This window comes from Typopeltis vanoorti, chromosome 19 (genome assembly GCF_054136105.1).
Source record: "Typopeltis vanoorti isolate ZY-2024b chromosome 19, IOZ_Tvanoo_1.0, whole genome shotgun sequence".
NCBI classification, from domain to species: Eukaryota; Metazoa; Arthropoda; class Arachnida; order Uropygi; family Thelyphonidae; genus Typopeltis; species Typopeltis vanoorti.
In genome coordinates, this window is record NC_143567.1 from 29,752,221 (window position 1) to 30,248,043 (window position 495,823).

Genomic DNA, 495,823 nt, shown 5'->3' on the forward strand with positions numbered 1-495,823 from the left:
TGCTAGGCATGCAGAATTTTCTATTAAGAAGGGATATACAGGGTGTTCGGGATAAATTTGACAGTTTCGTAAGGAAAAAGAAAATCTTCTTTGTATCTATTAAATTTAATGAATTGACAAAAAAACATTACAGGCAGAGTTAATTACAATACTATCAACAAGATTTACTCAAAATAACCACCATTAGCATCGATCACAGCTTCAATTCTGCTTCGGAACCTCGAACAAGCTGATGCTACAGTCTCCCTGGGAAGGGCCGCAAAAACTGTTTTAATTTTATCCATTAACTGGGCTTTTGTATTACTGGAAGTGCGATTGGTGTCTTTTTCAACTGCGCCCCATACAAAATAATCCATGGGGTTAAGGTCTGGGGAGTTTGGAGGCCAAACATTTGGACTGGTGAAGTCGTAGAAATTTTCAGACAACCATTTTTGACTTTTCCCAGAGGTGTGGCAAGGGGCCGAATCCTGCTGCCATACATACGGCCTACCATTGGCTACCCTTGTTATCCAGGGCTTGACTACAGTTAGCAACTCCACGAACAAAGCCCGAATTCCAATGCCAGGGTTCTTCAACACCTGTTCCTGCAGATTTGCGAGGAATTCTGCTGTACGAACGCAATCAGATCGTCTGCTAGAGATCTTTCTTCTTGCTACATCCTCGTAGTCACCATTGCAAGTCTCTAGTTCATGCCTGATTGTTTTTACTGTATTCAGGGAGCATTGGGCAGCAGTCGTAATATCCTTATTTTGATGGCGGGCACGAATCATCATGATACAAGTTATTCTCTTCCATGATTCAGGTGGGTTCCAGCTATCCATCCTTTCTGACATCTTGTATATGAATGAAGAAGGGTCCAAACTTTTAAATGAAGAGAAGTGTGTGTTAATACATGTAACTTACGGAAAAATATAATTAATTATAAATATGTCAAATTTATCCCGAACACCCTGTATATGGAATTACAAAGCAGGTATTATGACAAGCTGAGAAGACAGCTTTCAGCAGAGTAATGCATAGTCAAGGGGTGTTTGAAGAAAGCAGTATCTGAATGTATACCTAGTCAGAAGGATAAATCAGATAGGAGTTAGATGGATGAATGAATAGTTTCATTAAGTGGAAGTTGCACACAAAGAAAAGGTTGTGGAAGGATTATAAAGAAAAAAGTGATCAGCATGGCCACGAGCAGTATGAGGCACAGGCAAGAAGGGTGACCCATATGGTAAGAAAGGCCAAAGCTAATTATGAGAGAAAACTATCTGATGAGGCCAAAAGAAACCCTAAGGAGTTTTTTGTATGTGGCAAGTAAAAGGAGGAATGACTATGAAAGGATAACTTTAAGTGCTGATGATGAGAAGGTAACAGAACCAAATCAAATAGTTGAATTACTGAGTGAGTATTGCGCAGGGGCGTACCACCTAGGTGGTGACATTGCAATGCCAGATGTGACATCATTGACTGATAGGAGGTGCTTAAAATATCACAGAACTTCAATATGAAGACAGTCATAGGATTAGATGGCATATTGGCCTGTGTATTGCGATGCAAGGGAATTATCAGTTCCGCTGACCAAGCTGTTTAAGCCTCAGCAATGGGAAGGTGGAAAATATCCTATTGCATAAAAGAGGCTCCAAGACAGAATTCAGGACTGGGTGGTAGGAACATGATACTCTATAAAGGACAACATGGTTTTGTCAAAGTCTTGCCTTGGTAATTTGCTTACTTTTTATAATAAAGTAACAATGGAGTTGGATAAGGGAAAATAGCTACTCAGTGTTATTGCTAGACTTTGCAAAAGCATTTGACAAGATTTCACATAGAACTCTACTGCACAAATTGGAGCAAATGGGGATGAATCTAATGAGTGAGCATGGATGTTGGACAGATATCAGAGTAGTTTATGGAAGATTTGAGTCCAGGAAAAGGCAAGTGACCATTGGTGCACCAATAGTCACAAAATGATTTGACAGGAAATATTCAGTTGTTTGCTGACAACATTAAACTGGGAAGAGCAATGGTAAACTAAGGTGATACAGAGATCCTGCAGGAAGGCTTAACTAGCAGTATGGGCAATGGTAAGCGGCTACCATTTTAATGTGGCTGAGTGTAAAGTTGTACACTTTGGGAAGAGATTAGAAGCTGTGCACTATAGCAATGGAACTGAACTTCAGGATAACGATGAAGCCAGGGACTTGGGTGTGATTGTGGACAGGGAGCTAAAGTGATGAATGGGATTCCAAAGGCAGTTGTGGGTGCTTCATCAGTGAATGTGTTTAAGGAGAAGTGTGATAGGCATTGTGTGAATGATGACTAGTGTGTGAATAACTATCTCCCACAATGAGTTTCCTGATTCCATGGAGACACCTGTATTATATTAATAATTATTATTATATATATAAATAACTTAGATGCTACAGGCTCTGTAGACAGGATATTAATTTTTATGAAACTGTGATAGGGTGGGTTAGAAAATAACTGCACCAAATTTAAGAATGTTTATTTTTATAATCTTTTACTATTTTTCTGCAAACTTAGGACACTCATCCAGATGTGATATTTTTATTGAACTAATGCAGAAGATGAGGTGCTTTCATTTATAGGATACTTGTGTATTCTGAAAGAAACTCTTTTTTTTCCTGCATAGTAAAGAGAATAGTTCAAAAATGAACTGTAATCAGAAGTATCTATAGTTGGAATAGTTAGCCTAGTTGGGTGAGTAGTTAACATACCTCCTCTCCAACTATGTAATTCTCACAAAATACTTAATTATGAAGTATTTACTGTTGTAGCCTGCACCTATATATATATATATATATATATATATATATATATATATATATATATATATATATATCCCCCCATTATCAGTTTTGTAAAAAAAAAAGGAATATCCCATCTACAGAGCCTGTAGTACCTAAGTAAAAAAAAAAAAGTTTCACATTTTATGAAATAAGCAGAAAATTAGAGAGCTCATTGATCAAGTAAAATACAAAATAAAAATATAAAAAAGCTAAATAAAGTCTAATTAAATAAATAATACAAAAAGAAACTATATTTTCTAAAAATATTTCTTGTTTTGCATTTGTTTTTCATGTGTATCATTTTAATCTTATTTCAATTTCCTCAAGATAAATTTTTCCCATGGTGGATTGTGTGCACATGTATATTAGTTGCCCTACTTAGAAAATGTCTAAACAATATTTAATGACCTTTAATAAATTTAGTTTAATCCTTTATCCAAGTATATACTTGGATAAAAGATTAAACTAAATTATAGTCTAACCAAATGGAAAAAACTTCCAACATTTAATGACCTTGTTTAGATATCTGACAGGGAGATATATCGAGAATACAGCTACCATTTCTTCTTGAAAGAGACAAAGTTTTCCCATTTAAGGATGTGCTTTGATGGCTTCATTATTGACAAATGCTCTGCTGTTGTTTTAGAATTATAGCTGAAGGAGATATTAACCCAATGTATTGTCTGACAATTGCAGGCATTCTTCTGGCTGGTTTAACTACTTTGCAGGATAAGTAAAAACTCAGTTTCCAGGAGGAAAAACCATGCCACTTTTGTATGACAACTGATCTTACAGTTATCACTTCATGACTTGCTGAAACCACACTCTCTGATTATGTGATATAATCATGTGGAAGAACATTCTATAATAAAGCATGCTAAAGGTATGCTCCCCCTCCTCTCACACTTAATTCATGTGAAATAATTAGTTAACTAGTAGTTGCTCATCTATCAACTTTTGTTGATAAGTGGCATTTTGGTTATAACCAATTTACATCCCATAATGAGTCCATAATTACTCCCACGATGAGTCCTTGGACTCCCTGGAGGGAGTCACGTAATAATAATAATAATTATGCTACACTATGTTCATAATTTCTTTAATATGATCCTACTAGAAAGCAACTTTCTTGATTAAACTGAAAATCTGCAAACAACTAATGTCCATCTTTTATTATTATTATATCGTAATAAAACATGAAAATGGCACTTCCCTTTAGGGAAATCATTTTATGAGATTTCTGTGCGCTGATTTGTTAAAGAGAAATAAATGACTGATTCGGCCAGGAAAGTATATCATATATGCAAATTTAGAAAAGTCAAAATGCATAGTAGACATAAGTTAAAGAGGTAGTTTTGGAGAAAAAAAAAAAAAAAAAAAGCAACACCACAAAAGGAATTGGCGACGATACAAGTGACATAAAAACCTGAAGATAAGGACAAGCTAGATGTCTGGGAGTATTACTTCAAAAAATTATTTAGTGACGTCAGTAACAAAAAAACAGTCACAAAAAATATCCAAGAGATTATCCATATGTTTCTGTACCAGAATAATCAAAATTCACCAGAAATCTGAAGGCAACTGAGGTGATTATTATTTTTATCGGCCCTCCATGGAGCCAAGAACTCATCAGGGGAGGTCCACCAACACACACCTTATCATACTGTGAACTGAATGCATTTAGTCTCTCCACACTTCCAGGCAATGCATTCCAACCATCCATAATTCACCACGCAAAAAACCCACTCGACATCACTGTGTTCACACCCTCCTTATACAGCTCTCAGGGATGATCCCTTATTATTCCCTTGTTTCCACTCATTCTATGATAAATCTGATCCACATTAATCCTTGGTGGATAAAGTGGCCCTGATCAAAGTCTTATACAAAGGAATCATAACATACTTATGTCTCAATCATAGCCCCCACCCCACCTTACCCTTCCATCATTAGGCTCTGAAAAATGCATTCCCTCAATCTGCCTTCATCCTCTACATTCCAGAGACCAGCAACTACCTTCAACTGTCTCTATCCTTTTTCAACATCTCTTCATCCTTTTGAAAACCAAGTGACCAAATCTGTGCACATTAATCTATACATCGTCTGATCAAAGTCTTATACAAAGGAATAACATCTTTACTCCTACAGGTCAGGGTTCTCTGCACCCGTCATAATGTGTGCTCTGAGGTCCTCATAATTTTAGCAAAATCTCCCTGAAATTTTAGGTCCTTATCCACCAATACTTCCAAGGTCACTCATCTCCCCCACCTCCTCTAAGATATATATTCCCACCAAACTTTAAAAGCTTACGTTTTGCTACACTGGACTGGCAGCCCCATTCAGAAAGTCTACTTGAAGGGGCTACACCATTCATTCTTCTCCACATAGTCCTTTCCAACTTTGTTTCACCTGCAAACAACTGTACATTACCATACAAGGCTTTCCCAATATCATTTACATACAAATTAAACAGTAGTGGCTCCAAAACAGTCTTGAGGTATACTAGCGACTTTCCTCTTCTGGGATATCATTCCCCCATACACAACTTGCTGATGCTTCTTTGAGAGCCAGATGACTATCAAACTAATCTATCATCCAATCCAGTGCACCAATCTACTATCCACTGGCAATTAAACTCTTCCAATTAAATTACCTGCTTGTCATGTGGCAATCTATCAATGGCTTTAGCAAAATCTAAATAAATCATTGTGTATGCATCCCCTTTTGTCCAATGCATCCGTCAACTTGTTGCTGAAACATGATCTTTCTTTAGCAAACCCATGCTGCCATCAAAGAGAACATGGTTGTCATCAACCTAATTCTGAATCCTAGCCCTCACTAGCCTCCCTAACACCTAAAGGTAATTGTAATTTCTAGTATTCAACTAGAAATGTCAATATGGATGTATAAAAAATTCAGTGAATAAATTATATGCTGTAGAGGCTTTCAGAAACTTGGCATGGTTATAAATGAGAATATCAGTCACAAGGCCAAATTCCAGATGCCTAATGTAAATCATAATATCTATTTATAAAAGGGGGAAGACAAAATGAAATATGAAAATCAGAGGAAATTTTCCTGCTAAGTTTTCTCAGGTTTTATTTACAACAAGCATACTTGAAAAGGCTACAGAAAATACTGAAGAGAAACTGCAGAAAATTATTCAAGCCAAATAAGGATTGTTGCAAAACTAAGATGGTTTTCACTTTTATATTGAGTAAAGTAATCATGAACACATATTAAGGATCTGTTCTTTAAGTTTTGTATGTTTGAAAAAAGTTGAAGGTGGCAAGAAAAAAAAGATGTTCAAAATGATGCAATGGCATGGTTGGTCGAGTGGTTAGCATATCTGCTCTCCAGCTAAAAGGCTGCGGGTTCGAATCCCACCATGAGCATGGATGTTTGTAATAGTCTGTGAAAATACTAGTGGTGGTTGGCAGTAACATTAAAATCGACTTCAAAATCAAATATATTAAACCCGGTTCTTTACTTTATGCAGAATCCACTAATAGTCTTTAACAGGACTTTAAGACAACTGAATAACTACTGTAACATTTATATTTGGTATGAAAAAATTCAGCAAAAAAAAATACAAGCAGAAACAGGAAACATTTAGGCACATTTTTTTTTTTTTAGCAAATATAACAAATTAATGAATAAGACATAAATTTATAATGAATAAGAGAGAAATTAGCCAAAATACTAATAGTACATAAGGCAGTCCTCAAATCAGTTTTAACTTATGAATCTTAGAGCTAGATTAGAAATAAAAGAACAGTCTGAAGAAACCACAAATAAGGAGGAAGGGGGGGGGAGTAAACAGATGATATCAATATCAGAATCACATTAACAACGAAGATACTAGGAATCTTCGAAGGAATTTGACATTATTAGCATTCAAGTATGTGTAAGTAAAGTTAATGTGAAGTGGGAGGAAAGATTATGTATGTTTGATGCAAGGACAGATCATCATGGTCCACAGAAGAGTGAAATGTAAGCTCTGATAATATTGGAATCACATAAGATTAATTTGAAAGACTATTAAACATGTTATATACTCCTTCCATATCAGGAAATTAAAAATCACTGAATTTCTTGATTAATCATACAGGGCAATTTACTGTTATCAGTTATTCAAATCTTTATAATATAATAATTTCAGAGTATTTTCAAGTAAATTTTCTGTCTCTTGATCATTTCCTGATTCTATCACTTAGCTGAACACAAAGCATCTCATAAGCTTATGCAGATCAGAATATTTAACATCAGAATATTCAATACAGTGTTTGCTTCATATTTTTGTTAAGCAAAAGTAATAGTCATTTAAAATGGTCGATAATTCTTGCTATATCAATGAAACCAAAGGACTTGAAACATTATTTAATGATACCTACAAACTGACAGTGTATGTTATGCTGGAATTCCAAAATCTGATTTGAGAATCAAAATAAAAACTATAAGCAATTTTCATGATTTTATACTTTAGTTTTAGTTTAGTCTTGTTTTTGGAGTTTGTTTTGTGGCTTAGTAACAAACCAAGTAATATACATAATGGAAGTTGTTAGATTGATTTAGATACTTGTGAGAATTTGCTTTATTCGTCATAATGCAATTTATATGCATTAAAAAAAATTTATACATAAGGACAGAAAAACTGCCATATGTACATGTGTCACCTGTTTTTTAACATATTGATTAAATTACAGGATAATGGAGGACAGAATCTGCATGGCAATAATTTAAAATTATATTACTTTCAAATACTTTTTTTTGGGGAGGGGGGACAAAAGGTGCTATGACAAATACAAAAGTATCCAAAATACAAAAAATAGACAACTAAATTTGCTATTATCAAAAACCACAAACTGTAGAAGAATATCATGTTGGAGGCTTAATGGATTTTTTACAACACTCAAAAAGAATTAAAATAGAATTTAATACTTCCTATATTTCGTCCTACTCAACAATATGGCATTATTAAAACTCTTACCAAGAGAGCCCCCAATCTTTGTTCCAGTGGAACCGCCCTCACTACTGAGCTTAACCACATACACAACACTTTCCTCTCCAATGGCTACAGTGATCACAGTATCAAAAAAATAATCAACTCCTCCCCATTCCCCATCAACAAGAATTTAAAAATGCCATCACTATACCCTACATCCGTGGTACATCCGAAAAAATAGCCAAGATACTAAAAAGGTACAACCTACACACACAGCATATAAGCACCACCGCAAACTTGCTACCCGTATCCGTTCTATGAAAGATCAGCTCCCTCCTCTCTCTCTGCCTGGAGTTTACAAAGTACCCTGTTCCTGTAAGCTGGCATACTTTGGACAGGCAGGCAGATCAGCATCCATCCACCTAGAGGAACACAAGTCTTACATCTGCAAACACAACTATGGCCATTCAGGCTTGGCTGACCATGTTTTGGACACCACCCACAGGGTATCTTGGATCTTGGAAGAAAACCACCATGCTCCACCACAGCAAATTCAAGAAAGAGAGACTTTTCTTGGAAGCAGCAGCAGCTCTCAAAAACCAACCAAATCTGAATAAATATGGTTGTATTAAGCTTCCGAAGATTTGGGAAACGCTCATCACCAAAAGTCCCACCTTACATTCTAGGCCACCTACTACTGCCCTTAGAGGGCGCTCCAACTAGATAGGACTTTAGTGTCACCCACGTGGTTGGGCTCAGTATTGTTTATTATTTGTGTGTATGTTACATTAACTGTTTTTGTAATCCCCGTAGATGTCCTAGTGACTAGGACGAAATATAGGAAGTATTAAATTCTATTTTAATTCTTTTTGAGTGTTGTAAAAAATCCATTAAGCCTCCAACATGATGTCCTCACAGCACTTAAGCCTCTACACACGAAGTGTAGAAGAATAACTAAGTTTTCATAGAGGTTAAAATGTTGATATTGAAATGTGAGATATTCCAATATCAGAGATTGGAAATGATTAAGATTTTCACTATGCAAAAAAGGCAGCTGCCAGAATAGTTTTAAGTTTAAAACTATTCCTTTGCCAAGCCTTCATATGAACAGTATGAAAATTATCTTTTTTTTTTTTTTTTTTTAAATTCCAACCCCAAAAATGTTGCAAACCTACAGGACATTAATACCATGGGCAGGCCAAGAGAGAGTTTTTGGAATTTTTATTATTACAATCTAGAAACTGCTCTAGAGACCAAAATTAAACTTTTTCAAGCACTCTCAGGCTTCCAATATACTGTAAATTACTGAATTCAGTATGTTCAAATCATAAATATATATTACATTTTCTTTTTTGTTGAAATTAATTAGTACAATCAAATGTTCTTGGAAAATAAGTGCTATGCTTCTGTAAGGTATTTTTTAGAAAAACTGTCAGAAAAAATTCCTTTTATTTTCATCAAATTCCATTTCCTATTTACCTGACACCTCACTGGTTTTAATCAAAAACTTTCTTATATCTCATATATCCTCAGGCAAAAAGACATGGATATTGATGATGTCAATATCCTTAAATGCATAAAAGAATTAATACTTTAAAAAACCAAGAAGTTTGATATTATCACTGCTAATTATATTAGCAAGAATGAAGTGGAAACTAAAGTATACAAGGCAAACATGAAACTAATTAAGAAAAAAAAAACACTTATGATTTGGTTAGTTATAGCAAGCCTGCCACTGACTGTTTGAACTTCAAACAGTCAGTGGCAGGCGAACTTCGCAAATATACCCACCCTTGTTTTCAATGTTTAAACAGTTTAGAGCAGGGGTCACCAAACTTCTTTGACCGTCGACCCCTTCAAGAGTTTGACTTTTTATCGATCCCCTCTATTTTACTATTACGTAATTATAATAGGACAGGCAAAAAAAGACGCTTATGCGAGTTTTTAGATTGTTTATTTTATAGTTGCAGTGTTTCTTGTATGTATAATATAGTATATATTATTATATTGGCTTAACGTCAAAGGGATACGTTTTTGACGTCCTTCTTAACATTGCATATTTGATAGGAGAGATAAATAATATATAAAATATAAAATTTAATTTAGATAACAAAATAACAATAATACAATCTTCATATAGGTATATATAGGATGTACAAAACTACCAGCCCTGCTCAACTCTTTAACCTATTGAAGTTTAGTTCGTGAATGAATAACGATCGAATTATAATATGTATGTTGATGAATTTTAGAACATTAATGCTCACTTGTATGTCGATGCGCAAAAATGAAACTAGGATCGAATACGTGTAAGTAAATAAACAACCGCACACTTGTTGCAATCTCGCTCCTGCCGTGCTGGAACTACCAACATCCGTTTATTGATAAATACGTCATTTTGGCCAAGATGATTGGCCTCTGTAACTATTTTCATGATCTTTGCTCCATCTTACAGGTCCTATTCATGTCACTGCTTCCACAATTCACTCTTAATTGCGTTGTCAATCAGGATGGAAGTAATCCAAGTTAAGCGAATTAAATATTACCCGTACAATGATGTCTTATATTTTTCTATCGACTCCCAATCGACCCGAGCCCGAATCGACCCCTAACAATGTTATATCGACCTCTGGGGGTCGATATCGACCACTGATTTAGAGGCTATATAACTATTCATTTTAGAAATTATGGACTTTACAACTGTGTTATAAATAATAATTTTAATTTCCTGATGTTTCAACCTTAATATTAAGGTCATCATCTGAGTGTACACAAATATACAAAAACAAGTTGAGTTACATTTCACACAGTTTGCTAAAGAGACAATGATTTGATCAACTGTTATTCTACTGGCATGACCTCTAGTGAAAATATAATATATATATATATATATATATATAAAAATACAAATAAAATAAAAATTAATTAATTTTTCTCTGAATGTTATCTTAAATAGAATATAGCTTTGATGTAGTTTCTAATTAATTAATTTTTATTATATCTGTATATATTATATTTTCACTAGAGGTCATGCCAGTAGAATAACTGTTGATCAAATCATTGTCTCTTTAGCATACCGTGTGAAATGTGACTCAGCTTGTCTTTGTATATTTGTGTATACTCCAGATGATGACTGTATATGAAGGTTAATTAAAATAGTTATTTATAACACAGTTGTAAAGTCCATAATTTCTAAAATGAATGCCAATCACCGTGTAACACTAAAAGAAAGGATTCTAATAATTTATGGAGATTCGACCCACATGCGATTCAATCAATATGGTAGGTTGAAGATTCATGTCTCTGGTTTGATCAATCGACTGGCATTTTTAAAACGTTGTAGGGACAGCAATATCATTCCAAACTGCATCAAACTAGAGAGAAAATTTTAACTCAACATAGGTGCAACAAATATACAACCGTATGGAGAAAGCATTACTCAGAGAACAGATCCAGGCTACTAGAAAAAACTTGGCCTTGACTCAAAACCAGATACAAAATTTAAAATCCGGACTTTCAAGTTACTTGAATGCAGATGTTATTAACATAACAACCAACCAGAAGCAAGAAACAACAGGAGCCACCAATTGCCTTCAGGTAACAGTAATGTAGTCAACCTATCCAACCATGCCTTAAACAAAGATGAACTCTCGCTACTCAGCAAAGGTTTTATTTTATTTTATTATATGCCACCATTATTCTAAATCGAACCACATATTTAGAAAAAACGAATCTGCTAGTCTCGGACAACAATAGATATCAACTTGTTAACTACGACCCAATCAATAGAATAAAAAAGAAAACAGAGAAAGTACTTAAATCAGTCACTACATGGCCAGAAGACAGATAAAAAATTACTTCTGCACTACGCTCGTTCTCCGAGAATTTATGGTATACCAAAGATACACAAACGAAACACACCACTCTGGCCGATAGTCCAAGGTATACAGACAGCATGAATTATCACCTAGCCAAGAAATTAGTGTCAAAACTCAAGTAGTTGGTAGGTCTTTCCCCCTCCTACTATATCAGAAACACACAACACTTTATAAATAAAAATAATCGAAGACATTACATTAGAAAAAGATGATTTATTAGTCAGTTTTGACATCTCCACCTTCTTTTATAGGACAAATTCCCTCCAGATATTATGGCAAGTGCTCTTTGCGCATATATTACTTTCTGGTTATTTTGTGTGGAAAAACACTTTCTACCAACAAAAAGAAGGCACAGCCATGGGCTCGCCATTATCCCCCTGCCCACCCCATTGCTAATTTTTATATGGAATATTTTGAGCAACGTGCTCTAGATTTCTCTCCTTTAAAACCCAAAGCCTGGTTTAGATACATTGACAATGTTTTTGCTATCTGGCCCCATGGCCACCAGACATTAAACACTTTCCTCGGCCACCTAAACAAACCACACAAGCACATACAGTTCACAAATGAGATTGAAAAAGCAGAACACACTTCCGTTTCTAGATACACTTGTCACACGTCTTCCTTCACTGTTTACCAGAAACCAACACATACTGGCCAATATATATATATATACACAAAAACTAGGAGTCTTTAATACTCTAAAAAAAAAAAAAAAAGGGCTTTGAAGATTTGCTCCAATGAACAAATGCTTAAAGACGAAATTAAAGTTATCAGCAATACTTTCCAAAAAAATGGTTACAGCCAAACACTATCAACAAAATTCTCTTCTCAAAAAAAAAAAACAATGATAAACTAGACTACAATAAAACTATAACCATTCCACACATTAAAGAGATATTAGATAAAATAAATAGAATACTACAGAAATACAACCTTAAAGCCACCTTTAAACCTCCTGCAAAATTAAAAAGCTTACTCAACTCATCCAAAGACCAACCCTGGAGTATACCATATTTATTGCACCTGTAATCTACTATATATAGGGGAAACAGGATGCACAATTCCTATCAGAAAAAAGGAACATAAACGACACATTAAATATAATAACTATGGTGAAGTTGGATCATGCCCTGAACACTTTACATAGAACTGACTGGAAAAGCACCATCACACCAAAACATGGTATGAATGGAAATTCAAGGAAGCCTGTGGGATTCTTATCAACCACCCTAATCTTAACAATAATGATGGTCTAAAAATCCCAAGATATGGAAGGCACATATTCTACTCACAGAACCTTTCTCCCTAAGAGTTAATTATAAACAGGACTGTAGATAATCCAGAATCTTAAATCTAATATAACAATTGCCATGTTAAATTAGGACATTATTGTTACTATAAGAAAACTATCTATATGAAAGAATGTTTCTCTGATGTTATCTTAAATAGAATATAGCTTTGATATAGTTTCTAATTAATTAATTTTTATTTTATTTGAATTTATATATATATATATATATATATATATTATATTTTCAGTAGAGGTCATTCTAGTAGAATAACCGTTGATCAAACCATTGTCTCTTTAGCATACTGTGTGAAATGTAACTCAGCTTGTCCTTGTATATTTTTGTATACTCCAGACGATGACCTTTATATGAAGGTCAAAAGGTCAAGAAATTAAAATATTTATAACATAGTTGTAAAGTCTAAAATTTCTGAAATGAATGCTGATCGCCCTGTAACACTAAAAGAAAGGCTATATAACTATGGAAGCAAAAAAAAAATAAATACAGTCAACATGATAGAATATATATGATTTTGCATGAAACAAACTCAAATTCCTGATATGTACTTTCATAAGATTACAGGATGTTATGACAGTACTACATGGAAAGGTTACAACATGGCATACATTAATCAAACTAGGCAGCAAACTATGCATATATCTACCTCATTGCCCAATGCAGCTTCACTGCATTACTATCATGCATTTATTAACATTTGTAGAGCAACATACCAATAATCATTAACTAAGTGTATCCATAAGTTTAAAGCCTACAGCCTATTTACCTCCAAATGGGTATACATTCTATAAGATGCATAATCACTAAAGCAGTAACTAGGTGACTATATGATAACAATGGATTTTTTTTTTGCATTCCACTATATATGTGGTTGTCAATAAGTTCATCATGATCTACTAGACAATCACGGTTTTAATGCCTGTCAAATGCATGTCGATTATTGAAATTTGTGAAAATTTCATTGCAATTGACATGGATTTCTTCCTAGAAGCCAGGTAATTAGAAAAACATTTTTGGAAATATTTTGTTGAGAAATGCCAAAACATAAGAAAAATACTGAACTTCTATACAAAACAACCACTCTGTTAATTAATGATGTTTTTTAATGCTAGCCAGACATAGGTTGGCTTCTGAAACAGCGAATTTTTTATGTAAATTTATTTAAAAAAAAAAAAAAACGTTCTTGGTAATCTAAATTCAGTAGATGATTCAAACTCGAGTAGAATTTATGAACAATAATTCTATCAATTAATTTGTTTCATATATATGTTATATTAATGAGAAATAATTTATCTTATACTAGGGGTGCTTAAGGGTCAAAGCTGTATAACTGAGAGGAGACCTCCACATAGCCTTTAAAGGAATGCAGAGAACCGACCAGCACTTCTGACCTAATCTCCAATCCTCACCTTCTCGTGGTGCACCCTGTTGAGTATCTACCTGGATACTGAACGAACGAGGATGGGCTGGCAATTTGGGATTTAGCCGACCAAATTGTAATCTTATTGTTCTTTCTTTTAGGGTTACACGGTGACCAGCATTCATATTTATAAATTTAGGGACACAAAAACGCACGTGTTGAACAGATTATTTTATCATCATCATCAAATTCCTGCCATGTACCCTCAAGGGGTGTACAGGATATGATAGTACTACATGAAAAATTTACATCATTACCAACTTCCTATCTACAATTTTCCTCCAAATCAGTCTGTTACTTGTCAAGACTCCAACATTATCAGATCTTATATTTCTATTGTCTAAGGCACTTTGTACCGTATCAATCCACCTATATCTGGGTCGTTTTGCTGCCAAACTGGCAGAGAATACTTGTTTTGCTAATCTTTCCTCGCCCATTCTGTTTAAGTGACCATACCACCTGAGATTAGCTCTGCTAACGCATTCCTGGATGCTGACAATGGCAAGTTCTTTCCTAATATCCTCGTTTTTAATATGATATTGCTATTGATGTCATCTGTTCATGCCTATAATCTTTCTCAGGACTCTCATATTTGTGGTCTCTAGTCTTTGGTCAAGTGTTTTACTTCTGACCCAGCTCTCAGATCCATAAGTTAAAACTGGTTTGAACACTGTCTTGTATACAGCTAATTTAGTGTTCTGACTAATTTCTCTCTTATTCCATATGAATTTATACAAATGACTTCCCACCATACCAGCTTTGCTGATTCTGTTGTCTATTTCTATATTTAATTTACCATCTTCAGTAAAAATCGTGCCTAAATAGCTGAAATGTTTTACTTGTTCCACAGGTTCTCCATTCACAACACAGTTGACATTTTCAATGATTCTGCCTATTTTCATTGTCTTTGTCTTTTTATTGCTGACCTTCATACCATATCTATTACAACAGCTATTCAATTTAGTCAGAGAATCTTGCAGACTTGTAGCGGATTTATTTAGAAGTATAACATCATCCGCATAAAGCAAAGAGCTGACATTAACATCTCCAATTTTGATATCATGTTTAATACCACTTTCCTTCATAATGTGATCCATATAGATAATGAATAACAGAGGGCATAATGTACATCCTTGTCTCACACCAGATTTAACATTAAACCATTTTCCTGTACTTCCTTCAATTCTAACTGCTGACTTACAACTCAAATAAAGACTAAGTATTGCTTGATATAATGCCTCATTGACACCATATAACTGCAGCGTATTGAATAATTTCTCTCTTGGCACCTTGTCATATGCCTTTTCCAAATCGACAAAACTTAAATACAGATCTTTGTTATATTCCCATGCTTTCTCGACTATTTGTCGTAAAGTGAAAATCTGAACCTGACAGCCTCTATTTGGCCTGAATCCAGCTTGTTCTTCACTCAGCTTTTCTTCCACAATTCTCAACCGTTTCTCAAGTACACTTGCATAGATCTTGCCAGGAACATTCAGTAGGGAATACCTCTGTAATTCTCACATTCAGTTTTATTTCCCTTTTTATATATGGGTACTATGAGAGCTCTACTCCAATCATCGGGAATTCATCCTTCTGTCCAGGCTTTCTGAACTATGCAGTGCAGTCACTGTAAGACTCTTATACCACCATACTTCAGCATTTCTGGTCGAATATCATCTATTCCTGCTGCCTTTCCACATTTCAAGCCTTTGATGGCTTTTTCTACTTCAAGTATGGATATGTATTCCTGACTGCATGCCTGGTCAGTGTTTTTTACCACTGTGCTGTCATCACTGTTTGTTTCATTTAGCAGTTTTTCAAAGTAATTACTCCATACTTCAAGGATATCTTTTTCTCCTGTTTTCATGTCACCTTTATCATCTCTAATTCCTTTTACAGCACTCTTTCCTCCATTCCTAATCTTCTTCAACAACCTCCAGAATATTTTGCCACCTTCTTGATATTTATTTCCTATATTCTTGCCAAAATCCTCCCATGACTTTTGTTTAGCTAGTTTTACACAGTCTTTAGCATTCTTGCATTTGTCTCTCTATTCTCTAAGAGCACTAGCTGACTTATTTGACAGGAACTTTTGATATGCTTTCTTCTTTTCCTTCACTGCCTCTTTAACTTCCTGTGTCCACCTGGGAGTTCTGATTTTTTTATCCTTACAGACAACCTCATCACATGCCTCTCTGGCAGAATCAATCAATGTTTTCTTCAGAGTTTGCCACTGAATCTCCACGGTTTGATTCCTGTTCTCAAACTCTTTCATTTTTTCTTCAGTGATCTGTGTATTTTAGTCTACAGTTCACATCTGAGAGCTGCTCAACTTTTATTCACTTTAAAACTTTCTTACATGTTATTCTTTTCAATATGAAATTCAATTTTATCCTGCTCAAGACTAAATAGTGATCACTTCCAATTTCAAATCCTCTGTACGCTCTGGTGTCCTGCACCAGGGAGAAAACATCACAATCAACAATAACATAGTCAATGAGATTTTTCTTATTCGTAGACGCTTCTTTCCATGTGAATTTGTGCACATTTTTATGTTGGAACATGGTGTCAGTAATAACCAGTCCATGTCCTGAGCAGAAATCCAACAGATATTTGCCATTATTATTAGCTTTGCTCTTTTCTCCAAATTTTCCCAAAATATTTTTGTATGTCTGACAATCATTTCCTACTCTGCTATTTAGATCCCCAACAAGGACCAACTTTTCCTTTTTCCTTGTATCAGTTTCCTTTTACTAAAGCATCAAAAAATTCCTCCACTTCTACCTTAAGTGGAAGAACCTTCTGTGGGACCATAGACACAAATACATCTCATTGTCCAGTTCCCCATTCTTATGTTTGCCCACATTACTCTACTTGACACTGCCTGCCATTCAAGAAGATTAGCCTCGTATTTTGTGTTGAATACTATGGCTGCTCCTTTTTTTGCTCGATTGTCATTGCCTGAATATAACATTTTGTATTTATTGCTCAGAAAGATCTCGCCAGTTTTGGTTTTTTTTGTTTCAGTCACACCTATTATGTCAATCTGGTACTTATCTAATTCCTCAGCTAGCTCCATTTCTTTGCCATTCAGGCTTCTTACGTTGATGGTACCGATTTTTAACTCTGGTGATGTTGAGTTGGGGTTTGTTTTCAGATTTGTTCCAGTAGCTGACTTTTCGCTGTTCGCCCTGATTCCCTGGCGAAAACAACGGGGGCCTTGTTTAACCGGGCGACGCCCCAGCCAACATGAAATTTTGTCATGTTGTACCATCATTTTGTATTTTGGTTTAACCAATAAGAATACATTTTGGTCTGCTAAATCCCAAATTTCCAGCCCATCCTCGTTTGTTCAGTATCCAAATAGATACCCAGCATGGTGCACCACGAGAAGGTGAGGATTGGACATTAGTTCAGAAGCCCTGGTTTGTTCTCCGCATTCCTTTAAAGGCTATGTGGAGGTCTCCTCTCAGTTATACAGCTTTGACCCTTAAAAAACGTTTATTTTATTAATTACTAATATAATAAAACTTGACGTTTCGACCCCTGTATCGAGGCAATCATCGGAAGGATACAAGTGTATAAGGAACCAAGCTACATGCTCTAGCTCTGTATACCGGTAAACTAAATCTACGTAGTTAATTAATCCATTTCCCTAGCCTGACCTCTAGTGATAAAAAAAACAAAGTATTAATATTCTTCTGGGTATGTACAGTTCTGATTGTTATAATATGATTTCTTTCAGTTGCTGTTGAATGTTACAAACACTTCACCAGGTAGTGGGATTTTTCTATTGCTAGTTTAGGCTGTAGATGGGTCCTCCACATTCTTGAAATGGTAAGGCCATCATTTTTGTTGAGATTTGGGTTGTGTTTCAGCATTTCACATAACTCTTTAAATTTTCTCTCAAACCAGGTTCTGGTGTGTACTGTAAGGACTTGGTATTTTTCCAATCAATTCTATGGTATGTTTGGAGTGCGTGGTCAGAAAGGCCAGTGTATTCTTATTGGTTAAACCAAAATACAAAATGATGGTGCAACATGATAAAATTTCATGCCAGCTGGGGCGTCGCCCGGTTAAACAAGGCTCCTGTTTTTGCCAGAGAAACGGGGTGAACAGCGAAAATTCAGTTACTGGAACAAATCTGAAAGCACACCCCAACTCAACATCACCAGAGTTAAAGATCAGTACTATCAACATAAGAAGCCTGAATGGCAAAAAAATGGAGCTAGCTGAGGAATTAGATAAGTACGAGATCAAAATAATAGGGGTGACTGAAACAAAAAAGACAAAAAAAAAAAAAAATGGTGATATTTCTAAGCAATAAATACAAAATGATATATTCAGGCAATGACAATCGATGAAAAGAAGGGGCAGCCATAGTATTCAACACAATATACGAGGCTAATCTTCTTGAATGGCAGGCAGTCTCAAGTAGAGTAATGTGGGCAAATATGAGAATGGGGAACTGGACAATGAGACTTATTTGTGCCTATGTTCTAGTAAGGAAGAAGTGGAGGAATTTTTTGACGCTTTACAAAAAAGCAACAAAGAGTAGATGATATTCGACCAGAAATGCTGAAGTATGGTGGTATAAAAGTCTTACACTGGCTGCACTGCATAGTTCAGAATGCCTGGACAGAGAGATGAATTCCTGATGATTGGAGTATAGCTCTCATAGTATCCATATATAAAAAAAGAGAAATAAAACTGAATGTGAGAATTACAGAGGTATATCCTTACTAAGTGTTCCTGGTAAGATATATGCAAGTATGCTTGAGAAGCGGTTGAGAAGAATTGTGGAAGAAAAGCCTGATGAAGAACAAGCTGGATTCAGGTCAAATAGAGGCTGTCAAGATCAGATCTTCACTTTATGACAAATAGTGGAAAAATCATGGGAATATAACAAAGATCTGTATTTAAGTTTTGTCGATTTGGAAAAGACATATGACAAGGTGCCAAGAGAGAAGCTATTCAATACACTAGTTATATGGTGTCAATGGGGCATTATATCAAGCAATACTCAGTCTTTATATGAGTTGTAAGTCAGCAGTTAGAATTGAAGTACAAGAAGATGGTTATATGTTAAATCTGGTGTGAGAAAAGGATGTACATTATCCCCCTGTGTTATTCATTATCTATATGGATCACATTATGAAGGAAAGTGGTATTAAACATGACTATACAAATTGGAGATGTTAATGACAGCTCTTTGCTTTACGCAGACGATGTTATTATTACGGGCGACTCCAGGGGGTCCTTAGACTCATCGAGGGAGGCCCTAAACATCATGTCCACACAACTATACGACATTTTCACAGTATCTATCATACCTTGCCTTGATATTTCCCTACCTATCATAGCACCCACAACAGACTCTGGAAGCTTTTCCACTCATTTACCACTCTAAAAGTAAAGAACCCAGCTCTAACACCCTTGCTAACCACACTCTTGCCCAGCTTCCATAGATGTCCCTTAGTTCTCCCACCACCAGTCCTGATCTCAAAAAAATCCTCTGAATTAATCCTATAGAAACCCTTTAGCAATTTGAATGTCTCAATCATATCTCCCCTTTTCCACCTATCAACTAATTTTTGCAACCCACAAATCTTCAACCTGTTCTCATAAGGTTCATTCCATAGACCTGCTATCATCTTGGTCACCTGCCTCTGGATCCTCTCCACCTCCTCCCCATCCCCATCAAGAAGAAACCTATGTGACCAAATCTGGGCACAGTAGTCGAGATGAGGTCTTACCAAGGCTCGGTACAGAGGTACAATAACTTGCTTGTCTCTGCTCATCAAAGTATTTTTCGACAACCAAGTGAGTTGATGAGCTGATTTAGCTACTTGTGCAATGTGCCCCCTAAACTTCATCTCCCTATCCACCAACACTCCTAAGTCCCTGGCCTCATCAATCTCCTGGAGAACAGTTCCACCAATGTCATATACTGCTGCTAATCTTTTCACACCAAAATGCATAACCTTACATTTTGTCACATTAAATTGACATCCATTCTCCTTAGCCTAGAACTCCAATCTATCCAAGTCTTCCTGCAAGATTTTGACATCTTCTGCATTCACTATTTCCCTACCTAACTTTGCATCATCAGCGAACAAATGAACTGTTCGCTGTATCGTTAATGAACAAATTAAACAGAAGTGGTCCAAGAACAGAACCCTGTGGCACACCACTAGTCACAGGCCGTCTTTTGGACTCTACTCCTGAATAAACTACTCTCTGATATCTCTCCATCAACCACTCACCTATCCATCTCACCAACCCTATATCAATTCCCATATGTTATAGTTTACGGATCAGAATTCTATGTGGTATCCTGTCAAATGCCTTAGCCAGGTCCAGCAGTATCACTGTAAACCCATTACCCTTATGCAGTTCAGCCGTCACTGTGTTATAAAACTTGAGCAAGTTACTGAGGCATGATCTAGCCTTCACAAAGCCATGCTGTCCCCCGTACAGTAGCTCATTTTCATCAATCCATTTCTGTATTTTTACCTTGACCACTTTCTCCAAACCTTGACGACTCCTGATATGCTGATTGGTCAGTAATTTGCAACAGTAGTCTTGGATCCTCCTTTATGCAGTGGAACCATTTTCCCCTCTTTCCACACCTTCGGGACTAAACCAGACCCGAGACTCAGATTAAACAAATTAACTGTTATATAAATCTGCTACAAGTTTGCAAGATTCTCTGTCTAAATTGAATAACTGTTGTAATAGATATGGTATGAAGGTCAGCAATAAAAAGACAAAGACAATGAAAATTGGCAGAATCATTGAAAATGTCAACTGTGTTGTGAATGGAGAACCTGTGGAACAAGTAAAACATTTCAGCTATTTAGGCACAATTTTTACTGAAGATGGTAAATTAAATATAGAAATAGACAACAGAATCAGCAAAGCTGGTATGGTGGGAAGCATTGAATAAATTCATATGGAATAAGAGAGAAATTAGTCAGAACACTAAATTAGCTGTATACAAGACAGTGTTCAAACCAATTTTAACTTATGGATCTGAGAGCTGGGTCAGAAGTAAAACACTTGGCCAAAGACTAGAGACCGCAGATATGAGAGGCCTGAGAAAGATTAGAGGCATGAACAGATGGCATCAATGGCAATATCATATTAAAAATGAGGATATTAGGAAAGAACTTGACATTGTCAGCATCCAGGAATGCGTTAGCAGAGATAATCTCAGGTGGTATGGTCAGTTAAACAGAATCGGCAAAGAAAGATTAGCAAAACAAGTGTTCTCTGCCAGGTTGGCAGGAAAACGACCCATAGGAAGACCAAGATATAGATGGATTGATACGGTACAAAGTGCCTTAGACCACAGAAATATAAGATCTGATAATGTTGGAGTCTCGACAAGTAACAGACTGATTTGGAGGAAAATTATAGATGGAAAATTAGTAATGATGTAAATTTTTCATGTAGTACTATCATATCCTGTACACCCCTGGGGGGTACATGGCAGGAATTTGATGATGATGATATTATTTACAACCTTTTGCACACTAAAGAATATTAACATTTATCTTTTGATTCTGTTTTTTTTTTTTTTTTTTTTCAATTCCAATAGGATTCTTAGTAATCAACATGAGTAAACATGCTTTGAGTCAATATGTTTGTTCCACCAAATTATAGGCTGCACTCAAACTCAAAACATATCTTTAAAGCAATTCATATGTTGCATTCCTACTAAAAGGAGTTTATTAAATTTCACCCATAATTCTTAGCATCAAGTAAGATTCTAAGCCCCTTCTTACATTCTCCTCCTCCTCTTCTCAAGGATTAGACATTTGTCTGTTCTAACTTCACTAGACTTTCCACAGTTGGTATTCCTTTCTTTTCCCTTTTAGCATATATTCATCCACTTCTTTTGGAAGTTGATAGCCCTCCACACTGTACAAATACTCATTCAATTTCTCCCTATATTCCTTAATCTTTTCATTTTAATTATAAACATATAACTTGCTTTTGATATCTTCAGTTTTTGTATATCCTTTAAAAGAAGTTCTTAAAAATGACCACTGCCACCAGTTCGTGACAGTGTTCATGCTGAACTGCAAAGCTGGAAATTTCGACAAACCCAGGAGAATGCTATCTTTAGTCACATGGCATCTGTTACTGAATAAGAAAGATATCAGCAATGCATAGATGCTTGAAAAGGTGGTTAAATGAGACAGAATGTGTCCCTGGAATTCAAACAAATAAGGTGGGAGTAAAATGGATTTGCGATCTTATTAAACAAGTAACCTATAAGATGATGTTGAAGAAATATTGTGAGAATAAGACTAAGAGAAGTTATGAAATATAAAAAATACAGGCCCAAAAAAGTTACAAATACTAGATGGAAAGCTAAAATTGTTGTATGAAAAGAAATTGGCAATGAATGCTAAAAAGTAATCCAAAAGAATTTTATCATTATGGTGGAAGTAAAAGAAGAAATGAATATAGAAGAATAACTTTTGCAGATGGTAAGCTTGTGTCAGAAGAAGACACGATTTTTCAAATAATGAATGCTCACTTTGCTAAGATCTATCAACGATGTGTATGTAACATGCCGTACAATCCTATCACTATACTGGATGAAGAGATAGAGGTATATGTGAAAGAAGTTCAAGAAATGTCGTATAACCTGGATATGAATTCAACAATAGGGAAAAATGGGATATCAGCATATACATATGCTAAAGGAATGTTCTGCTGAATGAATAACATTTGCATAACTTGAGTATCAGTTCAAGAAAGATCACACAGGAATGAAAAGAATGTATGATAATTCCTTTGTACAAGGGTGGTACAAAAACCAATGTGCCTAACTACTAACATATCAGTATCTCTGCAGTTGTGTTGATTTTAGAGAGGTTGTTAAGAACTTGCATACAGAAATGGGTCGACAACCATGCTATATTTTGCAAACAGCATGGGTTCAGTAAAGGAGATTATGTTTTAGCAATTTGTTCATATTTTTTTAATAATGTTACTGATGAGTTGGATAAAGAGAATGGGTACAAGATGATAGTTTGACATTGCTAAAGCATTTGATAGGATATCACATGAAAGGCTGATACTGGAGAATATGGGACTGGAATATAAACTATTGACTTGGATAAGTAAGTACTTTCTCAGACCTGACAGACAGGTATGAGAAAGTACTATAAGGAGGATGTGAATATACCAGATTTAAGGTGACCAGTGGTGAACCCCAGGGATAAGTCCCTGGAACATGATTATTCCCAATCTATACATTAATGATATTGGAAAGGACCTGATAAAAAATGTTTAATTGTCTGCTGATAATGCAAAGATAGGTAGGGGAAAATGGGATGCTACTGATATTTGGCACTTACAAAATGATGTAAATAAGTTGGAACAGTAGGTAAATGGTAATGACTGGTGGATAGGAAATTGATGTTCAGAGGTCACACTGCAAAAATTGCAATGCTGAAACAAATATTGACATGTAGCGATGAGTCATTTGGCTATACATCTGTACACTGCATCTGGAATGCTGTGTACAGATTTGGTTTCCTGGATTCAGAAGAGATAAGGAACTATAAAAAGGTTGAAAAGATAAGCACAAAGATGATATCAAAATTATGGAATGTAGATTATGAGAACAGACAAGTATGTGAACTGCAGACAGTAGCAAACAGGAGAAGATGAAGCGATATGATAGAGGTCTATAAACTTCTGAAAGAGTTTTAGAGGTTATCAGCTGATATCCTTGATTCCCTGGATGTCTTGGATATTATAATTATTATAATTATAATAATTATCACAGTTCTGAATTCTAGTAGCAAAGCTTATACGTTGGTCATACATAACTGGTAATTAGTTTACGGAATTAACAACACATATAAAGTATATTATTAATTAAAGGTAACTTTAATAAATAACTTCTATATTTCGGCAATGTCACGTTGCCATCTTCAGAAAAATAAAGAAATGGTATGTGCACGCAGGCACTAACAAAAGCAAATAAGGAAGAAAGCAAGAAACTAATATTGTTCCTAAAGTCCTAATGGTGCCCTCTGGTGGGCTAATTTGGTTGACTTGGCAGTTGGGCTGAAGTTCTCAAAATGTAAGTCTCCCAAATTTGGGGTGTTTCATGCACCCAAATTTGTTGAGGTTAGGAACGTTTTTTAGAGCTGCTGAAGATTCCTTGAATAATCATTCGTATTTAAACTTGCTGCGGTATATTATTTTTGTTTTCTTCCAATCAATTCTATGGTGGGTATCTAAGGCATGGTCTGCCAGCCCAGAGCGGCTGTACTGGTGAAACCGGATGTAGTCTTTGTGTTCTGAAATCCTGATATTTGTTGTTCTGCCTGTTTGGCCAAAGTAGGACAATTTACAGCTGCAAGGGACCTGGTATACACCAGGTAGGTCAAGGGGAAGTGGTTGGTCTTTGGTAGAGTGGATAAGGGATGCCAACTTTTTATATGGTCTGTAACAAGAAGTAAGGTCATATTTTCTGAGGATATTGGTTATTTTCTCAGAGGTGCCCTGGATGTAGGGATGGTGATAGATTTGGTGTAATCTTTATTGTGGAGGGGGGGGGAGGGGAGTTGTGGTTTACTGGTTTGTGTATTTTTTGGATTTTTTTGGAGTTATAGCCATTGGCTAAGAAAGTGTTGTGGATGTGGTTTAGTTCAGTAGTTAGGGCCTTGTCATCTGAGCAGATTAATTTTGCCCTGTTTTTATAACCCATATTGTTGTGAGGGGGGGGGGGGGGATTGCTGGTGAATCTATCTGCCAGTATGGGTGGGTTTTCTGTAAACAGAGAAAACCAAAGATCCATCAAGCTGGCAGGTGATTAAAGTGTCTAGGAAGGGGAGGGTGTTGTTTTCCTCTTTTTCTAAGGTGAACTAGACTCTGGGGTGTTGGTTGTTTAAGTGTGTTAGGAAGGAGTGGAGCGAGTCTGAGCCATGTGGCCAAACAGCGAACACATCATCCACGTAACGAAGCCAAATAGTGGGTTTTTGTGAGGCAGAGTTTAAGGCTTTCTCTTCAAAGGTCTCCATAAAGAAATTGGTCAAGGGTTAGGAAAGTAGTGAACCCATGGCTGTCCCCTCTATCTGTTTGTAGAACTTTCCTTGCCAAACGAAATAGCCTTTCATTGTGAACTGAAATAGGGCTGAGATATCAGGAGGAAACTTGGCTTGGATGAGCTCTAGGGTTTCTTTGAGTGGGACATTAGTGAATAGGGAGGAGACGTCAAAACTACCATTATGTCAGTGTGTTGGCGTGAGAGGTTTTCTACACTGGCTTTAAAGTGGGCTGAGTTTTTTATGTGTGATGATGTGTTGCCAGTATAGTGTGTGAGTGTTTTGGCTAATTTATATGTGGGGGAATCAATGCCATCTACTATGGGACGTAATGGCACATTTTTTTATGTATTTTTGGGAGTCCATATAATCGGGGGGGTCTAGAGTTATAAGGTTTTAGTTTGTTAGCCTGCGTGCACATACCATATCTTTATGTTCCTGAAGATGGCAACGTGACGTTGCCGAAATATAGAAGTTATTTATTAAAGTTACCTTTAATTAATATACTTTATATGCGTTGTTAATTCCGTAAACTAATTACCAGTTATCACAGTTCTGGCTAACTAGATATCTTATTATTTTCCATATGTTTATAATTTGATCTGTGTTGTGTGTGTGGGTATTAAAAAGAGACTGTACTAAATACACAGAATATTCTTGTTTGTTCCTCATACTCCATAATTTCACGTAAAGGCTAAATGTGTCAAATTTAATTTTTTCTTATTTTTTTTTTTTTTTTAGTAATTCATTTTACGACAAATGCTATCTACATGATCTTTCCTGTCCCTTTTTACATATGTACAATAAAAACATTATTTCAGACAATACAAAAAAGTTGTCTCTTAATGCAGTGTATTATGGAAAAGAAATTCACTAGATCAGATGAAGAATATATTAACACAAAATGTAAGAGGGAAAAAAAAATGGAATTGAAATTTGTTTCTTGTATGAAAAATTAATAGTTTATTTGTACTACTTAAAAATGTTTTAGTACTTAAAGAAAAATTTGTATTTGGAAAACACTGTACAGTTGTGGCAACACAACTTTCAGATATTATAGTATTCATCACCACTATTTTAAAATCAGTTAAATATGAAACAAAAACAACAAAAAAAAAAAAAGCTACACAGGAATGTAAAAATTGAAATTAAATGGATTTTTCAAGTAATATCATTTCTTCTCACTTTCTGAAGCAGATAAGGCTTTTATCCACCTATATACAATTTCCTGAATAACCATAAATAAAAAGTACTTTTCCATTTTATCAGAATCAGCAGTCAAGTGTCAAGACTAGGGAATAGGGAGTTCTTGATGAAATGTTCAGTTTCCAAGACCTGAGATTTCAGTCAAGTTCCTTCATTTATTTCATACAATATGTGCACACGCGCACCCACAAACAAAGGGAATTAAACAAAAATGAGCAAGGGGGCGGGTAAAATAAAAGCAGTGAGAAAACAGGAGTACATCATCAACAAAACTTATCACATCAACACATCTATTAGTTGTACTCCAATGAAGATGCTAGCATATACGGACAGCTGCATACATCTGCACTTGTGTCACTGATTGTGTAGATGATTCACGAAATGTGTTCTGATGTCTAACATTCCATCAGTGCTTGCTTCCAACAAGCTAAGATGCTGAGAAGTTCAATCATACCTGTGCTGTTCCACAGTTAAGTTTGAGTAATCTCTATGGCACTGCATTCCTGTATCAATGTCACAAAAAAAGTCCAGTTAAGAACATCTGAATTTCCATTGCCATAATCAATATGTGGCAACATGTCTTCCTGCCCATGACAGTCACAAATATCAGACAACAAGTTTACTCAAACTATAAATGTAGCAACATCACTCACAAACACAAATGCATACTAGTTCTTTAGGTTGTTTGTCATCTAGAATACTTCAAAAAACCTTTTCATCTTTTAACTTGCTCTTCATTTTGACCTTCTGTGAGATTTCTCGATGTCATGACTAAAGAACTATCACTATTTTCTTTGGTTTCTTCACTCTGTGATGACTGAGGCTGATGAGGCTTCTGTAGATGCAATATTAGTGACTTGAGCTCTGCTCTTTTTTGTGTTACTTTTTCTTCAGAAAACCAATTTTCCAAATTAGGTAATGGGCTGCCGAATTTTGATAGTGGGTTCTGAAAATAAAAAAAGGAATATTAAAAACATTATTAGAATGGCAAAACAGTATATAAAGTAGCAAATGTAATAATTTAATTTTAAAATATACATACATACATACTTCAAGGCCCACTCTTCCTAATTGGGTTGTGGGGGCAAAAGCTGCAAGAGGAACTTCCAATGGTCACGATCCTCTGCCACCAAGTTCAGGTGTTCTGGTGGGATTCCCAAACGTGTCCACCCAAGGTTTTGGATATAATCTATCCAGCGAGTCTTTGGCCTTCCACGTGGCCTCCCACCCTCTGGCTTGGCAAAGAGGGCCTACTGAGGGAGCCTCTCTTGTGGCATTCTGACCAGGTGCCCGTACCAGCGTAACTGTGATCTCTGAACATGGAGAAGCAGCGGTTGAGTATTGAGGGTTTCCCGAATTGCAGAGCTTCTGACTCTCTGTCGAGTTTTGTCAGCCCCGCAACCCCTCGAAGAAACCTCATTTCAGCCGCTTGGATTGGTGTCCGCATTCTTTCGGTCATTACCCAACTCTCATGAACATAGGTGAGGATGGGGACATAGACTGTATTGAAGACAGCCAGCTTTGCCTTCTGGCTTAACTCCCGCTTCAATACTACTGAACGGCCAAGCTCCCGCAATATCGAGCTTACTAAGCCAATTCGAGTATCTCGCTCTACGCCCCATCATTCGTGAATATGGACCCAAGGTATTTAAACTTCTCCACCTGTCTCATTGGGACTCCACTTACATTTAGAGTGCACTGGGATGGTTGTCTTGAGACCACAAATGTTTCAATTTTGGCCACATTGATCTTCATTCCGGCGTCTGCACAAACAGCTACAAACCTATCCAGTGTCCGCTGGAGGTCACTGGATAGGTTCTGTGGAAGAGCTAAGCAGAAGTAGGTCAACTGCAAAAAGCAGACGTCCAATGCTACATTTTCCAATTCTGACAAACTCACTGCCTCGGCTGTGCCTATCAATCCAGTCCATAAATATTATGAAAAGGAGAGGTGACAGAACACACCCTTGGCGGAGGCCAACGAAGACTGTGAAAGGTTCAGACTTTGTGCTGTTTACTCTGACACAAAACTCTGGGCATTCATACAGGGACTTGATGGCAGCTAATAGTTGACCATCCACTCCATATTCCTGTACTACTTGCCAAAGCTTATCCCAAGGAACCCGGTCATATACCTTCTCCAAGTCCACAAAACATGTGTAGACATTCTTGGCATATTCCCAAGATTTCTCAAAGACTTGCCTTAAAGTGAAGATTTGGTCAGTTGTGCTTCTACCAGGACGAAAGCCACATTGTTCTTCCTGGAACTTTGACTCAACTATGCTCCTGCACCATCTTTCCAAGCACTTAGCATACATTTTCTCAGGCAGGCTGAGCAGAGAGATGCCACGATAGTTACTGCAATCCTTCTGGTCTCCCTTCTTAAAGACTGGTATTATTATGCCTGTCTGCCATTGCTTTGGTGCTCGCCCAGATATCCAAGCAGCCTGACACACTCGAGTCAGCCAGAGAACACCGTGTCTCGATTTAAGGCTTTTAGCATTTCGGGCCGAATTTCATCATCGCCAGCAGCCTTGCCCAATTTTAGCAATTTTATTGCTAAATGGACCTCTTCTGCTGTGAGACTTGTCATTGCCCCAATCTGCACCTCTTGGATGTCCACAACTGCTGGGCCACCTGGGTTAAGAAGGCTCTCAAAGTATTCCCTCCATCTGTGGAGGATATCCTTCTCGGTTGTTAAAAGTGCACCATCAGAGGCCTTAATAACCCTTGCTGTGCACGATTTCCTCCCTCAAAGTCGGCGGATGGTCTGCCAGAATACTTTGTTTGCATTTGCATAGGATGAATCTAATCTTTCTCCAAAGGATTCCCAAGCATTCTGCTTTGCTGTCTTTACTGCCTTAGCAGCAGCTTTTCATGCCTCAGCATACTGCAAACACATCTCAGGTGACTTGACTCTAAGCCATGTAATTTGTGTGTAATTTTAAAATTACACACAAAATAAATTTACCAACACAGAGAGATGGCATGTATATCAACCTTAAAAATATAAGCCTACTTATAAATATAAGTAGGCTTTATTATAACAAATCAACAAAGCTATTTTACAATGGTTTTTATACTTTATTAACAACAGGGAAAAAAAATTACAAAATATTAAAATTCCATTTAATTATGCTCACCCCTATTCCCACCCAGCATTCAAACCAACTGTGCAGATGTTTCTTTTGTTCCTAGGATATATGGATTGCAAGCATGTACAAGGGTCGCCTGAAAAGTTCTCGGCCTAACAACAACAAAAAAAAAATTTATAATTTCAAAATTATTTTTATTTTTCAACATAATCTCCCCTAACCTGGTGTCAGTAAAATGGTGGTGCCGCAGTTATTTCTATCTATATGTTTGGGGTCTGTGACACCCCACCTTACTAACACTGGGTTAAGACTAAAACCTTTATTCCAGCGATGTTCCCCTGTAGTGGTTCTTAGTAAGATCTGCAAAATACCCCTCTACAGCTGCAATCACCTCTTGATTCGAAGAAAAATGCTGACTAGCGAGGAAGAGTTTTAGTTTTGGGAAGAGATAGAAGTCAGAGGGAGCCAAATCTGGGGAATAGGGTGGATGTTCCAACAATTTATAGTGCAGATCCCTTAATTTTCTCATTGCCAAAACACTTTTGTGGGCAGGTGCATTGTCCTGACGAAAGATGATTTTTTCCACCTGCAAACCAGGTCTTTTCTCACGAATTTTTTCGTCTAGTCTGGTTAAAAGATTGGAATAATATTCCCCGGTTATTGTTTTACCCTTTTCAAGATAATTAATAAACAAAACGCCATCCCAAAACACTGATGCCATGACCTTTCATGCTAATGGAACTTGACTGTCTTCTTTGGTGCTGAACAACCGGCTTCTATCCACTGTTTTGACTGCTGTTTGGATTCTGGTGTGTAATGGTGAATCCAAGTCTCATCCATAGTAATAAAACTATGCACAAAATCAGTTTTATTCTTGTTAAAACGCTCCAAGCACTGTTCAGAGATTTTCATGCGAGTACGTTTTTGATCTGCTGTGAGCAAGCGTAGTACCCATCTTGCGCAAAGCTTTTTCATTTGCAATTCTTCATGCAAAATATATCCCACACGTTCTTTTGAAATGCCTATAGTCTCAACAATTTCATGCACTTTGACTCGCTGGTCATCCAATACCATATTGTGCACTTGATCAATGGTTTCTGATGTTGTTACACTTCTTGGATGTCCTTCACATGGATCACCTTCAAGGCTGGTATAGCCATGTTTAAACTCGACAGCCCATTTCTTAATTGTCGAAAATGAGGAGAGAGTGCCCATGAACTTTGAATGAACTTCTTTTGGTGTAAAACCTTGTTTTACAAAGAATTTTATAAAGGCACGATACTCGATTTTATTCATTTCAAGGGATACAGACAACACTTTTGCTTCAGACAGCTGCATAAAACAAACTACTTGATAGAATGACTTGCAATTTCACATGAATTCTTATGACAGATGTACAAACTTAAAAAAAAAAAAATCTTCCCGATAGCGTTGCCATCTGTGGTCGAGGCTGAGAACTTTTCAGACCACCCTCGCATGGTGGTCTGAAAAGGTGGTATAAATCACAATTAAAAGACAAAGTATAAATCATTTTCTTCTACTAATTTATTACACTATGGCATAAGAAACTACGTACCTAAGAGACTTTGGACTAGGTTATGTTAGACATCATTGCAGAGATTAACAATGAATCATGTGGTATCTCTACACAATAAGCACCATCAGTTTAATGACAATTCCATTAACATTACTTAATTATTATTAAGAGAAATGTCATTAAACTTATGGTGCTTATTGTGTTGAGATGCCACACATGATTCACTGTTAATCTGTGTTATGATGTCTAATATAACCTAGTCCAAAGTCTCTTAGGTACTTAGTTTCTTATGACATAGAGTATAATAAATTAGTAGAACAAAATGATTTTTACTTTGTCTTTTAATTCTGTATGATCCTTTCAGAAGTTTGTAAGTCTCAATTGTATCATCCCTCTTTCTCCTGTTTGCTAGTATCTATCTTCAGTCCACAAATTCTCAATCTGTCTTCATAAACAGTATTCCACATTCCTGATACCATTTTTAACACACTCTTTTATACTGTCTCTCCAGTGTATCAGTATTACCGCAGAAACAAGGAAACTAGAACTGAACACAATAGCCCAAGTGAGGTGTTATTAAAGCTTTGTAAAGAGACAAAATGACTTAATTATCTTTACATGTCAAGACCCATTTCAAGCACTGTAATTACCTTCTGATTTGTATTTGCAATCTCTGCTATATGGCTGCTGTACTTTGACTTCCTCTCTTAAAACTCCCAAAACCTGATCAGCTTCTTCTTGCACCAATATAATATGACACTGGATATCTCATCACACTTCACATTTACTAACACTGAATAAAAGCCTACAATTCCAGCCTAGTCAAGTCAAATTCTGCAAGTACTGCATTCCTGATTACCCTGCATATCTTAGCACTACTGCAAATAGCTGTATGACCTACTGTCAAACCCTTCCAATGTCATTAATGTGAAGAGTAATGACAATGGACCATTGACAGATCCTTGAGGTACACCACTGGTTACCTTAAATCTTGCACTCATCTCCCACATACCACTTTTTGATATCTGTCAGTTAGCAATGATCTTATCCACACTAATATCTTATAATCTAATCCAATGTTCTCCAATTTATGCAACAGTCATTCATGCTGTATTCTGTCAACAGTCTTAGCAAAGTCCAAAAGCATTATGGAGTATCAATTTCCCTGTCCAACTCAACGATAACATTATTATTATAGAACGTAAGTTGCTCAAACATGACCTTCCCTTAGTAAGTCCATGCTTTCATTGCACAATATAGATTCTCTCTCAACCCATTTCCGTATGCAAGCCTAATCACCACCATTCCAGAGATAGTGATAAGTCAATAGTTGGATACATTAGTATTTGCACCACCCTTGTTCAAAGGGAGCGTTGTTTTGAGATCTTTTGTAAATTTGGAGAAAGCTTATAATACTGGCATAAGGAAGAAAATGTGGCATTTATTGAAGACAGCAGGAATAGATGAAGAAACAGTAGAGATGGTGCAGAGCATGTACCAGGGATCTAGGCCTGCTATAAAGAGGGGCAACAAACTTTTAGAGGAATTTCTTGCTAGGTAAAGGTTTAAAGCAGGGATGTTGTATGCCACCAATGTTGTTTAACCAGCTAGGATCTGACCTTGGAGGATTGGAACAGGCAATGTGTGGAATGGTGTACCTACAGGAGAACAAATCCTAATTCTCTGCTTTTTTGCCGATAATCAGGTGATTCTTGCGTAGGACAAGGAGGACGTGGAATACCAGATAAGAAAACTGTTGGATACAAACATTTGGGCTTGAAAGTCAATCTGTTAAAAACCAAGTATCAAGTGAGTGTGATAGTGCAACAGATTTTGAGTTACAGATGGGAACCATAAAATCAGTGGATGCCTTTAAATACCTTTGAAGGCATCCACTCCGTGAGTGATAAACCTGGCCAGTGTGAAGTACAGGTAGTCCTCGACTTATGACGATTCACACTTTATGGCCAAAAATTATTATTAAAAATTCTCTAATTTAACTTTGCCGCCAGCATATACATATCTCACATTGCAGTGTCGCCATTAGTTGACAAGCAAAGCCTATCACCAATATGCAATAGCCACTGCTATGATTCACCCACTTCTAACTTATCACAGCCTTTGGCACATTAGTTGCTAATCAGCAGTCGAAGCGTTCATTTCTCTCATTGCAATTTTTGTATCTCGTCAAAACTCTATCATGTCCAGTAAGAGAAGTAATACTACAGATGAAAATTCCAACATAAAAAAGAAGGCAAGGAAAGCTTTAAATTTAGATGTTAAAATGAAGGTCATTAAAGCATATGACAAAGGAGAGAAATTCGGTGAAATAGCACGAGAAGAAAAACTATCGCATTCAACTGTTTCAACAATTATAAAAGGTAAATTAAGAAGAATGGAGGCAGCTATTACAAAATGTACAATTTTAATGAAAAAAAGAGAGGGGGCCAATTTATGAAATGGAGAAGCTTTTCCTCTCAGTTTGTTTATGATTAAACAAAAGCATATAGCCGATTTGACAATTTAAGGAAACAACAAGAAGATAAATAAGGCGAGCATACATTTAACATTAGTAAAGGATGGTTTTATTGATTCAAAAGCCAATTTAATTTACATAACATACGAATAATGGGAGAAGCTGCTAGTTCTGATTTTGAAACTGCCGAAATTTTCAAGAAAAAGCTGAAAGAGATGATAAAAGATGAAGGCTATTTACTAGAGCAGATTATTAATGTAGATGAAACCAGACTGTTCTGGAAAATAATTTATTATTATTAACACCTCCAGGGAGTCTGAAGACTCATTGAGGGAGGGCACCTACTCTACAACTCTCTGTCTCCCGCCAACTACAGTCATCATATACACCAACGCCATCTACCACCCATGATCACCACTAGTATTTTCACAGACAATCACAAACATCCATATCCATGGCAGGATTCGAACCTGTAGCGTTTTGACTGGAAAGCAGATATGCTGACCACTTGGACAACCAGGCCAGCCAGAACAAACTTACATTCACAGTGAAGCTACATCGGCACCTTGTTTTAATGCATTTAAAGACAGGATTACGCTTCTTGGAGAAAATGCTGGTTTTAAATTAAAACCATCTCTTGTTCACAAAATCCTAGAGCTTTGAAAAACATTGACAAGAATAAGTTGCTGGTTTATTATAGGAGTAATCCTAAGGCTTTGATGACAATTGTTTTATTCGAAGACTGGTTCTTAAATTGTTTTATTGCAGAAGTGCGTTCCTACTGTCTCGAAAAAAATATTTCAAAAATCCTTTTAAAATTCTATTGCTGCTTGACAATGCTCCAGGACATCCTCTTCACATCAGCAATTTGAATGAAAATATAAATGTGATGTATCTACCGGCCAATAAAACAGCTGTGATTCAACCTATGGATCAAGGTTCGATTGCTACATTCAAGACATATTATCTAAAAACTACATTTTCTCAAGCAATAATAGCAATGGAAAACGATGCTATAACATGACGCGGTTTTTGGTAAAATTACGATATTAACCAATGTATCCAGAACATTGGAACTTCATGGAAGGAAGTATCAGAACAATGTATGCAAGGAATTTGGAAGAAGTTACTACCACAGGAGACACTCAAAGAGTACAATGAGCATAGTATGTTAGAACATATTGGTGAAGAAATTGTTAAAATTGCAAGAAAACTGGATCTAGAAATCAATATTACCGATATAGAAGAATCAGTAGATCACGAAGAAGGTGAACTGACTGATCAAGACTTGATTTTCCAAAACGAAAGAGAAGAAAGGAATAATGTAGAAGAAGGAAGATGAAGAGAAATCGTTAAAAAATTTACTGTAAAAGGATTAGCTGAAGTATTTTCTAAACTAAATCAAGAACTTCAACTACTTGAAAATATGGATCAAGACACTGATCGCTTTGCCAAAGTTGAAAAGCAAATTGGAGAAGCAGTCAGATGTTATCGTGAAATATATGAAGAAAAAAGAAAAAACCAACAGACAACATTAACCAATTTTCTGATTAAAAAAGCCACTCCCAATCACGAGGAATAACCATATCGTACAAATGAGTGGCAGTTACTAACCTGTTTAATTAAAGACACCATTAATAAGTGTTTTGTTTATGTCAACTAATATTTAAAGGAATTTCAAATTAAAGTAAGCGCACCATTTTTGATATCTGTTTATGTATTTATATGTATATGTGCTAATAAATAATTTATAAATGTTTAAGTTTATACATTTTTAACCGTTTTAAGTTAAATAGAAACCTAATTTAAGAAAATATTATAACCGAAATCAAACAATCATTCCCGCTTTAAGCAAGTGATCAATCAGTTAATACGATTTTTTTACATTATGCAAAATTTTTTGTCGCCAATCTGCAGTGGCAGTGCTGTGGGCGGTGGCTGGCGACATTCAGCAGTTGACTCAAAGCTATCATCGCAAGCACATGTAAACTCTTATCTCTTGCTCAATCACTTTTCCTTCATTTTGTTTTAATTTATATACCTATAAAAGCTTTATTATATTCAACCACTGATATGGAAAAGAGAAAGACTGATAAAGAAAGTGGCAGTAATAAAAAGAGAAGAAAAGTAATTATATTAGAGGAAAAGCTGTAAGTCATTAAGAGAAGTGAAAGTGGTGCTAGTAATACGATTGTTCCAGACCTGGGATACAGCTAGTTTACAGTTTGGACTATATTAAATAAGAGCAAAGAATACAAAGAACAAGGAAAAGTTGCTACTGCTTCTTTAAGCATGCAGATCACCTGAAATAGAAGAAATTTAATGATCGAGATGAATGTCATCTGTCACTCGGATTGAGGATTGTAACCAAAAAATTTCTTAGTACAAGGAATATTGTGGCAAAAATCTCAATATTTTTACCTCATTGAAAGAGACCAAATTTCAAGAGGAATGTGAAAGCTTTACTGCAAGTTTAGGATGGTTTGACCATTTTAAAATCGAGCTGGACTGCATAACGTAAGAATAACTGGGAAATCTGCAAGTGCTGATAAAGATTTTGCAGCCAAGTTTCCTGAAGAATTGCAAAGGATAATTCAGGAGAGTGATTATGACAATCATCATATATTCAATGTTGACAAAACTGGTCTCTTTTGGGAGCGTATTTCAACAAAAACTTTCCTAGTTAAAACTGAAGAATCTCAACCAGGATATAAAGTATCCTCTAAGGACTGTAAATGCAGAAGGTGACTTTTAACTCAAGTCTATATTAGTTTATTGTGTGCAAAATCCAAAATCGAACATTACTGAAGAAATCAGCACAATTGGAAAAGAATTTGGATTTAATGAACTGGATAATGAAGATGTGAGAAACTTGCTCGATTCTCATTCAGAACAGCTATGCACGAATGATCTCCTTCAACTAGAGGAACAGCGTGCATATGAAGAAGATAAGGAGTGCAAACAAGAAGAAAATGTTACTTGGTCGTAACATTTTCTTCTTGTAACAAAGAGAAAATGTTAACTGCAACAGAACTTGAGCTAGTTTTCAATCACATTGAGCATGCTAAGGAAATTTTGTTTGATGCTGATCCTGATATGGAACGAAGCTTTAAAGGTCCATCGAAATCTTGATAAAGCATTTGTCAGCTATCTCAAATTGCATGACAAGATGAAAAAGTCAAGCACTATAATTTATTTTTGTAAAAAAGTAGCTCAATCAAATATTTAGACATTAAATAAAAATTTAAGCAACTGATTTTTAACTTTGATGATTTTATCCTCTAATACAGTTTATACTGTAATTTTTTTCCAAATTTATGCTAACTGATGGATGAATTATAATTATTCCTATAGTTTATTGTATTCGCTCAATGTGCATTAATTGATGGATTAATTAATTGTGTTAAATGAGGTTTTCCTGTATCTATCTATATACATGTTGACTTCAATACAAAAGAGTCCACAAGACCTATAATGCAACAGTGCCATGTGTAGGTAGGCAGTTAAAGAGAAAGAAGGAATCTACTAACAAGTTTCCTGAAAAGCTAAGAGTTGTATTCATTAGGAAAAACTGTATGGGAAAGTTGTTCCAAAGAATGGAGGTAGAAGTCATGAAGTAAAATGAGAAGTTTGCTAATTATGTTGGGAGAGGAAGTGTATACTCATGTTCACAAGTGGCTGCTTGTGTTCTTACGTGATTAGAGGAATGGTAGTGGCTACTTCAATGGAGCAATGCTCATAAAAGTGCCTATAAAAAAAAATAAGTCATAATGACAGACAGAGAACCTATGAGATGGTGACTTGAAGGAGTTCCAAGACTGGTTGGTTGATTGATTGATTGATTAGAGATTTATTGTCACAAGTACAGCGAAGGTACTGCATCAAACCACAGATTATAGCAGTACCCAAGAGATAAATTAGTAAGTAACATATTATGTAGTGTCTCTGTGAGAAAAGCCATCTATTAGTTTGAAAATTTCTGTATACAATCAAGAATTCTTATGAGTGGTGTTACTGCACTGCCCCATTTGTGATAATTTCAGGTGAGTGAGATTTAGGATTTATAAAGTGTTAGCAGTTGAGCAGGAGAGAAGTAGTGTTTTGAATGAAAATTAATACTAAGTTTTTTGGAGGCTGAGAAGACTATGCATATAATATGTTTATGCCAGGATAAACTAATGTGAAAGTCAGCCCATGAAGCGGGAGAACTGACAGTGACTGGAAACTGGAACATTATAAAAATGAAAGAGGGAGCAAAGTGAGATCATTCTTCTGGGTAATGAGATGGGACTGTCTTTTGAAAGCACTGAAATTCCTTAAATCATCTTCACTCCAATCTAGAATGGTGAGGAGATCAGTGTAACACATCAATTATAGACGATTGATCTTTAAGCTTTAATCCTTTGAGTACTGTCATCAGCAAAACTATGAATAGGATTTGAATTTAAAAAGACGGTCACTAATGTATAGAAAATAAAGCATGGGCGAGAGTGCGAAACTCTGGGGTATTCCAGCATTAAGGATATCTCAGAGGAAGTCATCCACCATGATACCCAATGAATGACTAGAGAGAGGAAACTGGCAATCCAGTAACAAAAGCTAAATTTCAAATGCCTTGAAATAGTGAGAGCAATTAATGAATAAGGTTAGTGAGGAGATCTACTGTGGAACAGGAATTGTGAATCCATACAGGTCATTACTCAGATGGTGAAGAAACTAGTTGTTTAGCAGTTGGGAAGTAATGTTCTGAATGAAAATGAATACTAAGTTTTTTTTTACCTCCATCACTTTTGAGAGTAGTGATTGAAAACAATGGAAAGATAGTCTGATGGCTGGGATAAGTTGGATACAGGCTTGTTTCAATGCTGCAGAGTAAATAGGTGATACAGGATGGGTGTTAATTCATGAACAGAAGTTTTGAGCAAACTGGACAGAGATCCATTTGGACCATGAGATTTATTAGTATCAAGATTAATGAGGATTTTTCTGTTGTCTTTCTGACAAAAGATCGAAGGATACATACTGTGATACTGTGCCATTCCTTATTTCCAAGACGTGGAAACAAACAATGGCAGATGTTCTACCCAACAGCCAGCTGAATATGAGCAAGCTTACTGCACTTGGTCTTCAGGAAGTCTGCTTTGGATTTGTTGATTTTTTTACACTTGTTTCTGGCTGTAGTGTAGAATGGATGAAAAGATGGAGTTTCTGACTTGAGCCTTTAAATAAATGTTGTATTTTTATCATGAACTGCAAAGATATTTTTTTTAGAGAACCACGAGTTGGCTAGAGCAGAGTTTTGGTGAAGTAGGGAAGAAAGTCCTCAGTCCAGTAAGGATTATTTCAGTTATTTGATTACAGCAGGTATATGGACTGGAAGAGTGGTAACAGTAATCAGATCATGTTCTTCCCTTTTTTATGAAAGGCTTCATGCATGATGTAATTAGGATAGCTGAGGCACAGTGTGGTCATGTTAACTGGAGTTTGCAGAATACTCACAATAAGGTTTAATAAAGTGAAACAACACTGACAAAGGATTAAAATAATATTTAATTCTTCCAATATTATGTCTCAGTCACTAAGACATTGTAAATATCTCCTATTTAGCGATATCGGATTATCTTACATTATTTTTTTTAGCAGGGCCAATTTTGATTAAATAAATAAATAAAAACAAAGGATAACTTTTGGTTTTTATTTTTCATCATGAATGTAAACATTTCCTAAATGTATAGCAAAAAATGCATTATTTCTTATATTAGAAATGTTTATCTAAGAAATTTTTGTATACTTACAGCTTGTCAAAAACTGTTTGATTGCGATATTTATTTGTAAAGAGGATTCCCTCTAGTTTTTTTATTTCTGTAACTTGAGAGAAAAAAAATATTGAACTTTCCGATGATGTTTTCATGCTCATTGAAGAACTGCAGTCTTGTTTACAAACAAAATCCTTTCATCTCACCACCATGCTGCTTAAGCTTGTGCAAAGATTGTACTTCTGAAGAGGAAGTTGAATTAGTGAGTGAGAGAGAATAATAGAACAGCTATGGCATTGATTAGAACAGAGACAACATTCAAAAAGGTGGAAAAGAGCACTATGAGGAAAACAAACAGTTATCCCCAAATTAACAGATGAATTTCTTTTATATGAAGCTAAGTTGTGGCATAGATAAAAGTGATATATAGTTTCTCTCAAAGCAATGAACAGTTTCTTTTGATATGGTATGCAGCAAATGTATTCTAGTTAAGCACTGTAAACCTGAAAGAGATTAATTCTTTTTGTGTTCAAGGATAGGATAAGGAAGAAGTTTCCACAAGGAAAAAGGGAACTTTAAAATTATCTTTGTATTCAAAGAAATAAAAAAAAAAAACTGATATTGCAGAGAGAAGATATACATGGGTGGTCTGAAAAGTTCTCAGCCTCAACCATAAATGGCAAGACTATCGGCAAGATTTTTTTTTTTTTTTTGCTAAGTTAGTACATCTGTCATGAGCATCGATATGAAATTGCAGGTCATTTCAGTAGTTTGTTTTATACAGCTGTCGGAAGCCAAAGTGTTGTCTGTATCCCATGAAATGGATAAAATTGAGTATCCATTTCAAGTATTATAATAAGCTGCGGCTATTAAATTCTTTGTAAAAGAAGGTTTAATGCCAAAAGAAATTCATTTGAAGTTCATAAAAGTTTATGGGCACTCTTCTCCTTCGTTTCTGACAATTAAGGAATGGGCTGCCGAGTTTAAATGCGACCATACTAGCCTTGAAGATGATCCACGTGAAGGACTTCCAAAAACTGTAACAACACCAGAAATTGTTGATCAAGTGCACAATATGGTATTGGATGACCGGCAAGTCAAAGTGCATGAAATTGCTGAGATAAACAATTAAATATCGCCCGTGATGGATTATAAGACAAAAATATAAGAAAATCTCCAATTGCTATTTTGTTTTTATTACAAGAGAAACATTAACGCAAAATCATTACATAATAATATTAATTAAATATTTGCTATATGGGGATATCACACAATAAAACTGTTTATAAACTCTTCTAAATCTAAATTATAAGCTATGTCCACCTCAATCGATATAGTTGCTAGACCAACCGATCTTTCTTGGGTTATTGCTGATCGCAAATAATTTTTAATCAGTTTAAGTTGGAAAAACTTCTTTCCACACTTGCTACGCTAACAGGAATTGTTAGTGTAGTGACGGCGTCTACTGCAATTAAGGCTTAATAAGGGTGCTACACCCTGTCGACGGTACTGCTGAGACTATCTTCTTCTTGAATATTCTGCAATTGAGCAGGTTTCTTCTTTTAGTAGCAGAAACTTTCCTTCCACTCTCTTCTGTTCTGAGCCTTCTCTTTCAAGGTTGTATACCTGTCTCCATTCAGCATTTTTCTTTTGATGGCATCTCTGGTGATTCCATTCCCTCTAAGAATATGTCCGATCCAGTTTCCCTTGCTCCTTTTTTCTTCTACTCTTTTTAAGACCTCATCATTAGTTATTTTATCTGTCCATTTGATTTTTTCCATCCTTCTCCAAATCCACATCTCAAAGCTTTCCAAAATCTTAATTTCTTCTTTCTTCAATGTCCAAGTTTCAGCTGCATAGAGGACAACACTCCACACAACATTTTACTAGTCTTTTCTTTAGGTTTCTATCCATTTTACTTCTGAATAAATTCCATTTTCTATTAAAGGAATCTCTTCCTCGCTATTCTTGTTTTTATGTCACTTTGACATCTTCCATCACTGCTAATAACATTTCCTAGATATTTAAATGTCTTTATTAGATTCAATTTTTCCCCATTTATTCTGATATCCATATTTGCCTCTTTCCTTGCTATTTTCATTACCTTTGTTTTTCTGATGTTAATTTTCATTCCATAATTGATACAGGATTCCAGTAATCTGTTCAACAGATGTTGTAGTCCTGTTTCAGTATTTGATAGTAATGCCTTGTCATCTGTGTATCTGATTGCAAATATCTGTCTACCTCCAATCTTTATTCCTTCTTCCGAATTCTCCAGTGCTTCTTTTAACATTGCTTCAGAATACATGTTAAACAAAACTGGTGATAGAGAACAGCCTTGTCTTACTCCTCGTCCAATGATACCTGGTTCTATTGTACCATATATGTCTCTCACCATGACAGTTTTTCCCATATATAGTGAAATAATTAGTCTTCTGTCTTTCCAATCTATACCAATCTTTTCCATTACTTCCATCATCTTATCCCATTTTTACAAAGTCAAAAGCTTTTTCAAAATCTACGTAACAGATATTAACTTCTTTATTCACTTCCAGACTTCTTTCACTTACTATTCTTAATAGTTCAATCGCATCTCTTGTTCCCCTACCCTTCCTGAAACCAAACAGATCTTCTCCAAGAAATTCTTCCACTTTAGATGCAATTCTTCGTGTTAAGATTCTCATAAATATTTTTGATGTTTGGGAAATAAGGCTTATTGTTCTAAAATTCTTGCAGTTCACTGCATTACTTTTCTTTCGTATAAGTATATTAAGGTCATAAAATCTTTTGGTAGTTCTCCTTTGTTATAAATTAAATTTATTATTTTGGTTATTTCTTCAGTTCCTTTCTTCTGAAGTTTCAGGAATTCTGCAGGTATTTCATCTATTTCTTCTGCTTTTCCATATTTTAGTTCTTTAACGAGAATTTTTTAGCTGAGACTATAGGTATTTCAAAAGAAAACATGTAGGACACATTTTGCATGAAGAATTGCAAACGAAAAAGCTTTGTGAAAGATGGGTGCCATGCAGATCAAAAACGCACGCATATGAAAATCCCTGAACAGTGCTTGGAGCGTTTTAACAAGAATAAAACTGATTTTGTGCATTGATTTATTACTATGGATGAGACTTGGATTCACCAGTACACACCAGAATCCAAACAGTACTCTATTGTCGGTTGCTCAGCGCCAAAGAAGTCATGGCATCAGTGTTTTGGAATGCCAAAGGCATTTTGTTTATTAATTATCTTGAAAGGGGTAAAACAATAACTGGGCAATATTATTCTGATCTTTTAACTAGACTAGACAAAAAAATTCGTGAACAAAGACCCGGTTTGCAGAAGAAAAATATCATCTTTCATCAAGACAATGCACCTGTCCACAAAGGTATAATAAATTTAGTTTAATCCTTTATCCAAGTGTGAGCAAACAAAGTTTGCGCCTGAAAGTATCTTCGGGACTGGGATAAGGTGGTACAACACCAGGGCACTCCTTGCAAAGGTGGAGCAAGCTACCAACAATCCTATCTCAGTATCTCCTATAATGCAAAACACATCTCCTTGCAGATATGTCTAATGCATTAAGGGAAGGGCCACAACCCAGACTAGTTTCGACCTTTATTGAGGTCTCTTCAGTGGGAGCCAGGCCCAAGTGGGGATACCAGGCAGAAGCATTAGCAGGTCATTTCTACCTATAGGAGTTGCCAAATGGTGTGCCACCCTTTTTTAATAAATTACTCTGGATTCAGAGAAAGATGTTGAAAGTTTATTTTCCACTTGGTTAGAGTATAATAAATTTAGTTTAATCCTTTATCCAAGTGTGAGCAAACAAAGTTTGCTCCTGAAAGTATCTTCAGGACTGGGGTAAGGTGGTACAACACCAGGGCACTCCTTGCAAAGGTGGAGCAAGCTACCAACACTCCTATCTCAGTATCTCCCATAATGCAAAACACATCATGCAGATGTCTAACGTTATGCATTAAGGGAAGGGCCACAACCCAGACTAGTTTCGACCTTTATTGAGGTCTCTTCAGTGGGAGCCAGGACCAAGAGATAGGAGTGTTGGTAGCTTGCTCCACCTTTGCAAGGAGTGCCCTGGTGTTGTACCACCTTATCCCAGTCCCGAAGATACTTTCAGGCGCAAACTTTGTTTGCTCACACTTGGATAAAGGATTAAACTAAATTTATTATACTCTAACCAAGTGGAAAATAAACTTTCAACAATGTCCACAAAGGTGTTTTGGCAATGGAAATTAAGGGATCTGCACTATGAATTGTTGGAACATCCACCCTATTCCCCAGATTTGGCTCCTCGGACTTCTATTCTCTTCCTCACTGGTCAGCATTTTTCTTCAAATCAAGAGGTGATTGCAGCTGAGGGGTATTTTGCAGATCTTACTGGATAATGGCACTGGAGCATCGCTGGAATAAATGTATTAGTCTTTAGGGAGATTATGTTGAAAAATAAAAATAATGCTGAAACTATAAATTCGTTTTTTCATTGTTAGGCCAAGAACTTTTCAGACCACCCACGTATGTTTTTTTTTAGGAAAAGTTGCAGAAAAACTATTTTCTTGTTTAGAAGGTATGAACTAACTAATTATATTTTAATGGCCCTTATTGACAGCAGAAGAAACTGTCTTATAAATTCAAAGTTTGTGTATTTTCACCAAATCCTGTGATTTTGAAGAGAAGAAATCTTGTGGGATGTCTATGTTCTTTAATTGTGTTAAGTTTGTGGGCCTTTTTTCCTCTTTAGGAGATAAGTTTATTTATAATGCAAATTTGTATTATAGCGCTTGTAAAACATATTACACTCACTGTTAAGACACTATCATGAATCTACACTAATATTAACTATTTGTAAATAAAGATTTTTTTTTAATTTTCTTTTCCTCCTACTCAATCCTCTAACTTATAATATCCCAGATCTGAATCTATGATATTAACCACTCAGGCAGGTCAACTCTGGTTTATGACAACCAGGGAAATGATAGATAAAACAACATCATCAGAGAATACAATATGAGACTTATAACACAACAGAAAACTAAGTGAAACAGGTGGATGAATGACTACAGTCTTTACTGGGTGAGGCACCCTCTGTGGACACCTGTTGGCAGGCATAGCATATAAACTGGGATCTCGAAGTATTAGTGTTTCCCATATTTTGGGATGTTTAATGCAACCATATTTGTTCAACATAGGTTGATTTCTGAGAGCAGATGCAGATTCCAAAAACTGTCTTTCTCTTCTAAATTTACTGCGATGGAGTATGGTGGCTTTTTCCAATTGATCCTATGGATTGTATCCAAAGTCTGATCTGCAGGGCCCATCATGACTACAGATGTATTTATTATGTTCTTCCATGCATATGTTGGCTTATCTTCTCATCAGGCCAACTTACGAGGGCAGGGAACTCTATATACTCCAGAATGGAGGGAGAATGGCTTTGGTCTTTAGTGAAGTGGATAAAGGTAGCTACTTTTAAGTGAGACTTCAAAGCTGTGCAGAGGTCGTGTGTCTTTAAGATTCAGGTTATTTTTTCTGAAATGGTTTGAACAAAGACTATGATAATGGCATTACTAAAATCTACCTGAAGAGAAAGGTCAAGGATTGGGGGAGGGGATGGGGTGGAATTGATTTTTTTTTTTTTTTTTAATGCTGTGGGTACTGTAGCTATTAGATAAGAAAATATGATGTACATGATTGCATTCTGCTGCTGCAAGAGAGGACTCACTGGAACAAAGCTTATAGGCTCTATTGGTTAGTGTTTTAATGGCACCATATTGTTGAGGGGGGGGGGGGGCAATGAAAAGGTTTGTGAATGTATTGTTGGGTAGGCATGTTACTAAGGTGTATAGAAAGGCTAAACTATTATCAGTTGCCTTTTCCATAGTAAACTGGATTCTAGGAAGAAGACTATTGAGATGAGGAAAGAGTAATTGTCTGGGCCATATAGAGACCACATCACATATCTCAACCAGAGGTTTGAGGGGAGGCTGAATCAAGAGCTTGTTTTTCAAAATATTTCACAAAAAAATGGTAGGGGAGGGGGGATGAGATATGTGAGGAATTAACCTTCCTACCGGCTAGGACGTCTATAGACGTCCAACTAAATCTGGATAAGATTCAGCCCACCTGTTTAAAGAACCTGGATAAGAAGTGCAAGTTGACTGTCATGTCCATTAGAAGGTGTGATAAACCCTCACGCTGAAGAGAAAGGTTAATCGGATTATCTCCCGTTCGTAGCTGCCTCTCAGTTGCCTGTAACAAGAAACGGACTTTCTTGTTCCATGCTGGTGAACTGGATTTTAGTTATATATTATAGCCTAAAAATAGAGAAATTATTTATATTTTTGTTTTCTCTTTTTATTGTACAATACAATTTTAATTTCTGGACAAAATAAAGGTCTTGCATAATTTCTTCACTTAACCAATTTAATTTTTTATTTTTTTGCGCTAATTTTTTTCTAATCGCTACTAGACAAAAGATTTTTCTTTGTTCTCGAAGAAATTAATTCACGATAATTATTTGGAATATTCTTTTAAAAAAAGAAAAGAAAACCGGCTGCCGACGTTCCAGGTTATATTAATTTTATTTTTGTAGAAAACCATCGAAATCGAATAATACTTAACAGATTTCCTTTAGGACACGCTTGAGCAACTTTGCTTTATAGAGAATAACATGAAATTCTTTAATCATATTACTAAATTTTTTCTTCATGTTGTGTAGTAATCTGTACTTTCACTTTCTTGGTTTCCTTGTATAATTGGTCATTACAAAATGAAATTAATAGTTATGATTTAAATTTATATTTTCTGCATAATTCAGATATTTTATTCTCCAGTTTTTAAAGTAAGCGATACATTTCCTTATTTTTATCATTCAAAATATGTATATCAAATGTGAAATTTCATTTCCATATTTTTACAATAGAATTGAACTTTATTTCGCCTCTGATAGTTTAACCCCCCCCCCCCCCCGTTGCATTACTATCACACACCCGAAAACTGTTATGAAACATAGGTACAGTTTTTATTTAATTCGTTATTTTTTTCTCTAGTAATTGTTCAACATAACTTTAATTTTTCGATACTGAAACTATGTGGTGATTATTATAAATTAGCAAATTATAAATCAGACGATATACATATTTCCTGATTATTATAAATCAGGAAATTATGTGATATTCGGATACAGGTGAAATTAATATTTAAAATCACTGTCATCCTTCAAATGCAATATCAGAATAAAGAAAGTGAAAAACCCGAAGTTTCGAAATACATTTCGAAAGCCCGCTCTCGAAATGTATTGGTCTACAGACTGGATTCTGAACACTCCAATGTTTCGTGATGTTATGACTGAAAAACAATTCAGTCTCATCATGAAGTATTTGCATTTTCAGAATAATGAAGAATACGATCAGGCAACACATCCTTGCCCAGTCCTCAACAAAATTTATGATTTTCTGATGAAAATCTGTCAAAAATGTAGATCACTCTACATTCCTGAGGGAGAGAGACTTGAGTATCGATGAAAGCCTTATGCCATTCAAAGGTGGACTGAAATGTAAGCAGTATATTCCCAAAAAGAAAGCGAAGTATGGAGTAAAATTTTTTATGCTTTGCGAATCAGAAAGTGAATATCTTTGGGATTTCAAACCTTATACGGGAAAGCAAACTGTAATCGAGCATGATAAATATTCGGATCTCCCCTTGTCGATGCGTGCAGTAATGCAGTTACTAGACCCTTTACTGGGGAAAGGTTACTGCATTATAATGGATAATTAATATATATGTGTCCTGAACTCGCTGATTTGCTTTTACAGCATCTTACAGATAGTTATGGTACTGTAAATGCAAAAAGGCGATATATGCCTCCAGATCTGGCTTCAGGAAAGCTATCGAAGGGGGAAATCCGAACTTATCAGCGAGGGAAAGTCTTTGCACTACGTTGGAAAGACAAAAAAGATGTTTTTCTGCTATCTTCCCTGCACAATCCATCAGCGGAATCCGTGGAGAAGCATGGTTTGAAGAAAGAAAAACCCATTGCTGTGTGTGCATACAACGACACTATGGGTTGAGTCGACAGGTGCGATCAGCAGCTATCATTCTACTCTGTAATGAGGAAACAGCATAAAAAATATTACAAAAAAGTGTTTGGACATGTTATTTGAATTTTGAAGTGTTTGGATTTTGTTATTTGGAACAGTTTCCTCCTGTACAAGAAAAAATGTTTGTCTACCATAACATATCTAGAATACAGAATAGAAATTGCGAAAGCATTGCTGCATGCACATGCACCTTCTTCAGCAAGCAGAAAAACAGGAAATCCTGTCAGACATCTGAGTTTCAACGCTGCTAACTCCAACCATTATCCCGAAAATCTACCACCAACGGCTAATAAAAAAAAAAAACCTCCACGCAAATATTATGTATGTAATAAAAAAAATATCAGAAAGGAAACAAAAGTCTGGTGCCCTGAGTGTAAAACTGCTTTGTGTGTTTACCCTTGCTTCAAGGTGTTCCACGCTGTTCAACAATTTTAAATTCTGAACAGTATGAAATAAAAAATGTTTGTTTTCAAGGCCATCAAAACAGTCCTTTTCAGGACTACAAATATTGATAGAGGAATACCCGAATGCACTGTTTCTTTTTCATCTTGAAGGCTAATTTTTAAGTTCTTTTTATGACACAGAGAAACTGGAAAGAGTATTCCAGGTAAAGTATTTCATCAAAACAATAAAAAATAATGAAATAAAATCTACCCTATATATATATAAAATGATAAGCTTTTTTATGTCATGTTTATCGAAACGTTTTGAAACTCAGGGGCTACCCTGAGTGTCGAGTCTTCAAAATTCAGTGGCTGAACCCCCTTTCGAGTTATCACAATTGAAGGAGAACTGGTCTACCATACCGGAACACGGGGGGTTGGGCATAGCCCCCTAGTTAATAAATGAAATATATAAATAATAACGGGAACATTTTCACCTTGCCAACACTCAACATTGATGTGATATGGGTTCCAAATTTCTTGTTTCGGAGATATATATTACAAAGTTTTGTAATAAAAATTTCTGCTACAATGAAGTTTGGCAAAATCAACAATATTATTACCACCTTATTTTTGTTTCTCGTGTGGGAGAAAAACGGTAAAATGTCACTCTTATAATTATATGAGTTGTTATAATGGCAAAAATAGTAAGAAAAAAGTCATTTGCAGTTTCTCTTCAAAACACAAAGAAAAAACATTGTAAATTCAGCCAGTGGAAAAGAAAATACTACATATTTTTCTCCTGTTATCTGATTTTTTTTCTTATAGTTCAAAGAAGAAATCACTGCATATAACATGAAGTCTGCAGGAGGGAAAGAAATCTGGAAATTGGTTACATTATAACGAATAGAGAAATCATGTCAGAAAAATTATTCACGTATGATTCTAATCTCAGCAGACATAACATTTTCTTCTAGATTAGATATCTAAAGTAACTGAACCTTTGCTACTATTTTACACTAAAATGAATGGGTATGTTCCCGAAGTGATTTACGTTTGTAACAGCTGTCTTGCGAACGATTTATGAAATAAATTACCTGAAATATCCGCAGATTGCTAGGTCTATATCCCCCCCCCCCCACCCCCAAAAAAAGAAGATTATGAAACGCATATGCACCTTTTCTTTGAAAATAATTCAAATCCTCTTTTTCAAGATAATTGTATGATTTAATTTCTAACTTTTGATAATAAAAGTGAAACTGATCATTATAAATTAAGCAATTATTTTGGCATAAATAATGTATAAGCATGTAAACGAAATATCAGTATTTCTGTTAGAATATAGGTAATCAACAATCGAAAAGGAAACAAGACATTCTTGACATATTCTGCACTACAGCCTGGGGCACTTTAGTGTTCTCCCCTTTCTTCTCAATAGCACTGAGAGTAATAAGCCTTCAACTTTCCCTCCAGCTAAGAGGATATTACCAAGTATTTAGAAGACGTAGATTATTTCAGAAATAGCTTCCAGCAGCAGAAGTAATATTTAGATTTTTTTAAAGAAAAACAAACAAAAATAATACTACTGAACTTTCTTTTGTGTGGTATGCATATAAACAATTTTGCATGCTGAAAATATAGCATATTATTTCTAAAATTTCACATAATTTCAGCGGGCAGTAGAACAGCTGGTTTTAGATTGCAAATAAATAGAACAGAATTAGAAGTTTCACAATACAATCTGATTGCCGTATATCTTTTGTCAAAATGGTAAAATGAAGTAATTGATTTTGAATGCTGTCTAGAAAAGCTTTCAAACCTGTGAGTTCTAGGAGAGGATAAGGAGGGGGGGGGGAAAGCATTAGAAAATCTTCAAAATGAAAAAGAATTTTGAATCATTCCGTGTATGATATTTTTCCCATTATATTTTCAACATATCTACGAGGATGTGCACTAGATATTATCGTAATATGCATAATACAAATAAATAAATAAATAAATGACGAAGGCGAAGAATCACTGCTAAAATATCATTGGATATAAATTTTTGATACCAAAAAGACACACAATCGGAAACCGAGTAATGCAATGTAGCATTTTAACATTTTTTTTTATTTTGTCTTTATGAATAACAAAAAATCGTTTCTAAAACTGAAATGTGATGATCCATATAATGCTATTTCGCTAGAAACGAAAGAAAAAGGACATATTTATTTCAATAAATATTGTTTAAAAATATAAATATTTGACATAATATTTTCAAAGCAAACATTTGAAAATTCTGAAATTCGAAAAAAAATTATTCAATTATTATACGTAAAGTGAAAGATCAATCAGTGCAACTCTTCCGGTGCACTGATTTGTAGAATTACCAAGTATGTATAAGAAGTAGATTATTTCAGAAATAGCTTCCAGCAGCAGAAGAAGTAATATTTAGATTTTTTTAAAAGAAAAACAAACATAAATAATACTACTGAACTTTCTTTTGTGTGGTATGCATATAAACAATTTTGCATGGTGAAAATATAGCATATTATTTCTAAAATTTCACATAATTTCAGCGGGCAGTAGAACAGCTGGTTTTAGATTGCAAATAAATAGAACAGATTTAGAAGCTTCACGATACAATCTGATTGCCGTATATCTTTTGTCAAAATGGTAAAATTAAGTAATTGATTTTGAATGCTGTCTAGAAAAGCTTTCAAACCTGTATAGAAATTTAGAGTAGTTATGCAATTCAGTTCCAGGAGAGAATAAGGAGGGGGGGAAGCATTAGAAAATCTTCAAAATGAGCAAAAATGTTGAATCATTCCGTATATGATATTTTTCACATTATATTTTCAACATATCTACGAGGTTATGCACTAGATATTATCGTAATATGCATAATACAAATAAATAAATAGATGACGAAGGGGAAGAATCACTGCTAAAATATCATTGGATATAAATTTTTGATACCAAAAAGACACAATCGGAAATCGAGTAAGGCAATTTAGCATTTTAACATTTTTTTTTATTTTGTCTTATGAATAACAAAAAATCGTTTCTAAATCTGAAATGTGATGATCCATATAATGCTATTTCGCTAGAAACGAAAGAAAAAGGACATATTTATTTCAATAAATATTGTTTAAAAATATAAATATTTGACATAATATTTCCAAAGCAAACATTTGAAAATTTTAAAATTCGAAAAAAAATTATTCAATTATTATACGTAAAGTGAAAGAACAATCAGTGCATCTCTTCCGGTGCACTGATTTGTAGAATAAAATACACCAAATTCACTATCACTAAATAGATTCATTGCAAAAGCTGATCAGTGGGCATTTCAGGATTGATTTTTTTTTCGCATATGTGAAATTGGTTTCAATTTTTGGGAAGAGACACAATAAATCATTTTAGAGGCAAGAAAGGTCAAATAACTTAGGACAGTAAATGAAATTCTAAGCAACACAATAGACGTAAAGACAGGGGGAGGGTACACAAAGGTCACTCAGCAACAGTTAATCCACTAATGCTATAGAATAGCCGTAACGAGATTAACGGCGGAGGAAGGTAATGGCATGATAAAAGGTAGAATGCCGACGAAGTTTTGATCCATGAAAAAACCTAGGGATTGTTGAATATTTCATCCACACCAGCCGGTTGGGAGGTTAAGAGAATTCTGGTGAACGTTGAGGGTGTAATATCAAAACTAACCAAAATATCTGTATTATTTAACATTAAATTCCCAACAGAAGTTTTAAAATGGATAGTTTTTTTTTTATATAAGGAAGTAGTATGACTAGTGAGGGGTGGAGTAAGTATAGGGCTTAAGGGAGAATTGGACTTGTATCTTTTTGGTACTCTGTATATCTTGGGGGGGGGGGGGGAAGAACTGAAGGGTTTGAGTTCTTTTGCGATTTTAGGAGGCCAGGAAATAACTTTTTTGAGCAGACTTATCAATTTCCTAATCTGAGATTTAGTGTTTCTAAGGTGTCTAGAAAGTGTGATCATAATCTAAAGGTGGAGCAGTCTCTGAGAATGATGTCCATTTTTCTACTGTATTCACTGGTATTAAGAAGAACAGTAGTGCTCCCCTTATTAGCTCTGGTGATGACTATATTGTTGTTTTTGTGCAGCTTCTTGAGGGTACTGAGTTGGCAAGACAATAGATTTTTGTAGGTGAAGATCTGGAAAGAATGCTGCCAGCACCATGCCTAATCTTGTTAGCTATTTCTGAAGCTAAATTAGGGATACCACATTTGACAATGAAGATTGGATCTAGCATCAGTACTTGCTTCAGAACAACAGTAAAATTATAACCAAGACTGAAGGTACTGATGGCAGCATTGCTAAGCCTTTTTGATGACATGTTAACTATTCTATGAAGAGGATGAACTAGAGGCATGGGTTTACAATCCAAAAAGACTGCTATTTTTTTTGATGTGCTTATTTTTTATTTTTAAGAATTCTTTCTGAGCAGAGACTTCTTCTAAAATATCAAAGAGAATGGCACTGAGTTCAAGAAGCTCTGACTGCAATGAGCTGACAGTTGCATTGGTAGAGGCTTTATTACGTCTCTAACATGAGCTTCTCCCAGAACTTAAGCCTTAACACATGAACTGCAGAGGAATACTATGAAGTTTTGATGCCTAATGTTTACCCTGGAGGTTGGTGGTGAAATGGATGAAAAGGTTTTTCATGTTGGAAGTTTTTTTTTTTTTTTAAATCTAAATAAAAAACAATTTATTTCCTTTCTCTGGGCCATTGACACCAATCAGAAAGCCATGACTTATTTGTAATCTTAGTTTTATAATTCTCTCACTCCAGTATTTATAATGTGTAATATTTTTCTTAATTGATTTATGAATTAAAATTATTACTGTAACTTTTGTTCTTTCTTCTTCTTTAACTCCACCACAGATATAGATCTAATTTTCATTTGAACCTTTAATTTTTTCCTTGTTTCTACTATTACTTTTAATCTGGTATTTCTTTCTATTAGAGTTTTATCTAGGTATTATTTCTGGGAATTCTTGGTATTTGTGATTAATAGTTTTGACATTCTAAGAAGCAACATTCCAGATATTCTTTTTCTCTTTTCTTGTCTGAGTGTTTTCCAAAGCGATGGTTCAAATTTCTTTTCGGAAACTTAAGGGTAAAAAAAAAAAAAATCCAGACAGATTGGTTACTGATCATTTACAGTCTAATTTGATGATGATGATCCTGGATGCCACATCAAGGTTTGCAAAACTTGCAATAAACAGTCTCTTTAATGTTTAACTTTCAGCATTAAGAATTCCTATCATGCCCAAAGAGGTGTACTCTGCATACAGGTTAATCAGGTTTTTAGGACTAATATTTAATCTGTAATTCAAATCCATTACAGTGGATCATAATGCTCTGAGGAGATTTATTTTAGGTTAGATCTCCTCTGATAAAAGTAGCTTTGCTATTATCAAGGAGACTATCTATAAAACTTGGATAAGATAATGCATGAAAATCGATTAACTTTGAATTGAAGGATCTAGGTTCTAGTCTTTTTTTTTTTTTTTTTTTTTTTTTTTGTAAAGGGATTTCTGTACAGCTTTGATGTACATCATACTGCAACTATCATTCTATAGGAATGATTCTGTTATAATAATGAGGGGATCTTGGGTCAGGAAAAAAAGGCCCAGTGGCCTTTTTTCCTGACAATGGCCAATTTAGTGTTGTGAAATATACTAAGAATGCTACATTGGAAATTTGATCAGCGTTTTTTTTTTAAAACTTTTTTTTGAAATTGCATAAGAATATTTTTTTATACAGAATCCCTATGAACATTTTCATAAAAAATATTGGAAAGGATATTATGACAATGAATGAGTACCTTCAAATTACCATATTCCTTCCATTATTTTCAGTTTCAATAACAAAGTAAAAAAAAATTAACGAGTATCTAAACAATGTTCTATATTTCTTAAATGAGTGCTCCACAAACATTTCTGATTTTTCCAAGCAACTGACACCCATTCTAAAGGTTCTGATGCGAGTACTCTATTTTATTGAGACAACCAGGACCTTATATTCCATCATCAAATGATCTTTAAATGGTCTGTTGACTGAAACATCGAGGGATAGTTTAGTGCCACCTGTATTATTATTGCATGGGCACTTCCATGGAGTCCTAAGACTCATCATGAAGGCCCAAACTATCAACACAATATCTATCGTACCTCTCCTTGAAACCATTAACAGAAAAGGAACTCACGAATCACTCAAGCAAAACATTCCATTCCTTAACCACTTTCCAAGTGAAAAATCTAGTCCTCACACACTTGCTAATCACACTCTTAACCAACTTCAAGGGATGACCTCTTGGTTCTGCCCCCTTCTAGCCAAGTATTGAAACATTTCCTCCTGCATCAATCTTATTGATCTTTAATTGACCACGATTTATAAACATCTAATACCAACAAGTTTTGCCGATGGGGCTGTCCGGCTTCTTCAGGACTTATAATGGTAAGAGAAAAAAACTCGAAGTGGCTCACCTGGTACAGAGAAAATGGAGTAACACTATCGTATAAATTAAACATTAAAACAGAATGCATAACATTACACTGATGGAGCGTGTTGTGTTAGTCAATGTTATGAGAGCATGTTCTGTAGTTTTGAGCAAAATTAAATTCTGGTAGACTGAGTAATCTTATTAAGGTTTTCCATATGTCAGCTATTATCATTCCTTGGTTTCTGTTAAGATTTTCTCCAGAATGGAGGACTGCAATGGCTTCTTTGAAATTTCTACAATGGAAATCCTCTTCTAGGTATGGCATGGAGCTGCTATTCCAATCAATGGTATGGTTAGTAATCACGAAACGATGGGCTAGACCTGAGTTGTCCGTTCTGTTGTTATTAACATCTCCTATATGTTCTTTTTTTTTTTTGGATTTCGAGGCTTCTCAACGTCTGTCCTATATAGTTTAGACCACAAGCACATGGGATGTTGTACACTCCAGCATGTTTGAAAAAAGGATTAATGTCTTTTGGCGATCTTAAAACGTGATGGACAGTCTTGACCAATTTGAATGCAACTTTGATGTTGAAAGGTTTAAAAAGTTTTGCGATCTTCTCGGACACTGTATCAATGAATCTAATCAACAAAGAATCTTGTTGATTAGATTCTTTGGATAGCCATTTTTTATTAATGTCTCTGATACATGAATAATTTCATCATAGAGTTCTTTTTCTTCTGAGATGATTTTCGTAGCTCTATTTTTGAGCATATGTATTATATGCTGAGCTTCTGGGAAATATGGTGAGTTGACGTAAAATGAAGGTAGCATCCAGTGTGTGTTGGTTTGCGGTAGACTGTTAGTTTGATATGTCCACCTGCTAGTTTATTTGATTAGGGTATCCAAAAATGGTAGTTGATTATCCTTTTCCAGTTCCAAAGTGAATTGTATTTTTGGATGAAAAGAATTAATTTTGGTTAAAAAGTCCAAAAGAGCTGTTTCTGTGTCCCTCCAAATTATGAAGACATCGTCTATATATCTCCACCACACTAAAGGTTTTGGGTCTAATTTTGAGAGGATGTCTGTTTCTAGCTTTTCCATGAACAGATCTGCACAGGGTGAAAGGGGACTGCCCATAGTTAAGCCATTTAGTTGCTCATATATCGTTTCATTCTATTTGAAAAAATTAGATTTAAGGCAGTGACAAAAAATGTGAACCGTATCTTCAGGGAAGAGATTGTATAGGATACTAATAACTACTTCTACTGGGATGTTGGTAAATAAAGATGCCACGTCCAAGCTATCAAGAATGTCTGTCTTTAAGATCGAGGTGTTTTTCAATAAAGTGCTTTGAATTCTTAATGCAAGTGTCCGATTTTCTGATATATCCTTTTAGGAGGCTGGAGAGGTGTTTGGACAATAAATATGTGGGAGCATTTCTTCCGCCAATGATCGGGCATAGTGGAACTCCACTTTTGTGGACTTTCGGGGTTCCATACAATCGTGGCGTCAATGAGCGTAGTGACTTCAGATTCCGTTGCAAGTCTATGGACCAACTAGTCATGTTCCGTAATAAGTTATTAGTGTCCTTGCGGTTTTTCCATGTTGGGTCCGACTCTAATATGTGATATGTTGATGGGTCTGATAATAATTCTGCAATCTTGGCTATGTAGTCCTTAGTGTTTAAAATTACTGTGTCTGCTTTTAAGAGTTATTTGTTTATCCTTTTCAAGTTTGAGAGAGCTCTTTTTTCTTGAGGTGTTATGTTTAGGTTAGGTGGCTTTGAACTTGAAAGGATAATAGCACTTTTTAATCTCAGATCATTTGCCCTGACTACTTTAGCAATATGTCCCTCTAAACTTCAACTCTATATCTACTGCTATCTGCAAATCCCTGGCTTCATAAATTTGCCGGAGTACACTTCTCTCAATGAGGTACACACCTTGTAATCTTTGTATCCCAAAATGCATAACTTGACACTTTTCCACATTAAATTGACATCCATTATGTTTTGCCTGGACTGCCAGCCTATTTGAATCATTCTGCAAGCAATTTACCATCACCTTCATTAACTATTACCCTATCCAACTATGCATCAGCAAACAATGGCCTTTAAAGGACAAGATGATCCAGTAAGAAACAAAATAATAATATAATAATAGATAACAAGATTTTAGAACAGTTGAATTCATTTAACTACCTAGGATGTATGATTATATATGAAAATGAAAAAGATATAAACCTAAAAATTGTGAAATATTTAAAAATAACAGGTGTAATTAACTCTATATTTAAACCTAACCTAGATCTAAAAAAAAAGTATACAATACATTAGCCCTACCAGTCCTATTGTATGGAAGTGAAATCTGGACAATAAAACAAAAAGACAAAAATTAATAACAGCTGAAATGAAGTTTATGAGAAAAACTGCAAAGTATACTCTATTCGATCACAAAAGAAATGAAGAAATTATGAAAGAATTAAACCAGGAATCAGTAATAGAAAAAATTTTAAAAATATAACCATAAATGGATGGAACACGTTGAAAGAATGAAAACAGAAAGATTACCAAAACAAGCCTTAAATTACCAATCACTAAGAAAAGGAAAACCGGGACATTCTCTTAAGAGATTCAACGATGACTTCTAAGGCTGGAACAGGACACTCTAGGCCTAAATCCTTGACAACATGATGATGATGACTATGCATCAGCAGTAAACAACTGAATATCTCCCTTCAAATTATTTTCTATATCATTTATATACAAATTAAACTGCAGTGGTCACTTGCTTTCTCATGGATTCTACATCTCTATATACTACTTTTTGGTATCTATCCATCAGCCTCCCTTTTATCCACATCACCAGTTTCATATCCATCTCAATTTGTTGCAGTTTATGTAACAGAGTTCCACATGGTATCCTGTCATACACCTTTGCAAAATCCAGCAGTATCACAGTGTAGCCACCCCCTTTATCCAACTCAGCTGTCATTATAAAAAGTTAGGTATGACTGACCCTTCACAAAGCCATGTTTAGAGTATCATATTCTTAACCAGAGTAATAATCAACTCAGAGCACTTTTTTTAATTGCTCAGATAAATGTCCATAAAAACATCAAGAATTAATATATTAGGTGGGTTACATGGAGATCTTAGACATCGATTTGCGACTACCTATTGCCAGTCTTAGTTTGTTTTATGTGAGCTTGATCGGTATACTAGACTGAACATTTTAAAAAAAATTTTCACAATACATTCCTACAAACAATAAATGTTCATTAGAGTCAGTTCTTTATTAGGCCTGTTCTCAAAATATAAAACTCATATATCGTTCCATTCATCCTCGCTGTTTTCACTGAACATAAATATTCTTACCTCAAGCAATTTTATTTCAAGAAACACAAATCCTTTACCAGAGACAAACAGTACTACTTTATAAACAACACTGTATCAAAGTAGAGCTTTTCATTAAATTCACTTGACAGTTTTAAATTTCACTAATTCTGATAAAATAATTAATATAACTGGCTTCATCCTTGAGACAGAAGTTGTAACTTTTCATTTTGCATTTCTTCAAACACTGAAACAGAATGCCTACTTAATATCTCCTTTTATTTACTGTTCACTTGTTGACAGTCTCACTTTTCCAATCTAAGGATTCTCCTTGCTAAGATTCCCTTTTTGGAATTCTGTCAAGTTTCATAAAAACTTCCTAAAACAAAATTCTCTGGTCTGCATTCTCAAACTTCATTCTCTCTTCTTGTTTTTCTCTTTTACCCAGGTACCAAATGCTCTCTCTGTCAGCTGTCAATCACCAATCAATCTCCTCATTGAGTATGCACACTTGATCAACTAAGCTGCAACCGAGAAGTTAGTAATGGCTGACACGTAATCATCATTAGTGAAAAGAGAATGTCTTTACAATGAACGACAAATAGCACCACACTTAATAATCGTGAATTACAACAAAGAGCAAAGAAAGAGAGAGAGAGAGATCAGATTTGAAATGGAAATTAAAAACAATTCTTGAGTCAGAACCTGAAGTCTCATAACAAAGGTGAGAAACCTTTCATACTTCGTTTCAAAGTATTGTACTTGAGTAGGCTCTGTGATAACATAGACTTTAAAATAAATTAAAATTATGAACAAAACTGAATAACAAGAAAAAGAAAATACTTTCTTCGCTGATAAAAACTCTGTCTCTTTTCCAATGCTAAAAGTGAACTAACACTTGACAGTAAAGATCTTACTACTTGCCTTCATTAACTCAGTCGCAAACATAATATATTAAGAATATATAGAAAAATTATAATTTAATTACTGTATTTTTCTGTGTATAAGATGAACCCTACTTTTTCGAACCCAAAATTAAAAAATCAATATTTTAAACATAAAACAGAACACATTTGATATTTTTTAAAATAGTCAAAGTATATTTAGTAATTAGATAATATTTTTAAGATACATACTAAGATGCATTTTCTGGGCTAACTTGGTACGTGTTCTCATGGCCAACCCTTCTCTCCTCATGAAGTTGAAGCACCATTTTGCCTTTTCTGTGAAATCAATAATGTTCATTTCTCTTGCAAACCTTATTGCCTCATATTGAATAAGCTTGGTTGACACACATATCCCACTCTGGCACTACTCCATAATCCAAGTCTTAAGCCGCTGCTCCAAGTTTGGCCATTTTGCTGGTTTTCCTCTTAAGGCTCTCTTCTTTTTTGGCATCTTGAGTAGTTGTTCTTCCTGTTTTCTCCAGTCTAATCATACACTCAGTGGGAGGAGGTCAAAACTGGCTCTTAGAAGCTTTATTTCCTTTATTTAGTTCTTTTGCATAATTGATGACTTTTAACTTAAATTTTGAAGAATATGACAATCTTTTTTTTTTTTTTGAACATTTTTTTATGAGCTAGCACTCGAAATATTGTTAATGTATTAACTTACCCTGCCAACAAGTTACAGACATATGAATGCTTTCAGAGTTCTGATTGGTTTATTCAGAATCAGCAATTAATGACATCAATCAACAGAGTTAACAAAGGCTAGTAATTTGCGGAAGCCTGTTCACAGAGACAAGGTACCGGCAGTTTCACCACCGCAACTGCCAGTCTCTCAGCTGGTTACTCTCCGTGTATAAGACGACCAACAACTTTTGGTGTAAAAATTTTAGAAAAAAAGCATCTTTTACACGGAAAAATACAGTATATTTTCTGTAATATATTGATATTACAAGAAACTTACTGTAAGCAGGGGGTATTATATCATACTTAAAATAATTTTTCAAAGCACTTTTTTTTTTTTTAAAGGAGTTACCAAATTGTATTGGTTACTCCTTTTTAAAAATTATTGGCTTAATCCACAAATAAAATTATGATACAACATGACAGAATTTCATGCTGGCTGGGTTGTCGCCTGGTTAAACTAGGTCCCCATTGTTTATACCAAGGAACCAGGGCAAACAGCAATAGGTCAGCTACTGGAACAACTCATGAAGCACACCACAACTGAACATTACCAGAGTTCAAGATCGGTACTATCAACATAAGAAGCCTGAAGGCAAAGAAATAGAGCTGAGGAATTGGATAAGTAAATATGAGGTTAATCTTCTTGAATGTCTGAGTGGTTATGCACTCCGCAACCATAAGCCTAGGAAAGGAGTGTACTGCATTCGATTCTCGTCGCTGACGTGAGGAGGTAGGAATCTTTCTCAGACATAGCCAAGTTAGACGGTCTTGGGTGTGGATTGCAGGGTTTTCATTCCCAGTTACCTGGGATTTTTCTTCCTGCAAAGCAAGCAAACCGGTCTTAAGAACTCAATGCTTCAAAGACAATTACAAATGGTTGAGCGTGGAGATAATGACCCCACCTCAGTGTGAGTTATGAAACCCAAAAATGGGAGGCCAAGGCCCTACATGGGGCTGTAGTGCCAAAGAAAAATCTTCTTGAATGGCAGGCAATATCAAGTAGAGGGATGTGGGCAAATATTAGAATGTCCTATGGTCCCAAAGAAAGTTCAACTAAGGTAAAAGTGGAGGAATTTTTTGAGGCTTTAGAGAAAGCAACTGACACAATGAAAAGGAAAAGTTGTTCCTGGTTGAGGATCTAAATAGAAGAGTAGGAAATGATTGTCAGACATACAAAAATATTTTGGGAAAATTTGGAGAAAAGAGCAAAGCTAATAATAATGGCAAACACTTACTGGATTTATGCTTAGGACATGGACTGGTTATTACTAACACAATGTTCCAACATAAAAATGCTCATAAACTCACATGGAGAGAAGAGGCAAGGAATAAGAAGTCTCATTGACTACAGTATTTGATAGTGATGTTTTCTCACTGGTGTAGGATACCAGAGTGTACAGAGGAATTGAAATTGGAAATGATCACCATTTAAGTTTTGAACAGGATATTCTTTTCATATTGAAAAGAATAACATGTAAGAAAGTTTTAAAGTGAATAAAAGTTGAGCAGCTCTCAGATGATGTGAACTGTAGACTAAAATACACAAAGATTACTGAAGAAAAAATGAAAGAGTTTGAGAACAGGAAACAAATCTTGGAGATTCAGTGGTAAGGGTGACTGCAAGGATAGAAAACTCAGAACTCAATGGTGGACACAGGAAGTTAAAGAGGCAGTGAAGTAAAAGAAGAAAGCATATTGAAAGTTTCTGGAGAATAAGTCAGCTTGTGTTCTTAGATAATACAGAGACAAATGTAAGAAAGCTATACAATGTGTAAAACTAGCTAAACAGAAGTCATGGGAAGACTTTGGTAAGAACATAGAAAATAATATCAGGAAGGTGGCAAAATATTTTGGAGGCTGTTGAAAAATCTCAGAGTGCAATAAAAGGAATTAAAGATGATAAAGGTGACATATAAACTGGTTAAAGAGAAATCCTTGATGTATGGAGTAATTACTTCGAAAAAGTGCTAAACGAAACAAGCAGTGACAGTACAGTGATAAAAAACACTGACCAGGCATGCAATCAGGAATACATATCCATACTTGAAGTAGAAAAAGCCATCAAAAGTCTGAAACGTGGAAAGGCAGCTGGAGTAGATGATATTCGACCAGAAATTCTTAAGTATGGAGGTATAAAAGTCTTGCAGTGGCTGTACTGCATAATTCAGAAATCCTGGACAGAGGGATGAATTTCAGATGATTGGAGTAGAGCTCTCATAGTACCCATAGACAAAAAACTGAATAGTACCCATAGGAAATATAACTGAAGGTGAGAATTACAGAGGTATTTCCCTACTGAGTGTTCCTGGTAAGATTTATGCAAGTATACTTGAAAAATGGTTGAGAAGGGAAGCTTGATGAAGAACAAGCTGGATTCAGACCAAACAGAGGTTGTAAAGATCAGATTTTCACTTTAAGAGAAATAGTTGAGAAATCTTGGGAATATAACAAAGATCTGTATTTAAGTTTTGTAGATCTGAAAGAAGCATATGACAAGGTGCCAAGAGAAAAGCTATTCAAAACGCTAAAGTTGTATGGTGTCAATGGAGCATTATATCAAGCAATACTTAGTCTTTATTTGAGTCGTAAGTCAGCAGTTAGAATTGAAGTACAGGAAGATGGTTTAATTTAAATCCGGTGGGAGATAAGGATGTACATTATCCCCTCTGTTATTCATTATCAAAATTAGGTATGTTAATCTTAGCTGTTTACTTTATGCAGATAATGTTATACTTTTAAACACATCCAGTACAAGTCTGCAAGATTTCCTGACTAAACTAAATAACCGGTGTAATAAATTTGGTATGAAAATCAGAAATAAAAAGACAGACAACAAAAATAGACAGAAATATTGAAAATATCAAATGCATCGTGAATGGAGAACTTACAGAACAAGTAAAACATTTCAACTACTATGGCAGAATTTTTAGTGAAGACGGTAAATTAAATATGGAAATAGACAACAGAATCAATCAAAGCTGGTATGGTACGAAGTCAACTGAATAAATTTATATGGAATAAGAGAGAAATTAGTCAAAACACTAAATTAGTGTATACAAGACAGTGTTCAAACCAATTTTAACTGAGAAAGATTAGGGGCACGAACAGATGGCATCAATGGCAATTTCATATTAAAAATGAGGATATTCAGAAAGCACTTGATATTATTAGCATCCAGGAATGTGTTAGCAGAGCTAATCTCAGATGGTACTGTCACTTAAACAGAATGTGAAAGGAAAGATTAGCAAAACAAGTGTTCTCTGCTAGGTTGGCAGGAAAACAACCTAGAGGAAGACCAAGATATAGGTGTATTGATACAGTAAAAAAGTGCCTTAGAAGACAGAAAGATAAGTTCTAATAATGTTGGAGTCTTGACAGATAACAGATTGATTTGGAGGAAAATTGTTGATAGGAAGTTAGTAATTATGTATATTCTTCCTGTACGAGGTCCGATGCAAAAATTTCAGACTGTGCCTGTATCTCTTTATATTTAATAAATTGAGAAAATTAACTACAATCTCCTTCAAAATAGCTCCCTTCTGAGTCAACACACAGTTGCCTACGATGCTGCCAACGTTCCAAGCAATTCTGCAGATCATTTTCTGAAAGGCTGTTGAGGATCTCTGTCATTTTTATTTTCACATCAGCTATTGACAAAAAATGGGTTCCTTTATGCACTGACTTGATCGTTGGGAAGAGGTAGAAGTTGCAGGGAACCAGGTCTGGCAAACAGGGTGGGTGCTCAAGCATAGTATGTCATGATTAGCTAAAAACTGCTTCACAAAGCGTTGTGGGCTGGCGCATTGTCTCGGTGAAAATCCCAATCATTACTCCACAATTCTGGTAATTTCCTTCTCATACGTTCAAGCAATTTCGCCAAGACTTCAATGTAATACTGCTGATTTACCACCTGGCTGCTGGGAATCCACTTTGCCATTACAATACCCTATATATCGAAGAAAACAATCAACATAGCCTTGAACTTCGAACGACTTATGCATGCTTTTTTTGGTCACTGAGATGTTGCTGACTTCCATTGGTTTGCGGATCATATGTAAATATCCAAGTTTCATCACAAGTAATTACCAATTTCAACAAGTCTGGTTCATCCTTAATGCATTGCAAAAGGTCCAAACACAGTTCCTTGCTACGTTCTTTTTGTTCATCTGACAACATTTTTGGAACCATTTTTGCACAAACCTTTTTCATTTTCAATTCTTTTGCCAAAATGGGTCGAACACTTTCCCTGTCCAAATGAACTTTCTCAGCTACAGCTCGAACACTGAGCCCTCTGTCTTTTCGAATCCTATCTCACACTTTTTTAATATTGTTATCAGTAACTGCTGTGCATGGGCGATCATAATCTTTTAACGTTTTCTCTGCCTTCCAAAAATCATTTGTGTCATTCAAAAACGCATGCAAGAGACATGCACTTTTCACTGTAAGCCTCAGTCAATAACTGAAAAGTTTCCATTGTTCCAAGCAATTAAGAAACCTGATGTTAACTTGCTGTTCACTCTTTCACTCCAACATTTTCCGACCGAGGATAAGAAAACGTCGATATTTGAACACACATCCACTTGCACTGAGTAAAGCGGTGGAGTTGAGCCTCGTCTCACGGTGACAGGTTAGAACATGCTAAATAATCATCTCTTTGTCTCTCCCCTCCCATTCTCCATTCCCAAGCTACAAGGTTCGTCTTTTTTTTTTTTTTTTTTTTTTTTTTTTTTTTGTGTGTGTGTCAGACCTTGTAGTACTATCATAACATCATGTACACCCCTTGAGGGTACACATCAGGAATTTGACAATGATGTATTTTTTTCACAAGATTTCATATCGACTCTTTTATAGTTGAACAGAAAAACTGACAAAACAAATGTAAGCCAATTTATTTTGGCTAATGAACAATTATCAGAAAGATTAGTTGTTTTGAGTCTTATATACTAATTTTTATGTCAATGTTTTCTTGGTGATGGTTGTTATTATGCCATATTAAAAAAGGGCAATAGTTGTATATTGCTCAATTCGATTTTGATATTCAATAAAATAGATTAAGAAAAATCTAAACGAACTTTTTATATTCATTTTATAAAAAAAACCTTTTATGCCATAATACAATTTGACTGTCACTGATATAAATTATAGGTATTAGTTATTATATATATATATATATATATATATAAATTTCTAATATTCTTCATATTCTTCCTTCTAATACCATGGTATTAGAAGGAAGAATATGAAGTAGTGTTAAGGTTAAGAAATAACGTATTTTACATTTAAAAGTATCGTACCTCAAAGAAGCTTTCTACATACTGAAGAACATACACACCACAGTCACTGTAATTGGTCTGCTGGGGAACCCGAGGAGTATATCCACGCATTGTTGTGCGATCAAACGTTCGTTTAGAGCCCTTTTTTATCTGCCATTCCACATTCAAGTATCTGTGTAAAGTAATCTGTCATATATTTTCATGCATTTATAAAAGAGAATCATTAGATAATAAAAAATGTAAAACTATAAAAACAATTTAACATAATAATGAAATTAACTTACATGGCAATTCAGGGTTCACCTCCTTGAAGCTTGGATTTTCCATCCTTGCAATTTACATATTTAGTCAAAATATCCTATAATTATGATTACAAAAAGTCTACTTATCTTACAATTATGGTTACAAAAGTCAAGGATGTTAGGCAGGCTATAGACTTTACTGGCCTATAAATACCTTCTCAATCATCAAATTCCAGATATACCCTCAAGGAGTGTAAAGGATAATGTACTACAAAAAAAGTTTACATCATTACAAACTTCCTACCAACAATTTTTCAACATTTTACACTGGACAACACACCTCTGAAATGAAAATAGCGATTCTTTACTAATTTCAATGTGCTGAACATGAAAATGACAAATAAAATCTGTCGATAGGCTCTTGTTTAGGAGCGATAGTCTGCATTGCATACATAGGTATCATTTGGCAATGCTATATTTCAATTTCAATCTCCTGATTGCATTATATTGTGATATATATTCTATACACATACACCAATCATACATAACATCCAATGGAGATATTGCATCATTGGCTGATGCAGTCATTATTATAAAGTGAAGTCTCATAGAGCAAGTGTTAGTGTGATTTCCTGGGCTACACTCCCATTGACTCCTGCATCATAAGTACTACACAAGTGATCCCTGTAGTGTAAATCCAATGGTAGTTTTCTGTTTCCAAACTTTTTTTTGTTCTATGCGCTCTTTTTTCCATATGTCTGAATATCACCCCACCCCCCCAACCATCCTTCAAGACTGTCTGACTAAAAGGCAAGTTCAAATAATATGGACACAATATTGAAAATCTTTTAATAATTTTCTATATTAGTACATATACATTTACTATGATTATTTTTATAGCAGAGTTTTACAAATTCAGTAGCAATAGATAATGTTGATTGATTTTAAAACTTGAATAAAAGTAGTTTTCTTATATTCATAACTATTTAATGGATTAAATAAAGCATACTTAAATAAACAAAAAGTTCAAAAGAATGCTAGGATATTATAATTCATTTTACTCGGACAAAGATTACAATCAATGAGAAACCTGTGATTGTTTTCCCTTCACCAATTCTTCGATACGAGGAAGTGCTTGAAAGGGCACAACATAGGTCATTTTCAACTTACTTTGTTTCATTTTCATTTGCAACAAAGTTGAAAAGCCTGACTCACAAAGATATGTTGACACAAATGGAAGCAATGTATAAACATGGTCCCCCCCCCCGAGGATGTTAGGGTTTCAGGGGCGTTGAACCATGTGCGCTGGAACCCATGTAACACACATTATTCTTGGTTTGTGCTGTTCTGCGCTTTTGCCATGAATGCGAAATTAGAACTAAGGACAAATGTAAAAACTTTGCATAATGTAATAAAACATAAAACTTGAATTTTAAGGGCAAAACCACTTTGGAGCAAGACAAAAAATCGGGACAACCATCCACCAGCACAACCCATGAAAATGTCGAAAACCAATGCATTATCATCCAGGAAGTTGCTGACAGAGTTGGGATTTCATATGGAGCAGCTCAAGCAATCATTGCAAGAGATTTGAACATGCATCAAGTCGTTCCCCATCTCTTGACTTCTGACCAGAAGGAGCACTGTGTGAATGTCTGTCAAGATCTTCATCAAAAGGTTATTGATGACCCAACCTTCATCTCAAGGGTCATCACAGGAGATGAGACTTGGGTTTATGGCCATGACCTGAAGAAAGAACATAGTGGAAGAGTCCACACTTCCTAAGACTGAAGAAGGCAAGGTAAGTCAAATCAGGAGTGCAACAAAGAGCATGTTGATCATATTTTTCGACATTAAGAGGATTGTGAGCTGAGAATTTGTTCCACCCGGTCAGATGGTCGATGCAGAATTCTACTGGAACATTTTAAGGAAGTTCAGAGAAGATGTTCGTGGCAACTCTACAACTGGCTCCTCCACCATAACAATGCAAGAGTTTTTGGCAGTCAACAGCATGGGGGTTGTCCCATATCCTCGTTACTCACAGATTTAGGCCCCTTGTGATTTCTTTGTTTCCAAAATTGAAACTGAAGTTGAAGGGGGAGCAGATCAGCACCATTAAGGAGATCCAAGACAAAGCAAAAGCAGTGACTGATGCACTTCAACAAAAAAGACTTCTAGGAAGCATTTGGAACATACTGAAAGTGATGGGATTGCTGTATGAGCTCGGAAGGGAACTACTTTGAAGGGGGTTGTTCAGTCCAAATTTAAATTGGGTAAGTTGTAAAGATTTCATTAGTATAGTCCAGTTTCTTTTTGATAGCACCTTGTATGCTGAGGAATGTTCACTCAAACTAGTCTGACTCTTGACATGTTTGTATACTTTGAGTTTCAGTTCAGAGAAGATCCCAAAAGAATGCACATACGATAGTCACATTATACAGCAATGGTGCAAAAACTGATGTGTAGCTATTGGAATATCTCTGGAGCGGCAGTAAAAATTTTAGAGAATAAGAAATCACAGAGAAATGGGTTGACAGACAAGCTATACTTTTTTTTTTTTTTTTCGCTTAGTCAGATGAGAAACTAAACTTGACTAGAAATTATATTCTTGGTTAATATTTTACCCAAGTGTAAGCAAATAAAGTTTGCACATGAAGTGTCTTCACAATTGGACTACTTGTAAGAGGTTGTTGACATCACACATCAATTACCTTAGTATTCACATCATGCAAAGCACAGACATGCATTAATATAGGTCAAATAAAGATCAAAACTCGCCTGGGTAGTGACTCTTCCAATCATGCATAGCAACACAGACATCAGAAAGAAAGTGTGCTTTGCACTTGTGGGATACTAAGGCAATTGACATGAAGTCAGTAGCCAATATGCAAGTAGTCATGAAAATACCTCACATGTAAACTTTGTTTGCTTACAAGTGGGGAAAGGATTAAGCAAGAATATAATTTGTCAAACTTAATTTAAAGCTATGCTATGCAAGGAACAACATGGATTTATTAAAAGGAGTCATGTGTGAGCAATCTACTCATTTTTTATAATAATGTTATAAAATGAAGAAATATGCTATGATAATATTGGTCTTTGCCAAGGCATTTGATATGATACCATGTGAAAGCTGTTGCATAAAGTGGAGAATATGGAACTGGAATAAAAACTATTGACTTGGAGACAATGGAAAAAAGGGAGGTGAGAATCAGCCAGAGCTGTGTTTAAAGTGACAAGTGGTGTATTATAGGGATCGTTCTTGGACCACTGTTGTTCCATATATACATTTATGATATTGGGAAAGATATGTTCAACTGTTTGCTGATGGTGCAAAAAACAGGCAATCATCAGGATGTGATGCTACTGATATTCAGTACTTTCTGAATGATTTCAATAGACTGGAACTGTGGCGAATGATAATGGCTATCAATTTAATGTTAAGTGTAAAATTATGCACTTTGGTACAATGAGCTATCCAGTAGCATCATCAAGACCTCTTAGCCTCATTAACTGATGAGGCTAAGGGATCTTTGATAATGTGGTGGATAGGAAGTTGAAGTTTAAAGATGACACATCTAAATCTGCAAATACAACTTGAAAGATAATTGCAATGCAAATGAACACTTACATGTAAGGATAAGGAAGCTATTTTGCCTCTTTACAAGGCCTTAATACAACCGTACCTAGACTGTTGTGCACAGATTTCATTTCCAGGGTCCTAAGGAGATAAAGAAGATGCAGAAAGGGTGCAAAAAAGAAATACAAAGATGATATATCAGGATTACGGAATATTGATTATAAGAAAAGGTTGAGAGTGCGGACTGCAAACATTGGTAGACTGTTGAAATGTAAGCGGAAGTAAAGAGGCCAAGAAATTATGTTCTCGTTTAATCCTTTATCCAAGTGTAAGCAAACAAAGTTTGTGCATGAAGTATTTTCATGACCAGGCTACTTATTTGCAGAGGATAGCAAATTCACATTACTAGCCTTCGTATTTCAAAATGCAAGACACATCCTTTTGGGTGTGTATAATGCTATGCATTATGGGAAGAGTCAGTACCCAAGACTGGTTTCAACTTTACTGAGGTATGTTAAAATGCTGGAATACCTTTCCAAAAACTCTGAGTGATCTACATGATCACTCAAAATCTTACTGACTCCAAAGGATCACTACTATACACACTCATCACTCCAGGATAAGAAACTCCACTGAGTGACAGGCAAAAGCCTGCCACTGAGTAGCACCTCTCTACTTCCTGGGAAGCAAGTGAACTCAAAGATGAACATAAACTTTATCAGCAGGAGTCAGACCCAGAAGAGATACCAAGGTTGAAGTAATGCAGAAGTCACATATTTCTCATAAACAAGTAGTGAAAAGGCGTGACACCTAATAATTAAAGCACTGGATTAGAGCGAAATGCTGAAAGTTTTTTCACTTGGTTATAAATCAAATCGAAGCTGCTAAGAAATTATATTCTTGCTTTTAAGAAGTTTCCCATATGTCGTGAAGTTTAACACAACCATCTTTTATTGAGATTAGGTTGGTTTTTCAAATCTGTTGCTGATTCTAAGAAAAGTTTTTCAAGTTTATACTTTTGCAGTGAAGCACAGTAGTTTTTTTCTATTTGATTATCTGCTAAGTATCCAAGGCATGGTCAGCTAGAACCAACTAATCATACTTATGGCAACAGATGTATTTCTTGTGTTCTTCTAGATGTAATTTAGCAGATCTCCAAGTTTGACTATAAGATAATTTGCAGGAACACGGACCCTTGTAAACACCTGAAACAGAGAGAAAGGCGAGTTTAAAAAAAAAAGTGAAAAACAGTATTGAACAAAAAAGAAGACAATATTTTTTGTGGCTCTGAGGATACTCTGATGTGATTTCTTTATGTCAGGAAAGATTAGAAGTCATATGCTAGTCTAAGAAGAGAGCTCTCACCTGTCTAGCAACATACAAGAGTGGTCTGAAACGGCCTAACAATGAAAAAATGAATTTATAATTTCAAAATTATTTTCATTTTTCAACGTAATCTCCCTTAAGACTAATACATTTATTCCAGCGATGCTCAAGTGCCATTATCCTATCCCTGCAGTGGTTCTCAGTAAGATCTGCAAAATACCCCTTTACAGCTGCAATCACCTCTTGATTCGAAGTAAAACACTGACCAGCGAGGAAGAGTTTTAGTTTTGGGAAGAGATAGAAGTCAGAGATAGCCAAATCTGGGGAATAGGGCAGATGTTCCAACAATTCATAGTGCAGATCCCTTAATTTTCTCATTGCCAAAACACTTTTATGGGTAGATGCATTGTCCTGATGAAAGATGATTTTTTTCTTCTGCAAACCGGGTCTTTCCTTACAATTTTTTTCGTCTAGTTTGGTTAAAAGATCGGAATAATATTCCCTGGTTATTGTTTTACCCTTTTCAAGATAATTAATAAACAAAACGCCTTTAGCATCCCAAAACACTGATGCCATGACCTTTCATGCTAATGGAATCTGACTGTCTTCTTTGGTGCTGAACAACTGGCTTCTATCCACTGTTTTGACTGCTGTTTGGATTCTGGTGTGTAATGGTGAATCCAAGTCTCATCCATAGTAATAAAACTACGCACAAAATCAGTTTTATTCTTGTTAAAACGCTCCAAGCACTGTTTAGAGATTTTTATGCGAGTGTGTTTTTGATCTGCTGTGAGCAAGTGCAGCACCCATCTTGCGCAAAGTTTTATCATTTGCAATTCTTCATGCAAAATATATCCTACATGTTCTTTTGAAATGCCTATAGTCTCAGTAATTTTACGCACTTTGACTCTCTGGTGATCCAACACCATATCGTGCACTTGATCAATGATTTCTGGTGTTGTTACACTTTTTGAACGTACTTCCCATGGATCATCTTCAAGGCTGATATGGCCACATTTAAACTCAGCAGCCCATTTCTTAATTGTCGAAAACGAAGGAGAAGAGTGCCCATAAACTTTTATGAACTTTGAATGAATTTCTTTTGGAGTTAAAACTTCTTTTACAAAGAATTTTATAACAGCACAATACTCAACATTATGCATTTAAAGGGATACAGACACCACTTTTGCTTCAGACAGCTGTATAAAACAAACTACTCGATAGCATGACTTGCAATTTCACATTGATGCTTATGACAGATGTACTAACTTAGGGAAAAAAAAAAAAAAAAACTTCCCGATAGTGTCCGCATCTATGGTCGAGGTCGAGAACTTTTCAGACCACCCTTGTATTATTGTGGGTAAGGGAATATGAATTAGAATCTTTTTTTTCAAGAACAAACTGCATCTCCATCAAAGAATAGCATGATGTATGTATTTATGCACAAATAAAATCTTGATTGTAGAAGATCTTGAAATCTTGGATGTTTGGGCACAGTAGATTTGTCAGATGAGTAGTTTTTAAATCATTGCCCCACGAGATTCAGCAAATGACTAGATACAAAAATTAGCCATCAAATTACAGAAAGAGGGAAGGCAAATTGTACAGTAAGTCTCGAAGCTAGAGCTGATCAAAGTCTCTAGACAGGTCAAGAGCAACAGCACAAGTTTCATATCTTTTCATAGCATTGCTCAGAAGGTGATATAAACTAAGCTTTGCCATGGATCTAGAGCGGCAAAATATAGATTACCTTCACTAATCATAATTACCGAAGTTAGACAAATAGAACTGGATATATGTATATGGATATTTAAAAAGAAAAACTTCACGAGCTTACTTTATGCTCTTTACTTATTTTAAATTTGTTCTATGACAGAAAGATTGGGAAAATCACACATTCGTGGAAGAGAAGTAATCCATAAGTTCAATTTTAGCTTAGGTATCTGAAAACTGGATGGGAAATAAAACAGTTAATCAAAGATTAGAGAGAACAGAAACAAGAGTTCTGAGGGAAATTAAGGCAGTGAGAAGTGTGGTATGATATCATTGGTAGAATTATATACAAAAAAGAAAGATATTGGAAATCGACATTATTAGCGTTCGAGAATGTGTGAGCAGAGCTAATCAAAAACGGTATCGTCACTTAAAACTGAATTGTAGAGATTGGCAGAGCAAATGTTAGATACCATGTTATCAAGAAAAGGACTGAGAGGAATATCTAAGTGGGCAGATGCACTTAGAAGGGCACCAGTGCCTTAGATCAAAATGTAAATTCTGACAATACTAGAGACCCAACAAATAAATTAATTTGAAAGAAAATTGATAGGTAGCTGGTAATAATGCATAATGATACCATAATTAGTACTATTATAGTATATGGCATACTTCCCCTCCCCCTCGTGGGTACATATTAGGAAATAATTTTTTTAAAAATATTTTGTCCATCAAGTTTTATTGAATTTAAATTGAAAAGTGTACTTGCACTCCAATCAACAGCCTATGGGTTCAAATTCCACTGTGGTATGAATGTTTGCAATTCTTCAGGCTGTTGCTGTAGATTTTTATTGTCCAGTGTGAGATCACTACCTCGAGCTCTAGAGTAGAGCTACTGGAGTATGTTACTCTTAGCCAACCCACTGTACTACAGGCTTGCACCTTTTTGTGAGAAGGATAAGTACAAGTCTGCAGATGTTATGTTCTTTGGAATAAAGTATAATGATAATTTCTTAGAAATTAAGCTTGTAAGCTGAGTATGAGCTCTTCATAAATACCGATTTCAGGGATTTTTTGCTCTGTTTTGCCAACTTAAAGAATTAGAAAAAAAGGGGGAAGGGGGTGATATATACATGTTGTATAATTCAAATGCTGATAAGTCCCCGCCCCCCCCATCTGGGGATTTCAGCTAACGAGGATCTCTTAATTCTTGAATTAGTTCAGTTAATAATTACTATCTTCTGTCACGATATGTTGCACATAAGAGACGAGGTCATCCATTCCGCAATCATTTTCTTAATTGTTTGTATAGGTAAGATGCCAGTATGTTTGGACCAGCCTAGATGGCCAAGTGGATAATGTAACAACTCTCCAACTAGAAGGCCGCAGGGCTCAAATCCCATCATAGGTATGGATACTTGTAAATATCTTTATATGGTGAATATGTATCATCATAGGGGTGCTTAAGAGTCAAAGCTGTATAACTGAGAGGAGACCTCCACATAGCCTTTAAAGAAATGCAGAGAACCGACCAGGTCTTCTGACCTATTGCCCAATCTTCACCTTCACGTGGTGCACCCTGTTGGGTAATCAACCTGGATACTGAACAAATGAAGATGGGCTGGTAATTTGGGATTTAGCCGACCAAATTGTATTCTTATTGGCTTAAACCAAAATACAAAATGATGGTACAACATGACAAAATTTCATGCCAGCTGGGGCATTGCCCGGTTAAACAAGGCCCCTGTTGTTTTCGTAGGAGGAACAGCGAAAAGTCAGCTACTGGAACAAATCCAAAAACACACCCCAAACACACCCAAAAACACATCACCAGAGTTGAAGATTGGTACTATCAACATAAGAGGCCTGAATGGCAAAGAAATGGAGCTAGATGGGGAATTAGATAAGTACCAGATCAACATAATAGGAGTGACTGAATCAAAAAAGACAAAATGTTATATTCAGGCAATGACAATCAAGGAAAAGAAGGAGTAGCCATAGTATTCAACACAAAATACGAGGCTAATCGTCTTGAATGGCAGGCAGTCTCAAGTAGAGTGATATGGACAAATATCAGAATGGGGAACTGGACAATGAGACTTATTTGTGCCTATGGTCCCACAGAAGGTTCTCCTAAGGTAGAAGTGGAGGAATTTTTTGAGGCTTGAGAGAATGCAACTGTCACAATGAAAAAGGAAAAGTCGGTTCCTTGTAGGGGGATCTAAATAGCAGAGTAGGAAATGATTGTGAGACATGCAAAAATATTTTGGGAAAATTTGGAGAAAAGAGCAAAGTTAATAATAATGGCAAATACCTGTTGGATTTCTGCTCAGGACATGGACTGGCTATTACTAACACCATGTTCCAGCATAAAAATGTGCACAAATTCATATGGAGAGAAGAGGCAAAGAGTAACAAAAGTCTCATTGACTATCTTATTGTTGATAGTGATGTTTTCTCCCTGATGCAAAAGACAGCCTAGATGGCAAAGAGTGTACAGAGGATTTGAAATTGGAAGTGATCACTATTTAGCAGGATAAAATTGAATTTCATATTGAAAAAAATAACATGTAAGAAAGTTTTAAAGGGAATAAAAGAGTTTGAGAACAGGAACAAAACCTTGGAGATTCGGGGGTAAGCACTAAAGAAAACACTGATTGATTCAGCCAGAGAAGCATGGTGAGGTTGTCTGTAAGGATACAAAAATCAGAACTCCATGGTGGACACAGGAAGTTAAAGAGGCAGTGAAGGAAAAGAAGAAAGCATATCAAAAGTTCCTGGCAAATAAGTCAGCTTGTGCTCTTAGAGAATACACAGACAAATGTAAGAAAGCTAAACACCATGTAAAACTAGCTAAACAAAAGTCATGGGAAGACTTTGGCAAGAACATAGAAAATAAATATCAAGAAGGTGGCAAACTATTCTGGAGGTTGTTGAAGAAGCTTAGAAATGAATGAAAGAGTGCTATAAAAGGAGTTAGAAATGATAAAGGTTACACGAAAACATGAGAAAAAGATATCATTGAAGTATGGAGTAATTACTTCAAAAAATTGCTAAATGAAACAAGTGGTGATAGCACAGTGGGAAAAAACACTCAACAGGCATAGTCAGGAATACATATCCATATTTGAAGTAGAAAAAGCCATCAAAGACTTAAAATGTGGAAAGGCAGCAGGAGTAGATGATAACTGACCAGAAATACTGAAGTATGGTGGTATAAAAGTCTTACAGTGGCTGCACTGCATAGTTCAGAAGGCCGGAACAGAGGGACGAATTCCCAATGATTGGAGTGGAGCACTCATAGTACCCATATATAAAAAGGGAAATAAAACTGAATGTGAGAATTACAGCGGTATTTTCCTACTGAGTGTTCCTGGTAAGATTTATGCAAGTATCCTTGAGAAACGGTTGAGATAATTGTGGAAGAAAAGCTTGGTGAGGAACAAGCTGGATCAGGCCAAATAGAGGCTGTCAGAATCAGATCTTCACTTTACGACAAATAGTTGAGAAATCATGAGAATATAACAAAGATCTGTATTTAAGTTTTGTCGATTTGGAAAAGCATATGACAAGGTGCCAAGAGAGAAGCTATTCAATATGCTACAGCTATATAGTGTAAATGGGGAATTATATCAAGCAATACTTAGTCTTTATTTGAGTTGTAAGTCAGTAGTCAGAATTGAAGGAAGTACTGGAAGATGGTTTGATGTCAAATCTGGTGGGAGATAAGGATGTACATTATCTCCTCTGTTATTCATTATCTATATGGATCACATTATGAACGAAAGTGATGTTAAACATGATATCAAAATTAGAGATGTTAATGTCAGCTCTTTGCTTTATGCAGACGATGTTATACTTCTAAATAAATCCGCTACAAGCCTGCAAGATTCCCTGACTAAATTGAATAACTGTTGTAATAGATATAGTATGAAGGTTAGCAATAAAAAGACAAAGACAATGAAAATAGGCAGAATCGTTGAAAATGTCAACTACGTTGTGCATGGAGAACCTGTAGAACAAGTAAAACATTTCAGCTACTTAGGCACGATTTTTAGTGAAGATGATAAATTAAATATGGAAATAGACAACAGAATCAACAAAGCAGGTATGGTAGGAAGTCAATTGAATAAATTCATGTGGAATAAGAAAGAAATTAGTTGGAACACTAAATTAGCTGTATATAAGACAGTGTTCAAACCAGTGTTTTGCTTCTGACCCAGCTCTCAGATCCAGAAGTTAAAACTGGTTTGAACACTGTCTTATATACAGCTAATTTAGTGTTCCAACTAATTTCTTTCTTATTCCACATGAATTGAACGGGTAAAGGGCGGCAGCGCCTCCACTCTGGACGATTTTGATAGAGGCATTGGGAGAACTAGAAAGTCGTATCTCCGCGGAAAGAGTAATCCCGGCTGTCTGCAGAAAGCCAGATAGGAACCCATGGATATTTCGATTAAGGAGAGACAGATTCCTGAAGACCTCTTAATGTGATGCAGTTCAAGATAGATAAGTAGACTTTATTGTTAACTATGAATGAAAGGATTTGTGCCACGCTGTGAATCGGAGGAAAGAACATTAATAATATCATATAGAACTGAACTGTAGTGATCCTGAGAAAATTACCGTAAATTTACTGTCTCCTACTGTGATCGAATTATGTTATATGTTTAAAGAGGCTATGGTAAAGTTCAGAGTAAAGAATTGCTATTAATGACAAGATTGTAAAAGATATAGATGCTATCTTGAGTGGTTTGGTTGAGAGTGAATTAGAAAAGAATTATTGTGATTGTCATGCATAATTAAGGTGTTTTAATGTTGATAAGATTTATACTGCAAAAATTAACAATAATCAGTCTGAGTATCCTTATGATATTGGAATGTTTTAATGTTAACCTGATTGTCAGGAACTCTCTTAGACTGAGAATTAAGTTTACATGTACTGTATATATATATAATTATAGTATCTAATAAACCTTGCTTTTGAATCCAATTAAGTCTATCTGTGATTTGGAATCCGATGCACCGCTTATAAAACTTAATACGAACCTAGGCGGGAAATTAGAAGGAAGAGATTTTGGCCACATATGCAAAGGTCAAGGTATCACTTAAATACTATCTAGAGATCGCCTCTTGATTGATATTGTTATTTAATCTAAAAGCACTAAATGGTGCAGTGAAAAAAATAAATTTCTTAGTGTTTTATGAGAGGTTGATCTCAGACGCTCTGATACTCTGGTATTGGCTCGACCCTGGGGCAATTCCATTGTTATTCAGAGGTATCACGTGATACCTGAGAAAGAGTCTAACGAGAATTTGAATAAAAGACTAAAAGAGTAGTTATGTTAGAGATAGGGATGCAACAGCATGAAGCGGGATGGGAATACATACATATAAGAAACTGCGTAACTCCGGATTCGCATAAGTCTGGGTATGACTGCATATATATATGCATTTATGGGTTGTAACTGACATACTTTATAAATTGTTTCATTTACATGTGGTATTTATCTGTTGTATTTTTGATACTGGTAATTTATATATTCTTAATTTTGTTTGATCCTTATATATATTTCATATAAGAATCAAACATTTTTTTATATATAGTTTGTATATGTGTGTGTGTATATAAATATACAAACTACACCCACACAAGTTAGAAAGGATTAACATATTTAAAAAGTACTATCTCCCAAAAAAGGGAACAGACATAAACCATCAGATTTATGTTAGGACAATACAGTAAAGAGTTTCATGTTTCTTTATAAAGACTTTCTATGAGAAAACTACTTTCTTGTTTGAATTAACTATGTGTTTAGTGCAGATAGCAAGCTCATACTCATAATATTTAATATAAGATGTGTTCTTCCAGATGAATAAAATAAGATATTCCAGTTTGCCCAAAATAAGATAATCTGCAAGAGCAAGAAATCTGATAGATGCCTGGAAAACCTAGAGGTGGAAGCTTGTTCTTAGGAGAAGTGAGACAGAGGTTGAGAAATAATTATAACAGATAAAAACATGTTATGCAGTCAAATTATCTATAGTTTTGTTGGAATTCAAACTGCACCATAATCTTTTTTAATGCAATATGCATACATGAAACATTTTTTTTAACGCTTAAGTAAAATGCAGATTTATCTGCTACATAGATGTTATAAAACTTGGTTTAGGTTTATCTAATAAGAGTGTACATGGTGTAGCTAGCATGAACATCTATTAATATATTTTCACTTTGTCTATTTAAAATCAAACCAACAGTCACATCAATGTTTAAATTGAAAGATCAAATCAAATACATATTGGCCTCATCATAATCAAATCTGACCTTCCTCAGCAATAATAATTAAATTTTTATAATAATGTCATGGTTAATTAAATACCATACCAATCCTTCCAAGTGATAGTAATTTGTGAGTAGCTGTAATTTGAGGATGAAGGGAAGGGAATTAAGTATACAAAATTAAATAACACAGAATTTAAATAATCTCAAATATGAAATTAATTCTAATGACTCTTCTCCTTTAATGGCACATAGCATTAACTCTAAGCTTAGTGCAAGTGATAAACTGAAGTAACTGATCTATTGCAGACCATATATAATGCAACATCAGAAATATAGAAGGAGATTTTATAGGCCTCATGTAATTTCTAGGAATAAAGTAGCAATAATATTTCTTTTGCTGTCTTCCTTTATACGTTTTACTGCCATAAATTCTGGATCAGACAACAGCAATGGTATAAGAATGTACAAAGACCTAATGCAGTGTTTATCATCACTGGTTTCATCTGCTTGTTCAACTAAGATAAGACATCATAATTATATTACTAAAATTTGAAGTTAATTTCACTCTTTTCTTATCACCAATGAATTTTATACCCTCCCCCTCCATAATAGTAAAAAAAAAAAAGACTCCAGTGTATTTTAATTCCACTGTCAGGAAATGGAAATAGCATTACATGCATTCCAAACTTATTAAATAATATACTAATATAAATTCAAAATCCTTACTCTCTTAGTGTTCCTACTATCCTCCACCGACTAGGTCCAGCCAGTGAATCAAATATCAGAATGCAAGGTCTATTAAAATAAACAAAGAAAACATTTTCATATGAATTATGTTTCCTTCAATAAAAACATTAAAGCAACTGAAATTCCAGTCTTAAATACACAAGCATACAAATACACACATATGTACTGGATTTTCTTTGCACACAGAATGAAATTTGATTAAAACAAAAAGAAAATCACCGACCTTTTGTATTAATTTGTTAAGTTAGACATTACAGACAAATGAATTCTGAATATACTTGAATTGTATCCCTACTACAAAAGTCACAGAATTACACCAAGTTATGGTGGTTTTTCATTACAGTGGCCAAAATTAATGTCTGACAAATGAACAAAATTACAATTTACTGGAGCAATGAGAAGAAAATGTGTATGTATCCATTTCAATGAAGATGTGACATGCAACTAAAATATTTGAAATGGGCTCTGGGCTGTCTAAGCCTACATCAAAACCTGAGTTTGAAAGTACTAAAAAGATCCTTTAGTCCTTTGCCATAGCCACTGACATGGCCCCTGCCCATCCATACTCTAATGCAGGGGTGTCAAACTGGCAGTTTGCAAAGCAATTTCTTGCGTCCCACAACACCTCAAGGAAAGATAGAAAAAAAAAAGAAGAAAAAAAAAAAAGGTTGCTTTTTATAATAAAACAGAAATATTGATTTAAACATTAGATTTATTCATTTTCGTACAACATTTATAGTTACTATATGGATGCAACAACCTGCTATAATATAATTGCAATAATAAAAATTCATATTGCAATTTCAATGTTAGATCTGATTCTGATCAATCGGAAACTATATTTATGCTTTCATTGTGAATTTATGGGGTGCTGTGGGTACTGTGCTGAAAAAATTGAATCCACTTGGCTAGCAGCTGTTCACTTGACATGCAGCATACACGCCCATGTGAATGAAGGCTATGTGAGTTTATAATCACTTGCTACAGTCAATCAGCGATCTCTGAAGCACATGTCAGTGTGCCGAACACGAATAAATTTAGTTTTAATAATGTAAGTAATTATATAAATACATTTTGTATAAAAATTGTTATTAATAATATATTTATTCACCCAGGCGATGTTGCTTTCTAAGACAACAAGAAAAAGAAAAATTCAAGAAAAATAGGAATTGAATTACTTCTGCACTGAAACAAAGGACAAAATTGTGTTCATTATTCGTAACAAAACAATTTAATATAAAAAAGGCTATACAATAAATTCACAAAGAACAATATACAGTCTTTGAGGGTAAACTGAGAGAAGAAAAATTTAAAAGTATGAAGAATTCACTTCAAAGAATTTTCAAAAATTATGAAAGACTATGAATCAGCAGTGAAAGCCAGTTATGAAATGAGCTGTTTACTGGCGAAACATTCCAAACTTTTAATGCCGGTTCCTTGGTTAAGGATTGTATGATAAAAGCAGCCGAAAACATCTGTCCTAAAAATGTGTAAGAATTTCGTGATACTTATTTGTCCAGAAATACCGTGCTCGAAAGTATATCCGAAATGGCAGATAATCCGCGTGACCAATTGAAAGAAATATCCGCAAACATACAATGCTTTTCAGTTGCACTTGACAAAAATTTCGATATTCATGACGTGGCTCAAACTACTCTGTTGCTTCAGGCTTGCTATGACAATATGATTACTGAAGAGTTCTTCAAAATGATTCCCATCCATGGACCCACAACATGGGAAGACATTTATGATGCCATGTGGAGCATTTTGGAAAAATACCAACTTCCTCTGAACAGGCTCTTAGTAGTGACAACCGATGGTGTGCTCCAGCAATGACAGGCAAAAATAAAGGTTTTGTACCAAGACTTGCAGCAAAGTTAAAGGAAATGTATCCACAAAACTGCAATCTTTCCACTGCATTATTCATCAGCAGGTCCTGTGCTTGCCAGTTAGCACAATTTCTTAAATACTTGGAGAGTGAATTTGAAGGGCTACCTCGTTACACAGACATTTGTTGGTTATCTTGTAATAAGGTTCTAAAAAGCTTTTTTACTACTTTCAGAAGAGATCAAATTGTTCCTAGAAATGAAAAATCATGATGTTGCATTTCTTAACGATCAGACATGGGTACAAGATCTAGCATTCTTAGTTGATATTACAGGATATTTGAATGATTTAAATGTAGAACTTCAGGGGAAAGATCAGTTAATAACACACATGTATGATGCACTGGCAAGTTTTAGATGTAAATTGATTTTGTTTCAAAATCATTTAAAAGAGAATATCCTTAATTACTTTCCTATGTGTGAACAGTTGAACAACAAGAATCAAAGTTTTACCTTTTCTCAATATTTTCCCAAACTAGAAAAGATTAAAAAGAATTTGATAGGCGATGTAAAGATTTCAAGGAGCGAGAAGACGTTTTTTCGCTTTTACAGGTCCTTTTTCCTTTAATTTCGAAAAAAGCTCCTATTTGTATTCAAATGGAACTCATTGATTTCCATTTTTTCTCCCGTTTTCATGTCACCTTCATCATCTCTAACTCCCTTTTACAGCACTCTTTCTTTCATTTCTAAGCTTCTTCAACAACCTCCAGAATCGTTTGCCACCTTCTTGATATTTATTTTCTATGTTCTTGCCAAAGTCCTCCCATGACTTTTGCTTAGCTAGTTTTACACAGTGTTTAGCTTTCTTACATTTGTCTCTGTATTCTCTAAGAGCACAAGCTGACTTATTTGCCAGGAACTTTTCATATGCTTTCTTCTTCTTTTCCTTTACTGCCTCTAACTTCCCGTGTCCACCATGGAGTTCTGATTTTTCTATCCTTGCAGACAACCTCACCACATGCCTCTCTGGCTGAATCAATCAGGGTTTTCTTCAAGGCTTGCCACTGAATCTCCAAGGTTTAGTTTCTGTTCTGAAACTCAAAAAATAAAATACTACAATCAAATTACTTAAAATTACTCTAATTATATTATGCAAATATATATATATATATATATATATATATATATATATATATATATATATATATATATATATATATTTTTTTTTTTTTTTTTTTTTTACTCCAAAATATAGACATTTCATTCCCAAAACAGAAGTATTTTATTTCAACACAAAAAATTTCCAACAGGAGGTTCTGTAAATTTTTGTGATGGTTATTAATGAGACTTTATACTTTATAGACTGTATAAATATTTGATCTGCTCAAATAGAATTTAATTTCGGTTTAATTTGATTTAAATGCTATATATTGTAAATATTAATATAATAAAAATATTCTTTTTTTTTGAGTTGTCATAATCATTATATTATTATTTTATGTCTTGTAATGACTTAAAAATTTCATTATTAATTTTCCAGTTTATTTATACTCATTCTTTCACTTCCCTTTGATTCTAATTAGTACACCTTTTTTTAGTCGAAAATTTTTTGCTGCCCACTTGAGATGCACTTTTATGCCAAACGGCTTGTGATCCAATCGAGTTTGATACTCCTGCTTTAATGTCACACACGCATCCAAGATGGTGCAACTATAGAATTACCTAGGAACAGGACTGACCTATTCAATTCTTTTTCTTCTATGCTAGAAACAATATACTGCATGCATCCCCCAGTCTTTGACCAGATATAAGAGAAATTTTGAACAGCACAAATACCACTTGCATGTGTTTGTACAACACACCAAGTACAAATGGAGGCCTGGAGATTCCCAGTTGTACCTACACATGTCCCATGACTAACACCCATTCTATTATATATATATATGATGATGACGAACAGCCTATTTTTCTACTCTCACTGCTCTGCAGTCAGTAGAAAAATAGGCTTTGGGAGGTTTGGGTCTACTACTCCCATGGTGATCCAGTCCATATTGGGAGAGTGTATCTATACTTGGGTGAATGAATGTATGAAGGTGAAGGACAATCACAAACATCCATGCCTACATGGGATTCAAACTTGCAACCTCTTGGCTAGAGAGTGGATATGCTAACCACTCGGCATATATATATATAACACCCATTCTATTTTATAGCCACTGATCCATCTTCTCTATCCAGAAGTGGTGTCCTGTATTCAGATCATTCACAAAAGATATAAGAGGGAGGTCACTAATACCTATTCAATTCTTTTTCTTCTATGCTAGAAACAATATACTGCATGCATCCTCCAGTCTTTGACCAGATATAAGAGAAATTTTGAACAGCACAAATACCACTTGCATGTGTTTGTACAACACACCAAGTACAAATGGAGGCCTGGAGATTCCCAGTTGTACCTACACATGTCCCATGACTAACACCCATTCTATTATATATATATATGATGATGACGAACAGCCTATTTTTCTACTCTCACTGCTCTGCAGTCAGTAGAAAAATAGGCTTTGGGAGGTTTGGGTCTACTACTCCCATGGTGATCCAGTCCATATTGGGAGAGTGTATCTATACTTGGGTGAATGAATGTATGAAGGTGAAGGACAATCACAAACATCCATGCCTACATGGGATTCAAACTTGCAACCTCTTGGCTAGAGAGTGGATATGCTAACCACTCGGCATATATATATATAACACCCATTCTATTTTATAGCCACTGATCCATCTTCTCTATCCAGAAGTGGTGTCCTGTATTCAGATCATTCACAAAAGATATAAGAGGGAGGTCACTAATACCTATTCAATTCTTTTTCTTCTATGCTAGAAACAATATACTGCATGCATCCTCCAGTCTTTGACCAGATATAAGAGAAATTTTGAACAGCACAAATACCACTTGCATGTGTTTGTACAACACACCAAGTACAAATGGAGGCCTGGAGATTCCCAGTTGTACCTACACATGTCCCATGACTAACACCCATTCTATTATATATATATATGATGATGACGAACAGCTATTTTTCTACTCTCACTGCTCTGCAGTGAGTAGAAAAATAGGCTTTGGGAGGTTTGGGTCTACTACTCCCATGGTGATCCAGTCCATATTGGGAGAGTGTATCTATACTTGGGTGAATGAATGTATGAAGGTGAAAGACAATCACAAACATCCATGCCTACATGGGATTCAAACTTGCAACCTCTTGGCTAGAGAGTGGATATGCTAACCACTCGGCATATATATATATAACATCCATTCTATTTTATAGCCACTGATCCATCTTCTCTATCCAGAAGTGGTGTCCTGTATTCAGACCATTCACAAAAGATATAAGAGGGAGGTCACTAATAGGTGATTTTTAATTTTGTGTGAAGAGGGGATTGGGGGAGGGGGGGTATCAGTATGAATTCTGCAGTTCTGATCCACAAAAATATGACTGCTAGATCAGTTTCCACTTTAGTACATGGATTGTCATACAGGACAGCTTCATCTTTTTAGATCTTCCTACCTGCACAGGCAGGAAAATCTTATGTTTTGATGACAGTACTTCCCATTCTCCCCCTCTCTCTCCTTATTAGATAAACGTTAGTCACACATTTTAAGCTTTAAGTATCATACATAATGAATGCCTTAAACATTGATATCCATGCCATTCTTCAAGGGAGTGAGGGAAGCCCCATTAATTTCAATGTTACTAACACAGCATCAAGACCTCAATCTCTTAAAATTGTAACGAGACACCTTACTTCTGACAATATCAGGTAAGAGCAGACTACTTCTTTTGTTGACATTTATCTATAGCCTTTCAATGAAATAGCAAAAACATCAGATTCAGAACTTCTTCCTGCAAACCACTTCATGCTTATTTCTGTTTAAAATGGTACTGATTGTGTTTACAGCTACTAATTCTGTACAACTTCAAATCCACTGTTTGGCAAACCGATGCCTTCTTTTTCCTAAGTTCACTGAAACCGCTAACTCTGTCTGTTTGTACCCTTTCTATAGGTGCTTCCATGGATGTTGTCCCAGTGAACTTGCATCTATCAATCCTCTACTTTCCTTTATGCCCACAGAAATGCAAGCTGCATAGATAGTCAACATCCACAGACAGTCCAAATATAAACTCACTGAAAAAAATTTCTTTCCCCTCTTCATATTTCATTAGTCTGCCTGTATTTTAGGAAAAGCCTTACAACCTAGGATTATTCTTCAAGGATTACAATCTCTAGCTGTTCAAAATTAATATTAAGTTTTCTTTTTAACTCTACAATCTTTTTGAGGCACCCTCACTTATGTGGCTGGGATAAGGATTAAAGCTAGACAACTGGAAGGAGACTGCCACATAGCCAGTAAGGAATGCAGAGAACAAACCAAGACATCTGAACACAATGTCCATCCAAACCTTTGCATCACTACATTAATATGAATCTGCTTGGATACTGAACAATGAGGGTGGGCTAGCAATTTAAGATCTAGCCACCCTAATTGGACTAGCTTAAAATCTTAAACACAATATCATGCAGGCTAGGACATCGCCAAGTTAAACAAGCCCCTTGCATTTTCTTCAGGGAATCCAAACAAAACAATGAAAAGTTGGCTATTTACACAAATTCACCTTTAATAGAACTGAAGACACCATGAACATGAAGCACCCTGCAAAAAAGGTGGAACTTGCAGAAGAATTGGCAAAGTAACATGTTGACAAATTACTAAACAATAAGATGTATACTTGGGTGAATAGTAATTAGGGAAAAGGAGTAGAAACAATATTCAACATCAAGATAAACATCTTGAATGGAACTGTATTTATGGCCCCATACAGAAGTGGTGGTGAATTTTTTGATTCATTAGAGCAGTGTTTCTCAAACTTCAGATATCCGTGTACCCCCTTTCTTAAATTTTCATTATTACCAAGTACCCCCTAATTAATTAAAATTGATAAATTAATTAAAATTAATAATTAAAAATTAAATATCTATTTTATTTGACTTTATATGTTCATGTAAACAAAAAATATGATTTATTTTTAATAGAACAAAATTTGGAATAGGTTCCTCTTCGTTTCCCGTCAATGAAAATCCACATTTCAAGTAATTCGTATCATATTTACGAAGAGTTTTCATCCTCTTCCTAGTTGGTTCTCTAGGGATGTCAGACGACACACTCATCAATTTCATTTGATCAGATGCAATATCAACGTTTTCTTGTTGCTTACAGCTACTTGTATTTGCTATATTGCTCTCTTTTGGGGGTTTTATAAATCCAATCTTTAACCAATGATCCATACGTAAGAATTTGAAAGCTAAAAAAAAATACCGTATTTCCTCGAATATAACCCTAACTTTTTTCCCAAAATTAAAGCTAAAAAATCGTGTTGCGAGATATGTGCGGGGATTTTTGGAAACTAAAGTTTTCAGAAAAAAACTGAAAATGGTGTGACTTACCAAGCAGCTCCTACTCACTATCACAACTTTTGGCATCAAGAACAGTTTCTTTGTGTGCATTCAAAGTCATCTACCCAAAAGCATCATCTTCTTTCCCATTATTTCAAGCAAAAATTACCAGTAATTTAGTCCCGTAATTTACAAGACTAATTTAATTACAAGTAAAAAAGTCCGGTATTAACAAAAGATTGCACAAACCAAAGACAAATTAGCATTTCAACAGTTGAGTTGCAATTCCTAATTCCTTTCAACCGAATTCCATAATATCTGAAACACATTCACTATATATTTCTTAGTTTTAACACGTTAATGATGGGGTGGTGTCAAGCAAAACCATATGTTCCACCGGCAAAATATGGTTTTGCTTAGTCTCTACAGCAGTTTCTGTTGGAGGGGGTAATGCGATTCATTAGTAAGTGCCATTTTTATCCCGGTTGTCTCTAATTGCACTGTTTGTTGAAAAATATAATGACTCCTTTAATTATGCATAGCTGAAAATTTCCAGGTACCCCCTAACAACCATACCACACTTTGAGAAACACTGCATTAGAGAATATGGCTGACATAAAACTAATCCCTGGTGGAGATCAAAACAACAGAATATGAAATGAATAACAGACATCTAAAAATATTTTAGATGTTACTTAGAAAAAAAGAGAAAGTTAATAATAAATGGTAATCATCTGATGGATTTCTGTTTGGGATGCAGACAAGATATTACTAATAACCCATTTCAACATAAAGATGGGGCATAAATTCACATGGAGAGAACATACAAGAAATAAGTCTTACAGTCTCATGATATGGTGGATATCTTGAGTCCAGTATAAAAGAGTATATGGAGAATTTAGAAGAGTAAACAAAAACCATTTACTTTTGAATAGGATAAAAATGAATATCATACTAAAAAACATGCACAAAAGTCTTTTTTTTTTTTAAAAAAAAAAAAAAGAACCACTAAAGCAGCTTTCAAAGACTAACTGCAAATACAAATATTATTAAAAAAAAAATTTGAGCATTTGGGGGGAGGGGGGGATGAAAGTTTAGAGATTCAGTGGAAAACCGTCTGAAAGATTGATAAATCAGAACTTCACAATGGATTCAAGAAGTTTAAGAGGTAGTCCTGGAAAAAATAAAACCTTACTGAAAGTGCTTGCTAAGTAAGTCAGCTATGCAAAAATGGCTAAACAAAAGTCACAGGAAGTATTGTACTTTAGTGAGATCAATAGAATATAAATAATCATGAAGGTGGCAAAATGTTCTGGACAGTATACAAAAACTCAAAAATGGTCGTCGTCCGGTAGCATCCTCTAGCAAGAGGGTTGCAGCTCTTCTCCATTTCTCTCTGTCTGTCGCTTCTGTCATTCTTAAACCAGTCTATTCCATGATGTCATTAATCCACTCTCTGGTTGGTCTTCCATGTCTTCTCTTCCCCTCAACTTTCCCTTGTAATATAGTTCCTGAAGAACTATATTACAAGGTTATATCCTGAAGAACCTCTCAGAAGATGTCCTGCAAATCTGGTCTTTCTTTGCATAATATTCTTGAGCAGTGTTCTTTCCATCCCAACTCGTCTTAAAACTTCTTGATTTGATATTCTCTCTGTATAGCTAATCTTTTCCATCTTTCTATAACACCACATTTCCATTGCATTAATTCTTTCCCTCTCTCTCTTTCGGAGTGTCCATGACTCACTTCCATAACTTGCAATACTCCAAACTGTTGCTTTTACTATTCCAATTCTAACATCTATTTTAGTATTCTTGTTTATTAAAATTCTCTTCATTTCCATAAATGCCGATTTAGCTTTGCCTATTCTATTTCTAATGTCCAACTCTGAAGTTCTTTTCTCTAAAATCCAGCTATCTAAATACTGAAATCTTTCCTCCACATCTTATCTTTACATTATCTTTTATTTTTCTACCCATTATCATTATCTTGGTCTTCTTTGTGTTAATTCTTAGTCCGTACTCTTTACAAGAGTTTTCAATTCTTTGAACAATTTGTTTTAATCCATTTTCACTTTCTGCCATCACCACTACATCATCTGCATATCTTAAGTTATTAATGATTCTTCCATTTATTTTTATTCCTTTTTCTACATCCTCAAGTGCTTCTCTAAGAATTTGTTCACTATAAAGGTTAAACAATAATGGTGATAACTTGCATCCTTGTTTAACTCCTCTCTCCACCGGGAATTCTCCTGTTTCCTCTCCATTTACACATACTGACGCTGTTTGTGACCAATATAACCTCTTTAAAATTTCCAAGTAATAGCAGTCAATATCAATATTTTCTAGAATGTCAAAAAGCATTTTATGTTTCACTGTATCAAATGCCTACAAATGGTAGGAATAGTAAATGTAGTACTGCAAATGGATTCAGAGATGATAAAAGTGACAATAACCGAATACAATAATATTATGGTAGTAATTACTTTTAAAGACTGTTAAATGAGTGACAGAACAGAGGAAAAAATATTCAAGAGGAATGCCATCAGGAATATGTGACAATACTTGAGGTAGAAAAAGCCATCAAAAACCAAAGATGTAGGCATAAAAAGGTACATAATTCAGAAGGCATGGGTAAAATTCCAGAATCTGATAAAGTTCTAGATGACTGGAGTACAGCTCTCATGGTATTCTCTAAATAAAAAAAGAAATAAAACTGAATGTGAGAATTACAAAAAAACTTCTCTATTGAGTGTTCCAGTTAAGATTTATGCAAGCATAACTGAGAAGAGACTAAAAAAAAACCTTAGACGAGAACAAGCTGGACAAGACTAAATAAAGAATGACTGTTGTTCATCATCTACAGGGATAGCATTATGAAAGAAAGAAATATTAAACCAGATATCAAAAGTGGAAATATTTAACTCAGCCTTTAGTGTATACAGATGTTATATTCTTAAATAAATCCCATACTAGTTATTAGGATTCTTTACCTAAACTGAACAACTATTGTAACAAATTTTGCATGAAAATCAGCAAACCATGGACCAAATAAAATATTTCAGCTATTTACGTACACTATTTAGTGAAGATTCAAATTAAATCTGGAAACAGATATAAGAATAAACAAAGCTATATGGTTGGCAATCAGTTAAATAAATTTATATGGAACAAGAGAAAAATTAGTGAAAATACTACACTAGTAATATAATTTATATATATAAAAAAAATTATAACTTATGGATTCGAGAATTGGGTAAAATATAAAACAGATGATCAAATATTAGACCAAAGACATGAAAATAAACAGAGTAAGAAAAATTACAAGAATGAACATATGACATCAACGGCAGAATCATTAAAAATGAAGATAAAAAGGAACTTGACATTGTTCAACATTCAAGAATGTGCAAGCAGCTGTAATATAAGGTGATATGGTTACAAAGAGAGAGAGAGAGAGAGAAAGAGGAAAGGTTACCTTGTACCAAACAAGTGTTTGGTACCAGAATTGCAGAAAAAGACCCAGGATGACAGAGACCTAATAATAATGCAAACTTAAATAGTATTATCGTATAATCCTGTACATCCACTGAGGGTACATATCAAGAATTTAATAATGACAACATACCAAAGGTTGGTAATCTACAGCACATTTAATACTGTGTGTGTGTGGGTGGGGGGTGCCTGGTGAACTCACACCAGGCAACAAAAATCATTTACCACCCAAAGACATTGCAAATCACCATGCTCTAATAAGATCAGAACCCAAGGCCTGTCCACTAGTTAATAACAACACTATTCATTTGGCCAATCTGTCCAGCCATGTGTATATGAACCAGGTGGGGATGATTATTTCTCTTAAATAGTCAACAGCTCAACTTCTATGCTAGAATCTTAACCATTATCAAAGCAACAGTGGTGGCAAAATGAATAACAGTGATAGTGACAAAATGAACAACAGACAGGTACCTAGCCCATACCTAATAGGATGGCAGTAATTAAATATAAAGTAAAGTAATAAATTAGTGAGATCACCTTGAGAACATCTGGATGGATGAAAGCAGATAATTCTCTTAACAACCTATCCTCACATGACATTTACACAATCATTTAGCTTTTCTTCTGATTAGTCCTGTAAGAAGAGTTATCTGAGGATTCTTCCTGGTTAGATAATAGGGAAGAAACACCATCTATATAGCATTGTATTTGAAGAAATAGGGAGAACTCGTCTTCCAAATCAATAACCATAACTTCATCTTCCAATGATAACACTAGCATGGATAAGTAATGATGCTGAATGAATGAAATGGTCACTCACAACTGGAACTTAGTTCAACTGTATTCTATACTGGCTGAAACTATGTGTGTTATGATGGTACTGTAATATCTCTCATGATATGCAACTATGTAACTTATCCTGTTCGCTTTTAGATGCTTTTCTAAGGAGATTGCGCTTAAAGAAATGTCAAATTTGGTCTGTAATAATCTTGTATTTTAACGAGTCTTTGTTAAAATAATGTGGCACATGATGTCATTAAGCAATGCTGTTAACTCATGTCCATATATGGCAATTTCAAAAGACGCATAAAGTATGATATCATCATGTTCGGATGTCCATACATGACCATATATGTAAGTTTTGACAGATGTGCATATGCATACAATGGAAGTCCAGGCCTTTATAAGGCAAAACATTGAGGAGAACTTTGTCTTAGAGTTCTCAGTCTTCTGCCTGGGTCGGCTGCCACGTGAGGTCTGATGTCAGTAATCGAAAGAGAAGCGTTGCAGGTCCAAGGATTCTCAGTTGTCCCCTATCAGGATCTACCACCATGAGAAGCATTGTGTTGATCATCTCACTTGGAAAGAGCTGAACACTGCTGCCATGTTATGGGTCCTAAAGGACATACAATAATCGACAACTCAGACTAAGAAGAAATTTGGAGGGAAATCAAGAACCAGCCAGCAGAAGGACAAAAAGGAGCACTTTCATGTGAATAAAAGATTCATGAAAAAGGCAGTGCTGAACAAGAATTGCTATATGTGATAATTCCAAGCAAGAATTTACATCAAGTGTGTCTGCTTATGGGAAGTAAAAAAATATTGTATAAGTTAACTGAAATAAGCTCACTCAAGGCGTATCTTAATCTCAGCTGTGTATAATTAATTATTGTAAGAGTAGGAACAGTACTGAACTGGATAATGTAATTTAATATTGAATGAAGCTTGCCTAATGCATGCCTTATTTCCAGTTTGCATACATATGACTAGCAGGATGTTCTAGATTGTGATTTAACTTTAAGGGAAGAAACATAGAACTAAGCCTGAATCAGGAAGAAGTAAAATTTAAAGACTTGTAATGCAATTGTGTGTGTACACACAGACGTTAACGTGGATCAGACTGTGTAAATATTACATTTTAATTTAATTAAATTATTTGTGAACAACATATTGGACTGATTCTGTCAATGCACTATCCTGAAAATTTTGAAATTGCATAATTAAGCTATGATTAATTAAAGGTAAAGATTAACATAAGCGGGAAATGCTAACAATATCTGCTTTGTCTCTAGTTTAAAATCTTATAATCTTGCACTCAATATATAGTCTAACTAGCACAGTTGAAAACAAATTTGTTAGACTAAAAAGCATGAGAACATAAGATCTTGTAGAAATAAATAAATAGCAGCAGTCGACTATTTATGACATCTCACGAAGTTTAACCAAAGAACAAAAAAGACAAAGCAGGATTGAGAAATATGTAATAGAAATACAGAATGTTTTAACAGTACAACATAATCAGGTGGATTAAGGTTATGTTAGTTAAATTTATTTCTTATATGATCTGGAAACCTTGCTCTAGAAACCAGGTATAGCCTTTTTGAAACAACTTCTGGCCTCCAATAGATGGGGTGGTAGTCCCATACCAAGCAATGGAAATAACCTCCCATCTAAAGACATTTATCTGGTAACTAAAAAAGTTTGCATTCACTGCAATGACTTGTTTTATTTTGTAGTGGTTTGCAGGGTGCATTTTTTTATGTGCATCATAAGGAACAGATATGCATCAGTCAATCAGTGTGTATTCTTTTTCTGCAACTTTGAACCCTTTTAAAATGTTAGTTGAACCTGATGTAATTTGGGCTTGTTTGCTTTATGAATTTAAACTTGGTTCGAAGACTTCAGAAACATCCTGTAAGATGTTTCTGAAGTCTGACATTTGGAAAAGATGCAGTAGCAGAAATAGTTTAAAAAATTTGTTTCTGGTGATGAATCACTTGAAGATGCACCACATTCAGGAAGACCCTCCATTATTGATAATGAAGAATTGCATGCCACTGTTGAAAATAATTCAAGATTAACATGTCAAGAACTTTCAGAAATGTTTAATGCAAGTGGTGAAACAATTCGTTTATGCTTGCATCAAATGAGAAAATCATGGAAGCTAAGCAAATTGGTCCCACATGCATTATCAGATTACAAACTTCAAAGACTATCAATTTGTTCTTCATTTCTTTCATGTCATAAAAACAAGCTGTTTTTGGATTGCTTGCTCACTTGTGATGAAAAATGGATCTTGTACTCAAACAGGAAGCAAATTTATCATTGGATAGCACCAAACGATCCAATACCACACAGCTTCACCCCCAGAAGCCCATGCTTTGTATGTGGTGGAGTGGAGCTGGTATTGTCCACTACGAGTTTCTTGCCGCAGGCCAAATAATTACAGTCAAGACCTACTCGATGCAACTTGAGTGTGTGCAGGATGCATCACTTCACAAACAGCCAGGAATAGTTAATCAGAAGAAAGTGCTATCTTAAAGGGCAATGCAAAACCTCATACTGCAAAACTTGAAAGAGGATTTGTGAAATCCGTGAGAAGATTTGTGCTTTAGGATAGGAAATACTCTCTCATTCTCCATATTCTATTACAATTTGATGAAACAATGGGGGTTAAAGGGTTTTAAGATGTTTTTTTTTTTTTGTGGTTATATCAGTTCTTTAATATCATTTTTGTTCTAGGTGTTTATCAGAATTTTTCAGCCAATCCCCTGAACCCCCCCCCTTTTTTTTGATTCTTGTTGGACAACCCAATAGCAGAGTAGGAAATGAATCCCAGCCATACAAAAATTTTGAGAAAAGAGCAAAGATAATAAAAATAACTATTATAAATAGCAGGATTTCTTCAGGACATAGATTAGTCAATTATTTTGAGTAATTACTACAGAAAATGTGTAAAACATGTTAACAGTTTGTTATAAAGTTCTGTTACAATAAGTCCAATATAACACCATATTTCAATATAAAAGCAGGCAAAAATTCATGGAGAATACACACAAAACAAAAGAGCCATAGTAATGTTACTGTTGACAGTCTTTGGATCAAGATGCAAGAGTATGTAAACAGAAAAGAACTCCACAATGGATGCAGAGAGGGTGTTACAAAGAACCACTAAAATGCAAATGTTGCCAAAGGACATGCAATTATTTTCCTCTGCCTATGTTCCTGTTGAGTGGGCAGTGACAACATTTTTATCATACTTTTTTTTTTTTTTTGCATGGGGTGATGGTGAATGGTGGCAAGTATATACTCCGGTCTCCATAAGATTCTTATTATATTATAAACAATTTCTCCTCTGATTAGATGTATATATCAGAGACTTATAGATAAAGGAGTGCAAAATGCAGTTTCTGTCCAATATGTTGATGCTTTATTACAGCCATTAAGGGTTTAATGTCTTTGGATAAGTGCAGAAGACATTTTTTCTGGTTCATGCAGTGTTATTTCCTCTTGCTATTACTAGTCTTACTCACAGTTTAACTTTCTATTTATTTTACTATTAATTACATGAAAGGTTGCAAAATTTACAGCACGTATGTACCTTGTATGGGCTAAGGATCCTGTCAATGTGCTTCATGGATAGACAGAAGTTGCAGTCGTTGGAAAAAAAAAAAACAGTGTGAAGTAGGGTGCACCAAAGAGTAGATGGAAGGAAAGAAAAGGATGAGCACCCAAAAAAGGTAGGAATAATGCCGAAACAGTGTCTATGAGAAAGGGAGCGGAGTGAATCGGTGTGTGTGTGTGTGTGTGTGTGTGTGTGTGTGTGTGCGCGCACGCGTGCGAGTCATCAGTTAGCCATATTGCTGGGTAGCAGCATCACCTTTTTAGAGGTTTTTTGATGCATCACACTAAATGTGATTATAGTATTCCAAGGATGAGCAGATCTGGGATTTATACAGTGTAGTATAGGTAAGACATAGCCCAAGAAGTGAAACCTAAGCTTGCCTGGAGATGTGATATTATTAAAAGTATCATCATCATCATCATCAAATTCCTGACATGTACCCTCAAGGGGTGTACAGGATATGATAGTACTACATGAAAAATTTACATCATTACTAACTTCCTATCTATAATTTTCCTCCAAATCAGTCTGTTACTTGTCAAGACTCCAACATTATCAGATCTTATATTTCTATCGTCTACGGCACTTTGTACCGTATCAATCCACCTATATATCTTGGTCTTCCTCTGGGTCGTTTTCCTGCCAACCTGGCAGAGAACATTTATTTTGCTAATCTTTCCTTGCCCATTCTATTTAAGTGACCATACCACCTGAGATTAGCTCTGCTAACACATTCCTGGATGCTGACAATGTCAAGTTCTTTCCTAATATCCTCATTTTAAATATGATATTGCCATTGATGCCATCTGTTCACGCCTCTAATCTTTCTCAGGACTCTCATATCTGCAGTCTCTAGTCTTTGGTCAAGTGTTTTACTTCTGATCCAGCTCTCAGATCCATTAGTTAAAACTGGTTTGAACACTGTCTTGTATATAGCTAATTTAGTGTTCCGACTAATTTTTCTCTTATTCCATATGAATTTATTCAATTGACTTCCTACCATACCGTACCAGCTTTGTTGATTCTGTTGTCTATTTCTATATTTAATTTACCATCTTCACTAAAAATCATGCCTAAGTAGTTGAAATGTTTTACTTGTTCCACAAGTTTCCCATTCACAACACAGTTGACATTTTCAACAATTCTACCTATTTTCATTGTCTTTGTCTTTTTAATGCTGACCTTCATACTATATCTATTACAACAGTTATTCAATTTAGTCAGGGAATCTTGCAAACTTGTAGCGGATTTATTTAGAAGTATAACATCATCCGCATACAGCAAAGAGTTGACATTAACATCTCCAATTCTGATATCATGTTTAATACCACTTTCCTTCATAATGTGATCCATATAGATAATGAATAACAGAGGGGATAATGTACATCCTTGTTTCACACCAGATTTAACATTAAACCATCTTCCTGTACTTCCTTCAATTCTAACTGCTGACTTACAACTCAAATAAAGACTAAGTATTGATTGATATAATGCCACATTGACACCATATAACTGTAGCGTATTGAATAGCTTCTTGCTTGGCACCTTGTCATATGCCTTTTCCAGATCGACAAAACTTAAATACAGATCTTTCTTATATTCCCATGCTTTCTCAACTATTTTTCATAAAGTGAAGATCTGATCCTGACAGCCTCTATTTGGCCTGAATCCAGCTTGTTCTCCACCAACTTTTCTTCCACAATTCTTCTCAACCATTTCTCAAGTATACTTGAATAGATCTTGCCAGGAACACTCAGTAGGGAAATACCTCTGTAATTCTCACAATCAGTTTTATTTCTTTTTATATATGGGTACTATTAGAGCTCTACTCCAATCATCGGGAATTCGTCCCTCTGTCCAGGCTTTCTGAGCTATGCAGTGCAGCCATTGTAAGACTTTTATACCACCATACTTCAGTATTTCTGGTCGAATATCATCTACTCCTGTTGCCATTCCACATTTCAAGCCTTCGATGACTTTTTCTACTTCAAGTATGAATATGTATTCCTGACTGTATGCCTGTTAAGTGTTTTTTACCACTGTGCTATCATCACTGCTTGTTTCATTTAGCAGTTTTTCAAAGTAATTATTCCACACTTCAAGGATATCTTTTTCTCCAGTTTTCATGTCATCTTTATCATCTCTAACTCCTTTTACAGCACTCTCTCCTCCATTTCTAAGCTACTTCTACAACCTCCAAAATAGTTTGCCACCTTCTTGATATTTATTTTCTATGTTCTTGCCAAAGTCCTCCATTGACTTTTGTTTAGCTAGTTTTACATGGTGTTTAGCTTTCTTACATTTGTCTGTGTATTCTCTAAGAGCACAAGCTGACTTATTTGCCAGGAACTTTCCATATGCTTTCTTCTTTTCCTTCACTGCCTCTTTAACTTCCTGTGTCCACCATGGAATTCTGATTTTTCTATCCTTGCACACGACCTCACCACATGCCTCTCTAGCTGAATCAATCAGGGTTTTCTTCAAGGCTTGCCACTAAATCTCCAAGGTTTGGTTCCTGTTCTCAAACTCTTTCATTTTTTCTTCAATAATCTTTGTGTATTTTTGTCTACAGTTCACATCTGAGAGCTGCTCAACTTTTATTCACTTTAAACTTTCTTACATGTTATTCTTTTCAATATGAAATTCAATTTTATCCTGCTCAAGACTAAATAGTGATCACTTCCAATTTCAAATCTTCTGTACACTCTGGTGTCCTGCACAAGGGAGAAAACATCACTATCAACAATAACATAGTCAATGAGACTTTTCTTATTCCTTGCCTCTTCTTTCCATGTGAATTTGTGCATATTTTTATATTGGAACATGGTGTTAATAATAACCAGTCCATGTCCTGAGCAGAAATCCAACAGGTATTTGCCATTATTATTAGCTTTGCTCTTTTCTCCAAATTTTCCCAAAATATTTTTGTATGTCTGACAATCATCTCCTACTCTGCTATTTAGATTCCCAACAAGGACCAACTTTTCCTTTTCAATTGTGTCAGTTGCTTTTTCTAAAGCATCAAAAAATTCCTCCAATTCTACCTTAGTAGAACCTTCTGTGGGACTGTAGGCACAGATAAGTCTCATTGTCCAGTTCCCCATTCTGATTTTAGCCCACATCACTCTACTTGAGACTGATTGCCATTCAAGAAGATTAGCCTCGTATTTTGTGTTGAATACTATGGCTATTCCTTCTTTTCCTTGATTGTCATTGCCTGAATATAACATTTTCTATTTATTGCTCAGAAAGATCTCACCAGTTTTTGTCTTTTTTGTTTCAGTTACCCCTATTATGTCGAATCTGTTAGTTATCCAATTCTTCAGCTAGCTCCATTTCTTTGCCATTCAGGCTTCTTATGTTGATAGTACCGATCTTTAACTCTGATGATGTTGAGTTGGGGTGTGCTTTCAGATTTGTTCCACTAGCTGACTTTTCGCTGTTCGCCCTGGTTCCCTGGCGAAAACAACGGGGCCCTTGTTTAACCGGGCGACGCCCCAGCCGGCATGAAATTTTGTCATGTTGTACCATCATTTTGTATTTTGATTTAAGCCAATAAGAATACAATTTGGTTGGCTAAATCCCAAATTGCCAGCCCATCCTTGTTCGTTCAGTACCCAGGTAGATACCCAACAGGGTACACCACGAGAAGGTGAGGATTGGACATTAGGTCAGAAGCCCTGGTCGGTTCTCTGCATTCCTTTAAAGGCTATGTTGAGGTCTCCTCTCAGTTATACAGCTTTGACCCTTAAGCATCCCCATAGGCCTTTGTGTCAAACATAATTAAATACCACAGATATGCCTGGAGCAACTACTTGAGTTCTTCATGCTCATAAAAATGAACATTAACCCCAAAGGCAGGTGAAAGAAGAAGAGGAAATCCTGCTAATCATCTGTGGCAAAATGATCATTTATTACTTGTGAGTTGTAGAAAGTTTTTCCCCTTGGTTAGAAATTAAATTAAACCAGCCAAGAAATTATATTCTTGTTTAATCCATTATCTAAGCACAAGCAAACAAAATTGGCATTTTAAGTATCTTCATGATTAGGCTACTTGTATATAGAGGCTGATGAGACTACACGTCAATTTCGTAGTGTAGTATTCCATAATGCAAAGCATACTTTCTTTCAGAAGAGTATACTTTGCATTATGGCAAGGGTCACTATCACAGACCAGCTCTGACCTTTATCTCTTCTGGGTTTGGCTCCCACTGATAAGAATGAAACCTCAATAAAGGTCAAAACTTTATTGAGACCTCAATAAAGGTCAAAACTCCTTACTTTTAATAATTTTCAAAATTTTGAAATTTTGAAAATTATTAAAAGTAAGGAGTCAGTAAAGAAATCTTTCTTTTGAGGAAGATCTTGCTTTACTGCATTTTCAGGTCTGTATTTTGATAGCACTGAAATTAGCAAGGATGTTCTTGCTCCAATGGAGAATGACAAGATCAGTATTTAGGACAATGGTTATGGAAGATCTCATAGAAAGATTCAAGCCTTGTACAGTTTATCTAATGAAGAGGAATGAGTTGTACTGTCATCAGCAAAATTCTAGGTAGGATTTGAATTCAGAAAGATGTTAATCTATATAAAAGGAAGACAGTAGATAAAAGTAGAGCACTGGGATAATCCAGCATTATTGAAGAGAGATAACTATTTACCATAAATGCAATGAACAAATATAGAGGAAACAGGCAGCACAAATATACAGAACAGAAAGATCACAAGATAGTGGTCAAGCAAGTAAACCTGTATGCTAGATTTGATTAAATGTCTGGAAATGTAAAGCGCCATCACATAAGTTCCTCCAAATTTTATATGATTTGTCTTGGCTAGAAGAACTACTGTGGAATAAGAATGGTGGAATTCATATTGGTTGGACTAACTGGATGAATATGACTGAAACTGATCTGCTTTATGTTATTTGGTGAGAAGTCATGTGTGCACAATGGGACAGTAGTCTGATGGTTGACTTTTGCTTCCTTTTCTTGGAAAAAGTGACAGATGAAAATGAGATTGTAATCCTTAGTATTGTGATAGACGATATGAGAAACAGAGGTAGAAGCATGGAGGAGGTAAAAGTTGGAATCAACAGCCTTGTTAACTTAAAAGAAGATTACCACTAGACAATAGCACTTTCTGTTATGAACACCACAGGCAGCAGCTGAGTTATTCTGCATTTGGGTCTTTCAAAGAAGCAGATGTGGTGGTGGTGGTGGTGTGTGTATGGGGGAGGGGGATACACAGCCTATACTGAAGCTGTTGAGAAATGCATTGTAGGCTGAGTGCAATGGTATTTTTTTTTCTTTTTCAAACCATGCGATATCTTGAATTTTTTCTTCTTCTTCCTGGACTGTCTTATCAAACTTATCTAAGCACCAAAAGTTGGAAAGCAGTCAGGAATTTTGAATGGAATAGGGGATTCAATCACAGCAAACATCTAGATCAAAAGAATAGAAAAAAAGAACTAGACCATCCTTTTGGAGGAGCAGAAATCAAAGGTCATTTGATGTAGCACTGGTGTAATGCCAAAAGGCACAAATATTAAGTGTGGCTATATGAAAGATATTCTGTACAAAAGGAGAGTCGAGTAAGGTTACAAAGATAAGACTGACATGAACAGCACATTGGGAGAATAGTGAATATTATCTAGTAGTGGGTAAATGGAGAAGAGATGATAGCCTGAGTTATGACTAACGAAGTCCTCAAGGAAAATAACACTACAGCTTGAAAATTAGGATGTAGAAAATAAACCATCAGACATAAATAATCAAGAAGGTGAGGGAATCTGTAGAGAGTAAGCAAATGCAGCAAAGTGCCAAAAGGAAATTTTGAGCTGGAGCATATATACCTATCAAAAAAAAAAAAAAAAAAAAAAAAAAAAAAAAAAAAAAAAAAAAATCCAGGTTGAAAATTCATGTGGGATGTCTGATGTAATACCTGTACAAATACCACTCTTGTAATGGATGGAATCATGCCAAATAGTTCAACAAGGATGCCAGAGGAGGTTCCATTAGAAATAAAAGGGTCTGGTTTTGAGTTGAAAGCACACCCCAACTCAACATCACCAAAGTTAAACATCGGTACTATCAACATAAACCTGAATGGCAGAGAAATGGAGTTAGCTGAGGAATTAGATAAGTACCAGATCGACATAATAGGGGTGACTGAAACAAAAGAGACAAAAACAGGTGAGATCTTTCTGAGCAATAAATACAAAATGTTATATTCAGGCAATGACAATCAAGGAAAAGAAGGAGTAGCCATAGTATTCAACACAGAATACAAGGCTAATCTTCTTGAATGGCAGTCAGTCTCAAGTAGAGTAATGTGGGCAAATACGAGAATGGGGAACTGGACAATGAGACTTATTTGTGCCTATGGTCCCACAGAAGGTTCTACTAAGGTAGAAGTGAAGGAATTTTTTGAGGCTTTAGAAAAAGCCAATGACACAATGAAAAATTGGTCCTTGTTGGGGATCTAAATAGCAGAGTAGGAAATGATTGTGAGACATAACAAAACATTTTGGGAAAATTTGGAGAAAAGAGCAAAGCTAATAATAATGGCAAATATCTGTTGGATTTCTGCTCAGGACATGGACTGGTTATTACTAATACCATGTTCCAACATAAAAATGTGCACAAATTCACATGGAGAGAAGAGGCAAGAAATAAGAAAAGTCTCATTGACTATGTTATTGTTGATAACGATGTTTTCTCCCTGGTGCAGGACACCAGAGTATACAGAGGATTTGAAATTGGAAGTGATCACTATTTAGTCTTGAGCAGGATAAAATTGAATTTCATATTGAAAAGAATAACATGCAAGAAAGTTTTAAAGGGAATAAAAGTTGAGCAGCTCTCAGATGTGAACTGTAGACTAAAATACACAAAGATTATTGCAAAAAAATGAAAGAGTTTGAGAACAAGAACCAAACCTTGGAGATTCAGTGGCAAACCTTGAAGAAAACCCTGATTGATTCAGCCAGAGGCATATGATGAGGTTGTTTGCAAGAATAGAAAAATCAGAACTCCCTGGTGGACACAGGAAGTTAAAGAGGCAGTGAAGGAAAAGAAGAAAGCATATCAAAAGTTCCTGGCAAACAAGTCAGCTTGTGCGCTTAGAGAATACAGAGACAAATGTAAGAAAGCTAAACACTGTGTAAAACTAGCTAAACAAAAGTCAATGGAGGACTTTGGCAAGAACATAGAAAATAAATATCAAGAAGGTGGTAAGATATTCTGGAGGTTGTTGAAGAAGCTTAGAAATGGAGGAAAGAGTGCTGTAAATGGTGACATGAAAATGGGAGAAAAAGATATCCTTGAAGTATGGAGTAATTACTTCGAAAAATTGCTAAATGAAACAAACAGTGATGGCAGCACAGTGGTAAAAAACACTGACCAGGCATGCAGTCAGGAATACATAACATACTTGAAGTAGAAAAAGCCATCAAAGGCTTAAAATGTGGAAAGGCAGCAGGAGTAGATGATATTCGACCAGAAATGCTGAAGTATAGTGGTATAAAAATCTTACAGTGGCTGCACTGCATAGTTCAGAAGGCCTGGACAGAGGGATGAATTCCTGATGATAGGACTAGATCTCTAATAGTACTCATATATAAAAAGGGAAATAAAACAATGTGAGAATTACAGAGGTATTTCCCTAGTGAGTGTTCCGGTCAAGATTTATGCCAGTATACTTGAGAAACGGTTGAGAGATTTGTGGGAAAAGCCTTGGTGAAGAACAAGCTGGATTCAGGTCAAATAGAGGCTGTCAGGATCAGATCTTCACTTTACGACAAATAGTTGAGAAATCATGGGAATATAACAAAGATCTGTATTTAAGTTTTGTCGATTTGGAAAAGCCATATGACAAGGTGCCAAGAGAGAAACTATTCAATACGCTACAGTTATAGAGTGTCAATGGGGAATTATATCAAGCAATACTTAGTCTTTATTTGAGTTGTAAGTCAGCAGTTAGAATTGAAGGAAGTACAGGAAAATGGTTTAATGTTAAATCTGGTGTGAGACAAGGATGTGCATTATCCCCTCTGCTATTCATCATCTATATGGACCACATTATGAAGGAAAGTTGTATTAAACATGATATCAGAATTGGAGATGTTAATGTCAGCTCTTTGCTTTATGTGGACGATGTTATACTTCTAAATAAATGTACTACAAGTTTGCAAGATTCCTTGACTAAATTGAACAACTGTTGTAATAAATATGGTATGAAGGTCAGCAATAAAAAGACAAAGACAATGAAAATAGGTAGAATTGTTGAAAATGTCAACTGTGTTGTGAACAGGGAACCTGTGGAACAAGTAAAATATTTCAGCTACTTAGGCATGATTTTTAGTAAAGATGGTAAATTAAATATGGATATAGATCACAGAATCAACAAAGCTGGTATGGTAGGAATCAACTGAATAAATTCATATGGAATAAGAGAGAAATTAGTCAGAACACTAAATTAGCTGTATACAAGACAGTGGTGTTCAAACCAGTTTTAACTTCTGGATCTGAGAGCTGGGTCAGAAGTAAAACACTTGACCAAAGAAAAGAGACTGCAGATATGAGATACCTGAGAAAGATTAGTGGCATAAACAGATGGCATCAATGGCAATATCATATTAAAAATGAGGATATTAGGAAAAAACTTGACATTGTCAGCATCCAGGAATGCATCAGCAGAGCTAATCTCAGGTGGTATGGTCACTTGAACAGAATGGGCAAGGAAAGATTAGCAAAACAAGTGTTCTCTGCCATGGTATACCACCATACTTCAGCATTTCTGGTCGAATATCATATACTCCTGCTGCCTTTCCACATTTTAAGACTTTGATGGCTTTTTCTACTTCAAGTATGTTATGTATTCCTGACTGCATGCCTGGTCAGTGTTTTTTACCACTGTGCTGTCATCACTGTTTGTTTCATTTAGCAATTTTTCGAAGTAATTACTCCATACTTCAAGGATATCTTTTTCTCCCATTTTCATGTCACCTTTTACAGCACTCTTTCCTCCATTTCTAAGCTTCTTCAACAACCTCCAGAATATCTTACCACCTTCTTGATATTTATTTTCTATGTTCTTGCCAAAGTCCTCCATCGACTTTTGTTTAGCTAGTTTTACATGGTGTTTAGCTTTCTTACATTTGACTCTGTATTCTCTAAGCGCACAAGCTGACTTGTTTGCCAGGAACTTTTGATATGCTTTCTTCTTTTCCTTCACTGCCTCTTTAACTTCCTGTGTCCACCAGGGAGTTCTGATTTTTCTATTCTTGCAAACAACCTCATCATATGCCTCTGGCTGAATCAATCAGGGTTTTCTTCAAGGTTTGCCACTGAATCTCCAAGGTTTGGTTCTTGTTCTCAAACTCTTTCATTTTTTTGCAATAATCTTTGTGTATTTTAGTCTACAGTTCACATCTGAGAGCTGCTCAACTTTTATTCCCTTTAAAACTTTCTTGTATGTCATTCTTTTCAATATGAAATTCAATTTTATCCTGCTCAAGTCTAAATAGTGATCACTGGAGTAGATGGTATTCGACCAGAAATGCTGAAGTATGGTGGTATAAGAGTCTTACAGTGGCTGCGCTGCATAGTTCAGAAAGCCTGGACAGAGGGACAAATTCCCGATGATTGGAGTAGAGCTCTCATAGTACCCATATATAAAAAGGGAAATAAAACTGAATGTGAGAATTACAGAGGTATTTCCCCACTGAGAGTTCCTGGCAAGATCTATGCAAATATACTTGAGAAACGGTTGAGGAGAATTGTGGAAGAAAAGCTTGGTGAAGAACAAGCTGGATTCAGGCCAAACAGAGGCTGTCAGGATCAGATCTTCACTTTACGACAAATAGTCAAGAAAGCATGGGAATACAACAAAGATGTATTTAAGTTTTGTCGATTTGGAAAAGGCATATGACAAGGTGCCAAGAGAGAAGCTATTCAATACGCTGCAGTTATATGGTGTCAATGGGGCATTATATCAAGCAATACTTAGTCTTTATTTGAGTTGTAAGTCAGCAGTTACAATTGAAGGAAGTACAGGAAGATGGTTTAATGTTAAATCTGGTGTGAGACAAGGATGTATGTTATCCCCTCTGTTATTCATTATCTATATGGATCACATTATGAAGGAAAGTGGTATTAAACATGATATGAAAATTGGAGATGTTAATGTCAGCTCTTTGCTTTATGCAGATGATGTTATACTTCTAAATAAATCCGCTACAAGTCTGCAAGATTCTCTGACTAAATTGAATAGCTGTTGTAACAGATGTGGTATGAAGATCAGCAATAAAAAGACAAAGACAATGAAAATAGGCAGAATCACTGAAAATGTCAACTGTGTTGTGAATGGAGAACCTGTGGAACAAGTAAAACATTTCAGCTACTTAGGCACAATTTTTACTGAAGATGGTAAATTAAATATAGAAATAGACAACAGAATCAGTAAAGTTGGTATGGTGGGAAGTCAATTGAATAAATTCATATGGAATAAGAGAGAAATTAGTCGGAACACTAAATTAGCTATATACAAGACAGTGTTCAAACCAGTTTTATCTTATGGATCTGAGAGCTGGGTCAGAAGTAAAACACTTGACCAAAGACTAGAGACCACAGATATGAGAGTCCTGCGATAGATTAGAGGCATGAACAGATGGCATCAATGGCAATATCATATTAAAAAAAAAGGACATTAGGAAAGAACTTGACATTGTCAGCATACAGGAATGGATTAGCAGAGCTAATCTCAGGTAGTATGGTCACTTAAACAGAATGGGTGAGGAAAGATTAGCAAAACAAGTGTTCTCTGCCATGGTAGTAAGAAAATGACCCAGAGGAAGACCAAGATATAGGTGGATTGATATTGTACAAAGTGCCTTAGATGATAGAAATATAAGATCTGATAATGTTGGAGTCTTGACAAGTAACAGACTGATTTGGAGGAAAATTGTAGATAGGAAGTTAGTAATGATGTAAATTTTTCATGTAGTACTATCATATCCTGTACACCCCTTGAGGGTACATGTCAGGAATTTGACGATGATGGTTTTGAGTTGTAAATAATGCACATCAGCCATGTCTGGACACAAATGTTGGCAATGGCTAGCAGTGAAAAAGAGGAAGGATGAGCAGTGTGTGCATGTTTGAGGGGAGAGAGAAATGAAAACTGCAATATTTCCCACACAGAAAGCAGGATGCTCCATTGCATGCTGTTATAAACAGACCATTCACCATCTCATAGAATAAGTGGCAGCAGGATTATTCCCTAGCCAGTCAGAAAGCATTCCAATACATTATCATCAGGTTCAGTTTACTGTCTAGAAGCAACACTCGATGACATTGTTTCCTAATTTGAAGTTTTCACTATGTATAACCTTTCTTATTTGTTATCTTACAAAAAGTTATTGCATAAGGATCAAAGCTGAATAACTGGGAGGAGACTACCATGTAGCCCCTCATTAAATCCAGAGAAATGAATAGGACTTCTGGCCTACTACCCTCACCTTCTCTCATAGTGCACTCCATTAGTAGGTATTTACTTGGATACTCAACAAACAAGGATGGGCAATTTGGGATTTAGTTGAAAAAAATTGTATTCTTATTGGCTTAAATAATGGTACAACATGAAAGGGTTGTTGCCTGGTCAAACAATGTACCTTACTGTTTTTGTCAGGGACCAAGGCAAATAGCAGAAAGTCAACTGCTGAAACCAACTCCAAACCACTATCAGTAGAGTTCAAGACTGGCACCATCAACACAAAAAGCATGGAAAATTAAACTAGCAGAAGATTAAATAAGTACCAGACAGACATAACAGGTGTTACCAAAACAAAGAAGACAGGTGCAGTTCATCTAAGCAACAAATAAGATATTATTCAGGCAATAATGATTACATAAAGAAGGTATAGCTGTAGTATTTAACATCAAATATAATCTTTTTGAATGGCAGTTAATATTAAGTATAGTGATATGAACAATTATGGAGAATTAGACAGTGACTTATTTGTTATGGTCCCACAAGAGGTTCTAGTGTGGAAGAAGTGGAAGACTTTTTTTAAGACATTAGAGAAGGCAGTTGACACAAAGTTCATCCTTGAAGATCTAAACAGCAGAGTAAGAAATTATTACCAGACATATAGAAATGTTTAAAAATATTACAGAAATAAAAAAAAAAATGAAATAAGAAATTATATAAGCATCTCTGGAAAATTTGGAAAAAAAGAGCAAAGCTAACAATAATGGTATGTACCTGCTGGATTTCTATTCAGGACAGGGACTAGTCATTGCTAATACCATGTTCCAATATAAAGACTTTGCACAAATTCACATGGAGAAAAGACACAAGAAATAAGCCTAACAGACGACTAGATTATTGTATTTTTGTTACCAATACCTTCACACTGGTTCAGGATCAGAGTAAACAGAAGATTTCAAATTGAAATGATTATCTTTTGTTTTTGAGCAGGATAAAACTAAATATCATATTTTAAAGAAAAACATGTCAGAAAATTTTAAAAAGCATCGAAGTTGAGCAGTTTTTCAAGGTGAACTGAGACTCAAATACACAAATGTATTATTCAAGACATGAAAGAGTGTGAAAACAAGAACCAAATCTTAGAGATTTGGTGGCAGACCTTGAAGAAAACATTTGCTAATTCAGCAAGAGAAGCATTTAATGAGGTTATCTGCAAGGACAGAAAAATTAGAACTCTATGGTAGACTCAGGAAGTAAAAAAAAAAAAAAAAAAAAAAAAAAAAAGGCAGTCAAGAAAAAGAAGGAAGTGTGTTGAAGTTTATCAAGTAATAAGCATATCCTCTGAAAGAATACAGAGAAAAATGTAAGAAAGCAAAGCAATATATAAAACTAGTTAAACAAAACCATGGGACAACTTTGGTAAGGATAGACAAGATAAACAAGAAAGTAGCAAAATATTCTGGAGGCTATCAAAAAGCTTCGAAAAAGAGGAAAGAGTAATGTTAAAAGTTACAGGAAAACTGAAGACAAAAATATTCTAGATGCTAGAGTAATTATTTTGAATTTAAAAGGTGTGAGAACACAGTTGTAGAAAACATTCAAGAGGAATGCAATCAGGAGTGCATATCAGTACTTTAAGTAAAAAAAAAAAAAATCTATCTACAGCCTGAAATGTGAAAGCCAGCTGAAATAGATAACAATCAACAAGAAATGATCAAAAATAGGGAGGTGTTTATTTTTTGTCATTTACTATTTCTGTAAAGAGATTGTTTTTATACTCTGAGTGTTTAGTATTTACAAAGGTTCAATTCCGATTGGTGAAATGACTTTTTCACCAATCGGAATTGTTTCTTTTAGAATCCAGAAAATTATTGACTCGAGACCAAATAAAAAAGTATATACATTTAATGATACTAAAACAATATATACATTTTAAATAAAAGTACATAAATAACTACAAAATTAACTGGATCCAAGGGCTTTTAAACTAAATCTACACTTTAGAGATTTTCTTATCCAAAAATATTAAAATCATTCATTCTGTGACTCATTCTATTATTGGATTGTTTGACATATACTTAATCATATCTACCAGACTAAACACCTTGTTTTCACAACGACAAAAATGTTCAGAGTTAGTTTCTTTGTCCCTTTCCAAAAATATAAAATTTCCTTCTTTTCCATGGGATCCTTTTTATCTCCTCTATATAGCATACAATATTATTCCTGTCTCACTGAAGCATAAATATTCTTACCTCTTGAAGTTCTATTTTATGTACAATTTACTAATTTTTGTACCAGAGAAAGAAGTTTATTCTACTACTTCATAAACAATATATCTAAGTTGAAACTGTTAAGCCACTTAACAGCTTCAAATTTCACCAATTGCTTTATCCATAGTAATTCAGTGTCCATAAGAACAGAAAACGAAACTTTCCATTCAGCATTTCCTTGAACATTCAATTAGAATGCTGACTGCAATATCTTCTCTTATTTACTAAATACTTATTGATAGTCTCAACTCCTTCAGTTTAAAGATTCACAGTTCTATGATTGCTTTTCGGAATCTTCTATTAATATTTTCTCGACTGTCATGTAAAACTTAAAAACTTCTTAAGAACAAAATTCTCCGGTTGCTGTTCTCAAATTTCGATTAGCTCTCTACTATTTTTTTTTCCTTTACTCTGATACTGAACGATCTCTGTCAGCTGTCAATCACCCACCAAGCTCCTTAGCGAGCATGCGCACTCCATGTAAATGGCAAGCGAGAAGTTATGTATAATGGATGACGCATTGTCTTCATTAGTGTAAACAGAATGTCTTCACAAACCACAACAAATATCTCAACACTTAACAAAAATTTTTGAATTACATTAAAGAAGACCGAAATTATTACAAACTATCAAAATCTAGTACATCAAAATTACATAGTAATTACATCAAATACACCAAAATTTCAAATGCTTTACATTTCTTTTTACAATAATATATCAATAACAGGTACAATGCAAGTGCAGATATACATGTTACGAAACCAAAACTAATGATATATTAGTATAGAGAAACAATTATAAAAGATTCATAATTGTAAATTATGATTTTTTTACAGAGATTATATCAGGATTTTTCCATGATGCTGAAAGTCAGAACATAGGCCTACCTAACAAATGCAGTGTGGTTATTTCAGTGAAAATATTGGAATATTTCGTGGCACACGGTTTGGGAACCACTGATTTAATTATCCTTGTGGAAAGCCTTGGGAGCCCGTTCATAAGTACGAAACACTGCAAGTCAGGTTGTCTGTAACCCAGGGACCACATGTACTTTAAAGGTACTTAAGAGGAGTTTGATAATGGTAAACTGTGTACTCTGGTCTGCCTCACTCCTTCATTTGCCATACCACAAACCTAGACTTCTCCCATTAGCTAGTCATATTAATTTTGCACTCATTTTGAAAATTATTATTATTATAATATGGAGTCCAATGACTCGTTGCGAGAGACCTAATCTATCCACACAATCTAGCATATCTCTCCTTGACATACAAAGCACTCGCAACTGACTCTAGCAACCCATTCCACTCATCCACTACTCTCCAACAAAAAAAATCTAGTCATCATACCCCTATTAACCACACCTTTATTCAAATTCCCGAGATGACCCCCCCCCCCCTTGTTCTGGTCCCTCTAGCCAAGTACTGGACCATTTCCCCAGCATCAATCCTATAAAACCCTTTAAGCAACTTAAATGTTTCTATCATATCTCCTCTTTTTCTCCTATCAATCAACTTCTGCAATTCACAGGCCACTCACCATCTTGGTCATTCACCTCTGAACCTTCTCCACCACTTCCTCATCCCCAAGAAACAGAAACCCAGGGAACCAGACTTGAGCACAGTAGTCCAGATGTGGGCATAATCAAGGCCTTATAAACAACTCTGTGATCTCTACTTGTTAATGTGTTCTTCAATAGCCAAGTAAACTTATGGGCTACCTTAGCAATGTGTCCTCTAAATTTTAATTCTGTCTACTACTACCACCCCTAAATCTCTACCTTCATCTATTACTGGAGTACAGTGCCATCAATGTGATAATACATAGCTTGTAATCTATTTATCCCAAAATGCATAACTTTACATTTCTCAAAATTAAACTGACACCTATTAACTTTTGATGACAGCCTATTTAAATCATCCTATAAGCTTTTCACATGGCCTTGATTAACTATTACTCTACTTAATTTTGCATCATCAGAAAACAACTGAATATTTCCTTTCAGATTATTTCCTATATCATTTATGTATAAATTAAACAGCAATGGTCCCAGCACTGAACCTTGTGGCACACCACTAGTCACCTGCTTTCACCTCGATTCTGCTCTTCCATATACCACTTTTTGATATCTGTCCAGCAGGCCACCCTCTTATCCACTTAACCAGTGTCATATCCATCCCCCATTTGTTCGAATTGTCAAATGCCTTTGCACAATCCAGCAGAATCATCGTGTAGCCATTTCCTTTATCCAACTCAGCTGTTCCTCTATTATAAAAAGTTAGTAAATTACTAAGGCGTGCCCGAATCTTCACAAATGACCTTCATACAGTATCATATTTTGCTCTACCCATTCTTGAATTCTCTTCAACAATTTTTCTAGTGCTTTTACCACCACACCCGAGATACTGATTGGTCTATAATTTGCTACTGCAGTCTTAGAATTCCTTTAGTGAAAATTAATTACTGAAAATTACTTAATACTCTTGTGATCATATGATGTTTTCTACTGTTATTTAAGGTTTGCCTATTTTAAGCTGAGCACATTAAGCATAAGAAATATGCACTAAAAAGGCTATAAGTTTTTAAACTGAATATTTCTAATGAGACTGAAATATGGCAAATGATGGGATTTGCTAAAAATTTCATCCAGTGATATCCAAATTTTAACTGGATGTAAGTGCATGTAAAAAATGCATTTTGACCCATATTCACAGAATTATGACCCTAAAGTGGTGTTCCAGCTATTAAGATAATGAAGCATGCTTTAATTTTTAAAAATTTTTAGTTTCCTCCAACTTTTTAATATTAAAAATAAGAAACAGAACAAGGTTGAATGTAGTAACTAAGTGCTTTTGGCATGTTCTGCTGGTTTGACACAAAGCTAAGCTTTGAGAAAGAGTTCCCTCCCCCCTCCACATTCATTTTAAAAATATGTGCTTGTTCTTTTTTTTTTTTTTTTTTTTTTTTTTTTTTTTTAGAAAAGACTATCCACATAACATATATCCATAAAACAGCAAAAAAATTTGTTGGTTGGGTGACAGAGTGTACAGCATATTTTGCTTTCCAACATACATAATGTAAGTGGTGCAGTGGAATGATTGTGTCTTCAGATGACAATTTTCATTGTCTAGTGTAGGATTACCACCCCACTCACAATTGAAGATAGGAAGAGTGAAAAGTATGATGTTTGGTCCCCAGAGTAGGGTTCCTGGATTTTATTATCCAATCCACACTATTAAAGTTCTATAGGTTTACAATAATTACAATCACAGAAATCATTGTGAACCTAAAGTTCTATAGATTTACAATGATTTCTGTGATTGTAATTAAAAGGGAACCTAACTTCCTTTTCAGAATATTTTTTAAATGTTTAAATACAAAAAATTAATGACTATGAACAATTTTAAAAATGACAGTAATCAGCATAGTTTATTCAGGTATGAACAGGAAAATATATACAGAAATATTGCATACAATAAAAACACTGGTGAGGTGGATGTCTAAGTTGGTGTTCCTAACCACCTGAGTTAACTTCTGAATAAATGTTTCTAGTAGGTTTGGTGGATTGCTTTAAGAATTAGGAATATGATCTTGACATATATATGCTACTACTGCTTGAAGGTACATCATCTCAAGGTTATCAATAGCCTATTGATAACATTAATAAAGTGTTGAGTAATGATGTTCCCTGCTGGGAACCATATATAAATATAGTTTGAATGACGTTTTGTACAAATGAATTTTGGTGTTTGTGGTGGTAAGTTAGAATTCTGGATATCAGTTAGGCTTTTATGCAAGAGCTTTGTGCTTTCATTTCACTATGTTTAAATATTAATAAAAGAACCTTAAGATACTGACACAGTAGCATAAATTACCATGAAAAGAGTAATCCAAAGATTTATGTCAAAAAACATTTTTAAAACATGACAGAAAAATAATTTTTGGATGTAAGCCTATGTATGGATTAGGCTAGTAAGTGTAAGAAATTATCAGCTTACTGCTAATTTTGTCTATTGGTATCATACAAATCACACATTATATAAAGTGTTTAGAAATTAAAACATACTCTTTGCAATTTTCAGGATTATCTGTATCTGTAAAATTGGATGGTGAATCATCTTCTTTATAATTATTAGAAAAAGGATCCTCGGTGTCATTTAAATTATGGGTTGTACTTTCTACAGCTGGAAAATATGATTCAGGCTCAGTTTCCATGAAGTCATCTTTACCTGTCCCATTCCTGTGCAGCTCTAAAGGGGGGAAAATCAAGGTTTTGTTATGTATTATTATTTCTATCATAAGAAATTTCTCCAATGAAAAATATCTTGATATTCAATTCGAAAATACTTCATTTCATATATATTGCAATTTTTTTTTTTTTTTTTTTTTTTAAATCAGAAAATATAACCTGTTTGCCATCAACGGAGAAACATTTGTCAGTTCAAGTTGGGTTTGCTGGAATTACTGTTGAGACAACAAAGTCTACATGATCAGTGAACTATGTTGTTTATTCCATGGAAGAGGTCTCTCACTGGCTTATAGGATGAACATGAGTTTTCTAAAGGAAATATACTGCTACCTCTGCATGAGAATTGGCTAACATGCTTTCAGTTAAAAAGAAGTCACAGAAGTTCTTCACATCATACATGGGATCCAAAGCTTTTCAAATTAAAAAAAAGTAACTGCTCTATGGCAGCACTAACGTTTTGTGAACAAAGGTAGAAGTTAGCTAAACATTATGAATAAAATCTGCAAGTTACTGTATGCTGATTTATTAAATTTATATATGAAAAAATTATTAAAAAAATCAAATTTTTAGATATGCCATTCCTCTCAGAGCGTCTTATGGCTCCACAACTTGGTAATAAAATTGATGTACAAGGCAGGTTCCAAAAGTTTCCAGGCTGGCATACAAAATTCACGACAATTTTAAAATGCTGTATGTGACAGATAGCACCATCTATAGGGAGCTTAGTGTACCAATTTCAACTCCCTACCTGCGTTATTCAGTTGGAGGCACTTGCTTGACTAACGTGGTATGCTAAGTGGCTGTAATGTTAATAACTGAGTACCATGCTGATAGTTTTTCACCAAAGAAGGGCTTTCTCCAAGTGCTATCAAACAGCGATTGGATAGTTTATGGGGAAGCTCCTTCTTCATATTCTACCAAGAAGGAATGGGCTAAACAGTTTTGCCTAGGAAGAGAGAGCATCGAAGATGATCCTCGTGATGGTCAGCCTGTGGAAATGATGACTGAAGAAAATATCTCTTGTTGAGGAAAAACTACTCAATGACAGATGGCTGAAGCTCAAATAAATCTTAGCAAGGTTGGAGCTTTCTATAATAACCGTCTTTCGCATAATTCATGAGACGCTTCACATGAAAAGGTCAGTGCAAAGTGGGTTCCCCAACTTCTCTCTTCAAATTCAGAAGAAGCATCGACTGACCTGTTCCCACAAGTTCTTGGAGCTTTATCAAGGGAATCAGAGAGAAGTGCTGGAATCCATTGTCACTGGGGTTGAAACTATGGTTCTTTATTACAATCCTCTTTCTAATAAGCACTCCATAGAATGATGCAAATCAGGTAAAGCGCTGCAGAGAAAAGGTCACTCAGTCCACAAGAAGATCATGGCAATAATCTTTTGGGATTGTCAGAGAATTGACTAACTTCAAGGAAAGGAATACCACTGTGAATTCAGAATATTATGCTTCACTCCTGCACAAACAATGTCATAAAGGAGAAGAGACGAGAAATGCTTAGTCATGGTGCTTGCCTGCTCCACCAATGCTCCAGTCAATATGGCTAATGTTGTGAAGACTGCAATGGAGGACTGTGGCTTCTAGGAGATTGAACATCCACCCTACAGCCCAGATCTAGCATACAGTGAACTACTAACGCTTCTCAAAACTGAAGAAAGGGCTTTGAGGAAGAAAATTCGCAGATAACAATGAGGGGGAAAGATGCATTTTTAGACCATTTTGCAGACAAAAGTACAGACTATTTTTGAAAAGGCATAGAAATGTTAATTCAAAGATGTGAAAAGTGTTGAAGTAAAGGGAGATTATGTTGAAAAGTGACACGGTTGTTTTCTTTCTATCACCTCTAAAAGTTACTCAGACCGGAAACTTGTGGAATCACCATCATAATAAAATGAACTTCACTTAAATGCTAACAAGTTTTTTTTTTTTTTTTTTTTTTTTTGGGGGGGGGGGGAGAATACCACTCAGTTGTTTTAGAATTCCAATTTCAAATTTTCACTCTTACTCTATTTATTCTTCAAACTCTAGGTAAAGATTCAGAAATTGCATCATTTAAAGAATATTTTACAATGCTTCCTATGCACTGCTGGTATTCTTCTCATCCAACACCCCTCCATGTGGGGCACCTGTTTGTGGTAGAGGGGACCTCCCAGTTATGGTACTGGCCCTTTTCATTCTTCTTCTTTTTCTTTGCTTTACTTCCCGAATTCTTGGCTCTGCTTCTCCTGAGTCTTTTTCACTATCCTTTTTTCCAGACCACCATCACTGGGATCCAACACCCTGCTGCTGTGTGGTGTGGCCCGTGGACATCCAGAAAGGGGGATCCTGGTAGTCCTGCACTACTTTGATCACTGCTTTGACAAGATGGGCGGACCTGGATGACCCAGACTGGATCAATCAGCTAGTGTGCTTGCCTGCAAGGGTCAACGGTGTTGCAGTAAGTCTCCCACCCTATGGTACGGAATCAGGAATCCTAGACCTGCTGTAGTGCTGGTATAGCGTTCAGGGTAGCCACGGACGCTATATAGGCCATGTGTGGCTCTGTGGTTGGTGGGGAGCTCTGGCGCCAAACTAAAAACTCCTTGAGAATGAATCCTTCATCCTCAAATGTTTCAGGGACCCTAACAAAGTACTGTACCCTAGATACAGCATATGGAAACAGAAGAAAGAAACAAAAGATATCAGATACTAACATAAATGTACCAACCTTTTTAATTATTCATGCAACAGGTGAAAAACCAATTGGGAAAATGTCACCCTTCTTTATTCAGAAAGGTTTAGAAGGACTGGCAGGACCTCCCACAACTGTTAAGTAATCACGTTCTGGTGATATCCTCATGGAAACACTGTCAGTAACATTCTGAGAAACTATTGAGAGCAACAACAATAGGTGGAATACAAATCGCAGTAACATCTCATAGAACACTCAATTCCAGTAGAGGAGTGATATCAGAATGGGATCTCCTTGATGTTCCTGATGAGGAGATATGTTCAGAGCTTAAAGATAAAGGAGTGATGGGTGTAAAGCACATCCTGATATGTAGGGATGGTCGTCTGGTTTCAACCAAGAACATCATCCTTACTTTTAATACAGCTAGGCCTCCGACATCTGTAAAAGCAGGGTATCTCAGCTGTCCTGCTAGAATGTACATGCCCAAACTGCCTGTCGTGGTTCTACTACCTGTGGCCGATGTGGTAGTGAAGAACACGATAACAAATCTTGCTGTGCAAAAAAAGCTAAATGTGTTAACTGTCAGGGAGATTATGCAGCTTACTCTCGTGCATGTTAGAAATGGAAAGATGAAAAAGAGATACAAAAAAGAAAGCTGGCCACCATTACACCTGTTCTGAGATCCTCTTATGCTGAAAAAGTAACAATTAAAAAAGTACCAACAGCAACTCAAACATATACAGGGTGTTCGGGATAAATTTGACAGTTTCGTAAGGAAAAAGAAAATCTTCTTTGTATCTATTAAATTTAATGAATTGACAAAAAAACATTACAGGCAGAGTTAATTACAATACTATCAACAAGATTTACTCAAAATAACCACCATTAGCATTGATCACAGCTTCAATTCTGCTTCGGAACCTCGAACAAGCTGATGCTACAGTCTCCCTGGGAAGGGCCGCAAAAACTGTTTTAATTTTATCCATTAACTGGGCTTTTGTATTACTGGAAGTGCGATTGGTGTCTTTTTCAACTGCGCCCCATACAAAATAATCCATGGGGTTAAGGTCTGGGGAGTTTGGAGGCCAAACATTTGGACTGGTGAAGTCGTAGAAATTTTCAGACAACCATTTTTGACTTTTCCCAGAGGTGTGGCAAGGGGCCGAATCCTGCTGCCATACATACGGCCTACCATTGGCTACCCTTGTTATCCAGGGCTTGACTACAGTTAGCAACTCCACGAACAAAGCCCGAATTCCAATGCCAGGGTTCTTCAACACCTGTTCCTGCAGATTTGCGAGGAATTCTGCTGTACGAACGCAATCAGATCGTCTGCTAGGGATCTTTCTTCTTGCTACATCCTCGTAGTCACCATTGCAAGTCTCTAGTTCATGCCTGATTGTTTTTACTGTATTCAGGGAGCATTGGGCAGCAGTCGTAATATCCTTATTTTGATGGCGGGCACGAATCATCATGATACAAGTTATTCTCTTCCATGATTCAGGTGGGTTCCAGCTATCCATCCTTTCTGACATCTTGTGTATGAATGAAGAAGGGTCCAAACTTTTAAATGAAGAGAAGTGTGTGTTAATACATGTAACTTACGGAAAAATATAATTAATTATAAATATGTCAAATCTATCCCGAACACCCTGTATATCTGTTCCACCATCTGATAATTTCACCATACCTGAACTTTATGATCGCAAGTGCTTCCCTGTTGAGCGCATTAATCACAAGACCAATGGCCTTACTCCAGAGACAACTTCAAAAATGGTCCCAGTCGATGAAAACTCACCTGTCAAAAAAATTATGGCGGAGATAAATCTGACAAAGGTAAGTCCTCAACCTCCTGAAAACCAGACAAGTCAATAAAATCAAGACAATGGGAAAATTTTTACAATGGAATTGTCATGGGATTCGCCAAAATATCGATGATATCAAGATGTTGCAGAAACACAAATCAAACCTTACTATTTCTGTCTACAGGAAACATACTTAAGACCCAATGAGGACCATACCTTTAGGAATTTCACTGTTGTATGTAAGGACAGAACTGGAGGTGGTCCTGTTCATGGAGGAGTAGCTATCCTAGTGGGCAGTCATATTCTTTCCACCATGTCCAGCTTAATACTACTCTGGAAACAGTAGCGATTCGGCTCTCTGTGGGATTTCTTGTTACAGTATGTTCAATTTATTTACCACCGAGTGCTGAGTTAAATGAAATTGATCTTGACAATCTTATCTTGCAACTGCCTGAACCCATACTTTTGATGGGTGACTTTAATGGTCACAATACTGTGGGGTACTGCCAACACTAACTGACGAGGTCGAATAATTGAAAGAGTCCTTGATAATAATAACCTCTCCATTTTAAATAATAAAGTCAATACTTTCTTTCATATGCCTACCCATTTATATTCTGAAATTGATCTTACGATCTGTTCCCCTTCCATTTTTCCACTGCTCACATGGTATGTTGAAGAGAACATATACGGAAGCGATCACTTCCCTGTTCTCACAAAAACCATATTAACCCACCTGAATACCTATATGGAAAATGGAACAAGCTGATTGGAATAGTTTTCCTCATCTTGCAAAATTTAACGCTGATACTATCAATCAAACACATATCAATGAAGCGGTAAAGTATATAACAGAGTGCATTGTTCATGCAGCAGCAGCAGTCTCCATCCCGAAAACATCATCTCGGTTTCCATTCTATCCAAAGCCTTGGTGGAACGAAGAATGTCAGACAGCCAAAAAAGATCAACACAGAGCATGGGGCATATTTCGTAGATACCCCCACTACATCAAAATTAATAGCTTTCAAGCGTGCTCGAGCCAAAGCACGTTATGTGAGACATCAGAGTCAACAACAATCATGGATCCAATTTACTACATCAATTAATCAAATGACCAGTTCAAAAATTGTATGGGATAAAATCTGGAAAATGAAAGGCAGATATAGTACACATTGTTTGTCTACCTTAGACCACAATGGAAGTGTTATTGCTGATCTCAAAGCTATTGCAGACACTTTGGGAGAAACTTTTGCTAGAATCTTAGCAACAGCTTCATATTCTCCTGAATTTTTAATACTGAAAGAGCAGCAAGAGAAACAAAGGCTTAATTTTTCTACCAACATTCTTTAGCCATATAATCAGCCATTTGTTAAGGAGGAACTAAAAAGAGCTCTCCTACAATCTCATCCTAGTGCAGTAGGGCCTGATGACATCCAATATGAAATGATAAAACATCTACCATCATCTTCTATGGATCTTCTTCTCTTATTATACAATAGAATACTTGCAGAGGAAGAGTTTCTAAATTCTTGGCATAAGTCAATTGTCATTGCTATCCCAAAACTAGGAAAAGATCCAACACAAGCAAATAATTATTGACCCAATGCTCTGACCAGCTGTCTTTGTAAGATACTAGAGAAAATGGTTAATGCCAGACTTCTCTGGTATTTAGAAAGCAACGGTCTTCTCTCCAGTACACAGTGTGGTTTCCGTAGACATCGTTCAACTTTAGGCCATTTGGTTCGTTTAGAAACTCGTATAAGAGATGTATCTCTGAAGGGAGAACATCTCGTTTCAGTTTTCTTTGACATGGAAAACGCTTATGACACAGCCTGGAGATATGGCATATTAAAAGACCTCTATAACCTAGGTCTCAAAGGACACCTCCCTATATTTATTAAAAACTTTCTGTCCAGGCAAACTTTCCAAGTCAGAGTGAGAAGTACGCTATCTCGACCATATCATCAAGAACAGGGTATTCCCCAAGGCTCTGTCTTAAGTGTGACTCTGTTTGCTATTAAAATTAACTCAATCATTGAACAGCTTCCTCCCACTGTAGACAATGCTCTACATGTTGATGACTTCACAATTTACTGTCACTCACGTAACATGAGGATAATTGAAAGACAACTTCAGCAAGCAATTGACCATGTCTCTCTGCGGGCTCTTAATAATGGGTTTAGGTTTTCAACAGAAAAAAAGTGTCTGTGTGCACTTCTGTCGAAAACACACTCATCGCCCAGATCCTAAATTAAGAATGGGACATACTGTTATTCCAGTAACTACAGAAACCAAGTTCTTGGGACTCATCTTTGCCAGAAAACTCTAGCACACATTCGTGAACTAAGAGAAAAGTGCAAAAAAAACTTTGAACCTCCTTCGCACTCTATCGTCTACTGAATAGGGTGCTGATCGAGCTTCACTGCTCCATCTTTATCGTGCACTTATACGTTCAAAGCTGGATTATGGGTCCCAAGTCTATGATTCTGCAAGACAGAGAAACCCACAATGGTTGGATTCCATCCATCATCAGGGTATACGGATAGCTACTGGTGCCTTTTGCACATCATCCACTCAAAGTCTTTATGTTGAAGCAAATGAACTGGCTCTATCGCTTCGATGGAAACAGTTCTCTTAATTATGCCCTAAAAATAAAATCTCTCCCACATCATCCTACATGGACTAGTATCTTCTCTCTGCATTGAGAAGCTCAATATCATACACATCAAACTGCCATACATCCTTTTGGTATGTGTGTTCAAGAAACTGTGCGAGCTGTTGGTATAAATGTTGACATTATCTACACGAAACATAACAGCATTCCTACATGGCAGGTTTGCACACCATCCTGCAACCTCTCACTTTGTCAGTCACAGAAATCTTATACTCCATCATCCATCTATCTGCAATTGTTTAATGCACACAGAGCAGCACATGCTGATTTCCTACCCATCTATACTGATGGTTCAAGAACTAATACCTCTTTTGGCTGTGCTGCTGTGTTTCCTGACATTATTATCTCAAATCAGATCCCACCAGACTGCAATAATTATACAGCAGAGTTACATGCCATTCAGCTTGCACTTGTGCATATAAAAGAAAACTGCTACCAAAAATGTATAATTTACACAGACTCATTGAACTCTTAACAGGTTATCTCCTTTCCTATGTATAATCCACATCCAGTACTTTGAGGTGCTACACCTGTTTCACAAAACGAAAATCCTTAATTTTGACGTCGAGTTCTGCTGGATTCCCAGCTACATCGGAATTAAGGGAAATGAGGCTGCAGATGCTAAATCAGCTCATACATTCTCCACATACTTTTTGACAGTTCCATATACAGACTACAGACAGCTTATAAGATCAAAGCTAATTGCTCAGTGGGAGTCAACATGGAAGGAAACATTGACAAACAAATTATATGACATTAAACCTGAAATTAAGCACTGGCATTCTAGTCAACGTACAAAGAGAGGGGAGGAGGTTGTTTTTGCTAGGCTCAGCATAGGTCACAGTCACCTTATGCATTGTTATTTACTGAGAGCTGATGACCTCCCATATGTTGAAAAATACAATACACATTTCACTATTTATCATATTCTAGTAGAGTGTCAACAATTTACACGAGAGAGGAATGAAATTTTCACCTATCTAACCAAGCCATATACACTCAGGGAAATGCTAGCAGACTCAAGCAGATTGTATGATGTTTTTAATTTTTTAGAAAGAATTAATTTGTACAAACACATTTGACTGTAAATTTGTTTATATATAAATACCGTATTGCTTAACGTAACTTTTATACATACATATTATTCATTAGTTTAAATTTTGACCAATTATATATTACTGTAGGCCTTGATCTTGTATATTTGCCACCCTGTTGTAATTTTGTTAATATGTAAATATCACAATGCTAAACTTAATTTTTATACATATATGCTGTATAATAAATCCTTTCAGACTCTTTATGTATTAGTATAATAACATTTGTTGTAATCTTACTATATGTAGATACTGCTTTCCTTGACTTGTATATGCATATGTTAACCTGTACTGTTATCTATTTATGTACGGCCGAAACATCTGCAGTAATTTTGTTAATATGTAGATACTGCATTGTTTAACTTAAATTTTGTATAGTATTTTATTTACTAATTTATTTTTCGACTAATCATGTATTGCTGTAGGACACCTTGTCTATTTGTTTACCTTCTAGTAATTCTGTTTATATGTATTGCAAAATTCTGTTTATACAGCATTGCTAAATTTAATTTTCACCCATGCATATTGCATAATAATCCCTTTTTGCCTATTTTTCTACTGCTGTAAAAGCATCTATATGTAGATACTGCATTCCTTGGCTTGATGTTGCGTATTTTGTGTATTAACTTATATCGTTAACTATTTTTATACTACCGTAATAACCTCTGACCTTGTTATTACAGTAGCTACACTAATTACTAGAAGGTACACAAATAGACAAGGTCTATTTGTGTACCTTCTAGTAATTCTGTTTATATGTATTGCAAAATTCTGTTTATACTGCATTGTTAAATTTAATTTTCACCCATGCATATTGCATAATAATCCCTTTTTGCTTATTTTTCTACTGCTGTAAAAGCTGGATTATGTAGATACTGCATTCCTTGGCTTGGTGTTGCGTATTTACTTATATTGTTAAACTATTTTTATACTACCGTAATAACCTCTGACCTTGTGTGTTGCTGTGCACTCTGCAGCAGTTCTGTTTATCTGTAGGTGATGCTTTTGTGGAACTAGATTTTTGTACAGACATATTGTTTACAATTTTCTGTAACTGCTTATGTACACAGGTATCCCTTGATTAAGGTGATTAATTAATCCCTCAATGTTACCGTGTATATCAAAATCACGTCAATCAAATATAATAATCAATAGTAAAAATTACAATTCGTCCATGATCGATTACTGTATTAATAATTCATTTTATATGGTACTCTTTTAGGAAAGATAAAAAATGAATGCAAAATAAATGTTTGTACCTATATTAGTTATGCAATTTTTTATAAAAAAAAAAAGTTATCAAGAGTCGTTTGAACAGTTTTAGTTTTTTTTTTTCTTATGAGCATATATTCCTTGGCAAACAAGCATTCTTTGATTAACATCTGGATCCATATCCATTACTTGTGCTTAGGCGATTCTAAACTGAAAAATATTCCATCCAATTCTTTGATTGTTATTTCCTTTGGAACCTCATCTTCACATTCCAGCTGTTCGGTGTCTTCATATGCGCATTGTTTTTCAATTTCAAGAAGATCGTTGTCACTGAAATCTTATGAATTTGAATCCAATAATTCTTTAATATCTTCTGCATCAACACTATCAAAATCAAGGTCTTCACCAATTGCAACTATTTCTTCAACCATGTTGTTCACAGGATTTTGAAAATCACCCAAGTTATTAGCGCATTCCAGCAAAATGTTTTACCAAACAGCTCTCATACAGCTAGAAAACACTTGTCTTCTAGCTCCCACGAGTCATGAATGTTTTCAACTGCGTGTTTAATGTTAAAAATTTTCCAAAATTCTTGGAGCCTAAACACATTTCCTCCCGTTGTTGTTTCTACTGCCTTTGAGAATGTCTTTTTAAGAAAATAGGGTTTGAAAGTTGCAATGACACCCATGTCCATGGGTTGTAGCAATGATGTCGTATTTTGTGGAAAAAATAAAACTTTCACATTCTCACACCGATCATCAAGAGAATTTGGATGACCAGGTGCGTTATTTAAATATTTTTTTTAAATACAGCAGAACAATTGGAGCTTGTAATACACCCACTCTTAATGCTTAATGGTAAGGAATGATGTCATCATGCTCATGAATTTTTTTTTTTTTTTTTTTTTGGCCAGGAAACTGCACGTTTTTGCATAGCAAATTTAAAGGCGCGTTAATTAAAACTCTTGCCGCATATATAAAGGGATTGTCTCAATTAATTTGGGTGCGTTAATCAAATCTCACATTAAGCAAAATTGCGTTAAGAGGGATACCTGTAATTGTATTCAGTATGGCACAGTATGACCTGTGTTGTCTTTGTGCCAAATAAACTATAAACCAAACCAATCCCATCCCATCCAAAAACCAATACCATGGGACAGAATCTAGCATGTCACCTTTTCTGATTGGAAGATCCATACACTTAGCTACTTCTCTAGTCAGTATGGCATGATCACTGTCAGCAACCTGATGTAGAAGACTTATAGCTTTAACTGAAACCCTTTCTGACTAATCAGATCTAACACTCTTTGACCTTGAGTTCCTCTGTCACATACTTTTTGAGGAAGTCGTTCCTCAAAAAGTATGCGACTTAATGTATAGTTAACTGAAGTCACACATAGTAACCACTCATTTTGATTACATGTTTATTTGATGTGTATTTCACCATCACTAGCAATTCAATCTTGTTAGACTCCACCTCACACCAGACATCTTCAAACTTACTGCCACATGGACAATTGCTAATATTGCAGTCATAGTCATTAGCAGCACATCCTCTCCTCTCTTATCCTTTCTAAAATTACTGGATCGATTTTTTGTGTGTTTTTTTTGGAAAGTTAGTATGGTTAGCATATCCATTCTCCAACCAAATTCTGCCATGAGCATGGATGTTTGTAAATGTCTTTAGGTGGACGATGGATTTCATCGCCTAGTGTGAGGCCACTGCCCTGCTTATTAGAGGCCTGAAGTGCCTTGAAAAAGTTCTATGTTTGGTCTCTAGACCTGGTAAAAATAAATAACATATATACATAAGCCTGTGTAGCTCAGTGGAAGTGGCACTTGCATCTTCTGCACTAGGCCTCCCTTAATGTAGACTTAAGTTCAAGTCTAGTCGCCGACTGGAGGAACTTTTTCTAAACCTATCTTCGACCGGTTTCCAAATTAATCAATCTCTGGCATAGGCAAGTGGATTTTTTCTCCTGGAAACTCGGGTTTTTCATCCTGTAAACTCAAGAATATTGTGGAACCCACATTATGTCAGACAGTAACATATCCTGTTAGCATTAGGTACCAAGAGATTGCAGCATCTGTTTGCTCATCTCTTCATTGATGCCACCTGTAATTAGTGATAGACATAGGCCAGCTATCTCTGATTGGCTACTAGTGGAAAATGAACTGCCCACTCAGTCTCAAAAGCTAGATAGGGGGTAGGCCTTGCCTACCCCCTAAAAGGCATTAGCTGATTTATTATATTTATCATCATCATCAAATTCCTGCCATGTACCCTCAAGGGGTATACAGGATATGATAGTACTACATGAAAAAAATTACATCATTACTAACTTCCTATCTACAATTTTCCTCCAAATCAGTCTGTTACTTGTCAAGACTCCAACCTTATCAGATCTTATATTTCTATCGTCTAAGGCACTTTGTACTGTATCAATCCACCTATATCTTGGTCTTCCTCTGTTTTATTATATTTATTTATATATATATATATATATAAATAAATAAAAATAAATCCTTAACCCACTGGTACAAATGTACTATAGATTCACAAATAAACCTTTCATGGGTGGAGCCCCCCCGCCCCCCCACAGACACACACGCACACAAGTGCTGATTTTTGATTTTTCTAGTATTTGATGTTTTTCTAACATTTTTGAGACATTACAACAGTTAATGGTGTCATAAAATGGAACCAAAAATGCAAAGAATCAAGCAGCAACAGAATGGACAGTTAACAACAACAATGATGTTGAGAACAACTAGGCTTGTCCTAATGATGAGGAACCTGTGGATACTGAAAATGAATTAACCTCTGAATTCGTAAAATTAAAACAGACTATCAAACAGAACAGTTTGGGAATTACAAGTTACAAGCAAGTAAAATACATAAATACACAGATCATGCATCAATTGCCCACACAATAACAGCTTATGGACATTCTTCTCTCATCATTCTCAGAACTACCAGTTCAGAGCAGTTAGTTAAATTTAACTGATTTGATGAATAGCTCAATGAGTATTATGCAGTGAATGCATCATAAGCATTCATACACCTACAATCCAAATGCTAATTCAAAGAGTCTAAGGAAGGTACCACTTAAAAACAACTTACATATTGCATGTTGATACTAAGAAGGAAAATTAGGCTAAATTTTGTTTATGTAACTCCTATTCACAGAACATAGTATGTAAAACACAGAATTTGATGAGACAGAAAGAAATCAATTAAAAAAAAAGATTTCCTTTAGTATAATTATTATTAGCTTGGTTTACTTACCTTCAGCAGCAGCATCTTTAAGAGACATTTCAGATTTTGCAATATCATCTGTATCAGTTGTTTCTTGGGACTGTCTAGAAACTGGACTGTGATACACTTGAGGACTTGGTGCAGGACTAGGACTAGGGCTTGCAGAAGGACTTGGTTCCATCTCAGCTGATGTATCTGCAGATAGAGAGCTTCTATCCAGTGATGTCTGCACCAGTCCTGGAAAGCATATAATCGCAAGGAACCAATGGGCACTCTGATTAATCGGAATAATAATGAAATCTTTCTCAAAGATGTCAACATGACGCGTCCATGTTTTAACTTGGCTGTGTCTTTTTGCCTGTGGACTAAACACACAACATACATACATAAATAAATAAATAAAATAAATCTTGCTTCAAAATTAACAAAATTAAGATAATATTAATTCTTACGTAATGGAAGTATCATCATCTCCTCTAGTAACAGTTTTCTGGGTAAGACGTGGATAAAAGAAGGAACTGAAAACATGTGTCCTTTGACGATCTGAAGCAGATAACTTTTCAATTGCAAGGTACCTGATTAAAAAAAAAAAAAAAGGGGGGGGGAAAAAGGCAATTTCAGAGGCTTCATGACTTCAATAATAGCAAACTGACAAATATGAGTATTTTTTCCTATTCCAAATTGAAAACCTACAGCTTTAATAGTATCAATGCACTGAGAATGAAAATTTCATACTATAAGTTGAAATTTTCACTTGGTTAAGTGAAGTTGTACTTAAATGTCAACATATAATTACAGCATGCATTTCATATACATTGCTGAGTTCAAGCCAATTATTTTTCTTTTTAATATATTTAAAATATATAAATTTATATACTTGTAAACAGTGTAATAAATATTTAACAGAGTATTTTATAACTGTACACACATCGGCCATCTAAACATAAAAGTTGGAATGTTGCCAACACACAAATGTAGCCTTTCTAAAGCATGAGAAATGTTTTTGGTATTGTGCAAAGTTCAACTGACCTCAACATTTCAAGTTTTACATTAGCTCTATTAAATTTCTCATTACTATTCAAATATATTGTGAAATAGCATTAAACCCCCCCATTTCAAATGCTCAAGGTTTTGATAGAATAGCATGGATTCAAAAGTAAAACCTATGTACCACATTTCAACTGGTTCAAGAGTCTTTTCTACCATCTATTAAGGATAAATTACCACTTCTATCCTTGCATGGTGTTTATCAAGTGCCCTGCACATGTTGACAAGATAGACGGGCCATTCTGGTAAGATTAGAATCCGAGAACATTAGGACTTACTTACCATGCCACTGACATTAGACAATTCTTTGGCATCAAACCAAGATTCTGTACTCCAGTTGATTTAATTTGATTCCTTTGTGAAATTTTATGGCATCATCTGAATCTTAACTGTTCTGTTTTGCATGCCTGTCTCAAAGTGTTGAGAAGTAATAGAGATTAGCCATTCATTTTTTTTAAAAAAAATTTAAATAATGAGTAATTCAAATACAATTTACATAACTTCTCTCTCTCCTCGTATTCCCCTGCTAACTTATCTGTGACAAGCAACAGCTGGTTACTCAGCACTTCTTTTTATAAGTAAGTGAATATGTGCACTTTACACACTTTCGAATAACACTATTTATAAATTGACAACAAAATTCATTTAAAACAGGTTAAAAATTCACTTAACATGTTCAATTCATGCTGGTCTGGATGAAACTTGGATTCAGTGACCTTGAGACAAAGCATAGCTTTATGTATCACTAAATATAGTGCAGAAACATTTACTGTAATTAGATGGAATGAAAATTATTTTGCATAATCAAAAACACCTCCCCTCCCGGTCCCACTATACTGTATACATGCAAGCAAAACAAAGTTTGGAGTGCCAAACAATGGATGCAACTCAATACATTGTCCTAACATCCCTATTTCAGTTCCAGAAAACACATGGTAACACCTGTCTGTAATGCAGTGACTGGGTGTAAAAACCCAATGATTTATTATTATTATCCTAAGAACCTAGGGAGCCAAAGAGTCATCAAGGAGATAACCTTGCCTAAAAAACATTCAAATTCTCTGCAGACACCATAATCTCAGGCAATGCATTTCAATCATTCACAACTTTCCATGCAAAAAACCTGCTTCTCACTCCCTTGCTCACACCCTAACAGTGGTTAAACAGTGATGGCCCTTAAGCCTGAGGCACACCAGTAGTGATTTTCCTCTTCTGGGATGTTGCTCCATCACACACAACTTGCTAATACTTATCAGACAGTCAATCTCCAATCCAATGCACGTCTAATATCCAACCTCATCTGCTCTAGTTTGACTATCAACTTATCATGTTGGATACTACTGTGTATCCATCTCCTTTGTCCAATGAAGCTGTCACCTTATCGTAATAAGTAGATTAAACCATGACCTTCCTTTAGCAAATCCATGCTGTCCATCAAAGATAATATCATTGTTGTCAACCCAATTTTGGATCCTGATTCTCACCAGCCTCTCCTACACTTTAACCACAACACCTGATACACACACACAGATAGGCCTATAATTTGATGCTTGAGTTCTATCACCTCCCTTATGAAGTGGCACAAGCTTGCCTTCCTTCCACTCCTTTGGAACTTGATCCAATGTAAGACTCATATTAAAGAAATATGTCAAGGCAGCTCCCTGGCCATTCCTTTAAAATGTGTGGTGATATATCATCAAGTACCACAGCCTTATAAACATCAAGTTTCTTCAATTCCCCATATACCTCTTGCTTAGTTTCTCATCATCCACTCCTCTCAAGCTCTCCATGATGTCACATTCACAAAAATGAAAGACCTTTATGAACTGCTTGTTAAATGTCTCAACTATATCCTACGCAGAAATTGTTCTTATACCATTTTCTCCAATCAATGTCATCCTTCTATAATCATTCTTTTTTCGCTGTCTACATACCAAAAGAACTCCATAGGATATATTTTTGGCTTCATTAGCTAACTGCCACTCATACATCACTTTCACTACCCTTACCAACCAAGTCATCCTCCTTGCGATCCTCATGGAAATGATTATTACCACTCATCTCATCTTGTCTCCATAATGCCTTTTTCCTCTGTACCACATGCTTAATCTCTTCATTTATCCATTTCACACCTACCTTATTTAACCTTCTAAGCCTTGGAATACATTTGCAGTATTGATCTCTTTTCCACCCAACTCTTCATTCCATGATACACCTGATGGCATTTCCTGCAGAAGATGCCTCTACCACACTGATTATCACCAGTCTTGTAATTCCATACAGACCCTTTTCTAACAGAAATCCTCACACTGCAGGCAACCACCCAAGTAATCACTTCATCATCACTCTCACCAATTGGAGGGTGATTTGACACCTCATTTATAACATCCTCTGATGAGATGATCAAATCCAAGATCCTCAATCCTCACATGTCCTCTGTTACATACCGCATGAAGTAGTTGTCCCTCAAAAACTCAAGAAACTCATTTTCTTTACTTCCAGTCGCTATCTCATCATCCCAGTCTATATTGCCATAATTAAAATTGCCCATAATGATCACCCTTTTCTTATTTGCAGGTTAATTTGATTATACATTTCATGGTCACTGCCATTCATATTAACAGGTATATACCATCCAACTAAGTATTTCATTATATTCACATCTTATCTCACACCATATTGCCTCAAAATCACTGTCACTATTTCCCCCTTGCATCTCTATCTTGTATAGACATAACTCCTTTTCTATTATCAATACCACTCAACCTCTCTTTTTATCCTTTCTATCTTCAACAAAATACCTCATACCCTTCCATCTCTTTCATGTCAGGATGTCAACCTCATCCAACCATGTCTTACTTATTCTAACAATTTTTGTGTGAACAAACTCAATCAATGCAACCATTTCATTTGCCTTGTTTCTTCTTCTTCTATTATTTTTATACAAACATAACAGCTCCTTCCTGGATCTATAATAGCTTTCACTGATACCACTTATTAGATGACTCTTCTACATACTTTCCTCAAGCCATTTCTTTTTCTCCTTATTCCTCCTAGAACCTTCTTCAAATCCAACTGTTTTCCCTTAGATTCCAGGTCATCCCTTTTTGTCTCCACATGCATCAGCCTTTCTCATGCTGTCTTCCCCTGTACACCCTGAGTTTCACTGTTTGTCTTGCACACTTGTTCTGTCATTCTTTACACTCATGCTATCCACTTTTTCATCCATATTAACAGGTCTATAACATCCAACTAAGTATTTCATTATATTCACATCTTATCTCACACTATATTGCCTCAAAATCACTGTCACTATAACATTCCCAAGCACCACTTCAATCTCAATGCAGTCTATCACTCTTATACAGTTCAATTCATCCTTCAAACTCATTCCACACATTAACAATCTTTACTCTCTACCTCATCTCATCACTGTCATACATGGATAACATACTGACTACCTTTCCTATCACACATTATCTTTTATCCTTCTCAACAACCTCCTGATATCCAGTCTTACATTCTCCTTGTTCCCACTACCTACTCTTATACCCAATGCCCCAATCACTCTCTTCATTTTACCTCTAGGAAAACAATCCTTGTGCACCTTTTTGTTTACCACACCTCTAATAATCAAATCCCCACACAACACCACTCACAAGTCTTTCATTATCTCTTTCATACTGCCATAATTCATTTTTGTATTCATTCTTCCATACATATCTACAATTCTCTTCATTTCACTCTGCATCTGTTTCATCTCTTGCCCCCCATCTTAACCAATTCAGCTTTCAAATCTTCCATCATTTTTTTGCTATCATTCACTCTCTCTCTATTTTATCACTAGTCATATACTCTTGTCAGGTGTCACTGTTCTCATGGTAATCAACCTACTTCTGGGAGGTTGATTACCATGAGCTTCCACTATGCATGGTTTTGGGCTTATCTTTTACATTCTTCATACGACAAAAAAGGTCCAGTCCTTAATATTTCCCATCCAATCTGTTCTTTGTCTTCCTTGTATTATTCCTTCTAAAAGTGTTTTTTATGGGGATTCATGCCTTAGTATGTGACCAAGGTGGGCAGTTTTCCTTTTCTTAATGGTTTTCAACAGAGTCCTATCTTCTCCAATCATCTCTAATATATCTAAATTAACTTTTTTTTTTTTAGCAGTCCAATGGGAGTATAAGGATTCTTCTGAGGATCCACATTTCAAAGGCTTTTAAGTTTATTTTCACAATATTTTGATATTGTCCAGGTTTCTGCTCAATATAGCAGTGTTGATTATACATAGCATTTGGACAACCTAATTCTTGTTTTTATGTGAATTTCCCTTGAGGTTAGAATGTTTTTCATGCTAATGAAGACTTATCTAGCAATTTCTATCGTTCTTAATATTTCCTTATCACACTTTCCATTCTCTGTAATTAGTTGACACAAATATATATAACTCTCTACTTGATCTAAAGTATTTCCTATGTCTTAATATTTATATTGGGTATTTTCCCTTTTTCTCTTGTTGCAGCAGTTTTGGTTTTTTTTAAGTTGAAATTTAGTCCATATTTTTCACTTAGTTTCAGGGTCTCTTCTAGTAGATTTCGAAGATCTTTTTTATTTTCAGCCAGTAGTATCATATCATCTTCATATCTCAAGCTGTTTATATTTCTGCCAATTGTTAGAAGATATTTTCAGTATAGAGGTTAAACACAATATAGGAGAAAGAACAGCCTTGTCTAACACCCTTCTTTACTGGGAATTCCTATGAGGTTTCTCCTGATATTTTTATTGAGGTAGTTTGCTTCCAATATAGATGTATCAGTAATTTGGTATCTTTACCATTTACTCCTAATTTTTTGATGCATTCTATTAGTTGTTCATGTTGTATATTGTCAAAGGCCTTCGTGTAGTCAATAAAACATAAGTAGACTTCTTTCTGCTTCTCCAGTTATCTTTCTATAATAGTTCTAATGTTGAAGAATCCTTCTCTAGTACCTTTATTTTCCTGAAAACCAGATTGTCTCTCATTAATTTCTACTTTTTGATTTTATGTTCATTTCTTTCTAGGATGACATATAACATAACTTTTTGCTATCTGATTGTTTTCTGCTTTTCACATTTGACTGTCTTAGATTTTTAGGTATTGGTAGGAATGTCGAGTGCTTAAAATCTTTTGGCAGGTGACCAGTTTCAAATATTTTGTTAGATATGTCAGTTAGTGATCTTATAGCCTCATCATTTAAAGCCTTTAGACGTTCTGTCATAATTCCATCCATTCCTATCTGATCTAGCAATTTCATAGTTTTCCTGGTTTCAGTTTCTTAATGGCATTTGCTACTTCTCAGGTAAGAATAGTAGACACCTCCAAATTTTCTTGCAATGGCTTATTTATTCTATAATGATTGTAGAGTTCCTTTGAATACTCTACCCATCTATCCCTTATTTTGTCTTTCTTCATTAGGATGTTTCCACTGGCATCTTCAATGCAATGCGAACCTACCCTTTTCCAAGATTTGCTAATAAGCTCCCTAACTTTTTCATGAAGTTCTCTGGTTTTCTTTCCAAAAAGCTCAATTTCCTTGCATTTGTTGTTGAGCTGTAGTTCTTTTGCAATCCCACATTCTTTCCTGATCTCCTTGTTTAAGTTCGTATTCAGGATGATTTTTGTGTTTCTTTCCTTAATCATTTTCAGTATCTTGTCTTTCATCCAGGGTTTACTCATCTTCTTCTCAAATTTAGGAATTGTTTGTTATGCATTTATTCATTAATTGCAAACCATTTTTCAACTTCTGCTACATTCGTATCGCTTTCTTCATTTATGTAAAGCAAATTTTTGGACTATTTGAGATTTTCTATATCACCAAGGCAGTTTAGAAAGAAAATTTAACAAAGAAACATTCAAACCCAACATATTGTACATAGCATGCCATATACTGTATATTGAAAGTGTAAAAAAATGAACCCACCCTATGTGTAAGGGACATAATATACCATCAAATTTCCACTTGAAGCAAAACACAAGGAGGGGGAGGAGGGCCATCATGAACTAATTCACAATATTTTTTGCTAAGAGTCGCTTTATAATTTAAATGACACAAGCAACTTCGTACCAGAATGTGAGCACACAAACTGTTTTAATCTACTGCACGCATTGTGTTTCAAGCTCCTATTAAATAAGCATGTTGAGTAATTGTCTACTGCCTTATATAAGCATTTTTATATTAAATTATCCTTCAACATTCACTACAGATATAAAAGGAAGGGTGAGATAATGAGTGGCAATGATAAAAAAGTTATCACTTTGGAGCAGCAAAAAAAAAAAAAAAAAAAAAAAAAAAAAAAAAAAATATGAATGTGGTAATAAAGAAAAAATGATTTTGAACTAAATGAGGCAACCAATTATATATTTAGTTTAATCCTTTATCCAAGTGTAAGCAAACAAAGTTTCCACCTGAAATATTTTCAGGACTGGGGAAACTCGTGGTAAAGGTGGAGTAAGTTCTGATCACTTGCCTTAGTATCTCCCATGATGCAAAGCACATCTCCTTACAGACATGTATAATGCTATGCATTAAGGGAAGAGCCACTACCCAGATCCAGAGGTGGTGAAACTAAGGTGGAAGTAATGCAGAAGTCATATCACCATATACCAGTTGCCAGAAGGTGTCAACAGCTTCTTATTAAAATTCTCTGGATTAGAGATAGTTGATGGAAGTTTTTTTTACTTTATCACCACCTCTGGGTCTGGCTCCCACTGATGAGACCTCAATAAAGATCGAAACCAGTCTGGGTAATGGCCCTTCCCTTAATGCATAGCATTATACATGTCCTCAAGGAGATGTGCTTTGCATTATGGGAGATACTAAGGCAAGTGATCAGAACTTACTCCACCTTTACCACGAGTTGCCCTAGTCCTGAAAATACTCCAGGCGCAAACTTTGTTTGCTTACACTTGGATAAAGGATTAAACCAAATATATAATTGGTAACACAGCCAAGTGAAAAACTTCCATTAAATGAGGTAACAATGCATATTCTTGCCTCATTCAGTAAATATTCTGATACAGAAGAAAATGTATGATTGGAGATATTTACATCATGGAATATATCATCCAAAAGATTTAAAAAAATAGAAGGAAAAAAAAGCTTATAAAATTCCAAGAGATGCTGCAAACATATGTATAAGAATAGCAGCCATTGGGATCAATTTCATCTGCCGCCACTCCAATTAAAAAAAAAAAAAAAAAAAAAAACATCTTTGCCAGATAATAGCAAGGTGATTTTTTTTTGTTTTCTTAGATTGGTGAGTGTGTTTTTAGTATATTATTATTATTACAAGAGATCCCCCCCCCACACTTAAGGAAACAGGAAGCCATTGAGGGAGGCCATCCATCACTCACACCACCTGTCCTACTTTCTGTTGATTTCATTCATATTTTGTCTGCACACATCATCCCCCACAGCAATCTATTCCAATCACATACTGCTCTATGACACTGTCTCACAACAAAACATTAAATTAGGCTTCATTCTTATCATGAGATTTCTTTGTTACTCAATCAATGTTTGGATAATTCAAATCATCCATGATCAATTGTTTAGTCCCATTAGGTTTATCTGACAATGCACTTTATCCTCACTAGCAGCTGATCCACTAAGTTTGTGGATCAGCTGCATTAAGGGAAGTATTTGATATATACCTCAAATATACCTCACACCATATAGCTTCAAACTCACTGGTATATAGAAAACTTAATATTGAAATCATAGCTTCCTGCCATAACCAAACTAAAGTCATCTGATATCATCAACATATCACTTCCTCCTCTCCTATGTAGTCTATCTTTCCTAAAAATAGTGAATTCGTTATACTCAATGCCAGTAAGGACATATGCTTTAGACACCTAGGTCAGACTAATCAAAATAATCTGAAGCCATGAACTCAATCACTCTGTTCTTAATACTCCTGACATTTCTGCATGGACATGTTACTTACCTCCATGCTTTTTTGTATACTTTCCTCTTTTGTCTGCATGATCCAGGTAGACAACTTTCAGATTCCCATTTATATCTAATGGTTCACTTAAACATCCTTGCTCATACTTAAAGTCCAAACCAGACTAGCGCACAATCTTTTCATCATAGTCACCTCCATTATTAAGCATATTTGTATCATTGATATAGTTACATAACTCAGTTGCTTTTTTGCATAGATTCTCATAATTCTTCCTGTCTAGTTTCCTTGATTCTCTATATTAGATATAATGAAAATTAATAATTTCTACAGACTACTGATACCAAATGCATTCAAGTGCAGGGCATCCCTCTTATATAAATCCATTCTTCCTTCAAAATTATTCCACACATCCAAAAACTCACAACTTTCTTTCCACATAGCTTATCAAATCATTTGCATGAAATATTGTGTTTTTTTTTAAGCATATATGATGTATTTATTAATATATCTGTATATACAGTAGCAAACATTAATCTGAACACCCACATTTTAAAGAAAAATTTTAACTTCACAAGAAAATAAGTACAAAAATTAAACTCCAACTTTGCTTAGTAATTTATGCGCTCTGCTGTTCCTAATAAAATTAATTAGCCATGGACTCTACCAACACAGAACACATTGGTCTTATTTCTGCATCATCTCAAAACCATACTTTTATAATGGATTGTATTAAGTTATTCTTTGTATCAGAATTTAATTTTACAAGTCTCTTTTTCATTATGGCCCACACATTTTCTATTGGGTTAATGCCAGGAAAGTTACCTGGCTGCTGAAGCAATTGGATATTATGAATTTTGAGGAATTCTCACTTTTTTTTTCTTCTTTTTCTTGAAGTGTGGCATGGAGTAAGATCCTGTTGGAAGATGAGTTGTTTGTCTTTTTGGATCTGTGAGACCACTCTTTTCTCCAATATTTTTATGTGTTGGGTTATTTATTTTTATTTTTTTTTTAAAGCTTTCTTGGAGATGTATCCATTTTATGGCTACACAAAATGAATAAAACACTATGAATGTTAACTTGTTTATGCTATTAAAAACGAACAACATATAAACATTGTAGAGACAGTAAAACACACTGCACAAAATAAAAATAGTGAACTAAAACCAAACCAAAACCTAGACAAAAATTCGGCTTGTTCAGATTAATTCGTTCAAGATTGCATGTATTGATAATTCAAGGTGGCATAAAAATGGCACAAAATACCCATTACAACATTAGCTCCTTTACAAAAGTAAAGGAGTTAATGTTGATGCCAGTGAAGAACTATCCTGCAGAACAAAGATTATAATATGACATTTCTTAGTTAAAACAAATTATTAGACAACTGATGTGGGAATTAGAAAAGTTGAGAAATGTCAAGAAGAACTTTTATTTTCTATTATTTTTATTCATATTTATTAATTCTTATCTTTCTTTATATATGTTACCGGCAAAGTGTGAAAAGCAGACAAAAAACGTTTTGCCAAAAAACGCCGGGCATTCTATAGAATGCCTAGGCGTTTTTTGGCAAAGTATGAAATGTCTATTTTTTTTAATATTAAAATATTTTCCCTAGGCATTGTATAGAATGACAAATACTATTTCGAATATATTTTCATTTTGAAGTTTTAAATTTTGCCGCCATGGAAAGGTTAGGTTAGGTGCTGGCGGTTGTTATGAGTGTGACAGACGATGGTTTTTTACTGACTTGGAACTGATTAGGTTAGGTTTTGAAGTTTTAAATTTTGCCGCCAGGAGGTTAGGTTAGGATAGGTTTGCTTAGGTGCTGGCAGTTGTCATGAGTGTGACAGATGATGGTTTTTACTGACTTGAAACTGCTGAAGGAATTTTAAACCAACTCTGTGCCAGATCACAATTCACTTTATGTCTCAAGGACTTACTGAGAGTTGGAGACATTCTGGAATGGCATTTTGAATTGCACTTAACTGCCTTTTTCATACAAAAGCACTTCAAATTCGACACTTGGTCTTGCAAGTACACCTCGTGAACCCTTGGCCGCTACTCGTGGAAGTGGCTGACCGGAGAGCTATTTCATGGTTAGGAACGTCTCCAACTCTCAGTAAGTCCTTGAGGCATAAAGTGAATTGTGATCTGGCATAGAGTTGGTTTAAAATTCCTTCAGCAGTTCCAAGTCGGTAAAAACCATCGTCTGTCACACTCATAACAACCGCCATCACCTAACCTATCCTATACTAACCTCCCCAGCAGCAAAATTTAAAACTTCAAAACCTAAGCTAATCAGTTCCAAGTCGGTAAAAACCATTGTCTGTCACACTCATAACAAATGCCAGCACCTAACCTAGCCTATCCTATCCTATCCTTCCCATGGCGGCAAAATTTAAAACTTCAAAATGAAAATATATCCGAAATAGTATTTGTCATTCTATATAATGCCTAGGGAAAGTATGTAAAATATTTAAAAAAAATAGACATTTCATACTTTGCCGGTAACATACATGTAGACTGCTTTCTTTTTATTCTTATCCTATCTAGAAAAGACAGGATAAGAATAAACATTTGATATTTCTCTGCTTATTTTTGTAAGCAGGAAAGTAACAGATAGCAATGAGTGATGATAATAAAATAACACTAGCACATTAGAAAAATGATATAATATGGCAGGGTGATAAATTTGCACTTGAAGATGAAGTCATTCCTTTGAGATTGCATCCATCACATTGCAGTCTCACCATGTTGAGTTTTTCAACAGCAAAATGTGATGAATGCAATCAAACAGAAAAGAAAAGACAGTGATGCCAATGGAACAAATGATGAGCAAGAAAGAAAGAAAAACTATAGTACGCTGCCGACATAAGATAGTACTGAATTAAGGAGAGTTTCAATAGCAAATGATTTGATGCACAGACCATGTAGAAGAAATGGAATAGTTTTTGAATGTGTGGAATGAGTTTGATAATATGAAGGACTTGTATAAGAGTAATGGCTTGCACTTGAACAGATTTTACATCAGGAGCCTAGAGGAATTATTTACTAAAGTGATAACTGCATAAAGTCAGGGAAACTAGATCATTACAGAGGAACGACAAGAATGTGAATGTCAAATAAGCACTGTTTTGTATCTGATGGAGGGTGGAGCTGTATATATTGGAAGCATACATTTTATGTGGGGGGGGGGGAAGGGACAGAAAAGGGAAAACTTCACAAATGGGCTAAGAAGATTACACATGTAAGTACAGGCATACCCAAGTCATATGACATGTTAGGTTCCAAATCACCCCCCCCTCCCTCCACTTGTACGCAGATGCATGTAATGCTTTAATAAAGTTAACAATCATATATATATATATATATATATATGCATAAACAAAGTAAATAAAGCATTTATTTATGTCAGATACACAAACGAAAAATGTTATTCATAACAGCTTGGTTTAAGGAAACATGCCAACTATCATCAATCTACACATATATACCAAGCCTCCTGGATCAATTGCAGCAACAATGATAAAAACACAATTCAAAAAAATCCATGCCGGCTCGATCATCGCCTGGAATAGCAAGGATTGTGTTGCTTATTTGGGAGGAGGGTATTTAACATAGAAGGACTATCTAAATCCATCAGAAAAATAGCCAAAGACAAAATGATTGACGTCCTGGCTCTCCAGGAAACCCATGTGCCTGACACAGCTCTCAATAGACTAAAGATCCCAGGCCTAATTCTTATGTCTTATAACTGCCATCCCAAGCATGGCCTGGCAACCTACATTGGGCCTGGTCTCAAGGACATAACCCAACGCATGCCTGAAGCAGAATATTCCATAGATATTAAAATTCAAAATACCACCATTACAAAGTCTACAAACCACCATCGCAATCCTGGCCTGACCAGATGGACCGGCCACCACCTCACCCTGCTATCTATGTTGGTGACTTCGCCTCTCATCACACCATGTGGGTCTATTCCTCTAACAACCAGGATGGTGATAATCTAGTTAACTGGATGGATACTTATAACCTGCATTTGATCTATGATGCCAAGCAAGAAGGCACTCTTCACTCAGCCAGAGGGGAACAGAACATGCGCCGCTGATCTGTGCATAGTCTCTAAAGACTCTGGAGACCATGCTCTGCCAACAACCAGAAACATCCTCAACAGATTCCCTAACAGCCAGCATTGTCTTACACTAATAGAGACGAGTACATCAATCCGAATCATCAATGGAACACCAATTGCTAGATGGAACCTTTGCAGATCCAACTGGAATATATCTGAAAAGCAAATTGAGCAAATTATTACAGCAATACTACCCACTCCTAAATGCTATTCCAGATTTGTCAAACTAATCAAAACCTCTATTCCTAGGGGCTACAGAAAACAATATATCACATGCTGGAGTAGGGATACCGAGGAACTTTTAGCCAAATATGAAAAAAACTGAAGACCCAACTATTGCTAAGGAGCTCATAGCAACGCTTGACAAAAACAGAAAGGAAAGATGGATCTCAACCATCCATGAACTTGACTTCACCAAATCTAGACAGAAAAGCTGGTCACTTCTGAGAAAATGGGAGGGGGGGGGGGAAGAACCGACAACATACAAACCACCAGAGGTAACTCCTGATCAAATGGTTAATCATTTACTGAAAACCTTCAAGATAAGTCCCAGCTCTACCAGGAAAATAACTGTGCAATCTTCTTCCATCAGGAAAAAATCTGAAGATGGCCTCCAAGCTTCCTGAACTGTAACAGCCAGTTTCTCTTGAAGAGGGATAAGAAACCTTAAAACTCACCAAGAATGGCAAGGCTGCAGGAGTGGATGGTATCATCCACGAGTTTCTAAAACATCCCGGCCAACGGGATCAAACATGGCTGGCCGTCCTTTTCTCAGATATTATAACAACCGGAAAACTACCAAAACTGTGGCAGGAAGTCAAAATAATTGCTGTGCCCAAACCAGGGAAAGATCCAAATAATGTCAAAAACCTACAACCTCCACCTTTAAGCTCTTTGAATGAATTCTCCTTAAGAGAATTTCACCACTCATCGAAAGAGCACTCCCGATTGAACAAGTTGCTGTGACCAGGCCCAGGCAACACAGACTGAAGCAGGCAGGAGAAACTTAAATCCAGAGTCACTTTCATAGATCTAACATCAGCTTATGACACAGTTTGGACCAGGGGCTTCCTTATAAAGCTAAGCAATATCATAAGGTGCAAAACAACTTTCCAGATTTTTGAATTCATTCTCTTTAACAGAAAGATCTGGGTCCATATTGGTGGAAAAAAAGAGCAGGTCCCAGATTCCTCCACAACAGTCTTCCACAGGGCTCTGTGTTATCCCCTTTACTATTTAACATCTACATGTCTGACTTACCACATACCAGCTCAAGCAAATATGTATATACCAACGATCTCACTATCCCACACCAGTCTACCTACTTTGCCAACCTGAAAAACAACCTTGAACACAGACCTGAACATCCTGAAGGTGTACTTCAAGCAGGTAGTAAACTGAAGCCAAACCCAACAAAAACTGTGTCCACAGTATTCCACCTGAACAATGCAGAGGCAAATCGGCACCTCAACCTCTCTTTCTATGACAAAATAGTAGAACATGAGCCTCATCCGAAATACCTTGGAGTGAGCTTGAACAGAAGCCTAAACTATAAAAGGCACAACACCAACCTGTCCAAAAAAGTTAAAACGAGAAATAATATCATCTCACGGCTTGCTGGAACAGCCTGGAGTTGTGGTGCTGATGTCTTAAGATTGTTTGCACTAGCCCTTGCATTCTCTGCAGCAGAATACTGTGCCCCTGTCTGGAAAAGAAGTGCACACACTAACATTATAGACATCCAGCTAAACTCTACCATGCGCAGAATTAGTGGGACACTGAGAAGCACCCCCTCTCCCCTGGCTGCCTGTCCTATCTAACATTGCGCCACCAAATACATGGAGAAGACAAGCCTCAATTAAAGTATTTAATAAAGTAATGTGCAACCCACTTCTGCCCGTGCACCAGACTCTCATAAATCCACCTAGTATTTGCATAAAATCACGAAACCCTTTCTTCCATGAAAAAAAACTCTCTTCAGCTGCCTTACCATCAACACCTGACATGTGGAGAGAACAATGGTCCAACAATCTTCCAACAAATGGTTTCCTGGTTGAAGATTCCCTGTGCTCTGCAGCCTGATTTTGCCCTTCCTAGGAAGATTTGGTCATTTATCAACAGGGCCAGAACTAACCAGGGCAGATGGGGATACCTACTACATAAATGGAGACTATCAGACCACCTTTATTGTGACTGTTCCCCTGTGGCCCAGATGATCACTCATATTGTGAATGACTGTCCAAGGCATCAATTTCATGGTGATGGCCTCCAGGACATCCACACAGTGACAGATGAGGCCCTGGATTGGCTTTCTGGTCTGGACATTGAGCTGTAGCTGCTTTTGCCATAAAAATAAATAAATAAATCTACACCATTAAAGGTTTTTCCATTTTAGCATTAAGATTTGCACGTTTATGGATTACTATAGTATTAATTAGTGTAGCATATTTTACTTCACGAAGAATTTGATATTTATTTATAACAACAGTAGTGTAAGGTGTTCAATATATCATCACAAAATTTAATAATTTTAACATTAGTATATAATGTACAGGTTTATGCATCTTCTTTTCACTGTAAGTGACAACAGCACTCTTACTCTGAATTTTATCTGCCATTATGAACAATAAAATGAAATAATAGTTATAAAGAGTTTATAACTGACACACACACACACACACACACACACACACACACACACACACAGAGAGAGAGAGAGAGAGAGAGAGAGAGAGAGAGATGCAGCAAGCAGTGCTGTTGTAAATAAAATGAGTTCATGAAACTGTGCATTAAATGATTTATGGGAGTGTCATGTGCAAAATCTGTTACATGAGCGAATGCAGCATCATGCAAGCAGATCATTGTAAGGCAGGGTACCAGTGTATATGAAACACCCAGGAGGTAACTTATGTCTATATGCAAATACTAGGAGTAACAGGAACAAAGGGATGGATTGTGTTTTTTACCTTGGTGAATATGTTGTAGCCTAAGAGTATTGGCATTAGTGAAACCTGGCTATCAGAGTCAGATGTAGTAACTGGAAATTCAGTGTAAAGGGCATGGTATTTCCAGGAAGGGTAGATGAGACAGGAGAGGGGAGGATACTACTAATGATATCGGATGATTTGAGTCCAGTTAGGTTAGCATAATAAAGTTCTATGAGCAGTGAGTTTGGGGCTATCTGGTGTGAAGGAAAGGTTAACAGAATGAAATATACAGTGGGACGTTGCTACAAACCTGGTAGATCAGTTGATGCGGATGATATTATTATTATTATTATGTAACACCTCCAAGGACTCACCGGTGGGAAAGCACTCTACAAATCCCCGTCTTCACCATTTAATCTGCCAACCACAAAGAACTGCTACTACCATCATCATCATCTACATATGTCATCTACTGCCTGCCACCACTAGTATTTTTTGTCCATAAATAGCATGTGTTCTCAAGTCCTATGTGCCCGTACACAGGATTGAAAACCTGAGTTTCCGGGAGAAAAAAAAAACCCTGCTACCTCCACATGAGATCAGCTGACTCACCTTTAATTGAAAAAAAAAGAAAAAAAAAACATGAATAACCAAATTATGCTGATGGTAATAAAAAAGAGTAATCATTATGGATGACTTAAGTTATTTGAATATTTGCTGGGTAACAGAGAAAACTTATAATGAAGGGAAATTATTAAGCTGTTGCATAACTCTCTCAAGCAGCATGTGAAAGAAGAAACTAAATGTCAAAGTGTGTCTAGCATTAGAAGGTCTTAGTTAAAGATGTTTCTGTTTTGCTGCTACCAGCTAACAGTGATTATGATATACTGACCTGGGAAATAGCTGAGCACATGGATAGTTCATTTAAATAGAAATAGTATTGAATCATGGAATCATGACAAACTTGAGAAAATATTATGTGGTCCTATGGTATTCACTCCTCTATGGGCAGGATATCAGCAATGCACGAAAAGCTTTGAAAAGACACTTAAACGATGTGATATCTGAATGTGTCCCAAAGTTTAAAAACAAAGAGGATGGGCATGAAATGGATATGTAACTTTCTTAAGCAAGATAACTATAAGAAGATGTCATAGGAATATTGTGCAAATAAGGATGAGTTATAAAATGCATAAATAACAGATCAAACAAGTTAAAAGTATTGTACCAAAAGCAAAGTCAGAATATGGAAAAAAAAAAAAAAATGACTATCATGGCTAAAGGCAAGCAAAAAGAATTTTATTGTTATGCTGCAAATAAAAGAAGGAATGAAAGCAGAAGAATAATTCTGCTGAAAACAAACAATGTTCGTTTTAAGCAAATATGATAGTTCAAATAATAAATGCATGAACGCACACACACTAAGATCTATCAACCTGGTGTATGAAAAACTCAGCATAATGCTACCAATACATCAGTGGGAGGGAGGGGGAGTGAGAGAAGGAAGTTCTAGAGCTGTTACCTAACCTGGATATAAATTTTGCAATATGGACAGATGGGTTATTGGCATATATGCTAAAGAAATGTTCAGTTGAAATGATTATATCTTAACTTGGTTGCACAACTTGATTCTTAGCTCAAGAAAGATCTCACAGGAATGGAAAAAAAAAATGAATGAGTGATGCAAAAAGCATGTCAAGAATCTAGTGATGTGATCAGCAGCTAAAGACTATTTCATTAGGCAGTTTACTGTAGCTGCTTGTTACTAAGTACTCAAGAGATTTGTGAAAATTTTCTTTGTTTGCTTGGGAACTACCAAGATAGGGCAAGATAAGTCAGCTTGATTTTGCTCAGTGTAAATTTTGTGAGATGTACTCCTCATGAAAGCTGAGAGATTTGTGGAAGGAGAGTGAAAGTGGTGAATGAGTTTGTAATAAATGATTTGAGTGTGAATGAATTATGTGATAGACTGGAGAGTACTAATAGCTGTACTCTCAGTACTGATAGTACTGACCGGAAAGTGTAAATATTGGTGTTAATACTGAAAGTGCATTGACAGAAGCTCAAGAGAATGTAGAAGACTTGAATAAAGAAAGAGTGTGCTTGCATGTAGCTCTTCACAGGATAAAACATGAGATTAAAAGACTGCTGAAACAAGAAATCAATTGAATTGAGAACAGAAAAAAGCAAGAGATCCGATCCAGAGCCAAAAAGAAAACTGTAAGAATTAACAAGAGAAAGAGTACACAGATATTTTTTTTTATGGCAATTCTTATGATAAACAGAGTACTTCACGAAAATGCTACAAAATCTTGCTCATTCCCTGGCACGAAAATTAATAATATTAGTAATGCTATTAGAATGCAGAAAGGGAAGGATAAAGAATCGATTGTTTTGGGTAGGTGAAAAGTATAGTATGAGGGAGGATGTGAAAGAGTTATTGGAAGAAGGGAAAAAGAAGAGTGAGGAGGAGGGTGATGACAGCTAATAATTCAATCCACAGGTTGTGTAGAAGGAATGATGTAGAGTTTGCAGACTTATGACCTGAGTTTGATAGATGGAAAGATTTGTACAATGCAGGTGAACTGCATTGTACAAATTTTTCAAGCACTTAAATAGATTTGGAGTTAGATGTCTAGAGAAAGCTTTGTTCACCGAGACTATGGAAGTGCAAAGTCAGGAAAACTAAAGAAATTAGGGCAGATGTAAATGAGTATGTATGAAGGCACCCATGAAGCAAATGAGTGTGTGAATGAACAAAAGATTCATAATCTAATCTCTCAGGCAACAATATTAAATGAGGTAGCCAATCCAGGATGTAAAGGTGATTGGGGGACCTAAGGGGATGCTACAGTTTCGATATATACTAATGCTAAAAGCATCAGGAATAAGAGAGAGAAGTATGGATTAGTGCAACTTCACCAAAAGTTATAGGCATTAATGAAATTGGCTAACAGCAGATGACATACTTACAGGGGAAAAATGTGATGGAGTTGGTATTTTCAGGGAGGATAGAGAAGACAGGATGTGTGGTACAGCTGATGATAGCAGATGGCAGTTCTCTTGAGTCGATATGGTATGAGATCAAGGCCAACAGGACAAAATATAAAACTGGTTGCTGCTATAGGCCAAGGATGATGTGGAAGACATGCATCAGCAGATCACTGCAATGACTACAAGTCAAGTAATTAGCATGGTGGACTTCAACTTCAGAGATATAGATTGGAAGGAGAAAAAGATCACATGGCAGGAAACAAATGGAATTTATATACTTACTAAGAGAAAATTACTCGAAGCAGAATGTGAGGGAGGGGGCTTGGGGTTCGAGAGTGTTAGATCTTATAGGGTCAGAAGACCTGTCCATAATTAAGCTCGCTATATTGTCTCCAATCGAGGAAAGTGATCATGCGGTTTTGACTTGGAAGGCAGCAAAACATGGAAATTCCAGTAAAGAAGAGATATATGTGGAACTACAAGGCAGATGATTATGATACAATTATGATACACTTGGAGGCAGCTTGAAGCAGTACCATGGCATAAACATATGCAAAGAAAGGATGTTGACAGTGCATGTGATATCTGGAAAAAGCAATATCACATCATATACACAAGGTCAGGAGGGTAAATCAAGTAAGAGTTAGACGAATGAATAAAATGATTAAGCAAAAGCTGCAAAAATAGAATGTTGCAGAGGGTATACAAGGAGAAAGGTGACCAGCTAACATATTAACAGTACAAGAAACAGGCAAGAAAGGTGACCAACTTGGTAAAGAAGGCAAAATCAGATTATGAGAAGTTAGTCAAACAGGCAAAAGAAAATCCCAAAGAGTTTTTCGTTATGTGGCAAGTAGGAGAAAGATTGACTATGGAAGGATTAACTTTAATGAGTGCAGATGGCAGAGAGTTAACAGAGGCAGACAAAATTGTCGAGCTACTAAGTGACCATTTTGCAAGGGAATCCTGAGTAATCATCCAAGTGAAGATACTGTTATAGCAGAGGTGACAGGGATTGATGTGAGAACAGAGGTTGATTGGCGTTACTTAGGATATTGCAGAGTCTGAGTACAAATACGGTTGTGGGATTGGGTTAGATATCAGCTTGCATTTTAAGAGAACAGACAGGTAAAATGGCAATGCCATTTACCAGGCTGTTCAATTTTAGTCTCAAGCTCTGGCAACGTCCCAAAAGAACAGAAGGAGGGTAAAGCAATTAATTCCCTTGCATAAAGAAGGATCAAAGTCTGTGGCATATAGACCAATCAGTATCTCAGAAGTGGTAGTAAAAGTACTGGAAAAGTTGGTCAAAAGAGTTCAGAAATGGGTGGATAAGAACATGATACTGTATGAGGGGCAACATGGCTTTGTGAAGAGTCGGTCATGCCTTAGTAATCTACTATCGTTTTTTAATAGAATGACAGCTAAGTTGCATAAAGGGAATGGCTACACTATGATACTGCTGGATTTTGCAAAGGCATCTGACAGGATACCATATGCAACTCTGATGTGTAAACTGCAACAAATGGGAAGGGATATGAAACTGGTGATATGGAAAAAAGGGTGATTGATAGACTAAAAAGTAGTATATGGAAGAGCAAAATCCAGCAGAAGGCAGGTGAGTAGTGGTATGCTGCAGGGCTTTGTGCTTGAATCACTGCTGGTTAATTTGTACCAGCTTTGGACCACTATTCATTATATATTAATGACATTCAAAAAGCCCTGACAGCAGAGCAATAGGGAGGCTATTGATATACAGCACTTTTAAAATGATTTGAACAGGCTGAAATTGTGGGCATATGATAGTGGTTGTCAGTTCATTGTAAGTAAGTGTAAAGTAATGCACTTTGATGCAATGAGATTTCCAATGGCATATTGTGTTTGATTATGTGGAGAAACTAATGAAGCTAGGAATATCTAGGCTGTGGTGGATAAGTTAAAACTTCAGATAACTAAGACTTACAAGATAAATGCTGTGCAGAAACGAACATTTACACATAAGGATAGGAACATCATGTTGCTCTTTACATGACACTGCTTTCATGTGATATCACGCCTAGGCTATTGTGTGCTGATGTGGTTTCCAAGTATTTGAAGAAACTGTGTAGAAGGTGCAAGAAGAGTTAGTTACAGATGATACTGGAATTATTGAATGATGACAGACTGAGAGTTCGTGATTAGGTTTAATGGAGTGATAACAGTACCAAGAAAAAAATTAGACAAATTTAATAGTTTGATGTTCTAGTGTTTCATCTGTCAAGAGACATCTTCCAGGACACAATTTAAAAACTGTAATAATACATACAAGCAACAAGTGGAAGATATAAGATTAACAGACCAACATCCTAAGAGAGGCATCCTTTATGGGTGCCAATAGCTTTGGCTGATTAGGCAGGAGGTCTAAGAATTAATGTTTTCTGATCTTGGGAAGTTTAACACAACCATATACCAAAGATCAAACATGGAACTTTTTTCAAGCAGCCTTCAGGGCTCTAATTAAGCCAAGCAATGATATTCATATCTCTCATCGACAGACAGTCATAAACATCCCACCAATTTAGGTGGGAGATGAATTTCATAGCTTGGTGTGAGACCACCACTTCACTTATGTTTTTGCGTGTATTTTTATTTTTATTTTGTATTCAAGACTTTTTTTTTGTCATAGACAAAATACTGGAACTATTAATCTTGTACAGGTAACTCTCATTATATGTGCTGTTGTTATCCACGTGTTTTGCATATACGTGGTTTCATTTCAGTACATGAGTACTAACAGTTGTTTCCAATTCAAGGAGTGGAAGCTTCCATGCGTGTGCCTTCCCTACCTACATCCATTGTGCTCTATGTCTAGTTTGCATCCCTATTGCCTTATTGATTTATGTGGTATTGTGTTTATCTGTAAAAAACTTCTGCACCCTTTGAACAAGATGTCCTTAAAAAGAAAAACAAAGGAAATTAAGAGTGAAAAGAAGAGGACGTGCATAAAGACCAAGTGCAGAAAAGGCCTAGGAAATCCTATTCTTTAGAGACGAGGTTGGAAGTACTGAATCGGTTTGAGAGAGGTTGGACATAGTAGTGTTGTTCAATGGGCCATGGGACTGAGTTGTTCTACAGTGAAAACCATTCTTGTAGAACCTTAGTAAAAATCCACATGCAATCGAAAAAAAAAAAAAAAAAATGGAAAAAATGCTGGTTAAATGGAATGAGCATCAGAAATAGTAGAATATAAGAGAAGGTGAAAAATTTGTATGAACATTATGACAAAAGACAAAAAGCAACCAACCGACACCTTTTGCTGCAGCTGTGGATGGTTTAACCATTATAAGAGTTGCTATGAATCCACAATCTCAACATGACTGGCAAGACTGCATCTGCAGATCACACTGTCATGGAAGAATTTCATGTTCTCTTTACAATAAAGAAAGCAAAAGGAGGTTACACACTGAGAGATTCTTGAAAAAGCAGTCGACTTCAGAATACCAGCTAAAGAAGATGCGATTATGATGTATTAATCAAGAAAATAAAGAGCTACTTTAACAGTTATTCATTTTATACGTACTGAATACTATTCCGTGCAGCCTAGTGGTTACAGGCTTCACAACCATATGCCTGGGAAAGAGCTGTCCTAGGTTAGATTCCTGTTGGTGACGTGAGGAGCTCAAGGATCTTCCTCAGCCATAGCCAAGTTAGCCGGTCTTGGGTGCGGACAGTAGAGTTTTTTCCCCAGTTTATCCTGGGGTTTTTCATCCTACAAAGCAGGCAAATGGGCCTTAGGAACTCAACACTACAGGACATAGGATACACTGAGGCATAGGGCTGACAACGTTATCCTGTGAACAGTTTGAGGTCCAATGATTAACAAACCCTCGACGCTGCAATGTAAAAGAGGGTAAAAGGAAGATGAGATGAGATGCATTAACATGTATGAAAATAGGTGCAATTTTGATTAGATTGATCTTAAAAGATCGGAATCTTTCTCATTTGGGAATGCAACCTCTATTAACCCATGTTATAAATTTCCTGGTTTACAAATTTTTGATCCATACACCCATTCCAAAAACACAACCACTGTGTATAATGAGAGTTACTGCATTTCATTATTTCTTTGTACTGTTTTTATTCAATTAAATTTAATTATGAGTTTAATAATATGATAGGTAAATATGACAGAAGTCCATAAACTGCTGAGAAGGGTTATAGGATATTGATTAATGAAATTTTTCATTATATGGAAGATGTGGAGAGGAAGGGGGCATTTGTGGATGTGTGTGTGTGTGTGGTTAAGAAAGGAGTGAGTGTTAGATTTTTCTCTCATGAATCTGTGAATAAGTGGAACAGTTTCCCTGTTGAAGTAGTAGGAGGGCACTTACTGTGAATAAGTTAAGAAAGGCATGGCAGCTGGTGTGGATGATGTATGGCCTCCCTTGTTGAAAGTCCATGAATCCCTGGAGGCTAATAATAATTAAATCACACCTGAGCATTAAAAGATAGAATACGTAGACCTCAGACAACGGTAAGCAGAAGAGTTCTTTTATTGATACTTGTGCCATAAGGTTTCTTAAAATATTAAACAATAACACAAGAAAAGGAGAATAATATTTATTCAAAGAAACCAGTCAACTCTGCTGTTTTCAAGTTGCGGCTCCAGCCAGATGGGCACCCACAATAAACCCTTTATCAAACTGCAAAAGATCATTTGTTTTTCCCCATTGTGATCAACACTACTGACAATTACTGATCAGCAGCATTCTTAAATAGTTGCATAGAACACATGGTGGAACACGTGACCAAGTATTTTGCATATACAGTGCATAAAGATTTCTAATTCAGTGGCCAGTATATGTAGTTCAGAGAGCCTGAACCTTTCACTTTTTTAAAATGCAAAAAGATAATTTTTAACAAAAATGCTCATATCAATAATATCTAATAATGGCCTGCTATAAATACATATGGTAACACAAGGATAACAATGAATAAAGTATTAAACTGAATGTCCACCTATCTCATCTCATCTTCCTTTTCCCTCTTTTACCCTGTGGTGTCGAGGGTTAGTTAGTCATCAGACCTCAAGCTGTTCACAGGATAAGGTGGTCAGCCCTATGCCCCAGTGTATCCTATGTCCGTAATGTTGAGTTCTCAAGGCCAATTTGCCATAAAAAACTCAAGGATAAACTGGGGAATAAACCCTACTGTCCATGCCCAAGGACTGGCTATGGCTGAGGAAGATCCTTCAGCTCCTCAAGTCACCGATGGGAATCGAACCTAGGACACTCCTTCCCCAGGCATATGGTTGCGAAGCGCACAGCCACTGGGCTAACTGCGCGGACTATGTCCAGCTATATCAACCTGAAAATTATAGGTCATCAGTGGCATATATGTTAATGAAATACAGGAGAGAACAAACCAATGGATTATTTAAGACAGAGATGTATGGTGGGCGTAAACAGAACAATGCAAGTAGTTTAAATTTTAAGTTTAAAGTAGTTTTAAATTTTTTTTAAAAAATAAAAATAAATAAAGAAGGTGTTTATTCTTTAATTTATTTATTATGTTCATTGCCTCTATAAGGATTCGATACTGAATTCATATTCGGTAATGTGAATAATGATTCAATACCAAAGCTGGCCATCAGAGATCCATCTGTTGAAGGAATTCTCACTTTATCTAGAAATCTTGAGAATATTTAATGAAAGGACAGGAGTTACTAGTTTTGGGCTGTAATAGATGGGCTAAAAATTTAGCAATGCAATAAGTAGGAGGGAAAAAAATCCTTTTTGATTAAAAAAAAAAAAGACAAAATAAAAAATAGAAAATTTTTGATGATGCCTGATCAGAATAAGATGTATCGATATCTTCAGTAACGTGAAGAAGTCTCTATCAAGTTCAGACAATGGAGTAAGCAGTTTCAGATCGCTATTGTGTGTGGTATGAACGTGATAGTTTCTATCAAATTAAGACAATGGAGTAAGCAGTTTCAGATCGCTATTGTGTGTGGTATCAACTTTGTGATTTTCTAATCAAGATTTCTTGATAATAATATAAGACTGGGTTCTCATACTCTTTTTTCCACCGAACATCCAGTATGTCTGAAATAAAACAGGTGACGGTCACAAGAAACTTGGTAGATCTCAGGTAGGGTAGTGACACAGGAGATTGTTTATCTTTAGATGGGAACCAAGAGGAGTTTAATGAAGGAAATAAATGAGACCACTAATTGTATTTTTTAAAAATATAATCTAATGACTACATTTATTATTAATAATGGCTTGTTGTTTATTACCTTATTACAGTAAGGATTCCTGAAATTGGTTCAGAGATGCCAGATATGTATGGGATCGGAACTCTGTTGTTTAAAGTAGGTTTTTAGGAATCAAATGCTTGTACGGTTCATTTTCAAAGAAGTGATTCTGTCGCATTCAGTACACTTGTTGTTCAGAGTTCTTACCTTAGTTGTTGGGGTTTCAAGCATACCATATGAGCACGATGTAAAAGACTAGTTTGATTTTGATAGACATACTATATTAGCCCCTATGAAAGAAATATCAGCATTTCTTTCGTAGAGGCAAATATAGTCCAAAGGATAAAAATGAACAAGATATATTTAATATGTGCTTTCTTTCTCAAAAGTGGTGCAAATTTTCTTAGGGAGTTTCATGTTTGAGCATATAAAATTGTTATTTCATGCTTCTAAAACCAAACTATTTCTTTGTAGTATGATTATTCCAGCCATCACCCTCTTTTCCTCTTGGATCTAGGCATCAAGTTATTTAGGAAATAGCATACAGCTGAAATTAGTCTAAATTTCACAAGGAGATCTGTTATATTTTCACCACATAAAAATTTATATTTATGAAATAAAATAGTTATGAGTTACTGGGTTTCTGGTTGCCATTTCTAAAATAGGCTAGAAATATTGGCAAATAATTCTTTCTGCCTTAGATGAAAGGATTATTGAAAAAGAAAGAAAACTGAGTCGACACCACTTTTGAGAAAGAAAGCACATATTAAATATTTCTTGTTCATTTTTATCCTTTGGACTATATTAGCCTCTACGAAAGAAATGCTGATATTTCTTTCATAGGGCTAATATAGTATGTCTGTCAAAATCAATTTCACCTGATCTTAATAAATCTTTTCAAATATGTAGTATTTTCTTCTTCATGAAACAACATCAATTTCCTGATATGTACCTTCAAGGCATCACTAATCTCTAATTTTCTCTCCAAATTAGTCTATTATTACATTATTCCAAAACCAAACTTTTATATTTTCTTTTATTATTTTTTCACCAGAACAAAGTACACAAGACTGTTTGACAATTTTTGACAATTGTATATGAAATGAAAATATTAATATGATATTACTTTAGCTGTATATTAAGCAACTAAATGGATAACCTGCTATGTAATTGTTTCATAACTGCTTATTTCAACTCAAGAGTGACTCTTGGAAAAGGAAATTGCAACTCATGGTACTGCAGATAGCATTATAAATTATAAACCCCATATGTGAGATTTATGTTTTTTTTCCCCTTTCAAAGAAACAAAACTGTTAAGTGCAGAAAATGTAAGCATTCTGTCTAACTAGGATTATGAATAAATAAAACTTAATTTAGAACACTCAGAAGACTTTTTAAACCTCAAAATTATTTGACAACAAAACATTGCCCAATCATCTGAGCATAACCATGCAAAATTAACAAAGGATTCTGGAACATTGTTTTTCCAGGTTATACAATATTTATATGTAGCAAATGATTATAACCATTTCCTATACCCAATCCCTAGGCATTTTTTTCCCTCTCCAAAGATTAAAAAACATGCAATTCTAACTGACTTAAACCAAATTACAAAATGATGGTACAACATGACAAAATTTCATGCCGGCTGGGGCGTCGCCCCATTAAACAAGGCCCCCGTTATTTTCACCAGGGAACCAGAGTGAACACCGAAAGTCAGCAGCTGGAACAAATCTGAAAAAACATCCCAACACAACATCACCAGAGTTAAAGATCGGTACTATCAACATAAGAAGCCTGAATGGCAAAGAAATGGAGCTAGCTGAGGAATTAGATAAGTACCAGATCGACATAATAGGGGTGACTGAAACAAAAAAGACAAAAACTGGTGAGATCTTTCAGAGAAATAAATACAAAATGTTATATTCAGGCAAAGACAATCAAGGAAAAGGATGAGTAGCCATTGTATTCAACACTAAATATGAGGCTAATCTTCTTGAATGGCAGACAGTCTCAAGTAGAGTGATGTGGGCAAATATCAGAATGGGAAATTGGACAATCAGACTTATTTGTGGCTATGGTCCCACACAAGGTTCTACTAAGGTAGATGTAGAGGAATTTTTAGAGGATTTCGAGAAAGCATCTGAAACAATGAAAAAGGAAAAGTTGGTCCTTGTTGGGGATCTAATTAGGGAAAATTTGGACTAAAGAGCAAAGCTAATAATAATGGCAAATATTTGTTGGATTTCTGCTCAGGACATGGACCGGTTATTACTAACACCATGTTCCAACATAAAAATGTGCACAAATTCAAAGAAGAGGCAAGAAACAAGAAAGTCTCATTGACTATGTTATCGTTGATAGTGATGTTTTCTCCCTGGTGCAGGACACCAGAGTGTACAGAGGATTTGAAATTGGAAGTGATCACTATTTATTCTTGAGTAGGATAAAATTGAATTTCATATTGAAGTAAGAAAGTTTTAAAGCGAATAAAAGTTGAGCAGCTCTCTGATATGAACTGTAGACTAAAATACACAAAGATTATTGAAGAAAAAATGAAAGATTTTGAGAACACGAACCAAACTTTAGAGATTCAGTGGCAAGCCTTGAAGAAAACCTTGATTGATTCAGCCAGAGAGTCATGTGGTGAGGTTGTGTGCAAGGATAGAAAAATCAGAACTCCATGGTGGACACAGGAAGTTAAAGAGGCAGTGAAGTAAAAGAAACAAGCATATCAAAGGTTCCTGGCAAATAAGTCAGCTTGTGCTCTTAGAGAATACAGAGAGAAATGTAAGAAAGCTAAACACTGTGTAAACCTAGCTACACAAAAGTCATGGGAGGACTTAGGCAAGAACATTAGAATTGGAGGAAAGGCATCAGAGATGATAAAGGTGACATGAAAACCGAAGAAAAAGATATCCTTGAAGTATGGAGTAATTACTTCGAGAAATTGCTAAATGAAACAAGCAGTGATAGCACAATGGTAAAAAACACTCAACAGGCATACAGTAAGAAATACATATCCATACTTGAAGTAGAAAAAACCAGCAAAGGCTTAAAATGTGGAAAGGCAGCAGGAGTAGATGATATTCGACCAGAAATGCTGAAGTATGGTGGTATAAATGTTTTGCGGTGGCTGCACTGCATAGTTTAGAAGGCCTGGACAGAGGGAAGAATTCCCGATGATTGGAGTAGAGCTCCCATAGTACCCATATATAAAAAGGGAAATAAAACTGAGTGTGAGAATTACAGGAGGTATGTCCTTTCTGAATGTTCCTAGTAAGATATGTGCAAATATACTTGAGAAACGATTGAGAAAGAAAAGCTTGGTGAAGAACAAGCTAGATTCAGGCCAAATAGAGGCTGTCAGGATCAGATCTTCAATTTACGACAAAGAGTGGAGAAATCATGGGCATATAACAAAAATCTCTGTTTGAGTTTTGTAGATCTGGAAAAGGCATATGATAAGATGCCAAGTGAGAAGCTATTCAATACGCTACACTTATTATGGTGTAAATGAGGCATTATATCAAGCAATACATAGTCTTTATTTGCGTTGTAAGTCAGCAGTTAGAATTGAAGGAAGTACAGGATGTTAATGGCTTAATGTTAAATCTGGTGTGAGACAAGAATGTACATTATCCTCCTGTGTTATTCATTATCTATATGGATCACATTATGAAAGAAAGTGGTATTAAGCATTATATCAAACTTGAAGATGTTAATGTCAGCTCTTTGCTTTATGCGAACGATGTCATACTTATCAATAAATCCGCTACAGGTTTGCAAGATTCCTTGACTAAATCGTACAACTGTTGTAATAGATACAGAATGATGGTCAGCAATAAAAAGACAAAGACAATGAAAATAGGTAGAATTGTTGAAAATGTCAACTGTGTTGTGAACAGGGAACCTGTGGAACAAGTAAAACATTTCAGCTACTTAGGCATGATTTTTAGTGAAGATGGTAAATTAAATATAGAAATAGACAACAGAATCAGCAAAGCTGGTATGATGTGAAGTCAATTGAATAAATTCACATGGAATAAGAGAGAAATTAGTCAGAACACTAAATTAGCTGTATACAAGACAATGTTCAAACCAGTTTTAACTTCTGGATCTGAAAGCTGGGTCAGAAGTAAAACACTTGACCAAAGACTAGAGACTGCAGATATGAGAGTCATGAGAAAGATTAGGGGCATAAACAGATGGCATCAATGGCAATATCATATTAAAAATGAGGATATTAGGAAAGAACTTGACATTGTTAGCATCCAGGAATGTGTTAGCAGAGCTAATCTCAGGTGGTATGGTCACGTAAACAGAATGGGCGAGGAAAGATTAGAAAAACAAGTGTTCTCTGCCAAGTTGGCAGGAAAACGACCCAGAGGAAGGCTTAGATATAGGTGGATTGATACAGTACAAAGTGCCTTAGATGACAGAAATATAAGATCTGATAATATTGGAGTCTTGACAAGTAACTGACTGATCTGGAGGAAAATTGTAGATAGGAAGTTAGTAATGATGTAAATTTTTCATGTAGTGCTATCATATCCTGTACACCTCTTGAGGGTATTTGATGATGTTAAGAAGTTTCTTGCAATTAACAATCCACATGATATAATTAAATTAGAATCCATCCCTGCACACTGTAAGGATCAATATATTTCTTGATTTCAGTAGCACCAGGTTCTGAGATGCAATTATGAGAAGGATGATCACAATTTATAATGTTAGATAAACAATGGATTTCACTGCTTATCCATGTCATTTCAATTCTATCATATGTTTTGCATATATTTTGATGAATGTGAAAACATGTTACAACCAGAAGGAAAATTAAATTGAATTGTCCCCAACATACACAAGGTATGAGAATTAACTTCTTGGAATGACCTTATAGCATTGTGCATATGCCAAGAGAGGAAAATCATGTGACTGTGTAGGTTTCAGCATGCTTTGAGCTGCATCAAAACAATCAAGCCAAGCTGACAAGGTGTGGTTGAGTATACAAGTGAATGTTAGTTACCTTCAGCAGAAACATGAGTGAACAGAATTTAGACCAGCACAAGTGAAAATCTAGACATGTTAAAGATGTGCTCTAAGGTAGTGATGATATCATGAAAAACTAGTGTATTTGAGTGACATAACAGCTTTAAAGGGGGTGCTTAAGGGTCAAAGCTGTATAACTGAGAGGAGACCTCCACATAGCCTTTAAAGGTATGTGGAGAACCGACCAGGGCTACTGACCTAATGTCCAATCCTCACCTTCTCGTGGTGCACCGTTGGGTATCTACTTGGATACTGAACAAACGAGGATGGGCTGGCAATTTGGGATTTAGCAGACCAAATTGTATTCTTATTGGTTAAACCAAAATTTAAAAATGATGGTACGACATGACAAAATTTCATGACGGCTGGGGCGTCGCCCGGTTAAACAAGGCCCCCGTTGTTTTCGCCAGGGAACCAGGGCAAACAGCGAAAACTCAGCTACTGGAACAAATCTGAAAACAAACCCCAGCTCAACATCACCAGAGTTAAAGATCGGTACTATCAACATAAGAAGCCTGAATGGCAAAGAAATGGAGTTAGCTGAGGAATTAGATAAGTACCAGATTGACATAATAGGGGTGACTGAAACAAAAAAGACCAAAACTGGTGAGATCTTTATGAGCAATAAATACAAAATGTTATATTCAGGCAATGACAATCAAGGAAAAGCAGTAGTAGCCATAGTATTCAATGCAGAATACGAGGCTAATCTTCTTGAATGGCAGTCAGTCTCAAGTAGAGTAATGTGGGCAAATATGAGAATGGGGAACTGGACAATGAGACTTATTTGTGCCTATGGTCCCACAGAAGGTTCTACTAAGGTAGAAGTGAAGGAATTTTTTGAGGCTTTAGAAAAAGCCACTGACACAATGAAAAATTGGTCCTTGTTGGGGATCTAAATAGCAGAGTAGGAAATGATTGTGAGACATACAAAAATATTTTGGGAACATTTGGAGAAAAGAACAAAGCTAATAATAATGGCAAATATCTGTTGGATTTCTGCTCAGGACATGAACTGGTTATTACTAATACCATGTTCCAACATAAAAATGTGCACAAATTCACATGGAGAGAAGAGGCTAGGAATAAGAAAAGTCTCATTGACTATGTTATTGTTGATAGTGATGTTTTCTCCCTGGTGCAGATCACCAGAGTGTACAGAGGATTTGAAATTGGAAGTGATCACTATCTAGTCTTGAGCAAGATAAAATTGAATTTCATATTGAAAAGAATAACATGTAAGAAAGTTTTAAAGCGAATAAAAGTTGAACAGCTCTCAGATGTGAACTGTAGACTAAAATACACAAAGATTATTGAAGAAAAAATGAAAGAGTTTGAGAACAGGAATCAAACCTTGGAGATTCAGTGGCAAACTCTGAAGAAAAGATTGATTGATTCTGCCAGAGAGGCATGTGGTGAGGTTGTCTGTAAGAATAAAAAAATCAGAACTCCCTGGTGGACACAGGAAGTTAAAGAGGCAGTGAAGGAAAAGAAGAAAGCATATCAAAAGTTCCTGTCAAATAAGTGAGCTTGTGCTCTTAGAGTATATAGAGACAAATGCAAGAATGCTAAACACTGTGTAAAACTAGCTAAACAAAAGTCATGGGAGGACTTTGGCAAGAATATATAAAATAAATATCAAGAAGGTGGCAAAATATTCTGGAGGTTGTTGAAGAAGCTTAGGAATGGAGGAGGGAGTGCTGTAAAAGGAGTTAGAGATGTTAAAGTTGACATGAAAACAGGAGAAAAAGATATCCTTGAAGTATGGAGTAATTACTTTGAAAAACTGCTAAATGAAACAAGCAGCGATGACAGCACAGTGCTAAAGAACACTGACCAGGCATGCAGTCAGGAATACATATCCATACTTGAAGTAGAAAAAGCCATCAAAGGCTTGAAATGTGGAAAGGCAGCAGGAGCAGATGATATTCGACCAGAAATGCTGAAGTATGGTGGTATAAGAGTCTTACAGTGGCTTCACTGCATAGTTCAGAAGGCAATGGACAGAGGGACGAATTCCTGATGATTGAAGTAGAGCTCTCATAGTATCCATATATAAAAAGGGAAATAAAACTGCATGTGAGAATTACAGAGGTATTTCCCTACTGAGTGTTCCTGGCAAGATCTATGCAAGTATACTTGAGAAACGGTTGAGAAGAATTGTGGAAGAAAAGCTTGGTGAAGAACAAGCTGGATTCAGGCCAAATAGAGGCTGCCAGGATCAGATCTTCACTCTACGACAAATAGTCGAGAAAGCATGGGAATATAACAAAGATCTGTATTTAAATTTTGTCGATTTGGAAAAGGCATATGACAAGGTGCCAAGAGAGAAGCTATTCAATACACTGCAGTTATATGGTGTCAATGGGGCATTATATCAAGCAATACTTCGTCTTTATTTGAGTTGTAAGTCAGCAGTTAGAATTGAAGGAAGTACAGGAAGATGGTTTAATGTTAAATCTGGTGTGAGACAAGGATGTACATTATGCCCTCTGTTATTCATTATCTATATGGATCACATTATGAAGGAAAGTGGTATTAAACATGATATCAAAATTGGAGATGTTAATGCCCTTTGCTTTATGCGGATGATGTTATACTTCTAAATAAATCTGCTACAAGTCTGCAAGATTCTGTGACTAAATTGAATAGCTGTTGTAATAGATATGGTATGAAGGTCAGGAATAAAAAGACAAAGACAATGAAAATAGGCAGAATCATTGAAAATATCAACTGTGTTGTGAATGGAGAACCTGCGGAACAAGTAAAACATTTCAGCTATTTATGCACAATTTTTACTGAAGATGGTAAATTAAATATAGAAATAGACAACAGAATCAGCAAAGCTGGTATGGTGGGAAGTCAATTGAATAAATTCATATGGAATAAGAGAGAAATTAGTCGGAACACTAAATTAGCTGTATACAAGATAGTGTTCAAACCAGTTTTAACTTATGGATCTGAGAGCTGGGTCAGAAGTAAAACACTTGACCAAAGACTAGAGACCACAGATATGAGAGTCCTGGGAAAGATTATAGGCGTGAACAGATGGCATCAATGGCAATATCATATTAAAACCGAGGATATTAGGAAAGAACTTGACATTGTCAGCATCCAGGAATGCATTAGCAGAGCTAATCTCAGGTGGTATGGTCACTTAAACAGAATGGGCGAGGAAAGATTAGCAAAACAAGTGTTCTCTGCCAGGCTGCCTGCAAAACGACCCAGAGGAAGACCAAGATATAGATGGATTGATACGGTACAAAGTGCCTTAGACGATAGAAATATAAGATCTGATAAGGTTGGAGTCTTGACAAGTAACAGACTGATTTGGAGTCAAATTGTAGATAGGAAATTAATAATGATGTAAATTTTTCATGTAGTACTATCATATCCTGTACACCCCTTGAGGGTACATAGCAGGAATTTGATGATGATGATGAACAGCTTTAAACGATGGGGAGATGTGAGAGAGAGACAACAAAAGAACTGGGCAACCACAAACTCATCACACATGAAATTGTGGAAAAAGTGTAGCAATTAGTTTGGTCTGACTGTCGATTAAGTGTACAGTTAATCGACCAAGAGAGAAACTAATATCTGAAATTAAATTATTTATGAACATATAAATAACTGTGCGTTTCAATAAAAGGATGTTAGGTAGTTGCTGCTTGTTCCTTTAGGTAAATTTAGCAGAAAATACTTCATCAAACCTCACAGGCTACTACCAATCCCTAAGATATTCTACTCCTAACTACCTGGCTATTTGAAGACCCCCCCCACCCCCTACACCAAACACTATTTTCTGTAGTTCGTCAGTTAATATTCTATATATTTAACTAGGTGATCATCAATACTCATTATGCACTATTTTTCAGTAGAATTTATTTTGTGGCATGCTGTCACATACATAAGAAAGCTTTGCCAAAATCCAAATAAACTGTATCACTGTTGGTAACCTGGTCTGTTTCTAGTATGTGGCTCATAAAAGTAAGTAGATTTGTCTCATTAGATCTTCCTTTAATGAAACCATGTTAGGCTTTGCCAACAAATTACTCTTAAGGATATTCTGGATAAGATTCTTAATTACTTTTCATTTATCTCTTGAACACTAATAAGACAGATGGTCTATAATTCTGTATGCAATGAACTGGAATAACACTGACAATTTCCAATCAGAATGCACTATTTCCAATCTCAGCAATTCATTAAAGATGATCATGAGCCAAACAGTTAATGATTTAAGATATCAGCAGTTTCCCTCTCCAGGACCAGTGTTTACATATACAGTTATATTGCTATGACAGCCAGATAATTCAGAACTGTTCCAAAGGAGCTTAATTTGTATCTATTTCTTTCTTTCTTTAAATATCTATTAAATGCTTTTAAGATTAATGCTAGGATTCTTAACTGTAATTCAACTTGATTACAATCTTCCTTTAATATCATTCCAATAGATGAGAGGCCACAAGACCCATAAGCAAATAAATGGCCTAGGTTCAATAGCGAAGTGGTCTGCTATTCAAAGCACTTACTGATATTTTTAAAAAGCTGAAGATTGTACTCATGGAAAATACCTTCACATGTGGAAGCCCACTTCACAGAACTGAAGTAGATGGAATAAAAGATGAAAGTAGCAAGTTCAGTCATTGAGTGTGCGTTTCAATAAAAGGATGTTGGGTAGCTGCTGCTTGTTCCTTTAGGTAAATTTAGCAGAAATGGAGGGAGGGGAAACAAAATGATGCTAGTTCTGCCAAACAGCAACCGTGAAAATATCTGTAGAAGAGATAATGAAGGAACTGTCAATGAGATAGTGGCTGAAGAGAGTCTGTAAGAGATGGTAATCAATCAACTGAACTACTCTCTTCTGAACTACATCAAGAATTTTTAAAGAGGACTTAGGTGCACCACTCCAAATGCTAGAGCAGTATTTAAAGGTTGGGCAGATTTGTACAGAGTAAGCAACTAACAGGAAAGAAGTAACATCTTAGGCAAGCATGTATGCCAATTTTCTTAAAGCTTGAAAATGCTATAGAAGGAATGTCATTATATGCCAGGAAAGTCTAAGAGTAAATTAATCCAAGAAGAGAGATCTCATCATGACTGTTAAACTGAGCATTATCAGAAGTAAGCAGAAAAGAATGTTTTGTGTGTGTGTGTGTGAGAGAGAGAAAATGGGAAAACTGTTTTGAAAGTATTGAAGGTGATTACATTGTTGCTGCTCTACTGCAGGATGGTGTAAAAGATCAGTGCTCAAGGAACTTATTGTACATGATCATTCACATGATTGTGAATATAACGTGGATGAAATAACAAAGCCCTGAGAAACACCTACGTCCACAGGAAAATACAGAGAGAAAACTTCCATCATTACATGTAGTGATTGGTCTGAGAGAAAACTGGGAAACCAATTAAGGGAAGAAAGCAGACCATAAGATGGCAATCTGCTGAGAAGTTGTCAATGGCAGACTATCAAACACCTTGGAATTTTGGATGGCCTTCAGCTTGTATAGCCAATTTCTTTTCATACTCCAATTTAGTTTTTGCACAATACTTGTTACTTTTCTAGCCTGAGCTTTGTATACTTCATAACTTCTCTCACTCTTATTCACACGATATTCTTTCCACATCATCATCTTCTTGTGAATCTCTTGCTTAATAAGGTTGCACATCCATTTCACTTCCAACCTATTTAATCTTCGAACACTAGGATACATTTAGATAACGCCTCATTTAAGTACTTTTTCAAATTATATAAATTAAGTGGATATTAAATCCAACATCATTTCAAAGCCGAATACAGAAACTATAAAAGTTTCGGACCAGAGAGCGTGCAGGAATATACTGCCGCCATACTACGAGTTGCCCTAGACCAGTGATGGCAAACTTTTTTACCCAGGTGTGTCAAAGATCTTTTTTTTTTTAATATTGACATTGTTGATGTGCCACTTGCATACATGCATTATAAATTTAACTACATAATCATAGATGGTGACTTATACATACCATATTAGGCTATTTATTTAATAGGATTGATATAAAATCTATGAATTCATATTATACAATTAATTTAATAAAGTGAAATTACAAACTAATATTACATTTAAAGCCTTTTCTGTTGCTGAGTACTGGTAGAAAGTTGCTTTATAAGAAGGGCTATAGTGTGTACAGGCAGAGCAATGCTACGCATCATTGCTCAATCTATTTCTCCCTTTCAATTTGATAGTATTTAAGGCAGAAAATAGAGTTTCACAAGAGTATGTAGAAGAGAAAATTCTTAGAGCTTTAGCAAAGATTTTAAGAGCATGAAAGTTTTTGGGAAGGCTATTCCACACGCTTAGAATTTCACAGTCTTTACATGCGGTATCATGCAGACGTTCCCGCTCAAGTTTTTCTAATTCATTTCTAAGAGCAATAAACTTTCTTTTCCAGATAGGATTACACTGGAAGTTGGCTAGTTGCATTTATAGATCTTTTAAATCCAACCACTCAAAGCCATCTAATTTAAGATCCATGAATTCTGTTTCATCAGGATGAATTGGATTGTTTGTTCCAACATTCGAAATTGCTCAAATCTAGAAGAAAACTGCTCAGTTACTGACTAGAACTTCGATAGACTGGATGAAAGGTTGGTTGATTGGTAGAGCCTCTGCTACTAATGGCTCAGTTAAGTAAGTTTGAGTGCAGTTAGTAGTTGGAAGGGACCAATCATTCGATGCTGTTGGCACACTCTCCCTCGATGAGTCTTTGGACTCCCTGGAGGTGTCAAATAACAATTATAATATGTTGTTCACGGTTTTTGGGACTGGTTTCATTAAAAAAAAAATTCACTCTTGGGAAATACTCAAAATTGTTACTTTCTAAATCACGTTGAAATATTTTGAGTTTATTTTCAAAGCTCTTGCACATGCCAAACATAACATCGACAGATTTTCCAAAACCTTGCAATTGTATTATATTGATAATACAATTGATATTGATAATATATTTTTATAATATGATATGACTATGCATAAATTATAATGATTAAGAAAGAAAACGTAAACTTAAAACGCTCGTTGTTTATAGGCTAGTTACAAAATAAAATAGAAATAAACTAACTACAAAATAAAATAGAAATAGGCTAACTACAAAATATGATTCATTCAATGAACCGAAACCTACCTTTGCCTTAACTGAGAGAGATCTTACACTATTTATCCCAGTTTTTTTCATCAGAATACCAATATCTTTCAACATCCAAGGTGTGTCACCTGAAACCCTCGTGTGTGTCAGTGTTGGCACGCGTGTCATAGGTTTGCCATCAGTGCCCTAGACGAACCTAATAGGAAAAGCACGAACGCTAAAATTGCCCATATATTGCCTTCTATTGGTCCATTTTGGTAGGTTTCACTAGTCTGACAGCTGTTTCAAACTCACTGGTTTTCGTCAGAGACTAGGCAGAAACCTAAGAGAGCAGAAATCCTCAGTACTAGGGAACTTGAAGCGTTGGAGAGGTGCATTTTCCATAAGTGAATTCTTGGTCAGTACATGAAGTATTTACTAAAAATAAAGAGTTTGAAACAGATGTCAGACTAGTGAAACCTATCAAAATGGACCAATAGAAGGCAATATATGGGTGCTTTTAGAGTTCGTGCTTTTCCTATTAGGTTCTGATAGAGCAACTCGTAGTATGGCAGTGGCATATTCCTGCAAGTTCTCTGGACCATTTTCACACAAAACTTTTAGAGTTTCTGTATTCAGCTTTGAAATGATGTTGGATTTAATATCCACTTAATTTACATAATTTTGCATTCCCAAAATGAAGCCTTTGTTTCTTTATTTTTAGTGAATACTTTTTCAAATATTTCCATGTATTGTTGACATTTTCCCCCATTCAGTAACTGAAAATTGACCATAATTCCTAGCTTTGTAGTTCAGCACGTAACCTGTTCTAATGGGATCAATATACAGGTATTCCTTGCTTAACGTGGGATTTCATTAACGCAGCAAAATTAATTGCGGCAGTCCACTGATATATGTGGCAAGAGTTTTGATTAATGCGCCTTTAAATTTACTACTCAAAAACATGCAAGCCTCGTGGCATGAGCATGATGATGTCATTCCTCCCACACAGCCGTGCTCTCAGACCCTGAGTTCCAGCCAGTTACTTCGCTGCCAGCATTAAGAGTGGGTGTATTACAAGCTCCAGTTGTTCTGCTGTACGTATTTACAAATTACATTCTTCGTAAATTTTACAGCCCATTAATCATGTCGAAGAATAAGAGCAATCCCACAACCGGTCATTAAGTGAAAAAAAAAAAGAAGAGGAAAGTAATTACCTTAGATACAAAACTTGATATAATTAAAATATTTAAACGTGATGAAAGTAAAAGTAAGATCGGAAGCGAATTTGGTTTTAACGAGTCTACAATCAATATGGACTATTTTCTCCAAAGCTGATGAGTATTGCAAGCAAGGTAAAGTTACATCTGCAAGTATGCAATGCACGCATAACCGGAGTGCTATGATGGTTGAAATGGAAGACCTGTTAATTATTTGGCAGGAAGACTGCAATCAAAAGAGAATTCCAATTAGTGCCTATAATATCAAGGACAAAAGCTCTAAGTCTGTTTTCAAGACTTAAAGAGACTAAATATAAAGAAGACAATTCAAAATTCACAGCTAGCTTGAAAATTTTAAATCTAGGGCTGGACTCAAGAATGTGAAAATAACAGGTGAAGCTGCAAGTACCGATAAAGATTCTGCATCTACATTTCCTGCTGAGCTGCAGAAAATGATTACGATTACCGCCAAATTTTCAATGTACGTGGGCTGTTCAATAAGTAATAAGACTAATTTTACTGTGGCGAAACCACTCATCACAATATTAATTTCTGTGGAATAAAGAAACGTTGCTATATGTATTAACAAAAGAGGTTGATAGATGGCGTATATGGGCTGATGTGCCAGAGTTTCACGACTAAATGCAAGTGCTCATCGGCACGTCTACGAGGTGCGACCAGTCTTCGAAATGGAAGCGTCCTTTTAACAGCGTTATGTGATTAAATTTTGTGTGCGTTTGCAAAAATCGCCATCGGACACTTTTAACATGATACGTGAAGCTTTCCACGATGAAGCAATGTTGAGGGCAAGTGTTTTTCGCTGGCATAAAACTTTTAAGGAAGGAAGGCAAAATGTGGAAAATCTTGAACGTGAGGGGAGACCTTCAATGTCCATCACAGAGACGATGATCAACACAGCAGCGATAATGATAATCGATTATCATCGATTATCATTATCGTCAAAACGAAGCGTCCATTGCTAAAGAATGGCTTCTTATTGCACCACGATAATGCAAGGCCACATATTGCTGGTTGTGTAGTGGACGTTTTGCAGAAGAACAACACAGATATCCTACTACACACTCCATACAGTCCTGATCTCGCACCATACTATTTCTGGCTGTTTCCTCAGCTCAAGAAACCACTATGAGGTCGCCATTTCGAAAGCAACAAAGCATGTGTAAAAGCAGTGGAGGCGGTTTTGAAAGAAGTCTCAAAAAATGGACTCTCACATTTTTAAGAAGTGGACGCAAAATCAAATGCATCGCGTCTCACAGTAGTTACTTCGAAAAAGACCATGTAAATGATGACGATTAAAGGTAATCTGTTTTCTGTATAAATATAGTCTTATTACTTATTGAACAGCCTACGTAGATGAAACTGGCCTCTATTGGAAAAAAATGCCATCTAAAACTTTTATATCAAAAAAAGAAGCAGCGCAGCCTGGTTATAAAGTATCAAACAATCACTTAACTGTTATGCTTGGAGGGAATACTAATGGAGATTTTAAATTGAAGCCTCTGCTTGCCTAATGAACTCAGAACCCAAGGACTTTAAAATGATATAACAAGAACTCCTCAACTGTAATTTGGTGGGCAAATCAGAAGGCTTGGGTTACCCAAAGTCTATTCGAAGATTGGTTTAAGTCTTATTTTTGCCTGGCAATTAAAGCTTATTGCAAGAGAAATAACTTAGCTTTCAAAGCTCTTTTGCTTTTAGATAACGCACTTGGTCATCCAAATTCTCTTGGTGATCTGTGTGAGAATGTGAAACTTTTATTTTTCCCACCAAATACGATATCACTGCTACAACCTATGGACATAGGCATCATTGCAGCTTTCAAAGCCTATTTTCTTAAAAAGACATTCTCAAAGGCAATAGAAACAACAATGGGAAAAAATGCAATTATGCTCCAAGAATTTTGGAAAAAATTTAACATTAAACACGCAATTGAAAACATTCATGACTGGTAGGAGCAGTATCTTCTAGCTGCATGAAAGCTGTTTGGAAATACATTTTGGAAGAATGAGCTAATGACTTAGTTGTTTTCAAAATCCTGTGAACAACATGATTGAAGAAATCGTTGCAATTGGTGAAGACCTTGGTTTTGATGGTGTTGATGCAGAAGATGTTAAAGAATTATTGGATTCAAATTCAAAAGATTTCAGTGACAACGATCTTGAAATTGAAAAGACAACGAACAAATGGAATGTGAAGATGAGGTTCCAAAGGAGATAACAGTCAAAGAACTGTATGGAATATTTCGCAGTTTCGAATCGCTTAAGCAGCAAGTAATGGATATGGATCCAGATGTTAATCGAAGAATGCTTGTTTGGCGAGGTCTGGAGAGTCATTTTGCTTGTTATCATACAATTTATGCCGATAAGAAAAAAAAAACTAAAACTGCTCAAACAACTCTTGATAACTTCTTTTGATAAAAAAATTGCAGTAACTAATGTAGGCACAAGTATTTATTAAACATTTACTTTGCGTTCATGTTTTATCTTTGTGAAAAGAGTACCATATAAAACAAATTATTAATAAAGTAGTCCATCATCGACGAGGTGTACTTTTTACCATTGATTGTTATATTTGATTAACACGATTTTGATATACGTAGTAACATCAAGGGATTAATTAACCGCATTAATCGAGGGATACCTGTAATTAGATACTTCCCAAGAAAGCACAGCACGATCACTGTCACACCAACTGATGGAGAAATAGTCATATTCTTAACAGAGATCCCTTCTGATGCTATGAACAAATCCAACACTCTTTGACCTCAAATTCCTTCCTCACATGCTGCTTCAGAAAGTTGTCTCGCAACAATTCAAGAAATTCTTCATTCTTATCACGAGATTTCTCTTCTACCCAAGCAATGTTTGAATAATTAATTCACCCCTAATGATCAGTCATTTGGTACTGATGAAGATAAATTGGTGATGCATTTCTTCATTCCCCTGCAACTGAGCCGTCAGGTCTGTAGCAACACCCCACCATATATTTCATTCTGCTAGCCTCCACTTCACACTAGATAGCTTTGAATTCACTGCTAAATGGGACATTATTTCTATTATTGTTTTCTTGCATTTCTACCCTAACTGGACTCAAGTTGTCTGATATTAACAGTATTCCCTCTCCTATCTTTGTCATTCCTAAAAATAGTATACCCATTGCACTCGATCCCAGTTACAATATATGTTTCTGATAGCTAGGTTTCACTAATACCAACAATCTTAGATCACATCATATTAATATAGAAATGAACTCAACTCCTTTGTTTCTGATGCTGCAGGCATTTGTGTACAGATATAACAAATTACCACCTAGCCTATTCTTATAATTAGATATATGATCTATTTGGCCTTGTAGTAGAACTTTCTCTTTTCCCTCCAGATACTCAAAAGGTTTGAATCCAAAGCGCATATTTCTACTCCTTCGCCAGATGCATAAGAAAGTTCAAAGACATTCATATCTTTATCACATCTGCATACCATGGACACACATTTTCCCCATTTCTTCCTTGATGATCTAGTTTCCCTGACTCTCTGCATCAGGTCTCGTACTAATAAGAAATTTTTCTGGGCTCCTGAAAACAAATGAATTCAAGTGCGGTTCATTCCTCTTTTACAAGTCTTTTCTGCCATCAAACACACCCCCACACATCTAAAAACTCAAATTCATATCTTCTACACAGCCTGTGCATGAAATCATTTGCTATCATTGCCCTCCTTAACTTGGTACTGATGTATCTAGGTAGCAAACCTACAATTTTTACTTTTTCACATTTCTTTCTTACTTTTTCCAACAGACAGTTCATATATTCTTTCTTATGCTATATTTGTTGCTACTTAAATTATTAGTTCCTACTAAAAATACCATCTGTTTTACTTTTCTGTTTTCAATTATGTTTGTCATATCTTAAATTTTTTGCCCCAGAAACTAGAAGTAGTGACTTTCTCGCAAGCCCAAATTTTAAGATTGAATCACTATACCAAATTACCTCTTTTTTTTCTTAGATTTTAAACGACCTACCTTGTTATTAATATTATGATTACCAAGTTCAACCTCTTCTTGTTCATATCCTTTTTCTTATATTGTCTAAGTTCTGTTAAATGTTTTTCCACTTTTTCTAATAATTTCTTTTAATCAGGATATTTCCAATGTCAGATCATTCTTGGATATATTATCATCAACAGTTGTTCTCTTCTGCAACAGTTGTTCCTACAGTTCGAATAATTCTTCATTGGTCAACTTTTCAGGGGAACTTTCTATGAGTTGAATTATGTCGTCATCATTCACCTCAAGATTCAGATTGTTTGCTAGGCCCACTATTACAAACTTCCAAAATCATGTACAAACCTTTCTAATGTCTTTTTCCATATGCCACTCATACACTGAGGTTACTTCGTCCCAAGCCACAGCAATATTTTTAATAGCAATAAATATTGAATGTTTTCCAGAATTGCATGCGAGTCTGGTCATTTCCTTCAGTAGCAGAAATAGCTTGTGAAAAAGTTCTCCGTAGACAATAAGCCTTAAACACTGCAAGATTTTCCTGATCATCCATCCATTGGATCAATAAAGTAGTGTTTGGAGGAAGAAACACGACCTTGAACTTGGAGAAGAACACCGCTATAAGATGGATGACCTGGAGCATTATCTAGAACAAATTTTAAATTCTACATTTTCTTTCGCACAATAGCTTTTTATTTCACTTGCATAACAGTTGATTAAAGCATCCTCAATTTTTGAGTCATCCATGACTTCTTATTGTTCTGAAAATGAATTGGGAGTATGCTTCCTAACGTTTTTGAAGATATGTGGATTCTCACTGTACCATATTACAAATGGTTTCAGTTTATATCCAGCCACATTACCCATAACATAATCGTAATTCGGGCATTAAGAGTTTTGAAACTAGGTATAGATTTTAGCTTTTTGTGGATGAATGTCTGCTCGGTCATTTTTTTTCTGAAACAAGGACATCTCGTCCATATTAAATATTTGCTGTGGCAAATAATTCTCCTTCATAATAATTTTATCCAATTCTTCCACAAACTCCTTGGCAGCCTTCTCAGCACTTGCAGATTCCCATACATTTTCACATTATGCAGCGCAAAACGCTGCTTGAATCTCATGAACCAACCGGAAGAAGCGTTGAATTCGTAGTCATAATCGAGTTTGCTTTCTACTTAACATGTCGAAGATATTTATTGCCTTAGCAGTTATTGTCACAATACTAAGGGGCATGCGCTTTTGGTTCAGGTTCTCTATTCATGATGCAAGTAGCGTTTCCATATTACCGATAGGACCTTGTCGTTGCTTCGTTACTATCATTGATTTAATGGAAGCAGATCCTTTCACAGCCTCTATGATTTTATCCTTATTTTTCAAAGTGGTCATCACTGTAGAATGAGACCATCCGAAGTCGTGTGTGATCACATTGACAGGCTTACCAGCTTCATGTTGCTTTATAATTTGCAACTTCGTTTCAAGATCAATTGTTCGCCTCTTTTTCTGTGATTCTTCACTGGGTTCTTTTTTTTTTTGTGCGTGTAGGGGCCATATTACACAAAACATCACAAAATAACTAATGACAAATACACAAATAACCCATTTCTCAAACACAAAATCAACATAGGAACTGTTGAAGACACGTGCTGAGTGAGGTTGCCACCGAAAGCGCTGTTGCCACTATGCATGCTTTACCTTATGCTCGCTTGCATCTTGCTCGAAAGTATAACCGAAAATGTTATTTATTCCCTTATAGGATCATGGTCTTCGAAAGGACGTAACTCAAATGGACATAAGTCGAGGGATGACTGCATTTACAAAGTGATCCCATTAAATATGTGCAGAGTCTATTTAGAATCAAATTAGTTTGCCATTACCCTGATCATGGATTCTTCACTGTTAAATCTGGGGATTATATCATAAAATTAATTTTAATTCTTGACTTAGCTTAATATAAGGGCCAAAAATTTTCCTGTAATCTTTCAAATAACTTCAGTTTTAAATAATTCATTACCACTAGCATAAATATGAGAGAATTAATCATTTTCTTTATGCAGAGCTTCATTTAAATCATTTGCTATAGCTCCAGGAAAAAATGTAATGAAACACATTCTTAAGATTAACTTATTTAAAATATTGCCGACTCTCTTACTACAGAACTGCTCTAGATTTTTATCTAGCACTAAAAAGTGGAATGCGTGTATATATGAACATCCTTCTCTATATTAATTGACCAAAAGCTTGCTATTTTCACTTGAAAATATAACAACCTTACCCTTCTACCTCCCTTACCTTCTCATGCCATATATTTCTAGTTGGAGTTGGTTGGTTTTAAGGGCAAAGTAACCAGAGCTATTAGACCAGTCTTAAAATAACATAAAACCAAGGACAAATAATTAATATCCTTATATACATAAGAAAGTGTGAAACTGTACTTACTTCAAATAAAAATCGATTATAGCATCATTAAGAAATTCACCTTCATTTAGACATTCTAAATCTTCACTAGTAATGGTGATTCCTCCAGTCTGTGGGGGGGGTGGATATGTTAACAATCTGAAATTATTCAAATTTAAACATTATAATTTAAAACAATTGTATTAATTAAAATTAAAGGATTAAATAACTATACTTAAGTTGCTGTATAAGAAATTTTAACCACTACTAGATAATCAGCATACACGACATACTATCCAACTATGTGTTTTACCAAGAGTATTTTATAAATGATTATGCACAATGAAATAACGTTTATAGCAAAGTAGTATGAATTGTAAAGGAACTTTCTAAAGACTCAGTATAAAGAATGCTTAGAGGACTGATTCTAGCATAATTTACTGGTTGGTCAAGGAAAAATGAATTTCAGATGTAATAACTGCACAGACAGAGCAATTTCAAAAAATATGCTGGTAATGGATGGTAGCTGTGCATGAATTTTCAAGGCAATAACTTGGGATTTATACTAAACCTTTTAAAAAAAAGCCCCGAGTCAACATCGATTACTACATAAAGTAATAAACTCTAAATTAAAATAAATTAATGACTCTAACCTTTGAACAACTGGTCTAATTTCGATTTTAATTCTTCCAGGATATCAAAGAACTGAAAAGAAGGTATATTGTCCCATTGCATGTGGTGTCAAAACTGACAGCAAATTACGGTCTCGAATTCAGACAAGAGAAATAGCATAAAGCATTTTTGACAACACTATTTTGTTACAGCAGTATTCTTGTATTAATAATCTGATATACTAATTAAGAATGGTAATGGTTATGTTGTGGGCATATTCGAGATTGGAAGGCCCAATATTTTTTTCTATGAAAATTTATACTTGTTTATCATATCAAATGATAACGAAAGAATTAACTAAAAAAGTAGGATAAATACACATATAACATTTATTATACAACTAAATTAAACTATCGCACAATAAGCAAAAAACATTTCTCTTTAACTCTGGATAAAACAATAGTCTCCTTCCCAATCGGCATTGAATTTATAGGTTTGTTGTTTATAAATTTTTGTCCCAAAATGGATTACTCATTTTGGTACAAAAATTTTAAACATGAGAAAACAATGTATAGTCAAGCATTCTGACAATACAGGTGACGTGGTGACACATTCCTCAAGTGCATGGTTGCCAGAAGACTAAATACATAAAACATACGCACAAAATTGGCACTGGTAATACTCGCACTCAAAGACAGAGGAATTACAAACTGTTCGTAATATAACATAAATGTTATATTACGGGTGGCCTAGCAGAGAGGATGCAAGCGTCACTTCCACTATCTCAGCTACACAGGCCTCCACGGCACTAAAGAGAGAAGACTAATATTTTCCAGTTGTAATTCTGTTTTTCCTTATTAATAATTGACAGCAGGCGTGTGCAAATAGCTCCACAGGTGAATAGGATTGAGAACTGCTGCGTTACAGCATCCAAATAACTTGGGAAAGTCAAACAACCATTAATTTGCTTTTGCACTTGACCCATTAAAATACAGATTAAGAGCAAAAGGAAGTAAGGAAAAATTAGACTTTTTACAGCAATTTATAAAAAAACAGCTTAATCAATATCTTGAGAACTCAGTAACCAATATATTTTAGTAGGTTTTAGCAGAGTTTCAAAATGCAATTACTAAAACAACAAAGTTTACATCATCATCAAATTCCTGACACCTTCAAAATACTACAAAACAGTTATATCACAACTAACTTCCAATCGACAATCTTCCTCCAAATTAATCTGTTATCTGTCAAGATTCCAAAATTATCAGACCTTCTAAGACACTTTTATTCTGTATCAGTCAATGATCATGGTCTTCCACTAGGTATTTTTCCTGCCTGGCAAAGAGCACTTGTGTTGCTAATCTTTAATCTCCCATTCTGTTTAAGACCATACCATCTGAGATTAGTAATGCTAACAAATTCCTGAATGCTAACAATGTCAAGTCCTTTCCTAATATCCTGATTTTTAATATGATACTCTCAATGATGCCATATTTCACATTCCTAATCTTTCTCAGAACTCCCATATATGTGGTCTCCAGTCTTTGATCAAATGATTTATTTCTAACCAGGCTCTCAGATCCATAAGTTAAAATTTGTTTGGCCACCATCTTGTATATACACTAGTTTAGTGCTGAGTAATTTCTCTCCTATTCCACATAAATTTATTCTGCTGACTTACTACCATACCAGCTTTACTAATTCTGTTGTTTATTTTCATATTTAATTTGCCATCTTCACTAAAAATTGTGCTAAAATAACTGAAATGTTTTGCTTGTTCTACTGGTTCACCATTCAGGACAGAGTTCATGTTTTCTATGTTCCTACCCATTTTCATTGCAAATTTATTACAACAGATATTTAAATTCAGTCATTCCTGTCAAGTGTTTTATACCACAATGTTGTGACTGCTTGTATCATTCAGCAATATCTCAAAATAATTACTCCCAGACATCTAGAATATCTTTATTTTCAGTTTGCAGCCATCATCTGATTCCTTTTATGGTACTCTTTCCTTCATTTCTAATCTTTCTCAACAGCCTCCAGAATATTTTGCCACCGTCCGAATATTTATTTTCTATGTTCTTACCAAAGTCTTCCCATAACTTTTGTTTAGCCACGTTCACAGTGCTTCACTTTCTTACATTTTTCTCTGTATTCTTTAAGTGCACATGCTGACTTACTTGTCAGGAATTTTCAATATGCTTTCTTCTTTTCTTTATCTCATTCTTTAACTTCCTGAGTCCACCATAGAGTTCTGATTTTTCTATCCTTGCAGACAACCTCATCACAATGCCTTTCTGGCTGAATCAATCAATGTTCTCTTCAGGGTTTGCACTGAATCTCCAAGGTTTGTTTTGAAACTCATTTCATTTTTCTTGAATATTGTTTGTGTATTTTGGCGTACAGTTAACTTCTGAAACTGCTCGACTCTGATTTGTTTTAAAACTTTCTTACAAACACACTTCTTTTCAATATGAAATTCCATTTTATTCTGCTCAAAACTAAATGGCGATCACTTTTTAAATCTTCTGTATATTCATGTATCATGAACCTGTGGGAAAATATCACTATCAACAATTAACAGTCAATGAGACATTTCTCATTTCTTGCATCTTCTCTCCATGTGAATTTGTGCATATTTTTATGTTAAGACATAGTTTTAGTAAAAACTAGAAATCCAGCAGGTACTTACCATTATTATTAGCTTTGAACTGTTCTCCAAATTTCCCCAAAAATGGAAATAGACAACAGAATTAGCAAAGCTGTAACAGGAGAAAGTCAGCTGAACAAATTTATATGGAATAAGAGAGATTGGTCAAAACACTAAACTAACTGTATACAAGGCAGTGTTCAAATCAATTTTAACTTGTGCATCTGAGAGATGGGTTAGAAATAAAACTCTTAAAGACTGGAGACCACAGATATGAGTCCTGAGAAAGATTATGGGACAGATGGCATCAATGGCAGTATCATATTAAAATGAGGATGTTAGGAAAGAACCTGGCATTGTTAGCATTCAGGAATGTGTTAGCAGAGCTAATCTCAAGGGGTATAGTTGCTTAAACAAAATGGGAGAGGAAAGATTAGCAAAAGAAGTGTTTTTTGCCAGGCTGAAAGGGAAAAATATCCAGAAGACCAAGGTGTAAGTGGACTGATATAGTAAAAAGTGCCTTAGAATGTAAGGTATGATCATTTTGGAGTCTTGACAGATAAATTAATCTGGAGGAAAATTGTTGATCAAAGTTAGTAATGATGTAACTTTTTTTTCGCCAATGTAGTACTATCATAATATCCTATACACCCCTTGAGGATACATGTTAGGAATTTGATGATCATTAAAGTGAACAGCTGAGAATAATATCCTAAAATTTTAATATCAGGCCCAATGCAATTTACCATCATAATTTGATCCATGTAGATGATGAATAACAGTGGAGATAAAGTGCACTCTTGTGTTACACCTGAATTTACATCAACGATCTTCTTGAGCCTCATTCAATTCTGACAACTGATATACAATTCCAAATATGGAATATGTATTGCTAGACAGTCACATATAATTATGGCATTCTGAACAACTTCTCTCTTTACAGTCATATGCCGTTCAAGGATCTCAAAACTTAAATACAAATTCTTGTCACATTTTCTTGATTTCTCACTATTTGCCTTACAGTATAGATCTGATCCTAACCTCTTAAGTATGCTTGCATAAATCTTACCTGGACCACTCAGTAGGTAAATTTGTCTAATTCTCACATGCGGTTTCATTTTCCTTTTCATAGATAGGTATGTACCTATGAGAACTCTATTACAATCATCAGGAATTTGACTTTCAACCCAGGCCTTCTGAATCAGTGCAGTCACTATAAACCTTTGATGTCTCTATATTTAAGCATTTCCGGTCAAACAGCATCTAATCCCACTGCCTTTCCACATTTAATATCTTTAATGGCCTTTTGTACTTCAAATACTGAAGTATACTCCTGATTGCCTTTCTTCTGAATATTTTCTACCACTGTTCTGTTATTTCTTGTGTCATTTAGCAATCTATCAAGATAATTACTCCAGACATCTAGAAATATCTTCATTTTCAGTTTTATGACAGCATCATCCATCTCATCTCATCTGATTCTTTTTACATATAACTCAAAATATAGAATATGTAAAGATGAGGAATAGCAGTGGAGATAGTGTGCCATGTATCACAGATGCTTTTATATCAAACAATTCTCCTTTCCTGTGCATTCTTCAATTCCAATATAGATATACATTGCTTGAAGAAGGCACAGGAAAGAAGAAATAATATCTAAGCTTTTGAACAACTTTTGGGACATTTTGCCATCTTTCCTCCTACTACATTTATGCATTGTTTCACTTTCTTTTTCCTGTATTCTCTCTCTGAAAGCAGATGCTGACTCACTTTCTAAGAAATTTATATACGCTTTCTTCTTTTCTGTGACTTTCAGTTTCACTTCTTGAGTCCACCATGGAGTTACAATTTTTCTACCCACACAACTTCACCACATGCTGCTCTGGCTAAATCAATCAATGCTTTCTTGGAAGTGTCTGCCACCGAGTCTTCAAAGTTTGGCTTTTTTTTTTTTTTTAAAATTACTTCTTTTGTTCATTTCAATATTTGTATATTTGAGTATACAATTCATCTCTGAAAGTTGCCAAAACTCTGAAAGTTGCCAAACTGATTCATTTTAAAACTTCCTTATGCACTTCTAAATATATTTGATTTGATGCTGCTGAAAACTAAATGGTAATCACTTACTATTTCAACCCCTCCCCCCCATGTACTCCTATGTTGTGAAGCAGTGAGAGGATATCACTATGATGTAGTCAATGAGACTTTCATATTTCACATGTCTTCTCTCCATGTGAAATATGCAACAGAGGAGTGACAAACTGGCTGAATTAATTTGCTGTAAGATCCTCATTGCGGGAGGGGGGGGGGGGCTCAACCCACTAAGGGACTGATGAGAAGGATAGGATAGAAAAGACATATGACCAGATACCATTAGAAAACCACTCAAAACACTATTATATGATGAAAATGGGATATTAGATTGAGCAACATCAATAACCAGCTTCTCCACTAAATGGATACCCATCAGTTAACTAGTGATCACCAGCATGGATTCCACTATACCTGTTCTACAGCCTCTCTCATTAACCTTACCTGCCTTCTAGACACAAATTGTGGGAATATTTGGAGAAATTTATGTTGTTGCTATTAATTTTTTCAAGGTAATCATGTCTGGAATTGAATCCTTCTTAACAAACTACCATCTTCTATTCTGGTCGTTAAAGTATTGGGTAGATTCCAGATGAATATGATAGCTTATATAGTTGAGACGTGATGGTTGTTAATTCTTGTTAATTCCAGTTAGAACACAACTGGAAGGATACCATCTGAAACAAGATTTTTATTTACTAATAAATCTCTTGACTATTGAACATTTTTTTCTGATTTCCGTTTCACAGAGGATCAGAAGCATGCTGTGAGTAGTTTGTGGTATGGTAGCAAGTGATTTGCCTTGGTTGTCCATAAAAGAGATGCGAGGAAAAGACTAATGCCAAGAGATCTAAGTATGATACCATCAGGATTGTGAGAGAGAGGTGGAAACAAGGACAGAAACTACACTCAAAAGCTTCCACAAAGGACCCAAAGTGTTAACTGCTAGTTGAGCAGCAGGCATGCCTATTACATTCGACCCATACAAAGTGATATGCATTTGCTGATATATATATTTATTTACACTTGTTTTGGACAGGCTAAGTAAGAAGTTGAGGTTTTTGACATGAACAATTGTATATATGCTCTATTTTGATTTTTTCATCATCATCACATTCCTGACATGTACCCTCAAGGGGTGTACAGGATATGATAGTACTACATGAAAAATGTACATCATTACTGACTTCCTATCTACAATTTTCCTCCAAATCAGTCTGTTACTTGTCAAGACCCCAATATTATCATTATCAGATCTTATATTTCTATCGTCTAAGGCACATTGTACCGTATCCATCTGCCTATATCTTGGTCTTCCTCTGAGTCGTTTTTTTGCCAACCTGGCAGAGAACACCAGTTTTGCTAATCTTTCCTCGCCCATTCTGTTTTTAAGTGATCATACCACTCGAGATTAGCTCTGCTAACGCATTCCTGGATGCTGACAACACGTTCTTTCCTAATATCCTCGTTTTTAATATGATATTGCCATTGATGCCATTTGTTCATGCCTCTAATCTTTCTCAGGTCATATCTGCAGTCTCTAGTCTTTGGTGAAGTGTTTTACTTCTGACCCAGCTCTCAGATCCATAAGTTAAAATTGGCTTGAATATGGTCTTGTATATAGCTAATTTATGTTCCAACTAATTTCTCTCTTATTCCATATGAATTTATTCAATTGACTTCCTATCATACCAGCTTTGTTGATTCTGTTGCCTATTTCCATATTTAATTTACCATCTTCACTAAAAATCGTGCTTAAGTAGCTGAAATGTTTTACTTGTTCCACAAGTAAAACATTTCAGCTACTTCTCTGTTAACATCTCTGTTCACAACGCAGTTGAAATTTTCAACGATTCTGCCTATTTTCATTGTCTTTGTCTTTTTATTGCTGACCTACATACCATATCTATTACAACAGTTATTCAATTTAGTCAGGGAATCTTGCAAACTAGTAGCGGATTTATTTAGAAGTATAACATCGTCCGCATAAAGCAAAGAGCTGCATTAACATCTTCAATTTTGATATCAGGTTTAATACTAATTTCCTTCATGATCCATACAGATAATGAATAACATAGGGGATAATGTACATCCTTGTCTAATACCAGATTTAACATTAAACCATCTTCCTTTACGTCCTTCAATTCTAACTGCTGACTTACAACTCAAATAAAGACTAAGTATTGCTTGATATAATGCCCCATTGACACCATATAACTGTAGCGTATTGAATAGCTTCTCTCTAGGCACCTTGTCATATTCCTTTTCCAGATCGACAAAACTTAAATACATATCTTTGTTATATTCCCATGCTTTCTCAACTATTTGTCGTAAAGTGAAGATAAGATCCTGACAGCCTCTATTTGGCCTGAATCCAGCTTGATCTTCACCAAGCTTTTCTTCCACAATTCTTCTCAACCGTTTCTCAAGTATACTTGCATAGATCTTGCTAGGAACACTCAGTAGGGAAATATCTCTGTAATTCTCACATTCAGTTTTATTTCCCTTTTTATATGGGTACTAATAGCTACTAATTCTACTCCAATCACTGGGAATTCGTCCCTCTGTCCAGGCTTTCTGAAAACTATGCAGTGCAGCCACTGTAAGACTTTTATACCACCATACTTCAGCATTTCTGGTCGGATGTCATCTACTCCTGCTGCCTTTCCACATTTCAAGCCTTTGATGGCTTTTTCTACTTTAAGTATGGATATGTATTCCTGACTTTTTACCACTGTGCTCTCACTGGATGTTTCATTTAGCAATTTTTCGAAGTAATTACTCCATACTTCAAGGATATCTTTTTCTCCTGTTTTCATGTCACCTTTATCATCTCTAACTGCTTTTACAGCACCCTTTCCTCAATTTCTAAGCTTCTTCAGCAACCTCCAGAATATCTTACCACCTTCTTGATATTTATTTTCTATGTTCTTGCCAAAGTCCTCCCATGACTTTTGTTTAGCTAGTTTTACACAGTGTTTCGCTTTCTTACATTTGTCTCTGTATTCTCTAAGAGCAAAAACTAACTTATTTGCCAGGAACTTTTGATATGCTTTCTTCTTTTCCTTCACTGCATCTTTAACTTCCTGTGTCCATGGAGTTCTGATTTTTCTATCATTGCAGACAACCTCACCACATGCCTCTTTCGCTGAATCAATCAGGGTTTTCTTAAAGGCTTGCCACTGAATCTCCAAGGTTTGGCTCCTGTTCTCAAACTCTTTCATTTTTTCTTCAATAATCTTTGTGTATTTTAGTCTACAGTTCACATCTGAGAGCTGCTCAACTTTCATATTCATATTCTTTTCAATACGATATTCAATTTTATCCTGCTCAACACTAAATAGTGATCGCTTCCAATTTCAAATCCTCTGTACACTCTGGTGTCCTGCACCGGGGAGAAAACATCACTATCAACAATAACATAGTCAATGAGACTTTTCTTATTTCTTGCCTCTTCTCTCCATGTGAATTTGTGCACATTTTTATGTTGGAACATGGTGTTGGTGATAACCAGTCCATGTCCTGAGCAGAAATCCAACAGGTGTTTGCCATTATTATCAGCTTTGCTCTTTTCTCCAAATTTTCCCAAAATATTTTTGTATGTCTGACAATCATTTCCTACTTTGCTATTTAGATCCCCAACAAGGACCAACTTTTCCTTTTTCATTGTATCAGATGCTTTTTTTCTAAAGCATCAAAAACTTTCTCCACTTCTACCTTAGTAGAACCTTCTGTGGGACCATAGGCACAAATAAGTCTCATTGTCCAATTCCCCATTCTGATATTTGCCCACATGCCTGGCGAAAACAACGAGGGCCTTGTTTAACAGGGTGGTGTCCCAGCCGGCATGAAATTTTGTCATGTTGTACCATCATTTTCTATACTGGTTTAAGAATACAATTTGGTCGGCTAAATCCCAAATTGCCAGCCCATCCTCGTTCGTTCAGTATCCAGGTAATACCCAACAGGGTCCACCACGAGAAGATGAGGATTGGACATTAGGTCAGAAGCTCTGGTCAGTTCTCCTCATTCCTTTATAGGCTATGTGGAGGTCTCCTCTCAGTTATACAGCTTTGACCCTTAAGCAGCCCAGATAAATATTTAATAGTCATAAAATTTTTGCTTGGAATGGAAGAAAAATTAAACACAAGTATCAGAAGGATTTTAAGAAGTATCCCAACTCACCAATAAAAATAAAACTCCTAATTAAAGAACAATGTAGAAATACCGTATTTTTCCGTGTATAAGACTAACCCTACTTTTTCGAACCCGAAATTAAGTAAATATTTTAAACATAATGTTAATATTAATAACACAGAACCGAACACAGTTGATATTTTTTTTTTTTTTTATCTGTGGTCTTGTCTTTCACCAAATGTTTTGTTTCTAATTAAACGTTTACACTCATGAGTTAAAATAGATATGAACATTCTGTGCAGCTAGTTTAGTATTTTAGCTAAAAGTTTATGGTTTCCCACAATACCATTTTTGCTTATTCTATTATATTATCAATTTCTATATATAACTATCTATATATTTCTAAATATTCAAAGTATATTTAGTAATTAGGTAATAATTTTAAGCCAAGCCAAATTATTGCTTGTGTTCATGGTGCTAGATAAAAAATTTACGTTCTTTATGATGAACAGCAGCATATCTACCACACTAAGAAATTATGCATCACTCTCAGTTCCAGGCAGATTTTCTTCATCACTATTAGTTCCAGACATATCACTTTCTTCAACCTCTACTGCATAACTGCTGTCTTCTGAGTCACTGTCTATATATATATATATATATATATGAGATCATCCTCAGTTCCAGTCCATGAGTTCAGGACTATTTGCATACCTCAGTAATGGTTGGTTTTTCACTCTTCCTGTCGGTGTCAAGTTATTACCAGCTTTTTGCATCGATTTATTCCATTCTTCTTTCATCAGAGCTTTGAAGGACTTATTGATAGAATATCTATTGACTGTAGCTGACCTAAGTCCACCAGGAATAACTGCTAGCTGTGTTCACAAATCCACTGCAACTTTTTTTGTCTTTTCTGTTAAATGTGCTCGGAACTGATCAAACATGAGCAGAGCTGGCCTCTTCAAGGTCTACTGGACCAAATTTTTGCAAACCAAATAGCCATGATCTCTTCATTCATTCAGCTGTTCTCATGAACTTGGACAAGAACACCAGGCGATATGCTCTCTTTAGGATATGTTTTCCTCTTAAAAATGAGAATAGGAAGCAGTTTGGTACCATCTGCAAAGCATGAAAGCACAGCAGTATAGTGTGTCTTTTCGTGACCACTTGTTTTGACTCCTTTCATATCAACAGTTCTGTTGGAAGGCACATCAAAATTGAGAGGCACCTCTCAATTTTGATGTGCCTTCCAACAGAACTGTTGATATGAAAGGAGTCAAAACAAGTGGTCACGAAAAGACACACTATACTGCTGTGCTTTCATGCTTTGCAGATGGTTTTTATCATTTTAAAAAATGTGCCTGCAAGAACTAGGGCTTGGGTAGTGGTCAGGGATTTGCAGCAGAATGAATAATGAATGCCCTCATTGTTATCTTGCATAGTAGTTAGTGCAGCATGCAGATGTGATGAGGAGCTTGAAAAGAACTCCTGTCTGCAAAGATATTTTCACAAATATTTCTTTTGAATATATTGTTAGATCTTGAATGATGGTTCTATCAAGAATAGAATTGCACCATTCAAGATTTAAAAAAGAACAACAATATCAAGGAAAAGCACACTTGTACTCTTGGCAAAACAGACATAATATGTGAAAATGCAGATGTTAACTTTGCTTAAGAAGGGAATTAAAATATAAAGGAAGAAATTGAATTCTAAATTAAAATGAAATAGAAGAAGGAAATAAGTATTAGATTGCACTATGTTTAAAGTATTGTCTAAAATAGATGGAAATCATAAACTTTCAAAAACATCAATATTAAACTATGCCATTTATAAAATCCTGTATTGTTGTGCGAACGTAAGTTCAAAGGTTGCAGTTTGACCACCAAAGATGACATAACGAACGATGAGTAGGCATTCGTGGAAGGCGCTCGAAATTCACGTTCCCCGAAGAGATCGATCCTCGTTCAGCGAGGAGGTGACATCATTCGGTGACAGCAAATAGGAAAGCGCCGTAGACAAACTTGGAGTATGGAAGAGGGAGCTATAGAAGAGTTTAAAAACGAACTCGCATAGCTTGAGGCTCTCTTTTTTGGCTCCTTTTACATTTCTGGTTTTGGTTCCTGTAGTGTTCCCCGGTCGCATGCCCTCCACGTGGGTTTCTCGCTCGTAGTTCCGAAGCGGGTCAGCATGGCTGATATCCGATGAATACGACGCCTGAAGATGGCATAGTGGCAATGTGTTTCCAGTTGCTGAGTGGCGCAAATCGAAGAAGTTTAACATGAGATAACGGCAGTGTTTCGAGTTTTGGCCATCGGTCTGGTTCTAACCGATGAGAAAGCAGCAAAGGATTCCCTTTGAAGGGAAATTGTGTCAAAAGCATCGACGTGAAAAGTTCGTAAGCCCAGAAGAAACAAGGGGCTAATTCGGGACAAGCATGTGACTCCACGTGGCGGCAGATCACCGAACAGAGGGACAATCCATAACCAAGAACAGATGGAAGGATCGAGAAATCGTCTAACAAGGTGGTAACGTACAAATCTTCATTTTATGTATTATCTATTAGTGACGAATCTGTAAAATGGACAGAGATTAGAAAAGAAGATAGTAAGAGATTAGAGACAGTTTCCTGTGTTATGTTGATTGAATTGGACTGGTAGTCTACGTTCATAAATTGTCTAAACCCAAGTTAATGTGTATGGGACGTTAGTAGCAGTAATCTAGTTCGATATCGAGAGCCATGTTTGTGATTTAGATGAATCATGAGTGTGTATAAATAACTTGCCTGTTTGATTACCAGTGCTTTGCTTTACTTGTAATTTAGCAATGATCTTGATTAGCTTTGAATATATGTGTTGTTCAAATTGTAAAGTTCATAGATAATTAATAAACATGCTTTCCCATGTATACCTGAGTTTGTCTGAGTAAGAGATTGAATTTTACCACTCACGAAAATATCGAACCTATGCTTAGAGGGAAAATTTAAGATTGTGAAGGCCATGACTGTATACTGAGAACTCTGAAATTTACTTACCTACTTAAACTAGATAAAGTATTACTTGATTTCTGGGAAGGTTTCTTTGGATAAGAATTTCTATCTTAGAGCTCTGACTGGCACAGCATAAACAAATAAATTTTGTCAGAGCTCAAAACTGGAAATGGCCCCAGAAGGTCAGTTTAGAAGTTATCTCAGTAGGCACAAAGGGAACAATAGAGGTGAATTATAGGCGAAAATGATGACGTAACAATGGCGCAACCGACAGGATGTGATTTGATTGTTTAAAAACGTTAATTGATCAGTCACTGTAAGTTGGTTTTGGATTCAAGTCAGGCAATCAAGGTACATTAGAATTTATAAGAGAAAGTTTGACTAATTTAGGGAGAAATTTTGTAAACTTAGGTACAAGCATGTCTCCATCAACAAGCTCCGAGATGAATGACTCAGAATTCTTCAGAACCATTAACCTGCAACAAATATTCCCACAATTCTCAGGCGAGGAGACGGATGACGTTATTGCATTCTTTTGCTATGTCGAGGAACTGAGAAAAGTTGGCAGATGGACAGATTTTCAACTTCATATACTACTATGCAGTAAGCTAGTAGGGAAGGCGAAAATCTTCCTGTATTCCATGCCAATCCTGAAAGAAACTCTGGAGTATTCCAAATTTAAAGAAGTTCTAATTTCCCAGTTTTCAAAGAAGGAGTTTAGGGCCAAACTTGTGGAAACTCCAGAGAATGATACAGAAAGATAAAGAAAATATATCAGACTTTTACAATAGGTTGCTGACTCTTGTGAGCACCCTGAACGTCTCAAGTGAGGACAAGCCCCATTTAGATTGGGATTCTTCCAACATTTTAGGCAGGGGTGAGGCAAGAATTGAGAGAGACAGCTTTCAGAAAAGAGATAACCAACTTAGAGCAGTGTTACCAAGCGGTAAAGGAAAGAGAGCAACTGCTAGGAGACATTCGTCCTGCAGCTGCTACAGGATTTATTAACTTAATTAAAGAGGCAAAAGACACTATTAATCAACCAGATACTGAGAGAGAGTCATGAAAAGAAGGACAAACATAAGAGTATAAAAGGAAGCAAGGGAGTTGAGTCGATTAATCAATTGTCAACTAACATTCCTAATCAGAGCGAGATTCGATCCATAATCAAACAGGAAGTAGAGTGTTTACAGCAGCCTGTTATGGAATGCCTCGATGCTGTAATTAGTCAACTAACAACAGCCTCTATGAGAAACCCAGAGCCTTCATATCTTCAGGACGAAAGCACCAAAGAACTAATTCATAAGGAGATTGAAAGATTACAGCAACCATTGTTTGATAAATTAGACACTGTAATGCAGAAATTGACAAAGTTATCTAATCGGGATATTGCAGAGTCTCCCTTAACCTCAGAAGAAATCATTGAAGTATATGAAAGGAGGGAACCTCCCCGATGCTTCGACTGCAATAGGATTGGGCATCTAGCCTGCAATTGTTATAGCAGAAAAAAAAAAACGCTTTGGTAAGAATAATCATGAAGAGTACATCTCTCTTATGTACCAACCAATCCTGGAGCAGAGGTAATCGTCATCATGAGCAGCCTATTGGAATGACTGTAGAAGGGAGGATTTGTGGAAGATATTTCAGAGCATTAGTAGACACAGGGTCCCAAATCTCCTTTATTGTAGAAAAATACATTAGGGAATTAGAGCCATATGTGAGGAGGATTTCATACTTTAGGAAACCTGTTAGATTATCAGGAATAGCCTCCTCTACCATCTATGCTACTAAGTCAGTGAGCTTGAAGGTAAAATTACCAGGGAACGATATGTGTGTTTGGCATGAGTTCTTGATCCTGTCAAGGACCTCTCTCCCACACACATCACTAATACTTGGAAATGATTTCTTGATGAAATATAAATTCTCATGTGATTATGCTAGAGAAGAAATTTATTTTCTGGGAAGGAAGAAAGTTACTAAAAGGAACCAGAGGGCACATTACTTGGGTGATAGAAAGAACTCACCCGGCATCGAATCCCAATGTAAGGAGAATTTAGAACAAACTGAGAAGGAAGAGAATCATGTAGCATGCAGTCAATTAGAATCAGATGAGAATACCCAACTAGAGGAGAAGAGACATCCAAGTACGAATGACATTACAGAAGTTAAAGCAACCATTGAGAATGAAATGGCAAGCAAGAGTCAGGATGAAATATGTCAGGGGTATTAGGGGCTAATTATATCTGCATCAAGGAAAGGGTTGGAAGAAAACAAGTGAGAGTTGAACATGATCAGTTTACAACATGGGGAAGGGGCAAGACAGACGTAAGACTAAAGGATATTTTTACAAAAAAGGGAATATGCAACATAAGACATGGGAAGAAGCAGCACAAAAGAGGACACACCAAGTGGACTTCTGCAAGGAGGTGACTTAAGTCTTGGAATGAAGAAGCATCCCTCTACTCAGAGAATTGAGGGAAAGAAAAAAAATTTTGGAGGCTCAATTTTTTTAAGGGGAGGGGGAACCTTCATTGGATCTTGAATGAAAAGGATTTCCTTGGAAAAATATTTTGTTTCAAGGTTAAACAAGTTTAGCTAAAACAATAATGAAAATGCTTGTAAATAAGTAAAGATACCAATTTGTTTAAAGAATTATACTAATACAAATTTTGAAATATTAATTAAAGGTGAAAGATGTCATTTATTTGTAAGAGATTATAATGGAAGAAGTATTCTGTATAAGATATACGTTAGAGCATAGTAACGGAGGTTCAAAGTCCACTAACAACAACTTTGGATAAATTGTGTAGCCGACGGCAAATTGTTTACGTGCGGAACGGCACGTGCTCGATGTTTTTTTCTAGGAAGACGCGAGTACGAAGTACTCCAGGAAGATAGAAATGAAAATAGGAGACGTGTGCAAAAGAAGGTGCCAGGCAAAAAGGTTTGGTAGTGAAGAGGTTACTACAAATACAAGGTATAAAACGGATTTGTCCCCCCCATTCAAAGCTTTTCAGGTTTTTTTCATCTGGAGTTGCTGGAGAATTTCTTGTGGAGTAGGGAGGAGTTCGAGTTCGGGATCTAATTGATAGCAGGCAGCTATTCTCTGCTGTCGGTTTGCGATGTCGTATGGAAAGAATAGATGAAGAAATATTAAGTACTCTTCCGAGTAAGCTTGAAGAAACTGGCCGCCACGTACGTCCACGTGGATCGATCCAAGCCATGCTGTTTCCAGTCGAGAATGCGATGGAAGGACAGAACAATGAAGTCCAAATCTAGCCCATGAGTCAATCACCAAGGACGAGATCGAATGTTTGGAGGGAAAATATAAAAAAATGACAGACTGAATGAGTTCCAGGAATGTGGTAATGTAAAACCCTTTTATAATTCTTTTGTTAAGAAAGAACGTTATGTTATAGAATTCTAAACTTGTAGGAAGGAGGACTATAGTGAGATTAGATAGCAGTGTCTAGAATCTAAAGGCTGTTTCCTTAGTATTTATGTGAATGAGTAGTAGTTAATTTGCCATAAGTAATGATCTATAGAGTTATCAATGTGAATGTTTTAAGAATATGTGTAAGTAAGGATATTTAAAAGATGCTAGCAAGAATTTTGTGTAGTGAAATTAGCCTATGCTTGGATATCATGTGTGAATTACAGTTGCTATGTCTAACCTTATAACTTGGGATAACTCTATTCCTACTGAGTGTTTTTTGTAAATGTGTAATCTTAGGAATCTAATAAATGTATCTTGATTATCTTAAGCTGTTTTGTGCTATGATTTGAATCCAATGCACCACTTGCTAACATTTGAATCTGAGCGGGAAAGAATTATATGACAGAGACCACGACTGCAAATGAGAGTATTTTAAGAGAAATGGATAAAATTGAGATAAAGAATAATTAATAGATTGATTCACTTAGTATGTTTTCGGAGGGTTACTCCTTGGTTAAGAGGAATTTCTAACCTAGGGATCTGTCTGGCGCAGCTTGATCAAATAAATATTGCCAGAACCTGATTAGGAGGTAACTCCTGACAGTTATTGCTGAGGATTGGACTCAATTCAGAAGTCTACCCATTGTTAATTTATTTAATATACTTAATCTTTCTAAGAATCAGCCAATTGTGTGGATAGATTTAACTGTAGATAAGAGAGTATAGAATTCTGATGTTCTTGGTGTATAGACCATAGGAATATATAGTTAAAGTAATAACACTACACAGTGACAATCTAAGATAAGTGATATTAGTAGGAGAACACAATAAAGAATAAATTAAAGAAATGTCACGACATAACAACATCATCATCATCAAATTCCTGACATATACCCTCAAGGGATATGATAGTGCTTCATGAAAAATTTACATCATTACTAACTCCCTATCTACAATTTTCCTCCAAATCAATCTGTTACCTGTCAAGACTCCAACATTATCAGATCTTATATTTCTATCTTCTAAGGCACTTTTTACTGTATCAATCCACCTATATCTTGGTCTTCCTCTGGGTCCTTTTCCTGCCAACCTGGCAGAGAACACTTGTTTTGCTAATCTTTCCTTGCCCATTCTGTTTAAGTGACCATACCACCTGAGACCAGCTCTGCTAACACGTTCCTGGATGCTAATAATGTCAAGTTCTTAACTAATATCCTCGTTTTTAATATGATATTGCCATTGATGCCATCTGTTCAAGCCCCTAATCTTTCTCAGGAACCCTCATATCTACGGTCTCTAGTCTTTAATCAAGTGTTTTACTTCTAACCCAGCTCTCAGATCCATAAGTTAAAATTGGTTTGAACAATGTCTTATATACAGCTAATTTAGTGTTTTGACTAATTTCTCTCTTGTTCCATATAAATTTATTGAGTTGATTTCCTACTATACCAGCTTTGTAGATTCTGTTGTCTATTTCCATATTTAATTTACCATCATCACTAAAATCATGCCTAAGTAGCTGAAATGTTTTACTTGTTCTATAGGTTCTCCATTCACAATGCAGCTGATATTTTCAATGCTTCTATTTTCATTGTCTTTGTCTTGTTATTGCTGACCGTCATAGCATATAAATTATATCAGTTATTCAATTTAGTAAGGGAATCCTGCGGATTTATTCAGAAGTATAACATCATCCGCATAAAGTAAAGAGCTGAGATAAACATCTCATATTTTGATATCAGGTTTAATACCACTTTCCTTCATAATGTGATCCATACAAATAATGAATATGAGAGGGGATAATGTGCATCCTTGTCTGACAGCAGATTTAACATTAAACCATCTTCCTATACATCCATCAATTCTAATTGCTGACTTACAACTTGAATCAAGATTAAGCATTGCTTGATATAATGTGCCACTGACACTATACAATTGTAGCTTTTTGAATAGCTTCTCTCTTGGCACCTTTCACATGCCTTTTCCAGTATACAAAACTTAAATACAGATCTTTGTTATATTCTCATGATTTCTCAACAGTTTGTCGTAAAGTGAAAATTTGATCCTGAATCCACCTCGTTTTCACCAAGCTTCCCTTCCACAATCCTTCTCAACCGTTTCTCAAGTATACTTGCATAAATCTTACCTTTTGAATACAGATGAGTGTTTCAGTAGGGAACAATGCACAATCATATCAGGAAGACTATCTCCTGCCTAAACACAGCATTTTAAGGCACACACACAGAACTGTTGATACCCAGACTAGTTTCTGAAGAGCAGAAGCAAACATGGAGACTGGACTGAACAACGGAGGTTAACTCAATGCGAATGTTATGTTATATCAAATTAAGAAAGAGACCAAACTTTCTTGATTTAACAATATATGGAACCATAATGTACGAATATTACTACATTCTAATAAAGTAAGCATGGCTTAATGCACATGAAATAATAATAATAATAAAAAAAGTTTGATGTTTTAGCAAACTGATATCAGTGTATTCAATCTCCTACGGAATGCTACCTTGTCACGGTGAAGAGACTTGCATATTTCTATGATTTTGAGTGATGATGATGTGCTTGATCTTGCATTCTGTTAGGATATTTAGGCAGCAAGATTATCGGGGGAAATTATCAGGCAAAGTGCAATCCAAGCAAGACATTAACTGCTAATCAATTTAGAAGAAACGTTTTCCTCCAGCAGAAATGTATTTCTGTTAGAGGAGAATGCCCTTTAACGGGAGGGGGGGGAAACAACTGGATTAAAAGATTGGTTTTGCATCATAAATGAATTTGCCAACTATCTTCAAAATTACTAATAAGAGAGATACAGTTACTAACCTATATCCCAACTCTTGATGCTGGTGACTCAAAAGAGGATTTCCATGTCAAAATAAACACAAACTTGTGTAGAATTCTGAGACAAAACTCAGATGCTTCCTGTTGAATAAGTGTCTAAAATGATATTATCATAAATAGAAATTCAAAGCACCATGGAAACACCTGCTCAGGACAATGAAGCTTCACTGATTATATCATTGTGTGTGCTTGTGATTACAATGATGTCCTTACAAGAATCGTGATTGGTGCTGATGACTGTTGAACCATAGACTTATCTGTGAAGCCCACAAAAAGAGATTATCAACATAACATCTATGTGTCCCACTAAAAAATTTCTAAATGAGTAATTCAAGGATACTGAAGAACACTGGATGGAAATTGAGTGCCCCACATTTGTTACATACAAAGAAGCAAATTACTAGGCTAAGAAACAACAGGACAGATATAATGAAAACAAGAGAAAAATTCAGCTTTTGAATAACAAGAAATAGAAAACGTTCAGTTGGCAGAATGATGGTGGTTGCTGTTCAAAGCAAGGAGCAGATCAGAAAGTAAGAAAGGTACAAAGAATGCAATACCTGAAAAATCAATGACTACAGAAATTGAAGTAAATGAAATATCTTTCTAATACTTAAGCCTGTGGCTTCTTTATCATTCAAGTACTATAGAGATTACTCATAGTTCAAATGCCATCTGGATTATCATGTTCAGGTCTGGGTCTCCCATGATGAGTATTGGCTGGCCTGATTGGCTGAGTTGTTAGCATATCTGGCTCCAGCCGAAAGGTTGCAGGTTCAAATCCCACTGTAGACATGGATGTTTGTGATTGTCTGTGAAAATACCAGTGGTGGTGGGCGGTAGATGATGATGGTAGGATTGAGTGGTGGAGACTGAGAGTTATAGATTGGGTGCCCTCCCTCGATGAGTCTTTAAACTCCCTGGAGGTGTCACGTAATAATAATAATGAGTCTTGGGCACCTGTGAAGGTGCTCGTGAAATTATAATAATAAAAGTAGCTTAAAAATTAGAGGCAGTAGAGCTGCATCATAATCATATTCCAATCTTCATTAACAATGATCCTAATATTATCAAGATAAGGTCATCAGCACTCCAGAGGTTGAAAATGAATAATATTCACATGGGTAGTTTCTCTAGTGAAAGGTACAACCCTTTTATTCCAGATAAGACTAGTTTACTTGGCTGTGCCTCAAAAAAAAATTTCTAATAAATAAATTCTTCATTTACTTAAGTGTAAAGAGCTAATAAGCTTCATTTCGGCAATGAAAACATTACTTAAATTAAGGGGATATTAAATCCCACATAGTTTTAAAACCGAATAAGAAACTCAAAGATCGGAATCAGAGAGTTTCTTGCCGAATATAGTAAACTATAAAGTATCGGCGACACTAGCGTTAGCCAATGCAAGTGATCCTAGTACGCAGTACGATACCGGGGCAACTCGTTGCAAAGGTGGGGGAAAGTTCAGATCGCTATTCTTAGGTATTTTCCATAATGTAAAAACACATTTCCTAGGAAATGTATGCTGTTATTACATTATGGAGGGAGGTCACCACACAGACTGGTTTCAGCCTTTTTTGAGGCTTCATCAGTGAGTAGCTAGACCTAATACCAAAGTGTATAGCGAAAAGAACTTATGTACTCTGCGAACGAGTTTTCCAAACAGGTGCAACCATTAAGTTACTTGAGCTAATAAGCTTCATTTCGGCAATGAAAACATTACTTAAATTAAGGGGATATTAAATCCCACATAGTTTTAAAACCGAATAAGAAACTCAAAGATCGGAATCAGAGAGTTTCTTGCCGAATATAGTAAACTATAAAGTATCGGCGACACTAGCGTTAGCCAATGCAAGTGATCCTAGTACGCAGTACAATACCGGGGCAACTCGTTGCAAAGGTGGGGGAAAGTTAGATCGCTATTCTTAGGTATTTTCCATAATGTAAATTACATTATGTAAATTACATTATGTAAATTACATTATGGAAAATACCTAAGAATAGCGATCTGAACTTTCCCCCACCTTTGCAACGAGTTGCCCCGGTATTGTACTACGTACTAGGATCACTTGCATTGGCTAACGCTAGTGTCGCCGATACTTTATAGTTTACTATATTCGGCAAGAAACTCTCTGATTCCGATCTTTGAGTTTCTTATTCGGTTTTAAAACTATGTGGGATTTAATATCCCCTTAATTTAAGTAATAAATTCTTCATTAATTCAGAGACAGAATTTAAGTGCAGTTCTTTTTTCCAGGCTAGATGCATAACACAATTAAGCTAGAGAGGCACCCCAAGTAGAAATTCAAGTGCTAATATCAACACATACTATTATTTTTTTTTTAACCAAGAAATGTGCAATTGCCAGCCTCTAAATTACATAGAATCCTATAATGTACTGATGCATGCAGTATTTTGTGTGCATGGAACTATCCTTTCCAGTGATGTTTAAATGTAAAGATGACTTACAAGTTTAATTTAATTGAAACAGGTTACCTGCCTTCATTACTGGGTGGTACTATTTTGTTCAATAGATTGAACATTTTCATTGTAATCCGGAAAACTGAACTAGGAAAACAATAATTGTATTTTGTTCTATATATATCTATATATATCTATATATATATATATATATTATATATTTGATTAAAATTTATAAGACAGAACACCAAATATGTTGATAACATTTATTTACACAAAATGTTACATTCAGGCAATGACAATCAAGAAAAAGAAGGAGCAGTCATAGTATTCAATACTAAATACGAGACTAATCTTCTTGAATGGCAGGCGGTCTCAACTAGAGTAATGTGGGCAAATATGAGAATGGGGCACTGGACAATGAGACTTATTTGTGACTATGGTCCCACAGAAGGTTCTACTAAGGTAGAAGTGGAGGAATTTTTTGAGGCTTTAGAAAAAGCAACTGACACAATGAAAAAGGAAAAGTTGGTCCTTGTTGGGGATCTAAATAGCAGAGTAGGAAATGATTGTCAGATATACAAAAATATTTTGGGAAAATTTGGAGAAAAGAGCAAAGCTAATAATAATGGCAAATATCTGTTGAATTTCTGCTCAGGACATGGATTGGTTATTACTAACACCATGTTCCAACATAAAAATGTGCACAAATTCACATGGAGAGAAGAGGCAAGGAATAAGAAAAGTCTCATTGACTATGTTATTGTTGATAGTGATATTATCTCCCTGGTGCAGGACACCAGAGTGTACAGAGGATTTGAAATTGGAAGTGATCACTATTTAGTCTTGAGCAGGATAAAATTGAATTTCATATTGAAAAGAATAACATGTAAGAAAGTTTTAAAGTGAATAAAAGTTGAGCAGCTCTCAGATGTGAACTGTAGATTAAAATACACAAAGATTATTGAAAAAAAATGAAAGAGTTTGAGAACAAGAACCAAACCTTGGAGATTCAGCCAGAGAGACATGTGATGAGGTTGTTTGCGATGATAAAAAAATCAGAACTCCATGGTGGACAAAGGAAATTAAAGAGGCAGTGAAGGAAAAGAAGAAAGCTTATCAAAGTTCCTGGCAAATAAGTCAGCTTTTGCTCTTAGAGAATACACAGACAAATGTAACAAAGCTAAACGCTGTGTAAAACTAGCTAAACAAAAGTCATGAGAACTTTGGTAAGAACAAAGAAAATAAATATCTAGAAGGTGGTAAGATATTCTGGAGGTTGTTGAAGTAGCTCAGAAATGGAGGAAAGAGTACTGGAAAAAGGAATTCGAGATGATAAAGGTGACATGAAACCTGAAGAAAAAGATATCCTTTTTCTTCAGGTTTCAAAACTAGCTAAAGAAAAGTCATAGGAGGACTTTGGCAAGAACACAGAAAATAAATATCAAAAAGAAGGTAAGATATTTTGGAGGTTGTTGAAGAAGCTTAAAAATGGAGGAAAGAGTGCTGTAAAAGGAGTTAGAGATGATAAAGGTGACATGAAAATGGGAGAAAAAGATATCCTTGAAGTATGGAGTAATTACTTCAAAAAATTGCTAAATGAAACAAGCAGTGATAGCACAGTGGTAAAAAACACTAAACAGGCATGCAGTCAGGAATGCATATCCATACTTGAAATAGAAAAAGCCATCAAAGGCCTGAAATGTGGAAAGTCAAATGAGATTCGATCGGAAATGCTCAAGTATAGAGGTTCAGAAGGCTTGGAACAGAGGGAAGAATTCCCGATGATTAGAGTAGAGCTCTCATAGTACCCATATATAAAAAGGGAAATGAAATTGAATGTGAGAATTACAGAGATATTTCTCTACTGAGTGTTCTTGGTAAGATTTATGCAAGTATACTTGAGAAACGGATTGTGGAAGGGAAGCTTGAGAAGAACAAGCTGGATTCAGGTGAATTAGAGGCTATAAGGATCAGATCTTCACTTTACGACAAATAGTTGAGAAATCATGGGAATATAACAAAGATCTAAAATTAAGTTTTGTTATTCTAGAAAAGATCTACAAAATAGATCTATTTTGTACATCTATTCTTTTCTACAAAAGAATACATCTACAAAATTTTTCTATTCTTGCCAAGAGAGAAGCTATTCGAAACACCAGAGTTACATGACGTTAATGGGACATTATATCAAGCAATACTTATTCTTTATTTGAGTTGTAAGTCAGCGGTTTAGAATTGAAGGAATTACAGGAACATGTTTAATGTTAAATCTGCTGTCAAACAAGGATGTACATTATCCCCTCTGTATTCTTTATCACATTATGAAGGAAAGTGGTATTAAACCTGATATCAGAATTGGAGATGTTAATGTCAGCTCTTTGCTTTATGCAAACGATGTTATACTTCTAAATAAATCTGCTACAAGTCTGAAAGATTTCCTGACTAAATTCGATAACTGTTATAATATATATGGTATGAAGGTCAGAAATAACAAGACAAAGACAATGAAAATAGACAGAAGCATTGGAAATGGAGAACCTAGAGAACAAGTGAAACATTTCAACTACTTAGGCACGATTTTTAGTGAAGATGGTAAATTAAATATGGTAATAGACAACAGAATCAACAAAACTGGTATGGTAGGAAATCAACTCAATGAATTTAAGGGGTGTGAACAGATGTGGCAATATCATATTAAAAACGAGGATATCAGGAAAGAACTTGACATTATCAGTATCCAAGAATGCGTGTTAGCAGAGCTAATCTCAGATGGTATGGTCATTAAACAGAATGAGCGAGGAAAGATTAGCAAAACAAGTGTTCTCCGCCAGGTTGGCAGGAAAAAGACAGAGGAAGACCAAGATATAGGTGGATTCATATGGTAAAAAGTGCCTTAGAACAGCGCTTCCCAAACACTGGGACGCCCACCAAGGGGGCCATACGTTTTGTTGAGGGGGGCTGTGAAATAATGAAGACAAATTTAAAATGTTTTAAGACTAAGTCGATTTTTTTTTATCTTAAAAGAAACGTATTTAATTTTTATTATTTCTTTTTTGGTCTTTTATATTTTAATGGAAAGATTCATATATTGGTGTTGGTTCACAAATTTTGCTTCTTGCGTATTTCGGCAATTAATGAATATTAATAAATATATGCTTATTCATATAAGTTTCATTTCAAAGGTATTGATAAGAAGATTACACAAAAAAGATTACATACGCAAAATATTGAATATAAATACAATAAATATTATAATAATATATGTCTATATTATGATTTTTTTTTTTTTTTCGATGGGGGCCGTGAAATATTTTATTTTTCCAAAGGGGGCCTTGGCATCCACAAGTTTGGGAAGCACTGCCTTAGAAGATAGAAATATAAGTCTGATAATGTTGGAGTCTTGACAGGTAGCAGATTGATTTGGAGGAAAATTATAGATAGGAAGTTAGTAATGATGTAAATTTTTCATGTAGTACTATCATATCCTGTACACCCCTTGATGATACATGACAGGAATTTGATGATGGTGATGACATTTATTTACTTAGTAACACGACATTTCATCCCAAATGCACAGGATTTCTGCAGGGTTGTAAACAAACAAACTAGTAGACAAAACACTAAGGAGTAACAAAGGTGACAACTGTTATGCATTTATACAAAAGTTATTTTTTTTAATTATTTTTTAATTGTTCTGAACATTCTGCATGTTTATGCATTTATGTCAATGTTCTTGATTAATATTTAAATGTTTAGGATCTAATGCTATTTCCAAAGATTACCATATTTTTCTTTCTGTTGTATCATAGTAACAGTGTAATATTTCCATTTATCCTAAAACTTTATGTCACATTTGCGAAAGGTCTTGTGAGTCAGCTGAAGACAGCACGTGTGATGACATATGCGAGGCTGAGGCTTTCTTTCTATGGTATTCAATATCTCGAACGTGTTCTTCAATGCATTGTTCAACTGATTTTTCTGTCTGCCCATAGTAAGATGAAATGGTAGTGAACCATTTGATTCTAATTCATAGGTAAATTTTATGTTAGGTTGCTGATTCAGGTACTCATGGACTATCTTCACTTCTGCTATGAGTACCTGAATCATCAACTCCCTAACATAAAAATTCACCTATGAATTTGAATCTAATGGTTCACCCCCATTTCTGGACCCTCTACTAAAGAATCAAGTAAATTAAGTCTATATTTCGAAAGCCTACACATACTGACAGATATCTATATGCCTTATCCCATCATTATAGATTCTCAAAAATTGGGTATCATTTCCACACTAGGAGCAAGAGCCTGCTGACTCATCACTGACAAGAATGAACTAGCCAATAAACTTCAACATTTAAGGAACACTTTCATTCAAAATAGCTATAATGAGCACACCATCTCCAGACTACTGAACCAACATGAAACCAGAGAAATTTCTAATGAAGAAGAAAACAGAGGATTCACCACGTTTCCATATATTAGCTCTGTTTCCATAAAACTAGCAAAAATACTTAAGGAACATAAAATCAAAGCAGTATTTATCCCCTTTATCAAGATGAGATCACTACCAAGATCCACAAAAACTCGACATAGCTCACTTCAATATCCGAGTGTTTATCGGCTATGGTGCGTTTGCTGGTCATCTTACTACGTACAGATAAAAAAAATACCATAGGAATGAAGCCTCAGCTTTGTCACCACACTGTCTTCAGCTGACCCACAAGATGCTTTGCAAATGAGACATCAAGTTTTATGGGATAAATCATAACTACTATGCTGTTGCTATGATACAACAGAAAGAAAAATGTGGGAATCCTTGGAAACAGCATTAGATCCTAAACATTTAAATATTAACCAAAGTATTATCTTGTCTGAATACATCCTAGTCTTCATTAATCAAGAACATTCATGTGAATGAGTAAACACAGAATGTTCAGAACCATTAGAAATAATTGTTAAAAAATGACACCCGTCTCTTTTGTATAACTGAATAACAGTTGTCAACCGTTATTAGTCCTTACTGTTTTGTCTACTAGTTTATTTATACCTGAAGAAATCCTGGGAAATTGGGATGAAATGTTATATTACTAAGTAAATAAATTTTACCTTATTCCTGTGTTCTGCCTTATAAGCTTTAATCAAATATTTCTGAACTGGCAAAGTTTACATATATCATTGCAAGCATTAGAAATCTATGATACTGTAACTTCATATTGACCACAAAAATGCAATTCCAAACAGAATAAAATCAAATTTATTTCATCCTATTAAATAATGACATAATTTAAAGGATTTTCACAGTGATCTCGAAAACATGTTTTGCGTGTATATTTCATCTATAGAAAGCTACTGTGCAGTCTTTGAAGGACAAAGGCAGAAATATTCATATAATAAAGTCATGAAGATAAAATATATTAGATGTAGTGTGTCAGGTATCCCTTTTGTGCCAAATAGTAAATATCAGATGGATTATGAGCCTCATCTTCCAAAAGAAGTTTGACTGGTGGTTTTGCTTATGTACTGCCAAAACTGTTTTCTTGGTATTTCTTTTCCTCTATGTCCATTAGTTGGCTTGTAGAGGGCAATAGCACTGAACATAGGTGATGGTGGATGTCTAAGTTCGTGATCCAACCATCTCAATAGCCTTTTTTGAATTGTTTCTATTAGAGGGTTTTTGCTGACTTAGAAATATCAAATACCAAAATTTGTCTATGGTTTTGCACAGACAAATTTTGGTATTTGTGGTGATTAGATTGGATTTCTAGATATTAGTTAGACTTATGAATTTGAAGAGCTTCATGCGTTCTTTTCACTGTCAGAGTATCAATGTAGAAACCAAGGTACTGAAAATCATTTATTTCAAGAATGTGGTCATTTAGCCTAATATTTTCTTCTATTCTGTTCCTAAGGACTTCAGTTTTACTACTGTTGGCTGCCAACACAATCAAGTGCTGCATTTTTAATGGGTTGGCAAATAAGTTCGTCCGGTTTTTCAGAGTGGAATGAAACACATTTTATTTAACATACATAATACATACTAGTCAGTAATATATGGACCCTCTTTATCAATGACCTCTTGCCATCTGTCCACCAACTTCATTATGCTGCGTTCATAAAACTCCTGAGGTTTACTGGCGAAAAACTGATCCAGGTGTCTTTTGACAGCCTCCTCATTAGTGAAGGTTTTCCCATTCAGAGAATTCTGCAATGTATTGGAATAAGTGGCAATTGGAAGGTGCCAGGTCCGGTGAATACGGAGGATGTGGCAAAACATCCCAGCCAAGACGTAACAATTTACTCCGGGTTGTTAACGATGGGCCTGGCGTTGTCGTGGTGAAAGACACCTGCTTTTTGATTTGCCAATTCAGGACGTTTTGTGCTAATTGCATGGGCCAGTCGTGTTAACTGTGAGCAATACAGCTGAATCAATCGTTCTGCCTGACGGTAACACCTCGTAGTGGACAAGACCTTTATAATCCCACCACACACACAGAGAGCATGATCTTCTTTGGGTGCAATCCCGCTTTCGAGGTTGTTTGCAGTGGTTCGCTCTTGTGCCCCATGATCTTTTTCATACCACGTTATCATACACGTTTTTCATCTCCCATAATCATCTGCTTCAAAAATGGGTCGTTTTCTTGGCGACATCGCAGCGAATCATAGATAGATATGTCAGCAGTCATATTGGCCTCAGTCAATTCATGTAGCACCCAAACACTGAGTTTTGAAACATATCCCAGCTTGTGCAAATGGTTTTCAACGCTTGTATGGGATATGTTCAGTACTGCAGCGATCTCCTGCACTTTTTGTGACAGATTTTTGTTGACAATATCATTCACAACACTCGAATCAACCTTGGTCGGGCAACCAACGTGAGGCACATCACTGACGTCGAAATCTCCAGAACGGAATTTGGCAAACCACTTTTGGCATACGTATTCTGTTAAAGCACCATCCCCATATACGCTGCATATTTTTTTTTATGGGCCTCCACAGCTTGTTTGCCTTTTTTGAAATAAAAAGGCAAACAAGCTGTGGAAAAAGCAAAAGAAGCCGGTAATGTATGTTATTTCCTTCCATTTCTAAAAATATGTTACACACACGCAACTGAAGTAGGCCAAACAAAAATTTACTGAAAGGTTATGCGAAATGTCGCCTTTCAACTGCGCAATAGCGTTGCACGGTAGCACAACAATAGCGACAGGTATAAACTTGTACTAACGCATAAACCGAACGAACTTATTTGCCAACCCAATACATAAACTATCTAAGTGGATTTGGGCAATCTGACACGTTAGAGTCAATCAGTACAACATTTGCAAAAAAACAGACTGCTTATATGGGTTTGTCCTGCTGAATCTAAAAGAGTTATTAATCAAGGGTAATAATAAAAACATATAATGCCAAAGAGTCTCCCTGAAAAACTGCTGTGGAAATAGGTTCTCAGCCATTTCTCCATTAACCATTACTCTCGTATGATAGGTCTGTTTTGCTTTGATTATATCAACTATGGTGATATATATATTTGAAGGAGGAAAAAGTACATGGCAAAATGGAAATGGGATTTATACAGTTACTAAGGGATAATTACCTGAAACGTTTTGCACAACACATCTCTAACACTTCCAACAGAGCTCTAAAAAAATTAAATATACTGAAAAGGCTTTGTGGAACAAATTGGGGTGCAAAGCCAAAAATCCTCAAAACTACTTACACTACACTAATAAGGCCAATAATGGAATATGCAGCACCTATCTGGTCACCTTCGGCTTCATCGGTAAAGAAAAACCTAGACAAAATACAAGCAAAAGCATCCAAGATTATCATTGGTGCAGTCTCATCCACTAACAACATCAGAGCCCAACAGGAATGTGGGCTTGACCTGCTGGAGGACAGACGAAAATTTGCCACCATAAAATTCATAAATAATATCAGAAGCTACCAAAGTGATCATGTCTCCCTAAAAACCTATGAACATTGGAACCAAATTTGCAGACTTCACAGATCATCGACTTTACAATATGATGACACTATCAGGAAAGAAATAGGTCTTGATCAGCTAAATGTCCACATAAACAAAGAACCTCTATTTTCCAGTCCTTTACCTTCAAATACCTTCATAAATCTAAACCTTACCAAACTCTGTACAAAAAAAGAACCAAAAGAAATGCTTAAAGAAAAAGGCCTAAATACCATCAACCTTCTTTCATCCTCCAAACAGGTTATTTGTTATACCGATGGATCATCAGACACCAATATGATTAATGGAGGCGCTGGTGTTCTCCTTCTACTCCCGAAAGGTGAAAAACTTTCAATAAAAGTTGGATCTGGGAGAATCGCTTCCAATTTTACCAGCGAACTCTACGCAATAATTAAAGCACTAGAAGCCTACTTAAATCTATCATCATCTCAACAATCTGAAGGAATTATAATTTACAGTGACTCAAGATCAGCTATGGAGGCAATCAAAAATGGCAATACCAAGCTCACACAAGACATCCATAAACTCTTAAATCATCTAAAGTGTTTAGGTAAAAGTTGCATTCTACAATGGATTCCTGCTCATGTAGGCATTGATCACAACGAAGCAGCTGATAAATTAGCAAAAGAGGCCAGAGAACTCAACCAAGAAACTCATATGATAACTCTTGCTGATGCCAATGCACTAGCAAAAGCTAAACTAATTCCATTGAAATCAGTGATACAACATCAAATTCCCGAGATCAATGCTGACAGAAGGACCTCCACTACGATAGCAAGACTACGAACAGGACATTATAGAGGAATGAAGATCAATACAGATGATACGAGAACATATAGAAACTGCAACAACTGCCCCAATACGGAACTGACACCCACTCACATCTTTACCTGTCCAGCAATTACAGCAGCCTTGCAAGAAATAGATCCTAATCCTGAACAACAGCTCTATACAAACAAAATCACAGACATAGCCAAAGCAGTACAAAGAGCGCACGGAAACATCTAAGACTCTTCAAAGGACAAGACAACAACAACAACATTACCTGAAACAGCACATGATGTGGGACCAGGGTTTGAGTGTGTTGGATCTGGTAATAGCATCAGAATATCTATCTATAAATACAGTAACAACTCTACCTCTGATTGGGGAAACTACACAGTCTTGTCCTGGAAGGTAGAAAACGTAAAAATTTCAGTCAAGAAAGGGTTTATGCAGAACTACAGCTGGTGATTATGATAAATTTAGAAGGCAACATGGAGCAGTGCCATGGTATAAGAAACTACATGGAATGAATGCCATCAGTGCATGGGAAGAAGTCAAGGATTGTTTGAGAAGGCAGTATCAGAGTGCATACCCAGAGAAAGAAGGATAAACAAGTAGGGATAAAGTAGATGATCAGCAGTATAAAGCAGGAGTTACAGAAAAAAATAACGCGTTGTGGAAAGAAAATAAACAAGGTGATCAAGCATGCTCATGAGCAATATAAAGCACAAGCAAGAAGGGTAAGGTAACTAGCATCATGAGGAAGGCTAAATCAGATTTTGAAAGAAAATTAGATAAGGCAGGCCAAAATAAATCTAAGAGTTTTTTCCCTACACAGCAAGAGAAAGAATGATTATGGAAAGATAACATTCTCAGTGCTGATAACAGGAAAGTAGCAGAAGCAGAAGAAGTAGTTCATTTATGAAGTGATCATTTTGCAATGGAATATCATCCAGGTGGTGATTATGCAGTTACTGAGGTGACAGAGAATGATTTAAGAATTAACGTAGATGAATTTGAGATACTCAGTATATTGAAAAATATCAATGTGAATACAGCAGAAGGTCTGGACAGTATGTCAGCTTGTGTGCCATGAGAATGTGCAAGAGAACTGGTCATGGCCTGAAGAAGTTATTTTAATCTAATTCTCAGCTGAGGTAAGGTTCCAAGGGAGTGAAAAGAGGGTAAGATAGTTCCATTACATAAAGGTAGAAGTAGCAAATTACAGACCAATTAGTATCTCTGGAGTGATGGTTGAAGTATTGGAAAAGTTGGTTAAAAGTAAAATTCAGGAACAGGTGGATAGGAATATGATACTGTACAGGAGGCACCACAGCTTTGTAAAAGGTAGATCCTGCCTCAGTAATTTATCGACATTTTATAGGTAACAGCAGAATTGGATAAAGGAAACAGCCACAGTATGATACTGTGGAGAGTAGTAAACGACTGGAATGGATTGCCAGAGGTGGTTGTGAGCACCCCAACAGTGAAGAGGTTTAAAGAGATGCATCATAGGTATTGTGTTAAGGGACAGAGTGGGTCATGATGAGTCTTGACTTCATAGAGTACCCATATAAATAATAATTTTCAAGGGTATGGCATAATTGAGAATTCCGAACATCCTTTGCCTATTGACTGAATTGAAAACTTTTGAACTTTTGCTCCTTCTAGCAACCTTCTAAGGCAGTGGATGTGTTCAACAGTACTGTAATGAATGCTGTCGGCTGCTTTATTGTAATATCTTCTTTTATTCTTTATTACTAATTATCAGTGTGCGCTTTTCCTCTCTTAACCTTTCTAACTTACTCTACTGCATATTATGTTCATCCACCTTCCGTATTTACTAGTCATATGCCTATGGACACTGGAAATTTTTTTTTTGCTAAGACTGCGCCATCCAGTATTTCAATATTGGCATAAGACTCAGTAAAACGTCCAGTAGATTTTTTCTCTCTTACTAGCATATATTCCGTCAACAAACTTTATATAAACAGTCGTGGTTCTTAAGTAATTAAACTGCACTTTTAATGCCTTAGTTGTTTCCCACTCACAACTCTGATTATTTTTAGAAACAGTGCATTGTAAAATAAAAGATCATGCAGCACTCTTTTAATAAATAATTAAAACACATTTATTTACATTAGTATGAAATATATATGAATCAAATGATAGGGAGATTGCTTTCTCTACCCATCTATAAAATCTTTAGCATAAAATTAGAACCATTTTACTTCAACACTAAATAATATCTTTAACTCAAAAACTTATTTACTCTCTGCTTAAAAATTCAACTTATTAAACTTCTAGTTTACTTGTAAAGAGGTTAGCTAACTCTCTGCTAAGTTATTTTTTACAAATTTGATATCAACTTCTAACATGCCAATTGACTCTCTTATAGACACTTCTCATTACTATTAAACTAATTCTTAACAGTCCATCTATAATATATCTCCTAGATTATAAGAGAAATTGTACAAAAGGATGGAACTTACAGAGGCTCTCTATTGCACATTCAGTCAAGAGTCTTGCACTAAAGTTTCTATGGCATTTCTTTCATCTCGAGTTTTAGGCTTCTTTCAGGCATGTCTTGCTTCAGCGGTATCACATCGGGATATTGGCGGGCTTTTGGACTGCAATCTGCAGTACTCGAATAGCACATGCAAGACGTTTCAGCATACGGGCAAATTCTCCTACTTCGGGAACTTCTGCTTCTAACTACTGCTACTAATCGCCAACCGCTGATGACTGTTCTGGCCCTCTTCGGTAACAGTGCTTCGCCTTTTGCTCTCTCGGCACCTGGATCTCAACTCTCCTCTGTCAGCAACTGGACCTGGACATTCCTGCTTAGTAACTGGGGCCTTACCTCTCCTCTTTTCTCTGCCGCCACTGCTCTGGCTCCGACTGCCTCTCCTCTGCCGATGACTGGTAGCCCCTTATGCGCGGCTCAGTCCCCTTTTATTTTCCCGTTTTCCGCACCTTACGCCGAGGGTTGTTAACCCCCTAAGAATTCAGCATGACTCTTTCATCTTCTTTTAAGTTCGACCTGCTCTTTGTTCTCCTCCGAGCACTCCTTTTTTTTTTTTTTATCTTGTCGGTCAGCAGAAACTTGTCTGAACCTAGTGGCACTCTTAGATACTAACTTTAAAGGTGTTATGAGCAGAGCTCGCAAACAACTTTCTCATACATATAACTGTAAACAACTTTCTTGCGCTCTTACACATAGCTATATAGAAATTTCCAATGCAAAGTATTGCCTTTGTTTTTGACGTTAAAACAGTAAATACTGTCACTTCCCATAGGGTTAACTACATTAATATTTAGCAAAATATACATAGAAACAAACAAGGCTATTTACAGTTCTCATAAGACTTGACCTCTGTAAAAATCGATGTAAAGTGCTTTGGTATTTTTAAGCTACATCGAGTTTTACGGTGCTTCTATTTTTCAAGAAACCTGCTTGACTTTTGAGTAGAGCTGTTACATGTGGTTCAATTCAGTTAGAAACATCCTGTTATTGCTTTTCAGTCTGATACTTTTATTTTCTTGGTTTTATCAGAATGCCGTTTTTAGGATATCAGTATTCTAGGACTTCTCTCCATTTTGATGAATGTTGGATAGAGATCTCAGACATTAAACAGTTGTTTCCAAAGCTTTTCTCCTCCATGTTTAATAGCATCTGCTGTTTTACCATCTAACCCAGTCATTCTTTTGGCTGGGTTAATGTCCATAATTTCTAAAGTCCATAATTTAGAAATTATGAAATTTACAACCGTGTTATAAATAACTATTTTAATTTCCCAGCGCTTCGACCTTCATATTAAGGTCATCATCTGGAGTATATACAAATATACATGGACAAGCTGAGTTACATTTTGCACAGTATGTTAAAGAAACAATGATCTGATCAATGGTTATTCTACTGACATGAACTCCAGTGAAAATATATTAAAAAAAAAAAAAAAACGATAAAATTAAAAATTAATTAATTATTTAGAAACTACATCAAAGCTAAATTTTATTTAAGATAAGTATCCTTTCATATATATATATAGACAGCTTTCTTACCGTAACAATGATGCCCTATTTTTAACATGACAATTGTTAATATATATTAGATTTAAGATTCTGGATTGTCTACAGTCCTGCTTATAGTGAACTATTAGGAAGAAAGGTTCCGTGGGTAGAATATGTGCATGGGATTTTTAGACCATCATTATTGTTCAGATTGGGGTGGTTAATAACAATCTCACAGGATTCCTTAAATTTACATTCATACAATGTTTTGGTGCGATGTAAACAACAGGTGCTTTTCTAGTCAATTCTATGTAAAGTGTTCAGGGCATGATCAGAAAGCTTCATTATAGTTATTATATTTAATGTGTTGTTTATGTTCCTTTTGTCCAATAGGAATTGTGTGTTCTGTTTCCCATATGTATGGTAGATTACAGGTGCAATAAATACGATATACTCCAGGGTGGGCCAGTGGAGGGAGCTGATCTTTGGATGAGTCGAGTAAGCTTTATAATTTTGCAGGAGGTTTAAAGGTGGCTTTGAGGTTGTATTTCTGTAGTATTCTGTTTATTTTATCTGATGTCCCTTTAATGTAAGGAATGGTTATACTTTTATTGTAGTCTAGTTTATCTTTGTTTTTTATTGAGGTCTTGTAGAGAATTTTGCTAAAAGTTTTTTCTAGTAGCCTGGACTTGTTCTCTGAGTAACACTTTCTCCATGCGGTGGTATATTGGTTGCACCTTTGTTGAGTTAAATTTTCTCTTTAGTTTGATGCAATTTGGAATGATATTGCTGTCCCTACAGTGTTTTAAAAATGCCAGTCGATTGATCAAACCAGAAACATGAATCTTACCAAATTGATTGCATCGCTTGTGGGTAGAATCTCCATGAATTATCAGAATCCTTTCTTTTAGTGTTACACGGTGATCAGCATTCATTTTAGAAATTATGGACTTTATAACTGTGTTATAAACCGTGTTAAATTCACCTCAACAAAGGTGCAACGAATATACCACCGCATGGAGAAAGCGTTGCTCAGAGAATGGATCCAGGCTGCTAGAAAAAACTTAGTCATTACTCAAAACCAGGTAGAAAATTTAAAATCTGAAATTTCAAGTTACTTGAACGCAGGTGTTTGGATTAGCCTCGAAAAGGTTATGGACAACATGACAAACCATATCCTTCGAACTAAGAAAGAAAATCTCATATCCAAATTTTATAGGTTAAAAGATAAACAAAACCTAGACATATTTGAATTTCTCTGCAGTGAACGTTAACAAGCAACCAGAAGCAAGAAACAACAGGAGCCACCAATCGCCTGCAGGTGACAGTAATGTAGTTAACCTATCCAACCACACCTTAAACAAAGATAAACTCTGGCTACTCAGCAAAGGTCTAAACTTTGCCATAGCACCCAGATCGATGAACAAACTGGATTTTATTTGTAATATTAAAAGAGGCTTAAGATTGATCCCAAATACCATAGCAGATAAAATATGTTTAGAAATGCCAACATTTTAAATATAAATTATAAGAAAAGAATAACAAGCAACTTAACGAAACACGAATTAACTGAGGTGAAATCACTAAAATCAAATCCGAACATCGTAATAACTAGAGCCGATAAAGGAAGTGCCACCGTTATTCTAAACCGAATCACATATTTAGAAAAAATGAATCTGCTAGTCTCGGACAATAGTACATACCAACCTGTTAACTATGACCCAACCAATAGAATAAAAAAGAAAACAGAGAATCTACCTAAATCAATTATTATATGGCCTGAAGATAGTGAAAAAATTACTCCTGCACTACACTCGTTCCCCAATAATCGAAGGCATAGACAGCTCGAATTATCACCTAAGACAAGAAATTAGCAGCAACACTCAAGCAGTTGGTAGGTCATTTCCCCCTCCTATATCAGAAACACACAACAATTCATAAACAATACTTCAGAAATCATCTTTTTCTAATGTAATGTCTTTGGTTATCCAGATATTACATTAGAAAAAGATGATTTATTAGTCAGTGTTGACGTCTCTGCCCTCTTTATGAATGTCCCAATTAATGACACAATCCTTCTTTTACAGAACAAATTCCCTCCAGATATCACGGCACTCTTTGCACATGCATTACGTTCTGGTTATTTTGTATGGCAAAACACTTTCTACCTACAAAAAGAAGACACAGCCATGTGCTTGCCATTACTGATTCTGCTCCCCCCCCCCCCCCATTGCTAACTTTAATGGACATTTTGAGTAACATGCTCTAGACTCCTTTAAAATATGTCTTTAAAACCCAAAGTCTGGCTTAGATACATTGACGATATTTTCGAGATCTGGCTCCATGGCCGGTAGACACTTTTTTTAGCCACCTAAACAAACAACACAATCAGTTCATAATTGAGATTGAAAAACAGAACACACTTCGGTTTCTAGATACACTTGTCACACGTCTTCCTTCACTGTTTACCAGAAACCTACACATACTGGCCAATATATACACACAAACTCCTACCACCAACCAACACAAAAACTCGGTGTCATTAATACTCTAAAAAACAGGACTTTGAAAATTTGCTCCAAAGAACAAGTGCTAAAAGATGAATTTAAAGTTATCAGCAATACTTTTCTAAAAAAATGGTTACAGCCAAAACACTATTAGCAAAATTCTCTACAAGACCTCAATAAAAAACAAAGATAAATCAGACTACAATAAAACTATAACCATTCCTTACATTAAAGGGACATCAAATAAAATAAACAGAATACTACAGAAATACAACCTCAAAGCCACCTTTAACCTCATGCAAAAGTAAAAAGCTTACTCAATTCATCCAAAGACCCACTCCCTCCGCTGGCCCACCCTGGAGTATACCATATTTATTGCACCTATAATCTACTATATATAGGAGAAACAGGATGCACAATTCCTATCAGACAAAAGGAATATAAACGACACATTAAATATAACAACTATGGTGAAGCTGGCCTTTCTGATTATGCCCTGATTTACATAGAATTGACTAGAAAAGCACCAGTTGTTTACATCAACCAAAACATGGTGTGAACGTAAATTTAAGGAATCCTGTGAGATTCTTATCAACCACCCTAATCACAACAATAATTATGGTCTAAAAATCCCAAGCATATGCACATGGAAGGCACATATTCTACCCATGGAACCTTTCTTCCTAAGAGTTAACTATAAACAGGACTGTATATAATCCAGAATCTTAAATCTAATATATATATATTAACAATTGTCATGTTAAAAATAGGAAATCATTGTTACTGTAAGAAAACTATTTATATGAAAGAATGTTTCTCTTATGTTATCTTAAATAGAATTTAGCTTTGTTGTAGTTTCTAAATAATTAATTTTATCTGTTTTTTTTTTAATATATTTTCACTAGAGTTCATGCCAGTAGAATAACTATTGATCAGATCATTGTGTTAATAATTGGTGGATTTTTATATTGAGGATATTCATATTTATCTTAATATTTAATCCTACCATAGAGATGATCTCTGTTTCTAACAATTATTTTTTTATTCTGAGTGTACCTATATTTTATTATGTGCACAAGGGTTCACTCCAATTGGTGCAATGATCTTAACTCGTTCTTTCAGAATCCAATTAATCACTGACTCAACACCAAATACAAAATAAACACATTTAATAAAACTAAAACAATATATATACACTTCAAACAATATTACATAACTATAACTACAAATTAATTGGATCCAAGGCCTTTTTAAAATAAACTTACACTTAAGACTAAACACTTTGTTTTCAAAATGACAAAATGTTCATAGAGAGTTTCTCTCTGTCAAGGCCCTTTTCAGAAGATATATGACTCTATTCTTCATTTTACAGGATCCTTTTTCATCACTCATGTAGCACACATAAAAATCTTCCTGACTTAATTCTGTCTCTTTTTAGTAGAAATAATAGTCAGATTTGGCGTCCTTAATACAGATGAAACTTCCTAATCAGAGTTTTCTCGAACATTCCTTTAGAACGTAAATAGCAAATTCTTCTTTTATTCACTAAATGCTTAATGACAGTCTTAACTCCTCCAATAAAAAAATTCACTTACAGTTCTACGATTCCCTTTTCGGAATCTACTATAAATCTTTCAATCAGTGTTTCCTCCAATATTCCTTTTAAAACGATTTATAGCAATATTTCCCTTTTATTTATCCACATACTTATTCCACATTAAAACTTAATAGTTCCACGATTCCTTTTTCAGAATATACTATTAATTTTCTTCCGACTGTCACAATAAAACTTAAGTTCCTCTGAACCTAAAAAATCCGCCGGCCTGTATTCTAAATTCCTTCCGAACGATATCTTGTTTACAACCGTTACCCAGATACCGAACGCTTTCTTGTCAGCTGTCAATCACTCATCAAACTTCTCGGCGAGCATGCGCACTCCACAAAAGTGGCAAGCGAGAAAGTTAGGCATAAATAATGGCTGACACGCTGTCTCTGTTAGCGACAAGAGAATGTCCTCATAAAACACAAAACTTAATATTTCAAACCATAATAAATTTGTTTAAATTTATTATGGTTTGAATTTATAAATTAATTTAAAGTAATACAACTATTCAAATCCGTTAAGTACATTAAATTTTTAACTTCTTTACATATCACTTTTAACAAAACAATTTCCACAACGAGCACAGTGCCGACAATGCGTGTTATGAAAACAAAACTAATAAACATACTAACATAAACAATACGTAAAAATATTCAGAATTTTAATTATGATTATTTTTACAATTGTTTCTTTGACATACTGTGTGAAATATAACTCAGCTTGTCCTCGTATATTTGTATATACTCCAGATGATGACCTTAATATGAAGGTCGAACATTGGGAAATTAAAATAGTCATTTAAAACACGGTTGTAAAGTCCATAATTTCTAAAATGAATGCTGATCACTGTGTGACACTAAAATAAAGGATTACTAGTGAATTATTCGTGGTTTTTCAGTGGTTCTTCCCAAGTAAGAGTTCACTTTTACATCCAAGTATTTTGCCATTTTTAGCTTTTGTGCATCCTTGCTTTGGTGCATAAGGAATTTGCTGTCTGATACATTTCTCCTGTTTAATGGAGAAATGTGTATTCTGATATAGTTCTAATTTTTGACAGATAATCTGGATATGGCTTTCATTGTCATTTCAAAAGGCCATATATCTTTTAACTGAGTATGATGTAGATTGTGCATCCTCTGGTTCCTATACTGTTGCTTAATGTCATTGTTTTCTTTACCAATTCTTCAGTGGTGTGTGACCTACTTCCTTTGAGACAACAAATAAGTCCTGGTGACCAAAGTTTTTGCTGCTACTTCATGGATAGATTGTGTAATATGAGCAAAACTCGGGGATAGGTCTTCAGACTTTTAGTTTATTTTGCAGTGCTTCTTTATACTGAGTTTGTATGGTAGGTAGGAAGAGCTAGGTCATTCCAGTGATATTTGTTATTCTTGTTCTAAATAGTTTAACACCTGAACGTTTCCTATAGTGAATTTTCTTTAGAATACCAATGCCCATGAGGACTTTTTTTTTTTGGTGGTAAGTTATGATGCACTAGTTTGTTATAATGGTGTTAATACATAAGTTTCCATTAATTTAAATCTATAATAATAAGAGAGTGACTGTGGTAACCACATCTCATTAGAAAATAAAAGCAGGAACTTTAAAATTTGGCTCTGGCTTCAGGATGACATGCAAAAGGCAGTGCCAAATACAATCAGAATGGGAAGGTTAGATGGTTTTAGGGGGTCTCAGGGAAATGGCTCAAATTTGCAAAGCACTTTTCTTATTAGATCAATAAATGATAATTTATTGATCTAATAAGACAAAAGATAATTTGTTACATCTTGTATATTTATCTGTTATTGCTTTAAATTTTCTATGTGATTCTGATAATTCTGATTAGGAAAATGCAGTCTTCATTCAGCCAGTTCGAATAATTCAGTCGACTATCACTATAGCAAGTTCAGTGGGATCAGAGGAATAGTTTCTTTTAACAGCACAGTTTCCTATAGTGAATTTTCTTTAGAATACCAATATGTCCATGGGGACTTTTTTTTTTTTTTGATAATAGGTTAATGATGCATGAGTTTATTATACTGGTGAATGTAGACCAAGAGCGAAGTAATGCAAAGTACAGTTTGGCTGCTAACTAACATGAACCAGATATGAGTAATAAACAACAACTAAAGCCTATTTTTTAGTAGGCTTTAGGTACACAGTTATGAGTATTTGGGAGAGTCATTTAATTTGATAAAAACTAAGAGAAAATGACTATACAATTGACATTAATATAATAGACTGTGAAGTCTCACTGTGACAAAACTTACAGTGCATCGGTACATATCTATAATACCTATACCTATAATCAAAGTTAAACAACTTCATCACTATCCCAGGATAGGGAGAAACAAGATAAAAATAAATAAATAAATATATATATATATATACACACACACACAGCGGTATCTCACTAATCCGAACTAATAAAAACCGTACAAGTTCAGATTATCGAAAAGTTCGGATTAATGAACTTTCCTCCAAGAGGCAACAATAACTAGCGTTCAAGACAAAAATAATCAGATTCTAATGGTATATGAATTTAATTCTGTAAATAAATGAAGTAACTGATAGAAAAAAAAGCTACTGTACTGTAATGTAAAACAAAAAAAAATAATAATACAGTACAGAAGTTTATTTTAGTAAAAAAAATTTAATTTGTATGTACTGTATTGAGGATTATGATTTTATAAAATTGCATAGTTAGTACGTAACTTAATTTGCGTAAAAAATATCACTTTCTTGTACACAACACACAAAAAAAAAGTTTTACAAAATAACACAAAAAAGTTTTTTATTTCTTTGTAAAAAAGTGACTGATTTTCTTTTGCTTCTTGGAAGCTGAACTTTTTTCGAATGCTTCTTCTCGAAGCTGCATTAGTAACAAAATTTTGTGGAATGGCGTATCATTTTCCTTAGCCCATTCTATACACATATTAAAACTGTCAACTGCCTCATCATGTTTTACTTTTTTTTTTCTTTGAGTTCTTCATCATCGTCTTCTAATTCATTCTGTAGTATCATATTTATAATTTCAGCATCTGATTTGATTTCGAATTCACTTTCAGTTCTACCTATAACCCGTTCCGTAACATCTGTTTGTGAAATTTCAACATCTGAATTTATATTTTTAACCAAATTATGCATGTTTTGAATTTCCTATTTTGGTGTATACTGTATTCATGCCGACAATACAGTAAGTACTGTAGAGTATAAAAAAGCAAATGTGAACACATGATAAATCAAAATAGGCTTCCAGTATAACGGTATAATCGACAGTATGAAAAAATACTGTACTGTAATAATAATAAAATAAATAATAATAGTTAAAATATTAATTATTAAATAAAAATAATAGTACACAAAATAATAATACGCAATAAATAAAACTTTCTTTTTTCAAACCGCAGTTCGGATTACTGGAGGGTTCGGACTAAAGAGGTTCGGATTAGCAAGATACCACTGTATATATACACATACACACACATAAACATTCTTAAGTGCTATTCAGTTAACATAAAAATCAGGATAATTACTTACTTCACAACAGGTTTTGATGGACTGCATACTATATTCTGGAGGGAAAAAAAAAAATTATCGCTGATATTTTTAACCATGACAAAGTCATAACAACATGTAGAGTAAATTACATTTATAATGTAAATGTAGAACACATTAAGTTGAAATAATTTATACACATATCAGGTACCACACATGAAAAGTTTAAAAACTTATTAGAAAAGTAATGCTAAGTATGTGTGTGTGTGTGTGTGTGTGTGTGTGTGTGTGGAAATCAGTGACATTCCACTGTTTCAAATTTCTTTATTATTTTTCATTTATATCATGTCTTTACCATAGGAAAGGAGTCATTCCTGTCTACATGAACACTTCACTGTGGTTTACTGATATGAAATCAGTAATCAAGTTAAAACCACTCGCTGCTGATATTATATAAAATTCTCGTATTGGTAGCTTCAGAAAGGAGATGCAAATGTATATGATATAACAAATTATTTCATCATTCCTTCTTATATTTTGCACAGTCAAACTGGTTATCTACAGGGAACAGTATAGAAGTACAAATATGTGCATGTAGATGCTACATGCTCACTCATGTAGTAAAAAAAAAAAAAAAAAGAAGTGGTCTGCTGACTTACTCCGCAGTTTCATGAGTTATATTTATTCAGATTGGAACAGTTCTTTATTGGAAAGAACTGATGAACCTTACATGATGCCCTATGGCCTGGATAACCATAAAGTTAATTTGGAGAAGTCGAGCTATCAAGGTCTCAGATCTGCCTCCAAGATCTTTGGAAAATTAATACACCCATGTTTGTCGAGGTTGAGAGAGAGGTTCATATTTGATGATTTTACTACCACATCAGGCACAAATAGAGCCACAGCAAGCAGTTTGGACATGCCATATTTCTGACATTTAAACATTTCAGTGGATTATAGATGTAGAAGCCTAATAGTACAGTTAAGATATTCTGGTTTTACTGAAGTTGAGGAATTGGGTTTGGCAAACATATGATGTTCCTCTCCAGAACTAGGTAACTATTCCTAAGTATAAGGATGTGCGTCATATCTGCCACTGCTTGCTCTTTAAGCTCTAAAAATAAGTGTGTTTTATGAGGTACTATCACAACCATACACACTAATGTTGCTTGTAGGTTTTTCCAAGTGTTGCTGACATGATGTTTCAACAAAAATAATACTTTAACATAGTTGATAAACTGTTTCTAGAAATCCTAAACCTTTTGAACACACATGGGAGACATTTTTCCTATAGGCTTTTTATCCATTGCATGGATGATGATGATGAAAAACAACAGTATATGCATGTGCTTTTCCTTTCTTATTTCTGTTATCAGCTGATGTATCTGTGGTATCTATACTTGGCTGGGCCATGTAAGAGAGTTCAAAAAATCAGGGAATGAAGGATTCATGTTCAAAGGGATTTTCAGTTCACAAGCAATAAATGTGATCTGAAGAGGAACACCAGGATTATCTTGGACACTATGCAAGTAGCGTAATAATCCTTGGGCCCTGTTCCTGGACCATGGGAAACTGACACTTACTGCAACACCATCAATCCTTTACAGGCATACTGTAAAGGATTGATGATTGGGTTTTCAAGACAATTTTGCTAAGGCAAGGATCAGCGTAATCCCCCCCCCCTTTCTAGATGTTTCACAGGTCGAACTGCATGGCAAACTTGGCAGCAGGGTGTTATCTATCACAAAAGATAGGAGAATAATAATAATAAAAAAATATTAGATATATATATATATATATATATATCATGAAAGAGCTTTAATGACTGATACCGAGAGAAAAAAACATGATATGGTATATTTGAAAAGATACTACTAGTTTACTAGTTTCGTTGAATTGATCAACATCTTCAGGTATCACAATCAAAGAAATATATAAAGAATTACAGAGACTTAAAATTGTAATAACAGAACAAGTCCAAAAAAGACAGTAGTGTGTTTGAAAACAAAAAGCGAGCTTGAGTTCCAAACAAACGTACACTACGTGCTGTCGCGAGTGTGCCAATACTGAACAGAGGCGACGTGTGCATCACAGAGATTGAAACTTAGGTGGTTATTGATATGAGAAGAATCTAGAGAAATTTCTCTAGATTCGACAATCTTTCTCTTGAGTTCATCATAGCACACATAGATGTTAGAAGTTTGAGTCCAGTTCATAATGTGTTGGCAGCCTTCGTCTGAGTTAAATGAAAAGAGAATGTGGCTAGAGAGAGAGAGAGTGCTGACTCTATTCCTGTTATAGGAGATATCTCTACGGTGTTCTTCCAAATGTAGAAGAATGGATTTAGCAGTCTGGCCATAGTATGGCTTTCCACAATCACATAAAATCTTGTACACTTCTGGAAACTGAGTTGGAAGATGCTTCTCTTTAGGTTTACTAAGTATTGAACAAAGTTTTGGGAGTGTAGTGAAGCAAGTTCTGAAGTTAAACTTCTTGAGAATTTTTGCCAGTTTTGGTGAAAGAGAGCTGATGTAAAGCAAAGAGATGAAGGCTCTGGGGGAAGAGGGATCTTACGAAGTAGTTGAGTGACTGGGGGGGAAGAAATTTGTCAATTTTCTTAGGAGAGAAACCATTATTAATAAAAGTTTTTTTTATTAATAATGAGCTCCTTTAAGAAAAAGGAGTTCATTTTCAATTTCTGTTTCTTCTATAAGTAAAGATTTTGCTCGCTGAGCTAAGGGAAATAATACCAAATTTTTGTGGAGGATAGTGATGGGAGGAAGCATGAAAGTATCTATCAGTATGAGTAGGCTTTATAAAAATTGAGATTTTAATACTCTCAGCACATCTGGTAAGTTTCAGGTCTAAAAAGGGGAGGTAGTCATCGGATTCCAGTTTGAAGGTAAAAAGAGATTTTTTTCATGACACTTGTTTAGGTGGTCTAAAAATAAATTGAGGTTGTTGACACCATCTTCCCAGATGAGAAAAATATCATCAATATAGCGATACCAGAATTTTGGTTTAAGGTGGAAGGAGTTAATAGCTTTTTCTTCAAAATCGTTGAGAAATATAGCTGCGAGAATTGTAGAGAGCAGGCTGCCCATGGCCAGATCTGAGTTTTGTAAGTAGATCTTATTGTCATATTTGAAGTATCCTGACTTTGTGCAATGAGAGAGTACAGAAAAGTTTTTTTGATAATTTGTTCTTGAGAAGATAGAGGACTTCTTGAGCAGGTACATTTGTAAAGAGAGAAACAATAGTGAAACTGGCCATTAAATCTGTTTTTTAAGTTTGATATCCTTGATTTTAGAAACAAAATATGCAGAGTTTTTAATATGTGAAGAGGAAATTCCAGAACGATTTCTTAGAAAACTCGCAAGATATTTGGAGAGGTCATAGGTAGGAGAGTGTATGCCCTCAACTATAGGTCTGAGTGGGCAGTTTGTTTTGTGAATCTTGGGGAGACCACACAGTCGAGGGATCAAGGGATGAAATGACCTAAGAGAAAGACGAATGTTTCTTTGTAACTCCAAGGTGGTTTTTTATAAAATTTTATTAAAATTGTAATTTTAATTTTTAATAAAATTAAAATGGCCAGTTTCGATATTGCTTCTCTCTTTACAAATGTACCTGCACAAAAGGTCCCCAATTTTCTCAAGAACAAATTATCAAAAAAACTCTTTGCTCTACTCTCCCATTGCACAAAGTCAGGATACTTCAAATATGACAATAAGATCTACTTACAAAAATCAGGTCTGGCATGGGCAGTCCGCTCTTTCCAATTCTCGCAGATATATTTCTCAACGATTTTGAAGAAAAAGCTATTAACTCCTTTCACCTTAAACCAAAATTCTGGTATCGCTATATTGATGATATTTTCCTCATCTGGGAAGATGGTGTCAACAACCTCAATTTATTTTTAGACCACCTAAACAAGTGTCATGAAAAAATCTCTTTTATCTTCGAACTGGAATCCGATGACTGTCTCCCCTTTTTAAGACCCGAAACTTACCAGATGTGCTGAGAGTATTAAAATCTCAATAGGCTTTTATAAAGCCTACTCATACTGATAGATACCTTCATGTTTCCTCCAATCACTATCCCCCACAAAAATTTGGTATTATTTCCACCTTAGCTCAGTGAGCAAAATCTTTACTTACAGAAGAAACAGAAATTGAAAATGAAATCCTTTTTCTTAAAAAACCTTTTATTAATAATGGTTTCTCTCCTAAGAAAATTTCGTTCAATACTTAGTAAACTAAAGAGAAACATCTTCCAACTCAGTTTCCAGGAGTGTACAAGATTTTATGTGATTGTGGAAAGCCATACTATGGCCAGACTGCTAAATCCATTCTTCTACGTTTGGAAGAACACCGTAGAGATATCTCCTATAACAGGACTAGAGTCAGCGCTCTCACTCTAGATACGTTCTCTTTTCAGTTAACTCAGATGAAGGCTGCCAACACATTATGAACTGGACTCAAACTTCTAACATCCATGTATGCTACGATGAGCTCAAGAGAAAGATTGCCGAATCTAGAGAAATTTCTCTAGATTCTTCTCATATCAATAACCACCTAAGTTTCAATCTCTGTGATGCACACGTCGCCTCTGTTCAGTATTGGTGCACTCGTGACAACACATAGTATACGTTTATTTGGAACTCAAGCTCGCTTTTTGTTTTCAAACATGCTACTGTCTTTTTTGTACTTGTTCTGTTATTACAATTTTAAGTCTCAGTAATTCTTTATATATTTCTTTGATTGTGATACCTGAAGATGTTGATCAATTCAACGAAACTAGTAAACTAGTAGTATCTTTTCAAATATACCATGTCATCTTTTTCTCTCTCGGGGTATCAGTCATTAAAGCTTCTTTCATAATATTCCAACCGAGGAAAAATGAATTCTGAAAAAAAAAAAAAAATATATATATATATATAGTGAAGAATACAGGAAGTATAGAAAAAAAAAAAAAAAAAAAAAAAACAGGAAAGAATAAGTACCCGCACTGAAAGGTACATGTTCCGACACCTTCACTAGGGATTTAACCATGAATAACAGACTGGGCTTGAATACCTGTCTTCAAGTAGTGGCCCATATTGTTGATATTCATAAAAGTATACAGGGAGGTTTTTTTAACAAGAAGTTTTGTTGGATTTTTTGGGGTATATTCTTTTTTTTTTGCAAGTTTTTGTTGTATTTTTAATATTTTTTTTGAGGCATTACCATAATCGTATACCCCCCCTCACTCCATTGCCAGTGAAAAAACTGCCAGCAACAGTTTTTTCAGAGTGTTGCTGACATTGTTTCAACAAGAACAGAATACTCACTGAAACGCAATTTTTTTAAATTTTTTTTACGAAATCCTGCTCGTCCCAAAAAGAAGGATGACATTTTTCCCTTGTCTTTGCATCTGTTGTTATACCATGGTTTTTCATCATCTGTACATGGGTTAGATGTTTTTATCTTATTTCCGTAATCAGAAGATGTGATCTATGGTATCTACTGTGCTCGACTGGGGAGCTTGTGAGGGCTTCTGAAAAAAAAAAAGAGGATGAAGGCACCAGAGATCTCCACTCACCACAGAATCACAAACAATATCTACTATAGGGCAAGCAATAAATGTGCTTAGAAATGGAATGCTATTACACCAGATACTATATAAACACCACAGCAATCCTAGATCATGAAGAAGGAGTCTTACTGGAACACCACTGATCATTGCAGGCAACCCCACTAGGGTACTTTCTGGATGTCCATGGGTTACACTGCACCGCAAACAGCAGCACTGGATGTTGAGGGTGGTAGAAAGATAGACTAGTGAAAAAGACTCCTTTTTTCCCCTGAAAAAGAAAAGTAGAATAAAGAATACAGGAAAAAAAAGAACAGAAAAAGAGAGTGAAAATGCCTTCCAGTGATGGCATTTCCTCCTGCTAGAAGGTATCTTCCACCTAATCCAAGGACAAGGAACAGAGGCTTCGACGTCTTGTTTCTTGTACAGCACTGAAAACTAACATGAATTTTATCTCTAATTTCAACTCGAACACTGATGATTCCCAAAATATGTAGCAGAATGCTGAATGAAATTTGACTGGATTAAGAATTATACTTCAATAAGAGCACATAGGTATTGTATATAAAATAGTAAATAACATCTTAGCTGTTCAATAAAGAGTAGCAAGAAAAAATATACTGTTTCGTTTAATCGGAATTGAAAGCAGTTCTGTACTTACACATTGTATTGGCTGCAACCGGGTGACCACTGGAGATCCCTGGTAAGGCGGAATAACACTTTTTAACAGATGAGCCTAATAATAATAATAATAATAAAATTAAGTTTAAATTAATGAACTATAAAAGTCACCAATACAAATATTTTTATTATTACAAGACACTTCCAAGGATTCACTGCTGGAGGGCATGCCACACCACCGCTCATCCTGCAATTACAAAACTCCATCACTCTTTGCTGTCTATATACCATGCTATCTACTGCCAATAATAGTATTTTTGTCAGTGAAATGAAACACACAAAAACGGCTAACTCTTCTTCAAATGAAAAAGTCCATAAAAAGATACTTTTGTCATAATGAGAATCAGACTCAGGTCTTTTCCAATCGCAATGTCCTGCTGTTCGTCCAATTGCAGAACAGTGGTGTTTCTCAAATTTCAGATATCCACGTACCTCTTCTTAAATTTTCATTATTACCAAGTACCCCCTTATCAAAATAAAAATAAATAAATAAAGTATATTTCATTTGAAATGTCTATTTTTATGAATTTATATGCTCATGTAAACAAAAAATATGATTTATTTTTACTAGAACGAAATTTGGAATAGGTTCCTCTTCATTGTCCGTCGATGCCCGGACAGTTAGCCTAGTGGCTATGTGCTTTGCAACCATATGCCTGGGGAAGGAGTGTCCTGAGTTCGATTCCTGTCGCCGACTTGAGGAGCTTAAGGATCTTCCTCAGCCATAGCCAAGTTAGCCGGTCTTGGGCAGCAGGGTTTTTTTCCCCAGTTTATCTTAGGTTTTTCATTCCGCAAGCAGGCAAACCGGCCCCGTGAACACATGGATCTACAGCCATAAATACTTAACCTCAACTCGCCCCAATAGGGATGGGGGAGAAAAGGGAGGAAACTCCATATGAATAAATAAATAAATTGCCCATCCATGAAAATCCACATTTCAAGTTCATATCATAATAGCGAAGATTTTTCATCTTCTTCCTAGTTGGTTCTCTAGAGTTGTCAGATGACACACCCTTATCAATTTCATTATCCAGATACAATATCAATGCTTTCTTGTTACTTACAGCTACTTGTATTTGCTATATTGCTCTTTTTATAAATTGTGCATTTTATAAATCCAGTCTTTAACCAATAATCCATACTTAAGAATTTGAAAGCTAAAAAATCGTAGTGCGAGATATATATGTGGAGATTTTCGGAAACTAAAGTTTTCAGGAAAAAACTGAAAATGGTGTGACTTACCAAGAAGCTCCTATTTGCTATCGCTACTTTTGGCATCGAGAACAGTTTCCTTGGGGGCATCGTCAAAGTCATCTGCCCAAATAGCTTCATCTTCTTTCCCATTATTTCAAGCAAAATTACTAGTAATTTACAAGACTTGAGATATGTAATGAACAATCCTTCACAAATTACTAATGAGTAATAAAAGCAGAGTGCAAAACAGACAGCAACAATAGGTCAGTAGAGATAGAGCAGCCATGAAGAAGTGCATATGATTGGTGCGGTATTTACAAAAGATCACACAAACCAAAGACAAAGGCAAGCCAACAGGCGAGTTGAAATGCTAATTCTCTTCGACCGAATTCCATAATATCTGAAACACATTCACTATATATTTCTTAGTTTTAACATGCATATGTTGTACCATATGGTTTTGCTTGAGTCTATACAGCAGTTTCTGTTGGAGGGGAGATGTGATTCATTAGTTAGTGCCGTTTTTATCCCAGTCGTCTCTAATTGCACTATTTGTTGAGAAATATATTACACAGACTTATTCAGTGATACAATAAAGCTACTGGTTTTTCTTGTGTCGTTGGTATAGTGAAGCTGGTGGGGAGGGCGTGTTGTTTACCACAGCGATCGAGTTACTTTCGCTAGGACGTGAATGTCGTGGAGATAGTAACTTGCAATTTGAGTAGGAGAATTCATACATAATATATAATTTATTGAGAAATATATACGTTTAAAATAATTATTTTTTCCTTAATAATGATTCCATGCGTTAATGATGCACAGCCAAAAATTGCCACGTACCCCCGGAGGTACGCATACTACACTTTAAGAAACGCTGCAGTACAGAAATGCCATTTGACACATATGCAAGTTTGATTTTACTATGGACACATTAAGTCACAGTAGTAACTAAATAAAACATATCTTCACCACTTTTCTATTACAATAAAGATATTGCACTCCAAGTATTAGCTATTACAATCATGGACTGCAATATCTTTATTGCACTAGAAAAGTAGACATTAGGATGTAAGCTGTCTTGTATCCCTATAGCCAAAAAGCACTATACTGCAAAAATATAAATAAAACATTTTTATGTCATTTTTGAATTTCAAATGCATGAGCCAGTCAAGCTGACTTGATTATTATTTTTAATCTAATTCAGAGACATGAACTTTTGACTGGATTAAGAAGTTGACAGGATTAAATAAAGAAAAGAAGATGCGTTTATTGAAAACCACTTATATTTTGTGATGAGTGTTTCATCACATCATCGGTGAGCACACACAAAAAGAATGGACGGTTACATGAAGAATGGCGACTCATATTACAGAATGCTTTCATTCTACTGCTATCCAGCCAGTCACAAGATATTATTATTATTCAGGCCTCCATGGAGTCATGAGACTGATCATGGGATATGCTTCTTGGGAAACACAGTCTATCATAATACTCCTTGAACTTATTGACCGTTCTTGCTCTCACCACTCTATCAGGCAATGCATTCCACGGTTCAACCACCCTCCAAGCAAAGAAACTACTCCTCACCCTCTTGCTCAGAGCTTCCTCCCGTAACTTCCAAGGATGGCCACTTGTACTTGCTCCTTCCCGCTCTTCCACCAAACAAAAGAACTCCCCAGTGTCCACCCTGTAGCTGCCTCTCAACAGTTCAAAATTCTCCATCATATCACATCTCCTTCTTCTATCCACCAAACTCTGCAATCCACATTCCCTCAGCCGATTCTCATAACTAACATTGCACAGTCCTGAAACCATCTTTGTTATCTGCCTCTGTACCCACAATTAACTGTTCCACAGTTAATTTATCCCCTTCAAATCCTGGAGACCAAATTTGAGAACAATAGTGTAAGTGTGATATGATCAGGGTCTTCTACAACAGAATGATAACTCTTATCTCTGCAGGTCAGCGTCCTTCTCAATATTGCAGCAATACTCTGAGTTACCTTCACCACCTTTACAATGTTTCTTGAATTTCAGTTTTCTATCAATCATCACCTCCAGATCTCGTCTCCCCTACTTCCTCCAATACAACTCCTCCAATCGAGCATGCAGTCTCCCATCGATGTATCCCAAACTTCAAGACTTTACACCGAAACCCCCATTCATTTGTCCACCTGTCTAGTTTATTAAAATCCTCTTCCAGGGGCTGCCACATCTGCACTGTTACTGATAACCCTGCCCAGCTTCACGTCATCTGCAAACAACTGAATATCCCCTTGCAGTCCATTGACAATGTCATTGATATAAAGGTGAAACAATACAGGTCCCAGTACTGAGCCCTGTGGAACCCCACTAGTAACCTTCTCCAAGACCTTAAGTACTGAGTACACACAAACAGGCCTATAATTAGACACTTCCAGTCTGCTACAGCCCTTATGCAATGGCACTATCTTACCGTCCTTATTCTTAGGAACTTGTGGGAAACCATAAACAAAGTTATTAAAATAGCCATACACAAACATAACCAATGAGGAATGGAGTGCAAGGTTTGTAACATGGATGTAAAAGAGAATGTAAAGAGAAAGTTTATGATGATTTTACAAAATTAGAAAAAAAAAAAACTAAAATATTTTCATCAATATAAAAATGTATGTAAGAAAGAGCGAATAACTAAATCAACCTATGAATGTATGTGTATGGTTCTGGATGCATAAAGTACAAATACACATTTATAAGACTATAAAAACATATACTGAAATTCCTCACTTGACACGGCTAATGAATCTTTTGAAAATGTACTAATCTAATATAATAAGAAATGAAAAACATTGTAACCCATCCATGTCTTTCAAAACCTTTATTAACTTTTTAAAATACATTTTTACCATTTTTACTGGCAAATAACTGTACAGGATAATAAAATCTTTGAAACATCTGAAAGTTCATTAAACACTCTATAATGTGTTCAGAAATAAAGAAATATCAGGGCATATGCACCAGGGGAGGAGAGGGGAGAGAAGAAGAGTAAAACCTTTTACAAAGAGCTGTAGAAAGTCAGATAAAACAAAATGGACTATTTACTAGTAGGGAATTTAAATGCCAGAATAGCAAACATGAAATACAAAACGAGCACAGGAATATTTGGTGAATATACATCATCATCAAATTCCTTATATTAGGGTGTGTACAGGATATGATAGTACTACATCAAACTTACATCATTACTAACCTCCTATCTACAATTTTCCTCTAAATCAATTTGTTACCTGTCAAGACTCCAAAATTATCAGATTTTATATTTCTATCTTCTAAGGCACTTTTTACTATATCAACCCACCTATATCTTGGTCTTCCTCTGGGTCTTTTTCCTGCCAACCTGGCTGAGAACACTTGCTTTGCTAATCTTTCCTCTCCCATTCTGTTTAAGTGACCATAATATTTGAGATCAGCTCTGCTAACGCATTCCTGGATGCTGACAATGTCGAGTTCTTTCCTAAGATCCCTGTTTTTAATATGATATTTCCATTGATGCCATCTGTCCATGCCCCTAATCTTTCTCAGGACTCATATCTTCATCTTGATTCCTTTTGAAGAAAATTAACTTCTGTAAAAGCTGTTTTTTTTCTTATGTAAGTAATCCTATCCATGTTCATCCTGTAATACACTGCTATGTTCAGAAGTTTGATTTTCGTGTGGGACATCTGATTTTAAGATGTTGGTTTCTACTGTGGAAAGTAGCTAAATCAAAATTAGGGGCATGGTAGCTTCTGAAGAAACTAGTTTCTACTGCTAAGTCTTATCTTTGGCCCAGTGTTTTATTTCTAACCCAGATCTCAGATCCATAAGTTAAAAATGTTTTGAACACTGTCTTGTATACAGCTAAATTCTCTCTTATTCATTCAGTTGACTTCCTACCATACCAGCTTTGTTGATTCTGTTGTCCATTATCATATTTAATTTACCATCTTCACAAAAATCATGTATCAGTAGCTGAAGTGTTTTTCTTGTTCTATAGGTTCTCTATTCACAATGCAGTTGATATTTTCAATGCTTCTACCTATTTTCATCTTGTTATTGCTGACCTCCATACCATATCTATTATTATTAGGATTTATTTAGAAGTATAACATCATCCACATAAAGCAAAGAGCTGAAATTATCATCACTAATTTTGATATCAGATTTAATACTATTTTCCTCCATAATGTGATCCATAGATAATGAATAACAGAGGGGATAATGCATCCTTGTCAGACACCAGATTTAACTTTAAAAACCTCTTGTACTTCCTACAATTCTAACAGCCAAATTACAACTCAAATAATGACCAAGTATTAATTGCTATATAAGGTCCCATTGACACTATACAACTGTAGTATTTTGAATAGCTTCTCTCTTAGCAGCTTGTCATATGCCTTTTCCAGATCTTTGTATTTTATTACCATGATTTCTTAACTATTTGTCATAAAGTGAAAATCTGATCCTGACAGCCACTGCCTGAATTCAGCTTGCTCTTCACAAAGCTTCTTTTCTACAGAAGCTTCTCAACCGTTTTTCAAGTATACATGCATAAATCTTATCAGGAACTCTTTCATCAATTTCTGAGCTTCTTGAACAACCTCCAGAATATCTTGCCACCTTCTTGATATTTATTTTCTATGTTCTTATTAAAGTCTTCCCATAGCTAGTTTTACATAGTGTTTAGCTTTCTTTCAGTTGTCTCTATATTCTCTAAGAGCACAAGCTGACATCCGAGAGCTGCTAACTTTTATTCGCTTTAAAACTTTCTTACGTGTTCTTCTTTTCAATATGAAATTCAGTTTTATTCTGCTCAAGACTAAATGGTGATCACTTCCAATTTCAAATCCTTTGTACACTCTAGTGTCCTGCACCAGGAAGAAAACATCACTATCAACAATAACATAGTCAATGAAACCTTTCTTATTCCTTTCCTCTTCTCTCCACGTCATTTGTGCACATTTTTATGTTGGAACATTGTGTTAGTAATTACCAGTCCATGTCCTGAGCAGAAATCCAATAAGTATTTTTTTCCATTATTATTAGCTTTGCTCTTTTCTCCAAAATTTTCCAAAATATTTTCGTGTGTCTGACAATCATTTCCTACTCTGCTATTTAGAATCCCCAACAAGGATCAACTTTTCATTATTCATTGTGGCAGTTGCTTTCTCTAAAGCCTCAAAAAATTCCTCCACTTCTACCTTAGTAAAACCTTCTGTTGGACCAATATGCACAAATAGATCTCACTGTCCAGTTCCCCATTCCAATATATGCCCACATCATGCTACTTGATATTGCCTGCCATTCAAGATTAGCCTCATATTTAGTGTTGAATACTATGGCTACTCCTTTTACTTATTATTGCCTGAATATAACAGTTTGTATTTATTGCTCAGAAAGATTTTTTTTTGTCTTTTTTTTTTTTTTTTTTTTGTTTTTTCCAGTCACCCCTATTATGTCGATCTGGTACTTATCCAATTCCCCAGACAGCTCCATTTCTTTGCTATTCAGGCTTCCTATGTTGATAATATTGATCTTGAACTCTGGTGACGTTGATTTGGGGTGTGTTTTAGGATCTGTTCCAGTAGCTGACTTTTCGCTGTTCACCTTAGTTCCCTGGCACAAACAACGGGGGCCTTGTTTAACCGGGAGATGCCCCAGATGGCATGAAATTCTCTCATGTTGTACCATCATTTTATATTGTGGTTTAAGCCAATAAGAATACAATTTGGTCAGCTAAATCCCAAATTGCCAGCCCATCATCGTTCATTCAGTATTCAGGTAGATACTTAAAAGGGTGCACCTAGAGAAGATGAGGATTGGATGTCAGAAGCCCTGGTTGGTTGTCCACATTCCTTTAAAGGCTATGTGAAGGTCTCCTCTGTTTTACAGCTTTGACCCTTACGCACCCTTGGTGCATATACATGTAAACAAAATGGACAAACTGCAAGATCTTGTCATTTACAATAATATAAGAATACTGAACTTGGTATTTGAACATAAAGAAATCCATAAATAAAAATGGTCGCCAGAGGATGTAAGTGAGTCACAGAGTACATTATTACAAATTTTAAATTAACCAAGTTATTCCTAGATGTAAGATTATATACTCTGATCATTATATGGCATTGGCAAAAAGTGATTTAAACCAAAATCACTAAAAATAAAGTGGAAAATAACTATCAATCAAGTATTAAAATTTCTTCATTACAAGAATACCATACTAGGCAACAATATTAGAAATGCACTGATTTAAAAAAACAGGAACTATACATTAATCAAATGACATACATGAGTAATGGGAAAATCTGAAATAAATCCTGACAAAAGCAGCAACTTAGGAATAAAGAGTAAATGAAGAGAAAAAGAGGAGACTATGAAGCTGGTACAACGAAATAGACAAGATAAAAACAAAAGTTATCAGAAATGGCTAAATTCTAAAACAGTAGAAGCAAAAATAGTTTACAAAAGAAACAGTTTGATTGTAAAACAAGAAGTAAGGAAAAAAACATAGATATGGAACAATTTTGTAACAGAACTAGAAAAGGATTTATCTTATCCACAACCGAAAATCTACAAAATAATAAAATACATGAACAAAGAAATGAAAGGTAAAAATACAAACAATACATTTAAAAAAATGGGTAACTTATTTTCAAAATCTCTAAACTGATGATAATAAAGTAAAATTTTATACAACAAAGAATGATCTAACAGAAAATATTACAAATGTCAGAATTAAAAATTACAAATAATGCATCTGTGCGGTTAGCCAAGTAGCGTTGCACTTCACAACCACATGCCTGGGGAAGGAGTGTCCTAGGTTCGATTCCCGTTGACGACGTAGGGAACTTAAGGATCATCCTCAGACTTAGCTGGTCTTGGGTGTAGACAGCAGGGTTTTTCATCCTGCAAGCAGGCAAACCAGTCCTATGCATAAACACACACACATGGATTACAGTCAGGAATACTGAACCAGCCATAGGCCTGATTCATCAGCTATGTCAGTTCCAAGGCCGGATAAAATTTAAGGGGACTGAGATGGTGCTGTACATTCCCGTAAAGGGAACTCACGGCCGCTGTATCATCATACGATAATTAATTAATTATTACAAATAATAAAATGAAAAATAGGAAAACACCAGGAGAAGATAATATAAACACGGAACTGCACAAAAATGCTGGTGAAAAATTTAACGAATGACTTCATATGGATTTCTGGAAAAACTCCAAACTCTTAGAAAAATAAGCACTGGTTATCCCAATTTATATATATATATATATATATATATATATATAAAAAAAAAAAAAAAAAAAAAAAAAGATGACTGCAATAACTATAGCAGAATTGATGTACTAAATGAAAGGTGCAAAATATATGCAGGAATATTAAAAGAAAAACTAAACAGTATTGTATAGGACAAACTACTAGAAGAACAGAATGGATTCTGAAGATATTGATCTTGCACAGACTCAATTTTCACTTAAAAACATTAATTGAAAAGTGAAGAGAATTTCAAAAAGACACATATGACCTTCATTGATTATGAAAAGCTTTTGATAAAATAGACTAAAGTTATTTAAAATATTAACTGACCAAAATATATCAAACCAGCTCTTACAGTCTATTTGAGAAATATACACAGGAAATAAAATTGCAGTCAAATTAAACCAAATATCAGAATGGAAAGACATCAATACCTATCACCTCTGCTTTTTAATATTATATTAGCTACATCATATGATCTATAGAGATCAGTAAAATCATTAAATGAAATTTCTGAATATAATGAGAATATCAAAAGTAAAGACCATTATAATGGCTTTCAAAAAAGAAAACCCAATAAGAAAAATGGATGAAACACCAGGGATGAAAAAGATACATTAAAGTATCAAATTTTGTTGAAGTAAAATCGAATATATAACATATTTAAGCCATCCCTGGTACAAAAATATACAAGAATCTCATTATATAACATTCTGTCTAAACCAACTTTATTATATGAAAGTGAAACATGAACTATAAAAAAGAATGAAAAACAGATTCAGACAGCAGAAAAACAGCTGGATATACAATAAAATAAAAATAAAAATTCTAAAAAAAAAAAAAATTACAATCTCTGAATATAAAACCAATTAGCTAATTAAATATACGTAAATATAAATAAAATGGTTAGAACACCTAAATCAAACGGACAATAGCACACTGCCAAAAATATTATATGGATATAAAGGAAATGGAAAAAGAAAAATTGAAAAACCAAGAAAACAATGACAGGAAGAAGATAATTATAAATGCAAGTATTTAAAAGAAAACTTGGACATGGTAGCTTTGCTCCAACTTTTCTTTCTTTTTCTGTGTGTACATCTTACAGTAACAGCTGAAAGTGTAGTTTTATAATTACAACAGATTGAAACTGCCTTATACAGAAAGGTTTATATAAGGTAACAGACACTACTCATATTCTTATTTAACAGTGGCTGGAACTACAATGCTTATTGTGCTCACAGTACAAATGCACATTCACTTCATTACCATTAGTAACTACAGCTGAGATTGGTTATGAAGTTATATGTATCATTTGAAATCATACTCTTGGCAAAACCATAATGTTAATTAGAAAAGATGTTATTAGAAGCAGCGTAAAGTGAGGGAATCCTGTATATTCCTAAATGCATATACAGGATTCCCTCAGTCATAGATTCATAGCATTTTTTGAAGAGTCCTTGAAATTTGTTCTGAATCACTAAATTTTGCATCTTGGATGGCAATTGCATGACATTAATTTCCTCATGTTATTGTTGATAGTGATGTTTTCTCCCTGGTGCAGGACACCAGAGTGTACAGAGGATTTGAAATTGGAAGTGATCACTATTTAGTCTTGAGCAGGATAAAATTGAATTTCATATTGAAAAGAATAACATGTAAGAAAGTTTTAAAGCGAATAAAAGTTGAGCAGCTCTCAGATGTAAACTGTAGACTAAAATACAGAAATATTATTGAAAAGAAAATGAAAGAGTTTGAGAACAGGAATCAAACCTTGGAGATTCAGTGGCAAACTCTGAAGGAAACATTGATTGAGTCTGCCAGAGAGGCATGTGGTGAGGTTGTGTGCAAAGATAAAAAAATCAGAACTCCCTGGTGGACACAGGAAGTTAAAGAGGCAGTGAAGGAAAAGAAGAAAGCATATCAAAAGTTCCTGGCAAATAAGTCAGCTTTTACTCTTACAGAATACAGAGACAAATGTAAGAAAGCTAAACAGTGTGTAAAACTAGCTAAACAAAAGTCATGGGAGGACTTTGGCAAGAATATAGAAAATAAATATCAAGAAGGTGGCAAAATATTCTGGAGGTTGTTGAAGAAGCTTAGGAATGGAGGAAAGAGTGCTGTAAAAGGAATTAGAGATGATAAAGGTGAAATGAAAACAGGAGAAAAAGATATCCTTGAAGTATGGAGTAATTACTTTGAAAAACTGCTAAATGAAACAAGCAGTGATGACAGCACAGTGATAAAAAACACTGACCAGGCATGCAGTCAGGAATGCATATCCATACTTGAAGTAGAAAAAGCCATCAAAGGCTTGAAATGTGGAAAGGCAGCAGGAGTAGATGATATTCGACCAGAAATGCTGACGTATGGTGGTATAAGAGTCTTACAGTGGCTGCACTGCATAGTTCAGAAAGCCTGGACAGAGGGACGAATTCCTGATGATTGGAGTAGAGCTCTCATAGTACCCATATATAAAAAGGGAAATAAAACTGAATGTGAGAATTACAGAGGTATTTCCCTACTGAGTGTTCCTGGCAAGATCTATGCAAGTATACTTGAGAAACGGTTGAGAAGAATTGTGGAAGAAAAGCTTGGTGAAGAACAAGCTGGATTCAGGCCAAATAGAGGCTGTCAGGATCAGATCTTCACTTTACGACAAATAGTCGAGAAAGCATGGGAATATAACAAAGATCTGTATTTAAGTTTTGTTGATTTGGAAAAGGCATATGACAAGGTGCCAAGAGAGAAGCTATTCAATACGCTGCAGTTATATGGTGTCAATGGGGCATTATATCAAGCAATACTTAGTCTGTATTTGAGTTGTGAGTCAGCAGTTAGAATTGAAGGAAGTACAGGAAGATGGTTTAATGTTAAATCTGGTGTGAGACAAGGATGTACATTATCCCCTCTGTTATTCATTATCTATATGGATCACATTATGAAGGAATGTGGTATTAAACCTGATATCAAAATTGGAGATGTTAATGTCAGCTCTTTGCTTTATGCGGATGATGTTATACTTCTAAATAAATCCGCTACAAGTCTGCAAGATTCTCTGACTAAATTGAATAGCTGTTGTAATAGATATGGTATGAAGGTCAGCAATAAAAAGACAAAGACAATGAAAATAGGCAGAATCATTGAAAATGTCAACTGTGTTGTGAATGGAGAACCTGTGGAACAAGTAAAACATTTTAGCTACTTAGGCACAATTTTTACTGAAGATGGTAAACTAAATATAGAAATAGACAACAGAATCAGCAAAGCTGGTATCGTGGGAAGTCAATTGAATAAATTCATATGGAATAAGAAAGAAATTAGTCGGAACACTAAATTAGCTGTATACAAAACTGTGTTCAAACCAATTTTAACTTATGGATCTGAGAGCTGGGTCAGAAGTAAAACACTTGACCAAAGACTAGAGACCGCAGATATGAGAGTCCTGAGAAAGATTAGAGGCGTGAACAGATGGCATCAATGGCAATATCATATTAAAAATGAGGATATTAGGAAAGAACTTGACATTGTCAGCATCCAGGAATGCGTTAGCAGAGCTAATCATCTCAGATGGTATGGTCACTTAAATAGAATGGGAGAGGAAAGATTAGCAAAACAAGTGTTCTCTGCCAGGTTGGCAGGAAAACGACCCAGAGGAAGACCAAGATATAGGTGGATTGATACGGTACAAAGTGCCTTAGATGATAGAAATATAAGATCTGATAATGTTGGAGTCTTGACAAGTAACAGACTGATTTGGAGGAAAATTGTAGATAGGAAGTTAGTAATGATGTAATTTTTTCATGTAGTACTGTCATATCCTGTACACCCCTTGAGGGTACATGGCAGGAATTTGATGATGATGATGATGATGATGATAATTTCCTCATAGTATCCCTCCAAGGATGCAGAGGTCTAGTATGACTACTACATGAAGTTTATATTATTACTAATCTATCAACAATTTTTCTTCAAATAATATTGTCATATCTAACATTTCAGTCTTCTAAGGTACTTCTGACTGAACCAATCCACCTATATTTTGGTCTTCCTCTGGGTCTTTTTCCTGACATCTTGGCAGCAAACACCCGTTTTTCTGTAACAGCAGATCTGTTAACGTGTCCATACCATCCTAAATTAGCCCTACTCTCACATTCTTGAATGCTACCAATGTCGAAGTTCCTTCCAAATATCAACTTTAATAAGATTCTGCCATTAATGCCATCTGTTCAAGCCCTTAATTTTTCTCAGACCCATATCTGTGTTCTAATCTTCGAACGAGTGCTTTATTTCTAACGTAACTTTCAGATCCTTAACTTAAAACTGGTTTGAACGATGCCTTGCATATTGCTAGTTTAGTGCTTTAGCTACTTTCTCTTTTATTCCATATAAATTTATTCAACTGACTCCCCACTATACTAGCTTTTATTATTCAGTTGTCTATTTCCAGATTTAATTTGCCATCATCACTAAAAATTGTAAAATAACTGAAATATTTTACTTGTTCTATAGATTTTCCACGGAGAATGAAGCTGAAGTTTATATGTTTTGGTCTCTTCATTGTTGATTTTCAAGACAAATTTGTTACCTGTTATTCAATTTAGAAAATCCTGGAGACTTGAACTGGATAGATACATTTAGGAGTACCATCATCCATACAGCAAAGAGCTAAGTTTGATATCTCCAATTCTAATATCAGGTTTAATGAAACTTTTCTTCATAATCTGGTCCATATAGATAATGAATAAGAGTGGGGTTAGTGAACATCATCATCTTATAACTGTTTTTTCGTAAAATCATCTTGTTTCCTTCAATTCTAGCTACTGACTAAAAACTTAATCATAGAGTACACATTGCTCTGTATAATGTATCGTTTAACCAAAATAACTGTAGCATTTTGAAAAGCATTTCTCTGGGCACATTGCTGTATGCCTTTTTCAGATCTACAAAAAGATATTCCCACAATTTCTCAACTACTGTCATAAAGCAAAAATCTGATCTTGACAACCTATATTGGCTTGAACCTCTCAGCCTCTTTTCAAGTATGCTTGTATAAATCATACTTGGAACACTTAGCAGAGAAATTCTCCACTGTAATTCTTACATTAAATTTTGTCCCTTTTTTATTCATTCATTCATTTCGTATGGTGATTCAACAGCCGTGAGCCCCTTTTATGGGGAGGTACGGCACCAGCTCAAGACTCCTATTTTTAGCAGGGTCGGGACTGGCATATCTGATAATTCAGACCTATGGCTGGAGGGATTGTCTTAAGTATTCCTGACTGTATCCGTGAGTGTTCAAGGGGCCAATTTGCTTGCTTGCGGGATGAAATACCCAAGTTAAACTGGGAAAAAACCACGCTGTCCACACCCAAGACCGGCTAACTTGGCTATGGCTGACAAAGATCCTTAAGCTCCTCGCGTCGTCGATGGGAATCGAATCTCGGACACTCCTTCCCAAGGCATATGGTTGCGAAGTGCATAGCCACTAGGTTAACCGCATGGACCCCCCTTTTTATAGACAGGAACTATGAAAACTCTACTCTGATCATCTGGAATATGACCTTCTGACCAGGCCCCTGAATTATGCTGTATAGCCACTATGAAACTTTTAGACCTTGATATTTGAGCATTCTGGTCAAATATCTACTCCAGTTGCCTTTCCACATTTTGAGCTTTTTCCTACTCCAAGTATTGATAGATGCTCCTGTTTGCATTCCTCTTCAATATTTTCTACCACTGTTTTTTCACTAGTTGTTTCATGTCTGCCCAAAATAGGGCAGATTGCAGGAACAAGAAATCTGGTGTATTCTTGGGTCAGCCAAGAGGGGAGTTTTGTCTTTCATGGAAGGACAGGATAGAAGAAATCTTATTTACTGGCTTGAAAGTTGTCTGGAATTTATTTTATTTTATTTTTACCCCTCTGGATATCTGATAGGGAGCTATTAGCAGAAGAGTAATTATCTAAGATATGTTGCAATATGGATGGAAACTAACCATTGAGTATCAATGTTGTTATTAATATTTCTAATCTAGAATAATTCTAGCCTGAGTGGTCCTTGAAAGAGCAGATGACATGTGAAGGGTAATGCATTGAGTCATGGAGAAAATATCTTCAGGTGAACATACTTTTTATAAACAGAAAAGTTGAGAGCGCCATCAAATTCTCTTTTTATAAGTGAATTTGGAAAAGGAAGGACTCCATTATTTCTTCTACTGTAAATTTTGTTCTAAGGGAAAGGTTGTTGATTTTAACTAAAATCTGCAATTCTTTATTAAGTATGGCGAAACAGTGAACACATCATAACATAAAACCATGTGAGTAGTGAAGATTCTTTTAAGTGTTCCAAGAAATAATTGAACACTGGAAACCCATGGCACAACCCTCCACCTCCCATTACCTTGTCAGGAAGCGTATTATGCAATACTGCCATCGATGCCATCTGTTCACTCCACTAGTATTTCTCAGAACTCTGATAGCAGAGCTCTCCACATCTTTGATCAAGTGTTTCATTTCTAACCCAGCTCTGATATCCCTAAGATAAAATTGGTTTTTAATGCAATCTTCTATGCAGCTAATTTTATGTTTTGACTAATTTCTTTCTTATTCCATATAAATTTATTCAGCTGACTTCCTACCATACCAGCTTTACTATAAATTTGTTGTCTATTTCCACATTTAATTTACCATCTTCACTAAAAATTGTGCCTAAATAGCTGAAATTTACTTGTTCTAAAGGTTTGCCATTCAGGGTGCAGTTGATGTTTTCAATGTTTCTGCCTATTTCATTATCTTTGTCTTTATTGCAATGAAAATAGGAATCTCTTTATCACTGAAAATATCTCCATTTTACTTGTCCCACAGTTCCCCATTCACAACTGTGTTGCGAATGGAGAACCTGTGGAACAAGTAAAACATTTCAGCTACTTAGGCACGATTTTTACTGAATATGGTAAATTAAATATGGAAATAGACAACAGAATTAATAAAGCTGGTATGGTAGGAAGTCAATTGAATAAATTCATATGGAATAAGAAAGAAATTAGTCAGAACAATAAATTAGCTGTATACAAACCAGTTTTAACTTATGGATCTGAAAGCTGGATCAGAAGTAAAACACTTGACAAAAGACTAGAGACCGCAGATATGAGAGTCCTGAGAAAGATTAGAGGCATGAACAGATGGCATCAATGGCAATATCATATTAAAAACAAGAATATTAGGAAAGAACTAGACATTGTCAGCATCCAGGAGTGCATTAGCAGAGCTAATCTTAGGTGGTATGGTCACTTAAACAGAATGGGCGAGGAAAGATTAGCAAAGCAAGTGTTCTCTGCAAGGTTGTCAGGAAAATGACCCAGAGGAAGACCAAGATATAGGTGGATTGATATGGTACAAAGTGCCTTAGACGATAGAAATATAAGATCTGATAATGTTGGAGTCTTGACAAGTAACAGACTGATTTGGAGGAAAATTGTAGATAGGAAGTTAGTAATGATGTAAATTTTTCATGTAGTACTATCATATCCTGTACACCCCTTGAGGGTATATGTCAGGAATTTGATGTCGATGATAATTTCTTACAACAGTTATTCAATTTAGTCTGGGAATCTTGCAGACTTGTACTGGATTTATCAGAAGTATGACATCATCTGCATAAAAGTAAAGAGCTAAATTAATCACCACCAATTTTGTAACTGGTAATTAATTTACGGAATTAACAACGCATATAAAGTATATTAATTAAAGATAACTTTAATGAATCACTTCTATATTTCGGCAATGTCACATTGCCATCTTCAGGAACATAAAGATATGGCATGTATGTGTACTAAGGAACTAACAAAGCAAATGAGGAAGAAAGTAAGAAACTAATTTTGTTCCTAAAGTCCTAATGGTGCCCTCTTACGGGCTAATTTGGTAGTCTTGGAAGTTGGGCTGAAGTTCTCATAATGAAAGTCTCCCAAATTTGGGGCAGTTTCATGCACCCAAATTTGTTGAGGTTAGGAACGTTTTTTAGAGCTGCTGAAGATTCTTTGAATAATCTTTCGTATTTAAACTTGCTGCGATGGATTATTTTTGTTTTCTTCCAACGAATTTTATGGTGGGTATCTAAGGCATGGTCTGCCAGCCCAGAGCGGCTGTACTGGTGAAACCGGATGTAGTCTTGGTGTTCTGAAATCCTGATATTTGTTGTTCTGCCTGTTTGGCCAAAGTAGGACAATTTGCAGCTGCAAGGGACCTGGTATACACCAGGTAGGTCTAGGGGAAGTGGTTGGTCTTTGGCAGAGCGGATAAGGGATGCCAACTTTTTATATGGTCTGTAACAGGAAGTAAGGTCATATTTTTTGAGGATATTAGTTATTTTTTCAGAGGTGCCCTGGATGTAGGGGATAGTGATAGACTTGGTGTAGTCTTTATTGTGGAGGGGGGTTGTGGTTTACAGGTTTTAGTATTTTTTGGATTTTTTTGGGGTTATAGCCATTGGCTAAGAAAGTGTTGAGGATGTGGTTTAGTTCCATAGTCAGGGCCTTGTCATCTGAGCAGATTAATTTTGCCCTGTTATATAGTGTTTTTATCACCCCATATTGTTGTGAGGGGGAGTGGTGGGATTGCTGGTGAATGTATCTGCCAGTGTGGGTGGGTTTTCTGTAAACAGAGAAAACCAAAGATCCATCAAGCTGGCGGGTGATTAAAGTGTCTAGGAAGGGGAGGGTGTTGTTTTCCTTTTTCTAACAACAAAAAAATAGTAATCACCAAAGCTGATAAGGGAAGTGCCACTGTGGTACTCAATCAAAGAGACTACAAAGGTAAGCTAAATTCTTTAATACGAGACCGCACTACTTACCTCCCCATTGAATATAATCCGACCAGCTCTCAGATTAGAACTATCCACAGACTCCTTAAGAAAGTCACTTCTTGGCCTGTGGAATTTACCAACAAACTTAAACCTTATAACTCTAGACCCCCCCGATTATATGGACTCCCAAAAATACATAAACAAAATGTGCCATTGCATCCCATAGTGGATGGCATTGATTCCCCCACATATAAATTAGCCAAAACGCTCACACACTACACTGGCAACACACCATCACACATAAAAAACTCGGCCCACTTTAAAGCCAGTATAGAAAACCTCACACTCCAACACACTGACATAATGGTCAGTTTTGACGTCTCCTCCCTATTCACTAATGTCCCACTCAAAGAAACCCTCGAGCTCATCCAAGCCAAGTTTCTTCCCGATATCTCAGCCCTATTTCAGTTCACAATGAACTCAGGCTATTTCGTTTGGCAAGGAAAGTTCTACAAACAGATAGAGGGGACAGCCATGGGTTCACCGCTTTCCCCACCCTTGGCCAATTTCTTTATGCAGACATTTGAAGAGAAAGCCTTAAACTCCGCCCCACAAAAACCCACTATTTGGCTTCGTTATGTGGATGATGTGTTTGCTATTTGGCCACATGGCTCAGACACACTCCACTCCTTCCTAACACACTTAAACAACCAACATCCCAGAGTCCAGTTCACCTTAGAAAAAGAGGAAAACAACACCCTCCCCTTCCTAGACACTTTAATCACCTGCCAGCTTGATGGATCTTTGGTTTTCTCTGTTTACAGAAAACCCACCCACACTGAGAGATACATTCACCAGCAATCCCCCCCCCCCCCCTCACAACAATATGGGGTGATAAAAACACTATATAACAGGGCAAAATTAATCTGCTCAGATGACAAGGCCCTGACTATGGAACTAAACCACATCCTCAACACTTTCTTAGCCAATGGCTATAACCCCAAAAAAATCCAAAAAATACTAAAACCTGTAAACCACAACCCCCCTCCACAATAAAGACTACACCAAGTCTATCACTATCCCCTACATCCAGGGCACCTCTGAAAAAATAACTAATATCCTCAAAAAATATGACCTTACTTCCTCTTGCAGACCATATAAAAAGTTGGCATCCCTTATCCGCTCTACCAAAGACCAACCACTTCCCCTAGACCTACCTGGTGTATACCAGGTCCCTTGCAGCTGCAAATTGTCCTACTTTGGCCAAACAGGCAGAACGACAAATATCAGGATTTCAGAACACCAAGACTACATCCGGTTTCACCAGTACAGCCGCTCTGGGCTGGCAGACCATGCCTTAGATACCCACCATAAAATTCGTTGGAAGAAAACAAAAATAATCCATCGCAGCAAGTTTAAATACGAAAGATTATTCAAAGAATCTTCAGCAGCTCTAAAAAACGTTCCTAACCTCAACAAATTTGGGTGCATGAAACTGCCCCAAATTTGGGAGACTTTCAATTATGAGAACTTCAGCCCAACTGCCAAGACTACCAAATTAGCCCGCAAGAGGGCACCATTAGGACATTAGGAACAAAATTAGTTTCTTACTTTCTTCCTCATTTGCTTTGTTAGTTCCTTAGTGCACATACCATATCTTTATGTTCCTGAAGATGGCAATGTGACATTGCCGAAATATAGAAGTGATTCATTAAAGTTATCTTTAATTAATATACTTTATATGCGTTGTTAATTCCGTAAATTAATTACCAGTTATGTCTAACCACCGTATGTCTTACTACTAGAATCACCAATTTTGATATAAGATTTAATACCGCTTTCCTTCATAATGTGATCCATATAGATAATGAATAACAGAGGGGATAATGTACATCCTTGTCTGACACCAGATTTAACATCAAACCATCTTCCTATACCTCCTTCAAGTCTAACTGCTGACTTATAGCTTAAATAGAGATTATGTATTGCTTGATATAATGTCCCATTTACACCATAGAACTGTAACGTTTTGAAGAGCAAATTGTCATATGCCTTTTCTAGATCTACAAAAAACTTAAATACAGATCTTTGTTATATTCCCATGATTTCTCAACTGTTTGTCGTATAGTGAAAATCTGATCCTGACAGCCTCTATTTGGCCTGAATCCAGCTTGTTCTTCTCCAAGCTTCCCTTCTATAATCTTTCTTAACTGTTTCTGAAGTATACTTGCATAAATCTTACCAGGATCACTCAATAGGGAAATACCTCTAATTCTCACATTCAGTTTTATTTACTTTTGTATACTTATGATCTGAGAAGTTTCAGATTCCTACTTGTATGTTCACTGGCAGCAAAAAAAAAACTTGTTAAATATTTCTTCAATTTAAATGATATGCACTGTCAACACAGTGCATTCCTTTGAGGTGGATACATGCTCTCTTAAAAGGGGGAAAGTGATACATTTGTCCATTTTCATAACACTGTAGTGATTACAGAATTAGGTCAAGTTGTTAGACATATACTGCTGGTTTGGAGGTGTCTTTTATATATATAAGTGTGTGTGTGTGTGTGTGTGTGTGTGTGTGTGCGTGCGTGTGAAATGAGCCTCTACAGCTTCAGCTGAATCCATCAAGCAAATTGGCCCAAAAGAGTACATGTAATTTACAGCCATTGCAGACAAATCTAGATATTGATACTGGTGATATGATAGGGACAGGTTTATAAGAAACCAACTTATTTAGCTGTGACATGCTATTGAGTCTAACACAAAAGAGAGAAGATGACACAAACAGCAGTAATCTCTCTGGGTAGGATAACAGAGGTGAGAAAACTGAAGACAGTTTCATGGTGCTATATCAAATGATTAACACAACCATTCCAAAACAATAATTGATCTGTATATATGTCAACCTGCTTGGTCAAAGGGATAGTACTCTGCTTTCTAACCTACAGGATGCATATCCATGTTCTGCTCTGACATGTTTGTGAATGCATTTGATGACAGATGACCCTCCCTCCCTAATTAAAGACCAACACCTTGATACTGGAAGCTTGAAAAAGCACATTTGGTTTCTAGATTATCTAGTCTCCAGATGTCTAACACCCTTAGCCGACTCATCATCTTAAGAAAACTTCATCCACTGAATCCCTCTAAAGTGTATGCAATTGTTTTGGTTCCAAAACAGTATGTTCATTGTTATTATGTTTCAGGATAAACGAATGGTGTGCTCTATATCTACTTTTCATTTTCAAGATTTTATGTCATACACCTTTAGTCATGGTTGCATGACTGATAGATGATGCATAAACTGGATCCAGGATTGTTTTTGACTCTGATGTCTTATGGATTGTTCTTTGGCTTGAACAAGTTTAAAAGTTATAAGATATGAGTAGTGGAGTATCTCTGAAATATACCCTATGCTTGGTGTCGACTTTTTTTTTTTTTTTGGCTGCAAACTGAGTGTTCCATCTTAGTTTTGTATAGCATGGAAATAGAGATAATTTTGGAATTACAATCTTGCTGTCTGGAATATGAAATCTGTTAACATACATCACTGCTTCACTGATAGCCATTTGGTTGATTGCCTTGGCATTAATTTTGCATGGGAAAATGTATTCCAGTCAGATTGTTCAATTTTCCACACAGGAATCTATGAACAAGATTCTTCTGAGGACACAGTACAAAGCACAGAGAACTGTTTGCTTCTATATATGTTATTATTATTATGGGTATCTTCGTGGAGTCAGTAGACTCATCATGGGAGACCCAAACTATCAAAACAATATCTATCATACCTCTTCTTGAATTAATTTACAGATGCAGAACTCACAACTAAGTCAGGCAATGCATTCCACTCATTCACCACCCTCCAGGTGAAAAATCTAGTTCTCACACCTTTGTTAACCACACTTTTCCTTAGTTTCCAGGGATGACCTCTTGTTTTTCCATCACTATCATACAGCTGAAATATTTCCCCTGCATCAATCTTATAAAAACCTGTAATTTAAATATTTCTATCATATCCCCTCTTCTCCACCTATCAACCAACCTCTTCCAACAGTGAGAAGGAAACTTATTTAAAGCAATGTTTATGAAAAATCCCTTGGCATGTTTTAGCACAAAGATCTATGAAATGAAAAATGTGCAGAGTGTGCCATTATTGGCAAACTATATGCAGGTGTGAGGTCAGTGAATCATTTGTATATAGGAAGAACATGGTGGGTGAGGGAAAACATACGAAGCACCAAGATGTATAACATCTTCGTACTTTGTATGTAATATCTCGAGAGAAAACTGATCAACCAACTATAAAAGGTGAATGGTAAACATAAAACAATAGTATGCTAAAATGCCTTTGTATTAGGCTCTATCAAAAGCCCAAACAATTCTTAAATTAAGGCATTTTCATTTATCAATTTTGTGTTGTTTAGTGCAACATGATTGCCAGAACATAGGCATTTCAACAGGAAACTGATCTGTGAAAGGTTTTGCACATGATGTGCAATTCTGTCTTTCAAATCTGCCAGGCAAAGAACATTGCTCCAGTACACCATGATTCTGAAGTAATCCCAAAGTCAAAAGTCACGAGGGTTAAGGTCTGGTGAACATTAAGGCCATTTCAGAGAAAATGAACAACTGATTACTCTATCCTCTGAAATGTTGATGCAATAATTGTTGTGCCTGCAGGTGCTACCTGGAAGGGGGGGGGGGGGGGGGGCTCCATCTTGCATCAACACTGCTGTGTAACCTCTTTGCTGCAGATGCTTGATAATAATAATAATTATACGAGCACCTCCATGGAATCCAAAGACTCATCATGGGAGACCCAATCTATCCACATAATCTATCATACCTCTCTCCTTGAACCCATTAACAGACAAAGCACTCACAACTGATTCTGGTAACCTATTCCACTTATTCACAACTCTCCAAGCAAAAAATCTAGTCCTCACACCCCTTCTACTAACCACACCTTTATTCAACTTCTAGAGATGCCCCCCCCCCCCCCCCCTGTTCTGGTCCCTCTAGCCAAGAGCTGAAACATTTCCCCTGCACCTATCCTATAAAACCCTTTAAGCAACTTTAATGTTTCTATCACATCTCCTCTTTTTCTCCTATCAACCAACTTCTGCAATCCACCACCTTCAATTTATCCTCACAGGGAACATTCCACACGCCAAGCACCATCTTGGTCACTTGCCTCTGAATCCTCTCCACTACTTCATCCCCAAGAAACCCAGGGGACCAGACTTGAGCACAGTAATCCAGATGAGGGCATATCAAGGTCTTATAAAAAGGAATGACAACTTCATTATCTCTATTTGTTAATGCGTTCTTCAATAGCTATGTAATCTTATGGGATACCTTAGCAATATATCCTCTAAACTTTAACTCTCTGTCTACCACCATCCCTAAATCTCTACCTTCATCTATTTCCTGGAGTACAGTGCCATCAATGTGATACACGGCTTGTAATTCATTTATCCCAAAATGTATAAACTTTACATTTCTTAACATTAAACTGACACCCTATTTAAATCATCCTGCAAATTCTCCACATCACCTTGATTAACTCTACCCAATTTTGCATCTTCAATCTACAACTGAATATTTCCTTTCAGGTTATTTCCTATATCATTTATGTACAAATTAAACAGCAATGGTCCCAGCACTGAATCTTGTGACACACCACTACTCCCCTGTTTTCACCTTGATTTTGCCCCTCGACATACCACTTTTTGAGATCTGTCTAGCAGCCACCCTCATCCCCATTTGTTCTAATTTGCATTAACAGAGTTCCATGTGGTATGTAGGGCTCCATAATGCTGCTCAGCATGTCCTGACAACACACAGTCACGACAGTGCAAGGTTGCAGGTCCGGTGCGATGAAATTTCTTTGAAGAAAACAGCCTAATAACGAACATGGCCATAAATCTTATCCATAATGTGACCTTTAATGAACATAAGGGAACATGTCGAAATATACGGGGATCAGATGCGCCAGTTTTGCATGTTTACTGTTTCACAAACATGAAAACTCACTTCATTACTCCATAGAATATTCCAAAAAACAATCCTCGTTCACCTGATTGCATGCCAGAAATGTCAATGCAAACATTTCCCAGTTGCTGGCATCTCCCGTTTGCAACTCTTGGCTGTGGCTGAATTTACATGGGTAGCACTGCATGAACTTGTAGCATTCTCATTGACTGCTCAACAACTGCAGCTGCAACATCTTAAGTCATTTGCAGAATTTCAGATTTATACTCTCTTCCTGGTTGGACTGTCAAACTGATTAGTCTCTTCAAGTCAAGAAACCATGTGTTGTACTGTATTTCGTATCACTGGGCTTTAGCAAGAGAGAGAGCAAAAACTCTTGTTCAGTAGTGTGTGTGTGTGTGTGTGTGTACTTATAGAGTGGTGATGCAACTTTTTTCCCCATTTTTTATAGAAACACTTCACAAGCAAAGCATGTTCAGAGAAAGCGAGAGCCATTGCACAAGTTGAATTTGTTGAGATTTCGGGTTGATTCCAAGAACAATCCTTCATATTTATATTTGCTACGGTGTAGTAAAGTGGCTTTCTTCCAGCGTATTAGTGCACTAAATACTCACCACAGAATACGCTGTAAGAAAGCCACTTTACTACATTGCAGCAAATATAAATATGAAAGATTGTTTAAATTATACATATTTGGTCATAAAATACTTAAAAACGAGACTTTTGTGATTATGAGACCATAGGTACTTTATTAATACATATATTAGTATAAACCCACCTACTAGTTTGGCTAGGGACTGTCCAGCTTTGTCAAGGCTGAACGGTACACATAAAAAATATGAGAGAATACAGAAATGTTGCTGTTAGGCAGTTAAGTTTGAAACTATGCGTGACAATGCGTGAAGCTTCAGTCAGTATCACAGATGAGTGTTGTATGCGTTGTATGAAAGATTGTTCTTGGAATCAGCCTCAACTCTAAAAAACTCCCCAAATCTCAAAAAATTTGGATGCATGAGACTGTCCCAAATTTGGGAAGCTTGCATCCTTGGAACATCAGCCCAACAACCAAGACAACCCAATTTAGCCTGCAATGGTGGCATCTTTAGGACTCTATGAACAATGCCAGGTGCCTTCTTCAGCTTCATTTGCTCGTTGTTAGTGCCTGCATGCACATATCATAGTTTTATTGTCAAAATATAGGACAGTATTGATTAAAGTTTTTTAATTAATATTTTAGTATACGTTGTCATTTCCTGAAAAATTTAAAGTCAGATTCACGATACATTAATGAAAAAGTACCATATTTGACCTAGAGCTCTTTTCACGTAGTCCTATTTATGGTACTAATGGCGATATAGTTTATTTCAACCATGCATGTGTAGGATTAAGAAAAAGAGTGGCTAATTTTCCTTTAGCTGCTTCTTTAATATTTTTTTTTCATTTTTTTTTTAATATTATAGAACATGGATTTGAACTCAAATCATTCCATTCAAATGGCACTATCATTCTTCCAAATACTCTCAAAGGCACTCACTGTGAAAAGTGAATCAGCACGGGGGGGGGGACAACTTCCCGAATTACTTAAAAAGTATGTGTTATAGTTACCATAACTTCTAGTTTAGTACCTGCATAAATGGCATTGGCAATTTTGAAATAAACAGCTGAGTGAAAATCCCACAGTACACTGAAATTCTAACATTAGCAATTAGTGAATTTTCCTATCAATGCTATGTTTACAAATTATAACATAAAAATTGTGCATTGACACATTTATCACTGATATCTGCATGTTTTGGAACTATTTTAAATTGCTCTATCTAGATAAGTGATTCTCAACCATTCAGCATAATGCTCCTATTTTTGAAGTATTCTTTCCAAAAGATCTTGTGATCTTTGCCATATTTTAATAATAATAGATAACCACAGAAATTTTTACTCTTTAAAAATTACAGTAATTATGAAACAGAAAAACAACAGCAACAGATATCTGAGACATTAAAATACTATTGAAAATAGATTTGGAACTGATAGTGAAGATGGAATTTTCTCAAGTAGGCCTTGAGTCTACAGTTTACTTAATAGGCATAAAAGGATAAAGACCTACCTGTTTTATTATAGTTTTCTTCTCTGGCTGAATTCTTTAGTTGTATTAGAAGAAAAAGGGAAGGAACTGTTATGGAAGAGAAGAGGTCTCGACTTGTTAGAAGTGAAATGGCAGGTATACAGAAAGGGTATAATTTCACTACTCAACATAACAATCAAAATTGAGCAAGAAGCAAAAGGGGGTAATGGGTTTAATGCCATGTATAGCATTAGTTTGAGAATATTTAGGAAATACTGCTGGTTTAAAAAAAAAAAAAAAAAAAAAGGAAGAAATTGATGGGAGGATTATATTTTCATAAATGCATACATATTTTGTCACATTTTAAGTAATCAACAGTGACACTCGGGAAGCTACTCTAAAAATCAGTTTCTCTGTAGCTCCCTAAATGTATTCTGGTCTTACAAGAACCTTCTAATAACAAAATAATTAAAAGATATTTTAATTAAAAACTATCAACATATTTTTGGCTGATTTCACTACTCAACTCGGAATCAATCTGCCTAATCTGAGCTGGTCTGGTTGTTTGAGTGGTCAGCATACCTGCTCTCCAACCAAGAGGTGGCAGGTTTGAATCCCAATGCGGATGTTTGTAATTGTCTTACCTTGTGTACAGACTTTGATATGGCACGATATGACCTTTGCTGTCCTTGCATCATTAAAACCATAAATCATCATCATCTGTCTAACCTGAATCATGGCTTTCATTTCCTGGTGCCAACATTTTCCATAAAGACTTAAAAGCATTTGGATGTTACACTCTTGTTCTAGGTCACAATCCAAAAGTTTCACCAGTGAGTTTCTGAAACAGTATACCTGCATACAAGTGTAAAAGGAATATCTGGAGTTATTTAGGCAAGGAAAAAGAATATTTTCAATGGTGATGGTGGGGTAACAATCATTATAAAGAATTTTCATTTAATTATTACCTGATTTGGTGTTGATCGCACCAATATTTCATTTGCAGTTTTCTGATCAATTTCTTTTAAGAACTGTCTCGGAAATACTTTTCGAAAAAAAGTACGATGATCATCTGTAATACCCTCTGGAAGGAGAGCTATTCTCTTCTGAGTTTCATCTAAAAAAATGTAATTTTATAAATAAAATCATTTATTTATAAAATAAATAAACAAAACTAAAAATGAAGATAAAGAATAAAAAAAAAAAAACTACAATTTTAAAAAGTTAATAAACTAAAAACCTGTAAATGCATAAGTCAACATCACAAATGATGGGAGCTTGCTGGGGGAAGAGGTCTATGGAATAATAATGCATGAAGAGGAGTTTGGTTTAAGAGTAAGAAAAAGGAAGTAATTTATGTGATTTAGCTGCCACGAGGAAGAGATCAGATAGTCTTGTGTTTACTGTATACTGGTTGGTTGGTTTTTATTGATGAAGATTAAGAGCAAAGTAATTTGGTTTCATTTTTTTGGAAATTGGTAATGGTGATTGCTTCAATATCAGGGGTGTATTTCAATTGTACTTCATGTAATGATATTTCATGCAATTGTATGTTGATTGATATTGCTAATTTTTTTTTGTCTGTATGTTTTCAAAATTTTAGGTTTCATAATTTTAAAATATAAAGTTATAGTCCATTCTATTCAGATTCCTTGTTTGCTATTTATATTCATGTTTCATTTTCAGTTGTTCAATGTATGTATTTAAATTCACATAACTGAGCTTCATTCTCATTTTTTTCTCAAATTGTATAATTGAACTTATCTAGTTCAGCTCCAAATATCTTGCCATCTCTACCTTCTGAACCTGCACTACCAGGTATGTTCTTTTGAACTACCCTTAATATAATCTAAATTTTATATAAATGTAAACTTGCTTTTGGTGAGTGCAGATGTGTGATTTGTCCATACAGTTGTATGCATTTATCAATAATAATTGATAAATTCATTCATCACAATACAAAAATCACTTTAACCAGGACACAACCAAGTGCTCCTTGAGATGGTCCAAAGAGAAGGAAATCACAGTACAAGATTAAGGTCATGTGGCAGGAGGGCCAGAACCTCCTAGTTGTGGTTATGCTGCCACAGATGTACAATATGATGTAGCAGTGTGATTTCTGAATGAATGATGCTTTGCATCTCTTTGCTCACTTTAATGCATCTATATCTGATTCAGACATTTACACACCAAATTACACTCCAGCAGACATACTTCGAAGCTTGAGTTGCTACTCAACTTGGACATATCTCCTGTAATTCGAAATGGCAAATGCATTACATGATTATTAGAAACACACATTAATAATTTATTAATGTAGATATTTTGGCCTGAATCTAACATACTATTATCAGTGCAGAAACAAATCCACAAGACGGAACACAAAAAACAATGGATTGTTATTTCCTTTCCCAAATAAGAGCCATGTACTAGAGCAATACCATACAACAGATGGTAAATAAACTAAGCTTAAAAAAAAATAAAATATAAAAATTAAATTAAATAACAGGAAAATTCATTTTTGTGCCCATGTGTTTCTATTAATCTTTTACTGTGTCACGTGCCATTAAAAACTTGTTTTAATAAAATACATTACAGCAAATCCAAACTTGTTACTCTAACATATCTGTTCCACGTACCCATAAAAACTTCAATTTTTGCTGGTACAGTAACTAATGCAAAAGCTGGATTCCATGTCTCTAAATATATAAGGTCCTCTTTATAGTCATCCTACTTGACACTGATAGTGCAGCCATACAATGACTATGATACCATCACATAACTGTATGAGGAAACAGACAATGAAGATAATGATATTCTTTCTTTACCTATAAACTTCAGGTTTTACTACTCAATTGCGAGTATTAAAATACACTATGCCCTCAATTGTGAGAAAAAAAGTATAAACAAATCGATACATAATTTTGAAAGGGCCAAATACAGAAAACTTTTTGCTTTTCTGTATTTGGCCCACTTTTCATAAATCCAGATGGTAATATTGCAATCTCACTCACAGACCTCCTTGTATAGTTCTTCTCCAACTCCTGCATATACAACCATGGCAATAACTTCCCACAATACTGAGAAAAGGTTATTATGCCTTCTATAACTATCTCCTGTAGTTAAAGAAATCAAATAAATACAGAATAGCTGAGTCAATAAGTCTTCAAGTGTTGATGTATCCCACTAAATGTGTTGAAGTCACATGATGACACAAGGAAAGGAGTGAATATTTATTCAAAAAGCCACATATTTTGACCTGAAAATTACAAGCCATCATCAGGGACAAATGGTAGTTGAATACAAAGTAGAACATGAGCTAACATTTACCACCGATGATGGCTTGCAATTTTCAGGGCAAAATATATAGTTTTTGAATAAATATCATTTGCTCCGTGTGAATTGAAGAATGACACATCTGTACTCCTAAATCAGTGGTTCTTAACTGGTGTTCCCCGGAACACCTGTGTTCTGCGAACTGCTAAGAAGTGTTCCGCCGGTGGTGTAAGATGTCACATGACACAGTTCTGAGTGTAATTGGCTACTCTGATCCTAACAACTGAAGACTGCTTTGCACGTTGATTTCTACACCAATAGAATATCATTCATAGATCATGTGTTTGCAGAAGGGACAGGGAGGAGCATCTCTTTTACAGTCATTCAGTGATGTGTGTTTGGTTTGTGTGTTGTGTAACATTGTAATAGCACACAGTCCATGTTTAATGTGGATTTGGTTTGCAGGTTGTCTAACATCATAGTAGCACATAAAGGATAAATTTACCATTAAAAACGAAAACGTGATTCTGAGGCAAGTACAACTGGAAGTAGTAGTAATGACGTTGCTGCAAATACGTCTCATACAGAAGAAGCATTATACGTAGTAAAATAAGAAAAATAAATAGACAATATTTGGATGAATATTTAAGTTGTGGTTTTACAGGGACCAGTGAGGAAGAATGTCCTACTCCCCAGTGTCTTGTATGTGAGGAAAAACTATACAATAGTGCAATGGTTCCTGCTAAGTTGAAACGCCAATCTTGCTTCAAAAACTAAAGATTATTTCAAGAGATTGTTGGACATGCAAGTTGAACAAATAAAATATTTTGAAAAGACTTAAAATTTCCGATATGGCACAACTCGCATCATATAAGGTAGCTGAATTAATTGCTGTAAAATTAAAACTGCATACTATAGCAGAGTTTCTTATTTTACCAGCATGTTGTGCAATAGTAAACATTATGTTTGGCGACGAAGCAAAACAGGCTATTAAGAAAATTCCTCATTTGGCCGATACAATAAAAAATAAAATTAAAGATATGTCAGATGATATTGAGAAAACAGTTACCTATAAACTTCCTAAACAACATTTTGTTTTACAAATTGGCGAATTCACTGACATTAGCGATAAAGCTCATATACTAAGATTCGTTCATTAATGAAAATGAGATAGTGAATCAATTTCTATGCTGCAGAGAACTTACCGAACATACAACAGGACAAGAAATTTTCAACTCTATTATGTCATATTTAGAAAATTTTAAAATTTCATGGGAACTGTGTGTAGGAATTTGTATGGACGGTGCTCCATCGATGGTGGGCTCTATTAAAGGATTTATTACCCTTGCAAAAAAATAAACCCAAATATTATATCTATGCACTGTTTTTTGCACAGAGAATCCCTAGTTTCAAAAACATTACTGGCAATGTTAAAACCTGTACTAGACCAAGTTGTAAATATGGTAAATTACATCAAGTCAAGACCTTTAAAAAGCACACCTTTTTTAAAAAAAACTTTGCATATCTATGGAAGCCAAGTACAAATCTTTGCTTTTGCACACTGAAATAAGATCGTTATTCAGGGGATGAAGTGCTATTCTGAATTTTAGAACTTAAGAATGAATTATTGACCTTTTTTTTCAAAATGAAGGTACAGATACTTTTGTAAAATGTTTTCAAAATGATATTTGGTGCACTAAAATGGCATACTTAGTCGATATTTTAAATTATTGAAATCGAGTTAATCCAAGGAAAAAATGAAAATATTTTGACATCCACTCAAAAATTGTCAGCTTTTCAGAAAAAAAAAATCTCTGGAAAAACTGCATATCAGAAAAAAAAATACAGTAGATATGTTTCCTTCATTTCATTTAACAATATTGGAAGAAAAGATTTCAAGTTACTTTCCTACCTTAAATACACACAATTATGACTGGATACAAAATCCATTTGGCATAGTTAATACATCGAGTTGTGAATTTTCATTACAAGAACTCTTGAGGAATTTTGGATTTTTGTCCAAGCCGAATACCCAGCTCTCTCCATAAGGGCACTGAAAATTTTGTTACAGTTTTCAACATCATATTTGTGTGAGCTCGGTTTCTCTATATTAACCAATATAAAAATTAAAAAGTGTAAAAGAATTACTAATATGGACAAAGAGATGAGGGTAGCTATATCACATATTAGACCTGATATTGCTGAAACCTGCAAAAGCAGACAAGCGCAAGTATCACATTAAAATAAGTTCCATTTTTATAAAAGGAAAGTCCATGCATATTTTTATTATTAGTTTTATGACCCTAATGCTTTTGGAGTTTCCCAAATTTTTCTGATAATCAACAGTGTTCCATGAGTTCGAAAAGGTTAAGAACCACTGTCCTAAATGAATACCTATACAATTTTTTTACTCCTCAATCATTTCTACTTGTCTATCATCCACCAAACAGCATGGAAACAAGGTTTTTTTTTTGTGTGTGTGTGTGTCACTCCCATGAAAGGTTGCAAATTTAAAACATATTGCCAGCAAAGGTTGGTCGACTAGTAGAGCCTCTGCTGCTAATGGCTCACGCAAAAAGTTAAGAAAGTTTGAGTGAGATTAGTAGTTGGAAGGGGTGTCAATCGTTCGATGCTATTGGCACACTCTCCTTCGATGAGTCTTTTGACTCCCTGGAGGTGTCACACAATAATAATAATAATAGTACTGTACTGTGGGAAGGCTAAGGATTTTATAATTTTATTTAGTTTTTAAATTTATTTATTACACAAGCCAGAGACCAAACACTGAACTTCAAGCCATTTTAGGCCTCCAATAAATGAGATAGTGGTCTCATCTATCTATCCCAATGGCTTTAACAGGCCTTTAAGGCCCACAATCTTCCAAGCATGCTTGGATTTCGTAACCGAAATACGAGGATAGAATGGTCACTCCTATGCCTCAAGGTATTCTTGGCTGTATCCCTGTGTGACTTAAGGACAATCACAAACATCCATGCCAGATGGCAAGATTCAAACCCACAGTCTATTGGGTGAAAAGCAGGTATGTTAGCCACTTGGCTAACCACCAGCCAGCAAGCTTTCTTTTCTTGATGTCTGCAAAGCTATGGATTGATTTCAGATAGGTCAGAAACATAGAACACTCTTCATTTGTATAGTGCACAGTTATTCAAAAATCTCTTTCTCAAAACTAATGCCTTAAATTATGATATCTATGCCACTCTAACAGGACATGGTTAATCTTGAATTTCAATGCCATCAAAATACAGCCTTGCCTTATTTCCTACAAGAAATCCTCCCCTTTTACTACCACTACCTTTTGATAATATCCTCTCCAAACTAGATTTCTTTTCTTGGGAAACTCTAACTTTTAGTTTTTTTCTTGCACAAATGTATCACAGCCATCCACAGCCTCCAGAAAACTAGACCCCCCCCCCCCCCCCAAAAAAAAAAACAACAACAACAATACTTACTTATACAACTGTTACCCAACTTAAAATACTGCTTATTCACACATTTAGGATGGTGTACCTAAAAACAGTAATGCTATCCAGAATCCTGTTTAGGATTCTGGATAGCATTACCATTCTTCTGAAAAATTAATCTAATCACTTTATTACAGTTATAGCATTTCTGTGTTATGCATTTCCGACAAGTATTTTTATTATTTTCACAGGCAGTGAACTGATCATTATTCCTCCACTTTCCTCTAACAACATAAAAATAAAAGCAATGCTAGTTAACATGTGTAACCAGTTTATTTCAAAATTATTGACCCAACTTCTTCTTTCCTATCATCTACTTCTGTTCTTTGCAACATCTTTTCATATGCTATCTTTCCCAGAGGCTACAACCTCCAACTACATAAAAAATACAAAAGATTTCTAGGTTCCCCTTTGATGTGCATTAAATTCTGCATGGGATAATATACACACACACAAATATATGAGCACATCAATGTCATGTGAGTGCAAGTTTTAAAATTCAGATATCTCACAAATTAAAAATGAATTTGAGATAATAATAAGGCATTTTAGAAAAGTAGCTAGTGAAATGTATCTTCTGTATGTTACAAGCAAACATACTGAGATATCATTTTTGTCTAACTACTGAAGTCTTGATTAGATATAAAATAACTTTATTTAAATTAGTGTTGTATATCTAGATAAACGTTGTTTAAAAAATGTTATGTTGTCAATTATAAGAGAAGCAAAAATCACCTATATATATTATCAGAAGTGATTAAATGACTTTATCTCAGTGCATAAACCTTATGAAACAAAAAAATGTTATAAATTCTGGTTGTTTCATTGCAAAATTATAGTAATAAATTTCCCTCCACTATGAAAAGTACTTTTATTATTGCTTCTAGCACAGAATTGAAGGTAGTAATGGCAGCATACCAGAGTGGACTGGAACAAAGTTGCTCAATTGCATTTCTGAGTATGCACAGGGAAAGGAACAAAGGGGAAAACTGTGGAGTTTTTGTCTTCAATACATGAAGTCTCGATAGAAATTAAAAATGGAGGAGAGAGAAGATATCCTTTAAAAGAAAGATAAGTGAACTTATTGTAGTCACTGATCCATATAGGATTTAACTCAGCTAAAACTGAAAGAAACTGATTTCTAGTTCATATAGAAATGAGCCCAGTAAAGTTTGTTAGTTTATGATTCTCAGTCTGATAAGTGTTTTTTAACAGTTGATGTAGTTTATTTCTTCAGAGGCTTTCATGTAGAAGGCAAAGTTATTCTGAAGTGATAAAACTATTGATAAGGTTTTAATTGGTTTATTCAGTGGAGTTGTTTGTTGCTACTTTTATCATCATCATGTTATTATTATTTGGTCATCAGCAAAAAGGAGAGAGTTTAAGTTAAACACAGTAAAAGAAAGTTTAATACCTTGCTGGAAATTTTTATTCCATTTTATTCATTTAAATAAATATTAAAAAGAGTTTCTGAAAGGGGGCATCCCTGTCGGACTCTTTGGGTTCTCTCTCTCGGATATGATAGTTCATTATTTAATCTTATTTGAATTTGATTATTTTCAAATATACTTATGATAGCTTTAAGAATATTATATGGTATTCGTCTTTCTTTTAAATAAAATACTTCTTTGAATTTTATCAAATAAAATGAAATGAAGAAATAGAAACAGAATAGCTTAATAGAAAAACTATACTAAATAGGGTAATCAGGGTAGTCAGAGTAGTCAAGGTATGTAATCAGGAATTCTGCTGATATGCAGTACTTGCAGAATGATTTGAATAGGCTTTGTGGGCATGAGAAAATGGATGTCAGTAAATGTAAAGTCATTCACTTTGGCGTGATTAGATATCCAATGTCAAATTATATTGGTGGGATTAGGCTAGAAACTGATAAGGCTAGGGATCTCGGAGTGTTAATAGATAGGAAGTTGAAGTTCAGGGGTGGCCATGTGGCCCTGAAAATACTCAATCTGCTCTTGGAGCACAATACAGAAATTTTGCATTATCAAGTTTTTGACATAATGAAATAACATTTCTGAAAATACTCAATCTACAATCCTGATATCATTTTTAACACTCTCTTTTGTAGTTTCTCCAATATATCAGAATCACAACTCAAAAGATAATTGCAATGCTGAAATGAATGTTCACATGTAAAGATAAGGCTGTTATTTTGCCTCTTTACAAGGCCTTGATAAGACCTATTGTATACAGGTCTGGTCTCTTGTTTCCATTGTGATTCTGATATATTGTAGAGAGAGTACAAAGAAAAATATTAAAAATGATATCAGGAGTGGAATACTGATTATGAAGACAGATTGAGAATTTGTAGACTGCAGACACTAGCAAACAGGAGAAAGAGGGGGAGATATGATTGAGACTTACAAACTTCTGAAAGGGTCATAGGATTTCAACTGATGAAAATTTCAATTTATGGATGATGGGGAAAGGACGAGAGGGGATCCTTGGAAGCTGATAATAAAGGCACTAAGAAGGGGTGAGGGCTAGATTTTTCTCTCAGAGGGTGGTGCGTGATTGGAATGGATTGCCCTTGGATGTTGTGAGTGCCAGCAGTGTGAATGAATTCAAGTATGATAGTTGGTGTGTGTAGTACGTGGCCTCCCTCGATGAGTCTGACTCCTTGGAGGTCTCTCTTAATAATAATAATAATATTAATAAATACAGTGGCAAATGAAAGCATATGACCAAAAAAATTCAATAAAAAGAAAAAAAAGTGAAGATATGGGACAATACAATCAAAGAAATAATCAAAATGAAAAATGAAGCATATTAGAAATGGTTAAGCAGTAAAAGATTAGAAGATGAAATACAATCTAAAAGAATAAGAGCCACAGCTCAATCAGAAAAAGACAGATAATCATGGAACAAATTTGTTTCTAACAAATGTTTGCATAAATCATGTGTTTATAACATAATTTATATAAAATAAGACCAAATGTATATAACAGGGGTGGCCAGAGTTTTTGCAGCAAGAGCCCTAGTTACCTACCAGAAATTGTTAAGAGCCACATCCCAAAGGTCTATGTCAGTCATATACGTACACATATAAATACAATATCATTTATAAGGTATAAGGGGAAAAAAATTTTTTTAAACATATTTATTATTACATATTTTTTTTACATGTATTTAAATTTTTTTATTTACTCTTTACTAGTAGAAGGTTTATGGATTTCTAAGTTAGCAACTAATTTTTGATAATTTGGTTTGTAATTAGTAATTGAACTTCTTATTAATTCTTTCAAATGTTGGTTTGTTAATTGAGAATGATACTTGGATTTTACAAATTTCATCATTGAGTACAGTGATTCAACATCATACATCGATCCAAAAATTGATACTAAACAATATGCTGCATTTTTTAAATGGCTGTACTTGTACTTTATGGTAGGTACACATTTCCAAAATTCATTGATTGAATTTACTGATTTATGTAACATTTTAAGACCTTCGTCTTCTTGCATTTCTATTAACTCCATTTCTCCTGATGCTATTCCAGGAAGTAAGCTTTTTAAAAGCAGGAAACCGTTGTTAATTACATCAATTTCAAATGGATTTAATAGAAATGTGATAAATGGTTTTAATTCTTGTAAGTCTACAAATCGTTCTTCAGAAACAGGTTGCTTAATTTGGCTCGATAGTTACTGATGGCTGTAGGAAGAATATCACATCCTGAAGTCGCTTTTTTCAAATGTGGAAAATGACTGAATGTCTTTTCACTTATATTTTTTTGAAAAAGTAATTTTTTTTTAAATTAAAAATGCTCCGACTCAATTCTGAAATATTCTTGTCCTTGCCTTGCATCGACACATTGAAATATTGTAAATGTTCCATTATATCAGTAAAAAACATTAAGTACTGGATCCATTCATTGTTTTTTACTTGTGGATATGATTGCTTTTTTATATCTAGGAATTCGATAATAGGTTCCAATAAACCTACAAATTTGGAAAGACTTTTAATGGGATTATATCGATCAAGTGCATATAATAAACAACTATGTTATACCAACTAAGGCTGTTGGCATCTTCAGGGTACATAACTGATGTAAGGCACTAAAAAGTTTACTGAAGTTGATATTGAGACGAAAACTTGCGATGCAATTTTTCATAATGACGTTTTAAATTCCCTACTTTGAAATTGCTCACTGTTGAACTACAGATGAGGCAAAAAGCTTTACCATTTTTCTCAATAAAAGCATAGTCTTCTTCCCATTCTTCCTTAAAATTTCTATGTTCGTCGATATACTTTTGCTTCTGTTTATTTTCAAGAGAAATGCTGCAAAATATTCTATAATAAAATTTTAAAAATAAAATATTAATATTTAAATCATTTGGAATTAAATTATTACCTTTTTATTAATATAAGAAGTATAAAGTTCAGTGATGTATCTTTATAAATTTTCTGACAAGGTAATATAAAATAACTACATTGCTAAACAGCATATGAATAGCAAATTTCATCAAGTCGCTCAAAAACACTGACCAATCGAGCAGCAAAATACAGCTTATTAGGGATGGCAAACAAACATCGATGATTTATAGAGAAAAACATAGATTTTTTTCCCCTTTTTTTTTTTGGCTTTGCCTCGAGTTTTTTAAATTATTATCATCATTCAGAAAAACTTTATTAGGTGATTGCCCCATGTCTGCTAGAAAATTAAGAAAAATTATAAATATTTTTTATTTGTTAGTTGAGTCGCAATAAAACTTAAGAGCCACATGTGGCTCGCGAGCCGCAGTTTGGCCACCGTGAGTATATAATATTTTGAAATGTTTAAGTACATATACTAAAGAAAGCATAAAATTAAACACTGAACTGAAATTTAAATTTCTATACAGAATTCTGGGCAGATAAATATTTTAAAAAAAGATAACTGGCAAACACTCAACCCTTTCAGGACCAATGAAGTAATACAAACTATTAGGTATCTATTTAACATAAAACATCATCATGCAGGAAAAAATCGTAGGTTTTATAGAATTTCATGGGAAACATGTGTCCCAATGGACGTAAAGGGTCGCAAATAAATTAAAAATTTTATGTGGGGACACATGCCCCATGGTCCTGAAAAAATGAAAAGGAAATAATTAAAAAAGAATTAGAAATCAGCCTGAAAGAAACTAGAAATGGAAAAATCACTTAGAGAAGATAAGTTAGGTTCAGATATATGCAGGAATAAGGTTGAAAGAAAGACTCTTAAATAACAAACTAATAAAATATTCTGGAAGCTTTAATTTAGAAATATAAAATGGATTTAGAAAAGGATGACCATGACTTGGCCTTTTGCCTAAAATTAATAACAAAGAAAAGACGAGAATACAATTTAGAAACACAAATTACATTTATTGACTTTGAAAACGCAACTTTTATAGAAAGTGAAATTATTAGTGTCTTGGCTGAAGACAAGATATGTCTTTTCAGTGTTCTGTTCTGTGATTTTAAAATGACGAATTTGAGAGCAGTTTTGTATTAGTCTTTCGCCTGTGTGAATTCAAGAAAGAATGAATTTCTGTAGGAAGCAAGAAACTGAAATCCCAAAGGATAATTGTTCAAAAAGGATAATACCTGTTAGCTTCAATGAAAATTGAAGGGAAACTGTGAAGCTAAAGTTTTATAACATTGTTTGGAGTTATATCCTGAAGAATAGATGAACACTTGCATAGTTAATTGTTGATTTGATGTATATATTTGTGTTCTTTTTAGTTTGAATTTAACCACTCAAAATGTAAGGGAGTAAATAAAAATATATACCCTGACCTCCCCACATACACACCTCTGAGTATTCCAATATGCTTCACTGTAAACAACTGATATATTCCATGATATTAGGTTCATCTCTTGTAGGCAGCTCATAGACAAACTGTCTCCAGTCACAACAATGACATTCACTGCATGTTTTCTGTGAAGAAAGGCAGCAATTTTCATAAATCAAGCTGCTAGTATGGCTAATTATGGCATACTAGCAGCTTGATTTCAATGAACTGTTATATAATGAATCTATATTGATGCATCATATAACCTAAAATATAACATTTTTATAAAAATCATATCATATATGTAATATCCAAGCGAGGATATTAAATTGCAAGGATGGCTGGGAACCATCTAATATCTAATAAATTGGTGTGTGCATGTAAAAACGAAAAATCAATTTTTCGCTGAAATGTTCTCCTGATAAATATTCAACAAATCGTCAACAAGTCAAGATATACCCTGTTTCGAGAATTTGCAAGAACTTTTTAAATTTTATTCATATTTCCCGATAATGCAGAATTTCTGTATTGTGCTACAAGAGCAGATTGAGTATTTTCAGAAACGTTATTTCATAATGTCAAAAATTTTTCTTTGAATTTTTCTATCAAATAAATCAAAACTGTCTTTTCTTTGCCTAATAATGCTAGTTAACAATAAACTGGTTCTTGCCTTTGATTTGAACTGTATAGTGATTTATTCCACAGAACATTAAAATAACATGTATTCATTTTTATGTATTTATGTTATTTTAATGTTCTGTGGAACATTGTTATCAAAAGCATGCTGTTTTGGAAGCATATATTTTTACTACTCAACATCTAAGGTACGACAAGTGGCAGTCACTTTCAAGTGTTTTTATGATGAGAGCATGTTTGTAAGATCTTAATTGCAAACATACTCTCATTTCAAGAACATGAATTTTTTTTTTCTTTTACTTCTTTCTTTTCAATAAGTCAGATCCAACATACTAACCTTTCAGCAGAGAGTAAGAATTAAATATTCCACTTAATGCACTTTTGGAAGTGTAACTATTGTCAAACATTGTGTAAGTCATTACCGTGATCAGTTCCAACCTTTTCTGAAGTCACACCAGTGGATGCTAGACACAGAGATATTTCGATGCACTAGATAAATGACATTATGTGCATTGTAATGATATATAGTGATAAATTTTTCACTAGTTCTGAAGGCAAATTATACTTAAATTATATTCTAGTTTTCATCCTTGATCCACATACAAGAGCTGTATGTAAAATATCTTCATGACTAGACTAGTTGTATACAGAGGAAGTAGACCTCACATTAAATTGACCCATAATGCATATATACTTAGCATATTTATGCACATTCTTTCATGTTTACATTTCTAATGAGTTTAGGCACATGGTCCTCAGCAAGCACTGTTAAATTTTTCTTAACCAAGTTAAAAAAAAAAAAAAATGACTTGGCATATTTTATCTCTAGAGAAGACTACTTAAACTTTTTCTGATATTTCATTATATTTAGCACAAATTGTTACATCATCAGTTTCCTGATGAGTATTCTCAAGGGGGCGTTCAGGTTACTATGACAGCACTATATGAACCATATGATTAAGTTTACATTATTATTAATCTCTTATCAACAATTTTCCTCCAAATCAATCGATTACTTGTGAGCACTCCAATATTGTCAAAATCTAACATTTCATGCTTCTAAGACACTTCTGACTGAATCAATCCACCTAGATCTTGGTCTTCCTCTGAGCATCTTGGCATCAAACACCTGTTTTGCTAACCTTTCCTCACCTATTCCATTCAAGCCTGATGAAACATTCTTGAATGCTAATAATGTCAAGTTCCTTTCTAATACTTCATTTTTAATATGATTCTGCCATAGATGCCACTTCACTACCCTAATTTTTTTCAGAACCCTCTTTGATTTCTCTCTTATTCCATATCAATTTATTCAGCTGGCTACCCAACATACCAGCTTTGCTTACTTTGTCTATTTCCAGATTTAACTTGCCATTTTTCACTAAAAATTGTGCTAAATAGCTGAAATATTTTACTTGTTCTATATGCTCTGCATTCAGAATGTAGCTGAACTTTTCTATGCTCCTGCCCATTTTTATAGTTTGGTCTATTTTATTGCTGATTTTCATTCCAATTTTGTTACAACTGTTATTTAATTTAGTTAAAGCACTCCTGAAGACTTGCACTAGATGTGTTTAAGAGTTCAACATCATCTGCATAAAACTAAGATGCTAAGTTTGACATCTTCAATTCTAATATCGGGGCTAATGCTAGTTTCTTTCTTTCATAATGTGATCCATATAAAATGAAGATAATGTGCATCCTTGTCTTACTCCTGATTTTATATCAAACTATCTCCTACACTGCCTTCAATTCTAACTGCTGACTGAAAACTTACTCTGTATAATGTTCCATTCACCCCATATAATTCTAGTGTTTTACAAAACTATTGTACAAATTCTTCTCATATTTCTTCCCAAGATTTCTCAACTATTTGTCTTAAAATGAAAATCTGATCTTGACAAAATCTATCTGACCAGAATCCAGCTTGTTCTTCTCCAAGATTCTCTTCCACATTGTTCCTCGCACTCTTTTTATGTATGCTTGAATAAATCTTACCTCGAACACAGAGAAATTTTTCTGTAATTCTCACGTTCAGCTTTATTTGCTTTTTTATAGATGGTACTATGAAAGCTCTACTCCAATCATTGGCACTTCGACCACCTGACCAGGCCCTCTGAATTATGCAGTGTAGACACTGAAAACGTTTATACCTCCATACTTAAATTGCCAAAATAAAGGATAGTTGTTTAAAAAATGCAATCAATGCCCTTCAAGTCCCATTTCAAATGGACTGCTCATATCTGTTTGCAGCATTCTAATAAATGCTTAAAAACACATGATAATCTCCTCTACCACTGCTTTCTAATTTTGGTGACACATTAAACAGTTATTCAACACCAGCTCTCATTTCTTTGTTTCAATTACTGCATTTAATTATGCTTTGAAATAGAAGTGAAGGGGATGAATGAACCATTTATTCTCATATATGTACCTACCTTCTTATATATTTCTGAAAGAGTACAATTTACAGGTCTTCAAATCCAAAGATATTGTTTCTCATCTTTCCACTCATCAAAAAAAACTCATATGTAGCTCTTTATCAATTTGTTTTACAAAGAGCAAACCAACTATATCAATCTACCAACATCCAAACTTTATAAAAGAATGGAAACTTACCTGCACTGCCAGGATCATAGTACTGACCATCTCGTTTGGTCATTCGTAATCGGCTGCGAATCATACCACCACATCCAGGAGTAGTATATATGAACATTATTGGCAGACATCTACCAAAGTGACCAAACGTAACAATAATGTCTGGTGGCTTCAGAGTTAATTTCACCAATTCTGAAGCTAAAAGAGCAAAAACAAATATTAAGCTAAAATAACTAAATATATTTATTTATTCAGTGTGTAGATGCGCACACGCACACACACACACACACACACACACAACAGTTTAATATATTATCAATCCTTTCCCATGAAATTTTTTTATCCAAATTAGTCTTCTATAATAGCTTTATGTATCAAATGTGTTTGTGTATGCATTTATTTCATGTCTTTAGGAAATAAATGTATCAATTATCAGACACAAATATTCACAAGAATAATAATTTTATCATTGCAAATATTTCAGCCAGAAATTAACAGGAGCCATAATAAGTGTATTAGCATAATCACAAGGTCAAGCTAGAACAAAGAAAGTTAATCGCATTTACAGATTGAGCAATGTGCTGAAAGGCCACCATATGGATGGTTACAAATTAAAATGAGATTGCAATTAAAGTGAAAACTAAAATTTAAATCATTTTGAAATGCAATAAAATAGCAAAATTTAGATAAATAAAATGATTCAATGATAGAGACATTGTCTGCAAGTACAGAAAAATCAGAACTCCATGGTGGACACAGTAAGTTAAAGAGGCAGTGAAGGAAAAGAAGAAAGCATATCAAAAATTCCTGGCAAATAACTCAGCTTGTGCTCTTAGAGAATACAGCGACAAATGTAAGAAAGCTAAACCTTGTGTAAAACTAGCTAAACAAAAGTCATGGGAGAACTTTGGCAAGAACATAGAAAATAAATATCCAGAAGGTGGCAAAATATTCTTGAGGTTGTTGAAGAAACTTAGGAATGGAGGAAGGCGTGATGTAAAAGGAATTAGAGATGATAAAGGTGACATGAAAACAGGAGAAAAAGATATCCTTGAAGTATGGAGTAATTACTTCGAAAAATTGCTAAATGAAACAAGCAGTGATAGCACAGTGGTAAAAAACACTCAACAGGCATACAATTTGGAATACATATCCATACTTGAAGTAGAAAAAGCCATCAAAGTCTTGAAATGTGGAAAGGCAGCAGGAGTAGATGATATTCGACCAGAAATGCTTAAGTATAGTGGTATAAAAGTCTTACAGTGGCTGCACTGCATAGTTCAGAAGGCCTGGACAGAGGGACGAATTCCTGATGATTGGAGTAGAGCTCTCATAGTACCCATATATGAAAAGGGAAACAAAACTAAATGTGAGAATTACAGAGGTATTTCCCAACTGAGTATTCCTGGTAAGATTTATGATAGTATACTTGAGAAACGATTGAGAAGAATTGTGGAAGAAAAGCTTGGTGAAGAACAAACTAGATTCAGGCCAAATACAGGCTGTCAGGATCAGATCTTCACTTTACGACAAATAGTTGAAAAATCATGGGAATATAACAAAGATCTGTATTTAAGTTTTGTAGATCTGGAAAAAGCATATGACAAGGTGCCAAGAGAGAAAAAACTATTCAAAATGCTACAGTTATATGGTGGCATGGGGCATTATATCAAGCATTGCTTGATATAATGCCCCATTGCCACCATACATATATCAACAGAAATATATATGGTAGCAATGCCACCAGATAGATATCAACAGAAAAGTTGTAAATCAGCAGTTAGGATTGAAGGAAGTACAGGAAGGTGGTTTACATGTTAAATATGGTGCAAGACAAGGATACACATTATCCCCTCTGTTATTCAATATCTATATGGATCATATTATGAAGGAAAGTGGTATTAAACCTGATATCAAAATTGGAGATGTTAATGTCAGCTCTTTGCTTTATGCAAGGGGTGGGGAAACCCCGCAGGCTAAATTTCGCCCGCGAGTCTATTTCAATTCACCCCTTTGCTGATGTACTCGTATGTACATGTAAATAAAATTTTATAATAATTTAAATTTATTTAAATTTACATAATTAAATATACAAAATCAAAAATAACTATATTACATAAAATATGATCCTCATACGTCTGGCAACCATCAAATCGAGACCAGCCATTAAAATAAAAAGAAATCAGAAACAAAGGCCATTAATTTGATAAAAAGTAAAGGGTTGAACAATAGGGAATTCAAAGAATTTTTGCAAGATCTTGAAGCAGCATATGGGGACTTATTGTACCATTGTGAAGTTAGGTGGCTAAGTAGAGCTCAAGCGATGTTATGAACTTAAAGACAAAGTGAAAATTTTCTTGGACATTAAAGGTGTCCCCATTAAAGAATTGGAGGATGAAAAGTTTCAAACTGATTTAGCATTCTTAGTAGGCATAACTAGTCATTTGAATAATCTAAATTTGAAATTACAAGGCCCCAATCAGCTAATGACCTCTTTGCTCACTCATATCAAGAGCTTTGAATAGATGCATCAATTATTTCTTCAATTGTAATTAAAAGATACCATATCAGATGAGAATGTTGCACATTTACTTATTGAAATATATATTGCACACTACATACACTATATATAAAAGTTAAAATTTGCTAGTCGCCCGTAAAAGTTTTTAAATTAGCAATTTTCGCCCTTGATACTAAAAAGGTTCCCCACTAATGCTTTATGCAGCCAATGTTATACTTCTAAATAAATCTGCTACAAGTCTGCAAGATTCTCTGACTATATTGAATAACTGTTGTAATAGATATGGTATGAAGGTCAGCAATAAAAAGACAAAGACAATGAAAATAGGCAGAACCATTGAAAATGTCAACTGAATTGTGAATTGAGAACCTATGGAACAAGTAAAACATTTCAGCTACTTAGGCACGATTTTTAGTGAAGATAGTAAATTAAATATGGAGATAGACAACAGAATCAACAAAGCTGGTATGGTAGGAAGTCAATTGAATAAATTCATATGGAATAAGAGAGAAATTAGTCAGAACACTAAATTAGCTGTATACAAGACAGTGTTCAAACCAGTTTTAACTTATGGATCTGAGAGCTGGGTCAGAAGTAAAACACTTTACCAAAGACTGCAGATATGAGTCATGAGAAAGATTAGAGGCGTGAACAGATGGCATCAATGGAAATATCATATTAAAAATGAGGATATTAGGAAAAAACTTGATATTGTCAGCATCCAGGAATGTTTAGCTTTACTAATCTCAGGTGGTATGGTCACTTAAACATAATGGGCTAGGAAAGGTTAGCAAAACAAGTGTTCTCTGCCAGGTTGGCAGGAAAACGACCCAGGGGAAGACCAAGATATAGATGGATTGATATAGTACAAAGTGCCTTAGACGATAGAAATATAAGAAATGATAATGTTGGAGTCTTGACAAGTAACCAACTGATTTGGAGGAAAATTGTAGATAGGAAGTAATCAATGATGTAAATTTTTCATGTAGTACTATCATATCCTGAACACCACTTGAGGGTACATGGCAGGAATTTGATGATGATGATATATAAAGAGACAAGGAGTGATGAGAGCTTGGTCCCATTTACTACGAGTTGCCTCAGTTCTGAAGATACTTCAGGTGCAAACTTTGTTTCCCTACACTTGGGTAAAGGATTAAACTAAATTTATTATAATCCACCTATATCTTGATCTGCCTTGGGTCATTTTCCTGCCAACAGAGAACATTTGTTTTGCTAACCTTTCCTAGCCCATTATGTTTAAGTGACCATACCACCTGAGATTAGCAAAGCTAAACATTCCTGGATGCCGACAATATCAAGTTTTTTCCTAATATCCTCATTTTTAATATGATATTTCCATTGATGCCATCTATTCAGGCCTCTAATCTTTCTCAGGACTCTCATATCTGCAGTCTCTAGTCTTTGGTCAAGTGTTTTACTTCTGACTCAGCTCTCAGATCCATAAGTTAAAACTGGTTTGAACACTGTCTTGCATACAGCTAATTTAGTGTTCCGACTAATTTCTCTCTTATTCCATATGAATTTATTCGATTGACTTCTTACCATATCACCAGCTTTGTGGGTGTCTATTTCCTTATTTAATCTACCATCTTCACTAAATATTGTGACTAAGTAGCTGAAATGTTTTACTTGTTCCACAGGTTCTCCGTTCACAATGCAGTTGACATTTTCAACGATTCTGCCAATTTTAATTGTCTTTGCCTCTTTAATGCTGACCTTCATACCATACCTATTACAACAGTCATTCAATTTAGTCAGGGAATCTTGCAGACTTGTAATGGATTTATTTAGAAGTATAACATCGTCTGCATAAAGCAAAAAAGCTGACATTAACATCTCCAATTCTGATATCATGTTTAATACCACTTCCCTTCATGATGTGATCCATATAGATAATGAATAACAGAGGGGTAATCTACATCCTTGTCTCACACCAGATTTAACATTAAACCATCTTCCTGTACTTCCTTCAATTCTAACTTCTGAATTACAACTCAAATAAAGACTAAGTATTGCTTCATATAAAATCCCATTGACACCATATAACTGTAGCATATTGTATAGACCTTCTCTCTTGGCACGTTGTCATATGCCTTTTCTAGATCGACAAAACTTAAATACAGATTTTTGTGATATTCCCATGATTTCTCCACTATTTGTCGTAAAGTGAAGATATGATCCTGACAGCCTCTATTTGGCCTGAATCCAGCTTGTTCTTCACCAAGCTTTACTTCCACAATTCTTTTCAACCATTTCTCAAGTATACTTGCATAAATCTTACCAGGAACACTCAGTAGGGAAATACCTCTGTAATTCACACATTCAGTTTTGTTTCCCTTTTTATATATGGGTACTATGAGAACTCTACTTCAATCATCGGGAATTCGTCCCCTTGTCTAGGCCTTCTGAACTATGCAGTGCAGCCACTGTAAGACTTTTATACCACCATACCTCAGCATTTCTGGTAGAATATCATCCACTTCTGCTACCTTTCCACATTTCAAGCCTTTGATGGCTTTTTTTTACTTCAAGTATGAATATGTATTCCTGACTGTATGCCTGTTGGGTGTTTTTACCACTGTGCTATCACTGCTTGTTTCATTTAGCAATTTTTCGAAGTAATTACTCCATACTTCAAGGATGTCTTTATCAACTGTTTTCATGCCACCTTTATCATTTCTAAATCCTTTTACAGCACTCTTTCCTCCATTTCTAAGCTTCAACAACCTCCAGAATATTTTGCCAACTTCTTGATATTTATTTTCTATGTTCTTGCCAAAGTCGTCCCATGACTTTTGTTTAGCTAGTTTTACACAGTGTTCAGCTTTCTTACATTTGTATCTCTATTCTCTAAGAGCACAAGCTGACTTATTTGACACTAACTTCTGATATGCTTCCTTCTTTTCCTTCACTGCCTCTTTAACTTCCTGTGTCCACCATGGAGTTCTGATTTTTCTATCCTTGCAGACAACCTCACCACATGCCTCTGTCTGAATCAGTCAATCTTTTCTTCAGAGTTTGCCACTGAATCTATAATGTTTGGTTCCTGTTCTCACACTTTCATTTTTTCTTGAATAATATTATTTTCAAGAAATATATTTCAATATATTTTAGTCTACAGTTCGTATCTGAGAGCTGCTTAACTTTTATTTGCTTTAAAAGTTTCTTACATGTTCTCATTTTTAATATGAAATTCAATTTTAAATCCTCCTTACACTCTGTTGTCCTGCACCAGTGAGAAAACATCACTATCAACAACATAATAGTCAATGAGACTTTTCTTATTCCTTGCCTCTTTTCTCCACGTGAATTTGTGCACATTTTTATGTTGGAACATTGTGTTAGTAATAACCATTCGATGTTCTGAGTGGAAATCCAACAGGTATCTGCCCTTATTATTAGCTTTGCTCTTTTCTCCAAATTTTCCCAAAATATTTTTGTACGTCTGACAATCATTTCCTACTCTGCTATTCAGATCCCCAACAAGGACTAACTTTTCCTTTTTCATTGTGTCAGTTGCTTTTTCTAAAGCATCAAAAAATTCCTCCACTTCTACCTTAGTAGAACCTTCTGTGAGACCATAGGCACAAATAAGTCTCGTTGTCCAGTTCCCCATTCTCATATATGCCCAAATCACTCTACTTGAGACTGCTTGCCATATAAGAAGATTAGCCCTCAAGTTTAGTGTTGAATACTTGGCTACACCTTTTCCATGATTGTCATTGCCTGAATCTATCTATCCTTCTCGTCCATCCTAGGATGGGTTGAGTCCCCTTCTAATGAGGGATTACTGGCATAGTAATGCAGCCGGTTCATCACTCCTCTGCTGCATCCCTAAGGGCGATATTCATAACTGTAATCCGTGCATGCGTTCACGTGGCCGGTTTGCCTGCTTGCAGGAGGAAAAATCCCAGATAAACTGGTGGAAAAAACACTGCTGTCCATGCCCAAGACCGGCTAACTTGGCTATGGCTGAGGAAGAGAATGGTCTTTTTTGTTTCAGTCACCCCTATTATATCGATCTGGTACTTATCTAATTCCTCAGCTAGCTCCATTTCTTTGACATTCAGGCTTCTTATGTTGAGAGTACTGATCTTTAACTTTGGTGATGTTGAGTTGGGGGTGTGTTTTAGGGTTTGTTCCAGTAGCTGACTTTTCGCTGTTCACCCTGGTTCCTTGGCAAAAACAGTGGGGCCCTTGTGTAACCGGGTGACGCTGCAGCCGGCATGAAATTTTGTCATTTTGTACCATCATTTTGTATTTTGGTTTAAGCCAATAAGAATACAATTTAGTTGGCTAAATCCCAAATTACCAGCCCATCCTTGTTCGTTCAGTATCCAGGTAGACACCCAACAGGGTGCACCACGAGGAGGTGAAGATTGGACATTAGGTCAGAAGCCCTAGTCGGTTCTCCGCATTCCTTTAAAGGCTATGTGGAGGTCTCATCTCAGTTATACAGCTTTGACCCTTAAGCACCCCATATACCTTTTTTCATATCATGCCTCTCATTTCATATCATACCTTTTTTCCTTAAAATCCCAACTGTAGATTTAACCACATTCCATTTTGACTGCAACAATTTTACTCATGTCTCTTACCATTAGTAAAGGTGACAACTGTGCATTTTTATAATCTGATATTCTGTGCCAGAGATTGCCGAATATAAAATCCTCACTTTCTGCTCTTCTCTGGCTAGACTTCGGAATTTGACTTCAGGATTAAGACTTAAAAATTTGAAAATATGAAACTCAAACGACCAAACAGAGATATCTTCACTACCTGACCATGTTCACAATCCCAAATGGCTCACCTTTTTCCAATTAAATGACCAAGCCAGTAAGTATGTATGTAAGGGAATTTGCTATACATAATCTAATACAAATATCACTGTGAAGCAAACTACTGCACAACCCTCTCCACTCAAATTAACTAATCTTTCTTAACCAGTTCTTCATCCAATTACAGAGATTTCCTCTTACCAGTAATTCAGACAACAGTGAACCTTTATACAAGTTTCACACTTGCAAAGCACTCTTCCACGAGCCAATCTCAATTTTGTCCTTTGGCATTACGAGAGTGCCTTGGTGTGATTAATTCGGGAATATCTACTCATCCTTTGCATGACCTCATTTACTGTTATCTCTCTCTAAATCAGAATATAGAAATGATTTTTCTTGAAAAAAAGCTTTCAGTCTCCATCCATTTTCACAGCCCACATCTCTTCTATATAGTTGTTTCATTGAAAGTTAGTTTAATTAATTTTCATACATTATGATTGTTCTTAAAGCATTCTGTTATTAAAACTAGAAGGGAAGTTCTCTTCTATTTTGCTAATGCTTAGTTTTAAAAAAATAATGAATTTTTTTAAAAATACATTATCATTCAGAAATAACTGTTAACCTTACCACTCAACATAAAAGGGGGGGTATAGCTGAAAACCACTTATAAAAAATAAATAACCCCAAAGCAACTTCTAACCCTCTTCTTCTATTCCATCTACTTCTATCTTCTTGAAAAGGCTTCCTTAAACTGTCCCCCCCCCCATAGAAAGCAGCTAGACTACTATGTCTAGCTGTTCAAGAAACATCACAAAGTTTCTTCATTTTTCTTAATCATCTGCCCATACATGGCACTGATGTGCCATATTATATATTATATTAGAGACAACAATTTAAGGTATTAAAGAATTCTACCATTTGCATAACATTCTTAAAAAAAAAAAAAATTCAAGTTATATGAAGAAGTACTGGTTAATTAAAAGATCTGTATCTCATATGCAACTCTATATTATTATTATGGATGTATAAAAGTCTTACAGTGGCTGCACTGCATAGTTCAGAAAGCCTGGACAAAGGGACGAATTCCAGATGATTGGAGTAGAGCTCTCATAGTACCCATATATAAAAAGGGAAATAAAACTGAATGTAAGAATTACAGAGGTATTTCTCTACTGAGTGTTCCTGGTAAGATATATGCAAGTATACTTGAGAAACGGTTGAGAAGAATTGTGGAAGAGAAACATGGTGAAGAACAAGCTGGATCAGGCCAAATAGAGGCTGTCAGGATCAGATTTTCACTACATGACAAACAGTTGAGAAATCATGGGAATATAACAAAGATCTGTATTTAAGTTTTGTAGATCTGGAAAAGGCATATGACAAGGTGCCAAGAAAGAAGCTATTCAATACGCTACAGTTATAAGGTGTCAATATGGCATTATATCAAGCAATACTTAGTCATCATTTGAGTTGTAAGTCAGCAGTTAGAACTGAAGGAAATACAAGAAGGTCGTTTAATGTTAAATCTGGTATCAGTCAAGGATGTACATTATCCCCTCTGTTATGAAGGAAAGTGGATCACATTATGAAGGAAAGTGGTATTAAACCTGATATCAAAATTGGAGATGTTCATCTCAGTGCTTTGCTTTATGTGGATGATGTTATACTTCTTAATAAATCCGTTACAAGTCTGCAAGAATCCCTGACTAAAGTGAATAACTGTTGTAATAGATATGGTATGAAGGGCAGCATTAAAAAGACAAAGACAATGAAAATAGGCAGAAACATTGAAAATATCAACTGCATTCTGAATGGAGAACCTACAGAACAAGTAAAACATTTTAGCCACTTAGACACGATTTTTAGCGAAGATGGTAAATTAAACATGATCATGTTGGAGGCTTAATAGATTGTATACAGCACTCAGAAAGGATTAAAAGAGAATTTAATACTTCCTACATTTCATCTCAGTCACTAAGACATCTTCAGGGATTACAAAAAATCTAATGTAACATATACACAAATAGCACACACAATACTAAGCCAACCATGTGAGTGACACTAAAGTCGCTCAGTGCCTCAAGTTTATAAAGTACCCTGTTCCTGTAAGCTGGCATACTTTGGACAGACAGACAGATCAGCATCCATTCACCTAGAAGAACAGAAGTCATACATCTGCAACCTCAACTATGGTCACTCAGGCCTGGCTGACCATGTCTTGGATACAACCGACAGAATTGCTTGGAAAAAAACCACCATGCTCCACCACAGCAAATTCAAAAAAGAGAGACTATTTTTAGAATCTGCAGCAGCTCTCAAAAGTAAACCTAATTTAAATAAACATGGTTGCATTAAATTTCCTATGATTTGGGAAACATTTATCATCAGAGATCCCACCATACATTCCAGGCCACCTCCAACTGCCCATAGAGGGAGCTCCACCTAGATAGGACTTCAGTATCACCCACATGGTTGGCTTAGTATTGTGTGGAATTTGTGTATGTCACATTAGTTGTTTTTGAAATCCCTGAGGATGTCTAAGTGACTGAGATGAAATATCATCATTATCAAATTCCTGACATGTACCTTCAATGGGTGTACAGGATATGATAGTACTACATGAAAAATTTACATCATTACTAACTTCCTATCTACAATTTTCCTCCAAACCAGTCTGTTACTTGTCAAGACTCCAACATTATCAGATCTTGTATTTCTATTCGTCTAAGGCACTTTGTACCATATAAATCAACTATCTTGGACTTCCTCTGGGTCGTTTTCCTGCCAACCTGGCAGAGAACACTTGTTTTGCTAAACTTTCTTCACCCATTCTGTTTAAGTGACCATACCACCAGAGATTAGCTCTGCTAACGCATTCCTGGATGCTGACAATGTCAAGTTCTTTCGTAATATCCTCGTTTTGAATATGATATTACCATTGATGCCATCTGCTCATACCTCTAATCTTTCTCAGGACTCTCGTATCTGCAGTCTCTAGTCTTCAGTCAAGTGTTTTACTTCTGATCCAGCTCTCAGATCCATAAGTTAAAACTGGTTTGAACACTGTCTTGTATACAGCTACTTTAGTGTTCTGACTAATTTCTCTCTTATTCCATTTGAATTTATTCAACTGTGTGTAGATTCTGTTGTCTATTTCTATATTTAATTTACCATCTTCAGTAAAAATCGTGCCCAAGTAGCTGAAATGTTTTACTTGTTCCACAGGTTCTGTGTTAACAACGCAGTTGACATTTTCAATGATTCTACCTATTTTCATTGTCTTTGTCTTTTTATTGCTGACTTCATACCATATCTATTACAACAGTTATTCAATTTAGTCGGGGAATCTTGCAAACTAGTAGCGAATTTATTTAGAAGTATAACATCGTCCGCATAAAGCAAAGAGCTGAGATTAACAATTCTCCAATTCTGATATCATGTTTAACACTTTCCTTCATAATGTGATTCGTATAGATAATGAATAACAGAGAGGATAATTTACATCCTTGTCTCACACCAGATTTAACATTAAACTATCTTCCTGTACTTCCTTCAATTCTAACTGCTGACCTACAACTCAAACAAAGGCGAAGTACTGTTTGATATAATGGCCCATTGGCACCATATAACTGTAGCATATTGAATAACTTCTTTCTTGGCACCTTGTCATATGCCTTTTGCAGATCAACAAAACTTAAATACAGATCTCTGTTTGTTATATTTCCATGCTTTCTAAGCTCTTTGTAGTAAAATGAAGATCTCATCCTGACAGCCTCTATTTGGTGTGAAACCAGCTTGTTCTTCACCAAGCTTTCTTCCACAATTCTTCTCAACCGTTTCTCAAGTATACCTGCATAAATCTTACCAGGAACACTCAGTAGGGAAATACCTCCATAATTCTCACATTAAGTTTTATTTCCGTTTTTATATATGGATACTATGAGAGCTCTACTCCAATCATCCAGAATTCATCCCTCTGTCCAGGCCTTTTGAACTATGCAGTGCAGCGACTGTAAGACTTTTATACCACCATTCTTCAGCATTTCTGGTCGAATATCATCTACTCCTACTGCCTTTCCACATTTCAAGCCTTTGATGGCTTTTTCTACTTCAAGTATGGATATGTATTCCAGCCTGTATGCCTGTTGAGTGTTTTTTTACCATTGTACTTTCACTGCTTGTTTCATTTAGCAATTTTTCAAAATAATTACCCCATACTTCAAGGATATCTTTTTCTCGTGTTTTCATGTCACCTCTATCATCTCTAATTCCTTTTACAGCACTCGTTCCTCCATTTCTGATCTTCTTCAACAACCTCCAGATTATTTTGCCAACTTCTTGATATTTATTTTCTATGTTCTTGCCAAAGTCTTCCCATGACTTTTGTTTAGCTAGTTTTACATAGTGTTTAGCTTTCTTACATTTGTCTCTGTATTCTCTAAGAGCACAAGCTGAGTTATTTGCCAGGAATTTTTGATATGCTTTCTTCTTTTCCTTCACTGCCTCTTTAACTTCCTATGTCCACCATGGAGTTCTGATTTTTTTATCCTTGGAGACAACCATACCACATGCCTCTCTGGCTGAATCAATCAGTGTTTTCTTCAAGGCTTGCCACTAAATCTCCAAGGTTTGGTTCCTGTTCTCAAACTCTTTCATTTTTTCTTCAATAAGCTTTGTGTATTTTAGTCTACCATTCTCATCTGAGAGCTGCTCAACTTTTATTCGCTTTAAAACTTTCTTACATGTTATTCTTTTCAATATGATATTCAATTTTATCTTGCTCAAGACTAAATAGTGATCACTTCCAATTTCAAATCCTCTGTACATTCTGGTGTCCTGCACCAGGGAGAAAACATCACTATCAACAATAACATAGTCAATGGGACTTTTCTTATTCCTTGCATCTTCTCTCCATGTGAATTTGTGCACATTTTTATGTTGGAACATGGTGTTAGTAGTAATAACTAGTCCATGTCCTGAGAAGAAATCCAACAGGTATTTGCTATTATTATTAGCTTTGTTCTTTTCTCCAAATTTTCGCAAAATATTTTTGTATGTCTGACAATCATTTCCTACTCTGCTATTTAGATCCCCAACCAGGACTAACTTTCCCTTTTTTATTGTGTCAGTTGCTTTTTCTAAAGCATCAAAAAATTCCTCCACAGTACCTTCTGTGGGACCATAGGCACAAATAAATCTCATTCTCCAATTCCCCATTCTGATATTTGCCCACATCACTCTACTTGAGACTGCGTGCCATTCAAGAAAACTAACCTCGTATTTTGTGTTGAATGCCTGAATATAACATTTTGTATTTATTGCTCAGAAAGATCTCACCAGTTTTTGTCTTTTTTGTTTCAGTCACCCACTATTATGTCGATCTGGTACTTATCTAATTCCTCAGCTAGCTCCATTTCTTTGCCATTCAGGCTTCTTAAGTTGATAGTACCGATCTTTAACTCTGGTGATGTTGAGTTGGGGTGTGCTTTAGGGTTCGTTCCAGTATCTGACTTTTCGCTGTTCACCATGGTTCTCTGGAGAAAACAACATGGGCCTTGTGTAACCGGGCAATGCCCCAGCCAGCATGAAATTTTGTCATGTTGTACCATCATTTTGTATACTGGTTTAAGCCAATAAGAATACGATTTGGTCGGCTAAATCCAAAATTGCCAGCCCATCCTCATTTGTTCAGTATCCAGGTAGATACCCAATAGGGTGCACCACGAGAAGGTGAGGATTGGGCATTAGGTCAGAAGCCCTGGTCGGTTCTCTGCACCCCCAAGACGAAATATAGGAAGTATAAAATTCTGTTTTAATCCTTTGTGAGTGCTGTATACAATCCACTAAGCCTCCAACATGATGTCCTCACAGCACTTAAGCCTCAACACATAAATTAAATATGAAAATAGATAACAGAATCAACAAAGCTGGTATGGTAGGAAGTGAATTGAATAAATTTAAATGTAATAAGAGAGAAATTAGCTGTATACAAGACAGTATTCAAACCAATTTTAACTTATGGATCTGAGAGCTGGGTCAGAAGTAAAACACTTGACCAAAGATTAAAGATCGAAGATATGAGAGTCCTGAGAAAGATTAGGGGCTTGGACAGATGGTGTTAATGGCAATATCATATGAAAAACAAGGATATTAGGAAAGAACTTGACATTGTCAGCATCCAGGAACGTGTTAGAATAGCTAATCTCAGGTAATTTAGTCACTTAAACAAATGGGAGAGGAAAGATTACTAAAACAAGCGCTCTCTGCCAAAAGACCCAGAGGAAGACCAAGATATAGGTGGATTGATACAGTAAAAAGTGCCTTAGAAGATAGAAATATAAGATCTGATAATGTTGGAGTCTTGATAGGTAACAGACTGATTTGGAGGAAAATTGTAGATAGGAAGTTAGTAATGATGTAAATTTTCATGTAATACTATCATATCCTGTACACTGCTTGAGGGTATATATATCAGGAATTTGATTATTATTATTATTATTAAGAGATACCTTCAGGGAGTCAGAGACTCATTGATGGAGGCCACATACTACACACACCAGGTATCATACTTATTCTTGAATTTATTCACATTGCTTGCACTCAACAACATCCAATGGCAATCCATTCCAATCACAACCACCCTCTGAGAGAAAAATCTAGCCCTAACCCCTTCTTAGCAGTCTTCATTATTAGCATCCATAAACTGAAAAATTTCATCAATTGAAATCCTGTATGACCCTTTCAGAAGTTTGTAAGTCTCAATCATATCTCCCCTCTTTCTCCTGTTGGCTAGTATCTGCAGTCTACAAATTCTCAATCTGTCTTCATAATCAGTATTCCATAATCCTGATATCATTTTTAACACTCTCCAATACATATTAGAATCACAATGGAAACAAGGAGACCCAACCTGCGCACAATAGTCCAAGTGAGGTCTTATCAATCAGCATTGCAATTATCTTTTGAGTTGTATTTGCAATCTTTGTCACATGGCCCCTAATCTTCAACTTCCTATATATTAATACTCAAAGATCCTAGCCTCATCAGTTTTTTCTAGCCTAATCCCACCACAACATAATATGACATCAGATATCTAATCATGCCGATGTGAATGACTTTATATTTACTCACATTGAATGGACACCCATTTTCCAATGTCCACAATTCCAGCCTATTCAAATCATTCTGCAAGTACTACATATCAGCAGCATTCCTGATTACCCTACCTATCTTTGCATCATAAGCAAATAGCTGTATGTCGCTTGTCAAATCTCTCCCAATATCATTAATGTACAGATTGAATAACAGTGGACCAAGCACTGATCCTTGTGATAACCACTTCTTATTTTTTATTTTATTATTAATCTTTGTACCGGTAATGGGCAGTACTACCCTTACATCACGTCCAGACTTGTAATAGGCTTAAGTCTTTACAAGTGTTTTACCCTATGCCTGTTCTAGTCATCACTGTAGTCATTCTCCGGTGGCAATGCCATGCCGCCAGTGTGCCCTGTAGGGCCCTCAAGGAAAGAACTTTTATATCCTTCTGCATAAGCCGAAGCTGTTTTAAGTCCTTATAACTATCTGCACTCCATACATCTTGTAAAGAGATGGTGGGCCTGGTAAACCTCGGAGTTGTCCCATGCTCCTCCCGCATCTTACTAATGAGATCTTGGTTATTTTTATAATAGTTTACTTTATTATTATGGTTATAGGCTAGTGGGTGCCCTGTTCCCACCACCTGGGCATCAACTATCCAGACGTCACCATCTCTTTAAATCACTAAGTCTGGCTTATGCAAACCCGCAGAGGTCCTATAATGTGGTTCCACCACAGTCTTCCAACCTTTGTTCTTAAAGCGGTTGTTCAGAATGAAGACCATGGCGTCATGCCTCTGCACGCAGACCCCACTGGTGCGGAAGCAACACTGGGCTATATGAGACAATGTCTCACTGTAGTCGCAGCCAGCCCTACAATTTGAGTCGTCACTACCCCATCGAGCTGTGTGCCAGATTGAGGTGGCAGGGCATTGATCCTCATCGTGATAAGGTAAATATAATCGAACTTAAACCTTGCAGACTTAGATCCCCCATATACCACTTTTTGATATCTGTCAGTCAGCCATCCTCTTATCCATGCTAATATTGTATAACCCAAACCATTTTCTACAATATATGCAACAGTGTACCATGCTGTACACTGTCAAAAGCCTTAGCAAAATCCAAAAGTATCATGGTGTATCCATTCTCCTTGTCTAGTTCAATGGTAACATTGTTATAGAATGTGAGCAAGTTGCTAAAATATGACCTTCCCTTAGTAAACCCATGTTGTTCATTGCAAAGTAGAGATTCACTGTCAACCCATTTCTGAATGCAAGCTCTAACCAATTTTTTGAAAATTTTCACCACCACTCCTGAGATACTAATTGGTCGATAGTTGGATACATCAGTCTTTGCACCACCCTTGTGCAATGGAATTACCATACATTCCTTCCATTCCTGCTTAATCTTCCCTGTTCTGAAACTCATATTAAACAGCCTGGTCAAAAGAATGGCCAGTTCAGATGAACACTCTTTTCACACACATGCTGATATTCCATCAGTCCCTATTGCTGAATTCTTATTCAATTTGTGCAACAGCTCTAATACCTCATCCTCACACACCTGCGTTTCTTCATCTAGTGAAGAGGTAACAGTGCGCTCAATGTTGCTTTCACCAGGTTGATAGCTTTTACAAAATGGACACCCATTAACTGAACAACCTCTTCTGCATCTGTAACCCTCATGTCATCTGGATTTAGAAGAGCTATTTTTTCACATTCATTCTTTCTTTTACTTGCAGCATATCGATAGAATTCTTGTGGGTTGTCTTTAGCACACTAGTTTCTTTTCATACTCAGACTGCTTTCTGTACAACAGTTGTGACTATTCTAGCCTGTGCTTAAAACGTTCATAACAGACTTCATCCTTATGCAAATGGTATTCCTTCCACATCTTCCTTTTCTTATGAATCTCTTGCTTATTAACATTACACATCCATTTGACTCATACTCTATTTATTCTTTGAACTCTCAGAACATATTCTGATATCGCATCATTTAAGTATTGTTTAAATGCTTCCCATGCACTGTAGATATTCTTTCCATCCAGGAACTGATCCCATTTCACTGAACTCAATATACTCCTCAGTTGGTCTTAATTTCCTGCTTTGTAATTCAGCATGTAACCTTTTCTGGATGGAACATTCATAAACTTAGTCACTTTCCAAGTGAGTACTGAATGATCACTATCACCAATCGGAGGCAGAATAGTTATGTCTTTAACTGAAACACCCTCTGACACTATAATGAAATCTAACACTCTTTGCCCTCGAGTTCCTTCTGTTACATGCTGCTTGATGAAGTTGTCCCGCAACAGCTCGATAAATGCATTTTCATTCTTCTCATGAGATTCCACTGCTACCCAATCAATATTTCAATAATTAAAGTCTCCCATTATGATTACTCTTTTCGTACTCATCTTGTCTATTTGGTGATGCATTTCTTCATCACTTGCAACCGATCCACAAGGTCTGTAACAACACCCTACTATGTAATTGATCTTGTTAGATTCCACCTCACACCAGATGGCTTCAAACTCAGAGCCACATGAAATATTGTTAGTAGTAGTACTACAATCATAGGTCTCGACTCTTAACTGGATTCAAGTCATCCGATATCATTAGCAGTACACCCTCTCCTCTCCTATCCTCTCTGTCCTTCCTAAACATACTGTATCCTTGACACTCGATACCAGTTAGGTCTGATATTGATAGGTCTCACTAATACCTACAATCTGAGATCGCTACATATTGACTAAGGCAACAAACTATCCCTTTGTTTCTGATACTCCTAGCATTCGTGTACAGACTTAATAATCTAACTGTTTGTTCTTTTGTATTGTCTTGTCTGCAGTCTGCCTGACAACTTGCAGATCTCTATTCTCTGATGCCTTACACACGTAGACATCTTTGCACACATTTGATGGGTTCGAACCAGACAAACACAAACCCGAAACCGTTCTCTCCACATCGTTTCCTTGACAACGCCCATTCTTGTCATTAACATAGTTATATTACATTGTCACTCTATATAATATCCTTTTATAGAGATAAGCACATGCAAATATTAGCTTCATAAGCATTTAGGATTTATGAAACCATCTCAAACAATAAGTTATTAGTTATTGTCTGAATCAAGAGTTCTATGGTCGATTTTTTTTTTTTTTTAATTTAAAATTAGAGTTTCTGGGGAGAACAAATCTGCATGTCTGTGCAAAAATCAACTAACTTAGGAACTGTTTAAAAAGAAAACCTAGAAAGAGTTTCCCTAGTTGGCAGCTAGAATCAAACCAAAACTGTTTTTCTTCTGACAGTCTAGCATTATGGAAGCAAAAGCATTACCACAGGACTACACAGGCTAAAACAGCATAGCATTGGTATTAAAAACAATTTCAGCTCATTTAACACAAAATAACTTATCAAAAAAAATATTTTGAGATATTTTATATATCTTGTCAACAATCTTCTCCTATTACATGACAACTGTTTTTAATTAGTAGATCATAAAATATAACTGAAAAATTATAGCAAAACATTGTGGGATTCCAGCTGTATATTTAGTAAACAGAGAACTTTTTAATGAGCATATTAATATAACTTCCATGAAGTTGATACAAAATTGATTGGGATATAGTTAGATATATTTTCCACCCTTAGATATGCAAACCATGACAGTTTTCAAAACAAGTCAGGAAAGTATGTTGTAAAATTTAAACTGCAATATGACATTTTTATTAAATGGATTTATTTCTAAATATGTTTTCATGAGTTTTGAACTCCAGGTCTAAATTATACCATATAATATTTTCTTGACATATTTTTCAGTGACAAAGAATGCAAACATAAGAATTATAACTTTCCAGTATGAATAACTGAAATAACTGTATAAACAATTAAAAAAGCCAAGAAATTATATTCTTGGTTTAATCCTTTATCCAAGTGTAAGCAAACAAAGTGTGGGTGAAGTATCTTCACATCAGTTGCCTTAAAATCTCCTAATGTAAAGCACACATCCCCTTTCAGAGGCATCATAAATATTATTATTACTAGAATCACAATTTAATACTTTTATTTGTAAAATTTTCAGCTAAGCCATTGTCAATACAGTTATAGGAAAACTAAGCAGAATAATTCAATTAATATTATGTGCACTATTGGCTGCAGAAAAACAGCTCTATCTGCATTAATAGAGATTGAAAATAAATTACAATAAATTAATTTAATTATTTTAAAATATACACAAAATTTAATTACAATTAAAAAACATGAATGGCAAGTATTAATTAATATAATTTCCAAAATTGAGAAAGTTTTAGGCAATCACTTTTGTTTAAGTTTGAGTTGTGAATGTGTACTTTACTTTGTAGAGTCTTCTCAGAAGAAAGTGGCTTTTGTGTTTGGTTTTGTTCCACTGAATCCTGTGTTTTATAGATAAAGCGTGCCTGGCTAGACCAAATTTGTTGGGTTCTATAAAAGAAATGCATTCCTGATGTTCTTCAAAATCATTCAGATCAACCAGTTTGTCCATAATAACATAAACCATAACAGCAGGGGATTCTGTAAATTCCAGGATAACAAAGAGGAGGATTAAGTTTGTGAATTTGACAGAAAGTGAATTGTACATTAATCTACAGAAGTAATCTTGCTATTTTTTTTTTCTCTGAAAGTCTCTTATGTCTTGATTTTTAGACAAAGAGGTGTATAATGCTAAGCATTATGGGAGGGCCACTACCCAGACTGGCTTCAACATCTATTGAGGTATATTTAGGAGCAGAGATACCTCTCCAAAAACTCATGTGATCCCTCAGATCACATGAGTGACCTGAAGGACCATTTAACTCATTACTCAGCAGCAGTTCTACTCAGTGACAAGCCCATCCCACCGCAAGCAGTTAAAAGGTGTATCACCATATTGTTAATATACTCTGGATCAGAGATAGATGTTGAAAGTTTTCCCCTTTGGTAAACTATAAAGTAAAAGTCGTGGAAAAGCTTAGATGTTGGTTATGCATTTTTTACTAAATAATTTAAGGAAATTACAATGTCAACTAGGATATACATTAAAATAAATTTTAATATACTTCAATATTTCGGCAACGTCACGTTGCCATATTCAAGAAACTTAAGAACAAGACACATGCACGCAGGCACAACAAACAGTAAGTGAGGAAGTAAGCCACTCTGGTCTTGCTGAACATGCGCTGGATACCTGCCATAGAATACGGTGGAAGAAAGCCACGATAATACACCGTAGTAAATACAAATATGAAAGGCTTTTCATGGAATCAGCTTCAGCCCTAAGAAACAATCCAAACCTCAACAAATTTGGCTGCATGAGACTGCCTCAAATTTGGGAAACCTAGATCAGAAGACCTTCAGCCCAATCGCCCAAGAATACCAACGTTGCCCACTAGGGGGGCACCATCAGGACTTTAGGAGAAATAATAGCTTCCTGCTTCTTCCTCACTTACTGTTTGTTGTGCCTGCGTGGAAGTGTCTTGTTCTTAAGTTTCTTGAAAATGGCAATGTGATGTTGCCCCGAAATATTGAAGTATATTAAAATTTATTTTAATGTATATCCTAGTTGACGTTGTAATTTCCTTAAATTATTTAGTAAAAAAAAAAAAAAATATATATATATATATATATATATATATATATAAAGTAAAAGATGCCAAGAAATTATATTCTTGGTTTAATCCTTTGCCCAAGTATAAGCAAACAATGTTTGCATGTGAAGTATGTTCATGTGTGAAGATACTTCACACTTGTTGGGTACAAACTTACAAGCTTGATGTGAAGTCATTAGCTTCTATATACAAGTAGCCCAGTTGTGAGATACTACTTCACGAGCAGACTTTGTTTGCTTTAGTGTTGCCAAATGAAAATTACTAAAAACAGCTAAATCTTAAAAAAAAAAAAAAAAAAAAGCTAAAAAGGAGTTAAAAATAAAAATTTGAAGCTAAAATTTTTAAAGTAGTAGCTGATAATACTTTTAAGTTACTTACTGTATTCAAGTTGAAGTGATACTTGCATATAAGTGGCTAAATAAATCTTCCATGTGGTTTTCTGCACTTAATTCACCCATGTTTTCACTTAGATTTTCAGCTTTATTATATGTGGTCATCGTTCCAATATTACTCAGTGTAGATGCTGGTAAATGATAGTCTGTACAGCACTTATTGTTACTCCTGAGGCCATACTTGACTGACAAAATAGCTGTCAGCACTGGCAATTCCATCTTGTTTCTTAATTTAATTCTACATTCATGGAACTAAAAATTCGTTCAATTTCTGCATTAGAATTAATAAATTTCTGCATTACAGTATTAATAAATTTATTGCACATTGAGCAATTTCTTTAAATGGATTCATTCCAGATGCATCTTTATTTTCTTGTACTTCAGTCCAGAATAGCTCAGTGTTTTCTATATTTGTCCATTTATTTAAGTGGATAGTATTGTATTGGTATTCAGCAGCAGCAACATCTTTTTCTGTTTTCAGAATTATTTCTAAGATGGGAGTAGCAGGTTCTTTTATATGTTTTAGGATATTGTCAACAGAAAAAGAAGACATCATTCTTAAAATATTCAAGTTTTCAGGCAACCTTTGCTTAAGCTGTTTGAAGAGACCAAGAAGAAGCTGTCTTGCTCTACTTCTAAGATTTTGCTCATCGTTTTGCGTTATTTTCCTTCGTATCATCAACTCTGAAATTTTTCTTTCAAATCTGTAACCAAGATTTGGACTGGGATCCAAATAGTCATCAATCTCTGACTCTAGAGGATCGACTGTGGATGATGGTAGCACTAACATATTAGCAATAGAGCGAATCAAACGAGAAAGGTCTTCAAATAATCTCATCTTATCCGCACTGTTGGATGTGAAAATTTTGTTAACTTGCTGAACTTCAACTAGAACAGGATGCAAAAATAAAAGGTACAACAGATTCCTTTCATCTTTGTACATCTCCCACAAAATTTGAGCATTATAACATTTCTCAGTCACTCTCACAACTTCGAAGTGAGTTTTTAATTCCAACCACTGGCTGAGAATTCTGTCTACTGCAGGTTCAATGGAGAGCCATCCTGTTGCACAATTGCTTATAATTTTCAGAGGAGCATCATTTTCGTTGATAGTTTGATACAGCTCTTTGTATACTGCTTGTCTTGAAGAAGAATGTGAAAACCACTTATACATTTCGGCAACTAAAAATTCTAATTTTCTTGGGAGAGATTCTGCACAAGTATGAGACATTGCCAGTTGTAATGAATAGCATACACATCTAATTAAAATTAAGGAGGGAATATATGCCTTCAGTTGTTCATAAATGCCATTTTTGACATCAAGCATAACACTGGCACTGTCTGTACCGATTGCAATGAGATTTTTAATGTCCAGTTTCTTTGTCAAGAGCTCTTTTTTCAGTGCAGCCACAATACCACTAGCGTCACACTTTTCTAGAACCACCATGCTCAGAAATGTATCCATAATTTTGTTGAATTTCCTGCTATAATAAATGATGGCCATTCCTAAAATCTTATTCACTGTGATATAATTCGATTCGTCTATTAGCGAGCTGAAATTTTCATCTCCGATGTCCGTAATTAGATCTTCTTCAAAATGCCCACTTAGAATATTCTTTACAATTGCAGAGCACTAAGTTCGGTGCATTTTTACCTTTGGCATAATTTGACTGTCTGGGATGATATTTTTGCAAAGATCTACTAGGTGATTGCAACTGTTGAATGAGTGACAACAAAGAAATACTGCTAACCTACCTTCAAAGTTCGCGGTCTCATCAGACTTTTTCACAAGCATATTTGTAATAGGAACAGCCTTATATGGAACTGCAGCAAGATGTCTCTTAGTTTTGCTATGCTTTTTAGCAGTATCACATCTGCAAAACTTACAGTGGCTTTCTGTAGCGTCACCAGGAACTTCACACAACCATTTACTAAATATTCCCATTTCCAACCACTCCCTCTTAAATTTTTGCTTGTAAGCTTTATTTTTCTCATTGCTCATTTTTGAAGAAGAGTTTATACAACTCTTTACTGCAACGAATTACGATCAGTCTTTGAAAATTCCCACTCGCTATCGTACCTACCAACCAGAACACTGTGCAGACTAACTTGTAGCACTGCTATGAACTTTAAAACGACAAAATGGCAGACTGTTGGGCCATGTGACTGACTGCCGTCATCATGCATTTGAAACGTGCACGATGCTCGTACCAAACGTACAATACAATTCCTTATCAAATGCAAACATCTGGAAAACATTTAAAACAATTTCTTTAACAGTAAGTTATAAAAACAACTAAAAAGAGCTGAAACTAGTTCTGAAGTAGCTAGATTTGGAGCTAGGTGCTAGATTAAAATTTTTGGAGCTAGGGAAGAAAAAAAAGAGCTAGATCTAGCTCCAAAAGAGCTAAATTGGCGACACTAGTTTGCTTACACTTGGAAACAAAGGATTAAACCAAGAATATCTTTAATTTATATTTTAACCAAGTAAAAAAAACTTTCAATAACAAAAAAAAAGTATGAACAATTGTTTATTCTCTTCAGAAATCAATGCATAACTTATGAAAAATGTAGGATATTGTATCTTCAATTCATAATAAATACAAGCAACTGATTTGGCAGCTCAACTTTTGTCTTACTAAAAAAGTTAATGCATATTTCTATTAATTATCATAACAAAATATACATATGATTTGAAACATACGGTTTACAACTGTAGGCACTTGAAATGTAAATCCATCCTTTGCAACATGAACAGGCAAAAATTCTGTAGGGGGAGGATGAACTTTAAAGGAACCAATTCGAATACTTCGGCATTTCAGAACTACTGGAAAATCTTCCCAGTGTTCTCTATATTCATCTCCTTGATGCTCCATATCAGAGAAGTCTTCCTCCTCCTCTTCTTCCTCATCTTCTTCTAAGTGTTCAGATAATAATACATTGGACAATTCACCCTAAAATTATATATATTAAAAAAAAAAAAAAAAAAAAAAACTTTAATTCATCTCAGGTTAATATGAAGAAATACAATTTTTCAAGAACAATGTTCCCCATCCCCTATTCTAGGAATAATATACATGCACGCAATCAAGACAATTATGTAAGCACTTCCGTTATCTCTTTTTAATGTTAAGACTAAAAATCACTTTCTAACCAAGTTCTACTAAAAGCAAAAATTCCTACTACAACATAGATGTTTATAAGAGATTTTAGTTGATCAATAATTTTCACTGCCCTTCTCACTTCATAATACTATAATACGATAATAATACATTGGACAATTCACCCTAAAATTATATATATCATCATCATCATCATCATCATCAAATTCCTGCCATGTACCCTCAAGGGGTGTACAGGATATGACAGTACTACATGAAAAAATTACATCATTACTAACTTCCTATCTACAATTTTCCTCCAAATAAGTCTGTTACTTGTCAAGACTCCAACATTATCAGATCTTATATTTCTATCATCTAAGGCACTTTGTACCGTATCAATCCACCTATATCTTGGTCTTCCTCTGGGTCGTTTTCCAGGCAACTTGGCAGAGAACACTTGTTTTGCTAATCTTTCCTCTCCCATTCTATTTAAGTGACCATACCATCTGAGATTAGCTCTACTAACGCATTCCTGGATGCTGACAATGTCAAGTTCTTTCCTAATATCTTCATTTTTAATATGATATTGCCATTGATGCCATCTGTTCACGCCTCTAATCTTTCTCAGGACTCTCATATCTGCGGTCTCCAGTCTCTGGTCAAGTGTTTTACTTCTGACCCAGCTCTCAGATCCATAAGTTAAAATTGGTTTGAACACAGTCTTGTATACAGCTAATTTAGTGTTCCGACTAATTTCTTTCTTATTCCATATGAATTTATTCAATTGACTTCCCACCATACCAGCTTTGCTGATTCTGTTGTCTATTTCTATATTTAGTTTACCATCTTCACTAAAAATTGTGCCTAAGTAGCTGAAATGTTTTACCTGTTCCACAGGTTCTCCATTCACAGCACAGTTGACATTTTCAATGATTCTGCCTATTTTCATTGTCTTTGTCTTTTTATTGCTGACCTTCATACCATATCTAGTACAATAGCTATTCAATTTAGTCAGAGAATCTTGCAGACTTGTAGCGGATTTATTTAGAAGTATAACATCATCCGCATAAAGCAAAGAGCTGACATTAACATCTCCAATTTTGATATCAGGTTTAATACCACATTCCTTCATAATGTGATCCATATAGATAATGAATAACAGAGGGGATAATGTACATCCTTGTCTCACACCAGATTTAACATTAAACCATCTTCCTGTACTTCCTTCAATTCTAACTGCTGACTCACAACTCAAATAAAGACTACGTATTGCTTGATATAATGCCCCATTGACACCAATATAACTGCAGCGTATTGAATAGCTTCTCTCTTGGCACCTTGTCATATGCCTTTTCCAAATCGACAAAACTTAAATACAGATCTTTGTTATATTCCCATGCTTTTTCGACTATTTGTCGTAAAGTGAAGATCTGATCCTGACAGCCTCTATTTGGCCTGAATCCAGCTTGTTCTTCACCAAGCTTTTCTTCCACAATTCTTCTCAACCGTTTCTCAAGTATACTTGCATAGATCTTGCCAGGAACACTCAGTAGGGAAATACCTCTGTAATTCTCACATTCAGTTTTATTTCCCTTTTTATATATGGGTACTATGAGAGCTCTACTCCAATCATCGGGAATTCGTCCCTCTGTCCAGGCTTTCTGAACTATGCAGTGCAGCCACTGTAAGACTCTTATACCACCATACTTCAGCATTTCTGGTCGAATATCATCTACTCCTGCTGCCTTTCCACATTTCAAGCCTTTGATGGCTTTTTCTACTTCAAGTATGGATATGTATTCCTGACTGCATGCCTGGTCTGTGTTTTTTATCACTGTGCTGTCATCACTGCTTGTTTCATTTAGCAGTTTTTCAAAGTAATTACTCCATACTTCAAGGATATCTTTTTCTCCTGTTTTCATTTCACCTTTATCATCTCTAATTCCTTTTACAACACTCTTTCCTCCATTCCTAAGCTTCTTCAACAACCTCCAGAATATTTTGCCACCTTCTTGATATTTATTTTCTATATTCTTGCCAAAGTCCTCCCATGACTTTTGTTTAGCTAGTTTTACACACTGTTTAGCATTCTTACATTTGTCTCTGTATTCTGTAAGAGTAAAAGCTGACTTATTTGCCAGGAACTTTTGATATGCTTTCTTCTTTTCCTTCACTGCCTCTTTAACTTCCTGTGTCCACCAGGGAGTTCTGATTTTTTTTTATCCTTGCACACAACCTCACCACATGCCTCTCTGGCAGAATCAATCAATGTTTCCTTCAGAGTTTGCCACTGAATCTCCAAGGTTCGATTCCTGTTCTCAAACTCTTTCATTTTCTTTTCAATAATATTTCTGTATTTTAGTCTACAGTTCACATCTGAGAGCTGCTCAACTTTTATTCGCTTTAAAACTTTCTTACATGTTATTCTTTTCAATATGAAATTCAATTTTATCCTGCTCAAGACTAAATAGTGATCACTTCCAATTTCAAATCCTCTGTACACTCTGGTGTCCTGCACCAGGGAGAAAACATCACTATCAACAATAACATAGTCAATGAGACTTTTCTTATTTCTAGCCTCTTCTCTCCATGTGAATTTGTGCACATTTTTATGTTGGAACATGGTGTTAGTAATAACCAGTCCATGTCCTGAGCAGAAATCCAACAGATATTTGCCATTATTATTAGCTTTGCTCTTTTCTCCAAATTTTCCCAAAATATTTTTGTATGTCTCACAATCATTTCCTACTCTACTATTTAGATCCCCAACAAGGACCAACTTTTCCTTTTTCATTGTGTCAGTTGCTTTTTCTAAAGCCTCAAAAAATTCCTCCACTTCTACCTTAGTAGAACCTTCTGTGGGACCATAGGCACAAATAAGTCTCATTGTCCAGTTCCCCATTCTCATATTTGCCCACATTACTCTACTTGAGACTGACTGCCATTCAAGAAGATTAGCCTCGTATTTTGTGTTGAATACTATGGCTACTCCTTCTTTTCCTTGATTGTCATTGCCTGAATATAACATTTTGTATTTATTGCTCAGAAAGATCTCTCCAGTTTTGGTCTTTTTTGTTTCAGTCACCCCTATTTTAAAAAAAAAAAAAAAACTTTAATTCATCTCAGGTTAATATGAAGAAATACAATTTTTCAAGAACAATGTTCCCCATCCCCTATTCTAGGAATAATATACATGCACGCAATCAAGACAATTATGTAAGCACTTCCGTTATCTCTTTTTAATGTTAAGACTAAAAATCACTTTCTAACCAAGTTCTACTAAAAGCAGAAATTCCTACTACAACATAGATGTTTATAAGAGACTTTAGTTGATCAATAATTTTCACTGCCCTTCTCACTTCATTTAAAAGTATTACACATAAAATTTTATTGTGATGGTACAATGGTAACATCTTCTCTTGGCATCAGTCATTTCTTCCAACTTTTGTTTAAATGACCAAGGCTAATTTTATCCCACCACAGTATGTGTCTCCTCTGATCATGCATCAGGAACAACAGAAAAAAAAATACTCAAATAGCCCTGATGTTAACAGGTACCTGGCCTAGATGATATCCCACTAGTTGTACTAAAAGCTTGTGGTTCAGAATTAACAACAATCCTGTATTACTTTTACAAACTGTCATGCTCATCTAGCATCTATCCAACAGCAAGGAAGCAAGCTTTAGATAGCCTGTTCCTAAGGAGATACAGTATTTTGTAATTAAAATGAAAAGCCAAACGGCTAGTTTTCTGGCAACTTAATAGATATTAAAGGGATAAAATAATAACTTTAATATCTATTAAGTTGCCAGAAAACTAGTCGTTTGGTTTTTCATTTTAATTGCAAAATATAAGTACACCTTTATGGCATTCGTATAGTGAAGTATGTAAGTTCTTTTCACTAAGCTTGGATATCTTCCAGGTCTACCTACTCACTGATGATACCTCAAAAAAGGTTGAAACCAGTCTGGGTAGTGACCTCTCCTCATAATGTAATGACAGCATTACATCTCCTAGGAGCTGTGTTTTACATTATGAGAGAATATCAAGAATAGTGAGGGAGCTTGCTCCACCTTTGCTTCAAATTGCCTTCACCAATAGTTTTTCAGCATTGAAACTCATAGATCGTAGTTCTCGATCTTGAGTTTCACTTACTGGCTATATAACAACATAGGATTTTTATCCCTTTAATAGAGATACAGTATGTCAAAGAACAAACTATTGCACCACTGGTGTCCTTCAATACTCTCAAAAATAATGGAAAAGATAAAAGCTAACTGATTTGCTACTTGGAGACCCATCAATCAATTACAGATCACTGTCAAGGATTCTGCCACTCTCACTAAACAGCACATCTCCTAGTAAACTTTTACAAACATTTCTACACAAGCAGTGGAAATGTTTGGAGAAATTCATGATATTTCCAAGAGAGCTGATCACATCTGGCAATGAGACCTTCTTATGTTCTCCTTATCCTCTGTGAGTGGATTATCAACTCCCCACCCCCTCATCTCCGAAGCACTCCCTAACACATACATGGATGGTTTCTCTCAAATTTTCACATCAATGCTGAAGTACCCAAAGGCTCTGTGTGAATTCACCTACACTCTTCCTCCTAGGCATCAGTGACCTTTTCTCACTAACATCCATTCCATTCATAGCTTTGCTGACAGTACACTACATTACTATTCTTCATTTACAAAACCTTGTGGTACTCAAATGACTCGGGCATTAAATCTATAACCAATGCCTTAAATGCTGATCTCCTTGAATTCTCAAGTGGGATGAAGATAATCTAGTGAATTTTAACACAATTCTGATTTATTTCCCAGAAGAAAGATTTCCATCTCTAATTAAGATCAATTTTCTTTGTTTTTCACATCTGGCCCATCTTAGCAGGAATAGGCCAGATGTGAAAGTCTTCAGTCTCTAAAAAAAAGTCTGCTATGCATTTTATTTTAAGCAAAACTTATGTTCAAGCCCTAATACTTTAAAAATTCCAAATATGCCTGATGTTGGAATATCATCTCAAAATTAGAGGTCACAGATCAAAATTTCCTTTGGATTGCTTGACTAAATCTAGAAGAGATTGATTCACTTAATAGATGATCTCTCTCTCTCTCACGTGCACGTGCGCGCGCGCGCGCACACACACACACACTCTTCCAATCACTTTTTCATAGATGTTCTGTTTTACATTATCTTTTTTTTTTTTATTATTATTATTATAGTTATTGCCATGATGCTAACCCATTAAACTGGCAATCATCATTCTTCCGATCTCCTTTAATCACATATGAACAGAGGCAGCCACTAGTCAACATCCAGACATATTTCAACTCCAAAACTATCAAACTAACTTCTTATTCTCTTTTTGTCTTGCTCTGTTCTTTAGAACATCCACCCATCTCCTCAAGAAAAATCTTAACAGATTCCTTTCTTCTCTCTAACCACTTGCATACCATGGCACTGCTGTGTTAGTGGTTACAAGACTTCTTATGTGTAGGGTGGGTATAATATACACATTACCCCCACCCAAACTAATGTGCTACAGGTTTCCAGCTTTTCACAGAACCATGAAATCCACTGGAACAATAATGAAACATCATACATTTCTGTATTTAACATTTTCTGTTTGAAGTAAACATGTTAAATTCATTGCAGTAAGTATAATGAAATAATGCTTTGAGACTATAGAACCTTAAAAGACTCGAGCTCAGGCAATTAGTTGCATGATCATGACACTTGCTAACTTTTGTCCACCTTTATTCATACCTCAACTACAACTCTTTTGAGAAACTTGCCCTTCTATGCAATTCCTACATTTTTCAACTTCTAACCCATGGATACAAAAATCATATTAATAGATATTTTTTTTAACTCATTAATGAAAATAATTTTGACACTAAAGAAAGCACCACATTTTATGTTCAAACAAAAAATGTTGCAGCACTAAAGGTTGTGTTTGGATTTTAGTATGATCAAAATTCTTCTTCTTCTACAGCTTCTCCCACTTAAGTGGGGTCACTGTTTCTTATGAGTCTCCTCCACACCTTCCTGTCTTGGGCTGTCACCACATCCAAGTTCTTCATCTTCAAGTCCTCTTCTACCAGCTCCCTCCATCTCTTCTTTGGCCGCCCACGCTTCCGCCTTCCTTGCACATCCATCTGCATGACCCTTCTTCCCACATATTCGTCCTCCCTCCTCATCACATGACCAAACCATCTCAACCTTGCCTCCTGTATTTTCGCTCCTAAGTTCGTAACTTTCACTGTTCCCCTGACATAGTCATTTCTCAGATGATCCTTTCTGGTCACACCGCACATCCACCTAAGCATTCTCATCTCTGCTACTTCCATCCTGCTGATGTTATTTTTCCTCAGGGCCACAGTTTCTATAGCATATGTCATAGCTGGCCTCACTACTGTCCTATAAATTTTGCCTTTCAGATTGATCGGCACCTTCTTATCGCATAACACTCCAGCCATCTCCCTCCAGTTCCTCCAACCCGCTTGTATCCTGCATCCCACTTCCTTCTCAGCTCCTCCATCATTCAAAACCCTACATTCAAATCATATCCAGGATACAAAGAACCTCTGTATTTCAATTCAACTTAAGATATATTAGCCAGTTACATATAGAGAGCAATAAGAGTGAGAGGTAAAGTGTGTTTCATATGAAATGAAAATGCATATGAAGCAGAAGTACAGAAAAAGTTATTAAAGCTATGGAGGTTATAAGCAGAAAGTGGTGAGAAAACTGATAAATATATGGAGGGGGGGGAAGCAGAATACAAAAAGACACTAGCAGAACAAGCAAACTCAAATCTGAAGCGTTTTGAGCAATACCATATACAAAAGGGGGAAAAATCCTAGTGGATGGTAAGCAGTGGAAGACAATGGAAATGTTTAATGAATACTTTGAAGAAAAATATCCGATACATTAAGTATCCTCAATATTAAAAAGGCTGTAGAACAAAGATGGGATATCACTTTGTACAATTAGGAACTACAAGAACAAATTGTTATAGTGAACAGTTTGCTACAGTAGATGCACATATTGATGTGGTTTAATGAAATACAGAAAAGTCCTGACCAAAGCTATTTTTAGCTTGCTATTACAAACATTTAAAAGCTTATATATTTCATGATAGCAAACTGAGCTTCTGAACAAATGATGCCACATCAGTAGATTAAAAAAAATGGTTGAAAAATGATATACTGATCACAGAGCAATGTTTATGGCAGAAACCATAAATTGCTAGTTTAGTTTTTGACTAACTTCTCTCTTATTACAAATAAACTTATTCAGCTGATGCCTTACTATATCATCTTTGCTAATTCTGTTGTCTATTTCCATATTTAACTTGTCATCTTCACTAGAAATTATGCCAAAATAGTGAAATATTTTACTTGTTCTATAGATTCTTAACTGAGAATGCTGCTGATGTGTTCCATGTTCCTGCAATTTTCATAACTTTAGTCTTTTTAGCCACTAATGTTCATGTCAAATTTGTTATGTCCATGAATCCATTTACTTAAAAAATCATGGAGAACTACACTGGATTTGCTTTAGAGTATGCAATTATCTACGTAAAGCAAAGAGCTAAGTTTGATATCTCCAATTCTGATATCACATCTAATGCCACTTTCACAGTATAATCCAAAAGACTATGAATAAGAGAAAAATTAGAGTGGAATCCTTATCATATGTCTGATTTTACATCAAAGCATTTCCTGTACTTCAATTCTAACTGATGACATACAACTTAAATATAGACTGTATTTCTCTCTAATGTTCCATTCACCCATAACATGTATTTGCAGCTTTCTGAACAGCTTTTTCTCTTAGCATTTTGTCATACACTTCTTCCAGATCTAATAAAACTTAAGCAGAGATCTTTATTATATTCCCATGATTTTTCAACTATTTGTCATAAAGGTAAAATCTTATCCTGATCATCTCTATTTCGTCTGACCCCAGCATGTCTCTCTAAGTTTCACTTCGACAATTTATCTTGGCTTCTTCTCGGGTATGCTTGCATAACTCTTACCAGGAATACCAGATAAATCCTTCTGTAATTCTCACATTCAGTTTTATTTTTTATATATGGAAACTATGAACTCTCTCCAATCTGGAATTTGACCTTCTGACTTGGTTGTTGAATTATGAAGTTCAGCTAAGGTGTTGTCTCCACCTTGTCGTAGTAGTGGTGGTGGGGAGCATGCACATTCCAATGATCCTGTGAACTATACTGATGGTAGCATTGCTACCAAGCTGGACAGGTCAGAGGTGAGGGGGGTCAGACAAAGAGTCATCCTGGACCTCCAAGGTTGGGGTTGAGCATGGGGCTGACAACCATATCTTGTAAAAAATCTTCCAGTCACGAAACATGTAACAAGTAATCTTCACTGGATGACTTAAATGGATATTGATCCAAGCTTTGGAATACTAGTTTTTGAATAGGTTCTTGGAATGTGCAAAGACTGTGCAGAGATGGAGCATTTCAAGAAATCATAAATGAATTAAATAAATATAAAATGGATAAGCATCAATACAGGAGACATGATGGACATGAGAAGGTAATCTGAAGAAGGAATCTTTTGTTACTTTATGGTAGAAACAACTCTGATAAACATGATTTTAGAACAGATCTCGTCACTAGGAAAAAAACTGTGGTCACTACCAATCAAATTTGAAGCTTTTAATGAAAGAATAAGCAAACTAAGAGTTTGAGCAAAATGGCTCAAGATAACCTTTATTAAGTACATGCACCCACAGAAGCTGCATAGGAGGAAATAAAAGATAAATTCTATGAAAAACTAGATCTAATTCTCAAAAAAAATTCCACGACAGGATATAATCATTTTATTAGGAGATTTTAATGCAAAAATTGGAAAAGAAATATATATAAAAAATTATTGAAAATCAAAGCCTTCATGAAGAGACAAATATTAAAAATAAATTATAATACCAAAATAAACTCAGAAAATATTTTATTACTAATTTTCGCCTCAGTATCAAGAACATCTTCAGTATGTAAAAAAGCTAATTGAACAATAACTGACAATTCCAAAAGACACCACCTAAATATCTAATGTAAAGGTAACTAAAAAAGGTAATTAAATTTCCTAACTTATTAAATAAATAAATATACATATATATATTTACAATGTTGCAACTACAGATGTGAGATCCCTCGACACTTCTATACGTGGCAGAAGGCAAATCCATTCCAATAATAGGGCAATCAATGCGTTTCGCGGGATGAGTGTTTATGATTATACGTTGGAAAATTAGCTTTTCTTTTATGAAAATTATAGTTTTTAAAGTGGTAACTATTTTCCTTATACAACAGTTGGAAAATTTTATGTATAAAGCATGTGATTTCGTGTGTTAGGAACGAATTTGTATGCTGCCTTATTCCTTTCTCCCCTCCAACATGAATTGGCTCTTCTTGGCAATCTGCCAGTGACAGCTTTCACTTCTGTGGTCGCACAGTGCGTATGTATGTGTGTGTGTGTACATACACACACACAATTAAATAAAATAAAGTTAGGAAAGATTAGCTTATTTAAAAAGTTCTATCTACCACAAAGGGGACAGACGTAGACTATCGGATCTGTTTAAGTTAGGAGAGTGAAGTAAAGTTTCATGTTTCTTTACATAGCTGTTCCATGAGGAACTGACTTTTGTGAAGGACTCTTGTCTGGTCTTGTTCCAATGAACTCTATGTCTAGCGTTGATAGAATAGTCTGCAAGTCCAGGGTATTGATATAAGACTTGTGTTCTTCTAGCCGAATAAAAGATCTTCCTGTTTACCCAAAATAAGATAACCCACAAGAGCAAGGAATCTGGTAGACACCTGAATAATTGAGATGTGGAAACTTATCCTCTGGAGATGTGATATTTTAAAATAATATTTTATGCAAGTTTAGTCCAGTATTATAAACTATTTAAATATGCCTCCCCGTGGTATTTACATATTGAAACAGACAAAAATTAATGGAGAAAGATTAATTAATTTGGCTTCATCCCGAAACTCAATAAGCAGCACAATGTTTATGAGGAAGAATATACACAAACAAACATGGAAATCTCCTGGTGGATATACGAGGGGGGAGGGGCTGAAAAGTTCTGATAAACACCTAGAACAAAAATGATATTAAAGCAACTGATATAACCACAGGAAAGAACATATGAGGATATAAGAACATAAGTTACCTTCATAACTCTGCTATTAGTATGTTCTTTCTTGTGGTTATATCAGTTGCTTTAATACCATTTTTGTTCTAAGTATTTGTCAGAACTTTTACAGACCCCGCCCCCATACAATCAATCAAATAAATCATAATCAGTAAAATAATCAGTATAAAATGAAAATCAGTAAACATAGGAATTGCATTCAAAATATCCAGAGCTTCAGAGGAGCTGAATGTGATCATTTTCTAATTAGTGCTGTTCTTAATGTAAAATAAACAGTACACATATTTCAGCAGATGCAAATTAACTGAGATACAATATCAACAAACTAATTAAAACTGAAAAGAGAAGAAAATATGAATGTGAATTAAAACTGCATTTGAAAAATATGCAGCTGGAAGATAATATTGAAAACATATGGAATTGTATCAAGGACAGCATAAAAGTAGCAGCAGAAAATTCAATTGGAATTCAAAGTATAGAATAAAAAATGGTTTAATTAAGAATGATAACTCACAGTAAAGAAAAAGAAATAAGATAGACGCATTTCGCTTAATTACCCAACCAACATGCATGCCGCTCAGAGATACAAAGAAAACAGCAAGGAAGACAATAAAATAATCAGACAACAGAAAGGAAAATTTTAAGTGAACAGGTTGAAGAAATCCAGAAGTACTTTACAGTAAATAACCCTAGAAATTTTTTCCATGAAATTAAAATTATAAATAAAAAAACAGGCCCACATGCGAAAACAACAATGATCAACAACAACAATGGACAAACACTAGCTACTAGAAATGAAATGGCAAACAGGTTGAAACAGTACTTGAACAAATTCCTAAACGGTGAGTCCTTTAAACAGAATACTTATCACAGAAATATTTAAATCTTCAATATTTGAAGTAGAGGAAAATATAAAGCAGCTCAAACACAAGGGACCAGGTACTGATGAAATCATTAAATATGGGGGAAGTGAATCAACAACTCATATACATAAGTTGATAAATTTAATATGGGAAAAGGAAGAGATACCTGCAGAATGGAAAGAATTGCCAATCAGTCAAGTAGAAAAAACGGGTAACAGAAATTAATGTGAAAATTATGGGGGGGGGGTATCACTACTATCAACAGGCTACAAAATTTTATCTCTATTATGAAAAAGAATCTTACCTTATGCTGAAGAAAATACAGGTGAATATCAAGCAGGACTCCAAAGAAAGAGATCGACAGTTGACCAAAATTTTACACTTAGATATGGGGGGGGGGGGGGTATAATCTGCAGGTCCATATTTTATTTATAGATTTAAGATAATCATATGACAGCATTTATAGAGAAGGCGTTTTGGAAGTATTAGATGAACTAGGAATACCTCAATACATTTATTCAAAATTTGCATCAGTGACAGCCAAAGAATAGTATTAGCTAATGAAATTAGATCTGACAGATTGAAACAAAGAGATGACCTTTGCCTATTCTTTTTAATAAAATGTATTGCAGAAACTGTAAAAGAAAACACAAACAGAACAGTAATAATATTAGGATATGTAGATGATATACCTGGTTGGAGAAAATGCTGAAAACATTAGAAAACTCAAAATTGCTGCTGAAAAATTAGGATTACAAACCAACCAGGATAAAATTGAATATTTCAATGTATGCAGAAATCACAATCATGCGCAAAAAGACCAGTTTATCATTGATTAACTAAAATTTAAAAGTGCCTCCTCCTCAAAATATCTTGGAACACTGATTAGCTGAGATAATAAAATTAGTACAGAGATAAAAGCTAGAATACATGCCTCCAATAGATCTTATCATTCACTACTTCATTTACTATCTTCCAAAATTCTATCAAGCAGTGTTGTGTGTACAGATTTAAAATGTTTGTCAAAAGCAGACATACCTATTGTTGGGTCCAAATTTACAATTATTAGGCTTTCAACTATCCTAACATGTGAAACTCTACTTGTCTTTGTCCAAATCTTATTTATATACGAGATATCACCCAAATACAAATATTCAAGCTTCTTCTCCCCTTAGTGTCCCTAAATATTTATTTTATACTGCACCTTTCAGGACATTTAGTTTAAGATATAAAATTCAAAAACAAGGAGCAATTACCAAAATATGTCTAAGTATGAAACTAATATGCAGTCGTGACCTTTATCTTGTAACTTAACAAATTTTCCTCCCCGCGTGATTAGGTTCGTACGTTGTTACAAGTGGTGCATTGAGAGGCAATCTCAGACAACTGGATTTTCAATGAACAAAAGTTTATTGAACTCTTAAACATGGTACAATTCATTCTTTATCAAATAAAACTCAATTCAATACTAAGAATATATAATACAAATTTTCATTAGCTAAACACAAGTATTAGGTTAAGATCCTACATGAGAATTGTGATAATATTGCCACAACAGATTCTATACATACAAACAAGTATAATCCTAGAACTAGTTGATCCTTTGTCTAACCCCTTACTGGTCTGGTTTGATCATGCTATAATTCTGTATTTTCTAGGACATATATAATCAGTTGCTCTAATTTTCTCACTAAGGCAATATGGATTAAAATTATCCTTTCGCTGAGCTAATACATACTTTTGACCTTTAAAAGTCTCTTAATTAAAATACAATGTACATGCATAAATCTCTAGGCACATGAATTACGTATTAATTAATAATAACAAGCTCATTTTTATTCTACTTTGACATGTACTAAAGTCCCAGTATAATTCTCTTTAATCCTTTCAACTGTTCAGTAATTGAACAATGACTACAGTTACATATGATTTGAATTGACACGAGATTTTACAGTACCTTTTGACTTGGGTCTTCTACACTGGTCTCTACCTTTTTCTGATATTTTACCTTCCTAGGACGAACTGTTCTATAACTTATCACTCCAAGGTTCTTTTGACATCAGATTGGGCTTTCACAATCTTTACCTTACATTCTTCAATCAAGGACATATATAGGAACATCTATTCTATGGCTGTGAAATTCACCACGTGGGCACCGACTCCTTTATAGAATTTTCTTTCTCTCGTTATGATCACTGGACAATGAAACACACTGACATTATCTTCTCTCTTTTTAACTAAATGGCATCCCTTGTTTCTTACAATAGGAACACGGAATCGAAATCCCGCACATTTTGTTTCCTTATTTTGTCGGACGGAGAAAACTCCTAACTCATCACTCAGGAAAACCGCGTGAGACCTATCCGAAAAATCGTGAAGAAAAACTCTGAGGAAAAAAGCCTTGTGTGTGTGTGTGGGGGGGGGGGTTTCCCTAACCCTTTTATATGATAACCCCTACTGGCACCTTCTTCCATTTTCTTTCTTCCCCCCTTACTGGAGTCGATTTCGCTGACCAATTAGAGTGCCGTTTTTCTGTCAAAACATCATGCGGTCCGTGTGAACGCGACTGACACATGACGAAGTCTCAATTTGGGAATTATGACCTTGAGCTTTGGTTTTTATTTAAGCTAACCTCTATGTCATCTATACTAAATTAATCCCCTTTCCAAAATTTTCTAAGAATTAACTCGAATCTCTTATTTCAAGTGTAAAAACTAGCCTCTCACATACAAAATCCTATGACTAATCTTCTTTGCTTTACTTAACCTTATTTTATCATATCGCAACTGTAATAAATGTCCCTTCTTTTTTTTTATTTAGTTCAACAAACAATTTCAGCTATATTTTTCTTTCTTTTTTATTTTTTTGTATTCGTTACTTTCAAAGGCTCTTAACGATATCTGCTTAGGAACACGCTTGCTTACTTAGTTATCTATACAGGGTTTTTATTTCTTCTCTTGTTACATCATGATAACTGAAAATTTCGCATTCTTAAGTTATCAGGGTGTAACACTATCCAATGCAATGTCTTGGTGTTCTGTCAAGAACACCATGACATTGCAGATTGTTAAAGATATTAATGAGAATATTATGTAATTTTTGCCACCAAATACTACCTCATTAATCTAATTTATTAAATCAGGAAATAAATGTCCAAAATTTATTACCATCAAAGAGTACTTTGATGAAAGATATGATAGAAATAAGAGATTTCTAATTCCTCCCCCTGGCATCTAATAAAAAATTAGATGCGCGGGGGGGGGGGGTAGTATTAAAACAGTGATAGAGATTCCTAGACAATCCTGAGAGGAACAAAGATTTGATTCAGAGGTGTGTGAAAGGAAACTTCAGAGTGGTGTGTAGTGAGGGATTTCTAAAATTACTAGCGAACAATTTAACAGCTAATAAAAAGTGAAACGGCTGCACTGGCAAAATCAATTTCGGTGAAGTAGATGAAGAAAATATTGAAGAACCAATGAAAACTTAATTGGGTAATTATATGCTGGACAAAATAAAAATGGGGTGATGTAAAAATGAAAAGGTAGTTAAAAACATCTTAACTATTAGTGGAATCATCAAGGCGTATCAATATTTGGAAAGTTACTTATTATATTAAAAATGATCTAAATAAAAAAAAAAGTAAAAGGTTTCAAAGTATGTAAATACATTACAAAGAAGTTCATAGGAAAAGTGGAACAATACATGATAAATAACATTAGATAGCGTCATTAATAATAATGCTTAAAACTCTGTCAAAGGTGTGCTTAAGGATAAAAGCTATATAACTGTGAGGAGACTTCCACATAGTCTGTAAAGGAATGCAGAGAACCGACTAGGGCTTCTGACCTAATGTCCAATCCTCACCTTCTCGTGGGGCACCCTGTTGGGTATCTACCTGGATACTAAACAAACGAGGATGGGCTGGCGATTTGGGATTTAGCCGACCAAATTGTATTCTTATTGGCTTAAACCAAAATACAAAATGATGGTACAACATGACAAAATTTCATGACGGCTGGGGAGTCGCCCAGTTAAACAAGATCCCCCGTCGTTTTCCTGCCAACCTGGCAGATAACACTTGTTTTGCTAATCTTTCCTCGCCCATTCTGTTTAAGTAACCATACCACCTGAGATTAGCTCTGCTTATGCATTCCTGGATGCCAACAATGTCAAGTTCTTTCCTAATATCCTCTTTTTTAATATGATATTGCCATTGATGCCATTTGTTCATGCCTCTAATCTTTCTCAGGACTCTCATATCTGCGGTATCTAGTCCTTGGTCAAGTGTTTTACTTCTGATCCAGCTCTCAGATCCATAAGTTAAAACTGGTTTGAACACTGTCTTGTATGTAGCTAATTTAGTGTTCCGACTAATTTCTATCTTATTCCATTTGAATTTATTCAATTGACTTCCTACCATGCCAGCTTTGTTGATTCTGTTGTCTATTTCCATATTTAATTTACCATCTTCAGTAAAAAATCATGCCTAAGTAGCTGAAATGTTTTACTTGTTCCACAGGTTCTCCGTTCACAACCAGTAGACATTTTCAACGATTCTACCTATTTTCATTGTCTTCGTTTTTTTATTGCTAATCTACCATGCCTATTACAACAGTCACTCAATTTAGTAAGGGAATCTTGCAAACTTGTAGCAGATTTATTTAGAGCTATAACATCGTCTGCATAAAGCAAAGAGCTGACATTAACATCTCCAATTTTGATATCATGTTTAATACCACTTTCTTCATAATGTGATCCATATAGATAATGAATACAGAGGGGATAATGTACATCCTTGTCTCACACAGGATTTAACATTAACCCATCTTCCTGTAATTCCTTCAATTCTAACTGCTGATTTACAACTCAAATAAAGACTAAGTATTGCTTGATATAATGCCCCATTGACACCATATAACTGTAGTGTATTGAATAGCTTCTCTCTTGGCACCTTGTGATATGCCTTTTCCAGATCGACAAAACTTAAATACAGATTTTTGTTATATTCCCATGCTTTCTCAACTATTTGTCGTAAAGTGAAGATCTGATCCTGACAGCTTCTTTTTGGCCTGAATCCTGCTTGTTCTTCACCAAGTTTTTCTCCCACAATTCTTCTCAACCGTTTCTCAAGTATACTTGCATAGATCTTGCCAGGAATGCTCAGTAGGGAAATACCTCTGTAATTCTCACATTCAGTTTTATTTCCCTTTTTATATATGGGTACTATTAGAACTCTACTCCAATCATCAGGAATTTGTTCATCTGTTCAGGCTTTCTTAACTATACAGTGCAGCCACTGTAAGACTTTTATGCTGCCATACTTCAGCATTTCTGGTCAAATATCATCTACTCCTGCTGCCTTTCCAGATTTTAAGCCTTTGATAGCTTTTTCTACTTCAAATATGAATATGTATTCCTGCCTGTATGCCGGTTGAGTGTTTTTTAACACTTTGCTATCACTGCTTGTTTCGTTTAGCAATATTTTGAAGTAATTACTCCATACTTCAAGGATATCTTTTTCTCCTGTTTCCTTGTCACCTTTATCATCTCTAATTCCATTTACAGAACTCTTTCCTCCATTTTTGAGCTTCTTCAACAACATCCAGAATATCTTATATCTTACCACCTTCTTGATATTTATTTTCTAAATTCTTGCCAAAGTCCTCCCATGACTTTTGTTTAGCTAGTTTTACACAGTGTTTCACTTTCTTACATTTGTCTGTATATTCTCCAAGAGAACAAGCTGACTTATTTGTCAGGAACCCCTGATATGCTTTCTTCTTTTCCTTCACTGCCTCTTTAACTTCCTGTGTCCACCATGGAGTTCTAATTTTTCTATCCTTGCAGACAACTTCACCACATGCCTCTCTGGCTGAATCAATCAGGGTTTTCACCAAGGCTTGCCACTGAATCTCCAAGGTTTGGTTGCTATTCTCAAACTCTTACATTTTTTCTTCAATAATCTTTGTGTATTTTAATCTGCAGTTCACATCTGAGAGCTGCTCAACTTTTATTCGCTTTAAAACTTTCTTACATGTTATTCTTTTCAATATGATATTCAATTTTATCCTGCTCAAGAATAAATAGTGATCACTTCCAATTTCAAATCCTCTGTACACTCTGGTGTCCTGCACTAGTGGAAAAACATCACTATCAACAATAACATAGGTCAATGAGACTTTTCTTATTCGTTGACTCTTTTTCCATGTGAATTTGTGCACATTTTTATGTTGGAACATGGTGTCAGTAATAACCAGTCCATGTCCTGAGCAGAAATCCAACAGGTAGTTGCCATTATTATTAGCTTTGCTCTTTTCTCCAAATTTTCCCAAAATATTTTTGTATATCTGACAATCATTTCCTACTCTGCTATTTAGATCCCCAACCAGGACTAACTTTTCCTTTTTCATTGTGTCAGTTGCTTTTTCTAAACATCAAAAAATTCCTCCACTTCTACCTTAGGAGAACCTTCTGTGGGACCATAGGCACAAATAAGTCTCATTGTCCAATTCCCCATTCCGATATTTGCTCACATCGCTCTACTTGGGACTGCCTGCCATTCAAGACGATTAGCCTCGTATTTTGTGTTGAATACTATGGCTACTCCTTCTTTTACATGATTGTCATTGCCTGAATATAACATCTTGTATTTATTGCTCAAATAGATCTCACCAGTTTTTGTCGATCTGGTACTTATCTAATTCCTCAGCTAGCTCCATTTCTTTGCCATTCAGGCTTCTTATGTTGATCGTACTGATCTTTAACTCTGGTGATGTTGAGTTGGGGTGTGCTTTCATATTTGTTCCAGTAGCTGACTTTTCGCTGTTTGCCCTGGTTCCCTGGCAAAAACAACAGGGGCCTTGTTTAACCGGGCGACGCCCCAGCTGGCATGAAATTCTGTCATGTTGTTCCATCATTTGTATATTAGTTTAAGCCAATAAGAATACAATTTGGTCAGCTAAATCCCAAATTGGCAGCCCATCCTCGTTCGTTCAGTATCCAGGTAGATACCCTACAGGGTGCACCACGAGAAGGTGAAGATTGGACATTAGATCAGAAGCCCTGGTCGGTTCTCCGCATTTCTTTAAAGGCTATGTGGAGGTCTCCTCTCAGTTATACAGCTTTGACCCTTAAGCACCCCTTGTCTTATATTACAATTCCTCTTGTCTTATTTTAGAGATAAAGATGAGATTAAATCATTTGGGAGAAACTAGAATTGTTTTCTAAGTAGATGAGCATATTGGAAATAAACTAGAGATACTTAAATGAAACTTGTGAATATATATTTTTTGAAAATAAACATATACACTCCTAAACAAAAATAGGCTATAATAGCCGTAATTATAATAATAGTGTTTAAGAGGAGTAACATTGGAATTTTCCCAGAGACTATACTTAATATACAGAGTTTTAAATAAGTGCAGGTAAATAACATCGGCAATCAATAGAAAATGAATTACTGATACAGGTCACCATTTAGCTTCAGATGAATGGTATTTCTTGTTCAACATAACTATAAAATTGTATTTCTATATGCATTGTTATGCTATGAATGGGAAAATATTAAATACTTCAAAATTATGAAAGGAAAAAAAAATCAGAACATAAAAATTTACCATTATCTTTGATAGTTTACATAAGAATAACAATCTACAATTTATGTAAACATTGCTGAAATATACGATAAGTGAATCACAATGAAAAACCTTTAACTGAATTGTCAAAAAAATTTTATTGGGTAAAAGTTGTTTTGAATTAGGCATAAAAAACAGAAATGAAAATTCTTTCAAGAGCATGACAGGTTAAATTTCAGATAACTCAGTGTTTTGAGATTCTGAGTCATCCAAGTCTAGTCTAAATATACATATGACACAGTCTGAAAGTTATCTTCAGAATATGTAATTATTATTTGGTCGTCGGTAAAAAAGGAGAGTGTTTAAGTTCACAGTAGGAGAAAGCTTAATACCTTGATGGAAATTTTTATTCCATTTTATTATTATTTCATTTAGGTAAATATTAAAAAGAGTTGTTGAGAGGGGGACATCCCTGTCGGACCCCTTGGTTTATCTCTCTCGTATATGATAGCTCGTGATTTAATCTTATATGTATTTGATTATTTTCATATATACTTATAATAGCTTTTAGGATATTATTTGGTATTTGTCTTTCCTTTAATATGTTAAATAAAATGCTTCTTTTAACTTTGTCAAATGCTTTTTCAAAGTCAATAAATGCAATATGTGTTTCTAAATTGTATTCACTTCTTTTCTCTATTATTAATTTTAGGCAAAAGGCTGGGTCTATACATGTTCGTCCTTTTCAATTCTATTGAATAATTATTATTATTCAAAAATATACATGTTTGAATATCACTTATTAATTTTTAGTAATAAAAATTAATTATACCTTACGGTCATGCATGGTACCATCTAACTCTTGAGGTAGAAATCCAGTGAGTCTGATATTATTTTGCACAGTTGGTTTTCCTGTTTTGTCAGCTTCTTCATCTTCATCTGATGATATAGTTAGACATTCTGAAAATAAATGTATTATATCATGAATAATAGAAGCTAAAAGTATTTTTTTTAAAAAAAAGGTGCATGCCCCTCAAGATCATTGAAAAAAGTTGTACTTTCCATTATTGCTGTCAGCTGGTATAGATCTTTGATTTTTGGGATTATGACATGGATGGTGACAGAATAATTCTAGAACTCCAGGATATGTAAGGAAGGCAAACATAAGATAATTGGTTCATACTTCATACCAATTACTTCATAATGTGTGAAGTAATTGGTGTGATTTTCCCTGGTCATCGGTGGAGAGGTTTGGGTAAACCATCCCCCGATTAGATTTTTTCCTCAAATTTCATTAATCTTCTGATACTGCTGCTGATGAATGATCTAAATTTAGAAATGAGTTGAGGAGGTGAGCTGAAGTTATAGCCAATGGTTAGAACATAAAGCTCAGTTTTCATTTGATCATGAGACAAGTTCTTTACTTTGTCTTTAAAAATTAAGACTTCTGATATGGTTCATTTAATTAAACTCATTTATTTGCTAAAATAATGCAGTAATAGTGGTATAAAATAGTGAATGCAAATTATGGGTGTTATGTGATTTTCAGTTTTCTGGAACAGAAAAGTAACAAAACATGGCATACTTTTCCTAATACAATATTACTTTACTATTCTTCTATTCACCAAGAATAGTAAAGTTAATTCAGAAAAACATCTGAAATCAGATAGTAGTCCATGAAAGAAACACAGGGCATGATGGCTGGTGGAGAATTATATTCTACAAATGCTTATGTTTAGTATCATTCAACAAATGGTAATAATAATTTGGGGGGGGGGGACAAACCCGTTTTATACCTCGTATCTTTAGCGCCCTCTTCACTACAAAACCTTTCTGCCCGACACTTTCTTTTTGCACCCAGCTCCTATTTTCATTTCCATCTTCCTGGAATACTTGCTGCATCTTCCCGGAAAACACTGTGCGCATGCCATTCGCATGTAAACAATATGCCGTCGGATACACAATTTATCTAAAGGTTGCTGTCAGTGGACTTTGAACCTTCGTTACTATGCTCTAACATATATCTTATAGAGAAACTTCTTACATTATAATCTTTTACAATTAAATGACATCTTTCACCTTTAATTAATATTTCAAAATTTGTATTGGTATAATTCTTTAAACAAATTGGTATCTTTACTTATTTACAAGCATTTGAATGAAAATATTTTCATTCAAAATTCAACAAAGGTTTCCCCCTTCTATTAAAATTTTTCCCAAAAATTTTATTTGTATTCCCCCTCACAATCTCTCTCTCGGGTGGGGGGGGTCTTTAGCCTGACTTAGTAGCTCGTTTCTTCCATATCTTTCTTGGACTAAAATTGTACTTTATCTCATTTTGTGTTTTAACCTCATGATTACACTTAGGTTTACTGCTGTCCTTCAATGCCTTGGGCCTAAACAATTCTTCCTTAGTTTTATTCTCAGAGCTAACACAATCTGTTAGTAAATGTGCAGCTTTGTAGCCAGTATTGTTTTCCAACATTACAGACCACTTATAGCTTTTCTAAGCAGGAAAAGAAAATAGAGGAAGTTTGCATAATTAAATTGCCGTTGGGATTGTGTACTAACTTCCTGTCTTCTGTGCTTGTTTCTTCTCTTTCTGTTATGGAACCTCTCGGATCCGTTATCTATCTCAATATAGTTCATTCCGATTGATCTTGGACCATCCGGCCCTAATTGTTGTTCTGCACCACCCTGGTTATTTGCCAAGTTTCAGGATGATTATTCACCTCTGAATTTGGAGATATCTCAGAATCAACCTGGTTAATTTGAGTCACTTTATTAGCTTTATCTTTTGGTGTAACCTTCACTTTGCTTTTTCCTCTTTCGTGACCTTTTAGTCCTATTCCTATAATTATGGTTCTCTCCTCTGGACCATTTGTTACCCATTAGGAATATCTCATTTCTCGAGAAGTTGCAAGAGAACTTGTACCTCTCAAGAAAGTTAGTTCCTAAAATTATCTGAGCGTTAGGGTGGGATGTCCTAGGGAGGACCAACAAATTCTGCCAAACATACATTTTGAATTCAGGTAAGTACAAATTTATTCTTACCTTCTTGGTCGCATAAACTTTGGTTGTTGTTAACCCTGATATTTTGATCGGTTTTCTCTGATCAGAAATTCCTTGCCACACACTGATTTTATTCTGTGAAAGAAGTCTCCTGTTATGACAGAGGCCTGAGAACCAGTATCCAACAATATGTCACAACGAGATCTTTGCACTGCACCTTTTATTATCATTTTTTACCTTCCTTGATGTTCATAATCCCACTGTCTACATTTATACCTATGAGGAGTTTGCCCAAACTTTGATTCATTGCACATGAAGAACTAAGGATCATAGAACAATGAGTTGGGTAGCGAAAAGTGCCTTCCTATGCTGTTCCTTGCCCAGAAACTTGGGATTTTAAAAACTTTAACCTCAAGGACAAAACGAATTTCATCCTCAGGATCTGCATTACATCTGGAACAACAGGCTCTACTTACAATTTCTGAACAGAATGGTTAAAACAACAACAAAAAATTTGCCAAGCTCCTTAAAAAGGACACCCCCCCCACACACACACACAGACTATAATTACACCATATCCCTTCATACATTAAAGGTAGAACAGATAAACTGGGCTCATTCCTGAAACACCAAATGAGTTGGACAAATTCTCCACTTTCCTTAGAAAAATTAAGAATGCCAGAATCCCCTCTCTCTTTCCCAGGTGTCTACAGTATCCAGTACTTTGGGCAGACAGGACAGAACCACCATAATAAGAAGAAAAGAACCTAAAAAATATTCAATATGGACAACCAAAAAGTGGACTTAAACATGCGTTAGACAAAGACCATTTCATCAGATGAAAAAAAAATTGACCTAGAAGTGCACTATATAACCCAGTGAAAAGAAATGATAGTTTAATTCTACATAAATTTTGGAGCACCATACTATCCACATGCCAACATTAAACACAGAAAATCACTGCAGAGCATGCTGCTTCACCCTCCATACACATGCCTGTCTTTGCTCTAGAGCTCATTTTAATCTTCAGTCCACTGATTGTGTATATTCGATATGCCTTTGATAATGCTAGCTTACATTAATGAAAATAATTAAAGAATGAAAACTTAAATATTTTGGACATCTAACTAGACAAGAAGGTATTCAGAAATTAATATTAGAAGGGAAGGCCTGGTCGGCCAGTGGTTAGCATGTCCGCTCTCCAGCCAAGAGGCTGCAGGTTCGAATCTCGCTGTGGCATGGATATTTGTGATTGTCCTACAAACTTTGTGTGGAAAGGGAGTCTGCGACCTGCCACTTATTCTAGCAGAAGACATCGTTGCCAAAACCATGTGAGGTACGGCAGTGACCATACGGCATCTACGGACATCAAATGTGAATGTGAAAAAAAAGGGGGGAAAGGGGGGGAATGGATGGAAAAAGAGGGAGAGGTAGACCCAGGAGAATGTGGTTTGAAGACATTAAGGACTGGCTTGAATTACCATAAATGTTCCAGAGCAGCAAAAGAAAGAAAAAAGTTCCGTAACATGGTTGCCAACCTCCTTCTAGGCGATGGCACTTGAAGAAGAATGCTAGCTTGAGCTGGCAAAACATCAGGTTATAAATATTTAGTTTATTCAGCAAATTATCTATTTCATTCCTCTTTCTATGCAGTTTTATTTTCTAGAAAATAAACATGAATTGCTACAACTACGGAATCTGAATATGGAGATGACTGTCACTGTAACAAACTCATAGGAAACCACGGAACAGTTTGCTGTAGTGAATTTTCTTTAGAGCAGAAATATGCCTATAGCAGATCTGGTTGGAACTTCTGAATAGGTTATTATAATGGTGTTTACTATGGTTAGAAATGACTCTCTCATTAATTAAATCTTATATATAAAACAAGTAAGCCAAGTATTAAATAAGTAGGAGGTTGGCTGCAATTCAGAAGTAACTACATAGTTGACATCATTTTGATACTTGGGAATGTAAATTCCAGAAAATTTGAGCAATATCATAATATTAGCAAACATACTAGTAATTATAAAAAACAATGCCAATAAAGTAGCTAGTTTTCTAAAATATGTAGATTTAGAACTGGCTAGATTTTTCATGTTTTGTCCTGCTTTCCTACTACTTGGCTGATTTTTTTTTTTATATAAACATATGAGATGCTTTATTTTTTTATGAGATAAATTGATAAAGCACCTTTCTAAGTATTCTGTGTACATGCTTTCAGGCATTTACTCATATTCAATACTGAATATGAGTAAATGCCAGAAATGTTGTTTTTATTTATGTTATTTCTTTAGTTGAAATAAAACACAGTTATTCATTACAAAACACCACAGAAAGTATAAAAATTCAAAGAAAGAAATAGTCAGATTTGCTACTGCAGTACAGTTTTTTTTTTAACTTGTTCATGGATCCAGGAGGCAGCATGAGTGAACACAGCATCCCATTCTGTAAACTAAACACATACTTCAGAATTTCAATATATATCATTTCTCAACTGATTTAAATAATTAACTGAAAAACTAATAGTTACTATAATAGTTCAATAATCCATTAATGCTTTCATTTTCTTATTCTTACAAATAAATTGAATGCTACTTTTAAATATTTTATATATATATATATATATATATATATATATATATATATATATATATATATATATATTAGTGCAGTCACACACACCACATACTTGCAGAGGTGCTTGTATAAAGATCTTTAAATTTTGACCAAAAAAAAAGCATTTTATCATATTCTTTTGATAGCATACATGCTTTAAAAGAAAAGTCAACTTTCAAAACTCACTTTATGGTAATTTTGATTCACTGACAGATATAGCAGACTACAGAGAATGAGGATAACATAATGAAAACCTGAACTTTGCAAGTTTCATATAAAACAGGGTATGCAAACCAAAATGGTGCAAAAGTTTGAAATCCAGCTATATGTTTCCATCTAGCTTAAGGCTATATCCAATTTTATAGCTGCTTTCAAAGTCTGTTTTAATATTTTCTTTATATTAAGTTAAGGGGATAATAAATCCTGTATTATTTTATTTTACAGCCAGGTACGAAACTCTGAGATCGAAATCTAAGAGTTTCATGCCGAAGAACTATCGGCGAGTCCAAGTGTAAGTCATCACTTGGGCAGTACAACACTAGGCAACTCGTGTCAAAGGTGGAGCAAGCTCCATCACTATCCTTAATATTTTCTCGTAATGTAAAATGCAGCTCCAAGGAGATGTATTACTGTTTTACACTATGAGGAGAGGTCACTAACCAGACTGGTTTCGACCTTTATTGAGGTCTCATCAGTGAGTAGGTAGATCTTGGAATATCAAGGTTTAAGTGAACTGAACTTACATATACCTTTTGGCTCTTTATTTTCTTTATATATCAAATTTCTCAGTGTTCTCCCCAGAAAAGTTTACCAGCCGGGTGGAATTAGCCGGGCATACAAAAATTTTGAATGAGTTAAGAAAGACCCTTTTTCATAAATTAAAATAGTAATTTTATTAGAAATTACTTTAAACAAGGATAATATTTTATATACTAATTATAACAAACAAGATTGGGATTTTTCTTATTTTCTCATTAAGTAATGAAAAACCTTGTAATGCTCACAGCTTAAAATTCTATACATTAATTCTTCTCTTCTTCTTAGAAGCCCAGTTGTCAGCAGCTTTTTTTGTAATTAAAATCTGTTGGATCTGGTCTCTCCAGTGAAATCAGCATCAGATTATTTAGAGTGTTCTGACTGATGCGATTCCTCATACAGGTTTTTATCCTTTTTAATGCAGAGAAACCCCTTTCACATTCAACTGTGGTATGCATCAAAGTGAATATCCAAAGCTCTCAGATTGGCTTGCAATGCAACAAATTGAGCTGGTCTCACGAGTATCAAGACTCTCCATGTTCGATTTCTCATCAGTATCAATTAAAAAATGTCTTAAATTATTTTTCCATTCTTGCTCATTATTTAGGCATGTCAATTCACAACATTAATTAGCCGGGCAGTCACTAAAACCAGCCGGGTGGTTTTCCCATTCAAAAGGTCCTGGGGAGAACATAGTTTATTACAAAATTTGAAAGTATGTTGTTCAGCAATCAGCTTTACATTCAGTAAGAAATATAAACACAATATAGAAGATATCAAAGCTAGTTGGCAGTGTTCAGTGTAAATAGCAAAAAAGAGGAAAGAAAACGACCATATCACTTATGATAAATAACACTGACTTTTTTTTTTTTAATTTTATTTTTATTTATTTATTATCCAAAATTTATTGTTCAAATGATCAACAGATTTTGACATTAAAAGCTGTGTAACCGTATTAGCAAGAATGAAAGGACTAATTTTTTTTCAAGGAGAGTGATAAGAGTGGAATGGGTCACTAGAGGCAGCTGTGAGTACGTTGTCAGTTTTAAGAAACATGATAGATATTGTGCAAATAATGGTTAGTATGGGCCTTCCACGACTTTGCGAGAAGTCTGTCAGTTTACAGACTCAATGAAGATGCTTGTTTATAAGTTGTTTTTTTTTTTTTTTTTTTTTAAACCCTGTAAATGTGTGTTTTAGATGTGACAATGTACATATTTTCTAATTTTCTACTTTAATGAAGGAGATCTAGAAATGTAAATAAATGAAATAATTATGCAACTTCAAACCAGCAGAGGCAATTAGATCTCAACAATAAGCAAATCAAGTTTGAGAATAAATGATTTACCCACCAGGTTCTGTTTTGGCTTTTGCCACTTGAGATGTTCTTAGCACAGGAATTTCTTCAGACATTATAAAAACTTTACTACCAGTACCATAAGAATCTTCATTAGATTTCTGAAAGTTTGGAATAGTGTTTGAGTAAAATATTTGTTTTGATACAGTCAATCGGTTATTGGGACTTGATTGTTGATCCTTCTTTCTTTTGGTTGAGTCTAATTCTCTACAATAAGTCGTCACACTGGAAGAAAATGTACATTCACAAAAGTCACACTGGGAAAAATTCTTACTACAGTAACCACATTGTGAACAGACAGCAAATTTTTCTAGTTCTGGAACATCCTGAAAAAATAAAAACACAAGTTATAATATATAAACTAATAATTAATCAATCTGTTGCATATAACAAACAATATATGTGTTAAATTATTACAATAGGCTTCCCATAACACCAAAGCTATTTTTAACACTATCACTGGCATGGAGGAGGGGGGGGGGGGGGTTCAAAATCATGTGCGAGGACTTCAAGGAAGAATGACTGGATGAATAACTTTAATGTTGGTGGTAGACAGGTCAAGCTGAAGAAATAGTGGAGTTGCTTCATAAATATTCTCCAAGGGTGTGATCTAGACTGGTTAGTAATAATAGGCACTGATCTCTGAATAGAACACAAACCAGATGTGTTTCAATATTACTGAATCTTAATGTGAATTCAGTCAAGAAGGGATTAGATGAATATCAGCTTATGTATTGTAAGAATGTGGCAAGCCTCTTACTATTTAATTGAAGTCTCAGCTCTGTATGGTCTGTAGGAGTAGGAAATGCAAAAAAGTGTCAATATATAAAGGAGGCTCGAAGACAGAAGCAATAAATTATAGATCAGTATCTGAGGAGTGGTGGTTAAGGTACTGGAGAAGATGGTCAAAGGCAGAAGTCAGGAATGTAGACATGAGTATGATACTGTATACGTGTGGGGAAGGAAGTATGGCATTGTGAAAGGTAGGTCTTGTCTTAAGAATTATACTTTCTTTTATAAAAAAGTATAAAAATGTGACAGAAGAGATGGACACAGAAAATGGTAATATGATAATACTACTGGCTTTTGTAAAGGCATTTGATAGCATATACTATGGAATTATATTGAATAAACTGGCACAAATTTTCTACATTAATCCTGGATAGACATGAAGTTGTCAATATGAATAAGAGGGTAGCTGATGGACAGACAACAGTTGCCCCCTGAATCAGAAGAATGCAGGTGACCAGTGGAGTGCAAAGGGCTTGGCCCACTTCTGTTTAATTTGTAAATTAATGATATAAAAAATGATTTGAGAGAAGAAATGCAGGATGATTTAAACAGATTATGGTGACATATCTAATATAGTAAAGTGCAAGGTGGTGGTGCACTTTGGGATGAAAATATTACGAGAGAGATACTACATTGCAACTGAGAGAGAGCTGATGAAACTGATGAGGATGAGCAACATAATTCAAAGAATCCTTCGGAGATTGAAGAATAAACAGAAGTATTATCCCTCTTAATAAGGTTTTGATATAGCCACATCTAGATACACAGATTTAGTTGCCAATTTCTTGAGATTAAAGAAATCATGCTCCAGATGCAAATAACCAATATGTGCATCTAGATGTGACTATATTAAAACCTTATTAAGAGGGATAATACTCTTCTTTGTGAGTTTATAGTGAGCATGCCAGAATGCTCACGATAAGGACAGATTGAGAACTTATGGGTTACAAAAACTAGTTGTAGATAGAAAAGAGATATGATAGAAACATATAAGTTATTAAAAAGGGCTGTATAAGACTGATGGAGAAGAAAATTTGTACTATATGACAAGAAAGGAGATGTGCCATCACTGGAAGTTTGTAACCTTGTTGTTAGTGAGAGTATATTTTTTGCCGGGATAGTGACGAAAGAGTGGAATGGGTTGCTAGAAGCAGCTGTGAGCAGTTTCATGATAGGTTTCATGATAGATGCAAAGTAAAAACAATATACAACTTTCTTTTAATACCTGTATTGACAATTGTGAGAACTGAATGTATTAAATATTATAATATGGGGACACTTCAATATCAGTGGCTCTTAAAACTTATCTGTGCTTAATGTTTAGCTCCAATTAAATTTCTGATGTTTGTATACTATAGAATGCATTTTGGCGTATTTTATCTTGGAATATTTAAGACTAATTTATACAAAAACCATTTCCTACAATTGCACAAATACATTTTCTTTCTTTCTTTCTTCCTTTGGTACAATATTTTCTAAACAGTTATGATTTTTACTAAAATAAAGAGCCAAAGGCTTCATTTTGGCAATGCAAAATTATATAAATTTAGTGGATATTAAATTCAACATCATTTCAAAGCTGAATACATAAACTATAAAAGTTTTGTGCGAAAATTGACCATAGAGCTTGCGGGACTACACTGCTGCCATACTACAAGTTGCTCTAGCCAAACCTAATAGGAAAGGCACGAACGTTAAAAGCGCCCGTATATTGCCTTCTATTGGTCCATTTTGATAGGTTTCAAACTCACTGGCTTTCTTCAGAAACTAGGCAGAAACTGCACGAAACTGTCATACTTTCTGCATTCAGCTTCGAAATGATGTTGGATTTAATATCCACTAAATTTATTTAGTTATGATGATAGTCACATGTTCTATATTAAATATTACACACATGAACTTTGCAGTTTTAATTTTCTGCAAGTAAAAATTTGATCACAATACTTTCAATTAATATACCATGTGACTATTACATTCTAAAGTCCATTTCATAGCCTTCTGTTGCACTAAGTCCTGTTCTGGAACTGTGTGCATATGAGAGAGAGAGACTGACATCCTATATCCAACATGTGAAAAGGTATATAGGATGGACAAAAACTTTGTCCATTCTGTATACCTTTTAGGATATACAGAGAACTGGCATATTGATAAGTTATCATTCAAACGAGTTTGAATGATAACTTATTCAAACGAGTTTGTTCTAGTATGGTCTCCAACTCTTTGAATAAGGCATTCATGCTTAAAAATGGTTTCTGTGGATGAACTGCTTATGTGCAATTCAGTAAAAACCTTTGGTGCTTGCTAATTCTTTTCTTCTCAGTGAAATGGAGTCAGAAGGACATGATATAAACCAGGTAAAGAAACAGCCTTTCCTTGCTGGTGGGAAAGAAACTCAAGTTTTTATTATTATTATTATTTTTTAAAAAACAAGGTACAAAAGTAGAGAGATAACCCACTAAAAATGCCTGAAATATCAAATCAGTACTCCTCTTTCAATGGAGGCAGCAGGGAGGAGGTTAATAATTGTCAACAATTAGATTGATACCACAATAGTAACCATTTCAGCAAATCAAAACCTTCCTAGGTGAAGAGCTCTGCTGAAGTGTTTGTGATACTGCACTTCTGAGATGGATGGCCAATGAGCTCAGTTTTTACTTATCTGCCAGCAAATGTTATTAAAATAACCTTCAGTGCTGGTTTCTGTGTATCAGTGGCACTTTGGTATGCATAAGAATGCATGCAGAACTGACAAAGTTTCTGCACAAGTCTGAATGAATAGGACATTACTTTTACAAAAGGTAATTTTCCGTCAGTTTCTTTCTCTATAGTAAACTTGAAGTGAAAGATAAAGATTATTTATTTTGCAGAAATATTATCAAATTTCATTATGACTTCAGTCATCATTTCAGGTCAACTACATCAACGTTGCTGACACGAAATGATAACACCAATTTCAATATATGACAAACAGAGAACTAGCGGCCATCTATGGAAGTTATGTAAGAGTGTGCGGACCAGAGTGGAATGGATTACCAGAAATGATTGAAGGTTTCCTAACAGTGAATGAATTTAAGGAGAGGTATGATGGGATTTGTGTTGATGATGGTAAATAATAATAATAGGTGAAGGCAATAGTATATCTTCTAAATATCCTGGAAACAAGGCTGCTGGGGGGGGGGGAACTGATATGGCAGGGCTTTTGATCTTTTCTGTAGATAGTAATTCAAAATTAAATAATCAGTGTTTAACAAAGTCAAATAAATCAATGATATCAAGAAGAATGTGTTGGCGTAACAGGTATAAGTCAGTTGAGAGGATGCTGACTGACAAACAGATACAGTAATATCAAAGTTAACCATCAAATCTATGGACCATGGAGTGTCAGACTAGTAGGAAAATGTGCTGAATTTTTAATGAAGCAGGTAGATTTTACAAGTACATAAATCATAAGATTTTGGCAATTTTTATAGATTAGCATACCACCTTAGATTAGCATTGCTTTAAAAATAAAAAAAATTAATGGGTCTGATATTTATGAAAGGTTACACCATTCCTGAATATTAATAACGTCATTTCCTTTTTTTAAATATCCATTTTTAATGTGGATCAATCATTGCTGCTGCCTATTTGCTCCATTAAATCATATATACGAGGGTGTTCTGAAAAGTTCTCGGCCTTGACCATAGATGGCAAGACTATTGACAAAATCTTATTTTCTAAAGTGGTACATCTATCATAAGCATCCATGTGAAATTGCAAGTCATTCTATCAGGTAGTTTGTTTTATACAGCTCTCTGAAGCAAAAGTATTGTCTGTATATCTTGAAATGGATAAAATTGAGTATCGTTTGACTATAAAATCCTTTGTAAAAGAAGGTTTAAGCCAAAAGAAATTCATAAAGATTTATAGGCGCTCTGCTCTTTCATTTTCAACAATTAAGAAATGGGCTGCCGAGTTTAAAAGTGGCTTTACCAGCCTTGAAGATGATCCACGTGAAGGACCCAAAAAGTGTAACAACACCAGAAATCATTGATCAAGTGCATGATATGGTACTGGATGACCGGCGAGTCAAAGTGTGTGAAATTACTGAGACTATAGGCATTTCAAAAGAATGTATAGGATATATTTTGCACGAAGAATTGCAAATGAAAAAGCTTTGCACAAGATGGGTGCCGCGGCGCTTGCTCACATATCAAAATCGCACTCATGAAAATACCACAACAGTGCTTGGAGCATTTTTAACAAGAATGAAACTGATTTTGTATATCAATTTATTGCTATGGATGAGACTTGGATTCACCATTACACACCAGAATCCAAACAGCAGTCAAAACAGTGGACAGAATCCGGTTATTCGGAGCCAAAGAAGACAAAGTCGGTTCCATCAGCAAGAAAGTTCATGGCATCGGTGTTTTGGGATGCTAAAGGCATTTGTTTATTAATTATCTTGAAAAGGGTAAAACAATAACTAGGGAATATTAATCTGATCTTTTAACCAGCCTAAACGAAAAAATTTGTGAGAAAAGACCCAGTTTACAGAGAAAAAAAAATCATCGATGGCGCTAGCGTCGCCGTAGCACGTGGCGGTGAATTTGAGCTGTGCAGAAGAAAGTGATTTTTAATCGGTGAATAGTCTGCTTTTTCCCCCGTTTTTCTACGTTTTTGAGTGCTAAATTGTTTCTCTGAATACGAGTGTACTTCAGTGGTTGTTTTTTGGAAGTTAGTTGCTGTCGCGATATAATATATTTTGGTACCGTCGGAATCGAACGCGTAACGGTGGAAGACAAAACGAAGCTAAGTTACAGTATTTAGTTATATTTCATTTTATTTAATTATATTTAGTACTTAAATGTTCTGATGTTTGTACTTTTTTTCCTCTTATTTATTAATTGAATAATTATTAAAGATTAGGGTATAATTTGACAAAACACGTCACAGATTATAATGGCACCTGTGCGAAGGAAAATGGCGGCCAGTAATGAAGGTTCGCCATCGTTATCAAAGAACAGTAGCATAAAAGAAATGAGTCAGTGTACTAGCTGTGAAATGTACGCTTTGCGGAGTGCGGTTGGTGTGTGGTTAGATGATAATAAAGGATTGAATGTGTGTAGAAAATGTAGAGAGAATGCGGAATTGAAGTGTATTTCGGATCGTGAGTGTGATATTTTTGTCAACCTTCAGAATGAAGGAAACAGGGATATGACAGGAAACGGCAAGGTTGTACATGAAAATTGTGAGAGTGTGAATGTAGAAAGTGTGAATGATAGTATAAATGGTTTCTCAGAGAACAAAAAAGATGAGATAGATGCATTGAGTGAGATCGCGTTGTTGAATAGTGCGATAGAAAGAGCAAAACAGCAGCTAGAGTGCATGAACAAAAGTAGACTGAATGAACCAACCAATAATAAAAGGTATGACAGGAAAAATAGACGTATGAATGTGAACATGAACAAAATGAAGGCTAGAGTGCTGTATGGAAACTCGTTAGTACGAGGTGTGTTAGTAGAGGATTTGACAAAATCGTACCAACCTGGTGCGACCATAAAGGACGTAACTGCGTCTATTAGAGAGCAAAAGGAAAGGGTGAAAGAAATGATTGTTGTGGCAGGTACGAATGATTTGAAAGGAGATAAAATGGAAATGATAGAAGACCTGAATGAATTGTTTGAGGTAGCAAAAGAAAAGAGTGAGAGAGTTAGAATGATTAGTCTTTTGCCACGGTATGACAGTGAAATGTTTAAAAGGAGGGCTATAATTGCAAATGACTTTATGCGTGGGTTATGTATGATGAGTGGTGTGGAATTTGTGGATGTGTGGAGTGAGTTTGATGGGCGAAAGGATCTATATAAGATGGATGGCTTGCATTTGAATGGTTACGGTGTAAGAAGACTTGAGAAAGTGTTGCTGAATGTAGTGGATGTGCAAACTCAGGGAAACTAGATTTGTTAGGGGGGGGGGAGTAGAGATACAGTCCTTATGGAGGCAGTTGAATGTCAGAATGAATATAATATGCCAGAGCAAATAAGGACAACAAATCTGAGTGGGATAGTTAATATAAGGCATCAAGGTAGGGTTGGGGCTAATGGGGGTCTTAAATTCATGTACACTAATACTAGGAGTATTAGGAACAAGAAGGAAGAGTTTTTGGCCATGGTTGGCACTTCCAGACCACAGGTTATAGGTATTAGTGAAACATGGCTGACTGTAGATGATATAACTAGTGGGATTGAATGTGATGGGTATAGTGTGTTCAGGAATGACAGAGAGAATAAAATGGGGGGAGGAGTATTGTTGATGATAGCTGATGAGCTCCAGCCAAGGAGAATAGAAGTTGAATTGCAGGATAGAGAAAAGAGCACATTTGAGGCCATTTGGTGTGAGATTGTGGCTAGCAGAACTAAATATACAATTGGGTGCTACTATAGACCAGGTGATGGAAAAGATGGTGGTGACAGTATGCACAAGCAAATAGAAGAAATGGGTGGAAGGAGGGTGATTATTATGGGAGATTTCAACTATGGTCGCATTGATTGGAGTGAGGAGAGGACACACGGAAGGAAGGAACTGGATTTTATGCGGTTATTAAGGGATAACTATCTGCGACAGCATGTAATGGAAAATACTAGGGGTCAGAGAGTGCTTGACCTAGTAATTACATCTGAGGATTTGGCTGTAACAAATATGACCACATTGCCACCAATCGGTGAGAGTGATCATAGGGTCTTAACTTGGGAGGTGGCTGAAGGTGTAGAATTTTCAATTAAGACAGGGTACATGTGGAATTATCGGGCTGGAAAGTATGACAAGCTTAGGAGTTTGATTGGTTCAGTGCCATGGCATGTACAACTGCAAGGACTAGAAGTTGATAGTGCATGGGAGGTAGTTAAGAAGTGCTTGCATGAAGCAATGGCTGACTGTATACCTAGAGTCCGAATAATAAATCAAGTAGGGGTTAAATGGATGGATAACACCATTAAGCTTGAGTTGCAAAAAAAGAAACAACTATGGAGGGAATTTAAGGAGAAGGGTGACCGGCAGGCACATGAACGGTATAAAGCACAGGCCAGAAGGGTGACGAGTGTGGTAAGAAAAGCAAAAAAGGATTACGAAAGAACATTGGCCATGCAGGCTAAAGAGAATCCTAAACAGTTTTTTAGATATGTAGCAAGTAAAAGGAAAAATGTACATGGCAGATTGATTTTAAAGAATGCCGATGGTAGGGAGGTAACTGAATCAGTTGAGATAGTTGAGTTACTGAGTGAGCACTTTGCAAAAGTATATCATCCAGGTGGTGACATTGCAGAAACGAATAAACCAGTAGATTATACGGGAATTGTGGTTAATGAAGTGGAGGTGAGTAGTCTATTGCATAACCTCAATGTCAATACATCTGTGGGATTGGATGGTATACCAGCTCGTGTTGTACGAGAAGCAGCTAAAGAATTGTCAGTACCCTTGACCATTTTGTTTAATTTGAGTCTCGGGTCTGGGTTAGTCCCGAGCGGGTGGAAAGAGGGGAAAATAGTTCCACTGCATAAAGGTGGTTCCAAGACTGCTGTAGTAAATTACCGACCGATTAGCATATCAGGAATCATTGTCAAGGTCTTAGAGAAAATAGTCAAGAGGAAAATACAAGATTGGATAGAAGAAAATGGGATACTGTATCGGGGACAGCATGGTTTTGTGAAGGGTAGGTCATGCCTCAGTAACTTGCTCACGTATTATAACACAGTGACGGCTGAACTGGATAAGGGTAATGGGTATACGGTGATTCTACTGGACCTTGCCAAGGCCTTTGACAGGATTCCACATGGAATTCTAATCAGTAAATTGCAGCATATGGGAATGGACATAGGGTTGGTGAGATGGATAGGAGGGTGGTTGACGGAGAGATATCAGAGAGTGGTTTACTCGGGAGTAGAGTCCACAAGACGGCCTGTGACTAGTGGTGTGCCACAAGGATCTGTTCTTGGACCACTGCTGTTTAATTTGTTCATAAATGATATAGGAAATGATCTGAGAGGAACAGTTCATTTGTTTGCGGATGATGCGAAGTTGGGTAGGGCAATAGTGAATGCAGATGACGTCAAAATTTTGCAGGATGATTTGGATAGATTGGAGGTCTGGGCTAAGGAGAATGGATGTCAGTTTAATGTGGCAAAATGTAAGGTTATGCATTTTGGGGTGAAAAGATTGGCGGCAGTTTACTGCATTGGTGGAACCGTGCTCCAGGAAATTGATGAGGCACGAGATTTAGGAGTGTTGGTAGATAAGGAATTGAAATTTAGGGGACACATTGCAAAAGTGACCAAAACAGCTCATCAAATCACTTGGTTGCTGAAGAATACGATGACAAGCAGAGACAAGCAGGTTATTGTTCCTCTGTATCAAGCCTTGATAAGACCCCATCTAGACTACTGTGCTCAGATTTGGTCACCTAGGTTTCTTCTTGATGGGGAGGAGGTGGAGAGGATCCAGAGGCGAGTGACCAAGATGATAGCAGGTCTGTGGAATGAACCGTATGAGAACAGGTTGAGGATTTGTGGGTTGCAAAAATTGGTTGATAGGCGGAGGAGGGGAGATATGATTGAGACATTCAAATTACTGAAGGGTTTCTATAAAATTAATTCAGAAGATATTTTTGAGTACAGGGCTGGTTGTGGGAGGACTAGGGGACATCCATGGAAACTGGGCAAAAGTGTGGTTAGTAAAGGTGTTAGAGCTGGGTTCTTTACTTTTAGAGTAGTGAATGAGTGGAATGCGCTCCCTGAGTCTGTGGTGGATGCTGTGACAGTGAATGAGTTTAAGGCGAGGTATGATAGATACTGTATGAATGTCAAATAGTTGTGATGAATATGATTTGGGGCCTCCCTCGATGAGTCCAATGACTCCCTGGAGTTGCCCGTAATAATAGTAATAGTAATAATAGTAATAATCTTTCATCAGGACAATGCACCTGCCCACAAAGGTGTTTTGGCAATGGCAAAATTAAGGGATCTGCACTATGAATTGTTAGAACATCCACCGTATTCCCCAGATTTGGCTCCCTCTGACTTCTATCTCTTCCCAAAACTAAAACTCTTCCTTTGCTGGTCAGCGTTTTTCTTCAAATTAAGAGGTAATTACTGAGAACCTCAACAGGGATGGGATAATGGAGCTGGAGCATCACTGGAATAAATGTATTAGTCTTAGGGGAGATTATGTTAAAAAATAAAAATAATTTTGAATTATAAATTCGTTTTTTCATTGTTAGGCTGAGAACTTTTCAGACCATCCTCGTATGTGGTTGCCAGTCTTTTGATTTATTGCTCCCCCCCCCCCCCCCAAAATAAAAACTCATATACATAAGCTGTATTGAACGACTTATGTATAAAGTCTGAACAACATCTTGCATAATGCTAGTGTCAACTTTTAGTCTGATTACTCTATTATTACAGGGATTTATTCAAATAGACCTCTGCCATGATTCGCAAAAACAGTATACATAAACCACTATGACTTACTATTTAACTTGACTACTGAGAATGTAAGTGACTTTTCTGTTTCCCTATTTGTTGATTTTACTATCAAACTTGTCACAATTATTGATTTAGCAAAAGATCCTTGATGACTCGGAGTAGACTTCTGTTCATGCTAATGCAGATGACATCTTTACAGAAGATGTCATCTGCATTAGAATGAACTTAATATTTCCCATTATAATATCAGTTTAATGTTAGTAAGTGTAAAGTTATGCACTTTGGCATGATTAGAGTTCTAGCAGGGTTATGCTACAAGAAACTGAAGAGGCAAGGGATCTTGGTGTATTGGTGGATAAGAATTTAAAGTTCAAAGGTCACATAGCAAAAGTTGCAAATACCACTCAGAAGATAATTGCTATGTTGAAGTGAATCTTGATATGTAAGGATAAGGAAGTAATTGTGCCTCTTTGTAAGGCTTTGATAAGACCACACCTGGATTACTGTGCGCAGATTTAGTCTCCCGGGTTCTAAGGGGATAAAGAAGCTGTGGAAAGGATGCAAAGAAGAGTTACAAAGATTATATTCAGATTATGGGATTTAGATTATGAGGACAGATTGTGAGAATGTGGATTGCAGACTTTGGTTAACAGGAGAAAGAGGGGTTATATGATAGAGGTCTATAAACTTTTGAATGGGTGTTATAGTATTTTAAACGATGAAATTTTTTGTTATATGGAAGGCAGGGAGAGAACACGGGGACATCAATGGAAGCAAAATTTATTTGCAGTCAAGAAAGGGGTAAGAGCTAGGTTTTTCTCCCAGAGAGCAGTGAGTGAGTGGAATAATTTGCCCTTAGGAGTAGTGAGTGCATCTAGCATAAATGAATTTAAGGGAATGTATGATAGCTGGGTTGGGTAATTTACAGCCTCCCTCGAAGAGTCCTTGACTCCCTGGAGGTCTCAGATAATAATAATAATAATATCACACTGAATACTACATTTTTTAAAAATCTGATACATAGATTATAAATAACAGTGGAGAAAGTATATATTCTGCTTTGCACCTGATTTAGCAAACCATTTTCCCATACATCCTTTAATTCTAAGTGCCTATTTGCAAACCAATTATCAGCTGTATATCACTCAGCATAAGGTTCCATTTACATTACGCAGATTTATGTTTCAAAGAATTTTTAGAATCTTTTTTTTCTGGTATAAAACCACAAAAAAAGATGTCAAACAGAAACTATTGTTATTTAGACTAGTTCTGAGAAATAGCGTTTCAACTTCATCAGGAAATAACAGGAATAAACTAAAAACTAGAAAGCAAGTAATAACAGTTAACATTTCCAGTGAAAATATTTGAAAAATGTTTAAACAATGGAAAGTGTGTATTCACAATTAAGATGGTTGCTGTAACATACTACTAGTAGATACAAGTGTGTCATGATGGGGTAAGGAAGCTCAGACTTAATATAAAATCAACCCTTGTTTTTTGTTACACTGTAGAGCAGGGGTATTACCAACACCCTATGCTCACAGGCATAGGATTGGCACCAGCCAATGTATCCAGAAGTGCCCACTCAGCCATATAGAATCCTCTATTATTCTATTGATTTTATTGCGGGAAATCAGTGTGGGAAGATCCTGAATAAAAAGTTACCCATTTTCAGTGTGTTAACAGCAGTTAGTCTTTCTCTGCAAATTTTACTCTTCAGCTAAAAGTCAGTATCAGTGAGTTTGAGTACAGTTTTGTGAGCAGTTCTTAGGTTTCAAACAGTAGTCGTCCTCCCCTAAAATGAATGTGGATAGTAAAAATAAGAAAATATATAATTATAAATCTGAATGGGAAGAAGCCTACTGCTTTGTTAAAATAAAAGAGAAATGTGTGTGTTTAATATGTGGTAATTCTATTGCAGTTATGAAGAAAAATAACGTGGAGCAGAATTTCAAGACTCCTCGTTTGACCACAACTCTCCTGTTAAGAATGAAAAGATAAAAGTATGTGAACTAAAGTCAAAACTTACATCTCAACAGTTAGTTTATATTAGACCAATAGTAAAGCATAAAAATGCCACCATTGCTTCTTATATAATTACTCACTCATATCAGGATGATGAATTGATAAACGAGGCATTTTTTGGAGGAGCAGAATCTTTATGAGAGGGATTTAAGAAACAAACAAGAAGCTCTGACAGTGATATCAGACCTGCAGCTTTCAAATAAACAATCACAAGGCAATTGAGCTCAATTTCGATTGACATGCAAGCCCAACTGAAAAATGATTTAGGAAAATGTGAATATTTTATCCCTGATGAGTTGATGAATGTATCAGATACAGCAGAATTGGCAGTTTTAGGAAGAATGGTATTTGAGGACTTTTCTGTTACGGAGGAACTGTTAAAATTATTGCCCATGAATAGCCAAATCAACGGGAATGGAAATTTACTATACATTTTAAACAATACATCAAAACAACAGATTTCTCAATTGTTTTAGAAGTACCCCCATTCAACAGCGAATGGGGGTACTACCAAAGGATTTATTGCTCTTTGCAGGAAGGACAAATCATTTCTGATATTTACATCATACCATTGCATTATTCACCAAGAAGAATTGTGTGGTAAAGTTCTCTCTTTCAGTCATTATGAAAATAGAACCTCTTTACACTTTTCAGGGGACTGGTGGAAAAAAGTGTAAATAGCAGGAAATGTAAAAAAAAAAAAAAATACATTAAAAAAGGCTAAAAGATGACTTACTACTAGTATGTGAGTCTACGTATTCGATTACAAAATTTAATAACTGAAAATAAATGAATTTACAATTATTTACATTTATCTATTTTAAAAAATCTTTAATTGTTGATCGTTTTTGCTTTTCGTTTTCTTTTTTTTTTTTTTGACATAGCGCCAGATTGCTTTGCATTGAGTTCAACGCTTGACCTGTTTTTTTATTATCGTGTTCAAAGTGGACACGGAGAGTTCAAGATCTTCTGCTAAATGCACGCACGCGTGTTCCAGCATGCCAATCTACACATCGCAGAATTGCCATCTTTTCCTCTACCGAAATACATTTTCTGTCTTTTTTCTCCATGGATAATTCACCACCATGGATAACATGGATAATCCACAACTTGAGAAAAAGAGGTTTCTGCAACTTGAAAGCAACTTTCACATGCTAAATTATGTAGCTGAAATTCTGCAATATCAATTTGTACTGTGATTGAAAAATCACGGTATCGCTCATCACTCCATTACTGCTGCAAGCTTGCAAGTCACCGTGATGGCGGAAACGAAACTACAGCCAGAAGCAACGGCATCTGGGAACAGAAATGTGCAATTTCGCAGAAATTGATTTGAAAATCAGTATTGCCACCAGAGAAAAAAACACAAATCATGGGAAATAACGTCCACATCAAGTTGTTAATGGCGGGCAAAACAATATATCGTAAGAATATGCCTTAAGACGGGACCAATGGAAAATGATGCGAATGGCAGGAAAATGTAAATTGCAGGAACATAAAAACAGGGTTTTACTGTAGTTCTAAAAATAATAACCTCAATTTAGAGCCTCTCCTCTCCTCTACAGCACCAACTCTGACTTAAAAATCTTTCATTGAGAGTACCAACAATGTAACTAAAAAAAATCTTATTCTTCATTCCAAAGTTCGCCGTTAAGACAAGGAGAAGTACTTTCAAGATTTGTGAATTCAATTGAAGAGATAAAAGAATTTCTCAGTTCCAAAGGATAGCACTATGAGCAGTTAAGTGATCCTTTTTGGTTAATGGATTTGGGTTTCATTATAGATATTGTAGAAAAATTAAATTTTCTAAACTTGGAACTCTAAGGAAAGGATAAAACACATTGCAATGACAAGTTCAATCAAATAATTCAGAGAGAAGCTGACTGTGAATATATCATTGGAGCAGAAATCTCTCAATCATTTCCCAAATCTGAAGAATTTTCGACAACAGAGAGTTTGTCCTGGAATCATTTGTTAAATTACTTAAAGTGCTTCGGGAAGAATTTGACAAGAGGTTTCAGCAGTTCAACACCATTGAGCCAATGGTATCTTTTTTTTTAAAACCCTTTTACAGACTTAAGCATGATCAAAATTGCTGAACTCATTACAAACTTTTAGCAATGCAACAACAGAAGAAGTAGAACTGGAAATTTTAGATCTCAGGAATGATATCACATTAAAGTCATAAAAAGGTGATGAAAACTTTTGGATGTTGGTGAATAGAGAAAGATTTCTTGTTTTAAAAAGTTGTGCATACAAGATAACGTCTTTTTTTGGATCAACATACTTGTGCGAGTCATTTTTTTCCACCATGAACATCATAAAATCTAAATACAGAGCGCAACCAAAGGATGAACATCTCAACGATTGTTTGCGAGCTGCAGCATCATCTTATATTCCCAACTATGAAGGACTTGTCAATGATATGAAACTCCTAGGATCCCATTCAAATCCATTTTCTTCTCAATTTATTTAATTTGTTCCTTTCCAATAAAAACAAAATTACAATGATCCTTGTGTTTATTTATCCACAACATAAATTTATCTTGATTGTTTGCTTTAAGAAAGATGGCAGGGTAGAGAGTTCCCCCCCAATACTGTTTCCTTATCTTAAAAGTGCTCCAGAGCTCAAAAAGGTTGGTAAACCCTGCTGTAGAGGATGCTTCATTTCAGCTGATTCTTTGAATACTCTTGAGTAAAAATGGTAATCAATGAATGGGGAGCATTTCAGTTTGTAGCTATGCTACTTGGCATTTTGTTTCCATTTTCAAATATGAGCTGCCAGCCCTGATTTGTGCTTTCTTTTATTCTGAATATCCTTGAAGTGTTTCTATCGACATATCTCACTAGATCTACCAGTCTATGAAGCGTAGTGTAGACCATAATTGCAACTGATCTTGTAGACACATGGTTTTTTGAGTGGTGGATGTGGATATTTCAGATGTTCAGAGATTTCATTGAAGTATTGAAATTAGGTAGAAGGCGACTTTTAAGTTTTGTTGGTGAAGCAGTCTTGCTATTTTATCTGCGATTGTGTGTGTGTGTGTGTGTATATAATATATATATATGTTGTTACTATTCCATATTCTTCCATATATATATATATATATATATATATATATATATATATATGTGGAAGAATATTGCTCCTTTGTACTTAAAGGAGTATTTTTTATACTTTGTGTGGTATATTCCATTGCTGCTTTGGAGATTGAAATAGAATTTGACTATGTTCTGTTGTAGCCATTTTTGAAAGACAGAATTAAGATACTGTAGCCCTTGATTTCTTTTGTGTTAGTGTAGGCTCTATCACGTAAAGAACGAATCCTGCCATTTCTCATTGGGTGGTGATGAGAAGTTGAATGTAGGTAATGTCATGCATTAATCGGTTTCCTGTAGATGGAGATGACACACTTGTATCTACCAGTAGTTACTGTTACAGCAACCCACAAACCAGCGCCAGCATAATAGCAAATGCATGTTTTCCATTATTTAAACGTTTTCAAATATTTTTCATTTGAGATATTAACCCTTTGACATATAAATTATTTTTAAAGTTGGAACAGATAAAACTAATATTTCTTTAATTCATGTGATTTATTTCGTTAATTGTTACCTTATTATAAAGAATATTTAATGATTTTGCAAGGTATGATACTTTTCAAAGCACTTAGGTAAATGTAACGGTGTCAAACATTTTTTACATTGCCATGTAGTCTCACTTCTTACATTATGCTTGGCACATACAAGGCGTCTCTTTGCTGGATGTTGCTTTTTTTTTTTCTTTTAATCAGTAGAGGGTATATGCTCAGGGAAATGTGCCCAATTTTTTGCCTGCAGTCTAATTGGGTAGTCCATTTGCGATGGACATCCACAGGTACCATAATTAGGTAAAGATATATTTGACAACATATCTTCTCCTACGTTTAAATGGAAATTGACTATTATTAGTTTTGATGTATTGGGTAGTTTGGAATATAAAGCATAAGCATTGTAAATAGCGATATCCATCAAATAGAAAAATATTTTCTTGTAACCTTTGATGCATTTTCGCATAACAAGCAAAAAAAAATTTTGGAAAACAAGCACGTAGTTGGTCTTGCCTATCGACACCGCCCATTCCGCAATTGTATTCAAGAACACATTTAGGTTTTATTACTTTTTCTTCATCGCCCCTCTTACTTCTCCTTACTTTTCCTGTATCTACCATTTCTTCTTTTGAATGTTTTGTGCTTATCATGTAAACATCCTTCTTATCACACCAACGTAATGACAAAATTCCTCGACAAGATAAAGTTTTTGATTCGCCTTTTTTTTTTTTATATGTCGTCAATTTCTTAGGCATATTCTTGCGATTTTTTTCTAACTGTCCCCACAACATTTGTACTATTTTTTCTCAAGAAATAATTCTGGTGACGAATACTAATTATCTAAGAATAACGTATATCCTTTTCCTAAAATAGATTCGGCCAACTCCATGACGACATTTTGAGATGCAGGTGTATCGCTTCCTGGAATTTTATCCTTCCCTGTATAAATTTTGAACTTTGAACAATATCCAGAGTCTGATTCACATAGCTTGTAAAATTTTATCCCAAATCATGCTCGTTTGCTAGCAATGAACTGTACATAATTTAGTTGACCTCCATAATTCATAAGGGATTCGTCAATTACTACATTTTTATCTGGTGTACATAATTGCTGAAACTTATTATTCAGGTAGTTGACTTTACATATTTTGTCGTCTTTCTTTATTGTTTCATTATCCACGAAATGGAGAAAATGAGATATAGCCAAGAAGCATTTACGAGGCATAATTTTTGAATATATGGGTGTCTCGACCACAGCCCTCTTTGACCAATACATGTCTATATTAGATTTTTTTACCTGTGACATAATTATACATATGCAAAATATGCCTGCAATTCGTCACTTGTTATTGGATACCATTCTTCAATCTTTTTAGTAATTTCCTCGTTTATTGCTTGAGCCATATATCTATTGGTTTCTGTAACTATCATGTCAAAGAAATCATCACAAAGTATTTGTTTCAAAACAGAAAGAGGTGTCGGCTTTGCACCAAATCTTAGCAAAGCAATTGCATTGATGCCGGGAATTTCTGTAAATGGTTTTATAATAGGAATATTTTCCTTTTCTTGCCAATTCCATTCATTTTCTGTTACATCGGAATCATCGCTACTACTACAATGTTCGTAAACTTTGAGACCAATATCGGTCTCAAAAGTTTACGAACATTGCTTCGAACCGAACTTCAACTGCTACTATTGTCACTTGACGAGTCAAAAATGCCAACACTTTGATGATATAAATTTGTCTCGCTGTTTTTATCCAAACTGTCCTCTCCGCTTTCAATATCACTTTTGGCTAACATATAAATATTTGCAGACATATTAGGGATGATAATAAATTGCAACACAAACTAACTAGTGAATAGAGTTTACATGCATATACATTCACTGCCTAACACCCTAAATTCTTTGAAATTAACGCGAACTTCGTAACATCTGCGGTATGTCAAAATCAATTTTGGTGCAATAAACAAAATACATGTCACAGACGTCTTTGTATGTAAAAGGGTTAACTGTTATTACTTCCTTACTAGTTTCTAGTTTATTCATGTTATTTCCTGAAGTGAAAGTATTTCACATAGTTGAAATAAAGATAGTTTTTATTTCAACTTTTTTCTATTTGACATCTTTGTGGTTTTATACTAAAAAAATAGTTCTAAAAATATCTATCTTTAATTTTCATGTCAACATTCCCATTTCCAATTCATTTTGCACTTCTATTTCCTAAATTTCTAGCTTTTTGCTTCCTGAATATTTCACCAATTTTCGAATATTTACCTTCTAAATTCTAATCAAAATTTTCCCATGACTTTTGTTCAGCTATTTTTACACAATTGCTTTGTTTTTTTACATTTTCTTAGTATTCTCTGAAAGCAAATTTCGATATGTCTTCTTTTTTCAGGACTGCCTCTAACTTCTTTAATCCACTAATGAAATCCTAGTTTTTCTATCCTTGTAGACAGGTTCATAACATGCCTCTTTGACTGAAGAAATCAATGTTTTCTTCCATGTCTGCCATAAAGATTTAGTTCTTGTTTTCAAGCTCATTTTTTCTTGAACTGCACATAATTTAGTCGACCTCTATAATTCATAAGGGATTCGTCAATTACTACATTTTTATCTGGTGTATATAACTGCTGAAACTTATTATTCAGGTAGTTGACTATATTTCGCACTTTACATATTTTGTCTTTCTTTGTTTCATTATCCACAAAATGGAGAAAATGAGATATAGCCAAGAAGCATTTACGAGGCATAATTTTTGAATATATGGGTGTCTCGACCACAGCCTTCTTTGAATTAGATTAATATTTGTAAATTTTAATCTAGAATTCACTTCTGAAAGATGCACAACTAGTTCTTGAAACCTTTCTACAAGTTTTTTTTCAATTAGTTCCATTTAGTTCTGAGTAATTTCATCTCGCTGAGAATTAAATGCCAATCACCACCAATTTAAAATCTCATGTATTCTGAAACAGCATGTTGATATCACTTTCAATAATAATATAGTCAATGAGACATTTCTTGTATCATCATGCCAATATATGTTGGAACATGATGTCAGCCATCAAGTTCTTAGATTTAAACTACCACTTACACAAACCTTTCTGGAATATGTGGTAAGAAATTTGATCTGTAATTCTCACTTTTGTAAATGACTACTTTGGCTGCTCCACTCCAGAGATCTGGGATTCAACCTTCTGACCAAGGCTTTTAAAGCACTACTTTTAGGTGCTTTAAAATTTTAGAGAACGTTTTTGAATTTTAGCTCCTTTTCTTTATTTCAGGTTTCTGATATATAATTTTTTTTCTATATCAAGACTTGCTGCATTCCTCCTGGGTATTTCCCATCCCATTTTGCAGTTTGTTAACTCATTTAATAATTTTTTTTTTAAACATAATTCTTCACAAACAGTTGTAACCCTATAATACATTAGTATCACTGGTGAACTGTTTTTTTTTTTTTTTTTTTTTTTTTTTTTTTTTTTTTTTTTAAATAATGATTTTTATTTTTTACATCATCCAAAAATCCAGCTTTGGAGAAAAGGAACCTAAGATCACCTCAGGCCTCCAAAGTAGTAAGTCAACAGTTCATCTCTCTCCTCAGCATCCACAAAACATCCATGTCTATGTGGGATTTGAATCTAAGCTTGCTGGAGAAAGTAGGTATATTATCCACTTGGCCAACCATATCGATATTATCATGTAAAACTGCATGACTTTCTTACATTTTTCTCAATATTTTCTAAGAGTGACTTATTAGATATGCAATTACATGTATTCTTTGATTCATGAATTACTTCTTTAACTGACATCTGGTTCTATTCGAATTCCCTCGATTATTTTTTTTTCACTCGGAATAATTGTATATTTGGGACTAGTCATGTCAGAGAGGAGTTTTTATTATATCTTTGTTTTAACAGTTTGGCATTTCTTTTTCTACTTTCAATATAATTTCATTTGTATCCTTCTCAATGCTATGTGATGGTGGATTTTCCTATTTTAAATTCCTTATACATTATTGTATCAATCTGAAGAAACTGCTACTTGAAAAGACTTCTGTAGTTTTGTGTGTGCATTTTCTTCAGATAAGCTTATGCACTTTGATGTTAAAAGATTGTGCCACGAATAACTAGTCCATCTCCTGAGCAGATCTACAAGATACTATTATTATTAACCCTTTCCTTTTCCCACATTTTTCCAACACATTCCTATATGTACATGATTCATTTCTTGATATACTTTTTAGGTCTCCAACAAAAATCAGTTTTTCTTTTCTTCCATATATTGGATTCCCTCTAATGACAAAGAATTCTTCTAGCAGCTTCAATAAAACTGCAGATATGGTGCATTTTCCAACTTCCCATTTTGAAATTCATTCATATGACTGTCATCATTCTTCTTTAATGGTAGTATTTTTTGAATTTCTTAAATAATCTCAATGGATAGCTAGCTCTATCTTTTTCACTGAAGCTTTATAAATGAATTGTACCTATCTTTAATTCTACTGAGCTTAAGGTCTGAGTTTTCACTGATTCCTTGAAGGCAACAAGAGAGAACTGTTTATATAGGGAATGTTTCGGTCTACATACTGAATCCATCCTCGACTGTTTACGAATTGCAGTGGATATCTACTTATAGTGCACGGCTAGAATGTGTCATGACATTGTGTCAAAAGCTCTAGTAAATTATCTATAGTAGGCTAACCCCCCCCCCCCCATAGACACATGCACATTTCATTTTTTTAAACCTATAGATTCATACAGTGGGTAGGCTAAGGATTTTTTTTTTTTTTACATAGTCTGGAAACAGTACTCTAGAGATCAAACATGGAGCTTTCTCAATATACTTCAAGTTTTCATAAGTGAGGTGGTGGTATCACAATGGGTGATGAAATTCATCTACATACACCACCTAAAAACAATCACAAAGATCTAGGCCATGGTGAGATCAAATCCACAGTATTAATTGGAGAGCAGATATCCATTCAGCCAAACAAGCTAGTGAAGAATTGAATGGGTGATGAAATTGATCTACATACACCAACTAAAAACAATCACAAACATCTAGGCCACAGTAAGATCAAATTCACAGCCTGTTGGTTGAGAGCAGATATCCACTCAGCCAACCAAGGCTAATGAAGAATTGAAAAATCTAGGCAGTTGTCTGCAAGGATAGAAAAATTAGAACTCCATGGTGGACACAGAAAGTTAACGAGACAGTGAAGGAAAAGAAGAAAGCATATTAGAAGTTCCTGGCAAATAAGTCAGCTTGTGCTCTTAGAGAATACAGAGACAAATGTAAGAAAGCTAAACAGTGTGTAAAACTAGCTACACAAAAGTCATGGGAGGACTTTGGCAAGAACATGGAAAATAAATAAGATGTTTATTTATTTTGCCACCTTCTTTGCCAAGAAGGTGGCAAAATATTCTGGAGGTTGTTGAAGAAGCTTAGGAATGGAGGAAAGAGTGCTGTAAAAGGAGTTAGAGATGATAAAGGTGACATGAAAATGGGAGAAAAAGATATCCTTGAAGTATGGAGTAATTACTTTCAAAATTTGCTAAATGAAACAAGCAGTGATGACAGCACAGTGATAAAAAACACTGACCACGCATGCAGTCAGGAATACATATCCATACTTGAAGTAGAAAAAGCCATTAAAGGCTTGAAATGTGGAAAGGCAGCGGAAGTAGATGATATTCGACCAGAAATGCTATAGTATGGTGGTATGAAGTCTTACAGTGGCTGCACTGCATAGTTCAGAAAGCCTGGACAGAGGGACGAATTCCCGATGAATGGAGTAGAGCTCTCATAGCACATATATATAAAAAGGGAAATAAAACTGAATGTGAGAATTACAGAGGTATTTCCCTACTGAGTGTTCCTGGCAAGATCTATGCAAGTATACTTGAGAAACGGTTGAGAAGTATTGTGGAAGAAAAGCTTGGTGAAGAACAAGCTGGATTCAGGCCAAATAGAGGCTGTCAGGATCAGATCTTCACTTTACGACAAATAGTGGAGAAATCATGGAATATAACAAAGATTTGTATTTAAGTTTTGTCGATTTGGAAAAGGCATATGACAAGGTGCCTAGAGAGAAGCTATTCAATACACTACAGTTATATGGTGTCAATGAGGCATTATATCAAGCAATACTTAGTCTTTATTTGAGTTGTAAGTCAGCAGTTAGAATTGAAGGAAGTACAGGAAGATGGTTTAATGTTAAATCTGGTGTGAGACAAGGATGTACATTATCCCCTCTGTTATTCATTATCTATATGGATCACATTATGAAGGAAGTTTTGATATCATGTATTAAACATGATATCAAAATTGGAGATGTTAATGTCAGCTCTTTGCTTTATGCGGACGATGTTATACTTCTAAATAAATCTGCTACAAGTCTGCAAGATTCTCTGACTAAATTGAATAACTGTTGTAATAGATATGGTATGAAGGTCAGCAATAAAAAGACAAAGACAATGAAAATAGGCAGAATCGTTGAAAATGTCAACTGTGTTGTGAATGGAGAACCTGTGGAACAAGTAAAACATTTCAGCTACTTTGGCACGATTTTTAGTGAAGATGGTAAATTAAATATGGAAATAGACAACAGAATCAGCAAAGCTGGTATGGTAGGAAGTCAATTGAATAAATTCATATGGAATAAGAGAGAAATTAGTCAGAACACTAAATTAGCTGTATACAAGACAGTGTTCAAACCAGTTTTAACTTATAGATCTGAGAGCTGGGTCAGAAGTAAAACACTTGACCAAAGACTAGAGACCACAGATATGAGAGTCCTGAGAAAGATTAGAGGCGTGAACAGATGGCACCAATGGCAATATCATATTAAAAACGAGAATATTAGGAAAGAACTTGACATTGTCAGCATCCAGGAATGCTTTAGTAGAGCTAATCTCAGGTGATATGGTCACTTAAACAGAATGGACGAGGAAAGATTAGCAAAATAAGTGTTCTCTGCCACGTTAGCAGGAAAACGACCCAGAGGAAGACGAAGATATAGGTGGATTGATACGGTACAAAGTGCCTTAGACGATAGAAATATAAGATCTGGTAATGTTGGAGTCTTGACAAGTAACAGACTGATATGGAGGAAAATTGTAGATAGGAAGTTAGTAATAAGTAAATTTTTCATGTAGTACTATCATATCCTGTACACCCTTTGAGGGTACATGGCAGGAATTTGATGATGAGGAGGAGGAGGAGGAGGAGGAATTTTATTGAAGAATTTGTTAAATTCTTCAATAGACATTCAATAGAAAATATTTAAATCTTTAAATACTTTAATTCTCTTTTCTTAATGAAAAAAAAAAATCACCAGTACAAAATTTCTTATAATAAAATTAAAATAATGTATGACACTTAATGTTAGGGAAAATTATTTAATATTTGCAGAATTTTTGGCTAGGTTTCCTAGCTATTATCAATACAGTTAAAACAAGATAAACAACAAGTGCACATCAATATGTACTAGCAAATGCAGGAGGATAATTCATCCACAACTATTACAATGAAAGAAAGAAATTTAAATAATTGGAATTTTATGAATCACATTTATGAGTCATCATAAATAACACATAATGAGAAGTGTCATTTATGACAACTTCCCAAAATTAAGAAGGTTTAAGGCAATCATTTTTGTCGAGGTTAGGACTGTGAATGTGGGCTTTGTGACTGTCTTTATTTAATATTTCTAGACGAAATTAACTTTTCTGTAGGACTTTAGCTTTATTCCAATGAATTCTATACCTAGTTGATAAGGGATGGCTGGTTAAACCAGACTCTTGAATTTTACTCTTGAAGTAAAATATATTCTTGATGTTCCTCCAAGTGAATCTGAACTCAAGGACCAGTCTGTCCATTATTATGTACACACATGGTCATTCAGCTCAGAAAATTAATTCAGTAAACCTAAGAATTAAATTTACACTTGAAATACAAGGTAATCGCTGCTTTCCTTTTCTGGACATTCTCATTCTATGTCAACCTAATGGCAGCCCACAATTCTCAGTATACAAAAAACTCATACTGCTAAATACATTAATGCAGCTTCCTGTCAAAATCACCCCTGTCAGATGATATATAGTAAAGAAAATTTTAGTTCACCATGCACATATATTTATCAGAGCTACATTCATCTCTAATCGTTATAATACAAAATACTTGAGAAAAGAATTAATAATTATGACCTTCATCCTAATTCTCCTGGAGAAGATATTTCTAGAATTTTGGTTCTGTATATTAAAGGACTATGCAAGACTTCTTTGCCAGATTGATCTCAAAGTCTCTTTCCATTCAGTTCATAAACTAAATTACTTCTTGATCTCTCTGGAAAAGACAAATCCTTTTATCTCTTATCCTGCAGTTCACAGGATCTCTTGTTCTTTCTTGTAGCCTTTCTTATTATGGACATTTTTTTTTTTCTTCTGGCCACTTCAAGCTTCTCATAAGTAATACACTGCTGTGAGACCAGTGTACTACTTATCATGCCAGCCTGCTTGACTGAGTTGTTAGAGTATCTGATCTCTATTTAAAAGGCTGCGGGTTTGAATCCCACTGTGGGCATGGATGTTTGTGATTGTCTGTGAAAATACCAGTGGTGGTGGTGGGCAGTAGATGGCATTAGTGTAGATGATGATGGTAGTTGCGCTTCATTGTAGTTGGCGGATTGAGTGGTGGAAACTGAATTATAGAGCAAGTACTCTCCCTTGATGAGTTTTTGGACTCCCTGGAGGTGTCATGTAATATTAATAATCATTTACAGATGGGATTCACAAAAAAAATAAATAAATAAAAAATAGTGCAAGTACTAAAAAAAATTCAGTTTTTTGGAAAAGCATTTTATTTTTTTAATCTCACATATCAAATATTTATAAGGTATTAAGATATGGAATTCACTTATGTTTTAAAATAAATTATTTTAAATGCAAAGAAGTTCTACCCCATTTCACAACCATTTTTAATGAATACAATTAGAGGCAAATAGAATAACAATTGAACATTAGAGCTTCTTCTCTCCTCAATCTATTGGTTGATGGGCAGCATGGGCTGTCAATAATAGTCTTCTGTTTTGTGCTGTTAGTTTGTTTGGTAGTTTCATCCATTTTTGATGTCACTCATGTATTGGGTTCTCGGTCTTCCAAACATTAGAGCATATGTTTAATAATATATGATATTAAATGCAGGAGAAGCATTTGATCTGTAATCATCAGAATTCAAAGAAAATATATTAAACCTTTTAATAATTTTAGTATTAGTCATGAGGAGTACTGAAAAAGATAACTTCCCAAAACTAGGAAAATTTAGATAATTTCTGTTTAGGTTCAAATGATGAGTATGTGCTTCATGGATCAGCTTTCTTTTTGTTGTTGTTATAGAATCTTTCCAACAGGAAAAGGGCTAAGTCCTATTTTAATGAATTCTGTTATTTAGTATATTGTATGTGACTGAGCAAGACTTGACCTAATTAAAATTAATATCGATGCAATCTTGGTATTTAACACGTTCGCTGCCAACTACGAGTATACTCGTAGTTGGTAAACCAGCTACGAGTATACTCGTATGACGCTTACTGCCGGCAACGAGATTACTGTACTGACCTTGAAGAAGTGAAAATGCTTGGCTTGTGGAGCTAGCATCAAAACTGTGTATTCTCATAGATAGTATATGCTCTGCACAAGCCAACTACGAGTATACTCGTATGACGCTTACTGCCGGCAACGAGATTACCATACTGACCTTGAAGTGAAATTGCTTGGCGTACGGGAACAGACTATGCCAAAGTGGCGTGGCAGCGAACGTGTTAATAATATGATCATGCCAATGATATGAGAGACCACATGAGCAAGGAAACTGTGAACTTCTAGATGAGAAATAGGAGGCTATTTATTCTTTAAGGAGTGTAAAAATGAATTTAGTTTGTGAAAATGGAACTCATTCCATTTTATTAATGTAGTGTAGAAATCTGGTGAACATCTCAAACACATCTTAACATATAGAACAGAAGCTCTAGAAACTTTCTCTCACAAAGGACTGGAATCAGACTCATAACTTGGTTGATGTTAGGGTCACAGGGTCTTAGCAATTGAAGATGAAAATAGTTCTAATAAATTATGCAAGAAAGTAAGAACTCAGAAAAAATTACTGGTTGGAAAAAACTGCCCATACCTTGCTGATGCTTAATTTCTTTTCCTCTATCATATATGTTGTGACACTAAATGCAGAGACAAATCCATTATCAATAGTACTGTACTGAGGACAAAGATGTGCATGAGAACCCCCTCCCTTGTTATGCTGGTGAAACGTCTGCCAAAATTGCCAACCTTTCTTCATCTTATTCACTCAGTCTTTACTCAAACAAGCAAGTATATTCCAATTAAGCAGACTAAAGATAATGGCAATATTTATTATCTTACTATGAGCCTAGCCTGGCCAATCAAGTAAGTAGCACATACTCTTTCTAACCTATAGACTATGATGTTCAAATCGTATCTAGTATGAATGTGAATGTCTTTGAGTAGATAATATTCACTGTTTGATAGGTATCAACAAATTACTTAATGCATGATTGGTCTCTGAAATAAAATTCCAGGATTATCAAATTCTTAGTGATTGCCTAGGCTATATCAAGAGGCTATATGTGTTTAACTTTTTTTGAATGAGGATATCATAAAAGAACATGCTATCAGAAAATTATTTTCTGATAGCAATCATCCTATCAGAAAATTATTTTCTGATAGGATGGTTCTGCTCTTGTTTTTTGTAATTATATGGATTTGCATTATGCTCATTGTTATTTCAACTTCAAGATTAATTAAGCTGAAATGTTAGTCATGAAATTATTTGATGTCCCTTAGTAAAACTATCCCTGTTGTAACCTCCTGTTGAAGATCACTGTGACACAAGCCATCACTAAGAAAATATAACAAAATCAGATTTTCACATAAGGTTTTCTTAATAAAATCTGAATTTTAATTCTTTACAGTATAACTTTAAAGTACATAATTTGTATACATTTACCAACATAACTCAAGTTTTTTTTTTTCTTTTAATACAGCAAACATCACATGCATCGGAATGTTGGCTCCAAAACATACAACAAAACAGTGCCATGTGCAGGCAAGTAATGAGGGAGAAAGAATGAATCTGTGTTTCTTGAAGAACTGAAGGTTGCAGTTGTCAGAAAAAAATGGTACGGGAGAAGGCTTTTCCATAGATCAAAAACTGATAGAATGAAAGGAGAATGTGAAGATGGTTCAACAAGTTTTGACTGTGTATGCATGATGATAACAGCTGGTTGCATTCTTATATGATGGAAGTACAGTGGAGGAATGGTAGCAGTTCACTGGAGCAATGCATGTGAAAATATCTATAAAAATAAAACACTGATTGATCTCCCCTCCCACTCTCACTACAGGGTTTGAATATAGAAAGACTGATATTTTCCTATATTTTAATATTATTTAATTCATAGTTTTATTAACTTCCTTTAGTTATTCGACATGAAACAAATACAATTTCAAAGGGTGGGAATTTTAAACTTGTGAACATCCCTGGAAAACTTTCTGTACAAAGACTCCAAACCCAGATCTCTCTAATGAAAAGAATGTGTTCTTTTCCAAGCAGATCATGTAAAAATAATTACAGAATAATAAACAATAGTGAAATACCTACAAAAGTAATTAAATATTTTCCTTACATTCTCTGGCTTCTCGTTCAGTTGTGAGGTAGTCTGAAGACCAGTAACAGGAATGGAAGTCACTGTCAGATCTGGATGTAATGGCTGCCTAAAAAAAAAAAAAAAAATTCTATAACCAAAAATTACTTTCAATACTTTGCAGAACAGAAGGACCTCATGTAATGAGTCTAATGGAGGCCATGAAATAATTAATATGGTAGTTTTATGGAACTCATCTTTATGTATACTCATGTAGAAATAACTAGTAATTAATGTTTTATAAGTATATTACTGCTAATTTTTGTGATTTTTTTTCTGTTGGTATATTTCATAATATATTTGTTGTCCAACATAAAAGAACTATTGTAAAATGGCACCTAGGACAATAAAGAAGCAACAAAAGGAACAACCTGAATAGCCAAGTTGAGAACAAAAAGGCTTGCTCCATTTAACAAAAACATGAAAGTACTGAAACAAATAAGTATGTTAAAATTGAATTAACTTTTAAAATCTCAAGATCAAAAGAGGAGAGGCAACACAGCACTGATGCAGTGCTTTGTTGCCTCTCCCATGGAAAAGGTGGAGAGACCAAATAAGAGTATCCAGCAAAAAGAAACCTGAACTCGAACAGCGTTCACAAAGATAGAATTTGGGAAGATTGGAAAGAAATAAATTGTGAGCTTTAATCCATCTACTCTGACAGTTTCTGTTGGAACAGTCATACATAAAGAGGATCGGATGAGTAAAGTAAAATATAAAAAGAAGGATATAATGTAATATGGTGATTCTCTCATAAAACATGCCACTAATGAACATGTTGCTACTTAGTTTTCAGGAAGTGAAAAACAGAAATGGATGGTAGAGCAGTTCGGGTAAGTACAAACAATTTAAGTAGTGATTAATACAAAATGAGGGAGGACGTGAAAGGATTGCTGGATTAAGCAAGTGAGCAAAAGAGAAGAGGGGAGTAAAAATAATTGGTTGAAAATATGACAGTATTAAATTAACAGGAAGGGATATAATGGGAAAAAAAAAAAAGAGCTGTGTAGAAGGAATGGTCACAAATTCTTGGATGTGTGGAGCAAGTTCAAGAGAAAAATTTTATATGGATTTATATAAAAAGGGAAGCTTGCACTTGAACACATTTCATATCTGGAGTCTGGAGAAATTATTTTTTAGGATGAGACCTAATAACTGGAAGTAATAGAAACTAGATTGTGATGGGAGGAATTGTGAGAATATACAGATAAGCATGACTAAGACAGGCAACTGCGTTAATGAAATGAATGTGCTTAACCATGGAGGCAATCATGATGAAAGGATGATTGTGTGCTGCCTGGTTCAGACTTATTCAATTTGTGAAAGGATGACTACATAAATGAGATACAAATAGAGATTTGCAAGTTATTCATCTGGTCATCCACACTACACAGGTGAGTATACAAAAAGCCTGGAGGTAACATATGTCTGTACACAAAATGACAGGAGTATCAGGAACAAAGGGGTAGTTTTTTTACCTTGGTGAGTATGGTGTCATCTCAGATTACAGGAATCAGTGACAACAGGCTTTAATGGACAGGTATATTAACTGATATCATGTGTAGAAGGTACAGTCTTTTTTAGAAAGAAACAAAATAGGAGAGGATGGGGTATACTGCAAATGATACTGGATGATCTAAGTCCAAGGATCTTAGGGTAGAACAGTAAGGTTACAATATTAGTAAAAATTCTCCATGTAACAGTGAATTTCAAGATATCTGGCTTGAGATGGAGTTTAACAAGATCAAAGACCTACATCAGTTGCTACTGATGCAACTGATCTACTCTCACGAGAAGAATGTTGCATCTCATTATAGTATCGGGGGGGGTCAAATAAAGACATTACCGTTATGCTGCCAGATGGTGATAGTGATCATGGTGTACTCACCTGAGATAGTATGTATATCGATGTTCCACTTAGAAAAGGTTACAAGATGCAGAACTACAAAGCAGAAAATTAGGACAAACTAAGGAGAATACTCAGTTCAGTCCCATGATTTGGAAGTGACATTAACCAAATACTTCAATGAAACAATATCAGAATGTGCACCTGAAATAAGAATAAATAGAGTAGCTGTGAAATGGATATGCAATTTTACTCATTAAGAAAAAAAATGTGGAAGGAATGTGTGTATTAGGATGGGGTAAGTTATGAAAATTATAAGATGCAGGCCAGAAGCATCAGAAATATTGCATGAAAGCAAAGTCAGTAAATGTAAAGAAACTGAGAGTGCAAGAGAAAAAGAGAAGCCAAAAGAATTCTATCACTAGGCTGCAAGTAAAGGAAAGTGTGAATGTGGAAGGGATGTGGATGGCAGAAGGGATTGTTCAACTAATGAATGATATTTTGCTAAGAGCTATCATCCTGGTGTGTGCAAAATGGAGCTCAATGCTACCATTACAATGAATGAAGAAACACAAGTTCTAGTGCCTCCAAATAAGGAGGCACTAGAACTACTGCAAAAATTATCAACATGTGAGAAGTCCAGGGAGTCATGTACTCCAGATAGACTATAAATCAACAAAACCAGCTGTCATACAGGATAAAATTTTTCATCCTATGAAAAATCCTATTTCATCCTATAACACTCATTCAGAAGTTTATAGACCTCTATCATATCACCCCTCTTTCTCCTGTTACCCAGAGTGTAATCCACATACTCGCAATCTGTCCTCATAATCCAGATATATTTCTAACTCTTCTTTGCACCCTTTCCACAGCTTCTTTATCCCCTTGGAACCCAGAGAGACCAAATCCACACACAATAATTCAAGTTCAGTTGTATCAATACCTTATAAAGAGGAAATATGAATTCTTTATCCTTACATGCTAAGGTTTGCTTCAACATCGCCATTATCCTTAAATAAATAATGATATATTATATATATATATCCTTATTATAAAGTTGTATTTGCAACTTTCACTATGTCATCTATGAACTTCAAATTCGTGTTCACCATTATGCCAAGTTCCCTAGTCTCATCAGTTTCTTGTAGTATAAACCTGATAATTCCTGTGGCATATTATAACATGCCACTGAAAACCTCATCGTGCATAACTATACACTTACTAACATTAATCTGACAGCCATTTTCGTTTGCCCAAATTTACAACCTTTGGCATTGGTAAAAAATTGCATATTTTTTGCCAATTGTTATTAACGTATAGGTTGAACAACAGCCCAAGGACTGAACCCAGAAGTACACCACTGGTCATCTTAAATCTGGTAGATTCACACCCACCATACACCACTCTTTGATATCTGTCTATCAACCGTCCAGTGATCCAAGTCATCATCATCAAATTCATGACATGTACTCAAGGGATGTGCAGGATATTATGATAGTACTACATGAAAATTACTTCCTTACTAACTTCCTATCAACAATGTTCCTCCAAATCAATATGTTACCTATCAAGACTACAACATTATCAGATCTTATATTTTCAAGTTTCGGAGTGAGCCACCAAATGACGACAATGACTATGTGACTGTATACGAAAGAGCAGAGTGTTAGGTTGGAAGAGCAGACTATGGAACCGGTAAAGATATAGGGGACGGATATAACTAGGTGTGCAGATAAGGAACTGTGAGTAGATTTTATCATACTTTTATTGAGTTTGTAGACAATTAGCTGAGCGTCCATAAGACATTGCTAAGTTAGAAAATTTCATTGTCCCGGATTGAGAAGCCTGGAATCGGAGATATATTGTATGATTGAGAAAATTATTGAAAGCTTGTGATTAGAATTGCAGAACTCTTAACTCTAGTTTTGAACATGATTGCTTTATGTGCATGATTGAGAATGTATATCATATGTTGCAATATCATAACTTGTAGTGTAGGATGCAATTAAGAGAAGATTAATATAGTATTGCTTTAGCTTGTATAATTGCTATTGACTTAAATATGTTTTGTTAATGTGGAATACTGCCTGATCTTTACACAATGCACTGTCTCTAAAAAATTTACGAACCTGTGAGCAAAGAATTCGAAGAATAGCCACGACTCAGAAATTAAGATTCTTAATTGAACGTAGTATATCCTATGAAGGCCATAGAATATCCCTAATACTCCCAAGAGAATCCTGCTGGTGGTGCAGTCATTAAATAAAAATAAATTTCCAGAATTCTCATGGTATCAGAGATATCTAAATGTAGCTTAGAGTGACAAGGCTGGGTCAAGATAAAATTGATAGCCACTCACTCATGAAAGAAAATAAGTAAAAAAGCAAAAAAAAAGCAAGAGAGAGAGAACAGAAGAGAGAACATAAAAGAACAAGAAAAAATTTTACAATACTGATAGGTTGATAGACATCAGTTTTTGAAAGCACACCCATGCACAATGAATGGAAAGGCTTATGTGTCAGTAGTACATATTAGTTTATTTTAATGGTATTGATTACAACACAAAATAAGAAAATATTATTAACTTATTAGCGTCTTTTTTTTTTTTTAAACTAGTACCACTGTTATACTAAATTGTTGTTTCATGTACTGCAACAAACTGTTCTTGTGCTCGGAAGATGCTGGATATAATACCAGCAAAATATCAGCTGATAAGTTAATATTATTTTCATATCATCTTGTACAATGGAACTGTCATATATTCCTTCCATTTTTGTGGTATCATTCCTGATCTGAGACTCAAGTTATACAAACATGTCCAAGGACTAGGCCAATTCAGTTGAACATTCCTTTAGTAAACATGCTGATATTCCATCTGTCCCTATTGACATATTCTTATGCAGTTTATGCAATAGCTCTTTAACCTCATTTTCATGCAACTTTAACTTTTCATTTAATGAAGTAGTAGCATTGTGCACAATGTTCCATACACCTGGTTGATATATCTTAGCAAAGTGAGTACCCATTACATGAACAATCTCATTATCTTCTGATACTAGAGTACAATCTGTAAAGTTATTTTTCCACATTCATTCTTTCTTTCTTTTGCTTGCAGCATTACAATAAAATTCTTTGGGATTTGTTTAGCCTGAATAGCCAATTTCTTTTCATACTCTGATTTAACTTTCTGCACAATACCCGTTACTTTTCTGGCCTAAGCTCTACGTATTTCGTAACTCCTCTAACTTTTATTCTCGACATGTTTTCCACACGATCTTCTTCTTGTGAATCTCTTGCTTAATAAGGTTGCACATCCATTTTACACCCAATCTATTTATTCTTTGAACTCTAGGAATATATTCAGATACATTTAGACACTTTTTCAAAGATTTCCATGCATTGCTGACATTTTTCCTATTCACTAACTGATACCATGGGATCAAAGGTAATATTCTCCTAAGATGGTCATAATTTCCAGCTTTGTAGTTTAGCATGTAACCTGTTCTAATGGGTTCTATCAAAGAAAGCAAAGCATGATCACTGTCACCAAGTGGTGGTAAAATAGCCATATTCTTAACAGATCCCCCTTCTGATGCTACAAACAATTGATCACTGTAATGGTCACTCAATTAGTACTCATAAGGCTAAATTGGCAATGCATTTCTTTGTCCCCCTGCAACTGAACTGAACTGTCAGATCTGTAGTAACATCCTGCCATATATTTAACCTCCACTTCACACCAGATAACCTCAAACTCACCATTACACGAGATATTGTTACCATCATTGCAAAAATAATCATAATTTAAAATTCTGAATACTTTTACAAATTGTTTATGTTAGAATGTTTATTAGTTTTGTTTTCATAACACATATTGTTGGCACTTGCGAAGTGCCCCTTATTGAAATTGTTTTGTTAAAATGAATTGTAAAGTAGTTAAAAAAATTGATGTACTTACTGGATTTGAATAGTTGTGTTACTTTAAAGGAATTTTATTGTAGTTTAGAATTATTAAGTGTTTGTGTTTTTTGAATGTGTCAGCCATTATACCTAACTTCTTGCTTGCCAGTTTCATGGAGTGCGCATGCTCATCGAGAAGGTTGATGTGTGATTGACGACTGACAGAAAGTGTTCGGTATCAGAGTAATGGCTGTAAACAACAGAGCATTCGGAAGGAATTTAGAACACAAGCCGGCAGATATTTAGATTCGGAGGAATTTCAGTTTTTTTATGCGACAGTCGGAGGAAAATCAGTATATTTCGAAAAAGGAATCGTGGAACTATGAACTAATAAGTATTGATAAATAAAAGAAAATATTGCTATAGATGTTTTAAAAGGAATATTCGAAGAAACGCTAATTGGAAAATTAGTAGTAGATTCCAAAAAGGGAATCATAGAACTGTGAATTTTAAGTAGAAGAGTTAAGACTGTCAATAAGCATTAGTGCAATTATAATTGCTTAATTTGACCAAATTAAGCAATTCAATTTTTCGCATATCTGGGGTTGCAGAGAGCCAATCCATAAGAACTTGCTTCTTATTAGACCAATTTGGAACTTTGTTTAATCGAATATGAAGCGTTATCAATTATAACAACAGCATTTATGTGCGCGTATATGGGCATATATTATGCGCCGTGAGGCATTTCTGGTTTCAGCACTCCACATTCTTCTTTAGACTGCCAACATTTTCCATATGTTAAATTACTCTCAATCCAAGGATACACAATTGGTCTTTTTTCCTCCCTGAAACATCTTATTGCTCTCAAATACTGCGTTCTAGATAAAACAATGTCACTTCGCTCCATGATAAGTTTCCTTTTATTCTTTGACTTTTTAAAACAAAATTTGATTTCATGAAGTATTTTCCTTAAAGTTTCTCTTTTCCAAGGAAAATTAATTTTTTCTATAAGCACAGGGATCAATTTTGGGACACTTGGCACTGTTTTCTAGACCACGTAAAATTCGTGAATAGTTCTTCTTATAACGTCTACATCAAAATCATTCAAAGCTACGGTTTCGATGTTTTCTTTACTCTGGCGCTTTTTTTTTAGGAGATTTAAATTTTGTCTTACCTTCGCCTTTTGATTCGCAACGAATTCTTTAACAGTCGACCCCGATATGCCCGCAACTGCACTTGCACGTTTTATGACTTGAGAAAGGGGAACAAGGAGACGATTCTTTTTTGCAGAATGTCAGCACATTATTCAGTATTCTTTTGCAAGAGCTACTAAAACGTTTAACAACAGACCTTGTTGACTGTACTGGATCCATCATACAAATTAATAATAAAGAAATAATGCAAAAAAAGCGACAACAAAAATCCAGCTAGTACCAGTACAGCGACAGACAAGAAAGCACGTGATTTCGTTGATTTTCTTTCTCCTTCATTTCTTTCTCCCTTCATATCCTTCATTTCTTTCTCTCCTTCAGCATGAATAGACTATTCTTGGCAAAATGCCAAGATGAGATCTACAAACGGTGGGTGAACTATATCATTATGGAAGGCCACGAGTGAAAGTGCATGAGATTGCTGAAATTCTAGGCATCAAAAATAAACAGGTATACGATATCCTGCACGAAAAATTGCACATGAAAAAGCTGTGTACGCGATGGGTGCCACGATTGTTGACTGTCAATCAAAAATGCACGCGAAAAGACATTTCAAAGCAGTGTTTGGCGATGTTTAATCATAATTCGCAGGATTTTTTTACATCGGTTTGTAACTGTAGATGAAACTTGGATCCACCACTACCTAGCTGAGTTCAAGTAGCAGTTAAAACAGTGGACAATGCCTGGTGAAAGAGCACTGAAATAAAGCGAACACCGTTTTGTCAGCTGGGAAGGTGATGGCCAGTTTTTTTTAGGATTCCCAAGGAATTATCATGATAGACTGTTAGGAAAAGGGTAATAACAGGAGTCTATTGTGCATGGACCGTTTAAAAGAACAACTGAAGAAAAAACAATCAAGATTGACACACACAAAAGTGTTCTTTCATCAAGAAAATGCGCCATCCCACACATCAGCCATTGCAATGGCAAAATTGCACGAATTGAGGTTCGAATTGGTTCCACATCCACTGAATTCTCTGGAATTGGCCCCGTGTGACTACTTCTTGTTCCCAAACTTAAAAATTCGGCTCAGTGGGAAAAAAATTTTTTTCAAACAAGGATGTCATGACTGACAAATCCTACTTTTTAGATAGGATGAAAAAATTGGAAGCTCGTTGGACAAAATGTGTAGACTTTGATGAAGACTATGTTGAGAAATAAAGGTGATTTTTTTCCAAAAAAAAAATGCATAACTTTTTTTTTTTTTACCAAACTTTTCAAACAACCCTCATACCTCTTTATAAGGCTATGATTCGGCCACATCTTGACTACTGCACACAGATTTGATCACCTGGTTTCTTGGGGACCAGAAGGTGGTAGAGAGGATTCAGAGACAAGTGATCCAGATGGTGACAGGTCTGTGGAACACAGCAATCCCTCGATTAATTCACCCCCGATTAGTGCGTTTTCGATTAGTACGCCTATATACATCTTAAAAATAAATGTTACAGATTTTAAAAATTTTCGATCTATACATTTTTTATGGCTAACTATTTTAAAAAATCACTCACTACGATGAAATAATTTAGTTACCGATTTGAAACATTTTACATACTTATTTTTTAATGGCATCTATTTCCATGTACGCTATGTTCCAAATTTACCGCCAAAATTTATGTCGTCTGCTTTACATAGCATTTTGTTGATCATATCTCATGCAATTGCTTTCCGTACCTTTTTATTTAAAATTATTTTCCTAACCTTTAATCACGAGTAAAAGAATTAGTGAGCAAAAAACAGAAGTGTGAAAATGATTCGAAAAGTAATCTGATTGGAAGAAAAACTTGAAATAAGAAAAAGAAAAATGAACAAGGTGAGTCCAGAGAAAAGATAGGACAAGAACACAAAAATGGGTGAATTAACTGCTGAATACAAAGAGAAAGGTAAGGCTGCTTCAAGGCTGCTTTGATTTTCATGCATGCACTGAAAATCAAAGTATTATAATGATTGAATTAGAGAGACTTCTCTTTACATGGATCAAAGATTGTAATCAAAAACGGATCCACTAAACACTGGCCTTATTAAATCAAAAGCATTGTCTCTTTGTAACCTGGAAAGAAAGGGCTATCAACGATGGAAAAGAAGAATTCCATATTAGTGCTGGGTGATTTGAGCGCTTCAAAAAGAGAAATATTCTACATAATGTTCTAATCACAGGTGAAGCTGCAAGTGCAGATGAAGAGATATCCAGAGATTTTGAAGAAAATTGTGTAAGAAGGGGGACTATTGTGATCAACAAATATTTAATGTCAATGAAACCGGCCTTTTTTGGGAAGCGAATCCAAGAATCCAATCTAGCCAAATCAGAGAAATCTCAGCCTGGTTATAAAGTCGAATGAAATTACTGCTAGCAATCTGCGAGCCGTTTGGAAGCACATCTTCTACATTGTGCAAATGATTTTAGAGTCTATTCAAATGAATCTAGATTAATTAAATCTCATTCTGAGAAGTTGAGTGAATCCAACCTGCTAAATTTAGATACACAGCGGGAAGATCCTGAAGAATATGAAGAAAATTTAATCACTAACAAGCCCAAAGAGGTTTCACAGAAACAATTTGAAAATAGTTTTCGTACAATCGAAGTTTTTAAGTAGCAATGCTTAGAGACTGACCCTGGTGAAGAGAGAACCAGTAAAATTTGCAGAAGAGGCAATAGGGCCATACCGTCAGCTGTATGAAAAAAAGAAACAAAATGCCTGCCACACTACGTTAGCTCAATTCTTTGTTAAGAAGTAGAATAATAAAATTTATATTCAGAATATGTTTTATTGTCTTTCAGCTTCATGGTTTTCCTTTAACTAGACCCTGAGACATACCTTAATTCTTTTATAAAAAAAATTAAGGGTCAAAAAAGAAATATGAGGAACGAATTATACATTTTCCCATAGTTTATTATATTCGATTAGTGCATTTTCGATTAATGCACCTGTTTTAAAGAACGCATTAGGTGCAATAATCGAGGGATTGTTGTACTTCCTATGAGGATAGGTTGAAGGTTTGTGGGTCAAAGTTTAGTTGATAGGCAAAAAAGAGGGAAAATGATAGTAAGTTTCAAGATATTAAAGGGGTTTTATAAAACAGATGCAAGTGAAATTTTTCAATATATGACAAATAGTCGGAGAATAAGGGCCATCCATGGAAGTTGTGTAAGAGTGTGGTTAGTAGGGAGTGTGCAGACAAGTTTATTTGCATGGAGAGTGGTGAGTGGAATGGATGACCAGAATTGTTTGTAAGTACCTTGACAGTGAATGGATTCAAGGAAAGGTATGATAGGATTTGTGTGCATAATGGTTAATTTGGATCTCCCAGAATGAGTCTCCAGACTCCATGGAGATGCTGTAAAATAATAATAACTGACATCTGCTTGGAAAGAAGATGATGGACACCATAGTGTGAGAAACAAACAGCTATGCCATCCACCTTAAGATGTAGGACCTCCTTTCACTGAGATGACTGCAGATATCCTGCTGGGCATACTTTCCACAAGCATATGATAACAATCGATGGGAATTTTGGAATTGGTAATGATGTCCTGGGCTGTTGTGGGGCAAATGTCTCTTAACCTCACCTGACACTCTAGTTCATTTCACATGTTTGATAAAATTAAAATCAGGGCTCTGTGGAGGTCAGTCAAGTGTATTGACATTCATGTCCACTGACCATGCAGTTACAGCAGCAGCCTTATGACATAGTGCACTATCTTGCTGAAAGAGACGATAGTCAGTTCTGTAGAAATATCACAAAGTGGGAAGCACTGCATTGTCCAGAATGTTTAGATACCTCTCAGAGTTCAATGTTTGTGACACCACTAAAAGGTACAAAGACAAACCAGAAAAAACAGGACCATGCCATCACACCCCCACCTCCAATTTCATACTTGGGGTAATGCACTATGGTAAGACATTCACCAGACATCTGCCACACACACAAATCTATCCACCTACTCAGTAGACGGTGTAGTAAGATTCGTCGCTCCATAACAGTTTTCCAACTGCCAGGTTGTTTTTCGTCAAGAAATGTTGGACAGACAAGGTTGTGTATGCTGGGGCATTGCCGTGGTGCAGCAATCCATCTCTGCTACTCCACATTGTTATATCAATGTTTTGCTATATAATTTATACTTAATTCAGTATACAATCAAAATCCTACCAGCTGCTATATTGTTAAATATTTATCTTTTGTGATTTACTCTCTTTATTCACTTACTTTAATCTTATTCTTATATCTAGGATTGTTTCCTCTTCAGATACTGGCGAATTTATATTTTGCTGCGCCAGCCAGTATCTTACAGTAGAAAAGATGCTTACTCAGGGAGACAATACTCGATTCTTAGCTTTCTTACAAAATATCTTATTTAAACTGCCGTATAGATCTAGATTATTGCAGTCGTGACCTAAATCTATTATTATATTCACTCTGAAAATCCTTCCCGCCAAAATAGGTTCTATTTTTATAAGTGGTAAGTTGGAATCGTAATCAGGCATGACTCAGGTTCAGGTAAATATGACATGTTTATTGGAATATGTAAAACACAATACAAAATTCATACATTCAATTATGCTCAATATACTAAATAAAACTCGAATTAAGAGATTAACACTTTCTAAATTAATTAAATCTTATAAAGCATGCTAAACACAGTAACTGCACATTGGGATATAGATAGCAAATGATATGAAGTTAAGCTAAATTCCTTTCAGTGGTATTACTCGCAAGAGAAAACTAACAAACATTCTAATGTCACTGAGATGCTAAATTCTACTATTCTTATCGCATTAAATTAATCCTATCACATATAAAATTACAAAAGGATCTCTTCCAAACAATTCTTCTTACTCTCAAAGGAGGTTAACTTTCTAAATAGAGACTGTCCACACAGTTTTTCAGAATACAGTTCTTAATTTCACATTCATAAACAATCTTCTCTCTTCTAATGAACTTTCACACAAAATTAGAGTAATTGCACCTTACTGAGCTTTTTCCACGCCGTTCTACACGACGTGTATGTCTGGATACTTCTCATCTATTGGCTGTCCATACGCCAACATAGGGGTTATGCTATCTTCATTCCTTCTGCCGAAAACGGACTCAAATCTTTGCATTTCAGGAACAACTCGATGGGACTTTTCAGCGACGGTTTGATTCTACTAGGACTGATTTTTACCTTCAGCTTTGCATAGAATCCTACTTCATTTTAAGAACGCTCACAGTCCAACATTTCATCACAGACTTCGCCCCCCCCCCCCTTGCGTGAAACTGCCCGCTAACTTCCGAACCACCAAAACAAGAAAACGTTACGACCAGAGAGAGTGTTCCGATACGGGCTCAACCCCTTATATTTTTCTATAGAGCGCCCTCTTTTCTCAGTCCCCTTTTTGCACACGGCCCTTATTTTTTCACCTCTTTGGGTTCATCCTTCGCTTTTACGACGCTGTTATACTTGGTTTCACAGAATACATGGCAACGTAATTTTCCGAGTAAGCTATAGCCGCTAGCGTTACGCTGTACACGTGTAGCTTTATGCCTTCCAAGAATTATTACTTAGCAACTTTTTAGATGACTCGCAGTAAATTTTACATAGCTTAAGTGAGGCTTAAATTTAAATCAGATTATCTCTCTTTTTAGACATACTTAAAATGAAATCTTAATATAATCACATCAGCTTAAATATAAGGCACTTGAAATAAAGAATACAAATTTTACATAAAGTGAAGAAGTTTCACTTTTAATTACAGCTGATGTGCAGGTATTTCTCTTTGTCAGCAAGTTTTATATGTTAGATTCCAAATGAATGATTTCTCTCCAAGATTCCTTCATTTAGGATCTAACAACATTTTATGTGTCAGATGTCTTTTGTTTTTTATTTCTGTTATCAAATGATGTATCTATAGTGTCTCTACTTGGATGGTGCCTTGTGAGACCTTGTTAAATTTGAGGATAAAGGATTCATGCTCAATGGATTTTTTTGGTTCGTCAGCAGAGATCCTTATCTACCACAGAGCCATGCATGGATACCCACTCAAGAATAAGGTAAACTGTTGAACAGTAACTTGAGAAAGTATGAGCTAATCTAGGAGCTGCATCTGCAATGTCGCTTCCATTGATTCCAATGTGGCTGGGAATCCAACACAACCAAACATCGAAATTAATGGTCTTTATTGGGGCCGGCTTGGTTGGCCAAGTAGTTAGCGTATCCGCTCTCCAACCAAAAGGCTGAGGGTTCAAATCTTACCATGGGCATGGATGTTTGTGATTGTCTGTGGAAATACTAGTGGTGGTGATTGGCGGTAGATGGCGTTAGCATACTTGCAGTTCGTTGTAGTTGGTGGAGGGTTGTAGAGCCCTCCCTTGATGAGTCTTTGAATCCCTTGGAGGTCACGTAATAATAATAATTATTATAATTATGTGCAAGAGTTATAATTTTTTTTGCCAAGCACTGGATGTGGATTATAGAGAAGATAGCCAGTAAAGAACTCAAAGAGTCTGTATAAATTATACACTTCTGATAGGAGTTTTCTTTGATATGCACCAGTGCAAACTGGATGGCATGAAATTCTGCTGTATAGTTACTGCAATCGGGTGTCATCAGGGCTGACTGCAATAGAGTGAGGCAGCAAAAGAGCTCTTTTGAGTTCCTCTTTAACAAATGGCTGATTGTATGGCTTTATATCCTTGGTACAGAGGCTTAATCACTGTTTCTCTGGTTAGAGATCGTAATGTTGGGTGTGGGGGGGGGGGGAACAGCAACACAGCTAACAGAGAACTCTGATCTTGAGCCATCAGTATAGATGGACAAGAAAATGAGGTTGACCAGTGTATAGTGAACAACTGAAAGTAGACAGATGAGGGTGCATGTGACTTCTGTAGTTGACAAAGTGAAAGGTTGCAGGAATGGGTGCAAGCATGTTATTTTGTTAAATGCAAGTCAGCACTCAAGCCAATAGCATACATAGTATTTTTAACAAGCATACGAAAAGGACGAATGGCAGTCTGGTGTGTGTGATACAGGACAAGAAGTAGAGAAAAGAGATTAGTCCATATAGGTTGATCTGGAATGGACTTTATTTTTTGATCATAATTAAGAGACATATTTTCATTTAAGTGATAGAAGGGGTTCACTTGATTCAACATTAAGGGTTTGAATGGATGATGTGCAAGCACCAGTAGTAATCAGATACCCTGATGATAGACCAGTCTAACCACCAGTCTAACAATCCAGACTTGAATCAAGATTTGAACATACAACTGCATGATAAATGTGTAACAAGGAACATCGATCAGTACCCCATTCAGTAGACAATAGAGTGCAGAGGATGTTCAATACTTTTTTGCATTATCCCAAAGATGACAAATGTGTGTAAAGAAAGTCAGCTTTCTATCAAAGATGAGTGCCAGAAACTTGGCCTCTCCACCAGAACTACAGGAATATAAGTTAAGGGGATAAAAATCCCTTATTGTTTTTCAGCCAGTATGCGAAACTAAGATCGAAAACTACGATCTGTAACGTTTCATGCCGACGAACTGTCAGCGTATCCAAGCGTAAGTGACCACTTGGTAGTGCCACACCACGGCAACTCGTTGCAAAGGTGGAGCAAGTTCCCTCACTGTTCTTGATATTTTCTCATAATGTAAAACACACAGCTCTTAAGAGATGTAGTACTGTTTTACATTATGAGGAGAGGTCACTACCCAGACCGGTTTCAACCTTTTTTGAGGTCTCATCAGTGAGTAGCTAGACCTAGAATCATCATCATCATCATCATCAAATTCCTGCCATGTACCCTCAAGGGGTGTACAGGATATGACAGTACTACATGAAAAAATTACATCATTACTAACTTCCTATCTACAATTTTCCTCCAAATCAGTCTGTTACTTGTCAAGACTCCAACATTATCAGATCTTATATTTCTATCGTCTAAGGCACTTTGTACCGTATCAATCCACCTATATCTTGGTCTTCCTCTGGGTCGTTTTCCTGCCAACATGGCAGAGAACACTTGTTTTGCTAATCTTTCCTCTCCCATTCTATTTAAGTGACCATACCATCTGAGATTAGCTCTGCTAACGCATTCCTGAATGCTGACAATGTCAAGTTCTTTCCTAATATCCTCATTTTTAATATGATATTGCCATTGATGCCATCTGTTCACGCCTCTAATCTTTCTCAGGACTCTCATATCTGCAGTCTCTAGTCTTTGGTCAAGTGTTTTACTTCTGACCCAGCTCTCAGATCCATAAGTTAAAATTGGTTTGAACACAGTCTTGTATACAGCTAATTTAGTGTTCCGACTAATTTCTTTCTTATTCCATATGAATTTATTCAATTGACTTCCCACGATACCAGCTTTGCTGATTCTGTTGTCTATTTCTATATTTAGTTTACCATCTTCAGTAAAAATTGTGCCTAAGTAGCTGAAATGTTTTACTTGTTCCACAGGTTCTCCATTCACAACACAGTTGACATTTTCAATGATTCTGCCTATTTTCATTGTCTTTGTCTTTTTATTGCTGACCTTCATACCATATCTATTACAACAGCTATTCAATTTAGTCAGAGAATCTTGCAGACTTGCAGCGGATTTATTTAGAAGTATAACATCATCCGCATAAAGCAAAGAGCTGACATTAACATCTCCAATTTTGATATCATGTTTAATACCACTTTCCTTCATAATGTGATCCATATAGATAATGAATAACAGAGGGGATAATGTACATCCTTGTCTCACACCAGATTTAACATTAAACCATCTTCCTGTACTTCCTTCAATTCTAACTGCTGACTCACAACTCAAATAAAGACTAAGTATTGCTTGATATAATGCCCCATTGACACCATATAACTGCAGCGTATTGAATAGCTTCTCTCTTGGCACCTTGTCATATGCCTTTTCCAAATCGACAAAACTTAAATACAGATCTTTGTTATATTCCCATGCTTTCTCGACTATTTGTCGTAAAGTGAAGATCTGATCCTGACAGCCTCTATTTGGCCTGAATCCAGCTTGTTCTTCACCAAGCTTTTCTTCCACAATTCTTCTCAAACCGTTTCTCAAGTATACTTGCATAGATCTTGCCAGGAACACTCAGTAGGGAAATACCTCTGTAATTCTCACATTCAATTTTATTTCCCTTTTCATATATGGGTACTATGAGAGCTCTACTCCAATCATCCGGAATTCGTCCCTCTGTCCAGGCTTTCTGAACTATGCAGTGCAGCCACTGTAAGACTCTTATACCACCATACTTCAGCATTTCTGGTCGAATATCATCTACTCCTGCTGCCTTTCCACATTTCAAGCCTTTGATGGCTTTTTCTACTTCAAGTATGGATATGTATTCCTGACTGCATGCCTGGTCAGTGTTTTTTATCACTGTGCTGTCATCACTGCTTGTTTCATTTAGCAGTTTTTCAAAGTAATTACTCCATACTTCAAGGATATCTTTTTCTCCTGTTTTCATTTCACCTTTATCATCTCTAATTCCTTTTACAGCATTCTTTCCTCCATTCCTTAGCTTCTTCAACAACCTCCAGAATATTTTGCCACCTTCTTGATATTTATTTTCTATATTCTTGCCAAAGTCCTCCCATGACTTTTGTTTAGCTAGTTTTACACACTGTTTAACTTTCTTACAATTGTCTCTGTATTCTGTAAGAGTAAAAGCTGACTTATTTGTCAGGAACCCCTGATATGCTTTCTTCTTTTCCTTCACTGCCTCTTTAACTTCCTGTGTCCACCAGGGAGTTCTGATTTTTTTATCTTTGCACACAACCTCACCACATGCCTCTCTGGCAGAATCAATCAATGTTTCCTTCAGAGTTTGCCACTGAATCTCCAAGGTTTGATTCCTGTTCTCAAACTCTTTCATTTTCTTTTCAATAATATTTCTGTATTTTAGTCTACAGTTTACATCTGAGAGCTGCTCAACTTTTATTTGCTTTAAAACTTTCTTACATGTTATTCTTTTCAATATGAAATTCAATTTTATCCTGCTCAAGACTAAATAGTGATCACTTCCAATTTCAAATCCTCTGTACACTCTGGTGTCCTGCACCAGGGAGAAAACATCACTATCAACAATAACATAGTCAATGAGACTTTTCTTATTCCTAGCCTCTTCTCTCCATGTGAATTTGTGCACATTTTTATGTTGGAACATGGTGTTAGTAATAACCAGTCCATGTCCTGAGCAGAAATCCAACAGATATTTGCCATTATTATTAGCTTTGCTCTTTTCTCCAAATTTTCCCAAAATATTTTTGTATGTCTCACAATCATTTCCTACTCTACTATTTAGATCCCCAACAAGGACCAACTTTTCATTTTTCATTGTGTCAGTTGCTTTTTCTAAAGCCTCAAAAAATTCCTCCACTTCTACCTTAGTAGAACCTTCTGTGGGACCATAGGCACAAATAAGTCTCATTGTCCAGTTCCCCATTCTCATATTTGCCCACATTACTCTACTTGAGACTGACTGCCATTCAAGAAGATTAGCCTCGTATTTTGTGTTGAATACTATGGCTACTCCTTCTTTTCCTTGATTGTTATTGCCTGAATATAACATTTTGTATTTATTGCTCAGAAAGATCTCACCAGTTTTGGTCTTTTTTGTTTCAGTCACCCCTATTATGTCGATCTGGTACTTATCTAATTCCTCAGCTAGCTCCATTTCTTTGCCATTCAGGCTTCTTATGTTGATAGTACCGATCTTTAACTCTGGTGATGTTGAGTTGGGGTTTGTTTTCAGATTTGTTCCAGTAGCTGACTTTTCGCTGTTCGCCCTGGTTCCCTGGCGAAAACAACGGGGGCCTTGTTTAACCGGGCGACGCCCCAGCCGGCATGAAATTTTGTCATGTTGTACCATCATTTTTTATATTGGTTTAACCAATAAGAATACAATTTGGTCGGCTAAATCCCAAATTGCCAGCCCATCCTCGTTCGTTCAGTATCAAAGTAGATACCCAACAGGGTGCACCACGAGAAGGTGAGGATTGGACATTAGGTCAGAAGCCCTGGTCGGTTCTCCGCATTCCTTTAAAGGCTATGTGGAGGTCTCCTCTCAGTTATACAGCTTTGACCCTTAAGCACCCCTAGACCTAGAATATCAGAGTTTAAGTGAAGAAAACTTACATACTTTTGCTATATGATTGCCCGAAAGGTGTGTCACTAATTATATTATAACATAGTATAACTAAGATGAAAAGCCAAACGGCTATTTTTTTTTTTTTTTTTTTTTTTTTTGGCTTTTCAGAACTACAGGAATATTGTGAAATCAGTGATTGACATACAGACAATTGCCTATTATGGGAGAATTCAGCTCAATTACTGAATTCAGCTATTCAGTAACTGAGTTCACTTTAATAGCGAGGGGGATCACACTAAAGATAGATCCTTGCGGAAACCGCGACCCCACTTCTTGATGATATGGTTGAGATAATATGCCACCTACTTGGAACACACATCTGGAGAGAAAGTTCTTAACAAAAACAGGAAGGTACCCACTCAGACCAAGATTAAACAGGTCTTTTAATATGCCATATCTCCAGTCTGTGTCATATGCTTTTTTCATGTCAAGCAATGCTGACAACACGTTCTCATTTCAAGAAAGTGTCTCTTACATGTTTCTAAACTGACTAAATGGTCCGAGATTGACCAGTGTATATTATTATTATGTGATAGCTCCAGAGAGTCCAAAGACTCATCAAGGGAGAGTGTGCCAACAGCATCGAATGATCGATCTCCTTCCAACTACTAACCACGCTCAAACTTGCTTAACTTTTTGTGAGCCATTAGTAGCAGAGGTTCTACCAAAAAGTCAAATTGCATGTTGGAAAGAAGTTTGTTGCCTTCTAAGTACCAGAGAAGCCTTGCATTTATCATTTTTTTCCCCAAGATCTTGCAAAGACAGCTAGTCAGAGCAATGGGATGATAATTATTGGTCTGGGTTGAATCCTTGCCTGGCTTTGGGACAGCAATGACAATCGACTGATGCCAAGAGTCAGAAACTCTTCTGGACTCTTATCATCTCAAAACAGGTGTCATCAGGGATGACTGCACTATAATGGCTGATTGTAGTACAGAGACTTAATCCTTGGTACAGAGGCTTAATCACTGTTTCTCTTGCTGCTCTTTAAATATTAAAAATTCAGGAGGATATGAGGCTGTTGATGAGTTCTGGAAAAGTTTTCACCCAAAGTGTCTGCAATAGCTTTGGGATCAGCAATAATACATCCATTATGTTCAAAATAAATAACTGGTGTGTTCCACATCTACCTTTCATTTTCCAGATATTATCCCAGACAGTTTTTGCTCTGGTTGTTTGATTAATCAATGATGTAAATCGGGTTTAGAGGTGTTTTTGATTCTGACATCTTACATGGCATGAGCATGTTTAAATGCTATAAGTTTGTTGTGGTAAGGTATCTACGAAAAATACCCCATGAGCCATTTAATCTTTTTGGTTGCATGGCACTCTTGGTTCCACCAAAGCTTTGGGTAGAGTGGAAATTGGGATGATGTTTTTGTGATTGTTGGACAATACGGAGCGGACAATACAATCTACGACATGCTTCACTGCTTCATTAATGGGTGTTTAGCTGACAGCTTCAGCATTAAATTTAACAAGATGGGAAAATTTATTTCTTTCAGTGGATACTGAAGTAATCATTTTTCTGTAGATGGGTTATGGTTTGTCTTTAAGTGACCAGGTAACCATCCCTACGGATCATGATGCACCTCATACCATTCAGCCTGGTCCATTTTCCACATGGGCATCTGAGTGGAAGGATATGGTTTCTGTGAACACATAGTACTGATAAGAGGAAAATGATTGCTTCCATCAATATGTTGATGAAAACATATTGATGGAGGGTATTTCGTCAGCATCCCATGTGAGCAGTGGTAAAATGGAAGGGGAGCATACTGTATGATCAATTGCCAAATAAACGTGGGAAGAAGGAATTTGCTCCATTATTAATAAGGGAGAGGTCATGGTTATCAAGCATTCACTCAATGATATGACCTCGTCTATTCATGTTGGCACTATTCCACAGGGTGTTATGTCCATTAAAGTCACACATTAGGAGTATGGGCTGAGGCAGTTACATTATGAGATTATCATGTTCCATTTCATTTAGTTCAGAACCTGGTGGTAAATACACTGAGCATACTGTGATCAGATCCCCCACAGGTAAGTGAATCTTACCACTTCCAGAGCAGTATTAAGCTGAAAATGATGAAATAAGAGTATGACTGCTCAAGAGAATAACTACTCCACTATGTGCAGTGCCATCACTAGTTCTGTTCTTGCGTACAAGAGTGATATTCCTGATGGTAGGATCTTCAGTGGGTTTTAAAAAGTTTCCTGCAGACAGAAAGAAAAAAAGTTTGTGTTTCTGCAGCAGGTACTTGATATCATCCAAGTTCTGGCAAAACTCATGACAATTCCATTGTAAAAATTTTCCTATTGTTTGGTTGGGATTTGCAGATTTGTCTGGTTTCTGGGATGTTGAGGACTTGTCCTTATTGGGTTTACATTTCTCATTAGATTTCATTGGATGTGTCAGGATCACTGGGTAAGTTCAATTTGCTTTCAGTGGATACTGAAGTATCCATTTTTCTGTAGATGGGTTGTGGTTTGTCTTTAAGTGATAATCTTGACTTTTTTTTACAAGTGGGTTTTCATCGAACCGTTTTTGGAGACGGACCATACATCGTGTGATTGATGTGCAGAAAAGAGAAACAGTCACAATTGTAAAATTCAGATATGGTAAATTATCAAATGAACAGACAAGTGAGTCTGAGGTTCGAGTTGCTGTTGACATTCTCTTTACTGTTATCTTCTCACCAAGCAGGTATGATGCTGATGGGAGCTAACTTTCTTCTGGCATCCTGATATACAGGGTGTTCGGGATAAATTTGACATATTTATAATTAATTATATTTTTCCGTAAGTTACATGTATTAACACACACTTCTCTTCATTTAAAAGTTTGGACCCTTCTTCATTCATATACAAGATGTCAGAAAGGATGGATAGCTGGAACCCACCTGAATCATGGAAGAGAGTAACTTGTATCATGATGATTCGTGCCCGCCATCAAAATAAGGATATTACGACTGCTGCCCAATGCTCCCTGAATACAGTAAAAACAATCAGGCATGAACTAGAGACTTGCAATGGTGACTACGAGGATGTAGCAAGAAGAAAGATCCCTAGCAGACGATCTGATTGCGTTCGTACAGCAGAATTCCTCGCAAATCTGCAGGAACAGGTGTTGAAGAACCCTGGCATTGGAATTCGGGCTTTGTTCGTGGAGTTGCTAACTGTAGTCAAGCCCTGGATAACAAGGGTAGCCAATGGTAGGCCGTATGTATGGCAGCAGGATTCGGCCCCTTGCCACACCTCTGGGAAAAGTCAAAAATGGTTGTCTGAAAATTTCTACGACTTCACCAGTCCAAATGTTTGGCCTCCAAACTCCCCAGACCTTAACCCCATGGATTATTTTGTATGGGGCGCAGTTGAAAAAGACACCAATCGCACTTCCAGTAATACAAAAGCCCAGTTAATGGATAAAATTAAAACAGTTTTTGCGGCCCTTCCCAGGGAGACTGTAGCATCAGCTTGTTCGAGGTTCCGAAGCAGAATTGAAGCTGTGATCGATGCTAATGGTGGTTATTTTGAGTAAATCTTGTTGATAGTATTGTAATTAACTCTGCCTGTAATGTTTTTTTGTCAATTCATTAAATTTAATAGATACAAAGAAGATTTTCTTTTTCCTTACGAAACTGTCAAATTTATCCCGAACACCCTGTATGTTCTGTTTTTATTTTTTGTATTTCTTTCTCATCTTTCCACTTCTGACATGTACAGGAGTACACTGGGTGATGTCCCTAACAGTTTACACATTTAGATTTCTTGGCAGAACAAGTTATCATGCTTTTTACTACCACATCAGGCACAGATGGCAGAACCAGTTTGGGCATGTACGTATTTCTGAAATTTGAAGCATCTCAGTGGATTTAGGGATGTATAGTTCAGCAGGACAATTCAGATACCCTGCTTTAACAGATGTTGGAAGATTAAGAGTATCAAACGTACAGAGAGAACCAGGTGACCATTCCAATGGATCATGATGCACCTCATACCTATCACCCCCTGATCATTCATCAGCTCAGAATATATATCCTCATCAGGGATACTTAGGAGGTCCAATTCTGAAACAGTTAATATATTCACACTTCATTCCCAGCTGCTCTCTCAATAATTCCACTGACACTCCATCAGCTACAGGAGCTTTTCCTTTTGGCAGCTGTTCCATTGCTGATATCACTTCACTTTTCAATATCATGGGTTCATCAACAAATTCTCTCCTTTCAAATTCTCCTTCAATATTAACATTGTTCTTGTACAAATCCTCTACATACTCTTTGCATATTTTTTTCTCCAAACATTTCTTCTTCAATCAAACATCTTCCCAAATTACTTTTTACAACTTCTAATCTAGGAATAAACTTCCCTGTAACCTCATTCATTTTTCTAAACAGATCTCTTGTTCTACCCATAATGTTGCTTTCTTCAATTTCCTGGCACCTTTTGATTAAATGTTTTTCCTCATCTTTCCTAGCCTGTCTCTCAGTTTCCAACCATCTGTTTCTCTGAAGTTTCATTTCCCCTTGTTCTTCTGCTATGTGAATAGCTTCTTCTAACAGCAATTTACAAATTTTCTATCTTGTTGCTTTACTAGTCTTTTTGCTTCTATTACTGTACATTTTGTTTCTTTCCACAATCCGAATTCTCTTTCTCAAACTATTTAATTTCGTCCCAACTTCCACTTTAAATGTTTCATTTATAGGATTTAAATAAAATTGATATTGTCCTTTTGTTTCTTTTTAGCCCTTAATTTCAATTTAATTTCAGCTATCAATAGTTCATGATCTGTTACAGTCTGCACCAGGCAGTGTTTCTGCTGTTTGAATAGCACTTCACCTTCTGCCGGCAACAATATAATCCAATTTCTATATTCACCATTAGGCAAAATTCATGTGTACCTTCTTTTATGTTGTTGTTGAAAGCAAGTGTTTGAAATAAAGAAACTGTTCTTGAAACAAAACTCCAACATCCTTTCTCCTGCTTTAATCCTCCCTCAGTCCTAAACTAAATTTTCCAGTGATGTATCATTCTTTTCTCCCACTTTTGCATTCCAATCACTTAATATCAAGAGAAAATCTGTTTTATCAATGTTGTATACTACTTGTTGCAATCTACTGTAATCTTCAACCTCATCTTTACTTGCATCTGTAGTGGGTGCATACACTTATATGAGTAACATTCACTGGAAGTGTCAAATAATAATAATATTCCTTTATTCTGATTAAGATTATTCTGTCAGACACTGAGTTGTAATGTATTTTCTGTATTCTCTTCTAACTATGAATGCTAGTCCATTTCTTCTAAGATTTTCATGCCCAGGTAATACATCATGAAATCATCAGTATCAAAGTGACCCGTTCCTTTCCATCTCAGCTCACTGATTCCTAAAAACCTTGAGTTCTCCAGTTCCAGTTTTCTTTGATGCATGCTTCTTACATTTCATGTTCCTATTTTACGTAGAGTAAAACAGACGAGTCTACTTCTGAGATTAACTCTATTGGAAGTTGAACTTCCAGAAGGCTTTGATCCGGCTTCATCATTCTTGTTAATTTAATTGGTTAATTTCAGAAGTGTATACAAGTGCATATAAATACTGCTTCCTTAATTTGATAAAATGTATAGGCCACCTGGTTGGATGAGTGTGCATTCCACACCAGCTCTTTAACTAACAGACTATAGTTTCAAATCCTGCAGTGAAGACAGGATTTGAAATTCATCACATGTCTAAAGACAGTTACATGGATTATAACTGTCTTTAGACATGTGATGAATTTCACTGCTCAGTACGAGCCCACTACTATGCTTATTAGAAACCGGAAATGGATCAAAAAAGTTCAATATTCGATCTCTAGAACACTAGAACCCATGGGTGGGTTTCATGTTACATGGAACCAACCCACAGTACTACATATTTACAACCTTCCATGGTTGGCAGATACATCATATTTAAAGTCTTGTGATATGTTATTAGTAGAAGAAAGCATTTCTGAAAGAAATAATGGAATTTAATATTTTATTAATATCTCAGTGAATTAATGAGTGCAGCCAAATCATACTTAATGTGAAAATTAAAACCATTGTACATGTACAATGGAGGGAAATATATTTTGAGGAATTTATTGCATGAACAGTTTAAAACGGCTGTTGATCATTGGAATTTTGGAAAAATGGTATCCAAATGAATTAGGAAAATGTGCATTACAGTTCTGTATGTGAATGGTTTAATATTTAGGATTTTGTATTAGCTGAAAGAGGACAATGTTTACATAATATACAGTTTTTTTTGCTCATGAGTTAAGGGTAATTTGAATAGTCATCCTCCACTTACATCGGGGTTCCATAAATCAGGAAGGATGTAAGTCGATACATTAAATCAACAGATTTATAGGGATTAGGGACTTAACCGTAATAAGCATACTGTCATTTTAATTTTTAAACCTTATAAAACTGTAACGTGCATTCCACTATAAAACAGGAGAATAATCACCCAAATCTTCCAACACAATCACATCTTCATTACAGGACCAGGCTGCAGCTCTTCTGGTGCAACCTTTTGTTTTTTTGATGAAAATGTCCAATGTGTTTTGCTTATTTCTCTTCTTCTTTTCATCATAAATTTGTTCATAGCAAACATATGCATCATTTAGTTTCATTTCTATTAATAAGAAGCATTCAACATTTGGGTCCTGTCTTCAGTCATTTTGAGAACATTGCTAACTGCAGAGAACATTTCTGCACTGTGAACTGTTTAACTACTTCTTGTTTCTCTTTTCCTTTTCTCGTTCTTTCTCATCTGCAACACGTCGTTCCTCCAGTTCAACCAATTCTTCATTGGTCAACTCTTCAGGGGCACTTCCTATGAGTTGAATCATGTCGTCATCATTCACTTCGATATTCAGGTTTGCTTGGCCCACTATTTCTTCACTGAATTTACAAAGGAATTTTTTTCAAAACTTCCAAAATCGAGCACAAACCTTTTTAATGTTTTTTTCCATATGCCACTCATACATTGAGAGATCACTTCGTCCCAAACCATAGCAATATTTTTAATAGCATTCAATAAATATTGAATGCTTTTCAGAATTTCATGAGAGTCTAATCGTTTCCTTCATTAGCAGAAATGGTTTGTGAAAAAGTTCTCCATAGATAATAAACCTTAAACACTACTACAACTCTCTGATCCATTGGTTTGATCTTGGGGTCAAGATCACTCATGTAATATGGATGACCTGGAGCATTATCTAGAATTAATAAAATTTTAAATTCTACGTTTTTCTTTCACACAATAGCTTTCCATTTCACTCGAATAGCAATTGATTAACACCCCAACAGTCCATGCCATCTATAGACGTCCAGCAAAATCTGGATATGATATGATTCTGTAACACCAATTGAATAACATGGATAAGAAGTGCAATTTGGTCTCACTATTTCATCCACTATGGCCGGTAGAGAGGTTACGGCATCCTCAAACAATTTTTGAGTCATCCATGACTTCTTATTGCTCCGATAATGAACTGGAAGAGTATGCTTCCTAATGATTTTGAAGGCTTGTGGTTTCTCATTGTGCCATATCACAAATGATAACTAAATACTTAAGGAATCGAGAGCGTACATTAGAAATATAAATTAAATCAACTTTAATATATACTTTGTGATATTTCGGCAAAGTCACGTTGCCATCTTCATGGGAACTTAAGATAAAGACACATGCACACAAGTACTACATAACAGCAAATGAGAAACGAAGTGAGGAAGCAGCCGTTTTCCTAACGTCAATGCCAGCTGCAAGGGACCTGGTATACACCAGGTAGGTCTAGGGGAAGTGGTTGGTCTTTAGTAGAGCGAATAAGGATGCCAATTTTCTATATGGCCTGTAACAAGAGGTCAAGTAATGTTTTTTTTAGGATTTTGTTGATTTTTTCCGAGGTGCCTTGGATGTAGGGAATGGCGATGGATTTAGAGTAATCTTTTTTGTGTGTGGGGGGGCGGGAAGGTGGGTTGTGGATAACTGGTTTTAGTATTTTTTGGATTTTTGGGGGGGGGGGGGGGAGCCATTGGCTGAGAAAGTGTTATGAATATGATTTAGTTCAATAGTTAGGGATTGGTCTTTTGAACAGATTAGTTTTGCCCTGTTGAATGGTGTCTTAATAACTCCATATTGTTGTGGGGAGGGGGGGGGGTGATGGGATTGTTGGTGAATGTATCTGCCTGTATGGGTGGGTTTCCTATAAACTGAGAAAACCAAGGTTCCATCTGGTTGGTGGGTGACTATTGTGTCTAGAAAGGGGAAGCCATTGTTTTTCTCTTTTTCCAGGGTGAACTTTTGGATGTTTAAGTGTGTTAAGAAGAAGAGGAGTGTATCCGGGCCATGTGGCCAAATAGCGAACACCTCATCAACGTGGTGAAGCCATATGATAGGTTTTTGTAGGGCAGAGTTTAAGGCTTTCTCTTCAAAAGTCTCCATAAAGAAGTTGGCAAGGGGTGGGGAAAGTAGTAAACCCATGGCTGCCCCCTCTATCTGTGTGTAGAATTTTGCCTGCCAAACGAAATAGCCTGAGTTCATTGTGAACTGAAATAGGGCTGAGATATCGGGGAGAAATTTAGCTTAGATTAGCTCTAAGGTTTCTTTGAGGGAGACATTTGTGAATAAGGAAGAGACGTCAAAACTGACCATTATGTCATTATGTTGGAGTGTAAGGTTTTCTATACTGGCTTTGAAATGGGCTGAGTTTTTTTTTATGTGTGATGGTGTGTTGCCAGTATAGTGTGAGAGCGCTTTGGCTAAATATTTAGCTAGTTTGTAAGTGGGGGAAATCAATGCCATCCACTATGGGACATAATGGCACATTTTCTTTAAGGGTCTAGAGTTATATGGTTTTAAGTCTGTTAGTAATCTCCACAGGCTTAAGGCTTTTTTATAGGCTCATTAAGAAGGTCACTTAAGTTACCTTCTTAAGGAGCCTATGGAGTTTTCTAATTTGTGAGTTGGTGGGATTGTATTAAATGGAGAGGTAAGTAGCTCGATCTAATAGTAAAGCCTTAAGCTTACCTGTGTAGGCATTATGATTGGGTACCACAGTGGCGTTCCCCTTATCCGCTTTGGTGATAAAATCCATCACCATTCCCTACATCCAAGGCACCTCGGAAAAAATGAACAAAATCCTAAAAAAACATTACTTGACCTCTTGTTACAGACCATATAGAAAATTGGCATCCCTTATCCGCTCCACTAAAGACCAACCACTTCCCCTAGACCTACCTGGTGTATACCAGGTCTCTTGCAGCACTACTTTGGCCAAACAGGTAGGACAGCAAATATCAGAATCTCAGAACACAAGGACTACATCCGATTTCACCAGTACAGCCACTCTGGGCTTGCAGACCATGCTCTGGATACTCACCACAGAATAAGGTGGAAGAAAGCCACAGTAATACATACACCACAGCAAGTTCAAATATGAAAGACTATTCATGGAATCAGCCTCAGCCCTTAGAAACATGCCAAACCTCAACAAATTTCAATGCATAAGACTGCCCCAAATTTGGGAAACATATCAGAAGAACTGATATCAAAATTGGAGATGTTAATGTCAGCTCTTTGCTTTATGCGGATGATGTTATACTTCTAAATAAATCCGCTACAAGTCTGCAAGATTCTCTGACTAAATTGAATAGCTGTTGTAATAGATATGGTATGAAGGTCAGCAATAAAAAGACAAAGACAATGAAAATAGGCAGAATCATTGAAAATGTCAACTGTGTTGTGAATGGAGAACCTGTGGAACAAGTAAAACATTTCAGCTACTTAGGCACGATTTTTACTGAAGATGGTAAATTAAATATAGAAATAGACAACAGAATCAGCAAAGCTGGTATGGTGGGAAGTCAATTGAATAAATTCATATGGAATAAAAAAGAAATTAGTCGGAACACTAAATTAGCTGTATACAAGACAGTGTTCAAACCAGTTTTAACTTATGGATCTGAGAGCTGGGTCAGAAGTAAAACACTTGACCAAAGACTAGAGACCACAGATATGAGAGTCCTGAGAAAGATTATAGGCATGAACAGATGGCATCAATGGCAATATCATATTAAAAATGAGGATATTAGGAAAGAACTTGACATTGTCAGCATCCAGGAATGTGTTAGCAGAGCTAATCTCAGGTGGTATGGTCACTTAAATAGAATGGGAGAGGAAAGATTAGCAAAACAAGTGTTCTCTGCCAGGTTGGCAGGAAAACGACCCAGAGAAAGACCAAGATATAGGTGGATTGATACGGTACAAAGTGCCTTAGACGATAGAAATATAAGATCTGATAATGTTGGAGTCTTGACAAGTAACAGACTGATTTGGAGGAAAATTGTAGATAGGAAGTTAGTAATGATGTAATTTTTTCATGTAGTACTGTCATATCCTGTACACCCCTTGAGGGTACATGGCAGGAATTTGATGATGATGATGATGATCAGAAGAACTTCAGCCCAAAGGCCAAGAACACCTAATATAGCCCGCCAGGGGACACCATCAGGACTTTAGGAAAACGGTAGCTTCCTCACTTCATTTCTCATTTGCTGTTATGTAGTACTTGCGTGCATGTGTCTTTAAGTTCCCATGAAGATGGCAATGTGATGTTGCCGAAATATCGGAAAGTATATATTAAAGTTGATTTAATTTATATTTCTAGTGTACACTGTCAATTCCTTAAGTATTTAGTTATCATGTTTAACCAGCGTATAAGAATTTCTACAAGAATTACATATCACAAATGGTTTCAGTTTATATCCAGCTGCATTACCCCCTGTAAAAATATTTCGTTTATATTAAATCTTTGTTGTCTGTGCCATTGTAAAATTTTATTACAATTTTTTTATTCTTTGTTCAAAACTTTTCTTAACTTTACTTTACTTTTTTTTTAAAAAAAAACAAAACAATGTATTCATGCAAATTGAATGTACAAAAAGGTTAATACTAAACATACAAATATTTCTCAGGCTCTATATTTCTATAGCAAGGTATATTGGGAATTATAATTAATCCTCTTAAGTAAACAATTCTCTGTTAACACAACTTGTCTATGGTACTACTTTAGCTCACTTAGTCATACACAGGGCAAATTTACACATGCTAAACAAAAGGCTGGCTTAGCTAATAAACAATTCTAAGCATATTAACACTTCCCCTTAAATCAATGCTATTCTATCTCACCCAACTGAACAAATTAATTCAAAGATTAGCTAAATGTCTTCAGTCCTCAAGTACTTTTAACATAAAAACTTTATAGAAATCTCCATCACAAATTCTGCCTCTAATGAAAAACAATATATTAAACCTTACTATTATTATAATTACGGCTATTATAGCCTGTTTTTGTTTAGGAGTTGTCACTTATTTTAAACACATTGGCTATTATTAATCAAAAAAGAGTATATATATATATATATATTTTAGGATATTATGGGTGAGTATAGAAGGCAATTATAGCAGAATAAAAGAGGAGGAAAAATTTTGTACATACCTGGTTTTGATACTAGGATGTCTTCCAATTTCATGATCCTGCTGAAGGTTGTTTATAACGAGGGGGAGGAGGAGGAAGGGAGCATGGGGGGTTGACGTGGGAAAAATAAATTTGGAAACCCGGGTTTTGTATTAATAATATATATATAAATATAAATATATATATTATTGTGTTTAAGGGAGCTTTTTTTTTTGGGGGGGGGTTACTTATGGGGAAACTGGGGCAGGGGAGAGCGTTAACAGGGTGCGGACCGTTTCGGTTGACTGACCATCATTGGAACATTTTCGGAATGAGTGTAGGGCTATGTCAAGACTGCAAGTTGAATCTGCCAAATAAGGGCATTTGTTGCCGCTAAATGGCCGGAGGCGTGGCTTAATTTGTAAGTTCTGGATCGTCCAACATTCGGAAATTAGGTAGGGGCGGTGGACGTTGATTGAATTTTCATCGCATTTTATGGCAATAGTTTCAGATATTCTACGCACTGTTTCATTGTCTTGTTTGTCTATGATTATGGCCTTGTCGATTTGGGGGATATGTTTCAGTTCAAGGACGTGAGCTGCAAATTCTGTCTTCCCTGTACTCTGTGTTTTATTTTTCTTTTTGATGTTGTGACGATGTTTTTTTGTGTTCAGATATTCTGGAATGGGCATATTGCAATCCCTGAAGTGCTCTTGTAGTCTAGTCCATAAAGACCTAATTGTAGAGCCAGTGTAGGTGATGTTACAGTCTTTTTGACAAGGAAATTTGTAGACTACGTTGTGGTGTTTGAATATTTCTTTGTGTGCGAGAGATTTAGTGGGTTTTAGGAGAGTTGCTAATTTTTGGTTCGTGGTGAATACTAGCTTATAGTCTGTGTGTTTGAAAATGTATTTATAGGCTTTGTATGTGTTTTGGATGTATGCCAATTTGATGACCATATGTGTAGAGAAGTCTGATTTGGTTGTATTATTGTTATGAAGGGATTTTGCCGTACTGTTTGCGTAACTTATTAGATTTGGAAACCGGGTTTTGTATTAATAATATATATATATAAATTTATATATATATTATTGTGTTTAAGGGTGCTTTTTTTTTGGGGGGGGGTTACCTATGGGGGGAAACTGGGGCAGGGGAGAGCGTCAACGGGGTGCGGACCGAAACAGTCCGCACCCCGTTAACGAAAAATTTTGTTGGCTTGAATTCCGGAACTGCCTTTCTTCAAAAAACTTCAAATGAGTTATCTCGCAGTTCGGGTGTCTGTTGGCTTGAACATGGGTCTCACCTTGAATCGGCATAACTTTCCTGAACCTGGAGCCAGAACAGAACAAAGACGAACTTATTCTGCCAGGAACATTGATACGGCCATCTTTCTCTGTGGCCACCTGCCAGAAGACAATTGACCTACGAAGAACCCGCTGACGACTACGAACCACCTCCGACGACGAATACCAAAACTCTATCTGTCCAACCCCTTTTTGTGATGACCTTGTATCTCCCTTTTATCTTGCTCATTTGACCTGCTACGATTTTATTCCTTTGGTTGTTTCCTGGGTCTACACCCACCTTTCCTTTGTTACAATTTAATTTACACTTAACTTTCTTTGTTTTTTTACTTATTTGGCAGTTAAATTATTTAACAATTCACTTAAATTTACTTCCATATTACAAACATAAAAAAAATTGCTGATTAATCTCAAGCATTTTGTATGGATTTTCGTTTTCCAATAAAATCGGTATAGAAGGAATTTTTTTTTTTATCAAAAATCCTTCTATGCAAGATTTTACACCCCTAAAAGAATTGTAATATGGTCTTTAAGAGCTCTGAAACCAGATATAAATTTTAGCTTTTGGTGGATGAATATCCATTCAGAAATTTTTTTTTCCAAAATAAGAAGGTCTTATCCATATTACATATTTGCTGTGGCAAATAATTTTTCCCCATAATAATTTTGTCCAATTTCTCCACAAACTCCTTGGCAGGCTTCTCATCAGCACTTGTAGATTCATCATACATTTTCACATTATGCAAAGGAAAAATCTGCTTGAATCTCATGAATCGACTGGAAGAAACGTTGAATTTTTAGTCGTAATTGGGCCCTGCTTTCTTCTTTAAAATGTTGAAGAGACTTAGTGCCTTAGAGGTTATGGTCATAGTGCTAAGGGATATGTGCTTTTGGTTCAGGTCCTCTAGTCATGATGCAAGTAGTTTTTCCATATCAATGATAGGACCTTGTCGTTGCTTCGTCATTATCGGCGATTTAATGAAGCAGGTCCTTTCACAGACTCTAGGATTTTATCTTTATTTTTCAAAATGGCTGTCACATAAATTCCATTTCTATTTTGCCATGTGCCCTTTCCTCCTTCTAATCTATATCCCCATAGTGGGATATAGAGTGGAAGGAGGAAAGGATCTTAAAATACTAACCAAGAGAGCCTATAACTTTTGTGCTAATGATGCTTTGCTTGCAGAAATCAATCGTATACACCACACTTGTTTATCTAATAGTTACAGTTTACACAATATCAAAAAAAAAAAACCTTTTCCCAATCCATGACCTTCTCCTTAGAGCAGCGGTTCCCAACCCTATGCCCGCAGGCACCATGGCACCCGTCGACCAATTTGTGTGTGCCTGCCGCTGTTCAACCGTGTGCCGTATAGTTGAAATAATCATGCAACAATTCATGGCATGCTATATGACGCATGCGTTGATGACACATGATGAGTATTAAATGCATACAATGTAAAGTAGACGTGCATTTGAAGTTGTTCATTCCAGTTTAAGAACTGTAATATCATATTCTCCTAATTATGAAGCACTGGCCAATGAAATGCAATGCCAAAGATCACACTAACTTACATATATATATTTAAATTTTTATGTAATGTAAACTTTTAAGTAATAAAACATTTGATTATAATGTAAACTTTGTATGTATTTATTTAACAAATGAATTGAAAAAATTTGCTTGAAAAAATAAATGGTGCCCATCGCCCTATCGGTATTTTAGAATGTGCTCTAGGAAACAAAAAGGTTGGGAGCCCCTGCCTCAGAGTAATGCTTTTAGTCATGTTATCACCATCCCTATGTCTAAGGCACATCAGTAAAAATAGCCAGAATCTTAAAAAAAATAAAATCTTTAAGTGGGACTTGGAAGTACAACTTCCAAGTCCCACTTAAACTAGCTACTCTTTATCTGCTCCACTAAACACAAACTCCCTCCTCTCTCAGTTCCTGGTGCATATAGAGTTCCTTGTTCCTGAAAGCTGGCCTACTATGGACAAACAGGAAGATCAGCTGCCATCTGCATGAAAGAACATAAGAAATACATCTGCAGTGATGAGTATGGTCAATGAGGGATATGGCTCACAGAATCAACTGGAAAAAGACCATCATGCTCCATCACAGTAAATTTAGAAGAGCGACTGTTTTTAGAATCTGCTGCTGCTGTTAAAAATTGGCCAAATTTGATCAGCATGGTTGCATAAAACTTCCCAAAATATGGGAAACACTAATACTTTGAGATCCAAGTTTACATCCTAAACTGCCAACAGGTGCCCATAGAGGGCACCCCACCTAGTTATGACTAGTCTCTTGTCCATGTTTCATTTAGTTTCGTGTTGCTTTTGTGTGCATTACAAGTCTTACAATTGTACTCCCAATGATGTCTCTATCTGATACAAAATATTAGAAGAACTAAATACTTTTAATCCTTTCCAAGTTCTGTTTCACACCATTAAACTTCTACAGGGTTAGTTGATCTCATATGCAAGTGGAAGGGTTCCCACTCACAGAAACATGCAAATCAGTTAAAGAGTAAAATTAACAGACATAATACACACCGAAGCAACTAATACCTCAAAAGCCTTAGTCGCTTTGTTTTTAATCTTAAACAACGACAACAGTATCTCAACAAAAACCATTCACAAAATATTGGGATTCAAGCCTATGACTTACTGGTTGGAGAACAGTGATGCTATCCACTCAGCTTAACAGGCTGGCAAAGATTATTGCCAATCTGTATTTACTTCTATTTAAAAGACATGCATACTAGTCTTAATAACATTTTGATATCATAATAAAACTTACCTAGGTTGTAATGAAGAAGTAAGTGCTTTACTATATTTCCATATTCTTCCATTAGCTAATCCTGGAACTGTAACAGCATTCTTCGTTTGGTTAGTTAATCTTTGAATGCTCAATTCTGTTGGTTTAGTAACTATTTTTACAATACAGTTGGATGGTGGTGTACTGGTTAGGTTCCTGAAATTTTAAACACAATGACTTAATACATTTTAGTCAAAAAACTTCCATTTCTATGAATGTTTTATTCTGATTTTAATTAGAGAAAATACAGAAAAATTAAAAATGATAACTGTCCTAACACAATGAGATCTTTAATACATAACTGTTTGTTATACTGTAAGTTACTTAATATGTAAATATAACTGATAAAAGTCAATACCTACCACATTTTATGATAAATGAAGATAATCATTCACCTTCATTACGTAATAAGAAACATAATATGGTTTAATGAACTGAATCTTCATATAATTTGTAATTAGACAGCTGATAAGCTTCAAGAATTAATTTTTACTCAAGCTACTTCTGCCCACTTCTTCCAAGTGGTGTCTGTGTGTGATTTCTTTCAAGTCATACCAATCACAGTATGGCCCCAGAATTCCCCTCCCCATTCAGTCTGTGTGTGTGGGGGGGGGAACATTAAGGAGTTGCACAGGCTAGTGGCTATGAGCTTTGCAACCATATACCTGGAAAGGAGTGTCCTAGGTTTAATTCCCATCAACGATATGAGGAACTTAAGGATCTTTCTCAGTCATAGCCAAGTTGGCCAGTCTTGGGCATGAGCAGCAGGGTTCCCCCCCCCCCCAGTTTATCTGGGGGTTTTCATCCCGCAAGCAGGCAAACCGGCCCCATGAACACACACAAATACAGTCATGAATACCATCACTCATTAGGAGGGGACTCAACCCATCCTACGATGGATGAGGATAGGAGGTATGCAAGGGACACAACTAGGTGATGCAATAAAGGAAAAACTCAGTGACTGCATGGGAGAAAACTACTACAGTGATAACTACAACACTATCACTGCAGATATAAAAAACTCAAAAAAAAAATTTAAAAAAAAGAGCCAGACGAATAATTACTGACAAAATCCAAATAACAGACCATCCAAAATCCGTATAAAAAATCTTAAAACACACACATTTACTTGATTTAGAGCTTCAAAACAAATATAAACAGCATACAGCTCATTTAGAAATTGAAAATCAGATTTATATTCTAGCCAGTCTTCAGGACAGGCAAGACACTACTATCAACATTCACCTCAATTATATGAACTACCCAATGCATGATTCCTTCCAGCAAAAGAATTTACTTCCATAATTCTGATCACCCAACTCAAAATTTCGTTTTTCAATGCGAGCGATTTCAGAATTATATAATTCTGCAAATTCTACTAACACTAATTTTATACAAATACAAAATTTATCAGCATAATAGCATAAAATACTATAATCTCACTCATGAAAAGTTATAAACCTGTTGTACAAATGTTAGCCAGCCTGGTTGGCAGAATAGATAACATATCTGCTCTCCAACCAACAGGTTGCAGTTTTGAATCCCACTGAAGGCATGGAATGTCTTTAGGTGGGATATGAATTCCATCACCCAGTGTGAGAACACAGCCTCACCAAATTGGAGGCCTGAAGTTGCTTGAAAGGTTCCATGTTTGGTCTCTAGAGCAAGACTGTAAAAATTAATTTAAAAAATACAAAAACACATCAAATTGATAAAAAAAGGGGGCAGGGAAAAATCCTTTGCCCATCCACAGTACAAATGTACTATAGGTTTGCAATCAACCTTTCATAGGTAGGAACCATATTATTAAAAAAAGAAAAGTATACACACATTTTGCATGATGTAATCCACATGACTACATGATTTCTCTCTATTCATGTAGCTTCCTCAGTGAGAGGATGCAGCACCGTGTCCTTCCAGTTCTCTCTCTGTTGGTGACTTTCCTTTTTGTTTCTGCACAGCCAAATGATCCTATACATGATCTTATATCTTTAAACCATGTCCTTCATTTTTTACCTCTTGATTCTTTTTCCATAATTTTTCCTTCTAAAAACTGTTAGTATCCTCTGTCTTACTAATCTCATCTTTCTCTGGATCATTTCCTGTAATAAAGATTTCTGCGTTCTCATTTCTCTGTAGAGCATCTGCATTTGTCACGTAATCTGTACACGAGATTTTCAGAGCTCTCCTATAGCACCACATTTCAAAGGCCATTCTGTTGTCTTACTCTCTTCTTGGATACCCAGTTCTCGCTTCCATATGTGAAAACTGGCCACACTAATGTTCTTATTCTTTTCTTTGTCACTCGATACCCACAGAAATTCTGGGCAGATCTTTATTTTTCCAGAAGGCATCTTTAGCTATGGCTGTTCTTATTTTTATTTCTTTATCTTGCTTTCCATCTGCAGTAAAGTAGGTGTCTAAATATTTGTATTCTGTTGTATGTTCAATTTTCATATTGTTTATGAAAATTCCTTGCTCGGATCTGTTTTCTTTTGAGATTTTCATAAATTTGGTCTTTTTTTGTATTTATATCTAATCCAAACTCTTTACCTTCTGCAATTAGTAGCTGCAGTAATTCGATTAATTTGTTTCTGTTTTCTGCTATTAGAATGGTATCACCAGCATATCTAAGATTGTTGCATTTTATACCATTGATACTAATTCCTATATTTTGTTTTTCAATCTTTTTCATCATTGTCTCACTATAGATATTAAATAAATTTGGTGAAAGGTTACAACTTTGTCTAACTCCTCTTTTTATTTTAACTTGAGAAGTCTCAGAGTTAAACAGCTGCATTTTCTGTTTGGTGTAAATCATTTTTATAATATTAAGTACATGATCCTTTATGTCCAATTTATCTAATATATTGAACATTTTATTATGTTTTACCCAGTCAAAGGCCTTCTGAAAGTCTATGAAGACTATGTATATGTTCCTATTTCTTTCAAGTAATCTTTCTATTAGTATTTTTAGTTCCAGGATAGCATTAATGGTTCCCATTACTCTTCTGAAGCGTTTTTGTTGTTCATTCAATTCACTGATTAAGGCTTTATCAAATTCTTTGTTAACAATAGTTAAAATGATTTCAGATGCGTGGGATATTAGTCTCGAAGTTCTGTAATCCTCGCAATTTTGTGCATTATTTTTCTTTGGAAATGGTATGCAGATGTTGTAAAAACTTCAGGTAATTCTATTGTTTTAAAGATATCCTGAATTGATTTCACTAAATAGTTGTTATAGCCAATCAAAGTTTTCAGCAGCTAAGCTAGGATGTCATCGCACCCAGGGGATTTATTATTAGGAAGATTCTTAATTATATGATGTATTTCCTTTCTTGTTGGTAGAGTGGTATCTATTGCTATATTTAACTTAAGGTGTCATGATCATTTTAAAATCATCATCATAGAGATTTGTTAAATATTCCACCTATCTTCATTTATCTTTTCATTATCAATGACTATGGTTCCATCTTTGTCCTTGATGTTATTAGACTGTGTATGTGTTGCTTTTCCATTAAGTTCTTTCACTTTCAGGAATGCTTCTCTGGTTTTGTTCTTATTTACCTGCATAACTGTTTGATTCTTTTTATCAAACAGTTATTCAAATCTTCATTTGCCCTCTTTTCCATGTTCTTTCATCAATAAGGTCAATTACTTCTTGTGTTATCCATGGTTTTTTCTTTCTTTCTTTGTGTTTATTAATGTGGTTTTTAGCAGATGTTATGATAGCTGCTTGTAGTTTATTCCATTGAGAGGGTTCATTTTTGTTTTGCAACTGTGCAAACAGCAGTTCTGAAACATTTTCATTAAATTTTGATTTTACTATTTTGAACCATCTGCAGATCCAATTTTAGGGGTTGTTTTCTTCCTAATTTTTTATTGTTATCAGGCAAATATTCATCTTCATTAAGACCAGTCTATGATCAGATCCATAGTCAGCACTTGGCATCACCTCTGAGTTCTGTATTCCACTGAAGTAACATTTACTGATCACACGATATAGTCAAATTGATTTTTGTATCTTCCATCTGGACTTTCCCATGTGTATCTTGCTGTTAGTTTTTGCTCAAAATATGTTAGTTATGATGAGACTGTGCTTGTTATAGAAATCACAGTTTTTGTTCTCTCTCATTCCAAATTCCAAGTCCAAATGGACCCATGTGTGTAAATGTTCTCTCTGATCCAACTTTTGCGTTCCAGTCACTAATAGCACAAATAACTTGATTTTCTTTGCCTCCAGCTTCCTTTAGACACAATTTTATTTCATCATCCATGTTATCTATTTCAACTTCCTCATTCTGTTCTCTAGGAGCACGTATTTGAATGATCAGCATATCTCTAGATTTAGAATTCACTAGAATTGCCATTACTCTGATTTTTTGATGACATGGATAGAGTTTTTATTAATTTTCTTCTCTACAATGAATGCTACACCTCTCCTTGATATTTCACCACCCGAGGTATACACTTTATATATCTTGCCATTTGAAAGTTTCAACTCAAAGTGTAATAAACCTTTCTAAAAGGTTTCACTTAGACCTAGTATACTAATATTCAATCTCTCCATCTCTCTCTCATCACATTAGCCAATTTCCCAGATTTATTCAATCCTCTTACATTCCAAGTAACAATCTTCAAGCAATTTCTGCATTCAGTATCCTTATATATTTAAGTATCCTTATAAAGCCGTGTACATAAGGGATAGGAATGCATAATCCCTTATGTACACGGCATTAGTGAACGTATAGCAAAAGTTTTAAAACCACTGAATAACTAATAATTAAGGAATTGATAGCGTACACTAGAAATATAAATTAAATAAACTTTATATACTTTCAGTTTATATACTCTCAGTTTATAGAAAACCCACCCATACAGGTAGATATACATTCACCAACAATCCCATCACCCACCCCCTCACAACAATATGGAGTTATTAAGACACTATTCAACAGGGCAAAAATAATCTGTTCTAATGATCAAGCCCTAACTACTGAACTAAATCACATCCGTGACACTTTCTCAGCCAATGGCTACTCCCCCCAAAAGAATCCAAAAAATACTTAACTCAGTTATCCACAACCCACCACCCCCCCCCCTCTTCACAAAAAAGATTATTCTAGATCCATCACCATTCCCTACATCCGAGACACCTCGGAAAAAATCAAAATATTAAAGAAACATGACTTGATCACCTGTTACAGACCACATAGAAAATTGGCATCCCTTATCCACTCCACTAAAGACCAACCACTTCCCCTAGACCTACCTGGTGTATACCAGGTCCCTTGCAGCTGTAAACTGTCCTACTTTGGCCAAACAGGCAGGACAGCAAATATCAGAATTTCAGAACACAAGGATTACATCCGATTTCACAAGTACGGCCACTCTGGGCTTGCAGGCCACACTCCGGATACTCTCCACAGAATAAGATGGAAGAAAGCCACAGTAATACACCGCAGCAAGTTCAAATATGAAAGACTATTCATGGAATCAGCCTCAGCCCTTAGGAACATGCCAAACCTCAACAAATTTGGATGCATGAGACTGCCCCAAATTTGGGAAACATTTATCAGAAGAACTTCAGCCCAAAGGCCAAGAACTACCAATATAGCCCGCCAGGAGACACCATCAGGACTTTAGGAAAACGTTAACTTCCTAGCTTCTGTTCTCATTTGCTGTTATGTAGTACTTGTGTGCACGTGTCTTTGTAATAAGTTCCCAAGAAGATGGCAACGTGACGTTTGCCGAAATATCGGAAAGTATATATTAAAGTTTATTTGATTTATATTTCTAGTGTACGCTGTCAATTCCTTAATTATTAGTTATCATGTATAACCAGCATATAAGCCTCTCAACAAGAAAAACCACTGAATATTTTTGTTGCCTTTCGACTGGTCAGAAAAATCTCCACCTTTCTCACTTCTCCTAAGGACAAGCTTCCACATCTTAATTATCCAGGTGTCTACCAGATTCCTTGCTCATATGGATTATCTTATTTTGGACAAACAGGAAGATCTGCCTCTATTCGACTAGAAGAACACCAGTCTTATATTCAGTACCTTAAACCTGAACAGTCTGGACTTGCAGAACATGCCATCTTAACCAAACATAGAGTTCACTGGAAAAAGACAAGAGTCCTTCACAAAAGTCGATTACTCATAGAATGGCTTTATAAAGAAATATGTGAAACTACTCCACTCTCCTAACTTAAACAGATCAGATGGTTTACGTCTATCCCCTTGACTTTAAGATAGTACTTTACAAATCAGCTAATCTTTCCTAACTTTTTATTGTAGATATAGGTTTTTTTTTTTAATTTTAATTCTTTTTTATTGATCTTTTTAGTTATCTTACACTAGCTACTTAAGTGGTGCTTTTTGGAATTGTCAGTTATTGTTTAATTTGAGCTTAACATGTACTGAAGATGCCTGTGACACACAGGCAAAAACTATACTATTAAAAAATCTTTTTACATGAGATTTTCCATCATTAATTTTGTATTTATTTCTCTGGAAAAGATGAATCCTTCTATCTCTTATCCTGCAGTTTACAGGATCCCTTGTTCTTTATTATAGCCTTTCTTATTATGGACAATATATATATATATATATATATATATATATATATATATATATATATATTTTTTTTTTTTTTACTGGCCATTTCAAGCTCCTAATGAGTACTACACTGGTGTGAGACCAGTTTACTACTTATTATGCCGGCCTGGTTGACCGAGTGGTTAGCCTATCTGCTGTCCAGCTAAAAGGCTGCAGGTTCAAATTCTGCTGTGGGCATGGATGTTTGTCATTGTCTGTGAAAATACTAGTGGTAGAGGGGGCGGTAGATGACACTGGTGTAGATGATGATTCCTTGGACTTCCTGGAGGTGTCGCATAATAATAATAAAAATAACAATAATATTGAAAAGAAACACATGTAAGAAAGTTTTAAAGCAAATAAAAGCAAGCAGCTCTCAGATATAAGCTACAGACTAAAATACACAAAGATTATTCAAGAAAAAATGAAAGTTTAAGAACAGCGATCAAATTGGAGATTCGGTGGCAAGCCGAATCTGAAGAAAACATTGATTGATTTGGCCAGAGAGACATATGGTGAGGTTGTCTGCAAGGATAGAAGAATCAGAATCAAAAATCAAAGATAGAAAATCGGAGGGTAGAAAAACCCTCTTTAACTTGTGTCCATGGTGGACACAAGTTAAAGAGTCAGTGAAGAAAAACAAGAAAGTATTTCAAAAGTTCCTGGCAAATAAGTCAGCTTGTGCTCTTAGAGAATACAGAGACAAATGTAAGCAAGCTAAACAAAAGTCATTGGAAGACTGGAACGGGTAAGAACACAGAAAATAAATATCAAGAAGATGGTAAAATATTCTGCAGGAAAGAGTGCAGTAAAAGGAATTAGAGATGATAAAGGTAACATGAAAACTGGAGAAAAAGATATCCCTTGATGTATGGTAGAAAAAGCCATCAAAAGCCTGAAATGTGGAAGGGCAACAGGAGTAAATGCCATTCGACCAGAAATACTCAAGTATGGCCGTAGAAAATTCTTGCAGTGGCTGCACTACATAGTTCAGGAGGCCTGGACAGAGGGATGAATTGCAAATGATTGGAGTAGAGCTCTAATAGTACCCATATACAAACAGGGAAATAAAACTGAATGTGAAATTACAGAAGTCCCTACTGGGTGTTCCTGGTAAGATTTATGAAAGTATACTTGAGAAACGGTTCAGAAGAATTGTAGAAGGGAAGCCTGGTGAAAAACAAGCTGGATTCAGGCCAAATACAGGCTGTCAGGATCAATTTTGACTTTGCAGTATTTCCCTACTGAGTAGTCCAGGTAAGATTTATGCAAGTATACTTGAGAAACTAAGCCTCCGTAACTCAGTCAGTATAGACAAAGCCCTTTGGTCAGAAAGACCTGAGTTCAATCCTGTCAGTGACATGAGGAACCTTTATCTGGTCTCTTTCGACTAAAGATGAGTTAACCAGTCTCATACAGAGGTAGAGATTTTTTTCCTCCTAGTAACTCGGGTTTTTCATCCCACAAAACAGGCAACCTAGTCTCGTGAATACACACGGCTACAGTCATAAAATATACTACAGCAAGGAAGGGAATGGGGAAACCACCTTGCTTATACTCGTTTCCCTAGTATGGTAGCATATAGCTACCACAACCAACCGTATGGATGAGCGAAATACAACAGAATAGAATAAAATAACTTGAGAAATAGTTGAGAAAGATTGTAGAAAGGAAGCCTGGTGAAAAAAAGCTGGATTTAGACCAAATAGAGTCTCTCAAGATCAAATTTTGACTGCAACAAATAGTTGAGAAATCCAGGGAATATAACAAAGATCTGTATTTAAGTTTTGTAGACCTACAAAAGGCATATGATAAGGTGCCAAGAGAAAAGCTACAATTATATAGTGTCAATGGGGCATTATATCAAGCAATACTTAGTCTATATTTGAGCTGTAAGTCAGCAGTCAGAATTGACGTAGAGGAAGATGTTTAATGTTAAATCTTGTCAATCGAGGATGTACATTATCCCCTTCATTCATTTTCTATATGGATCAGATAATGAAGGAAAGCAGTATTAAATTTGATATCAAAATTGGAGATGTTAATCTCAGCTCTTAACTTTATGCAGATGATGTTATATTTTTAAATAAATCTAGTACTAGTCTGTAAGATTCCCTCACTAAATCGAATAATTGTTGTAAGAAATTTGGTATGAAAATCAATAATAACAAGAAAAACAAAATGAAAATAAGTAGAAACATTAAAAATATCAACTCCATTGTGAATGGAGAACCTATAAAACAAGTAAAACATTTCAACTACTTAGGTAGGAACAATGTTTAGTGAAGACTTAATTAAATATGGAAATAGACAACAGAATCAACAAAGCTGATATGGTAGAAAGTCAAATGAATAAATTTATATGGAATAAGAGAGAAATTACTCAAAACACTAATTTTGCTGTATTTGTGAACTTTGTTAGAAGTAAAACACTTGACCTAAGACTAGAGACTGCAGATATGAGATTAGGGGTGTGAACAGATGGCATCAATGGCAAAATCGTATTAAAAACAAGAATATTAGGAAAGAACTTGACATTTCAGCATCTAGGAATGTGTTAGCAGAGCTATTCTCAGGTGGAATGGTCACTTAAACGGAATGGGAGAGGAAAAATTAGCAAAACAAGTGTTCTCTGCAAGGATGGCAAGAAAAAGACCCAGAGTGTTTGTCACTAATATAGAGACGTTTTTATTCCAGTCTTCTATAGAAATAGGCAGAGTGAGCAAAAATCTATTTAATCCTATGAATTATAAGAAAAGGAATGCATCTGGTGATCTTCAATAAAATATTTAAGATCACCTCATTTATAACCTGCAAAACGTAATCACTGCAAGTTTTTAAAATAAAATGTCTGCATAAATATGGAAATTATTTATGTATATGTTATTATGTAAAGAAAAGTGTATACTGATTCATAATCATTACTGAATGAAAGAAAATCCTTAGAAAACAAAGTAAAATATAATATAAATTAAAAACAGAAATAAATACAGATATTAATCAACAACAATCAGCACAAGATGATTTGCTTGTTTAGCCATGCCTAGAAGAACCATCTAACTGACATTATTAGTTCACTGGATAAGGCCTCCTGCTATGGTCACATTTACTGAGCTACAATATGTATTCAGGTGATGTTTATTATTAGTCAGTTATTTATATTTTCCAAATAAATCACTTTTATTCTTTTAATAAGCAAGCATTTTCTTTTTTTTAAATTATGCCCATTATAAATGTGAACATGTCTAGAAATTATAGGATCACATGTAATTCACTTTATCCCAGGCACACGCACACACACATAATGCAAAAAACAAATTATTAGTACTTTATTTACTTCTAATGAACATATTTCTATTCACAAGTGCATTTCTGTTCATCTATTGCTCATATTTGCCAGTCATTGTTACATAGCTCACATATTGACGATAGTTAGCAGTGCAATTAATTTCTCTGCTAACTATCACGTGGATGCTGTGCCAGCATCCACGTGTCTCTATTGTACTGTAAAATTCATTACAGTAGGAATTTTTTTCTTAACTTAGCATCGATTTTTACAGAGCGATGGATTCACGATGTGATGGCGCTAAAGGAAGGAAGCCAGCAAGAATGTTGAGGCCCAGGACGGAAAAGAAGTCGGTGAAACCAGATAAGAGATGAAAGAGCCAGTTCAGTTATATGTGTCAATAGAAGAACTGTTGTTCTTCTATTGACAACCTTGAAGTATACATATATTTGGCAGGACACAAAGTTAAATTGTGATAATTTGTCCCAGACTAGAGGCCAAAGAATAGTTGACATAATTTAGCCTTCAGAAACTTGTTGAGTGAAATATGTGTCTATTGTTTCAACATATTAGTTCTAGGATGACAACACAGATTCTTATATTATAGTATTGCTGCATGTTCATTATGTATGTGCAATGCATGATATTATAATTCTTAGCAGCAGAATGAATGAAATTATAGATTGGTATATGATAGTATTGCTGTGTATTTTAATGTCTGTATATTGCATGAAACTATAATTCTTAGCTTTTAATTTTCTGAAGAGCCAATTCATTTAAGAAACTAAATTAATGTATCCCAGTTTAATAAATATGTCATCATCATCATCAAATTCCTGACATGTACCCTCAAGGGATGTACAGGATATGATAGTACTACATGAAAAATTTACATCATTACTAACTTCCTATCTACAATTTTCCTCCAAATCAGTCTGTTACTTGTCAAGACTCCAACATTATCAGATGTTACATTTCTATCGCCTACGGCACATTGTACAGTTATCAATCCACCTGTATCTTGGTCTTCCTCTGGGTCGTTTTCCTGCCAACCTGGCAGAGAACACTTGTTTTGCTAATCTTTCCTCGTCCATTCTGTTTAAGTAACCATACCACCTAAGATTAGCTCTGCTTATGCATTCCTGGATGCCAACAATGTCAAGTTCTTTCCTAATATCCTCTTTTTTAATATGATGTTGCCATTGATGCCATCTGTTCACGCCTATAATCTTTCTCAGGACTCTCATATCTACTGTATCTAGTCCTTGGTCAAGTGTTTTACTTCTGATCCAGCTTTCAGATCCATAAGTTAAAACTGGTTTGAACACTGTCATGTATACAGCTAATTTAGTGTTCCGACTAATTTCTCTCTTATTCAATATGAATTTATTGAATTGACTTCCTACCATACCAGCTTTGTTAATTCTGTTGTCTATTTCCATATTTAATTTACCATCTTCAGTAAAAATCGTGCCTAAGTAGCTGAAATGTTTTACTTGTTCCACATTCACAACACAGTTACCATTTTCAACAATTCTACCTAATTTTGTTGTCGTTGTAATGCTGACCTTCATACCATATCTATTACAACAGTAATTCAATTTAGTCAGGGAATCTTGCAAACATGTAGTGGATTCATTTAGAAGTATAGCATCGTTCCCATAAAGCAAAGCGCTCACATTAACATCTCTAATTCTGATATCATGTTTAATAGCACTTTCATTCATAAGGTGATCCATATAGATAATGAATAACAGAGAGGATAATGTACATCCTTGTCTCACACCAGATTTAACATTAAACCATCTTCCTGTACTTCCTTCAGTTCTAACTGTCGACTTACAACTCAAATACAGACTAAGTATTGCTTGATATAATGCCCCATTGACACCACATAACTGTAGCGTATTGAATAGCTTCTCTCTCTCTCTTGGCACCTTGTCATATGCCTTTTCCAAATTGACTAAACTTAAATACAGATCTTTGTTATATTCCCATGCTTTCTCAACTTTTTGTCGTAAAGTGAAGATCTGATCCTAAAGCCTCTATTTGGCCTGAATGCAGCTTGTTCTTCACCAAGCTTTTCTTCCACAATTCTTCTCAACCTTTTCTCAAGTATACTTGCATAGATCTTGCCAGGAACACTCAGTAGGGAAATACCTCTGTAATTCTCACATTCAGTTTTATTTCCCTTTTTATATATGGGTATTATTAGAGCTCTACTCCAATCATCGGGATTTCTTCCCTCTGTCCAGGGTTTCAGAGCTATGCAGTGCAGCCACTGTAAGACTTTTATACCACCATATTTCAGCATTTCTGGTCGAATATCATCTACTCCTGCTGCCTTTCCACATTTCAAGCCTTTGATGGCTCTTTCTACTTCAAGTATGGATATGTATTCCTGACTTTATGCCTGTTGAGTGTTTTTTTACCACTGTGCTATCACTGCTTGTTTCATTTAGATTTTTCGAAGTAATTACTCCATACTTTAAGGATATCTTTTTCTCCCATTTTCATGTCACTAACTCCTTTTACAGCACTCTTTCCTCCATTTCTAAGCTTCTTCAACAACCTCCAGAATATCTTACCACCTTCTTGATATTTATTTTCTATGTTCTTGTCAAAGTCCTCCCATGACTTTTGTTTAGCTAGTTTTACACAGTGTTTAGCTTTCTTACATTTGTCTCTGTATTCTCTAAGAGCACAAGCTGACTTATTTGACAGGAACTTTTGATATGCTTTCTTCTTTTCCTTCACTGCCTCTTTCTTCCTGTGTCCGCCATGGAGTTCTGATTTTTCTATCATTGCAGACAACCTCACCACATGCCTCTCTCGCTGAATCAATCAGGGTTTTCTTCAAGGTTTGGTTCCTGTTCTCAAACTCTTTCATTTTTTCTTCAATAATCTTTGTGTATTTTAGTCTACAGTTCACATCTGAGAGCTGCTCAACTTTTATTCGCTTTAAAACTTTCTTACATGTTATTCTTTTCAATATGAAATTCAATTTTATCCTGCTCAAGACTAAATAGTGATCGCTTCCAATTTCAAATCCTCTGTACATTCAATAAGAAAAGTCAATGAGACTTTTCTTATTCCTTGCATCTTCTCTCCATGTGAATTTGTGCACATTTTTATGTTGGAACATGGTGTTAGTAAGAACCAGTTCATGTCCTGGGCAGTAATCCAACAGGTATTTGCCATTATTGGCTTTGCTCTTTTCTCCAAATTTTCCCAAAATATTTTTGTATGTCTGACAATCATTTCCTACTCTGCTATTTAGATCCCCAACAAGGACCAACTTTTCCTTTTTCTTTGTGTCAGTTGCTTTTTCTAAAGCATCGAAAAATTCCTCCACTTCTACCTTAGTAGAATCTTCTGTGGGACTATAGGCACAAACAAGTCTCATTGTCGAATTCCCCATTCTGATATTTGCCCACATCACTCTACTTGAGACTGCCTGCCACTCAAGAAGATTAGCCTCGTATTTTGTGTTGAATAATATGGATACTCCTTTTCCTTGATTGCCATTTCCTGAATATAACATTTTGTATTTATTGTTCAGAAAGATCTCACCAGTTTTTGTCTTTTTTGTTTCAGTCATCCCTATTATGTCGATCTGGTACTTATCTAATTCCTCAGCTCGCTCCATTTCTCTGCCATTCAGGCTTCTTATGTTGATAGTACTGATCTGGTGACGTTGAATTGGGGAGTGCTTTCAGATTAAATATGTTTGTTATGCTAAAGAATGTGTATTCACTGATCCTTATTCCAATGCAGTGTTTCTAAAAAAATGCGAACCTGTGTGCAAAGTTAAATAAGAGTAGTCACGACTTTAGAGATACTGCAGGTGATCTTAATTATATTTAATGCCAAAAGGGGGGGGATCATGGTGGCACAGTCGAAACATTAAATAAATTTTCTGATCAAGGTTCCCAAGGAATTAGATATTAGATAACCTGTAGTAACTTAAGAAAAAGTGAAAAGCATAAGAGATAGAGTCAAGTAGATAGAAATAAAAGAGTAAGAATAGAGTAATAAAGCGAGTCAAGTAAATAACATATATAGAGAAAGGAAAGTAAAGCAAGAAAAGAAGAAAAAATAAGTAATGGCGTAATATACAAAAAAAAGAGACATAATTTTACAGTACTTGTGTAACGTTTCCTATGAATTCAGTATTTTTTTAGAAATGCGTTGATTCATAATCAAAACTTGTTTATTTATATTTGTATGTTCATCCAAACCCAGATGAAGCCACTAGTTTAAGTGGCGAAACTAATAGGTAACTAGTAGTATCAAATCTTTACAGCCAATAAATCCAGTGTTAGTTATTTTTATTACATCAGTTTTGTGATCAAAAATAACATACTTATCAGGAAAGATCACTTTTAAATGCCAGATCAGTCTGAAAAAATGTGGTTTGATTTCATAGCAGTGTTTAAATTTAGTTATAAAACACAAATGGAGACCACGTGTACAAAACTGTTTATGTTTGCTAACATGCCATACATGTGTGGAGGGTGGGAAGGTTTGTGATGTTTGCCTTTACTAGAGACTTTTTTGGATCATCTTAGCTGTTGGATACATATCATTAATGCATTTTTTGGAAAGCAACTTACACTGAAGGGAACAATTTTTTTAATCACCATCATCAATTTCCAGATATGTATCCCAAAGGGGTTTTGGGACTGAAGAGACCTCGACCTTTATCGAGGTCTCTTCAGTGGGAGAGACCTCGATAAAGGTCGAAACTAGTCTGGGAAGTGGCCCTTTCCCTAATGCATAACATTAGACATATCCACAAGGAGATGTGTTTTGCATTATGGGAGATACTGAGATAGGAGTGACAGTATCTAGCTCCGCCTTTGCAAGGAGTCGCCCTGGTGTTGCACCGCCTTACCCCAGTCCTGAAGATACTTTCAGGCGCAAACTTTGTTTGCTCACACTTGGATAAAGGATTAACCTAAATTTATTATATTCTTACCAAGTGAAAAATAAACGTTCAACGGTTGTTTGAAATGTTTGGTAAAAAAAAAGTTAAACACATTTTTTGGAAAAATCACCTTTATTTCTCAACATAAGTCTCCATTGAGGTCCACACATTTGGTCCAGCAAGTTTCCAATTTTTTCATCGCATCTAAAAAAGTAGGATTTGTTAAATTGTGCAAAACGGTCATTGACAGCCTTGATGACATTCTTATTCAAAGCAAATTTTTTCCCACCAAGACAGATTTTTAAGTTTGGGAACAAGAAGTCACATGGGACCAAGTCCTGAGAATACAGAGGATGTGGAACCAATTAGAACTTCAATTCATGCAATTTTGTCCTTGTGATGGCCGATGTGTAGGATGGTGCATTGTCTTGATGAAGGAGCACTTTTTTGTGAGCAAATCTTGGTGGTTTTTTCCTTCAGTTCTTCTTTTAAACAGTCCAACAATGATGCATAATAGACTCCTGTTATTGTCTTACCCTTTTCCAAATAATCAATCATGATAATTCTTTGGGAATCCCAAAAAACAGTGGCCATCACCCTCCCAGCTGACAAAACGGTCTTCGCTTTTTTTCAGTGCTCGTTCACCACCCATGGTCCACTGTTTTAACTGCTGCTGGGACTCAGGTGTGTAATGGTGATCCAAGTTTCATCTACAGTTATGAATCGATGCAAAAATTCCTGCGAATTGTGATTAAACATTGCCAAACACTGCATTGAAATGTCTTTTCACATGTGTTTTTGATTGACAGTCAAAGCTGTGTGCGCACCCATTGCGCACACAGCTTTTTCATGTGCAATTTTTCGTGCAGGATATTATACACCCATTCATTTTTGATGGCTAGAATTTCAGCAATCTCATGCACTTTGACTCGGTGGTCTTCCATAATGATACCATGGATTTTGTCAATCATTTCCTTCGTTGTGACCTCAGTCAGGCATCTAGAGCGCACTTCATCTTTGATGGACTTACGACCACATTTAAACTCATTAATCCAAAAATAAATAGTCCTTAACACGTTCACTGCCAACTATGAGTATACTCATAGGTTGATTACTGCCAGCTTCGTGATTATTCGTACTGACCTTGAAGAAGTGAAAGCACTTGGCATGTGGTAACAAACTACACCCGAGGAGCGTGGCAGCGAACATGTTAATGCTGGTACAGAGTCCCCATGAACTGCATCGAACTCAGCCTTGATCTTCTGCGCGGCCATTCACTTCTTCAAATAAAAATGTTTTATCACTGTACGAAACTTGTTTTTCTCCATTTTTATGAAAAATGTGAACACAGTCATTTTAAACGTTTGCCAAACAAGAGCTACACGTTGCACATGGCTAAAATTTTGCCAGGGGTCATGAAAAAGATGATACGTGCCAAAACTGGTATGAATGAATGAATTGTGTCACCATCTATTGGAAATTTACCAAACTTTTCAAACAACCCTCATAATATTTATAGTGGGACAGTGATGAAAAAGACTGAAAAACAAAATATAGAAATTAGAATCAAAGTATAAAATACAACAATCTTAGATATGCTGATGATAACCATTCTAACTGTAGAAAACAGACACAAATTAATCAAATTACTGCATCTGCTAACTGAATAAGGTAAAGATTTTGGCCTACGTTTAAATGCAAGTCCACGAGGTTAGCCTGGTGGCTATGTGCTTCGCAACCATATGCCTGGGAAAGGAGTATCGTGGGTTCGATTCCGTGGCCGATGTGAAGAGCTTAAGGAGCTTTCTCAGTCATAGCCAATTTAACCAGTCTTGGGCGTGGACAGCAGGGTTTTTCTCCCAGTTTATCTGGGGTTTCTCCTCCCGCAGGCAGGCAAACCACCTAGTGAACACATGCATCTACAGCCATAGAATATACTGGGAGGCACAGAGCTAGTCGCCTTATCCTCGGGACAGGTACGACTGGTAGGACATGGTGCTGCATCCTCACACTGAAGAAGCTACATGATGATTTTGTATATAAATCATCATTAATATCATATTTTGAATAAATCATAGTTTATTCACAATATGATATAATGTGAAAAGGGAAAACAGATTTACATTAAAATTTTAAGACTGCAAATTATGATCTTCCAAGTCTCTTGATCTTGAGTTAACTGGTAGATATCAGATGGAGTTTTACAGTTTAGCCTATTGATGGTTTCGTATATGTATTGCCAAAAATGTCTGCATGGTCTTCCTCTACTGTGATTGCCATCTTCTGGTTTGTACAGGACGAGAGATTCCAAAAGAAGGGCGAGACTTCAGGATGTCTGAATTTATGTCCAAGCCATCTGAGTTGTAGTTTTTTGATTATACTGACAAGTGGTTCTTGCTTAGCCAGATTTAGCAAAGTTAGTGACACAGTCCATTCAAGTGTATCCAAGGATCAGTCTGAGACATGTAGTTCCAAAGGAGTTAATTAGATCTGTAGTTTTTTTTTGGTGCTTATTGTCCAGCTTTGAGAACCGTACAAGATGGATTTACTGGCTGCATGGAATAGTCTTAATTTTGTCTTTAATGATATTAATGATGATTTCCAGATGGGGCAGAGTTTGTTATGGAAGACTAGAGCCAGCTGTTTATGTTTTCTAATATCATTTTCTGTATTGCTGATGCACGGTACAAGATATTAAGAGTCCTTTACTCTTTCTAAGGGTTTATTTTTGATATGAAGTATAAAGTTTTCATAACCTACTGAGAATACTTTGGCCTTTTGAATGTTGATCTGCAGACCAATAAGTTTAGCCTGTACCTCTAGTAGACAGATGTTTCTGTGCATTTGTTGATTCTGTATCAATAAGTACAACATCGTCAGCAAAGCTAAGATCAGTTATTTGCATGGTGTGGGTGGATGTTCTAATGTTAAAACCAAGATCTTCTGTGTTGATGGTCCAGAAGATGTAGTCCATGCATACCAAGAACAAATATGGGGCTAGTAAATCAGCTTGCAGGACTCCTGTTGTCACCAGAAAGGATTCAGATTTTTCTGCTTTAAAGATTACTGTAGCACTGTAATCTTTATAAGGTGCTACATTTTTGAAAATTATGGAGACAACTACCGTGTTTGAGTAAAAGTTTAGTTTAATATAACTAAACTCTACATTCTAATTTCTAAATTAAACTCAAGTTTTACTCAAACACAGTACTTGTCTCCATAATTTTCAAAAATGTACTTGGTTCACTTGTGCAAGCCTAAAAGAAACGATTTATAAGGTGCTGAAAATGCTTGAATGATTTTTGAGGATAGACCACAGAAGCTGAGTATTTTAAACATTGCTTCTCTAATGGAGTAAAAGGCTTTTTTGAAGTCTATAAAGGTTAAAATGAGTGGCAAGTTTTTATCACGTGAACCTTCTAGGATTCTTCTGATGCAATGTATCTGTTCTATTGCACATCATTTTTTTTTTTAGAAATCCAGCTTGTTTTTTCTTAAAAGTGGTGTTAAGTAAGGTTCTATTCTATTGAGTATCATCCTATTGTAGATTTTAACTGTGGTTAATAGCAACCAGTAATACCTCTGTAGTTATCCATTCTATTAAGAATGCCCCTTTTTGGGTATAGGGGACAATAAGGCCTTGTTTCCATTTGAAGTATTCCAGTATTTAAAGCTTGATTCATTATGGCAAGGAGATTGAAATGTGTGTTATACCCAGCATTTTTGAAAACTTCTGCTCTGATTCCATCAATCCCTGATGCCATCGATCTCTATAGTATTAGTAGTAAATGAATTTCTAGTATTCTAAATATCAACTGTTTTAATACACACACAAATAATTAAATGGTCATCTAGGAATTACATAAATGAGCTCAATAATATTCTTTCATACTCTGACTCTCAGTTCCATTCAATACTGAGAGATAGCATTAAATACTTTGCAACACAAACTGAACATAGAATTCAGCTAAAAGTTCTGTAGTTTTACTTGTTCCTACAATAGCTTCTCCTTTGCAGCACTTACTTTATTGTTTATGTTCATTCATTAATGTCCTCTCTCAAATTCCTTAGAATACTATAATGAAGGTTAAGAGGCCTCACGTAACTAATTTACCTGCATATCTTCTTTCAGTAAGCAAGTTTCCTTAAACACATATTTCTCTCATTTTTCTGAAGTAGACATGAAGAATAATTGCTCAGACAATGGGAATACATTTAATTGAGCAGTTTCCAACTGCACTTCTAATAAAAGGAACTTGACTGTAGATTCCAGATTGCTCATTGGAACATATATCGTGTGCTTCTAATATATATAAAGGATTGATATATTATGCCATCCTTCAATTATTAATTTCATAGTTACGTATCCTTAGAGAGTAGTTAAAGATGCATATAAAAATTTTCCAAGATTAGAGAACTTAATTCAGCAGTTTATTAGACCTTTCCAGCTCTCCTTCCCTGTTTGCTTACTCTTTTTTCACTTGCATTCCAGTTACCCAGCGAAGCTATTCTGAAAACAACTAGCAAACATGTCCATTACTGAGATTCAAAACGAAACTCAAATGACAAAATAGCTGATGTTACTACAAGTGTTTGACATAGAAACACTACATACAACATTTCTGTGTTATTCCTTAAGGATTACAATATGTAATAAGCAAGTTTATTACTTTTCTTTTAAGTCTCCTTTATTGCATTACCGCTTAACCACATGGTAGCGCTGGTAATACTAAGCATATAAAATTGCATTAATAAATGTAAACACATATTTCTTAAGAGTACTTTATCATATAACAAAACCTATTCCTTATTAATGAAATTTCTCACTCATTATATACAAACTGTAAAAAGCAAACATAAGTGAAACAAATATGTGATATTTTTATACATTGTTTTACAAATAAGTTGTAAATTATCAGAAATATAGAACTGTTAAATTTTAGCAACTGATGAATTCAATTTAAATGAATGCGATGCAAGAATGTGAAATATACTTATATGCTGTATTTGTTATAAGAGCATGAATTTTGAATACGTGATAATGAACATTAATGATTTTTTTTTTCCAAATCAAACTCTTGTAAACTTTGTTATAATGCGAGAATTTGTTATAATGCATTTCTATAATATGTGTTTATAAAAGCATAAAAGTAAAAAAAAACTCAAATACTCTCATGCAGGAAACATATAGGGAATAATTTAATATTAATTTCCATTTATCACTTCAAAAATACAAATAACATTCACAAAATTTTGATTTCTGCTGTGTGTTAATATGATCAGACAAAAAACTAAAAACATCAAAAAAAAAAAAGATGCAAAAAAAATGCTACACATTAATGATCTGGTAACTGTCAACTTTCATTTTTCAATCTATATTAAAAATCTTTCAAACAATTATAATTTGTGTACCCCATGCATGATGCCACACAATTTCTGAACATATAAACAAAAAGAAAAGTATTTTTTGTTGGTTATTTCTTTGTTACTCACCTAGATCGAATTTTCTTGCTTTCTGATTGTGAAATGTCTGTTATCTGAGTGGGATTCTCAGTTCTAAGTCCATTGGTATCTATAATAAATATTTTCTTAAATCAGATGGCTGATTTAAGAATATAACAGAATACTGAACAGTATAACAATGTAATAATTACTATGACAGAAAACAGACTAATACTAGTAAAAAAAATTATATCATTTCTACATATAAGAAGCTGAAAAACCTATAGCAAATCAATGCAGTGTATGGTAAAGAGTGAGTAATTAATCCCCACCTTTTTTCTCCAAAAAATATTTAATTCTCACAGAATATGTCATGGTAGAGGCTGTTCCAGAGAACAAAAGTAGATAGAAAAAGATGAATGGGAGTAATACATACAATGGATGTTGTTTATGGAACTGTAAACAGATGTTGAGTAGCTGTTGCTTGAGTTATTATAGATTTAGCAGAAGAGGGGAAAATTGATGGATGGATGGGTATCAGTTCTCCTAAAGAGCACTTCATGGAAATATCTGCAAAAATGACACAATGCAGAAACTGACTGTCCATAATATAGTGGATGAAGTAAGTCTAAGAAAAAGAGGAGGGAGGAGTTGTACATTAGCTAAACAGTTCTCTTCTGGACAGCATTAAGAGTTTTTAGTTTTTGATGTATCATCCTAAATGTGAGAACAAAATCCCAAAGTTGGGCCGATTTGGGATTTACAGTTAGTAACTGTCCAGACAATTTGCTCTAGAGACCAAAGAAGAAACTTTTCAAGCATTCAGCCATCTGCAGAGATGAATGAAATTCATCCCTATAAGGTGGCTGCATTACGAACATCTTCATTCTTTCCTCTCTTCTTTTTGAATCCTGATGCTAACTTAGGCTCTCTTTGCGGCATCCCTGGACCTCCAGAATGCCTTGAACAGTTTCCCTTCATATTATATTTGAAGCACTGTCTATTGCAGGATGTCTAGAAGCTTTCCACACCCACATATCAGACATTTATTCTGCAAATTCCCATCCTGATCTCCATATTGATGTCCATCCCAGCACATAGGGGTGCATGCCAAGGAGACCCTCTTTCTCCTATTTAATTCAACTATATCATTGATGAATTTCTTTGCTCTCTATGAAGCCATATTGGCTACTCTCTTGACACAACCACTCGTAATGCTATGGCATTTATTGATGATCTTATAGTCATAGCCACTACTAGAGAAGGCTTACAGGAACTCCTCAACCAAGCAGTTGACTTCTTTCATGTTTGAGGCCTCAACATCAATGTGACAAAGTTCTGTATGCTTGCTCTTAACCACCCCTCAGGTAGATAAGAAATTGAAAGTTGAGAACTTTGAGTCCTTTCACAGCATGTCTTTATATTCTATTCTTGTTCTGGAGGAGCAGAGATACCTTGATGTTCTCTTCTCTCAAACAGGCTGTTCCTCTTTCCACAATAATAAGTTCAGTTTAATCCTTTATCCAAGTGTGAGCAAACAAAGTTTGCACCTGAAAGTATCTTCAGGATACTTTCAGGTATTTCAGTACTGTGTTGTACTCCACCTTTGCAACGATTTGCCTGGTGTTGTACTACCTTACCTGGGGTAAGATAGTACAACACCAGGCAAATCGTTGCAAAGGTGGAGAAAGCTCGTATCACTCCTTCAGTATCTCCCATAATGCAAAGCACATCTCCTTGCGGATATGTGTAATGCTATGCATTAAGGTAAGGGCCACTACCCATACCGGTTTCGACCTTTATTGAGGTCCCGTCAGTGGGAGCCACGCCCAGTAGTGGAAACACCAAAGCAGAAGCAATGAGAGGTCATCCCAACCTACAGGAGTTGCCAAAGGGTGTACAACCTTATTATTAAATTACTCTGAATTCAGAGAAAGATGTTGAGAGTTTATTTTTCACTTGGTTAGACTATAATAAGGGAGATAAGGAAGATACTGAGAAGAGGAGTGATGAGACCTTTCTCCACCTTTGCAACGAGTTGCCTAGTGTTGTACTACCTTACCCCAGGCCTGAAGATACTTTCAGGTGCAAACTTTGTTTGCTCACACTTGGAAAAAGGATTAAACTAAACTTATTATAGTCTAACCAAGTGAAAAATAAACTCTCAACATCTTTCTCTGAATCCGGAGTAATTTAATAATAAGGTTGTACATCCTTTGGCAACTCCTATAGGTTGGGATGACCTCTCATTGCTTCTGCCTTGGTGTTTCCACTACTGGGCCTGGCTCCCACTGGCGAGACCTCAATAAATGTCGAAACCGGTATGGGTAGTGGCCCTTGCCTTAATGCATAGCATTACACATATCCACAAGGAGATGTGCTTTGCATTATGGGAGATACTGAGATAGGAGTGCTGAGAGCTTTTTCCACCTTTGCAATGAATTGCCTGGTGTTGTACCTTACCCTAGTCGTGAAGATACTTTCAGGCGCAAACTTTGTTTGCTCACACTTGGATAAAGGATTAAACTAAACTTATTATAGTCTAACCAAGTGAAAAATAAACTCTCAACCTCTTTCCACCAACCCTCTTTTTTCTGAAAAGTCTCGCTTAAATCTCAACAGAGGCTCTTCATTCTGAATTATTTTCTTCTTTCTAGACTATCATAGGTTAGATCTAGATAAAGTCTCTCTCAGCACTGTCCCAGATGGATGTAGCAGTTCACTTGGCAGCACATTCATTGTTACGCTTGCCTCACAATATGTTAGTATTTTACTAAACCCCACCTATGTACTAACCATTGCAATGGTTAGTACCTAGGTTAAGTCTATCCAGATTAAAAAAATTTTCACTTTCCACTTCAGAATTATGACTTGCTTCTAGGAATCAAGGATGATTATTGACATACCTCTGAACGAGTGCTTGATAGGAGGATGCCAATTACTACTGCCTTAACTGAACAAAGGAGATGGGCTTTAATATTGCACCATTCACTTGACAGAGCTGCATTATAAGAATATAAATATGTTCCCTCTGAACACCAATGGATCAAAGATGGGACTTGCTTCCTGCTTGAATTTGAATATAAAACCCCTTTTTTACACTTTTCAGGGGAATGATGGAAAAAAGTGCAAATAGCAGGAAAGTGTAAATAGCAGGAAATGTAAAAAAACATTAAAAAAAGGAATTGATGAATTAATAAAAGATGACTTACTGCTAGTATGTGAGTCTACATACTAGATTACAAAATTTAATAACTGAAAATAAATGAATTTACAATGTACTTACATTTATCTATTTAAAAAAACCTTTAACTGTTGTTTGTTTTGGCTTTTCGTTTTTTTTTTTTTTTTTTTTGACTTAGCGCCAGATTGCTTTGCATCGAGTTCAATGCTTGACCTTTTTTTTACTATCGTGTTCGATGTGGACACGGAGAGTCCAAGATCTCATGCTAAATGCACACGTGTTCCGGCATGCCAATTTACACGTCACAGAATTGCCATCTTTTCTTCTACCAAAATACATTTTTTGTCTTTTTTCTCAATGTTACTAACATGGATAATCCACCACCGCAACTTGAAAGCAACTTTCACACGCTAAATTATGTTGCAGAAATTCTGCAATATCAATTCGTACTGTGATTGAAAAATCACGGTATCGCTCATCACTACAGTACTGCTGCATGCGTGCAAGTCACCATGATGGTGGAAACGAAACTACAGCCGAAAGCAACGCCACCTGAGAACAGAAATGTGCAGATTTCTGCTGAAATCGATTCGAAAATCGGTATTGCCACCGAGAAAAAAAACACAAATCATGGGAAATAACGTCCACATCAAGTTGTTAATGGCGGGAAAACAATACATCGTGAGAATAGGCCTTAAGATGAGACCAACAGAAAATGACGTAAATGGCAGGAAAACTTAAATCGGGAACGTAAAAACGAGGTTTTACTGTATATAGATTTATATTACGAGAATCAATGCTCTGCTGAATGGAGCTCATACAAGAAGGAAAAAAGTGATGACAAGAACTGCAGAGCAGACTCTCAGAGCATAGAAACTTTTGCTCATGTTACTCAATGTTATTGCACGTGAGGTATGTGTAAGAAGAAACAATGCAATAGTGAAGATTACAGATAATGGTTGAAGAACAAAGGCTGGATAAAACCAGTAGAATCTGACTATAGGACAAACACTGGATTGAGGAAGCCTGACCTTATAGTAAAGAGAGGAGAAGAGTTGGATGTTATCAAAATACAAGCTGCAGGTACTGGGATGATCACTCACCATCTTCCATCACGAGGAAGTGATGGAGTTCATACAACTCAAGGAAAAAAAGTGATGACAAGAACTGCAGAGTAGACTCTCAGAGCATAGAAACTTTTGCTCATGTTACTCAATGATATTGCACGTGAGGTATGTGTAAGAAGAAACAATGCAATAGTGAAGATTACAGAAAATAGGTTGAAGAACAAAGGCTGGATAAAACCAGTAGAATCTGACTATAGGACAAACACTGGATTGAGGAAGCCTGACCTTATAGTAAAGAGAGGAGAAGAGTTGGTTGTTATCGACATACAAGCTGCAGGTACTAGGATGACCGCTCACCATCCTCCATCATGAGAAAGCTGCCTATCATGCTGAAATCCATGACTGCATGGCTACTTCAGGAAGAATATATAATTAAAATTTACCTTTGCAACAGTATCCTGTGTATGGTATCAGCAAAGTTATATGGACTTACTAAGCTTTGGACTCTCTTGGGATGATTTCAAGATCCTCTATTTTCGTTTCTTGTAGGATACACTGGCAGCATGGAGGACTTTTAAAGGATGACTTCTTGAATCCCCAGGTCTAGAGTTGGATGGCACATGATATTGTTGGGACTTGGTTTCTTCTGGTCCTAGATGTGGATCATAGTATATAGCACTATTTTCAGTGTTAAGTTAGAAAAATTAAAATAAAAATTCTCCATTAAGCAAGAGGATGGTCTTACACCAGATAAAATTCCTCTTCAATCTAAAGACATCCACATATCTCCATGCCTACAATGGGATTTTAATGCATCACAACAGCCCAACACATCTAATCCATTCAGAGTTTAAGGATGAACAACAACCTCCTTTTACTTAGGATATAAGCCAGGATAATTTTAATGAAATGGAATATAACGTAGGTTCCTTTTAAATACTAAATCACATTTCCTTTTACAAATGTATTATTCCAATAATGAAAAAGGAAAGGCAACCTCTAAAATGAAATGTGCACTAACACAGTCATAAAATAAAATTGAATTTTCTTTTAAATGCTCACTGAGATCATTTTTATACTTGCAGTCTTACATTAAAAATATCTTGCAAAATAATTTGTATTCTAAAGTACAGAACTGGAAGTCTTCAAATTGGATTAAGATATTAAATGGAGAGTATTATGAATCCATCCATATATTATATATTATAGCAAAAAAAAAATAATAATAATAAATAAATAAATAAAATAAATATATATATATATTATTATCATTCCGTGACACCTCCAAGGAGTCCAAAGACTCATCGAGGGAGGACACCTACTCTACAACTCTGTCTCCACCACTATATCAAACCTCTACTACCATCATCATCTACATCAATGCCTACTGCTCACCACCACTCGTATTTTTTGTATGTAAATTGCATGTGTTCTAAAGGGCCAATTTTCTATATACAGGATGAAAAATCTGAGTTTCCAGGAGAAAATACCCTGCTATCTCTATATGAGATCAGCTAACTCACCTTCAATTGAAAAATCCATATAAAGACTCCTCCTGTCATGATGGGAGGAATCTTTATATGGTATTAAACAGTTTTTGCTCTCTCTATATCTGCCTGGTCTCTCATGAGAACCAACAGTTCAAAATAGCTGTAAGGCCAATATAAACTAATTTAAGCACTAATAAAAGGCATACATATACAGGCTACTGGGCACAGCTTTTGTCTTTTAATAGTACAAGCCAAGGCAACTCTGATGCTAAAAGTTATATTTTCATAAAATCTGGTAGATTTCGAAATCATTCTATATTTGGTTATAAAATACAGGTAACCCTCGTATAATGCGGATGTTAGGTTCCACAAAAATGCCGCGTTATGCGAGACTTATATCACATAGAAAAAGTAGGGTTATGTTCCAAAATTGTTTTCTTTTTTTATTATATAAACAATGACATATCCAATAAAAATATATTTTTATTTAATTCAGGTAATTCATGTAAGTTAAGAAAACATAAACTATGAAACAAATACATAGTACAAAATTATAAAAATTACAAAATGTACGTAAACTTCATTGCACATAATGCATAAATGTTTTAGGCAAAATAAAATAAAGTGCATATTTTAATCATCAGCACTGTCTTCAAAAATAACAATTCGTAGATGTTCTTTATTTACGAGTGGCCAGATGTCGTCATCACTTGAAATTTCTTGGGCATCATTTGTATAATTCTCATTGCATACTTAGGCTGACTTAGTTTTCAAGAAGTCAGTAATAAGACTTTGCTTACCACCATGCGACAATTTTTTTTATTAAGTTCATAATATGGAGCTAACAAATATCCAATTGGCTTGTGAATTTTCCGGAGCACTCCATTGAGGGATTATTATGCGTAAAATAACTTCCTAACTTTCTTACCAAGTCCCATCCTTCTGCTAATTTCTTTAAACTGAATTCTTTAACGGATTCATCACAATCAGAATCTTCAACAGAACTTTCCCCGTCCTTTGGTTCGACGTCACCTATTAACTGTACCAGTTCCTCCTAATTTAATCTCTATTTCCCTGTTTTCATCCATATCGCAAAAGCCCTCTAAGTGGCATTACTATAAAAATATAATTTTTACATAAAGTATCACATATTGTATGTAACTAACCAGAAAATAAAGTGCTCAGCTTGAGATTAACACACTTATGATTTTTAACCTGCTTTTCCGGCAGAAAACGAAGACAATGTTCAACAATAAACACTTTCTAGGGTAAACAATTGACGTACATGAGTGATAAAGGGTATTTCACTAATATATATTCACTACTTATAACTACATGCACGATACGAGCTGAAGCAAATTTAACGAAGATAAAATTTGATTTTTAAGTCAAGCGGTGAAAAATATGAGAAGATAAAGGACAACTATAATTTGCAGACAGTGTTATATCGAAGTCGCGTTGTATAAGTACCACGTTGAACAATGGTTACTACAATTTGCAAACCGCGTTGTATAAGTACCACGTTATACGGGGGTTACCTGTATGAACAGATCCAATACCTTCTATATTACTCATTTGTTTTCATTTCCTTGTTGCAGATTTCTATCAATACATAACCAATATCCTGCTATTTTTCAGGATATATTAATATATCAGTAATGTTTAAGTGTTTATTTATCCAATTTTGCACCAGTGCAAAATTAATGTAAGAGTAAAATTTCATTAAAATCACCTGATCCAGGAGTCCTAACTGCAGTGTCTAATGTTTTTTCCATGCCAGATGTTATCTTGCTGCACACAAACTATGCTCCGAAGTGGCTGGATTCTTAAAAAAAAATAATAAAGATCTTTTACTAATGCAAAAACGACATTACAGGATTACAAGAACATATACACATTTTAAGGAAAGAAAGTACCTATTACAAATTTCAAAAAGATATTTGATGAGCACAGAAGCAAGACTTGGTGGGTAACTTTGAAATATCACAGCGTTCAATTCAAGAACACCATATTTGCTATTTGCCCTGTGAATATCATGATACAGAATCATGAAATGGTATCTGTGATCATTTTTGACCTTTATTTGAAGTCATAGTGATAGCTAAACATGGAGAGATAATGACATTATCTGAATTACTGAAGTCATTTCTGAGAGGCCTGCTGTATATATCACAATACTAGGAGAGGTGGGGGGGGGGGGGGTAAAATAATTTTAAGACAAGCCTTTATAAACTCAGTGAGTTATACAAGCTCATCCAGAGCAGGATTTTATAAACATCCATGCCCAGAGTGGGATTCAAAGCCATGATTTGTTAGTTGGAGAATGGGTATGCTATTCACTCGGCCAAACAGGCCAGCTACAAAGTTTTGTATATTTTTTTGTGCCCTTCAGGAAAGCAAACCATTACAGACAATAAGTCAACTGTATTAATGGGATGGAATGTTATCTCACCTAAACCAAACAATGATGTCCACAAGACGTGCAACCCTGTCCACCTCTGTTTACAAATTATTCACAAGAGTTTGAAATTTAGGATCCACAGATGGGATACTTCCTACTCACTTGAAGTGGAGAAGTATCTCTGCACATGGGGTTGTTTTTATTCATTTCATGTAAGTCATATGGCCCAAGTTTTTCTTATAAATTTTTTAGTATTAACATTATCTCCAAGCCTCCATGGAATCTGAAGATTCATTGCATGAGGACAAACACTCACACACCATAACAACTATCATACCTTGGCCTTTAAGACATTCACCACCCACCTAATCCAGCAATGTATTCCACTCATTCAGCACCCACCATGCAAAAATATCTTTTAACTTCCTTACTGACATGACCATCTGAAGCAATGACCTCTTTCTAGCATCATCTTATGCATAATTCACCTGAGACAGTCTTCTACACGCTCTCCTATGCTTCCTTACTGCAAAATATAACCGATCTATGCATAAAAATCCAAATGAAGCCTAGTTAGTGCCTTATACAATAGAACTATCACCTCGTTATCCATACATGTCAGCATTCTTTGCATTATAGTATCAATTTTCTACCATCAAGATTTCCAAATACTTTGTCTCCACCTCCTGAAGTAAAGTTCCTCCAATACAATAAATCCCCAATCAATCTTCTATGGCCAACATGAAAATGTAAAATCACAAAACCATTTCACTTATGTTAGTTTTTACAGTACTAATGAAAATTAGTACTGTAAAAACTAGTACTGAGTGAAAATTTCATAAGTTTAAGTTTCATATATATATATATATAAAAATACAATATAAAAAATGGCAATACAAAAAGTAACAATATATTTAAGTTTCCTATTTGCTTACAGTAGTACTACAATCCTTAGGTATTGCACAGAAATAATATTGCATGTAAAATTATTCTTTGTTTGTTTATAGTAGTGTTCTTGTGCCATACATTATTATAACATGTAAGTGATGTAGTAATGGCAGCCATTTTGTTACTTGAGTTTTGCTTTGAATCCTGGTAATGGACACGCACATTAGTTGTTTACAACCACTGTCGCTGAGGTGACAAGAATACCAAGAAGAGGAGATCTGGAAAGGAAGAAACTGCCAAGTTAAGTTCTGTGATCTCAGTAAAGTTTTTGTACTCATCTTTATCTACTCTCCAAGGAGGAACTATGAAGTTAATACTGAAATACGGTATAATGTATTAAAGCAAGCCTTTGTACATTAATGGGAATGTTATGTGCTTAATTGAAAAACAAGTGATATATGTTCCAAGAGCAAGATGGAATCTGCAGCAAAGTCCCCTTTATTTGAAGTGCCTCTGTAACAAATGTATGCCTATAGTCCAAGCAATTACCCTTCATACACCCTTTTCTTTCAAAATGAAGTGTTTAAGGAAACTTGCTTATCAGAAGAACATACATGAAGGTATTTTAGTTGTTTGGTTTATTGGCACAAGGACAGCAAAGGTTACAACAGTATGCAAGGTATTAATAAACTGTCAGAAAGAAATTAGTAAACAATACTGGTCATCATCATGCATATCAAGGATTTAGGCCTAGCATGGCCTGTTCCGGCCTTAGAAGTCGTTGAATCGTTTAAGAGGACGTCCTAGTTTTGTTTTTCCTAATGGCTTGTACTTTAAGGCTTGTTTTGGTAATCTTTCTGTTTTCATTCTTTGAATGTGTTCCATCCATTTATGTTTATTAATTTTTTCTATTACTGGTTCTTGGTTTAATTCTTTCATAATTTCTTCATTTCTTTTGTGATCAAATAGGGTATACTTTGCAGTTTTTCTCATAAACTTCATTTCTGCTGTTGTTAATCTTTGTTTGACTTTTTGTTTTATTGTCCAGATTTCGCTTCCATACATTAAGACTGGTAGGGCTAATGTATTGTATACTTTTAGTCTGGTTTGTTTTTGAACTAGGTTTGGTTTAAATATAGAGTTAATTACACCTGTTATTTTTAAATATTTTGCAATTTTTACATTTATATCTTTTTCATTTTCATATGTGATCATACATCCTAGGTAGTTAAATGAATTCACCTGTTCTAAGATCTTGTTATCTATTACTATTTTAGTTCTTGCTGGATCTTGTCCTTTAAAGGCCATAGTTTTTGATTTTTCTGTTGATATTATCATACCATAATCTTTGGATATCTCATTTAGCTCTAAAATAGCTTTCTGTAGTTTATCTTCAGAATTTGTAATTATTATTTGGTCGTCGGCAAAGAGGAGAGTGTTTAAGTTTACTGTAGGAGAAAGTTTAATTCCTTCATGTAAATTTTTATTCCATTTTATTATTATTTCATTTAAGTAGATATTAAAAAGAGTTGCTGAGAGGGGACATCCCTGTTGGATCCCTTGGTTTATCTCTCTCGTATATGATAGCTCGTGATTTAATCTTATTTGTATTTGATTATTTTCATATATACTTGTGATAGCTTTTAGGATATTATTTGGTATTTGTCTTTCTTTTAATATGTTAAATAATGTTTCTTTTAACTTTGTCAAATGCTTTTTCAAAGTCAATAAATGCAATATGTATTTCTAAATTGTATTCTCTTCTTTTCTCTATTATTAATTTTAGGCAAAAGGCCGGGTCTATACATGATTGTCCTTTTCTAAATCCATTCTGTACTTCTAGAATAAAGTTTTCGGAATATTTCATTAGTTTGTTATTTAAGATTCTGCTATATATTTTGTAACAGGAATTTAGTATACTGATACCTCTATAGTTTTTAGGGTCATCTCTATTACCTTTCTTGAAGATAGGAATCACAATTGCTTTTTTCTATTCTATTGGGGGGATACCAGTTGAGTAAATTTTATTTAAAAATAATAGGAGTCTTTCTTTGAATCTTGTTCCTGCATATTTATATAGTTCTGAACCTAGTTTATCTTCTCCAGGTGATTTTCCGTTTCTTGTTTCTATCAGGCTGATTTCTAATTCTTCTTTAGTTATTTCCTTTTCATTAATTGTTTGCCAGTTGTCTTTTTTTAAAATATTTGTCTGTCCACAATTCTGTGTAGTAATTTAGAAATTCTTCTAATTTCAATTCAGTGTTTAATTTTATGTTTTCTTTGGTATCTGCATTTAAGTGTTTAAAAATTTTATATACATTGGGTCTTATTTTATATAAATCATGTTCTAAATTAGAAACAAATTTGTTCCATGATTCTCTATGTCTTTTTCTGACTTCTCTTTTAGCTATGGCTCTTATTCTTTTATATTCTATTTCTTCTAATCTTTTACTACTTAACCATTTGTGATAGCCAACTCTTCTTATTTTGCGACTCTTATGCTATTAGAGTACTCGAGGGCCATGGGGTCTTTTCATTTCTGGCCTCTCTATAAACCTTACTATAATTCTTCTATAATCTACTCTTTCCCCCTTCAATATACCCTATTCCTCCTATGGGTTTAAATTCGGAAGAAGGCTAGTTTAGAAGCCTTAAGGTAGCAGCCCTATCACTGAACTATTCCATCGTCAGGCTAGTCCCCTGACATGGAGAACATAATTCTACTAGTACGCTGACAGAAACAATACTGGTATGTACAAAAATTAAGTTAAGCAATGCAGTATTTACATCAAATAAAATTTATAATCAAATGTGTTTGTAAAAATTAATTCTTTGTAAAAAGTTAAAAATACCATACAATTTGTTTGCATCTGATAACATCTCCCTGTGCATATATGGCTCAGCTAGATAGAGAGAGAAAAATGAAATTTTTACCTATCATTTGAAGTGTTGGCACTCACACCAGAATATGACAAATGGTGAGACAAATGATGCATTCTTCACACATGAGGGTCATCAGCTCTTAGTAATTAAGAATGTGCGAGATGACTGTGACCCATGCAGAGCCCAGCAAGAACAACTTCCTCTCTTCTGTTTCTACATTGACTAGACTGCCAATTTTTCAGTGCTTTAGATGACAGACATTGGGCAATTAGCTTTGATCTTATAAACTGTTAGTAGTCCATACATGAAAAAAGTATGAGCTGATCTAGCAGCTGCATCTGTAGTCTCATTTCCCTTAATTCTAATGTGGCTGGGAATCCAGCACAACCAAACATCAAAATTAAGGGTCTTCATTTTGTACAACAGGTCTAACACCCCACACAGCACTAGATGTAGATTATACAGAGGACAGGAGTAACCTATAAAGAATTCAATAAGTTAGTATAAACTGAACGTTGTTGGTAGCAGTTTTCTTTTATATGCACAAGTGCAAGCTGAATGACATGCATCTCTGCTGTATCAATTATTGCAATCAGATGGGATCTGGTTGGAGATAGTAATCAGGAAACAAAGCAGCACAGCCAACAGATGTGTAGATTCTTAAACCATCAGTATAGATGGGCAAGAAATCATAGTTGGTTTCTCTGAGTGCATTAAACAAATGCAGATCAACAGATGGAATATGAGATTTCTGTAGTTGACAAAGTGAGAAGTTGCAAGATGGAGTGCAAACCTGCAATGGAGGGATGCTGTTATGTTTGGTGTGTGCAATGCTGTCAACATTCATACCAAATGCTTGCATAGTCTCTTTAACAAACATACCAAAAGAACATACAGCAATCTGACTTGTGTGATATTGAGTTTTCCAATGCAGAGAAAAGAGACTAGTCCACAGAGGATGTTCTGGAAGAGACTATTTTTAAGGCATAATTAAGAGACAACTGTTTGTCTAAGTGATAGACCTGGTTAATTTGCTTCAAGATAAAAACTTTGAGTGGGCTATGTGCAAAAGGTACCAGCAGCTATCTGTATATCGTGATGAGATGGGATCCAACATTGCAAGTTATTGAATTTGTGAAGAATCCATGCTACTTGTTCATATGCTCCTTTAAGGTGGGGTATTGAAATTCTTTATGCATCAAACTGTAGTTGATTTTGTTCAGAAATATTTTCCATGGTATCTTTCATCTGGAAAGATACCATGGAAAACCTTCTCGTGTTTCTGAACAAAATCAACTCACTACACAATAAGATCAAATTCACTATAGAACTAGAGAAGAACAAAGAACTTCCTTTTCTTGACATCCTAGTGAGGAGAGAAGATAACAATTTCCAACTGTCCATTTACAAGAAACCCACAGATACTGGTAGATATCTACATTATTCGTCCAACCATCATAGATCACAAAAACACAGCATCATTCACATGCTCCGTAATAGAGCCTTAAGGTCTATTTCAAAAGAAACAGATGTGCAGAGAGAACTGTCACTAATAGCTAACACTCTATCTCTTAATGGATACCCTTCTAACATTTTAAACAAATGGCTATTTAAAGACAACCACCACCAACGTGTTACGGTGCCCCAATATGTGTCCACAGCTGTCATTCCATATGTTAATTCAGTTTCCACAAAATTGGCGAGAATGTTAAAAGCTCATAATATCAGAGTGGTTTTTAAACCAACTACCATGATCAGACAAATCTTAAGATCACCCAAAGATGAGGTACCTTTCTTCAAATGTCCTGGAGTATATGAAATTCCATGCACGTGTGGCCTTTCTGACATTGGTCAGACTTCTAGAAGTTTTGAAATAAGACAGAAGGAACATGTGGGGGATGTAAATCATAATAGAATCATCACATCTGGTTTAGCTCATCATTTCTCAACATCAAATCACGTTATAGATTGGAAAAACAGTTCTATGCCTTACATTAAGAATGACTACAGATACAGAACTTTAAAAGAAGCAGCTGTGGTACCACGCACAAGCAATAATTTAAATAGAAATCAGGATATTATTCTTAAAGACATATGGAAAAATCTCATCATCTCTCTCAGTTCGACAGAATTACAATATGCAAAAAACTACACAACACGTGGTCATGTACTGGAATCTGACTGAAGCTTTCGAACACATGCACGCCTTCAAACAGAATGATTAAATGTAACGGCCTAACAGTTACTAAAGTGTATGTTTGAAATGTAACTTAATGCATTTGTTTTCACACCAATACAGCCTTGAAAATGCTAGACAGTGGCTAGTGAAACTTGTTGGCCAGAAGATAAATGATATTTTATCATTTATCTTCTGGTCTTTTAATAATAAAAGTTCTTTATCATATGTCTCTATTATATTCACAATTTTCTGTCTATCCACAAAGTCTTCACTCTATCTTCATAAGAACCCATAAATCTTCAATCTATCCCCATAAGGAATATTCCATAAACCTATCACCATCTTGGTCACTCACCTTTGGATCCTCTCCACCTCTTCCAAATCTCCAAAGAAACTCAGGTGACCAGATGTGTACAATAGTCCAGATGAAGTCATATTAAGGCCTTATAAGGCAGTATAAATTCCTTATCTCTGATTGTCCATGTGTTTTCAATTACAAGGTAATCTCTCCTATGAGTTATTTTAACCACTTTTACAATGTGCACTCTGAGCTTTAACTCACAATTCACTAACAACCAAAAATCTAACCTCATTAATTTCCTACAGTCCAGTTTCATCAATGTAGTACACAATGGGTGATCTTTTCATCCTAAAATGCATAACCTTACATTTTGCACTTAAACTGACGGCCATTCTCCTTTGCCTGTAACATCAATCTATTTATATCATCCTAACAAGATCTCTCCATCACCCTTATTAACAATTGATCCACCCTAGTTTAACATCAGCAAATAACTACATATTTCTCCTCGGGTTAGGAGGAATGGCACTGATACAAGAACAGAAGTTTATGACATCTTTAATTACACATCTTCTCCTAGATATTCCTCTTCCATAAACTACTTTCTGATGTCCATTCATCAACTACCCTTTTATTCACATCACAAGCTTCATATCCAAACCTATTTGCTCCAATTCATGTAAGAGATTTCAAGGCAAAATGGCTTTGCAAAGTCCAGAAGTATCATCATGTCATGTGGCCAATCTCCTTATCCACCTCATTACTTTTTATAACGAAGTGAGTAAATTACAGAGCCATGAACTAACCTACACAAAACCATCTATTCAGTTTCCATGTCACCAATTATCAATAAACTATTCTTATCAAAGTTTTCCCATGATTTTTGTTTAGCTACTTTTACACATTGCTTTTTTACAATCTTCTCTATATTCTTTCAGGGTACATGATGTCATTCTTGCAACGAACTCCCTGAGTTAAACATTGGAGTTCCAATTTTTCTATTCTTTCACACCTCACTACATACCTCTGGCTGAACTAATGCTTTCTTCAGGGTCTGCACAATGTCCAGGATTTGGTTCTTGTTTTTTTTTTGAACACTTGAATTTTTCTTGAATAATATTTGTGCATTCAAGTCTGCAGCTTGCCTATTAAAAGCTGCTCTGCATTTTAAGTTTCTTTGGATATTTCTCTTCTAAGCCTTTTTTTTTTAATCTTGGTTGCAAAGTAGATTAGACAAGAAATATATTATTTTTTAACCCTTTGCTCAAGTGTAAAGTATCTTCACAACTGGGCAACTTGTATATAGACTAGTGTCTTCGCATTACGATACTTCATTGAAAACTTGGATAAATAAGATTACGTTAAACCTACTTTATAACCTAAAAAAAAAGAGAAAAAAAAAAACTTTCTACAACTGCTTCTAATCCAAAGTATTTTAATAATAACATGATGGATACATCTTTTTAGGGTCTGCACAATGTCCAGGAAAATGCGACTTCTCATTGATTCACTTTGATATCTTCCTGGGTCTAGCTCCTACTGATGAGACCTCAATAAAGGTCATTAACTGGTCTGGATACTAGTCCTTCCTATAATGTCTCTGAATTATGGGACACTGAAGCAAATGATGTGAAGTAAACAGCCTAATATACAAGCAGCCTAGTTGTGTGAAAATACTTCACTCAAACTTTGCTTACACTTGGATCAAGAGCCTGTGTAGCTCAGCGGATGTGGCGTTTGCACACCGCCGCGCTTGGCCGCACGAAGGAAGACTTGGTTTCGAGTCTAGTCGGCGACTAGAGGAAATTTTTCTAAGCCTTTTTTCAACCAGTTCCCGAGTTAGTCGATCTCTGGCACGGGCAAGCAGGTTTTCCCTCCCGGAAACTCGGGTTTTTCGTCCTGTAAACTCAAGAAAATCGACTGTAGAACCCACATTATTTCAGACATTAAATATATTGTGTTAGGGTTAGGGACCACGAGATGGCGGCACATTTGAGCCGTCTCTCTTCACTGCGTACCGCTTAATTAGTGATAGCCTTGGGCCATCTGTCTCTGATTGGGTACCAGTGGAGATTGAACTGCCCACTCAGTCTCCAAAAGTTAGATAGGGCTAAATGGCCTCGCCTACTCCCGTATATATGGGAATAAAAAGGCGTTAGTTGATTTTATTATATTTATATTTATATATTGGATAAAGGATTAAACAAGAATATTTCCCTCTTCTTACCCTCTGCTTCTTTAGAGCCTTTTATGGGACCATAGGCCATATAAGTCTCACTGTTCAATTCCCCACTACAGCTACTCCTTTCTTTGCCTGTAACATCTTGTATTTGTTATTTAGGAGAATCATCTGTTTTGTCTCCATTGTTTGTAACACCTATCATGTCAGCTTGGCACTTCAATTTTTCTGTCACTTCCACTTCTTACACATCAATGCTTCTTATGTGCAATCTTAGATTCTGCTATGTTGAGTTGAAGTTCGTTCCAGTAGCTGACTTACCTGTTCGTAATGGTTCCTTGACGAAAAGAGTGGGTGCCTCGTTTAACCATGTTATCCTCTGGCTGGCATGAAATTCCATCATGTTGTACATCATTTTATTTTGGTTTAAGCCAAAAAACAATATTAATTGCTTAACTAAATCCCAAATTGCCAGCCCATCCTTCAGGTAGATATCCACTAATCACCATGAGAAAGTGAGGATTGGACATTAGATCAGATATTTGACATTCCTTAAAAGGTCTTGTTCCAGTTATCTAGTGATGACCCCACCCACCCACACAGCTCTGAAAATTTGCTGCTCCTTGATTTTGCTTTTTTTTATATATCTGAATAATATTATATAATTAAACAAAACCAGTAGTGTTCTTAATTGTAGTCATATGAACATTTCTACATATATTTTCCTTTTTAACAGTTTAATGGATTACAGTAATCTACCATTTATCTGATCCTTCAATTATCAGAACGGCAAGAGCACCATGTAATTAAAGTACAATTACACGGTGCTCTACCAGAAGTTGACTGTCATGCAATGGTCAGTTACTTAAGGGATCAATCTTTTGAAGGTCAGATAAATGGTAGATTACTATCAGATTATTAGATATTATAAGATATTACTATCTTTAGATCTAATGCAGCCATCAGCAGATCATCTCTGTTATAGGCTTTATTTGGAGTAAAATGTTCCTCCAGCTATCCTAGATTTTTCATTATCACATCCATCATGCTCAGGAGGTGTGAGATCTTGTTAATTTTAGTTGTAAGCACTTCTTTCATCAACTGGTCACCTGTCCTCCAAACATGGCCAAACCATTTAAATTCTCTTACTTGCTATAAATAACAGAATGATGGATCTTTTGAAACAGATTTTGTAGCATTTCGATTGCAAGATGATCGAAAAATATTTTTCAAAACTTTTCGTTCCAACGTCACATTTTCTATCTTTTCCTTTTATTGACAGTGTTTCACAACTATAGGTTAATAACAAACAGAAAACTTACTATTTCTTTGGATTTTCCTGATAATATTCTCTAACATATCCACAACCAGCATTCTCAATTCTTTCAACTCTATCTCAATGCATGACATCACAACTGTTAATGGCAATTCCCAAATATTTAAAATTATCCACTTACTCAACAATATAATCTACAACTAAGTTAGATCAGTCCTAATGGAATGTATTAAAAGTTTTCTTTTGTGTCAATCTTACAGAACTTCTTTAGTAACTTACACGTTTCAATCAACTAAACTTTGCAACTCGCACAACATCTATCCTCATAGGGAGCATTCCACACACCTGTTACCAGCTTAGTCACTTGTCTTTGAATCTTCTCAACCATCTCCTGATTGCCAAAAAACTCATGTGATCAAATCTGTGCACAATTGTCACAATGAAGCCAAATCATAGCATTATAAATGAAGGATAACCTCTCTATTTTACTTGCGTGTTTTTCAACATACAAGTAATCCTTTAAGCTATTTGCCAACTTTTGCACTATGCTCTCTGAACCTCAACTCTGTCCATCATTACTCAGAAATCCCTAGCCTCATTAACTTTCTACAATTCAGTACCATCAATATGCTATACAGTATTTAATCTTTTCAATCCAAAGTGCATAATCTTACATTTTGCATCATTAACTTGACAACCATTATCCTTTGCAAAATGCAAATTTATTTAAACCATTGCACAGATATTAACATTACCTTAATTGACTATTGCCCTCCACAGTTTTGCATATCAGCAAGCAATGGAATATCAGCTTTAAATCATTCCCTATGTATGTCTGGTTGCCCAATTTTATATATATATATATATATATATATATATATATATATACACACACACACAAACACCAGCTAATACATACCTGAGTGGTTCATTAACTTTTTAGTTAATATCACAGATTCAGACCTGGGATATTAGTATAGAATAAGCAACTTAAGAGACTGAGTGAGAGACAAAGAAAATACAAAAATAATATCTTTATTTACAAATAAATAATAGTGTAAATTTAGGGTATTGCTTTAACTGTGTTTGTGTGCACACATGTAAACTGTGTTTCACAAGCACTATATACAAATCTGCATTAAAAATAAAACTTCTCCTAAAGAGAAAAGGACCACAAACTTAACATTAGACAAGAAACATAAACACCACACAAGATTTATCTTCTCTGCAAGATCACAGGACCTGCAGAGAATACACAAGCAAAAGCAGTTAACTTCAAATTCATCAAGTACAGTTTTCTTCTTCCCTCAATAATGCCTGTTAATACATAATTACTTAGCTCATGCTTGTTTTTCATCTTAAACAACAGAATTATTTGTACATTGTCTTTTCTTGAATAAAATAAAATTTTGCTTTCATATCTTCTTTTCTTATCAGTTCTTTTTCCATTTTCTTGAAATACAAGGATAATTTTTGAAATTGGAAAAAAATGTTTTGCAATTTCCTGTATCTATTTCTGTTGTCGCTATTATAAAATAGTGAGTAAATTACTAAAGCAGGACCTACCTTTTATAAAGCCATGCCGCTTTCCATAGAGGGTATTATTCCTATCCATCCATTCCTGAATTTTAACTTTTCAAATAAGTTCATCACCACTGCTGAGATACTAACTAGTATGTAGTCTTGGATTCTCTTGCATATTCACATAGTACACAGGCCAACATGACATCCAGTCCCACTGTTGCATTCACACTGATGCAGAGTACCTCCAGTGTCTGCCTCAATTCTCACATCAGTCTGTCATGTTGGCAAATTCAAAACCCTCACCAGAATTGATATACCACTGCAAAGTGATCACTTATTTCTTCTGCTTCTGTCACCTTCCTACCACTGGCTGTGATTAAAGTTTTCATTCCATAACTATTCTTCCTCACTACACAATGAAACTTTTGGATCTACTTTGGCGTGCTTAACTAATTTTCTCTCATAATTTGATTTAGTCCTTCTTACTATACTAGTCACCTCTTCTTGCCTGTACTTTATGCTGCTCATGAGTATGCTGATCACATTTTTTTTTCATATTAACTCAAAATGTTTTCTCTTTTTTCAGTTCTTGCTTTATATTGCTACTCATCTTAACCCCCACTTGGTTTATCCTTCTGACCTTAGGTATGCAGTCTGATACTGTTTCTCCCAAACAATCTCTGACTACTTTCCCATGCACTATCAATATTCTTTCTTTAAGCCATGGTACTGCTCCAAGCAAATTCCTAAGTCTGTCTTAATTACCAGCTTTGTAATTCAACACAAACTTTTCATGTATGCAGTTATATGTGTTTGTTTATACACTCAATGGACAAAACATTAGAGATAGGGGTGTTGAAAAGTTGACACTGGCATCCCTTGTGCAGAGTGAAATATACCCAAACTGAACACACATGTTAAATAGGCAGACTTTGGGACTTCCCAAAAGTGTATCACAATTAACGAACATAGGCAAATGTTGCAAGCTTACCACGTGGTCAATAGAATGGTGCATCTGTCTTGTGCTGATGACCAAAGTCATCAGCTGAGCAAGAACTCTAAGGTGAGAACCTTAGGGCTCTCAATGGGAACTGTATCAAGGGTCTGCCATGAGCATACCATTAACAAATGTACCAGTGCCCAGCAAGCAAGTGGCAGCCAACCACACACACCATTTGATGACAGGGATTGACAAAGACTGTCTAGGCTTGTACAGACCAACTGCAGGACAATGACAACGCACGAATCGCATCCAGTTTCAATGTCAGAGGTCCAAGCAGTGTCAGCAAGTTAATGGGAGCCAATAGGGGATCATATACCAATGTGGACTGCTCATCATCGGCCTTTGTACATCCATTGTGCCTCACCTGGCATCAGAACCACCAAAACTGGACCACGGCAGAGCAGACCAGTCATTTGGGCTGATGAATCCTGTTATCAGTTGTACCAAGCTGATGGGAGGGTGTGGCATCAACAGCATGAAGCCATTGTCCCATCGTATCAGGTCAGCTCTGTTCAAAGAGGAGGTAGTTCTGTGAAGTTTGAGGAGACTTCTCATGTGGCACATTAGGTCCCTTAATGTGTCTGGATAGGTCCTTGAATGTTGTAAGCTACCAGAATGTGCTGGTTGATCACCTATACAATTTCATGGCCTTAGCACATCCTCCAGCCAATGGTCTTCAGTAGGATAATGCGGCACCCCACTCAGCAGCAACCACCCAAGCATGGCTCGAAGAACACTCGTCTGAGTTTGGGACCATCCAGTGACCCCCCAAGGTCTCCAGATTTAAATCCAATCAAATCTCTCTGGGATGCTGTAGAGCAAGACATCGGATTTATGTATCTGGGACCAACGTATAGGGTGCAGCTATGGACAATGCTGCAACAGGCTTGGCTGGAATTACTTCCAGCTACCCTCTAGCATCTGGTAGAGTCAATGCCCAGAGAGTACAGTCTGTTATTTGCACTAGAGGTGGACCGACATGCTATTAGGTAGATATCTAATGTTTGGTCCAGTGAGTGTAGTTCACAAATTATTGATTTAATTCATCACATTTACAATGTTTTTCTAACAATTGTTGGAGCATGAAAATATTATCAGTTGTTGACTTTTCTTTGCAACAGTGACAGTTTCCAAGATAAACATCTCAGAAACTGTCACTGTGGCTTATTTTCCAGATCAGTGTAGATAGCAACCTATAGCAAAATGTCCAAGAGAAGAGATACGTCTATAGATACTAGCAATCATGGGGGCTCCCCTTTATTTTATTTAATGTTTTTTTTAATGGAGATAATCTGGCTGTATTCCAATCCACTGCAGTTGCTTCCTTTTGCCATATCAGCATGATAAGGTCAAACATTTCAGATGTTAATAGCATTCCTAAGTTTTAGAGGTTCTGCTGCAATTTAATAATTGCAGCAGAACCTCTTCATCTTCAGAGAAAGTGGCTCTAGCATTTACCATTTTGGTGTTTTTGATAAGATACAAGTAAGAATTTTTTTTAATGAAATTAGGTTTACTAATTATGAAAATGATTGTCAAAATCACAGCCATCCTTTTTTATTTCCCGATTTTTATTTCTATTCAAAATATTTGTAAGCTTGCATATCACCTATTATATACTTCGAAAGATGAACATTAATAAACCTGTATTCACTATTAAAACATCCCAGGCTCATATTAATGTTGTTGTCAATAAAAGAAAAACAGAAAAATAAAATAAATATAAAATCACTATTTCAAATCAATTACACAAAACTGTTAGATTTGTGTAAAAACAGTCACCCATCATGGGAGAATTCCCATTTCTATTATAGCATATCAAATACTGACAATCTCATGTTTTTCACTGCTAATATCACATGCAAATTGTCAGGAAAGAAATGCAAATGAGATTTATCATCTGACACCCAATTTTTGGAAGAAATTTGTAACAAAAACTTGTAATGCAATCTTAATTGTTGGATTATCACATATCCTTTTAATCTTTAAAAGGTACCTGTGACATAACTATAAACAATAAAATTAAACAATGACCACAGTAATAAACTTTAATGAAAGTACAGATATTTCATACTGAAAATAACAGTACATCAGTGTGTGGAAACAACAAGAGATTCACATTTTATGTAAACATCAAAAAGTTTTATTATTTATTAATATTAATTTCTAGCTCATGGCAACCATTTTTAACTGGTAAACCGATTGTTGTATGCTCCTGTTCTTTGATTTACTTGTTGTTTCTACACATTGATGATGTAATGTTATTTTCAGTACAAAATATCTGTACTTTCATTAAAGTTTGTTACTGTGGTTATTGTGTAACTTTGTTTATGGTATTCTTCATCCCAGCAGCAAAATGATTTAACAAGCCTGTTATAAGTAAAATAGATAATACCTTCGACATTATAACTTTACAGCTAATAGATATTATATAGAAATTATTAAGCAAAAAATTATATAGAATTTTATTTAAAAATTTCATTATATTTCATCCAATGTTACATGGACTTCATCAGGGAGATAGGCCATTAACTACATTCAAAAGATGAATCACAAAAAAATTATAAATAGTTAACAGTGATCGCTTCCCAAAACTTGGATACTGGCACGCAGTCTGATCAGTTCAGATTCAGACAATTTTGTAGAGTTTAACATGTTTCTAGGAAAAGACAATCAAATTTGAACTTGCTAGAATGAAGAAGTTTGGTCTGGTTCCAAAGAACTCTGTCTAGTATCAATAGCATGCAAAGCAAGGCAGACTTGTTCAGATTCCAAAAATCTAAATACAGTCTTGATGTTCTTCAATTCTAATCAATGAAGAATGGCCAGTTTATTCAAAATAACAAAAATGGCATTGAGCAGGATACTTGATAGACACCTGATAAGAAAGAGAGTGATAATGCATCCTGTGTGGATGGTAGAAAGGAAGACAGTTTCCAAGCTGGTTTTAAGGAATTGTATACTTTGAATTTTCAAAGAATCCTTACTATTTGTTCTGAGGTTCCTTTAAGGTAGGGTACTGAAATTCTTTTCACACCAGACTGTAGTCTGGTAAAAGCATGATAATTATCAGTAATTTTTTGAATGGTAGTTTTGTTGTATCCATTACATATCAGATTGTTTTTAATTTCATTCAGTTCATCTAACAAATCATACAGTCATTCAGATCAAATGATCACACAATTGATCACAAAAAATGGGCATTATCAAGTCTTATACATACAGCTCATATGGTGACATCTGTGATAGTTCTTGCTCAGTGACAGGCTTTGCTTTGTATGCTATTGACACTAGGCACAGTTCTTTGGAATCACACTAAACTTCATTCCAGCAAGTTCAAATTCGATAGTCTTTTCCTAGAAACATGTGAAACTGCAAAATCGTCTGAACCTGAATCAATATCCAAGTTTTGAGAAGTAATCACTATTAACTGTTCATTTTTTTTTAAATCTACACAACTTTTTAAAATTGTTCATTTGAACTCTAATAGTGTAATATCATGTATTTCATCTGCAACTGAGACATGTGCTTGAATTGTGATTAATCTTTTGAATGCAGTTAATGGTCTATCTCCCTGACAAAGTCCATGTAATTGAATGAAATATATTGGAGTATAAATAAAATTCTGTATAATTTTTGGCCTAATTTGTAAACCCTAAAGTTACTTTACAAGTATAATGAATATAAATTCATCCATACAAATGGCACATACCCAAAATAATGACACCACCACTTCACCAGTATCAGCAATCAGCAATTTAGCTGCTGATATAAAATAAAATTATTATTATATGACACCTCCAGAGAGTCAAAGGATTCATCACAGGAGGGCAATCTACTCTACTTCGCTAAATTCATCTCACCCTCCTCACTACTACCTAATTCTCCTACTATGAAATTATTACCACCAATGCCATCTACCATCCGTCATTACCAACAACAGTAATTTTTTTTTGTAAATTGCATGTGTTCTAAAGGCCAATTTGGTACATGGGATGAAAAACCTGAGTTTCTAGGAGAAAAAACCATGCTATCTCCATATGAGATCGGCTAACTCACCTTTAAGTGAAAAAGTCCATATATAACGATTCGCCTCGTCATGATGAGGATCAAACCCAGGTCTTTTCCATTCGAAGGGCACAATATTCTGTTCTTCCAATTGCACTAATTAATTTTAAAAAATTATATATATGCTCCATTGACTATCTCCTGAAATTTTATACTTGGTTTTAATCCTTTTCCCAAGGATGCAAAATAAAGTTTTGCATGTGAAATATATTCACATCTGAGGTACTTGTATATGGAGGCTAATGACTTCATATCACTTGCCTTAGTATGTATCCCATAATGCAAAGCACATTCCCTTTCAGGCATGTATAATGCAATGCATAATGGGAAGGGTCACCACCAAGACTGGTTTTGACCTTTATTGAGATCTCATCAGTGGGAGCCAGACCTGGGAGAGATACAAAGGTTGAAGTGATGCAGTAGCCCATATATCTCATACAAGTAGACAAAAGGTGCTTGACCTTAGATTTTTATTAATAAGGCAAGAGATATGAAGTCATTAGCCTCTATATACAAGTACCTCAGACATGAATATATTTCATGAGCAAAACTTTGTTTTGCTTCCATGGGAAAAGGATTAAACCAAGTATAAAATTTCTTGGTATCTTTAATGCACATTAAACCCAAGGTAAAAAACTTTCTATATCTTTCTCTCATCCAGAGATATTTTTATTAATAAGGTCAAGCACCTTTTGTCTACTTGTATATGAGATACATATGACTTCTTCATCACGTCAATCTTGGTATCTCTTTCGGGTCTGGCTCCCACTGATGAGACCTCAATGAAGGTTGAAACCGGTCTGAGTGGTGACCTATCCATTATGCATTGCATTATACATGTCCAAAAGGGGGGGGGGCTTTGCAATATGGGATACATACTAAGGAAAGTATATGAAGTCATTAGCCTCTATATACAAGTACCTAAGATGTGAATATATTTCATGCACAAAACTTTCTTTTGCTTCAATGGGAAAATGATTAAACCTATGTATAACATGAGTTGGTTTTTATCCCTTTTCCCCACAGAAAATATTTATACTTAAAAAATGAAAAGGAACCACATGATTCTTGTTGTACTTATGGTACAGCAAGAATCAACTGGTCATTTCACATATCCAAGTAAATCCAGCACTCTATACAACCACTATGAAGAGGCAGAGTGAATATCATTTATTAATGGATTTATTTATGGATAGACTGCTCTAGCAGAGATATTTACATCATGAAATGGAATTATCTGACACACATGTCAGTAATACAGCACATGCTTAGTGGGTGCAATTATTGAAAGTGCTTCTTTTAATGTGTATAGGCTCCTGATGATACTTTATGACTACAGGATTCTAAAAATAACTGATAACGATTTAAGTTATATGTAAACATCATCATATCCTACTTCAAAATTAATCTATAAAATGACAATAACCAAAGCCTACTAAAAATCTTTAATTCACTGCTTTTCTTTGTCAATGACATCAACAAAATGTTGGAACTTGACACATTTTAGCAGCATGAGCAGGTTAACCCCTTAACATACAAAGACGTCTGTGACACGTCTTTTGTTTATTGCACCAAAACTGATTTTGAATTTTGGTTTCACATATAAATACAACCGAATATAGACGCTAGACAATCTTGTGCATATTTCCTTTCAGCAAAGAAAAGTTGCCAACGGCGTGTATCGGCTATTTCGTTTGCACAAATTCATCATTATTTTTCAAATAATGATGAATTTGATCCAGCAAATCACCCTCGCCCAAAAAATTGGCAGAAAAATGACCGCTTTCTGATTTTTAATTGGTATGTTAAGGGGGTTAAGCATTCAGTAATCCACTTATGTTATTAGATGCTCTCATCTAATAACATAAGTGGATTACTGAATGCTTATTGAATTACTGAATTATATGATTACTGAATGCTTATGATTACTGAATTATAGAAACATGTGCAAGACACATGGTAATATGTTATAAAACATTAAAATATGTAAGGAAACTAGAATCTAATATCAACTTCTATATGTTGTGCTCACTGTAACATAAGCATCATTCAGGGAAAGTGGAAAAGATTGGTGACAACCTTCAAATTATGAAACATAAGAATAAGTCAAAGCATGAATATACTTCCTTGTGTCTCAATCACAGCTGAATGAACAGAATAAAGGACTATTAAAGTTCCAGGAAACCTAAGTATAGTTATGTAAATCATGGTTAAAAAAATTATATATATATCCAAAACTTTGATTAACATTTGGGTGATGATGGAGGGTTATGCAAGATTCAAGGTACAGGCAATCAAATTTAAATCTACTGTAGTGCACATCTTGGTTTGATTCCAATGAATTCTAGTGTCTATGATATGAGAAGCAAGGCCAGAACACAAATTCTAAAAATTTTATGTAGTCCTGGTGTTCTCTGATGTCAGCTGAACTTACTTAACTAAAGTAACTTTGTTATTTTGGTTAAGTAAGGATAGAAGAGGTGGCAATTTATCCTTAGTAGGGGATAGGGGAAAAAAAGATAACCTCCATGCTGAAAATGGTTATAGATTGTATCTGCAAAGTATTTATGCTATTTGTTTAGACATCTCTTTAAAGTAGGATAGGGAAAGCCTTTTATCAGATTGTAGTCTAATGGTAAAAAGATAACTCATTATTTTTTGAATGGTGGTTTCATTATACCCATTAGGGACACAAGTATAATTCTTATTTACTGAATTCTTCTAACAGAAGAGAATCCAGGGAACAAATTGTGCAAACTCTGTGAACAAGACTCTTAATAATACCTGTCTTTGGTGACAGGATGTCAGTAAAGGAAGGTTTCCTGTAAATGAAAAATTCAATATTTGTTTTAACATGTGAAACTTTACTTCACTCTCCTAACTTAAAAGGATCCAATGGTCTACATCTATCCCCTTCGTGGGAGATAAGCTGATTTAAAAAGTGCTAACTTTATTTTATTTAATTGCATAATTTTATTTTATTTTTATTTATTTTTAACAAGTTAAGAAATTTAATGACCTTTATAGTTATCTTAAATTTAGCTGCTTAGGTGGCACCTTTTGGAATTGTCAGTTATTATTTGTTTAGCTTTTTACATTCTTGTACTCAAGAACTTTGATACTTAGGCAAAAATTATACTAATAAAAAAAAATAATTTTTTTATTAGTATAAAAATATGACACAGCTGACTTACAGAAGTATACTTAATTGGAACTTGAATAGTGCTGAACAATGAAATAGGCCAATCCTGTTTCTTCTTTACTTGTATAATTTATTCTTCCATGAAATATCCAGTCTGTGCAGTTATCCTAGTGGCTGTGCGCTTCACAACCATATGACTGGGGAAGGAGTGTCCTAGGTTCGATTCCCGTTGGTGACGTGAGGAGCTGAAGGATCTTCCTCAGCCATAGCTAAGGTTTTTTCCCCCAGTTTATCCTGGAGGTTTTCACCCCGCAAAGCAAGCAAACCGGCCTTGAGAACTCAACACTACAGGACATAGGATACATTGGGGCACGTAGGGCTGACCACCTTATCCTGTGAACGGTTTGAGGTCCGATGATTAATAAACCCTCGACACCGCAAGGTAAAAGAGGATATAAAGAAGATGAGATGCGAAATATCCTGCATCGATGGTAAATTTAAATAAGTTAAAAAATTCTGCAAACTTTGCTACTTAGGACAGAGAGTAGATTCAGCTAAGATCAGAATCCAAGAATACCAAGACTACATAACACTTTTAGAATCAGAGGGTTCTGGCCTTAATTATCATACCACTGACACTAGAATTTATTGTAATCAGACCAAGAATTTGTACTACAGTAGATTTAAATTTGATTGTCTATTTCTTGAAACTTACAACTATCAGACTGCATGTCAAAGTTTTGGGAAGTAATTGCCATATATATTTATATATATTTTTTGTATATGTTAACAGCTGAATTACAGAAGTATACTTAATTCAGTGGAACTTGAATAGTGCTTTGTCCTGTTCACTGATGTGACTGAGGCACGAGGAGGGGGGGGCAGAAAGTTATGATAAACACCCAGAACAAAAATGATAATAAAGCAACTGATATAACCACAAAAACATACGAGGATATATAAGAACATAAGCTAACTTCATAACTCTGCTACTAGCATGCTCTTTCTTGTGATTATATCAATTGTTTTAATATCCATTTAAATGGATATTAAAATGTTTGAATGCTGCAACCAGTCTTTTGCATGCTCCCTGAATGATGAATTACAGTGAATGAAATACCTAGAAGTTAATATTAAATTCTTATTTCCCTTATGCATAAGAAGTAGGAGAGATGGACAAGATACTGCTAGAATTATATAAGGGGTTAGTTGATAAATTGCTGGAAATATCACTACCAAGCACGTCTTGAGAGGTAAGGTTGTAAGACATTTGAAGAACCACAAAAACCCTGGGAATGATGAGATTGCTAAAGAGATTGAAATATGGTGAGGTGATAAATGAACTGCACTGGTTATGTAACACTGCATGGGAAAAAAGGAAAGCACCAAAATAATAATGAACACGATTAATTCTAATAGCCATTCATAGCCATTGCAGTCCAAGCAAAATGGACTGCAAAGACAGAACTATTGCCTAAAACATGCAGGATCAGTAGACAGAAACACTGTGCACCAAATATTCATGTTAAGATTAATTTAAGATAATGGACAAGATCAATTCTAACACACACACACACACACACACATGCACAGAGAGAGAGACTCTGGACTGTAAAAAAGACAGAACTACTGATCTAACAAATCATGCAAGAAAAGTACCTATAATAGAAAAAATAAGAAATATTAACAGAAATAGCAAGTAAACCAATGGAAGAAAATCTAGATGAGCAAGCAGGATTCAGTAGAAACAGGAATATTATGCACCAAATATTAATGTTAAGATTAATTGTGGAGAAAGCTCTATGTAAAAATAAAAATGGCAGAATACCAATGATAATGCAGAGGCTACTGTGAGAAATTATGGAGTCAGGACAATGAGAGGCATGAGATAAGGAGACCCAATATCTCCAAGTATCTTTATCATGCATTTGGAAAGAATGGATGTCAAAGGAAAATATCAGGAGAATTTCAATTCGAGATATAAAAATCAATAATTTACTATTAGCAGATGACGAAAAAGAACTATTTCTAGTTAAGTAAAGAAAGAAAGAAAGAGATATGAATTAACAATGAACATCAAAAAACTAAAAACAATGATATTTGGAGAGAAGAGGATGAAAAGGCAAATAAAGGTCAAAGAACATTAGCTGAAAGAGGTTAGGAATTTCACGTACCTAGGGTGCAACATGACATAATTTAAACTGTAAAAAACTACTGTAAACATGCATATTTACAAGTGCTCTGTACGGTTGTGAAACATAGGTAATGGTCAAAGACTGTGTGAAATATTGACTTTTGAAAGAACAGGTTATAAAAAAGATTCTATGAACTGTATAAAAAAATAAAATAAGCATAGTGCAAAGAGAACCTAATACAAAAAATAATTAGATAGAAACTTGAGCACTTTGGACATAGCTGAAGGATGGATAATAGTAGAAAGATCAAAAGATTAATGTCTGATATTAATCTTTTGATCATGTATATGGACATGTATAAATAGAAGAGGATGGGAAAGATGAAAGTAGATAGATGATGCAAAGGAATAGTGTGGAAAGAGTCTGGAAAGGATCTGAGTCATCTGACAATGGACAGAGAGAAATGGTAAAGGATTGTGAAAAGAGCATTAGACATTAATGGCATTGGATCCTTGAGCACTAATGACGAATCTAGGTATCCTATTGCAGCCGAATGCAAAACAATTCCAAACTACTTCAGGCTGCCAGTAACAGTGTAGTAATCTCACAAAAGGCAATTAAAATTGCCCCAACTAAAAGAGAAAAAAAATTTTTTTTTTTTTTTTTTGGAAAAAAGCTACCATTAGGTTTTTCACATAATTTAATACTTCAACAAGAAGAAAATAATTAGACAATATCATTTCTTATTTAGTTACACACCTAAACCATAAACACAAATAGCCATAAACAGGATTCATGCAATCATAGTAATGTTTTTTTAGTACATAATGCAATTTTTACATGAAAATATCAGTTATGTTTACAGCAGTTTATAAGTACAGAAAGAATGATATAAATGGCTGTAATGTTTTTAGGATACAAAGTATAGAACACATACTATGCCACATCTTAAGTGAACAGATTGAAGGTGCACACACTTCTTTCTCTTTAATGCTGTGATTCTTCATAACAGCACACAGCATATAAGAATTCACATTTTTAAAGGATCACGTACCCAGTGATTTGCTCTAAAACATCTCTTCCCAAAAAAATGCTTAAAAGTTCATAAGTTTATGTAAATAAATGAGACAAAAGTCATCCTAGCTAAGGGATGGCACCACAAACTGCTTTCTAGATACAGGCTATCCATACTTGTTAAGTAGCTAGGCTATGATAACTGTAAAAGTGAATATCTCAAAAAATATAGGCATATAAAGAGATGGTAATAGGGGACATGGTGCAATTTAACAAAACTTTTTTGTGTGTTTTCATGATGTTAATGGAATGTGGCTTTGCTGAAAACTAATGGCATGTGTTACAAGTTACAAATCATAGGAAAAGTGTGATACATCTGTTAGATAAACATACTTTAACCGTGTTATAAATCCTTATTTTAATTTCCTGACATTTGGACCTTTGTATTAAAGTCATCATCTGGAGTATACACATATATATACAGAGACAAGTTAAATTACATTTCACATAGTATGCTGAAGAGACAATGATTTGATCAACGGTTACTCTACTGACCTGACCTCTAGTGAAAATAAAATAAAATTACAATAAATAAAATAAAATAAAAAATGTAACTACATCAAAGGTATATTCTATTTGAGACAACATCAGATCAACATTCTTTCATATAGATAGTTTTGTTGCAGTGAAAATGATGTCCTAATTTAACATGACAATTGTCATATTAGATTTATGATCCTGGATTACCTATGATTCTATTTCAAATTAACTCTTAGAGAGAAAAGTTATGTAGGTAGAATATGTGCCTTCCATATGTTTGGGATTTTTAGACCATCATTATTAAGATTAGGGCGACTGATAAGAATCTCACAGGCCTCCATAAATTTACGTTCATACCATGTTTTGGAGTGATATAAACAACAGGAATTGTGCATCCTGTTTCCCCTATATAGGGAAAATTACGGGTGCAATGAATACGGTATACCTCAGGGTGGGACAGTGGATCCTTTGATATGTTGAGTAAGTTCTTTAATTTTGCAGGAGATTTAAAGATGGCTTTAAGGTTGTATTTTTGTAGTATTCTGTTCATTTTGTCTGATATTCCTTTAATGTATGGAATGGTTACAGTTTTATTATAGTCTTGTTTATCTTTGTTTTTAAGTGGTCTTGTACAGAATTTTGTTGATAGTATTTTGGCTGTAACCATTTTTTAGGAAGGTATTGCTGATAACTTTTAATTCATCTTTAAGTGCTTGTTCATTGGAGCAAATCTTCAAAGCCCTGTTTTTTAAGTGTATTAATGACCCCTAGTTTTTGTGTATATATTGGCCAGTATGTGTCGGTTTCCGGTAAACAGTGAAGGAAAGACTGTCAGAAGGAAGACGTGACAAGTGCATCTAGAAACAGAAGTGTGTTCTATTTTTCAATCTCAATTGTGAATTGTATGCATCTGTGTTGTTTGTTTAGCTGGCTGAGGAAAGTGTCTAGTGTCTGGTGGCCATGGGGCCAGTTAGCGAAAACATTGTCAATGTATCTAAGCCAGACTTTGGGTTTTAAAGGAGAGGAATTCTAGAGCACGTTGCTCAAAATGTTCCATGTAAAAGTTAGCAATGGGGGGGGGGGTATAATGGTGAGCCCATGGCTGTGTCTTCTTTTTGTAGGTAGAAAGTGTTTTGCCACACAAAATAGCCAAAATGTAGTACATGCGCTTGTGTATCTTCGGTAGACCGTAAATTCTCGGGGAACGAGCATAGTGCACAATTAATTTTTTAACGGTAGCTTCGGGCCATGTGGTGATGGATTTAAGTAGCATCTCCGTTTTCTTTTTTATGCGATTGGTAGGGTCATAGTTAACTAGTTGATATGTGCTGTTGTCCGAGACTATTAGATTCATTTTTATCAAATAAGTAGTTTGATTTAGATTAACTGTGGCACTTCCTTTATCGGCTCTATTAATTACAATGTCCAGATTTGATTTTAGTGATTTTACTGCTGTCAGTTCCAATTTTGTTAGGTTGCTGGTTATTATTTTATATCATTTAAATTTAAAATGTTAGAGGTTTCCAAACATACTTTATCTGCTATGGTGGTAGGAATAAATCTTAACCTTCTTTCTACATGGTAAATAAAATCAAGTTTGTTAATTGTTCTGGGTGCCATGACAAAGTTTAAACCTTTGCTGAGCACTGCGAGCTCATCATTATTCAGGATGTGGCTCGATTGGTTGATTAAGTGACTGTTCGCTGAAGGCTGTTGGTGGCTCCTGTTGACCCTTGCTTCTGGTTGGCTGTTATCATCACTGGCTTGAAGAACTTACTCAACACATCCAAGGATCCACTCCCTCCACTGGCCCACCCTGGGGTATACTGTATTCATTGCACCTGTAATTTGCCCTGTATAGGGGAAACAGGACGCACAATTCCTATCAGAAAAAAGGAACATATATACAACACGTTAAATATAATAACTATAGTCGAACTGGTCTTTCTGATCATTCCCTGAACACTTTACATAGAATTGACTGGAAAAGCACCTGTTGTTTACATCATGCCAAAACATGGTATGAAAGTAAATTTAAGGAGGCCTGTGAGATTCTTATCAGTTGCCCTAATCTTAACAATAATGATGGTCTAAAAATCCCAAACATATGGAAGGCACATATTCTACTTACATAACTTTTCTCTTTAAGAGTTAATTTTAAATAGAACCATAGGTAATCCAGGATCCTAAATCTAATAACATCATTTTCACTGCAACAAAACTATCTATATGAAAGAATGTTTCTCTGATGTTTTCTGAAATAGAATATAGCTTTGATGTAGTTAACTTTTTAATTATATTTTATTTATTTATTGTAATTTTATTTTATTTTCACTAGAGGTCAGGCTTGTAGAATAACCATTCATCAAATCATTGTCTCTTCAGCATACTATGTGAAATGTAATTTAGCTTGTGTTTGTATATATATACGTGTATACTCCAGATAATGACCTTCATACGAAGGTCGAAACGTCGGGAAATTAATATAAGTATTTATAAGACGGTTGTAATGTCCATAACTTGTGTAAAATGAATTAGATAAAAATACAATAGGGCAGAAATTTTAAGATAGATGCATTTATCACTTTCTCGGGAGGGAAAAAGTTTTAGTACTTTAACCAGCTTAAATAAGAAATTTTTTTTTTATCTGCAAATTAATTCCAGTTAATTCTGAAACAAGAATTAACATTTACAAATGTAAATGTTAATTATACAAGTTCTATATGATTTTTTTTTAAATGGAAGAAGAGTGCCAAATATCATGTAAGAATGTATTTGAAAAAAAAAAATTTTTTTTTTTCATAAAAGTTTTGTCAGTATTCTCAAAAATGTACACCTTTTTTTTGTAATCAGAACTAAATATTATAACACTATATTCTGCTGCCTTATGCATGTTTCAAATTATGTTGTCTGAAAATTAGACTGGATATGCAGTGAAATTATATATATATATATTTTTAAGCTTCAAATCAGTATTTCATAGTTATATCTAAAGAAATTTTTTTTTTCGACATAAGTAAAAGCATCAAACTAGATACAAAAATCAGAACATCATACCAGACTGGGCTTTCTTGAAATTATTAAGTGTGACAGCTTTGTTTTCAGCAAGCCATCTGCTTCTTGGTCACAAAGATTTCCCAACCTTACCAGTGCCTTTTTAAGCTTCATTAATTTTAGATATTTCGGACAAAACTACATAAACTGGAAAATTAGAGAAAAATGTTTAAAAAAACATATCAACGAGCTCAAAATAATAAAAATATAATTTTTAAAGCTGATACTGTAAATTAACAAATATCCAAATCCTTGAGGATTTGGACACTAATGTCCACATTAAGATTTTACTGCATCTGTTCAATACTGTATAACATGAGAAGAAATATTTTTGGCAACTCTATCACTCCTTACCTACATTCACTTTTACCTTTGATTGTGAAAATGTCATTTTAACTCAGTCTGCCACACTTACATTTAATAAAAAAAAATAATAAAAAGGTATGAGTCATGGAAATTTTCTTCTTTAGTATGAACAAATACTGATTTCTTTTTAGTAAGAATGAAATATCGAAAGGGGAATGAGATATTTCCCCACATAATCTTTAAATAATTTTCATAGAAAAGTAATCAAAGAGTTGACTGAGAATGTGTGCATGTAACTCCCGATTTTATGAAATATCATGCCAAATCTGAATAGACCCTTCAAAAGTAAAAAAAAGCCAGTGAAAATCCTTAAAAAATATATTTTTGTAAAAGTTCGTGCTCACATCCAATTTCAATATGCCACTTTTCAACTTAAAAAGAATATTTATACAACGTGACCCTCACAAACTAGTAGTTACTTTTATTCTATAACTCAGTAGTATAGCAACAAGAACCGTTACCAATTAATAGCTTGAAAAACTGGAAAGCAATGCAACTTGGATGGCTGTCTTAGGAGAATCACTGTATGTGACTCAACTTGCTACCAACAGACCTTGACAGTAAGTCAATTCTCACCTGATGTCACTGTGAACTTTAAGTAGCAGATGAATTCATCTACCATTTGAAGTTACTGAAGACCACCCTTATTATTAAAATACTCTGGATTAGAGATAGTTGTTGCAAGTTTTTCCACTTGTTTATACTATAAATTAAAGATACCAAGAAATTATATTCTTAGTTTAATCCTTTATCCAAGTATATGCAAACAGGTTTGTGCCTGAACTATTTTCAGACTTCACATCACTTGCCTTAGTATCCCATAATACAAAGCTCATCTCCTTGTGGATATGTATATGTATAATGCTATGCATTGTGGGAAGGGTCACTAACCAGACTAGTTTTGACCTTTATTGATGTCTCATCAGTGGGAGCCAGACCCAGAGATGATACTAAAGTTGAAGTAATGCAGAAGTCATATTTTTGTATCCGAGTAACAAAAAGGTGTCTTCATATGAGTTGCCCCAGTCCTGAAAATAGTTCAGGCGCAAACCTTTTTGCATGCACTTGGATAAAGGATTAAACCAAGAATATAATTTTTTGATATCTTTAATTAATTGAAGATCATCATCCTGCTTACTCGAGGTCTCAAAGTAGCTTGAAGAAGTCCCTTGATTAATCTCAAGAACAGTGAGCATGGATTGCCTAATCCTCAGTCTAACTACAATAGTGATGTGTTATGGGTTGGGTGAGATCAGATTGAAAAAAACTGGAATTTTAAGATACAGGCTACCTGAGATTTACAATGTCGGTTTTCTTACAATGCTTATATCACTAACTATCTAAGTAAATTTTATGGGTATATGCAACGTCCACTGGTGATAATGCAGACGTGCTTTTTAACATCAATCCTACACACAAGTAGTAATAAATCCTACAACCTCCAGAACATTGTCACCATCATTTTGTTTTTCTACATTCATACCAAAGTTTTCCCATTACATTTGTGTAGATACTTTTATAAATAACTTTCCCATGTTAACTATATATCACATAAAGTAATGGATAATATCAAATGACAACAGGTGGAATGATCAGTCAGACAATTCATCCCAAAACTAGTGAATCGGTTGATGAATGCAGAATCACAATCCAAGGAAGACTACAATTAATATGGTTACAGACAGAGCTCCAGAAATACAACATAAATCTACTAGACACATAAAAGTTATAATAAAATGTTATGATAAAAAAAAAATAATACATTCTTTAATTCTCACTATAAAATTACACAATTATTCAGTAATATGCTTTCCTTTAATGGTGGTTTAAAATGTATGCAACCACGACACAGCTCACTACAACTGTTTTCTTCCATTTCTTGTTCATAATGAAGGTTGAATTCATATAAATTATCCATAAACAATAATTTAATAGGAAGGACAAATAATAAAAATTGTGAAAACAAGAAAGCAGATAGCACTTGCTGTGGAGCCAAACTCACTATTCATAATGCACTAGTCTGTGCAGTTAGCAGAGTGGCTATGCGCTTCGTAACCATATGCCTCAGAAAGGAGTGTCCTGGGTTCGATTCTCATTGCCAATGCAAGGATCTTTTTCAGACATTGCCAAGTTAGCCGGTCTTGGGCGTGGACGGCAGGGTTTTTCTCCCCAGTTTATTTGGGGTTTTTCCTCCTGCAAGCAGAACCGGCTCCGTGAACAGACAGAGATTACTTCCAGGAATACTTAAGTCCCAGCCATAGGCCTGATTCGTCAGCTATGCCAGTCCCAAGCCTGGAGAAAATTTGGGGGAAACTGAGATGGTGCCATACTTCCCCATAAAAGGGGTCTCACAGCCATTATATCATCATACACTACAAATAAAATAAATAAATAACAATGCACTCAGTCAAATGATCCAGTTTTTGCAAGATAATTGTATTTTTTAAAGAACAGTATTAAAAAAAATTATGTAAAATCATCAAGTAATTATTTATACAGTGAAATAGACTGGACAGTTATCAAGGAAATAATTAAAAGATCAGCAGACAAAGTGTCAGGATTTACAAAATTGAAGTGGAAGCCTCAGATTACAAATAAGATACTTAAGTTATAGAAGAACAAAATAAAGTAAGGAAAAAGAAAACTGTAGACAAAGAACAGTAATGAAGATGAAGGAACAAGATTATAGAAAACTACAAAAAAAAGTGAAAGGAGAAATGGATAGAAGAAACATGTAAAGAATCATCATCATAAAATTCCTGCCATGTACCATCAAGGGGTGTACAGGATATGATAGTACTACATGAAAAAAATTACATCATTACTAACTTCCTATCTACAATTTTCCTCCAAATCAGTCTGTTACTTGTCAAGACTCCAACATTATCAGATCTTACATTTCTATCGTCTAAGGCACTTTGTACCATATCAATCCACCTATATCTTGGTCTTCCTCTGGGTTGTTTTGCTGCCAACCTGGCAAAGAACACTTGTTTTGCTAATCTTTCTTCGCCCATTCTGTTTAAGTGACCATACCACCTGAGATTAGCTCTGCTAATGCATTCCTGGATGTTGACAATGTCAAGTTCTTTCCTGTGTCAAAGCTGTATAACTGAGAGGAGACCTCCACATAGCCTTTAAAGGAATGTGGAGAACCGACCAGGGCTTCTGACCTAATGTCCAATCCTCACCTTCTTGTGGTGCACCCTATTGGGTATCTACCTGGATACTGAATGAACGAGGATGGGCTGGCAATTTGGGATTTAGCCGACCAAATTGTATTCTTATTGGTTAAACCAAAATAAAAAAATAAAAAACATGTAAAGAAGTTGAATATAAATTATAAACAGGATCAGGATCTTACGAGGCATATTGAATAATTGCTGCACATATCAGTAATCCCAAAACAAAAAGTATAGAAAAATTACTTACCGGTAACAGCAGAGAGATGGGAAGAATATCTTGAAGACTCATTTAGCTGAGAAAATATGGACAGGAAAATTATTGAACCCAAACATGAAGTTGAAAAGTCTTGGACCAGACATATTGGATGAAGAAATTAGGAGCAATTAATGAATTACCAACTGGAAAAATTCAACTTTCCTTCATAGATTTAGAAAAGACATTTGATAATGTACAGTAGAACAAGCTTTTTCAAATAATGAAGGAAAGTTGAATAGACTGGAGAGACAGAAGACTAATTAAGAAATTGTATACCAGCTAGGATATGAAACGGATACAAGACAAAGCAACTGCAGAAATCAAGAAAGGTGTAAGAGGAGGTTGTACATTGTCACACTTAATTTTCAACTTGCATATAAAGACCACAATGAAATGAATAAAAGGAATGAATGGACTAACTGTAGGTAGAGTGCAGATACATATGATATGCTCTACTGATGATAAAGCTGTATTAGCTGAGAATCAATAGGATTTAAAACAGGCATTATTTATTATGGGTGACGAAGTTTTATTTGATTATGGACTTAATTGCAGCAAAAACTAAAATAATGGAGGCAAGTTTAAAGGAACAAAATAAGATAAGACAAAATAGTGAATAAAGATAAGAATATTGAACAATTAAAATATTAGGAACTATTCAAGAAGATGGTTGAAAATCTGAAGAAGCATTGCTATGGCAAAAGAAGTATTACAGAAAACAGATCATTTATTACAAGTAAGACAGAGACATATGGAAAAAGATTTATAAAAACATCTGTTTGGAGCATATCCATATATGGTTGTGAGACTTGGACTATAATAGCAGAAGACTGAAAACGAAATGAAGTATTTGAAATGTACTGTTGGAGAGTATTACTAGGAATAAATTTGAGAGAAAGAAAAATTATCGAAGAAGACAAATCATAGAAAGAAAGTTGAAATTCCCAGACACATGAAAACATAACCAATGGATTATAAATGTATTAGAAGGGAAGATATCAGGGAAAAGAAGAACAGGATTGAATATACATACTCAGAGGAGGCGCTTAGATTAATCATAAGAGGTTATAAACTACTAAAGAGAAAAGCTGGAAATAGGATGACTTGGAAGAGGGAACTCTCCACAGTGACAGAGACTGTTGCATAGAATGATGAATTATATTAAGTTAATTCATCTTGTGAACTATGGAAATAAGCTTAAGACAATACTATATTACAACTGTGCACCTACTTAAGGAATAAAAGTGTTTGAAGAATAAGATGTACTATAGTATACAATTAGATTGTGCCAATTTTAATTTTTGTGTTTATAATTTTACCAGTTCATTTCATTAGTGAAATTATATTGTGAGGTGAGTACAATTTCCCTCCCCCCTAAAATACTCTCTATTACAGTTCATGTTTACCTTTTCATTAATCTATCAATAATTTTTCTCTAAACTGTCAGTCTGGATGGCTGAGTGGTTAGTGTACCCACTCTCCAACCGATTTTAATCCTGTGGCAGGCATGGGTGTAATTGTCTTTAGGTGGGAGATAAATTTCATCATCCCATGAGAGACCACCACCTTGCTTATTGCAGGCCTAAAGTGGTTTGAAAAAGTTCCACGTTTGGTCTCTAGAGCAGAGTTTTCAAAAATACATAAAAATAAATAAATAAATTGATAAAAATGGGGGGAAAAAATCCTTAGTCCACCAACAGTACATTTGTACTGTTGGTAGGTTTACTAATAAACCTTTATGGGTGGGAACCACAAAAAAAAAGTTACTTGTCAGCATTCCAATATTGTTGTATCTAACATAAGGCACTTCCAAATCAATCCAACTAGTACTTGGGCTATCTATCTGTTTTGTTTCCTGCCATCTTGTTATCAAACACATGTTCTAATATTTTCCTTTGAGTTCCTTCCCGTCTTCATTTTTAATATGATTCTGCCACTGATGACAATGTTCAAGCCCCTAATTTTTCTCAGAATTTTTATATCTAGTCTCTAATCTTTGATCAAGTGCTTTATTTCTAACCCAATGCTCAGACCCATAATTTAAAACTGGTATGCACTGTCTTGTATACTGTTAGTTTGGTGATTTGGCTAATTTCTCTTATTCCATTTGTTATACAATACTTTTTTTTGACGTACACATCTCAATCATGTCTCCCCTTTTTCTTCTATCCACTAGGATCTGTAATTTGTATTCTCTCAATCTATCCTCATATTCCACATTCAAGAGACCAGAAACCAACTTTGTCAATTGTCTCTGAACCTTCTCTATCATCTCATCACATCCTTTTGAAAACCAGGAGACCAAATCTGTGCACAGTAATCTATGTGTCCGATCAAAGCCTTGTTGGAATCATAATATCTTTACTTGTACATGTCAGTGTTTTCTACATCGTTGTCATGATGGACTGTGCTGTCCTTATTAGCAAAACATTCTCAGAATTTCAGGTCCCTATCCACCATCACCGACAGATCTTTCATCTCAACTACTTCCTCTAAAATATCTCTGCCAAACTTATATTCTGTACCCATCTTTGCTTCCCAAATTTTATAACATCACACTTTGCTACACTGAACTGATATCTCCACACACACTCACCTATTTATCCCATCTATTCAAGTCCACAAGATCCATTCTATTCCACATTCAATTATCTGCAAATAACTGTACTTCACTAGTCAAGCCATTTCCAGTGTCATTTACATACAAATGAAACAACAATGGCTTTAAAACAGACTCTTGAGCCACACTACTAGTCACTTTCCTCTTGTGGGATATCGCTCCCAATACACAATCTGATAATACCTATCAGACAGCTGATCTCCAATCCAACACATTAATTTACCACCAAATCCCATCTGTTCCAATTTAATTACCAGCTTGTCATGTGGCAATCTATCAAAGGCCTTTTGCAAAATCTAAATATAATGTGTATGCATTCCACTTGTTGAATGCATGCCACCTCATTATAAGTAAGCAAGTAAATGACTAAAACACAATCTTCCTTTAGCAAACTCATACTGTCCATCAAAGAGAATTCTTCTGCTGTTAACCCAACTCTGAATCATAGTCCTCACTAGCATCTCTAACCACAATTCCAGACAAACAGATTGGCCTATAATTTGATGCATTAGTATTACCACCTGTTTATGAAGCAGAACAATTTTGTCATCTTCCACTCCTTTGAAACTTGGGCCAATTCAATCTAACACTCATATTAAGAAATTGAGCCTCTGTAGCTCGGTCAATATAAATGAAGCCCTTTGGTCGGAAAGACATGGGTTCAATTCCCATCCATGACGTGAGGAACCTTTATCTGGTCTCTTTAGACGCTTTTAGGTGAACTAGCTGGTCTCATACTGAAGTAGAGGGTTTCCCCCACCTAGAAACTGGTTTTTTTGTCCCCCAGAATGGGCAAACCTGCCCCATAAACACATATGGATCTACAGTCATAAAATACATACTTAATCTCTCATTAGGAGGGCTTAATCCATCCTAAGGGATGGGGGAGAAACCCATATGAAATAAATTAAATTAAAAAGGTAAGTTAAAGTTTGATAACTCCCTGGAACATTTCCTCAAGACACATGGCGACATACCATCAAGTCCTATCACTTTACTGACATCAAGTTTACTCAATGCCTTATATACCTCCTGATCACTCACCATCAGTGAGTTTTTCTCCTTTCCATTATTCTCAAGTTGCATATTGTTACATTCACAAGGATGAAATACTTTAATGAATTGCTCATTTAACACCACTACTATATCCTCCTCAGCGGTTATCATTCACTCATTATCAGTGACCAACATCATCCTCTCATAATCATTCTTCCTTCATTTATTTAAATTAAGGGGATATTAAATCCCACATTATTTCAAAGCCGAAACTCAAAGATCGGAATCAAAGCGCTTCATGCTGAATATAGTAAGCTATAAAAGTTTCTGCGGATTGTAGCATAAGCTAAAGCACGTAGTTCAACACTAGGGCAACTCGTTGCAAAGGTGGGTAAAGTTCTGATCACTATTCTTAGTATTACCCATAATGTAAAACACATCTCCTAGGAGATGTATGATGTTATACATTATGGTGGAAGGTCATTACCCAGCATGGTTTCAATCTTTATTGAAGTCTCATCCGTGAGTAGGTAGACCAGGTAATACTGACGCTAGGGCGAAAAGAACTTATGAACTTTGCTATATAGAAACTATAGCTGAATGCAGAAACCATATAAAGTTCGGCGATTCCAAGCGTCAGCAAATACCTGGATAGTGCAACACCTGACCCTTCAAGGGTCAGGTGCTGCACTATCTTCGGCTAAGAAATATATTCACTATATTTGGCTAAGAAACAATATGGGATATAATATCCCTTAACTTAAAAAAAATTCTTTCTTGTGGTTATATCAGTTACTTATAAAGTAGGTAATTATGACAAACTCAGGTGGTGGTTTGCATCTTCATCACGGAATGAGGAATTGGATGGGAAAGAAATCAACACTGCTTAGTCTATATTTGGGAACTATCTGACATGGGCTTTGGGATACACTTAGTGTATCCCAAAGGTTAAGAGAAATATGTCTGAAAAGATGAAGCATGCAATCTGGAAGAAAAAGGCATTGTGGAGGCAGCACAAGATGAGCAGTAATAATCAGTTACATGATGAATGAAGAGCAAGCAAGAAAGGTGACTCACTTAATAAGGATAGCAAAAGTGTAGTATGAGCAGCAGTTAACAAATGAGACTAAAAAAATCCTGTGGCCAGTAGAAGGAAGAATTACTTAAATAAAAGAGCCAATAGGCTTTACTTCGGCGATATAACATTATTTAAATTAAGGGGATATTAAATCCCACATTATTTCAAAGCCGAATAAGAAACTCAAAGATCGGAATCAAAGAGTTTCATGCCGAATATAGTAAACTATAAAAGTTCTGAATAAGAAACTCTGAGTTTCTTATTCGGCTAAGAAACAATATGGGATATAATATAATATCCCTTAACTTAAATAAGTTCATGTCGCCGAATTGAAGCCTTTGGCTCTTCATTATAACAATGAAAGAATATATCTTAAAGCCCTTTAACCACCCATGTTTCATCAAATTGTAATAATTTATTCTTTTTCTTTTAGGATATATAAGAAGACATGTCAGAGGATCTGAAGAAATTCGAAGACACAGGAGGTGCGAGTCAACAAGTTTTTTGTGCTGCAAGAAAATTCTGCAATTGAGATTCACCAAATTTTGTGCGAGACTTTAGGTGAACTGTGTCCCAGCATACCCAACCATTGCCAGATGGGTGGCCAAGTTTAAAACTGGACATCCTGAGACAACAGAAGTCCCCAGGTCAGGAAGTCCTTCCACAGCGATCACACCTGAAAACATTGATGCAGTGCATGGCATGAACCTTGGTGATAGACAAATACCAGCCAAAAACATTGCAAAGACTAGGAGTATCCAGGGAATGAATTGAAGTCATTATCCACCAACATCTGGACATGCAGAAGCTCTTGGTGAAGTGGGTCCCAAATTTGAATGGTGACCAAAAGAGAGAACATGTACTGTAATCTCAAGGGATTTTTAGTCAATTTGATAAATCAGGTGCAAATTTTTGGCTCGTATTGTGACTGTTGATGAAACATGGCTTCATCACTATTACCCAGAGACCAAACGACAGTCAATGGAGTGGAGACGCAAAGGTTTTCCATGGCCAAAGAAGTTCCAAACCCAAAGTCCTTGGGTTTGGAACAACGAAAGGTTCTTGCCATGGTCTTTTGGGATATGGATGGTGTAATCCTTACCAAGTACCTCAAAGGTGAAATTGTTACAGCAGCTGTTTATTCAGCAGCTCTGAAGGAATTGAAGGAAAAATGCCGCAAGAAATTGAATAGAGGAGTGTTGCTTTTGCAGGACAACACACCTGGTTACACTGCTCATGAAACCCAACAAACAATACACAACTTGGGCTTTCAATGTCAGCCTCACCTACCTTATTCACCAGACCTGGCTCCATTTGACTATTTCCTATTCCCAAATTTAAAGTAACAAAACTTACCACAGATGACAAAGTCATATCTGCATCTGAGGACTGGTATGCACAACAAGGGAAAGACTTTTTTCTCAGAGCATTGCAAATGATGCAGCAGCATTGTAACAGGTGTATAACTCTTCATAGGGAATATGTAGTTCTATGATTCTATCTCAATTCCTTCATGGTGATAATCACAACTTTTCAGCATACCTTTGTAGTTCCAGAATATGACCTTTTTCTCACAGGTGTCCTGATATGGCTGGCCACCACCCAAGTGATCACTTTATGGTCACTCTTACAACTGGGAGGAAGATTTGACACTTCAATCAACTATCTAGACTTACATATTGGTTGGTATTCATCATAAGGCTTAATGAAATAAAATCAGCACACAAATAATTAAACAAATCTAATCAGTCCTATATTTCATCAGTCACTGAGACATTGTCAGGGAAACAACATGAAAATTGTAAAAATACACAGAAATGCACAAAACAATAAGTGAAAAAGATTAGACAAAGCCTGAAGTGCTATGAAGGGCTCCCTCAATGGGTATAGGTGCCCTTGGCTAGCCTTAGCTGTTGGGTGGGAGGTCTAAGAATTAAAGTTTCTTAGTCTAAGAATTAAATCTTGAGAAGTTTAATACAACCATATTTATTAAAATTTGGTTTTTTTTTAAATCTTCCTCTCCCCAATACTGACCAAACAATGTTGATTTCTTTCCTATCCAATTCCAATATAAAATAAAATAAAATAAAAACTTTTTTTCAAATTTGTATTTGTTGTGGTGAAGCATAATAGTTTTCTTCCATTTAATTCTTTGCAAGGTCACAAGGCCACCCACAAGGTCAGCTAGACCTAATTGACCATATTTATGGCAGCAGGTGTATTTTTTATGTTCATATATCTCCAAAGTTTGACCATATTATGATGAGCTGCAAGAACACAGAGCTCTATAAACACCTAGAGGGAAAGGATCCATAGGAAAACAGATGAGGGTAGCCAGCTTCAGATGAGGTTTAAATGCAGTACAGAGACTTCTTTTTTTTTTTTTTAGACTTCTAGCTATTTTTTCCAAGGTACCTCAGATATAAGAATGATGGCATTACTATAGTCATTTACTAAAGCATTTATTAAAAGCATGTTGAGAGAGAAGTCAAGAGATGTTGACTATAGTAATTCCACAACTGTTCCTTTTTATCCTGCTGGATAAAAAGGAACAGTACCTTGGAAAAAATAGCTTGAATTCAAAAAAAAAGAAGCACAATTTCTGCACTGCATTTAATCCTCATCTGAAGTTGGCTGATCTCAGCCACTCTCCTGAGGATCTTTTATCAGTTCCAGGTGTTTATAGGATTCCCTCTAGCAACTTATATTATGGTCAAACTGGAATATCTGCAAACATCCACCTAGAACATAAAAAATACATCATAAACATAGTCAGTCATGTCTATCTGATCATGACTTAGATAATACTTGCACTGAATCAAATGGAAGAAAACTATTACACTTCACCACAACAAATACAAATTTGAAAGAAAAAAAAATTTTTTTTTAGGAGCAGCAGCAGCAGATTTAAAATTATCAGATATTTTTGGATATATATATATATATACACTCATGAGCAGTTGAATTAGAGATACCTGCAGTGTTGGCAAAATGGTGCTGTGGTCGCCCCAGCAAATGGAACAGTGCCAGGGCGACCACAGTGGCATGCAATGGTGATGTCATCAGACCTTGTACTGACCGTCTGCGTAATAGTCGAGCACAGAATGGGGAACACTCGAGATCTCAGCGAATTCGATCGTGGCCAAATAGTCGGAGCCAGATGTATGGGGCACTCTATCTCTGAAGTTGTGCAGGCACTGGGCTTTTCACGGGCCGTGTCAAGAGTATACCGTGAGTACATGGAATCGGGTAAAACCACAGTCACCAGGGAAAACTGCCATGGTGTACAACGTGTCGATGACAGGGGACGTCATCGGCTAGCTACAGATGGTAACAGCGGATAGATGGGCCACAGTGCTGCAGATCACTCGCCAATTCAATGCTGGACAACAATGTGTGAGCAGTCACACCATTTCCTCGCTATGGGGTACAGAAGTCACCGCCAGACTAGGGTACCTCTGCTCACCGCACGTCACAAGGCACAACGATTTTCATGGGCGCAGGAACACTGCCATTGGACTCTCAACGCATGGAAAAAGGTCACCTGGACTGATGAGTCAAGGTACACATCGATAGCAGGGTACGAGTCAGTTGCCAAGCACATGAAGCGAAGGATCCCTCGTGCCAGCAGGGTACAGTTCAGGCCGGTGGTGGTGGTATCCTCATATGGCGACTGTTTACGTGGGATGAAATAGGTCCCTTGGTATATCTACCGTCGTGCCTCACCGGCGAACGATACAGGGACCTGTACTACAGCAAGACAATGCACTGGCCCATTGCTCCCGAATTGTGGCCAAGTGGGTGGATGAACACTCCACGGACATGAGGATGCTTGGCTGGCCCCCGAGGTCCCCTGACCTCAATCCTATTGAACACATCTGGGATGCTGTCGAGAGAGATATATGCACCCTGGACCCTGCTCCGACCAATCTCCGTGCACTGTGGGAGGCTGTGCAGCGGTCATGGATCAGTTTGGCTCCCCAACGTTTCCGGTGCCTTGCGGAGTCCATGCAACGCCATCATCGAGGCGAAAGGGAGTGCTACCCGTTACTAGGCAGGCATCTCTAATTCAACTGCTCATGAGTATATATATAGTGAAACCTGTGGGGTATCAATAACTATAGAATAACATGTATGCCACAGTAAATAACTTTTTTTATTATTATGTAAATATTTATGTTTGACAATAGGAACAGAATTCAAAAAACAGTAGCATGCATGCTTAAATTGAAATCCCTATATGTATACAGTCACGTGTTCATGGATTAAAATTACTGGGCTGAAATTAAAATTAAATTAAAATAACCGATAAATTATTTAATACAACTGTGAATAACAATTTCCCAAACTTCTGGAATAGTGAGATAGTTGTTCTGATTAAGATTAAGTCTACGAAGTAAAGCATCAGCCCTTTCTTTATATATGGATCTATATAGTAGTGTAAAATCTCTCAAGATAAGTAACTTATGTTCGGTTTTACATGTTTTTCTAGGGGAGAATTGCATTTAAACAAATGTCAATTTTGTCTGTAATAATTTTGCATTTCTAATAACGTGGTGCATGAAGTCATTATTGAACGCTGTTAACCCATGTCTGTATACATGGACATTTCAAAATGTACAAAGTATGACGTTCAGATGTCAATACATGACCACATGTGGAAGTTTCGAGAGACGTGCACATGTATACAATGAATTAATAATGAATTAAGCTTATTCAAGGTATGCCTTGCTTTCACTTTGTGTATGTATAACTAGCACTGCTCTAGATCAGTGCTTCCCGAACTTATGAATGCCAAGGCCCTTTTGGAAAAATTAAAATATTTCACAGCTCCCCTTATCGGGAAAAAAAAACATTATAATATATTATTAAAATATTGATTGTATTTTTTATCATTATTATTATTTTATTATTATTTGATACCTCCAGGGAGTCCAAAGACTCATTGAGGGAGGGCACCTGACCTACAACGCTGTCTCCACCACTCAATCCACCAAATGACCGCAACTACCAACGCCATCTACCGCTTACCACCACCAGTTCTTCCACAGATGATTACAAACATCCATGCCCACGGCAGGATTCGAACCCACAGTCTTTTGGCTGGAGAGCAGATATGCTAACCACTCGGCCAGCCAGGCCGGCTGGCCAAAGTGAATTTATATTCAATACAAAATATACACAGTGAATATTGCAAAAATCAAATGCAAACATTACATTTTTAGCATCTTACATAGACATTTGACATGGCACACTGTCTTAAAACATTTTAAATTTCTCTTCATGATTTCATGGTCCCCTCAACAAAACTAAAGGCCCCCAAAGGGGCCGCAACCCACAGTTTGGGAAGCACTGCTCTAGATTGTGATTTAGCTTCAAGGGAAGAATTGAAATTAACAAGGAATTGTACAATTGTGTGTGTATATTAGTGTAGATTAGACGGTGTAAATAATCCTTCAGATTTAATTAAATGGTTTTTGAACAACACACTGGACTGATTCTGTCAATGCACTATCCTGAAAACTTTGAACCTGCATAAAATTAAGTGATCAATAATCAAACCATGACTAATTAAAGGTAAAGATTAATGTAAGCAGGGGATGCTAACTATATCTGCTTTGTCTTTAATTTAAAAATCTTATAATCTCGCATTCAATACATAGTCTAACTGCCGCAGTTGTAAAACAAATAAATTTGTCAACTATAGAGTGTGAGAACATAATATCCAGTAGAAATAAACAAATGCCGACAGTCAACCATTTACATCTCACGAAAATTAAGTAAAGGAAAAAAAAAAAAGACAAAGCAGGGTTCAGAAATACATAACAGGAAAGTAACAGTAGCCTAGCATTTTACCATTGGATCCTGTAGTTAGCATTTTCAATTGCTGTGCAAGGCCAGAAGAAATCTGAAGAATCTCTAAAACAGAAGAAACGTTTCTTCTAACATTGCACAACATGGAATTGAAAATGCTAACCACAGGATTCAATGGTAAAATGTAAAATGATAAGAATTGGAAATTATCAAAGAAACAGCCTTACTAAATGGATATAACCACTTAGTTAACTTAACCACTCTCCTAAAAATCAACCCATACAAGAAGAAGCCCACAGGATTCCTATACCATATATTAAAGGCAATCTCTGAACATATGGCAAAATTATGAAAAAATATCAACTCATTGCTATCTATAAACCCATCAACCAAATTCACAATGTGCTACCTTCTCAAAAAGACAAACTCTTACCAATGATGCTACCTGGCATATACGAAGTACCATGTTTGTGTAATTTACTATGTCTTACTATTACTATGGACAAACGGGATGATCTATAAAAAAAACGTATCTCGGAACATAAGACCACATCCGTATTATCAAATCTCACAAATCTGGCCTTGCACAACATGGAATCAAAAATGCTAACCAAAGGATCCAATAGCAGAATGCTAAGCTACTACACAGATCCATATATAAACATGAACATTTATAAAAAGAAAGTGATGAAGCCTTATTTCATAGACCTAATCTTAATCAGAACAACTGTCTCACTATTCCAAAAGTTTGGGAAATTGTTATCCTCAATTGTATTAAATAATTGTGACTGTAGGTATGGATTCCAATTTAAGCATGCACACTACTGTTTTTTGAATTCAATTCCTATTGTTGTTCGATAATTGTACTGATCTCATTATACATAAGACAAAATATTATTATTATTTATATAGGCACTCCGTGAAGTCAAAAGACTCATCACAGGAAACCCACCCTGTCCATTAACACTATCTATCATAAATCTCCTTAAACCTATTCACTGTTGGGATGCTCACAACAACCTCTGGCAATCCATTCCACTCTCCAAGAAAAGAACCTAGTCCACACATCCTTACTAATCACACTCTTAAACATCTTCCACACTTGACCCCTTGTTTTCTTCCTATTCCCCATGTATTGAAAAATTTCTTCTGTGTCAATTGTATAGTATCCCTTTAATAACTTATATAAGTTTGTATCATATCTCCTTTAATAAATTTAGTTTAATCCTTTATCCAAGTGTGAGCAAAGTTTGCACCTGAAAATATCTTCAGGACTGGGTAAGGTAGTACAACACCAGGAAACTCGTAGCAAAGGTGAACCAAGCTAATCATATCTCCTCTCCTCCACCTGTGAGTTAAACTCTAAAACCTACACACACACACACACACACACACACACTCAAATCTATCCTCATTCCATAGACCTGTCACCAGCTTGGTCACTCATTTCTGAATCCTCTCCAACACCTCCCAATCTCCAAGAAATGCAGATAACCAAATTTGTGCACAGTAGTCAACATGAGGCCAAATCATAGCCTTATAAAGAGCCTGATAATAACCTTCCTATATTTACTTGTCAATGTGTTCATCAGCATCCAAGTAATCCTCTGAGCTATTTTGCCAACTCTTGCAGTATGTCCTCTGAATTTCAAAAAACTATCCACCATCACCTCAGATTCATCAATTTCCTGTAAACTAGATGAAAAGATAACACACTTCATATCGTATTGATGGTATGATATGAAGTGTGTAATCTTTTCACCCAAAGTGTTACATAGGTTTACGTTTTACAACAGTGAATTGACAACCGTTGTCCTCCATTGCAAACACAATAGGTGTATTTGCAATGAATCTAATAGTAGAAAACAATACAAGTGTTAAGACAAAAATCAAGCTAAGTAACATTCTTAATTAGATTCAATATTAGTAACCAGGAGTTTACTAAAATTATTCTTGAGGAATGAGGTATACTTAAAAGATAATAAAAAGTAATGGAAAGTAGCCTTCTCTGAAAAGAATTTCTTCAGAAAGCACTTACTTACATGAACTCTACAGTTTGATGTCACTGTTTCTATTGAACCATTTGCCTCAATATGTTTGTTTCTAAGGAAATGTGGACAGCTACTTACTTTTTCATTTGGTGACTTGCCTTTTAACATGTTTTAGGACTATCAAATGCTTTCAAGTCTTAAATCCCAGCCATCTGCCTCAGTGCAAATCCAGTAGGATTCTTTCAGCCAACACATTTCCAGTTCTGCAAACTTGTCCTTCAAATGCATAAGAATCTCATTCTGTGTCCAACAAATCCTGTACATCTGAACACTTCCAGTTTAAAACAATACCTTTTCTATGCAAATTATATCTGATATTCTTCATCTTCCAAATATATTAAAATCATTAGCAAACCAAGCAAAGTTGTTTCTAAATCCTTGAAAAGGATTTAGAAATTATGATGCATGACTATTATTATTACAAGAGACCTCGGAGTCAGGGACTCAAGGCAGGCCACATTTTATTATTTATTATTTACATAATAAATAATAATAAATAATAATTAATGTTAAATCTGGTGTGAGACAAGGATGTACATTATCCACTCTGTTATTCATTATCTATATGGATCACATTATGAAGGAAAGTGGTATTAAACAGGATATCAAAATTGAAGATGTTAATGTCAGCTCTTTGCTTTATGCGGATGATGTTATACTTCTAAATAAATCTGCTACAAGTCTGCAAGATTCTCTGACTAAATTGAATAGCTGTTGTAATAGATATGGTATGAAGGTCAGCAATAAAAAGACAAAGACAATGAAAATAGGCAGAATCATTGAAAATGTCAACTGTGTTGTGAATGGAGAACCTATGGAACAAGTAAAACATTTCAGCTATTTAGGCATGATTTTTACTGAAGATGGTAAATTAAATATAGAAATAGACAACAGAATCGGCAAAGCTGGTATGGTGGGAAGTCAATTGAATAAATTCATATGGAATAAGAGAGAAATTAGAACACTAAATTAGCTGTGTACAAGACAGTGTTCAAACCAGTTTTAACTTATGGATCTGAGAGCTGGGTCAAAAGTAAAACACTTGACCAAAGACTAGAGACCACAGATATGAGAGTCCTGAGAAAGATTATAGGCATGAACAGATGGCATCAATGGCAATATCATATTAAAAACGAGGATATTAGGAAAGAACTTGACATTGTCAGCATCCAGGAATGCGTTAGCAGAGCTAATCTTAGGTGGTATGGTCACTTAAACAGAATGGGCAAGGAAAGATTAGCAAAACAAGTGTTCTCTGCCAGGTTGGCAGCAAAACGACCCAGAGGAAGACCAAGATATAGGTTGATTGATACGGTACAAAATGCTTTAGACCATAGAAATATAAGATCTGATAATGTTGGAGTCTTGACAAGTAACAGACTGATTTGGAGGAAAATTGTAGATAGGAAATTAATAATGATGTAATTTTTTCATGTAGTACTATCATATCCTGAACACCCCTTGAGGGTACATGGCAGGAATTTGATGATGATGATGATGATTATTATTTACATAATAAAGTTATTTACTGTGGCATACATGTTATTCTATAGTTCCTAGTGAGGTTATGCTTTGTTGATGATGTGTTTGCCATTTGGTCTCATGGACATGGATGCTTTTGTGACCTACCTAAGTAGCCAACAATCCAAAATTCACTTCACAATAGAAATAGAATCTAACAACTGTTTGCCTTTTCTTGACACATTAGTCACCCACCTTTCAGATGGATCACTATCTTTTTTCTATTTACAGACAGCCAACACACACAGGAAGATATCTATATAATCACATCATCATCCGCCCAACAGTAGTATTTTAAAGCACACACAGAGCAAGAGAGATTTGTTCTAATGATACAGCTCTTTCCACAAAACTTAAATATCCCAGCCATACTTTCTTGGCCAATGGCTACAATTCCAACAAAATAGATAAAATACTACACAGCCCCATTACTTCTCCCTCCTCTTGACTTGGATATTCATATAAAAAATCCCTAGTCTAGTATTGCTCGGGATAGAGTAGACACAGAATCCATTACCTTACTTAATACTCAATATACCTCCTGCTTAATCGCTTTGACCTCTCCCCCTTCCTTTGGTATCTGACTGAAAATTTTCAAACTTTGGACTAAACTACACTGACCAGCATGAAATACCACCATGTAAAAAATAAATTAAAAAAAAAAACACTAAATATATATGCAGTCATCCCTCAACATACGTCCAGGTTCCATTCCATCCGGCAGGACGTAAGTCGATACATTAAATCAACAGAGTTATAGGGGTTAGGAACTTAATCATAATAAGTATACTATCATTTTAATTTTTAAACCTTATTATAAAATTGTACTGTGTGTTACCACCACTATAAAACAGGAGAATAATCACCCAAGTCTTCCTCCACAATCACATCTTCATTACCTTCCCTGTGTGAACGATCAGGCTGTGGCTCTTCTGGTGTAACTTTTTTTTTTGTTGATGAAAATGTCCAATGTGCTTTACTTATTCCTCATCTTCTTTTCATCATAAATTTGTTCATAGCAAGCAAATGCATCATGTACTTTCGTTTCTATTATTAAGTAGCGTTCAACATTGGGGTCCATGTCTTCAGCCGTTCTGAGAACATCTCTGCAAGGAACATTTCTGCAAGACCCTTCACTGTGACTTGTTTAACTACCTCTTCCTGTTTCTCTTTTCCCTTCCTTTTCTCACTGTTCTTCTTCTGCAAAAGTTGTTTTCCAGTTCGACCAATTCTTTGTTGGTCAACTCTTCAGGGGAACTTTCTATGAGTTGAATTATGTCGTCATCATTCACTTCGAGATTCAGATTATTTGCTAGGCCCACTATTATCAACTTCCAAAATCATGCACAAACCTTTTTAATGTCTTTTTCCATATGCCACTCATACATTGAGAGGTCATCTCGTCCCAAGCCAGAGCAATATTTTTAATAGCATGATAAATATTGAATGTTTTCCAGAATTATGAGTCTGGTCATTTCCTTCAGTAGTAGAAATGGCTTGTGAAAAAGTTCTCTGTAGATAATAAGCCTTAAAACACTGCAAGAACTCCCAGATCCATCGGTTGGATCAATGAAGTAGTGTTTGGAGGGAGAAATATGATCTTGAACTTGGTGAAGATCGCCGTTATAAGATGTATAACCTGGAGCATTATCTACAATTAATAAAATTTTAAATTCTACTTTTCTTCCACACAATAGCTTTTTATTTCACTCGCATAACAGTTGATTAAGGCATCCTCAAACAATTTTTAAGTCATCCATGACTTCTTACTGCTCCGATAATGAACTGGGAGTATGCTTCCTAATGCTTTTGAAGATACGTGGATTCTCACAGTGCCATATCACAAATGGTTTCAGTTTATATCCAGCCACATTATTACTAACAGAATTGTAATATGGGCATTAAGAGCTTTGAAACAAGGTATAGATTTTAGCTTTTTTTTGTGGATGAATGTCCGCATGGGCATTTTTTTCCAAAACAAGGACGTCTCATCCATATTAAATATTTGCTGTGGCAAATAATTTTCCTCCGTAATAATTTTATCCAATTTTTCCACAAACTCCTTGGCAGCCTTCTCAGCACTTGCAGACTCCCATATATTTTCACATTATGCAGCACAAAACACTGCTTGAATTTCATGAACCAAGAAGAAGCGTTGAATTCGTAGTCATAATCGGGTTCTGCTTTCTCCATCAACATGTTGAAGAGACTTATTGCCTTAGCGGTTATGGTCACAGTGCTAAGGGATATGCGCTTTTGGTTCAGGTCCTCTATCCATGATGCAAATAGCTTTTCCATATCATCAATAGGACCTTGTCGTTGCTTTGTCACTATCGTCAATTTAATGTAAGCAGATCTTTTCACAGCATCTACGATTTTATCCTTATTTTTCAAAATGGTCGTCACCATAGAATGACACCATCCGAAGTCATGTGAGATCGCACTGATGGACTTACCAACGTCATGTTGCTTTATAACTTGCAACTTCATTTCAAGATCAATTGCTCGCCTCTTTTTCTGTGGTTCTTCACTAGGTTTTTTTGATTGTGCATGTAGGGGGCCATGTTGCACAAAACATCGCAAAATATTTAACGATAAATACACAAATAACCCATTTCTCAAACACAAAATCAAGAGAGGAACTGTTGAAGATGGGCGCCGACTGCCAAGGGAGGTTGCCGCTGAAAGCACTGTTGTCACTGTGCATGCATCACCTTACGCTCGCTTGCATCTTGTTCTATAGTATACCCGAAAATGTTATTTATTCTCTTATAGGATCACGGATGTATCTTCAAAAGGATGTAACTTGGACGTAAATCGTGGGATGACTGTATATATATATAAATATATACAATCATATAAACACAGAAAATCCTTAGCCCACTCAAGGTACAAATCTACTATAGGTTTACAGAAAAACCATTCATGGATTCCTGGGAGCTACATAAATTAAAATACCTTAACAAAATGCACTCAGTAAATAGTTCAACTGTAGATTTCATGCCAGTTAGCTACCAACTATTTGTATCAACTAATGCATATCCTGATTTAATCACAACTAATTTAAATGATGCAGTAATTTAACACAAAATTTCAATAGAATGGTAATGATATTAAAACAAAACAAAAAAAAAAGCAAAATAATGGAAAAGTAATAAATTATCCAATTTGAAGCTTAAGCTTCATGATTCAATCATTATTCTTTAAGGAGCTGAGAAAAAATATTGCAACCATTAGTTCTGTGTTTAGTTATTTCGTTGTACTGTTTTCATTCCATTAAACCTAAAGATAAGTAAATGGATTTTGTCAGGAGGATAAATCATATTGGGATTTAGCTAACAAACTGTATTCTTATTGGCTTAAACCACAATGCAAAATGATGGTACAGCATGACAGAATTTCATACTGGTTCGGGTGTTGCCCAGTGAAATAAGGCCCAGTTGTTTTCATTGGGGAACCAGAGCAAACAGCAAAAAGTCATCTACTGGAATAAATTCCAGAACGTCTAAACTCAACATCAGAGTTCACAATTGGTATTATCAACATAAGAAGCATCAATGGAAAAGAAATGGAATTTGCAGAAGAATTGGATAAGTACCAGATCGATATAATAGGCATGACTGAAACAAAGATAAAAACAGGTGAGATCTTTCTCAGCAACAAATACAAGATGTTATATTCTGGCAATAACAATCAGAGAAAAGAGGATGTAGCCATAGCAGCCAACACTAAATATGAGGATAATCCTGAATGGTGGGCAACATTAAGTAGTGATGTGGGCAAATATCAAAATGGGAAACTGGAAAATGAGACTTTTTTGTGCTTACGGTCCCAAAGAAGGTTCTACCAAGGAAGAAATGGAGGAATTTTTTGAAGCATTACAGAAGGGAGCTAGCTCAATGAAAAAGGGAAAAAAAAAAGTTCATCCTTGTTGGAGATCTAAACAGCAGAATAGGAAATGATTACCAGACATAGAAATGGTTTGAGAAAAATTAGTGAAAAGCAAAGCTAATAATAATGGTAAATGACTGCAGGATTTTGGTTCAGGACATGGATTAGTTATTACTAATGCCATGTTCCAACATAAAAATGTGCATAAATTCACAAGGAGAGAGAAGATGCAAGAAATCTCTTTCACTATTACTGTTGATAGCAATGTTTTCCCAATGGCTCAGGACACCAGAACAGACAGAGAATTTGAAATAAGAAGAGATCACTATTTAGTTTTGAGCACGGTAAAATTGAATTTCATACTGAAAAGAAGTGTACGAAAGTTTTAAAATGAATCTAGTTGAACAGCTTTAAGAGGTGAACTGTAGACTGAAATACACAAACATCATTGAAAAAAAAATGAAAAAGAGTTTGAAAACAAGAACCAAACCTTGGAGATTTAATGGCAAATCCTGAGTTAAACATTGATTTAGCCAGAGGGGCATGTTGTGAGGTTGTCTGCAAGGACAGAAAAATCAGAATTCCATGGTGGACTGAGGAAGTTAAAGAGGCAGTGAAGGAAAAGAAGAAAGCATTTCAAACGTTCCTGGCAAGTAAGTCAGCTTGTGCTCTTAGAGAATACAGAGAAAAATACAAGAAAGCAAAGAACTGTGTAAAACTAGTTAAACAAAAGTCATGGGAATACTTTGGTAAGAACATAGAAAAAAATATCAGCAAGGTGGCAAAATATTCTGGAGGCTATTGAAAAAGATTAGAAATGGAGGAAAGAGTACTCTAAACGAAATCAGAGATGATAAAGGTGACATGAAAACTGAACATTGATGTTCTAGATGTCTGGAGTAATTACTTTGAAAGACTGCTAAATGAAATAAGCACTGTGAGCATGATGGTAGAAAACTCCCAACAGGAATGCAGTCAGGAATACATATCCATACTTGAAATAGAAAAAATTCATCAAAAACCTGAAATGTGGAAAGGCATCTGAAGTAGATGAAATTCAGCCAGAAATGCTCAAATATGGAGGTATTAAAGTTTTACAGTGGCTGCACTACATAATTCAGAAGAACTGGTTACAGGGTTGAATTCCAGATAATTAGAGAAACGATCTCATAGTACCCGCCTATAAAAAGGGAAATAAGACAATGTGAGAATTACAGAGGTATTTTCCAGTGCTCCTGGTATTTATGAAAGTATGCTTGAGAAATGGCTAAGAAAAATTGTGGAAGAGAAGCTTGGTGATAAACAAGCTGGATTCAGGCAAAATAGAGGTTGTCAGGATCAGATTTTCACTTTCAAGTAGTTGAGAAATCTTGGGAATGTAACAAGGATTTGTAATTAAGTTTTGTTAATCTGGAAAAGGCATATGACAAGGTACCAAGAAGAAAGCTCTTCAAAACACTACAGTTATGTGGTGTAAATGGGACAGTATATTAAGCAATACATAGTCTCTATTTAAGCTGTAAGTCAGCAGTTAGACTTGAAAGAGACACTAGAAGATGGTTTGAAGTAAAATCTGGTAAACACCAGCTAGCGATAGAGGTTCCAGTTTGTCTTTTGTAGATGGCAACAGATGAGAAATTTTATTGATAGGAAAATATATGGGAATAAGGTGATACTTCTTCAAAATTTACCAATTGGTTCAGAGATATAAAGGATTGGAACCCTGCAGTCTGTTGAAGAATCCTGAGGTGTTGGAACATAGGAGTCAATTATCTGCTAGATTTTTAATTAGTAAACGACTGACTTCTGTATGTACCTTGTATTCCCGTTTCTTTGATATGCTTGTTTCTATGCAGTGAAATATCTGTACTTTCATCTCATTAAAGTTAATTACTGTAGTTATCATGTAATTTGTTGTTTATAGTCATGCTACAGGTACATTTAAAGATTAGATGGTATCAATGGCAGTATTGTATTTAAAATGAGGATATTAGGAAAGAACTTGCCATTATTAGAATTCGAGAATGTGTTAGTAGAGCTAATCTCAGGTGGTATGGTCACTTATACAGAATGGCAGAGGAAAGATTAGCAAAATAAGTGTTCTTTGCCAGGCAGAGAAAAGATCCAGAGGAAGACCAAGATGTAGATCGAATGATACAGTAAAAAAGCATCTTAAAAGACAGAAATGTAAGATCTGCTAATATTGGAATCTTGACAGACAACAGATTGATGATAAACATGCAATTTGGAGGAAAATGGTTGATCGGAAGTTAGTAATGGTTTAGATTTTTCATGTAGTACTATCATAATTATCCAGTACATCCCCTGAGTGTACATACCAAGAATTTGATGGTTATAATTCATATAAATATTAAATGATTAAGTAAAATCATAGAGCATGAGCCATACATAAAGAAATATTGTCTAGAGAATATTAAAATTTAAACAGTTCCATAAGCATGCAAAAGTATAGGCTGAGAAGCTGACTATGCAGAAAGAATGATTATGGAATTGTTCCTTTGAAGTGTGATAGTGTAATATCATATACTTCAGCTGCAACTGAGACGTGAGCTAACATATGCACAATTATGACTCATTATTGCGATTCATGTTTTTAATGTAGTTAGTAGTCTCTCTCCCTGATCATGTCACACACAACATTGGATAAAATATATTGGAGTTTTTGAGTAAAATTCTATGTAATTTTTGCTACATGTGTTTGAAGGTTATGAAGCCATGAAGGTTATTTAAAAAACACGTTTAAGATTTGGTTGGTTTTGCTTTTTAAACATGCAGCTGATTCCAAAAATAAATAAATAGTCAAGTTTGTATTTTCTACATTGAAGTATAGCAGTTTGCCCTCAATGATTCTGTTTAAGATGTCCAAGACATGGTCAGTCAGGTCCAAGACAGCTGGACCTGACTGACCACAGTTGTAGCAGAAGATATATGTGTTCTTCAAGATGGATGTTGGCAGATCTTAAAGCTTTCTTGCAATATGTCTTATTATCATCCACAATACAACAAGTTGCAAGCTTTGTGCATGAAACAGAAAAAGAGAGACAGAGGAGGGGGGGGGTGATCAGGAGCAGATAAGGGCAGCTAGCATCAAACAGGTTTTTGAAAACAGAGAGATTCTTTTTCTTTAAAGTTCTGATTGTTGTTTTTTTCCCTGAAGCACCTCACACATAAAGAATAGTATTAGCATTACAATAATCTATATTAGGAAGGAATATGAGATGATGAGAGGAGAGCATTGGGCATTTATCCACTGGATAAAAAGAAGAGTGGGAATAAAGTAATTTAGCTGTGATGGAAGCTTGGGTGAAAAAGAGATTGACAGCTCTGTTAGGGATTTTCTTGATACCATATTGTTGGTGAGGAGAGGTTTGAATGCATCTACCTGTGCAAGTAATTTTTCTGTGAGCTAGGGAAAAAATGATTGGGAAGACATGATTGAAGTGTTTATAAAAGGGGATTATTGTTATTTTCTTTTTCTATAGTGAATTGAATTCTGTAGTGTTGGCTGTTGTGGTAAAAGGGGAAAAGTTCAATGCATCTGTGCCATGTGGCCAAATACAAAACACATCAATATATCTCTGAGTCCTTAGACTCCCTGGAAGTGTCATGTAATAATAATAACCTCAGTAAGAGAAAATGTTTGAAAACAGTAGCATCAAGTTCATGTTTTGTGTTTAGCCATACAGAAATTGGCTAGGAGAGAGAGACTATTGAAGTACATTTAGTGTCCTACCAAGTGAAATAATCAGTATGAAGGGCAAACTGAAGAGATGAGTGATGTTGGGGAAAGGAGGAGGACATAAGTTACAGTGTTAGAAATGATACTGGTGAATAAAGAAAAATGAATGTCAAAACTAACCATGATATTAATATTACTTAAAACTAAATTTTGGATTAAAGATTTCAAGCGGACAGAAATTTTTACATAAGATGAAGTATGGCCACTAAAGGAGGAAGAAATATGTATTTAGGCTTAACTAATGGCTTAAGCTCATCTTTATTAAGCTGGTTTAATAGAATAATACAACGAAATCATTAAGCACAGATTTAATGGTTCCAATATATATAGTATCCAATCCAAAAACAGCTGATGAAGCAACTGTTATTGTGAAGGCTCCAGAAATTCCACTTAAATCACAAAAAATTTTAATCGCCCATGCTATAACTTCTGGTAAAAGGCATGTGTGTGCATATTTACCACCATTTCAATTTCAACAACAAAGGAATTTTTTTTTTTTTTTTTTTTTTAAATTTTTAATCATTATTATCACGCTTTTCAAGGATTTAGGCCTTGAAATTGTAAGTGGCTTGTTCCAGCCTTAGAAGTCATCACTGAATCTCTTTAGAAGATGTTTCTCTTTCAGGGAAACCTATAACCTCTAGAGAGTGCATCCCATAGGTGGCAGATAGAAGGAGCCCACCAGATATGGTGGGGTTGGTCCGAATATATTGAATAAGGACTAGTGGACCAAAAATTCCATAAGGAGCAATCATCTTAATTGTAAGAGAAGTGGCATTCCAATGTTCCTCTAGCTGGATCTATCCTCGTCCACTTTGAGGAAGTTGGAAGTTTTTTCCCACTTGGTTAGACTATAATAAATTTAGTTTAATCCTTTATCCAAGTGTAAGCAAACAAAGTTTGGTCCTGAAGTATCTTCAGGACTGAGGCAACTCGTGGTAAAGGTGGACCAAGCTCTCATCACTCCTTAACTTAGTATCTCCTATAATGCAAAACACATCTCCTTGCAGACATGTATAATGCTATGCATTAAGGAAGGACCACTACTCATACCAGTTTCAAACTTTATTGAGGTCTCGTCAGTGGGAGCCAGACCCAGAGGTGGTGATACTAAGGTGGAAGCAATGGAGAAGTCATATTTACCCATACGAGTTGCCAAAAGGTGTCTCACCTTATTATTAAATTACTCTGGATTTAGAGAAAGATGTTGGAAGTTTTTTTCCACTTGGTTAGACTACAATAAATTTAGTTTAATCCTTTATCCAAGTGTAAGCAAACAAAGTTTGCCCCTGAAGTATCTTCAGGACTGAGTTGCCTCAGTCCTGAAGATACACTTGGATAAAAGAAAATGTTTGCTTACACTTGGATAAAGGATTAAACTAAATTTATTATACTTGAAGGAAGATTCACTCACTTTAACTTTTCTATAAGGTCTTATCAGCCAACTATTCTTATTTTATGACCTTTATGCTATTAGAGTAACTCGAAGATTAAAGGGTCTTTCCATTTCTAGCATATATATTTATGTCCCCTCCCCCCTAAAATCTACTCTTTGCCACCCTTCAATATATCCTATTCCTCCAACAGGTTTAAATTTGTAAGAAGACAAGTTCAGAAGCCTTAAGGCAGCCATCTACTCTTTTCCCCCTTCAATATATCCTATTACTCATACAGGTTTAAATTTGTAAGAAGGCAAGTTTATAAGTTCAGAAGACTTAAGGCAGCCCTGCCACTGGACTATCCATCGCTAGACTACTAACCTGACATGGAGAACACTAATTTACTTCTAAGCTAAGAAAGAAAGGTATTCAAAATGAATCTATAAAAAAAAAAGCCAAATTCCAGTTAGGTGAAATAATTTGACTTAGCCTTATAAAGACACTTCATGTGTTCAAACACTTAAGAGTACACTTTACTATCTTTCTTTAGAAGGAGATAGGTAGAGATATGTTTCCAGATGATTTTTAGGCAAGTCTATATCACAACACTTTTTATTTTTAATGAAAATGGAATGTCTCGTGAATGCAAAATATCATCAACAATTTCCTGACATGTACCCTCAAGGGACCTTCAGGGCTAATGACAGCACTACATGATTAATTCACACTTGGATAAAGGATTAAACTAAATTTATTATAGTCTAACCAAGTGAAAAATAAACTCAACATCTTTCTCTAAATCCAGAGTAATTTAATAAAAAGGTGGCACACTGTTTGGCAACTCCTATAGGTAGAGATGACCTTGCTAAAGCTTCTGCCTGGTATCTCCACTTGGGCCTGGCTCCCACTGAAGAGACCTCAATAAAGGTCGAAACTAGTCTGGGTAGTGGCCCTCCCTTAATGCATAACATTATACATATCTGCAAGGAGATGGGTTTTGATTATGGGAGATACTGAGATAGGAGTGGTGTTAGCTTGCTCCACCTCTGCAACGAGTTGCCCAGTGTTGTACTACCTTACCCCAGTCCTGAAGATACTTTCAGGCGCAAACTTTGTTTGCTCACACTTGGATAAAGGATTAAACTAAATTTATTATATTCACTTTCTTTCATATGATCCATATAGAGTGCAGATGTGCATTGTTGTCTTACCCCTGTTTTACAACAAACCATCTTCCTATACTTCCTTCAATTCTAACTGCTAACTTACAACTCAGACTATGTATTCTTCTGTATAATGTTCCATTTACACCGTATGATTGTAATGTTCTGATATGCTTTTCACTGGGCACCTTGTCATAGATATACAAAACTTAAGTAAATACTGATAAATAAAAGATTCCACAGTAGTATAAAGTGTGCAAAGACTTATCGTGGAGCAGATATCTCATCAGACCACAATCCCATAGTTGCAGAAATACGTCTTAGATTAAAATGAAATACGTCTTAGATTAAAATCAGCTAAAAAAATCACAAAAGAAAAAGAAAACCGATGTAAAAAAAAACTGAAAGATCCGAAGATAAATAAAAGTGCCAAGACACAGCTTAACCTGTGATTACAACAGATTAACATAGAAGAAAATAAAAGAGTGAAATCTCTTTGGAATCGCTTAAAGAATGCCATCGTAACAACAAGTATTGAAGAAGTAGGTTATGTGAATAATGTAAAACAACAGGAATGGATGACAAATGAGATTCTTTCTCTTATTGATACAAGAAGAATGTACAAAAACAAAGACCTAGCCAGATATACAGAAACACATAACATCATCAAGAAAAAATAAAAGAAGCCAAGGAAAATTGGATGAAGAATTTATGTACTGAGATTGAACTGCTTCAGAAGAAACATGATAATTTCAATCTGCATAAGAAAATCAACAAAATTTCCGGAAAACTCAGAAAAAAGCAAACAGTGTCTCTAGGAGACAAAAGTGGAAAAATAGTTCTAGAAGAAGAGAATAAAGCACAGATTTGGATAAAATATGTAACAAACTTTTCAGTGATACTAGATAGAAGCCTATAAATATAAAAGATAACATTCAAGGACCAGCAATCATGAAATGTGAAATAGAGAATGCTATAAGATCAAGTAAAACAGGAAAAGCCAGTGGACCAGATGGTGTGCAAACAGAATTTTTAAAATTAATAGAACCAGATAACATCAAGCTTCTTGAAAAACTATTTAATAAAATATATGAAAGTGATGAATTACCATCAGATTGGCTCAAATCTACATTTATCACTATCTCAAAGAAACCTAAAGCGAATTCCTGTGGCGACTTCCGACTTATTAGTCTAATGAGCCAAACATTAAAAATATTTTTGAAAATAATTCAGAATCATATTTATAGAAAAAGTGAAGAAACTCTAAGTGAAATACAATTCGGCTTTCGGAATGGGTTTTGGTACTAGAGAGGCCCTTTTCTGTGCCCAAATATTGATACAAAAATGCATAGAAAAACAAAAATCTGTCTTTATGTGTTTCATAGATTTTGAAAAAGCATTCGACAAAGTCAGACACTAACTTAATAGAATTCCTTTAACAAATAGGGCTAGACGAACAAGACATAAGAAATCTGTATTGGAATCAGTCAGCTACCATTTAATTAGACAACATTATCACCAGTGATATTGTCTAATAACATCAAAAGAGGAGTGTGACAAGGATGCGTGCTCTCTCCACTCTTGTTCAACATATACACAGAGGTAATCTTTAAAAAGGCATTGGAAGAATGCCCAGAGGAAATCACAATAAATGGAAAGATTATTAACAACTTACGATATGCAGATGACATCATGCTGATTACAGATAACATTATGGATCTCCAAAAACTCATTGACAGAGTATACATAGAAAGCCAAAGAATGGGTATAAATAATATAAACATCAACAAGACAAAATACATGGTCATCAGCAAACATCCAACCTCATCAATGAAACCTGACACTCAATGGGGAAAATATCGATCAAGTGTCAAGATATAAATATCTTGGCTGCTGGCTTAATGAAAGGTGGGATCCTGAAATAGATATAAAGACAAGGATTGAAGTTGCACGGCAGTACTTCATGAAAATGAGAACATTATTCTGCAATAAAGACCTGAACATGGAAGTCAGATTCCGAATGCTATGTGTGGTCTATTCTGCTCTATGGAGTTGAAACATGGACATTGAAGGCAACAACCATCAAGAAAATTGACACCTTTGAGATGTGGCTATACAAAAGAATGCTAAAGATATCATGGATAGAAAAAATTACCAGTGAAGATGTCTTAAAATCCATTGGCAAAGCAAAAGATCTTGTATAAATAATCAAGAAATAAAAAACATCATATCTTCGCCACATCATGAGAAACAGCAAATACCAACTTCTACAAACTATTTTGGTAGGAAGAATTGATGGCAAAGGAACTAGAGGAAGAAAAAGAATATATCATGGTTTGACAACATCAAGACGTGGACAGGAAAGAGCAGCGCACACTTGCTCCGATTAATGCAAGAACGCAGTTTGTTCACCAAGATGGTCACTGACCTTCGATAGAAGATAGCACCATAAGTACATATTCCCATGATTTCTCAACTATTAGTAGTAAAGTGAAAATCTGAACTGTATATGGTGAAAGCTCATGGTAGTCAACATCCTGAAAGGAGATGACACCTGATAAGACAAGAAAATCGGATCATGACAACCTCTATTTGACCTGAATCCAGCTTGTTCTTCTCCAAGTATCTCTTCCACAATCGTTCTCAACTTTTTTTTCAAGTATGCTTCCATAAATCTTACCTGGAACATTGGTAGAAAAGTTCCTCTATAATTCTGTAATTTGACCTTGAGAGATCATTATCCAGATCCTCTGAATAATGTAGGGCAACCACTACAAAACTTTTGTTTTACCATTTTCAGAAAACACTTCAGTTTTTCATGTCACCTTTATCATCTTTAATTCCATTCAAAGTACTCTTTCCTCGATTTCAAAATTTCTTCAATAGCCTACAGAACATTTTACCAGCTTCCTGTTTTCCATACTTACCAATATCTTCCTATGACTTTTGTTTAGCTACTCTTACACATAGCTTAGCTTGCTTAAATTTTTTTCTGTATTCTTTTAGAGAATCTGCCAACTTACTTGCAAGAAACTTTTGGCACATATTCCCATGATTTCTTCTTTTCCAGGACTGCTTCAACTTCAACAACCTCACCACATACCTCCCTAGATGAACCGATGTCATCTTCACAGTTTGCCACTGAGACTTCAAGGTTTGGTTCTTGTTTTCAAATTGTTTTCAATAATGTTTGTATAGGGAAGTCTGCAGTTCACCTGTAAAAATTTCAATGCAATATCCATTTTTATTCTCCTCGGCACTAAGTAATTGTGTCCATGCAGTTAGCCTAGTGGCTTTTGCGCTTCGCAACCATATGACTGGGGAAGGAGTGTCCTGGGTTCAATTCCCATCGACGACGTGAAGAGCTGAAGGATCTTCCTCAGCCATAGCCAAGTTAGAGGGTCTTGGGCGTGGACAGCAGGGTTTTTTCCGCCAGTTTATCTGGTGTTTTTCATCCCACAAGCAGGCAAACTGGCCCCGTGAACACAGGGATACAGTCAGGAATACTTCGAGGCATAGGGGTAACCATTCTATCCTCGTATTTCGGTTATGAAATCCAAGCATGCTTGGATGGTTGTGGGCCTTAAAGGCCTGTTAAAGCCATTGAGATAGATAGATTAAGTAATTGTCACTTCCAATTTCAAATCCTCTGTACACGCTTGTATCTTGAACCAGCATGAAGAAATTATTATCAACAATGACGTAATCAATGAGGCTTTTCTTATTTCTTGAATCTTCTCTCCACACGAACTTATGCACATCTTTATGTTGGAAGATGGTGTCAGTATTGACCAGTCCATATCCTGAGCAGAAATCCAGCAAATATTATTATTATTAGCTTTGCTGTTTTCTTCAGATTTCACAAAATGCTCCTATATGCCTGGTGAGATTCATTTTCTATTCTGCTGTTTCCAACAAGGCTCACTTTTCCCAATTCTTTATGTCAGCTGTGTGTTCTAATGAGAAAAATTCTTCGACTTCTTCCATAGAAAAACCTTCTGTGGGACCATAGGCAGTTTCATTATCCACTACTCCATTTCGAAGTGTGCCCACATCACTCTATTTGAAATTGTCTTCCAATCAAGGCAGTTTCCAGTAGAGTGATGTGGACACTCATCAAAATGGAGAAACTAAATGTTTTCACTTCAAAAGGACCTCAAAAGCCTTGTAGTAATATGGAGTTTGTGAGCAACCAAAGGATATTTTTATACATAGACTTCATAATACAATTACTTAGATTCCTTGAGCCCTCTGTTTTGGAAAGTAAGTCTTTGTTTTTAGTTGATAACAAAACAGAACTCTTTTCTTCAGTGTCTTTAATACTTTCATTTTCAGGTTTGAATTGTTACATTTATTAAAGATTTACCATTTGAATAGAAATCTTTAATAGATATCTATTAAAGTGAGGTGGTATTTGGTGAACGGGATGGCATTCAGAAGGGCAAGTGGTTATAAGTTGAGGACCGATCCCCCCCCCCCCCACACACACACACACACAGGTTCCCTCAGCACATTATACTCAAATTCCCTCCAAGCATAATCTGACATAGTAAGCGGAAGTTCACAGGCTTCCCGATTTGTCATCAGGTTTGGTTCCATGTTCCACCCACAGAAATTTTAATGCTGTATCTCAAATGGGAAAGGTTCAGGCTATCTCTTCTCACCTGTAATGTATGTGAGAGAAGAGGACAGAAATGAACCTCTGTTATAAAGCCTAAACACAGTTATCAGATGGCTAACCATGACTAATCTGAAATCATTCATACTAATCTGCTGAATGTAGATGGTAGGTGTGCGACAGATACAGAAGAGATTGTTCAATTAATAAGTACTTATTTTGCAAAAGCTACTACCAACCAGGTGTACGAAACATTGAGCGCACTACTACCTCTTCAATGAATGAAGATATTCAGGTGCATAATGAAAAGATACTAGAGTTGTCGTACAAACAATAAAAATTCGGCAATGTAAGAGGGTGGGATGTCAGTGGAATATCAGCATGGATGCTAAGAGTGCTCAGCTGAACTGGCTGTTTCTTTGACCAGGCTATATAACGCGAGCCACAGAAAAAGGAAAGATTCCACAGGAGTGGAAAGAATGTATGATAATTCCATTGCACAAGGGTGATGCAAATACTGACATTTCCGATTAAAAATCCATCAGTATCTCTACAGTGGTGGTGAAGATTTTGGAAAAGTTAGTAAAATCTCATATACAGAAATGAATATACAGAGAATCTACTAGAAATGAACAGCCTAGAAGATCATATTTGAGCAACCTGATCACATTTTATAATAATGTTACAATTTGACAAATGGAATGGATACACCATGATACTTTTAGGTTTATTTTCTTTAGGGCTGTTTGGGTTAAAGACAGTCCGCCAGATTACCGGGGCTTTGGCAGTCCATTCCGTCTCCCATGCTATTGTTGCATCATAGCCCTCAGTGACAAGTTGTTGTGCTGTTATGATAGGCAGGTGTCTTGACTTAAGCCTCTGCGATGTAAAGCTGTCAATATAGAGTGTATAAGAAGCAGTGGGTTCTAGTAAATTTTGTTATATTCACGAATCAGGTTGTCTTGGCGTAGTAGTTGTGGCAGTTGTATGTGGCTCAGAACTGGTAGCCAATATGATCGAGTAGTATGTTGAGGCTTAAGTGCTGTGAAGAATTCATGTTGGAGATTTAATGGAATATTATCAGCACTGAGAAAGGATTAAAACTAATTTTAATGCTTCCAATATTTCTCTCGGTCACAGAGGGATTACAAAAAACTTTTTGTAACAACACACACAAATACAATACAACAGTGAGTGAAACTAAAGTCCTATCAAGGTGGTACGCCCTCTATGGGCGTTTGCAGGTGGCCTAGAATGTAAAGACGGATCTCTGATAATTAATGTTTCCCAAATTTTGGGAAGTTTTATGCAACCGTATTTGTTTAAATTAGGTTGATTCCTGAGTACAGATGCAAATTTAAAAAAAAAAAAGACTATTCTTTGAATATGCATCATCTGCACTCAAGAATCAACTTAATTTAAACAAATACGGTTCAGTGTTCTCCCTAGAAATTTTTACCAGCCGGGTGGAATGAAGCATTAGCCAGGCGTACAAAAAGTTTGAATGAGTTAAGAAAGACCCTTTTTCATAACAAATTAAAATAGTAATTTTATTAGAAATTACTTCAAACAAGGATATTTTATATAGTAATTATAACAAACAAGACTAGGATTTTTCTTATTTTCTCATTAAGTAATGAAAAACCTTGTAATGATCACAGCTTAAAATTCTATACACTAATTCTTCTCTTCTTCTTAGAAGCCCAGTTGTCAGCAGCTTTTTCGTAATTAAAATCTGTTGGATCTGGTCCCTCCAGTGAAATCAGCATCAGATTATTTAGAGTGTTCTGACTGATGTGATTCCTTATTCAGGTTTTTATCCTTTTTAATGCAGAGAAATCCCTTTCCAATTCAGCTGTGCTCACAGGTATGGCCAGTCCAACAGCAGCTAGTTTTGCTAAATTTGGAAAAGACTCTTTGAGCTAAGATGTTGTTGCTAATTTCAGCAGTATTTGTCTTGGATCAAGATTTTTGTATGACTGTCCATTAATCATTTTTGATGCAACTGCCCATTAATCATTTTTGATGCAACTGCCCATTCTAGTTTAATACTTGCATAGTTTTAAACTGCAGGACTTCCATTTCTAGAATAATAATCAAAAAAAATCTCAGAAGCCTCATGTTGATCATGACTTTCTGCATTGAAAAGCAGGAAATGATTGGCATATCTGGAAATCTTGCTTTTATATGTTTAATAACTGTGCCTATGTATTTATCATATATTGTAGTCATAAACATAATAACATTAGAATCTGAATAATCAATGTGAAGGTCTGACCATTCACCTGAAAGATGCTGATGAAGATTTTGAAAATAGCTGCCAGGAGTGTCTTTCAATTCCATGATGGATAGTTTATGGCTTCTAAGCTCTATTTCAGTTAAGTCAACATCTTGCCTTTGCCATGATCTAGACAAGTTAGATAAATGCAGTAAGACATCTGAAAGCATCATTAGTGAAGCTGCAAAATTGTATGTTCTGATATATTTACTTAAACCTTCAGCTGTGATATCATTTCGTTCGGTGGCCTCTCTTTCCAATGCAGCTATAACACTCACCATGCATTCTCTTAGAGACTGTATTGCAGGATCATGAGACAGCCATCTAGTGTCACTAGCAATTTTAAGTTTAATCTGAGGACTGTTCAGTATATTTTGGATTTGGGTTAAACCAACCATTCTGACTGAAGAATTTTGGAAGAAGAAAAACAATTGCCTTAAAATATCATTAAACAGGCACTTCTGCAGCTGCTTGGGCACTAGCAAGAGCCAGTCGGTGGTTTAAACAATGACAGCTGACCATGAGTCCATCTGTTTTATCTTTGAGCAGTTTTGCAACTCCCTTTTGCATTCCAATTATGACAGCTACTCCATCAGATCCAAGGCTAGAGATTAAAAGTTTTTAAGCGTAGACTGTCAAGGGTTTCAATTACTTTGTTAGTTATATGATTATTAATTAACTTAAGGAATTCACATCGTACACTAGAATATGAATTAAATTAAACTTGAATATATATTTCCAATATTCTGACAACGTCACATTGCTTTATTTTAAGTTCCTTCTTCAAAGGAACTTAAAATAAAGACACGTCCACACAGGCACTACACACACACAGTAAATGAGGATGAAGCGAGGAAGCTAATGTTTCTCCTAAAAGTCCTGATGGTGCCCTCTAGCGGTACCATCAGGACTTTTAAGAGATTCTTGGTATTCTTGGCCATTGGGCTGAAGGTCTCCTGATATAAGTCTTCTAAATTTGGGGCAGTCTCATGCGACCAAATTTGTCGAGATTTGGCATGTTTCTAAGGTCTGAGGTGATTCCATGAAAAGTCTTTCAAATTTGAACTTGCTACGGTGTATTAATGTGGCTTTCTTCCGCCATATTCTGTGGCGTGTATTCAGAGCATGGTCTGCAAGACCAGAGTGGCTATACTGATGAAAACGGATGTAGTCCTTGTGTTCTGAAATTCTGATATTCGCTGTCCTGCCTGTTTGGCCAAAGTAGGAGACAGCTTACAGCTGCATGGGACCTGGTATACACCAGGTAGGTCTAGGGGAAGTGGTTGGTCTTTAGTGGAGCGAATAAGGGTTGCCAATTTTCTATATGGTCTATAACAAGAGGTCAAAGTCATGTTTTTTTAAGATTTTGGTAATTTTTTCTGAGGTGGCTCAAATGTAAGGAGTGGTGATGGATTTGGAGTAATCCTTGTTGTGAAGGGAGGGTTGTGGTTTACTGGTTTCAATATTTTTTGGAGGATAGCCATTGGCTGAGAAAGTGTTGAGGATGTGATTTAGTTCAGTGGTTAGGGCATTGTCAGTTGAACAGATTAGTTTAGCCCTGCTGTATAGTATCTTAATAACTCCATATTGTTGTGAGGGGAGGGGATATTGGTGAATGTATCTGCCTGTATGGGTGAGTTTTCTATAAACAGAGAAAACCAAGGTTCCATCACGTTGGCAGGTGACTAGTGTGTCTAGGAAAGGGAGGCTGTTGTTTTCCTCTTTTTCCAGGGTGAACTTGATTCTGGGGTGTTGGTTGTTTAAGTGTGTTAAGAAGGAGAGGAGTGTGTCAGAGCCATGTTGCCAAATACCGAACACATCATCAATGTAGCGAAGCCATATGATTGGGGCAGAATTTATGGCTTTCTCTTCAAAAGTCTCCATAAAGAAGTTGGCCAAGGGTGGGGAAAGTAGTGAACCCATGGCTGGCTGTCCCCTCTATTTGTTTGTAGAATTTTCAGTGCCAAACGAAATAGCCTAAGTTCATTGTGAACTGAAATAGGGCTGAGATATCGGGAGGAAATTTAGCTTGGATCAGTTCTAAGGTTTCCTTGAGTGGGACATTTGTGAATAAGGAGGAGACGTCAAAACTGACCATTATGTCAGTATGGTGGAGTGTAAGGTTTTCTATGCTGGCTTTGAAGTAGGCTGAGTGTTTTGTGTGTGATGGTGTGTTGCCAAGTATAGTGTGTGAGTGCTTTGGCCAAATGTTAGCTAATTTGTATGTGGGGGAATCAATGCCATCCACTATGGGATGTAATGGCACATTATCTTTATGTATTTTTGGGAGTCCATATAAACAGGGGGTATAGAGTTAAACGGTTTTAATTTGTTAATAACTTCTACAGGCCAAGAAGTGACCTTAAGGAGCCAGTGGAGTTTTCTAATTTGTGAGTTGGTGGGATTGTATTCAATGGGGAGGTAAGTAGCCCGATCTAATAATAGAGCATTAAGCTTACCTGTGTAGTCCGTATGGTTGAGTACTATGGTGTCGCTTTGGTGATTACTATTTCTTTGTTTTTCCTCATTTCCTGCAGAGCTTTATATTCACTATTGGATATGTTGGATTTTGGTGGTTTTGCTTTGGTGAGAACACAAGCTACATCCAGTCTAATATTGTTAGCGATGAGGTTCGGAAGGTTGCGGATCCCACGTTCAATCTGGATCATTATATCCCCGGTGGTAATTTTCTGGGAGCAATGCCGAAGTTGTGGCCACGTAAAGCGCGATGAATGCTGCAGGCTTCAAATGACTGAAGAAAGGTTGACTACAGTATTGGTTGGAAGTTTTGATTCGGAGGTTGAGTTCTTTTTTAACTTTTCAAATTTCTTGATATGTCGACCCCGTATTTTCTCAATTCTTTATCTGCTGCAGTGCACGAGATGTCACATAAAATTGACCAAAGCTCGTGATTTAACGTGTTGGAAAGCTCTTCTTCAAGCACCTGAATATCTTTGTTTGCATCAGCTAAGAGAACCCAAGTGGCGGCAATTTGTACCCGTAGTAAAGCAGAGCTGGCACGGTTATAAATTCAGAGAGCCTTTTGTGAAAAGAAACGGTGCTTAAATTTCACAAAATTTGGGATTACCTGATTATCCCAACAGCATTTTAGGAAGGCCACACAATTCAGTTGTCTTGATAACTTCAGCTTCATTTTACCATATTGGCGGGCCTTGTGTGCGATGGAATCTCCGTGGATGATAGTAATTCTCATACAAAGGCTTATGTTGATTATACATGACTATTAACTAACTTAAGGAATTCACAACGTACATTAAATTAATTTAATTTAATTAAATTAAATTAAACTTTAATATATATTTCCAATATTTTGGCACCGTCCCATTGCCATCTTCAAAGGAACTTAAAATTAAGACACGTGCATGCAGTGCTGAATTACTGGAAATATATATTAAAGTTTAATTTAATTTATATTCTAGTGTACGTTGTGAATTCAAAATTGAAATTGATTTTTCAAATTGCCCTATTCCAGTTTCTTCTAGTGTACGTTTTTCAATTATATCTGAACAAGAATCAGTGCGTAACTTGCTTTGTTCATGGTCAACCAAGCTATCTTTTCTTTCAAGTCTTGTGGCATAGTTACTCAAGTCAGTTCCTTGTTTGTGGGTCGTCTCTTTCTGTATTTCACAGATGTGGAACACATCATGCCATTATCTTTAATCACTAACAATGGAATTTTTTAAACCACTCACTGTTAATACCCGATAAGCAGTGTTTAGACGCATGTTTTACATTTGAAAGAGACTGCAGAAATCAACGATTCTGTTCTTGGTTTTGTGTCTTCGCTACTATGCTTATCGGTTTTATCTTTCTTAAAATAACTTAAGAGTGTGGTTTTCTGACTTGACTTTTTACTCATTATGGAGTAATTTAATAAATACAAAATATCATTGTTATTAAATTAATCCGAACAAACACGGAATTGTGCACTGACAGTAATACCCGAGACACATAACACGCATTATGTCACAATTTTACTATTTATAAGTATTAATTCCTAGGAATGGGAATTGGTATCACTCAAGACTGACGTCATAGTCCTCGGAGTTTCAAGAATTCCCCGAGATCACAACTATATTTGATATGAACGCCTTCTTTTAAAATATAAAATATTAAATACTTGACTCACGATCATTGGACAAAAACCATTATTAAGAAAAATAAATTTAGATTTTTAACATCGATTCAAATTCGCTCAATTTTCACAACTTATTTCTTTCAAACATCAAAATTATGTCTCTTTCGTAAAAAGATCTTTGCAGCTGATACTGCTGTACTCAAGATCCCATTTTTGTCTTCTTCTGGATTAGTGTGCATCAAAGTGAATATCTGAAGCTCTTGAGATTGGCTTGCAATGCAAGAAATTGAGCTGGTCTCATGAGTATCAAGACTCTCTGGTTCGATTTCTCATCACTATTAATTAATTATTTTTCCATTATTTTTCTTGCCCATTATTTATCCATGTCAATTCACAACATTAATTAGCTGGGGTCAGTAAAACCAGCCGGGTGGTTTGCCCATTCAAAAGGTCCTGGGGAGAGAACATAGCGGTTGCATAAAACTTCCCAAAATTTGGGAAACATTAATTATCAGAGATCCGTCTTTACATCCTAGGCCACCTGCAAATGCTCATTGTTGGATCGTACATCCTGGTTCTGAATCCGCCATCTTGTTAGAACGTAGTTCTTATTTAAATTATCTGTTTTTTATTATCTTAATTCTTGGTTGATTACTAATCCAAATATAGAGAAATTTATATTATCCTGCGCCACCCTATATTCAGATTAAACTATATAGTATAGTGGAATCAATAAACAATCTCACTTTTCTACAAGCTGAATTTAAAATAAATATTTAAGGCTTCTGCAAAGTCCGATAAACTTTATGAGTGGTGCAATGAAGAAAAATCAGGCAAACAACAAATCGAATCCAATAAAATAAGCATTTAATACAGGGTTCTAGAACATGTACATTTAAGTAAAACTTTAAAAACAAGAAAATGCAAATCAGCTTAGTCCAAATACTCAAAACAAACATAAAACATTAGGTATCGCACATTCAGCTGTCAATACTATATTCATTCGAATAATTGAAGATGGTACACACAGGTCAATGTTACAAAATCTCACAGTAATTATTCTTAAAGTAGAATTCTCTAATTCTCTCTTAGTCAACACTTAATTTAATTATGAGACAGTCATCACTTCAAGGGGGAAAACACTTTAAAGCTCCATACTTCGGCTATTTTTAGTAGAACGCCACAGTTAATGTTAAGATATATCAGACGGAGCTAACTCTTATATCTTCACGCTGAAATATAAAAAAATGGACTGCTCTTACTGGGTTACATCTTTTACACATTGGATTCACTACAGGCATACTTAAAACTGTAGTTAACTATCACTCTGAAGCAACACTATTCAAAAGAAATCTTCACTATAATAACAAATGTTAAATATAGAGCTTCATAAGTCATGAAGCACTCGTATTAGGTAATCTACTTATTCCTTATTTATTACAATGCATTAAATTCAGCCTTGCACTGTTCTTCTTCAAAACAACGGAATTCGTCGTAATTTTAGAATTCCGTATTCCGAATTGCCTATTAATTTCCTGGTCCTTTCATAATCTATTTACAGCATTTCCAAATCCCAATTACTGCCACCCCTTACTTCACTCCTTGCTGTCCATAAGCTTTTTCTCCTGTTTACCTTCGTTCTCCAATTAAATACATTCTTCCCACCCAAAATCTGGTTCTAGCTAGTTCAGCTTATATCAATTCTTCTCCCTTCGAATACCGTAGCTCATGCTCCACGCACGCACTATCTAAAATTAACTCTGTTTCCTTGACAACAGCCAATCAAATCCAATCAGAAGAATTACATAAAATTACTTTCTCTTTTAGTAATGATAAATTTAAAAAAATATCAGTTCACATAGGATACATTAAACTTACATAAATACATTCTCTTTCAGAAATACAAATAAAGAAATAATCCATAGCTCATATAAATCACATTCAATCATAATAAACACAAATTCTATAACATACATGCACAGCTTCTTATAATATTATTATATAATAAAGTAAATTAAAAGAATAATATTTTTATACAGCCTTTTTATTACTATTACATTACTTAAGATATTATTAAATAATAATAAACAAAATTAAAGGCAATTATATGAATAACACACTATAAGCAAGAGACAAACAATAAATAATATTTACAAGTCTTGCCTTTGACATGGAGGATTATGTTGGATTCTGAAAGAAGTATTAACAATTTTCATTTCTCTTCATTTAGAATCCAACACCCATAGAGGGCGCACCACCTAGATAAGACTTTAGTTTCACTCACTGTTGTATTGTATTTGTGTGTGTTGCTACAAAAAGTTTTTGGTAATCCCCGAAGATGTGACTGAGACGAAATATTGAAAGCATTAAAATTAGTTTTAATCCTTTCTCAGTGCTGATAATATTCCATTAAACCTCCAACATGAATGATGGAGTAGTCTTTATTGTTCCAGAAATGATACGCATTGTCTGATTCAACACAGTATCGATTAATTTAACATGTGCACTCTTCGGCCACACAGCTGAGCAGTATTCAGCAGTTGAATAGACGAGGCCCAGAGCAGATATCCTTAATGTGGGAGTACAAGCCATGCCCCCCCCAGGTTGTTCTGGCTTATGCACTATGTTATTTCTAGTTCTGAGTTTGGCAGCAATATTGGAGAGATGTCTATTAAAGGAGAGGATTCTGCTCAGATACTTTGGATTAAAATTGTACGGTAGTATGTTCCCATTTAGTGGCACACTTCCATGTAAACAATAGCATGGCACTCGTGCCATGCTATTGTTCAAATGGAAACAGCATGTTTCTGTCTTGGTAGTACTTGGAATAAGATGCCACTTCTCAAAAAAGTGGTTTAGCTTCTCTAGGTCACTAGTTAGTATGTGTTCTACAGTACAGAAGTTCTGATGTTGGAATGTGATGCATAGATCATCAGCATGTGCAAATTTTCTAGATGTCGTCCTTGGAAGGTCAGAAATATAATTGAATAGAAGAGGGGGGCCAGAACTGACCCCTGTTGGAGTCCATTGTTAAGTATTCTTGGCGTGCTCATATCATCATCTAGAGCAGGCCTGCACAACATACGGCCTGCAGGCCGCATGCGGACTGCAATGCTATTTATTTGGGCCTGTCTGCCTGATTGAATTATTTAATCATACAGGGGAATATCAAATTAGATGATTTTTTCCTAGCGTTGAATTAAATTTTTACTAAGACTGCATGTTTACGTTCATGCAATTAATGTTACAATCATGTTTCTTTCAACTCGACAATAAATTACATTTGGAATTATTCCCACTGTCGTATTTAATGACAAATTATTACAATCACTTCGAGGTTTTGTTAGCGCTAGTGTCACTGTGGGGAAATTCAAAGTTACATCTCCATGATAACGACTTGATGTCTATGAATGAGAACGAATCATATTACACAAAGTTGGCCGTGCCTTGACTGGTTTTGGCAGTGTAGTGGTTGGTTGTAGATGGAGCAATACATTACATAACTGTTATCATAACCTGTATTATTGTGAGTTTTTCATCATTAGTTTTTTTGTAATTAATATTGTCAATCTCGACACAATGAGCTTAAGTAAAAAGCGTAAAATAGATTCAGAAGCATTTAACCCTGAGTGGACAAACAAATATTTTTTACATTGCTTAAGGACAAAATAGTGTGCATTGTTTGCTGGGAATCTATCAATGTGCCGAAAGAGTAAAATCTGAGACGTCATTTTGAATCGAAACATCCTAACCTTGGCAAGTTGGATGCAAGTGAAAAGAAAATAAAAGCAGCAAAGTTATTGAAAGTCCTTAGCGGTGAGCAACAAGCCTTTAAAAAAGTGACATCTGCAAATGAAGTTGCCACAAAGGTGAGCTTAAAAATATCACAAGAAATAGTTTGTGCTGGCAAATCATTTACTGAGAGAGAGTTGATAAAAAAGTGTCTGAATTGTGTCCTGATAAGAAAAATAATTTTGAAAATATCAGTTTGTCCAGTATGAATGTTGCGCAGGGTGGCTGATATTGCCAAGGATCTTAAAGATAACCTGCAAAAATCGGCTAGTGAATTTGTTTATTATTCACTTGCTATGGATGAAAGTACTGACGTGGAAGATGCTGCATAGCTTTTAATATATGTAAGAATGTTGAGGTGACAAAGGAGCTTGCTGGTTTGTGTTCATGAAAGGAATAACAGAAAAAGAGATCGCAGAAAATGTAAAGATGTGTGTAACCAAAAAACTGTGCTTAAATTTCAAGAATTTAGTAGCAGTTTGCACTGATGATGCCCCATCTATGTGTGGAAAAAAATGTTGGTGCTGTAATATTTATTGAACAGTATACAGGTAAACCATTGACAAAATTTCACTTCCTAATTCATCAGCAGGTGTTATGTTCAAAGGTTTTGCAATTTGATCATGTGATTAAAGTAGTATATTTGCTCTGGCCAATTATATTCAAGCTGAGGGTTTGAAACGGAATGTTTCAGGATTTTCTAGAAAAAAATTATGCAGAGTACGGGGATCTACCATACCACACTGATGAACGTTGGTTGAGCCGTAATCAAGTTTTGTCACGCTTTGTTGCTCTAAAAAATGAACTAGTTGAATTTTTGGAATCTCAAGAAGATATGGAAAAATTCCCAGAAATAATGGATGAAGAATGGAATCAAGATTTATTTTTCTTGTGTGACATTTTGGGTCACTTGAATGACCTAAACTTACAGCTTCAAGGAAAAAATAAGTTTGTTTTTCAGTTAATGTCTCTTATAAAGGCATTCAAAATGAAATTAAGTTTGTATGAAAATCAACTTGCTAAGGGGGATATGTCACATTTCTTAACTTCGAGAGAATATCATTCAATGGTGAGTGGAAAATATAAGAAACACATATCACTTCTAAGTGAAGAATTTCAGAAAAGAATGCCATTGAGTAATGAAATTAGTAATTTGAAGATCCATTGAGAAAATGGATCCGCAAACACATAAAAGTGATTGCGGATCAATTTTCTGTCGAAGCAGGAAATCTACCTGTCGAACTCCAGATGGATGTTATTAATCTCCAGTGTTCTGAAAACTATCGGGTCAAGCATAGGGAGAGTACTTTACAAGAGTTTTATTCTATTCTGGATCAGGATAAATTTAAAAGTTTGTTGGATACTGCCTACAAGGTATTTTGTATGTTTGGGAGCAAATATACTGGTGAACAAACATTTTCGGTCATGAACTTGAACAAAACCAAACAGCGTTCATCTTTAAGTGATATCAATTTAGAGGCCTTATTAAGAACGGCCACTTCAAACATGACACCAAACTTTGATAAAATAGTGACAACAAAGAAATGGCACATTGTGACATTCAGTCACTAATATTTCACTGAGAATAAGTGTGATATTCTCAGTGAAATTATTAGTAAGCTTTGTGTTTATGTTTAGGTTGTTTTTATTGAGAAATTTTGCAGCTATATCTGTTTGTAAATAATTTTGATTATAATTTTAATTGTAACTCTAAAAAATATAAATATGCATATAAATTAGTATTTACTGTAAACCTACTAACAAATTTACTTAAGTTTAGCTGCAGCAGACTAGTCTAAGATTCTAGGTCCGAAGTGATCTGGCCCTTGTCCGGTGGTCCAAGTTGGGTTTGGCCCTCAAAGACAACCAAGCTGTGCAGGCTTGATCTAGAACTACCTGTATTGTTCTATTAGACAGAATAGTGTTGATCAGATGGATCATTTTTTTACATTTCAGTATTTTAAGGAGTTTGTAATTCATGCCATTCCTCAAAACAGAGATCTCAATTCAAAGACAATCAAGTTGTGCAGGCTTGATCTAGAACTACCTGTATTGTTCTATTAGATAGAATAGTGTTGATCAGATGGATCATTTTTTTACATTTCAGTATTTTAAGGAATTTGTAGATCATGCCATTCCTCAATACAGTGTCATATGCAGCCGTCAAGTCTATAAAGACTGCACCAGTTTTAAGGAATTTTTCGAAACCGAATTCTATGTGTGTGTCGTTAGGGCCAAAACTTGATCTTCACAGTTGTGCCCGGGCCTGTTCATGAGAGAGAGTATCAATAATAATAGTACTAATTCTATTGTAATAAATAAGTAAGTCTTTCTAGTAACTTAAGACAGACACTGAGCAGTACTATAGGTCTACTGCTTTCAGGTTTATCAGCAAGCTTTCCAGGTTGGCTGGATGGCTATTACCTTTGATTTTTTAAATTCTGCTAGTAATCTACCACTCTGTAGAATATTAAAAAAGAATTTTGTCAGTCATTCCACTGTATTCGGTCCAGAGTTTTTTAAAAACTCAGGGTGAATATTATCAAATCCAGGTGCTTTACCAGTTTTCACTCCGTGGAGAAGTTCTTTGGTGAACGGATTTGATAGATGGGTCACTCCAAAACAACCTTCTTTAAGTCTGGTCAATTCCTTCCTAATTATTTTAGTGTGGGTTTTTTCTGATTTAGCTCTGGACAGATTCACTATCTGATTGGCAATACAGTTGGCACTAACAGCAGCTTTTGCATTGGAGCAATGGGAATTACCACCCTCAAAACTTTTTAAGGAGGCTCCATGCCTTCCTGCTTGAATGTTTAAAGTTCAGCCTTTCCATGGTGTCAATCCATTTGTTCTTTCTAGCTTCATTTAAGCTGTCAATAAGATCATCTGCAACATCCACACGTCCACTATTCAGAAAGTCGTTATAAAGTGCTTCGCTGGTTTTGCTCCAGCCAGGTATGTATTCTTTCCTTTCACCTTTAGCGATGTGTTTTTTGGCTGCAGAAATTACTATTTTCACAAATCTTCGGTAGTTATGAGGTTGTGGTGGAATCCAGTGCACATTTTTATCTAGATCTGATGAAAAGCTGTTCCAATTTGCCTTGGCAAAATTCCAACATGGCATTGGTGTAGTTTCAGTAATTGGGATTTGAGGGCCCACCTCAATAAAGACAGGGCAGTGTTGACTGTGTCTTCTACAACACGATGGCTAGTTGGCCCCTTTGATTGGTTGTTACAAAACCTAAGTCAGGATTGGTGTCACTATTCTATCTAGCCGAGTTAAAAGTGCAGTTATCCTTGGGATCGAAAATCAGCTGTATGCTGTTTGCCTCTGCCCACTCTGATAGCTTGGCACCATTTGTATCAGTTTCTCTATAACCTAGTCCTACCTTTGATTGGTTGTTACAAAACCTAAGTCAGGATTGGTGCCACTATTCCATCTAGCCGAGTTACAAGTGCAGTTATCCTTGGGATCGAAAATCAGCTGTATGCTGTTTGCCTCTGCCCACTCAGATAGCTTGGCACCATTTGCATCAGTTTCTCTATAACCTAGTCCTAGTTTCCGTCATTGTAACCTGATAAACTGTTTGCATATGCATGTACACTATAATGGTATGCATGTACACGTACATGCATACCATTTAGTAATAAGGTGCAATACCTTTTGGCTATGGCTACTTGTATATGGAAATATGATTTCTGCATTACTTCAACCTTGGTATCACTTCTGGGTCTGGTTCCCACTGAGACCTCAATAAAAGTCAAAACCGATCTGGGTAGTGACCCTTCCCATAACGCATAGCATTATAGATGTCCAGATACTAAGGCAAGTGATGTGAAGTTATTAGCCTCTATATACGAGTTGCCCAGTCATGAAGTTACTTCACGTGCAAACTTTGGGATAAAAGATCAAACCAATATAATTTCTTGGCATCATTAATTTGTATATGCATGTATACTCCGTATAATGACCTTTGATGAAAGTCAAAACATCAGGTGATTATTTTGGTTTATATTAAACTGAAGTTATTACTATAACACATTATTTGTATCCATAATTTATTAGAAAGGCTACTAGTAGATGGAATTTTTCATTTTGTGGAGGATAGAGAGAGGCCACCTGTGGAAGTTGAGAATAAATGCAATGAAGGAGGATAAGAACTAGATTTTTCTCTCATGGAGTGGTAGTTGATTAGAATGGACTGCCTTCAGAGTGTGAATGAATTCAAGAAAAGGTATAAGAGCTGGTACAGGTGATATGTGGCTTACCTCAATAAGTCCCTGAGTACTTGTCCCTTAATAATAAATAACTGATCATTTACTTGTATATAGACTGGGCTATTTCATGTTGTGGGAGGGGGAGCCACTTGTCCTCTCCTTACCTAATGCCAAAACTTCCAGACAAGATCAAATACTACTCCTTAGTCATCTCAGCCTAAAGGAATTACTTCACTCCTGAACTACTTCTATCCAGACCTAGCTAAAATCACTGATACCTTCAAATACGATTCTCATATTTGGAATGACACAAAAATCACCCTGAACATCTTTAATTCTGTTTGGAAAGAAAAATCAGGCTGATAATCACCGGTACTAACTCATTCCACTCCAACATCAGCTGCAATTTTTTAGAAATGTGCCAACAAGATTTTCACTGAACAGTTCTATACTGTACTCTATGCATTAGAGTACAGTATAGAAGAATAATGTTATAACAAGAAGCTCCAAATAATCAGAAAAGTATATAGTGCATGTTTATAACTGATTAAAGGAATTAAAGGCAAAATTTACTTAAAATCAAACAGTTACTGCTGGATTGGTTTGAAAAGTGGATGGTGACGACGCTAACCAACTGACTGTTAGTTCAAAACCCAATGCAGACATGTATATGAATGTCTTTAGATGGCAGATAATCCACTCTCTGGTGTCTTGAAAAAAAGTACTGTTCTATCTCCAGAGCAAGGAAACCAGATAACCATAGCCCACCTACAGAACTCAATTGTAACTGATTTCCCTTTTGTAAGTGAGATTCATCTGCACAGTTAGCCTAGTGGTTATTCGCTTCACAACCATATGCCTGGGGAAGGAGTGTCCTAGGTTCGATTCCAGTCAGTGATGTGAGATTAAAGATCTTCCTTAGCCATAGCCAAGTTAGCATGTCTTGGGAGTGGACAGCAGGGTTCCCCCCCCCCCAGTTTATCCTGGGGTTTTTTCTCCCACAAAGCAGGCAACCGACACCGTGAACATACGCTTCGACAGACATGGGATACTACTGGGAATGAGGAGTAACTAACCTATTCTGCAGGATTATCAGTTATGGAAGCTTACGCAGTAAATGCTGTAGGCCTACGCAAAAGTATAACACACGATGATGACAAAGTGGGTTCCATTACTTCCATTATGTATGTTGTTTGTATATTTACTGTCATCAGAATTCATTAGTTTATATTCTCCATTATAAATAAAATATAATAATTGACATTATATATAAAAGAATCAATATATATAAGTTAAGAAAGGAATTAAGTATGTCTATCCATATTTAATTTAGCTTTTGTATCATTTAATGTGTGATGTAAAGATTAAATATATATATATATAAGGACTGCAAATATAAGCACCACAAAGCAGGCAAACCGACACCGTGAACATACGCTTCGACAGACATGGGATACTACTGGGAATGAGGAGTAACTAACCTATTCTGCAGGATTATCAGTTATGGAAGCTTACGCAGTAAATGCTGTAGGCCTACGCAAAAGTATAACACACGATGATGACAAAGTGGGATTCAGACAAGTTTTTCATATTACCATTTACACAACAATCATTCAGGGAAAAAAAAAAAAAATTTCTACTTAATACTTAAACAGCTTAATAACGCAAATGCAACATACCTGGAACATAATGGTGATATCTGTTAGCATTATTGCTATTTTTCAGTACGTATCTTTTAGTATTATGTAAAGATCACATACTAATCATTCACAATTTCTTGGCTACCACAATGCTAAACAAAATCAACAAGTGGAGTTGTTTGGAATTACAAATGAAGCAACTAAGAGTCACAAAAGTGTGCCAGAAGAGCTGATTTTAAATTTTGTATTCTGGATAGAGCACAGAATTTGCTGGTTTTGCAAGATGAAAAACCCCAGTCTAAAATTGGGAATTTAGGCTTATATGGCATCATTGTTACTGCTTGAATTTCAGAGAAAATTTACACCATTGACAAAGCAATTGCGTCAGCAATTCTCAAGTTTAGCTATCTCACCCTTCCTTGGTATTCTGGTTCACTCTCTTTCATATTTAGATTTTTTTTTATTTTTTATAAATAGGATATCATTTGTTTTAGATGTTTTCCATGTAACCAGCAACAATGTCTGGGGCATCCTATTTTATTCTCTCTCCTTTGCAATTTCATCCTCCATCTTACAAAAAAAGAGGGGGGGGTCCCTTTTTCAATTTGTCTACCTTCACTTTAGTCCAATTAGCATGAAATTCTAAAGAGAACTTTAGCAATCAAGAAAGCAACTATGTTCCAAATTCAGTCAACATCAACTGAGCATTCAGATTCAATTTGTACATGTGTATATGGAAGAAGTGGTCTCGTTTACTGATTGGATCAAGTTTCTCAGGAGACCTTAAGTAAGATCAAAAAATGTTATATGCTAAATTTGTTCAAGATCCAAAGAATGATAAAACTCTCCTCCCCTTTTACCCCTTTCTGATTACACAGAAATTAAATATATGTGTGCATATATATATATATATATATACAGATATATATATCTGTATATATATATATATATATATATACAGATATATATATCTGTATATATATATATATATATATACAGATATATATATCTGTATATATATATATATATATATATATATATATATATATATATATATATGTTAAAAATACCAAACATTTATTATACCCAAGGTAAAATACTTTCTACATATATATATGCATTATTCAACTGATTTTGACCAAGAAATATATACATATATATAAATTTCTTGGTCAAAATCAGTTGAACAATGCAACCTGTATAGGTTGTATGAAGATTGTATGATGTCCCAGTCCCCTTTTCATTGTGGCCTGATCAGGTTGAATTTCTCAGACAACTTTCTCAGAAGGCAGTAACACTAATGGCTTTGAAAGCACACGGTGTGAGGTAGAGGTGGGCAATACAGGATATTTAGTGGGGTGTTGCTACAAGCCAAGGAGTACAGAGAGTGGGGAGCAGGAGATGTTTAGGCAGTTGAGCTTGGCAAGTGCAAGAAGAATGATTGTTATGGGAAATTAACAACATCAGTATAAGCTGGGAAGAGGAAAATGCATGTAGCAATAAGGAATAGAATTTCTAGAATTCTTGAGAGACAAATGTCTTAGACGACATGTAATAGAGGGAACAAGAGGTTCAAGAGTTTTAGATTTGGTCATAGCATCAGAAGAGCCGATAATAACTGTGATGACATCTCACAGTTGGAGAGAGAGTGACCATGTGGTTTTGACATGGAAGATGAATAGTCATGCAGGAGTATCAAAGAAAAGGGAACATACATGGAATTATAAGGTGTGTGATTATAATAGTCATAGATATCAATTTGAGGCAGTTCCATGGAGGAAGGAACTGGAAGGCCAGGATATTATTACTGCTTGGTAAATTGTGAAGGAATATTTGTTAGCAGCAATAGTAAGCTGTATTCCACGAGTGAAGAAGCAGACACAATTTGGTGTGAAGTGGATGACAAACAATATCAAACAGGAACTGCAGGTGAAAAAGAGAGTATGGAAGAGATACAAGGAAAGGGGTGGAGAGCAGATGCATGAAGAATATAAGACTCAGGCCAGGAGAATGACTAGTATGGTGAGGAAAGCAAAACTAGAATGAGAAGAGATTGGCACTAAGATCCAAAGAAAATTCTAGGGAAGTAGCTATGTGACCTGCAGGAGGAGAAATGATTGTGGAAGAATGACATTATGGGATAAAAATGGGAATAGAGTGACTGATGCAGAGGACATAGTGGAGTTGTTCAATGAGCACTTTATTGGAGTATTTCATCCTGGAGAAGGTTTTAATACTAGAGGGGGGGGGCAGGTTCGAGGTTTACAGGCGAGTGCGTTCCAAATACTGAGTACTCTGGATGTCAGTAAAGCAGTGGGACTGGATGGTAATTCACCACGGGTTTTGAGATAATGTACTAAAGAACTGACAGCTCCTTTGGCCTGGCTTTTTCAATGAAAGTGTGGCTATAGGAAAGGTACCCAAGGAATGGAAGGAAGGTAAGATAGTGCCATTGCACAAAGGCAGTAGCAAACTAGAAGTGTCTAATTATAGGCCAGTTTGTGTGTCATCAGTAGTTGTTAAGGTATGCAGAAATCAGTAAGGGACAATATACAGCATTGGGCAGATGAGGGTAATGTTACCTGTAAGAATCAACATGGATTTGTTAAGGGGGCACTCTTGCTTAAGTAATATGATTGCCTTTTATTATAAAAAAAGTAACATATAAAATATAAAAGTAACAAGAGCAGTTGATGAGCGAAAGGCATATACTGCCATTTTCTTGGATTTAACGAAGGCATTCGACAGGGTGCCACATGATAAGCTGATGTTTAAGTTATAGCACGAGTTTAGATGCCAGGTTAGTCAACTGGATTCAGGAATGGCTGTCTAATAGGTATCACAGAGTTGTGTATGGTGGGGCAATATCAAGGAAGCAGAAGGTTACAAGTGGGGTTCCACGGAGTCAGTACTAGGACCTGTATTGTTTAACCTTTATATTAATGACATTGTCAATGGACTGCAACGGGATATTCAGTTGTTTGCAGATGATGTGAAGCTGAGAAGGGTTATTAGTAATAGTACAGATGTGGCAGCCCTGCAAGAGGATTTGAATACTAGACAGATGGACAAATGAATGGGGGTGTTCAGTTTAATGCAGCAAAATTACATTTTGCTGGTAACGTCTTGAAGTTTGGGATATATCGATGGATGGCTGCATAATCAATTGGAGGAGGTGTACTGGAGGAAGTATGGGAGACAAGAGATCCGGGGGGGGGGGGATGATGATCGATAGAAAACTGAAATTCAGAAAGCATATTGCAAAGGTGATGAAGGTAACCCAGAGGATTGCTGCAATCCTGAGAAGGATCCTGACCTGCAGAGATAGAAGAGTTATCATTCTGTTGTATAAGACCCTGATCAAACCACACTTAGACTACTGTTCTCAAATTTGGTCCCTAGGATTTGAAAGGGATATATTAACTGTAAAAAGGGTGCAGAGGTAGATAACAAAGATGGTTTCAGGACTACATAATGTTAATTATGAGGATCAGCTGATGGAATGTGGACTACAGAGTTTGGTGGATAGAAGGAGAGATTATATGATTTAAGTTTTACACTTTTGAGAGACAGTTACAAGGTGGACACTGGGGTGTTCTTTCACTTGGTTGAAAGGAGCGATAACAAGGGCCATCCCTGGGAAAGTATAAAAGGAATCTGTGAGCAAGAGGGTGAGGCGTGGTTTCTTTATGTGGAGGGTAGTGGAACGCATTGCCTGATAAGAGTGGTGAGAACAAGAACGGTCAATGCATTCAAGGAGTCATATGATAGGCTTTGTGTTTCTTAGTAAGGCCCTCCTGCAATGAGTCTCTTGACTCCATGGAGGCCTGAATAATAATAATAATAATAACTTAAGAAACAAATATATTTCACTTTTTGAAATAATTTTTGTATTTCAAATACCAGTAGAAGAATAAGAAAAATTATGCTTTTTGAAGCACTTCAGGTATTTTTAAAGTGCTTTTTTTTTTTTTAACAGGATTTAATACTTCAAATTTGGTGTCCTTTTGAATATTGACCAACAATATCTGACTTAGAAATAATTACAAGTCAAATTTTGGTCCTGATGCTTTGGAATAAAAGAAATCAGTGATTCACTCGACAGGCGAGTGTCATGACTCTCTTGATACTCAAGGTATCAAGAGAAAGATTGAAAATTCACCCATAATTATATAGGATCATGAAGCTAGACATCATGCACCATCTCAGGTGGTGGTAAAAAACATAGGAAAGTTCATTAAAGACAGAATTCAGGAATGAGTAGATAATAATATGATATTTTTGAGGCAACATGGTTTGTTAAAAGGTGGGTCTTGCCTTAGTAATTTATTAACTTTTTACTATAGAGTGACAGCTGAGTTGTACAAGGGAGAATGGCTACAGAGCAATACTACTAGATTATGCCAAGGCATTTGACAGGATAACCAATGAAATGCTGCTGCCAATTGGAACAAATGAAAATGGATATTAAACTGGTGAAGTGGATACAAAAGTGGTTCATGGGCAGATACCAAAAAGGTAATGTATGGAGGAATAGAGTCCAAGATGAAGCAGGTGACCAGTGGTGTGCCACAAGTCTCTGTGCTTGGACGATTATTGTTCAATTTGTACAAAAATGATATGAAGGGAGATAATCAATTGTTTGCTGATGATGCAAAGCTGGGTTGCATAAAAATTAATCAAGCTGATGTGTAAAGCTTGCAAGTTGATTAAACATCACAAGCTGTGTACTACATTGAGGGAACTGCACTCCGTGAAACTGATAAGGCTAGGGACTTGGTGGATAGACAGTTGAAGTTCAGAGGGCATATTGTTGTGCCCAACATAGCTCATAGAATGACTTGGTTATTGAAGAACATGAAGAGATGAAGTTATTATTCCTCTTTATAAGGTGCTGATACATTTATATATGGATTACCATGCCTAGGACCTGGATTCGTTGGAGATGAGAAAGTGGAAGAAAAGATTCCAAGGCAGGTGACCAAGATGGTGAATGGCTTGAGGAATATTCCCTACATTGATAGATTAAGAGTTTGAGAATTTCAGAAGTTGGTTGACGAGCAGAAACGAGGGGACATGATATAAACATTTAGATTACTAAAAGGGTTTTACAGGATTGATGCAGGGGAAATATGTCAGCAGTTGGCTAGTGGTAGAAGAACAAGAGGTCAACCGTGGAAATTAAGTAAGAGTATAGTTAACAAGGGTGTGAGGACTAGATTTTTTTTTTTTTTTTTTGGTTGGAGAGTGGTGAATGAGTGGAATGTTTTGCCTAACTCAGTTGTGAGTGCTTCATCCATTAATGAATTCAAGAAAGATATGACTAATATTGTGTAGGTAGTTTGAGTCTCCTACAATGAGTCTTCTTCGGTATCCATGGAGGTGTGGTATAATAATAATAATTAATACATACATACATACATATCCACATGCACTTTTTTCAAGGTTTGGGATATATTTGTTTGTTTGTTTTTATAACTTTCGATACTTCAGATGAAAACTGATGGTTAGTTTTGTACATTAAAAATGCGTTAACAAAGCAACTTAAGAACAGTGTTAGATTATTGTAAATAAAGACTGTTGAGTGAGTTTTTATCTGTCGATCTTAACTACCACGAGTTTCAAATAAAGGAGGGATATTATTATATCCATGATGAATATATATCCATGATGAAAACGAATAAATACGCACAAATTTGAAAAGTCAACAGCTGATGACCATATATTCCCTAACTCAATTAACAAATATAATTTTAAAATTTAATTCTAGAAAATGACAATGAATTGTGCTAAGTTACTTTCACGAAAAAAAGCTATGTTAGCAAAATGTCTTATACAAATCAAAACATTCAATAGAAAGATGGGGAGAAAAAAAAAAGTATTAAATTATCGAAGAAATATAATTTAATAAACACTTAGCTGATATCTATACACTAGAATTAGTACCAAAAAAAAAAATAATAATAAATAAATAAATAAAATATATCCTACCTTTGATGAAATCAAAATATTTACCCAGACGCATTGATATATCTTAAATCGCATAATATATATATTCAATATATATTTATCAGAGTTGCTGTTCGAAACGCTATGATAAGCACATCACACAAAACAAACTCCGCAACAAAATTTAACCCGACAATTAGGCTTAACATGTCAGTTGGCGTAAATTTGATAAACCTTCCCTTAGAACCAGAAGGGGATCTTGGTACCACAATTTCATACTCTCGACAACCGCCACATGAATATTTTTTTTTATTATTATTAAAAAACTTCCACACCAAATAAAAAAAAAAAAAAAAAACGAGGGGAAACAAGGAAGGGAAAACAAATTTCCTATTTTTTCCCTATTAAGATTAAGTTCAGTAAGTTATTTCATTCATTTTCAGTGTGACCGATATGTTTGACATCGCGATAAGAAGTTTTCAATTATTATAGGGTCCACATTTAAACACTAGTATTTGCAATAATCCACAAATGGATTATATATGTGATCAAATTGTGCTGGTGAGAAATTACTTTTAACTTTCAGCATATCACAAGATTTTTAACAGTTTCGATCGTTTCGCAGTATCATAAATATTTACTAAAATACAGGGCCAAAAGCCTTCAGTCGGCGATGCAAAATTATATAAGTGCTTTTTTATAAGTTCTTTTCGCTATACCCTTTGGTATTAATTGGTCTAGCTACTCACTGATGAAGCCTCAAAAAAGGCTGAAACCGGTCTGAGTAGTGACCTCCCTACCATAATGTAATAACAGCATACATTTCCTAGGAAATGTGTTTTTACATTATTACTCACTGATGAAGCCTCAAAAAAGGCTGAAACCGGTCTGAGTAGTGACCTCCCTACCATAATGTAATAACAGCATACATTTCCTAGGAAATGTGTTTTTACATTATGGTAAATACCAAGAATAGCGATCAGAACTTTCCCCACCTTTGCAACGAGTTGCCCGTGTTTGTACTACGTTCTAGGACTACTTGCATTTAGCTCACGCTAGTATTCGCCGATACCTTTATAGTTTTTTATTCTATATTCGGCATGAAACTCTCTGATTCCAATCTCTAAGTTTCTTATTCGGTTTTAAAACGATGTGGGATCTAATATTCCCTTAATTTAATTAATTATATAAGTGCATATTAGATCCAGCATTATTTCAAAGCCGAATGTAAAACTATTAAAGTTTCTTAAAATAAGTTCACCAGAGAGCTTATAGGATTACACTCGCTGGCATTTACGAGTTGCCTTAGCGCTGACTAGTAGAAAACATACGCGCTGCCCAAGCGTCTATATATATTGGTTTTCTATTAGTCCATTTTGATAAGGTTTCACTAGCCAGCGAGCTGTCAAAATGGACTAATAGAAAGCGGATATATAGACGTTTGGGCAGCGTCTGTGTTTTCTAAGTAGTCTAAAGATACGTGAGCTAAAGATGATGCAGAAAATCAATGGAAACACAACCATGGATTATGTGGCATGGCTGCTGTATATTATGTGCAAATGAATTAAAGGCCCCTCTGACAAACTATTTTTATTTAAATCTCAATGCGGAAGGATGCCAATAGAGTGAAAAGAGAGCAAATTAGTCCTGCTGCTTAATAATTTGCTAATTTTTTATAAGCGTTTCTGTCAGAAGGATAATCAAAATTGAATATTGTTAAATGATGGATCAAAGAAATTGCTACTCAGTGATATTGATAAACTATGCAAAGGGATTTGACAGAATACCACATAGAACACTTCCATAAATTCAAGGGAGTGGATATAAATATCCTGCAGTAAAAGTTGAATAGATAAGTAGTAGGAGTAGATGTACCTGGCTGACATTTTTTTGCAACGAAGAGAAAGGTTTATATTGATGAGGCCAGAGAGTTGAAATTTAGAATGCGTATTGCGAAGGATGCCCAAACAGTTTAGGTGGTTGCTGAAGAATATACTATCAAGCAGTAATAGTGTGATTATTGTTCCCCGATTAAAGGCTTTAATAACAACACATCCGGACTACTGCGCACAGATATGACAGCTGGATTCCGTTCAGATAAAGAAGTAGTGGAGGGGATCTAAAGGGCGAGTGACAAAGATTGTGGCATGTGTATGGAATGCTCGCAGTGAGAACAGATTACCGATTTGTGGGATTAAATATCTGGCAGATGGGAGAAAACGACAAGAGATGTTAGAAGTATGCAAATTAATAAATGGGTTTTGTGTCATTAACAACAATGAAGACGTTTTTTCAGCACACGGGAGAAAGAGAGAGAGAGAAAACAAGGAGTCAAAAATGGAAATTCTCCAAGCATTTTAGGAAAGGTATTATGACTAGAATTTATGGAGAGAGAATAGGGGATTGGTGAATGTGGTTGTGAAAAGCTTTGTGAATGAATGAGTTTAAAAGCATATATGAGAGATACTGCGGAAATAATGGAAGTACAGATACAATTCTTCTCACACCATACAGATACCTTTAAAATAATAGTATTAATATTTATTTCTTTAAAGTTCAGCAAAAATAACAGATATGCTTTATGAGACCGATAATGAAGATCGAGCTATCTCTGATTGGCTACCGGCGGGTATTGAACTGCCCACTCGCGTACTCCCTAAAAGGGAATAAAAGGCATTAGGAGATTTTTTTAAATAAAACAACAAAACTTGAAAAAAAAAAATAGTTGACCTAAGATTAAACAGAAATTCGGGAAATTTTTCAAAGGAATAATTGTACATCAGCGTGCCAAATAATCAGGAAATTAATAGTCTTTTGTTTGTAATTGCTGGATATAATTTCGGAGGAGGGTGGAACATCTCTTACAAATCATGAAAATTGTTACAGAGATGATATGCTAATTCGAAAAAATTTTCAAATATGTTGATAACGTGGACCAAAAAAATTTAGATGGAATTATTCCAATGACCACAGGGAACATTGATTTTACAGTACTTAAAGTGCCATAAATAACAACATAAATTCCCTCAGTTCAATAGAACTACAGAACGCGAATAATCATATTACACGTTTGCATGTAACGCGTGTTCATGATACTGAGTAGAAATGTCAAGCAAATGTGTTACCGCAGCTACCTAACAGATACTAACGTTTTTTTTGTATTATTAAACCTTTTTTTTCACTGTGCAAGCCTTGAGAAAACTAGTCAGTTACTAGCGAAACCGGTAGGCAATATTGTACGAACATACGCACGAATTAAAAATCTATGGTCAGTTTAACAATAAGTCTTATATTTTCTAACATAAAGTGCCACATTTTATTCACCCACAGAAAGCATTTGAATCCACTGAATTTGGCATAATGTCCTTAAAAGTTTTGCAATATTCTGCCATACATACAAAAAAAAATGATCGAATCCCTGTACCCATCTCATGAAAAGATGATTGAAATCATTAGGAATTATAGAAGGGCATTACGTTTCTATATCTGGGGTGAACTGATGCGATGGTGCAAATTATTACCGATGGTATTTAACTGCCTCCTAGAATAAGTTGAAAATGAAGCCTTCAAGAACTGTGATATTGGAGTAACGGTAGAAGGAGGAAGATGAAAATAAGCCATCAAACGTTGATTGATAATATTGATCTCTTAGCGAAACACATCTCAGATCTTCAGGAAATTACTACAAAATTCGCTCATACTCTTTGAAAATATGGATTAAGCATAAATACCCCCAAAATAAAACACAATGGCAAAAAATATGCTTCTGACCAGAAAGGAATTGCTATGGAAGGAACTATAAAAATCGTACTCAAGGTACACCCATAGTAGAAGATAATGAGTTTAAATACCTTGGCAATACCTTTAATAAATACGGACCATCGACACGTGATAACAGAACAAGAATTCAAAAAGCAACTTCAGCCTAAAAAACTAAAACAACTGTTTGCAGATAACAAGCATACAATTATAAGGCAATTAGATCAAGTTCAAGATTGAAAAAGCAGTTCGAAGAATAACCATTGGAAAAGACCAGAGTTCGATAACCTTCGTATCGAGAGGAATCTTTGTATAGCCTTTTTATATTGAAGGTGAGTTTACCGATCTCATAAGAAGAAGGCAAGTTTTATCTTACTAAATACTCATGCCTTGCATTTTGCAAACAAGCAAATCGGCCAACAGGACGCACGATATATAAACACAAACATACCATTGGCAGCAATCAGGAGTATGGGGGTACCAGTGTTTGCAGGAGGGAATTAAGTAGAGAAAACAATCAGTTGTTCTGCAGTTGAGGTAAAAATACACATACTGGCAACTGAAGTAGTAATCTTTATTTAATGCTGGTTGGAACTCCTAAAGCAATTGCCAATAAAAGATATAATCAATTTCCTACATATAGTTCGGTGATATACAGGACGGAACAGCCTTCATTAGTGCTTCTGTCAATTGCTGTACACAGGAAATTTTAATTGTCGGTAAAAGCCTTTTCAGACGACAGTGAAATCATTCCTGACAGAATGTCTTATATGAAGTAAGATAAAGAATAATTTATTTCTCAGGTCCACTACATGAAAAAAATAATCTGGCTTGGTCATAAAAGAGATTCAATGGTCGCTCAATGCATGTTCTTGAAGGACTTATTCCAGACGTCATAAAAAGGGCAAACCTAGAATAAACAGGAAAAACAATATAAAAAAAAATTAAACAAGTTCTTTGCTTTAGGAAAAGTGTCAATCAGGAGTTAATGGCAGATTTCAGTGAGGAATATAAAACGACCTAGTAAACTTCATTTTGTGAAGTTTAATAAACTTCAAATGAAATTTAGCAAAGAAAGTTTCTAGGTCGTTTATCCCATTAAAATTATTGGAGAACGGATAGGCAGTTCAATCTCCACCGGTAACCAATGAGAGATAGTGTGCTCATGACCGACTCTAATTATAATCGATATCCGGTGATGAGATGAGAGAAAATGTCGCCATTTCGTGGGCTTTAACTAACATAATATTATTATTATTATTATTATTATTATTATTCCTGATACCTCCAAGGAGTCCGAAGACTCATCGCGGGAGGACATCTTCAACGATCTCTACACCTTACCTCTACTACGAATCAACGCCATCTACCGCCCACCTCCAACACCACCACAACTAGTAATTGTTGTCTGTAAATTGCGTGTGTTCTGAAGGGCCGATTTGTATGTATGCGGGATGAAAAACCCGAGTTTCCGGGAGAAAAAACCCTGCTACCTCCGTATGAGATCGGCTAACTCACCATCGACTGAAATCGACCAGATAAAGATTCCTCCCGTCGCGACGAGAATCGAACTTAAGCCTATTCCACTCGAAGGGCGCAATGTACCGTCGTTCTTCCAATTGCGCTACGGAGGCGCTTCAAATATATTTGTTATCTGAAATAATGTTTAGTTCTAAAAATAAAAAAATCGCTCACGCCTATTTGTTCCCGTATAGGGAAAAGGCGGTGCCGTTTACCCTATCTAACTTTTTTTGAAGACTGAGTGGGCAGTTCAATCTCCACTGCTAGCCAATCTGAGAGATAGCTGAATCAGTGATGGCCAAGACTATCACTGATTCATCGGTACGCCGTGAGGAAAGTGGCAAGCTAGTGCCGACATCTCGTGGTACCTAACCCTAACACAATATTTTTCATGCCTGAAAATAGTCTTGGTTCAACGGTTGAGTTTCTTGAGTTTACGGGACGAAAAACCCGAGTTTCCCGGAGTAAAAACCCTCTAGTGCGTGCCAGATATCCACTAATTCGGAAACCGGTCGAAAAAAGGCTTAGAAAAATTTCATCTAGTCGGCGACTAGATTTGAACCACCAAATCCTTTCTTCATGCGGTAAAGCGCCATAGAGTGCACACGCCACTTCTACTGAGCTTTGAGGAGAACTTGTGGTTTGGTGGTTGGTTCTCTGATCCATTTTCTTGAGTTTTTGCGAGGCTCAAGAACCACATTTCCAAGTAAAAAATCCACTTGCGGATACACAAGATTGATTACCTCGATTGCTCGAAGAAATCCTTAAAACACACCACTAGCCCCTGCTGGTGTCTACATTAGAAATAAGAATTGCTTTCTTCGAGCGATATGCCGTTCGGAAATTAAAAGATGGTGCAAACGTCCCTCGCATAGGACTATTCACACAACATTATTTTCTCCTCGAGTGATAAAATTTAGTCAATACGGAATGTGATATGCTACTGACTGGTTTCTTCTTTTCATGTAGGATTGAGATTGTGTTCAAATGATGATGATGAAGATAGCAATCAATGGGATTCTATTAACTTGAGAAAAGAGTGCACTGCCTACATGAGCATCAACGGACCATCATGATAACCTCAAGAATAAAGGTATAGAGATTGGTCTGTTTATGAAGTTAATCTTCCTCCTTGGAATGACATCAAGGAAGAACAAAGAGGACATATTTTTTAATTTAAAATTACAATTTTTTTTAATAGAAAAAGATCTACACCAAAGCGTTAGATATAAAGGAAGAGAAAAAATCAAGTAACACCGTTTTGTTGAGGTATAAAGAATAAGCAACACGTGGTAGCATCTAACCCTTACAGACTTTTTCAGGAGTGGGCAGTCCGATCTACACCGGCAGCCAATCAAAGATAACTGGCCCATGTCTATCACTAATTATACGCAGCCACCGATGAAGAGACTGACAAGCCATCTCTTGATACCTAACCCTAACAGAATATGTTGCTATCTGAATTAATGTAAGTTCCTCGGTCAATTTTCTTGATATGAATGACGAAAAACACGAGTTTCCGAGAAAAAAACAAAAACAATATTTTTCTCTCGGAAAATCGGAAATAAAGCGCATTGGAGGCAAATGCCACTTGCAAAAGGCCACACAGGCACCTAAGATTACGTTGCTAAACAGGCATTTTTTCTTTGTTATCATTTAAATACAGGGAGGCCATAAATTAACTTTCCCTGTGTGGAGGTTTCGGTAGCTAAAACTAATAAACAGAATGAGATAGACCACATTTCATATTGAGCCTGTCAAAGGCATAGGGAGGTGAATTTCGCGAAAAAAAAGATTTAGTACCAAAAGCCTCCGGTAGGGGAAATTGTGGCGCATGCGGAGCCGAAAGCAGTCAAATATTTGCAGTAAAAGCAGGCAAAAAGGATTATTCGAATTCTACTGTGCATACGTGACAGCAGCGCAACCAGTTCCACTTAAAAAGGAATTGGAAACGTTCAGGAAGTAATTCGAATGACTGACGAATTGTGCTCAATATGCTTCCTATAATGCCTCAGCAAGTTTTACTTGTTAAGTTGTTTTACCTTAAACAGTCCAATGTCGTAGCGGCCCTTCGGGAAATTAGAAGGTTTCATAACCTGCGTACAAGTGCTATGTTAGCTGTAGCACAGAGAGCTATGATTAAGAAGTGCGAAGAAACTAGATACTAGATGTTGGACCTCGCAGAGGACGGAAAACAGTGCAAGAAGAGACAGTAACAGACGTTGCTACTGCGGTGTTGGACGCCACAGGGACCAGTACTAGTCCAAGCGCTGGTGCCATAGCTCGTAAACTTGTTATGGCTTATGGTACAATCTGGAATATCTTACAGAAAAAGCTTCACTTATATCCGTATAAGTTCAGTCGTGTGCAAACAGTAACTACCGCAGATTATGACATTCGCGCTAACGTTTCTTGCTCGAATGGAGGTCGACAATGACTGGCCTTGAAGAATATTGTGGGGTAATAAGGCTCATTTTTATCTGAATGGGTCGGTCAACACTCACAACTGCAGAATTTTGGCATCGGAACGTTCCCAAGCAATCCAGCAAGTACCACTGCATTCTCCAAAAGTAACCACGAGGTGTGGCTTCACAGCCGATTTCATAATAGGACCATACTTTTTTGAGCATATATCCCCTAGAATTCCTGTAACCAGCTCCATAACTGGAGAGATTTATCGACGACTGTTGGAAAATTTTGTCATTCCTGCATTGCAGCAAAGACAATCTTTGGACTCCATAATTTTTATGCAGGATGCAACACCGCCACACATTGAACGTTCAGTACAGCGCCTTTTACGCCAGCATTTCAAGAATGAGAGGGTTATCAGTCAGTTCTTTCCAACGGCATGGCCATCTCGATCCACAGACATCACTCCGTGTGACTTTTGGCTGTGAGGGTATTTGAAATCCGTTTTGTATGTTGGTGGCGTTCCCAACTTGCATTTCTTGAAAGAGAACATAAAAAGGGATTTTGTGAACATCCACTCCGACTCCTTATGCTCAGGTGTAGAGCATGTCGCACACTGGATACAATTTGTTGTACACAAGAAAGGACAGCACATTGAAAATCGTGTATGTGGTCCAGGGTACCCTGATTCTGATGAATAAAACATTTTTTCTTGTGAGTTCAATCACTACATTAATTTCTGTCTCTCGCTAGGTGTTGTTTTAGTTTAATTATATTGTTCTTATTATCATTGTAACGCGTCACATATCCAGCTGGAATGAGTGATGCGGCTGTCGTTTACACCATCGAAATGTTATTATTCGAGTTTATCTACCTTTAATGTAATTATCTGCTTGTTTTCGGCTCCGACAGTACCAAAATTTCCCCTATCGGTGACTTTAGTACTAAATATTTTTTCGCGAAAATCATCTCGCATATCTTCAAATCTCTCAATATAAAATATGATCTCATCCCATTTATTGGTTTTAGTTACAGATGCCTCCAAAGAGGGGAAAGTTATTTTATGTCCACCCTGTATAATGTTTTAGAAAATTAAAAATATGAATGATTATGAATTTTGATTTAGAGAATCAGAATATTTGTTGTTGTTGTTGTTGTTGTTATGTGATCTCTTGGTGATCTTGTGAACAAAGGCTCTCCACCGATGAAGAGATTGGAAAACAAATGTGCTCTCTCTTGTTACCTAACGCAAAAAGATATTTTACTGACAGAAATAATGTGGGTTCTACACTCGATTTTGTTGAGTTCACGGAACGAAAAATCCATGTCTCCGAAAGAAGAAACCTAATTGTGAGTGCCAGAGATCGACTGACTCGGGAACCGGTCGAAGGCAAGCTTAATAAAAGTTCATCCATTAGGCGACTAGACTTGAATTATAAGTCTATCTTCGGGTGGACTAGCGCAGAAAAAGCAAATACCACTTCCACTAACATACACAGTACGTTAATGAATGATAGTTGTAGATTGGTAACTGATGTATACGGCAGATTCAAAGAATTCAATGAGCACTACATTAGGGTGATTCATCTTCATTGTGAAATCAGAAATTCAAATGTAGATAACGAAATGAGTGAAGAATTAATCGTGAGTGAAAATGTGGTAGATGAGGAGATAAGTAAACTAGAAATCAACAAGGCAATAGAACATGATATATCGCTGTATGTCTGAAGGGAATATTTCATGAAGTTAGATCAGCGTTTGACTATCTGTTTACCAAGAGTGTTTCAACAGCATAAGTCAAAAAGGAGTGGAAAGAAGGTATAATTGTTCCACTGAACAAAGGGTGAGAGGACGAAGGAAACAAATTAGAGATCTATTAGTATATCTGGAGTTGTAATTTAGGAATTGGAGAGAATAGACAGACAGACAGAGAGAGAGAGGAGGGGAATACGAGAGTAAGTTGATAACAGTAAAATTCTTTGCGCTTTTCAGTATGGGTATGGGACGTCATGTTTTATCAACACCTGTTAATGTCCTATAACAAGGTCACTTAAATATTGGATAAGGAAGATGCACATACAGTAGTATACGAAGATTTTGCTTACGCCTTGATAGATTGCCACACCAACGGCACGTGGTGTGGCAATCTTCACTAAACTGAAGAAGATGGAATTGGAAATGAGAATGGTGACCTGGATAGGTAGCTGGCTATGAGGTAGGTATTAGCAAGTAGTGTTTTGGGGCAAATTATCTCAAAACAGGACAGTCACTACTGATATGCCAAAATAGTCTATTTTGGGACCATTGTTATTTGATTTGTACTCCATCTTTTCAAAAATACTGTCATAACTTCTTTCCGATGCACTGACGACATCATCGCGCGAGAAAGATTCCATTACTGCCGCTGTGCACAAACAATATTCGCGTGTGTTTCAGTAGAGACAGTTGTCTAGCTTTTAGGATTAACATTAGGTGTGGAGATTATGAGAACCCTGTAACTAGCTGAAATAAGACTTACAAGATTGGAATGCAGCCACCTCTTATTTTTAACACACTAAAAACACATTGGATCAGTAGAATGTTTGTGTCGAATATTATCCATTATAAAGACACAAAAGACGTATCTCACCAGGAAGGAATAGCTCGAACACTCTGCATTAGGACTCAACATCGTGTGAGGGCTGTGCAGGAACACCTGCGCCATAATCATGTGAGAATGCAGAAAGTGATTTTGTGAGAGATTAATGTTTCGCGGAGTAAGATATCGGTAAGAACCTATCTTCATTCAACTGGACATTTCCTAACATCTCATATTATGCAACAGAGGGAGATGAAATCAAAGGCACTTTTCCAGCGGTACGCGAATAGCTCACACAGTTATCCTCTTCATAGATGAGAATATTTTTGACAAAGAAGAGTCGATTAACCACCAAAACTATTGAATATTTGACTCTGATGGTCGCAAAGCGCCTCTCAAAGTACCCAGGATTCATCATGCAGTCATTACCCATGAAGTGATGGTTTCATGGAGATCACGTATTAGGAAGTATCCAGGTTTCTTTTTGCGAGAAATGGGGGGGGATAAAAAGCTGCGCCAAAAATGTGTCAAGACGCCGTGCTAGAATCTGTGGTACAGTCCATGAACAACACCGTGTTTCACGATAGACAGTGAATCTTCCTTCATGATTCAGCCACTTTTCAAAAGGCGATGACCATATAGTACTGTTTTGAGGCGAATGTGCCTGACCACCTATTACCATCTGATTAGCCGGCTGAAAGTTCCGACCTGAATCTTTGGAGTTCAAATGGTAGTCAGAGTATGAGAGAGAGAGAGAGAGATTGATGCTCCCTGAATACAGTAAAAACAATCAGGCATGAACTAGAGACTTGCAATGGTGACTACGAGGATGTAGCAAGAAGAAAGATCCCTAGCAGACGATCTGATTGCGTTCGTACAGCAGAATTCCTCGCAAATCTGCAGGAACAGGTGTTGAAGAACCCTGGCATTGGAATTCGGGCTTTGTTCGTGGAGTTGCTAACTGTAGTCAAGCCCTGGATAACAAGGGTAGCCAATGGTAGGCCGTATGTATGGCAGCAGGATTCGGCCCCTTGCCACACCTCTGGGAAAAGTCAAAAATGGTTGTCTGAAAATTTCTACGACTTCACCAGTCCAAATGTTTGGCCTCCAAACTCCCCAGACCTTAACCCCATGGATTATTTTGTATGGGGCGCAGTTGAAAAAGACACCAATCGCACTTCCAGTAATACAAAAGCCCAGTTAATGGATAAAATTAAAACAGTTTTTGCGGCCCTTCCCAGGGAGACTGTAGAATCAGCTTGTTCGAGGTTCCGAAGCAGAATTGAAGCTGTGATCGATGCTAATGGTGGTTATTTTGAGTAAATCTTGTTGATAGTATTGTAATTAACTCTGCCTGTAATTTTTTTTGTCAATTCATTAAATTTAATAGATACAAAGAAGATTTTCTTTTTCCTTACGAAACTGTCAAATTTATCCCGAACACCCTGTATATATATATATATATATATATACACACACGCACGCGCATGTACACACACACACAAGGTGGGCTCCCCTATCCGCCACCCAGGGGACGCGCTCTCTATGGGTTACAGGGTCCCCTGAGAGAACTAATAATAATAATATTTATTATTATTAGTAGTAGTAGTAGTAGAAGTATTACACATTACACACCAACCGAGAGTGTCTTACGTAATGTTTTCACTGAATACAGTTTAACATCATCGATTGATTGGTCGAGATATTTCTGATTGTATACCACATTCTCTAAACGTTAGATACAGCTAAGATGGTCCTGTCTATTGCTGTTGAGGTAAGAAAGGCGTTAAAGATTTAATTTTTATTTTATTTCATATAGCGGACAGACAAGTTTTATTCTGAAAATTGATACACAGTATCAATAATTCAGATAGTTCTAAATTTCCACGAATTTAGAACTAATTCTTGGAAATTGGTGGCTGCTGAAATCTTTCCCTACTTATCACTTTTCGTTGATTTCGTAGATTTTGATCATTTCAGGGTTTTAGTGTTAGCAACAATTTTTGCTACAAATTCCTGGATTCCTATCCCAGATTTCAGAGTTAATATTCCCGAAACCTAAGTAATACCCTGATTAGAACCAAGAACAAAGCAAAAAGAGATAAAGTTACTCGGTCTTTTAAAAATTAAGGAAAAAAAGGCAACAAATTTAGTAAAAAAAAAAAGTGGGCGGGTGGAAAGAAAATCAAGACAGTGGGAAAAGATTCAATATATTCCTTTAAGCGAAGAATTGAATCGATCATACAATAGCGTAACAGGCCTAGTGGCGTGTTACAGAGCTGTCCTTAGCCCTTCCAAACAGTACCCTTCCCAAGAATACGGTGATTAGCCCTAGGTTCCTGATGTGTCCTATGTCTGTAAATGAGTGTGTTCACATGGCCAGTTTTCCTGTTCTGGTGGACGAAAAAACTGAGTTTTCGGATGAAATATTCCCCTACATCCATATGAGACCGACTAACTACTTTTTGCGAAAGAGACCAGATAAAGATTCCTCACGTTACTGACAGGAATCGAAACCAAATCTTTCCAGCCAAGGGGTTTCGTCAATACCAGTGATGGCGAACCGTTTTACCCAGGTGTCTCAAACATCTTTTATTTTTTTTAAATATTGACGTTGTTGATGTGCCACTTGTATACATGCATTATAAATTTAACTACTTAATCATAGATGGTGATTTATACATATCATATTAGGCTATTTATTTAATAGGACATTGATAAACAATCCATGAATTCATATTATACAGTTAATTTAATAAAATGAAATTATTAAAATTAATTTTTTTCTCAGAATACCAATATTTTTCAACATCCAAGGTGCGTCACCTGAAACCCTCAAGTGTATCAGTGCTGACACGCGTGTCATAGGTTCGCCATCACTGGTCTATACTGACTAAGCTATGGAGGCTCAACTCGGAAAGTAGTCAGTGACAAGGATAAGTTGGCCACTTTCAACTCTATCCAAAATAATAATCTTTTTTTAGCAATGGGACAGCAGCTCCGCAGTACCTTGCTTACAGTAGCTCCCACTCCTAGGCACTGCTCCTAAGTTAAAGAAAATATGTAAAATAAAAAAAACAAAAGTTTTTATGATTGAGATAAATTTTAGATTTATCTCAATTTACCCCCCCGTTACCCATTGTTTTAGCTGATTATTGGGTTATGACAGCCCTTCAACTCCCCTACCCTTTTCTTGATAATATGCAAAACATAGATCAGATTGGATCCTAATTCTTAAACCATAATTTAGCACCTGCATTTTCTGGTATAAATACTTTACATTTCAAATTCGTCAGTGTCTAAAAACAAAGCATTATTTTCTGTTTAAAATGAAACTCTCACCCGTCCAACTGCTTACTCTGCATAATTCACAAATATTCTCATCATTAGAATACCGTTTACATGTTTAAGGCCATGCACCCGAAACCACCAACATTTTTGCTAAGTTTGCAACTTCATTCCTTCGCATTCTTTTGGTTCTGCTAAACAAGAGCAGCAGCAGTGTATCATCATTCTCTTCGTCCAAGTATAAAGCTACCAAAGTTACTTTACTTCTTCCTCATTTAATCCAATTACCCATGTCTCCAGGAATAGCCTCCTTTGTAAAGTGTTTTCCAAGAGTTATAGCCGTCAACTTTTAAGAAAAATATCAATTCATTTCTTCTTTTGTGATTCTCACCTCCATCGCACTCACCAGAATGTGCAGAAGAGCTTTCCAATTGAAGGTATATTAGCTAGGCTCATTCGAAGGTAGGTGGCTTTCCACTTTGAGATTCAGTTTTCTATCTGTAAAACAGGTAAACCGACTAGAAGAACATATCTATTAATATGAGTTAGCCGATCTCATACGGAGGTAGCAGGGTTTTTTCATCCCGCATACATACAAATCGGTCCTTCAGAACACACGCAATTTACAGACAAAAATTACTAGTTGTGGTGGTGTTGGAGGTGGGCGGTAGATGGCGTTGATTCGAAGTAGAGGTAAGGTGTAGAGACAGTTGAAGATGTCCTCCCGCGATGAGTCTTCGGACTCCTTGGAGGTATCAGGCATAATAATAATAATAATAATAATAATAATAATAATAATAATAATAATAATAATAATAATAATAATAATAATAATAATAATAATAATAATAATAATAATAATAATAATAATAATATACAAGAGCCTGTGTAGCTCAGTGGATGTGGCGTTTGCACACCATCGCGCTAGGCCGCACGAAGGAAGTCTTGGTTTCGAGTCTGGTCGGCGACTAGAGGAAATTTTTCTAAGCCTTTTTTCGACCGGTTCCCGAGTTAGTCGATCTCTGGCACGGGCAAGCAGGTTTTTCCTCCCGGAAACTCGGGTTTTTCGTCCTGTAAACTCATGAAAATCGACCGTAGAACCCACATTATTTCAGAATTAAAATATATATTGTGTTAGGGTTAGAGACCACGAGATGGCGGCACATTTGAGCCGTCTCTGTTCACTGCGTACCGCTTAATTAGTGATAGCCTTGGGCCATCTGTCTCTGATTGGGTACCAGTGGAGATTGAACTGCCACTCAGTCTCCAAAAGTTAGATAGGGCTAAATGGCCTCGCCTACTCCCGTATATAAGGCGTTAACTGATTTTTTTTTTTTTTTTTAATAATATACATAACATGCTGGCTTCACATCCATAGTTGTTTGACCATTAATCGAAAAGATTCACACAAACAAAAATAATCCTCCTCACTGCAGACTGTATACCTAGAGTCAGGACAGTAAATCAAGTGGGAGTTAAATGGAAGAATATCATCATCAAACCTTAAAAAAAAAAAGATAGATAGATAGAAAGAACAATGTGGAAGGAATTCAAGGAGAAAAGTGACCAGCAGAACAAATCACATGCCAGATTGGTAACTAGTGTAGTAAGAAAGGCAAAAGCATGAAAGGAAATTAGCGGTGCAGGCCAAAGATAATCCCAAACAGTTCTTTTGATATACTGCATGGTAGGGAGGTAACTGAATCAGTGGAAATAGTTTTACCAAGCGAACACTTTGAAGAGTATATCATCCAGGTGGAGATATTTCCGTAACAAGAGAGAATCAAATGCTTATATGGGAACTAAGGTAAACGAAATCAAGGTGCATAGCATATTACAGACGCTTAATGTGAATACATCTGTGGAATTGGATGGTATACTAGCCTTAGTTTTGCGTGAAGGTGCTAGGAAATTGTCAGTGCCCTTGACGGCATTGTTTAATCTCGTCCCAGTTCTGGGTTAGTTCCAAGTGGTGGAAAGACTGGAAAGTAATTCCATTGCATAAATGAGTCTCCAAGACTGATGTAGCAAATTACAGACCGATCTGCATATCAGGGGTTGTTGTTGGTCAAGAGCGAAATACAGGAATGGATGAACAGAAATGTAATACTGTATGGCAAAGGAGTGAGTAGCATGGTTTTCTGACGGAGTAGGTCATGCCTCAGTGACTTGCTCACGTTTTATAATGCAGTGACAGCTGAGTTGGATAAAGGTATTGGGTTTACAGTGATACTGCTTTGCAAAATCCTTTGATAGGATACCACATGGAATTCTTCAATAAACTGCAGCACATGGTGATGGATATATGGCGGATAAGAGGGTGGTTGATGTAAAGATATCACAGTGTAGTTTATTTAGAAGTAGAGACCGAAAGAAGGTCTGTGACTAGTGTCGTGACGCGGGGCTCTGTTCTTGGGCCGCAGCTGTTTAATTCATACATTAATGATAATGGAAAGGATCTGAGAGGAACTGTTAGGTTGTTTACCGAATATGCAAAGTGGGGTAGACTAATAGTTAATACAGATGATGTTGAAATTTTGCAGGATGGTTTGAATAGATTGACGGTCTAGGCAATGCAGTGGAAATCAGTTTAATCTAACAAAGTGTATGGTTATACAATTTTGTGTTTAAAGATTACAGTTGTATGCCATATTGATCAAACTGTACTCCCGGAAATTGACGAAGCCAGAGATTTTGAAGTGTTAGTAAATAGGGAATTAACGTTTAGAGGGTGCATAGCAAAAGTAGCTAAAAGAGTTCATCAGATTATTTGGTTACTGAAGGATACGTTGACAGCAGGGTCTGGTGGGTTATTATTCCTCTTTATCAAGCCCTGTAAAGACCTAATCTTGACTACTACACAGAGATTTGGGCACCAGCGGTTTCTTAGCAATGAGGAAGAGATGGAGCGGATACTGTGGTGAGTGACCAAGATGGTAGAAGATCTATGGAATGAACCATACGAGAACAGATTAATGATTTCTGGGTTACAGAAAGTATTTGATGTGCGGAAAAGGGATAGTACGATTGAAACATAAAAATTACTGAAGGGTTGTACAATATTAATTAAGAGGAAAATTCAGATCGGGTCTGGTGGGTGGGAGAATTGGGGCCATCCTTGAAAACTAAATAAGGCTGTTAGAACAATTTTTTTTGCTTGGGGAGTGGTGTGCAGTGGATTGGGT

At 35.5% G+C, this 495,823-nt stretch overlaps 1 protein-coding gene across 2 annotated transcripts; it reads right to left on the reverse strand.

Annotated features, from left to right (window-relative positions):
- Nucleotides 1-26,429: 26,429 nt before the first annotated feature.
- LOC150095959 (sentrin-specific protease 6-like) lies at nucleotides 26,430-479,330 on the reverse strand. Of its 2 annotated transcripts, XM_090408975.1 has the most exons (20): nucleotides 479,126-479,330; nucleotides 424,413-424,556; nucleotides 397,555-397,647; nucleotides 390,133-390,211; nucleotides 369,804-369,977; nucleotides 336,080-336,167; nucleotides 308,488-308,818; nucleotides 301,581-301,708; nucleotides 281,705-281,954; nucleotides 258,579-258,755; nucleotides 243,757-243,905; nucleotides 217,425-217,499; nucleotides 211,232-211,266; nucleotides 169,664-169,780; nucleotides 124,987-125,109; nucleotides 124,565-124,899; nucleotides 111,627-111,810; nucleotides 78,595-78,663; nucleotides 64,743-64,893; nucleotides 26,430-27,587 (listed from the first exon to the last, which is right to left on the reverse strand). In XM_090408975.1, the coding sequence occupies exons 3-20, from the start codon at nucleotides 397,595-397,597 to the stop codon at nucleotides 27,357-27,359; spliced, it is 2,739 nt and encodes a 912-aa protein (XP_090265101.1). In that variant the 5' UTR covers nucleotides 397,598-397,647; nucleotides 424,413-424,556; nucleotides 479,126-479,330; the 3' UTR covers nucleotides 26,430-27,356. The 2 variants fall into 2 exon arrangements, with proteins under 2 accessions (XP_090265101.1, XP_090265102.1); XM_090408976.1 differs by lacking the exons at nucleotides 369,804-369,977; nucleotides 390,133-390,211; nucleotides 397,555-397,647; nucleotides 424,413-424,556; nucleotides 479,126-479,330 and adding an exon at nucleotides 344,292-344,464.
- Between the last annotated feature and the right edge of the window lie 16,493 nt (nucleotides 479,331-495,823).

Bases quoted from the DNA above. Each gene is read 5' to 3' on its own strand.
- LOC150095959 (XM_090408975.1), bottom strand. From the start codon at position 397,597: ATGGAAAAAACATTAGACACTGCAGTTAGGACTCCTGGATCAG. The intron at 78,664-111,626 runs GTATGTTTTAAT...TTATTTTAATAG, and splicing joins AATCCTGAAAATTGCAAAGA to ACCTTGCATTCTGATATTTG. The intron at 27,588-64,742 runs GTACGATACTTT...TTTTATTTTCAG, and splicing joins ATGTAGAAAGCTTCTTTGAG to AACCCACTATCAAAATTCGG.